The sequence below is a fragment of the Felis catus genome, chromosome B4 (assembly GCF_018350175.1).
Source record: "Felis catus isolate Fca126 chromosome B4, F.catus_Fca126_mat1.0, whole genome shotgun sequence".
NCBI classification, from domain to species: Eukaryota; Metazoa; Chordata; class Mammalia; order Carnivora; family Felidae; genus Felis; species Felis catus.
The window spans coordinates 14,594,265-15,105,650 of record NC_058374.1 but is presented as its reverse complement, the minus strand read 5'-3'; the positions used below and the strand labels follow the sequence as shown (position 1 = coordinate 15,105,650).

The following is a 511,386-nucleotide window of genomic DNA, read 5'->3' as shown; positions in this document are numbered from 1 at the left end:
AGCCTAAAAGCAAGTGTTACCAAATGCTACAGTATCAGGATCACAATATGTTGTTCACTAAGAAAAAATATAATTAAACTTGAAATTAATAACAAATAGATTAAGAAATACTTGAAGATTTAAAATTTACTTAGAAATAATAAATTGAGGGGCGCCTGGGTGGCGCAGTCGGTTAAGCGTCCGACTTCAGCCAGGTCACGATCTCGCGGTCAGTGAGTTCGAGCCCCGCGTCGGTCTCTGGGCTGATGGCTCAGAGCCTGGAGCCTGTTTCCGATTCTGTGTCTCCCTCTCTCTCTGCCCCTCGCCCGTTCATGCTCTGTCTCTCTCTGTCCGAAAAATAAATAAACTTTGAAAAAAAAAATTAAAAAAAAAAGAAATAATAAATTGAGGGAGAGAAATGAGAATGTTAACATATTTGAATTGAATGATGATTACGAAAATACCAAATATCAAAGCTTGTTTAATTCTTGGGAATTTTGTAGTACTATATACTGTATTAGAATGCATCAGATAGATTAAAAATAATGAAACTAACCATGTAACTCAAAAAAATTAGAGGGGCACCTGGGTGGCTCAGTCAGTTAAGAGTCTGACTTTGACTCATGTCATGATCTCACAGTTCGTGGGTTCGAGCCCTGCATCAGGCTCTGTGCTGAAAGCTCAGAGCCTGGAGCCTGCTTCAGACTCTGTCTCCTTCTCTCTCTGCCCCTCCCCCACTCCTCTCTCTCTCTCTCTCTCTCTCTCTCTCTCTCTAAAAAATAAATAAAACATTTAAAAAGTTTAAAATAGAAAAAAAAAGAACAAAAAATAAACAGAAGATAATCATTTTGCAAGTCCTAATGAAGTAATTGATTCAGGCAAAGATTTTTAGTGGATGCCAAACCATTAGGTAAAAAGTTGACAGAAAATGGAATTGATACAGAGCAAAAGTCGAGCCCACAGTTTCCTTGCTGGTGACACCTTCCACCATTAGTCAATGTTAGCAAAATTCAAAATTAGACAGCCTTTTGATGTGATGTAATATGCAGCACATAGTATTATTCTTAAAATATACTTGCAAAAAAGCATCTTGCTATCTAAATAACATATTCAGATTAAATCAAATAAAATCTTTACACCAAAACTTCCAAGTAATAGGCAATACCAAAACCTACAGTGACACCAAATACCAAATGCCAAAACTATAAGTCAAACAATCCCTGAAGGAAACATGACATACATTTTAAAAATCAAATGTTCTAAAGGAAAATTGATCCATTCTCTTCAAAAAGCTAGTGTCATGAAGAAGAAAAGAGGGGAATGTTCTATATTAAATTCTCCTTTAGAGAAATACCTTATATTACCACTGATTGAATCATGGTCTGAAGAATCTAGGTTTCAAAGGCATTGTATGAACTACTGGAGACGTATGGATAACATTAAATAATATTAAATTGTTTTATGGAATTATTAATTATGTTAGGTGTGATAATACTGTCGTGTTTATGTAGAAAAGTATCTTCATTTTAGAGATGCATACTGAAATAATTAGGAGTATATTGTTATGATATCTTTAATTTTTACTCAAAATGTACCAAAACAGATGAAACCAGTGATTTAATTGTTAAATCTAGGAGATAGGTGCTTATAATTCCTTCTTTTTGTGTGCGTTTGAAATTTTTTGTCATAACAGATTTCAAAAATAAAAACCAAAGAAAACAGAAGCAGCCTCAGGGATCTGCTTTTCTTTGCTAATGTGAACCAGACCTCCATTCTTCTAGGTCCCAGCCTCACCTAAAGCTGCCTCCCAATGTTGCACAATGTGTGGCACCACAAGATTTAGGGGCAGAGGTCATTCATCCTTCAGCAAGCATGACATCCTGCTGAACAGAAGCCCCACGAGTGATCACGACACTAATTCAATCTGATCATACACCTCTTCCTGCTCTGGTTTTATAATCAGCATTTCAATATGAACTTTGAGTCAAGCAAATTTGGACAGCTCCTACTTGAGACAACCAAGAAAGATGGGGAGACATTCTGAGATTAAAAGCAGATGGAACCAATTTTCCTATCCAGTTTTACCATTGCTGACTTGGTTTAAAACCTGCAGAACATTTCTTTTCTGGCTGTCTCATTCTATCCAGTTTATGAGCTTTACCCAACAGAAATTGCCATTCTTCTTCCAGAATAGAGAAAAAGAATTAGATTATTATGTTGGTAAAAATTAAGCAGCTCAATTTCATATTCATTTATTTGGCCTCAGTCTATCCAAAAGATATTCAGGAAATGCTGTGAGGGACTCATAGGCAGGTGAGACTTAGATAGAAGTGTGACTGTAGGAGAGAAAGGTCTTGAGTATTAAAGGCAAACCTTGCTACAGAAATCCAGAAAAAAATGGCTATCTATAGAGTGAAACATGGGACAGGCTATGAATAACAACAGCTTTGTTTCTATCTTATTCACCCTCTGATTTCTTTTTTGTGCCTTGCTGACTATGACCTCCTTTACTATGTTGAATAAAAGTGATGACAGAAGGCATCTTTTTCTTGTTGCCAATCTAAAAGGGAAGCTTTTCTAGTTTCTCCACTAAGTAAGATGTTGCCAAAGGCTTTATTATATTTGGTTCCTATAATGGGTGCTATCAGTTTCAACCAAGATTCTTTTCATGGAGCCAGTCAATACAACCATCCTCTCACTATTGGAAATTACAGACAGTTAAAGTTTGCAGCTGCCTTTTTCCACAAAGAATTATCCTTGATCAAATTGGAGCCACTGGGGCAACCAGTGTCTACTAACTGACGTCAGATTACAAAGACTGGCCACTTTGTAAGTATCATTGAGACATTGGAGAAACATAATGACAGGCTCATACTTATTAATTGGCAGTCTAAGATAAAGTATGAGACTCAAAATCCTCCTTGGCAGCATTAAAAATAGTTTTGGGAGTAAGAGAGTAAATAAACCTAAAGGCCAAATATAAAATTTATTTGTGAAAGTATCAGAAATTCAGAGGAGGCCAAATTCTCCTTGCCTAGGTTGGGGATCTCATAATAAAGTGGGATCCCAAGACTTGGAATGGGGATATCCAGCCTCACATCCTCCCTATACACGCCTATTCACAGACAGCTTGGATATCTTCCCATTATGGCAATTGGCTTCCCACAAAGTGGAAGAACGAAGAGATCATGCAAAAACTGTAATACCTTTCATGACCTAGTTTTGGAAAATAGATACCATCACTTCCACAATACTGTGTGGGTCACACAGTTCAGTTCCATTTAGTGTGGGAGGAAACTATTTAAGGGTATGAATATCAAGAGTCATGAATCATGGTTGCCATAATGTAGGCCGAGTCCCACAGACTACCTTTTGGCTTTAATAATTCAAGTCTCTCCCACACATGAATTCTTATAAAGTCTCATACCCTTGCAGCATCAGCTTGAATCCTATGGGTCTCATTAGGTAAAGTATGTATGAGCTTCCTTGAATGTAATTTAGAAAGACTGGTGAACTAAGAGACAGTTTATCTGGCCTGACACCCATCAGAATTGTGGGGCAGGGATAGGATAACCAGAGTAGACTCTTCCATCAGAAACTGGTAAAGGAGGTCCACAGGAGTTGTGGGTCCATAGCATTTCTAAAATCTAGAATGACACGTCAGACACATGTTGATATTTCCTCAATTAGGATTTAAGTCTTGGGAAAGACTCATTGTAGTTCTGAATCTGTTCTCTGACCTTTTGGTTCTACCCTTCCTTGACCATAAAAGATATCTCATGTTTGCAACCCCAGCTGGGTTGTGTTCTCAGCCTTCTTCCTATATAAATTTGAGGAGTCAAAGATCAATTCTTATTTTTTATTGTCTCCTTTCCTTTTAGTTCAAGTTGGCACTGTTTCCATAAGTATATTATCTCTTAAATTAGAAGTTAGTGTTTTGTGGGGTTTTTTTTAGTTTTTTACTTAAATTCCAGTTAGCTAACACACAGTGTAGTGTTAGTTTCAGACGTACACTACAGTCATTCAACACTTCCATACCAGAGATGAGTCCCCAACTATATGGTCAATTAATTCTCAACAAAGCAGGAATGAATATCTGATGGGAAAAAGTCTCTTCAATAAATGGAGTCAGAAAACCTGGGTAGCAACATGCAAAAGAATGAAACTAAACCCCTTCTTTACACCCCACGCAAAAACTCTTCTGCTGTGGTTGGCTCACGTTGCCCCTGGTTTTCTGGATCCAGCGTGTGAAAGGCCTCAGTTCTGTTGACTCTGATTTCTTCAGGCTGAACAGTATTGGGATGGGGCTGTGGGGGGTGGGGTGGGGTGGGGGAGGGAAGTCAGGTGAATAAAAGAACAGACATATCTGGTCAGCAGGGCATAGGTACAATGGCATCATCCATCCTAGCTCTGTGACTGGGAGTCAGTTTGCCCCCCACTGCCTCTCAAATTTCTCTACAATAAAAGAATGTGCATGAAGTACTCAGCACAATGCCTGGCATGTCCTAAGTGCTAAGTTAAACTGGGGCGATCTCAGTATCAATGTCCCAACTGAAGTTCTCCTTCCATGGTGGACTGCTGTTGTTTATGCATTTCCAGAGCACATTCTCCTTTAAGCTGACATTAATGCATACATTTTCCTTTGGAGATAGAGTCTCCTCCGTGGTGTGCTGGTAAATATTTGACATCCTGGTCTCTAGGAATAAAAGATCCTAATTTGTAGCACTGGCAATTTCCATCCTGCGAATATCCCTGCTATGGTAGATTTCAAGCTACCAGCATCAGACAGTGCAGAAATTGGAAGTTGTGGAAACACCGGCTCTGGGGAGCTGCGCCATGCATTCTCCAGGACCCTACTGGGGCTTCTTCCCATTGGTGCCACACTGACCCTGGTCCTGACTGGTGGTGTAGGTCCCACTTTCACACTGGCTCACCCATATGGCCCAGAACTGGGTGCTGACTATTGAGAAGAAACCTTAGATCCACATGGATCTCTCTGTAGGGCTACTTGGGTATCCTCATAACACAGCAGGTAACATCCCCTAAGAAAGCAAGGAAGAACTTCCATGACCTTGCCTTGGAAAGATTTCTCTCCTCAATGTGATGGAAGTACAGAAATGCAGGAATAGCAGGGGGGAGAGAATCACTGGGGACAGTCTTGGAATCTGGCTACTACACATGACGTCATGTTAATTGGACCTGATAACTAAGAAATGGCAAGTATAGTTGACCCTTGAACAACACAGGGTTTCAGAGGTGCCGACCTCTCATACAGTTGAAAATTTTCATATAACTTTCAACTCTTCAAAACCCCAACCACTAAGAGCCTACTGTGGGCTGGAAGACTTGCCAATAATATAAGCAGTCAATTACCACATGTTTTGTATGTTCTATGTATTATATACTATATTCTTATGATAAAGCCAGCTAGAGAAAAGAAAACGTTATTAAGAAAACCATAATGGAAAATGTACAGTACTGTAGTATATCTTAAAAATCCACGTATTTAAGTAGACCTGTGTGGTTCAAACCTATGTTGTTCAAGAGCCAACTGTACTCTAGATGCCTGGTAAGACACGTGCTCCAGAGGGTAAGAGAGAAACGCTACAAAGATTCAGGGGCCCAGCAAATCAGTGATACATTTCTGGGTTCAGTGTTTTGAGCATTTCTGGACTTGCCTCCAAAATAAAAGGCAAGTTATGTACCTTGTACCTCTAACCACTAAGAAAGAAGAGCAATGCTTAGTAGCCTTCTTTATGCTTCAGAGGCGGTACATTCCACCCTTGAGCACAATATTCTGTCTCGCTTATCACGTGCCGCATGAATTCTTGAGTGGGGCCAAATGCAAAAAGATACCTGACTGCAAGGTCAGGCTGCAATGAAAGCAACTCTTTCCCTTCCTCTATACAATCCTACAGACCTGGGGGCTCCCAAGATACCCTTTGGAGAGAAAGAAGCTGGACAAACCCCTAACAATCCCCGATAAGAAAGTTGCAGCACAGAACAAAGGCTATTTCCTCATTTGTCCTCAATCTCAGTGTGCTCCCTGCGGTCTTGCCAACTTCCTGGTTAACTCTCAGTTTGTCTTTGTGGTTGATATTTCCTCTGCCTGAAATATTTTTGCATTGTATATATTGGCTCACTCTTTCATTTCTCTGCTTACAGGCCACTTTATCATGAGTTAGGGAAGGACTATATAAAACTGCAACCCCTACTCTTCACCCAGCCCTCTATCTCCCTTCTCTGCTTTATTTTCTCGGGAGGATTTAATGTATCGTCCTATATACTTCCCTTATCTGGCTTTTTTTGTATGTGATCCACATTAGAATGTAAATTTGATGAGGGTAAGAATATTTGTCAATTTTTTAACTGCTGGATCCCCAATATATAGAGAAAAGAGCCGGTATAGTAGACAGTAAATAAATACTTATTAGACGGATAAATGGTAGACCCCCCCAGTTTTAGTGAACATCTAACGAACAACTTCATTTTAATGCTCGAGAGACACCAAGCATTATCTGTCATTCACTACGATAGGCAGGAGACTACCTCCATCCGAAGATATTCATGTCTTAATCCCTGGAACTTGTGCAGATTACATGGAAATGGGGAATTAGGTTGCGGATGAAATTGAAGTTGCTAAGTAACTGACCTTAAACTAAGGAAATCGTTCCAGAGCAGCCGAGTGGGCTCAGTAATAATCACAAGAGTCCTTAAAACTGGAAGAGGGACAAGAGGAGGAGCTTAGAGTGGTGTGATGTTAGAAGAACTCAACTAGCTTTTGCTGGCTTGAAAGATAGAAGAAGGGGGTAACAAGCCATGGAATGTAGGCAGCTTCTAGAACCTGGAAGAGGCAAGGAAAGGAACTCTTCCCAAAGCCTACAGAAAGAACAGCCCTGCTAACGCCTTGGCTTTATCCTGGTGAGACTCTTGTTAGACTTAGGATCTTCAGAAGTAAGATGACACATTTGTGTTGTTTAAGCCAGTAAATTCTCTGGTAACTTGTTATGATTGCAGTGGAAAACTAATACACTTTCTTCCTCTTCTCTTTTGATCTGCTTATTCTCTTACACTCTATTACCAAAAACACAGTTTAATACAGTGGTCATAGCTTCCTTTCAGGAGCTGAGTCAGCATCCTCAACTCCAGTTTCTATACAGCGGCTTCGGGAAACGTCAGCATTCAGAAGACAAACTCTTCCTTCTTTATTCCTGTTTCCATATCTGGAAACAAGCACACCTGTAGGTCTGACCCCCCTTTGTGTTTCTGTTCTGTTTCTGATCCCAACAGCGATGCTAATCTTGTATTTAAGCATAGTTAAGTTTCATTACATTTTGAATGTCACCTACCTTCCTTAGTAAATCGCCAAGTTTCATCCATTCTATTCTAAAACGGCCATGGGATTTACTGCTCAGTGAAATTGCCAATGGCACCATTCCACTTTATGCCCTAAGCATCTCATCATGGATTATTGCAGTAACTTCCTAACTGGTTCAGCCATTTCTCATTTGTAATCATTGTCCTCACTGCATACTGCCAGTTATAATCATAAGACATAAAGATGATGTTAGCACCACACTGTTGAAAAATCTTAACTAGCTCTTGTTATATTTAAAGTTCATAGCATTGAGGACTGAGTAGTATTAAGGCCACAGATCTAGAATCAAATCACCTGTGCTCTGAAATGAGTTTGTGCACAGGTTCTGGGTCAGAAAAATCTGGGTGTCCATGCTAGTTTTTCCATTCACTGCATGATTCAGGGCAAGATTTTTATCCTCCTAAGAGATCATAGTTCTTATTCCAGAGTTGTGAGGGTTCTGTACTGTAACACATGTAAATTGCTTAGTATAGGGACTGCCATAAAATGTGATCAATAAATATTAGCTGCTTAACTATGTAAGACAGTATGTTAAGATTCTGGCCCTTTACATTAGTCTCCTCAGGCTGCCATAACAAAATTCCAGAGATTGGCTGACTTAAATAACAGAAACTAATTTTCTCGCAATTTTTGGAGGCTGCAAGTACAAAGATCAAAGTTCCATCAGGGTTGGTTAATGGTGACACCTCTCTTTCTGGCTTACAGACAGCCACTTTCTTACTGTGTCATCACATAGCCTCTTGCCGGATGCATGTGGGATCTCTGGCGACTTTCTGCTTTTATTAGGACACCAGTTCCATTGGGTTAGGGCCCCATCTTTATGACCTCATTTACCTTAATTATGTCTCCAACATATGGATTTGAAGGGGACGCAATTCAGTCTATGGCACCCTCCTTTATCTGACATTCCTGACTCATCTCTCTCTAGGGATACAAATGCCAGGCTCCTGCCATAATAGCATTTCATGCCAAAAAGGCACATCCTCCCTTTTTTCTCTGGTCAAAATTATACCCAGTTCAAATGCGTAACTCATCTTCCATGTTTGCTCCTATGGTCTTTTGGTCAAACCATTAACATAGCTAACATAAGAATGGTATTTTTCAATTACATATTTCTTTCACATACAATGTTTTCTGTTAAATCGCATAATCATTGTATGATGTAATTATTATTAATGACCTTCTTTTATGAATGTGGCAACTTAGCCTCAAGGACGTTGTTTATTCATCCTATAAAATTGAGAACATTAAAAAATGTGCTTGTTTGTAGAGGATGGTACTCTTCATTGACCATGAACCTTTGAAAGAGGAGCTGATTTTATGGAAAAAGATGTTTTATTTGACACACAGTGAGTTTGAGGTGTCTATGACACATCCAAGTGTGCAAATATTATGCACTCATTTAACATAGCCAGTCTTGGACTGATATATATTTTGGAATTTGATCTTCTCATTTCATAATGTTAGCACAAGTAAGTGGTAAGGGACAAATAACCTCTTTTATTCTATGTGTTAGTGGAGAATAATGCTAAGTCATTTGTTTATTCTATATACATGCTCAACATTCTTTTTCTTCTCACTTTTTCCATATATTTTAATTTCTAAGCAGTGTTTTTTCTTAAATCATAGAAGGGGACAGGATCTGAAATAAATGGCATCCTAAGAGATGATCTAAAGTTAGTCCTTTTAATTTATTGATGAAGAAGCACAGTATAGTTTAAATGATTCATCCAAGGCCATAGTTAGTAGTCACATAAGTAACATTCATATTTCCTTTTTTAAAGTTTGTACCTCTTAATCATATTCATAATCATAACATTCATATTTTCTCATTCCAATCAGAAGCCCATTCTATTATACCAGTGATTCTCAACCTAAACTATGTGAGAAGATCAGTGAATAAAGTCATTCAAATGTCTTTTAGCCCTGAATACAATCCTTTCTCTTGAAGAGTTGCGGTGAACAACTGTTTTATTTTTCTATTTTTCATTTATTAATGTTTATTTATTTAATTATTTTGAGAGGAGGAGAATCCAGATGGAGAGAGGGAGATAAAGTATCCCAGGCAGGTTCCATCATGTCAGCACAGAGCCCCATGCGGGACTGGAACTCAGGAACCATGAGACCATGACCTGAGCCGAAATCAAGAGTCGGATATTTAACTAACCGAGCCACTCAAGCACCCCATAACTGTCTAACTTTCCTTAACCCAGATTTTAATCACAGAATCCCCTTTCCACCATGCATTAATGCCAGTAGAAAGTGCTTTGGGAACTGATGCAGTATCCCATACTTGGGAATGACAATGGTGGACTTAAATGCTTGGTAGGAAAATTATCCTGCCGAGATGAGGTCAGGCTAAAGGAAAGGAAAGAATTTCATTTGTTTGATAGATTTATGCTGTTATTGGAAGACATAGGGCCCATAAATAAAATAGCTTTCTTAGTGAATAAGTATGGGATTCTTTGAGCAACTCGCCTGGAATGTATTAACCACATTATAGTGTAGGTTTTTTCAACGGTATGATTTCTCTTAGATAACCAGAATGCAAATACACTAAATGATGACTAAGAGGGATTCCAGTTGGAGAAATATTCTTTCCGTGGTGATCGCTAGGAACAAGGTAACGAAGTCATTGTGCTTCGTTTGACAGGGAAATTTGGGGAAAGACAGGAAACTGAGCCCAGAGTTAGGGGTTTGATAGAGTAATTCTGCTGCTGTGAACTAGTAAAGACTGCTAAAGGGAATTAATCATGATGGAAATCTCAGCCTAGTTTTATGGCTGTGCCCTGACTTGAATTTGAACGAAAGAGAAATATTACTAATAAAATTTACATACGAGCAGAATGTTTCTGATTTTTCAGGACTTTCTTTTAGGACTAAAGATCATTCATGCAACCTGTGTACATCTTAACGACACACATCACTTTCACCAAAACCATAGACGGTCCTAAGAAAAAATATGTGTGAAAATATGGAGCAATATAAATACTTCAAAGTAACTGTACATAATTTTCAAGTTATTCTAATAAGAGAAACTCATTATTATCCTGTGCCAGCTATAAATGCAACAAACTTGACTGCTTCCAAAATGTATTATGTTTATGTATAATTACTGAATAAGAAAATTTGAAACGAATATTAATTTGCATTTCTACTGCAGTTTAAGTAAGTTCACATTTTAGATGTTATAACTAATGAATTAAGCAACATAAATAATTTAACATCAAATATTCCTTGTTAAAAAGATGTCCTGCTAATTTAAAATTTTTAAACGCTGCAAATGAATATAACCTAAAAGTGGAAAGGACATATCAATGTGCTGAAGATTTTGTCAGCTCGTCATAGCTGTAAACTTAGAAAAATCACAGATCAAGAAATATTCTGTTTTTAAAATTATGTTTTGAAAGTATAGCCTTTACCCTATATGTATAGAGAGTTAATCAAATGTATAACTACTATCTGTATATTAATGGAAAGAAAACAATTGTGGCCAACACCTCTGAACTTAGAGGTCTGCCACTTACACACTCTATGAACATAGACCCTTCTATGTCTTTCAGGAAGTGAAATAATCCTGTAAATTGTAACCCACCAAGCAAATAATAGATGTTTAACTGGACTTAATACTTCTCCTGATCCCTAATGTGCTAAAAGATAACGAATTGTTAAATTCCAGTAAAGGCAAATATCATTCCTTCAACGAATACTTACTGATATCCAGCAATGTTCAATGCTCCATACTAGGTGCTATGAGTAAGACAAGTCCTTGACTTCCATAAACTTATATCCCAGGACAGTAATCGTTTTTTTTTTAAATTTTTAAAATATTTATTTATGTTTGACAGAGAGACAGAGTGTGGGCAGGGGAGGGGCAGAGAGAGAGGGAGACACAGAAACTGAAGGAGGCTGGAGGCTCTGAGCGGTCAGCACAGAGCCCCACGTGGGGCTCTAACCCATGAAACTGGGAGATCATGACCTGAGCCGAAGTCAGAGGCTTAACCAACTGAGCTACCCAGGTGCCCCTCAGAAGAGTAATTCTTTGCAAATACAAGGATGACAGTAACTGTCATGAGCAAGTTACACATGAGTTACCATGAAATTGCAGAAGCTAAAATTTGTACTTCAGATTTTAATGACTGGAGTCAGCTTTATTACAAAATGGCATTCGTACTGTGTCTTGAAGAATGAGTGAGATTTGGTTTGCAAAAATAGGGTAAAGAGAGTTCCAAAGGGAATACAAATTAGGAGGGTTATAGATATGGCTCAGGCACTACAGCAAAGATTGTTGCAGTTCGGAATAAAGGATAAATTAGCAACGCCCTCTTATTTGCAACCTGCAGGGAACCCATCAGATTGGGCCTTTTGTTTTAAATTCAAAGTTTGGTCAACATGTTCTCTCCTTTTTAGGCGTCCTAAATACAAGTTTTTACACAAACCAAATTCAACTGCATGTTTGTCAACGATTAGACCTGGACTTCAGTTCAGGTGTTGTCCACTCACCGAACACTCTCAAAAAACGAGATGAGAATGCTCTACTGTTTACAAACAGGCTGCTTTGAATCTGCTTCCCAATAAATAGCTTTCTAAGTCTGCGTTACACCCAGTAGAGGCATTTCTAACGCACATTACACACCACACCCTTCGCTTATGCATTTAATAGGTGGTTGGACTTTATAGGATTTATCGAGGCACACAGGCCGACAGCCTTCAAATTAGTGGTGGCTCTCTGTGAAGTCACAGATGTTTCCTCACGGAGACTCAACCATCGTCTTAGAGTTGTAGCTCTGTGTAACTCATATTACATATTTTAGGGGCTAGTCTACGTTCCAGGCCCTAAGGCGTGGGCCGCAGGGCCTGCGGTGCGCCGAGGGAGGAGGGGTTCCTGGATGGTGAAAACAGGCCAACGCCCAGGGAACGCGGCGTCCCCGCCAGTACAAAAGTTACCACCCCACCTAAAGCGGGGGGCGAAGCTCAGGAAAACCGGCGGCCACCAGAGCGTGCCTAAGCGCTTCCTACCCCCCCACTTCCGCTTCCGGGGAGGCGACTCCCGGGTCCACCGGGAGGGGGCGGGGGCGGTAGCGAAAGGGAAGCCGGAAGTGGCCCGGCACTTCCGGCACGGGAAACTCCTTGCTGCCGCTCCGGCTGGCTTGACAGGCGCGGTCTCGGCTAGTAGCTCTCTCTCCTTTCGCCTTCCGCCCTCCGCCCGTCCACCCTCCCAGCTCTTTTGCCGCTGCCGTCCCACAACTCCTGTCCCTGAAGGCGCCCCTTCCCCATGTTCCGGGGCGGGAGTCCTGAAAGCGAAGACCCGCTCGCCGGTACCCCATCATGTCCGAACTGACTAAAGAGCTGATGGAGCTGGTGTGGGGCACCAAGAGCAGCCCCGGTCTCTCTGACACCATCTTCTGCCGCTGGACACAAGGTACCCTGACGGGGCTCTGACTTCCAGCCGCTTCCTTTGCCCTGCGAGAGTCTAGCTGCGACGCCGCCGGCGCCACAGCCCCCCTGGCTTGCCCTGCACTCTGTCCCGATTCCCGTGCTCAGCTCGGACACTGGACTTTCTAGAAACGCCCTGCCTGTCTCGGGGTGGGGGGAGGGGGGAGTGGTTGAGTAGGAGAATGGTTGCAGCTGTCCCCTAAGGACCCGAAGCGCCTCTGCCACTCCCTGGGCTGCCCTCCGGCAGAATGAGAGAAGGATGGTGGTTGGGCTGCAGTGTGTGACACTGAGGGTGTGCCCCGTGCCCCGGTGTCAGTTTCGCAGCCAGTGTTGCGGCTTCCCGAATCCCTACCCACCGTCCAGGCTTCGTGTTATTGGCGTGTGGTTTAATTTTGGCCAGAGGGGAGTCCACAGGAAAGTCAAAGTGGCCAATTCCAGAAGGCAGCTTTGTTGTTTGTGTTTTAACCGTGTGGTCGGACGTAGTCCTCGGCGTAAAAATACCAGTGTTGCTTGCTGTCAGGTGCTCTTTTGACCCAAAGTATCCCCAGTTTTGAGGTGGTTTAGTTATCTGTTACAGTTCAAAGGAATGTGGATCACAGCACTTCCCGTGCTGGTCTAATTATCCAGACAGGATTTTGAGTTATGTAAGAAGTTTTATTATTACGAACCCTAAGGAAATAAAAATGACCATTTATTGTATTCCTCCGCCGTGCCAGGCTCTGCGTTTGGCACTTTGTACCAGTAATTACCTGTAATTCTTAAGTTTTAATGATCAAACACAACTTTGCACATTACTTAAGGTGACTTAAGAAAGACTGAAGTGAGGTTACAAGCATAGTCTTTGGAGTCAGGATTCGTGGTGTAAGTATGTAAAACATAGGCCAGTAAATGGTAGCTCTTCATTTCTGTTGTTAAATCATTTATTTACAGAATCCGTGTTCTCAAAGGATTTGGGGGAATTTTAGCATAGTAAATCTAAGTTCCTAGTCGTAGTGTGTATTTTGTAAGAAAAATTCAGAGTTGAAGGAAATCGCTTCCTCTCTCTTAGATACGCCTCTTTTAAGAGCTGGTAAAATTAGAATCGTAATGTATTACAGGTTATTACAGGTTATTACAGGTTATTTAGTCCATCACTCTTATTTTGCAGATGAGGAAAATGAGTCATGAAGCTAAATGACCAGGCCAGAGTCACACAAATGGATAGAAAGGGAGTGAATTACAAGTCTCCCGATTCCTCACACAGATTTGTTTTCACTGATAAGTTTTCAAACCTTAACATGGAATTGCTTTTGTACTTTTTACACATTTGATTACGTCACTGGAGTAGCATTTTCTGAAATCTTGGACACCTGCATTTGCAGATTTTAAAGCTTGCTTTCTACGTTGACTTCGTTTTATCCTAATAGCGAACAGCCGTGAAGTCTACAAGGCTGTGAAGCATTAAGAAAACTTTTACTTCCCGTGTAGTCAACATTAATTAAGCATGTACAACGTAGAATAAGATCGTGTCCGGCCTTGTTTATATTAATACTGTGATGAAGTTTCAAGGAGGATTGAAAGGCACTTCTACTGGTTAAGAGAGGGCTTTGGAACAGGTGTAGTTTGGTTCCAGGTTAAAGTTATTTCACTTCCTCAGGCCTCAGTCTCCTTCTCTGTAAAATGCAGATAATAGTAGTGTCAACCTTACAGGGTTGTTGTGAGGATTAAAGGCATATAAATACATTGAGGCACTTAGCACAATATCTGACATAGAGTGAACGCTCACACAATGGAAGTCCGTTAACACTTGATTTAAAAATTGTTTCATTGTAGGCTAAGCCAAAGATCACTCTCTGGCCGTGAGCTGACAGTTACAAGAAATTATTGTTTATTTGATGAATAATCATGTTGTTTTTACTCTTCTTTCTTTTTTATTGAAGGATAGTTGATACATGATAACCACTATTTTTTTATTTTTTCAACGTTTATTTATTTTTGGGACAGAGAGAGACAGAGCATGAACGGGGGAGGGGCAGAGAGAGAGGGAGACACAGAATCGGAAACAGGCTCCAGGCTCCGAGCCATCAGCCCAGAGCCTGACGCGGGGCTCGAACTCACGGACCGCGAGATCGTGACCTGGTTGAAGTCAGACACTTAACCGACTGCGCCACTCAGGCGCCCCAGATAACCACTATTTAAACTATAACTTTATAATGATACGAGAACGCTCGGCCACCTCGTAGTCCTGTAGGAGAATCATTCAGTCAATACCGTTTACATTTTTTTTTCTTTTTAGTGTTTATATCGTGGGTAGATAATTCTTCATGGTCTTACACTGATCAAGATTTTCAGGCAGCCAAATATGTATTTGTAAGTTACCACTTCTGAATCAGAGGGTGGTTGTTAATGGTTTTGCTTTGTTAGCTGTTACATTCATTTATTCGTTTGGAGGCAGAAGTCATTGCTGAAGATCGCTTTGGCGGTCATTTGGGATTTGAGCATAGGCACAGGACGCGGCTCTGCTGCACTTGCCTTACAGCATTTGTAATGTGACACCAACTTTGGCTCTAGTTCACAGTCTGTCACTGTGTTTTGACAACTGGAATCGTAACGAGGTTTTTGGAAGCACGTTAAAAGGGTGAGATGTTTAGGGTAAATATTTGTAAAATTATGTTTAGGGATATTCCATTTATGAGACCATATCGATTGGTCACATTAAACGTTTTTGATGGGTTTAAAACAAGCTGCAGGGGTTGGTGCAGCCCAGAGTTGCTTTTTTTCTCTTCATTGATCTGCCAGTTACAGACTGTACATGACAGCAGTGAGCCACAGAAGTGGCACATGGTTGTTGTTTTATTTCACTTGGCAGTTTTAGATAATTCTCTTCTGCAATTCCTTTTTCTTAAAAAAAAAAAAAAGAGGGTTTTGTGGGGGGTTTTTTGCCAGTTTTTCTTTCAGAGACGTACTTTTAAGGTTTGCAATTATTTTCTAACTAGGAAATTGAGTCTCTCCTGCCGCCTTCCTTCCTGCTCTCTTGCCTGTGATAGTTTTTTAAGAAAAGTGTGTATTTTCTACCTCTTATTCAAAAGCACTGTCTGTCCTCCTTGCCTTCTTCCCGAAACACACTGCAACAGTGTTCCAGGCAGCAGTGTTGCAGGTTAGACTTGGTGGGATGGGAAGGACGGCAGATAATGCGCATAGCATAAATTGAGCATAAGTGATAGTTAGAAGGTAAAGAACTAGGGATTGTGCAGTGCGGTAGTGTGGCTAGGCCTCATTTTAAGATGAGATTTGAGCAAACCTTGAAGCAACTGAGTGAACTGTGCAGTTATATGAAGAAAGGGTGTTCCAGGCAGGGAGGATAGCCACTATAAAAGACTTTAATGCAGAATATTCCTTGCTTTTTTGTTCAAGGAACAGGAAGGAGACTAGTTCGGCTAGAGAAGGCATGAGGGAAGGGGAGAGTAATAAACGATGATGTAAGACCTCATTTTCATCCAGTGGCCTAGAAAGCCTTAGAGGCCATGGTCAGAACTTTGATGTTTCTTCTGAATGAAATGAAAGGCCATTGAGAGGTTCAGAGCAGAGAGAGACGACATGACAAGTTTTTAAAGGACTGATCTAACTGCTGTGTTTGAGGGTAGACTGTAGTGGCTTGAGTGAGACAGCAAGATGAAATGATAGACAAAGGCAGTAATGCAGCGGGGAGGAAGTGGTGACTTGGACCAATGACAGTAGCACTGGAGATGAATGGCAGGTGGTCGCAGTGACCAGCTCCCAGCAGAACCAAAGTCATTTAGTCATTAGACTTATTGGGAATATTTGTGGGTTTTTTTTGTTTTTCAGTATTGATTGTCTAGTTCAGTGTTTGGCAAACTTTTTTTCTGTAGAAGAGTCACTGGCATTTATTATTTCTGTCTTAAAACTCCTCTCTGCCATTGCAGCAACAGCAGCCCTAGATAATACAGGTGTGGCTGTGTTCCAAAACTGCATTTACAGAAACGGGTCAACCCCTGATCTAGATTATAAACTCTGAGAAACCATTTTTTCTTTTTTTCCCCCCCTTTCCTCTAAGCTTTATTTTATTATTTCATCTATAAGATTAGCCAGAAAGGGAGAAACACAATTGCTGTTTATACCACTGCCTTGTTTTGGGGGTGAGGTGGGGAATGGAGCTGTGGTTGGTTCAAATCAGAGTTTGGACTTTGGGTATAGGACAATTTTTGTTATGTAATATGAAGAAAAAATAAAACTTAAATAACTCAGGAAAAGTTATGTATTAGGAAAAGTGAGGGATCGTTTTATTTTAAAGTATTTAAGTATAAAGTATTTAAGTATTTATTTGAAGTACTTAAGTATAAAATGTATTTACAAGTTAATACGTTTGTTATAATGTGATTTAACATTTTACCAAAATAACAAAATGATATGCCAGTATTATTAATTTTTCTTCTAAAGTAAGAATAATACTGTGAGATCGTATCATTTCAGAGGTTTTTGTTGGTGGAAGCCTTTTATTTCTCTCAAGAATAGATACTCCTTTCTCCAACCTACCTGAATCATGTCATCTACAATCCATTTCTTTCAAATTTAAAATTTGTGAACTTATATGAAAAAGTTAATTTCTTGGTACTTTGAATACATGTTTTTCAGTTTAAAGTATCTGTCATAATATCTTAAATTGTATTATACTTTACAGTTTTTGGAAGTCTTATTTAATCCTTGCAACAACCCTGAGAGAGAGCAAAGGATAATTGTAGTTTCCTGATTTTCATAGATGAGGAAAGTAAGGCCCAGTTCAGTTTTGGCTCAACCATTATCATCGAGTTTGTAATGACAAACCAAGTTTTTTCCCTCCAGGCTTTTGTTTACATGGGGATCCAGAATTATGGGGACAGAAGTTGTAAAACTGGTTTAAATAATGTATATATGCATAGTAAGTCACATGAAAGTGAAAGGTTAGAAAATTGCAAAGAAGTTCATGGCTCAGGTTTAAATTAGAAGCTATAAAACAGATTTCATGTCTGTAATACTGTGGAATGTGATACAAAATTATATATTTAGGATCAGATGCTTTAGATGGCTAATTCTGGATCTAATCAGGAAAAACAACCATTTTGTGAAAAGTTAATTCCTTTTAAAAGTAGGAAGTAATTTAAATATGAGAATACAAAAGAGAGAACTCTATATCCTAAAAAATTTGAATTCAAGCACAACCTTATTATGAAAGGAGAAGCCTATTTAGCATAGTCCTGTTTTAGAATAGAATACTTAATTTACTTTTAGTTGACTGTATTTCCTTTTGTGCACTAATGGCCTTTGTTCATTATCTGTTAACACAGTCAAACGCATATACTGTAATTAAACAGAATTTGGTGGGCAGTAGGTCTGCCAAGAATTCTCTCCATGGGGTCTCTTTATATCTAACATACCAAACAACTCACTGTAACGCATTTCAGCTATAAGCCCCACCCATAGATCTTGACAACTGCATTACATTCGTAGTAATTTTAAGGAAGGTAAGAATTCAGTACTGATTCATGTTTATTACGTACCCTGAAAGTTTGACAGAGCCTGGTTTCACCTTTGCCCTTAGGCCCAAGGCCAGGGTCCCTTCCCCTATTTCCATCCAGTAGGAGCAGAGCTGGGCTGAGTGGGGGCCTCTTGGCTTCAGCTCTTGTTCCTGGGTTGACCTCAGATGTAGTTGTCTTGACGTGATAACCAGCACCCTTAGGTCTCATTGTCCTTACTGAATTTGTCCTGTGCATCGCACCTGTTTCTCCCCTCCATTTAGCCTGTCATCTGTTCTGTTTTTCCCAGGCTGCTGTGTACTGATGGAGAAAATTGTTGTCACCATCAATACAAATGCAGCGATCAAACATTAGCTGAGCCCTCAGTATTTCTCTTAGTTCTTTATCCTGTCAGCTTTTGTTATGTCTGTCAGAATTAACCTGCTTCTCAATTCTCTCCGATTCCCCTCATTCTTATTCAGTAATTGTGAATAATTAAACTTAAAATTTTAAGTTTTAATAATTTAATTTTTAGTAATTAAAAATCACTCTTATTCTCCCTCTTTGCCTGAACAGTTAATTTAGAAGCCTGCCAAGATTCACTTCTTCTCATAGGCCAGCGACTCTCAAGTTTTTGTTTTTTGTTTTTTTAACTCAGGGCCCCATTATAATCTTAAAAGTTATTAAGATTTCAATATGAAAAATAAAATTAATGAGACCTGAGGCATCGTTTTACATTTCTGTAAGTATCTTGAATGTCTGGCTCATTAGAAGACTGCTGGCTCCTTGCATTTGCTTCTCTGTTCAGTCTTTTACAGGGTGTTAGGATGTTGTTAGGAAGTGTATGCAGAAACCCAGCCTCACAAAGACTGCGACTGGTAAGGTAGGAGTTACAGTGGCCTTTCAGACAATTAAGGATATTTTTCTTTAGTACTACACCCAAACTTGGCAAGTGGTAGTTTCTTACAGGTTATTAGTGATCTGGAATCAGAAGCCACATCAATGAATTTTTTGTACTCTCTTAAATTGAAATCCATTGGTTTGCCTTGTACTTTGAATGGATCTTTACCCATGCATTCATTTCTAACAGCATGCATCCATCATCTGGAAGTTACTGGTCCACTGGTTTATACAGAGATGTTAACACATTTCATTATACAATATCAGAAGTCATATTTATTACTATGACCTCTGATCTCATTAGAAAAACCTCTAAGAATTGAGATGCTGTCAAGTTCACAGTGGTGCATGCAGGTTTTCCAAAAATTTTAGTTATTGCTTGAAAGCCTGAAAACTTACCACTGGCAAAAATACAGTCTGTTATTTTCCTTGAAGTATTAGGCTTCCTTCATTCACTTCTGAGAAAGGTCTGCCACATACCCAGGTCTGAATAATCATAGTTTGTCGATAGCTCTTCAAAATAAAAACAGTGCTCTACAAAAAAAGCAGTTCCAGCTTGCAATTCAGAAAATTACACAAGTGCTTTTTCTTGAGACAACGGTCATTATCAAGGTATGTAGCAGAGGTGCTTTAGTTTCCATTTTGTCATGCAGAATATTTTTTAAAAGGACATTTTATTCAAGGTCAAGATTTAATAAAATTAGCATCAGTAAGGGCATTCTTTAAGTTAAATTGGCTTTTTCTGTGTCAAAGAGGGTGGTTTTGTTTACTAGGATGACTGCTAGCACAGCTTAACCACACTGCCTTCATGTGTGCTGAGGCACCAGCGGTAAAACCCACCATTACTTCTGTACCATCACTGTGAATGTCAACACAGCATAAAGGGCAAATGATGTCTTAGTACCACTATGAGAATTATTTTAACCTCTTCTAGATCCCCTGAAAGGGTCTCAGTTTTCCAAAGTTCTGTAGACCACACTTTGAGGACCTCTCTGTATCCAGTCTCGCCACCCCCACACCATAGCTCTTTGAGGACTTGGTGTCTTTAAACTTCCTCTTTCCCATATAATCGCCCCTTTCCTGTTTTTAAACTCCTGTCCTTCAGCCTATATAAATAATAATAAATAATGATTCTTTATCCAGCTGCCCTTCAAGATATCATCCTTTTTCCTTTTCACTTGTTTAACAAATAGTTTGTATTTACTCTTTCTCCTTGTATTCTGAATCATACCTCAACCCTTTAAAATTTGGTTACTCTCTCCAGTGCTCTAGATTTCTTTTGTATTCCCAGTGATGTGGTTAATCCATTGTTTGAATGTTATGTGTTTTCTCAGCAGCATTTGTAATAAGTAACTACTCTTTGCTTCCTGGAGGACTTCAATGTGTTTTTCTCTTACCTTTCTAATCTTTTTGTCCATCTTCGCTGACTCAGCCTCTGCTTATTTTTTAATGTTCCCAGCTCCATTGTCTTTGTTTACACGTTCTCATTTACTATGACTGCCGTGTTGAAGATAATTCAAATTGCTGTCTTTAATCCTAACCCCTGCCCTGAGCTCCAAACCCATATTTCCCCCTCTTCTAAATAATGCCAAATGGTTATCTCAAAACCGAACTTGGAATACCTAGAAGCAAATTCCCCCATTTTCTTTCCTTGCAACAGTTCAAAAAGCATTTATGGAACATTAACTATACAACATACTAGGAAAACAGTGGGCAACAGAACACGCAAGACACGTGTAAGGCCAATAATAAACAAGTAAACAATATCGTAATCACAGATTATGAAAAGTACTGGTTGTTCTGGAGGATGGTAGGAGAGACCTACCGTCTTAGATATTTAGACACACCTACTTAGATAGGTGTATCAGGGAGTATCTCTGAGGAGTCGACACCAACATGAGTCCTTAAGAAGGAGAAGGATTCAGCTTTGTGAAGAGAGAAGGGGACATGCATGTAGTAGAAACAGCAAACACTAGGTCTCAAGTCAAGATGTTGCCATGTTGTAAGATCACTGTGGATGATAAAAATGAGAGTGAACTGAGGGAAGGTGGGTTTAATAGAACATGGTGTCTTATAAGGCCAGGAAAAGGAGTTTGAATTTCATTCTAATTGCCCCTGAAATGTACTGAAGCAGGCTGGGACAAAATCTGATTTCCAAATCTAAAATATTCCTGTGGCAAGTCTGTGGTGAACAAATAAAGATGGAGGCAGGACAGGTGGGGAGGAGTGGAGACATCTAGTTGGAAACTCTTAACAGTCCTCGAGGTGAGAGACAATCATGGCTTGATCTGGTCTACCGAGATGGGATAGAAATGGACAGATAGAAGTCATGTTTTGGGGCCTTGAAACAAGAGAATCTTGCCATCAAGTGGCAGAGAAAGGGTTAGCAAATGTTTCCAGTGTAGGGAACAGTATGTTCAAAGGGTAAGAAACCGGAGAGAATAGGGATATTTGAGGACCTGGAAGAAGCTCAGCCTGCCTGAAATCTGAGAGGAAGAGTGGCAAAGGATGAGAGAGGAGATTCAGGTGGAAAGCAGATCAGACAGGACCATGGTAAGGAAATGAGATTCTGTTTATGTCTGGAGTTCTAATCTGGGCTCTAATTGAAAATTCCCTGAATACTACCAGTAATGGAAATCTTGGGAGTAGATGAATTACCCAAGGAGGATGTCTAGAATGAAAAAAATAGAGCTCCTAACGCCAAGACATGAGGAACATTACCATTTAAGAGGAACTGACCAAGGAGACTGAGAAGAAACAAAAAAGGAAAATTGAAACAAAATTGGACCAGTAAAGCTAAGGGGCAAAGCTTTTTCAGAAGTTGTTGGTGAGCATTTCAGATGATTCTCTCGGGAGTAAATAAGAAGAGACTTGAGGAACAGCCTGTACCGGTCATTGATGAACTTGGTGAGAATGAATTTGGTGCAGTCATAGGTTGAAAACCAAATTTGTGTGGGTTGAATAAATTGTGAGGTAAAGAGAGTGAGATAGTGCACATAGACAACTGGGTGGGCTTGGAGAGAGTGGTGATTGGAGTTTTTGGTGGATTTTTTTACTGGTCCAATGCATATTTTAAATTTGGACTTTTTAAAAACTTTTTTTAACGTTTATTTACTTTTGAGAGACAGAGACTGAGCATGAGTGGGGGACGGGCAGAGAGATTGGGACACAGAATCCAAAGCAGGCTTCAGCCTTTGAGCTGTCAGCACAGAGCCCGATATGGGGCTCAGACTCATAAACTGTAAGATCATGACCTGAGCCAGGGTCAGATGCTTAACCAACTGAGCCACCCAGGTGCCCTAAGACTTCACTTTTTTAGAGCAGTGTTACAGCAAAATGGGGAAGCTACAGAGATTTCTCATATACCTTCTGCTCCCACAACATGCATAGCCTCCCTATTATCATTACCCCCAACCACAGTAGAATATTTGTTCTAGTTGACAAACCTACACTGACATATCATTGTCATCCATGGTCCATAGTTTACAGATCACTCTTGATGTTGTACATTCTTTGGGTTTGGACAAACATATAATGACTTTTATCCATTATTATGGTTTCATAGTGTTTTCAGTGCCCTAAATTATAAAATACAACAAATACTTTGTTGTCTGGATGTATCACAGTTCATTTAGCCACCCATTCACTTACTGAAGGACAGCTTGGTTGCTTCCATTAGCAGTTACGAATAAAGGAACCGTTAACATCTGTGTGCCAGTTTTTGTGTCGCTAGAAGTTTTCAACTCGAGTAAATAAGGAGCTTTTGGTGGACTCTTAAGGAGGATTTTTTTGTTTTTAAATATGTGAGATCCAGATTTAAGTACTGTTTGAAAGAGAGGGATTGAAAGGTTCGAAGAGAGGAGGTGGATGGAATGGGATCCTCGACAGTATTTCTAATCTCACTTGCTATCACCTCATGTCTCAAGCTAGAAACTTCAGCATCTGTTCTAATGTCTTTGTCACACTTGCACATACACATCAAATCTTAACTTTTACCTTGGAAATACTGTTTAGATATAGTTCCTCCTGTCCATACTAATGTCAGTTTTATTAGGTCAACACCATCTCTGTATGGCTGTTGAAACAGTCTTATCCCCATTCTGTTCTTTTTAAAAAGAAACAGAAATCCAGTATGATCATTATTTAATCAGTACTTGTCATGGTCTGGCCCTTCCCAGTATTAACCTCTTGTCAGATTTCTCTCCTCCCATTTACCATCTCCCATACTACCTTTAAGCTACACTAAATTTCCCCCTGACCCATAAACTTGCCCTGCTCTTATCAAACCTTTGTCCTTTAATAAAGGTGTTTTCTTTACCTCGGAGTCATTCTCCACCCTTGTGTCTTGCAAATTCCTATTCAAAATCAGCTTCAAAGTCACCTGTTATAACTTGACTCAGGCATGTAAATCATTCCTCTCTATATCCACAATGCTATCTTCATACTTCTGTTGTAACATTCACTTATTCTTTATTATTTATTTGCTCCTATGTCCATATTCACCTGTACTGTAGGCTCCTCCAGACCGGGGACTTTGTCATTCATGCATACATCCTAGATGCTTGGTATAGTATCTTAACGTTCATCAAATGTTTGTTGGATGAATGACTGAACTACAGGTGAAACCTTACACGTTCTTAGCATGTTGGAATTGGAAACAATCATTTTATTTATTATTATTTTTTTTAACGTTTATTCATTTTTGAGACCAAGAGAGACAGAGCATGAATGGGGGAGGGGCAGAGAGAGAGGGAGACACAGAATCGGAAGCAGGCTCCAGGCTCTGAGCCATCAGCCCAGAGCCTGACGCGGGGCTCGAACTCACGGACTGCGAGATCGTGACCCGACTGAAGTCGGATGCCCAACCGACTGCGCCACCCAGGCGCCCCGGAAACAATCATTATAAAGATAAGTACACAGAGACCTACAGAGGCAAAATGATTTCCTGAAGGTGATACAAATACAATCCTCCATACTTCTGGCCCTGTGCTCTCTGTAATGAACTTGTACTAGTTGTTCCCAGTCAGTCTTGGTTGGATAGCACTGATATTGAGATAGACCTAGTGTGGACACATACACTGTCTATGATGCCATTTAATTTTTAGCTTATAGAATGTGATTCAAAGATTGGAATGAAAGAGATTGTGTACAGAAAGGTCCTAAAAATTGTTTGAATTCAGTAGATAGTGTATCTAGTCTTTCTTCAAGTAAATGACTTAATTTAGTGGTCTTTTACTGAGGTCCACACTTTATTCCTTTATTCTACTGAGAGGGCTCCCTGGGGCAAAATGTGTGTGTGCGTGTGTGTGGCACAGGGGTGGGAACATAGGCTCTGTATCTTTTTTCAAAGGATTCCTTGATACCCCAAAAAGTTAAGAACCACTGTGCCTAACTTGGAGATATTTTGCTTTTGTAATAAGTGGTCTTTCTCAAAGCAAAGTACATTAAAAATTCTTTGGGCTGCTGTTTGAATTACATTTTTAATCTTTGCTACTTGCTTTCATTTTTAGGGTTTGTGTTTAGTGAATCAGAGGGATCTGCATTAGAACAGTTTGAAGGTGGCCCCTGTGCTGTTATTGCACCTGTTCAGGTAACATAGACTACTTTACCGACTCCTTAGAGGGACATGTTCAAACGTTTCATACTTAATTTTTTGTTTTCTAATATCTGTGTCACGAGACATGATCAGTTATCTCTTAACTTTTTATTCTTGTGCTATGAATATCCAGAATAAAAATGAGTTCAGAACATCAGCAGGTTATGCAGCAATAGCCTTTTGACAATCTTACATCAAAAAAACCAGAATAGGTGTTCCCTGACCTTCAGAAAATTAGGAATTAATGATAATGACATCTTTCTAATACAATGATCCTGTTGAGTAATAGCATTTTATACTAGGGATAGCTACATCATAGCAATATATTATTTTCATTTGTTCTTTCTGTAGAAGTGATTTTCCTAAAAAGTTGACAACGAGTGAATATTTTTATGCTCTAAAACTGTATACATTTTAAAAATAAGTTGTCTTTACAATTTTAGGCTATGGCTTCAGCTTTTAAAATAAAATTAGTAATAACAGACTTCAAACAGAATTTCCAAAATTAAAAAAAAAAGTTTTTCTTTGCACAAGGTAGTGTTAATCTGAATATATGTATACGATTTTGAATCTTGATATGTTCTATTGTTTGAATTTCAAGGGCCAGTTTGCTACAATCATTACATTTTTAAAACCACTAATTGAATTTTTGGTTTACTATAATACTTACAATGTCTGACCAGCAGTGTAACTTCACAACTGTTATAAAAGAAACTGGAGTTTATTCTGTTTTTTAATCAGCACATTTTGAAAGTACATATTTAATGTGATATTTTTTCATTGGACATAAGGAACACATTCCTGAACTGTTAGCTGTGAAGTAAACTGGTCTCTCAAGCCTTATACTTCATATTATTAAATTAAAAATTTATTTCTCTGAAGGAGGAAAAAAATCCTTTCATGACTGATTCCAAATTATACCCTTTATAAGTCATTATTTTATTTCTTTAAGGGCTAAAATTGATTTTGTTTGCATTAGTAAAATTATTTAAAAATTAAGAAAAATTTGAATGTTTGAACATTGTCTGGGAGTTACTGAATATAAAGAATAAAATTTAACTGTGAATTAGTATTGGAGTTATCATGCCGTTATGCTGGGGACAGATTTTGGTTGCTAGCAAAATCTTACCATCTGGATTTGAAGATTGCTTGTCTGTATTTAAATTAGATTATTAACCCAGGGCCTCCTGGGCCATATTAGCACCCAGGGTTTTTACTAAAAGTCTACGAATGTAGTTAACTGTAAGGTGTACCACAGGAGTTTCCTGTTTTATAAAATTCAGTATATTTCCATAATGATAGCTGTTTCTGCAAGGGATAATTGTAGTGTTCAAAACCCTCCTGTATCTTTGAGGTCATAATTTAGTTTCACAGTCACATAAATCTTGTCAATCATGAAGAATTTTGGGTTTTTAAAATACTTTTAGTGTAAAAGTCGAAACTAAACCATTTAGCCTAATGAAGGGAAATGAGCAAGTCTAGATAGTAAAACTTCTTCAAACTATAAAAATTAGAACATGGTCCTGTTGCCAGAATAGGCTTATTGTGGAACCAGATGGCTGATACAGGAGTAGACCATGTTATAGATAGCAGTTTACCAAGAATTTATCACATACCGTGATAAAGAAGGAACTACAAATCACTGGTAGAATAAAATGAAATTTAGTAAATGTCACTGATAAGACTGGTTGCCAGTTTGAGGGGGAAAATGAAGTTAGATCATCTGATACCATATACTAAATATGTTCTTGACATAATACTGAACCACAGAAAAACTAATGTATTGCCAACACCAAGAGAAAGATGGAAAAGATTTGGACCAAAAAAAGATTTGCAACGAATATTAGCAATAAGTGGATATTGTCTTTCTTCTACAAAGAATGTGTACAAATCAGTTAGAAAACCACTCAGGCTCCAGTGGTGAAATAATGTGTGTGCAGGCATAACAGGTAGACTGATGATGGATAACCAAAGAATCAGGACGTTCAGCCTCACTAGGAATCCAAAAAAATACAAAGAAAACTACAACTAGATTCTATTGCTGACTCTTCCTAATTTTTAAATATAAAATAATTACCAGGGCCTAGAAGGGTAGGATGGTGCTGGCACACTCATATTGCTGTGTGGTACATTTGCACTTTGATTCAGGGAGGGAAATTTACATTAGAACCAGAAGTATAAGAATGCATATTTTTTGATGAAATCATTGCACTTCTGTGCATCTTTCTTAAAGAAATAATCCTTAATATGGAAAAGATTGTATTCAATAAGAAGTTTTTATATTTACAGTAGTAAACAATTATAAGACTAGTGTACAATAATGTTTAAACATGAAGTAATGTTTGAGTAAATTTCGACAGCTCGATAGATATGTAGTGATTAAGAATTATAGTTAGGAATCCTGTTGGAAAACAGAAAAATGGGAGATATCACATACCCATTATGCTTCTCACTTGTAATAAAAATTAAGACAGTTATGAAAGAAAGACTGGAAGGAAGTATATCAAAATACTGACAGTGATCACATCAGTGGTAAAACAGTGGGTATCCCACCTCACTTTTCCCAACTTTTGTAATGTAGTTATAGTCCTCCATTTTATGGTTGTTGCCGTTTTGGGAAAAAGTCAGAAACACTTGATTGTAGTAGTTTTAGATTTTACTTCTTTAAGATACTGCAGAATATTACTTCATTTTTTGTTAAAATACTTTCAAATGATCGCTTATTAGGTGCCAGGTACTGTGCTAAGTGTATTACATAGATTATTCTATATAATCCTCACTGCAGCCTTTTAAAGTTTATGCTATTATTATTTTTAGTAAAGTAGTGGAACCAGGATTCAGACCCAGATGTGTCTGACTAAAAGCAGTCCTCTTACCAATACACTACCACTTTCAAACAGTAAGTGAGAAGCGTCCAAGTAACCTTTTTCTTGGATCTGCCCCCTGGAGATTCACATCCAATAGGTGGAGACTAAGGGTCTTCATTTTAAGTAAACAGGTCAGGTGACTGGGATGGAAATGGTCCTTGAACTACACTTTGAGAAGGAAACACTACACTGATCTTCTTTCTATCAAGTCATCAGTGTAACAGAGTCAGCTCACTTAAGAAAAGGTCAGAGATCAATTTGTTTTTTTTCTTTTGAATCTTAAAGCTTTTTGAGTTAAACCAGGAAGTTAGGAACTCCTTAAAATGATGAGTCTTGTAGTGATATTCTCATATCACAAATCAGAACTAATAGAGCAGAACCAGTTTTGTGTTGTGACATCTTTCCCCCCAAGGTGTCTGAGAGAAATGTAGACTTGTTCCTGTTTCTGGGGTCTTTACTTTGTGAATGAGCAGTAAGTTTCTTTAATTTTCCAGTTATGTGTCTGTTATTTTGAGTCCGTTGTTCTATTTGCCGGAAAGTACATATTATGAAAGAAGAATTGTAGGGATCTAGAATCAAGTTTATAGTGGTATATTCTGAATAGTATGCTCAATTACTGTTGAATGTGAAGGGAAACTATCTGAAAATTTTATAACACTGTTCAGTAGACCATAAAGGAGATATACATTAGGTTTTTTTTCCCATTAAAAAAAAAGAATAAGGCTTGTTTATAATGGATTCTAATAATTATTGCTTTAATTGTATAAAGGCCTTTCTTTTGAAGAAGCTCCTGTTTTCTTCTGAGAAGTCTTCTTGGAGGGATTGCCCAGGTATGATAGTGGCTTTCTATAAACTTTTCCATCACCTTCTAATTTAGAGATGATCTATGCAGCTTCCATTGGCAGTACTTGAACTGAAACCATTTATCTTAAAAAAACTATAAATGGAGTATTTTTTTCCTGAGTTTTATTTTTTCAGTGTTTCAGAAAATTTCATGAACAGTGACCTCAAATTTTAATGTGTATATTCCCAAATTTGGGTTACCTGAGAGGCATAAGACAGGATAATAGACCTAAGGGAAAATAAACCCTTGGCCTCTCGCTAAAAAGTGGTGCCTTTCTCTCAACTGTTAAATGATAGCACCCTGTAAGGGATAGTCATTTGTGTTTGTTTTATCTCACTTAGCTCTGAGGAGGAACTCAGTTATCTTTGCATTCCCGCAGCTTTTAGTATAGTGCCTCACACAATGCAGATACTGCAAAGAACCGAATTAAATCGCAGATGAAGCTGTCATAGCTTCTGCAGTATGATTAGGTCAGAGAGCTGTATGGTGCTAGCTGATAATAATAAAACGTTTGCATTCTGCTTGACGGTTTACCGTCTTCCCTTTAATATGTGAACACTCTTATGTGAACCTTACAGTAACTTCTGAAGAATGTAGGATATTTTATATAATCCTAGTTTTGTGTATAAGGGCAGAACAGTTTCATTCCAAACTATACCCATAGAATCTACTGAATTTAAAAGTTAAAGTGCCCCCCATGTATTTTTTTTTTTATTATTTACTAGCTGAAATGCAAAATAAATTGTAGAGAAGAAACCAAGAGATACTATTTAATATTAACATCACTGCTTTACTGGTAAAATTTGAAGTATTTCTTGTACAGAAATATATGCACATTGATAAAATATATAGCATTGTCATAAACGTAAAGATGGTGGTGGTTAGAAAGTGAATGACATAGTTCCTCCTTTAAAGAACTACTAGTCTATTAGAAATAGAAATCTTCCCATAGTATAAAATTTTGCATAGCTCGTATACCCATCTCCCCCTGCTGTTCCTGAAAGTTTCAGAAACAGCACTACTTTTGGGGAGTGATACTGCTTGAAAAGAGGAGGTGGCTAAGGTTCCGGAAGAAATTGAACATTTGTGCTCCTGTCTATAAAAGTCTAATGCTCCAATCACTGCAATACGGCATCGGGAGCCTCTATGTTATACAACATGACCATGATGGCGTCTGCTAATGTAATGAATTTGGTATTGTGTGTGCCGATGGTGTGTTATCTCCTAAGCCTTACCCCTGTGGGACAAGGAGATCAAAGACATTAGACTCATTCAGAAATGAGGAAAAAACTAGAAGTTTCAGCAGGCCCTCACATTGTGCCTGGTTCTGCAGTAGAGGGACCCTCACGGCTTCACTGCTCCCTTCACAGCCCAAGGAAGGGGAGCGATCAGTATCGGGTTAGTGCAGGGAACTTCTCTCTCCTAAGGTTTAGTTCTTTCTTTTTCAGGATTCTTTTTCTAATTAATGGCAATATTTAATAGTAATGACACTTTAGCCCTCAAGCACATTGTTGTTCCAAAATGTAAGACTATTTTTGCTGGGGGAGGAATCCTCCATCCACTTAAAATGGTTGTTTTTCGTTATTAAATTAAAACATTCTTACTGTTGTTACCCATGACAGGATTTTTTTTTCTTCTATTCAAAGAAAACCATCATAACTGGTACTTTGGTTATTTTTAGAGGAAGAGCGGAAGGAACTCCTTTGTCATACCTTATGTGATATTTTAGAAAGTGCCTGTTGTGACAACTCTGGAGCATTCTGCCTGGTTTCCTGGTTAAGAGGAAAGACAACTGAGGAGCAGACTGCGGGCATTTCTGGGAGTCCTGCAGAATCTAGTTGCCAAGTGGAGCATTCTGGTAAGATCTATTTTTTACTTCCCGAAGGAGTTTCTTGTACCTTTGTTTTAGTAAAATTGTTGAAGTTTTTGAAGGAAAAAAAAAAGGTGTAAAATCTCCTAACACATCTCGTTTTTAGTCCCTGCTTAATTCAGGAGCCTTAGTATTTTTCATTTCCCTTTCAGTTCTTTGAGCTACCAGAGGGCAATGGGGCCTGTTTCCCTTGTTGTCACTTTTGGAGAAAAGAAAGGAAATGCATCTCTTAAACTTTTTAAGAACGTTTTAGTTAATGTCTGCTTGATGAAATTTTGAGCTTTAGAACTGTCATTTAGAAAATTTAAGGAACATAATCCTACATACTTTAGTTTTAGATGCCTTAGCATTGTGGGGTTTTTTTTGGTAATGGAAAAAAAGGGGTTTTAGGGACATCAGAAAATTTCTTAAATACCTTTAGTTGTTTCTTAGAGCAAAGGTGGGGACATTGTTCTTTGTCACATATTGTTTCTTTTCCTCCTGAACTTTTTGGATATTACTCGATATAGTCTATACACATTATTTTATGGTAGTTTTAAGTAAGGGTTTTAATTATTCCTTAAGTTTTTCATTATTGAAGATTTCTCTTTAAATAATAGCTATTCTTATTCATAAAAATATGTACCCTGTGGATTTTAGCCTTTGAAAATTCTTATTTAATTGACCTTAAAACTGCCAGAACGAACTAGTAAAGTGGAAACGTCTGATAGTACTGAAGCTAAATAAAGAATTGCTTTTCTGTTTTTCTTTTCAGGAATTCTCTTGCTAGTATGTGACTTTTGATAATTGGTAGCTCCACGTGTTTATATTGAATAAGTGACTTTTTCTTCCTATGATGCATTCCAATAACTATCATCTCTGCAGAAACTGTTTTTAAAGAAATTATAAACGTGATTTATAGAGAGTAAATTTTGATTACTTGTGATGTACATCTTCATTTCCATGTAGGATGATCCCTCAGGGACTATTGTCTCCATGGGCTGAAATGACTCTGATGTGTCAGCATCTTCTGTCTCCTACTTTTGCAGTTACAGTTGCAAATTCTAACAGTAGGACATTTGCCAGGAACAGTTTTTAAAAATTTGAACCGTTGAATGACTTTTCCTGTTCAGTTCTTTCAAACTTAGCCTTTCAAAAAGAATTCAAGATACTTTTTGAATTGATGATGACCGTAGAAGAAAACAAGTAGAAAATGTTCACAAGGACGGTAGTAAAAAAAATCTTAAGATTGGTTTTAAGATATTTTCCAGGCTTTACTGGGTTGCATGGAAGCATGTTTAATAGTTGCATTTAGGACATTAAAATTTTGACAGAGGAATAGTTGAACTAATTAAAAGTTGTTTTAGAGAATATCTGCTTAAAGCCAATCTGTATATTAATATGCAAGAAAACAGCTAAGGTCTTTTCTTGTAACGTTTCTCGTTAGTATTTTAGGGGTATGCGATGTGCTTTCTATGGGATATACTGTACATTTCTGTAGTTACAGGTTAAATTGCTCTAGGTTAAATAGCCTCATAACGTATTAACTTTGGTACTTCAGTAACTAATTTAGGTGGGCATATTAGATTTAATTCCTCTTCAAAAAACATATTTTAGTAGTTTTCCAATTTCCCTTGCTTCATTTTAAGAGTGGACATGAAATAAAACCTTGTGTTAAATCTGTTTTTAGTACTGTAAAAATATGACAAGTTTTTTTAACTGAAAATTTGAGAATTTGCCATAGATGTTGACAAATGCAAAAAAACTTAAAGTTTATATTTCATATAACAATCTGTTTTACCTGTTCTTTCCTTTATTCCCAGCTATGTTCTTTTTCTTGTGTTGTATATTTTTCCACCATCCTGCCTGCTAAGCTTTTTATTTTGCTTGCCTCTTTTCTCTAAATTACTATCTTTATGTCTACTTTCATAGTGTATATCCAGTAAAATTATTTAAGTGATCAAGCACTGCAGAACAGTTAGTACAATTTGGAAAAGATTAGGCCGAATTTTTGTTGTATCCTGAGATTTTACATGTGAACTGTTTTCCCTCTTGTCAATATTACATTCTGCACAAACATTAATTTCATTGGCTTGTGTGGTGTGTGTAGTTTTGGCTTTTGGTAACGCACACTTGTTTGCAGTAGTGAATGCTCAGGTTCAATTTCAGTTTGTTTCCCCCACAAATCAAAAAAAATCACTGAAATTAACTTATTTGGACTTGTGAAGATTTTTAAAAACTGTTGGAAACATTTGAAAATTAAAATGATTTTGAAAGGCTGGCCTCATGAGACATTTTAAATTATAAATCAAAAATCCTAATTTTGAACTCCTAATAAATCCATTTCTCTCATTCTCTAGTAAGAATATTTAAAAGTACTAATATTTGCTGTATAAAATTTTTGTGAAATTGTGCATTGTGATAGAGTAGGTGTTTTGATTCATGTAATGAAATTTTCAGAGAGTATCTTTGTAGAGGGAGCCAAGACTGGCTTGATTCAGATCTCAGCTCTGTTGTTAGTTACATTTTGCTCCAGGGAGGCTCCTTCTTTGTGCCTCAGTTCCTTTTCTGTGAAATGGGGATAACAGGGTTGTTAGAGGATTCAATGACGTAACACCCGTAGCGCTTTTGGAGAGGGGCCTGACACTTAAAGTGCTGCAGAGACATTACCTTGGATTTAAATGCTGTCTTTTATTTACTTTGGTTTTTTTTTTTAATTTATAATTGTGCTGTGTTAATAATAATCATAATCTAAATAAGTTACTGAAAACTTCTCAACAGTTGTACAAGTAAACGAGGAAACAAACTTAAAGTTGTCTTTGAACCTGTGTAGTTTCAAAGTGCTATGCCTTTTTATAACATTTGTTTAACAATTAAACATTTAACCTAAAGATCTTATATTATGAAGGAGGAAGATTAGCTCTTTTTCTTGGATCTATGAATTGAATATTTAAAAGTGCAGGACACATTCCAGTGATGTGTGAAGCACTCTGTCAGTAATTTTTCATATATTATAAACTATCCTAGTGTAACTGAATCGAAAGTAAAGGTTTATTATTTAATCCCCCTTCCACATCCTCAGTATCATATCCATTTTAGTTAGAATCATGGTAACTAAGAAGTTGAAATATAAATTTGTGTTACAGTAAAGTTGAAAATAAACTGAGAATTTTAAGGGAGTAAGGAAACAGGGAAAATTTTGATTGCTTGAAAGTATTTACAGCCTGCTGTGTGTATCTTGTGTCATTTATTTGCCATGTGGAGTGCTGAAAAGTGTCTTTTATGTATAGCTGCCTTGGCTGTCGAAGAGCTTGGCTTTGAGCGATTTCATGCATTAATTCAGTAAGTAACATTGGAACATTTAAAATACTTACCTTGTGGACACATTGCCATTTTAAGTCTGTTCATACCATGGAAAGGTACTTAGATTTGTATACTTGAGGATTCGTTTGTTACCAGTGTTTTTGAAATAATAAGTTATAAAAGTTTACTTAAATTACTCTGATTCCTAAATTAGCTAACTACCAAAATATACCTTTTCGTAATGTGAAAATCTTCTCCATCGTTAGAATGAAAAAAAAAAAAATCATTGTAGTTTAATGTTTCTCTGACCTGAATGAATGCAAAGATTTCTAATAGGATAAATATTTGAATTATTATTTCTTATTTGCCAGATTCCTTCTAGGATTTTTGTTAAAAGTGCTCGTATTTTCATTAGAGCATTAAATGTGTTAATGTGAAAGGTAAGGATGGCCGCATTGGTAGAATTACTCATGGCATTTGCAATATGACATTAATTTCTCTTAAAAGAGGCCACAAATGTTCACCTTATCTTTGGTATTGAGATATTTATTAAATCATCTTCAGCCTTTACAGAGTCAAGTTTTCTTTTTTCTTGAACGCCTTTTAGAGAGGGCCACTCCATTCTTTAAATATGTATAATTATTGTGGAATTTATTGATGCCAGATAGGTCACCCAGGTGATGAAGCGTTTCCTTGCCACATAGGCATTCTTTTTAATGGTATATATTTAGGGACGTTTGTCAGCAATAGCTTTTGCTTTTATGGCTAAATACGTATTTGAAAATTTGAGGCACTTACAGAAATCTCATTTGTATGTTCACAGTTTAATGTATAAGGCGATTTAAAATTTTTCCCGTTTGTGAATGTCCTCATTCTCATCATAGTACTAATACTTAATTCTTTTTTCCCCCCAGAAAAAGATCATTCAGAAGTTTACCTGAATTAAAGGATGCTGTCCTGGACCAGTATTCAATGTGGGGAAACAAATTTGGAGTATTGCTTTTTTTGTATTCTGTGTTACTGACAAAGGTTTGTTTAAGAAGTTACCTCTTCTGGCTTTTATTAGTTTGAGTTTAGGACTGTTTCTCCTGCTGTGATGAGTAATTTTACTCTTGATACTGTTTGTAAATCAATACTTTTTCTAAATCTGAGTAAAAATCTCTTATGCTACTAATTATCAAGTTCTCTGTCTTCACCACTCAGTACCTACGCACTTTGATACTTATTTTTACCCCTGATCTTCTTTGGTACAGGGGTAATCAATAATTTTCTAATTATGAAATGGACTCAGTTCTGAATTTTGTTTTCTTTCATCCTAGTATCTGGCATTTGACCCCTTCCTGCCTTCTAGAAGCTCTTTCTGACCCTTAGTCCCTCTCCTAACTTACAGATAAATCACGGTGCTAGTTCTCTTTTTGTACTATTTCATGAGGCCTCCCCCCCTTTTTTTTTGATAGCCTCATTTTCTTCTTTACCTGTTATCTCCTGCTCTTTTCTCTCCCCCTCTACATTTTTATATTCTAAAAATTTTCGGTCCTTGTCAGTAGACATCCTTTTTCTTTTATGGGCATTTTATTTTCTCAACTTACTTTATGTGGTTAATTCCAGTGTATATACATCCTATCCTGACTTTTTTCCCCAAGTGCCAATCTCCTGTCTCCAGCAGCACGTTAGTTGAGTATCCTGCTAGATTTACTATGTCTGATTGCAGATTTCTTTCATTGGACAGATGTTTATTGGGCATTGACTCTATGCTAGGGACTGGAATTATAATAAGAGACACATTTTTTTTAATAGTTCCTCTTCAGTACTGTAAAAATAAATTGACACTTTTAATAATTCCATTATGGCCGTGGTTTTTGGTGTTTATTTGTTACATGTACAAGGCACGGGGGGAAAATAGAAATGTCTCAGAAAATGTCTGAGTTTGGGGGTTCTGTTTCGGTAAATTCAAGGACAGATTTTATATGGTAGGGACCATGTGGTGGTTATAGGTTCTTGATGGATAAGGAAAAGTTTTCTAGATGGAAAAGCTGTGGGAAGATCTTCTAAGCCATGGAAACAGCAAGTAAAGGCATATGGGTTCGGGGTATGACACCCAGAGAACTTTAAGGAGTTCAGCGTAGCTTGCAGCATACTATACACCAGAAAGGCAACTGTGGATGATGAGACGGCGCATCTATATAAAAAAAGCTCAGAATGTGAAGGCCCTTGTATGTTCCGTGCAAAAAATAATTGTGATTTCATCTGGCCAAAATTAGAACAAAAATTTTGAATACAGGAGTAACAAGATCTTTTTGTTGATAAGATTCCTTAACTGGAGCTAAGAGTTGTGTGGAGAGAGTCTGTATATGGCGTAGAAGACTGGAGTCAGGAAGGTGAGAAAAGTGGGCACTGAATAGCCGAACGTAAGCTAGAGCAGTGACTGTGGAAATGGAAAAGACAAGGAGCATGTTGAGAAGCATGGTCTAAATTTGGAAGTTTAAAGACATCTTAGGAGCATGTTTAAGAGAAAGAACCAAAAGTATCTCGTAGTTGGTGAGATGTGCCGAGTGGCCGTGAGGGTGGCACCTAAGATGCCTGGGCTCGTAGGAGTTGAGCTTTGACTGTTCATTATTTCCCCGGTGTCTTATACTCAAAACTTTTGATACCTCCTCCGTCTCTTGCCCTCTACAGCCAATAATCCATCATGTCTAATTGTCCTTCTTTGTGCTGGTCTTCGAAATGATGTCCCCTCCCTCACCAGTGATGATGTCACTTGTTCATAGTACTCATTTTGGCTTTATCATGGGCTGCTGCGTGTTGTTTAAAAGGAAGCAAGTGTAAGACCTCATACTTGTTTGTATTCTCCTACAATATTTAGGCCGTCATTCAGTATTCGGATCGTTGATGAATTTCTTTAATCCTTAGAAATAGCCTGTAATTTGATAGAACCAGTGGTTAGAGTCAGGTGAGTAGCACAATGAAGGGCAGTTTATCTTGGCCTTTTCCAAGTTGATGAGGTTAAAATGCCCAGGTCTTGGACTTATCCAGACCTTTGACGATCTGGATGCCCTTGTGAGGAATCAAAAAATATCAGAAAATTGGTTTTTAAGAAAATAAGAAAATTCCTGCCCTCCTAGTTTTACATTGTATTTTGTCAGTACATTTAAATTACTGATGTTTGTGAGAATGCAAAATCAGAATTCTATTTTCTTTTATGCCAGTTACACCTTTTGTATATTTAAATTTCCTATGTTTTTTAAATGGCCCAAGCAAACACATCAGATGCCTTAGAGGGTGTATTATTTAGCCTGGAATTAAGTGAATATTGACTTTTGGATTAAATAATTTTCTCCTCCTTCCTCCTGAAACTTAAACATTATCTCTCATCATGCTGACATGAGATCTGTTACCCATGAGTCCGTCAGCACTCTTGATATACAGCCCATGAAAGAAAAGATATTCTTGGAGGAGCTACTTCTTACCATTAGCATCTCAAATATCCCCCCCCCCACATCAAATCTGAGTAACTTTGGGGGAGAAAAGTTACTTAAATAATTGTGCTTTATTCTTTTATAGTAAAAAAATGATCAGTTTTTAAATTACCGTAATATTCAATTTTAGTTTTTAAAATAAGCCAATGAATTTCTTGATTCCTTTAGGGCATTGAAAACATAAAAAATGAAATTGAAGATTCAAATGAACCTTTGATAGATCCTGTATATGGACATGGCAGGTAATTAACTAAAATCTGTTATCTCCCTACCTACACGGACTTAGGTTTTTAGGAACTTGACTTTAAGATAAAACGCTCCTGAGTCAGATAATTTTGTCTGTCAGTGTTGACAGCATAAAATATAGAAACTTGAGCAACCTTGTACTTTACGCATTGTTTGCTTTATATATGAAATGTTATTTTCCACTTCAGGTTTATGTATGCATTGCATCTATTATGGCAAAAATTTTCTTTTAAGATGACAACAGGGGTGTTTTAACAAATTCTGCTGTATGTTTCACTTATGAAATTTTTTAATGGATGAAATTTACTTAGAAATAAGTATATCCTTAACTATTTGTAAATGCTTTCCTGTTTGGGGGAAATATTTTCTCCTTATTTTTCTCTGAAACATCCTCCCCCAACACACACCCGAGTTCTTAATATTTCTACTAAAATCAATGAAACAATGATAGTTAACCCACTGTATTACATAAGTCTTTCTCTTTAGATCTTTGCCTCAGAGGTTAAAATTAAATCAGCCATCAAACAAAAAATAATAATTATGTTTATATTTATAGAGTATTATAAATATCAAGCAAATTATTAGTCTCATCTTTTTTTGTCCACTAAAAGGTGACGTGTTGGATAAAGTTAAGTGTAGTTGAATGTATAGCGCAATAGATACCCATGTGGTGATACACGTAGTGATACATTTAGCAAAGCTGTTGTTCAGTTGAGTGTATAAAATAAAAATGTAAGGTTTTCTCTAACTTTGTTTCTTAACCGACATAATGTAATGTAAGTAGTCATTACTTTATGCCTTACCATAGGGATCATTTGATTTGAAAACTAGTTTATTCATATTTTAATTACTTTTAAATTTTTATTAATAGCCAAAGTTTAATTAACCTCCTACTGACTGGACATGCTGTTTCTAATGTATGGGATGGTGATAGAGAATGCTCAGGAATGAGTAAGTATATTTTTTGCTGTGTTGATCTCTTTTATGACTGCTGTTTCACTAGAGTACAGTTGATTGTTATTCATGTATTTAATGGCTCTGCATTACTTAGAGGTAAGATAAGTGCTTTATATATAAGAATCCTTACCTGTTTTCAAGGCACTATCACTTAAAGAGTATGGAGTTTGGAGACAGACACACCTGGATTCAAATTCCAAGTGTAAGACTTCAGTCAAATTACTTCTCAAGCCTTTAAGTTTTTTCTAGTATAAAATTGAGATTGTAAGACTCACTTCATTAGAAAAGTAATAAATCTCTTATTATCTATAAATCTGATACATATTTATCCAGTGGTATCTATAAGCCTCAGACACTATTGGATTTTCGTAAAATTGAGGAGAATTACAAGTATTGCAATTTTGTGAGGGTAATGGTTTTTCCTGTATTTCATGTAATGTCCATAATTTCCTTTAAAATGCTGGGTAGATGTAATGTTACCTGAGAATTTTAAACCACCGCCCCATCCACCACACCTCCATTTCTGGTCTCACTTTTTCCTCTGCTGTAGCTTTATATGCTCCCAGGGACGTTTAAGTGAAGCCACATTATTGTCCAGTGCATCCAGTTAAGAGCTGATAAATAATTCTGAGTAAAATTCCTTTCAGCTGATTACTGAGTCATTCTAAATTCAGTTATTTCCTTATTCAACTTATATTAACTGCTATGTACCTCTTTTTGGAGTATGTAGCATAGGACAGGAAGCTTCTGTAGTTTCTATACTTTACAGGGAATTTTATTTCTTTCTTCTATCATGGATCGAACTGTCACCAAATGATAGAAGCAAATATTATGATTGAGAAAAAATTTCTTTCTTTTTTCTATAATGAGATGAAACTGTCACCAAATGACAGAAGCAAATATTTTGCTTTTTACTCCCATTTAAATGAACGAACCTTGTTCTTAAATTTGAATTTTTCTTAAGTTTTAGAAATAGGGTATAGTTATTTAACAGAAACACGAAAGGATACAATATTAACATGGGCAATGTTAGTAAAGATTATAGAATTTCAAGTTTAAAAGCACATTTGTGCAATCCATCCCTTCGTTTTACCATTTAAGGAATATGAGAACCACCTTCCCTCCATACATTGTATAAAATATTGCAAAATTAGGATGCCTTGATGGCCCAGCTGTTACACATATGATTTCGGCTCAGGTCATGATCTCAGTTTGTGAGTTCAAGCCCCACATTGGGTGAGGATGAACCCCGCATCGGTTGAGCCTGAGCCCTTTTTGGGTAAAACACAAACCCCGAGTGAGTCCCATCTCTCTCTCTCTCTGTCTCTCTCTCTCTGTCCCTCTTCCTGCCCCTCACTCACTTGCCCCCTCTCTCTTAAAAAAAAAAAAATATTGCGAAATTATTCATTTAATATTTAGTTAGAATGAGAACCTAGTCTTGCTGATTTCTGGTGAAGGACAAAAAATTTATGAACGAACAAACTGCACGGGTTACCTTGCTCTGTTGTTTGTAAGTGAGCCTGTCCTGTTCTTGAACCTGCCCTTATGATTCAACACTGAAGGCATTTAATCCTGCCAGTTAAAAGTATGTCATTCTTTCTTGAGTAATATGCATTCACCCACATGACTTCTCCACACCTCTCTTTTTCCCTTCCCCCTGCGGTTTCTGGGGCCTGAAGTATCTTCCATCATCTCAGATGATCAGAGAAGGAAGGTTCCTGCTCCCCTTTGGTTGAGGGGTCTCTGCCTCGCAGCCCCTGTCCTCGGTGCCCCTACTGGGCTGGGGCGCATAACTCTGTCACCTGGACTTGGGTGTGTTCCTCTGGCTCTTGATACTGGTTATCTTGGTCCTCCTCTCTCCTTCTGCAAATTCTCCTGCGCCCCTCCTACTCCCAGAGCCAGACTTTGCTTTCTGTCTCCCTAGGCCTTTCCTCACCTACCCTCCCATAGGCTTTTTTTCTTGCCGTAAATTCATTACTTTCTTTATAGAATATTAGGCACTTACACAACTTTTGGTTCTTGATGTGTACAAATTCATTGTTTTCTGTTTCTTGAAATAGTAGTTTCCCAAACTATTGTTTTGCTCTGAATTTTTTTCAGTATAGTTTAAGTATCAAAACTAAGCAATGACTTTGAAGTAATTATCTTGGAAAGGAAAATAGGTCATATTTTTTTCATTTTCCCTTAATTGTTAGCAGTACTGACTTGATCTGTTTTCAGTGACCAAACTTAAAAATCTATACATTATTCAGCATTTATTGGATGTTTTTCTGATGTGACAACCTGCAAGAAAGTTGCAATATAGGTAATATATGAAGAAAAATTGTAAGTTACTAGTTTTAAATTCCTTAGGCAAGCTACTTTACTTCCAGCTTCTGTTTCTTTGGTTATAAAATATGGAGGTTTAATGCCCTCCTCAAAGAGATGTTGTGACAATTAAGATCAGATTTCTAAAATGCCTTAACTGGCCCACGAGGAGAACTCAGCCTTCCCTCAAAAGCACACACACCTAGTTTGGGGAAACAAGAACGTGCATGTGAATGACTATAATGCAGTGTGAAATGAAGCATGTTGAAAGAAACTGTGGCACAGCTTCAGAGGAGGGAGAGAACTTTTCCTACCATGTTTACGTTCCTACCATGTTAAACAGGGAGACTTTAAGTAGGAGGTAACATTTTCATGGTGGCAGCTGGAATGAGTGAGAGGGCATTTTGAGGAAAATAGCAGGTTGTGTTTGGGGCCTGGGAGGCAGACAACACTGAGGAGACCCCGGGTTCTTAATCCTGACTACACATTACCACTTGAGGAACTTAAAAATAAGTCAGTGCCCAGGCCCCCGCCAAGAGTAAATAAATAAATTAGAGATTCTTCATGGTAGAGATGGGACATGGTACTTTTAAAATTACCCCAGAATCATTCTGATGTGCAGCCACATTTGAGGACCACTGGAGGAGAGCACGGCACCTGTGAGAGAGACCAGTATGAGGAATGATGGTAAACGTGGGGCTGAAGAAGACCTCAGGGTTCTTGATACTAAGAAGTTGACATTTTAGTTGGCAAGCGTTAGGAAAAGAGTCATTGAAGGCATTTGGAAGGAAGAAAAAAAGAGCAACTAGTATTTGTGTGCTTTGTGCTAAGCAGTACGTTTTAGATATGTGTTTTCTTAACTTTGATGGAAAGATACAAAAATTGAACCTTAGATAATTTCGTAATTTGCCCGATGTCAAACAGCAGAGGCATCAAGTGCTTCTGACCACATCCACAGCCTGTGCTCATTCCACCATATCACCTTCTGCTGTAACCCTGCGCCTCCGTGACAGAGACTATAGGAACGTAGAACCCACAGCATCCAACTGATTAGATGTGCGAGGGTAATGTACAAAGGACCGGTAGGTTTTCAAATAAAGCTTCTTGAAGAAATGAACACATGAAGCAACATCATGGCCAATTGACTTGAAAGTCAGTTGGTGTATTTTGGTGTCAGAAAAAAATCTCTGGCCTCAGGTATTTGGCTTTCTTTGAAGAGCAGGTATAGCTATCGATAATTAAATGCTTATTAAGCAGCAGTGGGGAACGTTTATTTAACCGTGCTTAGTACTTAATGACTTCATTCTTATAAGTGTTCTATGACGATCATAGAGTACAGGAAACTATGGCATAGAGTGGTTAAGAATCTTGCTTCGTTTCACACTAGCAGAGCTGAGATTTGAATGATAGTAGTCTGATTCCATGTAACCAGCATACATAATCATTATGATAAACCACCTCTTAAACTACATTTAACAGAATCTTCAGTGCGATAATAAGTATATAAGATGATGTGGTAGGAGTTCATCTTGTTACATTCATACCCTGAGAGGTAATTATTTGCCTTATTTATTGAAAGAAACAGATTTTGAGAATTTAATCCAAAGATTTTCTTTTTTTAATAAATGTTTTTAACATTTATTTATTTTGTTTTGACAGAGACAGAACGTGAGTGGGGGAAGGGCAGGGAGAGAGAGAGAGGGAGACACAGAATCTGAAGCAGGCTCCACACTCTGAGCTGTCAGCACAGATCCCAATGTGAGAACCATGAGATCATGACCTGAGCCCAAGTCGGACGCTTAAATGACTGAGCCACCCTGGTGCCCTTAATCCAAAGATTCTTGTCCGTGATACAGAGTTAGTGAATGAGCCACATGCTATATTTCTCATTCAAGGAGAATGAGGACTAAGACCAGGCTATGAATTGAGCAATTAGCTAGGTCTTTGCTTTTAAAAGAGCAATTGAGGGGGTCCCTGGGTGGCTCAGTCTTAACTGCGTATGCCTTCGTCTCAGGTCACGATCTCATGGTTTGTAGATTTGAGCCCCGCATCGGGCGCTTTGCTGCCAGTGCAGAGCCTGCTTCGGATCCTCTGTCCCCTTCTCTCTCTGCCCCTCCCCCTCTCATTCTCTCTCTGTCTCTCGCTCTCAAAAAATAAGTAAACATTGAAAAAAATGGATGATGGGAGAAATTTTTAAGTGTGGAGTCAGCAGTAAAGAGTAGGGATGAGTTTACGTAGAGGGATTTAGAGTGGGTCCAACCAGTAAAGCTGATAGGCTTTTTTCCCCGCAGTAATCATCAATCCAGCAGTTGATGAGAAAATGAGTATTCTGTATTATCCAGGAAAGGCCAAGAAGGCTCACTGAAAGATAAATAGGGCAGTTTTTTTGCCTTTATTTATTGAGGATATCAATGCTTGATCTGTCCTATATTATGTAACATATAATAAACATTTTTGCCAGTTTGTCTTTTGCTTTAGTTTATGGTGAACATGTATATTGTTGTCATTTGTGGCTGTTACAAAGAAATACTGCAGTGAACAGTTTTGTATATAAATCTTTCTGTACAATCCTATTCCTATAGGATTTCTAAAAGTAGAATGTGTGCTAAAAATTTAGGCATCTTGATTTTTGTTAGCAATAGCTTTATCAAGATAGAATTCACATACCTGTGGTACTATTTCTTTTTTAATGTTTATTTATTTTGAAAGAGCATGCATGAGCGTGAGCAGGGGAGGGGCAGAGAGAGATTGAGAATTCCAAGCAGGCTCCTCTCTGTCTGCAGAGCCCAATGCAGGGCTCCATCTCAGGAACCAAGAGATCATGACTTGAGCCAAAATCAAGCGTTCGATGCTTAACCAACTGAGCCATCCAGGCGCCCCATGTGATACTGTTTGTCCAGTTCCATGGTTTTTAATATGTTCTTAGAGTTATTCAGCCATCACCACATCAATTTTAGAACATTTTTATCAGCCCAGAAAGAACCCTTTTATCTTTTGCAGTCAGTTCCCATAATCCCTTCGCCACTCAGCTCCAGGCCTCCTTTAATTTATTTTCTGTCCACAAATTTGCTGAAACTGGGGATTTCTTATAAATAGAATAACCTATAGGGGCTCCTGGGTGGCTCATTCTGTTAAATGTCCGACTTCGGCTCAGGTCATGATCTCGCAGTTCATGAGTTCGAGCCCCACATCGACCTCTGTGCTGACAGCTTGGAGCCTGGAGTCTGCTTTGGATTCCGTGTCTGCCTCTCTCTCGGCCCCTACCTCTCTCATGCTCTGTCTCTCTTTCAAAAAATAAATAAACATTTAAAAAATTAAAAATAGAATCCTACAGTATCTGATCATCTGTAACTGGCTTCTTTCACTTGGCATGTTTTCAAGTTTCATCCATGTTTTAGCCATATACCAGCTATTGGTGGTGAATAATATTTTTTATTGGTGAATTTTTTTTGTGTGTGGTGAATAATATTTTTTTTTTTTGGTGAATAATATTCCATCGTGTGGATAGGCCATATTTTATGTATTCATTTATCGATTGATGGACACCCAGCTTGTTTCCACTTGGCTGTCCTGAATAATGTGGTTAGGAGCATTTATGTACAAGTTTTTGTGTGGCTATACGTTTTTCTTTTTTCTTTGTTATATACCTAGGGTTAAAATCCTAGGTGATATGATAACTCATATACTTAATCTTAGAAGAACACCTGTTAAACTGATAGATAATGCCAAGTTACCTTGTACAGTCTGCTTTACTAACTGCTAATGTGTCCACTTTGCTTCTAATATTGTAGGGGAGTTCCTGTTTTTCTGCATCCTGGCCACCTCTCAGAACCATCCATCTTTAATATTATGTCATCTTACTGATAGTTGATAGCCTCTTTTAATTCACATTTGTCTCATTCCTCCTGAGCCTGTGCTTTATTGTCTTTTTGTGTGTTTGTTAGCTTTTAGTATTTCCTCTTCTGGGAATTGCCTCTTTCTAGCTTTTGGAATTTTGTGGGGAAGGACTTATTTTCTTTTATTCACAATTTCTAGGAGCTCTATAAATTCTTTGTGTGTTAAAAATGTGTTGTAAATATTTTCTCTCAGCCTTTTCTGTCTTTTAATTTTGTTAGTGGTATCTTTTATCATACCCAAGGTTTTCATTCTTAGGAAGATAAATCATTTCATCTTTTCTGTTACGGCTTTTGTTTTGTTTTTTAATTTTTTTCTTGAATCAGTTTTGTATTTCTCCCATCCCAAGATTAAACTAATATTCCCTAGTATTTTCTTCAACTGCTTTTGTAGGCTTTTTTTTTTTTTAATAATGTTTAGCTCTTTTGACTATTTGGATTATTTATTTATGAGTGGTGTGAGAGAGGGATCTGTTTTCTTTTTCCCAAAGAATTGCTTAGTGTGCTTGCTAACTTGTCATTTCTCCACAGATGTGAAATACCCACTTGATCAAAGAACAGATTTTTCCATGCGTATGAGACTTTTTTCTTACTCCTCTATTCCAGTAATCAGTTTGTGAGTTCTCTTGCCAAAACTACATTATTGCGTAGTTTTATAATGTTTTTGACATTTGTCAGCAAATGTTTCCTGCTGTTAAACTTTTTCAAAATGATTATAGCCATTTTTATATTATCCAGTCCAACTGAACTTTTTTTCAGCTTTGTAAGTTTCAGTTTTTAAGAAATTTGTTAGAATTCGATTCAGGTTATATTAAATTTGTAGATTATTTTGAAGAAGTGACATCTTTACGATAGTAATCTTCCCATTTAGATTGTTATTTTTGTATCTTTAAATGACAGTGTATATTGTTGATCACAGTTCCCAAATCCAAGTACTTTATTCTACCTCATCCATTAAAACTATCTTTTGCTTCTGCAATAGAACACAGTAGAGCTAGTCACCTAATATCACTTTTGCCCACCCCCTTAGTCCTTCCCAGTGGCTGGTGTAGCATTTTACAAGCTAAATCAGATCATGATAGTTTCTCACAACCACTCAGTGACCAGCTTGCCCGTGCACTTAAACTCCTTAATGAAGGCTCTCAAATCCTTTTGTGGTCTGGCCCTTCTTTACCTGCCACCTTTCTTTAGCTTGCACTACTGCTTGTATTTTGAGCCGAGCTTCTCTCTGACTTGGTTTGCCTGTATATCAGTTTTCTGGTGGTCTCTTTTCTGTCTTAAAGGCCTTCTGCTGTATTTGTGTACTGTTATTGAATGTATTGTACATTTATTATGTTCATTTGATAATTATTTTAATGTTTTCTTCATTTTATGGAATTGAGGTGGAGTCAGCTCTTATAAGTCAGAAACACAGAGCTTACTTGCTTGTTTTTTTTTTTTAATAGAAATCAATATCCCAGTCTATCCAGGCTATAATTAAATAGTTCACTGAAAGTTGATGAACTCATGATACATAATCACTAAGAGAACCTGAAGATGAAGATCATTTTGAAATTTTAGTATTTTTTAAGTAATAAGAATTGTAATTAAGTGGCTAGGTGATATACACATTTGAAGTGTTTGGTTTATCAGAATTTGTGTAAGAAAAGAGCACAAGTGCTTATTTTCTCTAAATTTTTTTACTTGTAAAAATACATGTAATTAGTTGGAGCTAAGTTGCCAGGTAAAATACAGGACTCCCAGTTAAACTGGAATTTCAGACAAAGAGTAAACCGTTTTTAGTGTAAGTATGTGACATTCAATATTTGGAATACAGTTTTACCAAAGAAATTGGTTTTTTTTATATGAAATTTAAATTTTAACTGAGCATCTTGTTTCTTGTTTTTTTGGGTTTTTTGGTTTTTTGGGGTGTTTTTGCTAAATTTGGCAACCCTAGCTACGTGTGAACCTTGTAGCAACCTGACTTCTTAGGAATAAAACAAACAGTAACTGGGTTTGAAAAGCTCTTCACTTTCAAAAATAGATTTCACAAAGTTCATAGCTCAAATTGTGTATATGTGTGCAATTTATGTCTCAGTAGATAGCCAAGTCTTTCTCAGTATTTTATCACCTTTTAGTTTAGCTGTTCTAACATCCTTGGAAATAAATCATTTTTAATTTTTCTCACTGCAAACTTTTTTCTTAAGCGCTCTGCATAACTTGATCCAAGCTTATTTTTCAACTGTCATGAACCTGTGCTTGAACAAAATTATGCTACTTGTTTTTTATTTCTCTGTTCATACTATGCCTTTTGCCAAAGACTTATGTCCCTTCCACATGTGCCTGTCTAGTCCTTCACTGCCTACCTCGAGTGCTGTTGTCCCTCCAGGGGGAGCTTCCTGAGTCTCACAGTCCAGAGTGATCTGTCCTGACCTCTGAGCATTTGGTTTTCATGGCACTCAACGCATTCTACTCTGTCACCTACTGTTTTGAGGGAGGGGGAGAGGATTTTTTTTAATTGTAGTAAGAACATTCAGCATGAGATCTACCTTCATAATGAATTTTTAACTTAAGATACCATTTTAACTGTAAGTGTGAAGTTGCACAGCAGATATCTAGAACCTTCTCATCTTACAGGGCTGCAACTTTATCTGGTGGGTAGCAACTCCCCATTCCCTCCTCCTCCCAGCTCCTAGCAACGGTCATTCCACCCTGCCTCTATGAATCTGATGATTTTATTTTTTTATTTTTAATTTTTTTTCAATATATGAAGTTTATTGTCAAATTGGTCTCCATACAACACCCAGTGCTCATCCCAAAAGGTGCCCTCCTCAATACCTATCACCCACCCTCCCCTCCCTCCCACCTCGCATCAACCCTCAGTTTGTTCTCAGTTTTTAAGAGTCTCTTATGCTTGAATCTGATGATTTTAGATAGCCATCTAAGTGGAATCATGCAGCATTTCTCCTTCTGTGACTTGTGTATTTCACCGAGTATAGTGTCCTCAAGGGTCGTTCCTGTTGCCACATATGATAGGATTTCCTTCTTTTTTAAGCCTGAGTCATACTCCATTCCATGTATGTACCACAGTATGTTGCTCCATTCATGAGTTGCTGGACTTTGAAGTTGTTTGAACATGTTGGTTGTTGTGAATAGTGCTGCAGTGAGTGAGGGAGCACAGATATCTCTTTGAGATTTTCGAAAGATTATCTTAAAAGATTTTCATTTCTTTTGGATTGAACACCCAGAAGTAGAATTGCTCTATCACATGGTAGTTGTACTTTTAATTTTTTGAGGAACCTCCACACTCTTTTCTGTAGCTGCTATACCATTTTACATTGCCACCAGAAGTGTACAAGGGTTCCAATTTCTGTATATCCTCACCAACAGCTTTTGATTTGCTTGTTTTTGATAATGGCCATGCTGACAGGTGTGAGGTGGTAACTCTTTGTAGTTTTGATTTGCATCTCTCTGATGATTAGTGATGTTGAGCATCTTTTCATGTTGGCCATTTTTATGTATTCTTTGGAGAAATGTCTATTCATGTTCTCTGCCCAATTTTTAATTGGGTGATTTGGATTTTTCCAACTGAGTTGTAGGAGTTCCCTATATATTTTGGTTATTAATCCCTTACCTTTACATGGTTTACAAAGAAGGTCTTGTCTTCATCTCTGTATTCCTGCTGGTAGCTTTGTATTCCTGCACTATGCAGCATTGTTCCTTTTCACTACTTGGCACTCAGGGTATGTTTCTTAAACAAGTGCAGTGCAGTCATCTGGTTTCCAAGTCAGCATCAAATTTAAAAGGCCCAAACAGGACTTTTGTAGATGGGCTGATGGTGGTGAGAAGTGACACTTGAAGTGGAAGAGAAAAGGGTAGAATGGCAAACCAAGGAATATAAAACTGTGTGTGTGTGTGTGTGTGTGTGTGTGTGTGTGTGTGTGTGTGTGTGTGTATGTGTATGGTCTCACTGACTAAAGCAGATGGGGTTGATAAGGACTCTGATCATGATTAATCTGAAATACGAAGCTAAGAAAACAAAGTTAGAAAATTCTCAAATATAATGACACAATTATTAGGATTTTCTGCAAATGTAAATTGACTTCTTTGAGACTTACTGAGACAAGTCTTATGTAAGTAAATTCTATAAGTTGTAATATGTGAGGTGAGTATATCCTCACTATATTTACAACTTTGTACACTAATAAATATTCTTAAGGATGCACATTAGCTACTACAGATAAAAAATTTAAATATTTAGTCTAAGAAAATAGGAGTAGTTTTTAAATATTATCATCCAAACTGCATGCCTAAACATGTGATTACTGACCTAATCTAAATAATTCATTCCCCAACAATTACGAACAGCTGGTTCGCCATAGCTAGTAGCATTAAGTTACAAATATATTCTTTGAGACATTTGTTTAAAATTACAAGGAAATCGATGATGCAATATCTAATCATAACACTAGGTGGTGATATCTGATTTTTAGAAATTAAAGTGTGAAAATGTTTCTCAACATACATATTCTTCTTTGAACTTGAAAATAAATCTAAGAAGGAAGAGGAAGGGAAAATTTGTAAGACTGTAGAGTACCATTTCTGCTTATTTGGGTCACTCACCCCCACTCCCTTTTTTTCCTTTGAATGCTATAACTCAGTGATTCAGGTGTTTTTTTTGTTTTCATGCTCTTTATACTTTTAAAAATGATTGAAGATCCCAAAGAGCTTTTTCTTGTATCGGTTATAACCAAATAATGATCAATATTTTTCTTAGAAATTAAGACTTAGAAATTTAAAAGATGTATTAATTCATTTTAAAATGACAATAATACATCCTTTACTTCTCAATATAAATGTTTTCCAAAATAAGAAGAAAATCAGTAAGAAGAGTGACATTGTTTTAAAGTTTGCAAGTTCCTTCAATGTTGAGGTTATTAGTAGGCATTCTCATCTGTTTATAGATCTAGTCTGTTGAGATATGACATGTCATTTGGCCTCTGGAAAACTTCACTTTATACTCATGAAAGTTTAAGAGCAAAAAAAAAAAACAAAAACAAAAACAGGCAATTAATGTCCTTTTATGAAAATCATGTAGTCTCTAAAGGGTCTTGTGGATCCCTAGGAATCATAAATGACAATTTGGGAACTATTGCTATACCCTCCTGGTACCTGTAAGAAACTAGTGAAAAATATAATTATATGTATATTCTCTTAATTTTGAATTTTCAAATCCAAAAGTTTCAACAACCGGTTCTTGGCTTACACTGTCTGAATCTTGTACTTAAGGATACATGGTATGACTAAGAATTGATATTATTGCATTAATTAATAAGAAAAACACTATATCTTAACAGAAAAGTGGATAAAACATGACCAGATGGTGAAAAGGAAGCAAAGCTATATGTGTGTGTGTGTGTGTGTGTGTGTGTGTGTGTGTGTGTGTGTGTGTGTGTGTAGTATTTACAGTGGACATGTGTGTGTAGTATTTACAGTGGACATAATTTTGAACCAGAAAAAATGCTTTGTAGAAACGTTTATGGATCCAAATACTATTATAGTTCCACTTAATATACCTTAACTGAAAGCTATAGTCTGTAAAAGATAAGATCATCACCACAGTTACATCTTTGTTGTGAAATAATCACTTGTCTTCATTTTCTGAGCTTTGTCAGTTCTTTCTTAACCACATCCATGACATCACCTCTCATCTCTATGCTGATGATGCCCAAAGCTCTGTATCCTCCCCTGACCCCTCTTCCTTGTGTTCCTGAGCCTTAGTTGTGTATCCATCTGTAGCTAGAAGTCCTGAGGTTTCCTCCCTTCCAGCTTGTCTAAAACCAAACTCATGTTCTCTCTTGATACCACTTTCAGAACCTGCTTTTTCTTAACTCTATCAGTTAGTCACCATTTGTCAGGTTCCCCAGGCTAGAAACCTTGAAGGAAGGTTTGGCATATTCTTCACCCCTTAAATACTTTGATTTTCTTTATTGTTGATAATTCTTTCTTGTTTCCTCTGCCTTGAATTTTCTTCGTATCATCTTCTTGGCCTGGAAAAAATTGCTACATATGCTTTGAGGTTCAACTCACATGTTGTCAGTTCTGTACACCTTCCGTAATACAATAAACAGATGTTCTTTTATCACTTTTAAGATGCATTGTGTATGTGTGTGTGTAAACAGTGAAGACACAAGTTTTTTCTTCTATCTCTCTTGATAAATTTAGCCTTTGTAAGGCAGATAACTTGTTCTATTTGTCTTTATTTCTGGAGTCTTAAGCACACTGTGTTTATTTATAGGAGTCAGGAATGGAATCAAATTTCCATGTTTTAAGTATTCTACAAGTAGGTTCACTGATAATGATAAATTTTATGGATTAAGATTAGCATATTCATTTGTTTTTCTAAGTCAAAACAATGGATATTATTGAGTATCTCTTTTTTCTTTTTGTCCGTAACTCCTTGGTTTTCAGAGAGAAAAATGTCCTCATTTTAAACATTAACATTGAAAATAAAGTTCATAAAGACATTTAATGTACATCTGAAGTATCACATCACCCACACAAACATGATCTAATGGCATTTGATAATAATTAGTAATACGATGATTTGATGGAACTCTTAACAGTAAATACATGCTAGGTTTTAAAGTATAGTTTGGGGAATAAAAGTTTTGATGTAAAATATGTATATAGGGTACATCTATATTTACATATAGGTACTTTTCAGATTTATATATGCTAATGCAGTGCTAACTTCTTTTTTGTAGAACTTCTTGGTATACATGAACAAGCAGCAGTAGGATTCTTAACATTAATGGAAGCTTTAAGATACTGTAAGGTAAGTTGATTTTGAAGGTGTTTTCAATGCTTTTTATTCACATGTCCAATGTGTGGATGGTATTTTCTCCTAGATGACATTTAACTTGCTAGTACATACTCTCCACTTCTTTCCTGATCTCCTTTCCTAAACTGACAGGCGTATGAAGGATAGAGTTAAGCTGGCTGATGATGCCGAGTTTCCTGTTTTCAAGGACAGAGGGCGGAACCCAGTAAAAAAAAAAAAAACAATTTATAAAAATCAATCTATTATTGCGTATACATTTATTTTTTGGTAAACCAAGGGAAAAGGATGTATTGTTGCTTCCTCATAATGGTACGCTTTGCTGAAACAACTGGCAATACTTACGAGGCAAAGAAAAAGAATTTGCTAGATGCCTGAAGTTTTCAGTTTTGTCTATTCCATCTGAAAAATGATTTCACACTTAAAAACAAAATTCCAGGCATTTCATAGCATTAAATTCTTTAGCACATGGGCTAAGGTTAGGAACTGCCATGAACTTCTCATTTATTGATAAATATTTCATGGCTTTTCTGCATACTCTAAAATAACTATTGGATGTTCTGAAATAACTATTGGATAGTTTTAAATGGGGTTCAAATCATTAATGATTTGCACTTAATGAGGTGTCCTGATTTTGGAAAGGGAGAAGTGGATCTCATTTTCTTTTCCATTTTAGAATTGTGGTTCCATAGCAGTAGCTCTGGTGATAGTGATTTAGGAAAATGACGGTGTCTTGCCCTCTTGCCTTCTTACTTTCTTTTAAGCAGAAGTGTTCCTCTTTCGTGACAACACTTGGAAAGGAGTGGTATGGTATGATAATGAATTAGGTTCCATCCTGCCGGGATCTCTTAGTAGACATCATATTGTTACACAGTAGCAGCCATTTTATTATTTTTGGTGACTTTAACTTACAAGCTAAAGCTATTCTGAAGTAGCCTGGCAACCAGAGCATCAAGCTGCATCTTGTTCTCCCAGCAAGCACACACAAACATTTCATAGATCCTAAAAAGTGTGTGTGTGCTGGCAAGTGTGCACATGGGTACACACACAAAAATGGTAACTGTATGGAGGTGATGAATATGTTAATTAGCTTGATGGTGGTGATCTTTTCACAGCGTATGCATATATAAAATATCAAGTTGCACACTTTTAATGTGTACCATTTTCACACGTCAAAGACACTTCAGTAAAGCCTTTTTTTTTTTTAAAGCATGTGTGTGGGTTTTGTAGGAGGATAGGGTGTGGAGATGATATACTGTGAAATTGTCACCGTGTGGCCTGTAACGCCCTGATCCAGATCCCGTCTGTCCCCGTGGAGGCGTACTGCCCTCTCCACGCCCTGAATCAGATCCTGTCTGGCCCTCTGGAGGCGCACTGCCCTCTCTGTTGCTGTGCACTCGTCCTCCTGGTTTCCTGCCAGTTTCTGAACACGCCCAAGCCCTTTCCTGCCTAATTGGACTTCGTGCTTGCCATCATTTCTGCCAGGAGTTCTCCAGATCTTGAGTGGATGGCTCCCTGTCCCCTGCAGGTCCTACTTAAAATGGTGCCTCCAAGACCCTTTCTTCGGCCATTGCCTCAGTGACCCTTTTTCATAATAGCATAGGAATAATCTCTCTATAATGTTCTTGTCTGTTCACTTACTTATTTTTTTGATCTTGAATTTGCTTTTCTCTGTTCATCACCAGTGGACTATAGACCCTTTGAAGCCAGTGATGTTGTATTTCTGGGTACATACTTGGTGGTCAGTAAACACTTGTTGAATGAGTGAATTACCAATTTCAGAATTGTAAGCTTTTCTAAATCATGCTTTTTGCTTTTCTTTAGCTGTCAGGAAGAGCAGGTAGAGCAATGCCTATTTTCCTCCTATGATCTTAGTGGAAAACCAGTAATGGCTATGTGTTCTCCTAATGCATATTGCTCTAGTGTTCTAGCAGTAACTTTTTTTGTTTGTTTTCAAGAGAGAGCAAGAGGTAGGGGAAAATGGCACGCGAGCCCGGTGGGGGTAGAGAGAGAGGGAGAGAATGAATCTTAAGCAGACTCCGTGCTCAGTTCAGAGCCCAACATGGGGCTCAGTCCCACAACCCCGAGATCGTGATCTGAGCTAAAATCAAGAGTCAGACACCTAACCATATGAGCCGACCAGGCACCCCTAAAGATTATTATAATGGCAGGACACAACACAATGGTACTCAGATAGATGAAAGGCAGAACTCTCTGTTACTTACACCTCCAAACAAGAGAGGGCTCCCAGACGGCGCCACAGACGGGATGACACCTGGGGACAGGGCAACAGCAAGGTGCTACTACAGAGGGCAGCCTGTGTATGGGCGTTGGGATGGAGTTGGCTAGGTTTCATAGGCTCCCTAGGGGTTGGATAGTTTCAGTCAGCTCTGAGGCTGAGGGCTGTCTCTGCTTGTCTGACAGCTGGCTCCAGGGCACTTAGGGTCGTACGTAGTGGCCTGGAGTGTGGGAGACCTGTAAGGGAAGTGGTCAGGATGGTGTGACAAAGTTTTTTGAAGAACTAAATTACACTGTGGTGTACATAACTGTAAATGGCCTTCTGAAAACCTGTATACGTTTACTTTTTACCAAACATTTAGAGAAATGGCATTAAGGAAATCATTGTGTTTGTATTAGTTTTGTGCATCTGAACATTTCCCTGTGCTTTGCCATCATAGCAAATTGCTCTTTAGAAATTAACATTTTCATGTCATTTTGATCATATGTGTTCATTAACACAGATGAAACCGTGTCGGTACATATGCACACAGTGCAGAGGGTGACTCTGCTTTGGTCTGTGCCCCCCCCCCCTTTTTTTAAATAGATAAACTCAAATACCATAAAACTCAACATTTTAAAGCGTGCAGTTCAGAAGGTCGTGCACCCGTCACCATTTACTGAATTTCAGAATGTTTCTCTTCTTCTGACAAGATCTTCTAACCCCGCTAGCGGTTGCTTCCCCAGTCCTCCCCAGCCCCCGGCAGCTATATTTCTCTGTGGTTTTGCCTGTTCTGGACATTTCATCTCAGTGGAATCCTACAATAGGTGGCCTTTAGTGTCTGGCTTCTTTGACTTGGCACAACGTTTTCAGTGTTGATTCTTGTTTTACCTACTAGCACTTTGTTCCTTTTTATGACCAAATATTCTGTTGTATTTATATATCTATTGTGTTTATCTGTTCATCAGCTGGTGGGCGTTTGGGTTGTTCCTGCTTTTGTGCTACTATGAATAACTCTGCTAAGAACATTCCGTATAAGTTTTTTGTGAACGTGTTTTTTTCTCTCTTGGATGTGTACCCAGGAATGAAATTGCTTGTCGTACAGTAATTATATGCTTGTTGAGGAACTGTCAGACTCTTTTTCCAAAGTGGCTGCACTATTTATGCACTCTTTACTTATTTATATTATTATGAAACACTTAATGAGTTCATTTGTTTACCTTTTGATTCTACTGTATATAATCCTCACTTTTTTACTTCTACCTTATTTAAATACACACACACACACATACTCAGTTTCTAAAATAGAAATTAAATAATGTCTATCCTTTTCACCCCAAGAGGTAGCGTGATGTAAGGGAAAGCTACCATATTAGGAGTCAGAAATCCTGAGTTTTAATTCCAGCTCTGTTAACTGTTTGAATTCAGACGAGGCACGGATCCTGGATACTTCCTGTTTCCTGATGTAAAATTGAAGGACTTGCACTGAGCACCTCTAAAATCCCGTCTGCTCTGAACCTGTGATTAGAGCTTCTCCTTTGTCTTTGTCCTTTGCCCTTATTCTCTTTTACCCCCAAATCATCACCCTTCCTGCTCTCCTGGTTCACCATTGCCATCAGCACATCCAGCCCACCCTGCCCATCATAGCACAGACATACCGGTGTTTCTGTCCGTGAATACAAAAGAGTCCCTCTCCCCTACTTCCCCATGATGAACATAAATGCCAAAGGACCGTAGTGGTGGTTGAAAGCAGGGCACCCTGTTGACTGATGAGGGAAGAATTGCCCTGACTGCTGCAAGTAGCTGCTCGGAATGTCCCCCATTCCGGGGAGTCTGTGTGAGGAAAGAAAATTCAGCAAATTTGAATGGTAAGGTTGTTTTTAAGTTGTAGTCTCTGTCCTCATAGGGGTATAGAATTGATCGACGTGAACATGATGCGATTTCCCAAGTCTGTTTTTTGTTGAATTTTAAACTTTCTCCATCACCCACAGAAATGATACTCTCAAATTTCAGATACTATGGTTTTTATAGATTAAATATATAACCTAGAAGGTAGGCTATAACTTTTTGTACATCTTAAGGAGACTTCATATTTTAAAACTTTGAACTTCCAACCATGAAGAGTGACAGGGTTCTTTCATATTCTTAAATATTTTGGAGTATATATTTTGCTTTAGAGGGATTATTCTATTGCCCTACGTTCTTTGAAGACAAGATGTTCTTAAGGTTTTTCCCCTTTATTTATTCATAAATATATTTGTTAATTTACAGTTGTTCCCCTGATAAAGTAATTATCAAGTTTATAGTTGTAGGGTTTGACAATCAAGCTGATATTCTTAAAGTGGTCATTCTGTCTAGCAACTTTAGTAAAACCTGAGAATGATTCTTAGTGCTAAACTATTTTTTCTTTTAACCTGTATTAAAAGTGTATTATTGTTATCCTGATGGTAAAGATGCAGTATAAACTTAGCCCTGACAGTATTTATAACATTGATTTTTTTACACTCAGCATTTGACCTTTATGGGTAAGGCATTCTGGCACAGCACATTTTTCCATTTGCTTCAAATATTCATAGGCAAATATTCAACAGGCACTGTCAGATTTTCATTTGTTTGTTTATTTTGCTACATTTGTTCTAGGTTGGTTCTTACTTGAAATCTCCAAAATTCCCTATTTGGATTGTTGGCAGTGAAACTCACCTCACCGTATTTTTTGCCAAGGTATGCTTATAGCAGGATTTTTTTTTTTTTTTAAGTATGACATCAGGCAAACAAGTAATATAAGTCCATATTTAGTTTGGATCTTTGTGCAAACTTCAGTGTATTCCCACTAACGGGGATTATTCCAAAATCTAAAAAAATGATACTGAAGAAAATATGGTTACACTGCTCTAGTTTTGCAATTATTTCAGTAAAATCTGTCATGATTTAATTATAATTTCTTTACCTTTTGTGACTTGAGAGCTTTGGCTTTTGATATTTTCCAGAAATCACTCTGTTATGGTGAAAATAACTGAATTTAAAAGTTTTAGGTTGCTCTTTTGTAAAGAGGATAAGAATCTAATTTACGTAATATAAAATAATTTTAGTTACAACATCTAGGAAAACATTATTAAATACATGAATAGTTCAGGGGTATAGAAATTCTCTTTTAAGATGTAATATTTCCTATAATTTTAATGTATACGGGGTTACAATATTGAAATAGATTAAATGGATTTGAATATGTTTATTTTAAAATTCTTAAACCTGTTTCTAAATCTCAGCCTTTAACTATAGTATTTCTATGTCCACAGTGGAGTGGTTAAGAGCTTTGGAGTCAGACAGACTTCATTTGAATCCCAGCCTTGCCACTTCTGAACGTCATTCAGCCTCTTTTTCCCATGTCTTTAAAATAGTGATTTCTGATAATACCTAACTCTTAGAATTGTCATCAGGCTTAAATATAAGATATTTAGCAGCACCTAGAGCAAGTTATGTGCCCAGGAAATATTGGCGGTTGCCATCATCACTGCCATTTTCATTATTCTGTATTCCTTAAACATGGGGGTGCCTAGATGCAGTTGCTGATGTTGGAAAGGGAGAAAATATATAATTGTGTATTTTGAGGTTTCTTATTTCTAGTGGACTTTCCTGATTACCCCCATATACTTTTTTAGGTTGTACTTGTTAGCGTAATTTTATTTGTGTCTGAAAGAAGACGAATTGTATAAATTGTACCAAAAACTTAGTTTTGTGGATTCTATTTCCTCATTTATTACTGTATTACTTTTTTTTTAAAGTTTTTTTATGTTTATTTACTTTTGAGAGAGAGAGCACAAACAAGGCGGGGAGGGGTAGTGCAGAGAGAGAGGGAGACACAGAATCCAAAGCAGACTCCAGGCTCTGAGTTATCAGCACAGAGCCCTGTGCGGGGCTTGAACTCATGAACTGCAAGATCGTGACTTGAGCCGAAGTTGGACGCTCAACCAACTGAGCTGCCCAGGCACCCCTTATTACAGTATTACTTTTAATGTGCTGCCAAAATCTAGATAATGGATTTAGAGCAAGATCCATACTTAACTTTTCTTAAACAGAAAAAGCTATGAAATACAACTAAAAGTACAGGCTTTTATAGAACTACAGTACTAAAAGTACTGACAGGTTACATTGAGTCTGAGAGCTTTTTCTGTTTATTTCCCTCCTAAAGTAGAGAAGAAGTTACAAGCACAGTGTAAATGACAGAAACTGAACAACTTTTAATTCCAGAGGGAGGATTTCACCATTTGACTAATTTTTGTGTAAAGTGTTCTGAATTTCCAGAATAGAAAATCAGTTCCAATTTACTTGCAAAAATGTATTTTCAAGCCAATTATTATTTTTATCTCCAGCTCTGTTTTTTAGCATAGGAAAAGTAATAAATCCTATGAAACAGTAAAAGTTTCAGATATAAAAGATAATGAGATGAAAATATTTTAAATCTTAAATTTTATGTTTGATATTCAAGAAGTGATTTTTGTTGTCAACAGAAGAGATTTTACAGGAGGTAAAATAGAAGGAATAATGTCAACCGAGCTACATAAATATGCAGGCATTTTGTATTTAAGCATCTAAATGTTAGGTCTGTTGAGAAGAGTCCTGAAAGTGAGTGGTACCTACATTTCTATGAAACATACACTTCTTACCCATCTGCTTGGTATTTTCTATTATCCCATAGCGTTTGGTCCATTGTGCAATTGCTCGTATCAGGCAGTGCACAGTTCTTGCTTCCCAAGCCTGTTTCTGTGTCTTCCGTGGTCAGCAGTGAGCCCTTGTGGGCAGGGGCTTTCTCAGTCATCTTACTCGTAGGCCTCAGCCACGTGCCACAAAATGTCGAGTTAGAGACTTGAGGATAGAGAGAAACAGAAAGCCCTGCCACATCAGTTGTAGGCCTGGCAAAACAAGCTCCGTGTACACCTCCTGAGTCAGACAAGGTGTTTGAATCTGTCTTCATTTATTTGCATCCCCGGAAGCTACTCATAATCCTGATAGGAGAATGCACACCTGCATGAAGTGATTGGAGAGAATTTTATAGTAAGATTTTAGGTTCTTCAGTTATAATAGGTCTTAAAAATCACCTATATCAAGCACCTCACTTCTCCTTTAGAAGTCTTGAATTTTATACTAATTCTTTTGATACCTACCTTTGTATCTTTGGATCTGATATATAGTCTGGCACATGGTGCAGGGGATTCATTAGTTCAGTGAATAAAGCCTTTGCATGAATTTTCCACACTTGTTCCAGTGATATTTATATCTTCTAAAAATACTTTTTCATGACTCATTCTGAAGCTTCTTAAAAGTATGGGTAATTCCTTTTCACTGTGTTTAAGAAAAAATTTTTTTAACATTTATTCATTTCTGAGAGAAAGCGCAAACAGGGGAAGAGCAGAGAGAGGGAGATACAGAATAAAAGCAGGCTCCAGGCTCTGAGCTGTCAGTACAGAGCCTGACCTGGGGCTCAAACCCACGGAACCAGGAGATTATGGCCTAAGCCAGAAGTGGGACGCCTAACCGACTGAGCCACCCAGGCGCCCCTACTTTTCAGTGTATTTTAAAACAAGTGAACTTAGGTTCCTTGAACATGTTTTTTTTTTAAAAAGAGTTGCAAGTAAAGAATTTTTCCCTTTGAAATAAAAGCTGGAAGATTACAGAAGTAGGAAATGAAGCCACTAATACTTGATTACACTTATTAGGTCCAGTTTAAAAACATTCTTTAGGGCGCCTGGGTGGCTCAGTTGGTTAAGCAGCGACTTCAGCTCAGGTCATGATCTCACGGTTCATGGGTTCAAGCCCCACTGACAGCTGTCAGGCTCAGAGCCTGGCGCCTGCTTCGGATTCCATGTCTCCCTCTCTCTCTGCCCCTCCCGCTCTCGTGGTCTGTTTCTGTCTCCCAAAAATAAACGTTACAAAAAATTTAAAAAATAAAATAAATTTTTAAATACAGTAATATTTATATAGAGATAAATATTTCTATATAGTATTTGCCATATAGAAAATATGGTAAATTCTGTTTTTTATAAGATCTATGATTTGACCATTCTTTCTTAGATATTTCTATATTTGAACAGGTAATTTTGGCTTTGTTTTTGTTACTCAAAAAGTAATTTAGGGTTTGTTACTTATTTTTGAGTTTGGGTTTGTTTGGGGGGGGGGGGTCATTCACTTTATGTTCTATGGCCTATAACAGCAGCTTAATGTAAATGTTGGTGTCTTTTTCTGTAAAACTCATAGGATTGTATGGATGTGTATTTCACATGCTGGCTTCTTTGTGCTGATTATGATTAAGTAAAAAAGTGTGTTTTAAGGTCACAATCTTCAAAGTAATCTGTAGTTTAGCATTTGAAAATGCCTTTGAAAAGCAGTATAATTCTTGAGGTGACACACCAGAGGTAGTAAGAGTTGCAGCAGTCATCATTCGTGTGTGTACTCATTGGTCAGATATTTACTGGGCATATAGTGTGTGCCCAGCATCGCACCAGGTGCTGCAAACAGTGGTGAGCAAAAATAGATGTGCTCCTGTTCTTCCAGAGGTGTACATTCTAATGGGGGGGGGGGGCGGGCATTAATCAAAGAATCACAATAGAATTATAACAGTTACAACTATGATGAGGGCTGACAAAGCACAGGTATTTAAACTGTAAGAATTTATCTTAGTATTGGAAATCAGGAACGTTTCCTTGAAGAACTGATGTGTGTCTCAGATGAGCACTCTGAGGCCTTAGTAAGATTAGACTATGGGAAGAGGAGAAAAGAGCTTTCCCTGGACAGGACATAGTCGGAGTACAAGACTATGGTGGGAACCAACTGAAGAAGAAGAGCGGGAGCACGGAGAATTTGAGGGGCAAGGGCTAGGATGAGGCTGCAAAAGCAGGTCTTTGACTTAGGAAGACCGTTCAAAGAGTAATGACAACCACTAGACTTGTTAAAAGTAGGTGGTGGGAATAGTTGTGGGGGGGGCGGGGTAGGAAGGAAAGAAACAGGATTAAATTTGCATCTTGGAAAGATGACGGTGGCTAATTGTGGAAAAGAGACATAACCTAGGGAGTGGGTAGGGAGGACGTCTGTGGTATTTCCAGTAAGCAGGGAATGTGGTTTGGCCAGGGTCATGACGGTAGACATGGATGGAGGTGCATAAATTTGAGAGAGCCATTCCTGAGTTAAACTGACAGGCTTGGTGGCAGATTGGATTGGATAGACGAAGGGTGGAGAAAGCTAATGAGATGAGTGTTCTTAGTGATTAATCTTAGAGCCTCAGAAAGAGCCCAGCAGCTTTGCATTGTTGAATGCGCCCACTCGTGGTTAAAGCAATTTATTTTTTGTTGGGCCAGTTGACCCAGTCAAGAGGAAAGACGGATCCTGCAGTTTGCGGTATCTCAGTGAGACGGCCCGGCCAGATAACCCCACAGTGAGGTTTACAAGTCCTGCCCACATGGACAGTGCTTGAAATGCTTACATGGAAAACAGAAATCAGAGCAATAGGGAGAAAGGAACTCAAGATAAATTAAAGAAGAAGAAGAAAAAAAAAGAATGGAGTTGGTGTAGGACAGTGTAGGGATCAAAAAAAAAATTTCAAAAAACCAAAAACTGTCAAAGAAGTTACTATATCCATGAAACTCTGGAGGCTGTGAGAAAAGAATATTTGAAGGACTAATAAGGAACTGAAAGACAAATTGGAGAAATCTCTCTCCTAGATCGTTGGCAGTAGCTTCCTAACTGATGACTCTGTTGTTGCCCTTCGAGGAGCTGTAGGATCTTCTCAGTTCAGCAACTAAAATGACCCTGTTAAAATGTAAGTTACTTCATGTTACGCTTGTGCTCAAAACCCTATATAGGCTCCCCGTGCTCAGCGTAAAGGCCACAGTCCTTAGAATAACTTAGCGGCCCCACCTCACCTCAGCTGATTCCCTGTTGCCCCTCTAATCGCATTTCCTACTGCTCCCCTCCTGTCGTGCTTGGCCTCCTCACCGAGCTTTGCTCTGGCTCTGAAATGCAGCGAGCCCTTTGCACTTGCTGTTGCCTTCGCCTCAGCTGCCTGTGTGAAGGATTCTCTTCTTCCTCCAGGTCGGTATTCACATGTCGTCTCCTTAGGAAGGCCTGCCCTGGCTCTCTGCCCCTTGCTCTTCCCCCCTTTTCCTTGACATTCTCTCTCTCACACCTAGATATAGATCCACTTTAATTGAGGTGAAATTCATACAACATAATTAACCCTTCTCACGTGAACAATTTAGTGGCTTTCAGTACGTTCAGAGCGTTGTACAACCACTGCCTATAACTAGGTCCAAAACATTTCCATTGCTCCAAGATAAAATGGCATAACCATTAAGCATGGACTCCCATTCGTTCTCTCCAGAGCCCCAGGAGCCACCCATTTGCTTTCAGTCGCTGAGAATTTACCTATACGGGATATTTCGTGTGGATGGAATCATACATGTGGCCTTCTGTTGGGGATCCTCCCACTGAGTGTAATGTTTTTGAGGTGCAACCTCCTTGTAGCCTGTATCCTCATTGCTTCCATCCCGTGGCTAAATGACACTCTGTTCTCTGCAGACAACAGACTTTGACTCTGGTGGATGATGCTGCAGTGAAGGTTCCTCTACAGGAACTTGTTTGAATCCCTGTTTTCAGTTCTGTTTGGTAAATACCTAGAACCGGAATGACTGGATCATATTGTAATTCTCTGGTTAGCATTTTGGGAAACTGCCTGTTTCCACAGCAGCTACGCCATTTTGCATCCCAGCCAGCAGCGTACGAGGTTCCAAGTTCTTGTACATCTTTGCCAACACATGTTATTTTCCTCTTTATTATTATTATAACCGTCCTAGTGAGTGTCGAGTAGTCATTGTGACTTTGATTTGCATTTCCCTAATTAGTGACTAATAATGTTGATCTTTTTTTAAATAGACTTTTTGGCCTTTTGTATCTATTCTTTGGAGAAATGTCTGTTCAAGTCCTTTGCCTGTTTTTGAATTGGGTTGTTGGTCTTTTCATTGAATTGCAAGAGTTCTTAATATATTCTGGTTTTAGGCACATACTATATATTTTACTTGTTTGTTTTATATATTATCTATCTTTCTCACTAGTAAGCTCTCTGAAGGCAGGAATTTTGTCTGTTTTATCATCCTGCTGTTTTCCAGTGCCTAGAACAGGGCCAGACACAGTGTTGGTGCTCAGTAAACTTTTGTTGAACAAATGATTGCATGCAGAAAACACTGAAGATCTGTCTCACCAAAAATTGTGATACAGCTGTGTTGGGATTTGAACACGGAGGGAGATGGGGACGTAGGAATGCTAAGTTGTCTTTGATCATAAGAATTCAACATATCCGTAAGCTTGTAAATCAAGAAATAACGGTTAGTGTATGCATTAACTATATGGAAACTAAAACAGAAGAACTTGCTTCTGTTCTCCTAGCTGATCAACTTAAATACACACACCTACGCAGATTCTTTCTCCAGATTAGTGAATAAAAACAGCTTTGATGAGTATTTATAAATAAGCATCGTCACATATCCTCTATCATATTTTTTTTTTAATTTTTTTTTTCAACGTTTATTTATTTTTGGGACAGAGAGAGACAGAGCATGAACGGGGGAGGGGCAGAGAGAGAGGGAGACACAGAATCGGAAACAGGCTCCAGGCTCTGAGCCATCAGCCCAGAGCCTGACACGGGGCTCGAACTCACAGACCGCGAGATCGTGACCTGGCTGAAGTCGGACGCTTAACCGACTGCGCCACCCAGGCGTCCCTATCCTCTATCATATTTAAAATTTATGTTCATAGTTTGAGGATGAGTAAGAAAATTGTTCCTGTTCAGTGAGATAACTTCTTAACTGTTTTGGTTTTTCCTTTTGAGATGAATAGCTTACTTTTAGGACTCTTACATATATTAATTTAATTTATTTTCAAAGAGGTGTACAATTTGTCATTATAAATTTGAGTGCCAAACTATTTACTTAATAAAGTTATCCCTTCATATTGGAGATGTCCAGTGGCCCAGAATTTAACTTTTTTTTAATTTTATTGGAGCCCTTTTCCTGACCCATGGAGAGATTCATTCAACACATTTTGTGGGATTGGAAGAGATTTTTCACAATTCAATTTTATTTAAAAATCAATGGTAAAAATAAATTTAATAATTGACTTTTATGAGCAGGTTGTTAAAACTTCAGATTGATTATAGCTATCTTTTTAATATCATTTAAGTTTTTAAATTTATCTCCCACATTTTATAAGTCATCGTACTCTTCCATCTGACATAGAAAAAGTGACCTTTCTTATCTATGTCTGTGAAACAACAAAAATGATATTGTATTATTTGATGTATCTTAGAGAATGTGGTTGCAAAACATACATGGAAGCAATCCTGTGTAAGTGGGAGTTTTATACTAAGAGGGAAGAGCACATAGCCTGACTGCAGGGATCTTACAGGAACCTAGTCATCAAGCGGCAGGAGTCCCACAGAACCCTGGGAAAACAGGATGTGGGTGAGCTAACTGCAGTAGGTAAAGGGACTTCTTCAAAGAAGGAAACTTAATTTCCGTTAAGTAGGGTGGAGAATTCTCCAAACAAGTCATCTGAGCCATAACAGAATAAAATTTTCTGTACATTGTGAGGAAGCAGGCCTTGTAGGTATGGATAATATGTTAAATATCATCATACCAGTGTACTTTTTTTTTTTTTTTTAATTCTAGTGCCATGGTACTTTTGATAAGCTTAAAACTTGCAAACTTACTGAACAGGTAAAAGAAAAGACTTTGCACATGCTTCAAGAATTTAGAACCTGTATTTAATTTTTTTAAAAAAGAGCTCTTATTATTAAAACAAGGCTATGTAACATTTGTTTCATAATATGTTAAATCGTCTTTTAGGAGTCCATTCTTTTCATTCTGAAACATATAATTTAAATGCCCAAATACTACCTGACACAGTCAGTATTTGAGCATTTCTCCTCCCATCTTTTCCTTCTCTCCAACCATCATTTTTCCCTTTGATTCTTTTTTTTTATATTTTGGCTTTAAGATTAAATTTTTGGGATCATTTTCATAACTTCCTCTTGAATTGCAATTATGAAGTTAGTTTTCAAAGCAAATTTGAAAGCAAGGGTTTTACATTTGAAAATACGATACTTTTAATTTTATTAAAATTGTGTATAAAATAGTAGACAAAATAAGTTTGTCTCTTTTGTTTTTATTGTGCATTTCAACCTCGGTGTGGGATGGTAGCTGCTGGTTCAATATAAAAATAGCTGGAACCTACCTGTAACATCTAGTTTCATCTTTGGAAGATCAGTGACTAATTTCCTTGGTAATCCATTTCATACTTTCTTTTGAAGTTGGAGAGATGAGTTTTACATCCCTTTCTGTCCTCTTTTGTGGTTAGAAAAAGGTCTCTTTGTATGTGCAGAGTATCACCTTTGACCTTTCCTGTGATAAAGCAGTTTTCCTTTTAGTAAGAACACATGAAAACACATCACTGTTTCAGCTCAGAATATATAAAGAAACTGAATTTAATGCGAAGGAGAAACAAAACATGTAACTGTTCCTCCATGAGCTGACTGCTCTTACCTGTAGTATCTGTTACTGGGAGACTGTTTAGAATTCTTTTTATAGAGTTAGCTCCTTTTGTGTGTTTGTTCTTTGGTGTAACATTAGGACAACTACTACAGTTGAGTGTTAGATTTCTTGTTTTAGGTATTTAAAAATTGGACAGCTCTACTTCACCAATAATACATTTCTCTACATGTAATAAACATAATTTTAAGGGAAAATAGTAAAACAACGCTTTATAGACTTTGCTGTAGAGAAATTCACCTCTGTGTATCTTTCATTGTTGAGTCAAAGTCCTGGAACTTGGAATGCAGTTAATTCACAGTTGGGCATTCTGTAACACATAAAATGTTATAGTTGGGGTTTTGTTATATATATTAAAGCAGTTTCTCCATCCCATCCATGTATCCGTTTTTGTTTTTTTGGGTTTTTTTTTTTTGCTTTTTAAGATTTTTAAGTAATCTCCACCCAATGTGGGACTGAAACTCAAAAAAAAAAAACAAAACAAAAAACAAAAACCAGAGATCAAGTCACATGCCAGCGAGGCACCCCACCCTATCCATTTATCTTAAGTAACTTTGTGAATTTGTGCTTAGGTTTCAATGCCCTGCCTTCTCTACTGCAGAAAGAAAATGGATTTAAGACCTACTTATTTTTATAGTTAAGGTCATAACTTGTCATGTGACTTTTAACAACTATCTTCAAACATAAGAATAGCATCTGTTATTTCAACAACTTGGAAAGTTTGGGTAGAAGTCTACATGAATTAACAATTTTTAGTTATGTGAATTATTGAAAAACTATGCATCTTTAACCACAAACTGTTTCCTGGCTGCTTAACAAACACGCTTTGGAGCTAGCCCTCATCAGCTAATCTGTAGGGTTATGCCATCGATTGTGCCATCATGATAAAGCTTCTGTTTTGTACCTGACTTTTTTCAGAACTCTTTGAAAATGCATCATAAATATTTTTACCTCCTAAAAGTGACAATTAAATTGCTCTTATGTTCTTTTTCCTACTACTCTGAATGCCCTTATGCAGCTGTTCCTGTGTCTGGTTTTTATAATTTTTAGGAATTTCCTTTTTATCTCAGTCATGTCAACTTGCTGACTGAAAGCAGTCCCTCTTTCCCTTTCAATTAGTTTCTAATAATTTTTTTATTGCAGTGGAACCCAAATAGTTGTCCAAATAAGATAAAGTATCATTGATAGAAAGGCCTAAAGGAGTTTGGTCATCAGTTAAGTCTATGTTTTGTTTTGTTTTTTTAATTTTTTTTAATGTTTATTTTTGAGAGAGAGAGAGACAGAGCGCGAGCAGCAGGGGACAGGGGGATAGAGAGAGAGGGAGACACAGAATCCAAAGCAGGTTCCAGGCTCCAGGCTCCAAGCTGTCAGCACAGAGCCCGATGCAGGGCTCACACTCACGAACCGGGAGATCATGACCTGAGCCGAAGTCAGACACTCAACCAACTGAGCCACCCATGCGCCCCAAAGTCTATGGGTTTTAATTAGAATCAGCATTGCTACACCTCTAGGTGTTTATTTATAATTGATGAAAATAATTATAATAAATAGACTTGATAGAATGGAGCAAAAGGTCTTATATCATGTATTTATGTATGATGGTGTTAACAAGTTTATGATTTTGTTTATGTTTTATTTATGTTACCCTCTGCCTAGAATGTGATTAAAATCCTGCTCATTATTCATGGTCCAGGCTTGAAATCTTCAGTGTTGGGATTCCTGTTTCTCTTTCTCCCTTGTTGCTCCTGTAATTTCTTCCAGCTTTCTACCTTCTTGTGATCACTGATACTACCTGAGATTTATCTGTTTTCCCACAGGACCCAATATAGCTACATTACCTATATTGCACTAAGTACTGTTGAAATGCAAAGATTAATAAAGAACGCATTGTAGTAGTTTTCTCTTTACATTTACTGAGCATTGCCTGTGCCAGGTATTACGCTAACCGTCTTACATGCATTCGTGTAATCCTCAGTTCACCCCTATGAGGTAAGTACCATTTTTCGTCAACATTTTATAGTCTGGGGCCAGTGAAAAATAACAACTCCAAAGTTAAATGCTAGTGAGCACCAAAGCCAGTATTCAAACTCAAATCTTCTGACTCCTTAGCTTTTAACGACTTCTGTCCCTTAGGTGCACAAAAAGCAAATAATTATACAAGAGTGGAATAGAGACTGGAAGAGGGGAGAGGTACAGAGGATATGATACATGAATTAAAGGACATAAGTTTTTGACTTAATATGAAATGAGGGCTATGTTCTAGGTTTGGAGAAAAGATTAAGCAGAAACACAAGAGATGAGGGAGGTGACGACAGTCCATGCTATTTTGGGGAATAGTAATGGGTTCAGGATGGCCGAACCAGACTAGTTGCGCTGGAAGATTAAGAAGGAAGTAAAGGCTGGGATCAGATACAGGACCGGCTGGAATAATCATTTATTTCCACACCATCTTTGGTATACTATGTTTGCATGCTTATCTTGATATGAAAGGCTTAACCTGAATACCCAAGGCATGAATGTAAGGCATGTTCATGGAAGTAGAACAACTTTCATAATGAAGATTAAGAATGTTTCTCTAAAGTTGTGATAAAACTGAAGAATATTAGAACTTTGAGTACTGTGACCCCTTTATACAGTTCATATTATCAAAATTGTTAGTGGGTAGACACGAAGGGAAAGACGAGAGGAAAGGGTAGCCACCTATGAATAGGAAAAGCAAATACACGTGGGGCACGAGCAAAGTGAAACCCTGGGCGGAATATTAGGTTTTAATTCCTCATGCCAGCTCCCTGAAGCAAAGACCCTGCAATTTAAGTGATTTATTCAGTATTCGAGAAGGAGTGCAGTCTACCCCAGGTAGGAGGGATGTCTGCCACTGGAATTGTTCAGATTTGCCTGCATGTGTTGGTGATAAAAAGCATTACGACGGCGTCCGTTTTGTTACATTTAAATCCTCTCCAGACCGTGCACCCTGTATTTGCATATACTGGGTACACCACTCCCACCATACCCCTTCTCCCCAAACACACACAAAAGCTAATTTCTTTCTTACTTTTACATGTTGGCTGCAGGTGCGTTCCATGTGCCTTCTTCATTCTAAGATCTGGACTGAAGGAGCAGCCCATAGGATTGTGCACTTCTCTTGGCAGAGGGAGAACAGAGAGACACTTGGCAAAAACGCAGGTGGCGCTTAAAGCTTCTTCTGGGAGCTAGCGTGATGTCACTTCTGCTTTCATTTCTCTGGCCAAACCTGATGTCCGTGAGGGTAGGAAGTAGACCCCTACCAGAGAGGTACTTTGTGTCCTCTAGCCACAGGCAGTGATAAATAATCCTCTTACAAGGCCCGGAGGGGCAAGAGTGTGAGAACAACCCCTTCTACCACCATAAATCAGTTACTCTTGTGTCCAGGTGACTTAACAGTTTAAATTGATTCAATTGATATAGAGTCTTTACTTAGAAATCAGGAGGAACTTTTTAACAACGTATTTGATTTTTATCCAGCTGATCAGTGAATATTAACTTCAACCATTTAAATAAGTTAGGGAGTCAGTTTTCTTGAATTATGGAGGTATCATGTGCCTAGAGAGTAATGGCTTATGTTAGCTGTTTTCTTAATGAAAATCAGTAATTAAAAGGCTAACAAGCTCTTCTCTGCGCAGTTCTTCACATAAGCAACAGAACATTGAACATGATTCTGGTTGCATAGAGTAGATGCCTTAGGTCTTAGAGGTGAATTATCTGGCAGAAACCAATTGAGAAAGGCTGGAAGGATTTTTAAGATGAGTTGTATAGTTACAATGAAAGGGAGAAAAAGAAGCCCCTTGACTAGTGTTAATAATAGTAACGACGATGATCATACGTATTGGAGACTTCCTCCTACTGCCTTATTTCAACTTGCACATTTAAAGTTAGTTTGGTTGTTTTTTGGAGAAGGAGCCTTGAAGTGTTTTTCTTATGTTTCCTTCCCTGACTTCGCTGCCAGTGCAGCACACATCAGTGCTGCACAGCCGTGGGCTGCTGTGGAGATAGCCAAGGGCTTTTGCACATTTGGGGGGAAATAACGGAAGAGTAAAGAAAAAAGACCACTGTCCTAGCTACTTTCAGCTGACGTGGCATTACCTGAATTGTTTCTAACATTGGCACTGAAAACTGTTACATATTGAATAGCATTTGGTAATTGATTTAAAATGTTTCATAGTAACCCCCAAAATATTTTCAGAAGTATAATGAGTTTGAGTGCATATGAAACATAAAGTGATTTTAAAGCAAACATTACTTACAGTTTAAAGGTATGTTCTATACCAGTTAACTTTTTTTCTTTTGAAGGGATCTTCATAGCACTATAAAATGTTGTCTGGGAGCTAAATTGTACTTTATATGTGTGATCGTTCCTGAAGTTAGGTAAAACTCTCAGAAGTTCTTTGATTACTTAGGACAAGAGATTGCTCTTGATAATGATGAAAGCCATAATGAATAAACTTTAAAGACCTTTTCAGTAATGAGCTACTTACACCTAGCCAATGAACTGAACATAGGCCTGCCTTATATTTCACTGGCTGTTTAGAAGGATAGCTAATGTTACATTTTAAAAGGTTTATGGTGAACACCAAATAATTATAGTAACAGTGTAGGCAGAACTACGTGAAAAGAGATATTTGTTTCATGACTATAGGATATTAGATAGTCCCTTAACAGCTTGCCTTTTTCCCCCTTCTCTTCAATAGCACTTTGCCAATTAAGGCAAGTTGGTTGAGGACAGATCATTTTAAAAGCTATATTGTGTAGCAATCCCAGTTGCCCAGTAAATTGGCTACATAGAAATTATTCTAAAATTCCTCTGCTCTGATAAAAGCATCCAATTATATATGACCAATATGGAGAACTACTTTTAGAGTAAAAATAATTTTGATGGTAAATCAGAGTTTAAATAACTAAAACAATATTTAAATATTTGACTGTTAGGTTTTCTATCTTTTCCCAATGAGGGGCACCTAAAAGAGTTTCAGATGCAGTACAACTCGGTATTTTGTCCTACTTAATGCATTTAGGGGCGAAGGAAAAAATGTCTACAGGTATACTTGCTGATTTGGATAACTTGGAATTACATCATTGGAATCTATTTATAACTCATTGGTTTTCTGGCGGGGGGGGTGTATATTTGAATTTTGTTTTGCAGTGTAATTTTCTTAAGACAGTTTTAATACTGTTCACCAAAATAAGCATATAGTAGCACATTTTTCTCCCTCCCACTAGGTGGTCACCTTAAATGTACAGACTGCCTCTTTCTTTACCATTTAACAGGCTGGACAGTGTTCAGAACATTATGGAGGTGTGGATAGTTATATGCAAAGAATATACTAAATATGTAATCTAAAAGCTATTGCTATATTAAGTCTTGGAAATGGAAACCTGAAGGGTAATGTTCTCTTATTATTCCTCATACTTAGACACAGTTATTTATTACATCGGAGTTCCATTTTACTTCATCCTTTATGTTCAGTGAGAAAAACACATCCGTTGTATCTCTCGCTAAAATATTTTGCCTTAAGATGGTAAAGGAGTCTTCCTCAGTTGAATAGAATTCTTCATTTGCCAAACTTGCTATGCAAATATGAAATACATTTGACATTAATGTATTACCAAATTTACGACCTGGATCATTCTGTTACAGATGTTTAAACTAGAACCTTGTTCAGATGTATTTAAGTTAAAGAAATTGGTTAAAATTAGTGTTGGAATTTGTCATTTTAAACCAAATTAGAAAGTTAAAGAGAGTTCAGCATGAAACACTTGAATGGGAATAGGTGGTTTTGTAACTTTTCCAGATTTCATCTATAAACATTTAAACATGCTGTAAATTTAAGCACGTGTTAACTAAGAGATGGCTTTCTATAATAATCTAAAAATCATTGTAAATACTCAAAATAAGCAAGCCAGTAATCAGTTTAGAAGACCATACTGGCTTTGATTTGTGGATGAAAACATTTGGAATGTTTTCATTAGAATTCACTTTTTTTTGCTTTGGCCTTTGTTTTCTTTTCCTTTTTCTCTTCTCCCTTTGGCATAAACACATCTTAAAATGAGTGGTATGATTACGAACAATTGATTTCTAAGGAGTTTAGCAAATTAGCTATTAGTGTATCACTATGAGTGTATCACAGCCCGTGCCACTGGGCCATGTTTTGGGAGGAGAAAAAGAATTTGTGTTTAGGTGGTTGACACATCGGCTGTTTGCTCATATACAGGGTTTTGAGCTACTTGGTTCAACTTAGAAACTGCAAACAGTGAACAGTCTAAATTCCTTTTTTGCCATCCTCTCCTGTGACATGTTTGAAGTAACCGCCTGTCATCCGTTCCAGTGCCTCATCTCGTAGGCTCTGCAACCCTGTCTCGTCCAGTGCCCGCGTCCGGCTTCCACTGGCCTGTTCGCAGCACTAAGTGTTCCATGTGTGCTAAGCATTGTGGGAACACCATGTGCTCTACCTGGATACGTAACCATCACCTCCTAACTCCTGATGTTCATTCTTCCACCACAGCTGACTTCCCTTGCTGACTACTGCTCTTCTCACAGTTCTAGTCCCCCAGCCATGGCTCTTAATTCCTCCCAGCAAGGGTTCTCTACCCTCTTTTCTCTTTCAGATGAAAGCCAGAATTATCTTCTTTATGAAACCCATTAAGGTGCTAAGACTTCTTTATACCCCCAGATGTGTTGGAAAGAAGGCGTATTTAATAAGCGTCAGTGCATTTGAGGAAATAATAAATCATGGGTTAGCAAACTGGCCCACAGGGCAAATCAAGCCATGAGCTATTTTTGTAAAATATTTACTGGAACATATCCATGCTCATTTGTTTATGTATTAACTGTGCTGTCTTGCTGCTGAGATCACATGGCCTGCAAGACCTGGAATATGTACTCTCTGGCCCATTAGAGAAAAAGTATACCACCAGCCCCTGTTCTAAGTGAACATTTGTTAAACCAGAGGACGCTGGGAGTTGTGCCCAAGCTTCAGATGATCTTCTGTATCAGGCCAGCATATATATAGCCTATTCAAACAAGAATAATACGTTTTCTGAAGCCTACGTGGTTTGTATGTTCATAACCAAAGGCAAGAGATAAGGCAGCACGCTTTTCATTAAGCCTGTTTTAAATCTTTTTGACATTAGCATAGTATATTTTTCATTTGTAGCGCTTGGAACTTAGAGATAAGGTATCAGGTGGTTCGCTTCTAATTCTTTTATGCTTCTGCATTTTCTGATATCTTGAATGCAGAGGATTGGATGTAAACTTTTGTCTGTGGCTGAAACCAGAATCTTCCTTGTTAGTGTAACTAAACAGTAGTAATTTCCCAAAACTTCACTTATTAAGAGTATTAAAATAATGCTTCAGATGTATTCTCTGCCACCTCTTCTCTAAAAAGTTTACGTATTGACCAAGAAAAAGAGTATTTCCTTTCACTCTGTTTAGATCATACTTATATTTAGAAAATCCAAAGTCCTGTTTTAACCCTCGTTTTAAGTTTTTCCTCATCACTTACTAGTAACAAAGGTTGAAATGCAGCAGATGGTTAAGAGAAACTTAAGGACTGTATCCTCATCTTGGGCCCATACAAGTTTATGTTTGGATAAAATCTCATCTGGAGCTGTACTTTCTCCTTAGCCAGAATTTCAGTAAAGAATCCCCGGATTCCAGCAGCCGTTCCAAAGGGAAGAATTGAAAAAGAAAAGAAGGGTTAGAAATAGTTAAGCATGGCACAAAAAGAGACACTCAGATTAATGGAACAGAATAGAGAACCCAGAAGTGGACCCACAAACATGTGGCCAGCTAATCTTTGACAAAGCAGGAAAGAATATCCAATGGAATAAAGACAGTCTCTTCAGCAAGTGGTGCTGGGAAAACTGGACGGTGACATGCAGAAGAATGAACGTGGACCACTGTCTTACACCATACACAAAAATAATCTCGAAATGGATAAAAGACCTCAATGTAAGACAGGAAACTATCAAAATCCTCCAGGAGAAAGCAAGCAAAAACCTCTCTGATCTCGGCCGCAGCAACTTCTTACTCAGCACGTCTCCAGAGGCAAGGGAAACAAAAGCAAAAATGAACTAATGGGACCTCGTCAAAATAAAAAGCTTCTGCACAGCAAAGGAAACAGCAAAATTAAAAGGCATCCGACAGAATGGGAGAAGATATTTGCAGATGACATATCAGATAAAGGGTTAGTATCCAAATCTATAAAGAACTTCTCAAACTCAACACCCAGAAAACAAATAATCCAGTGAAAAAATGGGCAAAAGACATGAATAGACATTTCTCCAAAGAAGACATCCAGATGGTTAACAGACACTTGAAAAAATGCTCCACATCACTCATCATCCAGGAAATACAAATCAAAACCACAATGAGATACCACCTCACACCTGTCAGAATGGCTAACATTAACAACTCAGGCAACAACAGATGTTGGTGAGAATGCAGAGAGAGAGATCTCTTTTGCATTGTTGGTGGGAATTCAAGCTGGTGCAGCCACTCTGGAAAACAGTATGGAGGTTCCTCAAAAAATTAAAAATAGAACTACGCTATGACCCAGCAATTACACTATTAGGTATTTATCCAAGGGATACAGGGATGCTGTTTTGAAGGGACACATGCACCCCAATGTTTATAGCAGTACTATCAACAATAGCCAAAGTATGGAAAAAACCCAAATGTCCATCAATGGATGAATGGATAAAGAAGATGTGGTATATATATACAATGGAGTATTAATCCAAAAGAATGAAATCTTGCCATTTGCAACTGTGTGGGTGGAACTGGAGGGTATTATGCTAAGCAAAATTAGAGAGAGACAAATATCATGACTTCACTCATATGAGGACTTTAAGACAGAACAGATGAACACAAGGGAAGGGAAGCAAAAATAAAAACGGGGGGACAAAACCTAAGAGACTCTTAAATACGGAGAACAAATAGGGTTACTGGAGGGATTGTGGGAGGGGGGATGGGCTAAGTGGGTAAGGGGCATTAAGGAATCTTAATCCCTGAAATCATTGTTGCACTATATGCTAAAAAATGTGGATGTAAATTAAGGAAACTAAAGCTTACAGTGAAATACATGCAGCGACTTTTACACTTATGGTTTGGATGTGATAAAAGCAGCTAGGGAATAATAATAATAGCCCCAGTGTTAGTAATTGCTCCCTAAATCTGAGAGCTGACACTGGGATCCTAGCTTCAGTACAAAGTTAATTATAGTTCTAAGGCTTTACCGGTGATACATTATAAAAAGGAAAGCGTTTTTAAGAAATAATGTTCTGAATAGGCTAAATAAACATAACACAAGAGTCTGTCAGTATCAACCAGAATTACAAGTGCATTCTTCCTCTGACCCAGCAATCCTACTCCGTGCTGTCTCCTACAGATAAAACTGCACATGTGTGAAATTACATGTGCTGCTTTGTTTGGTGGAGCACTGTTTCTCATAGTGAAAGATTAGATGCTATCCAAGCATCCAGCAATGAAGGACTGGATCATGAAATCAGAAAGGATTGAAAGTTAGGCCAGATGAAAACATGCGACTTGACATGCAGATCATCTGCAAAGTAGTATTGAAACTGCAGGCAAAGGGCTAGTAAGTGGGAAAGAACAAATTTGACTGTGTTATAAAATAGCATTTTTTTTTTACTTTAATACCTGAAAAATGTGTCATTGTTTTAATTCCTATTCCCATTTGACTTATGTTCCCATATAAACTGAGGCACCTTGTCTCATAAGAACTACTCTAATTGATTCTTACACTTTGTTCCTTCATCTTTGGGGTGAAGCGGCAGGGGTGGGGAGTGATTAGGACAAAAGATAATTAGTACATTTCCTACAAAAATGTGTTTACAAAGAGGAACAGCATTTCAAATTGTATATCCCATAACTTCTTAAAGAGGATCCAAGAAGGTAAATTGAGGTAGTTAGAAACTTGTTCCCTGAGGAGGTTTGGGTCAGTGAACACAATTATAGACAGAGGCTCAGACCAACACTATGAATAGAGGACAACTGGGGCCCAGATTCTACATTTCTGTCAGTCAAATAGAATTTTCTAACAGTTTATATGGAGTAAAGTTTTGTGAAGAGTCCAAGATAACACTCAATTTTGTGGTTATTTTTGATAAATTGTAATATGGCTTACTATGTAAAGAAATTAGATATGATAGAGAATTCGTTTTATGGGAAAAAGAAATCTGCCTTCTAGATGTTTCCTTTGAGTTAAGAAAAATTAAAATCCTGGACATGCAAAACTTGATTGTTGATCTGTGGCCAGGTATTGATGTAAAATGCTTACTAAACTAATAAATTTCAAATGCATTTCTATGTAATTGTTTGCTATCATAGATCTTGATTTAATTTTTAAATATTTGAAAAGTAGAGTATATTTTAAGTTCTGTTTATTTTTATTTGAACAATGATGTATAGATCATTGCTTTTTGCAGATTCTATTTTATAGTAATGACTCATCTCTGTAATACTAAACTTTTCAAGAGCTTTTATATAAAGCTTCAGTGTCACAATCACAACAATTCCCTTTGGCTGAAGTACTTGTCCTGTTTTTCAAATTTCAAATGTACAGTGAAGGCCCAGAGAGTTTGTGACTTACCTAGTCACACACATCTGATAGAAATATAACTCCAAGTCTTCTGACTCCCGATGTCCTGTGTCCTCACCCTAGCCTTGTATTTGTCCTGTTTATTTTTAAGGTCATGATATTATTGTAGCTGGTTGATAACGTGCTTTCTGTCTTTTCAGGACATGGCTTTAGTTGCTCCTGAGGCACCTTCAGAACAAGCCAGGAGAGTTTTTCAAACCTATGATCCAGAAGGTAAAAGATTTTATTATTTTATTAACACTGACTCTGTGTTTTATTTCTTTACATATTTGAAATATATTAATACCTGAGTTGTATCCAAAAGTGTTTTTAGATTGTTGAAGGAAATGTAGATTGCATTTCTTGAAAATTTTAAAGGGGAAGTGTCAAAGTGGGAACAAATAAGGATACTTAAGTGATTGTCAAATCCTCACATAGCATAATAGAAGGTTTGCAGGTTTCTTGGGGGTAACAAAGTTATGGTTACTTGAATCTTGACCTCTGTCGGTGTTAAACGGGAAAATACCACCTTCTGAACAAGGTTTTTGAAAAGGTATTCCTTTATTATTCAAACTAATATTAAGTAAGTCTTCCAGAGTGTTATTTAAAAATTGAAATAAAATTGACAAATAATATTCTGTAAATTTAAGGTATACCAAGTGTTGCTTTTATCATTTATATATTACAAAATGATTACTACAGTAGCATTAACTGACACCTCTGTCATGTCACATAGTTATAATTTTTCTTTGGTGAGAACAATTAAGATCTAGTCTTGTAGCATAGTATAGAATTTTGTACTATAATCACTATGCTGTGCATTAGCTCTCCTGAACTCATTTATCTACTAGTTGCAAGTAACGTCTTAAACATCTCCCCAATTAATCTACCCTGCCCAGCCCCTGTAACCACCATTCTACTGTTTCGCAAATCGATCTTTGTGCAGCATTTGTCTTTTATCTGTCTCGTTTACTTCACTTAGTATAATGCTGTCAAGGTCCACCCATATTACTGTAGAAGGTAGGATTTCCTACTTGTCATGGCTAATCAATATTCCATTGTTTATGCATATATAAACCACATCTTCTTTATCCATCTATGGACACTTAGGTTGTTTCCATATCTTGACTATTGTGAATGCTGCTGCAGTGACTTGGGTTGTGCAGATATCTCCTCAAATTACTGATTTTGCTGCCTTCAGAGAATACCTACCAGTAGGATTGCTGGATCATATGGTAGTTCTGTTTTTAATTTTTTGAGGAACTCCATACTATTTTTTAATGGGTTACTGTTTTATATTTTCACCAACAGTGTATAGAGGTGCTGTTCTCTCCACATACTCACCAACATTTATCTCATCTCTTTGATAAAAGCCATCTTAACAAGTGTGAGATGATACCTCATTGTAGTTTTGAATTTCACTGTCCTTATGGTTAGTAATATTGAACATCTTTTCATATGCCTGTTGTCTGTTTGTATGTTGTCTTTAGAACAATGTCTATTCGGACCCATGGCCCATTTTTAGTTGGGTTATTTTCTTTTTTGCTATTAAATTCCTTGAATTCTTAATGTTGTGGGTATTAGCCCCTTATCGGCTAGATGGTTTGCAAAGATCTTCTCCTGTTCTATAGGTTGCCTTTTCAATTTATTGCCTTTGCTCTGCAGAGGCTTTTTAATTTAATATAGCCCCACTTGTTTTAGTTTTTATTGCTTGTGTTTTGGTGTCTTACCCAAGAAATCAGTGGCAAGACCAGTGATGAGGATCTTTTTTCCTTTGTTTTCTTATAGGAGTTTTACAGTTTCAGATCTTACATTTAAGTCTCTGATCCATTTCAAGTTAATTTTGTGTGGTGTAAGGGATCTGGTTTCATTTCATATCCATTTCATGTGGCTATCCAGTTTTTCCAAAACCATCTATTGAAGAGACTATCCTTTCTTCACTGTATGTTTCTGGCACCCTTGTGAAAAATTAGTCAACCATATATACATGGGTTCACATCTGGGCTCTCCATTCTGTTAAACTGGTCTATGTGCCTGTTTTTATGCCAGAGCCATACTCCTTTGATTATTGTAGCTGTGTAATGCAGGTTGAAATCGAGTGGCATGATGCCTCCAGCTTTATTTCTCTTTCCCAGGATTGCTTTGGCTACGTGGGGTCTTCTGTGGTTCCAAAATAATTTTTCCGTCTGTGAAAAATTCCATTGGAATGTTGATAAGGATTGCATGAAGCCTATAGATTGCTTTGGATACTATGGACATTTTCACGATACTCTGCCAATCCAAGTATATGGGGTATCTTTCCATTTGTTAGTCTTCAGTCTCTCATCAGCGTCTCAGTTTTTGGTGTATAAATCTTACATCTCTGTGGTTAAACTTATTTCTAAGTATTTCATTGTTTTCATTGCTGTTGTAAGTGGGATTGCTTTCTTAATTTTTCAGATAGTCCATTGATGTATAAAAATGCAACTGATGTTAGTATGTTGATTTTGTATCCTGCAAATTTACTGAAATAATTGATTAGTTCTAGCAGTGGTTTAGTGGAGTTTTTAGGGTTTTATATTTATGTTAATATCATATATATAAATATGATAACGTCATCTGTCATTCCCACCAACAGTGCATAAATGTTCCCTTTTCTCTACATCCTTGCCAACACTTGTTATTTCTTGTCTTTTTGGTAATAGCCATTCAAAAAGTGTGAAGTGATATCTCATGGTAGTTTTGATTTGCATTTCCCTGATGACTAGTGGTACCTTTCATGTACCTGTTGGCCATCTTTATATCCACTTTAGAGAAATGTCTATCCAGATCCTCTACCCATATTTTAAAAATACTGTGTGGGTTTTTTGCTGTTGAGTTGTATGAGTTCTTTATGTATTTTGGATAATAACCCCTTATCAGATACATCATTTGCAAATATTTTCTCCTATTTGGTAGGTTGACTTTTCATTTCATTGATTATTTCATTCACTGTGTAGCTTTTTAGTTTTATGTACATTTGATTTTGTTGCCTTTCCTTTGGGGTTAAATTCAAAAAGTCATAGCCAAGACGTGTCTTGAAGCTTACCACTTAGAAAACATAAAACTTTTATTAGAAAACCAGATATTATATTCTAGTATTGAATGGGTTAAATTTTTATGTATGGTATAAGATAGTGGTCCAGTTCTGTTCTTTTGCATGTAGCTTTCCACATTTCCCAATACCATTCATAGAAGAGGCTATCCTTTCCTCCTTGTATGTCTTGATTCCTTTGTTATTAATTGACCGTTTATAGTTTCAGGTCTCTGTTCCATTGAATTATGTGTCTTTTTTTATGCCAGTATCATACTGTTTTGATTACTATAACTTTGTAATGTACTTTACAGTCAGGAAGTGTGATGTGTCCAGCTTTCTTCTTTCTCAAGATTTCTTTGAGTATTTGGGATCTTTGTGTTTCCGCAGAAATTTTAGAATTGTTGATTCTAGTTCTGTGTACTCTGCCATTGGTATTTTGATAGGGATTGCATTGAATCTGTAGATAGCTTTGGGTAGTGTAGACATTTTAACAATATTAATTCTTCCAGTCCATAAACACAGAATAGCCTTCTTTTTATTTGTGTTTTCAGTTTCATTAATGTGTTCCAGTTTTCAGTTACAGCTCTTTCACCTCCTTATTAAATTTATTCCTATTTTATTCTTTTTACATAATAGTACATGGAATTATTTTCTTAATTTCTCTTTCTGATAGTTCATTATAAGTGTACAGACATACAACAGGTTTTTATATTCTGCAACCTCACTGAATTTGTTTAACCACTTTTTTAGTGGAGTGTTTAGGGGTTTTTTTGTGGGGTTTTTTTTTAACATATACTGTCATGTCCTCTGTAGACAGTGACAGGTTTAGCTCATCCTTCCCAGTTTGGATGCCCTTTTTTTCTCTTGCCTAATTGCTTGGCTAGGACTTCTCATACTGTGTTGAATGAAAGTGGCAAGGGTAGATATCCTTGTCTTGTCTGATCTTAAAGGAAAAGGTTTCAGCTTTTCACTATTAAGTGTGATAATAGCTGTGGGCTAGTCAAACATGGCCTTTATTATGTTGAGGTAGTTCCTTTTATATCCACTATGTGGAGAGTTTTAATCATGAATGGATGTTCATTTTTGTCAGAGGCTTTTTTGGCGTCTCTTGAGATGATCATATGATTTTTTTATCTTTCATTCTGTTAATATGGTATGTCATATTGGTTGCTTCGTGTATTTTAAATTATCCTTTCATCCTTGGAAAAAAACCCACTTGATGGTTGTATGTGGTACCTTTTATGTATTGTTTAATATTTGCTAATATTTTGTTGAAGATTTTTGCATCTGTGTTAATCAGGGATATTGGCCTGCAATTTTCCTTTCTTGTGCCATTTTTGTCTAGTTTGGATATCAGGATAATCCTGGCTTCATGAAAGGAGTTAGGGAGTATTCCTGCCTCTTCTGCTTCTGGAAGAGTTTGAGAAGAATTGGTATGTATTCTTTCAACATATTTAGAATTCACCAGTGAAGCTGTCGGGTCCTGGACTTGTGTCTTTTGACCGGATTTTTGATTACTGATTCAATCTCTTTACTCACCGTTGATCTGTTGTATGTTTGTAGCAATTTATCCATTTTTTCTTGTCCAATTGTCCAGTTGTCCAGTTATTTAGTATATAAATGTTAATAGTAGTCTCCTCTGATCATTTGTATTTCTATGATCGTGGTATCTGATGTCACATCCTCTATTCTGATTTTATTCGAGTCTTTTTTTTTCCTTGATGTGTCTTATTAAAGGTTTCTCAATTCTCTTTTCAAAAAATCAGCTCTTAGTTTCATTCACCTTTTCTGTTTCATTTCTATTTCATTTATTTCCACTCTGATCCTTGTTCTTTTTTCCCTTCCATTAATTTGGGGCTTCATTTATTTTTTTCTTTCTAGTTCCTTGAGGTGTTGGACATAAACAATTCTCTATTACACTTTCAATAGAGGATTTTGAATTTCACTGTATATTCACATTTACCAATGAATTTTATACTTATTTATGTCCTCATGTTACTAATTCAGCATCCTTTCATTTCAGCTTGAAAAAAAACAGTGTTTCTTATAGGGCAGGCTCATGGTGATAAATTCCTCAGCTTTTGTTTGGGAATATGTTTATCTCTGTCTCCTTTGTGAATGACAGTTTTGCTGGGTAAAGTATTCTTTAACAATTTTTTCTTTTGAGCACTTTGAATGTAGCATCCCAAACTCTCTTGACCTGTAAGGTTTCTGCTGAGAAACCTGCTGATAGGCTTGAGATTCCATTGTGTGAGAGGAGTCTTTTTTTTTTTTTTTTCCTGTTGCTGCTTTCAAAATTCTCTGTCTTTGAATTTAGTGAGTTTGATTACAATAATATGTCTTAGTGAAGATGTCTTTGGATCTTAGACCTTCATGTTACCTGAATGGCTATCTCTTTCTCCAGAATTGGGAAGTTTTCATTTCTTTCCCCCTCTCTTCCCTCTGGAACTTCCGTAATGCATATATTGATTTTCTTGTTGATGCCCAACAGTGTAATGCATTTAGGATTTCTCAGTCTTTTTCATTCTAATTTCTTCATTTTCCTTTGACCTGATAATATCCAGAGACCTATCCATCTTTCTTCTGCCTGATTGAGCCTGTTCAAGCTACTTGTTGCTTTTTTCATTGCATTTCTTATATCCTTAAGCTCCAAAATTTCATTTCTTTGATTATACTTCTTTGTTGAACTTCTTTTTGTTCTCATGTTGTTTTCCTAAATTCATTGAGTTTTCTGAATTCTCTTGAATTCTTTTTCAGGTAACTTGCAGATACTCATTTCTATGGGGTCAGTTACTGGAAAATTACACTGTTTTGGTGGTTTTATCTTTTCTTGCTTCTTCATGTTTCTGATGGCTTTGCATTTATGTCTGTGCACTTGAAGTTGTAAGTCACCTTTTCCCACCTTTTTGGACTGGCTTCATTGGTGGAAGACTTTAACCTGGAGGTGGCTGCTATGGCACCCCCTAGGTGGGATACAGCATCGTGGATTTTTGAGACCGCACAGTGGTACAGACTGTGTACATCTTCATTGGCTGAGTTTGACATTGACCATAGCGTGGGGATCTTCTGTGGCTAAGACTGCACGGTTTCCTACAGGTAGCAGTGGCTGGTAGTGCTGTTGTGGTCCTCAGAGGCGAAGGCTGTGGCTGCTGGAATATTTCTGTTCTTCCCTTTTGCCTGTGGGAGGAAGTTCTTGCTGAGGGTATTCTATGCTCTTTGTCTTGCCTGCTGGCCCTCAGAGCATTATTAACATCAGGGTCCAAGGATCAGGCACGTGTAGAACTATCACAGTGCCTAGATCCTGGGCCACAGAGGCACTTGTATCTGTGGTACTGGTGTCTGGGGTCCATGTGTGTGCAGATATCCCACAGAACTGGGCTTTAGGGGCTCACTCAGGTGACTAGGTAGTGTTGGGTCACACAATAGTGGCACAGGCCCTGTGATGACACGATGCAGTAGTAGCATAGCCTGCATAGAGTCAGCCTAAGTCCCAACTTGGGCTCCAGGAAGCAGTCACAGGTCAGCAGCACAATGTCAGTGGTGGTCTGTTGAAGCTGCATGTCAGGTCCTGGGGAACTGGGCTCAGAGCAATGGCAGCACAGCCCTGGAAGTGATGTTCAAAGCTGTGATCCAGGACATGGGGTATGGCTCAGGGCACTAGTACCCCTTGCCAGCAATGATGTGTCCATTGGCACCCTGGTAGTGGTGGGATAAAGCCGCAATCTGGGGGGGTGGGGTGGTGGGCAGAGGTGGGACACAGACCTGTGGCACCTCTGATCTCACATATGGTGAAGTGCTCTATTGCCCCCCCCCCCCCCGAGGGAGTGAGACAGTGGTGCTGAAGGGCTCACTGCAGCAGCAGCTCCAGCCTCTGGAAGTAGATGCAAAGTGAGGGGGGGTGTGGGTAGCTCCTTCAACTGGAATCAACGTTGCTGAAGGCGGGCGAAGCGAAGGCTGCAGATGTCACCATGGTGAGGCGTGCTGGGGTTCTCTTCTTTTCCTTTATGCCATGTAGTGAACTTCCTCAGAGGGGATCCTCCCTGGTGGCACTCTGATCTTGACTAGGAGACGAATGACCCAGGGAATATGTTTGCTGTACTTCTGGATGCGGCCATCCTCCGTTATTCTGAACCCCACAGGGTTGTTGCTGCTGCTGCTTCTCTGTACTCTAGAGCTTTGCCTGAGGTGTTTTCTTAAGTTTATGGTTACCTACTTACTGCTTTTGTTGTTTTTTGTGGGGAGTGGAAGGAGATATGCCTCGGGGCCTCCTCGCACACCATCTTGCTGACATCACTCCACTCCATATAATTGATTGTGCTGGGAAAAGATGCAGAAGGATAAGACAAATTATTCTTTTTTTTTTTTTTTTAATTTTTTTTTTTCAACGTTTATTTATTTATTTTTGGGACAGAGAGAGACAGAGCATGAACAGGGGAGGGGCAGAGAGAGAGGGAGACACAGAATCGGAAACAGGCTCCAGGCTCTGAGCCATCAGCCCAGAGCCTGATGCGGGGCTCGAACTCACGGACCGCGAGATCGTGACCTGGCTGAAGTCGGACGCTTAACTGACTGCGCCACCCAGGCGCCCCAAGACAAATTATTCTTATGAGTCTGAGTCTAACATTTCTAGCAAAGAAAGTTTTAAAAGTTCACATATATATCACTAGAGCATCCACTGTATCACTATAGGTGGGTTAATTTGATCAATTTTGCATTTGTATATAACTAAAACCAAGTCATACCTGAAATGCCATTGTAAATTACGATACAGGAAAATCTACATTGTGGAATCAATAAGTCCTTTTGAACTCCTGAATGGATTCATGTTTTTTTTCTAGCTTTAGGCTAGTTGCTTTTGGGTCTGATGAGTCTTTTTTCCTATCCATCAAATGAAAATAACCACATCTATTTTTTAGAATCATCATGAAGATTAAATGAGTAATGTTGTGGAAAGAACCTTGTCCAGTACTTAACACACAGTATCCACTTTATAAATGTGAGATTGTTTCTCTCTATACATCGAATGGTGCTTGTAGTAGTGACTTGACTCTGATTTAGCTTCTTCCACTCTGCCTTTTTTCTAACTTAAGAAACATGCTAGTTTATTTTCTCTTGGACTTAATAATCATCACTTTTCAAAAACATATCATTCTAAATCTTCAGATGAAAAGTACAACCTACTGACCTGTATATTTACCCACCACTGGATGAAATAAGCTTTACTTGGCTCAGTTTAATGAATAATCTCAAATTCAGAAATGAAAATAAACACCAATAGGTGTGCTCAGACCCAAAAATGAATCAGGTATCAGACCTATATAAAGTGTTACATATGGTCTTTAAAGCAAGTTCATAGTTTCGTGGGTTTTTTTATCCCTTTTGTGGGGGAAGTGTTTGGATATGTGCACTGTATTCAGGTTCATGTTTTATACAAGTTTTAAAAATAACAAAACTTTAAAAAGTAGATGTTTTGGAGGTAAATTGATGTGACCAAAGATATGGGATAAAAGAAAAATCTCGGAGTACCTCGAGGTATCAGAAAATGACTTTCTCTCTCAGTTGCTTGCACAGGGAACAAGATCTGCACACCAGGGTGCCCACAGGATTTGCTGCTCAGCCATAACATTAGGGCACTTGCAATCCACATAGGGGTCACCCCAGGAACTCCTGGTTCTCCTGAACAGGAGGGCACTACACCACAGGACCACTCCTTTCAAGACCTGGAATTTTAAGTGACCTACCAACTACACAGAAACAGAGACTCAGACAAAATGAGGAGACAGCGGACTGCGTTGCAAATGAAAGAACAGACAAAACTACAGAAAAAGAGCTAAACAAAATGGAGGTAAGCAATCTACCTGATAAAGAGTTCAAAGTAATGGTCATAAAGATACTAACAGGACTTTAGAGAAGAGTGGATGAAATCCATGAGAACTTCCTCAAAGAGGAAGTAAATATTTAAAGGAGTAAATATTTAGTGCTTCTAGAATGTATTTGAACTTAAACAATCATCAACTTAATATAGACTGCCACACACATAGGATGTTGTATATGAACCCTCTGATAACCCAAAGATACCCAAAGGGAAAGCAGTTCAAACATAACACTAAAGAGAACCATCAGACCACCAGAAAAGAAAGGAACAGAAAACTACAGGAACAACCAAAGAACAATTAACAAAATGGCAACATACCTATAAAAATTACATTAACATAAATGGACTAAATGCTCCAACCAAAAGCTATAGGGTGACTGAATGGATAAAGGACAATATGCATTTATATGCTGCCTACAAGAAACTCCTTCAGAAAACACATACAGACTGAAAGTGAAGAATTGGAAAAGTATTTCATACAAATGAAGTTAAAAAAAAACAAACTAGGTACCAATACTTACAGCAGACAAAATAGACTTTAAAACAAAGGCCATAACAAGACAAAGGACATTACATAATGATAAAGCGATCGATCCATCCAAGAAGACATGGGATTTGTAAATATCTGTGCACCCAATATAACAAAACCTAATTATATAAAGCAAATATTAACAGACATCAAGGGCAAAATTGACAATATAATAATAATAGGAGGAGACTTTAATACCCCACTTACATCAGTGGCTAGATCATACACACAGAAAATCAAGGAAATAGTGACATTGAATAACATGTCCAACCAGGTGGACTTAACAGATATTTGTAGAACACTCTACCCCAAAACAGCAGAACACACATCCTTTTCAAGTGCACATGGAACATTCTCCAAGATAGATCATATGATAGGCCACAGAACAAGTCTCAATAAATTTAAGAACACTGAAGTCGAATGAACCATCATTTCCTACTACAGCAAGTAATTAGAAATCAGTTACAAGAAAAAAACAAATAGGAGAAACCCAAACACCTAGAGGCTAAAATGAAATCCAAGAGGAAATCAAGAAATACTTGTCGACAAACGAAAACACAATGGTCCACAATCTTTGGAATGAAGGAAAAGCAATTCTAAGAAGGAAGTATATCTCAGTACAGGCCTACTTGAAGAAACAAGAAATATCTTGAATAAATAATCTAAACTTATACCTAAAGGAACTAAAAAAGAGGAATAAATTAAGGCTTAAGTTAGTAGAAGGACGGATATTATGAAGATCAGAGCAGAAATAAATGGAACAGAGAACAAACAACAGTGGAACAGATCAATGAAAGCAAGACTGAGTTGTTGGAAAAGATAAAACTCATAAACCTTTACTGAAGCTAATAAAGAGAAAGGGCCCAAGCAAAACCAGAAATGAGAAGTTATGAGAACACAGAAATACAAATAATTACAAGTGATTATTATTTAAAAATTGGCAAATTAACCTAGAAGAAACAAATTCCTAAAAATGTACAACCTTCTTCTGAGAACGGTCCCATTACTATAAACAACACTTGGAACAAGGGGCGCCTGCCAGGGTGGGTCAGTTGGTTGAGTGTCTGACTCTTGATTTCAGCTCAGGTCATGATCCTAGGGTTGTGGGGTTCGGCCCCGTGTCAGGCTCCACAGCCTGCTTGGGATTTTCTCTCTCCCTCTGTCCCTCCCCCACTTGCACACACTTTCTCCCTCTCTCAAAAAATAAAAATAAATTTAAAAAAAATTTTTTTAAAAAAACGAACTTGTGAGAAGCATAAATGCAGGACAGTGGCTTCGCTGGTGAATTCTACCAAACATTTAAAGAAGACTTAATACTTACCATTCTCATACTTTTCCAAAATGAAAAAGAGGAAGGAATGCTTTTAAATTAATTTATGGGACTAGTATTACTCTGATACTAAACAACTAAAAAAAAAATAAAAACGAGAATTTAAGATGCAAAAATCCTCAACAAAATATTAGCAACCAAATTGAAAAATACATTAAAAGGATCATTTACCACAATCAAGTGGGATTTGTTGCAAGCACGGTTTAATACACACAACAGAATACATGATTGTCTCAATAGATGGCAGAAAAAGCATTTGGCAAAATTCGACATCCATTCATGATAAAATTCTCAACAAAGTGGATATAGAAGGAACATACCTTGACATAATAAAGGCCATATGTGACAGACCCAATGCTGACCTACTCAGTGGTGAGAAGCTGAAAGGTTTTCCCTAGGATCAGGAACAAGACAAGGATGCCCACTCTCGCCACTTTTATTCAACATAGTACTGGAAGTCACAGTTGCAGCAGTTGGACAAGAAAAAGATAACAGGCATCCAAATTAGTAGAGAAGAAGTATAACATTCACTGTTTTCAGATGACATACTACTTTATGGAGAAAATCATGACGACTCCACCAAAAAACTAAATCTAATTAATAAATTCAGGAAAGTTACAGTATATGAAATCAATACACAGAAATCTGTTGTGTCTCTATACACTAATAATGAAATCACAAGAAGGAAAGGGAACCAGCCCATTTACAAGTACGTCAAATAGAATAACATACCTCGATATAGTTTTAACCAAGGAGACGAAAGACCTGTACTCTGAAAACTGCAAGACACTGATGAAAGAAATTGAAGACAACACAAACAAATGGAAAGATGTACCATGCTCTTTGATTGGAAGAATACTGTTAAAATTGTTCGTATTACCAAAGTGATCTACAGATTCACTGAAATTCCCATCAAAATACCAACAGTGGCTTTGACAGAACTTGAACAGAAATCCTAAAATGGGTGTGGAACCCCAAAAGGCCCCAAATAGCCAATGCAAGCTTGAAAATGATGAACAGAGTTGGAGGTATCACAATTCCAGGTCTCAAGATGTACTACAAAGCCATGATGATCACAACGATTATGGTATGGCACACAGATCAATATAACAGGACAGAGAGCCCAGAAATAAACCCATGGTATATGGTCATTTGATCTATGACAGAAGAGGCAAGAATATACAAGGAAAAGACAGTCTCTCCAATAAATGGTGCTAGAAAAACTGGACCACTTTCTTACACCCTACACAAAAACAAACTCAAAATAGATTAAAGGCTTAATGTCAGACCTGAAACTATAAACTCCTAAAAAAAATTTTTTTAATTAGAAATTTTTAAAAAAACACACATAGGCAGTAATTTGGAGATCAACCTCAGCAATATTTTTTCTGGATTTGTCTCCTCAAGGGAAACAAATTAAAATCTGTTGGGACTACCATCAAACTAGAAAATTTTTACACAGCAAAGGAAACCAACAAAACAAAGAGGCAAGCACCAAATGAGAGAAGATATTTGCAAGTCATATATCTAGTAAGGGGTTATTATCTAAAATATTAAAAGAACTCCTACAACTCAACACCCCCCCCCCCAAAAAAATCCCAATTTTAAAATGAGCAGAACACCTCTATACACATCTTCCCAAAGAAGACCTATAGGGGGCCAACAGACAACATGAAAATATGCTCAATGTCACATTAGTTGAAATGTATATGTGGTAAATGCAAATCAAAATCATGATAAGATATCCCCTCTAGTATCAAAAACACAAGAAAAAAGCGTTGGCAAGGATGTGGAGAAAAATGGAAAAAAAGGAATCCTCGTACACTGTTGGTGGCGCATATAGGCTTATACAGGCTGGCACATCGTGGACAACAGTAGTGAGTTTCCTCAAAATATTAAAAATACAAGTACCACACGATCCAGTAATTCCATTCCTGGATATTTACCAGAAGATAAGGAAAACATTGATTTGGAAAGATATATGCCCCCGTATGTTTACTGCAGCATTATTTATAGTAGCCAAGATATGGAGACAACCTAAGTGTCTATAGAAGAACAGATAAAAATGTGGTATATACACATAGGAATATCAGCCGTAAAAAAGAATGAAATCTTGTCATTAACAACATGGATGGACCTACAGGGCATAAGGCTAAGGGAAATAAGCCAGAGAGAGAAAAACACCATATGATTTTACTTATGTGTAGAATCTAAAAAACAAATGAACAAGCCAACAATATAACAATGATGACAAAGACAAGAGAAACAGACTCAGGGGGAACAAATTGATGGTTGCCAAAGAAGAGGAAGTTGGGGGGATGGGAAGAGGGTCATGAGGTAGTAACTTCAGTTCTAAAATTTAAGCCACAGGGAATTCAGTACAGCACAGGGAATTCAGTCAGTAAATATTGTAATACACTTCTCATGGTAAACATTTTGTATCCTATAGAATTATTGAATCACTGTTTAATGCCTGAAACTAATTTGATAGTATAAATCAACTACAATTAAAAATTAAAAGTAAAATGTCTTTCTAAACTGCTAAAGACACTTCTGTTGGTATCAGACAGCCTGGATTCAAATCCTACCTCTGTTACTCAGCTGTGTGATTTTGGGAAAGTTCCTAACCTCAGTTTTCTCCTCCCTAAAATGGACTTATATCTAGTTTACATGGTTATTCAGTTACTCTGTAAATTGACCATGTTGTTTAAAAAAAAAAAAAAAAGTGGCATAGAGCTTATTCGGTTTCCTTCAAAGCACTGAATTCTACATAAATGGTATTTGAAATGACAGACACAAGTTTGTGCATTACACACCATGGGATTTGTTTTATTTTCTCTTACTCTCTTTCTTTTCCCTTGTATAATTTTTTTTTACATTTTATTTTTTTGAGTGAGTGAGAAAGAGTACGAGTGGGGGAAGCACAGAGAGAGAGGGAGACACAGAATCTGAAGCAGGCTCCAGGCTCTGAGCTGTCAGCACAGAGCCCAATGTGGGGCTCAAACTCAAATGATGAGATCATGACCTGAACCAAAGTCGAATGCTTCACCGACTGAGCCACCCAGGCGCTCCTCCCTGGTATAATTATATTTCAGGAGGCAACCTTGTTTGGGCCAAGGCTCTGTTTTTTGATATAAAAAGAGCCCTTTAAATGCTATTTTTTTAAGTTGATGAGATATATTGACTGCCATCTTTTGTCTGATTTTAGTGTGCTGCATTTGTGTAACCTTTGAGAATAATTTTACTTGGAGATTGTTTACTATTCATCAGTCCTTAGACATTCTCCAGAAATTGCCTTTTGTTCAGTCTTCTCTATTCCTCTGAAATGATACCATTTTCTTCTCTGTTCCTTTGTTGCTTCCCCTTTTCCCCCTTTTGTCACTGCAACGCTTTACCTTGTGGTTGCACAGTTATCACTCTGTTTTAGGTGCCCAGCCATAGTTTTTCCATTTCCCACCACCATGTTTGTTTTGTAGCTTTTCTATCATTTGTAATAAAAGTGGTTCTGCAGGAGAAGCCGTAAAGTAATCCCTTCTTTCTGAACTTAATATGTTTACAAAGCATTTCTGGTTGAACCAAGGTGCCTGGATGGAGTACTTTGTTGAAACATGAAGTTAGGACTAGGTTGAATAATTAAATGTAACAAATGTTCTTGAGCGCAAGTTGTGTCAAGCACTGTGCCAGCTCTGGGGTTAGGGAATCGCTGCAGTGCAGGAGCTCCTATCTATCAGGGAGCCAGATGAACAAACCAGTAGTAACACTAAAGTGAAGAGGCCAAGGAACACTGAAACAGGAAAATGTCGTAACTTAGCCTAATGACAAAAGTACTTTTTTCTATGTGTTATATTAAATTGCAGCTATGTGTTAGTAAATTTTTTTTTTAATTTATGCTCAAGTTCGTTAGCCTACAGTATAGTCTTGGCTTCATTAGTAGAATCCAGTGATTCATCTCTTACGTATAACACCCAGTGCTCATCCCAACAAGTTCCCTCCTTATTGTCCGTGGCACATTTAGCCCATCCCTCACCCAACACCCTCCAGCAACCCTGTTTGTTCTCTGTATTTAAGCGTCTCTTATGGTTTGCCTCCCTCTCTGTTTTTATCTTATTTTTCTTACCCTTCGCCTATTTCATCTGTTGAGTTTCTCAAATTCCACATATGAGTGAAGTCATAAGATGTCTTTCTCTAATTTCACTTAGCATAATACCCTCCGGTTCCATCCATGTTGTTGCAAGATTTCACTGTTTTTATCACCGAGTAATACTCCATTGTATATATATACCACATCTTCTTTATCCATTCATCCATCGATGGACATTTGGGCTCTTTCCTTACTCTGGCTATTGTTGATAGTGCTGCTATAAACATTGGGGTGCATGTGCCCCTTTAATCAGCACTCCTGTAACCTTTGGATAAATTCCTAGTAGTGCAATCGCTGGGTCATAGGGTAATTCTGTTTTTAATTTTTTTGAGGAACCTCCATACTGTTTTCCAGAGTGGCTGCACCAGCTTGCATTCCCACCAACAGTGCAAAAGAGATCCCCTTTCTCCACATCCTCGCCAGCATCTGTTGTTTCCTGATTTGTTAACTTTAACTGTTCTAACCAATGTGAGGTGGTATCTCAATGTGCTTTTGATTTGTATTTCCCTGATGATGAGCGACGTTGAGCATCTTTTCGTGTGTCTGCCATCTGCATGTCTTTTTTGGAAAAGTGTCTCTGCATGTTTTCTGCCCATTTCTTCACTGGATCATTTGTTTCTTGGGTGTCAAGTTTGGTAAGTTCTTTACAGATTTTGGATACTAACCCTTTATCCAGTATGTCATTTGCATACATCTTTTCCCATTCTGTCTTGCTTTTTAGTTTTGTTGATTGCTTCCTTTGCTATACAGAAGCTTTTTATCTTGATGAGGTCCCTATAGTTCATTTTTGCTTTTGTTTCCCTTGCCTCTGGAGACATGTCAAGTAAGAAGTTGCTGCAGTCAAGGTCCAAAAGGTTACCTGTTTTCTCCTGTAGGATTTTGATGGTTTCCTGTCTCACATTTAGGTCTTTATCCATTTTGAGTTTATTTTTGTGTATGTGTAAGAAAGAGGTCCAGGTTCATTCTTCTGCATGTGGCTGTCCAGTTCTCCCAGAACCATTTGCTTAAAAAGATGGTCTTTTTTTCCCTTGGATACTCTTTCCTGCTTTGTTGAAGATTAGTTGGCCATATGTTTGTGGGTCCATTTCTGGGTTCTCTCTTCTATTCCATTGGTCTGTGTGTCTGTTGTTGTGCCAATACCATACTGTCTTGATGATTACAGCTATGTAACACAGGCTGAAGTATGAGATTGTGTTGCCTCCAGCTTTGGTTTTCTTTTTCAACATTACTTTGGCTATTGGGGATCTTTTGTGGTTCCATACAAATGTTAGGATTATTTGTTATAGCTCTGTGAAGAATGCTGGTGCTATTTTGATTGGGATTGCATTGAATGTATAGATTGCTTTGGATAGTATTGACATTTTAACAATATGTGTTCTTCCTATCCATGAGCATGGAATGTTTTTCCATGTCTTTGTGTCTTCTTCCATTTATTTCATAAGCCTTGTATAGTTTTCAGTGTACAAATATTTTACCTCTTTGGTTAGGTAAAAGGTATTTTATGGTTTTTGATGCAATTGTAAATGGGATCAACTCCCTGACACCTCTTTCTGTTGTTTCATTATTGTTGTACAGAAATGCGACCGATTTCTGTACGTTGATTTTATATCCTGCGACTTTGCTGAATTCCTGTATCAGCTCTAGGAGTTTTTTGGTGGAGTCTTTTCGGGTTTTCTACATAGAGTATCATGTCATCTGCAAAGAGCGAAAGTTTGACTTCTTTGTCGATTTGGATGCCTTTTATTTCATTTTGTTGTCTGATTGCTGAGGCTAGGATTTCCAACACTATTAAACAGTGGTAAGAGTGGACATCCCTGTCATGTTCCTGATCCCGGGGAAAGCTTTCAGTTTTTCCCCATGGAGGATGATATTAGCTGTGGACCTTCCATATGTGGCTTTTATGATGTTAAGGTATGTTCCTTCTATCCTGACTTTGAGAATTTTTATTAAGAAAGATGCTGTAGGGGCGCCTGGGTGGCTCAGTTGGTTGAGCGTCCGACTTCGGCTCAGGTCATGATCTCACAGTCTGTGATTTTGAGCCCCGCATCGGGCTCTGTGCTGATGGCTCAGAGCTGGAGCCTGCTTCAGATTCTGTGTCTCCCTCTCTCTCTGCCCCTTCCCTGCTCATGCTCTGTCTCTGTCTCAAAAATAAATAAAAAACGTGAAGAAAAAAAAAAGAAGGATGCTGTATTTTGTCAGGTGCTTTTTCTGCATCTATTAACAGGATCACATGGTTCTTCTCCTTTCTTCTATTGTGACATATCACATTGATTGATTTGCAAATATTGAACCAGCTCTGCAGCCCAGAAATGAATCCCTCTTAATTTATGGTGAATAATTCTTTTAATATACTGTTGAATTTGATTTTCTAGTATCTTGTTGAGAATTTTTGCATCCCTGTTCATCAGGGATATTGGCCTGTAATATCTGTAGTTTGGGATATTAGTTTGGGGTCTTTAGTTTGGGAATCAAGGTAATGCTGCCTTCATAGAATGAGTCTGGGAGCTTTTCCCTTTTTGCAACAGTTTGAGAAGAATAGGTATTAACTCTGCTTCCAGTACAATTCCCCTGGGAAGCCATCTGGCGCAGGACTCTTACTCATTGGGAGATTTTTGATCACCGATTTGATTTCTTGGCTTGTCGTGAGTCTGGTAAAATTTTCTATTTCGTCCCATTTGAGTTTGATAGTATGTGAGTGTCTAGGAATTTGTCCATTTCTTCCAGATTATCCACTTTGTTGGCATATAATTTTTCATAGTATTCTTTAATAATTGTATTTTTGTGGTGTTGGTTGTGATCTCTTTCATTTGTGATTTTATCTATTTGGGTTCTCTTTTTCTTCTTGAGAAGTCTGGCTAGAGGGTTTTATCAATTTTGTTTACTCTTTTAAAAATAACAGCTTTTAGGTTCATTAATCTGTTCTACTGGTTCTTTTGGGTTCTGTATGGTTTATTTCAACTCTAATCTTTATTATTTCTCTTCTTCTGCTGGCTTTGGTCTTTCTTTGCTACTGCCTTTCTAGCTCCTTTAGGTGTAAAGTTAGGTTGTGTATTGGGGACCTTTGTTGCTTCTTGAGATAGGTGTGAATTGCAATGTATTTTCCTCTTAGAACTGCCTTTGCTGCATACCAAAGGGTTTAGACTGTCAAAATGTTTTCGTCTTCATTTGCCTCTATATATTTTTTTAATTTCTTCTTTAATTTCCTGGTTGACCCGTTCATTCTTTATTAGAATGTTCTTTTTTTTTTAAGTTTTTATTTATTTATCCTCAGAGAGACAGAGACAGCATGAGCAGGGGAGGGGCAGAGAGAGAGAGAGAGAGAATCCTAAGCAGGCTTCATGCTTCCAGCACAGAGCCCAATATGGGGCTTGAACTCATGAACCATGAGATCATGACATGAGCCAAAATCAAGAGTTGGACGTTTAATCAGCTGAGCCACCCAGATGCCCCTAGTAGGATGTTCTTTAACCTCCATGCATTTGAGGGCTTTCCACATTTTTTGTAGTTGATTTCAAGTTTCATAGTGTTGTGACCTGAAAATAGGCATGGTATAATAATCTCAGTCTTTTCATTCTTTTTGAGGGATGTTTTGTGATCCAGCATGTCATCTATTTTGGAGAATGTTCCATGTGCACTCGAGAGGAATGTATTCTGCTTTTGGATGAAAAGTTCTGAATATATCTGTTAAGTCCATCTGGTCCAATGGTCATTCAGTGCTGTTGTTTCCTTATTGATTTTCTGCCTAGATGATTGTTGTAAGTGGAGTATTAAAGTCCCCTATAATTATGGTATTATTATCTGTACATTTGTTTACATTTGTAATTAATTGATTTATATATTGGGTACTTTCACGTTTACAATTGTTAGCTCTTCTTGATGGATAGACCCTTTAATTATGATATAATGTTTCATCTCTTGTTACATTATAGTCTTTGTTTGAAAATCTAGTTTGTCTGATATAAGTATGGCTACTCTGGCTTTCTTTTGCCATCCATTAGCATGATAGATGGTTCTCCATCCCCTCACTTTCAATCTGCAGGTGTCCTCAGGTCTAAAATGAGGCTCTTGTAGGCGGAATATAGATGGATCTTTTGTTTTGTTTTTTTTTTAATCCAGTCTGATACCCTATGTCTTCTGACACTGTTTCAGTGGACAGGACTGGTACTAACCTTATGAATCTACACTAGTAGGTTAAGGCCCATTGGTCCCTATCTGCTTTCAGAATTCTCTTTTCATCTTTGTATTTTGCCAGTTTCTCTATGTCATGGTGTTGACCTGTTTTTGTTGATTTTGAAGAGAGTTCTGTGTGACTCTTGGATGCCTGTTCCCTTCCTCAGATCGGGGAAGTTCTCAGCTATAATATGTTCAAATAAACCTTCTGCCCCTTTCTCTTGCTCTTCTTCTTCTGGAACTCCTATGATATGGATATTATTTTGTTTCCTGGAATCACTTAGCTCTCTAATTTCCTTTCCCTCAATTCCCTCTTTTTTTCAGCTTCATCCTTTTCCATAATTTTATTTCACCTATTCTCTCCTCTGCTTCTTCCATCCTTGCTGTCAATATGGCTAGTTTATTTTGCATCTAATTTATAGATAGCATTTCTTAATCATAACTAGTTATGTCTTTGATCTCTGCAGCAATAGATTGCCTGCTGTCTTCTGTGTTTTTTTCCCAACCCCAGCTGATAGCCTTAAGACTGCTATTCTCAATTCTTGTTCAGATATATTGTTTATATCTGTTTTGAGCAATTCTCTGGCTATCATTTCTTCCCGGATTTTCTTTTAATGAGAATTCTTCCATTTTGGGATTTGGGCCAGTTTTTTGTCTTTTACATGTTTTAAAAGCTTGTTATGTGTCCTGCACCTGTGAGTACTACTATATTAAAAAGGGGCAATACATTGTCCAGGGCCTGGCTTTTCAGGAAGTGTTTTTCAAGTGTGTTGCACGTATTCTGTTGTATTTTGGCTGCTCTATCACACTGCTCAGTCCTCTGCAACGCTGTCCCTTGCTTATAGTGGTGGAGTGCTTGGACCTTCTGCCAGGTGTGCTTTGATTTGTTCGTTGAAGTAACCCTGGAAAAAAGGAAAGGGAGGGGGAGCCTGATCCCAAACAAAGAGAAAAATGAAAGTGGGGGGAAAAAAGACCAAGCTGAGAGGCTAAAAAAAAAAAAAAAACAACAAAAGTGCCTGGCTTAATCCATAGAGAGTGAAAAGAAAATAAAGGAGATATATAAAAGGTGTAAAAAGAATAGAGTGAAAATGCCTGATTAAACAAACATAAATATAAAACAAAAATAATAATAGTTGTCTGTTGGTGCCAGGGATCAGTGGCTGTGCTGGTTTGGAGGAGAGGCCGTCTGGTTTCTGTCAGTGTCAGTAGATAAGCAGTTACCAGGCACGGCGGGGCAGGATTTGGTGTAAGCGGGTCCTGCTACCACTAGGGGCCGCTGTCCTTTCTGGCCTATTCCCTGAAGCCCCACCGTGTTGGTGATGGGGAGAAAAATTGGTCTCCCACCGCAGTCTCCCTTCCCCGGACCAAGTGTGTCAAACCACACTGTAGTGGCGGCCCTCGCAGAGCGGGCACTCAGCCTGTCCTGCTCCACTGTCTCCCCAGCCTCCTAGGCCTCAGCCAGGATACAAAACCTGATGTCTGAAAGGATCCCGCACCCCTGGTTCCAGGTAGCACCACTCCGCCCTGCTGATGAAAGGCCTTTGGCTGGCGCCTGCAGGGTCTTTTGCCCTTAGAGAGGCAATAAACCCTCCTCCCACATTCCTGGAGGAAGGAGACTATTCTTTCCCGTGTGCCCCTGAGATCCCTACCGCACCCTCCCCCCCCCCCCCCCCCCCGGCTGGCTCCCCTCCCCACAGGCATGCACACGGGGGCAGCTCTTGTCTGGAGAAAGCCACCCACTTTTGAAACCTCCATTCTTCAGCTCCTAAGTCTGTTTGCAAAATAGAAACTGTCACTCTCCATATTTCTTGTTCCCCAGTCTGTGGTCCGGAGAGGTTTTCCTCTTGTACTAACTCAATACCGCAGTTTCACAATCTTTCCCTTTTGTGTCTCCACAGAAGGGGTTCCCTCCTCTCCATACCTACATCCTTTTATCTCCCCCAGTTCACATGCAGGCACCTCCTCCTGCCAAGCTGTCTCCCTCCCATTGTCGAGTTCCTTCTGCCACTCCACAGATTGATGTCCTGAATGTGCCAAGTGATCTGACCTCATCCCCCCACTTCTCCACCTTCTTAACTCCTCCCCTTACATTTTTAATAAGATTAGGTAAAGTATAATACAACACAACATTTAGTAAAAATAATTATTTGACTAAATAAATGGCGTTAAACATCTTTAAATCTCAGTTTTATTTTCTATTCCCAAGAAACTTGACTCTCTTACGCCTACAGTGGTTTGAATATGTACGGTCCTAAGGGCCGTCGTGTTCTGCCCAACCCTAACCCCCATCTCCTCACAAGCAATCTCCTGTCTTCTCTGTTAATTCCTGATACTTGCTTTCCATCTGCAGCATCAGATGGGCAAGTCTGTTGTCTTTTAGAACAGAAACCATGATTGGTGCAAATGTTTTTTAGCTTAGGAAATTACTCACTGAACTGTCGTTCTTCTGCATCACTGATTTTTTACATTGAGTTATTCCTCCGCTCAGCCTTTAGGAACTTGATGCTTTTTACAAGCTTTTGATAAAAATAATTTATTTTTTATTGACTTATTGATTTACTAGATAGATAGCATGAGTGAGGCAGAGAAAGAATTCCAAGCAGGCTCCGGGCGGTTAGTGCAGAGCCCTACATGGGACTTGAACTCACGAACTGTGAGATCATGCCCTGAGCTGAGATCAAGAGTCTGACGCTTAACAGACAGAACCACCCAGGCACCCCCCCCCCAAATTCTAATTTTTAAACACACAGCTTTTCCCCCTTCAAGTCCTTTCAAACACAGTTTAATCATATTCAAATATTTACATGGTAACTGCTTAGGATCACAACTGGTACACTCTCTTGTGTTCTCCCACCTCCTGGTCCCCCTTCTTCTGAGCTTTAAAACCAATGGAAGTCCATTTTATGTTTATCTGCTTAATTTAGCGATGCAGTCAAGCTCTAGGGTGTTTCTTAGGTTTGTTCAGTCAGCAAATGGTACTCACATTCCCTCTGCTGTCTTGAGATCTTATCAGTCTCTATTTCCATATTCTTCAAGGAATTCGTTGCCTAAATACTAGATGATTTAAGTTTCATTTGCTTTCAGACTTAAGAATTTCTTAAAGAATTTGTCTGATTTTTGATTTGATATGATTAAAGAATAAAGTAACATCAAAATTAAGGTTTCAAAAAGGTAAGCAATTTCCAAATCGCCTCTTCTCATCCTGAGTATAGTAAAAGTCTTTGAAAATTACATTACCATCTAGCTTTAAAGCACTGTATGTACCAAATGTAGAATACTGGCTTGCTGGTGACTGTTATTCTCCAGAATGTCTGTGTTTAAGATACTCGTAGGTATCTTAAAAATATGTTGGAATGTTTATGCTTGAGGTTAATCACAGTTGAGCCAAAAAGGTTGTTTGTTTTCCTGGTTGTTCTTTGCATAGATCATACAGTCAGTTAGCCAAGGTTCTAGTTATGGCAAGAAGAGAGAAAACTGCCCACCATTCAGTGCTCATGGAGAACACTGTAATACAGAGGGTTTCTCTCAAGTGGATAGACATGATAGCTGGAAAACAGGGAAACCGATACAGAGAAACGTTCCTGTCAGCGAGTGGCCAGAGAAAGCCTATTTTACATTTCGAGTGCTGGTTTTAGCTCTGACTTAGCTAAGCAGATTGCTTTTCAAACTCATCAGTGTTAGGCTTACAGAGCTCAAGTCCTTTCACAAGTACCTTGAAACGAGTTTACTCTGTATACCTCAAATTATTGATAACTTGACAATTTGGAATTAAACCTTCACTTTTTAAAACTGTACTTTTTAAATTATCCTAAATGATTCTTTGCCTTGAGTCCAGGCCAGTTTTGCTTCAAATGGGTAAGCATCTACTTGAGAGGTTTAAGACTTTAAAGTCTTCATTTCCTTTCTGATAGAGACAGAGTATATGCCACATCGTGAAAGAACAGCTACATTTTATTCTGTAGAATTACGGAAGCATGGCTTTTGTACATCTTGTTCTCCATGAAAAGACTTTGTTTTTAACTTATCTAATTCCTGAAAAGGATATTGTGTTGGAAGTTGATTTAAAGCTGAAACAGTCTTCAAGAATGAGTAAATGGGTAGAGAAACTCAGGCACTGCACATTTAAGGCAATGAACTTGCTTGTTAAAACTGTGATTTCAAATTGACCTACACGCTTTCTTTGTGTGTCATGTTCCATTGCCTCATCTGAATTTGGGCCATTTCCCAATGCTGTTTCCTCAACAAGCCCAAGAAAAGGAATATTTTCCACAAACGAGTCTTCATCAACCATTTGATTCTATTCTGAATTTCAACTTTTGAATTTTTCCCATTAAATCTATGGCTTTTATTTAAATCAAGTCTGTTACAGGGATAGCTCTCGGTCTTATATTGTCAAATACCTAAATAACAGCTCATAATTAACATTCTTTCAAAAAGCTAAATGACGTTATAATTAAAGGAATTTGTTGGTAAAGACTGATTTTCATTGGATTTCTTAAAGGGAATATAAAAGTTCACATTGTTTTATTCAAAGACATACCTAATTATTAAATAATTACCGTAACTTTAAATAGAGAAAGAAACTTCTTTTCATTGAAATTTGTAAGCCTGTTTAAGAAGTCATTTGGCTTTAAAGTCTCCTTGGAATTCTCAGGTAGAAGGCATGTGGAATTTTTTTTATTAGAAGCTCACCTTAAAATGAATCTTTGCCTCTGTGCCCAAGAAAACTAAAAGAAGAGAATGTCTGGTAACAATAGCCACAATTGCCTCTTACATGGTTTTTCTCATAGCAGGTCTTGGCAAAACTCTTATTCCAAAATGTTTTTGCTAATTTTTTCCCCAGATAATGGATTCATACCTGAATCACTTCTAGAAGATGTGATGAAAGCTTTGGACCTCGTTTCAGATCCTGAATAGTAAGCTAAATAGGAAGTGTTATTTAAGTGACTCAGACTCTATTGCTTTTAAAACATTAGAAGTTGAAGTAGGTAAACTAGTCCAATAAATGGTATAATCCTAATTACTGTGTGTGTGCTAAACTGATTTCCAAGTGGAGACCATCTTGTTTATATCACTGTAATTTGCAAAAGAAAACTGAATTCAGGCAATTTTGGTTACTGACAATTCTTAGGGAAAGGAGGGAAAAAGTTTTGTGGTGTTTTTTTTTCCCGTATTCTTACATAGGTGGCTGTATATCATCTACCTGTTTTTCATCAGAATACATAACATACCTTGAATTGTGAAGTTAGTACACTTGAGTTAGATTGTTTTTCTAGAAGTAGCTGACAGATTGGACTGAGTTCTTCATTCTGTATATGGGTCCAGTCACATTTATAACATGTGATGGCCTATAAACTAACAGGACCCTATTAAGGATTAATGAATTAAACATATTAAATATGACCTTGCCTATTTGTTTCATGTCCTAACCTGCTGCCCTTACTCAGACATTCAAATGTCTTACCCTTTGCATAGTATATATAATAAGGTATAATTAACCTGGCATTTATAACTTGGGAGAGAAGGTGGAAAATGAAGATTTTCTAAAAAGACCATTTTCACTTTTAAAACTTTGCCTTCTTTCTGGTTACATATAACACCTTTCACCAGCCTTGGCTACACCTGCATGTTAAGGGCCAAGCAAAGCAGCCTTCAATCCAGGCTGCTCCTGGAACAATATGGTCCTTGCCCCTGTTCTAGGTCACTGCACTTGAGCTCTTTGAGAATTATCCTACCTCTTTACCCTTCAGCTTACATTGACTAAGAATTTCAAGGTTCCCTCTCATTTGGTTCTTAACGGTAAGATTTTTAGAGATGTTTCTGATTATCTGATGTAGCACTGCCTTTCGATGTTGTTCTTTTTTCTCTTTGAGCTTAAAATAAACATTTTTTAAGGTTAAGTGCAGACATACCTATGAAGCAAAGAGAATTTGCCTTTGGGAGGTTATAAGCCTGAGTTTATAAGCCGAGGTTTTTAAATTACTTTACCTAATAAGGAACAATATTCCAAAGTCATCATCGTAATTTAAATTCTAAATAGTAACAGATCACTCTGGTTTAAAAATAACCAAGTTTTGGCAAATTAGATGTCATTCCTGTGTATTTGTCATTAAGGGTCTAAAAAGAACAGTTCTTATGATTTTTGGCAGTCAGATGTGTTACAGTGCTAGTAATTTAATCATGAAAGAAGAAAAGTGAGCTTTTTTTCCTTTGGTATCCACTGTTTTCCTTTTTTTTTCTTCTTCTTCTTCCTATAGTATAAATCTCATGAAGAATAAATTAGATCCAGAAGGATTAGGAATCATATTATTGGGTCCATTCCTCCAAGAATTTTTTCCTGATCAGGTAACATGGTTGAAGAAATTCACTTACGGTTTTGTTCCATTGGGATGAGCGTTTTTTGATTGTCTGTTTCAGTACAGTAATGCAACACTTGCGGGGTGGGGGTAGTGGGAAAATGTACGCACATCAGTGTATACATACCATGATACTGTTCTTCTAGAGGAAGCATAACATTCAGAAGTATGTGGAGTAAAAAGACAAAGATGCTCTTTATCCACTTGCACCCCTATTTTCCTTCTCTCAGGTCACTGTTGTTCATAGATGGTCTGCATCGTTTCAGAATTTTTAAATACGTTTAAATAAAGATAAAGAGGTTCATATGTAGTGGAAACTGCTGAGGTCCAGGAGAATTTTAGTTGAGTGAAAGAAGAACCTTTGAGTGGAGCCGTTTCCTGTTGGGACACGTGTTCCGTCCGCATCGTTGACAAAGCCAGTTGTACAGCCTCTGCCTGTGTTTTCTTCATGCTTCCTATCCCAGTGAAGGATTTTACTGCTAAACCAAATACTTGAGTCAGGTGTATGGGGATCATTTCATCAGATACCAGCCTGGCTTAAGTTAAAGATTATTGTTTCAATAGAAGTGCCAGTTTCTCTTTCACCTGTCTTACAAAGGAGACATACTGTCAAGAAGCAAAATTAGAACAAAATAATGGAGGGAAAATGTCAAGATAGAATTGTTAATTTGATATTTCAGGTTTAAATTATCTTTAACAGAGTAGACGATATTACTGACATTCACCCTCGGTAATTAAAAAAGAAAAAGGAACCCACATTTTCTAAATCTGGATCGCTTACCATGAGTAAAGAAAGTGGGGTGAATTTCAAAAAGTAACTTTATCACAAGATCTCTATTAGACTTCTCAAAATTTGGGTAAATGCTTCATGAAAAAAAATTTTTCTTTTTCCGGACATGACTAGAATGTCCACTGGGTTGTGATGGCCAATCTGTTCCCACTCCCAACTACCAGCATTTTCTGAAAGTTCTTTTCTGGAACCTAATACTGTGTTTTAGACAGCTTAATAAATGTTCAGTAAGTTATAGCACTTTATAGCATTAAATTAAAAATTGCACTAAATTTAGGGCAGGATTTTGAAAAGTGCTGGCGAAATGTAAATGAAGGGGGATAGTTACCATGTCTTTTGGAAATATACATCTTAGATGTAATTAATTACATGATAGGACTTACAAGTATTCTAAGAACTCATTAGTTCAAGAACATTTTTTAATTGTAGTATTCCTTGAGCTAATTAAAGATAAATTTAGTCCCCTTGTCTTTCAAAATGTAATCTTCCAGAGCTTGTCAGAAATGCAGATTCTTGGGTTCATCCCCAGCCCTAGGGAATCAGAAGCCCTCCAGAGGATTCTAATGGTGCCATTGTTTGAGACCTGCTGCTTCAGAGGAAGACTTGTCACATCCCCACCTAGTCACATTCATTTATACTGCTTTGTACCCAACACATCAATATGGTAACACTCAGTAAAGTTGTAAAACTGAGCTCAGAAGGACAGCCAGGAAAACATTTCTCCAACTTCTGTAATCTCTACAAATGCTTAAAGTAGGCAGTAGGGAAGAGCCTTTCTTCGCCTCAAGGAGAGGCAGATTGGAGGAGTGGGCGGGTGGAATACAGGTAAGCATTTCAAGGCAATTTGTTAATAATAATAGCAGAAGCAGCTACCATTTTTTGAGCTCACAACTGTGCATGAGGTACTGTCTTATAAATTAGGTGCTATTTTCACCCATTTGGGCCATGAAGAAGTTGAGGATTAGAGAATTTCAGAAAAATGCTTGAGGTCATACAGTTAGACCGTGGCTGATTGAGGAGTCCAGAGTAGGTACTTTGCCACCATGTCACCCTACCTTCTGCTGGTATTTCAGTATTTTCTCCCAATTGTTAGGTGGAACTAAAGAATATAGATTGTGTAGCCAGGACAGTGAAATACTTTCTAAGTTAAAGTACATTAAGTCTGAAAAATAAGCAGCCAAATTATCTAAGTAACTAATTATATTGACTGATGTAAACAATCAAGAAAATGATCAAGTTATTTTTCTATTTCTTGTAAAGCATTTTGAGTGGGATAGAATTTTTGGTAGAAAACTTAGATTTATTAGACCTTGAAAAATGAGAAGAAAGGAGTTTTTAAAAAATGAATGTGCAAAGAGCTGAGCGCACCAGGTCTTTTCATGGGAAATGACTAATATGTCTGTCCTAACAGAGAATTCAGAAAAGTGAATAGCCGGAGATTCAGCTGAAAAGATAGACTAGGTCCTGTATTTTAGGATGCTTCATTGCAAAGCACAGCCTGAATTGACTGAAGTCAGGGGAAAGGTCAGAGCTGCGGGGAGTAGCTTAGACAAACTCAAGAACTGAAGCAGCGAGCCTCCAGGAAGGCAGTCGGGCCCTCTCCCATCCTTGCCAGCATTCCTAGCATCTCTCTTCTCTATATTCCAAAACGAACAAATTCTAAGGCAGACTGCAGGACCAGCTTCTGTCCCATGTGCATCCTTGTATCCAATACGGCAAGGAAAACAAAGCCACAAGCCCTGTGGGAAATCACTGGAGCCAGGTGCGCTTGGTGGGGCCAGGCCACTGATGGCCTCGAATGCCCCAGTTCAGAGAATTGAACTTGATCTTTAGCTGAGAACCCAGTATAAGGCAGCTGAGCTAACATCATCAGATATTCCTGAAAGTTTAGTATAATAGCAAGTTATAGGATTTCCTTTCTTTATTGGATGCTGTTATAGGCTCTGAATGCTATAGTTTTGCTTTTCATTTCCCACAAGGCTCTTTTCGCTATTTAAAAATTGACAGTATTTAGATGAAGTGGGTGGTGTGGAAACCCCTAATTTGATATTGTGAGCCAAATGAGAAGTACTGATGTCTAGCTGTTGATTGCAGGTTGACAAAAAGTGACGTTACTGTTCTTAGGTAGTTATTGAGAGGAACAAATTATTTACAACCAGAAAAAAAAAAAAGGCAGAGATAATATTTTACGAAACATATGGGTGTTTTGGAGTCTTATCCTTGAAGAAAATATATACTAATGCATGGCACACAGTTAAAAATATAAACTAGTATAGAAGAGCTTATAATAAAAATACTTTCCCACTTTGCAACCTCTTCCCCAGAGGCAACTAGTTCAGCTCTTAGGTTTTCTGGTAGATGACGTCTAGTAAGTTTCTTGCTTTATCAAACAATTCGCCAAAGAGTAGGGATTTAAGCAACTTGTGTTTTCGTTTCACTGCTAACTAGAAATTGCCGAATATCAAAGTATAATTTAAAGTTTTAATAGTCTTTTATTTATAATAGGGTTCCAGTGGTCCAGAGTCGTTTACTGTCTATCACTACAATGGATTGAAGCAGTCAAATTATAATGAAAAGGTATGATAATTCACATAGTAATTTGTCTTCACCTGAGTTGGTAAATATATCAGGATATGTTAGTCATCGAGATCCTCATTGGAGTTTTGGAACAATAGTTTCACTGTGACAAAACAGCTAACTTGATCTGCATATGTTTTATTGCTCTCTGCTGTAGAGATATTACCAAACCAAGTTTCACCCAATGATAGTTACTGATCTGTTTAAATTAAGAAAGGGGTAATGGTAAGATTTTTGATTGAGGAAAATATTCTTAAGTATTTAATAACATCATAGCTACCATTTATTGAGCATTTACCTGGAATTCTATTAAATACTTTGTTTTATCTGAAGTGTCCCACCCTCCCTGTGGAGTATTGTTTGTGTATCCATCCCCATGTTACAGAGGAGGAAGCCCAGAGAGGTAAGCAGATTGTCAAGGTCAAGCAGCCAGGAAATGGCAGAGCTAGGATTGCACTTGAGGTAGTCTACCCTGGAGCCTGCATTTATACGTGCTCCACTTTGCTGCTTTCCTTTGTAAATCATTGACAACTGCACACAGGTGATTCACTTCCACATGTACTCTGGTTCTACCTGGTTTAAGTCAAAAGTTTGGGTAATTAGCTTTGTTTACACATAAAATATACAGGGAATATTTGCATTTATTCAATTAGCTACTATTAGAAGGAATAAGGCCTAACATACCTTTTTAATTTGAAATACCCATGCTGGTTTCATAAGTAAATTGAGGATGGCTATACACAATCGTAGTGTACGTCAAATCTAAAACTGAGACTGAAAGTTACTTTTTCATAACGAAATATGAGTGCAAAGATTTTTTTCACAAGATAAATTAGAACAGAGCATCCAAGTTTTTTTTTTTTTTGCTATAGATGTTGATGAGTGCTTCCTCTAGATTTTGAAGTTTTACATAACCTTGTAATAGGAGGTATTGTATGGTCATTAATTAGTTATTTGCCTATACAGTCCCTGCAAGGTAAGTCAAGTATTATTCATATTTTACAGATGAGGCATCAATGACAGGGAAATTAAGTGACTCACCAAGTCATTGGCAGAGCAGGGATTGGAACTGAGTTCCTGATTCCCAATAATGTCCTTGGTCTACTCGGCCATGCTACCTGTATATAGTAAGTTCTCAAATCATGCTCATGACAAGCATCTCACTAACACAAAGATCCGAAATCAAGTATTAATGAATGGGACAACAGGATGTAAGTACTAGAAAGCAAAGCATGTATGTTGTTAAGTTGTATACATATGTGAAACAGAAATACGATGAGCAGTACTACTTCCCACAGGGTAGGGTCCTACCAAAAATATCTGAGGCAATAAACAAACATTAGAATGCTGGCACTGTAGGAGGGAGTATGATCCAGCCACCACAGGCTGGCTGAGGCCACAGAGGTAGGTCCTAGTACTTTGCCCAAGAAGGTCTGCTCCAATGCCAGAAGCAAGTGAAGTTCCTTATGAAAAATAGGTCCTATTTTATCCGATAATTATAGTAAAACTACAATTCACACTTTTCAAGTTTCTTTCATCAAAAGTAGAAATAGATTAACCAAAATAAAGATGCAAATGTGTTTTTACAGAAACTTGTTTCTTTGGGCTCCTTAGTCCAGCAGCTTACAGCTTTTACATTGGACGAACATAATTACAATCATGTGTATCCAACACTGAATATATAAAAATACTTATACGTACTTTGGAAGAAGGCGGTCTGTATCTGTTCCTTTTATAATTTGAGTTTCTCTTCACGAAATGAAATTGACTAACTCATTTAATGTACACGGTGAGCCCATTTAATGAGTTCGGGTATTAGTATATTATTTCATAGAGAGTTCTAAAAGTTCATTGTAAATTAAAGTTTCTTCCAGTAGCCAACTGCCCATGTATATTTTATATGATCATTACCACTGTATATAAAATACCTGGTTAGTTTTATCTGTCAAGCATTTTCTACTAAGCAAATTGCATTGACACACATTCAAGTTGCCTCCAGTTCTGGAAACCTAACACTTTTAAATTCAGAATATATACCTTTGTTTCTGTTACAGTGCCTTCGTTATATAAATAAACATTTCTTCCAAGTGGTGTATGTTAATTAAAGGATGATTATCGTAAACAACCTGCATGTGCTTCAGGATTCACATAGACTTTTTGTTTCCTTGAAATCATGAGCTAAAAATCAACTGATAAGCTCTCAGTTACAATGCCTATCACCCTCGTTTCCAAATATATTTTCCCATTAGTCAGCAGGCATTCTTGCTCATAATTTCTATCAAAGTCAAATTCAAGTTCCAGATGAAACAATATGCAATACCTTGTTTGTCAGCATATCCCTCATAAGAATTTGCTAAGAATAGTGATTGACCTTTGTGGCTTGATTTTGTTCAACAGGTCATGTATGTTGAAGGGACTGCAGTGGTTATGGGTTTTGAAGATCCCATGCTACAGACAGATGACACTCCTATTAAACGCTGTCTCCAAACCAAATGGCCATACATTGAGTTACTGTGGACCACAGATCGCTCTCCTTCACTGAACTAACTTGCCTACGGATGTAGAAGAAAGTTCGTAATAGCAGATGTTGAAAGAGGGATGCAGGACAGGCGGTTGGCTACATTAAGCTATACACTGGTATCATCAACTGTAAATAACAATTAAAAACACATTTTCAGTGTTTAAGATAGTTTAAATTATTTGTTTTAAAGCTTTATGTTAAAGGTTACCCTATTTTAACTCTTTATGTGAAATTTACTAGCAAAATTAAGCTTTAATCAAAGTTCATCACTTTTACAGTCGGATAATTGGTCATTTATCAAATTAAAAACATCCTAATACTATATAGTATTTGTATATTGAGCAGAGTTACTCTTTATAAACTTCTACTTTGGGTTTTTATTTCATTCAGACACAGTTTATTATTTCAGTGATCCTGGCTTGCACTCTTTCAGCCTCCACATGGAAAGGCAGAAGAGTTCAATCTTATTTCTTTTCTAAAATCTGGTTTCCATTAGAAATACTGATAAATAACAAATTATCAACCTGGATTCTTTGCCAATTGGCTTAGCTCTGGCATGTTTATAAAAGTTTATAAAAAGTAGAAACTGTAAGGAAACATTACCATTTATTCACTGATATATAGAGAACATATTTCAAAAAAATGATAGGTAAGAGAATCTGTTTGATAGTCTTAACACTGTTAACTGTATTGCCAAATACACTTTTCCAAATTTGTCCCAGCAGCCTGTAAGCCAGCTTTCTTGTATATTTATGTGATAAATGCATGAGAACATCTGTTATTACATTAGTATATTGCATTATTTATTATCCTGGTGGATGGTCTAAATAAACACTTTTTTTAACTGTAGCTTTGCATTTCTTACATTAGCTACTCAGAAGAAACTAATACTTCACAGTGTTTCTGCCCAGCAGAAAGTTCTTGAGCTTTCTATGATGTACTCAACAACAAAGGCCTTGAAAAGTGAGACCTAACCATATGCTGACCTAAGAGCTCTGTAACTTAGCCAGCCCGGAGTGCTAGAACCTGAGTAGACAAAGCTTCAGAAGACCTATCCTGTCTAGAGAAATTTACTTCAGGTTTCTTGCCTAGCAATTTGAAATGTGAATAGCCAGAAATTGTTTCTTTCCTTCACTTGGGAAGTATTTGTCAAGAGAACTAAATTTTATCTTCACTGTGTAGCTGAAGGTGTATTTCCTCTGTGAATTTACTTGGGGGTTTATTTAATTGTCATAGATGTTAACTATTCTAATATAAGTAGACTTTAGCATAAGAAAAAAGTGGCACACGATTTTATGTATGACTTTTGGTGATATTATGTTCAGGACTGTGATTCTAGCTACTAAAATTACAGCTGTACAATGTCTTTTTGGCTGTTGTTAATCTTGGCTACTTCCAAATGTATATAAAACAAACTCGGGTCCTAAATTCCATAGGATTATGAAAAAGCACAGATTTTCTCAGAAACATTGAGCCTCCAAAATAGCGTATACTTTTTACTATTGCTACCTAACCAACCATCCCCAAACTTCATGTCATTAAACAATCATTTTACAAATTCTGGGTCTGAACAGTTTAAACAGAGCACAGAGGAGAGAGCTTGTCTCCTTCTCAATCTACAGGTGCAGCTGGGAGACTGGAAGGGTCTTTCCTCACATGACTGGAAAAAAAAACTGGATCCGTTTTCTTTATACATGCCTGTGGGATGCTTACCAAGATAGACTATATGCTGACCATAAAGCAGTCAAGAAAAATCTCTAAAACTTTAGAAATTAAGCAGTACACTTCTGAATAACCCAAGGGTCAAACTTATAGATGTAACTAAAGCAATGCTTGGACATGAACAGCTTTAAATACATTAGAAAAGGAGAACGCTTGGAAATTGGAAAGGGAAACTTTCATCTCAAACCCAAAGTACACCAAAGAAAGTAAACAAGATTTTTTGAAAAGGGTATTCGCATGCAAAAGAAAGAATTTGTACTCCTACCTCACACTGTGTGCAAAAAATAAAATCATAAGTCTAATTGTAAAGCTAAAAACTATAAAATTCCCATAAGGAACAGGAATAAGTCTTGGTGACCTTGAACTCAAAGCAATGGTTTCTTAAAATACCAAATAAAAAACAGGTATTTTTAAATGGGCGAATGATTTGAAGAGACGTATCTCCAAAGATGATACACAGATGCCCATACAGCCATACTGTAAACACATTAAAAGATTCTCAACGTAATTAGTCATAAGGAAAATCAAAACCACAAATTACCATTTCACACGCAGTAGAATATGTAAAATCAAAGAGATAATAAAAAGTCTTGCAAAGATGTAGAGAAAGTGGGTCCCTTGTGGGTGGGGATATGAATGATGAAATCACTTTAAAAAAATCCAAGTTGTACAGTTTCTCAAAAAGCTAAATACAGAGTTAGCATATGATTCGGCAATTCAATCCTAGCTACATATATTTACACAAAAACTTTTACGTAGGTATTCATAGTGATGTTATTCATACTAGCCAAAATTGGCAACAGCCTAAATGTCCTTCAAATAATGGAAGGATAAATAAATGTATTATGTACATACAATTAAGTATTATTTGACAATACAAAAGAATTACTGACACATGCTACAACATAGATGAACCTTGAAAATATTAAAATAAGTTAAAGAAGACTGTCACAAATGACCACATATATGATTCCATTTATGTGAAATGTCCAGAATGGGCAAGCCATGGAGAGAGCAAGGGGATTACCAGTCACCAGCGGTTGAGGATAAATGGAGTAGGGAAACAGTTGGAGAAAAACTGCTAATGGAGTTTCTTTTGGGGATGATAAGTGGGATAGATAGTGGTAAGGTTATGTAATTGTGAATATACTAAAAAATACTGAACTGTGATAAAGACGAAAGGAGAAAATTGAAATAGCACATCTAGAACAAGAAAAAAACAAATCTAGACGTTGGCTCACTAACAAAAACTGATAAAATTGTAAACCTAGCAAGACTGATGAAGAAAAAATGAAAAATAAATTAAGATTAGAATGAAAAAGCAAACATAACTATAAATTCTCTAGGTGGTAAACTGAAGGGTATTATGAAGCACCTTACACCAATAATTTCAAAAATTTAGATGAAATGGGCTAATTTGAAAAAGCAGAACTGACATGAGAAGAAAACTTCACATCCATGAAAGGAGTTTAATCAGTATGTTAAAGCTGTCTCTCAAAGCAAACTATTGGCCTAGAGGACTTCACTAGCAATGCTTCCAAACATTGAGAAAAGGAACAATACAGATTGTAGACAAGTACTCCTGGGCAATAGACAAAAGAGTAACTATTGGTTTTATGAAGCCAAAATGACCCTGGGAGGACCCCAGAACCTGAAAAAGACATCACAAGAAAGACTACAACCAAATATTTTCCATGATCATGGACACAAAAGTCCTATACAAATATGAAACCCAGGAGTAAATTCACAAGTGTATGTGTATACGTGCTTATATGCAATACATAGTATTGCAGAAGTATTAAGTTCACTTCAGATTTTAAAAAATCAGTATTTTTTCTAATGTTAACAGACACAAAAGAGAAACCCATATGATTATCTCAAAAGAGAAAAAGCATTTGATACAAAAAACTATTCGTGATTTTAAAATAATCTCAGGAGAGGGAAGATGGCAAAGGACAAGGCCTGAGCTCACCACTTCCCACTGACACAGTGAAGAAACGACTACATGTATTGCAACACACTGCAAATGACCTGAAGACGGGCAGAACAGATCTTCCACAACTAAAGTCATCAAGAGAAAGCCGTGTGGAAAAGAAAATGAAGAGCAGAGACATGGTAAGGAACCAAACCATCAGGGTGGCTACCCACCACTGGAGAGATACCATAAGCATGACGAAACAAGGGGGTCAAGCTCCACACTGGGAATCCTCATCCCTGGAGACCTGCACCACAAAGATTAGCCCCTATAATGTCTGACTTTGAAAATCAGCAGGGCTTAGCTCCAAGAGAGCTAGAGGGCAATAGGAACCCAATTCTCTAAAGAGCCAGCATGCTGTGTAACACCACAAGACCCAATGCAAGCAAAGTTTGAAAGCTGCCTAGGTTATAAGTAAAGGAGATTTACTGACTAGTTTTAGGATGTATGCTATAGGGGCAAGTATTTGCAGGAGCTTTCTCCAGGAACAGCAGTGCTGGCACATGCCATTTTCTGGGCCCCCCTTCGGCCTAGGTAGCCAGATGCCTGTGAGGCCACTTCTGACACTTCCCATCTACCTTACTAGCACAGCTTGCCCCACCACAACATTCCCCTGTGGACCAGCCCCATGCAACCCACCTGCCTGCCCCTGCAAGCCCTTTTGAAATCACCTTCTGCGTTGGGGACGGGACTGAGCTAACCCCAAAATCACTGCACCTGCTGTACCTGCAACCAGGCCCTCAGCAAGATGCACTGTAGGTAAATTCTGCCTAGCAGAATTTCACCCACAGCAGCTGTAGCAGAGCTTCTCAACCAGCCATGCAGGGGACAAACACTACCTACCAATGAGTGCATAGCACTCATGGCTCAGTCACAACAGAGGGGCCCACACAGCCCACAGGAGACCCCTGGGAGTGCCTGGTTTTGGTGACCAGGGAGGATTGCACTATAGGGAACCAGAGGATACCTTCTCCATAAGAACAATACTTTGAAGATGAAAAGACATAGCCGACCTACCTAATAAATGCAAACCAACAGAGTCAGACAAAATGAGGAAACAGAGGCCTATCTCCCAAATGAAACAACAAGATAAAACGATAGAGAAAGAACTAAACAAAATGGAGATCAACAATCTACCTGATGAAGAGTTCAAAGTAATGGTCATAAAGATTACTCACTGGACTTGAGAGAACAGTACCTAAACTCAGAACTTCAACCAAGAGATAAAAAAATACAAAAGAACCAATCAGAACTGAAGAATACAGAAGCTGAAATGGAAAATACACTAGAGGTAATCAACAGATTAGAGGATGCAGAAGAATGGGTCAGCTAGCTGAAAGACACTAATGGAAAGCAATCATGAAGTTCAATAGTTAAAAGCACCTAAATAAAATAATAAAGATAGGTTAAGGGACCTCTGGGACAACATCAAGCATTGCAACATTTTATTATAGAGATCCCAGAAAAGGAGAGAGACAAAGGGGCAGAAAACTTATTTGAAGAAATAGTAGCTAAAAACTTCTACAATTTGGAGAAACAGACAAGATCCAGTACACACAGAGATCCCCAAATAAGATAAACCCAATTATTATGTGTCCTCACCAAGACACATAATAATCAAAATGGCAAAAATTAAAGATAGACAAATCTTTAAAGCAACAAAAGGAACATATAAAGGAAATCCCACAGGGCTATCAGTTAATCTATCAGCAGAAACTTTTCAGGCCAGAATGGAGTGGCAGGATCTATTCAAAATGTTGGGGGTAAAAAACATAAAATCATAAAACATAAAAGGGACTCCTTTTTTTTTTAGTTTATTTATTTATTTTGAGAGAGAGAAAGAGCACATGAGCAAGTGGGGAAGGGACAGAGAGAGAGGGAGAGAGAGAGAATCCCAAGTAGGCTCCACACTGTCAGCACAGAACTCAACGTGAGGCTTGATCTCACAACTATGAGATCATGACCTGAGCCAAAATAGTCAGACACTTAACCAAATGAGTTACCCAGGTGCCCCAAAGGGACTTCTTTAAGTAGAAAAAGAACAGGCTGTAACTGGAAGAAAATTATAAAGGGAAAAAATTTCACTGGTAAAAGCAAAGACACAGGAAAAGTAGTAGATCAGCTACTTATAAAGCTAACATAAAGGTTTAAACACCAGAGTATTATATACAAAAAGATGTGAAATGTGACATTATACACATAAAACACAGAGGTGGGAAAACAGTGCTTTCAGAATGGGTTCAAACTTAAGCAACCATCAACTTAATACAGACTACTGTGTACATAAGACGCTACATATGAATCTCATGGCAACTACAAACCAAAAACTTATAATCCATATAGAAAAAAATGAAGAGAAAGCAATCCAAACTAACACGAGAGAAAGTCATCAAATAACAATGGAAGACAGCTACAGAAGAAGAGAGGAACAGAGAAGAACTACAAAAACAACCAGAAAGCAATAAACATAAAATGGCAATAAGTACATACCTATCAATAATTACTTTAAAATGAACTAAATGCTCCCATCAAAAGACATAGGATGACTGAGTGGGTCAAAGAACAAAGACCCATCTATATGCTGCCTCCAGTAGACTCAGTTCAGACCTAAAGACACATACAGACTGAAAGTGAAGGTATGGAAAAAAATATTGCATACAAATGAAGAGTGGGGGCGGGGGGGGAACAACCTGGGTAGCAATACTTACACCAGACAAAATAGACTTTAAAACAAAAAGTGTAACAAGATTTTTAAAAATGCAGTGCATAATGATAAAAGGATTAATCCAACAATAGGACATAACAATTGTGAATATCTATGCATCCAACATAGGAGCACCTAATTATATAAAGCAAATATTAACAGACATAAAGGGGAAAATTGACATTAATACAATAATAGTAAGGAACTTTAATATCTCACATCAATGGATAGGTCATCCACACTGAAAGTAAGGAACCAGTAGTTTTGAATGATAAATTAGGTCAGACGGACTTAACAGATATATACAGAACATTCTATCCAAAACAGCAGAAAAATATTCTTTTTTTTTTTTTTTTTTCAGTTTTATTTAAGACATTGCATTTTCCACTTAACAATACAGTGCTTATAAAGTGCAATAGAAAAATATTCTTTTTAAGAGCACATGGAACATTCTCCAGGAAAGATCACACATTATGCCACAAACATGTCTCAACGAATTTAATAAGACTGAAACTATATCAAGCATCTTTTCTAACCACAATGGTATGAAACTAGAAATCAATTTCAAGAACTAAAACAAATGCAAACAAATGGAGGCTAAACAATATGCTACTAAATAACCAACAGTTCAAATAAGAAATCAAAGAAAAAATCAAAAAATATCTAGAGAGAAATTAAAATGTAAACACTACAGGTCAAAATGTTTGGTATGCAGCAAAAGCAGTTCTAAGAGAGAAGTATATACCAATACAGGACTGTGTCTAAAGGAAACAAAAATCTCAAAAAAAGCAAGTCTAAAAAAAAACCAGTTTAGTCTTATACTGAAAGGAACTAGAAAAAGAATGAAAGAATAAATCCCTAAATTAGGAGAAGGAAGGAAATAATAAAGATCAGAGCAGAAATAGAAACTAAAAAAATAATAGAAAATATCAATGAAACTATGATCAGATTCTTAGAAAAGACAAAAAAAGTCATAAACCTTTAATCATACTACTCAAGATAAATAGAGAAATCAAATAAAATCAGAAGTAAAAGAAAAGTTACAACTGACATGAAAAAATACAAAATATTATAAGACTATTATGAAAAATTACCCTCCAACAAATTGGACAACCTAGGAGAAGTGGAAAAATTCCTACAAATGTACAAACTTCCAAGACTGAATCAAGAAAAAACAGAAAATCAAAATAGACTACTAGCAACGAAGTTAAATCAGAAAGAAAGGAAAGGAGAAAGGAAAGGAAAGAAAGAAGGGAGGGAGGGAGGGAGGGAGGGAGGGAGAAAGAAAGAAAAAGAGAGAGAGAGAGAGAGAAAGAAAGAAAGAAAAAGAAAGAAAAGGAAAAAAAAGAAAAGGAAAAAGAAAAAGGAAAAGAAAAGGAAGGAAGGAAGGAAGGAAGGAAGGAAGGAAGGAAGGAAGGAAGAAAGAAGAAGGAAGGAAGGAAGGAAGGAAGGAAGGAAGGAAGGAAGGAAGGAAGGAAGAGAAATTTCCCCGCAATCAAAGTGCAGGACCAGATGACTTCACTGGTGAGTTCTACCATACATTTACAGAAGATTTAATACCTGTGCTTCTCAAACTATTCCAAAAAGAGTTAATTCCTGTGCTTCTCAAAACTATTCCAAAAAAAATGCCAGAGTAAGAAATGCTTCCAATCAATCTGTGAAGCCAGCATTATCCTGATACCAAAACCAGACAAAGACATTACAAAAGAAGAAAATTACAGACCAATATTCCTGATGAACATGGATGCAAAAGTCCTCAGCAAAATATTGCAAATCAAATTCAAAAATACATTAAAAGGATCATTCATCACAACCAAATGAAATTGATTCCAGTGATTCAGTATTTGCAAATTAAACAAGATAAGTCATGTTGAGAAAATGAAGGATAAAAATCATAGGATCATCTCAATAGATGCAGAAAAAGCTTTTGACAAATTTCAACATCTATTCATTATAGAAATTTTCAGCAAAGTAGGCACAGGAGAAACATACCCCAATATAATAAAGGCCATATATGACAGGCCCATAGCTTATGTTATACTCAATGGTGAAAAGCTAAATGCTTTTCCTCTAAGATTAGCCGCAAGACAAGGATGTCCACTCTCTCCACTTTTATTCAACATAGTACTGGAAGTTCTAGCCACAACAATCAGACAAGAAAAAGAAACAAAAGGCATCCAAACTGGCAGGGAAGAAGTAAAACTCACTATTTGCAGATGACATGATACTTTAAGTAGAAAACCCTAAAGACTCTACCAAAAACTATTAGAACTGATAAAAAGAAAATCACAGCCCCAAAATGGTATGATTTAGATTAAGACCCAAGTCAATAAACTGGAGCTTAATGCCTAATCTAACTGCAGTTTTTACCCCCTCCAGAAACGTTCTCTTAACTAGTAAGTGAGGACTTTTCTGATCATTATCAATGTGTTGATAGGTCACATGGGCCCTCTCCATCCCCAAAGGAAGATGAAATGGTATGCATAGTAAGATCTCCTGACTTACCCCATAAGGGAAGTTGATCTTGCCTGAAACAATCCTTCCTTTTATTTTACTAATAACTTTCTTGGCTCACCCTCCTTCCTATAAAAACCTTCCAATTTATACAACTCCTCAGTCCCCCTCTGTGTACTAGATGGGATGCTGCCTGATTCATAAGTCATTTAATAAAGACAATTAGATCTTTAAAATTTACTTGGTTGAATTTTTGTTCTTTAACAGATTTGGTGGCAGCAACGGGATCTGAAGTGAACTCCAGCAGCATTCAGGGACTACAAGAAACACAGACATGATACCTGAGAAGCTTTTCAGTTCACTTTCTTGCCATTTTTGAGGGCTGTGGGAAAGCGCCTCTCAATTGCAAGCTCCAGTCACTTTTGCATTTTGACCTCCCAAAGGAGTTGGATTTCCTTTACAGGACAGGTCAGCTTGAGAGGGCAGATGGTAATGCCTGGAGCCCACATGAACTGGCAGTTTTGCACAGAGCCCAACTGAACCATCAGAAGGGTCTGCTAGAGCTAAGCCTCTAGCCTTTCGGACCACATTCCCCAGGTGGAAAACCTCAGTAAGTTTCGATGGGAACTGGTGGGTACACAAAGGGCCTTGTGTCCTGGACACAGTAGTATCTCTCAATTACTTTTGACACATTAAGGTACCCACATTCATTTGCCTTGTTTCATGTAGATAAAAGCTATGGCTAACAGGGATCTTGGAGACCAAAAAGCTGCAAAAATTGGTGGGCACAGGTCAAATACCTAAAGGACAGGAGGAGGGTGCTCACGACCTCAAGAAGACCCCCATAATGGAAAAATTTGGCAACAGCATGAGTTAGATTGACACTCTGTCTCCCACCAACTTCAAGAAACTTCTGTGTAATGAAGTACACTGTAAATCATGCACAGTCTCCACCCCTAAGGCACATCCCTTCTTCTAGGTATTAGTTTGGTTCTGAGAAACTCAAAGTCTTAGTTAATGGGATCCTTAAATTCTCAAGAGTCAAAAGCACTGCTTTCCAGTACACCTAAGAACTTCAGTCCCGGAAATTGCAGATACCTAGCAAAAATGGCAGTATCTTACTACGCTTATTTCATGTCCTGAGGAGCTTGGCTTGGTGACCATCAGGACGGGGGCCCAAAATTAGGCCAGACAGAAATGTGGGTTAACTCCATTTGAAGCTAGGGTCCTACCAAACTGCAGCTAGCCCTCAGGGGAATTACAACCTAGAAATACAATGGCCATTATGAGAATCGTTCTAATTAGGTAATATCACTTAAGAAGTGCACTTGAAAACAAGGGTTCCCTAGTGGAATGGGATACCTATTCAATTGGCATGCAGAAGCCTCCTGAAGGTTTCAAATTTCCCAAGTAGTTTCACTGAAATTCATTCCAAAAAAGCTGATGAAAAAGAGTTGAAAAGATACCTACACCAAAGGACTACAAGACTGATGTAACTCCTACTGTTTCCCTCTGTCATTTAGTTGAGTACTCATCCTAGTAATCCTCTGTCTGAATGGCCTTACCCCTCTGAAGAGACTAGTAAACAGTTACTTTTTAAAAATAAATTTACAAAATAATCAAATGGGAAAAAAATAAAAAAATAATAAAAAATAAAAATGAATAAAAATTAAAAAAAATTTACCCAAGGCTATAGGTGATCCTGTATCTTTCAGGTATCTTTTACTCCTTAGTCAAAGGCTAAAGCTAAAAGCCACAGTTAAAGTATTTTTTAAACACAGGGAGAATCCTTAAGAGTTTTTGTAAATAGGTGACCTGCTAAGCCCAACAAAGGGGGGTGGGGAATAAAATTTCACATCGTCTCTTCCTTTCCAAATCCAGACCTATTGGTTATTGATCCTTTCTCCCTGCCAAAAATCTATTGCCTTCTTGCTTGTCTTGTTTTACATCCTAAGAACATGGCTTGGCTTTCTGCCTGCCTGATACATGAAGGTTGTTGGCTCATTCACCATCATCAAGTGGGATTTATTCCCAAGATCCAAGTGTAGTTCAGTATTTGCAAATCAATCAATGTGATATATCACATCAATAAGAGAAAGGACAAAAAACACACGATTATTTCAATAGATGCAGAAAAAGCATTTGACCCAAAGTGCAACATTCATTCATGATAAAAGCCCTCAAAAAAAGGAGATTTAGAGGAATCATACCTCAACATTAAAAAGGCCATATAGGGGCGCCTGGGTGGCTCAGTCAGTTGAGTACCGGCTTCAGCTCAGGTTACAATCTCACGGTCCGTGAGTTCGAGCCCCACGTCAGGCTCTGTGCTGACATCTCACAGCCTGGAGCCTGTTTCGGATTCTGTGTCTCCCTCTCTCTCTGACCCTCCCCTGTTCAAGCTCTGTCTCTCTCTGTCTCAAAAATAAATAAATGTTAAAAAAAAATTTAAAAAGGCCATATATACAAAGAACTCATAGTAAACATCATACTCAATGAGGAAAAACTGAGAGCTTTCCCCCTAAGTTCAAGAAAAAGACAAGGATGTCCACTCTCAGCACTTTTATTCAACATAGTACTGAAAGTCCTAGGCACAGCAATTAGACAGTAAAAAGAAATAAAAGGCATCCAAATTGGTAAGGAAGAAGTAAAATTTTCACTATTCGCAGATGACATCATACTAAATAGAAAATCCTAAAGATGCCATGAAAAAACTACTAGACTGATAAATTCCCGTACAGGTGCAGGACATAAAATCAGTGTACAGAAACCTGTTGTATTTCTATACACTAATAATGAAGCTGCAGAAAGAGAAATTAGTTAATCCCATTTGCGACTGCACCAAAAGTAGTAAGATATCTAGGAATAAACCTAGTAGCCAAAGAGTTGAAAGACCTGTGCCCTGGTAACTATAAAGCATTGATGAAAGAATGTGACGATGACACAAAGAAATGGAGAGACATGCTCATGGAGTGGCAGACAAATACTGTTAAAATGTCTATGCTACCCAAAGCAATATACATATTTAATGCAATCCCTATCAAAACACCAACAGCACTTTTCACAGAACTAGAACAAAAAAATCCTAAAATTTTTATGGAACCACAAAAGATCCCAAATAGCCAAAGCAATTTTGGAAAAGCAAAGCTGGAGGCATCATAATTCCAGACTTCCAAGTTATATTACAAAGCTGTAGTGACTAAAACATTATGGTACTGGCACAAAAATAGACACATAAATCAACAGGACAGAACAGAAGATGCAGAAATAAACCCACAATTATATGGACAATTAACCTTTGATAAAGAAGGAAAGAACATCCAATGGGAAACAGCACAGTCACTTCAACAAATGATGTTGGGAAAACTGGTCAGCTACATGCAAATGAAGGAAATTGGACCACTTTCTTTCACCATACACAAAAACAAATTCAACATGGATTAAAGACCTACATGTGAGACCTGAATCCATAAAATTTCTAGAGGAGAGAACAGGGAATAACTTTTCTGACATCAGACATGGCAACAGTTTCCTAGACCTTTGTCCTGAGTCAAAGAAATAAAAACAAAAATAAACTAATGAGATTACATCAAAATAAAAAGCTTCTGCACAGCAAAGGAAATAATCAATAAAACTAAATTGCAAAAAGCAATCTAGTGAATGGGGAAACATATTTGCAAATAACATTTATGATGTAGGATTAGTATCCAAAATATACAGAGAACTTATACAACCCAATACCCAAAACACAAATAATCCAATTTAAAATGGGCAGAAGACCCGAACAGACATTTCTCAAAATAAAGACATCTAGATGGCCAATAGACACATGAAAAGATGCTCATAATCACTCATAATCAGGGAAATGCAAATCAAAATTACAATGAGATACCACCTCACAGCTGTCAAATGGCTAAAATCAAAAACACAAAAAACAAGTGGTGGTGACTATAAAGGACACTATTGGTGGTAAAGCAAATTGGTGCAGTCACCAGTGGAAAACAGTATGGAGGTTCCTTAAAAGTTAAAAATAGGACTACCCTTTGATCCAGTAACCATACTACTGGGTATTTACCCCCAAAATACAGAAACACTAATTCAAAGGGATACGTGCACCTCTAAGTTTATTGCAGTATTATTTACAATAGCCAAATTATGAAAGCAGCCCATGTGTCCATTGATAGATGAATGGATAAAGAAAATGTGGCATATATATGCAATGGAGTATTATTCAACCATAAAAGAATAAAACCTTGCCATTTGCAACAACATGGATGGAACAAGAGAGTATAATGGTTAGCAAACTATGTCAGAGACAGAAATACATATGATCTCACTCATATGTGGAATTTAAGAAACAAAACAAATGAGCAAAGGAAAAAAAAGAGAGAGACAACAAGAAAAAGACTCATAATTATACAGAAAACAACTGATGGTTACCAGAGTAGAGGTGGGGGAGGGGAATTGAGGGAAACTGGGGATGGGGTTTAAGGAGCTCATTTGTTGTGATGAGTACTGGGTGATGTATAGACTTGTTGAATCGCTTTATTGTACACCTGGAACTACATAACACTATGTCAACTATACTGAAATTAAAAAAAAATGAAGTTTCAAAAGATTATAAAAATGAAGCAGCCTACTAAAAGGAAATTATTTGCAAATGATACATCCAATAAGGGGCTAATAGCCAAAATACATAAATACAACCCAACACCAAAAACCATAAATAATCTGATTTAGAAATGAACAAATGATCTCAAGAGACATTTTTCCAAAGAAGACGTACAGATGGCCAATACACACATGAAAAACTGCCCAACATCACCAATTAGGGAAATGCAAATCAAAACCACAATGAGATATCACCGCCCACCAGTCAGGAGAGTATCAAAATGCCAAGAAATAACAAGTGTTGACAACACTTGTTGTTGTGCACTCTAGTGCACTGTTAGTGGAAATGTAAATTGGTGCAGCTGCTGTGGAAAACAGCATGGAGCTTCCTCAAAAAGACTAAACACACAAGTACCATATGATCCAGTTACTCTACTTCTGGGTATTGACCCCAAAACATGGAAAACATTGACTTGGAAAGATATATGCACCCCTATGTTTATTACAACATTATTTACAATAGCCAACATACGGAAGCAACCTAAGAGTCCATCAGTAGAAGAATGGATAAAGAAGGTGTAGTATACACACATGCAATGTGATATTACTCGGTCATGAAAAAGAGTAAACTCTTGCCATTTATGACAACATGGACGGACATAGAGTATACTATGCTAATTGAAGGAAGTCAGACGGAGAAAGACAAATACCATGTGATTCACTTATATATGAAATCTAAAAAAAACAGACAAAAGAACAAAAATATAAATGGACTAATAAATATAAAGAACTGATAGTTGCCAGAGTGGAGAAGAGTAGGGAGGTAAGTGAAATAGGTAAAGGGGATTAAAAGGTACAAAATTCTAGTTATAAATAATTCACAGGGATGAAAAGTACAGCAAAGGGAATACAGTCAATAACATTGTAATAATTTTGTTAGGTGACGAATGGTAGCTATACTTATCATGGTGTAGTTACTTTCATAATGTGTGTAACTGTTACTTTCATAAAGTATGTAATTGTTGAATCACTATGTTGTACACCTGAAACTAATGTATGTCAACTACAATTAAAAGTTAAAATTAAATTAATAAAAACTAAAAATCTCAGTCAACTTAGAAATGAACTTTTAAATATGATAAGGGATGTTTACAAAAGACATTCTTAGTGGTGAAATGTTAACCACTTTCTCCACCAAATTTAGGAGAATCACTACTTTCCATTATGTGTCTTCTGTATAGCATTGCCCTGTCTAGGTCCTAGCCAGGACAGTAAGACAACAAAAAGAAATAACATGTACGACCATTGGAAAGTATTATGATTAATAATACACAAAAGAATCTATGCAAACATTTAGAATTCATAAGTTAATTCAGCCACTTGCTGAGTTTAAAGTCAATATACAAAAACAATTATATTTTTATAGACATGATTCGGCAATTGGAAAATATCATTATCCTTTCCAGTGACATTAAAAGACATCAAATATCTAGGAAGAAATCCAAAGAACAACATGAAAGTCTCTACACTGAAAACTGGGAAGCACTAAGAGACAAAGGCATAAATAAATACAGGAATATATCATAATCATAGATTTGTATACATAATATTGTTAAGAGTTGATTCCTCTAAAACTGAGATTTAAGTTCAATGAAATCATAAGTGTAAAATATCATATTAATAGAATGAAAGAAAAACTCAAATGATTATCCAATAGACACAGAAAAATCATTGAACAAAATTCAATATCCATTCACAATGAAAACTCTTGACAAATGAAATAAAGAAGGGACAGAACTCAACACAATAAAGACCTTTATGACAAACTCACCTCATGCCTGTTAGAATGAATAGCAGTAAATGTCAAGATATAAATACTGATGATGATATAGAGAAAAAAAGAACAATTCCGCACTGTTCGTGGGATTGTCAATTGGTGCAGCCACTATGGGAGAATATGGAGAGTTCTCAAGAAATTAAAAACAGGTCTACCATATGACCCAGCAACTCCACTTTCGGGAATATATCTGAAGGAAATGTAAATACTATGTCAAAAACATACATGTACCCTCACATTAACAGCAGTTTGATTCACAATAACCAAGATACAGAAGCAACCTAAGGATCCATCAATGGATGAATGGATAAAGAAAAGTGGCATATATACATTGGAATATTATTCAGCCATAAAAATAAGGATGTCCTGCCATTTGCAACAACATGGATGGACCTTGACGACACTATGCTAAGTGAAATGTCAGACATGGGGCACCTGGGTAGTCAGTTGGTTAAGCGTCCAACTCTTGATTTTGGCTTAGGTCTAACTGGTCATGGGTTCAAGCTCCACATTGGACTCTGCACTGACAGAGCGGAGCCTGCTTGGGATTCTATCTCTCACCTCTCTCTCTGCCCCTCCCCCCACTTGTGTGTGCTCTCTCTCAAAATGAATTAATTTTTTTAAATGTCAGAGAAATATAAATACTATATAATCTCATTCATATGTGGACTCTCAAACACATACACACACCCACACACTCATAGAAAAAGTGATCAGATCTGTGGTTACCAGAGTTGGGGGGGGGGCGGGTAGAATTGGAGGAAAGTGGTCAAAGGTATAAACTTCCACGTATAAGTATGGAAGATGTAATGGACATCATAATGACTCTAGCTAACACTACTGATGGTATATGTCAGTATATGTGAAAACTTAACTGAGAATTCTCTTTACAACAGGAAAAAAAAGGTTTTTTTTTCTTTTTGTATATTTATATGAGACGGATGTCAACTAAACTCATTGTGTTAATTGTGTTATTCACTTAAAAATATATGTAAGTCAAGTCATTATTCTGTACAACTGAACTTCTACAGTACAGTATGTCAGTAATAGCCCAATAAAACTGGGGGAGTGGGGAATAAGCAAAACTGATCTATGATGACAGAAATCAGAAGAGTGGTTACTTTTTCAGTTGGCATTGACAAGGAAAGGCAATGAGGGAAACTATCAGGGTACAGAAGTAGTCTATCTTTATGTGGGCAAAGATTATCGGTGTATATTCATGTGCATAAGACCACAGCACTCCATGTTGAAGGTTGGGGTACTTTTCTGTACGGAAGTTATACCTCATCTAAAACTAAAAATGAAAATATGGCTGGTAAAAATCTTATGACCTTGAATAGGGAAAGGTGACATATATTAGACACGTTAAGACAGGGCAGGTGCAGTTGACTTTGAGTTTTTCCATTATGACTTCATGATCGACAGTAAATTCTCCTGTTAGTGGGTCCCTGCTCCTACCACTTTTGCTTTCTAGTGTACCTATTTACAGCTTCACAGTTGCTTGTCAATTTTTGTTCTTCGAACACGTATTTTCTTTATGTATTATTTCCTTCAGTAGATCTTTACTGAGCAATTACTATGTACCAGGCACTTCCTTAAGTACCTGGCATACCTCAGTAAATAAAAATTCCTGTCATTGAAGCTCTTATTTTCTATCAGGGAGACAACTAACAACATACATAGTCAATTATACGGACTGTTATGTGATGAATTGATGGGAAAAAAATTGACCAGGATGAAGTAGATTGGATGTGGGAGTGTAAGGGATGGGATGTAGTACAAAGAGAATTAAACATCGAGGAGGTGGACTCATGTATACCACTCCAGTCATAAAATGCTCCAAGACTCACTAATTCAGTATTTCAACAGTGTCACCAAGGAGTCAAGTTCTTCTAGACTTCTCTGTCTCCTAATACCTGCTTTGCACTCAGGTTGGCAATCATCACAGTTGCCAGTTGTCTGCCATAGCTCCAAGCCACATGTCCAGTTGTGGCAACTTCCATCAAAGAAAGACAAAGAGTTGGGGTGCCTGGGGGGCTCAGTCGGTTAAGCGTCCAGTTCGGCTCAGGTTATGATCTCACAGTTTGTGGGTTCGAGCCCCACATTGGGCTCTGTGCTGACAGCTCAGAGCCCAGAGCCTGCTTCAGATTCTGTGCCTCCCTCTCTCTCTCTGCCCCTCCCCCACTCATGCTGTCTCTATTAGAAATAAAGAAACATTTAAAAAATTAAAAAAAAGAGAGGAGAGAGAATCTTTCTCCTCCTAGGAAAGGGAAGGCTTTCCTAGAAACCTCCCAGTTGATTTCCTTTTATGTTTCATTGGCCAGAACTGGGCAATATGCTCAAACCTAAATCAATCACACAAGGAGAATTGAGACCTGTCAAAAGTCTAGACTAATCAGGATTTACACTAAACTGTCACTTAGGTCATCAATTCTGAGGAATGGGCACCTGAAGCAAATAGAATTCGGTTAGCAAAGAAGAAACAGGGAATTGGGATGGAGAATGGAATTGAAGTAAGCAATCTATATAGTGATACCCTCTGCTAGATTCCCTAAGTAAAATGTGTTCTCCTGCTTGGAGACTGATACTTGAGATACTCTCAGAAATATAATGTTCATCAGGTTATGTTGATGGCTTTAAAAATACACATGAATACTTACTGGGTACAGAGTTTCTGTTTAGAGTGACGCAAACTTTTGGAAATAGTGGTACTGATTGCACAGCATCGTTAAAGTAATTAATGCCACTAAACTGTACACTTAAAATTGATTGAAATACCTAATTTTATGTTATGTATACATTTTGTCACAAGAAAGAATTCACATGCAAATTTAGCCTAGCTTTCAGGGCTGAAATGTGGCTAGTGGGAATCAACACATTAAATTGTATCCTTACACAATAATTGACAACACTTTTTGATAAGAGAAATGTGAAAGGACTAAAACATAAATATGTGGAGAGAGCATAATCAGGAGAAACAGGAAAACACACACACAAATAGCAAAAAAAGAAAAAGAAAAGAAGGTGATTAAGGGAGTTCAGTTCTAGATGGTGACCCAGGAGACTCCTTCACTCACCCCCTCCTAAGGACACACATCATGTACCACTACATATAGAAATCCGGAAACTAGCTGAGTAACTCCAACCCTTCAAGTGAACAACACCGCTGAAAAAAACAATGAAACAAGTAGGAGATGAGACACAGTCTTGCCATAAGCCCCAACCCCAGTAGAGCAACATGCAATCAACTGGGAATTCACAACTCCTAACTTCAACTGAGGACTGAAGAGACCGAACCCCATCTGGTACCCCAGCTTTCAAGACTTCCATCTGAGAGATGGGCTCCCAAAACATCTAGCTTTGTAGATTAATAGGGCTTTGGTTCATGAGACCCATAAGGCTATAATGAATTAAGAGACAGTTTTCAAAGGGCTCACAAAATCAGAATCACAAAAATGGCAATAATAAGTCTATACCTATCAATAATTACTTAAATGTAAATGAAATTAACAATCTAATCAAGAGACAGAGTGGCTGAATGGATTAAAACAAAGCAAAGCCCAACTATATGCTGTCTACAAGAGACTCATCTCAGCTTTGAGGACACACACAGATTGACGGGGAAAGAATGGAAAGAGATATTCCATGCAAATGAAATCAAAATAAAGAGATATTATACATTTATCAGACACAATAGACTTTCAGTCAAAGACTATAATAAGAGACATAAAAAGGTCAATATATAAAAAGAGGGGTAATCCAACAAGAGGATATAACATTTATAAATATGTATGCACCAACATATGAGGAGAACCTAAATATATTAAGAAAAAATACTAACAAATATGAAATGGGAAATGTACAGCAACACAGTAATAGTAGGAACTTCAGTACTCTATCTTCAACAGTGGATAGATTACCTAGATAAAAATCAATAAGAAAACATTGGACTGAATCTACATGTTAGACCAGATGGACTTACACAACATTTCCAGAACATTCCACCCCAAAGCAACAGAATGCACATTCCTCCGAAACACAATGGAACATAGTCCAGCATAGATCATGTGTTAGATCACAAAACAAGTGTTAATAAATTTATGAGGATTAAAATCATATAGGGGCACCTGGGTGGCTCAGCTGGTTAAGTGTCCAACTTTGGCTCAGATCATGATCTCGCGGTTCATAGGTTCAAGTCCCCCATCAGGCTCCATGCTGACAGCTCAGAGCCTGAAGCCTGCTTCCGATTCTATGTTTCCCTCTCTCTCTGCCCCTCCCCCACTCATACTGTCTCTCTCTCTCTCTCTCTCAAAAATAAAACATTAGAAAACATTTTTCACATAAAAAAAATAAAACCCTGTAAAGCATCTTTTCTGACCACAATGGCATGAAACTAGAAAGCAATTACAAGGAGAAAATTGGAAAATTTAAGAAATACATGGAGATTAAACAACATGCTACTGAACAGGCCAAAGAAGAAATCAAAGGAGAATTCAGAAAATATCTGCAGACAAATGAAAATGGAAATACAACATTCAAAAACTTATGGGATGAGGGAATTTTATACCAATCAACACTTAACATTAAGAAACAAGAACAGTCTCAACTAAACGACCTAACTTTATACCTCAAGAAAGTGAAAAAAGAAGAACTAAGCCCAAATTTAGAAAAAGGAAGAAAAGAACAAAGGTCAGGTGGGAAGTAAATGAAATAGACACAAACAGAAAACAGAAAAGATTGGTGAAACTAACAGCTGAGTTTTTTAAAATATTTTTTAAGTGACAATTAGACTCACCAAGACAAAAAGAGAGAGAACTCATGAAATCAGAAATGAACATGAAGAAGTTACAGTGGATGCCACAGAAATATAAAGGATCACAAGAGATTATTGTGAACAATTATGTCAAAACACCTATAAGAAATGGGTAAATTCCTGGAGACACACAACCTATCAAAATTGAATCATGAATAAAAAATATATTCAGATTAACTACTGTAAGGAGATTGAACTGGTAACTAGAAACCTCCCAACAAAGAAAAGTCCAGGACCAGATGGCTTCACTGGTGAATTTGGCCACATGTTTAAAAAAGTAACACCAATCCATCCCATACTGTTCCAAAATCAGAAAAGGCAGACAACCTTGCAAACTCATTTTACAAGACCAGTATTACTTTGATACCAAAGCCAGATAAGGACACTCAAAAAAAAAAAAAAAAAAAAAAAGCAAACTATAGACCAAAATCCCAGATGAACAAAGAGGCAAAAATGCTCAACACAATGTTAGCAAACCAAAGTCAAGAATTTACTGTAAGGATCACATACCATGACCATGTGGGATTTATCCCTAGGATGCAAGAATGATTCATCAAATACAAATCAATAAATGTGATACACTATATTAATAGAATGAAAGAAAAAATTAATATTAAATTATCCATGATACCCAAAGCACTATATGGATTCAATACAATACTTATCAGAATTCTAATGACATTTCTCACAGAAATAGTGCAAACAATCTCAAAATGTGTAATGAACCACAAAAGACCCCAAAAAGCCAAAGAAATCATGAGAAATCAGAAAAAAAAAGACAGAGGCATCACATTTCCTGATTTCAAACTAGTATCAAGGGAGTGTGGTTCTGGAATGAAAATAGACACAAAGACCAATGGAACAGAATAGAGACAGAAACCCCCACCTATATAATCAACTAATATTTGATAAGGGACATCTGGAAGGGAAAAGATAGTCTTTTCAACAAATGATCATGGGAAAATTGGATAAATACATGCAGAAAAATTAAATCGGACCGCTGTATTACTCCACCAACAAAAATTAACTCAAAATTGATTAAAGACTTAACATTCCAAAATCATGAAACTCCTATAAGAAAACATAGGGAAGAAGTTCCTTGACATTGGTCTTAGTAATGATTTTTTTGGATACTTCTCCAAAAGCACAAACAAAAAATAAAATCTACATATGGGACTCTATTAAACTTAAAACCTCCTCATTGCAAGAGGAACCATCATCATATGAAAAGACAACGTACAGAATGGGAGAGAATATTGGCAAGCCCAACAGATAATGATTGAATATCCAAAATTTACTTTAAAAGAAAACCTCCTACATGTCAATAAAAAACCCAAACAATTGGATTTAAAAATGGGCACAGAAACTGAATAGACATTTTTCCAAAGAAGACATCCAAATGGTCAACAGGTCCATGAAAAGGTACTCAACATCAGTAATCATTAGTGAAATGCAAGTTAAAACCACAGTATCACCTCACACCTATATGAATGGTTATCATCCAGACAATGAGGGATAATAAAATTGGCAAAGATGTGCAGAAGAGGGAATCCTTGTGCACTGGTGGTGGGATTGTGTCCCAATTCAGCCACTATGGAGAACAGTACGGAGGTTCCTCAAAACCTTAAAAACAGAAATGCCAGAAATCCTACTTCAGGGTGCATCTCCAAAGGAAATGAAAACATGTTATCGAAGAGATGTGTGTACCCCCATGTTCACTGTAGCATTATTCACAACAGCCAAGATATGTAAACAACCTAAAAGTCCATGATTGGATGAATGGATAAAGATGTGGTATACATTTACAATGGAATACTATTCATCCAGGAGAAAAAGGAAAACCTTGCCATTTGTGACAACATGGATGGACCTAGAGGGTATTATGCTGAGTGAAATAAGTCAGACACAAAGGTTGTATTATCTCACTTATATGTGCATCAAAAAGAAATGAACTCATAGACTCGGAGAACATACTGGTGGTTGCCAGAGGCAGGGATGGGGGTGGGGTGAGAGGTGCTTGAAGTGGATGAAGATGGTCAAAAGGTACAAACTCCTAGTTACAAGATAATTAAGTCCTGGGGATCTAATGTTCAGCATGGTGAATATAACCAAAAATACTGTACTATATATTTGAATGTTGCCAAGAAGGTAGATCTTCAACGTTCTCATCATAAGAATAAAACTCTGTAACTATGTTCGGTGATGGATGCTCCAGCAAACTTACCATGATAATCACTTTGCAATACAGTATACATATATCAAATCATTAAATTTTACGGCTTGGACTAATACAATGTTATAGATCAACTCTATCTCAAATGAAAAAGGATGTTAGTGATAGGGACGTATAATACTCATAGACAAACTAAACAAAAGAGACAGGTAAAGGCTAAGGAAACCAACATATTCCTCTTCTCTCAAAATCAACCACTGGGGCACCTGGGTGGCTCAGTCAGTTGAGCGTCCGACTTCGGCTCAGGTCATGATCTCATAGCCCGTGAGTTCGAGCCCCGCGTCGGGCTCTGTGCTGACAGCTCGGAGCCTGGAGCCTGCTTCGGATTCTGTGTCTCCCTCTCTCTCTGCCCCTAACCCACTCGCATTCTGTCTCTGTCTCCCTCAAAAATAAACAAACATTAAAAAACTTTTTTTTTTAAATCAAACACTAATTGCTAAATAAGTAACACGAGATACCATTGATATTTTAGGCTCATCCCAGTCCATTCCAGGAAGATAGACAATAGAGCAGAAAGAACACTGGACTTGAGATCGTAAAATCTAGCTGCTAGACCAGGCAGCGTGCTGGCTACTTAACGGTTGAATTCTAATTCCTCTGCTGTAAAATGGGAATAATTATGCCCGCCTCACACATTTGTTACCAAAGTTAAAGGAATTAAGCTGTGATTGTTCTTCACTCTAATTTACACTCAATAGTAGCCAGTTGAAAACATCTTCTCTTGTTTTATTCCTTAGCATAAAGATTCTTGGTAACCATCAGAAAAAAGAGGCCAACTAGAGAAAAAAGCCACACTGTGGGTCAAGTTCAGCATTAGCTCCTACAGTGTGTCAAGTATGACCTTCTCAAAGTCTTTCAGTTATAATTACAGATACCACTGTTGTGGTGTCCCTGCATCAGCCACTGGACTTGTCCTAAGACTTTTCAACAACACTAGGATAGGCGTTTTCCCATCTTAAAGCGTACTACCTAAAGTTAAGACATGAAGTTACTGCCCATAATCACATGATCAGAACATAGCAAGGTTCAGACGCTAGGCTGGTCTTGTCTCTCCCTCGTACCCTTCCCCTGAATGCCAGTAAGCCATGGTGGCCCTAAGTCCAGAGAACAGCCAATGTCACCCATGCTTTCAAAGACAGGACGACTTTGCACAGCTCAGTACAATGAGATACAAAAAAGCCTGGTCTCATCTCTGAATACTTGCCCCTAGAGTGGATTTGGGCAACCGAAATACTTCTATACATATATCGTATGTAAAATGAGGTTGAAAAGGATCTTCATCTCATTCACGAGAACTTGGTGAATACTACACTGCACATACTAAATAAGATATCAAAGATATCTTCACATACTAGATGATCAATGGGTGTTTTTTTTCTTTTCTGCTCACCTCTTCCTCATGAAGAAGATGGAATGTGAAAATCTCAGAATTGCCAGAGAGACCTGGGAAACACTTTGTACTGCACACCAAATTTACACCAGTCCCGAATCTGTAAAAGTGACTAATTGGAGAAAAAAAAATGCATCCCATGATTAACTGGCATATAAACACAGTATGTATCCTATCAGCGTATGTAATTTCAAACAAGTTTCTAAGCATGAAAAGAAATGTTTGGCTAGGAAAGTATTTTGAGTAGAAGACTCACAGTACAAGTATTTTTTTCACCAAGCTCCAAATCAGAATTAATGCTAAACATCTCTACTGAAGAACACTAACTCATTCTATCAACACAGTGGTTATATTATGCAATAATATTTTCCTCCCTGTCAATGCACTTCTTTTCGTGTTCGCACTAACTGGTGTTCCATATTAAACCAAGTGACTAATGCCAAACAAATATTCTGAGCGAGAAAGCAATTGCGAGCAATTGCTAGCTGTCTTGCAGAATTAAATTAAAACATTTTGTCACATAAACGCACATATGATTATGTAAAAATTTAATAGGAGAAATATGCCATGTCAAAATCACACTGCCCCAGAAAAACAAACAAACAAACAAAACATGGTGAGTTTTTTTCATGTGCCAAATTTCCTATGAGGGCACACTTCTCATCTCCTCATTTTTATAATTTCAAGGAGGTTGGTACCACTTTTGCCCATGTGGCAGAGCCCCAGAATCCTAACTGAAATACACAATCTTGCCAGCTGTTGAAGCCAGAGGTTAAACTAGTGGACGTTTCTGAGGTCGGAGAGGACCCCTGGCACAGGTCCTACCACTCAGTAGCTCTGCATCCTTGAATAAGTTGCTTTGTTTCTTTTCTTGCTTTCCTTACCTGGGAAATGGGTTGTCATGGGAATTCTAAATATTTGGCATGAATTTTCTGGCTCAAGGCAAAGTCTCAGTAAGTGGTGGGTATTGTAATCTTTACTACTGATGTTGAGGTTATTCATTTGCCCACTAATGATTCTGTACCCTGACCAACCAAAAATACTCTTTTTCTAACAACGATGGTGCACACATCTGCTGGGACTAGACAGGAAAACTAGAACTACGTTTAAAATATTCAAGGTCCAAAACAATCCAACTTCTTGTGGGACAGGGTCACAGTTGTCATACATTCCCCAATGTGGGTCTGTGACCTCACTTACAACGTTAATAATCACCACAATAAGTTTCGGGCTTCTAAGAGGTAGCAACCAAATCTCACTTACATCTGTAGTTCTAATAACACCTTAATGAACAAACTCAACCGTGGTGTGTTAAATCCTTATTCAATACAATCCCCATGTGTAATCCATTCTAATAATCACCCACCCACTTGAGTAAGGGAAATCTCATGAGCCGAGTTTTCACCCCAAGGTGAAATCCAAGATGAATTCTTTTCCAACAGCAGGCAGGAAGGCTCTCCAGAAAGACAGACAGAAGGTAACCTGGTAGAGTTCATGTTACACCCGTACTACACAGGTGAGAAAGCAAAAACTCAGAGACTGAGGCCCAAGCTCACCGAGCAGGGGCTCAAATGCAAGTCTCTTACTATCAGGACCTACCTGTCCCCAGGCCAGAGGCACAGCGAGACTGACAAGCAGGGAGTCTGGTCTCCAGGGGCAGGAAGCCAAGCCAATGAGCACCCTTCCTTCTGTAATAAATTCTCTGCCATCTTGACCCCAAAGAGTCTGATACTGGTTTTCCCATGTCAGCAGTGCTGCACGGCTTCACTGGCCACTCTCCCACCACCAACCTCCTTCCTTTGTGCGAGAAAGCGAGAGAAAGGGGAGGAGCAGAGAGGGTCTCTGGGGCGGTCATCCTTGCGGGAGTTCAATATTCAGAGGGCATTGCCCCCTCAGATCAGGTTTGGGAGTGGGTAGGGAGGCTCCCCTCCCTGAAACCAAATGAAAGGCATCAGGAGAAACATGTTTTGTAACAGGGGGTGAAAGACCTCCTCCGACAGCGGTCCCGGGGGCGGGTTCATAAGCTGTTCTGAACAGGAGGGAAGGGAAGCTGCGACCCGACACTGGAACCACTTTGATTCCTACTGATTCGGGGCACTAGGGGGAGAAGTTGGGCTGGAATTATTTCCAGGTGGCCTCGCGGGGACGGCAGCCCAGGGAGCAGAGCATCTCACACATCAGAGAACTGCGGAAGGGGGCCCCTCAGCGCGCTGTCAACAGCTCATCCGTGCCCCCCCCCCCGCCTTGAGACAACACCACTGGGCACCCCTGAGTGGGAGGATCGATGGCAGGTTAGGGCTACCCAGGAAAGGAGTAGCGTCAGCCAAGAGGGGGCTGCAGGACCTTCGGGTTCCGTCCCTTCCCCCCTCTTCCCTGCTTGCCCGGCACATTGGAGGATCACCCCCAGCACCCCCTTCACCCCTCGTCCAAGTAGTCAGAGTCCCAGTAAGGGTGGGGAATGGAGGGAGGGGAGACTGACACTGAGTTTGAAATTCAAGCTTTAGACTAGATTCATTTTAAGTGAGCTGCAAGTTAAAGACTCTTAAAATTATTCTTAATCTCCACCACCACCACCCCCCCCACCACACACACAATCAAACCAACAAAGGAGCCTGTCAGTTTTACCTTCAAAATATGTCCATAATCCAACTACTTCTCACCACCACACCGTTTTCATTCTGGGTGCAAGCCAGCATGCTCTGTTGCTGGATTATTCCAAAAAGCCTCCCTCCCCACTTATATCCCAGCTCCCAGTCTTGCCCCACGACATCTTATTTTTAACACAGCAGGCAGAACAATCCTATTAAAATGCAATTCAGATCATGTCAGTTTCCTGTTCACAACCCTCCAAGGGTCGCCTTTCTTCTTCAGAATCAAAGCTTAAGTCCTTACACCGGCTAATACTGCCAGATATGACCCGTACCCATAACCCCCCATTTCCTCTTTGATCTTACTCCTATGACCACCCTACAGAGACCCTCAGATGTTCCCACCACAACTGGCCTCTTCGCTGTTTTCAAACTACCATGCACATTCCTGCCTCAGGACCTTTGCACTTGCTTTCCCTTTTCTTGAAATTCTCTTTACCCATATATCCCAAGCCTCACAGAAACAGCAGCCAGCCTGTGAAGGCCATATAATGTAAATGTCATCATTGTTTTTAAACGTTGTTACCGCCACATAACTAACTCTAAGGCCAACTGCTACACTTATCTATATTTCCCCAACAGAATGTAGGCTCAATGAGAACAAGGATGTTTGCTTGTTTTGTTCACGACCGTATCACCAGGGTTTAACACATAGTGGGAAATCAGTAAGCATTTGCAGAATTAATTACTCTAGCGAAGAATTTGTTGAAGGATGGGAAAGGAACATTTGGCAAACTATGGTTTAAGCCAGTGATTCGGGGTGTGGCAGGGTTGGGGGGAGTTAAAACCTTTTGACATTTGGGGTGCCTGGGTGGCTCAGTCAGTTAAGCGACCGACTCCTGATTTCAGCTCAGGTCACGATCTCGCAATTCGTGAGTTCGAGCCCCATGCCAGGCTCTGAGCCTGTTTGGGATTCTCTCTCTCTCTCCCTCTCTCTCTGCTCCCTCCCCGATCGCTTGCTCGCTCCCGCACCCTCTGTCTCTCTCTCAAGATAAATCAACTTAAAAAAAAAAAAACTTTTGAGATTTATACTACACAGAATTGTTATCACACATCATAAACCAGTGATCTTTGTGCTTGGTGCATAGCAAATGCTGCATAAAGGCTGTATTATGCTTATTATTATTTGTATGTCAAGGACATGCAATTGAAATTAGGGTAGAAAGGCCAAAGGTGTTTCAAGAAAGGAAAACTATGTCTCAGGACGGGGACCCTAGGATGGGGGGAAATTCCCAATGGCCTTGCTTGTGTGGCTGAGCTGCTGTAGGCTGGCCACCCAGCAGGTCTCCACTCACGTTTCATTAGCTGCTGTTGCAACAGCCAAGGTTAGACACACGGCCAAGTGCAGAGATGGTGAGCAAGGGGACTACATCAGGACGTGAGTGTCGGGGATGTGGGCCATTGGGAGCAGCCAAAGGAACAGCTTCTCACAACCATCTCAGGGAGTGTCTGGACCAAATACAGACTGAACATCCAGCCTTGCAAACTGATCACTTAAGCCAGGTGTGAACTCCTGTCAGATCACTTCACCCAAGCCAACGTCACAAGAGCTTGATTTATAAATGACAATGTCAATTCCCTAATTTTTCTTGGGAAATCTACCTGCACTGAAACTCAGTACCATTCAGGTACAGCCAACAGGTCCTTGTGAGAGATATGAATGGGAGACCAAATTTCTGATCCCTTGGGGAGCAAGCAACCAGTAAAAAAATAAAAAATAAAAAATAAATAAAAATTCTGCCTTGCCAAAAGGACATTATAGCAAGCTAATAACACCTACGGCTATCATTCTCCAAGCCAAAGAATATTTTCATCTTAATCACTGGAACTGGTCAATTAGAGTCAAAGCAATGAGTCCCATGGACAATGCTAGACAGAGAAACCAGATTTCACTCTTTAAAAATTTCTACTTTAGGGGCGCCTGGGTGGCTCAGTCGGTCAAGTGTCTGACTTCGGCTCAGGTCATGATCTCCCCGTTCATGGGTTCGAGCCCCGCATTGGGCTCTGTGCTGACAGCTCGGAGCCTGGAACCTGCTTCGGATTCTGGGTCTCCCTCTCTCTCTGCCCCTCCCCTGCTCACGCTCTGTCTCTGTCTCAAAAATAAATAAACATTTAAAAAAATTAAAAAATTAAAAAATTTCTACTTTAAAGACTTAATAATATTGGCTTGTGCGATTATTAGTTCAGAATTAAAAACCACCAGATTACCAAGGACACATCTACTAGTTTAAATTTAAATGGGTAGTTTCTGGATACAATTCAAGGATACCAGTTTCAACAGCAAAATACATACGTAAGATCTCCCGGTTGATCAGTGACTCTAATAGCTAATCACATACGCTTCTTTATGCTTCTACTTACCAACAACTGTACAGAGTGATATTTTTGTACTTGCCTCCGACTCCTAAAAGGAATGTACCCTATTTGGGCATAACATTTGAAATCAAATTTTTAGAAACATGTCTGGCCTCACTCTCCAGAATGTTGGGAAAATATAGAAAGACCAAAGGTGGAAAAACAGATCGATGATATGGGCCATGACTAGGGAAGGGAAGGAGGAATCTGAAAAAAAAAAAAAAAATCACAGGAAAGAAAGATTGACAGGAATTGCTTTGAGGGTTGTATGGAACACGGGGAACAAATAAAAAGGAAGCAATGGGGAAGACTCCAAAATTTTCACGTAGAGGATGGGGAAAATGCAGAAGGAAAAAAATCACTTGGAATCAGATGGAAAAAAATTGGATGAGGAGTTACTGGAGGGAAGTGGTGGGTTTCAAATATATCTGTTCAGCAGATATGTTTTGATCTCCCACAGTGTGCCAGAGGCTGGTCTAAGCTCCAGCCCCAGTGGGGGTTAAGACAAGAATGCTGTCTTCGGGGAGCTTACACTCTGCTGCAGAGAGGCAGACTGCAGACACGTAGGCACAAAAGATAATTACCCATAGTAATTTATAAATGTCATATAGGAAATGAAACTAGGAAATGCGGTAGAGTGTGGATGGGATGGATGGGTGGTAACCCCATCACCTTGGAAGATCAGGGAAACCTGAGAGCTGGATGACAAGGATGAGCTAGTGAAGGAAGCATTTGGGAAGGCATTCTAGGCAGAGGGAACAGCAAGTCCAAAGGCCCTGTGGTGGGAACTAGCTTTGCATGTTGGAACGTTGGCACTGAGAGGGATAAGGGTAGGGGATCAGTTTAGGGAAGGTGGGCAGAGGGGAGATAACACAGAGTTTCGGGTCACGGTGAAAAGTTGGAACTTCACTCTGACAGCGATGGGGTACTGGAAAACGTGAGGCAAGGACGTGACAGGATTCAATTTAAAAGATCACTCATTCATAGGGTGCCCGGCTGGCTCAGTTGGTTGAGTGGCTCACTCTTGGTTTTGGCTCAGGTCACGATCGCAGGGTCGTGGAATCAAGCCCTGCCTTGGGCTCTGTGCTGATGGTGTGGAGTCTGCTTAGGATTCTCTCTCTTTCTCCCTCTGCCCCTCTCCCCTGTTCACACTCTACAAATAATAATAATAATAATAATAATAATAATAATAATAATAATAATAACAACAACAACAACAACAACAACAGACACATAGATAAAATAAAAAAGACCATTCATTCTGTTGTCAAATCAACATGTTGTACACCTTAAACTGATACAATATGTCAGTTACATCTGGAGAAAGCTGGGGAAAATAGGTCACTCTGGCTGCTCTATGGGGATGTATCATAAAGGAGCAACAGTGAGGGTGAGGGACCAGGTGGGGAGCTACCACAGGACTCTGGGTAGCTCCTCATCTGGATTAGGGTGCAAGTAGCCGAGATGAGGACTGTCCTATCAGTGGATACACTCTGATGGGGGAAGACTCATGGATGCATTTAAGGGGGGATGTGAGGAAAAGAGATGAACACACAAGACTATCACTCGCACACCCCAGAGACATACAACGTCAGAGACCCCGAGAGGGACATAGAGAGAGAGACACACGTGAGGGGGATATTCTCTAGGTACCTAGAAACACAGAGCTAGAATTTAGGTGAGAAGTTAGGCTAGAATTTAGGGTTGCAGGTGCAAATTTGAGACTTAGTAGCCTCAGTATGACGGCTGAAATGTTAATGCACTCTGACAGACTATGCAGACAGTGGGGACAGCAAGTCATGGCAAAGGGAATGATCTGATTTAGAAACTCACATAGAAAAAAAAAAAGAGAGGGAGGGAGGCAAACCACAAGAGACTCTTAAAAACTGAGAATAAACTGAGGGTTGATGGGGGGTGGGAGGGAGGGGAAAGGGGGGTGATGGGCATGAGCACTGGGTGTTGTATGGAAACCAATTTGACGATAAATTTCATATAAAAAAAAAGAAACTAACAGAGTCCCAGGGCCATTCACAGACACCAACGGCCACAAAGAGAGCCAAGTCTATGGAAGCTATGACCGGTAGGCTCTGGGTCTCAGATGATTTTGGCCACTAGCAACGCCCGATGCAGAGCCTTGTTTCTTGGTTCATCTGATCTGAGACCCAAGCAGCTGTTTCTAAAATCTGAGAGGAAGTCCAAAAGGCCTCAGTGATCCAGGAGGATCGGGTCTTTGGGAAAGGCCGGTTTATGTTTCAGAAACAGACTTTTGGCAACTGTTGACAAACGAAACAGAGCAACAATGAGATCCTGCTGAACACCTACTAGAATGGGCAAAAGCCAACCCACGGACAACACCAAACGCTGGCGGGGATGTGGAACATCACAAACTCACCCACTGTGAGCAAGAACACAAAATGGTACAGTCACCTTGGAAGACAGTTTGGCCGGTGTCTTACACAACTAAACAACATCTCACTATGTGATCTAGGAATCACACTTTTTGGTATTTGCCCAAAAAAGTCAAAAAGCTGTGTCTACCCCAAAACCTGCACAGGGATGTTTATAGCAGCTTTATTCATAATTGCCAAAACTTGGGAGGAACCCACATAACCTCTAGTAGGTGAATGAATAAATTTATTGTGGGACATCCAGACTATAGAGTATTTTTTAATATGAAATTTATTGTCAAATTGGTTTCCATACAACACCCAGTGCTCATCCTGACAGGTGCCCTCCTCGATGCCCATCACCCACCTTCCCCTCTTCCCCACCCTCCATCAGCCCTCAGTTTGTTCACAGTATCCAAGAGTCTCTTATGGTTTGCCTCCCTCCCTGTAACGTTTTTTTCCTTCCCCTCCCCGATGGTCTTCTGTTAAGTTTCTCAAGATCCACATATGAATGAAAACATATAATATCTGTCTTTCTCTGCCTGACTTATTTCACTTAGCATAATACCCTCCAGTTCCATCCACGTTGCTACAAAAGGCCATATTTCATTCTTTCTCATTGCCAAGTAGTACTCCAGTGTATATATAAACCACAACTTCTTTATCCATTTATCAACTGATGGACAATTAGGTTCTTTCCAGAATTTGGCTATTGTTGAAAGTGCTGCTATAACCATTGGGGTACAAGTGCTCCTATGCATCAGCACTCCTGTATCCCTTGGGGAAATTCCTAGCAGTGCTATTGCTGGGTCGTAGGGTAACAGACCATAGAATATTCTAATAGCCCAAAAAAGGGAGTGAATTATCAAGCCATGAAAAGACATGGAGGAAATGTAAATGCCTGTTGCTCAGTGCAAGAAGCCAATCTGAAAAACGTACCTAGTTTGGGATTCCAACTATGGGACATTTTGGAAAAGGCAAAACTGGAAACAATAAAAAGATCAATGGTTGCCAGGCGTTCACAGGCAGGGAACAATAGGCAGAACACAGAGGATTTTCAGGGCAGTGAAACTATTCTGCAGGATATTGCAATGGTGGATACATTTGTCAAGACCCACAGAATATACAACACCAAGAGTGAACCCCTAACGGAAACTATGGACTTCGGGTGATTCTGATGTGTCAGTGTAAGTTCATCAATCCTAACAAATGTCCCACTCTGGGGGTGGGGGGGGCATGTTGATAGTGGGGGACACAGCGCATGATGGGGAGCAGAGGGCACATGGGAAATCTCTGTGCTTTCTGCTGAATTATTCTGTTAACCTAAAACTGCTCTTTCAGTTTTTTAATTAAAAAGAAAAAAAAATGGAATCAGTAGAGTGGTGCGGCCCAAAGTAAAAGAAACCCAGAGACGTAGCTAGAGCCATCAGTAAGATAAGCATGGTTGCTGTTTGTTACCTAAACTCCCTTCTTCCAGCTGTTCAGCCCAACACCCTTCCCACTGTCTTCATTCCTCTCCTCCAGTTCATGAGCAAACACTGTTGACTGTGCCTTAAAAATATATCCAGAAGGTAATCGCTTCTTTGTATCTCCATGACCTTCCTCCTAGATTACTGCAAAAGCCTCCAAATGGGACCTCTGCACCCCCTACCTTGACTCATCAGGATCTATTTTCTTTAACGTTTATTTTATTTTTGGGACAGAGAGAGACAGAGCATGAACGGGGGAGGGGCAGAGAGAGGGAGACATAGAATCGGAAACAGACTCCAGGGTCTGAGCCATCAGGCCAGAGCCCGACGCGGGGCTCGAACTCACGGACCGCGAGATCGTGACCTGGCTGAAGTCGGATGCTTAACCGACTGCGCCACCCAGGCGCCCCAGGATCTATTTTCTTTAAAAAAAAAAAATTATTTTGAGACAGGCAGGGGGAGACAGAGAGAGACTCCCAAGCAGGTTCTGCACTCTCAGCACGGAGCCCGACATGGGGCTCGATCTCACCATCATGAGATCATAACCTAAGATCAAGGGTTGGACACTCAACCAACAGAGCCACCCAGGCGCTCCTAGGATCTATTTTCAATACAGGAGCCGAGGGATCCTGTTAAGGTCAGAGCCAACAGTCATGCCTCCACTCAAAATCCCCCAAAGACTTCCCATCCCACTCACATGGAAACCAACACCCTTCCACGGCCTGGAAGTCCCCTACGCTGCACAGCCCCTCATCCCCTCCTGTCAGTCCCAGAGGGACTGTCAGTCCCTGTCAGGGCCTCTCCTCCCAAACTCCATCCACACTGCTTCCCTGTGCTCCAGATCCACTGGGCATGGCCTGCGGGCCTCCCACTCTCTCTCCTGGGAACGCTCTTCCCGAAGATACCCACACGGCTCACTCTCTCAATTCCTCCAAATCTTCACACGCTATCTTATCCATGAGGCCCTCCTATCCGGCTCTAAATCAATTATCGACACCCCCCTACCAACTGCTGACCAGGCGTTTGCTATCTCCCTTCCCTCATGTTCCTTTTCTCCACACCACTTTTTACCATTTGGTATGCGAGGTCTTTCCTGGTTTTATGATTTTTATGGTCTGTCTTTCCTTTCTAAAAAGTAAGCCTTGTGACTTGAAGGACCTTCTACCTACTTTTGTTCTTTGCGTCCACCTCGTGTCCGGCACACCTCGGGCACTTGAGAAACATTTGCTAAGTGAATTGATAAATGACATCACAGAAGAAATTCCCAACTTTTAAAAAGGGCATGTGACAAAGATATTGCCAAGTCGGAGGCTGACGTGTCTCTGTGTGGGTCCATTTGGGCTGCCATAACTAAGTACCAGAGTTGAGCGGCTTATAAACAATGAGAATTTATTTGTCACGGTTGTGGAGGCCGGCAAACCCAAGATCAAGGTGTTAGCAGACTCAGTGTCGGTAAGAGTTCGATTCCTGGCTCACAGACAGCCTTCGTTCTGCTGTGTCCTCACCTGGTGGAAAGGGCAGGGCAGTTCTGTGGGGTCTCTTTGATGAGGGCGCTCATCCCACTCATGAGGGCTCTGCCCTCAAGACGGAAACACCTTCCAAAGGCCCCACTTCCCAATATCATTTCCTTGGAGAGTTGGATTCAACATATAAATTTCAGAGGGATAGAAACATTCAGTCTGGGGCGTTCTCGTAGCAGAGTTTTGCCATACAATCTGAGAACCAATGGTGTATTGCAGATTTCTACTGATTATGGAAGATCTGCCCTTTTGATTATTCTGCACTAACGGACCAACCTGATAACATGTCTTATATCTTTGGCTTACATTTGACTTTGAAAGCTCGTTTGCTCACTGCAATCTTTATGAACTAAATTAAGTTCTTAGGATGCATGGAGTGGATTACAAACCCCAAGAAAGCCTGAATTTAGAAGGTCTTTGTCTGGCAGTTGGCTATTTTTGAGGCATTTGCTTGAACACTGTAACAGTGTAACTAAAGGGGCGGGGGGGGGGGGGGGGGGGGGGGGGGAATGGTGTACATTCTCAAGGACTAGACCACAGAACAATTGTCCTGTTGATTAAAACCTGATAAGCCTGTCCAACTATGTTTATCATTTGTTTACGGACAAAGCAAATTGCAAACAGGCCAAGCATGTTTTTGTTGACAAATGAATTTGTGGCCACTAAAAAATTATAGCAAAAGGAGGAGTAACTTGTCTTTTTTCTCAGTGCTTTAAACTATACGTAACGAGCCAACTGATAAAACCAGCTTGAGGTATTTAACAGCATCACTAACCGAGGAAAAACATTTATCATTACAGTTAAGTAGTGTCCCTGATATTTCCTTTTTTATCTTTACTGTTAATATCATAGTTAAAGACAAAAAAGAAAACGTGAATGACTCCACTGAGCCACTTGAAAATGGGACCAAAATTCAACATTTTGTGAGACCCTTACAATTACAGCTGTTTCTTTCCCACAGTTTTCTTGTTGCTGTTCTGTCCTTTCCATCCCTTCAAACTTCCTTATTTAACCAGGAAAGACATGGAACTTAATTAGAAAGAGTGAAGTATGGGGCATCTGGGTGGCTCAGTGGGTTAAGAGTCTGACTCTTGATCTCAGGTCTTTTTTTTTTTTTTTTTTAATGTTTATTTATTTTTTAGAGACAGAGCATGAGCAGGGGAGGGGCAGAGAGAGAGAGACAGAGAATCCAAAACAGGCTCCAGGCTCTGAGCTGTCAGCACAGAGCCCAATGCAGGGCTCAAACCCACAAACTGTGAGATCATGACCTGAGCCCAAGTCGGATGCTCAGCTGCCTGAGGCACCCAGGTGCCCCTCAGCTCAGGTCTTTTTTTTTTTTTTTTTTTTAATTTTTTTTTTCAACGTTTTTTATTTATTTTTGGGACAGAGAGAGACAGAGCATGAACGGGGGAGGGGCAGAGAGAGAGGGAGACACAGAATCGGAAACAGGCTCCAGGCTCCGAGCCATCAGCCCAGAGCCTGACGCGGAGCTCGAACTCACGGACCGCGAGATCGTGACCTGGCCGATGTCGGACGCTCAACCGACTGCGCCACCCAGGTGCCCCAGGTCTTGATATCAGTGTTGTGAGTTCAAGCCCTGTGTTGGGCTCTCTGCTGGGCATGAAGACTGCTTACAGAAGGAGGGGGGCTGGGGAAGAGGAGGAGAGAAGGAAGAAGAAACAGAAGAAAGAAGAGGGAACTCTCTCAGCGTGCTCATTGTGAGAGAACACCAGGAGATCAGACGGTGCTGTGCAGCAATAAAACAGACATGAGACTGAAAGTTGTCTGTTCCTTCTTTTAAGAACTTTGCAAGGTTAAACCCCATTGGGGGTCTCCGCAGTCTGTCTCTATGGGAACTTTAAAACATCAACACATGTCTTGAAATACACATTGTTCCTCCTACTGAACCCAACAAACCACAGTTGCGTTGGAAACATTCTTTCATGGCTCACTTGTTATCTATTGATCCATATTTACTCTCATATTTCCTACATTAGGGATGGGATCAATTTACACTTCTGCCCAGCTGTCCTCATAATAGAAACATGATAATGAGGGGCACCTGGGTGGCTCCATTGGTTAAGCATCCGACTCTTGATTTCAGCTCAGGTCATGATTTCACCATTCGGGAGATTGAGCCCCATGTCGGGCTCCCCACTGAGCATGGAGTCTGCTTGAGATTCTCCCTCCCTCCCTCCCTCCCTCCCTCCCTCCCTCCCTCTCTCTCTCTCTCTCTCTCTCTCTCTCTCTCCCCACCTTGCCCCTCTCACTCTCACTCTCTCCCTCAAAATGAATATATAAACATCAAAAAAAAACCCAACTATGATAATTAACAGTGTGATACAGGCCCAGCAGCAGAGAGATGAACGTAGTCAAACAGAGCTTGCAGAAATGAGTTCATGAGGGCACAAACACGCATACGTATGTGTGTGGTGAAGATGCGGTGTTTCAGACATGGGAGAAGGGTGGATGATTTATGTGTCAACATGTATCCACGTGAGGGGGAAAAAAAGTAGTTGTGTTCCTACCTCACACCTAGTAATGAAATATATTCAAATGCACGTGACAGGAGAGTCCTAGTAAGGGATCCAGTTCAAGATGGAGAGACAGGAGCCTTCTCCTTCCATGAACACAACCTATCTGCCATGATATGAATCAACTCTCTCTCAAGGAAATCCAGAAACCAGCTGAGTAACTCCTACCCCTTGGTACAGTAACATGCAATTGGGAAGGAACTCACAAATCCCAGCTTCTCTCTTAGGAGTGAAAGGTTGGACCGAACAACTAGTGCCCCAATTTTTAAGACTTCCACCAGAGAGAAGGGCCCCCAAAACACCCGACTCTGAGAGCCAGTGGTGCTTGGGTCCACAAGACCCACGAGGCTATATATAGCCAATGAGCAGGATCACAAGGAGTCACTGTGGCTGTCCTCCCAGGGCATAGGTGGCTCAGCACAGAGGCAGTAGACTGAAATGCCTATCTCCCAGTCTTGCCACGAAAGAGGCCTACCTGCTCCTCTTAAAAGCTTCATCCTGAGGTTCAGACTTCTAAATTAATACAAAGCTAGGCATTGACTGCAAACTTCTGCAGAGACTGGGGAGGTCAGTGGACACCATCTTTGGGCCCTTGATGGCAATCTTCTCCAGAAATGGAGAGGTCGGTGGACACCATCTGTGGGCCCTGCTTCAGCCAGTTTTAGCAGCTGCCACCCACAGGGCATAGCACTTGATTCCAAAGGACTGTAACAAACAAAAAAACTGGCTATCCCCCCACCCCAGCGCTCAACGCAGAGGGGGCAGACAGAAACACCTACCTCCCAGTCCTTCCCTGAAAGAGCTCTACTTGTGAACTTTGAAAGTTGCTGCCTATTGCTATCTGTTCCCCTCTTAGAACTGCTTTTGTTGTGTCCCAGAGATTGGGGACCACTGTGTTTTCATTTTCATCTGTCTCCGTGTGTTTGGTTTTTTATGTCTTCTTTGATTGCTTTGTTACCCATTGGCTGTTCAGCACCATGCTGTGGAGACGCCACATGTTCGTATTTTTTCCAGTTTTTCCTTGTGATCTACTCCTAGTTTCATACCTTTGTGGTCAGAAAAGATGCATGGCATGATTTCCATCAATAGACAAATGGATAAGGAAGATGTGCGTATGTACGCGCACAATGGAATATGACGCAGCCATAAGAAAGGATGAGATTGTGCCATTTGTGACAACGTGGATGGACCCGGAGGATATTATGCTAAGTGAAATAAGACTGAGAAAGACAAGTCCCCGTGATTCCACTCCTATGTGTAATCTAAAAAAACAAATGAATAAACAAAAAGCTGAATCACACCTCTGAATACAGAAGACAAATTGACAGTCTCTGGAAGGGAAGACGTGTGGTGGGATGGGTGAAATGAGTGAGGAGAAGTGGGAAATACAGGCTTCCAGTTATGGAATGGACAGTTCATGGGAATAAAAGGCACAGCATAGAAAGTATAGTCAAGGATATTGTAACAGTGCGACACAGTGACAGACGGTATCTACACTTGTGAGCATAGCACAACGTGTAAACTTGTCAAATCACTATGTTGTACACCTAAAACTAATGTAACATTGTGTGTCAACTATACATGAATTAAAAAAAAAACAACTTTTTTAAAGGAAATGCCGCCTACAGCCCAGCTTCTCATCAGCTTGCATCTAGGTGTTCAGACCCTTCCCTTTTGGACGCTAAAAGTCTTGTTACACCCTCAACTACTGGGAGCCACTAAGAACAAAGGCAACTTGGACAATCACAATGTTCAGAGGAAAACCCAAGAGCTAGGGAGCTAGGGAGCTAGGGAGCTAGGGAGCTAGGGAGCTAGGGAGCTAGGGAGCTAGGGCAGGGCTGCATGGTAAGGTTCATCTCCTACAGGAGAACACTCTCTCAAGGCTGGGGGGTAGGAGAACACTCTCTCAAGGTTGGGGGTGGTGACCATTTTATCTAACACACAGAAACCACAATGAGAGTCAAGGAAAAATAAAGAAACAGAGGAGTATGTTGCAAACAAAAGAAAAAGATAAAACTCAAGAAACAGACCTTAATGAAATGGAGATAGGTGACTTGCCTGAGAAAGAGTTCAAAATAATGGTCATAAAGATTCTCAGTAACCTTGGGAGAATAATGCATGAATAAATAGGGTGAGAATGTCCACAAAGAGATATAAGCAAGTACCAAACAAAATAGCTGAACTGAAAACTCAACAAATGGGGTTCACCAGCAGAATAGATGAAATGGAACAAAGGGATCTTTTAATTCATACATGGGGCAATGGAATTCACCCAGTGGAAGAGCTAAAAGAAAAAAGAATGAAAAAGATGTAGACTAAGGGACTCACAGAACAACATCAAGCAGACCAGTGTTTGCATTATAGGAGTCACAGAATAAGAAGAGGCAAAATGCTGAAAACATCCTTAACCAGGGGAAAGAAACATACATCCATAACCAAGAAGCCTGAGTGTCCCAGTTAAGATGAATACAGAGAGACACATGTAATGAACTTGCAGAAATTAAAGACAAGGAGAGAATCTTTAAGGTAGTAAGACAAAACAACTTGCTACATCTAAGGGAACCCCCATAAGCTGAAGGGTGTAGCACAATTTAAAGTGCTGAAAGAAAAAAATTCCAACCAAGAATACTCTACCAAGAAAAGATGTCCTTCATGATTTAAGGAAAGATAAGGTTTTTCAGACAAATGCAACAAGTTAATCACCACTAGGCTGGCCTTACAAGAGAGGGTAAAGGGACTTCTTCAAGTGGAAACAAAAGGATGTTAATTAGTAACAAGAAAACCCATGAAAGTATAAATCACATTGGTAAAGGTCAATATAAATTTGGAATACTCTAACGTCATCTTGGTGGGTAATTAGCATATCAACCTGGCATGAAGGTTAAAAAATAAAACTATTACCTACATCCTTTGCAACAGGGCACACAACATAAAGTGATTTATAATTTATACTGTGACGTCAAAACATATAACATGGAGGAGGGCAAAAATGTAAAGCCTCAATGTGCATTCTAAATTAAGGTGTTATCAGCTTAAAATAAGATGTTTTATAGAAGCTTCATGGTAATCGCCAAGCAAAAACCTGTAACAGATACACAAAAGGTAAAGAGAAAGGAATCTAAGCATACCACTACAGAAAAGTCATCCAGTACCAAAGGAAGAGAGCAAGAGAAGGAGGAACAGACGAATTGTACAACAGCCAGAAAATAACTACAAAATAGTAACAGTAGCTATACTTCCACCAGATAAAATAGACTTTCAAAGACTAACCAGAGACAAACAGGGTCATTATATAATGATAAAGGGGTCAATCCAACGAGGATTAACATCCAATGAGGATATAACATTTGTAAATATTTATATTATATATATTATATATATGCATATAATTGTATATATACATATGTCATATGTAATTATATATTTAGATATGTATTTTGGTATATAATTATATACATTTTTATTTACACTGTATTTGCATATTTATATATTATACACTTGTATTTGTAAATATTTATTCATGCAACATAGGAGCACCTAAATATGTAAGGCAGATATAACAAACCTGAAAAGAAAATTAGGCAGTAATACAGTAATAGTTGTGGACTTCAATACCTTACTTTCAACAATCATCAAGATGGAAAATCAATAAGGAAACACTGGACTGAATCCACACATTAGACCAGACGGACATATACATTTCCAGAACATTTCATCCAAAAGCAACAAAATGCACATTCTTCTCAAGCACAATGGGAAATAATGCAACATAGGTCATGCGTTAGGCCACAAAACAAGTCTTAATACATTTAGGAAGACTGAAATCCTATCAAGTATCTTTTCTGACCACAATGGTATGAAACTAGAAATCAAATATAAGAAGAAAATACTAGAAAACTAACAAATGTGTGGAGGTTATATAACACGCTTCTGAACGACCAATGGGTCCAAAAAGAAATCAGAAGAGAAATGTTAAAATATGTACAGACAGGTGCACCTGGGCAGCTCAGTTAAGTTCCCAACTTGTGATTTTGGGTCAGGTCACATCTCACAGTTGTGGGATTGAGCCCCACATTTGGCTCTGCCCTATGTGTGGACTCTGCTTGGGATCTTCTCTCTCTCCCTGTCCCTCTGCCCCTCCACATCTCATGTGCGCTCACTCTCAAAAAAAAAAAAACTATCTACAAATTAAAGTGGAAATACAACATACCAATGCTTATGGGATACAACAAAAGCAGTTCTCAAAGGGAAGCTGACTGCAGTAAGTGTCTATGTTAAGAAACAAAAAAGATCTCAAAGAAACAACTGAACTATACACCTCAAGAAACTAGAAAAAGAAGAGCAAACTAAACCTCACAGTTAGGTGATATGAAGGGAAACAATAAAGATCAGAGCAGAAGTAAAAGAAATAGAGACTAAAAAATACAAAAGAAAAGCTGAACCTAAGAGTTGTTTCTTTTGAAAAGGTAAAATTAACAAGCCTTTAGTTAGAGTCATCAAGGTAGAAAAAGAAAACAGGGTTCAAAATCAGAAACCCAAGAGATTATAGGTAAAACCACATAAATACAAAAGATCATAAGAGACTACTATGAACAATTATGCCAACAAATTAGACAATCTAGAAGAAATGGAAAAATGTATAGAAACGTAGAAACTTCTTATAAAATCTGAACACACTGATTACTACTACTGAGATGGAATCAGTAAACAAAAATCTCCTAACGAACAAAAATTTAAGACCATATGGCTTCACTGGTGAATTCTATCAAACATTTAAAGAATACCAATGCTTCTCAAACTCTTCCACAAAATAGAAGAGGAGAGAATATTTCCAAAGTCATTTTACAAGACCAGTATTATTCTGACATCAAAACCAGACAAGGACACTGTAAGAAAAGAAAATTACAGGCCAATGTCCCTGATGAATATGGATGCAAAAACTTCAACAAATGTTCAAGTGGGATTTATCCCTGGAATTCAAGGATGGTTCAACATCTGCAGATCAGTGTGATACACCCTTCTAACAACACAAAGGATAAAAATTAGATGACTGTCTCAGTAGATGCAGAAAAAAGCATTTAACAACCTCAGTGTCCATTCATGATAAAAACTCTGTGGGTGTACAGAGAACATTCCTCAACATGAAAAAAAGAAAAAAGCCATACGTGACAAGCCGACAGCCAACATTCTACTCGATGAAAACCTGAAAGGGTTTCCTCAGAGATCAGGAATAAGACCAGGACGTCTACTCTCACCACTCTTATTCAACAGAACACTGTGACTCCTAGGCAGAGCAACTAGGCAAGAAAAATAAATAAAGGATACTCATATCAGAAAGGGAGAAATAACACCATCTCAAGTTGCGGATGATAGGATATTATCTTTAAAAAAAACCCAAAAAACAAAAAAAGCCTGTTAGAACCGGTAAGTGAATTCAGCAAATTTTGCAGGTTACAAAATCAACTTAAAAAAATCTGTTGGGCTTCATATACTAATAATGATTCATCAGAAAGAGAAATTTTTAAAAATTCCATTTACAGTTGCATCAGAAAGATTAAAATATCTAGGAAAAAAATACAACCAAGGAGGTAATGATCTGTCCACTGAAAATGTAAGACATTGATAAAAGAAGACACAAATAAATGCTCACAGATTGAAAGAATAAGTATTGCCCAAAGCAACCAACAGATTCAATGCATATCAAAATTCCAAAGGTATTTTTCACAGAAATAGAACAAACTTAAAATTCACATGCAACTACAAAAGACTCTGAAAAGCCAAAGTGGTCTTGGCTAAGAAGAACAAAGCAGGAGACATCACACTTTCTGATTTTAAACTATCCTACAAAGCTATTATCATCAAACATATCATATTGGCATAAAAATAGATACATAGATCAGAACAGAGAGCCCAGAAATAAATCATATATGTATGGTCAATTTATGACAAAGGAGCCAAAAACAGTGAGGGGGGAAAAGTTAGTTTCTTTACTAAATAGTGATGGTAAGACTGGACAGTCACATGCATAAGAATGAAACTGGACCTCCATTTTACATCATACACAACAATCAACCCCAAATGGATTAGACTTGGACGTAAGACCTGAAATCATAAAACTCCTAGAAGGAAACATAAGGAATAAGCTTATTGACATTGGTCTTAGCAATGATTTTTTTTAATTTCACACCAAAAGCAAAGGCAATAATAAATACAAAAATAAACAAGTGGGACTACATCAAACCATAAACCTTCTGTATAGCAAAAGAAATCAACAAATGAAAAGCCAACCAACTGAATGGGATAAAATATTTGCAAATCATGTAACTAAGGGATTAATATCCAAACATATATAAAGGTTTCATACACTTTAATAGTCAAAAGAAACAACAATTTGATTAAACTATGGGCAGAAGATCTGAAGAGACATTTTTCCAAAGAAGACGCACAGATGGCCAACAGGTAAATGAAATGTGCTCAACATCGTTAACCCGGGAAATGCAAATAAAAGCACAATGAGATATTACCTCACACCTGTTAGAAGGGCCATTATCAAAAAGACAATAACAAGTGTGGTGGGCGTGAGGAGGAAAGTGAACCCACATGCATTACTGGTGACGATGTAAATTGGGGCTGTCACTATGCAAAAAGAGTATGGAGGTTGCTCAAAACGTGAAAAATAGAACAATTTTTCTATTGTTAGATAGATAATTGTTAGGACAATTATCTAACAATTCCACTACTGGTTGTTCACCTGAAGGAAATTAAATCACGACCTCAAAAAGGTATCTATGCCTCCAGGTTCACTGCAGCATTATTTGCAATAGCCAAGATATGGAAACAACGTAAGTGTCCATCAACCAATGAATGGATAATGTGGTTTATATACACCATAGAATATTATTCAGCTATAAAAAAAGAATGAAATCATGCCATTTGTGACAACATGGATCAGACCCTGAGAGCGCTATGCTAAATGAATTGTGTCAGACAGAGAAAAAAAAATACTGTATTATCTCACTCCTATGTGGAGTCTTAAAATAAAAACAAATTGAACTCACAGAACAGATTGAGTTTGTCAGAGGCAGGGGTTGGGGGGGGGCATAATTTGTGAAAGAGGTCAAAAGGCACAAACTTCCAGTTTTAAGATAATTAAGTCCTGGAGATGTTATGTACAGCATAGTGACCACAATTAACAATACTATAATGGATATTTGAAAGTTCCTAAGAAAGTAGATCTTAAAAGTGCTCGCCACAAGAAAAAAATTGTAACCATTGATATGTCGGATGTTAACTAACCTTATAACCATTTTGCAATATATACATATATCACATCATGCTGTTCACCCAGAAATAATACATTATAGATCAACTATACTTCGATAAAACTGGAGAAAATTCTAAATACAACCAGTAAATATTCTAAGTGACTTTATATGGGCTTAGGATAGAAAAAGACTTTCTAAGCATGACATAAAGAGGGAAAATGATAGCACGGACACATAAAATTGTATAATTTGTCTATAGAAAGCCAGAAGTAAAATTAGAACAGGAATGACAAGCTAGAAAAAAGTACACAGGTGGCTGACCAAGAGTTGACATTACTATACCTCATCCCAAAGGGAAAACGCCTTTAGGATGGAACAGGACACTCATATATGACCCGCTCTCCTAGTTTCAGTTTCTCTCTTGAAAATTAACGATAATGATAACACATGTAAAGAACTTAGTGTTGACTTTGCATTCACAGTTTCTAATAAAAGCGGTGTTATTTATTACTGCGTATGTGTGCGTGTGCACGGAGGCACCTGCACAGACCAACTCTACCAGTTTGCCCAGGATTGATCCGTGGTAAAACTGAAAGCCCAATATCCCAGGAAACTCTTCAGTTGGCAAATTGGGATGACTGGTCACCTGACTTCACACATACATACAAACATAGCAAAAGACCTGAGAGAATGTGCACCAAGGTTTTAACAGGGCTTAACTCTGGGAAGGAATTAAGATTAAATTAAGTAAGATTCCTTTTATTTTATGTTATGCTTAGTTGTGTATTCTAATTTTTCCTATAAACGTGGGTGTATAATAAAAAAAATTATAATTTTTTCATTGAATTTAGACCCCAGAAGTTTTTAAAAATTTTTTTTTAATGTTTATTTTTTGAGAGAGAGAGTATGAGCAGGGGAGGGGCAGAGAGAGAGAGAGGGGGTCATAGAATCCGAAACAGGCTCCAGGCTCTGAGCTGTCAGCACAGAGCCTGATGCGGGACTTGAACCCACGAACTGTGAGATCATGACCCGAGCCAAAGTGGGACACTAAACCGAGCCACCCAGGCGCCCCACCCTAGAACTCTTAATAACGGTGGAATGATTTCCAGAATATAGATTGAGTCAGATATGAATACTTCTTGCAATGGGAGAAAAATATTTTGGCCCTGAGACATGATGTGTATCAATTTGCTGGTACTAAAGCAATGTTCCCTGTGCCTGGTTTCTGCCCTTTAATGTCTTGACAATTAGTGTGGGAAACACAATAAAAGTGGTTTAATAAAAGGCAAGGTATGCAGTTAAATTAGCGCACAATGTTTTTAGTGCTGTCAGTGAAAACTGAAGAAGCTCCATGGTTCTGTTGCATTTAACACATTGGCCTTTGTGATGTCATCATTTCAATGACTGGGATTTAAATGCTGAAATTTCATCCATTGGTTGCTAGGATTATGTCATTATATAATGAACTTGATGGCACAATGATAGACTTTGTGATCTATACTTGAGGGGTTTTATTTGTATTTAATTTCCTTAAAAATTTGAAACGTTCCTAACTTAGATACATGCTTTGAAGTGTCCTTCTTTAGGGGAGAGGGGCAAAGGAGGAGGGCAGACGTGGGTCCCAGAACCTTGATGAGAAAAAGAAAAGATACTTTCATTATTCTTTTAGTACGCACGGAGCTGTAAATTCACAGAAGACAGATGTGGCAGGGAAGGACCACCGGGTGGCCGCCTCTTCCTGTGACCAGGAAAAGTTTAGCAATCCACACAAAGGTTCATCAGTACCAGTGGGATCGTCTCGCATTTCCTTATTTAGTGCCAGCAAGCTGTTAATGGCTTGACTAAAGTCTTTCCAGTTATTGTATTTCTGAATACTTCCACATGAGATTTAGAATGCCTGAGTTGTTAAGAGAAAAAAAATTTGGAACACTGGAAGCCCACAAGACAGCCTCTGATTCCCTAGCTCTACTTCTTAGAGCTAAATTCAAAACACAGACACACACACACACACAGACACACACACACACACACACACAGCTCTTGGCCAGGACCTCATGAAAACAGAGATGTAACCCCATAACTCGGCCCTATTCAGAAACCCAGGCTATCTGATGGAAACGGCTCACCTATATTCCCAGAGCCCCCTTAGCCATCATTCCAGATGCCTTCAAAACCCTGTCTTCTGAATCCAGCCTGATTCTCAGCCCTATACACTTACGGCCTCAGTCCCCTCTACAGAGAGCTGTCTGCACCTATCACGGTTGGCCTTAACTACAGACCCTCAATCAAGTATCTGGGATTGCATTACTGCTCTATACATTCCTCCCTGGCTTTGCCCAAGACAAAGGGTCTCTTTGCAGCAATTGCAACTAATCAAAAACAAATTGAGCTTTGGGCTTTACTGCTCTCGGAAACAAAACAAAACCAAGAGCCAAACCACACCAGAAAATCCTCCTATAGCACCTCAGCAGTGTTCTAGGGACCTTAGGGTTTTCCCTGGGTAGTGCCACCCCTCGCTTCTGGTGGGAAAGAGAGCAGGTAGGAGGTGGCATCTAAGTGACTCATCCCACTAAAACTCAAGGGGGCAGTTGCTTTTAATAAAAGCTATTGCAACCACTTTCTTTGGCTTAGGGGGCATTCCCAGACCCTTTGCCCACCCCCTGGTGGCAACTACCTCAACTACCCCAACTACCTCTTTGACCCAGACACTTCCCAGGGGCTGATGTTAATGTCACCGGATGCCCAGAACATCTTCTAACACACATTTGGAGATCCAAGGTGGAAAAGGGAATCTTGAGTTTTGGTGATCAAGATGAACATGAGTAGAATGTACGGGGCAGGAAGACCTTGAAGATAGCTTCTCGTTACCTTGGAGATTCAGAAGTCGGGGTCTTCCAGCAGCTGGTGCGGGCAGAATGTACATTGTGTTTGGAGGTAAGCCCAGACTCACAAATCTCCCCGACTCCCTCCCCCAGGGGCCCAGCATTAGCTATGGAACTCCTTATATGTGTATAGGGATAGCTTCCTTAATACCGACCAGCTGTTAGGTTAACAGTGGTGCCAGGGATGGCAGGGGACCAGCAGGAATGGAACAATGATTGATACAAAAGGGAGTGTTCTGGCTAGTGAGCTATGGTGAGTCATTACAACTGAATTCTGTTAGGAATATGTAGCGCATGTGTCTTTTAGTAAGGGGCTCTACTCTGGAGTTAATATTAGAGTATCAATTGATAGAATCCACATGGCTGATCATCTGTATACAGTGGACAGATGGAACCAGACTTGGAAGGTCTAGAACAGTCAGCTGTTCGGTCCGACAACAGAATCACCTAGAATATTATGACTATAGATCAATGGGCCTCCTCCTCTGCCTACTGAATCATAATATTCAGAGGTGGAACTTTAGCACAAAGCTTGAAAACAATACTTTTTGAAACCTCACAAGAGGCACAGCCAAGGTGGTGAACTACTGTTCAAGATCAATGCTCTCCAAAAGTGGGAGATAAAATGGGGACTAAGTTCTGGTATTACGTGGCCAGACTGTAGAAGTATTATGTGGCCAGATAATCTAGGACATATGGGACCAGGTAACCTATGGAGCGGTTATATGCTTAGCTAATCTGTGAACGTGTTTGAAGTTAGAAATCGATCATTTTCAAAGGTTTTAAGATAGATACTCAACCATATAACCTTGTTCTGGTCAGCTTAGTCCAGCCAGATAGAAAACACTTATTCCTAAGCAGTTCACTTAGGAAGTTAAATAAAGTTGAATCAATAGGATTGGAGTCACTGTTTTTCTTTTTTTAATGTTTATTCATTTTTTGAGAGACACAGAGAGACAGAGCATGAGCGGGGAAGGGGCAGAGAGAGAGGGAGACACAGAATCTGAAACACGAACTGCGAGATCCTGACCCGAGCCAAAGTCGGACGCCCAACCGACTGAGCCACCCAGGCGCCCCTAGAGTCACTGTTTTTCTGACCACACTTGAGTAAACAGACCAATGGTTTGTAAACACTCGCTATCAGAACATGAGCAACCAGTGGCAACAAGGCTCTGTTCTGATAGTAATGACAAGGGAAGGACAGTGGAATGGTGGGCACTCTAAGAAAGCTGAGTCCTTGGAAAAAAAATGTGACCACTACAGGTAACATGTCAATGAACAGAGTCAACTTTTTCTGGATGGTTTCCACAGAGAAAGCAAGGAAAAAGATGGTATCTGAGTGAAATCAATCCAGGGTATAAGATTATGAACATCAGCTCTTTTGCCAGCCACATACATCCCTATCCATGAACACGGGAGCTTGGGTAGACGAACAGACTATCTAGTCTACATTACCACCACTTCCTTCTTTGAGTACAATGTCCAATAATTAGGTCACATTTCATTTTAAAGTTCCTGGTATTAAGTGCTCAGTTTGATCGAGAGGAGAATGGGTTCTGACGGTCCAAATTCTTCTGAATAAATCAGTGAGTCAATCAATGGATATGTCCAGTAGTTGGCAACATAGTGTAATGTCATGGCAGACTTAAGGCCACTAAAAGTCTTGTTGGATAACATTTAAGTATCTTTTTTTCAAGTTTATTTGAGAGAGAGAGAGAGAACACACATGTGCAGGGTGCGGGCCGAGAGAATCCCAAGCAGGCTCCGCACTGCCTGCACAGAGCCCGATGCAGGGCTCGAACTCGTGAACCATGAGATCATGACCAGATGATCTCATCCAAAAACACCCTCACAGACACGCTGAGAAGCCTTGACCAAATACATGAGCATACAGCCTAGATGAGTTGCCACGTAAAATTAACCACCACAGTGCCAAGTGGGCACCCTAATGAACTTAGAAGGCCACAGATCCTCAAGTGTCAGATATAGGGGTGTTCTTCTTCCCCCCAGGTTGTAGATGGGTGGCTGAATGAAGCAGGCATCGATGGGCCCCAAACCAAAAAACACACCAACCTAACCAGGATGGTATTCATTCCCTCTGGAAATCACAGTGTGGGGAATAATGAGAAAACCTGATGGTGCTAGTTGAAGAAAGTCCTTGTTTCCAGCGCATGTTAGCATAGGGTCCCGAATGAGAATAGAGGGATGCACGTCATGTTCTCAATGCATTAAAGCAAGGTGTAGGCAGTGTTAGGACGAAGGAGGAGGGGAATCTCACACGGTTAAACCTCCTTCTGCTGGATTATTTGCCCTTAAAGGCTTTGAAGGCTGTATCCCAGGCTTTGGCTTACCATTTGTTTTCCCAAAAATCAAACTAAAATACCTCTGGAAAAACTCTTACTCCTATTATGGATCACGTCCACCTTTATGAGTTTCACAGGAGCACACACAATTGGCAGACCGTCTATCTCATACAAGAACTTGGCAAAACAACACTATTGTGACTCCATTCAGAGTCGTTAAGGTTACCACGGTCTCTCTACTGAAAAGTGATCCACGCAGAGCCAGTAAAATCAACCACGGTAGCAGAGAAGCCACTGTTACTACCACTGAGTGAGCTACGGTCAGGGGCCTTGTCACACACTGGGGGCTTTGAAGTTAAGGAGTTCCAAGTTTGGCTCTTCCAAGCAAACCAAACCGGCTAGGGATAGCACCCATAGGACTTAAAGGAAACTAGAGCAGGCCTAAGAGAAATGAAGCAGGGGACAACGTAATGGATCCTCATCTGCACCCCCTCCAATAGATCACAAACTCCTAAACGTGGGGGCTTTGTCTTGTTCTCAGCCAAATGCCTGGAATCTGGCACGTAACAACCTGTGCTCGGCGAACACGTTAACTGGCTGAGCGATGGACTGATTAAAGTCCAAAGCAGTTTTCCTCAAAGTATGACACATCATCATAGTGGTCAAGAAAGAATGGGACTGGTTTTTTTTTTTTTTTTATTGGAAAACTGGAATGTTCTCAAAGTAATTAATTTTGAAAGGAACATATGCATAAAACGGCCACCATCTTGGCATGTCTGCTTGTCTCTCTGTCAAGTGCGACTGGACTGGCATGTTTGCTTAGCGCCCAGACAATGCTGGGGGACATATCTGATAGGTAAATATGGCAGGCTAGGTGGCCCCCAACTTATTCATTCCAACAGCCCTTTCTCTTCCTAGCAAAGGACAGAAGCTCCTGGAACATCTTAACCAGGTTGCTCAATCTGCCTGGATGTTAACTTCTCGAGGGCAGAGACCATGTATCTCATCCCCAGCACATAGCATATTGCCTGACATCCACGGGAATGTGCTCAGGCGATAGTTATCCGATGCTTATGTTCTTGGTTCTTTCCTGCCAAGCGAGGAGATTGGAGCATAGTGGAATTTCAGGAAGCCCGTGATAACAGAAAGCTGGTGAAGCGAGCAAAGATCATTACAGTGGAAGACCAGAAAGAATTAAGAGTAGCAGAGGACATTGGCAGAGACATTAACACTTGAAGAGAGTAACTAGACTATTGAATAGCTGGGGGTAATCAGAAAACAAAAGGGAAGAAAGAGAGACTACCCGTGAGTAGTTATTCTGCCCAAGTATAAAATGTACTATTATGATCTACATAAAAAGATGGAGAGCAAGAGACTGGATCTTTAGAGAATTTCAAAGAACATGGAAGGTAGAGGTGCCAATCCTGAAGAGCTTACACAGTATATTTTTTCATTAATAACAACCTGGACCAAGTGTCATAATAAGAAATATTAATTTCATCATCTGGGATTATCATTAGCTTGGGTAACTTACATGCATACTTCCCTTCAATAATGCCTAAAATATAAATATTATAATATTCTGTGTTATGTATAAATGTTATATATTTACAACATTTCTCTTTTGTAAACTGCTAAGATATACATAAAACCCCCACAAGTATATTGAAGTTTCTTGGCATCTGCAAACAAGAATTATCATTTTAAAAAAAGGAATTTAGTCCTTGCAAATGACTAAGTCTCAAGGTCACCATTTTGAACGCTGCTGAAAAATCTCCAGTTCCTCTCCAAACTTACAACTCTGAGCAGACCAAAAGGTGTATGTAACTTATTTTATTTTACTGAAGAAGGGTTTTTGTTCACAGTGACTAAATATATAGAAATGTACTTAGGTTTTTCATAGAAAAGTTAATGTGTACTTCCTAAAATTGAAATTAAAATTCACAAATAATACATAAAATTCTAACTCTGCTCACATTTCAAAGAGAAATTGAATTTTGTTTGCCTTGAAAAGGCAAATAAGATGATGACAAGGCCTTTGTTACAGTGAAGTTCGTGTCAGGTTAATATTTGACATCTATTCGATTTTGACTTCTCTTTAGGTGCTGAAAATTCTAATATACAGAACTTAGAGGTGTTCGGCAAAATCAGAAAAGACTAGGCTTGTGTCCAGATTCACTGAAACCTCCCAGTTCTTTGAATTGAATTATGCCCTATCATTTCCTATGTCTATGAAATGACCTTAGGCAAAATTTATATCCTGATATCCTCAAAGAATTTTTTTAAGTGTATTTATTTATCTGACAGAGAAAGAGACAGGATGAGTGGGGGAGGGGTAGAGAGAGGGAGAAAGAGAGAATCCCAAGCGAGCTCCAAGCTGCCCACGCAGAGCCTGACGCAGGTCTCAAACCCAGGAAACTGAGATCATGACCTGAGCCCAAACCAAGAACCAGATGCTTAACCGACTGAGCCACCCAGGTGCCCCGAAGATAAGAATTTTTAAAAAGGAGAGGAGCCACGGGGCACCTGGGTGGCTCAGTTGGTTGAGCACACAACTCCTGATGTTGGCTCAGGTCATGAACTCATCGTTCGTGAGATCGAGCCCTGAGTCGAGCTCCATACTGACAGTGTGGAGCCTGTTTGGGATTCTTTTTCTTTCTTTCTTTCTTTCTTTCTTTCTTTCTTTCTTTCTTTCTTTCTTTCTTTCTTTCTTCCTTCCTTTCTTTCTTTCCTTCTTCTTTCTTTTCTTTCTTCCTTCCTTCCTTCTTTCTCTTTCGTTCTTTCTTTCTCTCTTTCTTTCTTCCTTCCTTCCTTTTTCTTTCTTCCTTCCTTCCTTTCTTTTTCTTTTTCTTTCTTTCTTCCTTCCTTTTTTTCTTTCTTTCTTTTTCTATCTTTCTTTCCTCTCTCTTTTCTTTCCTTTCTCTCTCTTTCTTTCTTTCTCTCTCTCTGTCCCTCCCCTGCTTGTGCTCTCTCTCAAAAATAAACTTTTTTTTTTTTTAAAGGAGAGGAGTCATAAGCAGAGACCTTTGGACTTGCCTATTCCTACCCATCAAGGACTTTCTCCACACTACTCTGCTATGTCCCTATGGAATAGCCAAGAAGGACCTCAGTCCCACTGCATCCAGGGAGAGGGACAGCAACCTAGTGTGGTCTGAAGCATTTCACCCCAGAAGCACCATTAACATCATGGTTGTGTTTTGTGGCATACTGTTCCATTACAAGGCCATTGTGAACAAACTAGGTGGGCTGGTTTTTTGACAATCACATTCGTTCCCATCAAAAACTATGTTCCAAGTTCCATCCAACTCAAAAAAACTGGCTTTGAGGGCACAGTCTGTCCAGAGCCTAGGCACTGCTTGTATGTCAAGTTATACTTGCACTAGACATGAATTTCACCCTCATTAGTTTTAATAGAACAGGGCAGAGATTCAGATATATTTTCTTCCTATGGGAATAAATATATGATTTATGCCCATCTATGTCCCACTTGTCAGAGACAGTGGTTAATATTTTTTAAAAAATGGAAGGTAAAATCTTCTAACCACTTCTGTTTTTACCACTGGAGCCAGACCTCTATTTTCTTAATATTTTGTTCTAAGAGGAGAGCGGAAGGCTGCCGTTTTCACTATTATTCCACAGGCATCTTGGGCCAACAAAGCTAATAGGGAAACTGAAAACTACGCGGTTATTTCCTAACGGAGAGCTCAATTCTCTCCAGTCTGTGTCTTCCCTATTTGGTAAGAGTCTGTGCTACATCTCAGCTGATTGCTGATTAGCTTTGGTCTTGAATCCTCAGAGGGTGATAGCTGCATGGAACATGAAATTGGACATGGAGGGAACGTCCTTGGATGTGTGCTCACCCTTAGATAGAATGCAATTTCCGGTACATTTTCAAGTCCTAATCACATCACTATTACCTTCACTCGTAGCTACTGGTTACTGAGAATGAAGCTGGGCTTTTGCATTTACCGGGTAGGAGGTGATTAACTGAAGGCATACAGACTCATGTCTTGCCTCTCACATTATTATAATCTAGTGGTGTCTCGTGGTCCCACCGAAAGGACAAACTTTCATCACAGCAAGCTCTCTGTGTTTGTGGTGGCAGGCCTCCAAAAGAGTGTTGTTTGGCAAAAACAGGAGTGTTTTTAGCAACAAAATCCAACACAACTGTAGGCTACAATCTGAAACCAGCATACTGTGGGCCAATTAACTAAGCATCTGTTACATCTGACCCCAAACTCTTACCCCACAGTCTTATCTTCACGTGTGAAACCGAGCAATCCCTGGGCTAGGTGGAGTTTATCTTTTTTTTTTTTTTTTTTTCACCTAAGTCAGAGATTCAAGTTTGTCTGCAAATGTTCTCTGAATTTTCAAAGCTTTCTAGATCAGTTAAGTGGCGGGGCGGGGGGGGGGGGGGGGGGGTCTCCTAGTTTCTAGCGAAATTTGTTTTGAAAAACCTCCGTGTTGAGAATTTATACACCTAATATAAAAATTATTTTGTATCGGATGGCACGCGTTCCGATGAAACTAAAAGAAACTCCAGCTCAAAGTGACTTAAACAATAAAGAGTATTTACGACTCACATCACGGAAAAGCTGAGGAACCAGGCAGATGTAAGGCGCGGCTCGGCCAGAACTCTGGCTCCATTTACCTCTGCTTCTCTTGGTGCCTCCTCCCATGACGCCTCCTCCATGACGCCGGCCAGCAGCAATCAGGGCAGGTGCGTGCTTCCTCCTTCCTAATCCGGAGGAAAAGACTCGCGATTGGTTGCCACCTGAGCACTAACCTCACCCCTACCAATCATGTGGCCAGAAAGATGTTACAGGCTATCTGGCTAGCGCCAATCAGAGCCTATCCTGACGTCCATCCCACCTGAAATGCCTGAATGTTCTGTAAGGCGGGGGAGAGGGCCAGAAGGTAGAGGGGGTGCGAAGTCCCCCATGGAAATGGGAAAGACAAGGGATGGATGCCGTGCCACATAAGCAACTATTGAATGCCAACTGCATCATTTTCCTTAGAAGAGAACTGCTTTTTCTTTTCAGAATTATAATAGACATTACAGATACATACATAGTCTAAGGAGCATGTACTTTTTTAGATTACAGAAAGAACCAGGACAGTATTTACCTACCCCCAAAGAACAATTTTTACCAATGTTTATAACGGTTAGGGAGCCAAGCGTTGTGGAAACTGAGCCCTTGGGTTTAAATTGCGTCCCCATCAGCTGCATGACGTTGGGTAAGTCAGTCAGCATCTGTGTGTCAGTAAACGAGGATAACAAGAGCGGCCACATCATCAGGACTAAGTGGGATCACACAGGCAAATAACGCTTGTAGCAGTAATAAGTGCTTCGTGGTTGTCGCCCACCCGTTAGACAGCAGCTTCTGTCTGGGCAGGGACCCCCCCTGCCTTATCTCCTGCTGTAATCTCAGCGGCCAGTGTAGCCGCGTGTTGATAGACATTTTGGGGTAGAAGGAGGTAATCCCTCTCCTCTGTCTCTCTCCAAACGTAAAGAAGAGGAAAGGGTTAAGAGAATGAGGAGCCGGTACAGCTGGAGCAAGTTTTTGGTTGAAAGCCAGCACTAAACTCCAGGAGGAATGGGGTTTGGAGTCGTAGATTTGCTGTGAGTGCTATTGGAACAGCGCAGCTGACGGCGTCTGGAAGGGAAGAGGTCGAAGTGTTTGTTGAATCCCACGGCATGGGCTTCTTCCTTTTTTGTTTTTTTCCTTTGGAGCCCGAGAAGCCAAGGATGAAGTGGGCTCATCTGGTTCAGTAACATAATCTTAAAATGAAAAATCTGGGAGTCTCTCTGTGGGAAAAGGGAGAACAAGAGGATTCAAAGGAAAAAAAAGACAATAGAGGATTTAATCCAAAACATCTCAAAGCAAATATTGTTTTCAGGAGTTTTCAGAGATTGCCTACAAAGGGAGAAAGAAACTGATGACTAAGGGAGAGAAGGACGAAGCTGTGGAGACCTCAACTACAGGGACGGCACAGGCATCTTTTAAGTATACCTGCAGGAGTGCCTGGGGGGCTCAGTCCCTTAAGCAACGGACTCTCTGATCTCCGCTCAGGCCATGATCTGTCGGTTCTGAGTTCGAGCCCCGCCTCGGGCTCTGAACCTGCTTGGGATTGTGTCTTTGCCTTTCCCCTGCTCGTGCACTCTCTCAATCTCTTGATAAGAAACAAACTTGAAAAAAGAAAAAAGCAAAAGGTATACCTGCGGGGATTCCTCATTCATACACATAAACCTGCTTCATTTTGAGCCCTCCCCCCGCCCCCAACCTTCCTTACCTCCTGGGCTTCTGCCAAGACGTGGCATAATATGAACTGCGAACATGGGTGCATGAGAAGAAACTAAACTCTCCTCCCAAGATAAAGCAAAAAAAAATCCACTTTGCGGGCGGAGGGGGTGCCTAGGTGGCCCAGTCGGGTGGTCTCTCTCTCTCTCCAAAATTAAATGAGTAAAACACATTTTTAAAAAATTCACTTGGGAATATTCAGAGACACAACGTAAGATAGAAGCGATAGGGAAGATATAAAAAAATACGTAATTTTGCATGTTTGTTTTAAATAGACTTATAAATTTAGGATAGTTTTCGATTTACAGAAAATTCGCCAAACAAAATAGTACAGAGAGTCTCTGTAGAATACTCTGTGCCCAGTGTCCCCCATTGGTAAGAGCTTACATTAGGTACCGTCCATTTGTCAGACTTACCAAACAAATTGATACGTTACTAACCGAATCGCGTACCTTATTCCGATGGCTTTCATTTTTACCCAGTCCTTTCTCTGTTCCAGGCCACCCAGGGTACCACATCACACTCGGTTGTCATGTCTGAGGCTCCTCTAAGGGGTGACCTTTTTTAGGCTGCTTCTTTTAGCTGACCTTGACACTTTGGAGGAATACTGGCCAGATATTTTGTAGAGTGTCCCTCAATTTGGGTTTGTCTGATGGTTTTCTCTTGATTACACTAATCCCAGTGGAATTATAGTTTTGGGGAAGAAGACCGCAGAGGTATCTATGGTCATGAAATGACTCATCACATCATGTCAAAGGTACATTATCAACATGAATTTCCACTGATGATGTCAATCTTCTGACCATTTACCTCCTTTCCATACTGGGTAGAAGGTCACTGCATACAGTCCACACCTTAAGTGGAGAGGAAGTTATGCTTCACCTTCTTAAGGGGACAGTGTCTACATATATATATTTTTTATTTTTAATTCTTCCATATGGGAATTTGTCTCTTCTCCCCACTTCTTTACTTATTCAATCATTTATTTATATCACTGTGGACTTGTAGGAGTCTGCTGGGGCTGCCATTACAAAATACCACAGACTGGATGACTTAAAAAGAAATTTATTTTCTTACAGTTTTGGAGGCAGGAAGTCTAAGATCAAGGGAACGGTAGGGCTGGTTTCTGATGAGACCTCTCTTCTTGGTTTGCAGATGGCCATCTTTCACTGTATCTTTACTTTCCTCTGTGCACATGCAGAGAGAGAGAAAGAGAGCGAGGGAGAGAGATTGAGATCTGGTGTCTCTTCCTCTTCTTATTGGGTTAAAGTCCTATGGAGTTAAAGTCCCGCCCATATAAGCCATAATTTACCATCTTAGAGGCCCTATTTCCAAATATGTACCCCCTGGGGGACAGGGCTTCAACATATGAATTTGGTGGGGTTTGGGGGAGGGCACAATTCAGTCCATAACAGGGATTATGATTATTTCTTTTGTACTTTGGGTTGTAATCCAGCACTATATTATTTATTTCGTAGTCCAAGTGGCCTTTGGGAGCTCTTTAAGTTGACTCTCGTGTCCCCTTGACACGCCCCCATCTGTTTGTTGAATCCTCCCTTATTTTCTACACTACAAGACGTTCCAGTTTGATCTTACATATTGCCTCCCCCAGCCCTAGAACAGCCACTTCTCCAAGGGGCCCTGACTCCTTTTATTGGAGAATGATGTCAGACACACAGGCCGGTCCCTGGGTCTGCTCGTGGCTACTAGGTGTTGTCTCGAGGCCCACACAGTGATAGCACTTGTTTGAACGTCCCTTATGTTGATTTTTCAAGGAATCTGATGATAGTTTCCTACCCCACATCTAGAAAATAGAAATGAAGTAGTAGAAAAAACTAAGTTACTGAGAATCAGAGAGACATTCTGTGATTTATCTTCAAGTTTTACCACTTTGCAGACATGTGACCTCCTGCAAGTTACTTAAGCCCATATTCCTCATTTTTAAAATGGAATATTTAAAAATATGTTAAAGAGATTATATATATATATATATATATATATATATACACATATATATATATATAGAGAGAGAGAGAGAGAAAGGGAGAGAGAAAGGGAGATAGAGACAGAGAGACAGAGAGAGAGACAAAGAGAGACAGACAGAGAGACTACATACACACACACACACACACACACACACACACATACACACACACGGTAAAGCGAAGCATCAAATATATATATACACACACACGGTAAAGCGAAGCATCAAGTTCATGACCAATAAATATTAGTAACCCCTTAGGATGCAAGTCACCTAATATTTCTGCAATTTGGACCTTTGAGCAAGAGATAAATGCTTTGGTAAATATTCTTCTCCACTGGCAAAATCTAATGCAAGAATCAGTTGACTGATTTATCAAGATTCTCTCCTGTATTTCAAAACAACTATTGGCCAACTCTATATGTGTGTATAAATATTGTCTCAAATTCAAAATATCTGAAGCTAAATCATTTTCCCTAAACTAAGTCCCACATTAGAATTTTACATTTCTAAAAGGAGCCACATAATTCACCCAAATTATCTAGACTCAGACTCTGGTAATGCCAGAGTAGATATTTCAACTAACCCTCCTGCTAAGAATAATTTTAAAAACTTGACAAAGTATTTTTTTCCCTTGGTCTTAAAGACATTGGAGCATTTATAAGTCACTAAGGAATTGTCGAGCCAATGTCCAGAAGAGTTGGTAGCCAATATCGACAGCCATGTTTCCCCAAAAGAATCTTCTATTTTTCCTTTTTTAAGACGGTTTTATTTGTTTTTCAAGGGGAGAGAGAGACAGAGCATGAGTGGGGGAGGAACGGAGAGAGAGGGAGACACAGAATCTGAAGCAGGATCTGGGCTCTGAGCTGTCAGCACAGAGCCCAATGCGGGGCTTGAACCCACGAACTGTGAGATCGTGACCTGAACCGAAGTCGGACGCTTAACTGACTGAGCCACCCAGGTGCCCCAAATCTTCTATTTTTCTAAAGGACTATACTATGAGAAGGTCAAACATACCGTAATTGGCGTCTCAAAACGAGACAAGAGTGGGGGCACCTGGGTGGCTCAGTCAATTGAGCTCCTGACTGCAGCTCAGGTCATGATCTCATGGTTTGTGAGTTCAAGCCCTGCATCAGGCTCTGTGCTGTCAGCACAGAACCCAACTTGGATCCTCCGTTCCCCTCTCTCCCTGCTCCCCCCCACCTACCCTCCCTCTCTCCAAAACTAAAATAAAAATATTTTTTGAAAAAAGGAGGTAAGAGTGGAAAAGAAACAACACTTGAAAACATAATAGCCAAGAGGTTTTTTTTAAGACATTAAACCAGAGATTCAAAGTTAAAACTCAAAAGTATAGAAGCATAAATTTTTAAAAATCACAACTACACACATCACACTAAAAACAGAACTTTTGACTAGCAACAGCCATTGCCTTGTACCACCTTACTTCTTTTGTATTTTTTTAATATAATTTTTTAATGTTTATTTATTTTTGAGAGAGACAGAGACAGGGCATGAGTGGGGGAGGGGCAGAGAGAGAGGGAGACACAGAATGCGAAGCAGGCTCCAGGCTCTGAGCTGTCAGCACAGAGCCTGACGCGGGGCTCGAACTCACAAACCGTGAGATCATGACCTGAGCCAAAATCAAGAGTCAGACGCTGAACGGACTGAGCCAGCCAGGTGCCCCTGTACCACCTTAATTCTAATTTTTATTTTTTCACATGTAGACTAATTATGTACCAACTATCCTCTGTTTTTCCCTCCTTTACATAACTTTTAAATTAATATGCCTAAAACATCATTTGTTACCCAAAAACACCTCAAGATTTTTTTGATAACCTCTCTCCAAACTGCTTTTGCCCAAAGGAGTATTAATTAAGAAAGCTCAACCACGACAGAAGGGCACAGTGCTTAAGCGTATGATCATCTCCAGGGGTGCCTGGGTGGCTCAGTCAGTTGAGCCTCCGACTTTGACTCAGGTCATGATCTCATAGTTGACGAGTTTGAGCCCCATGCCGGGCTCTGTTCTGACAGCTCGGAACCTGGAGCCTGCTTCGGATTCTGTGTCTCCCTCTCTCTCGGCCCCTGCCCTGCCCCTGCCCTGCTCCTGCTCTGTCTCTCTCTGTCTCAAAAATAAATAAACATTAAAAAAAAAAAAAGTATGATCATCTCCAGGTTAGGGTCCAGCCCACAGTGAGTGCCTGAGTACTCCTTGGTGAAGGGTAGGCACATGTGGATAATTGAGAGGAAATGATGTCATTCTATAATGACATCATTTCTTTTTTTTTTCTTTTTTTAATTGCTTATTTGTTTTTTTAATTTTCTTTTTTTAATTGCTTTTCTTTTTTTAATTGCTTATTTGTTTATTTTTGAGAGAGAGGGAGAGAGAGAGAGAATCCCAAGCAGGTTCTGTGTTGTCAGCACAGAGCCTGACGTGGGGCTCAATCTCACGAACCCGTGAGATCGTGACCTGAGCCAAAATCGAGAGTCGGATGCTTCACCAGCTGAGTCACTCAGGGACCCCTTATTTCTTTTCATATGGGCTCTCCTATAGGTTTATACATTTCGACTCTTTGAATCCCCATAAATCTTTGTGATATACTGTTAGAATCTTCATTTAGCAGTTGGGGAAACTGAGGCATAGAAGTGATAAGTAACTTGCCCAAAGTCTTGCAGGTAAGTGGCAAATTTAGGCTCTGGACCCAGATATCTGGCTCTGGAATTCATGCTCTTCACGCCTATGTTATGCACGGCCTCAACACGTATGAACTGGTTTTCAAAGAGAATCATACCATGACTGAGCTCACGGCAGAAATTTAGGGTTCAAGACAGAAATGTTCACTGTGTTTAGGGTTAATCTGTCACCTTGCAAGAGTGAGATGAAATGTGTGAGATCACACAGGGACTAAGGGCTGGACACCAATCCCAACATTATTATTAAAAGAATCACAATTTAGAACACATCTCTTTCTGGGACTACCGTTATTTCCCTGATTTTGTATGATAATAAGCAGTGACAAAAGTTTTTCAAGGATTTTACAGGAAGTTACTCTACGACCTACCTCGAACAAGTCCTCCTTGCAAAGCAGCTGAAAACTGGGCTAAGCGTAATCCATTTGGTTTACTTTTCTTCTCCCAGTAACGCTATTTGGCATCTTTCTTTTCCCTTTATGAGGGTATTTGAGCTTTCATCTGCTGGTTTTAATTTAACTTGTCATATTTCTATTTTTTTGTGCATGTGCCCAGAGGCCTTTGGGAAAAGGACATATTTTTTAATAATTCAAAACAATAAAAACCAGAAAGGTCAACTTAAGTCAATTAGTCACGTTTTAAGCAATCTAAGTAGAAGACAAGAAATTCACTTCCAACCTTCAAGTTGTTCTCTTGAAGGCTGCTAACACTGGAAATAGGCAAGGGCATTCCTGAACAGAGGGAATTGAAATGATCAAGGCCATGGGCATGGGTAACTCACTGTTGTGGTAAGGAGGAGGCTTTTATGTAATGCACAGATGACAAAATACACTGGAATTCTAGGAGCGCTGAATGCCCTAACTTGATTCTGTGTACGCCAGTGAATTCTACTAAAACTGACCTTTTCTTTTTTTCAAGCTTCTTTATTTTGAGAGAGAGGGAGAGAGAACCGGGGAGGGGCAGAGGGAGAGGGAGGCACAGAATCCGAAACAGGCTCCAGGCTCCGAGCTGTCAGCACAGAGCCCGACACGGGGCTCGAACCCACAAACTGCGAGATCATGACCTGAGCGGAAGTCGGACGCTTAACCCGACTGAGCCACCCAGATGCCCTGACCGTATATATTTCTTCAAGTCGTGGCCTGAAGAGTCCGTTTCATTCTCTGGCTTGTCACATGGCTGTATTCTTTGAGGAAAAATATCTCATAAGAGCTTAACCACCTTATATTTTAGAATATAAAATATTCACCCCCATTATCCTCTAAGCACACCTTCTTAGTTTTGCTCCTGACAGTTATCAGTTTAAAAATCCATTAATTATATTGTTACCAGGTTGCTACCTTGTCTGCCACCTACCTCATCACTAGATCACAGGCTCCATGAAGGGAGAAACTCTATCTCAGCTCACGACTCTATCTCCAGCACTGACACAGCACCAGAGACATAGCCCCAGCTCATACTTGGTGAACGGTTAACCTTCCTTCCATCCTTATCTGTCTTCTTTTTTTCTTTCTTACCTAATGATTTGCAAAGCTGTAATAAGTGGGGGGGGGGGGGGGAAGATGGTGATGACTGTAGGAGAGATCAACCCAGTTTGGGGAAACACTTTAATGAAAAAAAAGTCATCTAAATGGTTGTGAGATGAAACCACTTTTCCTTAGAAAATTCCATAGGATCCCAGACACTAGAGGGCAGTCCTAGGCACCCTTGTGGTGTCTTCCAAAGGGAATACACACAGCAATCTAGCCTGGGGTTTACAATACACTCATACTAATAAACCAGATGCCCCAGCATTCCTCTCCCCCTGGAACTGGAGGACTTCCTCCATGGCTTCCCACCGACTTTAGGAGAGCGTCGATGCCTCCCCTGAGTCCTTTAGCCTTCCCCAAAGGCTATATGAAGGAGGTGTCTGGCTGTTTTGGGCCATAGCTGCTGTCTCTGGCCCACATCATCGCTCCTTTGTCTTATCCTGGGTCCACGAGAAAGCCTCTGCCTTCAAGTCCTGGTGCAATGACCTACATGTTTGTGTCCTCCCCCCCCCCCCCAAATTCATATGGTGCTAGCTCCCAGTGTGATGGTGTTAGGAGGTTACCTTTGGGAGGTAATTGGGCCGTGAGGGTGGGGGCCTCATGAGGAGGATCCAAGTCCTCCAGAAGGAACCCCAGGGACCTCCCTCACCCACGTTTGGCCATGTGGCCATGACAGAAAACAAGAAAAAGGCCGTCCACGACCTGCTAAAGGGCTCTCACCAGAACCCAGCCATGCTGGCAAACCAATTTTGGACTTTCAGCCTCCAGAACTGTGAGAAATAAATTTCTGTTTGTGATAAGCCACCCAGTCTGCGGTATTTTGTTTTGGTAGCCCAAAGGGACGAAGTCATCGGGCATGTGCACAGGTGGGGAAATTGCCTCGTTCCCTATTTTAAGTGACCCACTTTCCCCAAGACTAGCGGGGTACGTGCCCTGAACCATGTTACGGTGTTAACCTTATTGAAATTTAATAATAATCACAAGCCCCCTGGATATATCCCGACAGCCTTACTTGGCACTGGGGACGTGGGTGGCAAACATAAGCTCTGGGAGAACTGGATTCCCAGTTGCCATACTCCAAGTTTACAGCTAAGATGTGAAGTTCCCCCCAGAAGTTTGCTTTAGTCACTGCGGCCAGTAGTAACCTAAAAGGCCCACCTCACCAACCCATCAGACAAGCGTAGGTTGGATTCAGGAGCCAAGGGTGTCCCTGGGGCTTTGCCTCTTAGGAAGATTTCTTTAGGCCCAAACGTCAAGGATCTGAACGAGCACTATTTTCCTTAGTTACCTTTAGAGGAAGACGCGTTTTATTTATTTTTATTTTTGTTTAAAGCAGAGCCGTATTTAAAAAGGCTCATTCTAAAAAGAGATCAAGTCAGAGTCTGTTTTTGACTAGTGGGAATTTTCCTTCAGCTAAACTATTGGCTGTGCTTGAAAATATGCCAACACGGGGACCATGTCTGCAGCGCTTTGAACTTAAAAGCTGCTAGTAAAGTGGTGAAGGGAGATCACAAAAGAGAGCTGCCAACAAAATTACCAAAAAGATAATTACTGTAGGGAGAGTCGCCCTCCAGGTACCGGAACAGAAAAGTTTCAGACATAAGCTTATGTTAGCAGAGACACGACGGATTTCAAAGTTTGCCCTCAGTAAGTTTAACTGACCAGTTTCTAGTAACAGTTGTTTCTAATAATGCAGAAAAACTGAGCATCGTGGAGCAAATGAAAAACCCAAGACCGGGGTGCCTGGGTGGCTCAGTCGGTTAAGCAACCGACTTTGGCTCAGGTCATGATCTCACAGTTTATGAGTTCCAGCCCCACGTCGGGCTCTGTGCTGACAGCTCAGAGCCTGGAGCCTGCTTCTGATTCTGTGTCTCCCTCTCTCCGCCCCTCCCCTGCTTGCTCTCTCTCTCTCCCTCTCTTCCCTCTCAAAACTAATAAACATTAAAAAAAATTAAAAAACAACAACAACAAGAACAAAAAACCCAAGATCACCTCCATTACCCAAAATACAAGATGAGATTGAAAAACTACCATTCGTTTTGGGTGCATTCATTTTTAAGGCTGATGGAAACTTCAAGAGCACACTGTTGTTAACGTCGCTTTATTTTGTAAATGGTTTAATTAACATATTGAAATATGGTTGTATGAATGAAATAGTCCTGTGGGGACTCTCCTACCCCCTGATTTGAAGGCAGGATGCAACTGATCCTTTAAAGAAACAGATTTAAACATGGTAGGAATAACGCTTGGTTATTAAGTTACAAACGTATTTGGTCTTCTGTTAAAAAGTATGTATGCACTAATGGTCAAATGTTTTGGCATCTCTATTTTTAAGTACTCAGTGCATGGCTACAACCCAGAGATCATTTTTTTCCTGTGGTGCTTTTTCCTTATTTATTTTTGGAGAGTTGGGGCCAAATCCTTTCCATCTTTGACCTTTGGGTTCTTTTCTTTTTCAGGAAAACAACAATGTATACCTTTCCCAGGATTAAACATACACACGTACTCACATGCCTGATAAACAGTTCCCAGACTTGCTCCTCTGACAAATAAATCACTGCTGGTAGATCTTTAAAACGTCAAACTTCTCATTCAGCCTGAGACCTGTCACTGTTCATGTGTTTCTTAGACAGCACCCCAGGCCTTACTGATTGGCATGGTTCCACGTGTCAGAGTCGTGAAATGTACAAGACACCTACGCAGACTTACCCTCTCCCTGTGATTGTTACAGGGTTTTGTTTGTTTTGTTTGTGTTTTGGCTTTTTTCTCCCCCTGTCTTCTTGGGGGATTTACTTCTCTCCCAGGCTTCTGGCCTCAAAGGGAGGTCACGGGGCTTCCAGTCTTTGGACACCGGGGTGCCACCAAACCTTGTTCCAGGACCTCCTGGAGAAGTATTCATCTGCTTTATGCCACCTCTCCACCACTACTCACAGGCAGGCCCAAAAGGTTAGCCCAGAAGAGCTTACTAAATCTAGAAAGGTGACTCCTCATTATTATCCTAACTTAAAAAAAAAAAAAAATTCTTATAGACCTAATAATAGCATGGGGAACTGGTTTTGATATCTGACCTTGCTCTGTAAATATGTATATTGTTGCAATTCCCCAAACCTTAATGGGCAAATATGTATATTGCTCTGTAAATATGTATATTGCTCTGTAAATATGTATATTGTTGCAATTCCCCAAACCTCTCTATAGAGTGCAAACTGACTCTATTAAAAATGTAGGCATGTTGTGTAAGTTAAGAACAAGTGTGAATTAGAAAAGAGGAACAGTACATATACCCAATTGTATGGCAATGAGTAGAATTTTCCTTCCCTACCTACTCTATCTTGAATAAAAAGATAAAGAATACACTGGAAATACTGCAAAGCAAGGGGATACCTTGGTGATAGGCTGCCATATAGAAATCAAAGCATTTTATAATATATAGCTACTTCTGTCCACGAAGTCAGTATGGGGGCCAAGAGCTCGTCTGATATAACATTAGTTCTTTCTACCAATTTAGGTATTGTTGTCCTACCAAAGACTTGCCTACAATATGAGGAATTTCCAAATTTCATCATGTCAGTGTCAGCAAATAAGGAGTTGAGGTTATTACGCCCTAGTCTCAGTGTTAGCCACAGCTCTGAATGTGCCCCTGCGTATGTTGCATATGAATTACTCATTGAGATTTACTAGAGGGAACATCACTTTTATTAACATTGTAACCTGACCTGAGTTGCAGACTCCGTGTCCAACACAAAAGGACTCTTGGCCCGAGAAAAACGTTGTCTACCATTTACTCTTAAGTCCTTGTCTGGGAAAGGACCATCCAGTTAGGAAATTATCCAGATGTGATGATATTGCCAGGTAATCGGATAGCCTATTAATTTTTACTATTGTTACAGGGATAAGACAAGAAGGATAATGACATAAAAATCAAATCAGTCCACCAAGTGAGGTCTGATGCGACAGAAATGAGAGAGTCCAGCTTTCCAGTGGGCTCAGAGTCTTTCTGTGGATAGCCTCCCAGACCTGCACTGCCAGACTGACTACTGCCTGGGATGTACGCTTCCAGAGCCTCTGGGGGCTCCCACGCCTGTAACTCAGATTCAACAAAGGCAGCCTCTGACTCACCACGTGACCCCCATCCTCTCCCTGCCCATTGCTACAGTTTGTAGTCTTCTCTTCTAAGTGGACACTTTCGGACTCACCTTCCACTCTCCTTCACTTTCATTCTGCCATTAACCTCTGACCTTTTCCCTTCTCATTAGCATGGTGGCCTTCCTTCCCTTCTTTCTTTAATCAGGTCCAGGGCCTCGTCTTCTGTTAACATCTGGGCAAGAGCTTCTTGGCTTTCCTTGCCTCCTAACAACGGCCACGCCCCTCCGCCCCCCCCCCCCCCCGTCCCGCCCCCTCCCCCACACCTCCCCGCCAGGAAATGTTTTGAATCCCTGTGGATATGTCATGCCTCTGCTCTAGAACTGGCTCTCTTAGGCTCAGTAAATGTTCTTGTTTCTAAGGTCCTCTGTCTCCGGAGATCCATCCTTATTTCCTGACACTCCCCAATCCTCTCTTTTATTCTATCCCTTACACGACAGTTTCCTCCCAGCCTGGTGTTGCTAACACTTTTCCTCAAGGTCTCAGCCCACGCTGCCTAAATCCGAGCCTCCTATTCCAATTGCAGCCCAAGTCTACATCTGCCACCAAATCACCTTCAAATTCTTTGGAAACTGCTCACCTCTCCTTGCTGTCTAGCCCCAGCCCCACCCAGGTTAACGCTTACTCGTTCTGTTGGCGCATTAGCCCTGCTTCCCCATAAGAGCCTGTGGTGTGGGTCTATACCACGTTTCTCTCTTCTCCCTCTTCACCTACGCATTCTTCATTCCCTCCCCCAGACCGAGGGCACAGAAAGAGATCAATAATGTCCCTGCTTTGGAACTGAAGTTTGAATTCCTGCAGTTTCCAGTCTATTACCTTTTATCCTCCTCCACCCCAGGGTATATTTTAAATTCGAACATTTCTGACTTTGTTACTCTTGATCACAATTACACCGGGTCACCGAAGATTTAGCACCAAGTCATTTACACGCCCTAAGACCTAAATAAAGCCTCGAGGTTTTGTTTTCTAGCTAACCTCTGCAGGCGGGTGGGGGGTGGGGGGATAGGGTGGAGGTGGAGGAGAGTATTGCTGGATTTAAACGCTCAGCCACAGATGAACACGCATGGACCCTGAGGGGTCATCAGGCTGCAGAGGTGGTGCAGAGACTCGCCTGGCTTTATCTCGCTGCCGGGGGGGGGGGGGGGGGGGGCGGGGGGAGGCTTTCACATTATTCCATTTGGGAGAAGCTGGAGCATACTCTCGTCCTATCCGCGTGTGGTTGGCTGGGGGGGGGGGGGGGCGCGAAGCTTCCAAAAGCAATGGCCCGAATTGGTATGTGCGAGATTCAGGGCTTCCTTGAGATGCGACTGCGGGGGGACAGCCGGGCGGCCGAAGCAGGCGCCTGGCGCCGGCCTCCAGCAGGGGCGCGGGCGGCCCGGAGTCACCCGCTCCGGCCCCCGCAGCCCGCGGAGCCGCCGCTAGGAGGCGCCGCGAGCGCGCCGGGCCCCCCGCCCGCTGCCAGAGGAGGGCTGGCATCCCCTGTCGGCCAGCCCCCGAGCCGGCCGGGGAGCAGGCGGGGAGCAGACCGCAGAGGACGCGCGGCGGAGCGCCCGGGGCTGTCACCGCGGACGCGCCGCGCGCACCGACCCGGGACGCGAGCATCGGGGGAGCGCCGCCCGCCGCCGCTCGCCAAGGAGCCGCGCCGGCTTCCTGGGCTCCCGCTCCCCGGGTGAGCATCCGCCGGGGCGGAGGGCGATGTCTGCCCGGGCCCGCCGCGGTCCCCGGGACGGCCGGGCGCAGTGGCTCGCGCCCCTCTGGTGCCTCTCGGCCGCGCTGGGCGTGCTGCGGACCCCCGCCTCGCAGGCGTTCAACTTGGACGTGGACAAGCTCACCGTGTACAGCGGCCCCGAGGGCAGCTACTTCGGCTACGCGGTGGACTTCCACATACCTGCCGCTCGCACGTAAGTCGCCCCGCGCGGGGAGTTTTGCGCAAAGGGGGCGAGCCCGGCCACAGGTTGGGTCCCTGCCCCTCTGCCCCGGGGGACCCGCGCCTGTGCCCGCAGCCCGATGGAGGGAGGTTCCTGAGATTCCGTCCCGCTGCGCACTTGGGGTCCCCTCGGGCTCCCTGCCACTTGTCCCCCCCCCCCCACTTCCATGCTAGATGTGCCTTGTGAACTTTGAATTAATGATGTGCCACTTTAAATTAATGATGTGCCACTTGTGTAGAACACGCAAGTCCGGGGCGGGGGAGAGGGGGGTGGCTCCCAGGACTCGAGCAAAGACCCGAGCCTCGTACAAAGGGGAAAATGGGACCGAACAGATCCAAGTCTGTTTATGCGTAGCCTGTAACAATTAAGCGTCTGGGCGCAAGTGCGGTCTGCTGCAAGCGGCTGGGCTCTGCCCTTTGCTATTTTTTCCCCTTCTCTCATCTCACTGCATACACAGCTCCACCTAGAGAAGAATTGGGACTATTTGCACCCTCTTCAAAACCAGGTTTCCGGCGCCCGTAGGTTTCCAACGGGAAATCAAGTTTGACAGTCGGTCTCCATCAGAGATACGTTTCTACCCCCGATTCCCCGCCCCCGCCCCTAGTCTCGGCGAGCACGCGGCTACGGAGACTGCATCAGACGCGCACGCTCTCATGATTCCCAAGGAGTGATTTTCTCCAACCCTTTCGCAGAGCGAGTGTCTTGGTGGGGGCGCCCAAAGCCAACACCAGCCAGCCAGACATCGTGGAAGGGGGAGCGGTCTATTACTGTCCCTGGCCCGCCGAGGGGTCTGCACAGTGCAAGCAGATCCCGTTTGACAACACCAGTAAGTGATCTTTGTCCTTCTCAACGTGGGTCCTCGGTTCAAAGAACCAGAGCCATCGTGGAGTTAACTCCCCCACTTTGTTTCTCCTCGTGCGGCCCGTCTGATGAGTTTGTGTTGTGGGCTGTCCAGGTCCCTCCACTCGAGCCTGAGTGAAGGGGAGGAAAATGAACGGTGAACCCCTGACAGGGAACCTTGGTATTTTGACCTTGAGTATTTGGATATGTCCTAGTAACTTCTGTTTCCTTACTGCCCCAAGATGAGCAGTTTCAGGGTGAGCGGATGCTTTGAAGACATACAAGCGTTCCACCCTAATCTTGATTATGGAGAGAATTTGGTTGCTTCCCAAGGACAGATCTGGGAAAAGACAGATCCTTAGCGTTTCCAGTGCCCAGACTCCGGAGGCAAGACTCAGCTGCTATAGTCCCAGACATCGCTCCATGTTGCTGTTTAATTCTTTACAGAAAGAAAGAATTTTCTTTCAAAATATTGGACATTGGATGCAAACTAGTACAGGCAGAGTGTGGATGGATTACATTCATTTCCAAAATCCCTAGACAGATGTTTCTTATTTAATTAAAGGGCAAATACATTTTAAACAATTCAGGCTGGTTCTGTTTCCTCTGGTGTTTTCTCTTTGGGTCCTGAGAAAATAATTTAAACGTAATGCTTTCAAAAGCATTAACACTGGATGTTTTCATTTGTACCTCTAAAACTCTGTGAGTTCAAAAGGTATACATTATCACAAACCAAATATCTCTTTTCAGAAAAATGTGGACTCAAATAATGTTCTTGGATGATCAACCACTTAAAATACCTTTTGCTATAAAATACCACACAACTATTTTATGACCTCATTTTTCGTTATTGGTACATTAGAGTGCATTTAGGGTGTATGTAGAAAATTCATCTTCACAGCATTTAATGAAATTGGATGGGTGGTATTTACCTGTTTTTAACCGATTTGCATTTTTTTAAAAGAGAAAATAATTTCAGTTCTTTCAATATGGAAATCATTTCAAAGAAAAAATTGTATGCAAGGCTTACCTTGAATTATGACCAAATAAGGAAAATATTTTATAAAAGCATTTTCAAATTATGTCTTTCATATGTATCTATATATAGTCGCAATAGCTCAGTTACCATAACTCAGTTATTTCATCCCAATTTTTACAAGCTTTAACTTTTAAGTTTATTAGAAATTAGAAAAATTAAGCCACTTGATGTTAATTTGTAATTATAAAACAATTAGTTGTTTGATTGGGATTTTAGATGCTTCTGATTACTGACCTCCAGCTTGAGAATAAATTTCCTCATTCAGAAGAATTAAGCATCAAATTAATGGCATTTTTAATAATCCATATCAAAATCAAAATCAATTGTATTTTTCAAAGTCTTTAAAACTTAAGCCTTGATAAATAAAGACATAAAGCATTCGTATTATTTGGATTTAAGTTAAGGGAAATAAATATTTATACTTTAAGATATGTTAATGCCTTTTTACCGAGAAGCAATCTATAGTCATGGACATGAATTTTGTAACCTTCTAGAACATTCCCATAGCATACCAAATCAGGATCTGGTTAGTATATTTTTCCTTTGATAAAAGAAGAACCGATGTCTGCCCGGATAAGTCACATCTGAATACCTTTCTAAGTGCTAATCCCAGTAGATGTCATGGTTCAATAGATGAAAACCAGAGAATACAGACATCAGTATGAATTTTTAAAAACTGAACACTCCCAGCCCAAAATTTCCAGTGTTGAATTACAATAGGTAGATTTTCCAAAAGTTCCCCCTCAAGCAACTGCTTGGAGATTTGAATTCACTTTCCCATAAAGAACTAATGCTGAAAGACTGTGCTTTGGTTTCCAGAATAGCCCACAGGAATGCACTTAACCCTTATTGGAGCCGAATTGTGTTTGCAATGAAACAGTAGGGGACAAACTAGTACAATTTTAGCAATTAAGTAAATAGAAAAATGGTAAGGATGCCGAGCAAAGATCAGTGTTACTTGGAGAAAGAGCCAGGGGTGAATGGCATCTTCTGTGCAAGTTCTGAGGAAGTCTTCTGGATATCTCAAAGGGCTTTAGAGATTACTGCTTGTGGTTCTCCGCTATGTCGTAGTTTACTTCTAAATGAATGGAGGTTTCTTAGGGTGTTGTTTTTTGACAGATAGATGTCCTTATCCTACAATTATACTCAGCAACCATAACCGCAATGATTTGAGGACTCATAAAAGGAGTAAGATAAGGGGTAAAAAGCAAGGAGGGAGGTAGACGTTTCTGAAATCATTGAGCAAAAAGTGAAGAACAGAAACAGCTTAGGCAACCACACGTTTGTGAGAAATGAATGGTCTGTGATGGAATGAACAAAGCAGTGATCTGTGAAAGCTTGGGCGAGTCGCCCTGAGAGTAAAGAAAGTTCCCCGTGTTAGCCATCAGGGGGTACTGTGGGCCCAGGAACCTTGGTTGCTGTTGGGAATGGCCTGGGAACGGTGGGGCAAAAGGAATCTGGGAACCCCAGCCCTGCTTGACCTTGGCTACTGAGTGGGTGCTAGCCAGCACAGGACACCTCATTTCTACCGGTTTCTCATCCAGGTGCCCCAGACGACGGAAGTGCCAGTGGCTGCCATTTGCCGGAAAGCAGGGAAAGAGAGGAGGGGCGCCGGGCGTCAGTGTAGCGATTTCCAGTTCAAGCCTCTGTTCTTTGTGCAGAGTGTGATGTTGGAAGCAAGGATGAAAGGCAGAAACAAAGGGGTTGCTGACTCGGGCGTCTGGCCGTCCGTGTTCCCACATGCTTTACATGTTTTGATCACCTACTGTATACCACTTATTTCTAATCCATAACATGCGTTTTATGAATAAGGAAATTGACATCAAACGTGTTAAAAAAAGATACACACAAGGCCACACCGTGGTAAACGGTCGGTGCACGGTTGGAAAAGAGGTCTGCCTGCTATAGAGCCTGCCTCTTCACCCTGCCTTCCTTCCAGGAAAGGGAGAAGCCTGGTCCCGATAGGGTGCAAATTCAGGGTCCAATCCTGTGGAGCTGAGACATGGCTTGCCCCGTTCCATTCCCTCGTCCCCGCAGTCACCTACACAAATTGCGATTAAAATGATCTTCTAGAGAGGATCTGGAAGGGAAAAGCGGTTTGGGTCGGGGGTTGCGGAAAGCGGAGGTCAGAGGAGTCTTTGTCTCCACGGGAATGATGGGTCGTACATGCCCCTGGTTTCCCAGAGCTCCCCACAGTGGGCTGTGTCGCCTCACTGTCCCCAGTCACCTGCCTCCTGTCTTACTCTCTGCCCATTGACGGCAATGTAGTTTTCCCAACAGAGGTAGAACATTCCTCTGCTTGACCTAGGAGTGGCTCTGAGTGCTGAAGCTGCCGTTCACGGACTAGTGTGATGTCTCAGGCAGAAATACAGAATATATTGCAAATATTCCTCTGAAAAGGTAGTCCTGACTCCCCCTGTGTGTTAGCTCTGGGTCTGCTTTTACTATTACATCTGAATTCAAGGTGTTCTAAGTGAATTTGACCTTTTAATGACATTGCTTCAACGTGTCCAGGCCCCTGGGGTGTCTACAATTTCGTGTTCACAGTGGTAACCAACTAAACTCGGCTTAGTCGTTGAAGGAGACTGGCCTATAATTCAGTCCCTGGATCTGGTTGTGATCTTGAACTTCAGTTTATGTAAGGTCAACTGCCTTTTTTCTTTTTTCAACTTCCATTTAGTTCATGTTATTATTTTTTTTTCATTAAATAATCGTTTATTTTATTTTTACCTCATCATATAAAGACTGGATATTACCATATCTTATTGGATTTTAAAAATTCCTCCTCACCATAAATTCAAAAACAGGAAGCCAGGAATAGCCTCACACTTCAAATGCATGAATACTATTAAAATCTGTGGTCCTTTCAAGTACGGAGAAAGGAAACCTTAGGGAAGCATATGGCAGTGGGGGAGGGGCAAAGTGCAAAGAGTAGATAATTTTCCTGCTCTGTATAAAATCAAGGAGCTGCAGAAAAGCACTTCTCTCATCTCCCTTCTGTCTTTCCCTCTTACTTCACTGGAATAAAATTCCCCCATCACCAAATTGATCTCTTTCACTTCTGCCTCAGAAACTCCCTAACCTGTGCCCCATACCTCAAACAATTTAAAACATCGCATCTGCCAGATTCGTGTTTCGTCCTTTCTAAATCGACTCCCAGGTTCGTTAGTTCTCTTTCCGGCAGTTTCTAAGCCCATGTGTGCGGTAAATAAAGCTGCTACGTTTCAGCCTTCCTGCCCCCAAAAGGGGGGAAGAGTGGCATAGAGTCAGTGGAGCCTCATCTTTGGAATGATGGGCAAATTGCAACAATAGTAGCACAGGCACGGTATGCAAATATCTAATTAAATACACAAGTGAGACATTTTGACCAGAAAGATAATGGCATGAGCTAATTACCCATCAGAGTCATCGTATCGCTAAGAATAACGGGGAGGCAATGCAGCTGGGAACCACTGGCAATTAGGGACCCACCGAGAGAAGGAACAGGAAGAGGTGGGGGGTGCCACTGAGACTCGGAACCCTCTGAGAAAAAGTACCAGAATTTGCCTGGCCTTTATCTAGTATCTTTGTGTTTAAACAACAACAACAAAACAAAACCTTGAAATGGAAGACGGTTTGGTTAGGATTATCTCAAAGCTCTGAAATGGTACGACTTTTCGTGGGAGTTGTGTTTTAGCTTGGGGACCGGAAGGAAGCCTTTGTGTTGGGGGTCTGTTTTATTTTGTGTTAAGTGAGCCCGCAATAAGAAGGCAGCTTCAAGCATCTGGCGCTGTGACTGGTACAGGGGTTGCTTTTTGATAATATTGGGTGTGCCCTCTCTCATGGGAGGGGTTGGGAAACATATTGGTCGCATAAGTCTTGCTTTTCCCAGCTCCCTCAGAAAGAAATCAGGTTTTGTTCAGGAACAAAGAGAAGAAAAACGGAGGTCGGAGCTATCAAGTAAATGACAGAGGAAATAACACCAATGTGACAGAACTCACGGGCGGCAGAAATCTGGGCTTTAGGAAGTTCAACTGCAAGTGGAAAAGGGGAGGAGGCAGCCTCAACGTGACCTCCATTGAGAATTAATCATGCCATAATTAGTATAAGTTTTGCTAACCAGAAACATACATGTACATATACATGCAGTGTGGATCCCACGGAATCATTGAGGGTGGTTTTGGTGGATGGTTTACTCATTCTGGGAGCAGCTCGTGATGGCTACCATGCCTGACACACGGCCCTTGACAGATGCAACCACCTTCCCTAAGCTTGTCCCAATTGGCTCAGACTCTCAGACGACAGAACACGCCCGAGTCCTGATACGAGAAGGCAGGAGGCCGTGGTCCCTACAGCACATAGCAACCGAGGAAGCAATTAGAAAAAGGAAGTCCTTGAAACTCCAACTAGAAATGGGAAACAGATCTGCTCCACGGCTAGTTGAGTCGTATGAACATTAGGCGCCTGTTGTTGCCTGATCTGCAAAATTCTTTTCAAGAAGCTAGAAGTCTGCGTGATGGAACAGGCTTCCAGGCTTTTGGCAGGAATAGCCTGTGTAGCAGCTGCAGCGTTCTGGGAGAAAGGTAGGAAATTGTCTTAAAATTATTCTGAAAGCAGACAAAAGCGCCTGGACCCTTAAGGTGACTGGTTGAGATGTGCGCCTTCAGACTTTAGCTGTTGTGTATAGAGAGCCTGGTAGCTATGCAAGGGCGAATAAAGAGCGTCGCCGATATTCCAAGAAAAGCTCAGATCAGATGTGCCCTGACTGACGCCAATAGGGATTACACAAATAAGGGATACACAAATGGGGATCTTCGAGGAAGATAGATAGGAGACTTAGCATTGATCCCACTAAAAGCACTCACTTAGAAAATAATATTTAATTTTCAAAATTCGGTTTAAGTATATCCTTAGCAAAAACACATTGAAGGCATCAAGCAAGGTGCACCTATATAATGAAATCCAAAAATAGATTAAACATAATTTGAATTCTGTTATGGGTAGTTAAGGTACGTAAGAAAATCCCAATTCACCAATAGGTGATTTACACTAGAAATATTCTACCTAATACACTGGTGTTATTTTGTTGGACGTGAGCCAGGCACTTCCCACACCAGTTTGGAAGAAACAGAGCTGAATCTCAGTTCTGCAGAGTCCAGTTGCTGAACCGTTGGTATTTAGTATATGGCCCCAAAGGTCTGCCAAATTTTCTAGACCCATAAACATTGGTAAAAGTGATCATCTCGCCTTTTAATTGTTTTCCGTAGAAACAAGGCATAGATTACAAAACAAGTCTTTGTAAAAATGCCAGGCATTGGGGTTGGAAAGGAGGTGTTGACTCCCCAGAGGCGCAGAACAAGCGAGTTTGGTGGGTAGGGGGGTCGACGCACGGTGGAACTTTCTATGCCTTGATTGTGGCAGTGGGTACGTGGCTAATGTGTTTTTGTCAAAACCCAGAGAATGATCCATTACCAAGAGTGGATCTGACTGTTTGGAAACGAAAAAGAAAATCTTTATGGAGAATGCCAGAGAGTTGTATATTCGATGTGGAGATGCAGTTTGGTTTTGTGACCATTGCTATGAGCATGTGGTCTTTAAGTTCCTGGACCGTTGGAACTAATAACTGGCAGTGTAAGGACACACATTATCGTTGAAGAGCTTAGGCCACTGCCTCCAAATAAGGGGGGACCATTGGTCCGATCATCGTGTAGGACCTTCTTTAGTATTCTTTAAGTAAAGGATTATATATTCAGGGGCACTTGGGTGGCTCAGTCAGTTAAACATGTATGTGACGCTGGCTCAGGTCATGATCTCACGGTTTGTGGGTTCGAGCGCCACGTTGGGCTCTGTGCTGACAGCTCGGAGCCTGGAGCCTGCTGTGTCCCCCTCTCTCTCTCTCTCCCCCTGCCCAGCTTGTGCTCTCTCTCTGTCTCTAAAAAATAAATAAACGTTAAAAGCAATTTAAAGGATTACATGTTCGGAGTATGTTTGGTAAGAGCACTGTCAATGAAAACATGCTGAGTAAGAAGAAATCTTTGCAATGAAGCATCATACTTGTGTAATTTTCTTATCCTTACTGAAAGTCAGGCATGGGAACCCTCACTGGTTTCATTAGGCTAAGGAGACCCCACCTCAAACAATTCCTGTAGTTTTCACAGTCAGCGTTAAGTACCCTGCCGGGCATATACATATTAGTTCAGTTTTATTCTTTACCTTAGATATCTGACATAAGGACGCAGATTTGTGTATGATATTGCAGAAGCCTCTGTATCCGTCTGCCCTGGTTTCCAGGATGTGTGGAGACTGGAAAGGCACACACCATTGCTACAGGAATAGGTTTATGCCGGAACCTCGCATAGCCCACCTTCATGCAGAGCACTGGCCCCAGGTGTAGCCGGGTGAACCCGCTCCCACTGGTCAGGTTATGGCTCCATTCACAATACAGCACAGCACAGGGTGTCTCTCAAACGTGTGTTACATACACACCCATGTCCCTACTCACCCTGGACCCACACCCTGGTGTCCCTGACCATCCAGAGCACCTTCTCTCCCTGTAATGACTTTCTGGTACTTTTGGCTTCTCCCTTCCTCCCTTCCTATTCCCAGTGGGAAATAGACTTTAGACGTTAATTGCGAAGTTGCTGCCAATTGTTTTTTAGGAGAACGGAGGTATAAACACTAAAATATAATGTCTTCAAACATCCTCGATCTGGGTGGTCAAGTAAATTGTGGCATAATCGTACAATTAAGGATTATAATCATAAAACATGAAGCCTACCGAGAATCGGTATTAATATGGAAAAATGGTTTTGTTTTGATGTCAGGTGAAAAGCATAAAATTCAAAATTGTATCTAGACATGTTGAAGAGAAGAAAAATGGATATACGTTGAGAGGTTGTCCTAGGAAAGTGGGATTAAAACCAAAGTTTTTTCTTCCTTTGTAATTTTTTTAAGTTTATTTATTTTGAGAGAGAGGGAGAACACGAGGAGGGGAGGGAGGGAGAGAAAGAGAGAATCCCAAGCAGGCTCCATACTCTTAGCACAGAGCCCAACACAGGGCTCCATCTCACGAACCATAAGATCATGACCTGCACTGAAATCAAGAGCCGGATGCTTAACCAACTGAGCCACCCAGGTGCCCCTTTTTTCCTTCTTCTTCTTTTTTTAATGCATTTTTACCTCATTTTCAAAACTATGAACAGGTATTTATTTATGATCAGGAAAACTAGTAAAATTAAGCACGCAAAAATTTCTAAGTGAAATTGTTGAGTTCACTGAAGTATTTTGAAGATTGAGTGTAGATAGTAGAGTAGATTAAAAATGTACTATTTCTATCGGTGTTTACATTTAAAAAAATTTTTTTAACTTTTTTTTATTTTTGAGACAGAAAGAGACAGACCATGAACGGGGGAGGGTCAGAGAGAGAGAGAGAGACACAGAATCCGAAGCAGGCTCCAGGCTCTGAGCCGTCAGCACAGAGCCTGATGAGGGACTCGAGCTCACGAACCATGAGATCACGACCTGAGCTGGACACCCAACTGACAGAGCCACCCAGGCGCCCCTATGGGTGTTTCCATTTACAAATACTGAAGACTAAGGATGTGTTCAGTAACCCTTATATGTGTAAAAATAAGAAGATGGAGTTGTATCGCCTGTTTTCATTTTCAAGTTGTCCCTGAATCATCAGGATCGTGGACTTGATGGTCTGACACATAGAAGGGGCCGCACCCTTCTATGGTGGGTGCACCATTGTACAGAACCTACCAATTCAAATGCTAATTTCATGTGGAAACACCCTCACAGACATATCCAGAAATAATGTTTAGTCAAATATCTGGACACCCCCTGAGCTGGGCAAGTTGACACGTAAAATCGAAGCCTCTGTGAGACTGTCAGTGCACGTTCTCCTAGGAATGGCACCGAGAATTCATGAACTAAGGAAACCCACGGGATTCATAGGTAAAACATTTATTGGTTGGTCACTATTGATCTTCACGTGTCTTAGGCCGAAGCATACCCAGGAATTACTGTAGTAACAAATGACTCCCAAATCTCTGGCTTCAGACAACCCAGGTGCATCACTTGCTCCCACTGTGTGTTTATTTCTTAAAGTTGATTTATTTATTTTGAGAGAGACAGAGACAACATGAGTAGGGGAGGGGCAGAGAGAAAGGGGGAGAGAGAATCCCAAGCAGGTTCCGCACCGGAAACGCACAGCCGGCTGCGGGACTCAAACTCAGGAAACTGTGAAGTCGTGACCTGAGCCGAAACCAAGAGCGGGACGCTTAAGAGACTGAGCCACCCAGGCGCCCTTGTATGTTTAATGTAAGGTGGTAAGGAGGTTCTTACGAAGGATGCAGGCTAATGGAGGTTCCTCATTGATGAGCGCTTTCAAGATCACTCCAGCTACAAAGGCAGGTAGAGCGTTGCACACTGTTTGTTAAAGCTTCTGCCCGGAATGGACATTCAGCACTTCTCCTCACATTTGGTAGGCCAAAGCATGCTCCGGAGGTTGGCCATGCCAACTTACTTCACACTTTTTTTTTTTATCCGCACCTAACAAAATTATATCTACAACCTGTAGAAGAATACCAGGTAGGATAGGAAATGTAGTAAAAGAGGTTGGCTTTGAAAACTGTGATTAAAACTGATTTTTCTTCTATCCCTAATGGACATATTTTGTAGGACAGATTTTTGGGGGGGGACTGAAATGGCATAGCTCTTCGGGGCTGCAGTCCCAACCCTCACACTTCCGGTAGAGAGCACATAAATGGCAAGGAAATGAAGGTGTTTCTGTCAGCAGGGATTTGAGTGAAACTTTCTGCCAAAAATCAGTCCTGAACCTGGTCTGCCTGGACTCCATTCTCTACCACAAATGTTGTCTGGGAAGACCGAATGCCCTTCATCCTTTCAGTCAGCCTTCTTGGGATACGTGCCGTAAAATCAATGTCTTTTCCCCCCTCAAGGCACATTTCTGTTCACTTTTTAATATCAATTTATTTTTGAGAGAGAGAGAGCACGCGAGAGCGTACCTGCATCCAAGTGGGCGAGGGGCAGGGAGAGAGAGGGAGACACGGAATCTGAAGCAGGCACCAGGCTCTGAGCTGATCAGCTCAGAGCCTGACCTGGGGCTTGAACTCTCCAGCTGTGAGATCGTGACCTGAGCTGAAGTTGGATGCTTAACCAAGTGAGCCACCCAGGTGCCCTGTGGTTCATTTTAACCCACCTTTACTTCTAAAAATATTATCTTAAGACAACAGTGGAAGCGAAAGTGAAGCTTCATGTTAGCAGGCAATAAAATCAAATTTCAGTGACTAGAACAGGGTTAGTAGTTTTCCGTAAGCAGACACCAGTCTAAAGAGTCGAAGTGTGGCCATGAAGAGAGCCCAAGGCCTTCCTTACTCTTGTGGGGTTTATGGTGCACAGCCAGTGACAGAAAAAGAAAGGTAAGGCCAAGGTGACAGAGAGCGGTGTGTCCCCACCCGCGTATCTATTTTTGATTGGGTGGGTATTAGTTTCCTGGTGCCGCTGTAACAAATTACCATACACTTGGTGGCTTCAAACAACACAAACTGATTATCTTATGGTTTTGGAGGCCAAAGTGGAAACTAGATCCCACTGGGCTCAAATCAACGCGCTGGCAGGGCTGTGATCCTGCAGGACGGTATGCGGGCAGAACCTATTTCCGGTTTCCAGAGACTGCCCACGTTCCTTGGTTCAGAGCCCTCGTCAGTTTTCAAAACCAGCAATGTCAGGCTGAATCATTGTGCTTTCAAGTCTCTGGTCCTCCTTTCCTGCTTCCCTCTTCCACTCTCAAGTACCCTTTATATGACATCGGTCTGGATAATCCAGGAGAATCTCTCTATCTCAAATTCAGCTCCCTAGCAACCTTAATTCCACCTGCAGCCTTAATTCCCTTTGAAAGGCAACCTAAAATATTCACAGGTTTGGGGGCAGGGGGGGAAGGTTTAAGGTAGAGACATTTTGGGCGTCTATTATTTTGCTTACCACAGGTGGTTAGACTTTTATTGAGGAGGTGGAATATCAGAACAAGGACCTAAAGTAATTAAGTGAGGGAGGGAACCAAATATGGAGGGTCGGGTGGTGTTCCAGCCTACAGTAAAGTCATTGCTGAAGTCTGGAGATGAGAGTATCCTTGGGAGGTAGATAAAGGGCACTGAGCTGGACCCAAGTCAGGGGAAAGAGTGACAGAAAATGAAGCCAGAGAGCCCAGTAGAGGAAAGATTACATAATAACTGAAAGGCCAGGGTCAAGGCTTTGGATTTTATTCAAGGAGTGATGGGCAGCCCCTGGTGGTTCTGAGTAGACAAGTAAGATAATTTGAATTATGTTTCCCCAAGGATCAGGTTAACAGACAGTAGGCAAGCAAGAACGGAAGGAGACTGGGGTTTGGTGACAGCAGCTGGGGTTGAAAAATGGTTGGGTCTGGGATTCATTTGAAAGTGCAGGCGGTAGAATTTCATTACGGATCGGAAGCAAGGTGTGGAAGAAAGAGAGAATTTTGACCCGAGTCATAGGGGAACAGGACAGAGACAGGGAACAGTGGGGGAAGGAGCAAGTCTTGGGGAAAAATAATCAGGAGTCGAATCCAGACAGGTGACATGTGAGCTGCTTGTTGGACATCCGGGTGAGGTCACGTGGGAGGGCAAATGAAGAAAGCTGGAGCTCGAGCACAAGGCTTGGAGACTGAGATTGGGAAGCCACGAGTGTGTGGACGGTATTAGGACCGTGCCTTGGGGCGTGAGTGTGGCCGGAGAAGCGGGAAGCAAAGTACAACCAAGAGAGAAGGGAAGGGAACAGAAAGGGGGAGATCAAGGTTGAGACTGAGTCGTGGGGCACCTTGACATTTGGAGAAATATTGGAGGGATTGACAAGGAGAGCCACGGAGGCAGAAGAAGTCATGAAGCCAGTGAAGCAAGTCCTGTGAGGTGGAGTAAAGGGAGAATGGGAAGTTATTGCTGTGGAACAAAAGGGGTTGCCGTGGAGGTGGGGAGAGATAAGAGGAGAGGACCCACCCGGACAGCAGGGGCCCGGGACCTTCACTATAAACGGGCTCAGGGAAATGGAGTTGTTGAGAAGATACTAGTGCGTGTTTGCAGTCTAATAGGAATCATCCTGTTGAGAGAGGGAAGCAGCAGCGACTGAAAGTCGCTGGAAGGGGACCTGTAGGAACAAAATCCGGAAAGGATGTAAAGGGGTGGGTGGGGACCCTTAGACGGAGGGGACAGGGGCAGCTCTTCCTCGGGGACAGGACAGCAGCACAACAAGGGCACCACTGAGAGGAGCTTGGTGGGTCTGGAGACAGGATGAAGACAATGACCTTTTCTCACGTCTTGCGTTTTCTCCGTGAACCGGGAAGCAAGGTTATGGGCTGATGAGAAGGGAGCAGGAGCAGGTTAGCAGAAGGAGGAAGGGTGAAGAGTAGTCCCGGGGCAGAATGACTCGAGCAGTGAAGTCACAGGATTGAATCGCAGGCAGTGCGCCGGGACCGTGCAGATTTATAAATCTGAATTTACTGGTGGCAGGAATAGAATAAATTTTTTTTTTTTTTTTTTTTTTTTTTTTTTTTGCCTCTGCTCACCTTATGTTATGGTTCTACTCTTCTGGGATAGGATTTAAGATCTCCCAGGGAACAAGTCCATCCCGAGTGTTAATCTCCCGTGAGAATACACTGCAGACACGGAAGGTTTGAGTTCTTTCTGAAATGCCTATTTTAGGTAACATTAGGAACGGTGATTTTTTTTTTTTTTTCTTTTTTTAACCAGAGAGTGAACCATTTTGTTAGATGAACGGTTGGGATCCTTTTTACTACATCTTCTGGCCACAAAGACGAGATCCCAAGGAAAAGGGAAGCATATGACAGGAGTTAGCATAAATACATTTTCAAACGCTATTGGGAGGCCAGTTTATGCAGTCTTCATCCTGAAACCCAATCATATCCTGCATTTAAAAGCATTGCTTTGAGGTCATATTGAAGAGATTTATGTCATTTAATCTGCTTCCTGAGATTCCCATGCTGAGAGGTTTTCATTACTTCTTGAAGCAAATAAATTGTTGGGCGCTAAACAGAAGCATGCTGTGTTCCTGCCAATCCGAAGGTGACATATAAGCCATATTGAGACTTGTCAGCTCCCCAGCTGTTTCTTGGCCAAGACATTTGAGACCAGGGAATTATTCCGAGTGTGAGAAAATCTAGAGCCGAGAGAAAGCCTCAGGCATTCAAGGAGCTCAAAGAAAATCACTGTGGTTTGGAATGAAGGGATGACTCTGGAAGGTAAGGGTGGCATGAGATCTCTGGCTTCAGGATAGAGAATGAATTTAAAAGTGTCAAGCCTTGGGATGCCCAGGTGGCTCAGTCAGTTAAGCGTCTGACATCGGCTCAGGTCACGATCTCACCATTTGTGGGTTCGAGCGAGCCCCGCGTCGGGCTCTGTGCTGACAGCTCAGAGCCTGGAGCCTGCTTCGGATTCTGTGTCTCCCTCTTTCCCTGCCCCTCCCCCACTCACACTCTGTCTCTCTCTCAAAAATGAATAAACATAAAGGAAAAAAATCATAAGACTGGCAAGCCTGGAGGAAGAGAAACCAGTAGGAAGCTGTTGCAGAAACGGAGCCAAAAGAAAGGGCGGTCACAATTAGGGAAGTAGCAAGAGGGATAGAAAGAAATGGGTGGACTTGAGAGAGGGCTTCGGAAGGAAGAGTGGACAGGAACTGACTAGCGAGTGGAATTTGGGAGGATTGCTGATTGCCAAGGATGCACTCCAAGCTCCTGGCTTGGTTCATGGGGCTACCATTTTATTAGGTATAAATGGCGAACAAGACAGACGTAGTCTCTGACCTTGAGATATTCAAGTCCAGTGGGTGAGAGCTTCAACGCCTGGCAGCAGTAGTCTATGGTCATGTGACGTGACAGCAAAAAGTAAAGGCTTTAAGTGTGCAGAAGAAGGGCTTCTTTCCCTGCCCGGAGGGGGATTTGTGTGTATCAGGAGAGGGCATCATTAACGGCCAGAGCTGAAGACAGATGTGTGTGTGTGTGTGTGTGCATGGGTGGGTGTGCCTGTGTGACCTGTGTGTCCCAGGGGGCCGGCGAGCTTCGAGAGAAGACTCTTCCAGCTGGGGCACACCAGTGGAGTGTGTGGGAGCAGATGAGGTCAGAGGTGATGCCTCTCTACAATTGCTCTGTCCATCCCTGCCTTTCAGACTTTCATTTCCTACCAGGGAAGTTTTCTTTTCTCTCATTTTTAATCTGGTCTACCAGATTAAAGAGATGGCCTACCATGTCCCTTTGGAGAGATGTTCCCCTAGCTGCATCATGAATTAGCAGAATATCCCTCCCAAAATCACTTGCACCGTACCACCATATGTATTTCCAGAACAAACCTTACATGTGACCTGGGTTAACTTGCATACAAAAAGCATTTCAAACGATATTATATGATGTAGAAAACTCATTCCGATTATTACGAAACAAAAGTCTAAAGAACGCTGGCTAGGCACTATTGGCTGTGAAAAACATGAACTTGGAAATGCGACCTTTATTCTTGGCAAGACAATATAGATGTGGAAATAATTGTAGCAGAAGATGTATATTCCCATCTAGATCAGGAAAACTCTATAATATGTATGAAACAAAGCATTTAAATAGTGATATGAAAAAAATAATTTAAAATAAAACTTCCATGGGGCGGCTGGGCAGCTCAGTCGTTCAAGCGTCTGATTTCTGCTCAGGTCATGATCTCATGGTTTGTGGGTTCGAGCCCCATGCCAGGCTCTGTGCTGACAGCTCAGAGCCTGGAGCCTGCTTCGGATTCTGTGTCTCCCTCTCTCTCTGCCCCTCCCCTGCTTGTGCTCTCTTTTTCTCTGTGTCTCTGTCTCTGTCTCTCTCGCTCTCTCAAAAATAAACATTAAAAATATTTTTAAAATAAAACTCTCATGATTGCCAGTAAAGAAATGGCTTAAACTAGAGGAATGAGCCAGAAGCCTCTTAAATTCTAAAAGGTTGGAGGGGTTTACCAAACTTAACAGCTACTATGTCCAAGGGGTAAGATTCCAGTGACCTTCCTCTAAGTACCTTATGTAATTGTTTTTTTTTTTTTTTTTTACTAACTTTGAAGCCCCTTATGTAATTCTTTATACAAGTTTTGTTACTTTATATTGTTTGACTTTTTAAGAACAAAAATCTGAAAAAATTTCAATTTGAGAAGAAAGTTTTTGAAGCTGCATTTTTTTTTTATGACAGATACATTTGACTTAATAGTTTGGTTTATATCATTTCACTATTTATTATTTATTTATTTATTTTAGTTTCATTTTTTATTTTGTTTTTATTTTTTAATATGAAATTTATTGTCAAATTGGTTTCCATACAACACCCAGTGCTCATCCCAACAGGTGCCCTCCTCCATGCCCATCACCCCCTTTCCCCTCGCTCCCACCCCCCATCAACCCTCAGTTTATTCTCAGTTTTTAAGACTCTCTTATGGTTTGGCTCCCTCCCTCTCTAACTTCTCTTTTTTCCTTCCCCTCCCCCATGGTCTTCTGTTAAGTTTCTCAGGATCCACATAAGAGCATCATTTCACTATTTAGACGTAATGCATGGGGTCTATTTGTATTGACTTCATTATTTTATTTATTTGTTTTTACCTATTTATATTTGATAAATTTTACATGATAAAATTCATAAACTTAAAACATGTTATTTTATGGATTTATATATTGTAATATGGTTGCTACTGAAGCATATATATCTCATTACATCATTATAGACAAGTAATATTAATCATATTCATTCCACCATGCACTAGCTCTCTGTGGCCTGTTTACTACTCAGTACAAGTGTGTGCTGTTAAACACCATCATTCTTTTCCTCTGTCCCCCTGTCACCTGGTAACCACCACTTTACTCTCGGTAAAGCAGGTTTTTAAGGAAGTGATTTCGATTAGTTGGCAAACAAGGAAGAACACGATTTTGCAAGAGAAACATCATGTATGAAGTCTAGGAGTGAGACTCGACAGGGAGCAGAGAGGACGTTACCTGGATGGAAGGAAATGCCATACCTGGAGATCAGGTGTGGTTCCAGAACTATGCTGTGGAGGGCAGGGCATTTAGATTCGATCTACTCGATAAAGACAGGAAAACTGTTCAGCGCATGTCTGTGTGCATAGACACCTATTTGAATATTGTATACATATATGGTATACGTCTATAAATAAATGTATAGAATATTCATTTAATCAGGATAATGCATTTCTGTCTGTCAGAGGATGAATGGAGAAAGATGTGGTATATATACGCATTGAAATATTATTCAACCATTAAAAAGGGGAAAGCCTTGCCATTTGTGTCAACGTGGCTAGAACTGGAGGGCGTTATGCCAGGTGAATGAAGACACAGAAAGACGAATGCTGTATAATCTCACTTCCACGTGAACTCTAAAAGAAAACAAGATTAGAAAAAGAGAGCAGGTTCGTGGTTACCAGGGGTGGGGGAAATTGGACGAAGGTCGTCAGAAGGTACAAACTTCTAGTCGTAAGATAAACAAGGCCTGGGAATGGAATGTTCTAAGTGATGACTAAACTGTATAGCTGTTTAGCTATAACTGTATAGCTGTTATACTAAACTGTATAGCTAAACTCTATAGCTGCTGTATAGCATATATGAAAGGTGTTAAGAGAGTAGATCCTAAGACTTCTCACCATCAGGGGAAAAAAATTTTTTTTTTCTTTTTTGTATCTGTGTAGGAGATGGTGGATGTTTCCTAAATGTGTTATTGTAATCATTTCACAATGTATGTAGATCAAATCATGAGGCTGTACACCTTAAACTTCTCCAGTGCTGCATGGCAATTCTATCTCAATAAAACTGGGTGGAAAAAAGAATGACACATTTCTTGAACATTACATGGAAAAATGAATGTGGTATTTCCTCAAACACTTAAAAAAACCACAATAAAATGAGCAAGAGTATGAAAGCTACAGAGGTGTTCTTTAATGGTTTAAAAAAAAAAACACATGCTTAAAAACACGTCTATTTGTTTTTTTGTGGCGGCAGGGGGTGGGGGGAGCAGAGAGAGTTGTCAGCCCAGAGCCCGACGCGGGGCTCAAATTTTCAAACCGTGAGATCGTGACCTGAGCCAGAGAGACACCTAACTGACTGAGCCACCCAGGCACCCCTTTAATGTTTTCTTTAATAGTGGTTTTAGGGTATCGGGAATCATACATTGGGAAGTTTACTTTTCCGGGACATAAAAATCAACCCAGGTTTTTTTCTTGGATTTATTTCTTTTCGACAAGGAGTGCTCCTGCCACAGCTATATTATTTTGAATCCTACAAAGGAGTAGTCCCTGTTCTCAGATACGTAGTTTCAATTTGAAGGAAACTGTTAGAGCACACGCTGATTATGGGAAAGATTACAGACAAACGTTTAAAGATTTCTTTTTCCCTCTTCCTGATTAGAAATGTCTGGACAGCTCCTGCAACAGCTTTAAGAAAATCCCTAAGGCTGTGCACTCCAAGTGGTGACTGAAGGCATAAGGAAGCTTACTGTCTTCCAGCACGAGGTCGAGGACTTATCTATAAATAGTTTTCAAAAATCCCCTCATCTACCAGAATGTTCCGCGGCACCTCTGTCGGTTTCAGCTCCTGTCTCCCCCTGGGTGATCTATCTTCACTTTTTATAATTCCTCCCATTTGACTAAGCTAAAAGATTAGAAAAACCTGCTTGGAGCCCACATGTGCACCATATTCTACACTCTCTCACTCCTGCTCTGAAATGAATACTCCCGTGAAAATGGAACCAAAAGCTAGGAGGCTTGCCACCCACTGGGATTTGTACCCAGATTGCCCAGAGACTGAAGCTACTGATTGACGAAAGTCGGCTTCAAAGCCCAGAAATGGAAGACAGGCCAAATCAACTTGATTACTACCACTCATCTAAGTGTTCCAGGTTGGCCTACAAATCTGGTTTTTGGTGGTTTTTTTTTTTTTTTTTTTTTTAATGTTTATTCATTTTTTGAGAGAGATGGGGTGGGGCAGAGAGAGAAGGAGACACAGAATCTGATGCAGGCTCCGGGCTGCAGCACAGAGCTGTCAGCACAGAGCCTGAGACGGACCTGGAACCCATGAGCTGTGAGATCATGACCTGAGCCAAAGTCAGACACTTAACCGACTGATCCACCCAGGCTTTATGTTTCTTGTTTCTGTTTTTTTTCCAGATCACATTTTATCTTATTTTTTAAAGATTTTATTTTTCAAAGTAATCTCTACACCCAACATGGGACTCGAACTCACAACCCCAAGAGCAAGAGTTGCATTGCTCTACCCACTGAGCCAACCAGGGGCACCACCCAGATCATATTTTATGCTATCTGAAGAGAAACCAGAGTATTACCCAGATCATATTTTAAATGAAAGGGAGATCATAGTAAATATGTTAGACAGACTTCTGAACGAATACATTGGGGCTTTGGTCATTCATTCAGCAAACGCTCATGCAGGGAATACTGTGTGTCAGGCACTGTCCTAAAAGTGGGCAATACAGACTTGAAGCAGAGGACGTTCTACGCATGGGATTTACATATATTCTGAAGGAGACAGGAAGCATGCCAACCAACAAATCAGATCATCTCAGATCGTGCTCAGCCCTGTGGAAAACTGTGGCAGTGAGAACAGTAAACGCAATGAAGACACAGCAAAAGCTGAGCATGTTCAAGGGACAGAAAGTCGATGTGTCTGCGACTCATGGAGCCTGGGCAGTTGGAGGACCTGGGAGAGGATGGGAACCTGGGAAAGGAGGATGCTGGAAAGGCAGGCAGGGGCCAGATCATGTCAGGAGTTCAGCACCTCAATATGGAATTACAACTCTCCAAGAAAAAAGATGGATTGTTCTATAGCTGGTGTGGTGACGACTGGCCTTACTGAAAATAAATAAGAGGGGTGGTGCCTGGGTGGCTGTGTTGGTTAAGGGTCCAACAACCGCTCAGGTCATGATCCCGTGGTCCGTGGGTTTGAGCCCCGCACTGGGCTCTGTGCTAACAGCTCAGAACCTGGAGCCTGTTTTGGATTCTATGTCTCTCTCCCTCTGTCCCTCCTCTGCTCACACTGTCTCACTCTCAAAATAAATAAATAAACGTTGCAAAAAAAAATAAATAATACTTTGCCATGTCATATTAAAAAAACAAATTCCAGACGGACAACAGCCCCATAAGCACAGTTAAAAGACTAGTAAAAATTGGGAGAAGATATTTGCAACATATACGTAAGCAGAAGAATCAATCCTCAGAATACATGTCAACTTCTTACAAATCAATAAAATAAATCAGACAAGAAAGTGAACAAAGGATGTGAACTGGAAAGTCACAGAGGTAAAAAGTATGGGGGCCATAAATAGAAAAAGATGATCAACTTGCTAATGATCAGGGAAACGCCAGTGAAAACAGAATTGGCAAAAACTTTAAAATCCTACAATGACAGGAGCTGATGGCCCTACTCCTGTGTGCCGCTGCTGTGTTTGTGGGTTGTAGCTACTCTGGGAAAGCTGGTAAAGAAGATGTGGTGACTCTCTATGACCCAGCAATGTCATCTCTAGGCTGGTGCCGGAAAGGTACTCTTCCATGATCTCGTGGTTCATGGGATCAAGCTTGGGATTCTCTCTGTCCCTCTTTCTGCCCCTTCTCTGCTCTCTCTCATAAAATAAAATAAATAAAATAAAATAAAATAAAATAAATATAAAAACAATAAAAATAGAACAGAATAGAATAGAATAAAATAAAATAAAATAAAATAAAATAAAATACATAAAATAAAAAATAAAAATAAAATAGGCACCTGGGTGGCTCAGTCGGTTAAGCGTCCACCTTCAGCTTAGGTCATGATCTCGTGGTCTGTGAGTCGGAGCCCCGTGTCAGGCTGGAGCCTGCTTCGGATTCTGTGTCTCCCCCTCTGTCTGCCCCTCCCATGCTTATGCTCTCTCTTTCTCTGTCAATAATAAATAAACCTTAAAAAGTAAAATAAAATTAAGTTAATAAAATTAAAAACCTAACCTAAACTAAAAAAATAGAGCTGGGTATGGAGCGGGATACAATACCAAGCAAGAATTTAAAAGAATGAGCTAAATGTATCTGCCTACCTAGCTATCTACTAACCTACTACCTATTTTCTTGCTATCTACCCACGGATCATGCAGCCAGCACAGAACCATTTTTTTTCCAGTTAAAAGGAACACACAAACTACTCAATAACAAGCTGTTGTCAGACTACAAGTAAATCTGGCCCGTTATCTGTTTTTGTGTGGCCAGTAAGTAAGCTAAGAGAAGCTTTTACATTTTGTAGTGGTTTGGGAAGATCTTGTGAAAGAGTAACATTTAATGACACATGAAAGGTCTGTACCTTTCCAAATTTCTGTGTCTGCCCATCAAGTTTAATGGGGACATAGCCAAGCCCATTCTTTTATACACTGTCTATGGTTGTTGCTGCTACAGGGGCAGAGAGAGTGAAAAACCTGAAGTATTTTATTTTATCACCTTTAAGAAAAACAAATTGCAGACCGCTGTCCTATAGGATTCATGGGCATTCTTTTTTAAACGGCCAGGAGTACACACATCAATTTCATGATGGTGGACGCCTCTGGAGAAGAAAAAGAGGGCAATGGAACTAGGGATAGATGTGAAAGAATACTGTAATGTTTGTAAATGTGGAAGAGCCGAGTCGTCAATTCTGCCTGGTGGGAATGGAAGTGTTTGATATATTAAGTCCTTGTACCTTTCTTTGTCTACTTTCTTAAGGCCTTGGGAGAGCTCACAAAAAAATGTATATATATTTTGTAGACATTATTCTGTATCAGTGCATACAAATCCATCACATATACTTTAACAGTTGGGTAGTGGTCTGTTTTATAGAGGACAGAAATTTCAGTTTGAATCCCTTGTGTATAAATATTTAAGTTCCAGTTTTCTATCACAACCAGGATGGCAACTATCTTCACTTTTGCATCTTGAAGCATCTATGTAATTATTCCCTTCGAACCAAATGCTGGAAGTTGAATTCTTTGGTTAAAAAAATGTGTATTTAAGGGGCGCCTGGGTGGCTCAGTCGGTTGAGCGTCCGACTTCGGCTCAGGTCATGATCTCACAGCTCGTGAGTTCGAGCCCCGCGTCGGGCTGTGTGCTGGCAGCTCAGAGCCTGGAGCCTGCTTCGGATTCTGTGTCTCCCTCTGTCTCTGCCCCTGACCCACTCGCATTCTGTCTCTGTCTCTCTCAAAAAATAAACATGAAAAAAAAGGTTTTTTTTTTAAAATGTACATTTTTTTTTAAATTTTTTTTTTTCAACATTTATTTATTTTTGGGACAGAGAGAGACAGAGCATGAACGGGGGAGGGGCAGAGAGAGAGGGAGACACAGAATCGGGAACAGGCTCCAGGCTCTGAGCCATCAGCCCAGAGCCTGACACGGGGCTCGAACTCACGGACCGCGAGATCGTGACCTGGCTGAAGTCGGTCACTTAACCGACTGCGCCACCCAGGCGCCCCTAAAATGTACATTTAAAACCTTGGTAGGTGTTGCCAAATGGCCCTTCCAAAATGCTGTGTCGAGTTATTGTCTTGCAAACAGAGTGAATATTAATATTTTTTGCCCAACTGGTAGGTGACAAGTGTTAAGCCATTATTGTTTTAATTTGCGGCTCAGGGGGCGCCTGGGTGGCGCAGTCGGTTAAGCGTCCGACTTCAGCCAGGTCATGATCTCGCGGTCCTTGAGTTCGAGCCCCGCGTCGGGCTCTGGGCTGATGGCTCGGAGCTTGGAGCCTGTTTCCGATTCTGTGTCTCCCTCTCTCTCTGCCCCTCGCCCGTTCATGCTCTGTCTCTCTCTGTACCAAAAATAAAATAAAACGTTAATTTGTGGCTCAGGGCCTCTCTAGGAATTTACAGGCTTTTTACTTTCTTCTTTATTCTGTAATGCCCATTCAAGCCCTTAGAGCTTTTTCCTGTAGAATGTTAATCTTTTATGTTATTGATTTGGGAGCTTTTTACAAGTTGCATCTACTGACCTTTTCTTTGAAAAAACTTTCACCTCGATTTTCATTTATTTACTAATTTTAATAGTCTTTTTAAAAATGTTTACCTTTGAGAGAGAGAGAGAGAAAAAAAGTGTGAGCAGGGGAGGGGTAGAGGTGGGGGGAGACACAGAATCCAAAACAGGCTACAGACTCTGAGCTGTCGGCACAGAGCCCGACTCGGGGCTCGAACTCACAAACCGCAAGATCATGACCTGAGGTGAACTTGGACGCTTCACTGACTGAGCCACCCAGGCGCCCCATTACTCTTTTACTGCTTAGAAAGACTTAAATCACATGCATTCACTATGAATTTTTTTCCCTAGCTTTTGACTTTGTTTTCTCCATAGTTTGTGATATGCCAAGGAGAGAATTGCTTCTTAGGTGACTCTCAGTCTCCACCATCTCCCATGATCACAGGCCCTTCCAAGAGTTCTCTGGGGTTGACAGTGCATGTAGGGTAACCAGTGCCTTTCTTCTGCTATAGATCTACGTGTCTCTATCCTGTTTACCCCTTGTCATCAGTGTATCAGCGGGAGTTTGGTCAGAAAAACAAAAACCACTTTGAGTAGTACAGCTGGGAAGGGATCGCATACAGAGATGAAGGGTCTCGCCTGGCCCCTGGAAACACTGGGGGTGTGGGGAGGTCAGGAAGGTCACTGCCTGCAGATGAAGCAATATGGAAGTTCAGGACTTGATCTCCGCTGACTGATGCACCAAGAGGGGATTATTATCAAGGGATACTTTACAGAGCTGCGGGAAGAACATCACAGCTGTCACAGCTGGTGCCCACGTGTGTGCCTGCACCTGCCACCAGAAAGTAATGGCTTCTCCATCTTCTCTTTCCTGAGTCTCTCATTCCACAAGGGTCCTACTCATAAGAGTTCTAGAAAATGTATGTTCCAGGCTTTCAGCCCTTTGCCCTACAGAGGAGGGCTCAGCGGGGCTGAAATCATGCTGAGTATTTACAGTTATTACCTGGAGGGTGTTTTCAGTAAAGATCAGATTGAATCAAATCGAAAACATTGTCCATGCATGGGAGATTTCTTGAGCACCAGTGGGCAAGAGATAACACAGTGCCTTGTGTTGGGGTATTTGGCATGAAAGACTCTTGTTCAGAAAAGGAGGGTGAGAAATTGACTTTCATAGTCCATCTGAATAGATTTTATTCGTTTGAAATTTTATGACATTCTGACACGAGATTTAAAGTCAGACAACTTGTAGAAATAGTGTAGCAGAAGTTTGAAAAGGTGATTTGCCCTCCTCACAGATCAAGGAGTGGCTGATCCGTCTAGACTAAAGCTTATCTCAGTAAATAGACCCAGGACAGTGGAATTCTCTGTTGTAATCCTTGGGTATGGAATCCTTGGGATTGGGTATGGAATTAGTGGAATTAGTGAAGCCAATTCATTTGTATTCTTGGTCCAGAAGAAATTTGTTGCTGGCCAATAACCCACAGTTGACAGTTTTAATCTAGTTATTACACAGTTCAACCTCTGAACAGCAGAAAGGACGTCTGAGGAGTCACAAAGGTAAAGTCACATCATTTTCTCTAGCAGAACGAGGCCCATTTAGAACTGGCTTCTCTCTTTCCCCAGGATCCATTTCCTTCCTCCCGGCAGGCTGTTTTTCTTAAGTTCTTTTGGGATCTCCTTTAAAGACTTTTGAAATGTTTGAGGTGCTGGTCTTTTCATGGCTTTTTAGCAGTTTGGACATTCCAAAGCCACTGTGTAGCCTTTTCTCTCTGTAATGAATCAGAGCCACATGGACAGTCTTGAGAGGTGTCACTCATTTCGCTGCTGAGTACCAAAAATCACTAATAATAACATCGTACGTGTGTGTCAGCAAGGTCCTTTCCAGTTCTTGGACTTGGGTTGAGTTTCCAGGTTTCAAATTAAGAGATATTTGCAAAGGGTTTGGATTTTCAGTTAGATGGCTACATGATTTCTGAGCGTACAGCTTCTCAGCTTATAAAGAAGGCACTTTCGAGTTTGTGTAGCTCACGTCATCTTTATGACTTTGATCACCTGTGAGAGAGGAAAGGGAGAAGGTATTCTCAGCCTCATTTTCTAGAAGAAACCCAAACTCCAAAGACTGAGTGAATTGCCCCCATCACCCAGTTCATGGTGATAAGATTCATTGTCTCTGAGGTCTATAATCTTCCACAGTGCCTAGATGTAAATATAAATGTTTATTTTTTCAAGTTTATGCTGTAATCTGTAAAATGCTCTGTTTATTGCCAGTTGTATGCATTTTGGGTAAGGATTTAGAGAACCTTTTTTAATTTTTTTAAAATTTTTTTAAAAATGTTTATTTATTTTTGAGAGAGAGAGGCAGAACATGAGCAGGGGAAGGGCAGAGAGAGGGAGACACAGAACAAGAAGCAGGCTCCAGGCTCTGAGCTGTAAGCACAGAACCCGACGCGGGGCTCGAACTCACGGACCGCGAGATCATGACCTGAGATGAAGCCGGACGCTCAACCGACTGAGCCACCCAGGCGCCCCTAGAACCTCTTTTTTTAAAAACAAACAAAACAAAACTCAGAAACAACAAAAGCATAAGATTTTTAAGAAGGAAATTCATGATTTTCAACTAACATGTAAAAGTCAATTTTAGGTTAAGATTGACTATATATAATTTTTAAAAGTCTGTAATCATATGGAAACTCAACTTCATGTTAATTACGTGTGTATTTTGGCCTCACTTAAGAGGCGTTAAAAGTTCGTTTTGTAATGCCTTTATTATAGAGTCAATGAAGAAAAATGAAACGCATACCAAAGGAAACACATATAAATAAGATTCCCTGGTGCAAATGTCTTTTGAAACCCATTAGCTATTACCCATGAAGCTCCAGTGACAACCATGTGGTTAGAGCCACGTGGGAAATACGCTGAGTGGGAATCAAGAGTGAAAAGAAAGATATCTGCTTTTTATTAAAACCCGAAGAGTGTTATAATTGGGTTGAGTTTCTACCCAGATGGCCCCCCTTCTTATGACATCTGCAAAGTGTGTCTAAAACTACGTTGAGGTGTTATTTTCTGCGGCTGCGTGGACACATGTTAGCTTCGTCAAAAACCAAGACCTTGGAGTCCTTCACAATCTTTCTTGCTAACTCTTGCCAACTCAAGGGAGGAGCTAACTCATGTGCTTCTCCCCTCAGGGAGATTCCTATGGGTTTCCCTACTGGGAAAGATTTGAAATTCCTTGAGGCAGTTGTAAGTATCTGGTCTTCGATCTTTTGCAAATCAATGACAGTTGCATAGATTTGAGGCTATTAGAGTTCATGTCAACTTGACAATACAGTTATCTCTGAAAATATTAAGTGGTAACAATAAAAAATGCTTCCTGTAAGTGAAGTTGTGAAATGTCATGTTCAAATGCGCATTTTCATTTGGTATTTTCCTAAATGAAAAGGCTTGGTGAGAACTCCCCACCCCGTGTCTGAACATTGTTTGTTTTTTTTTTCAAAGAGTTTTAACGGATGTGTTCATTGTTACATATTATATTTGGCTGCCACGGTTTACGGGTTCTTAACAGTTCCATGTCCTCCTTGTCAGACAACAGAAAGATCAGAGTTAATGGAACCAAGGAACCTATAGAATTTAAATCGAATCAGTGGTTTGGGGCAACAGTGAAAGCTCACCGAGGCGAAGTTGTGGTAAGTATGAGTCGTGGCAATGCTGTGCAATATTATGTTCTCAGTTTTTCAAAACTGCTTTCATGTAAGGACTTCTATTGAGAGGGAGAGAGAGAGAGTGTGCACGCAGGGTGGGGGGAGGGGCAGAGAGAGGGAGCCGGAAGCAGGGCTTGATCCCACCAGTGCCCCAGGACATGTCAGATTTTTAAAGACAAACTTACCAGCATTCTAAAACAATAAATTTAGTAGCCCTTAAAATGAAAGAATTTATTCTAGTGTTTAAAGTTATAGGAGATAAAGCTTGTTTTCCATATCAGTTAGAGATTTTTAAATATCGCAACACTTGGACGCATGAGTGGCTGTCGGTTAAACATCTGACTTCAGCTCAGGTCGTGATCTCACCGTTCGTGAGTTCGAGCCCCACGTCAGGCTCCTCGGTGACAGTGCAGACGCTGCTTGATATTCCCTCTCTCTGCCCCTCCACCCCCAAATAAATAAACTTTAAATATTTTAAAATATATAACTGCTAATTACATTGTTCTCTGAGTACATTAATAATTTTTTAAAGTAAAAAAACCCCTCACTTTCAAGTAGATATCGTTCAGCTTTAAAGCGCTATGGCTTCATGATTCTCTTATTTCAATCATCTACGTGTCTAAGCTATTGAGAAATAAGTGACTATATTAAGCTGATCTGGAAATTTTTTTCTTGGGGGAATTTTTTAAACCATTGGATTTAATTTCCTTACAACAATAAAGCAATAACTTTGGCTTTTAGGATTTGTTTAAAGCTTCTTGAATTATGTTTTAATAAGAATAAGTATTTAAAGGAAATACCTTGCTTTATTTGGTCTGTGGTTAACCCCCCCATGGAGATTTTGACATAAGCAGGTAATCTATAAGATACAGACAGCCCTCTCCAGTTGCAAATCCAGAATTTACAGGATGGTCTCTATAGAACTATACTTGCATTAATATGGTTTTCATATTCCACAGTTGGTAAAAACTTTTTTAGCCTTTAGTGGCATATGACATGTGAATTGCTTTGGAAAGCTAATTCTATCTAATGACTATGTGGGATTAAAAAAAATCTTCTGGGTACTGTATTGATATTTTTAAGTCTTGAAAACTTATCTGTAACACATTATGCATCTCTGAAAATCGTATGCCATGTTCATAATAAAAATAGTTAATTTGGGGGCATGTTTCCATTTTCAAAATTATGTAAAAGGAAATCTGATAATATTAAATATATTTCAAGTTAATTTTTTCCTTTGAGCACTGAAATTTAGGGTAAAGAATTAAATTCTGCCCTATGTGATAATTATTAGGACTTCAAAATGCTGAAGTATCTTTTTGACTATCCAGATGTCATGTGTGTATGTATTAAGTTTGGGTCAAAGTCCAAATTCATCTTATCAGTGTATTTCACATCAGTGTGAAACTGAGCAGATATAAATAGGATAACTTTCTAGGCAAGAACTGGGAAGAATTTTCTTGGCATCTAAGTGTGGGGGTGGGGAGAGGGGTGAGATCCGGCAGGTGAGGCTGGTTTTCAGAATACCTCATTGCATAGGTGAGTGCCCACACTGCCCACACTCCTGCCTTTCACCGTTGGAACCTTACATTAAACATATTAGCACATAGTTTGTTAGTTTATTAAGAGGTCCCTAAGATGAAAGAATGTGGATGATATCGATGGTTTTTAGGTTATCAGCCAAGACCTCACAATACCAAAAAAGTCAAGTTGTGGAAACACTCTTCTTACTTGAAAATGGAAATAAAATATTTTCACTAAAAGTAGTTGCACATTGGGCAGATTACCAAGGACACATTTGGAATCATGAAAGGACTTTATTTTTTTTCAATGTCTATTCTTTTTTTTTTTTTTTTTTTGAGAGAGAGAGAGACAGAGACAGATCGTGAGCAGGGAAGGGGCAGAGAGAGAGGGAGACAGAATCTGAAGCAGGCTCCAGGCTCTGCACTGACAGCACAGAGCCTGATGCAGGGCTCAAACCCACAAAGAGATCATGACCTGGGCCGAAGTCAGATGCTCAACTGACTGAGCCACCCAGGCACCCCATGAAAGGACTTCAAAATCAGTGTCTGCCTTCATATTCCTGGCATTTTTAAATTTTAAGAGTGATATCATCAAAATCAGAGGTAGGCCAGTGATTCCATATTCCAGGCATCTGTAATTCTGTGTCCTTTGAAATGAGTGCTTGAATAATCAGGTAAAACACACTTAGGGCGGATTCATGCTAGCAAACGAGTCAAAAAGATGCCTATAATTTTCTACACATTTATTTTATTGCCTCTCTCATTTGTAACAAAATTAATGTTGCTTAATTTACTTAAAGAGGACTTCATATATTCTCTTTTGTATTTGATATCCTTCCAAATATCATGCTTTTGTTAAGAATCCAAGCTTCTGAAGAAGCAACCAGAGTATTTCATGCAAGAATCATATTTCCTTTCTGTTGCTTAAATTAATTTTTGTTTTGTCATGAATAAAAACCATGAGCTAAAAAATAAAGTCAGGAACACTGCGATAAGGGAGTAGCATGTCCAAATGAAAGTCATTGTTTAAAAAGTCATAAGATATGCCATCAGCGATAAGCCAGGGAAATCCATAAAACAGAGGTTTACAAACTTGTCTGCATCTTTGAATTCGAAAATAATTTCTTAAAGCAACAAGCAGACCAAAAAAGGAGCTCTCAGTTTAACACATCACACTGATTTACTGACTGAAATGATCGTTTGAGTCTAAGTAGGTCCAACTGTTTTAAAAAAGACAAGAAGATGTGAGTTCTTTGCTGTTAGGAAATAATTACTTTTGCCAGGTTACACATATTTAACTTTAAGTCCTGTGGGGGGAGAGCTCATTCCTTTCTATATGTTTAATTTATTCTGATGCTATTGTGGATTAATGTTGGGGGAAAAAGAACGGTTTTGGAAGTTTCATTAACTCTGCCTACTGAGGTACTTACCAGCATGCTGGAGGCCACTTAAATCGCCACTAATTTAACATAGTTTGTGATGAAGGTAGACACATTAGTCAACAGGTTCAATCATATCATAGCATGAGGAACCGATGCCAGGAAAATATGTTTTGTCTTCGATGCATCACAGGCCTGCGCTCCCTTATACCACTGGAGAACTCTTAAACCAACACCGGAGAAGGACCCGGTCGGCACCTGCTACGTAGCAATTCAGAATTTCAGCGCGTATGCGGAGTATTCGCCTTGTCGGAACAGTAAGTGACTTTATTCTTTGAAAGGGCACTTTAGCTCCAGAGCCCTTCTATGGTAGGCAGGGCAGGCAAGATCAGAACCTCACTGACAAGGAAAAAGAGATGGGGTGAAGATTATGGGCGGCCTTTCAGGACGTCTTGCTGCGACACGAGGGCCAAGACCCAGAATTCTGTGGGTCCTTTTCCGTGTTGTAGACATTTCTTTAGTAGAATTGATTGGTTCCTTAGTTGAGGCCTTAAACTCTCAGCGGCTGTTCAGAATTCACACCGCAATCTAAAGAACGAGGACCACCCACTTGACTCGTTCACGGCAGGAGTGGTGTTTGCGAGTGTGCTTGGAACTGGGGACCCTCTCACATCAGCTTTCTGTCCAGCCTGTGTTCCTGCCGCCTGTTGCTCTCTTTGGCAGCTGTGTGCTCGGGTTATCTGCATGGTGGGCTTTTTTCCCTTCAATGTTTAATCCCTATTTTTCAAAAGGGCTCTGCACGCTTAGAGTATAAGTCTTATCTGGCCGTTCTCGGGATCTTCCAGCAAAGCATCTTTGAAAGCAAGCCTGGCGAGTTCCAACTTTGGGACACTGCTGTTTTAATCACTTCTTGCTGGAACACCATGGATTTGGGACAGCGGTTCTGACTGCTTGGATCTACTCAGTCCTTTTGTGAACTCTTCCAGTTTTCCGTGTGTCGTTGGAGATCAGTGGGATTTGTCAGGGAGCAACCACAGGATTTTCATCCTTATTCCCGATAGTTCGCAAAATCACAATGAGGAGAGAAAGGTCATTAGAAGGAACATTCTAGCAACTGATTTCGGGAAATTGATTTTTCAAAAACCCAATCCCAAATTAGATTTCCAAAACCACAAGTAATATTTCCCCATTTTGCATGAATATTTTTTATAAATTTTTTTTAACATTTATTCATTTTTGAGAGACAGAGAGCATTGAGCAGGGGATGGGAAGAGAGAGAGGGAGACACAGAATCCGAAGCAGGCTCCAAGCTCTGAGCTGTCAGCACAGAGCCCGACACGAGGCTCGAACTCGTGAACAGCAAGATTATGACTTGAGCCGAAGTCGGACGCTCAACCGACTGAGCCACCCAGGTGCCCCCTGCATGAATATTTTTTAAATCCAAGATTAATTTAGGCAAGATAATAAGCAAATATCAGAAATAAAACAACGCAGATAAAGAATGGATCAGTGATATTAGAGGGTTAATAAAGACGCCACCGAGATTTCATCTAAATAACAAAGTGGAACAGCTAACTCAGATGGGGGTAGGATTTTGGCAAGGGGAAGATGATGGCTTCTGTTTTAAAATATTGACATAAATTACCCACTTCCTCACATTACGACAAGTGTCAGTCGAATGAATAATCTGTGAAGTTAAGATTTTATTTTAAAGGCTTGAAAACAAAGGTTCCTTGTTGATAATGAGACTCGATTATGTATCCATTCAACACACTAAGTAAGCACTACTTATCCTGTGCTTAGGGAATAAAGCACAGAACAAGAGTAAATAAAACACAGTCTTTAAGAAACTTACATTCTAAGTAGGGGAGACAGACAACAAACATGTAGGTGTTCAGATCCAGCAATTCCACATCTGGGTGTAGGTCCAGAGGAAGTGAAACCAATATCTCAAAAAGATATCTGCACCCCCACGTTCATAGCAACATTATGCACTTTAGGCAAGACATGGAAACAACCGTAGCATCCACTGATGGGTGAATGAATAAAGAAGATGTTGTGTGTGTGTACAATGGAATGTTATTCAGCCATAAAAAGAAGGAAATCCTGCCATTTTCAACCACGTGGATGGACCTTGAGAGCGTTATGCTAAGTGAAATAAGCCGGACGGAGAAAGACAAATACCAAAGAAGAACGCCACTTACACGCAGAACCTAATGAAAAATAAAACAAAAAACAAAAACTCCAAACTCAGGGATACGGAAAAAAGATCAGTGGTTGTCAGAGGCGCAGGGTGAGGAGATGAGTGAAGTTGGTGAAGAGGGTCAAAGGCGCAAATTCCCATTTACAAGACAAATAAGTCCAGGAGAAGTAATGTCCAGCAAGGTGACTATGGTTAACAATACTGTATTGTGAGGGTGCCTGGGTGGCTCAGTTTGTTGAGTTTCTGACTCTTGATTTTGGCTCAGATCCTGATCTCATGCTTCGTGGGATCGAGCCCCGCGTTGGGCTCTGTGCTGAGCTTGAAGCCTGCTTGGGATTCTCTCCCTCACCCTCTGCCCCTCTCCCCCACTCACACACTGTCTCTCTAAAATAAAGCAAAACAAACAAAAAAAACCCCACAATACCATATTGTGTATTTTTCATTTGAGAGACACAGAGAGCACACGTGGGGAAGGGGCAGAGAGAGAGAAGGAGAGAGAGAATCTAAGCAGGCTCCACGGTGTCAGCACAGAGCCTGACATGGGGCTTGATCTCAGGAAGTGTGAGATCGTGACCTGAGCGAAAATCAAGAGTCGGACGTTTAGCCAACTGACCCACTCAGGCACCTGCTGTGTTGTATATTTGAAAGTTACTAAGAGAGTAGATCTTAAAAGCTTATCACAAGAAAAGAAACTATAATTGTATGTAGTGCTGGGTCTGGCTGTTAACTAGATTTACTGTAGTGATCATTTTGTAGTATATACATGTATCAAATCATTCTGTTATATTCCTTGGACTAGTAACAACATGTTCTATGCCAATTATATATCAACAAAAAGAAAACTTCTAAAAAAGAATATATTCATAACACAAAGGCAGATAGCGAAAAGTGCAACAATGAAAAACATAACAATGCGAAGAGTAGGGAGTGGGGAGAAGAGCTTTGGGAAAGGACCATGGGAAGGGCTCTCTTAGCAAATGGCTATTGGAGCGGGGCAGGGGGACTGTCCCACGCACGGGCAACAGCCCAGAGAGGCATATTTGGAGTCGTGTTCCGCTCAGGGTGTTGTGTTTCTTGGTTCCATGAGAGGCCATTACTATTACGCGAAAGATAGAAGTCAGGTAGAGGGATAAAGAAAATCCCAACTTAAATCAGAAAACTAATGGACGGCTGAGATTTGACAGAGAATGTGTTTCATCAATCCTGTTCATATCCTACTTCTCCCGATGTGCTAAAGATGCTTCCCCATCTCCGTAAGCTATGAGAGCTGAAACGATGAGTTCATCCTTCACAGTCCTCTTGCCTAGGTGATCTGCCGTACTCTTCCAGCGAATGTGGAGGGTGATCGTTTATAAGACCCGTCACTGCCTTTTGTTCTGCCTTTTAGACTGAGTGCCTCTGTAACGAGAGAACTCAGGTTCAAATACAGTACGTGGCACCGAACCATGAGTCTGAACCTTCATCTGAAAATAACAATCGTGGTCGGCTTGTGTCTTGAGTGACCCGGGCACGTTATGATGCCAAGTGACTCACTCTTTATTTTCCTAAATAAACGAATAGCTTGACACAGGTAAAAATGGAGTCGAACTGCAGAATTGCTAAGTCAATTCCCAAGAATCCTTTTCCACTCTGGTTCACATCAATAGTTCTCACTTTCCTCGCGGCCGCTCTCTTACTACAAAACTTTTTCCTCCAGAAATTCACCCAAGGAGCTGACTTCCTGTCTTTCCCCCAGGAGTTTACAGTTCATTAACACAAAGCCAGCTTGTTCATGAGCATATGGTCAGTATCCCAGAACAGGAACATCAGCAATATTATTTTCAAAAGAGAATTTAAGGAGCCTTCTCCTGCTCATTCCGTACCACAAACATACCCCACTGATACGCTGAACGATACGGGAACTAATCTGTTCATTCATATTCATGACATGCCTCCTCCTCTTATTATCATTCATAATTCAGGTGGGGATGATTTACACACCGCCTTCCCTTCTACTTTGAAAACCAACAAATAGTAGTGGATGATCAGCATGATTCCCTGGATCCTGGGACATAATTGTAAAGTTTATAAATGCTCTGAAATTCCAGGAAGATAGATTCCTTCAGCTCTCATCAACTATAACCCTAAGAGAAAAAAAGCTACCTCACATTCGGTTACAATCACTGCTTCAAATAAACATTTGAAGTTGGTTGTTTTCTCAGTGAGTTTCATGAAAAGTATTAGTATTTTCTTTTAATTTTTTGTTTCCTGTTTTGGAGCAAAATAATTTCAAAGGATGGTCATATTTCTTCTTTGAATAATTTACAATATTAAAAATGAAAAGAAAGACTTGATTTAAAAAGGATTTCTAAAGAGGTTTGTACATTAGAAAAATACGTTTCTTAAATATACTCGAGATTGCAGATATAGGCTTACATAATCATATATCAGGTATTCGTATATATCTCTCTGGATGCATGTAAGTATTTACACACATGAACTTCCAGAAAACTGGTAACCAGACATTTGAGGTTATACAGATGAACCTTTAGGAAACTTTATAGCATTCAGAACTGCAAACCACAAAACATAGTTTAAAATAAGGAGTAAATTTTATAAAAATACAGTGTAAGATGTTGTGCACTTAATTGCAGGGCCTGGGTGGCTCGGTCAGTTAAGCGACCGACTTCGGCTCAGGTCATGATCTCACAGTTTGTGAATTCAAGCCCCACCCCACCTCGGGCTCTGTAGCCTGGAGCCTGCTTCGGATTCTGGGTCTGCCTCTCTCTGTGCCCTAACCTACTTGCACTCTGTCTCTCTCTCTCTCTCAAAAATAATAAACATTAAAAAAATTGTTTTTAAAAATTGCAGAGAGTAAACCTCATGTTAAATGTTTTTACCACAAACAAACAAATAGAGGGACACAAGAAATTTTTTGTAGGTGGTAGAAATTCTTATTACTTTGATTTTGGTGATGGTTTTGTGGGTGTATGCATATGTCCACACTCATGAAAATGTATCCATTAAGATGTACAGCTTTTTGTATATTAAGTATATCCCAATAAAGCTGAAAAAAAAACTAAGCTTAAAAAAATACACGAGACATTAATGGACATTTCAATTAAAAAGAGGTATTGCCATTAAAAAATACAGTGTATGTGAAAAAAAATACAGTGTATGTGATAGAACAGTGTATTAAAATATAGAGGGAGCATCTAGAGAAGAATGGATGATGACAATGCTAAAATTAGTTAAGTACTAATCAAAGGAAAGCAAAAAACAAAAGACATTCCAGTCAGTTAAGCGTCTGCCTGCGGCTCAGGTCATGATCTCACGGTTTGTGAGTTCCAGCCCCGCGTCCGGCTCTATGCTGACAGCTTGGAGCCTGGAGTCTGCTTTGGGTTCTGTGTCTCCCTCTCTCTCCGCCCCTACCCTGCTCGCACTCTGTCTGTCTCTCTCTCTCTCAAAAATAAATAAATGTTAAAAAAAAAAAAAAAGAAATGCAATTTGCAAAGGTACCTAACTCATAACAGAATAATTTAAAATTACTTTCCTCGAATGAAGGCGTGTAAGTCTTTGTACTATTATTTTTTTTGCCTTTTGTAAGTTCAAAATTATTTTCAAATGAAAAGTTAAAATTATTTTCAAATGCAAAGTTAAAAAAATAAAATAAAATAAAATAAAGTCAAAATTGAAAAGTCAAAATTATTTTCAAATGAAAAGTTAAAAAAATAAAATAAAATAAAATAACTTTCCTCTTGGAGATCATTAAAATTGGAATCCTTGTGGGTGCCCTCAGCAGAAAGCCTCCGCCCAGGTGACCATGTTGACCCCTCTCTTTCTCAAGGCATTTCTTTAGGAATGACCTATGTGGCTTCATGCAGAACACACAGGCAACTCAGAATCCCGTTACTGCCACTTGCAGAACTCAGAACATAGGTGAGAGGAGAGTTTACTTCTTTAGACAAACACGACTTGTAAAACCCAATGTAGTAACTCCAAGGGATGTTATTCCTAGTGGTCTTACTACAAAATCATGATGATATTTGGGACAAAAAAATAAATTATGTTTCATAAATTATGAACATATATTTCATAAATTGTTCATGATGAATTTAAAAGTAAATATAAAGTGGGGCACCTGGGTGGCTCAGTTGGTTAAGCCTCTGACTTCGGCTCAGGTCATGATCTCGCAGTTCGTGGGTTTGAATCCCTTATCAGGCTCTATGCTGACAGCTCAGAGCCTGGAGCCTGCTTTGCATTCTGTGTCTCCCTCTCCTTCTGCCCCTCCCTCGCTCATGCTCTCCCTCTCTGCCCCTCCTTGCTCATGCTCTCTCTCTCAAAAAATAAACATTAAAATTTTTTGTGATGTTAAAAAAGTAAATATAAAGCACATATTGATCATTAAAATTAAAAAAAATTTAATGTTTATTTATTTTTGAAGGAGAGAGAGAGACAGAACATGAGGGGGGGCGGGGGGTGGCCAGAGAGAGAGGGAGACACAGAATCAAGCAGGCTCCAGGCTCTGAGCTGTCAGCAAAGATCCCGATGCAGGGCTCAAACTCACAAACTGCAAGATCATGACCTGAGTCAAAGCTGGAAGCGTAATCGACTGAGCCACCCAGGCACCCTGATCATTTTAAGTTGGGAAATCAATAGGGAAAACAACAAAATATCCTAGTTGTTATTAAAATATATATTGGGAATGATGATGTGATAACATTTCTATATTTTGGTCACTCTAGGTAATGCTGATCCCGAAGGCCAGGGTTACTGCCAAGCAGGATTTAGTCTGGATTTTTACAAGGTGAATTAGTTTGGGCTTGTAGCTTCTAGTATTATCTGTTTGATTTTTTCTTTTTTCTTTTTGTTTACTCTCTGCCTCTGGCTCTCATCCCCACCCCCAATAACTACCACCAACAAAAGAACCTTTAGGTATGTATCCAGCCTGTTTTGACAACTTCCTTAAATGTTTTTGCTCCTTCTTTATTTTCATTAAAGCAATCATGCAGATGACAAACTTATTAAAATAGCACAGAAATACATATGATGAAAAACAACAGTCTTTCTCCCCACCTCAGTGATAATCCTTTACATGGAAAATCTGAACAACTCAGTGAGAGAAATGTGTTTCTAAAAAAAAAAAAAAAAAAAAAAGATAGAAAAAAATTGCTTTATCTCTTAGCTGTAATTGACTGATTAGATTTAACACGAGTATTAAAATTCACAACATCCTTTCACAAAGTTACAGAGATGATAAGGGACCAAGATTTTGTGGGTTTGAAAACAGTGTAGAAAAAAATTCATCAGCATACAAATTTTGCTCTTTCGTGGCCTTTTTTTTTGTTGTTGTTATTATTGCCTTTTTTTTTTTTTTTTCCCCACTGAAAGTTGGAAGGAGGATGGAAGGAGGTGGTAAGGAGAAGGGAAAATTTATATTTGCTAGTCTGGGGTGTTTGCTCTCTCTTCTGAGAGGGGGAAGGGGGTGGTTGCAGATGTATGGAAAAAATAGGCATTACTGTGGCCTTGAGATAAATAGAAACCATATTTTCTTTTGTTGCCAAAGCTCACAAGACCATGTCTGCTAAATTACACAGCATTAAACATGTACGTTATTTTGCTTACCTGAATCAGTGCCAAAAATCTGAATTTCTGTATCCTCAAGGGACAGAATTCAACTTAGCTAATTGAGGCAAACGAAAATTATTTAATATGCTAACACACTAAATAGTGGAAAGCAAAAAAAAAAAAGGCAAATAAAATGAACTGCATGACCCAGATTACAAGGGCCTCATTTAAAAATTGCTTTTCTACGTGTAACAAATTGTTAGCGATGCTTGTTACCAATGATTTGTCACCTTGAAAAAGAAAAAAAAATATCTGTTTTTCTTTTCCAATTGTTGCTGTTTCTGTTTTGTAGAATGGAGACCTCATAGTGGGAGGACCCGGGAGTTTTTATTGGCAAGGTACGTTCTGTGAGCAGAGAAGAAATGCCTATTTGTGGTTACTAACGAGGAGGGGAAACACCGTTAACACCAAATGTTGACCCTTTGTTACATGAATTGTAGGTCCAGATTCAGAGTTTCTCCAAGGAATAAGGCATCATTTCCAACTGTATATGAATGCTATTTTTAAACACTGTTGCAGCTTAATTCATTTGTTCACCAAGCACTTATGGAGGCTGTGTGAGACTTTGTGCTAGATGCTGGGGATACAGAGATGAGTAGACTAGACGCTGTTCCCACCCTCACAAGGTTAACACCTGGGGGGAGATGTAGACATTAATCCAATATTCACACAAATACCTGATACACTCCACACGTGATGCTCGCTGTGAAGGAAAGGTACGTCGTGATGGGGCCATGAGAGTATAGGAGTCTTCTCCAGGGGTGGCTGCGTGCACGTGTTTTGTCCTCTGAACAACCTGTGCTGTGCTTAGGGAACCCTGGACCAGGTGTAGGACAGCATCTGCCCAGAGGGGATGATGCCCTCTAATTCTTATAAAGGTGCTGCGCAGGCCAAAAGCTGCCCAAAGGTCACTAACTTGGAAACAAGCACCCCTGAACTGAGATCTGAACTTTGCTAGGAGGTAACTAGCAAAGAGAGAAGGGGCTCTATGGAAAGGTTTTGTGGCCTGAATTGAGCAGTCAGGCGAGATGGAGGGAAGCCGGGGTGAACAAGGGGAAATCCTTGGTGGATTGCAGGAGTGTAAATAGATGGCCTTAGCTATAGTAAGTATTCGTTTCTTGTCTCGAGAATCATGGGAAACCAGTGGAGGGTTTTTTGCATGGGATGCTATGATCAGATCTGTGTTTTGAAAAGCTCACTCTGGTTGCCGTATGGAAGATGAATTGGAGGTTGGCCAAAGTGAGGTGTGAGCAAACCACAAGTTTTTAAGGTAAACTAGCTCTACGGTTCAGATGAAGACGTTTGCTTCTTAGAGTGGGAACAGTGCAGAATGGAAAGGAGGAGAAATTTGAGAGATGCTTTGGAGGAAAACAGACAGCTTAGTTGTTATGTGTGGGTGAGGAAGGGAGGAGGCCCAGCATACATTTCTGACTTGTGACTGCATGGTTATAGGTGGGTCCCACTGTCTGAGATGGGGAACCCTGGAAGAGAACAGGTGGGAGTGGGTCGGAGAGGGAAGATCGTGAATTTGCTTTTGGTTATGTTGAATGTGAACATGTTTGAGATATCCAGGGTTTTTCATGTCTGCATATATGGGCTTTCGCTCAGAGAAGATATCTAGGCTAACGTACAGACTTCCTTCACTTGCATATTGGTGACAGTTAAAGCCGTGGATGTGGATGGGATGCCTACATAGAGATGACAGAGAATATTCCCTGAATTTTGGCTGTGAAGTTTAGGATAAAGATAGAGTAGACGATGAGAGAGATGAAGAGTGGAGTGAAGTTTTTCTTTTAAACTGGAAGACACCTGATCATATTAATAAGCCAATGGAAGAATACAATTATTGAGAGTCTGGGAAAGATGGGAGAGTAGGACCCTAAGGTCACCTTGTCCCAAGGATACAACTAGATAACATTCACATCAGTGTAAATAACCCAGAAAACAACCCCAAATCTGGCAGAACAAACTCCACGACTAAATGTAGAGAAGCGGCCACATTGAAAAGGGTAGGAAGGGCGGAGATGTGGTAGGGAGCTAACCAGACCCACGGGGCTGTCCTTGGGAGGGAGGGACACTGCACACACAGAGACGGGAGAGAAACAGACTATCATGTCAGGGATCCCGCAGGGGGAAGATGAGTCCCCATTATGTTTGGTTTTGAAAACCAGAGGGGCTGCCTTTTACAAGTTCTTATAACTAGTGAGACTTAAAAACTGGAACTTTACAAATCAGCAGGCTCAGCTCTGAGAGAGCCAAAAGGGCTTGAGGAAACGGAGTCCCTGCCCCTAAAGAGACAGTACAATAAACAGCCCCGTGGAGATACAGCATAGAAGCAGCATCTTGAAAAATACCTGAAGGGAGAGTTGTTTACTAAACTCAGAGTGTGTGCTGAAGGAGCAGAGACCACTGGGGGACTTGTCCAGAAACCAAAGAGCTGGCAGGCACCATTTCCTCCCCTGACCCCCAGTGTAAACATGGCCGTCTGCAGGAACCAGCATGGCCGTGCCACCGCTCACTACCTAACTTGCTAATACCGCTACCACCCTATGCACTTCAGCAGATCTGTCCCCTCCAGCCAGACCTACCTCAGTCCCAGTTGCTGCAGGTCCCCTCCCACAAAGGACCAGCAAAGCACTTGCTAACACCTTGCCTCCTGCCCCCTCCATTTTGAGGATCCGCCCCTTTCTCACCCTTGGCCAGAGGACATCCGGAGTGGTGCCACAAGCCTGGCAGTGTGCAAGCAGCCCTAATGGGCCAGCACTACTCCAAAGTGACTCCTGGCCTGGGGAGAGGGAAAGAGAACCACACACACCAGTCAGACGGTGGCCCCAGACAGCTGGTCTGACAGAAGGACCTGCCCACCAAAGAAAGCTTTCAGAAAACAATATAGAGAAAGTACTGTTCAGTTCAGTGATAGTAAATCTCTTGCAAATGCCTCGTCTGACTCAACTCAAGCCCAAGGCAGCATCAGACTGGCCCACTAACAGCACAGGGACCAAACACGGCCCACAACAGGCAAAGAGAGCCCCTGCAGAAGACTGGACTGAAGGAAAAAGTGGCTCAGCTACAGCAGCAGGGCACATGCAACACACATAGGAGACAACTCTGAAGTACCAGGTTCTTGTGAACAGGGGACACTACACTGTGGGGCACTACGTGACCTCTCCTTCATAAGGCCACTACTTTCAAGAACAAGAGATGTGGTTGACTTTCCTAACACACAGAAACAGACACAGAGAGTTAGACAAAATGAGGAGACAGAGAATATGTCCCAAATGAAATAACAGGACAAAAATCACTGCAAGACACCTAAGCAAACAGAGATAAGTAATATGCCCAACAGAGAATTTAAAGAAAGAATCATAAAGATACTCACGGACTTCAGAAAAAAGTGGAGGATATCAATGATCCTTATCAAAGAGATATGAAACACAAAATAGAACCAATCCGAGATGTCCTTAATAAATGAAATTTAAAATACATGAGATGAAATAAATAGTAGACTAGAGGAAGCCCTGGAGAACAGAGTTATGGAAAGCCATCAAGCTGAACATGTGAGGGAAAAAAGTAATGCAAAATCAAAGGGCATAGGGAATTCAGTAATACCATCAAGCATAATGACATTTGCATCATAGGGATCCCAGAAAGAGAAGAGAGAGAAAAGGGGGCAGAACATTTATTTGAAGAAATAAGAGCTGAAAACTTCCCAAATCTGGGGGAAGAAAACAGAAATCCAGATCCAGGAGGTACAGAGAGTCCCCAACAGAATCAATCCAAGAATGTCCACATCAAGACAAATAGCAATTAAAATGGCAAAAAGTAGTTATAAAGAGAGAATTTTAAAAGCACCAAAAGAGGGGCGCCTGGGTGGCGCAGTCGGTTAAGCGTCCGACTTCAGCCAGGTCACGATCTCGCGGTCCGGGAGTTCGAGCCCCACATCGGGCTCAGGGCTGATGGCTCAGAGCCTGGAGCCTGTTTCCGATTCTGTGTCTCCCTCTCTCTCTGCCCCTCCCCCGTTCATGCTCTGTCTCTCTCTGTCCCAAAAATAAATAAACGTTGAAAAAAAAAATTTTTTTAAATAAAATAAAATAAAAGCACCAAAAGAAAAGAAAACGGTTACATACAAGGGAAACCCCATAAAGCCATCCACTGACTTTTTAGCAGAAACTTCGTAGTCCAGAAGGGAGTGGCATGATATATTCAAAGTGCTGAAAGAGAAAAATCTTCAGCCAAGAATACTCTATTCAGCAAGCCTTTCATTCAGAATAGAGGAAGAGAAAAGAATTTCCCAGACAAACAAAAGTTAATAGAATTCATGACCTCTAAACCAGCCCTACAAGAAATGTTAAAGAGTAGAAAGGAACAACCTTAAGTAGGAGTAAGAAAAGTAGGAAGCAAAAAGCAGTAAAATTAAGTATATCTATAAAAATCAGTCAAGGGATTCACAAAATAAAAAGACGGAAAGTATGACAGCATATATATCTAAAGCTTGGGAGGGAAAAGAGTTAAGAATGAGTTCAAACTTACAGATATCAACTTAATATAGACAGCTTCATGTATAAGAGGTTACAGATAAACCTAATGATAGCCACAAATCAAAAACTAGTAATAGAGATACAAAAAATAAAGAGAAATGAAATCCAAGTATATCACTAAAGAAAGCTGTCAAACCATGAGCGAACAGAGCAGGAGTAGAAAGGAACAGAGAAGAACTATAAAAACAACCATAAAACAAATATGAGATGGCAGTAGTATAAATCTATCAATCATCATTTTGAATATAAATGGACTAAATGCTCCAATCAGAAGATGTAGGGTGGCAGAATGGATAAAAAGCAAGATTCATCTAGATGCTTCCCACAAGAGACTCATTTCAGACCTAAAGACACATGCAGATTGAAAGTGAAGGGATGGAAAAGAATTTATCATACAAATGGATGTGAAAAGAAAGCCAGGATAACAATACTTATAACAGACAAAATAAAAGTTTAAAACAAAGAGAGTAACACAAGACAAAGGAGGACACTATATAATCATAAAGGGAACAATCCCACAAGAAGATGTAACAATTGTAAATATTTATGCATCCAACATAGAAGCACCCAAATACATGAAGCAGCTAATAACAAACATAAAGGAAGTAATTGATAGTAGTACAATAATAGTAGGAGACTTGAACATGCCACTTTGGACAGATCATCCAAACAGAAAATGAACAAAGAAATAGTGGCTTTGAATGATATATTTAGAACAGATAGATTCAAAACATTCCATCCTACAAGAGCATAATACATATTCTTTTCAAGTGTTCATGGAACGTTCTCCAGAATAGATCAATATTAGGCCACAAAACAAGTCTCAACAAATCAAAATGATCAAAGTCATAGCATGCATCTTTTCTGACCATAGTGCTATCAAACTAGAAATCAACAACAAGAAAAAATCTTGTGAAAGAGCTCAAATACATGGAGGTTAAATACCATGCTACTACACAATGAATGGAGCGGCTCAAGCAAGAAATCAAAGAGGAAATAAAAAAAATACATGAAGAAAAATGAAAATGAAAACCATGGTCCAAAATCTTTGGGATGCATCAATAGCTCTTCTAAGAATTATCTACCTCAAGAAGCAAGAAAAAAAATCTCAAATAAACAACCTAACTTTGTATCCTTTTAAAGGAGCCAGGAAAAGAACAACAAACAAAACCAACAACCAATAAAATGAAGGAAATAATAACAATCAGAGCAGAAATAAATGAAAGAGAAACTAAAAAAACAAACAATAGAACATATCAATGAAACTAGGAGCTGGTTCTTTGAAAAGATCAACAAAATTGATAAACCTTTAGCCAGACTCCTCAAAAAAAAAAAAAAAAGAATAAAATAGAGGACTCAAATAAACAAAATCAGAAATGAAGGTAGAGAAATAAACTGAACAACCTAGAAGAAATGGATGAATTCATAGAAACGAATAACCTACCAAAGTGAATCAGGAAGAAATGGAAAATTTGAACAGACTGATAACCAGAAACAAAATTGAATCTGTAATAAAAAAAACCTCCCAACAAACAAAAGTCCAGAACCAGATGGCTTCACAGATGAATTCTAACAAATATTTAAAGAACAGTGAATACATAGTCTCAAACTATTCCACAAAATAGAAGAGGAAGGAAAGCTTCCAAATTCATTCTGTGAGGACAACAATACCCTGAAACCAAAAGCAGATAAAGACACTACAACAAAATGAGAAAACAGGCCAATATCTCTGAAGAACATAGATGAAAAAGTCCTCAATAAAAATATTAACAAACTAGATCCAACAATACATTTAAAAAATTATTCACCACAATCAAGCGAGATTATTCCCAGTATGCAAGGGTGATTTAGTATTCACAAATCAATCAACATGATACATCACATCAATAAGAGAAAGGATAAAAACCATATGATAATTTCAATAGATGCAAAAAAAGCATTTGATAAGGTACAATGTCTATTCATGTGAAAACCCTATACCAAGTAGTTTTAGAGAGACTATACCTCACCATAATAAAGGCCACACATGAAAAATCCACAGGTAACATCATACTCAATGGTGAAAAACTGAATTTTTCCCCTAAGCTCAGGAACAAGACAAGGATGGCCACTCTCACCACTTTTATTCAACATAGTGCTGGAAATCCTAGCTGCAGCAATCAGACAAGAAAAAGAAATAAAACCATCCAAATTGGTAAGAAAGAAGTAAAAACGGTCATTCCTTGCAGATGACAAGATACTATATATAGAGAATCCTAAAGACTCCACCAAAACACTACTAGAACTGATAAGTGAATTCAGTAAGGTTGCAGGATACAAAATCAATTTACAGAAATTCACTGCATTTCTACACAATAATAATGAGGCAGCAGAAAGAGAAATTAAGAAAACAATCCCATTTACAATTGCACCAGAAATAGTAAAATAACAAGGAATAAACTTAACCAAGGAGATGAAAGGCCTGTTCTCTGAACACTGTAAAACACTGATGAAATAAATTGAAGACAACACAAACAAATGGAAAGATGTTCCATGCTCATGGACTGAAAGAACAAATATTGTTAAAATGCCCATATTACCCAAAGCAATGTAAAGATTTAATTCAATCTCTATCAAAATACCAACAGCATTTTTTTTTTCACAGAACTAGAACAAACAATTCTAAAATTGGTATGGAACCACAAAAGACCCTGATTAGCCAAAGCAATCTTGAAAAAGCAAAACAAAATCGGAGGTATCACAATTCCAGATTTCAAGTTATACCACAAATCTGCAGTACTCAAAACAGTATGGTACTGGCACAAAAATAGACATATAGATCAATAGAACAGAATAGAGAGCCCAGAAATAAACCCATGATTATATGGACAGTTAATCTTTGACAAAGGAGGGAGGAATATCCAAAAGGGAAAAGACAGTTTCTTCAACAAATGGTGCTGAGAAAGCTGGACAGGTTACATGAATGAATGAATGCTGGAAAAATGAATGCATTTTTCTTCACGTATTTTTTAGTTCCTCCAGAATGAAGCTGGACATTATCTTACACCATACACAAAAATAACCTCAAAATGGATCCAGGACCTAAATGTGAGACCGGAAGCCATAAAAATCCTAGAAGAGGAGCACTGACATCATTTCTCTGACATCAGCCATATCAGCATTTTTCTAGATATGTTTCCTAGGCAAGGGAAATAAAAACAAAAATAAACTATTGGGACTACATCAAAATAAAAGGCTTCTGCACAGCAAAAGAAACAATCAACAAAACTAAAAGACAACATACTGAATGGGAGAAGATATTTGCAAGTTATATGTGTAATAAAGTGTTAGTATCCAAAATGTATATATAAACTTCTACAACTCAATACCAAAAAACAAATAATCTAATTAAAAATGGGCAAAAGACCTGAATAGACATTTCTCCAAAGAAGACATCCAGATAGCCAACAGACACATGAAAAGGTGCTCAGTGTCACTCATCATCAGGGAAATGCAAATTAAACCACAATAAAATATCACCTCACACCTGTCAAAATAGCTAAAATCAGAAACACAAGAACCAACAAGTGTTGATCCTCAATCCTTTCTTTGGAGAAAAAGGAACCTTCGTGCCCTGTTGATGGGAATGCAAACTGGTGTAGCCACTGTGGAGGCTTCCTCTAAAAATTAAAAATAGAATTACCCTAATGATCCCATAATTTCACTACTGGATATTTACCAAAGAATACAAAAACACTAATCAAAAAGATGTATGCACCCCTGTGTTTATTACAGCGTTATTTACAAGAGCTGAATTCTGTAAGCAGCCCAGCTGTGTAACAATAGATGAAGGGACAAAGAAGTGGTATATACACAACGAACTATTACTCACCCATAAAAAAGAATGAAATCTTGTCATTTACAACTACATGGATAGATCTGTAGGGTATAATCATATTTCACTTAGGCTAAGCGAAATAAGTCAGAGAAAGACAAATGCCATATGATGACAATCATATATGGAATTTAAGAAACAAAACAAGTGAACAAGTTAAAAAAAAGACAAACTAAAACACAGACTCTTAACTATAGAGAGCAAACTGATGGTTACCAGTTGGGAGGGGGGAGGGGGAATGGGTGAAATAGGCGAAGGGGACTAAGAGTACACTTACTTTGACAAGTACTGTGCAATGTATAGAATTGTAGAATCACTGTATCATATACCTGAAACTATATGACACTATATGTTAACTACACTGTAGTGAAAATAAAAAAATACAATAATATAAAACTACAGACACTTTTTAAAAAGCCAAGAAGAGATCCAGGATATGGGTTTGTGATAAAATGGTATGTAAAATTACTGTTAAGCTTAATTCATACATGTACAACTATGAATATCAAATAATTAACATTTCAGTCTTAAAAATTATTTTGCAGATTGAAAAACAATATAATTTATGGAGTAGGTGGTTATGAAATAAAAAGTATGTGTTTAAAAGATATGCTTCTAATTCACTCAGAGAATTCTTTTCTTTCCTTAAGTTAAAAAAAATATATATCTGGGGCGCCTGGGTGGCGCAGTCGGTTAAGCGTCCGACTTCAGCCAGGTCACGATCTCGCAGTCCAGGAGTTCGAGCCCCACGTCAGGCTCTGGGCTGATGGCTCAGAGCCTGGAGCCTGTTTCCGATTCTGTGTCTCCCTCTCTCTCTGCCCCTTCCCCGTTCATGCTCTGTCTCTCTCTGTCCCAAAAATAAATAAACGTTGAAAAAAAAAAAGAAAAAAAAAAAAAGAAAAAAAATTTGATACAGATGATTTGATGAAAAGTAGCCATACCAAGGAGATATAGAAGCATTATCTGTAATAGGTAATGTAAAAATCTTTTTAGGCTTAAGGTTATAATGTTTTTAGAAGCAACTAAAGGAAAAAAGCAAAGGCAGTGTGTATGGAGGAGGAGGAAAGGGGGGATTTAGCCTTAACCCAAAGAAAATTGGCAAATTCTGCAGACATTGTTCAGAAGTACGTGTGTGAATATCGTTGTCTTAATATCAGAACAGTCATTTCAGGCAGAGTCATTGGGAAATATTTATGGCCAGATTTGATAGTTTTATTCCTTTTGGACTTCAAACAGAAAGACTATGAATTATCAGTGAAGTCCCAAAGAATCATTTGGCTTTAAAATTACTATTAAATGTAAGTTTCTTGAAAGCATATCTCCAGTTTTCTCCCCAAAAGAATGAGATCACACTTTTCCCTTAGATATCCATCATAAATATGAGAATGCATGGAAATTGTGGAAAATGGCTGGCTATCTTTTGGATATTTGACCACCCCAAATACAATCATATTTCAAGACTTTTAATAGTGACTTTATTTGGGAGATATTAGCCAAAGTTCTTACCCTATCATTGTTGCCAGCCTTGGATTCCTTTTTTTTTTTTTTTTTTGCTAAAATTCTGGATCTCGCAGGACCTCACTGCCTCCTGTTGTCATAATTTTATGCTCTCTGTATACATTTTACCATAAAAAAATGGCTCAAAAATTATGTAATTCCTTCCTTTTTTTTTTTTTACATTTTATTTATTTTGAGAGAGAGAGAGAGAGAGACAGAGCACAAGTGGAGGAGAGGCAGAGAGAGAGGGAGGCACAGAATCTGAAGCAGGCTCCAGGCTCTGAGTTGTCAGCACAGAGCCCGATGTGGGGCTCAGACTCACAAACCGTGAGATCATGACCTGAGCTGAAGTTGGACGCATAACCAACCGAGCCACCCAGGCACCCCTTTCCTTCCTTTAACATAAGTGATAGATTTCATAGTCTATTTATTAAGTATCTAGATTTAATCTGTATTTTGTGAGACTACAAAAAGTCTTAATAGAATGCCAAAGGAGAGCTTGTTTGTAATGCCAGATACTGTAATAGCAAAACCACATGGCCTTAGAGAATGCATTTGTGCTCTTTGCGCCTCAGTTTCCCCACCCATATGAGGTTATATTTGGCTAGATGATCTCCAAGTCAGATGGTGTTTCTTCTATCTGCAATGTTCCAGATTAAAATTTTAATCCATAAGTTTTGCCTACAGGTATCTTTACTCAGATTTTTATCATTTGGAGGTAGAGGGAGTATGTATTGTGAAGGCAGCAGGAAGACAGATAACATTATGTAGTGATCTTTGGTTCTTCTGTCAGAATGGAAGGCTCTACCCAGCCATAACCAACTTTACCTGCAGTTCTAGTAGCAGGTGGGAAAATTCATCTTCAAAAACGCAAGCAATTCCATTATTGTTTTCAAGGGAGTATGTGTTTTTCAGGTGTTCTGTGTTTGCTCAGAGAGGGCCTGCCTCTTGCATTCATTCAGCTAATGCATCCATTTGTTTGGACACAGGTCAGGTGATCACTGCCAGTATTGCAGATATCATTGCGAATTACTCGTTCAAGGATATCCTAAGGAAATTGGCTCGAGAGAAACAGACAGACGTGGCTCCAGCTTCCTATGATGACAGTTACCTTGGTGAGATTCATTATTTAGCACATTTGTTGTTTCTCAAAAGGCAAACTTATTAAATGTAGGTGCAAATTTTATTCCTCACTATCCGCTGTTCTTTGGCAGCTTGTGCAAATTTTCTTTTCTTACTAGCTGAGAATGGACTTTCCTTTAATTCAGCCATGGCATATAAGTCTTCTCTTTTGGTTCAGCCTGTTTTATAGGCTCTGTAACAGACTCTCGCTTCAAATTCAGCAACCATTTTTTATTTTAAAAATTTCAATAAATTACTCTAGAAGGATATGACTTTCACACGATAAAACATTGGCCTCAGCCCCAAAGTCAGTTTCTTATTTAATGGGGGGAATTTCGATGGTTACTTTCTATGTTTTGATTTAGGCTGTAGTGTCCAGTTATGCAATCAAACACTAACTGTAAAAGTGTCTTGCACATAAAATATTTTGCCAGTTGTAGAGACTATGAATTAGTGGGGCTGCCCAGTGCGATAGGGGCAACATGTTGGCCGTCCTTTCCAGCTTTTAGAGCAACAACAAAAGACCTTCCAGTTGCTTGAATGTTGTCAAAACGTATTATGCGGAAACCATACGATGTCAATGTGCTGCAGTTGTTTCCCACCTTTAGTATCCTATAGGCATTTTGATTGCTTGATAAATGAAGCAAAATGCAGTTATGTTTTTCACCTCACCTCACTTTAGAGCTAAGTGACATTTGTGGAAAACCATCATTAAAGAAATTAGGAAATATACCTTCTTGGCGATCAGAAATAGCAAATGTTGAGCACAAAGGATACTTTCCGAGTATCATGTCTGATCCTGATGAATCAGCGACCTTCAGGTACAATGGCCACCATTTACTCTTTAAGGGGGATGATGAAGTATTCCTCACAATCTGATTGTGTTGCCATGTTCAGAAGAAGCGGATCGATTATGCTTCCAGGATTTAGTACGGAAGCGTTCGTTTCACTGTTTTTTCCCATTACAGAACCCTAAACTTTTATGTGACAATGTTTGTTGAAATTTCTGACCAAAGCAGTACTATGGCAGTTCTTTCATTTTTCTAGATAAAGCTCATTTGTAAAGCCTTCAAACATGTGACTAGTTTTCCTTTTCTTTAACCCAGGATATTCAGTTGCTGCTGGGGAATTCACTGGAGACTCTGAGCAAGGTGAGAGACATTATTGGATGTAAGTCATGTATAAAGCACGGGGAAAAGTAAAAGGACCTAAAAAGCCCTGTTATAAATGTGATTTTCTTTGCTACACAAATGTATAATAATGGAATCCCAGAATGTGTATGATAACATTATGTAGAAAAACAAACCAAATACACTTCAGCACAGCATTTTAAGTCTTAAATAACTTCATCATACTGAATGTCAATCGTTATAAAATCGAGTTAAGCAATAAAAAACAAGTCCAATAATCCCATATTATGCATGAGAAAAATACAGGTGATTAAATGGCCCACAGAGGGGCGCCTGGGTGGTTCGGTCAGTTAAGTGTCCAACTCTTTGATTTTGGTTCAGGTCATGATCTCGCAGTTTGTGAGTCTGAGCCCCACATTGGGCTCTGGGCTGACAGTGGGGAGTCTGCTTGGTATTGTCTCCCTCTCTCTCTGCCCCTCCCCCATTTGCTCTCTATAGCTCTCTCAAAATAAATTAAAAAAAAATAAACTTAAAAAAATGGCCTACACAAAAGCCATGCTATTAGTGACAGATCACATTTGAAAAGTCAAGATCCCCCATCTTTAATTTCTGGACATTCACATTGGACGTGTCCCTACTAAACTCCCTCCCGGGCTCCAACCCAACACCTCTACATTATTTCCTTTTCCCCTTTGGACATGCTCAAGCTCAAAATAACAGAATGAATTAACTCCTGTTCTCATATATGCCCCTCACCTCTGTCCTCTATACCTTATAATGGCTGCCATCTCTGGTTTCCGTCCCCTGAATCTGTAGCTACTCTAATTTCGACAGGTCAAATGCTACTTTTTTTTTTTTAGTACAATTTCAAACGTCATCTCCTTCTTTCACTTCCTTCTGTAAACTCCTGTATGATCTCATTTTTCTCCCTCCTAAGGAATTTGCCATTCATTCATTCTTCCAGTTTTTCTTGAGCACCTGCTATGTGCCAGGCTATGTGTTAAATGTTGAACACACAGAGGCGAACAGATGGTCCTCAATCTCAGAGTTTATAGTCCCAGTGGGGCTGACAGGCATTAAACGGTGAGCACAAAATACCTGATAAACAATTGTAGTAAGTGGGAGGATAAAGTTCTAAACATAAAACTAATCTAAGCCCCATGACCTCATCACCTCCCAGGGGCCCTGTCTCCTAAGACTATCACATCAAGGGTTAGGTTTCAACATACAAATTTTGAGGGTACACAAACATTCAGTCCCTGGCAATACCTATCATATACAAGACTGGTAATATTTATTGAATGAATGAATCATCAATCAATCAGTATTTCCATCTTGTTTCATATGAACCTTAACTGCTTTTCACTAGTGTGTTTTAATGAATTCACAAAGAATTAAGAGTAAATGAAATGTGGGCCATCCCTGGAAATCATCAGAGCTTATTGTATTGTATTGTGTTGTAGAGAGAGAACAAGCAGGGAAGAAGGGCAGAGGGAGAGAGAGAGAGAGAGAGAGAGAGAGAGAGAGAGAGAGAGAGAATCCTAAGCAGGCTCCAAGCTCAGCATGGAGCCCGATGTAGGGCTTGATCCCATGATCCTGGGATCTTGATCTGAGCTGAAATCAAGAGTCAGACGCTCAACCAACTGAGCCACCCAGGCGCTCCAGAGCTCTTTTAACTGTTTCATCTCAAAAAGATTTACAAAGCAGAAATTCACAGAGAATAAAACATTCTTTATGCAGTGAGGTAGGGATTGAACACAGAGGTTTTGTGGTTTTTTTTCTTTAAAAGAATATTTTTCTTTTAAATACAAGATAGTTCTTTTTTTTTTTTAATTTTTTTAAACCTTTATTCAGTTTTGAGAGACAGAGCACAAGTGGAGGAGGGGCGGAGAGAGAGGGAGACATAGGATCCGAAGGAGGCTCCAGGCTCTGAGCTGTCAGTACAGAGCCCGACATGGCGTTCAAACTCATGAGCCATGAGATCATGACCTGAGCCAAAGTTGGGTGCTGAACCAATTGAGTCACCCAGGCACCCCTAAATACAAGCTAATTCTTAAAGGCTCTCTCTTTCCACACATTTTTTTCTTCAAGATTTTAAAAGACAATCTGTTGTGGTAGTTAAAAGCATAGACTTTGGAGCTAGACCACTTGGGTTTCAACCCTGACTTTGCCATCTACCAGGTCTGTGACCTAGTTACCTAACATCTCAGTGCCTCCATTTCTTTATTTCTAAAGGAGAGATAGTGGTGATGGTAATGATGATGATGTTGGTGATGATGATGATGGTAATAATGCTGAGGAGGAGGATGATGGTGTTGATGATGGTAACAATGAAGATGATAGTATCATCTATATCATAGGATTCTTAGGATTAAGTGAGCTAATCCTACATTCATAAAACAGTATAATACTGATACATAACAAATACTATTTAAATATTAGCTATAATGAGAAAGAATTCTTGGGTTAGAGTCCATCAGAGATAAAATTAAATTCCTAGTACCTTAGAAAAGTCAAATCTTCTAATCACTCAGTGATTTAGCAAAGGAAATTGTAAAATATGCCAAATGATTTTAAACATGGCATTAAACTCCTGTTGGAAAGTTCCCCAGGAGAAAATTCAGTCCTGACCCAAGGAAATTATTAGGGGTGCATGACAGCACATCACAGGGAAGCATGGTAGGAAATCATAGTGGTTTTCCATTAGATCAGAGAAATATCTAGAAGACGGATCCAAGTTTTAAATGATATGTAAAGTAAAGGCACTATCAGGGAGTGATCCATTCGTCAGAATGGATCCATTCATCAGACCATACCAAGTCCAAGACTGCCCATGTTCACTACTTACTTAAGCAGACTGGAAAGAGTTGAAGTTCTTTGAAACCTAGTGAGTGACCTGATGTACTGTAGATTAGAAGCCCTTAACGTGGGATCCTTGTATTCCGGGTGGTACAGGGATGGATGGACTTCACAGGGTTTGAACCCCTAGAAATTATATGCAAGGTGTTTTATACATATGAATTTTTCCAATGAGAAGATCCATAACTTTCATCTATTTCCCAAGTGCGTTCATGACTCAAAAAAGGTTAAGATCTTTGGTTCTTGTTGTAGAGTCCAGCGTGGTGAGCTAAAACCAAAAAAGTGATATGGCCCTAACCAATCCTAGGAAAGTCATTTGGTGTGGTAGAAAAAACGTTGACGTGGCTCTCAGTTCTTGAGTCTTACTGCTCACCAACTATGTACAGTGACCGAACCTTTCTAAACCTTATTTTCTCCACACGTCCATAGGGGTATGAATGCCTACTTTTTAGAGGTTAAATTATGGAAATATTATAAAGCTTGTGGCACATGGTCTTTGTGGGTGGAAAACATTCGCTAAACACTAGCTTCCTTTTTGCTTCTTGCTGGCGGGGTTGATGCCCAGGTCATGTATTTCAAGGCCAGGGATATTAAGAGATCTCTGAAGGTTTTCCTATGAGTTATTGAAATGGATCTGAGAAAAGTCACTTATTTTCTCTCCCAACTGAATTTTTGTAGTTGAGTGATAGTTCTAACTTGTCTTAAAACTCCAAACCATTCTATTTATGTATGTATGTATGTATGTATGTATGTATGTATGTATTTTTAGCGTTTACTTATTATTGAGAGGCAGAGAGAAAGAGAGAGAGCATGAGCAGGGGAGGGACAGAGAGAGAGGGAGACAGAATCTGAAGCAGGCTCCAGGCTCTGAGCTGTCAGCACAGAGCCTGATACAGCGCTTGAACTCACAACCCGTGAGATCATGACCTGAGCCGAAGTCGGGCGCTTAACCAACCAAGCCACCCAGACGCCCCCAATGTGACCTTTAATAACTTCTAAGTGCTGTGACTACGTGGGGTGACAGACTTCAACGTTACTGAGTGTGATGGTTGATTTCTTTTAAATGAAATTCTGAAGGTTTGCGGAAGGCTTAGTAGTGGCCGTCATGCATCTCAAACGGGATAGTCCCTTCAGACTCCTCTGGTTGACAGGCCTGATCCTGGAATCAGTCAACTCCATTATATTTGATGGTGGTTTGTTGTTAGATGCCAATTTAATTCACGCCAAATAAATATTGTTGAAAACTGAGCAGCGTGCGACCGGTTCTGATAGCTTTTCTGGAAATCTGTCCAGATAGCTTAGTTATTCTGAACCCAGTTTTATTCTTCAAGGACATGCTTCACCTTCCCTCCCATTGCTATGGTTGAGCAGTCCATGCCCCTGGGTAAAGTTAACCTCTCCACTTTGCACCACACCCCATTGCCTCTCGTGACTCAGAGAAGGGACTCCAACCATTCCCACATCATGATTTTCTTTGGATCATTCCCACCACTGTACAAACATACTTCTCTGACCTTAAGAAGTAAATTTGTTACTCCACTCCCTCCTCCAGCAAGCACCTATTGACTCTGCTTCAAAAGAGCTGTCACTCTTCTCTGCTGTATCTCTGTCCGCTGTATCTACTGCCTTCTCGTCTTCAACTCACCACTCAGCTGAAATGGCTCCTGTCAAGCAAACCAGTGGCCTCTATGTACCTCCTCTTCCTTGATTATCATGAGCATTGAAAGAATTCATTATTCCCTCCTCATTTCTTCCCTTGGCTTCCCAGACACTTGTAGCTCCCTCTTCCCTCTCCCTCCCCCCTTCCCTCTCTGTTGTTGATTCCCCTTTAATTTCTCTCATATCATTGAGGTGTCCCAGGGTTAAACACTTGGATTCTTTCTTTCCTCTTTGAGTTCTTGGTAACCTCGTCCAGTCTCATTGTTTTTCCAGCTTCTACTGAGTTCCAGGTTCCAGGTATTTCTCCAGATGACGCTGAATTCCAGGTTCAGGGATATGTGTTCTAATATCTGGAACCTCAATTCAGTACTCAACATCTCTGTTTGAGTAGCTCTCTCAAACTTAATGTGCTCATATGAGCGCACTTCTGACCTTCTCCCCAGAACACAGTCCACCATCCTCTCAGTTGCTTGAGCCACATACCTTGGAAGTCAGCCTTGTACTGTGCTCTTTCTCTCACACCCCATCCATACCCAATTTATGAGTAGACCTGCTAACGAAACTCTCAAAATAGGACCAGAATCGGACCATTTCTCACCTCCGGCACAGCTTGTACTCAGATTCAAGTCCCCCAACTTTATTGCAGTAGCCTCCTACCTGGTCTCTCTCTCTCTCTCTCCCCCCTTGCCCTCCTGTAGTCTGCTCTAAATTCAGCAACCAAAGTGGTCCTTTAGACACAGAAGTCAGATCACGTAACTGCTTTGATGTAGTGATTTTTCAACTCCTTCAGTCTGAAATCCAAGACTTTACAATGACCTAAAAGTCTCCATTCATAAGATTTTGACCTCATTTCCTACCCCTTTCCTCCTCACTCCCTCCCCTCCAGCCACCCTGGTCTCTTTACTATTCTTTGAATACTCCAGACACACTTCTACCTCAGGACGTTTGCAGTTGCCATACCTTCTGACTAGAACATACTTTTCCAATACCTCCATAGTATTTACATCTCCACTTTCTTCAGTTTGGGCTCCAGTGTCTTTTTCTTGCCAAGTCCTCTCCTGCCAGTTGTGCCCTAATAAGGCCTAAGTCCTTTCTCATCCCACCTCCATTTCCCCCTGTACCATTCTACTGTTCGGTTTTTCTCCACTCACCATACTCACCCCCTTCAAATATGCCATTTCATCAACTCTGATTTTTAAATGGACTGTCTCTTCCAACCAGAGCATGAGCTCCGTGAGAGCAGGGCATTTTTGTCCAATGTGCTCACTATTTTTTACTCCAGTTGCCTATAAATGTTTGTTGACTGAATGGGTGGATTGACGGCGGAAAAGTCCAACATCTACCCCCAAACGAACCTTCTTTGATTGTTCACGCTAACAGCATGAGCACCCAACTCTGCCAGAGCATAGCACATCCGATGTAGTTGAGGCCAGAACTCGCGCCAGACCTTCCACGGCAGGTGAGGGGAAGGGGAATTTAAATAGAAGGGGATTCTCTTCCAGGCCCTTCCTATTTAAATTAAACTAAAAATTTAAATTAACCCCAATGAATCAAAGGATAGTTTAGATTTGTAGAAACAAGAGCTGAAAGATCTTTGATAACCAGCCAGTCCCAACTCCCACACTATTGCAGGTGACCGGAAAAAGTGGGGATGAATGATTCATCCCAGGTATATGGCAGACCCAAGAATAGAACCACTGTCTTCTGAATCTAGAGACGGATCACTGTGCCCTGAATTATATGGACTTTTTTCCCCACAGTTGCCTCTTCTGTTTGTGTTACCGACGCTTCCTTTCTGGGGGACCCTAAGCTGCCAGGTCACCCGCTAATTCTGCTGCCAACAAACACTTGCAAGGGGGCCAGACTTGTATCATTTATGATGGCTTTTCTTTAGGTAACCGAACTTGTTTTGCCCTGTGAGGGTGACAGAAGCTGTACTTTTCACACTAGTACAAAAGATGTCACCACGGTGAAAGCCGGAGAAATCGGACTCAAAGGTTTAACTTACGAATCACATGCAGAGCTGAGAAGTCAGGCTTCTGCTACGCAGGCAGAAACACATTGGAGCCCGGTGGTGAAGGCCAGGAAATCTCACAGGATGACTTCTGTTCTGTTTTCCGTGGTCTGTAGCAGAAGCAAAATGCAAACCCGTGACCTCACACTTCTAGCTCCTCAAGTGATCGTTACTCACGTAAAAAGCACTCTCTTTAACTCATTTGTTGGGTGGCTTAAAAATATATGTAATTCCCCTTCTAAATGAATATTTTTATCCCCAGAGCTGGTTGCCGGAGTTCCAAGAGGAGCACAGAATTTTGGATATGTGAGTACCAAGAATGCATCGTACAATATTTTCTTCTACATGCAAAGAAATGTTCCCTTTTATTCGACTTTTTTTATGTTTATTTACTTTTGAGACAGAGACAGACAGACAGAGCATGAGCAGAGGAAGGTAGAGAGAGAGAGAGGGAGACACAGAATCCGAAGCAGGCTCCAGGCTCCGAGCTATCAGCACAGAGCCTGATGCGGGCTCGAACTCACGAGCTGTGAGATCATGACCTGAGCTGAAGTCGGACACCCAACCGACTGAGCCACCCAGGCGCCCCACTTCCATTCAACTTTTAAGTGGCTTACCATGTCTTTTAATCGTGAGCCCCTACAGATCCATGCTTGCTTGCTTGCTTGCAAGCAAAACAAGTGAGGTTAGATTTTTTTTTCCTGATCTATGTACAGGATGTACTACATAGTTTGTGGGACCCAGTGCAAAATGATAATGCAGGGCCCTTTGTTCAAATTATTAAGAATTTCAGGAGAGCACCAGCTGGGCATTAAACCAAGGGTGGGGCCCATTGGAACATGGGGACCGGAGCACAGGTCCCCACCCACGAAGCCAGCATGATCCTTGTGCGTAATCTAGGACAAACTGCAGAAGACACTGTCGCTGACAGGCTGAGCATTTTCATACGGCTCCTACGACAGAAATAAGAAAATCGATCGCTATTGCACTAGTGTGTTAGTTTCCCAAGACTGACACAACAAAAGACCACAAACTGGGTGGCTTGCAACAACACGGATTTATTTTCTCACAGGTCAAGAGACCAGAGTCTGGAATCAAAGCGTCAGGCAGGGTCACGCTTCCTGCATCTAGCAGCTCTTTCTTACCTATTCTGGCTTGAGGTGGCCACTACCTGGTTTTGGTGTATGTCAGCACGATTTCAATCTCCGCCCCTGGCCTCGTACGGCCATCCTCCAGCCATGTCTGTGTGTCCTCCCCTTTTCTCAAGAGGCCATCAGTCACTGCACATAGGGCCCACCCGAAATCTGGGATGACTTCATCTCAATTTCCTGAACCTGTTTCACCTACAAAGACCCTATTTCCAAATAAGGTCACCTTATGAAACTCTGGGTGTTGTGAATTTTGGAGGGACACTATTCAAACCCATTAGAGCTAGTTACCACAAAAGTAGGAAAAGAAAATCAAGACACCTTGGGACCAGAAAAGGTTATATTTTAAATAATGTTTATTATTTTAAAACTCTAGTAAATGTAATATCTGAAGAGAATTAAAAGTAATATTTTTGCTATCTGGGTAGCATTTTTAATTTTAACCTTTTTTTTTTTTTTTGCAAAGAGCCATAATCATCAATTTTTCATAACATAAACACAGAAGTGAATTTGGATAAAAATCATAATTAGGTGAATTAACTGGCCAGCAGGTTAATTGCTGTGAGCATTCAGTTGAATTCAATATCTGTTTTCCCTTTTCAGATTAGTAAGCATGCATTTTATCTGAGAATGTCAGAGACTTAACCATAAATAAAAGTTCAGTTGGATTTTTTAAAGCTCATTCTTATGGGATTGCATTTTTGTCTTACATAGCATTAACTGTTTACCACTCTTCCCCCAAATTTAAAACTGATTTAAGTTGTAATTTAAAATGTGGGTTTTTTTTCTCCAATTCTGTCCAATGATATAACCTATCTCATTTCTATGATTTCAGGTTTCAATCATTAACTCTACAGATATGACTTTTATTCAGAATTTCACTGGTGAACAGGTGAAGACCTTTTAATATCAAATAATGTCACTCGGTACTCATAGTAAATTGCAATGTTCATACCATTTATTCATTCATAAAAGAAATGTTTACTGAGCACCTACTATGTGCTAGGAACTGTTGCGGGCCCTGGGAATATAACCATGCCTCTGACAGACAGGATCCCAGCTCTCCTGTTGTAATGTCGCTAACTGCTAGGATCTGAGAGCAATCCTGTTATGTTCTGGTCCTGTATGGAGCGTGCTTGGTGGTGAGTTCCAGGTATATGCCTTCCCTCTGAGAAGATAAAGGTTTCTCCTAGGTCTCACTGTATCAGTCGGAATCAATGGGCTTGTACTCTGTGTCTCTTCCTCACTGTGACTGGAGCCTTCCACCCAAAGCAACATTACGTGGGGGTTCACAAGCTACCTGGTTCTGGTCCCTTCCTTCCAGGGGCCAGATGTCACTCCTCACCCACTGTTACTGGCCGAGGTCTTATTAAGAAAAGCTTAATTGCCTGTCATTCTCTGAGGTCATACTTCATTCACCACCCTGAGTTTTCCTGGGTACTGTGATCTGTGGAAATTTGGCACATTTCTTTAAACAACGAATGTGATATGGTTTAGGGAGCCATCATGAGTTGAATCAGTTTCTCTGGGCAACCCATAACCAGAAACCCACACTGCTGAATTTCTAGGAAGCCTCACATTAGAGTCTGGCCAAGTTACATCTTGGCCTCCTGGATCATGGTTGAAGATCCTTAGATGCTCCCCTCTTAGCTAGAGATACAGATTTGCAGTAATGTCATTGTCAAGCAATTTTGATTGATAAGAGTTTTTTAATGAGCATGGCACATTTTTTGTATTCTCCCCCCAAACTGGGGCTTTAGTCTATCCATTACTCCGCAGTTTTCAACAAAGTGTTTGGCAATGTCTCTCATGCACTGTTCTGGTAAATATGGAGATGGAAGGCTGGGACAATAGTGAACCTGGATGAACTTACAACTTTTTAACTATTCTCAAGTGATGATATTTAATGGTTTATTGAAAATGTGGCAAGACTTCTCTTTTGCCCAGCTCTGTTTCACATTTTTATCATTAGAAGGTCTTTAAATATTATTAAATTTGGCCTGTCTATAACTTTGTGCCCTCCATACCATCTAGCTGTTCAGTCTTGAACTTCAGAATTCAGTGCGCGAGGGATGAAATTCCTCTGAGCGAAGGCCACACAGTGCCACACTAGGAGTAAGAATTTCACTGTAGATGGTTGGAATAGAGAAGGGAGGTGGGAGAACTGAGTTACTGCACAGTTATCTCGTGCATTTGTTCCCTCTGCCAAGAGCCTTTTGCACCTGGCACCTGTATCTTAGTCTATGGAATACTATTATAAAAATGCCACAGATTGGGGGGCTAAAAAACCCAAATGTTTACGTCTCACAGTTCTGGAAGACTGGGAAGCCTGGGATCAAGGGGTAGGCAGATTCAGTATCTGGTGAGAGCTGGCTTCCTGATTCATACACATGGCCATAGTCGTATGTCCTCAGATGGTGTAAGGAGGGCTTCAGAGCTCTCTGGGGTCTCTTTTATAAGGGCACTAACCCCGTCATGAGGGCCCCACCCTCATAATCTCATCACTTCTCAAAGGCCTCACCTCCTAATACCATCATATTGGGGGTTAGGGTCAATATTTGATTTGGAGGGCGAAGGGAGAGACACAAGCATTCAGTCTCTAGCAACCATGTATGTTTGGAGGGGAGAAAAGAGGTAGGAGACGTTAACTATTGAGTGACTCTTGTTAACCCATGTATTCAGTCCCTCTGCAAAGAGTATCTGGCACCTACTCTGAGCTGGACCATGGACAGAAGAGTGAACAACACAGACCAAAGTCTGCCCTCTGTGGAGCACCCTTTCTCGTGGAATGTAGACTAATTAAATTAGTAGATTATGCGAGACTAAGTCAGCTAAAGCACTTGATGCCGAAATATGGAAGCAAAAAAAAATCCTGACAAGCTCAGACGATGGGCCAAATCTGAAAAGACAGTAAATGTTGAAAACATAGCTTGAAAAACAACATCTTAAGAGCTAAAATGTGGAGAGATTGTGGCACACTACTTATACGCAGAAGAGACTTAGAAACCTTAGTGGACAATAAACTCAATGTGAATTGATACTGAGACATGATTTCCCTTGAAATTAAAGCCACTTTTATATTTCAATGATTTAACCCAAAGCAAAGAGTGTAAATCCTACTTAAGGCTTCTCCTGGCTGTGCGTTCATGGGGTATCATCTGTTCTTTGGTATCACATGTGGTAACTCTGAGAAAGAAGCTGGTGCACCAGCTGCAGATATCTCCATATGAAATTTCATATGGAAGTGGAATTAAACTTATTCTGTGAGGTTCAAGATTGCAGAAGTAGATAGGAGTAAGGACTAGAAGTCACAGAGCGGCCAGTTTTGCAAAGAAAATTCTAATAATTGTGTCCACAGATTGAGTGAGTGGATTGTTGAACATCTGCAGAGGATGTCCAAGCAGATGTCAGAGGTACTGAGAGGGAAATTATGCGTTGGATCAGACTAAATGACTTTAAGACTCTGTCCATGGCCAGGACTCTATGAATGCACTGCAAAAGTCTGCCGCAATGAGATTCATCCTTCAGGGAAAATTGAGAGAGGACTATAAAAATTATTTTTGAACATAAACTATCTTCTGCTTTCCCTTCACAGATGGCATCTTATTTTGGATATACAGTCACAGTGTCAGATGTTAACAATGATGGGTAAGTTTATAAGAACTTCCTCACTCACCATATGTTATATTCATCCACAGAGATGTTGTATTTTTTTTTTTCCTTCGTGAAGTAGATCCTTCCATACTTCCTCAACAGAACAGAGACTCTCTTGTGTTAGTTGTTTTTTGGTTCAGGAGAAGAGGACATAACCCTCCTATTTTATGTCTTTCTGGAGACTTTCAACGTCTATTTTCTTTTTTTTTTTTTTTTTCCCAACATCTATTTTCTGAAAGGACTATTTTACTTAGCTTTATCTTTAATGTAATAAATTGAACAGTCTTTGGCCATTCAAAATCCAAAGCCATCGAAGCATTTGCTCATCTGTCTGTCGTTACCCCTTAGCATGTGATACATTCATAAAACATGTGCACATAAATAAACATTTTTTTCTCCTGACATTGCTTTAACCAACAGACTAGTAACACCCATGGAAAAGATGAAATAATATTAGTTTTTCAGATGATAGCAGTAAATCATGCTTGAGTTTGGACCAAACACCGTAACAAATTACGGTTGTGTTTAAGTCATTACTTCGAAAATAAACTATTATTAAACATCTCTTTGGTTCACTAAAACCACCTACTCGATAGATAAAACAAATGATTAAATAAGAAAGCCAATACGTTGAGATAGAATGATTATCCATCCAATAAATATCGTTGGAACACCTACTGTGTGCCAGGCATTATTCTCGGTGCCCAGAATATAGTGGCAAATGAGGCAAGATAGATCTCTGCTCTCAGAGAGCTCACATTTTTATAGAAATCAAGTACCTGCAGAAGTCTGACTACATCCCAGGGTCTGGATTAAGCAAGCATTTTAGATAACATCTTTGAAAGACATTAGCTATGACCTTCGTGTAGACAGAAACGTACTTTATATATTATGTGGTGTCATATGAATGGAGATACATTTAGTCACTTTTGTACCTTTTGGAAAATATCTTTTTTCTTCCATTCAACATATATTTCTTGAGCATCTAGCATCTAGCACACTAGCACTGTTCGAGGCACTGGGATATGGCAGAGAACAAAATAGAACCCCCCCCCCATTAGGGCTATACTAGACATGGGGAAGTGGAAATTCCAGACAAAAAACAAATGAGTCAAATAAAATGCATTGAGATGATGATGAGCACTAGATAGGAAGAAAAAACCAAAAACCAGAAGCACTGTTCAATGCTAAAAAGAAATGATCTGTCAAACATGAAAAGACAGGGAGGAATCTTAAAGGCATATCCCTGAGTGAAAGAAACTGACCTGAAAGGCTACATAACTGTATCTCTCCAATTAGATGACATCCTGGCAAAGGCAAAACTATGGAGACAGGGAAAAGATCAGTGGTTGCCAGCGGTCAGTGGGGAGAAGAGGGGTGATCAAAGGCCAGAGACGAGAGGATTTTTAGGGCAGTGAGACAACTCTGTAAGACACTACAGTGTGGGATCCAGGTCATTACACATTTGTCCAAATCCACAGAATGTTCAGGGCACTTGGGTGGCTCAGTTGGTTAAACGTCCAGCTTGGGCTCAGGTCAGGATCTCAATGCTCGTGAGTTTGAGCCCCACGTCAGGCTCTGTGCTGAGAGCTCAGAGCCTGGAACCTGCTTTGGATTCTGTCTCTCCCTCTCTTTGTCTGCCCCTCCCCCACTTGCCTCTCTCTCTCTCTCTCTCTCTCTCTCTCTCTCAAAAATAAACATTAAAAAGTTTAAAAATCCACAGAATGTTCAGTCCAAGAGTGAGGCCAGTAAACGATAGGGTCTGGGTGATGATGATGGGTCCCTTAGGTTCATGGACAATAACACACACACCACACGAGTAGGGGACACTGATGGGGGGAAGGCTGTGCGTATGGCAACAGGAATGTACAGGAACTCTCTGTATTTTCTGCTTCAGTTTGCTCTGAACTGAAAACTTCTCTAAAAGACAGTCTATTAGGGGAGGTAGGGAATATTGGGAAGGTGGTGATATCAAATGGGGTAGATAGGGAAGACCGTGGTGTTAAGGTTGAGGAAAGTTGAGGAAAGATCTGCAGGAGCTGGGGTCAAGGGGAAAGAGTGCTCAGGTTCCTGGAGGTGGGGGCTGCTAGAAGCCAAGGAACATGAAAGAGGCTTGGAGAGGTGATGAGGGCACAGGATCAGAAAACTGTGTGAGCCACTGCATCTATAAACTGCCTTACCCAGTGCCTCGCAGACTGTGCTATGGACAGGATGAGTCTGTTTCCAAGAAGGACACATCTCGCGAGCCACTGGGGGATTCTAAGCAAGGGAATGGCCTCTGACTTTGGTTTCATCAGACACGCTCTGTCTGGTGGGTCTCGGCAGCCGTGAGGCCTTCTGGGGGTCCACTGTCCTAAGCCAGGTGGGCCAGGACAGTGCCTTGGGCCAGAGCAATAGTTGTGGCAGGAAGTAAAAGGGTTGCACTCTGGATGTATTCTGAAAGTATATTTGAATGCCAATCTTACTTTACCCATCAGCCGAGCTGTGAAGAGAAAATAACGATCAGGACCGCATTCATAATTTCCAACCTCAATGGACTGGACTTATCAGAGTGATTTAGGGGGGGGAAAAAAAAGGAGAGGTGGGACTGAAAAAGAACGTGAGTCCACGACACGGTGTGATGTCCCAAATAAGGAAGCCCACGCTTGAGTCAAAACAAAACAAAACAAAATCCCACGGCGGTCATTGGGATACGCGCAGACACGTTTCTTTCAACAGATGGTAACACACAAGGGCTTTTCCGGCCCGGGAGCCACGGGGTGTTTTATGGGGCCCCAAGTAACTCCGTGTGTGCCCTTCCTTTACTTCACCCTGCCCTGAACCCTTTCGGCTCTCCCTCGGGTCAACACTGTGCCCTGCAGGATACTGCCTCCTTCCTGGAAACACGTTTCGTTCCAGTCCATAGCAAAGCTCTGTGACAACACTTAGAGTCCTTTTTTCTTTCTTTCTTTTTTTTTGGCCATGTTAATAAAAAAACCGAGAATACTTGTGAGGAAAGGACCTTTTTGGTCCCCTGCTGATCAAATTTAACATGGTAGTTACAAACACAGGAATATTCCAGGGATAATTTGTGATTTCTCGATGTTCTTAAAAATTACTATGCACATTATTTCTTTTCTTATTAGGCAGTATAGTCTTAAGTCTTTAGACTGCATCGAAAAAGTGAGTCCATTATCTTAATATTGCTGTTCTTTTTTAAAAATTTTATTTATTTATTTATTTATTTATTTATTTATTTATTTATTGAGAGAGAGAGAGAGAGAGAGAGAGAGAAAGCACACACACAGCCAGGGAAGGGTAGAGAAGGGAGGGAGAGAGAGAATCACAAGCAGCCTCCGCACTATCAATGCAGAGCCCGATGTGGGACTCAATCCCACTAAACGTGAGATCGTGACCTGCACCGAAATTAGGAGTCAGATGCTCAACTGACTGAGCCACTCAGGTGCCCCAACATTGCCGTTCTTTTTAAAAAAAAGTTTTTTTTAGTGTTTATTTATTTTTGAGAGAGAGACTCAAGCCGGGAGAGGAAGAGAGGCAGACAGAATCTGAAGCAGGATCCAGGCTCCAAGCTGTCAGCACAGACCACGACATGGGGCTCGAACCCACGAACTGCGACATCATGACCCGAGCTGAAGTCAGACAGTTAACCAACTGAGCCACCCAGGCGCCCCAACCGATGTTGCCATTCTTAAAAATAAAGTGCCCACAGATTCTCAGTCTGGATGTCATGTGCCATTCTTGGTTACTGTAATGCTATGTAAATTCAAGGCCCTATTATAAATGAGTAAGCTATAGATGCCACTGAGAATCTTTCACCCCAATAAAAGACAGACAATTCACATGAAGTCTGAAATTACAATAACAAAACTACAATTTGCCATCACCTTTGTAGCACCTGTGTTTCTGGAAAAAATCACTTGATACTGTTGACTTTCAAATAGACATCTTATGTGTCTAGCTTTATACTTGATCTGAAGATAGGGGCCTGAAAACCACTACTAAATGGCAACAGCAGCGTCCTCACTGGGTGGGTATTTGTCCCCAGGGAAGGCACAAAACAACCCATCAGGGCAGAGACATAAACTGCTGTCCCTCAGAAATCTTAGCAGAACCAGAAAAGAAAGGCAGTAAATCATGCATGTGTCAGTGACTTTTTTTAAGCTCCATGTGATGGCTCCATGTCAAGAGACATGTGGCCCGATTTTGAGAAAGCATGCTTTTGTCGTTCTGACTTCTGACAGTATTTCTAGCAGAGATCAGAAGGCTGCATGGGATTTACAGGAAACCCGAATCCCTATCTCAAATAAAGTTTTCCTGGATACGATATATTTGGTGCCCCCAGTTTCTTAGCCATTTCAAATGCAAAAATGTCTATTATCCACTGAAACTATTGAAAAACCCGATATTGCTATAAGCAATAAAATTTTATCATGCATGATTGGCAGACAATGTTTTTTCCCTTCTCAAAGTGTCTTCCTGTGTAATATATGTCTAATAACATAGGACAACCCAAACTACAGTCCAGTGAAGCTATCTAAAATTCACACATGATGGGGCGCCTGGGTGGCTCAGTCGGTTAAGCGTCCGACTTCAGCTTGGGTCACGATCTCGCGGTCTGTGAGTTCGAGCCCCACATCGGGCTCTGGGCTGATGGCTCAGAGCCTGGAGCCTGTTTCCGATTCTGTGTCTCCCTCTCTCTCTGCCCCTCCCCCATTCATGCTCTGTCTCTCTCTGTCTCAAAAATAAATAAAGGTTAAAAAAAATTTTTTTTAAATTCACACATGAAGGGAGGGTGTCTGGGTGGCTCGGTCAGTTAAGTGTCTGACTTTGGCTCAAGTCATGATCTCATGGTTCGTGAGTTCGAACCCCACTGTCAGGCTCTGTGTTGACAGCTCAGAGCCTGGAGCCTGCTTCAGATTCTGTGTCTCCCTCTCTCTCTCAGTTCCTCTGTCTCTCTCTCTCTCTGTCTCTCTCTCTCTCTCAAAAATAAGTAAACATTAAAAAAAAATTTAAAGCTTGGAAATTAGCATATTTGTCCTTGAAACACTCTATAACCATTTTTATTTTTATTTTTTAAAATAAAAATTGTATGTTTCAGGTATACGGCATGATGTTTAAGGTATACATAGGCACAGTGAAATAATCACTGTGATCAAGCTAATTAAGACATCCATCTATAGGCTCCATCTATATTCACCCAACTGTGCAATCCATCCATTACAAAGTTACTTCTGTGTGTGTGTGTGTGTGTGTGTGTGCGCGCGCGTGTGTGCGCCCACGCGTGGTGATAACACCAGAGATCCACTCTCTTAGCAAACTCCTAGTAACAGTGTTATTAACTGTACTCACCATGCTATACGCTAGATCTCTAGCATACATCCTACATGACTGCAACTTTGTATCCTTTGACCAACATCTCCCTTTGCCTCCATCCCCGCCTCTGGTAACCACTGGTCTACTTTCTGCTTCCATGAATTTGACTCTTTCAGATTATACGTATAGACACACATATATAGATCTATTTAACTATCTCTATATACATATATATGTGAAAACATATAGATGCACTCTCTGCACATATATTGATCCAGATTTACATATATGTATAGAATACATATAGATTCCAGTAACCTTAAATAAGCGTTGTGGTCGAAGAGTAACATACATATGTGTTTAAATGTTTTACCCTATTTTTTGTAAGAATCTACATTCCTGTTTATTAAGTGTACATTTTATTAATTTCCATTATTTTTATAAGGTCTTACTTCCACTTTATAAAAGTATAAAATCCTAATTTCAAAGTTATTTTCCCCTATGAACCTTAAGATTGCCTTTAGTGATTCTAAAAACAACTGATTCACGAGAAAAAATTCAGTTATAGTTTTTTATGGCATGGCATATAAGAAAATTCAGTCCGTATGGTTATATTAAAATGGCCATACTAGTCTGCTGCATTTTACTGAGTCATTAGTAATGATTCATAAATAATTTTACAGTCTATAAGTGTGTGTGTATATATATATATATATTGAAATTCACAAAACTCTTTCTAGCTTACCCAGCATTTATCAGTCGGTGATTAAGGAATTATCAGTGAGCATCAATCACCCATCAATCACCCATCAAAGTTCAATACTAAAACTGAGATGCAATTCCCATTTTTTACCCAAATTTCTAGTTTCCCAGAAGATTTTTTTTTTTTTTAAGGCCTGCCTCTTTTAAACCTTGGATCTGAGTAGATGTTATGCAGTGACTCAGAATAGGATATTAAGAAGATCACTTGTCTAGTTGAGTGTTCATGGTTCAGAAGTTAGGACTCCCCATGTTCTGTGATATTAAACCAGACTTTCCCTTCTCAGGCCAAGAGATAATTAAGTACTATTGTATATCAGACTCCCTCGTGAACATTCTCTGACAGGATATATCATCTTCTGTATCCACCATGCAACAAATGCAAGGTCCCTCCAAAACTCGATAGCAGGGGTAAAAAAAGACAGTGTCATTAAGTAATGATGGCCAAATTAGTAATTTGGTGGAAATCTTCCCCATTGTTTTTTCTTTTTAATTAAAAAAAAAATCTCCAGGTATTGTGAGGGCACTCCAAAAGTTTAGACCAAACAGTGGTGTGCATGCTGGTTGGTAGTTGATATTATCAAGCCTGTGACTGTTTTGAAAATATAAACAAGCTGGTGAAATTAACTTTAGTTTAGTTATCTTAAGATAGCCAGAGCTATAAACTCTGCCAATGTAAACTGTTAGGAATTTCTGGACAAACTTAACAAAGGGAGACAGAATATTTCATCTTGAGCCTAAGCAAGCAAATTCGTTTTTTTTCTTAGGGCTTTTGAAACTTACAATATTTAAACTATTTCAGAAACTTACAGAATTACAATTTAATCAATTGGGTTGTGTTTTCATCTCTGTGGGGCCTAAAGGAGTTCAATTTAAAGAGGTTTTAGCAGTTCGTTAACTTGAGAACATCTTAGAGAAAATGTATTTGAAAGGAATCAGCTTTGGGTAACTATGTTTTTGCCGTAGATTTAGTCCAAGTATGTTCTGTCACATGGGTTTTATCATTATGATTGAAATAAGTAGAAAATCTGGAAAACTAAAGCAGAAAGAAGAAAATTGAAATTGATTTCTGTAATGTAAATGATAAGCAATGTTAGTTTTTGCCCACCATAAAACAATTCAGTTGATATCAGCTCTAGAATAGTGCCGGCTAATCTGCATTCTGCTAAACGACCACATTCAAAACATTAATCCTGGTAATTAATGTGCAATATCTACTATTGGGAAAAAAGAAACATAAAAAAGTTCATATATTAAATCAACACAACACCATCTGACTCTGAAAACTTGAATCTAGATAGACTCTTTGTATTGAATATTCTCATTCGTGGGTCCTCTCTCTGTCTCTCTCTCTGTCTCTCTCTCCTTCTCTCCCTCTCTCTCTCTCTATGTATTTTTGCTTTGCTTTTCAGGAAAATAGTTATAGTGTCTCTGTCCCAAACAACATGTGAAGGATGAGAAATTGAGCCTTGCATTGTATTATATTATCAGAGCGGATTTAAACATAAAGAGACACAAATAAAACCTGTGTATGCTACCCAGAGATTTGAAAGAAAATTGTGCTGAAACATTAGACATTTCGGATAAAATAAAATTTAGTGTATATATCCTTTTATAAAGCGCCTTTACATAATAATTTAGGTCTCATACAAACCACCAACATGACCCAAACAGAAAGAGTGGATTTTAGTGAAAACTTCATCATTGATATTATTTCCTCATCATTAATTGTTTTAAGATAAAAAAAATACAGTCTGGGTGATATATATATATCATATATATACGATATATATCTCTATCTCTATAGCTTAGATATATATACGTGTATATATACGTGTATATGTATATATATGTGTACATGTATATGTATGTATATAGATCTCTAAGAGAATATATATATCTTAGAATGGCACCCAGCCTATTACATAACTATGTATTAGAAGGTCACTGAAAAATATCTTTACTAATAGATATTTTAAAACTTTAAACTTGAATTGGGGGGCATTTTCAAAACCAGGATTTGACAAAAACCAATTGTGAAATAGTCTAATAGCACACATAGCTTACTGCGATGGTTTTTTTCAGGGTTTTTTTGCCTTACGGTCCATAATAAGAAATACATTTGACATGGCAGCCCAGCACACTACACAACTGAAACAAAAATTACATGGAACAATATTTATTCTCATGTGTAATGTGTTCACTCTATTTGCTGTTGTTTTCTGTTTTGTTTTTAAAAATTGATTTTGCAGTCCACTAATGTGTTGCCACCCAAGCTTTAAAAACGCCAGCCTGGGGCGCCTGGGTGGCGCAGTCGGTTAAGCGTCCGACTTCAGCCAGGTCACGATCTCGCGGTCCGTGAGTTCGAGCCCCGCGTCAGGCTCTGGGCTGATGGCTCAGAGCCTGGAGCCTGTTTCCGATTCTGTGTCTCCCTCTCTCTCTGCCCCTCGCCCATTCATGCTCTGTCTCTCTCTGTCCCAAAAATAAATAAAAAACATTGAAAAAAAATTAAAAAAAAAAATAAAAACGCCAGCCTAAACGGTAATATATATTGTGGCTCTTAAGCAGTATTGCTGTAATAAAATAATACACTAAGTGCAAAGTATTTTATAAAGCACATTGTACCAATTAAATCCAACACAGTTATTGTCTTTCAACCTTATGAGAAACACAATTATAAATGAAAAACAAATGTCTTTCTCTGTTTTTATGGCATTTAGAACATTTTAGAAGACTTACACTTAACTATCTAGGGAATATATTTCTAACAAAATAAATCAAGGTTGTCATAATACTTCCAAGAATCCAAAGGTCCCATGGGTGTGCTAGTCTGTCGCAATGATGCGGTGAATAATTTCCCATTTCTAGAACTTGTGTCGGCAGGGAGAAAGGCACTGCACCAACCGTGCCAGTCCTGCATCACGTTGGCACCCTTGGGGACCAATTTTATGGCTTGTTCCTTCTTTACAGAATGAGAAAATGGCCCCCACTCCATCTCTACAGTAGAGACCAGTGACTTCAGACGTTTTTGAACCACAAGGCAGCAACACAATTAGGTGTTTAGCGAATGGCCCTGCCTACTGGCAATAATGATAACAGAAAGAGAAGCAACCACAGACCTGCGGGGGAAGATCAAGGCAATAACCCCAATCCCTGCTCTCCTCTGGTCTTGGAGCACAGCAGGATGGCAAGCAATGGGAATTGTTTTTTTTAAATCAATGTGCTTGTCCTATTTTTAAGAAGATGTTTTGGGGCACCTGCGTGGCTTAGTCGGTTAAGCATCTGACTTCAACTCAGGTCATGACCTCATGGTTCATGGGTTTGAGCCCCGTGTTGGGTTCTGTGCTGACAGCTCAGAGCCTGGAGCCCGCTTCGGATTCTGTGTCTCCCCTCTCTTTGCCCCTCCCCCACGTATGCTCTATCTCTCAAAAATAAATAAAAACCAGTTAAAAAAAATTTTTTTTTAACGTTTTGCCTAAGTATAGTAATCCAACTTAGGTTTTGGAACGTGAGACCCAAATGAGAGCCATTCCTATTTACCCATCCCCCTACTCACCTCCAGAAGGGCACTTGTGATGAGCACAAGGTGATGTGCATACAGAATGTTCAGTCACTATGTTGTACACCTGAAACTAATATAACAATGTATGTTAACTCTACTGGAATTAAAATACATTTTTTAAAAAACAAAAGAAAAAATAATAGCCATTCCTCAGGTCTATCTATAACCGTCCTCGCCCCCATCCACCCCCCCACCCCCACCCCTTCCTTCTTATAAGTCGGCCAAGTAACATTCAAGGTGTTTCTTGCTTTTCCCTGCGATAGGTCTCCTGCTTGGGAGACAAGTAAGAGCCTATTCTTGAAGTAGCAGGGAGCCCCAGACTATCCCAGAGTTACATTTCACCTTGTTTCTGGCTCCTACAAGGTAGGAGAGGGAGAGGGGGGATGCGTTGTGCTTTTTTACCAAGAGCTCTTTCTGTTTACATTGCTATAATGTAAAAATATTGTGTATTCCCTCAACACCTAACCCAGTGCCTTCACGATACCTATCATTTATTGAACTACTATAGTATGACCTGTCTATATACGTGTGTGCGCACATTTGGAAGGAGACGTACAGAGAGAGACAGAGACAGAGACCGAGGGAGATCTTCAGTGATGTATCCAATGATGTAGCCTATTTCTACATTCACATTTTTGAGGAAATGTAACTTGTTCAATACGGCACAGCTTGTTACTAAAAGAGCCGGCTTTTAAATCTAGATCAGGAGAACGTTAAAACTCATGCTTTTCCCATATTATCTGATTCAACTTACTTTTTCAATTTTTTTTTTTGGTAGGTCTTATTATTTTTAGAGCAGTTTGGGTTTATGGAAAAATTGAGTAGGAATTAAAGAGAGTTCACATGTATTCTCTCTCCTCTCCACCCTCAGTTTCCACTGTTATTACCCTCTTGCATTGGTGTGGTACATTTGTTACAATATTGTTACATTATTAACTGAAGTGCACGGTTTACATTAGGGTTCACTCTTTTGGTTCTATGTTCTGTGAATTTTGCCGAATGCATAATGTCACGTATCCACCTACAGTATCGTACAAAATACTTTCACTGCCCTAAAAACACCCCGTGCTCTATCTAGTCCTTCCTCTCCCTCCCCTCACTCCTGCCAGCTGCTACTCGTTTTTACTGCCTCTATAGTTTTGTCTTTTCCAGAATGTTATACACATGGAATCATACAGTATGAAGGCTTTTGAGACTAGCTTCCTTCACTTAGCAAAATGCATTTAAAGTTCCTCCCTGTCATTTTGTGGCTTAATAGTTCATTTCTTTTTATTGATGAGTAATATTCTGCTATATGATGTGCCACAGGTTATTGGTGCAACCAAGGATATCTTGGTTGCTTCCAATTTTTGGCAATTACAAGTTTTTTTTTTTTTTCTGGACCTAAGTTTTTTCAATTCACGTGCGTGACCACCTAGGAGTGTGATTATTGTATCATACGGTAAACCTGTGCTTTGTTTTGTATGAAAGTGCCGTACCGCCTTCCAAAGCGGCTGTCCCATTTTTCGTCCTCACGGGCAATGAGTGAGAGTTCCTGTTGCTCCGCACTCTTTTCCAGCATTTGGTGCTGTCAGTATTTTGGATGTTAGTCATTCTAATAGATTCGTAGCAGTATCTCATTTTTGTTTTTATTTCCAATTCTCTAATGATATTTGACATTGGGAATCTTTTTATGTGCTCTTTGCCATCTGTAAATCTTCTTTGATGATGTGTCTGTTCAAATCTTTTGCCCCATTTTTAATTGCGTTGTTTTCTTATTGCTCTATTATATGTCATAAACATATAATATTGGTTATATATAACAATGATAACAGGGGCGCCTGGGTGGCGTAGTCGGTTAAGCGTCCGACTTCAGCCAGGTCACGATCTCGCGGTCCGTGAGTTCGAGCCCCGCGTCGGGCTCTGGGCTGATGGCTCAGAGCCTGGAGCCTGTTTCCGATTCTGTGTCTCCCTCTCTCTCTGCCCCTCGCCCGTTCATGCTCTGTCTCTCTCTGTCCCAAAAATAAATAAAACGTTGAAAAAAAATTTAAAAAAACAATGATAACATATGTTATGTAATCTATTGTATTCCCATACATATAATATTGGTTATATACAACAATAATATATGCTATGTAGTATATAATGGTATCATACTGTATATGTTATTGTTATTATTACTGTGATTTCATATTAAGTTTTAAGAATTCTTTGTATATTTTACTTTCCCAATTAAAATTTTAGCACCCCTCTAGCACGGAGCCCACCTGGATCGCTCTCTGTACCCTGACTCCACTCAGAGACACTGCTTTGGGCTCAGAGTACTGTCACCTGGAAAGCCTGCCTCTAGAGCCACCTGTCAGAATCCCACTCAGGTCTAAGGCCGTCTCCCCCATGAGCATTGCTTAACTCTCTCAAAGTACCAGCCCTCTCTCCTACCCAGGATCTCTAGGATTTAGTTTGGATTACTTGTGTGCTTTTTTTCCACCCTGCCTTGTCTGTAGTTAAATGAGTGGCAATTTGGTTTCACTTGTAAGTTAATTAGGACCGGGGTTGACCTAATTGTCGCTATATTCCTTGAGTCACTTATCCCAATGTCTTAAATACAGTTGTTACACAGAATGTCTCTTGAACCTGGGTACTAGTTGACCACCGCAGGAAAGGCAAGAAGTTGGAGAAAGAGGCGGTCAGGGTGAAGTTGCAATGTCTTACAGATGCCTCCTATCTTAAAGGAGGATTTCTTTTTGGTTTTCAGTAACTGATCACCCTCATTCCTGCCTTTGAGATGAATGGTGATATTTTTAATTTAGTTGGCAAGTTTCTGCATGCTGCCTAATCTATGTCAGCATAAAAACCAAAGGCAGATTTTTCTTTGGATTATTGCCCCTCCCAAGATTGGGGCATCTTCAGAGGTCATTAGTATAGATCACATTTTGAATTTTGGTTGACGTGACTTTTCCTAAGATTTCTAAAATAAAATAATGTATGCACGTGTTCTTAAAAACTGAAATAGTTTAGGTAGCTCTGTTGTACTCTTCTTCATGCCCATTGGCTCTGTGAAGGGAACACTTTTAACCACTTTTGTATTTTGTTCTCTTGGGAGGCTATATCTTTATCTCTAGATAATGCGCATAGGTATTTGTTTCTTGAATTTTTTTCAACCTTAAAAATTATCTATTAATTTCCTGCTAGTGTATCTCCATTTACAAAGAATAACTATCAAGTCCTATTTGGGATGAAAATTTGTTTTCTATCTTTTTAGGTAGTACTATAACCCTCTCTGGTCTCTGCTTTATTTATTTTTGAGACAGAGAGAGACAGAGCATGAACGGGGGAGGGTCAGAGAGAGGGAGACACAGAATCTGAAACAGGCTCCAGGCTCTGAGCTGTCAGCACAGAGCCTGATATGGGGCTCGAACTCATGAACCGTGAGATCATGACCTGAGCTGAAGTCGAATGCTTAACCAAGCCACCCAGGCGTCCCCCCGCCTTTTTTTTTTTAATTTTTTAATGTTTATTTATTTTTGAGATACAGATAAAGACAGAGCATGAGTGGAAGAGGGGCACAGAGTGAGGGAAACACAAAATCCAAAGCAGGCTCCAGGCTCTGAGCTGTCAGCACAGAGCCCGACGCGGGGCTCAAACTCACGGACCACGAGATCATGACCTGAGCAGAAGTCGGATGCTTAACCGACTGAGCCACCCAGGCACCCCTCTGTTTTATTTAAGTGGAAGTAACAAGAGGAAAGAAGAAGGCAGCATTTATGTTAAACCTTATTACTGCAAGAAAACTTCATAATTTATGTGAATCATTCTGTTGTTGTAGACAAACACTAATCCACTTTGAGAGAAACCCTTTTTAAGTCCTTTTGATGTTTTGCTTGTCTAGCTACATTTTCTGGAAATGCACTGAAAATCTTTTTTTTTTTTTAATTTTTTTTTCAACTTTTATTTATTTTTGGGACAGAGAGAGAGAGAGAGAGAGAGAGCATGAACGGGGGAGGGGCAGAGAGAGAGGGAGACACAGAATCGGAAGCAGGCTCCAGGCTCTGAGCCATCAGCCCAGAGCCTGACGCGGGGCTCGAACTCACAGACCGCGAGATCGTGACCTGACTGAAGTCGGATGCTTAACCGACTGCGCCACCCAGGCGCCCCTGAAAATCTTTTGAAAAGGGTGAAGTATCTGGTTTTCTTAAAGTGGTCATTTGTAACAGTCTAAAAGCTCAGTGTAACAAGTCTTCTTTTCCTATAACATTCTATCCCATAGACATAACAAAGCAATGAAAGAAACACGGTGATTGTAAAATGTACCTGGGGAAAGGAAAAATACCAATGGAAATGTACTAAGCTAGTTGGTTAAAAATGTATCCACTGGCGGGGGTGGGGGGGGGTGGGGGGGGCAGCACCTGGGTGGCTCAGTCAGTTGGGAGACCTCCTGACTTCAGCTCAGGTCATGATCTCATGGACTGCGGGTTCAAGCCCTGCATCGGGCTCTGTGCTGACAGCTCAGAGCCTGGAGCCCGCTTTGGATTCTGTGTCTCCCTCTCTGTCTTCTCCTCCCCCCACTCCACCCCATGTTCTATCAAAAATAAACATTAAAAAAATATGTCCCCCTGGAATCTCACGTCTGTTGGTGCTCTGACCTCTCTCTTTGTTCCCTGCAGAATGGATGATGTATTGATTGGGGCCCCTCTCTTCATGGAACGTGAATTTGAGACCAGCCCTAGGGAAGTAGGGCAAGTTTATCTGTATTTGCAAGTGAGTGCTCTTGTCTTCAGAGACCCACAGATCCTCGCGGGCACCGAGGTTTTCGGGAGATTTGGTAGTGCTGTGGCACACTTAGGAGACCTGAACCAAGATGGATACAATGGTAATTTTTACCCATACGTGGAATTGTTTATGTGTTGTAATTCATGTTACTGTTACATGAAGGAAACAATGACGTCTTAAAAGTATTTACAGCAGTGTAAATACAGGGTACAGTTCTTATTATTGATTTTTAAAATTTTTAAATATTTATTTTTGAGAGAGAGACAGAGCATGAGCGGGCAAGGGGGAGAGAGAGGGGGAGACACAGAATCTGAAGCAGGCTCCAGGCTCCGAGCTATCAGCACAGAGCCTGACGCAGGTCTCGAGCCCATAAACCGTGAGATCATGACGTGAGCCAAAGTCAGCCGCTTAACAGACTGAGCCACTCATTGCCCCTATTATTGATTTTTTATGAACTATTAAAGAAATCTCAAGACAATTTAAGGTTGTCATAGATCAGCTCTAAATAAAGGCAGCTGTTATTTTTTAAATTAATATTTGGAGTTAATGACTCAAAGAAAACCAAAGAATCTTCCGTATGTACAGTCAAGACAAAGAAATGCATGCTGATATATGAACAAGAATGATGCCTTGTGATTAACCCATTTGAGTTACATATAGGCTTTGCTGAATTTTAATTGGTCGGTAAATTTCAGCTTAAAGCAACTTCAGTGTTTGCAGTAGTGTTAAATTCTTGGTTTAGGATTATGATTCTTTAAAGTAGGAATTTATGAATCCCTTGCAAGTACCCTTTCCTCAGGAAGACATGCAAGCTCACACAAAGCTTGCTCGAATTTGCTCGAACAAAATAGCCTAGGGAGTGTTTGCATCAGAGCAGTATTTGTTAGTACCTTTGCCAAGGGGTATTGTAAGGTTAAGTTTTCTTTCATACATCCCAGAACTGTATGGTTAGTAATTTTTAAAGTGCCATAAAACAAAAATGCATATTACAAGTTCATGTTTCCAGGAAAATAATAAAAAGAGAGACAAGTTTATCTTTAACTGATGAGCTGCTTTCAAAACCTGCCCTATTCCTGGGCACCATGCAAAATATATTTATTTTGCTACATTATCTGTTGAGTCATCCTTATCACCATATTTTCCTCTAGGTATCTTTTTTTTTTTTCTCAAACCCTTCATGATATTTTTAAAAGGTAGGAGAAGCATTTTTAATGGCAGAAAGCGTGTTCTGCCTCTGATGTCACTGATGTATAAACTGGGTAAAATAGGGGCACCTGGGTGGCTTGGTCGGTTAAGTGACTGACTCTGCACAGGTCATGATCTCACGGTTCGTGAGTTCGAGCCCCGTCTTGGGCTCTGTGGCAACAGCAAGACTTGGGATTCTCTCTCTCCCTCTCTCTGCTCCTTCCCAGCTCATGCTGTGTGTGTGTGTGTGTGTGTGTGTGTGTGTGTGTGTGTGTGTGTGTCTCAAAATAAACTTTTTTTAAGTGGGCAAAATAATGCCAGACTGGGATGAAACATGGGACCGATGTGGACGGACCTAGAGGAAGTGAAAGAAGGGTCCCTTTGCACCTGCCACGTGATGCAATCTTCATTTTCCACAACAATCTGAGATTTGGGATAGTTTATTCTTACCTGTTAAGTGAAGCTGGAATGATAATCCTTGTTATGTAGTCAAAATCCATTCATGATTTACTTAGTCTTGTCAAACTTAGGAGCAAAGAGAAATAAATGACAAAATGGGGATACATAATTGTCACCTGCTGTGGCAAGCTATTATGTTATTGTGTTATTGGTGCTCTTTTTTTATGTAAAACTAAATATACGAGTGTTTTATGTTTTTTAAATTTATGTATTTATTTTGTGAGAAAGAGAGAGAGAATCCCAAGCAGGCTCCCGCTGTCAGCACAAAGCCTGAGGCGGGGCTCAATCCCATGAACCATGAGATCGTGACCTGAGCAGAAATCAAGAGTTGGACGCTTAACCGACTGAGCCACCCAGGTGCCCCTTGTGTGTATTGTTTAGAACAATTCTGATGGACACAATGTGTGGAAGTTAACTTTCATTCAGTGCCATATTTAAGTGGGAGTCGAGTGGTAGGGTCCTTTCCGGGTTTCTCTGTATCCTCTACTGTAAAATGGGTCCTGCCTACCTCATTGGTTGATGTAATCATTACATTAGATAATCTCTGTGAAAGAGATTGTTTTTTTTTCCTTTTAACAAGAAACTCGTAAGTACCCTGCAAAGGTGTCTCGCCTGTTCTACTCAGCCTAGTGATGGGACCCAGCCCTCCCTGTGGCTTGTTGCTAAGTTCCCATGTAGATCATCCTCTGCCTTGCTCCTCCAATGGGCCAAGTGCTTTCCAACCTTGGACCTTTGCACACCAGTTCTTTCTGCCTGGAGCGCTCTCCCCTCCGATTTCACATGGTTGGTTTCATCTTGTCCTTAGATTTCCATTTCAGCGTGAGCCTTAATGACACCTTGCCTGATCCCCTAATCTAAAAATAATAACCTGACTGGGCGCCTGGACGGCTCAGTTGGTTAAGCAACCTACTCTTGATTTCAGCTCAGGCCATGATCTCACAGTTTGTGAGATCAAGCCCTGCGTTGGGCTCTGAGCGGACAGCATGGAGTCTGCTTGGGATTCTCTCTCTCCCTCTTTCTCTCCCCCTCTCACGCTCCCTCGTGCTCTCTCTCTCTCTCAAAATAAATATTTTTAAAAAGATATGTAAAAATAACAACCATTCTCCATCACATTAATATTTTTGGTTCTTCTGCATAGAGTTTGTCACTTTCCATATTTCCTTGATCGCTTCTTTATTCAAATCGTCCACTACCTGCACTAGAATATGAATGTTCGGAAAGCAGCATCTGATTTGCTATCACAACTGCTGCGTCCAACACATAGCAGTCGCTCGATAAATATTTGCAGGATGGATAAAAGGCAAACAAATAACTTATGGTTGCTGCAGTATTATGAAATTTTCATGGAAAGCTTAATAAACCCTTGGATTTTACGATACGGCTCTTCGATTGCACTTCATTCTACGTCTCAAACATTCTTCCTGACTTAAAAAATATGCTTATGTGTGTCCGTTTGTAGACATTGCCATCGGGGCACCCTTTGCAGGCAAGGACCAAAGAGGCAAAGTGCTCATTTACAACGGGAACAAGGATGGCTTACACACCAAGGCGTCCCAGATTCTGCAAGGATTGTGGGCCTCCCAGACCATCCCTTCTGGATTCGGCTTTACTCTCAGAGGAGATTCGGACATAGACAAGAATGATTACCCAGGTAAGGGTTTCTTTCTTTTCCCATGAGAGCCCACTTCCCAGAAGGAAGCCCGTTCTCGGGACAGCGCATCGTGTGAAAGTGGTTCCCCTCCTGAAGGGGAAGGCCAAGCTTACCCACAGATGGCTCCGGGCTTTTGTCCATGATTCCCAAGTGACAAAACAGGGAAGGCAGACAAAACAAACACTCCCCTTCCCGCCAAGAAACCATGTGAGAAAGGCAAGGTGGCTTTTGAAAACCCGCACTGGACGCAAAACTTGTCAACTTTGTGACAAAAGTTTTTGTTTGAAACCCCTCGGTAAGCTGTTGTCCATTGATGAAGACTTGCCTCAGGGCCAGCTAGAGCAATTTATTTTAACCCTGTGATTCCCTTTTGAGCTCATGGTTCCTGTTAATTAACTCATGAGCCTCAACATTTCTGTCATCAAGCCCATGCTTTTGGAGTGTAAGTATTTTCTAGCCGTCCTTTGGGGTTTTTCAAAATAGATTGCGAATTTCAAAGTGAAGCAAAAGGAACTTGTTGATAAGAAAGATGGTAAACTGTTCTTGGTGACTTCACTCCGACTGAGGGCTCGTGGAAATTATACCGCCCAGCGAGATAATTCACGGTTTGTGCGTGCCGGAGGAAGGCACAGTTTGTCTTAAAGGATTGTTTTGGGAATCCCAGGGTTTTTAGCAGAGAGTATTAGACTTCTTGGTTTTATGATGCAGTTTTCACTTTTATGTTAGTTATTTTAAAATGGTTTCAACAAATACTTAGAAATTACTACTAGTTAACCAACAGCTTCAACTATTTATTAAAACCTGTCTCATTCCACCATGTTCACGCTAATTGGGTGCTTTCCATATGTTGAGGGTTTTTTTTTTTTTTTTTCTGGTTTGGGGCAACATTCCAATACACTGACTGCCTAAACATACATAACTAATTCCATCCTTCCGTTTTCTCTTCCCCTCTGGCATCAGGCAAAAAGGATACTGTATCATCTTCTCATAAATTTGCCAGAAATCTTTCCTGGCACCACCAAAGACGTTCTAATGGGCTCAAAGCAGATTTAGTTTTATATCGTATACGAATACATCCTACCTCAGCAATTTCAAGAGCGTCTAGTTAAGTTTATTTTCTTAGGTTATACTATACTAGTCTAATCAATGAGGTTAGTGGGGTTTTTTGGGGGGGGAGGAGGGTGTCATTCATAATCCATTCTATTTTAAATAATCCAAAAATTAGTCCCTTATGTGATTTCTTCCCAAAATATGTCAGGATGATTCATGAAATTCAACTCATAGGCTGTAATCTTAGATGAAGAGTTATTTTTGGAAAGCTGTTGCTATTCATTATGCTTGTCATATATTTACCTCAGTACCAGGGAACTTGACAGACAGGTGGCTGTACCTTCCGCCAGGTAAAGGAAAGAAGGGATGTATTGCGCGCCTAGGAAGTTCATCAACTTTCTTTCAAGTCTCCTAAATAAAAGCCAGGAAGGAGAGGATCATGAGACAATTTTTATCTCCAGGAATATTTCTTCTGGGGGTGGGTGGAGGGTTGAGGGAGCGGGGAAAGAGGAGGCAGACAGGGAAGAGAGAAGCTAAAGTAGGTAGATGTTGGCAACTAGTCACCTCTTAATTATGTCTTCTTTTATCCCTTCTTAACAATCGGAAAAAGGTCATTTGAAGCCATTCGTTAACCGTACCTACTGAGGCTGATTCAATTAATACTAATTAATGAGGTTAATGCAGTCTGTGTATCTGTCTGTAAAGTAAATGTCCTTCACTAAGGCAGGACCATTCGTGCCACTCATTGGATTCTTATCCCTTGAGATCATCTCGAGGCGTTCGGTGTGTGACTGTACATCTTCTTAGTAGACTTGGGTTCTGGTCCCAGTTCTGCCTCTCGAATGGAAATGTGGATATCTTGTGATTTTATGATCCTAGAACATTTTCCTTGATCCCCATCTCTTTACAAAAGAATGACATTCAAAGAATCTTCCTTAGAGTGACGCCAAGTCCCCAGAGATCTGTGCAGAGGCAAAACCCTAATGGGGGGGTTAACTACATTCTCTTCCCCACTACGATGGATTTGAAATCCGCAGGCATAATTCAGGAATCAGTTGAGCAGATGTTTATTTAGATTCAAGACTTTCTCCTTTCCTGTCTCTGAGGCCACTCTTTCAAGGAAGGGAGTGGCAAAGGGCGTGCCTGTTGTCCAGGGACTAGGAAAGGGACATCCGGCCCAAATGCATCATCTGTTTTTACTAGCTTCTGCCTGAAGGATAATTCAGTCTCTCCTGGCCTTTCACGCAGTGCTCAAGTTTCTGTGGTTAATCCCATGGCCTCTGTAGTGGCCACTGCTCGAAAGTTCCATGGGTCATGAGTCCTCATTCTATTCTGGCCTCTCCTGGTCTGTTCTTAGCATGTGCTTCCATGCTATGGTTAGGACACAGACATTTACAGGTTAGGTTTTCAGGTTTCTGAGATTGTTTATCCCCCTGGATTATTCCTTTAGCCATTGCTAAATTATCACCAAGACACCTTATTACTCCAGCCTAATGGAGTTTCAATCTTCTTAGGTTTTCCCTGGGAAATAGCAGTGTTCCCCCACCCTGAGGCTATTGGGTGGCATGCGTTCCAAATCCTATAGCTCATTTTATAAACTGTATGTCCTGGTCCCCCATGGTCTATCTTGCGATTTTTTCCAAACCAGTTCTACCTGGAACTTACAAAGAAGTATAGTTTTCTTTCTCTTTGGGGTCCTGCTCTCCCAAATCAAAATTAATCTTCTTTCAGATTATGGTGCCTTCCAGGAGTCTCAAAATCCATTTAACAAGTTGACTTTCTTCTAAGATATATCTGGTGGTCTTCAATAAGCAGTGATTCTCAATCTTAGCCGCACATCAGAATCACTTGGGGGAACTTTATTTTTTTTTAATGTTTTTATTTATTTTTGAGACACAGAGAGACAGAACATGAGCAGGGAAACGGCAGAGAGAGAGGGAGACACAGAATCCGAAGCAGGCTCCACGCTCTGAGCTGTCAGCACAGAGCCCGACGCAGGGCTCGAACTCACAGACCGCGAGATCATGACCTGAGCCGAAGTCGGACGCTTAACTGACTGAGCCACCCAGGCGCCCCATCACTTGGGGGAACTTTAAAAACTCTGTCTGCTCAGGTCACTCTCCAAGCCTAGAGTCAAACTCTCCAAAGTCAGAACCTCTGGGAGGGGGTAGAGCTCAGACCAGAGTAACATGGGTAAGTCACTTGGGTGATTCCCATGTTCAACCCACCTGAGAACTAATGACATAGAACAAAGTTCCCCCTTTAATGAGTATCGAATCAACGGGCATCTTGTTAGAATACAGATTCTGATTCAGGTCAAAGAAGTGGGAAAGACTCCTCCTTTCTACCGGCTTCCCAAGTTATATCACTGCCTCACGGCTTCATACTACATCCTGAGTAGCAAGCTATTTTGACCTACGGAGTCTGAGATGAGGTTCTTACCCAGGACCTTACTGTGAGAAACAATGCTCTCAAGGCTTTGTGCTCAGTTCCCATGCCTACGGTAGTTGGATATGCAGTGTTCTCTTTTGGCAAGGACCCGTTCACTAAACTCTGCCATTCCATTTATTCTTTTCAAGTTGCCAAACTAACCCGAGGGTCTTTTCTCCAGGTCGCCTCTGTGTGGTTACGGCCATTGGGATGCATGGCCCTGATACATGCTCTGGCCTCATCTGGAAAAACTAAGGAAGGTCCATTGAAAATACTCAGTTTTTTGTTGTTGTTGTTTTTTGGGTTTTTTTGCATGCACTGCTCTGCATCTCCTGGGAGTTATCTGTGCATTTAAAATGATGCCTCATTGGCTTCCATTTAAAATATAGGATCCATTTGTTAGGGATTGGCCCACCTTAACCTGGCTTAAGCCGTAGAGGGAGCCATTTATATTAAAGCTATAGGAATATCTCAAGGAAACCTAAAGACAGCAACTCTCCTAGGCCTCTGGATGGGACTGACTGAGATCCTGGATGGCCAAGACTTCCTTTATGCCTCTCTCTTACTCTTGCCTCTGCTTTTCTTTGCACATCTGCTTCTCTCTCTTCCCCTCTCTCTCTCATTCCCCTTCTCTCCCTCTCCCTGTCTGGACCACAGTTCTCTGAGCACATAGTGAAGTGTCATCTCCAGGCTTTGCATGTTGCAATTTTACTCACTCAAAGAGACTGCCTACAATTCATCTCAGTCCCACATTGTAAGGAAGGGCATCGTATAGACTCCACGGCAAAGGGTGACATCTTCCAAAGAAAGCCAGGCGTTGACTTGTGGACGGGGCAAGTATGCCAGGGAATACACGCCTTGATGCCCCTGTGAAACAAAACAAAACAAAATGGCCCTAGGAAATACGAAGGGAAGAAGATAGTTGAAAACAAAAATCTTTCGTTATAAAAATTAAGTAATAAAAGTGGTTGTTGATTGCTCATCGCTCTTTGTACGTTTGTTCCTTTTGTTTCAAGGTCCAGAAGAAAAATACGTAAAGAAATTCCTTCATTCAGTCAAAACATATGTATTAGTGTTTGCTATGTATTAGACATCGTGCTGGGGGGACAGTGGCAAGGCGTCCACTGTCACTACCTTCCCAGAGCTGACATTCTAGGTGAGAAAGACAGTTAAATAATTACAAAAAAGTGTGAGCATCGAAACACTGAAGGCTTTAAACGTTAAACCGGTTTTGGAACACAATAACATCTGAAAAAATTCAAGCATGGCTGTTGAACATTATGCTTATGAATTTTAAGTCTATTATGATAAAAGTATTGTTGGCCTTTGGAACTTCTGTAATGATTTGGTCTTCATTAAATGAATCAGCTGAGGAAGAACTATGAGCTCTGCGGTTCCTCAGATGGGCACCTCCACTCCCCCTGACAAACTTCCAGGAGCCAGGCTAACTCCATGATCAGGGCTACAAATTATGTCCAGGTTGTGTCCAGCCAAGGGCAGGTGAGGGCAGATTCATATATCAGGGAGTTCCCTCCCTGCAGGATGGGGCAGGGCCACCTTTTTAAATGCACACACAGGCATGGTGGGATCTCAGTCGCCCTCCATTCTAAATAGATCAGAAACAAAAATCCCAAAACTCTTCCCTCTTTCTACTTGGTCACCTGCAGAGTTCGGGTAAAGACAAGTCCCCAAGCAAACAGTAGATTTGACATTCTGCATTGAAATCAGTCAAACCCATAGGAGTTCCTGTTAAATGGAACACACTTGAAAACCTGGGCTTACCCAAACTGATGGCTTCTGAAGGGGTAATTTATCCCATTCCTTAGGTGAACGCTTTTTACCTCATTTTAGGCACCAAGTGTTAGCAGCCGTGTCTGCGAGCAGAGCCGTGTTGGCTTCCCCTCGTCTTCACTGCCTGCCATCTACCCACTTCCAGGCACACTGCTATGAAACCTACCTGTGATAATGGCAGGCACACATGTTGCCCGTTCCTTAGATAGCGTGCTCTCTCTCTCTAAAGATAGATACGCTTTACATGTTTGTGATACAAGCCAGCTGCCTTTTGCAGGAAGAAAGAGTAAGGTTGATGGTGATGTTTGATGTGCGTTTCTTTGCGAATTACAGCTGTTTCACCTTCCGGACTGACGAAAACTCAGGTCACATAGGACCCGAAATAATCAAAAGCACAGACGTGCAAAAGGTGGCTTGATTTACTACTATGCCATCCACTGCATAGCAGAGAAATACAGTTCATATCCTCTGGAATATTATTTTTGAATATTTCTTATGCACACACGTACATACACTCACACTTATATGTGCATATGTGTATATATGCATGCGTATTTTGTGTGTGTGTGTGTGTATGTGTACCCCAAGAGAGTTTATAGGGTAAGGTTAGATGATACTCCATATTTTTCTTTTTGGGAAACATCAAACCCGTATAAAAATAACCTATTAAAGTTAGCAACGTGTCTGGGAACAGGAGAAGGGAAATCAGACTGGCCAGGTTAAGATTCCCATCCATCATTGATGGGCTGTGTGGCAATGAACAAATTACGTGAGTTCTCTGAGTTTCTATTTCCTTATCTGAAATTACAAGGCTAATAATATTTCCTTCACTTGGTTGTGTGTGTTTGCACTTTTTTTTTTTAAATTTTTTTTTTCAACGTTTATTTATTTTTGGGACAGAGAGAGACAGAGCATGAACAGGGGAGGGGCAGAGAGAGAGGGAGACACAGAATCGGAAACAGGCTCCAGGCTCTGAGCCATCAGCCCAGAGCCTGACGCGGGGCTCGAACTCACAGACCGCGAGATCGTGACCTGGCTGAAGTCGGACGCTTAACCAACTGCGCCACCCAGGCGCCCCTTGTTTGCACTTTCTAAGTCTGGAAAAGGTGTTGTGAAATGGCTTAGAACAAAAAAGGAAATCCATCTGATTGACATGAATACAAACAAAGCTAATTTACTTCACAGACATATTGGGCCACATAAAATGCTAAAAAGCTGCATTCTAGGATTCTGGAGATGGGCGAAATGGGTTTCAAACTTGACCCCACTGTTTCCTAGCTGTATAAAAGCATAAGACAATTTCCTAACCTCTCTGAACTTCGATTTTCTTCTCTGTGAAATTGGATATAATAAGTTGGTTTAAAGATAAAATGGCATTATGTATATAATGTGAAATGAGATGATGTGTTTAAGTTAAAATGAGATTAAATAGAACATAGTTTAATAAATGGCAGCTCTCCAATCAAATTTTCTTTCTTTCTTTTTTTTTCTTTTTTTTAGAGAGAGAGAGAGAATGAGCAGAGGGGGCAGAGAGAGAGAGAGAGAGAGAGAGAGAGAGAGAGAGAATCTTAACAGGTTCCATGCCCAGTGTGGAGCCTAATGTGGGGTCGATCTCACAATCCTGGGATCATGACCTGAGCCAAAATCAAGAGTCGGTCGCTTAATCTCTGCTTTGTTCTTTTTTTCTCTCTTTGTTCAGGGTCTCACTGATGTCCTCCACTCTTTTTTTTTTTAATGTTTATTTATTTTGAGAGAGAAAGAGATTGTGAGAGAAAGTAGAGGAGGGGCAGAGAGAGAGAGAGAGGAGAGAGAGAGAGAGAGAGAGAATCCCAAGCAGGCTCCTTAGGGTCAGCACAGAGCCCACCCCTGGGCTCTGTCCCACACACCATGAGATCATGACCTGAGCTGAAACCAGGGGTCAGACACTTAACTGATTGGTTGCCCCCCAATTAAGTTTTGAAACAAGACTATATTTTGGAGGCATTATTTTCTTATGCACACTATTGCTATTATTTTCTTTTGCTTATTTAATTCCCATAGTCCCCATATATTTTCTTCCCCCACCCAGACAAATAGGAATATGAAAGGAGGAACACTGACATTGAGACTCTGTTGGGTTGGCAATCTCTTGTAAAAGTCCTGTTGCTAGGCCCTCACTAGAATCTTCTGCTAATGTCATGAGGTTACTGCCCTGCTATGGTGTAGCCCCACCACTCACCCCATCCTACCTCCCACCCCTACATGGAAGGTGGTGCACAGGGGACTTCTCCCATTTCTCACTACTGTGATTTATTGGATGCCAAGAATGGAAAATGTTCTTCCTTCTTAACCTCTTAACCCGTTAAAGGCATGTAATTTCATATAAATTGGGCCTGAACTAGGTGACGACAATGGAAACTGAAAGGAAGGAATTAAAGAAATCATGTAAATGAAAAATACTCAAGGCTTGATAATGACTGGCCGTGATAGAAGGTAGAGGAGGTGGGGTTAGTAAGGAAGAGATGTTAAAGATGATTCTGGAATTTTTATCCAGTGTACCCAAGAAAAGAATGGCATAATGGACAGACATGGGGAGATTTAGTTACAGAAATAAAGCGATTCTGCTATAGAAATAGTATTTGGAATAATTTTCTTAATATCTAGATTAACCAGTATTTTTTTAGGTTTCTTACAGTAAATAGTATCATCAGTACACATATATAAATAGGAGTCATTAGTATATTGATTCCTGGCACCAAAATTCTTTTTCCTGTTCCAAATATGGATGTATTCAGGTTTCTGTTCTGGTGCTGATTAGAAAATGAGGGTTGGGCAGAGGAGTATCTTGTATACATTAATTGAGTGAAAACATTTCAGAGAAGAAACAGCTGTGATAGTCAGAAATCCCTAAAATTCAATGATCTAGCCTAATCCTGTTAAACATGATTGTATAACAAGACCATCTGCTAAATGCATAGCCCAGACTTTGGAGAGCGGAGGAGGGGAAGTACAGATTCTGTTGAGGTGCAGAAATCTTACAGGGGAAAACATGGGCTGAATGCCAAGACTATCATTGTCTTGTTCCAGCCCATAATGCATGATGATTATACCATGAAGCCATCTCAGACAATTATACCAAATGGGAAAAAAAAATGACCCATTATTTGTTTTAATGAGTGCTGTGTGCATGAGTGTGTGCAAGCAAACAACCAAGCAAAAGAGAACCTACACATAAGAAATAAGAGGGTGGTTTTTAACCAAAGGGAATAATGCATAGTCATACCTTGAACTTGAAATTGATTTGAAGTTTAGTTGAAGTAAGTTCAAATCTATAGTCAAAGTTTATTTCTACTTCTCAAACCCCACTATTCAGGTTTTCCTGAAAAGGAAAACATTATGTTCCTTACTGAGCAAGATTTTCATAATTTCAGTATAAATACATTGTAAATTAGAATATTAACATTTCTTATAAAAAAATCTTATGAGTTAGATTAAATGGAATTAATTAAGTCAACCGACAGAGTTCCTGGGCTTGAATTCAGGTCCAAAGTGGAAGTAAAAGTGAATGGAGAGATAAAACATTTGAGTTCCAGAACCAGTTCTCCCAAGATAATGTTATTTTAGTAACTCAGCTTCTCTGGGCCTGACTTTCCTCCCCTGAACGTGATATGGATGAATAGAAAGCTTCTCCAAGCTTTCTGATTCTATAATCAGATTTTATAATCCAAGATCTAGACTTACTGCCTTCCAGATACAGACACTACAAAAAAAAGAGAGAGAGAGAGAAAGCGAGAACTGTAGGCCAATATCTCTGATGAACATAGATGCAAAACTCCTCAACAACTGAACCCAACAATACATTTAAAAAATCATACACCAAAATCAAGTGGGATTTATTTATGCAAGGGTGGTTCAATAATCCCAAATCAATCAAAGCGATACATCACATCAATAAGAAAAGGGATAAAAACCACGTGATCATTCCAATAAATGCAGAAAAAGTACATTTGATGAAGTACAACATCAATTCATGAAGAAAACCCCAAACCAAGTAATTTTAGACAGAACATACCTCATTATAATAAAGACTGTATGTGGAAAACCTGCAGCTAACATCATACTCAATGGTGAAAAACAGCTTTCCCCCTAAGCTCAGGAATAAGACAAGGACGGCCAATCTCAGCCCTTTTATTCAACATAGTACTGGAAATCCTAGCCACAGAAATCAGACAAGAAAAAGAAATAAAAGGCATCCAAATTGGTAAGAGAGAAGTGAAACTGTTACTATTTGCAGATGACCTGAAATTATATATAGAAAACCCTAAAGACTCCACCAAAAAACTACTAGAACTGATGAATGAATTCAGTAGTGTCTCAGGATACAAAATCAATGTGCAGAAACATGTTCATTTCTAAATGCTAATAATGAGGCAGCAGAAGGAGAAATTAAGAAAAATTATTTTTACAATTGCACAAATAATAAAATATCTAGGAATAAAGTTGACCAAGGAGGTGAACCGAGGAGGTGAAAGGCCTGTACTCTGAAAACTAAAACATTGATGAAAGAAATTGAAGACAATACAAACAAATGCTTTTTCTGCATCTATTGAGAGAATCATATGGTTTTTAGCCTTTCTTTTATTAATGTGGCACATCACATTGACTGATCTGCAAAGATTAAACCAGTCCCACAGCCTGGGTATAAACCCCACTTGATCATGGTGAATAATTCTTCCAATGTACTGTTGAATTCAATTTGTTAGTGTCTTGTTGAGTATTTTTTCATCTAGTTTCATCAGGGATATCGGCCTGTAATTCTTTACAGTGAGGTCTTTGGTTTTGGAATCAAGGTAATGCTGACTTCATAGAATCAGTTTTGAAGCTTGCCTTCTGTTCCTGTTTTTTGGAACAGTTTGAGAATAGGTATTAACTCTCCTTTAAATGTCTGGTAGAATTGCCCTGGGAAGCCATCTGGCCCAGAACTCTTGTTTGTTGGGAGATTTTTCATTACTGATTCAGTTTCTTTGCTGGTTATGGGTCTATTCAAATTTTCTATTTCTTCCTATTTCAGTTTTGGTAGTTTGTATATTTCTAGGAATTTGTCCATTTCTTCCAGGTTGCCCAATTTGTTGGAATATAATTTTTTCATAGTATTCTCTTATAATTGTTTGTATTTCTGTGGTGTTGGTTGTGATCTCTCCTCTTTCATTCATGATTTTATCTATTTGGGTCCTTTCCCATTCTTTTTGATAAGTCTGGTTAAGGGTTTATCAATTTTGTTAATTTTTTTCAAAGAATTAGCTCTTAGTTTCATTAATCTGTTCTACTGTGTTTTGTCTGTTTTTTGTATATTGTTTATTTCTGCTCTTATCTTTCCTATTTCCCTTATTCTGTTGGCTTTAAGCTTTATTTGCTGTTCCTTTTATAGTTCCTATAGGTGTAAGGTTAGATTGTGTATTTGGTACCTTTCTTGCTTCTTGAGATAGGCCTGAATTGCAATATACTTTCCTCTTAGGACTGCCTTTGTTGCATCCCAAAGGGTTTGGACTGTCATGTTTTCATTTTCATTGGCTTCCATGTATTTTTTTTAATTTCTTCATTCATTTCCTGTTTAACCCATTCATTCTTTTGTAGGATGCTCTTTAACCTCCATGTATTTGAGGGCTTTCCAAATTTTTTCTTGTGGTTGATTTTGAGTTTCATAGAGTTGTGATCTGAAAATATGCATAGTATGATCTTGATCTTTCTGTACCGGTTCAGGGCTGATTTGTGACAAAGTATGTGGTCTATACTGGAGAATGTTCCATGTGCACTTGAGAAGAATATATATTCTGCTGTTTTAGGGTGAAGATTCTGAATATATCTGTTAAGTCCATCCAGTCCAATGTGTCATTCAAAGCCATTGTTTCCATATTGATTCTCTGCTTAGACAATTTGTCCATTGCTGTCAGTAGGGTATTAAAGTCCCCTGTTATTATTACATTATTACCAATGAGTGTCTTCATATTTGTAATTGATTTATATATTTGGGTGTTTCAGGTTGGGGGCATAAATATTTACACTTGTTAGATATTCTTGATGGGTAGAACCAAAGGTGTAATCATCAAGACAGCATGGTACTAGCACAAAAACAGACACATAAATCAATGGGACAGAATAGAGAACCCGGAAATGGACCACAAATGTATGGCCAACTAATATTCAACAAAGCAGAAAAGAATATCCAATGGAAAAAAACAATCTCTTCAGCAAATGGTGCTGGGAAAACTGGAAAACAACATGCATCAAGATGAAACTGGACTACTTTCTTACACCATACACAAGAATAAATTCAAAATGGATGAAAGACCTAAATGTAAGACAGGAAACCATCAAAATCCTAGAGGAGAAAATAGGCAGCAACCTCTTTGACCTTGGTTGCAGCAACTTTGTACTAGACATGTGTCTGGAAGCAAGGGAAACAAAAGCAAAAATGAACTATTGGGACTTCATCGAGATAGAAAGTTTCTGCACAGCAAAGGAAACAATCAACAAAACTAAAAGTCAACTGACGGAATGGGAGAAAGTATTTGCAAATGACGTATCAGATAAAGGGTTAGTGTCCAAAATCTATAAAGAACTTACCAAACTCAACACCCAAAAAACAATCCAGTAAAGAAATGGGCAGAAGACATGAATAGACACTTTTCCAAAAAAGACATCCAATCATCACTCATTACCAGGGAAATACAAATCAAAACCACACTGAGATACCACCTCACACCTGTCAGAATGGCTATAATTAACAACTGAGGAAACAAAAGATGTTGGCAAGAATGTGGAGAAAGGGAAACACTTTTGCACTGTTGGTGGGAATGCAAACTGGTGTAGCCACTCTGGAAAACAGTATGGAGGTTCCTCAAAAAATTAAAAATGGAATTACTCTATCACCCAGCAATTGTACTACTAGGTATTTATCCAAAGGATACAAAAAGGCTGATTCAAAGGGGCACATGCACCCCAATGTTTATAGCAGCACTATCAACAACACCCAAAAGATGGAAAGAGCCCAAACGTCCATCAACTGATGAATGGATAAAGAAGATATGGTGTATATATACAATGGAATATTACTCAGTGATCAAAAAGAATGAATTCTTGACATTTGCAACAACACGGATGTAACCAGAATGTATTATGCTAAGTGCATTGTATTAGAGAAAGACAAATACATGATTTCACGCATATGTGGAATTTAAGAAATAAAACAGATGGACATAGAGGAAGGGAAGGAAAAATAAAATAAGATAAAAACAGAGAGGGAGACAAAACATAAGAGACTTTTAACAAACTGAAGGTTGCTGGAGGGGTGTTGAGTGGGGGGATGGGCTAAATGGGTGATGGGCATTAAGGAGGTCACTTGTTTTGGTGAGCACTGGTGTTACATGTAAGTGATGAACCACTAAATTCTACTCCTGAAACCAATACTGCATATGTTAACTAACTTAAATTTAAATTAAGAAATAATAATAATAATTTAAAAAAAAAAAAAGAAAAAGAAATTGAAGACAACACAAATAAATGTAAAGATATTCCATGCTCATGGTTTGGGAAAACAAATATTGTTGAAATGTCCATACTACCCAAAGCAATCTGGAGATTTGATGCAATCCCTATCAAAGTACCAACAGCATTTTTCACAGAACTAAAACAAATAATCTTAAAATTTGTGTGGAACCACAAAAGACCCCAAATAGTGAAAACAATCTTGGAAAAGAAGAACAAGACAGGAAGTGTCACAATCCCAGATATCAAGTTATACAAAGCTGTAGCAATCAAAACAGTATGGGACTGGCACAAAAATAGACACAAAGATCAATGGAACAGAGTAGAGAGCCCAGAAATAAACCTGTTATTTATATGGTCAGTTAATCTTCAACAAAGGAGGCAAGAATATCCAAAGGGGAAAAGACAGTCTCTTCAACAAATGGTGTTGAGAAAACTGGACAGCTACATGCAAAAGAATGAAATTGGATGACTTTCCTACACCATACACAAAAATAAACTTAAAAGAGATTTAAGGACCACGGGTGCGTGGGTGGCTCAGTCAGTGAAGCGTCTGACTCGATCTTGGCTCAGGTCATGATCTCATGGTTTGTGAATTCGAGCCCTGAGTCAGGCTTTATGCTGGCAGTGCAGAGCCTGCTTGGTATTCTGTCTCTCCCTCTCTCGGACCCCCTCAAATGAATAAATAAACTTAAAAACAACTTCACAAAAGGGATTAAGGACCTAAATGTGAGAACTCAAGCCACAAAAATCCTAGGAGAGCACAGGCAGTCATTTCTCTGACATTGGTCATAGCAACATTTTTCTAGATATGTCTCCCAAGGCAAGAGAAACAAAAGCAAAAGCACACTATTGGGACTACATCAAAAGAAAAGTTTTCTGCACAGCAAAGGAAACAATCAACAAAACTAAGAGACAACATACTGAATGGGAGAAGATATTTGCAAATGATATATCCAATAAAGGGCTAGTGTCTAAATACATATAAAGAACTATACACAACTCAACATCCAAAAAACACAAATAATCCAATTAAAAATGGGCAGAAGACATGAACAAAGATCTCTCCAAAGAAGACATAGATATGGGCAACAGACACATGACAATATGCTCAGCATCACTGATCATCAGGGAAATGCAAATCAAAACCATAATAAGATATTAACTCACACCAATCAGAATGGCTAAAATCAAAACACAAGAAACAACAAGTGTGGGTGGGGATGTGGAGAAAGAGGAATCCTCATGCATTATTAGTGGGAATGCAAACTGGTACAGCCACTGTGGAGGTTTCCTCTATAGATTAAAAATGGAATTACCGTATGATCCCATAATTTCACTGCTGTTACCCAGATAATATAAAAACACTAATTCAAAAAAGATAAATGCACCCTTATATTTCTGCAGCATTAATAGCTAAATTGTAGAAGCAGCCCAGTGTCCATCGATAGATGAATGGATAAAGAAGTGGATAAAGAAAGAATATTACTCACCCATAAAAAAGAATGAAATCTTGTCATTTGCAACAACATGGTTGGATCTAGCGAGTATAATGCTAAGTGAAATAAGTCAGAGAAAGACAAATACCGTGAAATCATACGTGGAATTTAAGAAACAAAACAACATAGGGCGCCTGGGTGGCGCAGTTGGTTGGGCGTCCGACTTCAGCCAGGTCACGATCTCGCAGTCTGTGAGTTCGAGCCCCGCGTCGGGCTCTGGGCTGACGGCTCAGAGCCTGGAGCCTGTTTCCGATTCTGTGTCTTCCTCTCTCTCTGCCCCTCCCCCGTTCATGCTCTGTCTCTCTCTGTCCCAAAAATAAATAAACGTTGAAAAAAAAAAAAAAAAGAAACAAAACAACCAAGCAAAAAGAAAAAGAGATGGACCAAAAAAAAAAAAAAAGAGTCTTAACTATAGAGAACAAACTGATGGTTACCAGACAAGAGGTGGGGGGGGGGGGCGATTGAAATATGTGAAGAGGCTTAAGGGTACACTCATCCATGATGAGCACTGAGTAATGTATAGATAATGTATATTGTACACCTGAAACTAATGTGACATTGTGTGTTAAATATACTGGAATTAAAATAAAAAATAGTTTTTTTAAGAAAAACGATGTTTCATCTACCCATTTAATTTTTTTAAATCTGTATGATTTCATGGATGTTTATTTTGGGGCTATAAACTATTACTACATTTGTTTATATTTGTTGCCTATTGTGTTAGATATTTGGCCATTGGGAATGCTTTCCAGTTCATTCCTGTATTCATTTTATTTTTTTAATTTTCATTTATTTTTGAGAGAGAGAGAGACAGAGGGCAAGCGGGGGAGGGGCACAGAGAGAGGGAGACACAGAAACTGAAGCAGGCTCCAGGCTCTGAGCTGTCAGCACAGAGCCTGACATGGGGCTTGAACCCACGAACTGTGAGATCATGACCTGAACCGAAGTGCAGCGCTTAACTGAATAGCCGCCCAGGTGCCCCAAATCATGTGTTCTTTTAATATTTCCCATCCTCTTATGAGCATTTCCTCACTGTATAACATCACCGTATGCTCCGAGCTCATCTTGTATTTGCGGTGCTTCAGCCCTGGAATCAACCTTTCTTCAAAAACCCACAGTTTCTTTATTGAAGAACAATCTTTAGAAATCAAGATCTGGACACTAGGTTTTGTCATGGTAACGAGCATGTCAAGACTTGTAATGCATGGAATTCTGTAGATTGCCATGTTGTCATATATTATAGCTCCATTGCAAACCATCAATATTGCTTGAAATCAACAAATCATGTTTTCATGATTCAACCTATGCTTTGTAAGTCAACGTTTTTCATTTTAGTTGCCAACAACAGGTATTTGGGCAACATTAATATTATTCGGCTAATGATGAGAACAGCCACCATTTTTCTTCATTTTTAAGGATAAAGGTATTATAATATTTACTAGTTATATGATATTCAAGAAATTGTGCTTTTGAAATACAATTCATTAATTTATTCAACAAATACTTATTAAGTGCCATTCGTGTGCCTGGCACTCTTCTAGGTTTTGAGGATATAGCAGTGAATTAAACAATGACCCTGTCCTCATGGGCCAGAGTTCAAATTCTAGCTGTTACCATGGCTGACTGTGTAAGTATGACAAGTTACTTTAAAGGGATGTTGTGAAAGTTAAGCTAGATACGTATGTATAATATGTATAAAGCGGTTGACACTGTGAACAAAACCTAGTAGGAATTGCTAAATATTAGTTATAAGTGACCTATTGATACTATTTTGACTTAATCCAAGCCTTTAAGAAACAATCCAATCTTGGAGATAAAGCATCCAACAATTAACTATAGTACAAACGGCATATGAGAAGAGTTTTAAGAGGTAAAAAAAAAATTAATATTGAATGAGTTAAAAATAGAAGCTTCTTGTAGCTAAGTAAAGTGTTCAAAGTAAGCTTCCTGGGGGAAGTAATGGTTAAGCAAGGTCTTAAGATATAGGTATGATTTTAAGTGGTTATAAGGAGACAGCTTTCCAAAAGAGGAACACGGCCTGAGGAAGGCTCAGAGGTAAGAAAAGGTGATTTTGGAAGTGATTTGGTTCAAACTCATGGGAGCATAAATGGAGGGATGAAAGGTAGATTTGGGGCAGGTAATGAAGGGCCTTGAATAGCATAAATAATTGGTACTTTATTAGGAAAATAATGGGGAAAAGAGATTGTATTTTATATTTCAAAATGACACTTCAAATACTTCAGTCTTCAGCAATGATCGGAATGAGCAGTAATGAAAAAGAAACTTAGGGCAAAAGCCATGAAAATATCTCAGGTAAAGCCGTGCACTGAACCAGGAGAGTCCAGCACTAATACCACTGCAGCCTGGAGATGTGTTGGGGTCAACAGGCTCAGGGTCACCGTCAAACTTTTGCATTCCCACAAGCAGTGAGTGAGAACTCCTATATTTTCACACCCTCACCAGTGATCTGGATTTGGGTCTTCCTAATAGCTGTGTAGTGATATCTTGTTGCTTTAATTTGCATTTCCCTGGTAACTTATAAGGTGGAGCATGTTTTCATAGGCTCACTGTTACCTGAGGTGTCTGTGAAGGACTTCGGCCCATTTTTATTGGGGTCATTGTCTTACTCTTAAGTCTTAAGAGTTCTTTGTGTATTTTGGATAGCATCCTTTATCAGATGTATCTTTTACAAATATTTTCTCCAGTTGGTGGCTTATCTTCTCATTGTCTTGACGTTGTTTTTCACAGAGCAGAAGTTTTTAATTTTAATGAATTGTATCTTATCCATTCTTCCTTTCATGGATCGTGTCTTTGGTATCGTATCTAAAAAGTCATCACCATACCCGAGGCCATCCATAGGGTTTCTTCTATGTTATCTTATACAAGTTTTACAGTTCTGTGTTTTACATGTATGTCAGTTTTCTGTTCTGAGTTCATTTTTGTTCAGAGTATCAGGTCTGTATCTAGTTTTGTTTTGTTTTGTTTTGTTTTGTTTTTGCATGTGGATGTTTAGTTTTTCCAGCACCATCTGTTGAAGAGACTGTCTTTGCTCCATTGTATTTTCTTTGCACCTAGGTCAAAGATCCGTTGACCACATTTATGTGGATGTATTTCTGGGTTCTCGGTTCTGTTCCATTGATTTGTTTATTCTTTCACCAATACCATACTGTCTTGATTACACTAGCTTTATAGTAAGTCTTCAAGTAAGGTAGTGTCAGTTCTCCAACTTTGCTCTCCTTCCATATTATATTGGCTATTTTGCATCTTTTGCCTCCCTGTATGCACTTTAGTTTGTTGGGAGCCACAAAATAACTTGCTAAGATCTGGATTGGGATTGCACTGAATCTATAGAGCAGTAACATCTTAACAATACTGTAAAACCTTAGATTGTGAGTGATTTGTTGTGCGAGTGTTCTGCAAGATGAGCAAACATTCCTAATAAATTTTAATTGATAAACGAGCGATGTCTTGTAATACGAGTAGTACATGACACTGAATGTCACATGATCATAACTGAGCCAATGGTCCTTGAAATTCGCTTTGATATTTGAGTGCTTTGGATTATGAGCATGTTCCCGAGCAAATTATGCTCACAAAGCAAGGTTTTACCGTATTGAGTTTTCCTATCCATGAGCATGGGATATTGCTCCATTTATTTAGTTCTTTGATGTCTTTAATCAGAGTTACTTAGTTCTCCTCATACAGATCTGTACATATTTTGTTAGATTTGTTCCTAAGTATTTCACTGGGGGGCGGGGGGGGGGGGGATGGTAATGTAAATGGTCTTGTGTTTTTAATTTCAAATTTTACTTATTCATATGTAACTGGTATATAGGAAAATGATTGACTTATGTATATTTGCCTTATATCCTGCAACCTTGCTATAATCACTTATTAGTTTCAGGAGTTTATTTGCTGATTCTTCTGGATTTTGTACTTAGATGATCATGCCATCTGTGAACAAAGATAGTGTTATTCTTCTTTTCCCAATCTATATACCTTTTATTTCCTTGTCCTGTCTCATCGCATTAGCTAGGCCTTCTGTTGTGATCTTGAAAAGCAGTGGTGAGAGGGGATATCTTGTCTTATTTCTGATCTTAATGGGAAAACTTCACGTTTCTTACCACAAAGTATAATGTTGGTTGTTCAGTTTTTGTAGAAATTCTTCATAAAGTTGAGGAAGTTCTGTATTCCTAGTTTAGTGAGAGTTTGGGTCTTGAATAACTGTAGGATATTGTCAAATTATTTTTCTGCATCTACTGGTATGATCATGTGATTTTTTTCTTCTTTAGCTTTTAGATGTGATGGATTACATTAATTGATTTTCAAATGTTGAACTAACCTTGCTTACCTAAATCACCTTTGGTTGTGGTGTATAGTTCTTTGTATACATTCTTGGATTCAATTTGTAAATATTTAGAAGACTTTTGTATCTATGCTTATGAGAGGTACTGGCCTGTAGTTTTCTTTCTTTGTATTGCCTTTGTCTGTTTTTTTTTTTAATTTTTTAATGTTTATTTATTTTTGAGACAGAGAAAGACAGAGCATGAACGAGGGAGGGTCAGAGAGAGAGGGAGACACAGAATCCTAAGCAGGCTCCAGTCTCTGAGCTGTCAGCACAGAGCCCGACATGGGGCTCGAACTCATGGACTGTGAGATCATGACCCAAGCTGAAGTCGGCCGCCTAACCGACTGAGCCACCCAGGTGCCCCGCCTTTGTCTGGTTTTGATATTAGGGTAATGCTGGCCTAGTAGAATGAGTTAGGACATATTCCCTCCACATGCATCTTCTGGAAAAGAATGTAGATAATTTTATAATTTCTTGCTTAAATCTTTGGTAGAATTCACAGATGAACTCATATTAATTGTTAGTTCAGTTTATTTAATTGATACAGACCTATTCCAATGCTCTCTTTCTTCTTGTGTTAGTTTTGGCATATTGTTTCTTTCAAGAAATTGTTCCACTTCACCTACCATTATCAAATAGGTGTTGAATACTTTAACTATAATAGTGGATTAATCTATTTCTCCTTTAATTTCTATTAGTTTTTGCCTCATGTATTTTGACACTGTGTTGTTAGGCACATACATGTTAAAGATCATTATATCCTCTTGAAGAATTGACTCCCTTATCATTATGTAATGCCTCTCTTTATTTCTGATAACTTTCCTTACTCTGCAGCTTGCTCTGTCTGAAATTAATATAGCTACCCCTGCTTTCCTTTGATTAATGTTACCATGGATATATTTCTCCATCCATTTACTTTTATTCTATATGCATCTTTATATTTAAAATGTGTGTCTTATAGACAACATATAGTTGGGTCTTATTTTTATTTTATTTTATTTTTTTTTAAATTTTTTTTTTTACGTTTATTTATTTTTGAGACAGAGAGAGACAGAGCATGAAAGGGGGAGGAGCAGAGAGAGAGGGAGACACAGAACCGGAAGCAGGCTCCCGGCTCCAAGCCGTCAGCCCAGAGCCGGACGCGGGGCCCAAACCCACGGACCGCGAGATCGTGACCTGAGCTGAAGTCGGACGCTCAACCGACTGAGCCACCCAGGCGCCCCGTTTGGGTCTTATTTTTAAATCCACTATGACAGTCTCTATATTTCAATTGGTATATTAGACCATTGAAGTTTGAAGTGATTATTAATATAATTAGATTAAGTTCTACTGTGTTCGTTCCTACTTTCCATCGTTGCCCTTATTCTTTATTCTTATTTTTGTCTTTCACTCTTTTTATGCCTTTTGTGATTTTAATTGAGCATTTTATGATTCCATTTTTTTTCTTCTTACTAAGGATATATACTTCCTTTTGACTTTTAAGTGGTTGCCCCAGAGTTTGCAGTATACTTTTACAACTAATCCAAATGCACTTTCAGATAACACTGTAGCACTTTACAGGTAGTATAGGTACTTTATAGTAACAAAATAATCCTAATTCTTCCTTCCCATTCCTTGTATCATGGCTGCCATATATTTATATGGCATACACGCATAACGTGTAAATAAAATGTATATACGTGCTAAGTTATATATATGCACACACACACACACACACACACACAGTCAAATGCAGTGTTGCTATTATCATTTTGCTATTACATGTTAGACCCATTTAGGATAATGAAAGTAAGAGTTTTGATTTTCCTTTCACTTATTCCTTCTCCAGCTCTTCATTTCTTTATGTGGATCCAAGTTTCTGACTTATATCATTTCCTTCTTTCTAAAGAACTTCTTTTTAGTATTTATTGAAGACAGGATTATTATCAATAAATTCCCTCAATTCCTGTTGCCCTGAGAAGGACTTTTTTTTCTCCTTCACTTTTGAACTGAATTTTGAGGGATACTTTTGCAGGGTAAAGAATTCTAGGTTGGTGGGGGGGTTTTCTCTTAAGATTTCAAGTATTTCACTTCATTCTCTTCTGGTTTGCATGGTTTCTGGAGAAAAGTTGGATGCAATGCTATCTTTGCTCCTCTATAAGTAAGGTATTTCCCCCTCTGGCTTCTTTCAGAATTTTTTTTTTTATTTTCTTATTTTTATTTATTTTTGTTGTTGTTATTTTCTGTAGTTTGAAAGTGATATGCACAGGTGACCTATTTTGCCATTTATCCTTCTCAGTGTTCTCTGAGCTTCCTGGAACTTTGATTTCAAGAAAATTTTCATCATTATCATTTGAACGTTCCTTTTATTCCTTTTCTTTCTTCTCTTTCTGGAATTTCCATGATGCATCTGTTACACCTTTTATAGTTGTCTCACAGTCCTTGGATATTCTGTTCTGTTCTTTTCCACTCTTTTTTCTTTGCTTTTCAGTCTGAGAACCCTCTAGCTCAGATATCTCCCCTGCTGTGTACAGGTTACTAATAAGTCCATCAGAGATATTCTTCATTTCTGTTACAGTGTTACCGATCTCTGTCATTTCGTTTTGGGTTCTTAGAGTTTCCATCCTTCAGCTTGCCTTGAGCAGCTGTTCTGTATGCTGTCTGTTTCATCCATCAGAGCCCTTAGCATATTAAACCTAGTTATTTTAAATTCCAAGTCTAATCATTCCAACATCCCTGCCATATCTGAATCTGGTTCTAAGGCTTGCTCTTTCTGTCTCCTCGCTGTATTTTTTGCCTTTTAGCTGTGTCTTGTAACATTTTGATTACTGGGCATGATATGCTGAATAAAAGGAACTGCTATAAACAGGCCTTAGCAACGAGATGGTAGGTGTTGGGGGAGGGGAAGTGTTTTATAATCTCGTGATTAGGTCTCAGTCTTTTAGTGAGCCTCTGGACCATGAACTTTATACATGCTTCTTAGCCCCCCCGCCTTTATGTTGAGCAGAATGTCAAGAGTGGGTTGGAGTTAGTATTTCTCTTCCCCCAGCTCAGGCTCTGATAATACCCCAGCAGGTTCGGCTCTGGTTTAGTTTTTCCTGAGGGCAGACCTTGCTAAGAATGAAGCATATATCTGGGTGCTTGGGTGGCTCAGTCATGATCCAACTTAGGCTCTGGTCATGATGTCCTGGTTCATGAGTTCGAACCCCGTGTCGGGCTCTGTGCTGACAGCTCAGAGCCAGGAGCCTGCTTTGGATTCTGTGTCTCCCTCTCTCTCTGCCCCTCCCTGCTCATGTTCTCTCTCTCTCTCTCTCTCTCTCAAAAACAAATAAACATTAAAATTTTTTTAAAGAATGGAGCATGTATCTCCCCTCCCCCTGCCAGAGCGTAAAGGGATTTTTCCTCTAATATTTATTGTGAGAACCTGGTAGAGACGCAGGAGATAAAACTCACTAAGGTGTACCTCCCCCCACCCCCCAGTGACTGGGTCCCCCCCCCTCCCAGAGTTTTTAGTCTTCCGAGTCCTCCACGCTGGGCCTCCAGCAATTCATCAGCTGCTGGTCAGGTTTCTGCATCCCGGCCCTGGCTCCCAAGGCAGCTGCTGTTCCAGTAGGCGGTTCGCTGTATCCGCCTGTCAGTTTCTCCACTTCTGCACAGCTCTTTGCCCTGTGACGTCACTTCTCTTGTGGATACCAGAAGAGCTGTTGGTTTTTCCAATTTGTTCAGATTTTTTTTTAATTTTTTTTAATGTGTATTTATTTTTGAGAGACAGAGCGTGAGCCGGGGAGGGGCAGAGAGAGGGGGAGACACAGAATCCAAAGCAGGCTCCAGGCTCCGAGCTGTCAGCACAGAGCCTGACGCGGGGCTTGAACTCAGAACCGTGAAATCATGACCTGGGCTGAAGTCCGACGCCTAACCGACCGAGCCACCCAGGCGCCCCCAGTTTATTCAGCTTTTGACTTGTTGTTAGGATGGAGTAGTGACTTCCAAGCTTCATCTGTGCCTTACCAGAAAGGGGAGAAGCTGGCTTCTTTATGAAACCCAGGGCAACAGTAAATATGACAGGATATCATTTATACTTGATCTTACTTGTAGAGATATAGCTCATAAAAACTTGATGCCTTGCCACGGTTCCTGTAATGGGCGGGGGGAGGGGGGACAGGATGTGGAGGAGCAGGAGGAAGCTCTCCCAGACTTAGAACCTCTGCATTATTTCTGACCTCCCACTGCATGTTCTTTCTGCAAGTCATTTTTGATTTATTAATATGTGATTTAAAAGCCATATTTCAGAGTCATTCACTTGAAGCATCCCTTCTGTCTTTATGCACCCTGGACATTTTCCCGGGAGTTCACTTCCCACTTATGAACTCGGTTCAAAAGTCACTTCCTTAAGAAGTCTTCCCTGACTGTTGACTTTCTCTAAGAACACTTACCTCCGAATGGAAGTACACATGTGTGAGATTATTTGATAAATATCTATTTCACCCACTACACTGGACCCTGTATTAGGTGAGGGCGAGCACTGGTTTGGATTTGCTCACTGTGGAGTCTCTTGTGCCCAAGGCAGTGGCTGACACGAAAAGGCACCTAGTAAATATGTGTTCAATGAATGAATGAGTGAATCACTCACTCAATCAATCAATCAGTTTTCTCATAGCCACACACCTTGGCACACACACTATTGCCCTAACCATTACCTTCCAGCTCCACTTAGATCCAGTAAACGATTTTATTCCTGTGCGGAAGGAGAAGGGAAATGTACACAGAGATGATGAGCCCCTTTAAAATAAACCTTGGCATCCTCTCCTGGGATCACGGCAAGCCTGATTCAAGTGGTGCCCTCATTCTTGACAAGCAGAACCCTTGACCCTAGTTCTGTATTTGCTGGACATTTGACCACCACTTGCTGTTCAAACTGCTAAGCCAGGAGAACCAGTAGCCAGCATGATAGAAACCTCAGCAAACTGGAGTCAGGGTCATTATCACCTCTGTAGCCTGGGACATACCACCTACACGTCTCCTAACCTTGACTTCTCCGCCCCTCAAGACTGTCGTGAAGACAGTTTGCAAACTGTGAAGGCCTCTACGTAGTCGATTGTTGTTAGTTCTTAACACACTCACCAAACAGAGGTGGGAGGGACGGGGATCTAGCTCTAAGGCAGAGATCCAGGAAGGCTCTTTGAGCCAGACCTACGCCTTTGCCTTAAGGTGATGACTTAGGTAACTTATGCCTAAAGCCTCCTAACAAGAAAGGGATGAGAAATTTTCAAAATAACTAACACGAGCAAAATCCTTCTCAGTACCTTCACTTTGCCAACATTGCTCATGGCTCATGTGATGCTCCTCTTTCTGTGTGGCCATCATTTTATATTTCCTTACTGACATTTTCCCATGGTGACATTACTAATAGCTGGTTTCCTAAAAACTATCAATGCTGACGGAAATTCACGAGAGCATGAAGGTACAACAGAAAGCTCAGGGTCTGGCCAGCCCTCAAGCTAAATGGTGAAGTAGGTGAAGCTCACTGGGGGGATGTTCAGCCCCTCTCATCCCCCTCTTCCTTTTCTTTCTGCCCCCAATCACTCCTCCACACCAGCTACAGAAACATACACTCTTTCCTTTCCTCAAATGTGTGGTGGGGAAGGAGCTAACACTCTCATTCTTATCAGGATATAAGTGACCTGGGAAGTGGGTCACACCCAGGAACTCTGACTTAGAGGGCACTGGCCTGCCTTTTTAACAAGTCCCCTCAGAGAGATGGCTGACAGACTACAGGTGCCTCACGGGCAAGCAATGTGTCTTCTTGCCCTCTGCTGAATCTTTGGTAGCGAGGACAGGACTGGGCTCATGGCAGGTGTTCAATAGCAAGTCTGAATGAGGGAGCCACTGCATAAATGTTTTCTTCTTCCCCTCCTACTTCTCTTGCAACTCTATAAATGTGTATCTTAGTGTATCAGTTTGCTATGGCGGCCATTACAATGTACTACCCGCTAGGGGACTCAAACTCAATTTATTTCCTCCCGGTTCTGGAGACTACAAGTCCAAGATCAAGGTGTAGGTAGGGTTCATTTCTTCTGAGGCCTCTCTCCATGGCTTTTAGATGGCCATCTTCTCTCTGTGTCCTCACATGGTCTGCCCTCTCGTTGTGCCTGTGCCCAAATTTTCTTATAGGACCCCAGACAGATTAGAATAGGGCCCACCCTCGTGACCTCATATCAATTTAATTACTTCTTTAAAGACCCAAAACAGGGGCGCCTGGGTGGCACAGTCGGTTAAGCGTCCGACTTCAGCCAGGTCACGATCTCGCGGTCCGTGGGTTCGAGCCCCGCGTCGGGCTCTGGGCTGATGGCTCAGAGCCTGGAGCCTGTTTCCGATTCTGTGTCTCCCTCTCTCTCTGCCCCTCCCCCGTTCATGCTCTGTCTCTCTCTGTCCCAAAAAAAAAAAAAAAAAGTTGAAAAAAAATAAATAAATAAAGACCCAAAAAAAGTCACACTCTGAGGTACTGGGGGTTAGGACTACAACATGTAAACTCTAACAATTAGCGAACTTATAAAGCCTCACAAGGTTTGGAACCTAGACTTTTATCTATCAGGCTGCATGTGGGGCAAGTGCCTTGTGAGATACCACGCTCTTCTGGAGACTGTGAAATCACTCCCAATAGGCAGCCACTTGTAAATGGGACTGGTCCTAAAGAAACAGACTTTTCTCCAAGACTTTGAGCAACTGACTGGACGGCACACATATTGTTAACGTGGCCACACCAGGGATAAAGTGACAGAATGAAACAAGTAAAACATCAAGCTACAGCGGAGGGAAAAAGGTGATCCTTGCCGCCCCAAGAAGCCAGTAATGTTTGGAAAACTGTTTTCATAAGACAGACTCATCATTTGATATTTCACTCTTATTTTTTCTGTGGGACTCTTTTTTGAAAAAAGGAAAATAAACTCTCCGTAAATTAGAATGTTGCAACCTAATACTGCATTCCAGCTCATAAATGTTTTTGTCCAGAGTTCATTTGGAAGCATTTCAGACAGATTGTTAGGATTATTACTTTCTGGGATAAAACCAAGCAATTTTTTTTTCAGGCATTTCTTCCTCAACTCATAACCTCCTCTCTCAGTAATATTTTGCATGTTGCAATAAAAAAGCAAGGAAGAGAGGCAGCCTCTGTCTATTTTTAGATTAACACGTTTGCCAAACTCGAGGAGACTTATCTTAATGCCTGCTTCCCGCAGACATGAGCTGTTTCTCTAGTGCTAAACGCTGAAGCCAATTTCATAACCTATTTACAAGTCAACATTGCCATATTTACTCGCCACCTTTGACCCCGTCATTTTATACATCATCTGTAATCCCACTGTTTCTCTGAATGGCGTCCTTGTAGGAAAATGAGGAGAGCCTGGGCGGGGCCGGGTATACAACTCTATTGGACAACCTCCATTCGTCTTGGGGACACTTGCACGCTGTGGGGAGGGCTTAGCAGAGATGGAGCCTGGACAGTGAGGAGAAGGGCCTGGAGGGGATGTCGGGAGCTGTGAGCATCACTTAATGCTACGACAGCAGCCAGAAGTCTTTGAACGAAGAGCTCAGGCAGCTGAGTGACGGAGGTAAGCAAGTCGCAGGCCTGAGTCTGGGTAAGTCAGGAAGAAAGGCAGAAACTGGCCGTCCCAGAGTGAGGGCAAGGGGAGATAGAAACTCTGTAGAAGCAAGGCTGAGTGACAGGCAAGGGAGAGGCCTGGACAGTAAAACAGAGCACGGGAGGCACAGTCATGGGACCCCAACCAACTCCACAGAGCTCGTGGCTTTCTCGAACCACGAGAACGTTGAAGATTTTGCCAGACACCCATCAGAGAACAGTGACTTGCCCAGAGCCATTAGGAAACCAGTGGCAAGATGAACTGGAGTCTAGAATTCCCAATTTTTTACCTTCTGCTCAGTGATTTTCCACTTGAATTAAAACACTGCTTTATAAGAGAGATTCAAGGATGTGAGAGAGATTCAACAAGACAATTTACAAATCAAAATCAAAATCCTGTATACGCATGTTTAGAGTGATCTTCCCCACACGGGAAACAACTCAAGTGTCCCCTAGACGGGGATGGCCAAACTCTGGGCCACCCACACAGTGGAATACTGCTCAGCAACAAAAAGGAATGGACTCATGACACAGCATGGTGGGTGACTCTCGTAGGCACCAAGCTGAGTCAAAGAAGCCACACCCAGAAGGCTACACACTGTACATTTCTCTGACATTCTGGAAAACAGATTAGTGGATGCTGGGGCTGCAGGTGGGGTGGGTGTGATGACAGGCAGCATGGGCGACATTGTAGGATAATGGAACGGTTCTATGCCTTGATTATGGTGGTGGTTGTATGGCTGGATGCATTTATCAAAGCTCTTGGAACACGATTGCTTAGAAAGGAGGCAATTTAGGAAAAATATACCTTAACTTGAAAAAAAATTAAAGAGAGAAAAAATGGCCTGTAGATGTGCTGCTGGGACGCAATATGGTAGAATGGGAAATGGATCAGCTCTGCAGCCAGACTGCCTGCATTTAAAACTTGACCTTGTCACGTACTGTATTCAGCTTCTCTGTATCTCATTTTCCTCATTTCGAAATGGCAATAATTAAAGGATGCATCTCTTGGAGTTATTGCAGCAAAGGAATTTGTATCTTTAAAGTGTTTATAGGGACACCTGAATGCTCAGTCAGTTAAGCACCCGACCTCGGCTCAGGTCATGATTTTGCGGTTCATGTGTTCAAGCCCCACATCGGGCTGTGTGCTGACAGCTCAGAGCCTGAAGCCTCCTTCGGATTCTGTGTCTCCCTCTCTCTCTCTGCCCCTCCCCTGCTCACAGTCTGTCTCTCTCTCTCTCTCTCTCAGAAATGAACATTAAAAATTTTTTTTAAATAATAAATAGTTTATAAAGTTAGCATATGTCTGACACATCTCTGCACAATTGTCCAATATATCCTCAGGATGTATATATATATATATATATATATATTCCTGGAAGTGCAAATGCTGGGTCAAAAGTTTGCATTGTCACAGCCCTCTGCAAACTACCTCCCAAGAAAATCGTGCCCGTTTACCCTCCCTCCCACAGACAGCATGACTTCAGTCCTTTGCTCTCCACCCATCACTGCCTGCTACTAACCTTTCATATCTTCCAATCAAAAGGTCAGAGTGATACCTCATTGTCCCTTTCCTTTGGATGCCTTTGCTGACGAATGAGGCTGAACATCTTTTTATAGATTTGTTGGTTATAGCTGTTTATCTTTATGTACATTGCCTCTTTACGGTCTTTTTACTAGAATATTTATAGCTTTATTATTAATTTCTATGGGTGTAGTATGAATTGGGGTTAATAATAACTGCTATGTATTTTTCACTCCATGCCATTCTTGTAAGCATTGAAAAATACTCACATTTGATCAAGCATATACATTGTAAACATCTTCTCCTGTTTCTTTTGACCCTGCTTCGATTTTTTTTGCGAAAGAATTTACACTTTCAAATTCCTTTGTGATTCCCACATTGTTTTGGTCACGTTTGAGGAAGCCTTCTCTCTTGAGTAATTGTAATCTTTTTATACAACTATTGGTTGTATGTTCCCATATTTCTCAAATGTCTGCAAGTTATCATTTTTTAAGTTTATTCATTTTGGGGGGCGGGGACGAGAGACAAAGAGTAGGGGAGGGGCAGAGAGAGGGAGAGAGAGAATCCCAAGCAGGCTCTGCACTGTGGGCACAGAGCTGGACGCGGGCTTGAACCCACAAAGTGTGAGATCATGACCTGAGCTGATACCAAGAGTCCGACACTTAACTGACTGAGCCACCCAGGCTCCCCCCCCCTCCTTTTTTTTTTCATTTTTTTTTAAGTTTATTTATTTATTTTGAGACAGATGGAGAGAAAGTTCGTTTGGAAGCTCTTTATGGCAATTCTCATTGTGCAGAATTATTCTAAAATAGTAAATGCTTCTTAATTCCAAAACATGAAAAGAGTGGTCTGATGGCATTTTTGTAAGCATTGGTACATTCTTCAACAAGATGAGTGCGGGAAGGAAAAGTGAGAAGGTGGCTGGTAAGAGGCTCACATCTTGTGAAATGGCGGCACTTGGATGGCCAAGAGGACTTCTAAAGGATGCTGGGTGATCCTTTAACACAGCAGGGTCACTCCTCTCCCTGCTGTCTGCCCTCCCACCGACTCCCCTCTGTTCCCCCTAGGAAGTTTCCACTCCCTTCTGCCCACCTACATCCATACTCAAAACCAAGCTGATGTTTTCACGTAGAACATCTTCCACCTCTAAAATTTCCTTCCAAGTACCACTTTAGAAGTTTGGCTCTTTTCTTCTTCCTCATTTAATAATCATAATTGCGGAGAAATAAAATACAAACCGGAGGTGTAATACATCTCCTACAACCTCACATTTTTAGGGTTATTTTTTCTTGCCAACTGATCCTGCATTCATGCTAATGTCCCCCTTCTTGTATCCTTAAAAGTACTCAGCTGTTTCATCAAAAGCCAAAAGGAAAATAAACTATGCTTCTCAGGCAATGTGAGGTGATAACAAAGGACTCCAGCATTTTGGGAACAGTTTTGGATTAAGGGGAAAGAACCAATTTTAGTTGCCAGCTGTTTCTTCAAGAAAAAAAAAATGGCTGTGTCTCTATATAAAGAAAGGCAAAATTTTTGTTTTCAGAATCTGCCTCTAAGAAGTTTCTAGAAGAAAGGAGAATATCCATCAAATAATAGTATAAGACCTGTTATCTCAAAGGAAGTTATGAATCCAAGTGTCAGTACTCAAATTACTTTTTCTTCCAATTATCCTTTAAATTCCTAAGCATGATGGGATTACACAAGGTTAAAATTATGTGTTCACATATATATGCATATATGTGCATATATATATGCATATATATATATATATAATATACACCCACATGTATATCTGTATGGACATATATGTATGTATATACATACATATGTGTGTACATATATACACAAACATCAATATATATATGTATATATAAGGATAATATGGGCATGTGTGAGTGTGTGTGTGTGTATATACATATACACATATGTGGAAACTGCATAGTACTTTTTAAAACAAATCCCATATTTTGAAAAGACAAATTGGTTAGGAAAAAAATTGGAAGATCAGTTCTTCCCCCTACAGAGATCCCAGAATTTTAAGGTCCGGAGCCTAAATGTTTCCAGCCTTTTCCAGCAGGCACAATACCAAGATGGTGTCTCCAAAGGCAAACATACTTTCCTGGTAGATAACTGCTTTCTTGGTCTCTGAATAACTGTGGCCACATCCTCCTGAAGAAAATTGTGGCCTATTTTGCCAATTACTTTATTTTTCCAGAGTAGTAAAATTCCCACCCTGAGGCACAGGAATGAATCAAAGTTCCTAAAGGAAAAGGCCTCTTGTTCATTACTGTCAGGACGGTGTTTCTCACCTTCTTGTCTACAACGATGATCTAGTCATGATGCAGCTTCTGTACTGCTTTCTGGAATTTTCTAGAATCTGGCTGGGGCTTCTGTGTGTGTGTGCGTGCGCGTGCATGCGCACCTATACAAAACTCTAGCAGAACTTAACCATTGTTTTCCATTAGCTAGCTAGTCTGATGCACTTCTTCATCTCTCTTATCTTTAGTATATTATCTCATTATTACTTATTCCCCTAGTTCAAGCATTTATAAAGCCTCCATTCCAAATCTGGCCCTGTACCTGGTGCTGTGCATCCCAACATTATTTCTATCTTCATTTATTTCAACCTGTACCATCCCATGAAGTACTTGTCATGTGCAAGCCTGAAGAAAGATTCTTGCCTTGGAAGAGCTTCTAGTCTTATTTTCTTTGCCATTTCTGGACAGTCCGTTCTTAAAACCCATCTTTTATAAAACGTCTAATCTTGGCATATTAATATTCAACCTTATTTGGAGCCAAAAACAAAGCACACAATTCCTCTTGAGTCATTTTTCATAGAATTCTCATCTGGTGTCATTTCAACAAATAGGGATCACCCTGAGGACCGTGTGGCCCACACTTGTCTGAATACTGGAGTCTGTATTTTCAAATCAGTAACTCTTTTTCCTCTGACATAGCAGAAGTGCACGGATATGCTAGAAAAGAAGAAGGGAACAGAAAAAAATATATGTGAAAATACTTGAAAAAGTTGAAAATCTGATAAAATTTTTAAAATTGGTAGACTCAAACTTTGGTTTCTGGCTTTCAAAGACTTGGATCCTTGGAAAAGGCTATTTTATTCCATGAGCCACAGTTGTCAAATGGTCTTTTTTCCTTTAAAAATTTTTTTTCTAATGTCTATTTATTTTTGAGAGAGCGAGGGAGGAGCAGAGAGAGGGGGACACCGAATCTGAAGCAGGCTCCAGGCTCCGAGCTGTCAGCACAGAGCCCGACGCGGGGCTCGAACTCATGGACCGCAAGATCATGACCTGAGCCGAAGTCGGACACCTACCCGACTGAGCCACCCAGGCGCCCCCAAATTGTCTTTTTTCTTTTAATCTGTGTCTTTTAATCTCACAAATACAGAATCCTTTAAAACGACCTTCATTTCACCTTTCTGAACATTAGCATGCACACTTTTTTAGATGCGGAGCTTTTGGAGTCTCGAGCCTATTATCTGAATCAGATTCTGTGGCTATAAAACACGAGGCATTTTGACTGTGGTTTTAACCTTAAAGATGTCGGAGTCCATTTCTTTCTTTTTTTTTTTTTTTGAAAAACCAACATTTTTCACAAGAATTATTGTTGTCTTAGGTTGGGTTCTTCCAGCACTGACCTTAAGACAAGGATTGGAAAGCAAGCAGTTTATGTGAGAAGTGGTACAAGAAACGTTGCTAAGGCAGGAGGGAAGAGGGCCGTGGGAAGGGAGAACACCATAAAGATGCTTATGAAGCAGGTTGATTCAGTGGACAGTGGGAGCTGGGGACATGTGGGAGACGGGGCAGAAGATGCCTCAGAGTTATCCCACTGGAGGGGTGAGGAAGTGGGCGTCCCCAGTTATCATCGGCATCCATCCATCATTAGCTGAGGGCTCAGGCCAGGGCACTTCCGTCTTCCAAGGGGAATCATCCCTGTTCACAGCCCCATGTTGCTCCTACATCCAGGAAAGGTGAGTGTCCACAAATCATTTTCCTGCAAAGTCCGTTAAACCCATTTAATTCTATGATCGGTTTTCCATATGGACCAGCCAGATACGTTCCCCTCCTTTTGTGTGTGTGTGTGTGTGTGTGTGTGTGTGTGTGTGTGTGTGTTTTCATTTCTGTTCTGCTAGGATTAACCACTTATGGTCTCAACTATTGCAAGTTTCCTTCTGTGGCCATTATTTCTACCAGGTCCAGTTTGCTCACATCTGCGTCTAAATTTTGCTCCACAGATTCAGCCACTGTCATTTTTATTTTTGTTTGGTTGCCATCTACCAAGGATAACCATGATACATTACACTTAGAAGCATAGACTGCTTTACCTGTGTATTAGCCGATCACTGGGATCAGTGTGAACATTACCCCTCAGACCACCTAAGCTTGTTCTATTACTCAGCACGGCGGTAGACCAGCCCCAGTGAATTCATAGTTTCACCTTTTTTAAAAAATTTTTTTTAACGTTTATTTATTTTTGAGACAGAGAGAGACAGAGCATGAACAGGGGAGGGTCAGAGAGAGAGGGAAACACAGAACCGGAAGCAGGCTCCAGGCTCTGAGCCATCAGCCCAGAGCCCGACGCAGGGCTCGAACTCCCGAACCGCGAGATCATGACCTGAGCCGAAGTCAGACGCTCGACCGACTGAGCCACCCAGGCGCCCCCATAGTTTCACCTTCTTAAGCCTCAATGTACTCACCTGCAAAACTGTGCTGATAATTATAGAGACTTCCTAACTTGTCGCAAGGAATCATTAAGGTCAACCCTTCAGAAGAATTCCTGGCCTAGAGGAAGTGTTCAGCACGTGCTATTTATTATTACCAACGTTATTGTCATTTAAGATCGTGATAAGGACACATCGGTTACTTCACAAACTACTAATCGCTTTGCCAAGAGGATACTCACCATCCACTCTATTCCTAAAGAGCGAATGGTTGTGTCAACCTGACAGTCAACATGTATCGCTTCATGGGTTATAGTACCTGCCTCACAGGTGCTGGAAGGAATGGGAAAACAATGTGTGTCACAAGCCTGGTACAAACAGGCACTAAGCACCAGTTTTTTCCCCTTTTGCTTTCCTTCACACGTAGGTCTTAAGTCCAGAGGATGGGAGAAAGGGTGTTATGATGGATTTCTAAAGCACTTCGAGAAAGTTGGCCTTCCTAAGTCCAGAAGGGTACTGGTCTGTGTGTCCTCCTGGGTTACAGTGATGTTCCAGCATCCTTTCCAGAAAGTCTTCAGGACGGTGCAGTTTGCCGCTCTCATTTGATGAGCTTCACTCTCTACCATCAGCATTTTGGGGTGCTAAATATGCTCTTTATGGTTATGACCTGAGATTGTTTCTTTAAAGTGTGTGCATGTGTTTTGAGTTTTTGTCTTTTTTTAGATTTGATTGTAGGTGCCTTCGGAACAGGAAAAGTAGCTGTTTACAGGTACGTGCTTTGCAGTATGCAAGTGTTCTTTCCATTGTTTCTTTTTGCCTTAGAGAGTACATCCCAACTATTTATTTTGGAGAACATGTAGATGCTCTTTTTAAAGTTTGGAGGAATTTTTGCTCTCAATTGCTTTCCTTCATCTGTCTTTTTTTGTTTGTTTATTTTTGAGAGAAAGAGAGAGACAGAGAGCGTGGGAGGAGCAGAGAGAAGGAGATACAGAATCTGAAGCAGGTTCCAGGCTCTGAACTGTCAGCACAGAGCCCGACGCGGGGCTCAAACTCACGAAACCTGAAATCATGACCTGAGCCCAAGTCGGATGCTCAACTGACTGAGCTACCGGGCGCCCCTCATCTCTCTTTTTATTCTCATACCTTATGACCAGACTTCCAGCCCGTACTCACATAATGTTAAATTAAGATATGAATCTTAGGAGAACTTCTAAAACAATACGCTATGTTTGAATTTTTCTCTTTGCTTTGAAAACGCATTGAAAGGTGCTTATAGAGGAGGGCTACCCGTGAGGAAAGATTACTATTTACCTGCCTCCCAGGCTGACGCCTGGCCGCCAGGCTTCTCCCTCCCTCCCTGTCTTTCCTCATAGGTATTTGCCCCAGTGGTTGTCTAACTCCGGGCATGTCTTACTCGGTCTTACTATCTTGCTTTTTCAAGGCCTGGAGCTAACACAATATTAAAAACAAAATTATGTAACAAAGTAGAGGTAAGGAGTGTAGGGTAAACTCCCGGTGGGGCCCATTGTGATAATCATGAACACACACTGTCCCAAGGCACGGCCCTCCCTCCTGTCAAAGGAAAACTTACCCAGCGCGACATCATTTCTTGTTGTCATCTGGGGACTTAGCTCTTAGCTCCCGAATCTCGGAGCCCAGGTTCAAAACTTGCCCTGTCCCCTCCCCTAATGAGTTACTTGCGTCTCTGGTTAGCCTCACCTGGGTGGGTGGAACTCCATTTGCTCTACATTCCTCCCTCTCCTCAAATTTGGCCGAGCATTAGAACCACCTGGAGAGTTTGTTTAACATTCCCGTGACTGGCCCTGACCCCCTGAGGAGTTGATGCACTTCATCTGTGGTGGGGCCTGGACATATTACCTGTTTGGAAACTCCTGGAATGCTTATATTGTGCAGTCAGGATCGACAGCCACTGCTCTGCGTGAAGTCCAGAATGATCTTGTCAACCCACCCTTATGAGTTTAGCTAAATCTGCAAAGCTTGCATAGAACATTATCAATCAAAATAAAACACCATCAGCCCGTAAGATGAGAGAATTTGCAAAACTCAAGTACTTACAGGCACGAGTGAATGCAGAATGACGCATTTGCTCCGATAGGAATAGAGCAGATTCCAGAGAGGCAGTGCATGGCGATAGCACCAAATACCCTGAGCCCCCTCCATAAACAAAGCGAGTCTGTGAACACAGTTTTGCTTGATGGGGCCCATAGCATCCTTCATTTGGAGTCATGAGCGACGACATGTGTTTTAAGGTAATTAGTTAAGTCTGGAGCCCACCTGTTCATGCAGTGAGGCAAATTCTTGGCCTGAAGGCTGGGAACGTTGGCAGTGGTCCCTAGAAGTGCAGCGTTGCTCATGTGGCTCATGGAAACCTCTTGTTTTCTCTCTGCAGAGCAAGGCCAGTCGTGACTGTGGATGCCCAGCTTTTGCTGCACCCGATGATTATCAATCTGGAAAATAAAACATGCCAGATTCCGGAGTCTGTGTCACCTGTGGCCTGGTGAGTTAGTCCGCCGCTTCTCAAACTCCGCTGTGGATTCAAATCACCCGGGCATCTCGGGAAATGCAACTCCTGGGGTGCGGCCTGAGACTTTGCATTTCTGAAAAGCTCCAGTCAGATGTTGATGCCGTGGGTCTGCGCACCCAAACTGAGTGGCAAAGAGTTAGTCTTTCTGAATGGACGAAGAAAATGTGATGTGTATACATACATACACATTCCTACTGTATACACATATGTGATATATTGCTACATGTACAAAATTGCAATATATTACAATATACATATATATATATATATATACAATAGAATATTACACAACTGTAAAAAAGGATTAGATCTTGCCATTGGAGACGATATGAATGGGCCTAGAGGGTAATTAAGTCAGGCTGAGAAAGACAAATAGCACATGATTCCACTCGTAAATGGAACCTTTACAAGAAATGAACAAGGAAACAAAAAGCAGAATCAGAACTATAAATCCAGAGAACGACCCGACGGTCGCCAGAGGGGAAGGGGGTGGGGGTGCTGGACAAAAGGGGTGAGAGGGAGATGGCAATACAAGCCCCCGGTTACGGAACGAGTAAGTCACAGGAATGCAAGCATAGCATAAGGAACGCAGTCAACGATATTGACCGTGAGAGCCGTGTAATGGGACACATGGTAGCTCTACCCTGGTGAGCGTAACGTATCAACTTGTCAAATCGCGAAATCCTGTACCTGAAACTAATGTAACATTGTGTGGCAGTGATGCTCAAGAAATGTTTTTTTAAGATAACGATATTCAGAGAGATTGGAGATGTAAGTAAGTATGATGAGGAGAATGGTGGCAATATTTCTCAGCATGGGAGAAGAAAGGTACAAACACAGAAAGGAGGGAATTTAGAATATTTCCTGTGGTGCTAAGCTGGACTGGGAGGCCTGAATGCGAACTCGTGTTTTTCGACATATAGGGATAGAAATAAATACAGATAGAGAAAAAAAGAGAAGGATCTATGACATAATGCTGATCTTTTGTTGTTAACCTATCACCTGAAGGCTACTTCCCCAGCCTACAAGCTCCAGGTGAAAGGAGAAACGTAAAAACATTTGGGAAAATTCCCAGTGTAACAAATCTTGGTGATCTCTTTTGGGTTCTTTGCGTGCTGAAATAAATATTAACCGCACTGCAAATAGGAGAAAATACCTTGACTCTCACATTTGTGTATGCTTATGGAGACCCCTTTCCAGACATATATGTCTCTCTCTTTTAGTCAGGCTTTAGTGAAACTACTCAGTTTCCTGGGCTGAAAACACATGTCAGTTTCGTGATTTAGCACGCGCAATTTGACAGGAGGTAAACATTATAAAAATAGTGATTTTCCTGCTCTAAACTCTGTGGTTGTGGCTGTGATCGCATTATCAGGAATAGCAGTAAAATTACGGTTCCTCTGGTGGGCCATAGGAGAACACAACTTACGTGGCTTCTGGAAGTGTTCCTTCTCAATCTTGCCGGGCATCTGAAGGAAGTACAAATGGAATTCAGTTGTAACACGGCTTGGGAACATGTCACTTTGTTTCTCAGTATGTAGGTCCTCAAGGGTCAGAGGTCTGTCTTCATTGGGTAATGCCAACAGGGCATAGCCTCTGAAAAATCAACAAATACTTGGGAGTGTTTGAGATTTGCCCTCATTTTCCAGAAGGTGTGGTCGAACTCAGACAGTATGTTCAGTTCCTGAGAATCGTTAGAGGCACAACAAACCAGTGTTGACTCAGAGAACTTCTTTCCAGCCAGTTTCAGCATGTTGTTGATGGCCTTTTGACAGGAGTTCATACCAGAGTCAAAGCCATCGTGGGTGGAGGGTGGGGAGTGAGGGGGACCCTGAACAAGTCTTTGAAGAATGTCCTTTGCTGGGCAAAGGACTCTGCGAGGCATGCCCTCTCCTTTGCCAGTTTTTGGACAGAGCGGGGAAGTGCCCTGAGCACATTTTCAAAGGGTTTAAAACCATAAAATATTATAATGAAAACCTGATCTGAGAAAATATGTGAAAGAGTCAGCATCTATCCTTACCCTGGCGTGATTAACTGAAATGTTCTGTGGGAGCTACTTGGGCAAGAGTGTTAAGTCTTCAGTTCCCCAAAGAGTCTGGTGTTCCCCTGTTCATGGCTGAATGGACCCTAGGCTGGATTCTTTGAAGTGTCTGCGTGTGGCACACTTTGATATAAAGTGTTGTTTTGAACTACATCATTTTTTTTAAAGGATTTTTAGGTGTTTTGTTTTGTTTTGTTTTTAAATAAGAGACGTGTGGGTGGCTCAGTCAGTCCAACTCTTGGTTTCCTGGCTCAGGTCATGATCTCAGCGTTTGTAGGTTCAAGCCCCTGCATCAGGTTCCACGTGGTGCCTGCTTGGGATTCTTTCTTTTCCCCTCTTCCTTTACCCTGTTCATGCTGGCGTGTGCCCTCTCTCTCTCTCTCTCTCTCTCTCAAAATCAAGAAATAAACTTAAAAATAAATAAACAAATAAATAAATAAAATATAACTATTTTTAACAGAGATAGGGTCTGTTTGGTTTTATGGAAAGGGTATTACTTTAATATATTTATTATACATTATACGTATATACTTATATATATTTATTTATTATGTAAAAGAACATATTTCTTTTCATGAGCCATTTTCCTTATTGCACTACCTCATATTAAGGTAAAATGCAATTTGTTATGTGGGAAAATGCATAGTATATGTCTTTATAATTATTTATTTCATCCTATTGCATGCATTCTCTGCAAAACATTTCATTTTCACATGCAAAAATTTGGAATTAATGGTGCCTCAGAGTACTAGAAGATGCAAGTTAACAGCTGGCTCAGTCTAGAATGTGTTTCTCTGACACTTTGTAAGTTTATTTTAGGAATTTCGGTCAGTATTTCCAAAATAATTGACAGGCATTTGTTGATGTGCTTTCTTGTAGTTTTGTCTGTATGTGATCGAACTTTGTATTCTACATCTGAAAACTATTTGAGTGAACCCGGACTGGGAAATAGTTCTTCATGTCTGCCAATGTAAATTTCTTTGTCTTTCAAACAGCTGTGTCCTTTTATAAACGATCTGCTACTGGTATTTCTAAATTAGAAAAAAAATGGCACAACAAATATTAATAGTGTTACTAATCAATTAGAAAAATAAAAAGCATTTAGTAAGATATTTCATTTGATAAATGTAAAAGATCATACCTATCCACTTTTCAAATCTGAGAAAACCTTTTCCAGTATGCCTACCTTTATGCAAAGTCTGATATTTGCTGTCACTGAAATCGAATTAAATTGCATAGGCTGAAAACTGAACTGCTTTGTACTTTTAAATCCTGTTTCACATCCGCCTCATTCTTTTTCCATCAAGCATGGCTACGCTCACCATTATACCACAGCATCATTATTCCAACTGTACATCGGGTTGGGGCTGGTGTCAGAGGATTTATAACGCATTGTCCTGCTTTCTGATATATTAGAAGCACTACAGACGTCAGTTTCCTTTAGAACTTATGTGATGAGGGATCTGGGTTGATTTGTTGTCTTTGCTCCAATCAGACCTATTCAGACTAATGTACCATATTGAATGTGACCATAAATTCAAGTTTGCAGTTTTAACTCTAATTGATTATAGGTCACAGCTTTCCCTGAAAATGCAAGAGTACTTTATAATTAGGTGTAGACCGTGAGTGGACCAAATGTTTTGGCAGATAAAACACATAGCGAATATATGTGTATGTTTACGTACAATATATAGTTTGCTAAATTCAGAGTGAATGCTTCAACAAAAACACTAATTCGAAATGATATATGGATTTCTATGTTTATTGCAGCACTATTTACAATAGCCAAGCTACCCAAGTGTCCATAGATGAATGGATAAGGAAGATGGCGTATAGATACACGGTGGAAATTACTCAGCCCTAAAAGAATGAGATTCTGCCATTTGCAACAACATGGATGGACCTAGAGTGAAATAAGTCAGACAGAGAAACACAAATAACATATGATTCAGTCATACGGGGAACCTAAAAAACAAAGCAAATGCATAAACAAACAAACAAAAAAACCCAGAAACAGATTCATACAGAGGACAAACAAGTGGTCGGCAGAGAGGAGGGAGGGATGGAGAGATAGGCAAAATAGATGAAGAGGAAGAGGAAGAGGTACAGACTTCTAGTTAACAAAATAAGTAAGTCACAGCGATGAAAAGGACAGCAGAGGGAACAGAGTCAATCATTTTGTTGTAAGTTTGGTGGCAGATGGTGACTACACTTATCACAGTGACCACTGAGTAATGTATAGAGCTGTTGAATCACTGGGTCGTTCACCTGAAACAAATAGAACACTGTATGTGATATTACTATATTACTGTATTACTGAAATATTACTATATTTCAGTAATAAAAATTTTCTAAATGTTTTATTTATCATAACTGGATGACATTTTCTGACACCTGATAAAACTAGGTCTTTTTAAAATTTTTTAAAGTAAGCTCCACACCCAGTGTGGGGCTTGAACTCAGGACCTGAGATCAAGCGTCTCATGCTCTAGGGACTAAGCCAGCCGGGTGCCCGATAATAAAAATTTTCTTTAAAAGAATGAATATTTTTGTCCACTACTATAAAATTTTGAGGTTTTCCTTTTAGATCAGAACCAGGGGGCTTGGAACGTTTTGATTTGGTAACTCTTTTCTGTGAAAGACGTCTACAAATTAGCACATTTAGGTTGAGGTGCTACTAACAATAACTCGATCAGTTGTAGCAGTTATTTTAAACCTGTATAAAGATAGTTACAGGGGCGCCTGGGTGGCTCAGTCGGTTGAGCGTCCGACTTTGGCTCAGGTCATGATCTCACAGTCCGTGAGTTCGAGCCCAGCATCGGGCTCTGGGCTGATGGCTCAGAGCCTGGAGCCTGTTTCCGATTCTGTGTCTCCCTCTCTCTCTGCCCCTCCCCCGTTCATGCTCTGTCTCTCTCTCTCAAAAATGAATAAAACGTTAAAAAAATTAAAAAAAAATAAAGTTACAGTCATCCAGTTAATGATTTGAAGGTAACAGAAAGGGGGAGTTAAGAATAACACTGACAGGTAACTGATACAATTCATAACTCAGCTGCTAACATCATTTGTCGATCAAATACCTCCTCGCAAAGAGACAATCATGTTCACATGCATAGTTTCATTTATTACTTTTTCAAAAACTCCATTGCTTTTGAAATCTTCATGTCAAACAAAATCCTATCTATGAAATTACTTTAACGTAGCTAAGTTGACAGTCTCATTATAAATAGGAATTTATCTTGTAAAAGTTAATGAACTTTGTCTATGATTTTAACACACAGCCAAGTACTTCCCAAAAAAAAAGTTGGACACAGAAAATATTTCAGTTTTGAAAGCCATACCTGCTGCAGAATTTAAAGATATGGTTAACTACTCATCTTTCTTAAATAATTCTAATTAAAGTCGAAGTGGGCTGGAATTTGTGATTTCTCTGGGGAAGGGGTACAAACACTTGTAATAGCAGAGACATCTCAGGAAACTATTGGCTTAATGGCATGTGGCAAATTATTTACCCTGAAGGGAGACATTGACTGAGGTCACGGTAGATAGATGAGTCCCAGATGTGACACATTTTCATTATATTTGACACAGGAAGCTGACACACAATTAAAGTATGATTGGGGATTATTTACAGCTTTTGGATGCTGTAGAAATATTCAAATTATACTACAGTATTTTATTAATGAAAACATCAAGAGTGTCCTTAAATCATTGTTAAGTAGTCTCTTCTATTTTTACTTTCTTAGAAATGTGAAAAAGCCCCATTCTGAATGCTGGCTGTTAGGGCTTACCATTGTTCAGGAGGGACGTGAGCACATTGTGCAAAGCCAGGCAGAGACAACTGGCCATTTCTCATTCCCTCTTTGGCCACAGAACAGGTCCGAGTGCCGGTCATCCTACAAACCATGGCAGACATCTCTTTGGATTTTAGGTCAATTTCCCAGCAAAACTATAAGGTGTTTCTTACGCACATCTACCCTCTTTTTATAGTCTCTCTACACCATATCATTGTGCCTACCCAGCTTGAGACAGCCACGCTCAGCTCCTTATGTTCCTTCTCTCTCCCTGCCCTCTTGGAATGTCTCTGCCTCAAATTATACCCACACCCAGCAAGTTACCACCAGGTCCCCATCTCCTCCTAAGCTGGGTGGGGATGCGGGTTAATCATCCCATAGGGCTCCGTGCCTCTTAGGATTAACATGACTTTCAAAGCCCTGTTCCCCACAGATCAACCCAACCAGCCTCCCCTCCTCTAGCTTCTGGCCTTGCTCGAATGCACCAACCATACTGAATTTCCTCACGTTCCTCAAATGGAGTCATGTTCTTGCTTATCTCCAGGCTCTATGACTGGCTGTTCCCCAGCTGCATTGCCTAATTCTTCCCTCCCTGGCACATGGACGATATTCATTTGTATTTGTTGAATCAAAGCAGCCAGTAATTAACTAATCCAATGATTAAATCAGTTAGCTGCTAGTAATGCTTTAAAGTATTACCTTCCTATGTATTAATGTTAGTTGTCTTAATTGTATTATGGTCAACTGGTGAGATATATATATATATGTGTGTGTGTGTGTGTATATATATATGTATGTATGTATATATGTATATGTATGCATATATATGTATGTATATATGTGTATATGTATGTATGTATTTTTTTACAAATATATGTATATTTAGTTGTGTGTGTGTATACTGAGAAGTATAAAGGAAAAATGATGTATTCATTTGACCTGGGGTGAGGTGAAGTAAGATGTCTATTTCAGATTCAAAATGTTATTAACCAATACATTGTTGACTATTTTTTTCCGTAGCTTTTCTTTAAAAGTATGTGCTTCAGTAGCGGGCCAGAGCATTTCAAATACAATAGGTGAGCATGTTTTCATTTTTACACTCCTATGCTACACTGAGAAAAGTTAACAATAAATGTTCCTCTGCAGACCCTATAAAACTTTCAATGAGCCCGTTTCTAATATTAAGATTTCTACTGTATATATGGAAACCTCTCTGTAAATATTCCTTGAATAATTGGTGTTAATATTATCTATAAAAACAGATATCATCATGGGGGAGGGGGAAGTGACTGTGTCAAACCATTACAAAACAAGTTTCATAGCTTGGGGAGTATTTTATAAAACTTTTGCAGCTCGTGTATTTGTTTTTGATCCCAACTATGAAAACAATGTTTTCTGAATAAGCAAGTGGAAATAGAAATTCATTCGAGCACTGCATTCACTGAATACTTTGCCTTTCCTGATTATATTTGCTCTATTTCTGTCCCTTAGGCCTGACCGCCGAGGTATACTTGGATACTCTGAAACAAAAAGGAGCCGTCAAACGCACGCTTTTCCTTGACAACAATCAGTCACATTTCATTTTCCCTCTCACCATCAAGCGGCAGAAATCCCTCCAATGCCAGGACTTTGTCGTTTACCTCCGAGTGAGTGTTCCAGAATCACCCTTCTGGCCTCCTAACGTTCAGACTCCAATTCCAACCTTTTTTCTCTACCGGACCATCCTTCGGGTCCACAGAGATCCACATCTAGTTTCATTTTATAGGAGGAAACTTTCTTCTGAGGGCCACACGCTCCATTTTTGAGCTTTTCTTCAGCTGACCGAACAGCATGTGGCTATTAATTCCCAAAGCTTCTTTCTGTCCTGCACACTAGCCTGATGATAGTACTCGCTCAGGTGGTTTTTATATCTCACTGCCTCCCTCCCAAAAAACCATAAACATTGAACGCAATTTATTTGAATTTTTCTCCTGCGTGAGGGTGCTTGGCCAGATGTTATCGATGTGCATTTCAGAGCCAAGTTGGGAAAACGTTCAGGAATTCAGTGCCTTTACTGAAAGTAATTTATAATTCTGTTTTTAAAGAAATGTATATTTACAGTAACTCCAAGACCTACCGTGGAATAAAAGAGCCGAAATATATATAACACTATTATCCCAGCTTTTTTACCAGTCGTGGGGTTATCCTCTTTCTTATTTTGTCTCCGCCCTTCGGGCCTTTGGGGGTACGACCCTCTCCCCCTGGAGGGCTTCTGTTTGTTTTTTCTGAGGGTGCTGAAGGTGTTTTGCAGTTCATGCAAGCTGAAAGAGATAATAAGAGAGGAAAAGAATAAGAGAGGAAAAGAATCAAAATGTTTTCTTCTCCTGAGCCCAAGAGGACTCCTAAATGCGGCCAACCTCATGAAAATAAAAATTCACGAAACTTTCCATGACATTTATTGCGTATATGAGTATGTTTTTTTCCTTTGCAATTTAACCAATTTGTGTGAGTCACTGAGATCTGCAGAACCTGAAAACTGCCTCCAGAAGCATCTATTTCAACAAAGCCACAACTCTAAACGGTTTCGTTCCCGAGCGTGTGTTAATTAATCCTATATACCACCTCAGTCAGCGTGTACCTAAGCCCGCTGCCGTGATAATTACCTCCTCGTTCACGTCCACTGACTGAGGTCACCTGTTGCCTGCTTCTCGCAGACTGACATCATGTAGCTATTTCACAGAGCCTTCCTTGCGTTTGTGATTATTTTCCCTAGGATGAAACCGAATTCCGAGATAAATTATCTCCAATCAACATTAGTTTGAATTACAGTTTGGATGAATCCACCTTTAAAGAAGGCCTGGATGTGAAACCAATATTGAATTACTACAAGGAAAACACTGTCACCGAGCAGGTAGGTCCCCGACGGTCTTTGATGGTTGATTCTCGGTCAGGCCCTGGGCAGCGCTCCTGTGACCTTAACACCAAATCCAGCCTCTTTTGTTTTCGTTTCTGCACACAAACTTGTAACGTTTGGGAGATTTTCCTAACGTGTTTCCTGAAACGCTGCATCACTGTGTTTTCGGAAGCCCTTCCCCTTGTGCAACCAAGACTTAATTTGTTCAAAATGTGGCTGTAATGGAATCAATACAGCCTCTGATCCTCAAAGTGCTGCCCGAGTACCTTCTTTATGGACATTTCCGAATGAATGGGGATCAGGCTATTATGTAAACGAAGTTATACCGGAAGATCACTGCCTTGCTTCGGGTTTTTAGCTGGGCAGAATTCACGCAGAGAGAAACGAAAGCCTTGGTTTAATTTGTGGAATCGTTCGTAGTTGTCAAGAAAAAAGGATGTGATTCAGGTTTTCCGAGATTATTCCTGATGCCTGTTTGCACAACACAGGCTCACATCCTGGTGGACTGTGGAGAAGACAACATGTGCATTCCTGACCTGAAGCTGTCAGCTAGACCGTAAGTTTAAATAAATAAACTTGTGCGTTTTATCTAATGGAATACAGGTGTTTATTTAAAGCTTCTCTGGAGAAAGTATACACTTCCAACGACTACAAAAAAAAAAAAAAAAAAATACCCTGTGTGAAATTCTTGAGCTTGGCAACACTTCGGGTCAGCCTGTGGTTTGGGTCAGTCCTTTGTCACCGGTGTGAAATGAACACACCCTAAGATTTCGCTTGGGCTGTTTTCATCTTTCAGCAAAAGCGGGAAAAAAAATGTTTTTGTTCAAAGTAAACTCATCTGGGGGGTGATTCAAGTTGTACGTACTTGCCTGAGTCCTGCGTGCAAGCGACTCAGGCTGGTTCTGTTTCCGCCTTAGCCGGAACCAGCTTGTGCGGGGCTCAAAAGCATCCTTAAAGTTGCCAAACCGTAATCGCTTTTAATTTGCTGAAACAACTATTTTAATGGCACTCTGGGGAGTCAGGCAGAAGGTGTCCCCAAGTCAAATTAAGAATCAAAAGTCTTTCCGGTTGCCTGTAATGGAGAGTCGCCAGTCTGGCACTGGTAACTACACTGCATCTTGTGAGGGCAAGAAACAAGAGTCAGATGTACAACATCCTACGTCGGGCAAAGCAGATTCAGGCTTCTCGTCCCCAACACACACTCACCCAAGGCCCATCTCGCCGCCAGTGTTGGGAATCCGCTTGGCAGTCTTTTTAGGGGATGTTCTTCCCAAACTTCACGATTGAGCCAGTGTCCGAAACAACAGCTGTGACTGATTAAGGGTTAAAAGTGGCAAAATCGGCTCAGTTTGAGGTTTGGAGAGAAGGAAAATTCCTCAGAATACCTCAGAATCCTCCACCGGCTGAGATTTGACTGTATCTGCCTCTTTCCTTCCCTCTTAGGGTTCTCTTGGCATCCACACCTCCCCCTGTCCGTTTCTAAAACGTCTCTGCCTTTTCACCCACTGCTCATCGTCTTGCTGTCGGGTGTGTTGAGTGATACGCCAGGGCTGCCTTATTCTGCCTTGGGAACCAATCATCCGATTTCCTGGATTTCTTTCTGGCAGGTTAAGTATGTCAGTAGCCTGAAATTGACCACAGTGGGAGGATTTATGCCACTGGAATCCGCAAATGCTACACATTGGTCCTCTTTTTTTTTTGGTAATGTTCAGCGTTACCAGCACACCACTGGATGTCCTCCTGCTCTGCCCATACAGATGTGGTTCTCTTACTTCTTCTCACCACCCCCTCATGATGATCCATCCATCTTCTTGTCCAAGTCTCACATTTCCCCATCTTCCTTCTTTCCTTCCAAGTCCTTAGATAAAATATCTGTGAATCCAGAGAAGTATGGTAACTAATATTCCTTTTAAACTACGTTTTTAGAGATAAGTATCAGGTCATCATTGGAGATGAAAATCATCTTATGCTCGTAATCAATGCAAGAAATGAAGGAGAAGGTGCCTACGAAGCTGAACTCTTCGTGATGATACCAGAAGAGGCAGATTATGTTGGGATTGAACGCAGCAACAAGGTAATGCCTTGCCCAGTATTTGAAGTCGGAAAGAACTCAGGTATATATTTGAAGTCAAGGCGACATTAAGTAGAACCATCTTAGCTGAGACTTTCTTCCCAAATGAAGGAGAACAAAATGGCACCCGGCTTTGCTAATCATAACAGCAGTGAGCCAGGAAGGGGAGGTGGTCTTAAGCAATATTAATATCTTTCTTGGCCATAGTGCAAAGATCAGTTGGCCAAAGATGGAGAGCTGAAGCAAGGAAGAGAATACAGCTGGCTGAGAGAAGAATCTCACCAATGCGATCTATCAGCTAGACTCCCCTGTTAACTCCCACCCTCGCTGGCTGTTTTCAGGCCTTTGTTTTTAGTTCCCTCGTTTCAAGCAGGTCCCGGGAGCTCTGGTTTTCATTATTGCTTATAGAGGAAGGTCTGACCAATCCCAGCTGAGCACTGATAACAGCAGAGACAGGCACTGGAAAGGAAACACATTCATTTTTCTTTCTTCGTGGCCCACCTTTTGGGGACCAGGGCCGAGAAAAGCCAGGTCTTTGTCATTATTTGCTGGTCGGACAATGCCACCATTTATTAAACTGACAGTGCTTTTTACGATCTTTCCTCTCCTTTATCAGAACATGAATCTTCCCACTCAGGGTATCCTCAGGCTCTGCTGTGTTTTTAATCACTTGGTCTAAAAACACATTAAAAATACATTGCAGGACAGTGGGGAGAGTCCCTCATTTTCAGAAATGTACAGACTCACAATCAAGGACAGAGACCCACTTTAACATTCCCTCATGGCCACCTCTGTGCTTCACATAGAACGAGGCATGAAGGGAACTCCTTTGAGACATGCCGATGGATTTGTTCATTGAACTACTATTTGTTAAATGTCTTTTAATTTCCAAATACCACATACTTTGAGGCGTATGAACATTCTAATGACTATTTTTTTTTAATTTTAAGTTTATTTATTTATTTTGAGGGTGTGGGGGAGAGACAGCAAATGGGGGAGGGGCAGAGAGCAAGACAGAGAGAATCCCAAACAGGCTCAGCGCGGTCAGCATAGAGCCCAACATGGGGCTCAAACTCATGAACCACAAGATCATGACCTGAGCTGAAATCAAAAGTCAGTTGCATACCCAACTAAGCCACCTAGGTGCCCCATAAAGACTAAATAATTTAATGAAAAACAATTTCTCTCAAGAGATGTTAGCAGGGGTACCTGGCTAGCTCAATCAGAAGAGCATGTGACTCTTGATCTCAGGGTCATGAGTTTGAGCCCCATGTTGGGTGTAGAGATTACTTTAAAAAAATTTTTTTAATGTTTTTTATTTATTCTTAAGAGACAGAGCATGAGCGGGTGAGGGGCAGAGCAAGAGAGGGACACAGAATCCGAAGCAGGCTCCAGGCTCTGAGCTGTCAGCACAGAGCCCCACGAGGGGCTCAAACCCACAAGCTGTTGAGATCATGACCTGAGCCGGAGTCGGACGCCCAACCAACTGAGCCACCCAGGCACCCCTAGAAATTATTAAAAAAAAAAAAAAGTAGACAATAACTTAAAAAAAATTAATGTCAGCAAACTGTTGCAATGTTGATACTTCATAGGCATTTATAGATGCAGAGATTATTAAATTCTCTACTCACCCCTCTAGGCTTGCAGTTTCTGTGTTGGTTAAATTATCTTCTTAGTGAAAAATAGATAAATAAATCCAGGTGAGTGATCATCACATATCTTTGACAGTCATAGAATCATTACGAGTTTCTGTTGGACAAATTTATGGAAAAATATCACCTGTACACACTTACACGCAAATACTATGTAAACAAAGAAATGAGGCTCGAGTATGTTATTTTTAAAACTGTTCCGTGGCTTCACTCATGTTTTCATTTCAGTTCCTTCGTGTCATTCCACCCCCGACTTCGTTAAACAAAGCGTCTTTTCTAAAATGTTCTTTTAGCAAAACATCCAGTTTACCGTGGACTTGGTTGCATGGAAAATACGGGAGAACGCTTATCGTTTCCATCTCTGGCTGTAAACATTACAACGGACATCGTCCACAGTCTCAAATAAGCCCCTTAACTTTTTTTCTTCCATCAGCTTCCCTTGGGCAGAGACTTAGCTCAGTCTTTGAATCTCGCATGACTGAAGCCACATTCTAATTTGTTCTTTCTCTCTAAGCAGTTTGAGGTTTGCATACCTTTGTTTTTGAACTCAGCTCAAGGGTTTTTTTTAGACAATCTTCTCTCAGGGGAAAACGTATTAGGATTATCTGATTGTAAGTTTTGTTATTCTTTTGTTGAACACATTCATCATTTCAAAAATATAAATGCTGACCATCTCCTTCTCTGGAAACCTTCACCGAGCCAGACTTCATACTTCCCTTTGCTGACTTTTTCTAAAACGTTCTAGGAATAAGGGCTTGTGTGCTTTATGTGATGATTATGATTAGCATTATTATTATGGCAAAAATATATGTAATATATTTTAGCATTTTAACCATTTCTAAGTGTGTCATTCAATGGGATTAAGTGCATTCACATGATTGCGCAACCTTTAGGTAAAACCATCCAGCAAAGAACTTTTTCATCTTCCCAGATGGAAACCCTGTACTCACTCAACGCTAACACCTGTTCCCCCAGCCCCTGGTAACCACAGGTCGGCTTTCTGTCTCTGTGCATTTGGTATCCAGGGGACCTCACGGACCACCTCCCCTGCCTCCTGGCCACCTCACATCCAGCGTGTCCAGAACTAGGTTTGTCAACCTCCCAGACTCACGCTTCTCCCGCCTCCATGGCCTGGGTCAGAGAAAGGCACCAGGAGCCACCTCGTTTCTCCAGCCCACCTCTGTCCCCAGTTCATCTCTTCTCTCCACCTAACTGCTCCTGACACCGCCTTCATCAGAGCTGGCCTGATCTTCTGCCGAGGTCACAAATGTCTCCTAACTAATCTCCCCATCTCCCTGCCTCCCCTCCCCTCTCTGCAAGGGGTCATCCTCTCCCTAAAATGTAAATCTGACCACAGCACCCTCTTGCTGCAACCCCTCATTAAGTCCCCATTGCTTTGAGGATAAAGCCCAAAGCCCCTCAGTAACTACCGAGGCCCTTACTTCTGTCACCCCTGTTCACCTCTTTAGCCTCTCGGCCCTGGGCTTGGATCCTTTCCCTTCCCCCGCACCCTACATGCCAGCAGGGCGGAATTTCTTTCCAGTTCCTGGAGTACACGTGTGCTCTGTTGCCACAAGAGTTTGTGGCTGCTGCTCATTCTCTCGGACGCACCAACTCCACTCCCTCCTCCCCTTTATCCCGCTCACTTCTTTCTCTTTATCCTTCAAGTCTCAGCTCGGTCATGATTGAGGCTGCAAACGTGTATTGAAGAATCGAGATGGGCTGGGCACTGCTCTGAGATCTTATATGGGTTTAATTTACTTAATCTTCGTAGCGGACTTGTAGCAAAACAGCAAGGCTATCGGTATCCCCCACTTACAGAGGAGGAGAGATTTACTAACATGCCTAACACAGCTGTTGCCTAGCATACACTTCACTGGTGGGTCCAACCCCGTGTTCTTAACCACCGGTCTGCACTGCCCCCCAGCAGCCTGATGTCACCTCCTTCAATCTGCTACTTACATCTAAGTGCATAACCTTCTCTATCACTATGAATCTCTCCTATCGTAAAACTGAAACTGCACTGATTATGTTTCCATTGCTTTTCACAATGCTTGTGATTACTTATTACGGTTGTTACAGTAATTGGAAATGCGGTGAGGACGAGGAGTTTTTATCAGTTCCTGGTAAATAGCAGGTACACAGTACATGTTTTTAGTGAATGAATAATATGTTAAGAGCTATAAATGGATTACAGCAAGAGTGTCCCTGGAACAGCTAAGGAAACTAATCTAGAAATATCTAGAAAAACAATCATTGTTCCTCTCACTCAGAGAAAGGAAGTAAAGGTTAAAAAAAGAAAAAGGGTGGGAGGGACTGGGGAAAGAAAAGATCTTTGATTGATGTGAAAAAGCTATTTCTAGAAAGCTGGGAAAAATGTACATATAACTTTTAACCTTTAGATAAGATAAAAATATTTACTATAGAAACTAACTTTGAATTATATATTCAAAGGGCTCGTGGACATTTTAAAAAACATTTTTGCTGGGTTCTTTTTTTCTGTTTTCAGGATTGACTTAATAATTTGAACACAAACATCTCTGTACAATTAGGGTTAGTTATAGATCCTTAAGAATTTCAAGGGGCACCTGGGTGGCTTGGTCGGTTAAGCATCCGACTTCGGCTCAGGTCATGATCTCATGGTCCGTGAGTTCGAGCCCTGCGTCAGGCTCTGTGCTGACAGCTCAGAGGCTGGAGCCTGTTTCAGATTCTGTGTCTCCCTCTCTCTCTGCTCCTCCCTTATTCATGCTCTATCTCTCTCTGTCTCAAAAATAAATAAACGTTAAAAAAAAAAAGTTAAAAAAAAGAATTTAAATACATGCTAATGCTATCTTTCAGAGGAGAGAGCATTACCAGCTTTTTGAAAATATGTTTCTTAGCTGCCTAGATACTAATGTGTCATGCACGTTATTTAGAGAGAGCATATATTAAGGTGCCTCCAGATATCAGTCAGTTGCTCCTTTCTGATCATTCTGAACAGACTTTTCAGTGGGTGTTCCTACCTGGTTGACTGCAGGAGGGAGGGTGTGTGTGTGTGTGTGTGTGTGTGTGTGATTTTTAATTTATTTTTGAGAGAGAGTGTGAGCAGGGGACAGAAAGAGAGGGAGACACAGAATCCGTAGCAGGCTCCAGGCTCTGAGCTGTCAGCACAGAGCCGGACGTGGGGCTCCAACTCATAGACTGCAAGATCATGACCTGAGCTTGAAGTCAGACGCTTAACTAACTGAGCCCCCCAGGCGCCCCCAGGAGGGAGGATTTTATAGTTAGTTGTGTTTCCATTCATTTCAGCCCCATCTTAGCAAAGCGTGTGATCCGCTTCTGTAGTCTTCTGACACCATTTACTACTCTGTGCCCAACACGGCTCCAGGCACTGGGAATAAAAGAGATACAAAAACCCCTGTCCCCCTGAGGTTAATTTTCTCGAAGCAAAATTAACAAAATTTTTCACCTTGATGTCTGGTTGTTTGTCTAGCTTCTCATTGTTTTGGTGTTGGATCTTGGTTTTTCTCAATGAAGTGGGAAGAATGGGATAGAGGGTGATTTCTGAAACTTTTACATGAGAATTCACATTACTTCCTTAAATGAAATTTCGGTAGAGCTGACAGATGGACAGACGGTCCTCATACTCAGAACGCTCTTCCTTCCACGGACCTCTCCTGGGGCAGAAATTCCCAAAAGGTTGCTCCTTGTGAAGGTCCTCCTGTTGTCAGCTTATCTCTGGGTGTGAGGATGACGGGTCATGTTAGTGGCACTTCGTAAGTTAGAGGGAAATAAGGGGTGAACGTTTGTAGCTATCACCGGAGGTGGAGCAGGACCACAGGGACATCAGGTTTTGAAAAATGGAAAGGGACTAAGGGTGGACAGCAAGGTGCGGATTTCGAGGCAGCTGGGAGTAGCATCAAGACACGAGAGAGACCTGACTCAGAGGGAAGAAGTTCAAAGACAAAGCTCCCTCACTTCTCCCTTTCGTTTGCTGTAACCTTGAGAACTTGTCCCGCACAGAGTTCTAAACGCCTCTTCAAACTTGAGTTTTTATACTTTCTGATGAGAACAGGCTATAAGGGGAAGAAGGGAGACGGGAAGCACTGGGGAAACACGAAAGCGTTCTCTTCCCGTCTTGAGTATTTAGAGGAACGAACAAAGATCGTTGTGTCACCTCAAAATGAGGACCATGGTGTGTAGGAATCTGTGTTCAGAGCAGTTCTCTTGCACATGCTCACCGAGGCATACGATACCCTCTGCTAATAGCCGCCATTTCATCTTGGCAAGAATAAATTTGTTCCCTGGTGGTTACTCATCTGTGATCCTCCTGGCCCAAATTTAACATTAGCAATAGTGCAAATAATTTCTAAAACGTTCCTTGTTGCACGTGGTAAGCATTTTGCCCCTCCGTGAAACACATCGCGCTTACCGCTCCAACCTCCTTCTAAAATTAAACTCTGATCTTTTTGTCTCCCAAGCATCTCTTCGGAGTTAATGGTCACCCGTGAACTCCTGGGCACGGTGGCCCACACAGGTGTTTGAAATCAAGGGAAGCTTGCCGCCCACACCGCGTTGCCTTTGTGACCGGATGTAACTTATTTGCCACCCCACCCCCCACCCCGAGCTCCATGCTGGTGTTCTTTCCCACTGCAGGGGCTACGTCCACTGAGCTGTGAGTACAAGATGGAAAATACAAGCCGGATGGTGGTGTGTGACCTTGGCAACCCTATGGTGGCTGGAACAAATGTAAGAGAAACCCAGAAGCCCTTCCTAAGTTCTAATTGCATTTTAAAGACAGCTCGTGGAAAGCGCCCCCATTGGCACTCAGCTGTTTAGCACCTGGTAACGAAAACAGATTAGGCAGGAAACGACCAGGGTGGTGGGGGGTGGCATTATATCCTATACAGGGTGGGAACCCTGAGGTTAAACACACGTAAAGATGGATACTTTTATATGCTTTCTCTTTTGATTTTACTCTTAACATGTCTTTTAGATGGTACACATCTATGAAGACTTTTTTTTTTTTCTTTTTTACTACAGATCTTTTCTTGGGATATTTGTTTCTTTGAGTCTCACGGCAGTTCAGTTGTTTCTCGGTATTCCGTAAATGACTTAAGAAATAACATAAGTAAAGATTTTAGCAAAGGTGATTAAACTTGGATTTTTGACATACGTCCCGTATGGGTTATCATTCACAGGATTTTCATATTAAAAATGTTACCATGATCTAGGTTTTGAGTCAGCTTTGCCAGGTCTATATTTTCCATGCATTTGAACTTGAGAATAATACCGAAATGTGTTTGTAGCAAGAAAAAGAGAGAGTTAATAATGATCTGTAATGTGAATTTGGAAGAATAAAGACACGTTTTTGTTCTTCTTTCCTTGTTGCCAGATTTAGGAACTTCTCATTCGGGTTTTCTTGTGGACAATAAGTTAATTTTATGCAATTGCCATTTAAGTACACATAGTAACTTGTTGTAATTAATATCCCAGTGGACATACTTATTATGAAGTCATAAATCAGAAAAAAATTCTGAAATCTGAAAATACTGAATATTTAAATGTTTCATAAACTAAACATATGTATTCCTCTGTTTTAAATTAGATATTTATGATTATCAATGAAGTGGCCTATTTGAAAAAAATTTCATAAAAATTCATAATTGCATAGGTTTGTATTAGAATAGCTTCCCAAAGTATATTCCAAAGAGTGTTGATCCCTTGAGATAAGGCTTAAAAGGGAGTTCTGTGGTCACTGCTGGGTATCATATTCTCCTCTGGAACATTTAGGTGCACATTCGCATTTTAAAGGTGCTGAGAAGTCCTGCAGTAAATCTTTTAGCCCAAGATCTCTCACATTTATTTGAGCATTTGAAAGTATCAAGTAATTCCTATTCCCAATTTTTACTTTAGGGTATTCTGCTACAATATTTTTGCTTTTTTACACTCTAAAATTAAATAATATTTTTGCTTTTTTACACACTTTTTACGCTCTATAAAGTGTGCCAAGCTATAGTCTGGTAAATTCACTTGTTAGGCCAAAAGAAGTAACTATTTAAATGAAAGATAAAATTTTATAACAGTTTTTTATTAGCTAACATGTAGTGATTGCTCTCTGTGTTATAAATGCATCACTAAGTACTTTTTTTATGTTATCTCGTTAAATTTTCACAACCAACAATCCCATTAGTTGACTATTTCTCCTATGTTATAGATGAGGAGATTGAGACTGAGAGATATCAAATAAATTTCCCCAAATCACACAGATAATGAACGACGAAACCAAGATTCGAACCAGGACCTCACACAAGGTCCATGTTCTGTCTGGTCTGCAAAATTGGGAAAAGTATTTGGATAAAAACTAATGAATAACAGACAAGATGAGACTTTTAAACGAAGCCATGAAAGACAGAATGGGATTTCTCAGCTGAGAAATTGGGACATTTTCCATTAGAATCCTTTTGCCCAGAAACTAATAAATCCTTTTGCTGGTTATCAAGAAAAATCCAATCACCTAAGTTGGCATGAAGAAGAGGTCTACCTAACACTAAAGAGGAACAGATTGACATGGGAACCGTGGCATTTGCATAAAATTTTATAAAAATGACCAGGCACTCATTCCTTTTTCAGTATTACAAGTGTTCAATCTCAACCAGAGATCATCCAAGATCATTAATAACAAATAATAATCTTGGAGCAAAACTGGCCACTGGTGTCATTCAAAGTGGAGGGTAAAAATGCAGTGTGGTCTTGACCATGGATGTGTTTATGTGAAATGATGTCTGCCCCTTTTACCAGCAAATAATTTTTGGAAGTCAAGGAGGTAAATTGTTTGTATTCATTTATCTGTGAGGTCTCTAGTGGAAGAAACCTAATAGCTTTCTTATCTCACCCTTTAATGCCCTTAAACACATCAAATTTTATTGCATTCTGTTTTCTTTTAAAACACTTTGATTTATTTACTTCTTCATTTTGTACTTAAAAAAAAATACTCTCAGTGGATCGTAGTAAAATTCCAAATATAAAAGCAGCCCTAAATATTAAAAAGCATCATAAATCACCAGAAACATTTAGTTAAGTCCCACCCAATATTTAAAAAAAAAAAAAGTTTTCGAGTGACATTTTATTTTAATTTAACAAAACATTCAAGGTAGTATTCAGAAGTATTACTCCTGATTTGTAAGTAGTAATGTCATTTTCATATAATAGCTATAGTCCTATAAAATAGGTGCCAATAGGATTTATAAAAACTTGGAAAATCTCTCAAGCAGGAAGACGAGTAAGTGGTGGTTCAGCAAAGTTCCTTTAGAATCAACGCCCAGATATTTGGTGTTTGGTTCTAGCTGAGAACACATGTGTCTCTTACAATATGAAATTGTCATATCTTTATTGTATCTTTGTCCCAGGCTGAATTGTTCTGTAATGAGGACTGACATTAGCCAGGCTTCATCCCAATAGAGTAAGATCCCCACCACTGGAACTGTTGTAGTGCATCCCTTCTGTATACCTGGTACCAAGCTAGAGTCTGACAATATCAAGATGAAAATATACAATGCTCATTCAATAAGAAACTCAACATTAACACTATCGGAGGTTGCAAAGAAGGAGGTGGGGGAATAAAGAGAAAATTTCTGCCTGACCGGGCCTGTGGGATTGGATAGTATGTTGCAGGAGGATCTCTCATCCTGAGCTTTGAAGCATGAGTAGAACGTCTTCAAGTAGAAGAAAGCAGAAAAGTTTTAAGGTTTTCAAAGAAGGGGGGAGTGTATGTGCAAAGTCCCAGGGGTCTGACCAAAAATTGCACATTTGATATCATAAAAGAATTCATCATGGCTGGGGCATAAGGATGCATAGGCTTAATGGATACACATGGGTTTAAATCCCAGCTTTGCTGCTCATCGGTTGTGATACCTTGGACGAGTCACATTGAAATGGGAGAATCACCACATTTAGGAAAGTTTGGAGCAGTGCACTGACATGATATATATAAAGCCACTGGGGCAGTGCCTGGCTTATAACGCATTCAGTAAGGGCTAGGGAAATGATGACGATTTATGATTAGAATGATGATTTATTATTAGTTCATATTACTACTGGTTCATATTAACACGAGTTTTTAATCAATGATCTGAGTCTCGGGGTGTAGTGGCCTTGAGTGCAGGTTCCAGAGTCAGCTTGCAAGAATTTCAATTCCAACTCTACAGCTCATTTGCTGTGCACCTGGAGGAAGGCACTTGATCTCCCTAATCCTCAGATTACTGCTCAGAGTGTAAGATGTCAACAGAGTACCCACCTCATGGGGTGGTTGTCATGATTATGTGAGACGAGGCATGTAAGGCTTTAGCACAGTACATAGGAGAGTAAGTGATAGAATTATTGGCTCTTATTTTTACTTCCTTATTGATATTATCATTGGACTAATTTTCCCCAAAGTTTTAAAAACCTGTCCTCAGATTAAAAAAATAAGAGCAGGTTTAAAACTTTGGGAAATCAAGAAAGGTAGAAAAACAATCCCTATGCTCATAACCTTAATATTATTACCATAGCATAGTATTCTGGTATATATTTTTTTTACAATACACCCTCACTCCTGTACAGTCATTTTTCCACCAACAAACTTTTAAAACAATACCTGAAACACACTGCATGTACAACTTTGTAACCTTTGTCTTTATCTGTCATCGTTCCATTAGAAGCATTTTCCACGTATGTGCGTAGGCGTCCCACCGAATGACCCAATTCGCAGTTTCAATGACGCCGTAAATGTGCATCAAACACAAGCATTACAGTTTTCCAAATCAATTGCCTCTTGTATATTTAGGTTGTTTTTAATTTAGCACATGGGAAGGTGGCAGGAGAAGAATTCGTACAGGACTAAATGAAGAAAATGAACCACAATGTAGAGGGACTTGAATGTCTGGCCTCTGCAGTCTTAGTTCCGTGACTTCCTCTAGGCAACCCCCGGGGTGGAAGCAGGGAAAAGGGCAGCAATATGAGATAGGGATTTGCAGGGATGATTTTTATTTGTTTATTTTTTTGAGAGAGAGAGGGCACAAGTGAGCGAGGGGCAGAGAGAGAATCCCACCAGGGGCAGAGAGAGAGAGAGAGAAGTGCAGGGATGATTTAAAAAGATTTTTATGCTGTGTATATGGTCCCTCCCTGTAATAACCTTAGTGTCTTGTGATTTTTTTCTTTTAGTACTCTCTGGGCCTCCGATTTGCAGTTCCACGTCTTGAGAAAACAAACATGAGCATTAACTTCGATCTCCAAATCAGAAGGTTAGATCTTTAAATGCCTAAAATCATGGTCAGCATCCACTATTAGAGAGATCCATAGTGAGATGAATGGCCACGAATCAAACTCCTTAACCTGAAATTAGAACCCAGACTTCTCACAGATTATTTTTTGTGTCTGTTTTTTTCAGTGTTGTAAGTTTTTGTTTGTTTTCGGTTTTTGTTTGTTTGCTTTTGAAAAGAGATCCATTCTGTAAGCCAAGTTATTTTAGTAAAATTTTGTCCTCGGTACCCTCGCACCCTGGTTTACCTCCATTTTTCCTGATTCTGATTTACATCCTTTCTCCCGCCCTCACCAACACCCCAACAGTATCTCTGCCAGGCTCTGAGCTGGGGGTCATTAAATCCCTGAGAATAAAATCTCTGCAAGAAAGCATAGATTATGTGTTTGCAAACTTGAAATCTAACTTGTCAGGAATGAATGGGTCTCTGATGGTTTCACTGTGAGCCCCATGGCAGGAAGCAGGTGAGATTCAGAGGACAGAGCCTTTTCTGGTAACTGTAAGACAAAGCATATAGGTAGCTGCCCCTTTTTTCTAAGACTGACACTTTTCAGAGACTCAAGTGTGACTTATCTTTTCACTATCTATTCTGTTTGTTCCTTCATGGCCAAAAACAATATTTAATGAGTGGAAAGACTTGGAGGTAGCAGTGCGCATAAAAGCCCAAGTGTGGACTTAAACCCATTAGCCAGTGATGGGATAAATGTAATGACTCCAGACCACTATTAAAAGGAAAGTGAATGGAATACAATATATCACAGTCTTCTTCATGAAACGATCCAATTAGAGAAATGTAAATGTGCACAGTAAGACACCCTGTGAAATACAATAATTTTCTGTGGTCTGCGATTTTAAAAGTTTGAACAACATTAAAAAAAAAAAAAGTTTAAACAGCATTGATGTCGACAGCACATACTCAGCTGGGTGAACCCTTGTTCTATAACACAACTCTGAAGTCAGTATCTACAATTTGGTCCTTAAATACTAGTGTGCAATATGGATAAATCTCTACACTTATCTTCTATCCTGTAAGAAGTGATTAGAGAGCGATGATTTTGTGCAATGGATTACTTTTTAATAGCTACTTGGATTAAAGGTTTCTATTTTTTTTTTTAATATATAAATTTGGGGCACCTGGGTGGCTCAGTCGGTTCAGCGTCCGACTTTGGCTTAGGTCATGGTCTCATCGTTTGTGGGTTCCAACCCCATGTTGGGCTTAGAGCCTGGAGCCTGTTTTGGATTCTGTGTCCCCCTCTCTCTCTCTGCCCCATCCCCGCTCATGCTTTGTCTCTCAAAAATAAATAAAACGTTAAAAAAAATTAAAAATAGTAATAAAATAAAATATATAAACATAGCAGATTTTTAAAATCTGCAACCTGCGGGACGCCTGGGTGGCTCAGTCGGTTAAGTGTCCAACTTCGGCTCAGGTCATGATCTCATGGTTAGTGAGTTGGAGCCCCGTGTCGGGCTCTGTGCTAACAGCATAGAACCTGGAGCCTGCTTCAGATTCTGTGTCTCCCTCTCTCTCTGCCCCTTGCCTGCTCACGATCTGTCTGTCTCTGTCTCTCAAAAATAAATAAACATTAAAAAAAAAAAATCTGCAACCTGTATCACAAACCACATCCCCTAAATTTTGTGATAGATTTCTAAGAAGGAAGGTTTTTCTCACCTACCTTATGTCCTTTTCTGACCTTAATTAAGTCTTTTTAAAAATTTAACTTAATATTTTCTGCTGATTCTTAAGAGATTTAAAATTTTTTTACCCATATTAGTGATGAGACGCTGACACAATGATTTCTGTAATACCATTTTACCAAAAGCGTATTAAATCACTTCTTTATGTCTACATAAATGTATATTTTTCCAAAAGGTTTAGGTAGTCCTAAATATTTTGATTTGGGGAATCTTTTGCTTATATTTTTAACTTTTTCAGAAAAAAAAAGTAAAGGCACCCTATACTGAGAACCATCACTCCAGACAGCAGCCTAAAGTTTCTATTTCTTACCATCACTGTCTGTGATGTCAGTCCCACAAATGGTATGAAGATACATCCTCACAAAATAGAAATCATTTATTTAGAAATAAAATCTGTTACAAAGATGCAAAGCAAATTCCTTGACACATCCTTCTTACTTTTGATTGCAGCTACAGATAACAGAATAAGTGAAACTAGTAGTTCACTCTGGGGACAAAGGACAACAACTGATGTTCCAAATGCCTTCCCCAGACCCATCCTGGAGATCATCCTCCAACCAGTGAATTTAGCAACAAAGTGCTAAATTTGATGGAAGATAGAAACGGTCACACTTCTAACATCTCGCTTCATCTAAAAGAGTGGACCATGATGATATTCCATCCTTACGTGCTATAGAAACTCATGACTATTTTAACATTATTCTGAAAAAAACATAAAAATGTGGAAATGAAGGAAGAACCAGAGAGGCTACAGGAACATACATAAAGCATCAAATTCCAAAAACAGACATTTCCAAGATAAAAATGTTTGAGAATACTTAACACTCAAATAGTGAAGTATTCACGAGTGAGCATTTATCTGCATGCCTCGTTGGCAGACTCCAAAGGCATAAATAAATATTTATGGATGGTGTGCGTTCAATTTAAATGCGTTAAAACCAAAAGTAAATTAAACCAAATATTCTGAAGTCTAAGTTCTTAAGCTTTTGACCATATTGATCGCCATTACCCACTTTTAATGCCCCTTTCCACAAACAGAACCCAAAGAGAAACGGGCTTTATGTATTAATCAACTTAAAATAGTTCAGGTTACCAAATGTTTTCATTAAATGGTCTCTTCATGCCGCAGCTCTATGTGACATGTAAACATTCTCCTCCCTGTGTAGAGCGGGTCTCAGATAGCAGTTCCCACATACAAACAGGTCTTTGTGATATCAGTGAAACTGCTTCCTCAGCAGCGGTGAAATGAACATCGTATTGTATTTGCTAACATTCCAAAGACCACAGAAAGTACAGAGGGAATGTTAGAAAAGAGGGAACAGTAAAGAAAACGAAAATAGCATCAGAGTGATAAATGAAAAACGTGTTTATCCTTGGTGCATGACATGGGGCGTAGTTGTGGAGAGGAAATCCATCATTCCCATGCAGAATTAGCACCGACAGTATAAATAGCTCAGCATCCCGGACGGTGATGGATTGCTTGTTTGAATGTAGCAGTGGTGTTAGTGAAGGAGGTTTCCTTCCAGGAAAACAGGTCAAGGAAGCATCTAAGTTGTATATCAAGCCTGGTGCCTTTCTTACCAGGAGATTTTGTTGACACCACTGGCTGATGGCAGTACCTAGTGTCGTGACAAGGCTGTGTGACAGAAGATGATTTTGATTAGCCAACCAGGTTTCGTCTCCACGTCTGCCATTGCTATCATTACATAGTAAAATAGCCTCCGTAAGCTTCATGTTAGACTCCTGTCCAAAGATGATTTCAGGGCTTGACATCTGCTGGCTTTTTTTGTGAGTAAAGACAAGTGTGTTATTTAAACCACGTGGAAACAAAACACAATGAAGTTACAGGATCGCTTAAATGAAACGACTTTCTTTTCATCATTTTTACATTCACTGCTGCAAAGCAGTGTGAACTAGAAAATAGAACCAAGTCTGGGTAACGTGTGCAACAATGAGACCTAGATTTCCAAACTGAAGAGTTTCCCATAATGCATTCAGAGCCATGCAATGTACAACAAGTAGACTTAATGACTTCTTGCTGGTAATTAAGAATTCTGCCTTAAAAAAAAAAAAAACCCCAAAACCTTTTTAGTTAACTGATTTTCCCCAGATGTGATAATAATAAAGTGGCCTGGAAACTGGGGTTCAAACTTTGGTGAACAAGTCCCCCTAGGCTCATCACTAGCTTAGTAGTGATGCCCTATTGCAGGAAATGAGCCTGACATTGGCCTGTTTATATCTTTTATGTGTGTTTGTGGTTTAAGTGGCCTTATCAGTATATACAATCAGACAAGACTTTTCAAAAGCATTGTGGGGATGATTCTGTCTCCTCCTCCTCCTTTGAAAGCTGACTTTTACATCTCCTTTCCAGCTCCCACATTTGGGAAGCTTCAAAAGCTAGTCAGAACATACCCCATTACCACTCCTGCAGTGTTAAAGCATTATCCATTGAATCTGTGTGAAAGTCGATGATGAAAAGCGGACGCTTTCTCTTCTTAATGAGACCTGGATATAAACATGACCTGTCAGTGGTGGTGTGGCCACATCTGTTTGCTGAAAGCTGCATAATCTTGGGGATATGAGGGTGACTTCAGTGAAAGCACAAGAGGGTAATAAAGGCAAATGACATCTGCATTCAAAGCTCAGCTACTGGTCAAGCCTCTCATGAGACCGTGTTTCATTTTCTTTACTGCCCGCTTAACACGGGCATCTTTTTTTAATTTTTAAAATATTTTTATTATTTATTTTGGAGAGAGAGAGAGACAGAATGCGAATGGGGAAGGAGCAGAGACAGAAGGAGACACAGAATCTGAAGCAGGCTCCAGGCTCTGAGCTGTCAGCACAGGGCCTGACGCGGGGCTCGAACTTGAGAACTGCGAGATCATGACCTGAGCCGGGGGCGTAACCAACTGAGCCACCCAGGTGCCCCAACACATGTATTTTTCAAAAGCTAAATTTCATACGTGATTATATTTGCTTGAGAGAAAAAAAAAAAAAGAGCAGACTTAAAAATAATTTTGCCACTGTTCTAAGAAACGTCATTAAACATTCACCTTCTATCTTGAGATTCTTGATGCCCTGGAAAGCATCGATGGCCTCTCCTAATTGCGTCAGTATGAGCTGCCAGACTTCCTGGGGTCTTGCTTCTTCCTGCCATCGTCATTGGCTATGCTTCCAATTCAGTCCCTGCCCCCCACCCTAGTCAGCCAGTGAGCATGCAGTGAATGTGCACTTATTTTAATATTACTTCAGAAATAAACCATAAGGAAGATAAATTTGCTGCCAAAACAATGTATGGTATGATGCATTCCAGAGCCAAATGCAAATGCTTTTTCCATTATGTGCTGCTCTTGGATTATTCTTGCCAGTTCTCTTCTTTATTAGCATGGAGAATCAGGAGTTCACTGTGCCGTCCTTTCCCATTTGATGGGCAATAAACATGATGCACAGAGAAGTTAAGGAATGTGTCCAAGGCAGAAGGTGGAAAATGAATTCAGCTCACTGCCTTTTTGGTTTAGCCATTGAAACAAAAAAGCATTAGCTTTCCTAGATGTCTGTTGTGTTTTCAGATAAGATGCCGCCTCATGGAAAGTTACATTATTTTTACCGATAGGAAATCTTAGCATTTCCACTTTCAGATGGTTGTGATTTCGTAGAATGGATACGCCATTGTTTTCTGAATGACTGTATTAGTAATGTTTGTTATTCTTTTTATATATGGAATGTTTTTTATGATCATATGTTGTAACATGGCTGAGAAAATATATTGAAATCATATTGTCGCTGTGTTTTAGTTCCAACAAGGACAACCCAGACAGCAATTTTGTGAGCCTGCAAATCAACATCACTGCTGTAGCTCAAGTAGAAATAAGAGGGTAAGTAATAATCAAGATATTGTAGTAGTTATACTATAATAATGGCTTCCTGTATGTGAGAGTTATGAAAAACACTAGGAAAAACTATATGGAATTTTCCTAATGCATTAGCAATCACAATTCACTCTGGTTATAAATTTCATGCTTTTCTACCCTTCATTACCTTTGCATTAAAAACTGAGTAAACCTTGTATGGTAATTGACTCGAAGGATATCAAAACAAGAGATCACTTTACTCCCCAAACTGACAGTTCAGTCATCAGACTATAAAAACTCGTGGTAAGACACCAGATAAAATAGACAGACAGGTGATACCCTGAGAGTCTCACTTCTCCAAAAATTATTCTGGAAATAAAATGAAAACCTAGCCTCACCATACCACATCTTGAGTTTAACAAATGGCCAGCTCGTAGATGTGAGGGTTGATGGGATCTCCGTCTTATATCTTTTTCCTTTTGTCCTATTCCTTGAAAAATGTACCAATAAGCAATCAGTTGAGAGATGAGAGGTAAGTGGTCAAGTAAAAGGCTTAGAAGAACTACTATCTTGGGAAATCCATGCCTAGGGGATGAAAAGACATTAGAAATGGAGGGCATAGAGTTCTTATCTTAGACAAATGTGGACCTCATTGATTTCATTGTAATTCTTATTCCTTCAGGACAATCTAGGACTTGGTATTCTGGGCCCAACTGTCTTTGGGGCTCCAGCAATCCCAGTTCCCTTATCCTTTTCATAGTCCTGAGTGGTTCCCACTTCTCCATGTTGGCAGCTAGGGCCACTGCATTCAGAGCCCTTGTCTCCAGGTACTGCAGCCTCTGGCTGCCCTCTGTGAGGGTGGGGGAGGTGGGGAGGTGGAGCCCTGCCTGTCCTCCTGGGACCAGTGAGGTGCCACTTAGTGGATTAGAAAAGAATAATACCTAACATGGATTGATCCTTCCATGTGCTACCCCAACCCATTGGCACCTCTTAATGTGGACCAGTATCCTTGCTGTACAGGTGAGGGAATTTTGGGGTTGAAGGCTACCCAACTAGGAAGTGGGGAGGTACCATGGAAGTACAGGCAGCCTGCCTCCAGGTGCATATTTATAAATGATCATGCCGTGCAGCCTGTGAGAGAGTTCTTTGAACCTTAGCTACGCAAAATCTTGTTTGTTTATGCTTCTGTGATTTTTTTCATTCAAATGAGTGTTTTTGACATTCACCCACTCTAGGGAAGGTGCCTATAGTTCATTCATTTTAATTGCAGTAGGTTTTAACATTGTAAAGCAACACGATACTTGCTCATCCATTCCACTCTTGATGAACACTGGGGCTTTTCTTTTTCCTTTGTTACAGACTTTCTTGTGCATACCTCATGGTACACATGTGGAAGAAGGTGGGAAGGGTACCTGCTTAGAGGTAGAATTTCAGGATCAGACAATGTACACTAACTTTACTAAATAGTACCAAACTTGGGGCACCTGGGTGGCTCAGTCGGTCGAGCGTCCAACTTCAGCTCAGGTCATGATCTCGCGGTCTGTGAGTTCGAGCCCCGCGTCGGGCTCTGTGCTGACAGCTCAGAGCCTGGAGCCTGCTTCGGATTCTGTGTCTCCCTCTCTCTCTGCCCCTCCCCCCCCCCCCCATGATCTGTCTCTCTCTCTGTCAAAAATAAACATTTAAAAAAAATTTTTAAAATAGTACCAAACTTTTTCAAAATAATTATACCAAGTTATCATTCAAAGAACTCTCCACTTTGTTAACTAAACTCACAGAATGGTGGAGTTTTTCATTTTGATGGATAAGAAATACTATCTAACTGAAGGTTCAATTTGCTGTTCCCCGATTCCTAAATGAGACCAAGTAGCTTTTTCATGCATTTGCTGACTCCATTCTTCCCAAATTGGGTAATTTCTGTTCATTTTTAAAGACACATTTCTACTTAGAGACTTTTTTTCATATTCATAGGAACTCTTTTCTATTTTTTTTAATTTTTATTTTTAATATTCATTTATTTTTGAGAGACAGAGATCGTGAGCGGTGGAGCTGCAGAGAGCGAGGAGGGGAGCAGACCCGAAGCGGGCTCTGTGCCGACGGGCTCCAAGCCCGAAGCAGGCTCTGAGCTGATGCAGGGCTCAGACTTACAAGCTGTGATATTACGACCTGACCTGAAATCAGATGCTTAACCAACTGAGCCACCAGGCGCCCCTCTTTCCTATTCTAGAGTTGAGACGCTAATCCTTTATCAGCTACGGAGGTTGCAAATATCTTTTCAGTTTATGGGGTTCATCTTCTTTTAAGTCAGGTTTATTGAGGTACAAATTATATAAAGTAAAACTCACCCTTCTTTTTTAGATGTTCAGTTTGAAGCGTTAAGATACCACAAGGACGTTCAATGTAAAACAGTTCTGTCACCCCACATAGCTTCTCATGCACCTTTGTAGTTGACCCAGCCCTCACTCCCAGGCTCTGGAAACCTTGATCTATCTTCTGTCACTGTCTTTCCAGAAAAATAATATAAATCTACTCCTACAGAATGTAGCCTTTTGAATCTGGCTTCTTTCACTTAGCATAATGCATTTGAAAAAAACACCCATGTTCGTACATCTATCAGTGGTCTGTTTCTTTTTATTGCTGAGAAGTATTCCACTATACAGAAGTCCCGTGAAATGTTCATCCATCCACAGGTTGGTGAACATTTGGGTTGTTTCCAAGTTTGGGGCTATAAATAATAAGCCTGCTAGAGGCATTCACATACAGGTCTTTGTTGGGGTATTTGTTTTCACAAATGGAGTGGAGTTGTATGGCAAAGGTATGGTTAACTTTACAGGAAACTGCCAACCTGTGTTTCAAAGTGGCTGTGCCATTTTCATTTGACGTTCCCCGCCCCCCCCCGCCCCCCCCCCCCCCCCCCGGCAGATGGGAGTTCCAGCTGTGCCGTGGGCTTGTAGGCATGTGCTTGAGGTTTGGTGTTTTTTTTGTTCATTTTTATCCATTGTAATAAGTATGTGAGAAGAATCTCATGGAGTTTTAATTAGCATTTTCTAATGACTGGTGATATTGAGCATCTGTTCACAACTTATTTGCCATTAGGATTCTCTTTGAAGTGCCTTTTACAATTCTGCCCGGGGTGCCTGGGTGATTCAGTCAGTTGAGCATCTGGCTCTTGATTTTGGCTCAGGTCATGATCTCACAGGCTCTCTGGCAACATGGAGCCTGCTTGGGATTCTCTCTCTCTCTCCCCCGCTCTCTGTCCCTTCCCCCAGTCACGTTCTCTCTCTCTCAAAATAAGTATAAATTTATAAATAAATAAACATTAAGAAAACCAACCTTATAATTTAAAAAATAATAATTTTTAAAAATAAATAAAATTTTGCCCATTTATTATTGTCTATCTTATTATCAAGCTGTAAAAGTTCCTTATATATTCTGGATGCAAAATCATCTAACAGATATGTGTCCTGCAAATATTTTCTTACTGAAATATTTCTTTCAGTTTGTGGTTTGGCTTAGTTATTTTCTTAACAGTGATGTTCAAAAAGCAAAAATTTTTAGTTGTATGAAATTCGACTTTAAATATTTTATAGTTTGCCCTCTTTTTGTCCTTTGTAAAAAAAAAATCTTTGCTTTCTGCAGAGTCGCAGGATTTTCTATTGTTTTCTTCTGCAAGTTTTGCAATTTTACATTTTGGTCTATGATTAAATTATTTTTTAATCTGATCTGAGGTAAGGTCCAAGGCTCACTTTGGTATAAGAATATCTAGTTGTTGCTATGCTATTGGTTGTCAGACCATCCTTCCCCCATTGAATTGCTTGACACCTTTGTCTATCTGTGAAACTGTTTCCAGACCTCCCATTCTGTTCCATTGATCTACATGTATAATAAGTCTTGAAATGCAAGCAATGTATCCTGAGATCTTGTAAAGTCACTTACAAATTCTAGTAGCTTTATTGTTTGTTGATTTCCTAGAATTTTCTATAACATTCCTATGTCATCTGTGAATACAAAGTTTTATTTTTTATCCTGACTAATCTCATCTGTATGTGCAAAAGTTTAGCCAACTCCAAAGTTCAAGGGAATAGTACCCACAAGAGATTACCCTTACTTCTTTTAAAAAAATTTTTTTAATGTTTATTTTTGAGAGAGAGAGAGAGAGAGAGAGAGAGAGACTAAGCGCAAGTGGGGGAGGGGCAGAGAGGGAGACACAGAATCTGAAGTAGGCTCCAGGCTCTGAGCTGTCGGCACAGAGCCCGACGCAGGGCTCGAACCCACGAGCTGTGAGATCACGACCTGAGCCGAAGTCGGCGCTCAACCGACTGAGCCACACAGGTGCCCCAAGAGATTACCCTTACGTCTGACACCAATTGCAGATTTGAGTGGTTCCCCAAACCCCCCTCAGGTTTGATAATCCACATAGAAGAACTCACAGAACTCACTGAAACCTATTATACTCATGGGCTCAGTTCATTACGGGGAAAAGATAAAAATTAAAATTAGCCAAGGGAAGACGTGTATAAGTTGGAGCCTGGGGACAGTACCACCAGACACAAGGCTTCTGTTGTTATCTTCCATGGAGTCAGCACATGTTAATTTCCTCATATGGGTATATAACAGTATATATGGAGTATCCCCAACCCAGGATCCAACTGTGATCCCCAATCACAGTTTTTATTGCCTACGTAGGCATGACCGATTCATTGACCACTTAATTGATCTCAGTCTCCAGGTTGTCTGATAGGATGTGATCAAGCTCCCACCCTGAATCATACTGTTGGTCTTTCTGATGTGGGCAACTCTCACTCTAAATCATAGTTAGAATATCCATTGGGACCCAAGACCCCCAAGAAAACAAAGATACTTCTTCCTCTCAGGCATAAAATTTCTAGAGCTTAGATTTTACCTCTCAGAAGCTGAGGCCAAAGGCCAGACCAGTTTGGGGGAAAGGTTAAGTTGTTTACTACGTAGTTATGCCTTTTCTTTCTTTTTCTTCTCATACTGCACAGTCTAGGAGTATCAGGGCAGGATCAAATAGACATGGTGCAAAAAGACATCTCTGCCTTGTTTTTAGATCCTACCTTGATCTTAAGGGGAAACATTCGGTTTGTCTTTCAAGGAGGTTGTCTGTTTCAGCTAAGGTGTTACATGCATGGCTCATGATAATCTCTCATTTGCCCTTTAATGTATGTAGGACCTCATCATTCCCCATATTGGCAATTTGTATCTTTTACTCCCCCACTTCCCCCCCCCCCCATCACTCTAACGAGAGTTTAAAGACCTTTCCAAAGAGCCAGATTTTTGGTTTCATTTTGGTTTCATATTTTTTCTTTCTTTTTTTTTTTTTACCCTCTCTTTTAATTTGTTTGTTTGTCTGTTTTCTATTCCATTGGCCCTTGCTTTTGTTATTATTATTTCCTTCCTTCTGCTCACTTTGGGTTCGATTTTCTCTTTTTTTCTGGTTCCTCTATGTAGAAATTAAATCATTGACTGGAGACCTCTCTTCTTTTCTTACATAAGCATTTAGTGCTGTAAATTTTCCTCTAAATTTTCCTCTAAGAATTGCTGAAGCACATACCAAAATGTGAATATGTTGGGTTTTCAATCACAGCGTTTGTAATTTCCTTTGTGATTTCTTCCTCAATTCATGAGTTGACTCACAGGAAGTGAGTTTGATTTATAGATAATTGGAGCTAATCCAGATGTTTCATTTTTGTGCATTTTTTATTTAACTCCTCTGTCTGAGAAAAACACTAAAGAAAGTCAGAGAAGAAATAAGCATTTTTGTACTATCTTATTTTGACATATTTTTAACATTTATACCTTAGAATACATGAAATGTTGTCTACTTCATTAAGCTTAGTTTTTCTTTGTTTTGCTAACCAAAAATAAATTGAAACTTTTTAAATTCCAAAACAAATTTTAAATTGGGATCTATTTTTATTCCATAAGACATAACTCAGTCCAAGGCGGCACAGTGTGTAAAATAACTGATTTATTCTTATATATCCAATTTGTAAGACAAATATTTACAAGTGCATTTCTGCCATCATTTATGATGACACCAATGTTTCTAAGTTTAAAAAGAAGGACATTTTCTATTCATTTTACCAATGTTCAAAGCAGGTCATTAAAATTGGATTTCTCATCTGGGTGCAGGTTTTTTAATCGCTAGATAAATGTCCAGCATTTGACCACAGTTTATTCTCTAACATTTTGTTAAAGTTCTTTTTAACCATTTTGCAAAATAAAACTCTTTATTCCAAATACTCAGCAAAAATATTAGTTCCAATGTTTAATTCTTCAAGGAACCAACAGCTGCTGTGTTGAAAATCTTCCACACTCAGTCTCCAGAAAAATCTTTTTTTTTTTTTGCCAGTTGGTTTATTCCAATATATTTTATCATCCACTATCTCTAGCAGTTCTTATTTCATTTTTATAATTTTAAAAATAAACTCAAATGGATCGATTTCTTTTAATGGGGAAAAATACTGAGAACTGTTCTAGTGATTTTATTTATTTTTTTATAATTTGTTTTAATGTTTATTTTTGAGAGAGAGAGAGAGACAGAGCATGAGCAGGGGAGGAGCAGAGAGAGAGGGAGACACAGAATCCCAAACAGGCTCCAGTCTCTGAGCTGTCAGCACAGAGACTGACGCAGGGCTCGAACCCACAAACCGTGAGATCATGACCTGAGCCGAAGCCAGACTCTCAACCAACTGAGCCACCCAGGCGCCCCATGTTCTACTGATTTTAAAGCCAGATGGTGTCAACACTGTCTTTCAGCAGATTTACATGTCATTTGTTGGGACAAATGATTAATTTAGCTTTGAAGTCTGTAAGAAGTAAATCTGGCCACAAGAGGCAGCACCACATGTACTGAGCTCACAACGAGTAATAAAATCATGCCCTTTGTAATATAATCAGGATTGAGTGGGTTTGATTAAGGGACACTGCCATCATGAACAACCATGGTCAGTATGGACACTGGCCATCGCGGTCAGAGCCACTGTTGCTCCACACAATAAACAGTAGTCTGCTATTTGGGACTATAGTGTTTGAAAATAGGATTACGAAAATAGGGTCCCTACCATACTACCGCAGAATCAGATTTGAACATCCAATAGCATACAGACTTTAACTTACCAAAAACCTAATTCCTTGCTTCCCTAATCCCTTCCTAATGTCTAGTATTACCATTGGTGCCCCACTCTTCATATTACTGGTGCATCTCCATGGAACAATGGTCTGTCCTCCATCTTAGAATGTGAGCACTATTCAGTAAGGGCTGTTTGGGCTGTTTATCCTAGGCTAATAGTGGATTACACTCTTTCTTCCTTCTTAAAAAAAAATAATAATTTTGGAAACCAGGGATAACCTTTCACTTATTTATTTGGAATCTTTAGAGAGTCATTGTTTTTGCCCCGGCTTCCCCAGATTTGAAAAAGTCTTAGGGGCACCTGGGTGGCTCAGTCAGTTGAGTGTCTGACTTCAGCTCAGCTCATGATATAATGGCTCGTAGGTTCAAGCCCCACATCGGGCTCTGTGCTGACTGCTCAGAGCGTGGAGCCTGCTTTGGATTCCGTGTGTCTGTCTGTCTCTGCCCCTTCCCTGCTCATGCTCTGTCTTTGCTTTGTCTCTCTCTGTCTCTCAAAAATAAACATTAAAAAAAAATTTTTTTAAAGAAAAGAAAAAGTCTTAGAGGGTAGATAACTGAATTTTGTGAGCCGTACCTTTTGAATGATTCTGCCATGCCCTATAATAGACTATTTGTTTCCTTACAGATTTCTATTTGATTTTGTTACAGAACAGAAATGGGGCAGGAAGTTTAAGTTGTCCTTGCTAAAATCACTGCTGCTTAGTGGCCCCTGTTGGTGCATTAACACAGTTGACCTCTTAACAACACAAGAGTTAGAAGCACCAACCTCCTGCACATGTAACTTTTGATTCCCCCAAAACTGAACTACTGTTGACAGTAAGCCTTACCGATAACTTAAGCAGTTGATTAACACATATTTTGTATATGCGTTATATACTGTATGTTAATAATAAAGTAGACTAGAGGGAAAAAAAGTCACCAAGAAAGTCATAAGGAAGAGAAAAAAAAAACATTTACAGTACTGTATCTTATATATGGAAAAAATCTGCATATAAATGGACCCTCACAGTCCAAATCTGTGTTTTTCAAGGGTCAACCATATATTGGAAGTAAAACGGATAGTACTGAGTAAACCTGAGCTCTGGTCTTCACCTGCAACTAACCTCTACTTTTCTGAACACCAGTTTTCTTTTCATGTATAAAATGAGGGGTTTTGAACACATCGCCTCCATAGCACCTGTCAAGTTCTAAGTATTTATGATTCTGTGATACTGGAGCATTTATGACCAGTCTTACAGGATTGATGACCATAAGAACACACTTTTTCAGAAAAAAAATTTCATACTTGTTCTATACGTGTCCTATACTTGTTCTCTATGCCAAAAACAAAAACAAAACAAAACAAACAGAAGTTTTCCCTAGAGCCTCACGATGGATGTGGAGCATGGAGTCAGCTCTCTGTGGCCTTTGCTAAGAGCAAAGAAAAGTTTTGGGTGGTTAGGTTGTGAAAACTCCATGGGAAAGCAAGCCCAAACTCTCTGGGCTTCACTCAAATGAAAGTAACCTTCTGTGTTCTGTACTCTTCTCCTCGCCAAGTTCCCAGAGTTTGGTCTGAACATGGATTAATCAAATTAAGTCAGAAGGGGGAGTATTACATACCAACAAAGCAATACAAGGGTAGGCAACATTGAGGTACCAGCCCCGCAAGGCTGTGCCCTGCACTTTTTGTTGAACAGTTGCCATTAAGGATGAAAGCAAAGCGTTTTATAATTTAGTAGAATTTCTGTGGGTTGTCAGTTGAAAAAATATACTTACTTCTTCCACTCACCCCCAGAAGACAGTACAGCCAAATTAACTTTGACCAAGAGCATTTGAGTTGTTTTCCAATCATTTGTGGTATACAACCCGAAAAGTTTATCATAATTTTCCAGATGAGGAAATAAGGACACACAGAAAATTAAGTTACTTGCCCTTGGGTCAGTATTTAGCCCAGTAAATTTTGCTTTCTGCTTTAGAAAGAAATTACTCAGAGGGGAAAATAAAGATAGCTGTTTGAAGTTGCTAGAGGCTGTGTTAAGTACTAATGCCTTTGATTGCCAAAAGAGGGATTTTCTGTTCGAGTTGCTTTTAACTAAAGGTCTAGGAATTCTTTTAAACATACTTTACCTAAAAATTGCTAAAAAAAAAAAAAAAAAAAAAAAAAGAAAATTGTTCTTTTGGGAATTCACCTTTTTAAGCTTATATAAAAATAACAATTTGGTTTGTAACCAGCTTTTACTGTAGAATAATGCCAGGTACTATACTGTATTCACCCAGTGCTCTCTTTCTAAGTGTAAATGGCAGGCAAGAAATATCCATGTATCAAGTTAATATCCTACTTACATGATTAAATCATGTGATTCTCTGTCTCTTACCCTTAACTTATCTAGAAGACAATTCTAGAACTCCATCAGGCTTTATTTTGGCTCTGGGCCTAGCCTTGGGGAAAGCCCAAGAAATCTCAGAAGGAGGAGTACACAAGTGGCTGCTTTTCTCCTCTGAAGTATTTAATTAAAAACTACATTTCTTCACAAGTCATTATTTAACACACCACACGGTATTCTAGATTTTTATCCGCACAAAAAAAGTCCAAGTTCTTGGTATGGCTTGAAGCAGGGATTTATATCCTGTACACACACACACACACACACACACACACACACACACACTCATACACTTGCACAGGACCTATAGGTAGCTCTATACATTTATATGTGTATATGTTTAATTATCCATCTCAACTCAGGAATGCTCTCCACTCTGCCCCCTAGTGCCCAAGAGATGAGATACTATAAAATGGTCCATCTCTGAGCTAGAGACTAGGAATTAAGAGCCTTCGGAAGATGTTTTAGATCCTTTACTGTTCCTTTAGCTGTTTTGCTAGACATCACTTTCCATACTTTTTTCCTTATAGACAAATAAGTCTACAGTTCAAATAGTCTATAAGTCTATATAGACTATAAGTCTATAGTTCAATAGTTCAAATAAATTGAGGGCCACTTTGTCCAGTTGCTGTTCGTATACCGTCCACTAGTGAAGCCTTCTTCACCTGTGTCATCAGCAGCAATTAACAAAACGCTCCATGTTTCAGAGTGTCGCACCCTCCGCAGATCGTTCTGCCCGTTCCTAACTGGGAACCAGAAGAGGAGCTCCACAAAGAGGAGGGAGTTGGACCAGTGGTGGAACATATTTATGAGGTAGCTTTCGTCTATCTTAAAGCTGTGTTGGGAGTGTTCTCTTACACTCTTTACCAATAAACTCTTAGTAACATTTTGAAAGACACCGATCCAAGATCTGAGCTTTATACGCTGCTATCATATTGGAGCGGGGGACTGTATGAGTCGCTTGCTTTTTAGTGGTAAGAGCCGTTATGTAGTGAGACTATTTTATCTTGTTACTGTTCTCTTTTTATTATAGATTTTTTTTAATGTTTTTATTTTTGAGAGAGAGAGAGAGAGAGAGAGAGAGAGAGAGAATGAGCAGGGGAGGGCACAGAAAAAGGGAGACACAATCTGAGGTAGACTCCAGGCGCTGAGCCTGATGTGGGGCTTGAACCCAAGCACCACCAGATCATGACCTGAGCCAAAGCCAGATGCTTAACCGACAGAGCCACCCAGGCGCCCCTACTGTTCTCTTTTAAATGTTCCTTAATTCCTCTTCTTTTAACGTTTGGACAGCCTAAGCATCAAAATGATTAGCTTCCTAAACTGTATTTTGCCTCTTCCTACATTTTCAAATGTAGAAACATTTAAAACCTACCCACCTCTTAAACTGAAAGTCACCAACCAGAAGGTACCAGACAGAGAAAATTTTATGGATTATTCACTATTATACAAAAAAAAGAAAAAAAAATATATGTATATATACACACACATATATACACACACATATATACATACATGTATATATATATTAAAACCCATATATATAACTTATAACCATATATATATATATATATATATATATATATATAAAACTTATTCTGAGATTTGAAGTTGTCCTCAATTAGAAAAATATTTTCCAGAAGGAAACCAGCAGCTCATGAAAAAGCCCTAATGATCTTTTTCTACTTCAAGTGTTAAATTGTGAATAGGGAGTAACTTTGTTGACACATCATCTGAAACATATAAATTTCTTAGGGGAGTCTGGGTGGCTCAGTCAGTTAAGCGACCTGACTTCAGCTCAGGTCATGATCTTTCAGTCTGTGAGTTCGAGCCCCGCGTCGGGCTCTGTGCTGACAGCTCAGAGCCTGGAGCCTGCTTCGGATTCTGTGTCTCCCTCTCTCTCTGCCCCTTGCCTGCTCACGATCTGTCTGTCTCTGCCTCTCAAAAATAAATCAACATTACAAAAATTACTGAAACATTTAAATTTCTTAGAGTTAGAAATTAATATGTAGTAAAGGGCTAGTTCAGTAGTTGTTCTTTTTTTTTTTTTTAATAAAATAAATACCATTAGTGGAGAGTAGTTATTCCTGTTCATTGTCAAAGGATCAGGAATAGAATTTTGGTAAAAATGATGCTCCAAGCCGTTTTCTGTTTGAGGTCCCTTTTTATTTAATGCTGTCTGTTTCCTGTATAACTCATTCCACTGACCTAATAATCCTGACTGTGACTTTCATCTCAAGCTACGAGGGACATGAATAGCATTCTCTAAGGTTAGCAATGAAGCCATTTCAAAACTGATGAGCTGTTTACATATGTGGGAAAGAAGCATCAACTCCTGCACAGCGTCAACACGAAAACCTCTGTCATCTGCCCAACCTGAGGTTCAGAATCAGCCCTGTCCAAAGCCGGATCAAAGCTTTGCCCTAAACTCTCTTGATAGCAAAAGGATAACATAGTCCCCAAGGCCACTCGGATTAAGAATCTCGCTGGAAAAGAAAAAAAAAAAAATTGTCAAATAATTGATTAAACTTGTGTGCACCAGTCTCTGCTTAAGAAGGGTGAAACTTTAAAGTCTGCCACCATATTCAAGCTCAGTGATTCTCAGGGAAGCCCTGCTTCTAATCTTAGAAGAAACGGATCATAAGATTTTAGGGTAATAATCCATGGTGACAAAGCAATCGTCACATGTTTCTTCCATGCTATTCTCATGTCTCAAAATATACTGTTATCAGTGGATGTCATGTTGCTCTGATAATGTGAACTAAGTGAGCCGCCTAATAAGCAAAAACAATTATAAATTGTTTCATTGGTCAGTATAATGATCAGAACTGTGAAAAAAAAAAGGGGGCAAAAGTTTCCTGCTAACTTTGAAGTGAATTTTCAAAACCACAAGAAATTTAAATACAGTTAGTGAACTTCTCAAGCTGTTTTTTGTGTTCTGTGAGTATAGGATTCATGTGTTTAAAATGCTCATCTCTTTATGAGATGTGGCCTTTCTTTGAGATTCACTGATTAAAACAGAAGAAGCCCAGCTTTGAAATGCACACTTGCAGTGAACTGTGGTGAGGCTGGACGGTCTTCAGCATTTGATGGATAACCATTTTTCCAGAGGGTGAAAGACAGTGCACCACAGATGGTTACAATTGACAAGTCGGTAGTCAGGAAAACGGCAGATTTCAATGTAAAGAAAGAGTAACTAGGTTTTGAAAGCGCATAATTAAAATTGCATTTCTAGCACTGTGATTAAGTTAATATAAATTTAAGGTAAACATCATCATCGGACCTGGTCTTTGCATGGTCTTTGCTAAGGAAATTTGCCCTTAGAGCTTCATAAAATGGAAGATTCTTGTCTGAGCACCAGCACCTGTTTTCGGAGCATCTCTGGCTGATAAAGATTCTCTTTTCGTGTAGCCACTATCGTAGCCCAGATGCATTAAAGCCCAAAATACGTGCTTCTTTAGACTGGGCATGAAGTATGTGGAGTTTGGTTTCATCTTTCTGTTTTGTGCTGTACCATCATTTGATGTGTTCCTTGTTTGTAGCTGCACAATATTGGACCGAGTACCATCAGTGACACTCTCCTGGAGGTGGGCTGGCCATTCTCTGCCCGGGATGAATTTCTCCTCTACATTTTTCATATTCAAACTCTCGGACCTCTGCAGTGTCAAACAAATCCTGACATCAACCCACTAGATATAAAGGTAGGAGCCTGGTCCAACTAAGCTGTTCTGCTTGTTTATTAGGGTAAGGAAAAAAAAAATTAAAACTGTAGCTTTTATTTTTTAAGGCAAAATAATTGCAAGAGTAAGTTCTTTCAGTGATAATCTGTCCAGCCTTGTCTTTTCGTTTTAGGGCTAAAATGCCAGACCTAACTTAAACTGTCACTCCTAGAAAACTTCCATTTCTCTTGGTTCTGTTGCTCATGGTGACCTGTCATTTATTTAGTCTATTTGAACGTGTACCTTTTGCATATGGTTTGACTTGCAGCACAACCAAACCAAAATCATAAGTAGACATGTCGTGTTTTGGAGAATTCGTACCAAATGCTATTTTTGGAGTCCTTTTGGTACATTGCCAAAAGATATAAGGATCTTTGCCAACATGGGCTTCTCCAGATGTTGCCAATAGCAAGTAGTAAAATGCGATAATTTGCCAAAGGCCATCTCAGTGCCCTGAGAACCCCCAGACTGGAAATTTCTGGACCCCATTCTTCAGTGCAGCTTATAGAGAAGCCTAGAGCAGTGTTTTTCCAATTCTTAAGCATAGCCAATCACCTGGAGGTCTGTTTAGAGGCAGGGCCTGAGGGGGGCCTGAAACTCTGCCCCCCTGCAACCCCCACCTGACATCCATGCTGGGAGCTCAAATGTCCAAGGAGCTCATCTCATTCAGATTAAGATCCAAATCTGGCTTTAAGTTTCTTCTGGGAAGAAAAGAACATAATTAGCATCAACGCTGGAGAATATCACATTTGAATGGAGGGGGAAAAAAACATTTGTAACCCGATGTTATCCTCAAAAGAGAACTTCGTGTTAAGAATGAACATTGTCTAGTAGCTCAGGGAGACAGTGTCTCTGTTAGAAATGGTGCTTCATGAAATACTAACTCAACGATTTGGAACGCGGGTCTGCCTCTCCTCGAACAGGTGGCGCTGAGACGTGGCCAGTTATGAAAGGCTTTCTTCTTCAACCCAACGTGCCTTCTATTCCAAGAGAGGAAGAGTAAAAGGGGTTCAGTATTAAAGGATTTATAGGGCAAAAAGTCTCCTTCTTCAAGGGGAAATAATAAATAAGGCCACTTGTATTCCACAAAATTATTTAAAATACTGCCTCCCTGAATTTTTTTTTCCATTTCCTCTCTCTTGGCTCTTCATTGAGATGATTTTAATGTCTTCAAGGACAGTGGCTTACTATAAAGTAACATCTTCAAATGTTAATAATGTGTAACATCTAAGCAATTAAAGCTTTCACATTTCATGTGCTGTAGTTACTGGGTTCTCTACTTCAGTCTTGGATTCCTGGAGCACGTGATCATGGGGAAGGTTTCTAAACTCCCGAGTGTAATGTTTGGTTTATATATGACACTATTTATATATGTTTGTATATTTTATGTAACCTGTGTGATATGACCCATGTTGGTTATGAATTCTTTTTTCTTGAGATTTAACAATTATTCGCAGTGACTGGAACAATACCAATAGATAGTTTGCCTTCAGTGTTGACAGATTCGTGCACCTGCATTCCCTGCCACACAGATTTTCTTTAAAGTATAGCCTTTGATTAAAACTTTAAGGCTAGGGGGTGCCTGCGTGGCTCAGTCAGTTAAGTGTCTGACTCTTGATGTTGGCTCAGGTCATGATGTCATGCTTCGTGAGATCGAGCCCCGATTGGGGCTCGGGATCTTGGGGTTCTCTCTCTCTCTCCATCTCTCTCTCTGCTCCTTGCCCACTCAAGCATGCTCTCTCTCTCTCAAAATAAATAAATAAACATCTTTTAAAAACCTAAGACTAGTAATTTTTTAAATGCAACTTAATTATGCTTTTATAAAACTCTCAATTTGTGGAAACTGAATATAAGAAGATTTGATTACAGGGTGAAGGAATAGCTCCCCAAAATAACAAATGATAACAATTCATGAATTCTTGAAATTCAGAATAATGAAAAACTTGAAGTGTTTTTAATTTCAGTTACTTCAAGTACCTTTACTTATATGTAGCATGTATAACGCGGACAGTCTAAAAGGGATTTTATCAGTGAATAGATTTTAAAAATTAATTATCAGGAAATTTTATATCAGCAGCTATCAAAAACTGAGAGTACCTGAAAGTTATTTTCTGCTTAAGATATTAAATAATTTCTTGGTGAAGTTGCTATAAACTTACTTGGCAATTTATTTCTTCCTAGATAATACAGAGCTAAACATTCTTTTCTCTGTCTTAAATATGAACTGAAATTAGTAAAGAACAAATTATTTATTAGATCTAGAATAGGTGTGGGAAACTTTAACTTAGGTATCAATTTCAGATCCTTACATCAAAGTTAATTGCTATATTTTTAATATAGATATTTAAAAATAAATATACTTTTTTAAACTTAGTTCTTTAGGAAGCAGAGAAAGAGTGGGTGTAGCAAAAGGAACAGGCAGTCAAAATACATTCATCTAGGCAAAAATTAAATCCTAGTAATCAATAATCAATCTCATTTGCCCACCAAGGTAAAATTCCTTATGATTCGGTTCTATAATTTCTTTTTTTTTAAGTTTATTTATTTTGAGAGAGAGAGAGAGAGAGAGAGAGAGAGCGAGCTTGAGCAGGGGAAGGGCAAAGACAGAGGGAGAGAGAGAATGCCAGGCAGGCTCCATGCTCAGTGCTGTGCCCAACTTGGGGCTCAATCTCAGGAACCGTGAGATCATGGCCTGAGCTAAAATCAAGAATAGGATGCTTGGGGCACCTGGGTAGCTCAGTCGGTTGAGCATCCGACTTTGGCTCAGATCATGATCTCACGGCTCGAGAGTTCGAGCCCCGCATGGGGCTCTGGGCTGACAGCTCAGAGCCTGGAGCCTGCTTCGGATTCTGTGTCTCCCTCCCTCTGCCCCTCCCCCACTCATGTTCTCTCTCAAAAATAAACAAACATTAAAAAAAAAAAGAAGACTAGGATGCTTAACTGACTGAGCCACCCAGGTGCTCCTACAATGTCTTTATAAATAGAGCAATAATTAGTGAGTGCCTCCTAAAACATCTGCATCTACGAGCAGTTCATTTTCTCTAAGTTCTTCCTGAGGATACTGCAGTCCCCACTGGATAAGCCACCACAATATCCCAGGCCAGCCACGGGTCTGTCAGAGGGAAAGCTCCCACAGCAACTTTCTCAAGTATCCTCTGGACGGTTTTCAAGTTCCCCACCATGTTTGCCTCTCCAACCATTCAACTGATTTCCCCGCAGCAAAATCCCTTTCTCTCGGGGTCACAAACGCCTTTTTGTCCACTTCCCCCTTCTGTAGATATTCTCATTTTTCCAACTTAACTACTGAAAGTAGCTCCCTTCTTCATTGCCTCTTTGCAGCTCCCACAAATGTCTCAGGAAATGTGCTGATAATAAAGAAGCTGTCCAGATTTCCTTAGAAGCATTTTCTAGGCCATCCGCTCCAAGTACCTACCACCACCAACTCTAAAACCTTTGCAATTCCCCAGATATCCCCTGCAGACGCTCTACAACATTTCAAAATAATTTCTCCTTTCTGCCTAATTAAATCTTATAGCATTTAATATAACTAATGTATTTAACACAATATGGCTTCTTTCTGCTTTTTTTTTAAAAAAATTACTCCTATAGCAACCTCCTGGCTTTTTTATTGAAAATACATAGTTTTACTCATCAAAGCCATATTGTAGATAAAGTAAGGGTTTTTTTGTGGGCTGGCCTGAAAACTGAACCACCATTTAAAAGATTGCTTCTAAAGAGAAATGCATTCGGAGTGCCAAACACCTAGTCTAAAATCATCTGAAATATAACCCATCTGTAAATTGAACATGCATTCCAAATGTGAGTCTCCTCACATAAACCTCAAAGTCTGATAAGGTCTGAACAGAATTCAGTCTTCCAAACAGTGACCGGTACAGTTTCATTATCCCACCAAGTGGCCCAAATGTCCCCAAAGTTTGAAGAGCAGTCTGCCTTTGAAAGTCACCACCATGATCATGGGAGACAAGGGGCAGAAGTTCTCACCCGCACTCACTGCCCAAATACAGAGCATCAGTGACTAAATTTGGGGGGTGTGGGGTGCAGGCAAGGACACACTCAAATGCCTCTAGAAGTTTATGAGTTGTTTTTTAAATACTTGCCTCATATCAGGCTTTGTGGGGATTCGCTTAGCCTGCTTTGTTGATGCTGTTCAAACACCCAAGTGTGAAGGTAAATGGGAGCGTATGCAGGTGATGGGGTTCAGGAAAAGTGAGTGAGCCATACAACCCAGCACAGGGGGACCAGAGGGTGGGGCAGCACCTGGGGTACATTCACTCCTGTTTTCACTTCTGCCACCCAGTGAAATGGTTGCTGTGTTTTGTTTTCTGTTCTTCCCATGATGGTTTCACTTCATCAAGTTCATCTCTCTGTCTTCTAAGAGCTTAGGGGCGTAAGAAGATGGCCATGAAGGTTCTGCCTCCAGGCTTCAGAGACAGGATTTTTTTTTTAATTTTGTTTTAATGTTTATTTATTTATTTTTGAGAGAGAGAGCACGAGCAGAGGAGGAGCAGAGAGAGAGGGAGACAGAATCCGAAACAGGCTCCAGGCTCCAAGCAGTCAGCACAGAGCCCGATGCGGGGCTCAAGCTCATGGACCGTGAGATCATGACCCGAGCTGAAGTCGGACGCTTAACCGACTGAGCCACCCAGGCGCCCCCAGAGACAGGATTTTAACGCAGCAATCTCTTCACGTTGTACCATCTAAAACATTATGAAACATTCAACTGTCTGCAGCATTCCCAACCAATCCATTACATCTAATTCATTCCAGATCCTTCTTGAAATAAATTTTTACAGTTGGATACAGCATTTCTCAGCCATTCTAAAGGCAGTCAAAGAATGATTTCAAACTATCCGTTATCTTATTTTGGTGAACTTTATCCTGGGGTTTGGGGAGTCCTCCAGACAAGCTATGATCTCTCGATAAGATGTAGCTGAAAAAGCAAACGTTATTTAGGAACCAAAGTTGCATAAAGAGTAAAGGATGTTTTTTGAAGTTGGCAAGATTTCGTCACCAACAGCCAAGTATGAGAACTGGACAAAAGGGCTGTGCAATGTCAGACTGTAGCCCGGGGAGGCGGGGGACAAGCGAGGTGCCGGAATTCAACCTGCACGGAGATCAGGGCACCACGTTCTGGGCCCCAGCGCAAGAAAGAAGCCAGAGGCACAAACGATGGGACAGAGGCTGGGCTAGGGTGACAGCAACAAGAGAGAAAGCCACTGTTGCCCAAAGAACAGACCTTGGAGCCTGGAAGGCAGAAGGTCTGGAACCAGATCATTCTCACAGGAAGCCCGAATTACAACCAGATAGTACAAACGTGGACACAGAAACACAGAGGCCGTTTGCCAAGGATTAGAGCTCTACAACTAGTTGTTCGTTTTTCTATTTCTTTTTTTTTTTTTAACCGGTGAGCACACAGACTGTGGCTTGGCTTGGCAAATTTGCAGTTGTGTCTTACATTTAAGAGAATTTTTTCCTTCGTTACTGCCTCCATTTACTTACTGCTTCTTATTAATTCAGAATGCAGGAACACTGGTTACAGCTCCCAACCCACTTGTGTTCTCTCCTCTGTCTCTCATGTTCCCCTTGATAGAATTATTTCATTCACTTTTTAAAATTTTTTTAATGTTTTTTTTTTTTGAGAGAGAGATTGAGTAGGGCAGGGGCAGAGGAGAAAGGGAGACAGAGGGTCAGAAGTGGGCTCTGAGCTGTCAGCACAGAGCCCGATGTGAGGTTCAAACTCACAAATATGAGATCACGACCTGAGCCAAAGTCGGACACTTAACCAACTGAGCCACCCAGGTGCCCCACCTTTTATTTTTAACAGTGCCTATAGGTCCGATTTTCAGCCACCAAAGGGAATACACTCTCCAGGGTCAATTTCTCTTTGCCTTATCTTCTCTCTCTCTTTTTCAAATGCTTACTTACTTTTGAGAGAGCACAAGTGGGGGAGGGACAGAGAGAGAGGGACAGAGGATCCAAAACGGGCTCTGCACTAACAGGCTGACAGCAGTGAGCCTGACGCGGGGCTGGAACTCAGGAACGGCAAGATCAAGACGTGAGCCGAGGTCAGATGCTCAACCGACCAAGCCACCCAGGTGCCCCTGCCTTATCTTCTCTTTAAGATGGTCTTCAGGTCCTCCTGTAAATTTTAAAATGCAAAAACATGTCCCACAACTAAGAAAAGCTTCAAAATCGCCAATGGAGTGAATGGATTCTTTTAGTCATTCTTCGCATGAACTTTTCAGGATGTTTTAAAAAAAAAGTGGATTTTTTTTTTCCTCTCCTGACAAATCCTTAACATTTATGTCTTAAGGAAAATTACATGGTAGACTGACCTCCATGGTCTGTCCCTACTTCGATTTAATTGTAGACGAAGAGTTATATGAAACAAAGTCCACCATCTTTTGTGAACTAGGACTACCTGAGGTGCAAAGACAAATCACAAACAAGAAGACGAGGGCACGCGTTGTGTTTGTTTGGGTTCAAAGAGCCCTTAATCTTATCTCACCCAACTGTGTTCTTCAAAAGCTGCATTTCCAGCTGCCTTGCGCAATCCAGCCATCCAGTATCCCTTTAATTCATAAATTTAAACGTAGCCCAGAGTGAAGAGCTTGGTGAAGAGTCATGAAAATAGAAAACTCCTGTTGGAGTCAAAATCTGAGTAGCAGCTGGGGGCAAAGAACCGTATTTACTAACAATCGTTTCCTTATTACAGAAAGGAGCAATTTTCACATTTGTTCTGAAGAAGATACTTGAGTGTTTGCCACCAGCTGCTCGGAGCACTTAGCAAATTGTATTCTGCACCGAATGTCTGCCTAACAGGGGTGCTAAGAGGGCCTCACCGCTAAGGATTTCAGATTTCAAGGAAACACATGACCTGTGGCTTCACAATCGATTGTGAAACAGGGTCCAAAAGTTCATCTAGAAAATAGGCTGTACCTGTTGTTTACATTTCTTGGATAACTTCTCCCTTGTTTTTTTTGGTTTTGGTTCGTTTTGTGTTTTGGGTTTTTGTTTTGTATCTTGAAACAATTTCTGGAATGCCACTTCAGAACACTGGTTTGGAAGTCACTGGAAGACATTCTCAGTGTGGTGTTTAGGAGGGACATTCCTCTATCTGTAAAACAATATCGCTAAGAGAATGAAGCATGTTTTACCAGCCCCTGCTGTGGGTCTCGTTCATTCTCTGGCTCAGAGTAAGTCCTGTGTTTTGCTGAGAGACCACTCCTAAGTATTTGTAAGTGATGACGCACCAGGGGCCACCACAAACGTGTTATTTATCTGTGCACAAGCTGCATCTGATGCAACCACACAGGAAGCTGAAGAGTTTTCTTCTCTATGGGCTATTATTTTACTGCTGCTGCGACCGCTACAGGAATAATACACAACGCAATATTAATTGTAGTCACTATGCTCTACATTCCACCCCTAGGACTTGTTTATTTTATAACTGCGAGTTTGTACTTTTTGACCACTTTCACCCATATCACCCCCCTCCCCAGTCCCCCAACTGTGCAATCACCAACCTGTTCTCTGTATCTATGAGTTAGAGGTTTAGTTTGGGTTTGGGGGGATTTGGGGTGGTCTTTTTTTTTTTTTTTTTTAGATTCCACATGATATTTATCTTTCTTTGTCTTAGTTCACTTAACATAATGCCCGTGAGGTCATCCATGTTTTCGCAAATGGCAGGATTTTCTTCTTTTTTTTAATGTTTGCATAATATTTGTGTGTGTGTGTGTGTGTGTGTGTGTACCCCACATCTTTATTCATTCATCTGCCAATGGACACTTAGGTTGCTTCCTATCTTGGCTACTATAAGTAGTGCTTCAGTGACCATGGAGGTGCATAGATCTTTTCAAGCTCGTGTTTTCCCTTTCTTCGGATGAATACCCAGAGGGGAACTGCTAGATGATGTGTCCATAATTTCTTATGTGACAAACTTAATGACTCCTTTTAGTCCTAATTCTTTACTTGGCTGCAGGATTGGACATCCTCAGTCACTCTTTATTTTTGCAGCTTCCTTTTCCTTGGGCTTCCCTAGATCCATACTTTCTTGGATTGTCTCTTACATCCAATTTCCCCCATCTTACTTTTCCTCCCTGGATCTTCTTCCTCTCCCTGTTTCCTGATATTTCCTTCGATGTTATATGTAACCCTATCCTTATTATTTTACATCTTCTCATTGGGCAACTCATCAGCAACTATACAGCTTGATGGGTACTGATGGGGGAGTGGAGCCATCATGTGGGATATCAAACAGGGGCTCAGGAATCAGCCTGGTGCACATCAGGAGTGGACGGAGGTTCTGTGCAACTTGTGCAAAGCAGGACGTGAAGGGCTCTTGGTTAAGAAATGAGGCTGGAGAAGTAGGCTATGCACGGCATACTAAGGAGTCTGGACTCTACCTGTTTATCCACTAGATTTTTCTAGGTTCTTACGACACACTGAGCACTCTCATTTCATCTTTTGTGGTGCATCCTACATCTGCAATAGAAGAATATCTTTTTTCATCCCATAGAAATAAGCATACTATTATTTTTCCTGGGACTAGAAAGGAAAACATGTGTTTGGGGAACCTAGGGAGACAGAAAATTAAGGTTCTATATTCAGTTGGTTTAAAATGAAGAGTTTTAATAGGATATTGTGTGAGATTTATTGGAACTTTAAAAATATTTATTCAGCTATCAGATGTACCCAACCAGCATGGAGCCTCAGATAAAAATCATAAGTTCTAGAACACTCACAAAACAAACTCAGGGCTAAAAACAAGCTCCCTCACAGCACAGTGTTCATGTGGCATGCTTTGGAAAAGTCGTTTTTATTAGAACACGATTCACTCCTGAGGGAGAATGTTTTACAACTGTAGGAGTATGGGGCTCAGACATGCCAAAGTTGGGTCCCTGACCGCATCACACTGTTTCCCTATGGCCATCGCCTCACTTTCCTGCCACCTCAGGATCCGTCTCACCACACAGAAGGTTCCTGAGTTTCACCAGTCCCAATATACAATGAGAGTAAAGTAACAAGTAAATGACTCCTACTTGAAAAGTCACTCCCTAATGGGGAAATCACTTCTGCTAAAATCGGAACCTTACGAGATAAATTTTCCAGGAATGCATTCCCCATCCTTCAGGAGTTCCTATCGTTGGAGAATGGGAAGCCTTGGTCCTTGTCTGCACAGTTCATTTTGCTGTTGAACACGCTGCTGGTAAATCAGGACAGGTCTGACTTCTCATGTGACTCATGGCCAGTTGAGGGGGAAAAATGCCTCAAGTTCAAGGCTGATGGAAAGGAGGCAAGCATTTATGAGACTGACATGCCATCTCTTGCTTTCTCTTTGCAGCCCGCCACCCCCCCAGAGGACACCCCCGAGCTGAGCGCCTTTCTACGGAACTCGACCATCCCTCATCTTGTCAGGAAGAGAGACGTGCGTGTGCCAGAGCCCCATAGACAGAGCCCCGCAAAAATCCTCGTGAGTTGTCTCAGTGCACGCACGTGGGAGAGGAAAGGGTGGATAGGACAGAACTCCCAAACACAGATGGTTTTAACTTCAACTATAGTTTCTCCTTGTCAGTCAGTGCTCAGGTAGGCCCACCATGTCTTGGCCCTACACGAAGTGAGCCATGAAAGCGGCGTTTCCATGGGGACAAAGGAGTATTTGCATTATAGTGTTTTCACTCTTCTCCACCTGCCATGCAGACCATGTTAGAGAACTAATGATGAGAACGTAAACCATGGCGGGGAATGCATTTGCAGAACACAAAGCTCTCTCTGTGAGCCTGTCCCCAGACACTGAGTACAAGGGTGCGAAAGAAGCTGTGGGCAGCGGGTCCTGGGAGGTCAGACGTGCCCCTACATCTCACGCTCCTCTGCTCGTCCAGAAGAGATGAGAAGGGGGCCTTCTGATTTCCTGGGCCAAAATCCTACAGAGTCTTAGCACTGGGGGATGCCAGAGATCCGTCCTGAGCTTAGTCAGCCCTCTGCAAAACTGAAAGAGTGCTCAAGAGTCAGTAGTTTCTGTTCGGTTCTCTCACTCCTTCCAAGGTCAATGTTAATACCACCAAACTCTACACTTAAAAGAGGCTAAAATGTGGGACACCTGGGTGGCTCAGTCAGTTCAGCGTCTGACTCTTGATTTGGGCTCAGGTCATGATCTCGCAGTTTTAAGTTCGAGCCCTGTGTCAGGCTCTGTGCTGACAGCACGGAGCCTACTTGGGGTTCTCTCTCTCCCCTCTCTCTTTGCCCCTCCCCTGCCCTTATGCTGTCTCTCTCTCTCTCTCTCTCACTCTCTTTCTCTCTCAAAATAAATAAAAACATTTTTTAAAAAGGCTAAAAAATGTTTTAATGTTTGTCTTGAACATGTTCTAACATTCATAAAAAGTTTCAAATGCAGAGGTGGACAGAAAAATACAACAAGCAAGTCTGACTTATTCAGTTAAACTGAAATCAAGGGAAGAATGTTTATTATAATAGAAGTACCTGAAGTAACCTGGCCAAAAGTCATTGGCAGATTTTTTTTCAAGTCTTCAAAATTTTTAAGTCATATATATATATATATACACACACACACACACACACACACACACACACACACACACACACATACACAGTGTGTGTGTGTGTGTATACATATATATTTTTTTTTTTTTTTGAGCAACAGAGAGAGAAAACACAAGTGGGGGAGGTGCAGGGAGAGAAGGGAACAGAGGATCCGAAGGGTGCTCCCCTCTGACAGGCTGACAGCAGAGAGCCCGACGTGGGGCTCAAACTCAGGAACCACAAGGTCATGACCTGGGCTGAGGTCAGACGCTCAACCGACTGAGCCACCCAGGTGCCCCCGAGTCCCTATAAATTTTTATGGCATGGTCATGTTTTTCAAAACCCGAGAGTAGGGAAATTGATACGCTCTTCAGCTTAGGATAAAATAATACAATTTTGCATATTATTATTTTAGGGAATCTTCCAGGAGGGACAAAAGAACAGAAAACAATGATTTAAGTCCTGGGGATGTGACATACAGAATGGTGGCTACAGCTAATAATATTGCATTGCATACTGGACACTTGCTAAGAGAGGAGATCTTACAAGTTATCATTAAAAAAACTGTAACTATCTGTGAGGATGGATATTAACTAGACTTATTGTGGCAATCATTTCACAATATATACAAATACCAAATCATTTTGTTGTACGCCTGAAACTAATACGTTATGTGTATTATGCCTCAATAAAATTAATTATACCTCAATAAAAAATTTTATAATTTAATATTTAAAAAAGAAAAACAACGATTGGCATCTACAGAGTTCTAATTTGCAGTACCAATGCGAACGCCCTCTGGAGAACCAGTGCCCAGACCTATATGGGAACCAACAATTTAGAAAAATCAACTTCCATTATAGTGTATGTCTCATGAGTTCACAGAGGCAGTAGGGATCAGTAACTAAAATTCTCTTGAAAATTATATGCACTTCTGTTGTAGGGTTAGGTTTTCTCCCCCCCCCCCCCCCCGTTCTTTCTCATTAAGGATTTTTAAGGCAAGATGATTTTTAATTTCTGAATATCATAGAAACTTATTACTTGCAGATGACAGCAAGGCAGTTTTTGATTTCCATGTCTGACCTTATGAACTCATGCTTTATTCTCTTTCTCTCTTATTGGTTTGAAAATTGCAAATCCTCTGCCTCCCCATGTCCTCAAGTCAAAACAGTCCTGGATAGAAAGTGATTATACAAAGTTTATTCTAAAATCAAAAGTTAAATAAGACCTCCTATGGTTTTTGTTTAGTTAAAAACAACTTACTGAATCCCATTTCTGATTAGGAATTTGAAAGTGCAAAATGCCAACATCCTGTGTTGGGATCATAATTTCCACTTTGCATAGGAAAAATCTGTATCCGTTAGCACTGAAATATAATTTCTCCTCCGCCTAAGAATGTCCTTGCCTTTCTCATCCTGGGCCCCTGCTGCTCTTGTAGTAACCACCCCATCTCCTCATCTCCAGGCTTTCTTCTTGTCCTTTCCCTACTCAGCTTACAGAAACCTTATCTTTCAAACCTTCTTCTGCATAGGACACTATTAACCGCTTCCTGCAACAGTTGCATCCCTTGGCCTCCCCCAAAAACCTTCTCCCCTGGTTCTCTTCTAGCCTGTTGGCCTGCGTCGTCTTAGAATTGTTCTTGGGCTTCCTATCTGCCCCTGTACCTCTTCATTCCATCCTTGGGCCCCACCCCTCCCCCACCAACTTCACTCTTTAAGAGAAATGTTTTGCAAGATCATAACTCCAGCCATACCCACGTGCTTCCTGCCATCTTAGCCATCCCTGCTGCACTCTGGACCCGAGGGGAGCAGCGTATATGTTCATCTGGATGTCTAATAGCCACGCCAGTCCCAACATGTCCAAAACCCTGTCTCCATGATCCCCAGAATGTGCTTCTCTAGAATTCCCAATCTCAGTAATGCCGGTGCCCATCCACTCAGTTCCCCAAGCCAAAAGGGCTCCCCCCCAATCCTCCCTCTTCTTCATCAAGATCTCCAATTTGTCACCAACTATCCCGTTCTGCTTCCTGAGCTGCCCTTAACTTTGTCTTCCTCTCTCCATCCCCATAGCGTTGGTTCAGAGCCTCCTTGCCTCCCACTTGGACTCTTGCAACAAGCCCTTATCACCCTCCTTGCTTCCTGCTCTCCTCCCGCCATTCTTGCCTCACGTACCACCTGCCCCTAAAACACACACCCAATCATAACTCTTGCTTAAATGGGATCTTCTGAATACAATTCCTTGGCTCAAATAGGAAAATTCTTTACCACCTAGACTTTCTCTCATTCCTATCTCATTTCCACCTGTCCACCCTGCCCCAAATACCCTTCTCTCCTCTTTTCTGAATGCGCACTGGTCTTGTCCTCATCTGCCTAGCTCACTCTTTCTCACCCTTCAAGGTTCATTCTGAGCACCACCGTCTCCAGAATCCTCCAACAGAGCTAGCTCACCAGGATCAACAGCTCCAGGGATTTATAAGAATCACCTCCTTCCCACTCCCCTCCTCTGCCTCCAGAGGGTGGGATTGGAGATACACAGCTTGTCAGTAATGGGGTGCAGGTAAACATGCAGGTCCTCACAGGTGACAGGGACTGCAGGGACTGCAGGACTCCTGCTCCTGCTGGAGGCACAAAACCCCAAACACCTCAGCACCCAGCCCAAGCAGAACAAAAATCCCAGCCACCTCAATTTGGAAATAGCATGTAGAAATGTGGCCTTCCCAGAATTTACCAGATACACATTACTGACTGCTCTGCTTTTAGAGAATTCTGAGATTCTTGAAAAAGATTTTCATGGCAACATGTGCCTCTGTGGCTTATCCATTACTTAAAGTGAAATGCCTCCGTTAAATCCTGCACAAAATGTCCAATAAACTGATGTTTATTGAGCATCTATAGGCCAGTGCCCAGTGCCTGAGACATGAGAAATAAATAGAGTATAGCCTATGCATTAAATTAAAATCAGCGAGGGAGTACAATTCAAGAAGTATCATCCTACACATGGGTACACAGAAAATGGAGGGGAGTTGTCCATTTATTTCCATACTGGATCCAATCAGAAAATATGATTTGACAGGTAGAATGTCATCAGTTTAATGAATACTTCCCAGAAAGATGCATCTCATATAGGAAAGGTTACCCATTATAAATTGGCAAACCTAGGAACTAGTTTAAAAACAGCTTAATGGATGGAATCTGCAAGATTCTGCTTTATAAGCAGGAAGTAATTTAGGGAGAAGAATGTTATAGAGATATGCTTGTCCATGCGTTGCTAACACTGGGTCTTTGAGATAATCTAGACACAGGGAGCTTTGTCTGAAGCCATTTCAGGGCTTGCTCAGTTTAGGGTCAGGTGTTGTAAATGTCTATAAGAAATGTCTTCCCAAGTTCTGAGAAAATGAAACAAAACAGTCCAATCACTGCTGCAGGAAGACTGTTTTAAGTTCTTAGGGGGGGAAAAAAAGCTTAAATTTGATTACCAGTAAAATTGATGCATCATTACTACCAAGCTGTTTCACTGTAGTTGTTTGTTATTTAAATGAATAATTTATGGATTAGGCAGTGACTTCTGAGAAAATGCAATGTAGAGAAACTGACTTCAATGCTGATTTTCTACCACAATTTAAAGACATCGCTGTTGTGTTTTTTGCAGAATTGTACAAATATTGAGTGCTTACAAATCTCCTGCGTGGTGGGGCGACTAGAAGGAGGAGAAAGCGCCGTCCTAAAAGTCAGATCACGGTTATGGGCCAAGACCTTCCTCCAGGTAACAACACTGACTCATGTGCACACACCCTGCAGGGAACCTCTTCTCAAAAGCTCAGCAGGAAGCTCTTCTAGAAAGGATTTTTAAATGTTGTCATTTTAAAATTTAAAACAGATTGACTTTTTTTCATTTGAAAATTTTGATTTAATTTTTAACTTAAAATTTTTATGAATATTTTTAAGGGTTTCAATTTTAAAACATTTTTAAGAGAAGTGTCTATGAAGTTGAGCCGGTATCAGCCGGTCGTCTTTCCCATCAGCTGAAGACATTATTTTTTCCAGCTTTATTGAGATATTGTTGACATACAATGAATGTAAATTTCAGGTGTACAAGGTGATGATTTGATACACGTATACATTTTGGAATGACTACGACACTGAAGTTAGTTAATACCTCCAACCCCTCACGTAATTACCTTGGCATGTTTGTGGAGGGCAGGTGGTTAACTTTTAAGATCTACTCTCTTAACAGCTCTCAAGAACACAAGACCGTATTGTTAATTATACATCAGATCCTCAGAACTTATTCATCTTATAGCTGGTAGTTTGTACCGTTTGACCAACTTGTCCCCAATTACCCCACCCAGCCCCTGGCGACCACCAATCTGATCTACTCTGAGTTCTGCTTTTTTAGGTTTCACATGGAAGTGATTTCACACAGTATTTGCCTTTCTTTGTCTACCTTATTTCACTTAGCATAATGTCCTCCAAGTCCAGCCACACTGTCACAAAAGACAGGACTTCCTTTTTATGGCTCAGTAATATTCCTTCACCAGCTTTGAGGTGAAGACCATTTAAATACCCTGTGTCCCTAAGACCTTTAGACAGTAACTTAGATTCAAATAAATCCTTTAGCTCACCTCTTTATACCCAGTGCCCAGCACACAGTTCTTCAGTAAATATTAGCCAGTGGGATGATGGTGAGTGTAAGAGCACAGTGCAAGCCACAGGCCCAGGAGGGTCAAAATAGAACCCAATTAAGAAGGGAGAAGGCAGATTGCCCTAGAAAGTTGCAGTTGTTTAGTGTTCCTACAGTCTGGGTTCCAGCCAGGATCCATCTCAGTGAAGAGACACGTATGTGTGATTCATAGATTCTTCTTCGCCACTTCGGCCTCTCTGTACTGTGGCATCCCACACTGCTGCAGATAATTCTGCTGGTTGTGTGCATTGTCAAGGTTTTAAATCTCTTTTATACTAAGCAGATTAATTTCTCCGTTTGGAAAGAGCTGTTTATTTAAATGAGACTACTTTGTTTTTGACCTTGTTGTTTGGAAGGGATTTAGAAAGGGGGAAATGAGCTAAAATAAAAACCCCACCAAGTCTATACGTTCTTGCTCATATTTTAACTACTAAAAAATTCATTTGGTTCATTGTGCATAGAAAATCAAATGGTAGAATCCTGTTGAGTGTAGCTATTAAAATATAGAATTTCATACCTTGGGATTTTCACGTTTTCTGTGATTGAAAATACCTCCATAGTCTCATAAATCTTATTTAATTTAAATAAAAGGAAGATAAATAGAAAGTTAAAGGTATTTTTTAAAAGGTCGTGAAGTTTTTGTTTTTTAACTTAAGGCACGATTTCTTTTTTTTTTTTTTAATGTTTATTTATTTTTGAGAGAGAGAGACAGACCACTGGTTGGGGAGGGATAGAGAGAGAGGGAGACAGAATCCGAAGCAGGCTCCAGGCTCTGAGCTGTCAGCACAGAGCCCGACACAGGGCTCGAACTCCCAAACGGTGAGATCATGACCTGAGCCGAAGTTGGACGCTCAACCGACTGAGCCACCCGGGCGCCCCCCTAAGGCAGGATTTCTTAATCTCAGCATTAATATCTTGGATAATTCATTGTTGTGGGGGGCCCTGGCCTGTGCATTATAGGATGCTTAGAAGCATCCCTGGCCCCTGCCCACTAGATGCCAATAGCAACTCACACCCCAGTTGTGACCACCAACAATGTCTCCAGACATTGCCAATAGCCCCTGGGGGCAAAATCACCCCAGTTTTGAATGCCTAAACCAAGGAGAAGTGCAGTACCCAATTCATTTGATTTTTTTTAAGCTAAACCATTATTTATCCATTCACTTAACAAATATCATGGAGTACCAACTATGCACCAGGCACTGCTTTCTAGTAGCAAGTATTTTCCATCAATTTGCTCATGGTCCCTGTACTTTGGGGCTGTTACTTCTGATCTCAGCATTGAGGAGTTGAGAGGAGGAGTCTTGCTGAATTCCCAAGCCCATGCACTCTCAATTATGACCATCCATCCCTTCTATTACTTTGGGTATCATCACATCCTACTGAAGTAAGGGAGAATAACTTCGGTGGAGCAGGACTAAAATCATTACAACACCACAGTCAAGGGAAACATGATTGTTTTCGATGTCATGTGTCAGTTCTGTGATGTTAATCTATTCCAGCAGGAGGACTTCAGAGGGAAAGTTGCATCTTGGGGCTGGGCTCCCAGGTAGGTCAGTAGGTTAAGTGTCCAACTTGGGCTCAGGTCACAATCTCACAGTTCATGGGTTTGAGCCCCGCATCAGGCTCTGTGCTGACAGCTCAGAACCTGGAACCTGCTTAGGATTCTGTGTCTCCCTCTCTCTCTCTGACCCTCCCCTGCTCACACACACATACACACACACTCTCTCTCTCTTTCAAAAATAAACATTAAAAAAAAAAAAAAAAGAAAATTCCATCTTCATTTTCCTGTTAAGGATGACCCAGTAAGTCTGGAAGAAGTCAATACCAACTGAGGAAGTTTGCCAACTATAAATATTTAGCACAAGCAAAGTCAAACCAGAACAATCTGCAGGGACGTTCTAAAGTCCTATCGGAACAAAGTAGCACTTTGATACCAGATACCAGAGAGAGTGGCCCAAGTCACCAGCATTTACCCTCAGCCATAGCCCAAATTTCGGTACCCACCCCCCCACCTCCCCCAGTTTCTGCTTATTCCTGTCTTGGAATGTGACTGCCAAAGAGGAGTGTTTTATTGCAATCTCTCTCTCCCTCCCTCCCTCCCTTCCTCCCTCCCTCCCCACCCTCCCAAAGAATATACTATATACTGGAGGTCATGCAATCCAGAAGGAGGTAAACATTTTCTGCCTTCCTAATCCAAACTAGAAAGTTTACAATTCTTGCATGACATGATTTGCTGCATTGTGTTTGCTTCTGTCCACTTGGTGAACGTGCAAACTGGTCAGAAAAAGATTTTATTTAGGTTAATCCTAAATGACACCCTGTCCTGTGACTGTGGCTTAAAACAATCCTTCACAGTGTAAGATTTTACCAGTAAAATCTTTGTCGTCTCACAAGGCTTTGTTTCTGGTAAACGTTGAGAACTTACACATGGGCTGTGTGGTCAAAAACAATTCTTGAGAAGGAATTAAGCAGTGGGAAGGTGGGAAGGAAAGAACTCATGATGTTACTAGCCACACTCTGTATTTAACCAGTTCAAAAGCCTCACTCTCCATTTGTTACCAACTAGAGGACTTTTATTAGTACCAAGACCATAAGCAAATCATTGTGCACAAGTGAATAACAGAGGCAGCTAGTGAGCTGAAAACCAGGGTATAAATGACGCAGCCATAACAGGAATTGGGCATTTTCTGAGGATTAACTGCTAGCTGGGGCAGGTTGAAGGTCTGAGATATTGTCGAGGGATATTAACTCCAGCTGCTTTTTCAATCCTATTGCAGGTACTTGAATAGATTGCTATATGGAAGAAGAGCTTTTTTGTTTTGTTTTGTTTTTTGAGAGCGATAGCAGGGGAGAGGGGGAAGGAGAGGCAGGGGGAAAAGAGAGAGAGAGAGAGAGAGAGAGAGAGAGAGAGAGAGAGAGAGATTGTGCAGAGCCCAATGTGGGGCTCCATCCCATGACTGTGAGATAGTGACCTGAGCCGAAATCAAGAGTCAGACGCTTAAGCAAGAGCCACCCAGATGCCCCATGATTTATTTTAATAATAAGAATAATGGGGGCGCCTGGGTGGCTCAGTTGGTTGAGCCACCGACTTCGGCTCAGGTCATGATCTCACCGTTTGGGAGCTCGAGCCCCGTGTCAGGCTCTGTGCTGACAGCTGAGAGCCTGGAGCCTGCTTCTGATTCTGTGCCTCCTCCCTCTCTCGCTGCCCATACCGCACTCGTGCTCTCTGTCTCAGAAATAAATAAACATTAAAAAAAATTTTAATAACAAGAATAATGTAGTTATGTAAAGACCATGGCTGAAAGCATTCACCTTTAAACATGGAATGAATCTGCTCCCAACTATTGTTCATGAATTAAATACTTAACCTGCACCATGCCTTTGACCTGCATCCACAAGAGGAGCGAATCTTTGGTGTGCCTAGCTGATCGTAGCCTAAGAGCTGACATTTCTCATTCCTTAGTGCTCCAGAGCATCTTAGAAAAATGGGCAAAAATACATTTTCCTACTGAAAAGAGTGGCAGAAACCTTGTTTTGGAGAATAAAGAGTAGATCAGGGGTGCCTGGGTGGCTCAGTCAGTTGAGCGTCCAACTCTTGATTTCAGCTCAGGGCATGATCCCAGAGTTGTGGAATCCAGCCCCACACTGGGCTCCACGCTGAGTGTGGAGCCTGCTTAAGGTTCTCTCTCTGTCTCTCCCTGTGCCCCTCTTCCCTGCTCACAATCTCTCTCACAAAAAGAAAGATAAAAAATTAAAAAATCACCAAGTGCACACAAAATTTTATTAGCCAGGTTTTCCACATTAAAAAAAATGTTTTTAACTTTTATTTATTTTTTTTTTATTTTATTTTTTTTAATTTTTTTTTTTCAACGTTTATTCATTTTTGGGACAGAGAGACAGAGCATGAACGGGGGAGGGGCAGAGAGAGAGGGAGACACAGAATCGGAAACAGGCTCCAGGCTCCGAGCCATCAGCCCAGAGCCTGACGCGGGGCTCGAACTCATGGACCACGAGATCGTGACCTGGCTGAAGTCGGACATTTAACTGACTGCGCCACCCAAGCGCCCCAACTTTTATTTATTTTTAAGACAGACAGAGACAGAGCACAAGCAGGGGAGGGACAGAGAGAGAGGGAGTCACAGAATCTGAAGAAGCCTCCAGGCTCTGAACTGTCAGCACAGAGCAGGAAGCAGGGTTCAAACTCACAGGCTGTGAAATCATGATCTGAGCCGAAGTCAAACACTCAACCAACTGAGCCACCCAGGTGCCCCAAGGTTTTCCACGTTTTAAAAGACACTTCTCACATAAACAAACAAAAAATCCAGCTTTTGGGTAAAATGGAAAAGCCAGAAGACAGGAGCCACCAAAAAAAGAATTTTTTACAAATGAATAAAGTTACTTATCCTGGAATGTTAGGGTAGAAACAAAGAAAAAGTCAAAGATAGAGTGACTTCAAGTATTTAAAAGTTTTTCATGGTCTAGCCTATGCTTATCATCTAGAGGAAATGGGGTTTATTGAAGGGAGGGAAAAAATTCAGCCACGGGGGGGGAAAAAAAAGAACTTTGTAAAAAAAAAAATGTAAACAAAATTATTACAATCCAACCTGATGAACTGGCCGCAAGCAACCCAACATTGGATTATAGGTGGGGAAGTGCTCGTGAATGTTTAATAAACTGCTCTGGGGGAGTGGGAGAAAAGCTCCAATATGTAGCATTTGCTGATTCCCATGGTGTAAATATCCCCACCATGGCCGATTTCAAGCTGCCAACACAATGTCACCAAATACGGAATTGGGAGGTGAGGCTCCTGTACACCATCACGTAGTATTTCCACTCCCAGGTACAATAGACCTAAATAATATCCAGAGCACAAATACCAGTAAAATATAATAAAATAATTAAGAAATAGTGAGCTTTGAGTGTGTATTACCTTTTTAAAAATCGAATTTTCTGAAGGTTATGTATATTTAAACTTTAATAATGGTTCTGTTTAACGACTGATACTCAAAACTGCTGAAATTTTAACACTCTGCTCTCAAGAGCCTTGTGAGCCAATTACAGCCCAAGACTGGATAGCTGTAATCACTGTCTCAAGTTAAATGGAGGAGAACCACAGAGGCTTACATTCTCAAAACGGCTCTCCTTGACTTGCTCTTAAATATTTTCCTTTGGCTTTAATCAACAGGTTAATGTGAGAACCAATTAAACAAACAGACAAAAACTTATGCTGAAAAGTTTTCTCAAAAACACTATGGCTCTAAGTCTGTGGTTCTTAACCAAAGGGATTTTGCTTCCCAGGGACATTGGCAATAATTACAGATATTTTTGGTTATCACACCTGGGGTTGAGGTGCTACTGGCATCTAGCGGGTAAAGACCACAGCTGCTGCTATACATCCTGCAGTGTTCAGGACAGTCCCGCGTTCAACCCAAATCCTAACAGTATGGAGACTGAGAGAGCCTTCCGGGTCTTCTGATAAGATGAAATGTGATAAATTCCTTTATAATTTAGTACCAGTCTCTCTCCTAAAACGGTTCCCTCTATCATATAATAAGAGTTTTGTAACTCACTATACCTGCCTTTTGTTCTTCACTTGCAGCAACCGTAGTAATCCTCGTGCTGACTCCTTTTAGGGACTCTGATGTTCTGCTTTTATTCTAACATCATTGTACCAAATCTTTTGTTAATAAGACAAATTCTTTTCAGAACTAAGAAGAGGATGGATTGTTGGGGGGACGGTTAGATGGACAGTTGCATGGATATCTACAAAGATATTGGGATGGATGGATGGATGGATGGATGGATCATTGGATGGGGAAAAATTTATTTCAAGAGAGAAAAATAAGAAAGAAAGAAGGTGGAATTTTGCTTTGGAAATGGGAGACACTGAAAACAGTTGGCTGCCACTGTAACTTCTAAAAGATTTACATGGAATATATTTAAATATATATTTTTAATTTCAGAGAAAAAATGATCCCTATTCTCTTGCATCCCTGGTGTCCTTCAAAGTTAAGAAGATGCCTTATCAAGATCAGCCAGCAAAACTCCCAGAGGGGAGCATAGGAGTAAGTATCTGAAAAATATAGACGCACAATAATTTCACTGAACTAATCATTTTTTAAATCACTATTCAACTTGTGCTACATTTAAGTGCTTATTACATTAACTTGAGAAACTTGAGAGTGCAGGACTAATACCACTTTTCTTTAAGTTTATTTGTTTATTTTGAGAGAGAGAGAGAAAGCAGGGGAGGGGCAGAGAGAGAGGGAGACGGAATCTCAAGCATGCTCAACGCTTCAGGGAAGAGCCTGAGGCGGGGCTTGAACTTCACGAACCATGAGCTCATGACCTGAGCCGAGATCAAGAGTTGGATCCTTTATCACCTAAGCCACCCAGGTGCCCCAGACTAATATCACTTTTTAATCAAGCCATTTTGTTTGAAAGGAGTCCAGATAGCAATGATCATTATAATGAAATTGCCCCAATTGTTTAATTCTGTTTATTTATTTACTTATTTTCTGATTGTTTAACTTTAAGGACAGCATGGTGAGTGAGGTGGGGAGGAAGGAGTCTCTTCCTTAGGGACAGCTGGATGACCTTAGACAGTCATCTTTCCTTTCTAGGCAAAGAACTATAATTTTCACCTGAAAAGAAAAGTACACTATGAGCTTCATTTGAATGAAATGTTATTTTCAAATTGAGGCTATTAAACATTACTGACACCCAACTCAGACCTGCTGAGTTAGAATCTTCATTTTCTCAAAATCATCAGGGCATCGTGTACCCAGAACAATTTGAGAAGCACTGTTGTGGATGGTATATAAGTTGATACTATCATAATGTGTCTTATCAGCCTAGCTCTTAAATGTAATTACAAAATTTAATCTTTCTATAGCCTGATCTACTTTTAGTCATTTAAACTAGATGAATCCATTGATTAGTGATTTGCAACTCTTGAGTATGCAAAGAAGCATCACTCATATGACTTTAAAGATAAAAACATGCTAAGACCTCACCCCAAACATCAGGATTCAGTAGGTCTGGCACTGTGCTTTAAAAGCGCCTGGGTGGCTCAGACAGTTAAGCATCCAACTTGTAATTTCAGCTCAGGTCTTAATCTCGCAGTTGGTAAGACTGAGCCCCACGGTGGGCTCTGTGTTGATGGTGTAGAGCCTGCTGGGATTCTCTCTCTCTCTCTCTCTCTCTGCCCCTGCCCTGTGCTCACTCTTTCTCTCAAAAAAAAAAAAAAAAAAACAAAACAAAAAACCCCCAAAACATTGAAAGCACTGAGAATCTCTAGCATCTAGTCTGGCAGCACGGAGCAAGACCCACATTTCCAATGTGTTTCAAAACACATTCTCCGGGGGGCACCTGGGTGGCTCAGTCGGTTAAGCGTCCAACTTCGGCTCAGGTCATGATCTCACGGTCCGTGAGTTCGAGCCCCGTGTCGGGCTGTGTGCTGACAGCTCAGAGCCTGGAGCCTGTTTCAGATTCTGTGTCTCCCTCTCTCTGCCCCTCCCCTGCTCATGCTCTGTCTCTCCCTGTCTCAAAAATAAATAAAATGTTTTAAAAAAAAAATTGAAAAACAGTTTAAAAAAAAAACACATTCTCCGGGCTTCATCCTGGCTCCGCCCACTCTAATTAAGAAACTTTCAGGAAATCACTCTGCTTCGTTGGGGCTGTTAACCATATTCACCTGAAAGCATTGTCGAGAAGGTTAATAAAGTGATATCTGAGGAGCCCAAGCATTACACCTAGAACAAGGTATTCAAGTCAGTAATAGCAACCCTCCCAAAATGCCTTACCCTCTCCCTCTAGGTTGAGGAAGCCCAAACTGGAAATGTCAAAGTATTTGAGTAAACTTTGGTGGCATTTGAAAGTAAGCACTGCCACATCTTTCTTTATGTGGCTCATCTCTCTTTCCTTAGCAAGATGTCTACCATAGTTTGGATTTATGTTCAACCTAGAAGACAGAGGCTTTGGGTTTTTAATATAGGATGTTCTTCCGAAGAGGTTCAAAGGCTTGTTGCTCTAAGGGAGATAAATCTGGGTCCCTTTGTTTTCTCCGAGCATGTGTTTCATAAAAGAAACATATGTTACAGTCAGTCCCATCAACAGTATTGTGTCTTTCTGCACTGGCCACAGGTGACAGCCTGCTGTTCTCAACCCATCTCAAAAGATCCACAAAATCATCAGATACATGTGCTTCCCCCATCCCCACCACTCCTGTCATTGCATTTTTCAAAAGCCTTGTTATCTGGGGTGAATGATTTACCACATCATGGATATGAAGGTTATTGGGAAAACATTTCGGAATGAAGGTTCTCTGAGGTCTCGCAGATCTGCCCCACCCCACGCTCAAGGGAAATGATTTTCCTGTGGCTTGCTTTGAGAGGACTGGGCTTTGGGCTGGCTGATGTTTTCTTCTAGCAAGTTCTTCTCAAAGGTCCTTCTTATATGGAAAAGAAAGCAGCAGAAGAGAATTGCTTTAAGGCGCTAAATCAGTTGGAATGGGTAGTTGGGAATCATAATTATGAACCCCAGTCCCTACTCTGCCATTGGGTAAACCTTCTTGGATACTTTTTTTGTGACGAGACTAGAGACTGGTGGCTTGTTTTCCTAGGCCCTTGTGCGGGTTGATTGGTTTGTTTGTACTTCCTTGGCAACAAGGTCATGATTCAGCCATTTTTTCGAGCCCGGTGTGAGCTTCTTTGAAGAAGAGAGCAGTCCCCATTTGCTACCTGCAGGATGTCTGTTTGTGACAAATGAACTCATGAAGCATGACTCTTGCCGTGTTCAGAGGTGAGGGAAAGGTTGCAGGAGGCAAGGAATAGACTGAACACGGAGTCATTACAGTGCAGCAGAGAAAAAAACAGGATTCAGTTATTTGAACACTTTGCTTAATAATCATCTTTGGCATTTGTATGTGGTGCCACTAAAGCCAAATTCTATAATTTACATCCAGAAAGGGAATATTATTGTCTAGTAACTCCAACTGTAGTTATTAGAAACTAGTTAATGAAAATCTTTCCTTAAACCTCATACAGGGGTGCCTGGGTGGCTCAGGTTTGAGTTCAAGCCCCGCATCGGCCTCTGTGCTGACAGCTTAGAGCCTGGAGCTTGCTTTGGATTCTTTGTCTCCCTCTCGCCCTCTCCCCCGTCCATGCTCTGTCTCTCTCTCTCTCAAAAATAGACATTAAAAAATATTTTTAAAGAAAAAACCTCATACAGAAACTGTAAATCCATTTCATTGCTAGCACAGCTTTAGAACCTTAAAATAGAGTTATTATATTCAACAATTATTTGTGGAGTTCAAACTGCTTATCTCATAGGGGCCATTGAAATGTTAAAATGTGTGTTCAGCTGGTCCACTTTATGTTATTAATTCTAAATGGCACCGTAGGTAGGGTATCTTGGTACATTTAAACCATTCTTGCGACCCCTATGAAGTACGTTTACACAAGATTTTGTGAGACATAAATACAGATGTCAACATTAATTACAGTTGCAAATACAAGGGAGCTTTTTCCTTCTACCTTGGTATTTTGTCAAATATACAAAAACATATCATAAACGTCAATGATAAAATGTAGGCATATTAAAAAGTTATATATGGTCCTTCAACCGTAATAAAGAACAACGAGATTTATGACATGATGAAGGTAAGATTAAATGTTCCCTACTTAGCATCACTTTAAGAAAGTTTAAATTCCATTTATAATTTATGGATCTCACTTCCTAAGATTGTAGATAATTATAGTAAGTGAATTGTTAAAATTTTATACTATTTTTTTTAAATTTTTTTTTTCAACGTTTATTTATTTTTGGGACAGAGAGAGACAGAGCATGAACGGGGGAGGGGCAGAGAGAGAGGGAGACACAGAATCGGAAACAGGCTCCAGGCTCCAAGCCATCAGCCCAGAGCCTGATGCGGGGCTCGAACTCACGGACCGCGAGATTGTGACCTGGTTGAAGTCGGACACTTAACCGACTGCGCCACTCAGGCGCCCCTATACTATTTCTTTAAATAGCTACAGGTTCTTGATAAAGATGAATTGAAACAGTTTGTTGATTGGTTGGCACACACTTAAGTTTTTCACCCTAAATTTTAAGTACTTCAGTTAGTCAACATTACCCTTCTTTCTTTTATTTTTTAATGTCTTTTTTTAATTGATATTTGAGAGAGAGAGAGAGAGACAGAGCATGAGTGGGGGAGGGGCAGAGAGATGGAGAATCTGAAATAGGCTCCAGGCTCCAAGCTGTCAGCACAGATCCCTACACAGGGCTCAAACCCACGAGCAGTGAGATCATGACCTGAGCCAAAGTCAGACGCTTAACCGCTTACCCGACTGAGCCACCCAGGTGCCCCTACCCTTCTTTCTGAAAGCAGCTGAAATATATAATCACTTGCAGTTTTAAAGGAAACCTTTAGTCCTCAATACACCCTTTCTGCCATCGGACCACCTTCTAGATGAATGATTCTTACAAGGAGGGGCTTAGGTAATCAGGCAAATCACACCTTTGTGTGAGACTATACAGAATGTTCTAGAGCTGTGTAGTCCAGTATGGTAGCCATCAGCCACAGGTGGATAGTGAGTCCCTGAGATGTAGCCACTGTGACTGAAGAAGTAAACTAGAAGTTTAACTTCATCTTAACTCATTTAAATGTAAACCTGAAAACTGTAGCAGTCTAAGATTTTTTGTCCATTAAATGCAGCTATATTTTTTTGGTGAGACTACATTTTGCTTTTACCACTGAAAATCTGGTTTGTTGTTATATGCTGCAAATATCAAATACACACTGGATTTTGGAGACTTTGTTAAAAAAAAAAAAAAGAAGAATTTAAAATGTCTTGTGGAGGGGCGCCTGGGTGGCTCAGTCAGTTAAGCATCTGACTTGAGCTGAGGTCATGATCTCACGGTTTGTGGGTTCGAGCCCCACGTCAAGCTCTGTGCTGACAGCTCAGAGCCAGGAGCCTGCTTCACATTCTGTGTCTCCCTCTCTCTTTGCTTGGGCTCTGTCTCTCAAAAATGAATAACATTAAAAAAAATAAAAAAAATAAATAAAATGTCTTGTGCATATTTTTATATCAACTACATGTTGACATAATAGTTTGGATATTTAGGGTTAAATAAATTATTAAGATTAATGTCTCATCTTTCTTTTTCCTCTTTCAAAAAATTCCTAAGTTACACATGTGGCTTGCATTATATTTCTGTTGGACAGCACTGATCTATTGCAGGGTTATACAAGGTTCCAGTTTGGAGCTGGTGATAATAGCTACAGAGCTCCAGAGAACATTGGGGTGTTAAATAAGTCTTATTTGAAATGAGTGAAAATTACAGTAAATTAGTGTTTAGTCATGACAAACTCTGACAATTAAGACCTATTTTTCTTACTATTTATTTTCCAATGGATAATGTAAGCTTCTTGTGGGCTTATCAAAATGAGCTGCAAGATGAACATAAACAATGAGTAACAAAGCTTCAGTATTTTCCAACATTTTATTTTGTGCCAAGCTTTCCCAAACCATTCTGAAATTTCCATAGCACTGATACAGATTTAAATAAGCTTTGGTCATATAAAAGTAGTCAATTAAGTCTTTCCCTAGTAAGTTTGCCTTTGCAGTTCAAGTTTCTAATTTATACAAAGCATTGAGTTTCACGAAAGGCTGGGCTTTACCTATTTCCACCCACGGATGAAATGCCCCCATTGCCATTTATAGACATGAATATGTCACATGACTCCCTGATCAATGTGTTTTCAGAAAGACTTCTCTTTCCAAGACATGTGTGACTCTTCCAATGACGTGTTACACTTGACTCTTCATCCACCTCTTTCCAGCAACAACCGATGAGCTCTCCTGCCCTGGAAATCTGGAGAAATGCTCTGGGGCAGTGTTGTTGATTTTCCATGTTTCCACTGGCCTTGGTGTAGTGACTTCTTGACTAGGCAGTGAAAAGCCTAGATAAGTTTAGGAAAACACCAGGGGCCAAGGAAGGTCTTTGCAGCTGCTCCCATTTTAGATTGAGAAGATTGGGCAGCCTCAGTGCCACATGGATGTCCTAAAGGCAGCTGGCAAGCAAAGCAGAATGCAGGCACAGGAGGAAAGTTTTTGAGTTTGTGTTCTTTTAGAACTCTTTGTCCTTTCCTCCTGGTTAATTACATATGATGATTTACAGGAAATGTACATGACATGTGTAATCTTAACGTTTAAAATACCTAGAGAAGGGGAATGGAGTGGTATTATTTTTTTAAATTTTTTTTAACGTTTATTTATTTTTGAGACAGAGAGAGACAGAGCATGAACGGGGGAGGGTCAGAGAGACAGGGAGACACAGAATCTGAAACAGGCTCCAGGCTCTGAGCTGTCAGCACAGAGCCCGACGCGGGGCTCAAACTCACGGACCGTGAGATCATGACCTGAGCCGAAGTCAGACGCTTAACCAACTGGGCCACCCAGGCGCCCCATGGAGTAGTATTTTTTAAGTGAGCATAATGTTACTGGGAGAAGACTGATGAGAGTTTGAGTGATGAGAATTTCAGAATTTTGGAACTGAAAAGGACAGTAGCAATCATCTGGTCTCAGACATTTTTAAGACACTACTGTCAGCATCTTTGGAAGTGAATGCAAACAAAAAGCCAATAGATTTTGTAATTGTACCTATATGCTGTTCTCTGCTTCAAGAGTCTCTAATAAGCATATCCTGTTCAATTTAATATTTTATTCATATTTTTCCATCATTGCTGCAAAAAAAGTCTTCATATGTAGCATTATTCTTTGTAAGTGACCTCCCTACCTGTTTCTACAGAATGAGTTTATTTTTTTTAATTTTTTTTTGATGTTTATTTATTTTTGGCAGAGAGAGAGACACAGAGCATGAGCAGGGAGTGGCAGAGAGAGAGAGGGAAACACAGAATCCAAAGTAGGCTCCAGGCTCTGACATGTCAGCACAGAGCCCGATTCGGGGCTTGAACTCACAGACCGCGAGATCATGACCTGAGCTGAAGTCAGAAGCTCAACTGACTGAGCCATCCAGGTGCCCCAAGAATGAGAAGTTTTTAAAATAATAACATCAAAGCCTACAGTAGCCAAGAAACCCAGCAAAGTTGTTAGCAGCTCTTCTCCCAATCCATTGCTTTTTATTAAACTAACAATATGAACAGAATAGTCTATGGACTTTCTTTCAACCCTTTTAGCTGTATTACTGTAAAGTACCTACTAGTAAATTTTGGCAATCTCTAACACATGCACCAAATATAGCCTGAAACTATGTTGTTTCCTCAGTGAAATTAGAGCTCGGGGGGAAGAAACATTTATAAGAAACCCCAGAATTGGCCGTGGCTCCAGATTTTCTCTTTCCTGGGCCACCCTAACTGGCCAGTGAATACATACATGATCAATACCATCCCTGGTAGTTTCAAAATTCTGAAATTCTCGTTACAAAAACTGTTTGAGTCTGCTTCCAGTAATGTTATTTCATTTTGAAAGATCACCTCATGTCCTTCCTCCAAACACTTTAAGAGGAGGATTGAGCACTGACTTCATAGGTATTAGATGTAATTTACTAAGGGAAAAGAATATAAAGGGAAGTGATTCAGAAGTCATCAGTCCCTATCTTGCTCATGTAGCCATATACATGCAAAGGATTGTTTTAGAGTAAGTCACTTAGGCTGCAGAATCCAGGTGGCATTGTGACTGCTTTCAGTCCTTCAGTGCATCATTTCTTCACGTGCCGTGTGTCCTGTCCTTAGACTGCAACAAGCAGGGCGAGGGTAATCCCATCATGGTCATGGAATTGTTGCACTTCCTGCTGATGTGCTGGATGAAATAGGGACTGTGCTGGCAGTGGGCATTAACGGGCGAAGGAGGAAGGTATAAATGGTGAGGAGGTTATGGCCAGCCTTTTCCTCACTGAGAGCAGGGAGCAAGTCCCTGGCACTAGTGAGCATGTGGAATGACTAGCAGTCTCACTACTGTTGATGCCTTTGTTTGGTCTGGATATCAATGATACTTGGGACCGGAGAATTGAGAGAATTAAGTCATCAGTATGTCCGCTGCATAGGGGAAATGGACCAAGATGAAGGAGCAGTGAAAAGCCTAATAAGCTGAGAAAACCAGAGGCAGGATGCTCCAATCTAGTTAAGAAGGCAGAGGAAAGAGGTGATCATGGTCAGGGCCCAATACTTGGGTACAGGCTATGAAAACACCCATACATTTCCAGCCAAGACACATTCTAGAGCCACCAACCTTTGCTATGAATCCATCATCTCTTGACTGGTGGGTTAGAGAATTGTGACCTAGAGGTCCCAAACATGTATCAGAACTGGACCCACGATCCTTCCAACCAACACAGTTAAAACGAGGAGCACTCTGCCTGGTTTAACTGAGACAGTACTTACTTCTCTCTAAAACCAGATAGACCTGCCTGGATGAATAACATTTCAGATCCAAGAACATTTTCATTTCTATTTTCTTTGGCAGAGGTGTTAGCAGCGTGACTGGGTCTCTTGGTTTTGTCTGGGGGTCTACAGCTTCTTTGCCGTCGGGGTCTCCAAAGACACATTTCCCCAGCACACGGGCAATAGGGGAGCTGCTTCTGCTCATGGGGGAGGGGAGGGGTGGTTCATGGACACTGAGCATGCAGTCCTGCTGAGAAGGTCTCCTTTTCCTCCAAATTCCCTTGCAACAGTGGGGAATGAAATGAGTTCTAATAGCAACCGAAAACTGGATCTAGGATTGAAGGCAACCCCAATGCATCCAGACAATTAGCATTCACTTTGCTTACTTCCATAAACTCCAAGATGGCTAGTGAGGCTGTGGGCCATCATAAACACAGAAGCTAGAGATAAAGAGGTGGTGGCATTAATTAGTTGTGTGACTCACTTAGCTCCTCTGGGACTCAATCTTCTCATCAATAAAATGGCGGGGGGGGGGGGTAGTGGTGGTTATATTAGGTGATTTCTAATCTTTTTGCACATTCAACAGTCCAGTGGATCCAATTCAACTCACTTCTCAGTGAGGTTAGCCCAGTTCTGTAGAGAAATGTGTGTGGACAGACTTGGCCTTTCATAGGGTCAATGGCAGTCATTACTGCCACAAAAGGTCCAGCCCAATTTGAGGTCATTCCTTTTCACCTTGTTGGTTCTCAGTCTTGATCCACTTCAATTCCATTCCAGGGTTTCTGGGCTGTTCTAAACCAAACACCCACCAAGTGTCTGTAATTAGATCTTCCATTCAACCTAGGAGACCACAGAATGTGCTGTTTTTTAAGAGTTTATGTTTGAGTTCTGTAGACATTCAGATCTCCCCTAGGATGATTTCAACTATTATATGGATCTTTTCAGAACTACTCCCAGTATTGTATGGTAATTACTACTTTATTTCACCCAACAGTTTTCAAATTTGAGGTCATTTGCTTTATTTTCCATTTCAGATTAAGACATCAGTTATCTGGGCAACCCCAAATGTTTCCTTCTCAATCCCATTATGGGTAATAATACTAGCAATACTTCTTGGATTATTGGTTCTGGCCATCTTAACCTTAGCTTTATGGAAGGTAAGTTTATTTATTTTGTTTTTCTTTTTGAGTAGAGAGGCCACTGAGGGGATTTACAAGGATACACCTAGTGATTTGAAAAGACAATGCCAGAGGCACGATTTGGGGATTTTTAACAGACATAAAGGGAAAATTGTGTCTTGTTTGTCTTGGCAAACTTACTATGCCTGTGTAGCTGACATTTAAGAAGACCAAGAGTGTTTAATGCTGCTTTTATCTGGAGATTTCTTGTAAATAAATACAGAGAAAGTTAGACTTTCTTAGCTAAGACCTGTGATCTTCTTTCCAATATACTTGTGGTGAAAATGTTACTGTGAAGCCTTCTTTTTCTTGTTTAATTAATCAAGATCTCAAGCTTTTTGTTGACATGGTCCCATCAGCAATTGTTTGAGATGTTTCTTTTTAAGCACCACAAATGCAATTAATGTAGTAGTTAACTGATACTTGGACTCTTGGGCCAAATAGATCATGCATGTTATATGCTTGGAATTTTTTTTTTTTTTTTTTGATCTTGCCAATAAGTCCATCTCCATTAGGAAGGCTTAATGAATTCTTTCATGTGTTTCTGGCCTGAAAACCAACACGACTGCCAAGTTTCACAGACCTTTCCATTCCAAAAAAGAAACAGTGGCACAATTACATGACTGTAAGAGTAATTAATCTAGTCACATCTTAGTTAACCACTGTTGTTGGGGTTCCCCAAAATCATAGTGTATTTTTATTTTAAAACAATATGTGGCATGCTCAAAAAATGGAGAAAACCTTGCCATGTGAGTTAAATAACGGCTTTCCTGATCATTATCAATTGTTTGGTGCCATCCTGAGCCTACACGGTCTACTGAATTTTTTACCTTTTGAAATAGACCTTTGTGTTATTCTGTTATTTATACCATTTTTGTTTCTATAAATGACAGTGTGGCAATTGACAGAATATGGTCCTAGTCTTGCAGAAAAAAAAAAAAAGACAACTCAATAGTTATCAACAAAACCCAATGCATTTGGCTTCTGGTGTAAGAAGCAATAAATAAGAATTGAGGTCAAGATTTCTAGGGAAAGTTAGATTCTCCTAGACCAAATACTAATTTGAAATTCAGGAGGATTAAGATTCTAGAATCACTTCTTCCCCAAGTTGTTGGTTGATCTTTAGAAAGTTGCTTAGATGTTCTGGGATTTAAAAGAATGACCTTTCTAGACAAAGAATGACAATCTACTTTTCCTGTATATGCTCTGTGTTCCACAAGTACAGAGGGATACGCAAGTTTCTCCTCTCTTTTTCCTAAATTCCACCCTGAGATAGCCTATGACACACTTCAGGAGAGAGTCCCCCTTCCCTGGCCAGCAGCACTTAGGACTTCTGCTGGCTCCAAAAAACATGCAGAAAAGCAGAGAGGAAATCTTTGGGCCTTGTTGCTATAATCTCAGGAAAAATATACGAGGTCCCTAAGTGGATTATATAACACAGGGAAATTCTCCCACTAGCACGAACACTCTGCCTTATGCAATAAATTCGTCACCGCAGGTAAAGGATCCTCGGCTTTCCCCTCCGAGTTCAGAGAATTGGCCAGATAATATCCACAGAGCTTCAGTTTCTTATAGAAAATACAATAAAGTGAAAATTCTTAGAACGAGGAGTTTCACCCATTCCCAGAACACCTTGATTGTATAGCCCGTTTCTCTTTTTCACAGTGCGGATTCTTTGACAGAGCAAGACCACCCCAGGATGACATGAATGACAGGGAACAACTCACAGATGAGAAAACCATTGATACATGAAAAGCAAAAGCAAAGTTCAAGACACTCGAACACTGGTCCTGTTCAAAGCAAAGAAGGAACATAAAGGTTAAACAAAGGTTTCCCTGTACCCGCCAGCGACCTAGGAAATGGAAGGGCCCCAGAAAGATCACCTCATCTGTGCTGCACTTTGGAGAAGATGCCACGGAGCCCAGAGACCCTTCTGGGAGAGGTAACGTCCTCAACACTGTGGAAACCATTAGCCATCACGGAAGACATCTTTTGCTTTAGTCATTCTGCCTTTGGCAGACACTCTGAAATGGGCATGGGAACTCAAGTTGCTTTCCAGGTAAATCCAACTCAAGTCGCAGAGACGAACTATCGGAATTACGGTCAACTTCAGAAGGTGAACTAGGACCGAACCTTCCAACACTACTGTATCCAGCGGAATATTTGACACCTCCCTATGGAAAAGAAGCATTTCTAATGAAGTTATGGCTCAGGGAGACAAGCATATGTTGTTGGTACTGTGAAAGTACTTTTGAAACGACAAAGATAATCTTGTAACTGAGGATAACAATTTATTTATTTATTTTCCATGTCTCTGGGCAGATATCCTGGTCATCTAGAAGATTTGGACATTAAGATTTGGTTAGCTGGTTCTCGAAATCACTCACTAAATTTCCTTCTAAGGTAACCATCTGGTGCAGATAAATTCACAGAACATCTTTAGACAGCGCTAAGAAAAAGCAGACAGTTTCACTTAATACTTAGCTGCCTGCCACCTGAAATCACTTGGATTCACACTTACCGAGGACTCACATCTGCTTGATTTAGCTTGGCAAAAAGTTGTATTTATATTTCCTTTCATACAAAAAAAAAAAAAAAATGCTTTCTATTGACTTAATTAGCAATACACAGATTTCAAGGTCCTCTCACACCTGTGTGGTGTTTAAAAGTAAGGGTAAAATTTCTGAGTCCATTGATACAAAAACAGTTTTACAATATGGGTGAACATTATTTTTAATATCTATAAGGAACAACAGCAATACTTAGCTTGGGATTAAATAACCTATTTCTCTACTATTCCTCAAATCTATATACACAGAGAAGACACATCAAGCATACATGGGAAAGAAATACAAAGTTATGCAGATGTGAGATGAACCCAGAAAAGGGATTCCTAAGAATTTTATTTAGAATTTCCTATTCTAACCTTACTACTCATTTTTACCGCTAATCTTTATAATACTCAACTTCGGAAAATAACCTTTATTTAAGCTATTCTCCCATCACCTAAAATTTAACCACCACAGAAAGTTGATGTTTAAAACTCTTGTAAATAATCCATAGTCGGGTGTAATGTCATCGTTTCTGAAGTAAACTTGACCAGCCAAAGTTATATAATCTGCACAGTTTTGTAGCCTTTTTATGATCATGAAAAATTACCATGAAGAAATGCTGAACAAATTTTATATTTATGTGCAATATTTTATAGACCTACGTATCTAAAGCATGTATGTTTACACTGGCATTAGTTATTTTTTTAATTAATATCCTATTACATATAATCGAGCAAGTGGACCAAAATCCTTAGGTTTACAAAGCAGTTGGAAAAGTTGTATTCCCAGCGTCAGCAATCACACTTTATTTGAAAGATGAGCCAAACTCACAGACACTAAATTTTCTGTTGTGCCTTAGCCTGGAGGCCAGCCATTTGGCTACAGTTGCAGATCTTCCTTGGAAACCAAATGCAAGGCTCATGGAAGGAGACTCTGACGCAGTTCGTATTTTTCCCAGTTGTGAATTAAATCCTGTCACGGTAGCAGTTTCAAGTCTGTAAGGACAGAAGTCTGGCTCCCAGGGCATATGGCCGACTGTGGGTGAGAACCGCAGGTGCCTCAGAGAGTTTGAGGGTCCCACACCAGCCTCTGCAGGTCTTCTGTGTTAGTCCTCCAGGTAGAACTGGTTTGGCAAGGAGGTGGCTGTCTATATGTGATTGGAGGAGTGCCAAACAGGTTTCTCCGCCCCCACATAACACCCTAACTCTTGTCATCATGCCTGACTTTGGGCCAACAGAGGTTAGCTCCTAAGGATTTGGGGTTCTAGAAGGACCCTGAGAAAACCCACCCATTGCCTTTTAAGTTAACATTCGTGAAGAAACTCAGAACCCCTAGGGCTACATAAATGTAGGACCCCATGAGCTGGTTCACACAGACACCCGGAGGAAAGGACAGATGCCAGGAACAAGACTAGGACCCGGAACGGAGCGAGATCTGAGGTTTCCTCACAGTCTCAGCCAAGAGTGGTCCTCTCTGCAGAGACAGACATTTGACAGAGGACCATCACACACACACAGTGGCCCCCTCTGCCACCTCAGATGTGGAAGCAAATGGAGGAAAGGGGGCACCTGAGGTCAGGTGAACCCACCGGTCATCAGTTCCCGAGCAGCACCGCCGCTTAAGGAACACTCTGTCGATGCACTGAGAGTATCTGCTTCTCGCCATAACACTGCCGATCACTTTCATAATTCATGTTGTACCATGCTTCTGTTAGAGTCTATGTATATCTTAGATATTCCTTTTGAAATTCTTACAGCTGGCTTAGAAGACGTGGAAAAAAGGGGCAAATCAAGTTTTATACACTTGGAGATTTTTATACAGTAAATAAACATGGACTAGTCACCACTGAAACCCCCACTTTTTCAACTCCTTTTTTTTCTTCTTTTATTTAAATACATGTGTAGATATCTGTGAAGATTTTCACATGCCTATTAACCTTGTCACTAATAAAATGAAAAATTAAAGACACGATGACATACTTGTGGTCTGTTTTGCACACAACGTACAGCTTTCCCACAATAGCACAGATCAAACGTTTCTGTCTTTATGCCTTGATTTTTCATTATTATAAAGACATTTAATGTTGGAAGAAATCTGGAAGAGTGAGAATACAACATTTCTTTGGGATGATGAGAATGTTCTAAACTTAGATTGTGGTGATGTTTGCATAACTCCATGAATACACCAAAAAATACTGAATTGTACACTTTAAATGGGTAAGTTTTATAATATGTGAATTAAATCCCAATAAAGGTATTTAAAAAACATTTTTAAGTTACTTCTAATAACTCTACCCTTATACAACTGATTACTTTTCTCTACATTGCCTTTCAAATTTTGTCCATATAAAAATCTTAGCACCTTTTTTAAGTTTATTTATTTATTTTTGAGAGGGAGAGAAAGTGCACACAAGCTGGGGAGGGGCAGAGAGAGATGGAGAAGGAGAATCCCGAGCAGCTCCAGACTATCAGCATGGAGCCCAATGTGGGGCTTGAACTCGTGAACCGTGAGATCATGACCTGAACCAAAATCACGAGGCAGACACTTAGCCGACTGAGCCACACAGGCTCCCCCAAATCTTAGCTCCTTTATGAAGCTCTCTTCTGTGTCTTCAGCCAAGCTGTGTCTCCAGCTGCCTAATGGCATTTTACGAATCACTACCCTTTTCCTTTTGTTTGCATGACTATCTTCCAACTGCACTGACCCTTAATGAGAGCAGGAAACATAATCTTTTCACCTTTGTGTCTCCAGGACCTAGGACCAACCTCTGCTATATAGTCAGTGCTCACAAACATTTCTAGAATAAATAAATAAATACACCTATGCGTATAATAATAATCACAGGGAACATGTACTTTTGTAATCTACTTCCATTACAAAGTCCCAGGGTGCACACATTATTCATAGTGTTCATACAATGTTATTTTAATAGTTACCCCAAGTTCTTTTCAATTAGTAGGCCATCTTTTGTTTAAACATCCCTCCTGTCATCAGAAATAGTTCTTCACAGATTCATTTATTAAGAATAACATTAAATTGAGGGGCACCTGGGTGGCTCAGTCGGTTAAGCATCCAACTTCAGATCAGGTCATGATCTCACAGTTTGTGGGTTCGAACCCCACGTCGGGCTCTGTACTGACAGCTCGGAGCCTGGAGCCTATTTTGGATTCTGTGTCTCCCTCTCTCTGCCCCTCCCCTGCTCATGCTCTGTCTCTCCCTCTCTCTCAAAAATAAATAAACATAAAAAAAGTTTAAAAAATAAAAATAAATAAATAAACATTAAAAAATTTTAAGAATACCATTAAGAATAATTTTAAGAATAATTTTAATAATTAACTTTAATAATTTTAAGAATAATAAGAATAATTTTAAGAATAACTTTCATCCATGAGGCTTCTCTTGGTTACTTCAATGAATGAACTTCATATGTCTTTACTTGGTCAAAGTATAGAAGCTTTTTTGTGGTTCTTGAGGAGATTGCTTCTTAAGAGCACTAGATCAATTTGCATTAACCTAAATATACTGTTTCCTTCATAATTCTGTCAGTATTCTAAAATATTTTGGTAATTGTTTCCAAGAAATACTTTAATTGTATTTCACTAGAATTCAGTTATTTGATCTACACATTTAATTTTGAGTTCTAATATTTATCAACCATTCAATATAGACCAATGTGCTGGCCATACCCTGTAAGACATTTAAAGACCTGCCATTTGTCTGGCCAGTATCCATGAATCCCAACAAGAAGAACCCCACATTCCCATGCCTTCCTTATAGCCTAAAGCAAGCTATCAGATGAATCTCTCACATCATATTATATATCACTCACACTTCAAAGCCTACATATATATATATATATATATATATATGTGTGTGTATATATATATATATATATATATATATATATATATATATATATATATAAAGGCTTATGGTGGTTTTCAAGGATGCCTGTGTATCCCAGATGAAAAAAATGCAAAACCAAATCTGAGATTTGGTAATATCGGAGCTGACCATCAAAGCACCATCCCAGTACCAACTTGCCTGAGTGGGGCAAGACTTCCCGTGACACACACAGAAGGGTCTATTCTAGGCCAACCGCACTGGTTAAAGCCTAAACATGTTCATAGTAAGGGAAAAAACCATCTTCCCATGTCTTTTACAGAAGTAAAAGGCTTTGTACTTGGATGTGTGCAGTAAGAACTCGCTCTTCTCAACAAATTCTGTTGATATCTTTGTCCCTTCCAGCCATTTTATATGTAGACACTTAAATGCATCAATACCTTCTCTTAAGTTTATTTATTTATTTTGAGAGAGAAAGAGTGAACAGGGGAGAGGCAGAGAGACAGAGAAAGAGAATCCCAAGTAGGCTCTGCACCTTGGTGCAGAGCCTGATGTGGGGCTCGAATTCACAAACCAGGAGATCATGACCTGAGCAGAAATCAAGAGTCAGATGCTTACCCAACTGAGCCACCAGGAACCCCTGCATCAGTATTTTCTAATCCGAACGTAAAGTTCTGTGACAAAGTGAAATTCCCTTCCAAGTTGCACACTTGCTCTGTGAAGTTTGCGCAGATCCTTACAGGTTATGCCTATAGAACACAGCACCCTGGCACCCCCAAGGAGATCAAAAATGTGAAAACCTAGGGGCGCGTGGGTGGCTGAGTGGGTTAAGCGTCCGACTTCAGCCTAGGTCATGATCTCGCTGTTCTGAGTCTGAGCCCCACATCAGGCTCTGTGCTGATAGCTCAAAGCCCAGAGCCTGCTTCAGATTGTGTCTTTCTCTCTCTCTCTCTCTCTCTCTCTCTCTCTCTCTCTCTCTCTCTCTCCGTCCCTCCCCCATTCGTGCTCTGTCTCTGTCTCTCAAAAATTAATAAACATTAAAAAAAAATTTTAAAAACGTGAAAACCTTTGCTTGATATCCATGAATGCTAAGATGCTACCTCCCTAGGGTGTGATGTTCTTCTCCCCAAATGTAGCAGATTTTCTCCTTCAGAACTCTGATGAGATTAAAAGGTTGATTTCTTTAGCATGAAAAGTTTAAAGCATTGCAACTTTAGACTCAGTTGGGAGCTGAGCAAAACCATAACCCCCCAGTGCTGCTGAAGTCAATGGCACGTTCAGAATGGCCAGCACACACATAAAGCACAACTCCGCTTGCCATGTTAAACTCTCCCCGACCCCACCCCCAAAATGCCATCTGCCTGACACACTGCCTTTTGGGATTGTTCATGAGCAAGTTCTCTGTTATTTATGATTGTTAGCCAAAACCCATATGGAAATGTAGCTTGATACGAGCGCCTCTTGACAATAAAAAGTCTTGAATTTAACTTCTTTCAGCACCATGATAGGACGCAGTGTGAATGTTCTTAGTATCTGTCTGCTGTTGCATATCTTGATTGGGCACTGTGTTGTAGAAAGAACCAAGTTATCAGCAAACTGCCCTGCTATCCAACCTGTCTTTGGATGATCTTTTAAGCAGTAACAGGGGGCCCCCCTGGTTTAAAAATTTCAGATTTAACTTTCATTCACTTAATTGATTGTAGGGTCAGAGCATATGCAAGCATTTTTATTTTTCTGAGAATGTTTAATTTTTTAAAAACTCCCTATTTCTTTTCTGTGTTAGCTTCCTGAAAGGGCTGCCATAACAAAGTACCACAAACTGGGTGGCTTAAAACAGCAGGAAGTTATTGTCACATATTTTTTGAAGCCAGAAATCTGAAATGAAGGTGTTTAGGGTCCATCCCAATGACCTCATTTTAGAGACCCTATCTCCAAATCCAGGCATATTCTGAGATATGGGCGGGGGGGGGGGGGGGGCTTCAACACGATGTTTTGGGAAAACACAATTCAAGTCATAATACCCTCTTGCAAAAATACCAAGACAGATAGATGACAAGGTGATAAAGCACATATGAATTAATGATAAGCTGACGAGTTTAAAGAGGGTATCTTTGTATCTGTCTTTTGATTTCTACTCACACAGGTAATATACTAGTGTTGCCAAGTACCTAATAGATGCATAAATATTCGTTGCCCCTCCCCCCTGCCACCTACTGCTTCACACACATATTAGAAGATTAAGATGGTTGCATTTGTCATATGATTGACTCTTCTGCTCAGCAGTTTTCTGCTGCCACCCCCGACTTTCTCATTCCCCACTTTCCTTCTCTTTAGGAAAAAAACCATCTTATTCTCAAGACTCAATGGATAGATGTGAGCTTTGTGATACGAGAGACTAGATTCCCTCCTGGTTAGAAACCAACGGTGCTGGTACTGTGTAAGGGAATCCCAAGAAAAGCTTCTATTTGGGGACGTAGGGCTTGAACCCTAGCCCCACTGGTCAACACAGTTCTTAAACGTGCAATAACCACAGCTGAGAGAAACAGCTACCGTGATGGACGGCTGAAAACAGACAAGAGACAAGAAAACAAAGCAAAGATAACCAGCATTCACTGGGCACGTGTTGTGTGTGGCAGGGGAGTTTACCCAAAAAGAAAAAGAGAAAGAAAGAAGATGAGGCCCTTGGTGCCTAACAACAGACATAAGTCTGGTCTCACCGTTTGCCCAACAGGTCAGAGTCAGAGCCCACTGAGCGGCCCTGTCTTTGGCTTCTGCTGCACCTGTCTGCTCTTCCCACCACTTTCTTCCAGATCCTCAACAGAAGTCTCCATCAGTGTACACGTGGGGTGGGCGGGGTGGCTCCCGCTCCAGGGGGAGGGCCCTGCACACTTCCCTTTGGCCACTGGCCTCTTACCCCACACTCAGCCTCAGGCTTCTGTGCAAGCCGGCAAGCTCCAGGCATCAGCTGCCCTGGTGGGATATCATTGCTGAGAAAAGCTGCAAAGATAGGACAAGCCTCAAGCACACAATGTGAAGAGGATGGCTAATATAGAGAAAAGAACATCTAGGGGATATTATCTGACAGGAAATCCCTGAAGGACTATAGAAGGAGTAGGAGGCAGAAGTAGGAAGGAGTTGGGATGGAATAGTAAAGGTAATAACAGCAACAAAATGGAAATTCATTAAGCTTGCACTCTGGGTCAAGCCCTCTGCAAGTGCCTCCTGTGCATTTTTCATCCCAGCCACCATAGGAGGCAGATACTAGGATTATCCCTGTTTTCCAGAAGACTGAGGTCTAGAAAGAGTAAATAGCTTGATGGTCTACAACATAGCTAGTGGAAGAACTGAGATTCAAATCTGGGTCTGCCTACCTCCAGAGGCCAAGACCAAAAAAAAGAGCACCTACTATATTCTATGTGGAGACTAGAGAAGGAACCATTTAAGGGGCGCCTGGGTGGCTCAGGTGGTTAAGTATCCAACTCTAGGTTTTGGCTCAGGTCACAATCTCAAGGTTCATGAGTTTGAGCCCCACATTGCGCTCCATGCTGAAGTGTGGGGCCTGCTTGGTATTCTCTCTCTCTCTCTCTCTCTCTCTCTCTCTCTCTGTCCCTCCCAATCTCTCTCTAAGTAAATAAACAAAGGAGACAGAATCACTTAAGAAAATGGAGTTAAATGGTTTTTCATGACCTCGATGATCTCTTTTAAATTCTCCCAGAACTTATTTTAAATTCTCAATTTTAGTTTAATTTTAAATTCTCCCTCAATTTATTATTACTAAAAATAACAACAGCTTCTCAGTATGAAAGCACAGAGCTGGGTCCTTCAAGTTACAGAGTCTGGATTAGAACAAGAGAATTCCTGTCCTCTCTTACTTTCCAAACTCTCTTTAGATTCATGCATATGGTGATATATTCTCAACACCTGTGAACACCTTACAAGTTAGGTATACATTACTTTATTTGAAGAATATATGGATGGAGAAACTCATTCTTTAGGTCATTCATGAAGACTGACACTGACTCCCAAAGCCACAGGGATATCAGAGTTGGAAAATGGTGTACTTTAAATAGTTTTCCTCATACTAAAAAGCTACTGGTTAGAAGCCCTAAAGCTGGAATAAACTTAGTGTGTCAGATCAAAATATCTAGACTTTTCCAGTTTCATTTTGGCAAACTGTGATCTCATATAATGTCCTGCCAAGGCCTAAAACAATTGCTGTCTAGTGACCTAGTTATTTAGAGGACTAATCTGATGTTTTGTTCCTATCTTTTGGAAACCAGAGGTAATAAAGGATTAACCCCCGACAAATAGAATTCCAGTTTAATCCTACACCTAGGAGGTCTGCTAACTGCATCAGCATCGATGTCCGTTCATATGTAATTCAGGATCTGTGATGCTGAAATATTAAACTTTATTTTTAAATCAAGATGCTATGTGTACACTTAGAAGAATGAATCTCTCCTAACTCGCTCTCCTGTTGGACAGACAGTGAGAAAGACCATGGGTCAAGGAAAAGTAATGATGTGTGGCTTTGCCTGATGCCTCATGGGGCAGGCATTTCATTTGGCATTTCATTTGGGCTGGGTAGGAAGACAGGGAAATACAAAAGACATTGTACTTTCTCTTGAGGGGTTTGGACCACACTGTGTTCAAGAACTAGTTTTTATCCATAGGTGTGGAAGGGATGTAAATGAGATGTGTGTGTTGGCGGGGGGGGAGGGAGAGAGAGGGAGAATATGTGTGTAAAGAGAATGTGCAATGCACACTGGTGGGAAAACCTTGAAGGGAGCTTCACTGGAAAAGCAGACTGTACTGTAAAGCCTCCAAGGAAAGAAAGGAAGCTGGTGGCTTAGGAGGACATTGGGCTTACCTCATCCTGCTGATCGCTTAGACTCCACCCACATCTGCCTAAATAACCCAGAAAACCGCTGGAAGACTAGCTGAATAGACTCTCCAGAGCCAAGCGTAGACAAGAGGCCCACAGAAGAGGGTAGGAAGGGCAGAGAAGCAGTGCACGCTACACGGACCGGTGGGAGGGAGCCGGGGTGGTGGAGGGGCAGCCCGCCCGGCAAGGCAGAGCCCCCAAGCCTGGCTTGCAAAAGCGGAGGGGCCAGATGGAGTGTGTTAAGTCCAGCGGGACTTAACATCCAGAATGTTATAAGTCAACAGCTCTGCTCGGAAAGCGGGAGGGCGAGAGGCCACTGGGAGGGAGAGGTGTTGAGCCCCGGAAGACAGAGTTCAGCTCGGCGGGGAACAAATGCACTGGCCAGCGCCACTGCCCTCTCCCACCTCCCAGCCAAAATTCCAAAGGGAACCAGTTCACGGCACCAAACTTGCTTGCACTGTGCAAACGCCCAACGTTGTACTTCTGTGGATCCATCCTTCCGATGGGCCTGCCTCCCTCCTGGTGCTGCAGGGCCTCTGCCGCAGGGGACCACCGACACCAAAGCTGGCTAAGCTTGCCCCTCCCGCCCCTTTGCACCTTGTGGATCCACCCCATCTGATACGCCCTTGGCCAGATCCCATTAAAGCAGCTCCACATGCCTGGCAGTGTGCAAGCAGCCCAGACAGGGGCCACACCACTCCACAGTGAGTCCTGCCTCTAGGAGAGGGGAAGATAAGGTACACACCAGTCTGACTGTGGCCCCAGTGGTGGCCTGAGAGCAGACATTGGGTCTGACTGCGACCCGCCCATCTACCGCAGGGACTACCCAAAATGACGAAACAGAAGAATTCTCCTCAAAAGCAACTCCAGGAAGTAGCGACAGCTAACGAACTGATCAAAACCGATTTAAGCAAAATAATGGAACAAGAATTTAGAATAATAGTCATAAAATTACTCGCTGGGCTTGAAAAAAGCATAGAGGACAGCAGAGAATCTACTGCTACAGAGATCAAGGGACTAAAAAATAGTCATGAGGAACTAAAAAATGCTATAAATGAAGTGCAAAATAAAATGGAGGCTGCTTCAGCCTCTCACAGACCGAAGGGGCAGAGGGGAGAATAGGTGAATTAGAAGATAAAATTATGGAAAAAGAGGAAGCTGAGAAAAAGGAAGATAAAAAAATCCAGGATCAGGAGGGGGATAATTAGAGAACTAAGTGATTCAATCAAACAGAACAATATCCATATCACCGGAATTCCAAAAGAAGAGAGAGAAAGGGGCTGAAGGTGTACTTGAACAAATCATAGCTGAGAACTTCCCTGATCTGGTGAAGGAAACAGGGATTGCAATCCAAGAGGCACAGAGAACTCCCTTCAGACATAACTTGAATCAATCTTCTGCATGACATATCATAGTGAAACTGGCAAAATATAAGGATAAAGAGAGAATTCTAAAAGCAGCTAGGAATAAACAGGCCCTAACTTCCAAAGGTAGACACATAAGGGTAGTAGCAGACCTATCTACTGAAACTTGGCAGGCCAGAAAGGAATGGCAGAAAATCTTCAATGTGATCAACAGAAAAAATATGCAGCCAAGAATCCTTTATCCAGCAAGCCTGTCATTCAGAATAGAAGGAGATAAAGGTCTTCCCAAACAGACAAAAACTGAAGGAATTCATCACCACTAAATCAGCGCTACAAGAGATCCTAAGGGGGACTCTGTGAGTGAAATGTTGCAAGGACCACAAAGTACCAGAGATATCACTACAAGCATGAAACCTACAGACATCACAATGACTCTAAACACATATCTTTCAATAATAACACTGAATGTAAATGGACTAAATGTTCCAATCAAAAGACACAGGGTATCAGAATGGATAAAAAAACAAGACCCATCTATTTGCTGTCTACAAGAGATGCATTTTAGACCTGAGGACACCTTCAGATTGGAAGTGAGGGGATGGAGAACTATCTATCATGCTACTGGAAGTCAAAATAAAGCTGGAGTAACCATACTTATATCAGACAAACTAGACTTTAAATTAAAGGCTGTAACAAGAGACGAAGAAGGGCATAATATAATAATTACAGGGTCTACCCATAAGGAAGAGCTAACAATTATAAATGTCTATGCACCGAATACGGGAGCCCCCAAATATATAAACAATTAATCACAAACATAAGCAACCTTATTGATAAAAATGTGGTCATTGCAGGGGACTTTAATATCCCACTTACAACAATGGATAGATCATGTAGACACAGGATCAATAAAGAAACAAGGGCCCTGAATGATACATTGGATCAGATGGACTTGACAGATATATTTAGAACTCTGCATCCCAAAGCAACAGAATCTACTTTCTTCTCAAGTGCACATGGAACATTCTCCAAGATAGATCACATACTGGGTCACACAACAGCCCTTCATAAGTATAAAAGAATTGAGATCATACCAGGCACACTTTCAAACCACAATGCTATGACACTTGAAATGAACCACAGGAAAAAGCCTGGAAAACCTCCAAAAGCATGGAGGTTAAAGAACACCCTACTAAAGAATGAATGGGTCAACCAGGCAATTAGGGAAGAGATTAAGAAATATATGGAAATGAAAATGAAAATACAACAATCCAAATGCTTTGGGATGCAGCGAAGGCAGTCCTGAGATGAAAGTACATTCCAATCCAGGCCTATCTCAAGAAACAAGAAACATCCCAAATACAAAATCTAACAGCACACCTAAAGGAAATAGAAGAAGAACAGCAAAGACACCCAAAACCCAGCAGAAGAAGAGAAAAAATAAAGATCAGAGCAGAAATAAACAATATAGAGTCCCCCCCAAAAAAACAGTAGAACAGATCAATGAAACAAAGAGTTGCTTTTTTGAAAAAATTAACAAAATCAAGAAACCTCTGGCCAAGTTTCTCAAAAAGAAAAGAGAGAGGACCCAAATAGATAAAATCATGAATGAAAATGGAGTTATTATAACCAATCCCTCAGAAACACAAGCAATTATCAGGGAATACTATGAAAAATTATATGCCAACAAACTGGACACCCTGGAAGAAACGGACAAATTACTAAGCACCCACACACTTCCAAAACTCAAACAGGAAGAAATAGAAAATTTGAACAGGCCCATAACCAGCAAAGAAATTGAATCAGTTATCAAAAATCTCCCAAGAAATAAGAGTCCAGGACCAGATGGCTTCCCTGGGGAATTCTACCAGAGGTTTAAAGCAGATATAATACCTATCCTTCTCAAGCTGTTCCAAAACATAGAAAGGGAAGGAAAACTTCCAAACTCGTTCTATGAAGCCAGCATTACTTTGATTCCCAAACCAGACAGAGACCCAGCAAAAAAAGAGAACTACAGGCCAATATCCCTGATGAATATGGAAGCAAAGATTCTCAACAAGATATGAGCAAATTGAATTCAAAAGCATATAAAAAGAATTATTCACCATGCTCAAGTGGGATTCATTCGTGGGCTGCAGGGCTGGTTCAATATTCGCAAATCAATCAATGTGATACATCACATTAATAAAAGAAAAGATAAGAACCATATGATCCTGTCAATTGATGCAGAAAAAGCATTTGACAAAATTCAGCATTCTTTCATAATAAAAACCCTCGAGAAAGTTGGGATAGAAGGAACATGCTTAAACATCATAAAAGCCATTTATGAAAAGCCCACAGCTAATATCATCCTCAATGGGAAAAAACTGAGAGCTTTCCCCCTGAGATCAGGAACACGACAGGGATGTCCTCTCTCACCACTGTTAACATAGCGTTGGGAGTTCTAGCATCAGCAATCAGGTAACAAAAGGAAATCAAAGACATCCCAATTGGCAAAGATGAAGTCAAGCTTTCACTTTTTGCAGATGATATGATATTATACATGGAAAACCCAAAAGACTCCACCAAAAGTCTGCTAGAACTGATACATGAATTCAGCAAAGTTGCAGGATACAAAATTAATGTACAGAAATCAGTTGCATTCTTATAGACTAATAATGAGGCAACAGAAAGACAAATAAAGAAACTGATCCCATTCACAATGGCACCAAGAATCATAAAATACCTATGAATAAACCTAACCAAAGATATAAAAGATCTGTATGCTGAAAACTATAGAAAGCTTATGAAGAAAATTGAAGACGATACAAAGAAATGGAAAAACATTCCATGCTCATAGACTGGAAGAATAAATATTGTTAAAATGTCAATACTACCCAAGGCAATCTACACACTCAATGCAATCCCAATCAAAATTGCACCAGCATTTTTCTCGAAGCTAGAACAAGCATTCCTAAACTCTGTATGGAAACACAAAAGACCCCGAATAGCCAAAGTAAAATTGAAGAAGACGACCAGAGCGGGAGGCATCACAATCCCAGACTTTAGCCTCTACCACAAAGCTGTAATCATCAAGACAGCATGGCATTGGCACAAAAACAGACACATAGACCAATGGAATAGAACAGAGACTCCAGAATTGGACCCACAAAAGTATGGCCAACTAATCTTTGACAAAGCAGGAAAGAATAGCCAATGGAAAAAAGACAGTCTCTTTAACAAATGGTGCTGGGAGAACTGGACAGCAACATGCAGAAGAATGAAACTAGACCACTTTCCTACACCATTCACAAAAATAAACTCAAAATGGATAAAGGACCTGAATGTGAGACAGGAAACCATCAAAACCCTAGAGGAAAAAGCAGGAGAAAACCTCTCTGATCTCAGCCACAGCAATTTCTTACTGGACACATCTCCAAAGGCAAGGGAATTAAAAGCAAAATGAACTATTGGGACCTCATGAAGATAAAAAGCTTCTGCACCACAAAGGAAACAACAAAACTAAAAGGCAACCAACAGAATGGGAAAAGATATTTGCAAATGACATATCGGACAAAGGGCTAGTATCCAAAATCTATAAAGAACTCACCAAACTCCACACCCGACAAACAAATAATCCAGTGAACAAATGGGCAGAAGACATGAATAGACACTTCTCTAAAGAGGACATCCAGATGGCCAACAGGCACATGAAAAGATGCTCAACGTCGCTCCTCATCAGGGAAATACAAATCAAAACCACACTCACATACCACCTCACGCCAGTCAGAGTGGCTAAAATGAACAGATCAGGAGACTCTAGATGCTGGCAAGGATGTGGAGAAACAGGAATCCTCTTGCACTGTTGGTGGGAATGCAAACTGGTGCAGCCGCTCTGGAAAACAGTGTGGAGGTTCCTCAAAAAATTAAAAATAGATCTACCATATGACCCAGGAATAGCACTGCTAGGAATTTACCTAAGGGATACAGGAGTGCTGATGCATAGGAGCACTTGTACCCCAATGTTGATAGCAGCACTTTCAACAATAGCCAAATTATGGAAAGAGCCTAAATGTCCATCAACTGATGAATGGATAAAGAAGTTGTGGTTTATATATACAATGGAATACTACTTGGCAATGAGAAAGAATGAAATATGGCCTTTTGTAGCAATGTGGATGGAATTGGAGAGTGTTATGCTAAGTGAAATAAGTCATATGGAGAAAGACAGATACCATGTCTTCACTCTTATGTGGATCCTGAGAAACTTAACAGAAGACCATGGGGGAGGGGAAGGGGATAAAAAGCTAGAGAGGGAGGGAGGCAAACCATAAGAGACTCTTAAAAACTGAGAATACACTGAGGGTTGATGGGGGATGGGAGGGAGGGGAAAGTGGGTGATGGGCATTGAGGAGGGCACCTGTTGGGATGAGCACTGGGTGTTGTATGGAAACCAATTTGACAATAAATTTCATGTTTAAAAAAAGAATTTCAGAAAGAAAAAAATAAAAATAAAGCCTCCTAAGGAACATTCCACTAGCCTCAATGCTCAGACATGCAGAAGCACCATGCTGCGGACAGGGATGGGCACCATGTGGTGGTCTGGTGAGTGAGAAGTGGCCTTTCCTTCAGGGCAGACTGAGATCTGCAGCATGGAGATTAGAAAAGGGAAGCTTGGTAGAATGAGCAAACTGAGGACGGGAGTAAGGAAGGAAATACTCCATGGGTGCTCTTCCGGAGGATAATGGGAAAGTCTTTCCCGCCTACACAGCAGTGCCTTTCAGGGATTTCATTTCAGTGGAATTCGATCCGCACTTCAACAGCAGACTGCAGGAATGGCCTGGATTCTTCACTCTTCCCCGTGTCTATGCCCTCTGCCATGTTGGCTTTGTTGTTCCCCCATCAAAAGGCCCCCCATCCTTCTCTACCATGAGTCTGAGTTCGGCCACGTGACATGCTTTGGCCAGTGGGATGTTAGCAGATGGGAAGCTTGCAGAGGCATGAAAAGATGCTTGCATAATAAAGCTTGCTGTCAATTAATTCTGCCATCACCAGAAGGACATGCCAGGGGCAAGCTCTTTGCACCAGGAGGAAGGTGAGAGACACATGGAACAGAACCACCCCCAGCCAAGCCCAGTGTAGATCACCTGACCCCTGCCAACCAGAGAAATAACATACCTAATAATATAAGCGGTTTGTCTGAGAGAAAGACAAGCTTGCAGAAGCCCTCATGCAGAGGCCAGTCTTCACCACCACGCTGTGCGGTTCCTGTGAAGGATAAAGGTGCTAGGCAAATAAAGGGAGGTATGACACGCCCTGGAATCTTCCTCCACTCTAGCTTGTGTGAGGCGAGGGCGTCCCATTGAGGCGCCCATGTCCAGGAGTTCCCAGCAGTAAGCAGGGCCAATGGTGGCCTGGGAGCGGGGAGGGTCTTCCTCTTCAACCTCCGTTCCACCACCCAGTCCCCTGCCCGGTCACACGACAGATCTTGAGATAGGATAATTCTCCCCAACTAGAGGAGGGTTCCCATGCCGAAAAGGGAGAAATCACTCTTGGGCTACATGTCATGATTTAAGTATAATGATGTATTACACATGTGAAAATATATTCATATTATATGTATGTGTATATGTATATATATGTGCATGGAAATTTTTGAAAATGTGTATGGGCAAGTGTAACAGGTATATATGGATGGAACTATAACAGGGTAAACAGTATGTTAGCAACTCTTCAATTCTTTGAAGTGCTGTCATCTTCAGACTTCATTATAGTCTGCTTTTACAATGATAGTATTACTATAAAGCTGAAACTTCTCATGAACTATTAAAAATTCCTGCTTTGAACTTCAGACCTTCCTCCAGTCAAGTAAACACATATACCTGTAAGTTACATAGCACAAGCAGACATATTGCATTCTGCATGTTATTTTTACCTGTACAAGCTAAGAACATGTCAATTGATTAAAATAATATTCTCTTGATCACACACAGATACGCTATTAGATGCCTCACTGTAAGCTTAGAATATGGGCATCCAGCTTTTTGGATGGTGTGCACAAATAGCTTTCCATATAAAATTAGGTCCGTTTTGTGCTTGGTAATTTGTAAGCCCTAAGTTCTAAGAAGAAAAGTCTAATTCAGCATCTTCATCAGTGGTGGCCGCCGTACCTGTCTGGAGTCATGCCCTGGACACTGCCCGTCACAGTCTTGTTCCCTTACCATACTCCAAGCCCCGACACTCAGCAAGGCATTGAGTACCAGAGAAAGGACCTCTTCGTGTCCTCCCTTATTCTGTATTTAACCAGACCCTGAGTCTTTTGTGCCATCGTGGCTCCCTCTCCTTCCTCATACCCAATGAGTCATGTCCCACCAAGGCTTCTTTCCTTTTTTTTTCTTAATGTTTATTTTTGAGAGACACAGAGACAGAATGTGAGTGGGGGAAGGGCAGAGAGAGAGAGGGAAACACAGAACCCGAAGCAGACTCTAGGCTCTGAGCTGTCAGCACACAGCCCGACGTGGGGCTCTAACTCAGGAACTGTGAGATCATGACCTGAGCTAAAGTCGGATGCTTAACTGACTGAGCCACCCAGGCTCAGTCTGAGGCACCCCAAGACTTCTGTGTCTTGAAGTCATCCTGCTATCACCACCTTCACAGTCAGAGAAGATGGCAGAGTAGAAAGATCTTGAGCTCACCTCATCCCACGGACACAACATAACAACTGTATTCATATAACTAACTCTGAAAACAACCTGAAGACTATTAATACCACCAGAATAAGCCATTATATAGAGTATTGCTCTAGCTGCTTAACCAAGGTCTCTCTTTCTCTCTCTTCCACACACACACACACACACACACACACACACACACACACACACACCTCTTCATCCTTAATACTATTGTCTGTGAAAGAGTCATTACTGGTAAATTGTCCCTTTCAATCTAGAACCAAGATTTTCCTTGGATATAAGCTACCATATTTTTTTAATCTAGTCCTTTCGACCCCACTCTAAGTATCCTTTTTCCTTTTTCCCTCATGATACCATCACCCTTATATGTATATCCAAGGGGCAGGAGAAAAAACACACTCCACCAAGTATTTATCACTGAAGTTGCAATTTCGCGTCTCCTGCTTTTGAGTTCACATGAGCCAAAAAAAAAAACAAACAAAAAAACCTCACTGAGTTGTGTTTTGCTCAAGACAAAAATTATGAGGAGGGAGAAGGAGTGAAGGGTTACATCTGGAGAGAGTTAAGTTCTGTGGCTGGAAGAGCAGCTGGGACGATGTAATGCGGCAGCTTCCTCCCGCAGCCATGATGCTTTAGCTTGAAAATGCGTGGGTTGTTGAGTGGTATGGGTTTTATTTGGAAAGAAGGAATAGAGTGTGCTTTCAGAGAGGAAATTTAACAGTTTATTCATGTTCTTCAACCACTTTTTGCCCTAAATTTATTGACCAGGAAGACACTGTTAACAAAAATTGGGAGGTCTTGAGGAAACTCTAAATCTCCCACAACTGTTAATTCTTGGGCACGATTAGAGCTTTTGACGAGATTTTGTGGAGTGCCTTTTTTAAATGTTCAAAAACATAACGTCTTTTTTTTGGTCCCTCTTTGATGCTTGTACTGCTCTTGCTTTACTTACTTCAGCACTAAGCAGCCTGATAATTCAAGCCAGGCATGGAGGGATGGCGACCAATGGCCTTGAGGGCTGTTTGCAATGGTGTTCCTCAAATATCCCGGCCTTTGTTGGAATCACCTGAGAACCTATCATCCCTTCTCTTCCTCTCTTATCTGTCTACCTGCACTGTTTGATTAATGATCAAGAGTAATTCGGCCACATAAAATCGCTATGAAATGGAAAAGTTTCCACCTGAGCATAAAACAATGTTTTATCTACGCTAACACATGACCTACTATGCAAATTGCTGGCCCAATTTCCTTAGGGGAAAAAGTTTGCCAAAATATTCTAACCTCCTTCAGATTTAATGGAGAGACATGCTTAGAAACACTCTTTTATCTACAAATACTTTAGGTTTCAAGAGATGGTTCTCAAGTGGATTTGTTAATAAGTTCGAAGGTGGCAATTCCTGGGGTGTCTCCTCCAAAGCAGAGAGTGGATCTAGGAGTCTTGAAAGAGGGGCATGAACTTCTCCCACTTACTGAGAAATTCTCTCTCAGGAAGAATCTCGCATTCCATGACTTTCCTTCACAGCATTTCTCTCAGAGAAAGGTCAGTGCAGGCTGACCTCTTCATCTCTCCCCTGCCCCTAGGATCACCTGGTCCCAGGCGCTCTCTGTGAGGCCAAAGCCAAAGGTTGTGCCCTGTTCATCTCTAGTTCTCAGCCATTTGTGCTCAGCTGACCAACCCACCATTTTGCAACCAGTCTCTTCTCCTGGATTTTGAATCACTGCACACACCTATCTGCCTTCTCACTGACCACTCCTCCTTTGTCTTTTTTGAGTTTCTCCAAGTCATTTGTCCTTCTCCATTCATCGCTCAACTTCTAAATCTTGGAGTTTTGTAGCGCTCCATTTTGACATACTTACACCCTCTCTAGATGACCTCCAACAGTCCATGGATTTAGATGCCATCTCTATGAAAAGGACACCGTGGCTTTAGCCTCAGGTATGCCATCCAGGCTCACCCACCATCCAACTCCTATTCAACTTGTCTGCTTGGACATATAAAGGGAATCTCAAATTTAATATATTCAAAGTCTACTATGATATTACCTTGTTTGTTTTATGTTTATTCCTTTTTGTCTGTCTCCTGTCACCCACTTAAATAGCAAGGACCAGGTCTATTGTTTCCACTACCATATCCCCACACATAGATCAAAGTTTAGCACATGCTAAGGGTTCAACAAATATTTAACTGAATGAAAAAATCTTTTTGAGAAAAAAAGAGTAGCTTCAAAAGGACAAACATTATTCCACTTACATGAGGTATCTAGAATAGTCAAATTCATACAGACACAAAGTAGAATAGTGGTGGCCAGGGGCTGTATGGGTTGGGGAAATGGGGAGTTAGTGTTTAACAGGTGCAGAGTTTCAGTTGGATATGAAAATTTTCTGGAGATGAATGGTGGTAATTGCTGCCCAACAATGTGAATGCACTGAACTGAACACTTACAAATGGTTAAAATGGTAAGTAATACATTACACAGATCGTATCTCAATAAAGAAAAAGAAACAGCTCCATCAATATTGAAAATCAGCTGAGGGAAATAAATCACTGAGGATATCCACAAATGTCACAGGAAAACTCTTTAATGCCTAAAATGCTCATACTTTTGGCCACCTACTTACCCAAACAGGACTTGATCCATGGACACACCCATGGCTTGTCCCAAAACTTTCTGCAGGACTTCCACCATGTTTACTCTTTAAGTTCAACACACTGCCAGCTTTCTCTTAGGAAATGTTAGGTTAATAACCATCTATTTTACTGCTGAGTCCTACAGCCAGCACTCGCCATGTTTTCCTTTTTTTTAATGAATTTATTTATTTATTTATTTATTTATTTGAGAGTGAGTGTGAGCAGGGGAGAGGGGTAGGGAGTGGGGGGAGAGAGAGGAGGGTCGGGGAGAGAATCTTAAGCAGGCTCCACGCTCAGTGTTGGGTTCGATCCCTCAACCCTAGGATCACGCCCTGAGCCAAAATCAAGAGTTGGTCCCTCAACTGACTAAGCCACCCAGGCACCCCACCAAGCTTTCCATTTTGTCAATCAAAGTTTAGCACAACTGGGGTGCCTGGATGGCTCAGTCAGTTAAGTGTCCGACTTCGGCTCAGGTCATGATCTCGCGGTTTGTGAGTTCGAGCCCCGCGTCGGGCTCTGTGCTGACAGCTCAGAGCCTGGAGCCTGCTTCGGATTCTGTGTCTCCTTCTCTCTCTGCCCCTCCAATGCTCACCCTCTGTCTCTCTCAGTCTCTCAAAAATAAATAAACATTAAAAAAATTTTTTTAAATACTTTAAAAAAAAAGTTTAGCACAACTTTCCTTTTCTTGCTACTTTTGAAGATTACATGGGCATGCACTTTTCACATATTATAAGATTTTCTTTCTCTTTCAGAATCATACCTACCCCCAAAGAATTCATCCATGATGTGTGTCTAACTTCTGTCCTTTTCTGACAGAAGTTGTGTTTTGTCACATTTTCCTGTGTTGTGTTTTCTCTAATACCCTCCCATCATAACTGTGGCCCTTCCTCGCCAGTGTTCTCAACAGTGTCACAGCTTTTGCACTTATTGGCCGTGTCAAGGTTAATAATGTCCCAAAACACATGATGATGAAACACAGCATAGAGAACACAACTAGACTAATGATCAAAATGAGGCCCGTGCCATCTGCTGACGCAGGGGAGGAATCGGTGTATTCTAGAAGGACAAACTTGTGGCCTGGGAGCCACAACGCAGCCTGGGGACATGACTTTTATCGTTTGTTTGGATTTATTTGGCCCATAAAGTACTTTTTTAAAAAATCTGTTTCCTATATGTAAAGCTCTGGAGCTGCCCAGATAAATATCCAGATTTATGACCTTGTTTGAAAAATTAGAAGATCAACAATTGGGTCTCCATTCTGCAGCAGGAAGCAGCTGGCCCTTAGCAACAGGGCCTTTCTGACCAACATGAGCTCTCTTGTTAACCACAGTCCCCACCCAGCCCACTGGCCCATGGCATCCATGACCCACCTGGTCCCAACAAGCACTTGAATTAGAAGTCCCCCCACCCCGCCGTGTGAACGGAAGGAAGCCTCAATCCAGGATGAAGCCTCCTAAGCAAGGCCTCCACACAGAGAAAATTTTGTGCTTTGATGTGGAATAACCCAGTGACAAATATGCCTCAACTAATAAAACCGCCAATGTGTATAAAATCAAGTTGGTGAGTTTTTAAGAAATAAATTAAATATGGATAAGCCACAAGAAAACCAAACAAATTTTTTTAGTGAGGTCAAATCATTAAAAAAAATTTACTGTGCTTTAAAAAACAACCTCCTGGTAATATTTAAACTCCTAATAGCTGATGTTTTCAAATGAGGAAGAGAAGAATTTCATAATGCTAAGAAATATAATGTAGAGCACACAAAGACAGAAGTGACATCTGCTACCTCAAAATGCCACCATAGGGTACTGTCTTCCTGATCGAATCCTGACACTAACAGTCAGACAGATTCAAAGTGACCGCATGTCTATTAGGAGCTATAAGCGGTGGTGCTGGGAATGGGCTTGCTTTCCCACAGATCTTCTTAAAGATGAAAAAGTGACTGGTTGTGCATAGACTGGTTGTGCATAGACACAGACTCTACGATGAAAATAGGTGGAAGGAGTTTATTGGCTCATGTCACAGAGAAATTCAAGGGCTCTGAGCTCCTCACGTTGCCTTTAGTTTGGGGCTCTCTATGGTAGTAAGACGGCTCCCCACATCTCCAGGGTTTAGGCCCATAAGCCTCTCTTCCAAAGGTCCCAGAAAAAGGCGTTTACTCTTAATTCACTCGGGTATAGCCACCTCTTAAGGAATAACTATGGCCAGGCAAACGCAATGTTCCAGGTGGCCAGGTCTGAAATCACACACTCACCTCTGATACAAAGGAGGAAAACTTCTGCAGGTCAGAAGTCTGAAGTGAGCCTCACGGGGCTGACGTCAGTGTTAGGAGGATGATGTTCCCTCGGGAAACTCCGCAGGAGAATCTGTTCCCTTGCCTTTTCCAGCTTCCAGAGAACGCTGGTCTTCCTTGGCTTGCGGCCCCTTCCTTCATCTTCAAAGCCAACAGCCCAGCATCTGCCAGTCTCTCTCTTTGATTCTGACCTCTGTGTCCACCTCTCTGGTCACTTGAAAGGACTCTTGTGACAACACTGGTCCCAACAGATAATCCAGAATAATCTTACTTCAAGATTATTGCACCTGATCTGCATCCTTACTTTCCCCTTGACATGAAACATGGCATATTCTTAGGTTCCATGGATTCAAACATGGGTGTACTTGGGGTGGGGTGGGGTGGGGGCTATTAATTAACTACCACAAAGTCCAAACAGAATCATCTTCTGTAATCTCAAAGTGCTCTAACTCTACACTGTCTGCTCAGGATTTCTTTATTCTTCACTCCTCTTCTGCTAAGTCCTTGCTTGTGAATTCATTCCCTTCTTCATTTACTAGATAACCAGGGAGGCCATTAGACCGAGGTGGCTCTAATGCTGTGGTGGCCAATAGAAGCACACCAAAATGTAAGCATGTAAATGATTCAAGTCTACAGAATTCAAATCTGAGAACAACCAGTGACAAACAGATAACTAAGAATTCAGCTATAGGGGCACCTGGGTGGCTCGGTCAGTTAAACATCTGACTCTTCATTTCACCTCAGGTCACCATCTCATGGTTCGTGGGATGAACCCCATACCCAGCTCTGTGCTGACAGCGTGAAGCCTGCTTGGGATTCTCTCCTTCTTTCTCTGTCCCTCCCCTGCTCGCTCGCTCTCTCTCTCTCTCTCAAAATAAGTAACCATAAAAAAAAAAAAAAAAAAGAATTAAGCTATAGCCAACCAAGTAATTTCCTTTCTTTATATGTAAGTCTTCCCTGGCTCCTGTCAGCCAAGTACTCCTAAACACTTCTGGTTTACCACTACCCAATTAGAATCAATTTTTGCTCGAATAAACTCTTAGAATTTTTAATACACCTTGGTTGGTTTATCTTCTAGCACTACCACAGGCAAAACACTGCACATGCATGGAATATACAACAGTAAAAAAAAATGTTCCCTTCCCCGATGACATTCACAGTCTCGTGGATGAACAAACCATAAATAACCTGACCAATAAGCAGTATTTAAATACCTATTTATTATCAATCTATTTCTTTTTTTTTAAAACGTTTATTTTTGAGACAGAGAGAGACAGAGCATGAATGGGGGAGGGTCAGAAAGAGAGGAAGACACAGAATCTGAAGCAGGCTCCAGGCTCTGAGCTGTCAGCACAGAGCCCCACGCGGGGCTCAAACTCACAGACCGCGAGATCATGACGTGAGCCGAAGTCGGACGCTTAACCGACTGAGCCACCCAGGCGCCCCGTATTATCAACCTATTTCTATGGAGGCTTTAGTTTTTTCCAAACTGGTATGAAAATAATGGCGGTCTTCAAGATTGTCCTGCTCTCTGTTTTTTCTAACTGGAATCTGTGTCCACATTCCCCTTGGTGGTCATCAGGACACGGAAGATAGGATGTGGCCTTGGCTGAAACTCAGTGGACAGGAAGTGGTACTTCCTGCCTAGAGTCTCAGTCGAGACAGATGCCCCTGGCGCAGAAACAGGGTGGCCTTGACTCTCTGCATAGCATCTTTTTTTTTTTTTTTTAATTTTTTTTTCAACGTTTTTATTTATTTTTGGGACAGAGAGAGACAGAGCATGAACGGGGGAGGGGCAGAGAGAGAGGGAGACACAGAATCGGAAACAGGCTCCAGGCTCCAAGCCATCAGCCCAGAGCCTGACGCGGGGCTCGAACTCACGGACCGCGAGATCGTGACCTGGCTGAAGTCGGACGCTTAACCGACTGCGCCACCCAGGCGCCCCTCTCTGCATAGCATCTTTACCTGACAATACCTCCGGACTCGTGCTCCCCACACCTGCCTGAGTGGCAGCTCAAGGGTATTTACGTTTTTATCACTTCACATCAGACATCACGTTGGTTATATTAAGTAGTAAAGGCAAAATGACTCAGGACAAGTTGGGAGAAAGGGGGCAGTTCCCATGGGTCAAAAGAAAGAGAGACAAGGAGACAATCACAGTTACATAGGATGGCTTCCCACTCTTTAAATATTATCTGCCTATCACTAACATTCCATCACATGGGAGCTTTAAGCTTTTAATTCAATCTTCCTGCTGTTTCATCTTGATCAAGTCTAGGCCATAGTGTTCTTGTCTATAGGAAGTGGGTAAAAATGTGGCAATCCTTCACGCAGCTGCAATGAGGTTATTTTTAAAGGAGTTTTAAGGCCTGGGGCAAGTCTTAGTACACAGGTCAAAGGGTTTTGTATACAATCACTAAAAATTCTTTCAATGCTTCTGTAGCTCAACCCGCATTTTAGCCTGTTATCACACCAGAATCGTAGGTCCCTTGAAAACATGACCTTGAAACAATCCTTTTAATTATGTGTTGACAGCAACACTCTCTACTCCCTCCTTTTCCAGTTCACTTTCCTCCCCCAACAGAAATGACACAAATACTCACCCTGGAAGATCGCTTTGGGCTACAACACATGACCACGAACCTTAAATCTCAACTGAGCTCCCCGTGTTGCTGAAACAAGTACTTAGCTTGTGCCCCCAGTGAGCAACATAATATGAGTGGTCATCAACTGTAACTTTGTTCGCTGTATTTCCTTGGAAGCCGCAGTCTGGGGGCCAGATTGCTAACAAGCCATCCCACGTGTCAGCCTTGGCTGTCTTCCTCTTGTCTAAAACTCTGCCATGTCATATTTTGATTCATTTCCTTTCCACTGCTATTTTTTTTAATTTTTTTAATGTTTATTTATTTTTGAGAGAGAGAGAGACAGAGTACGAGCAGGGGAGGGGCAAAGAGAGAGCAAGACACAGGATCCAAAACAGGCTCCAGGCTCTGAGCTGTCAGCACAGAGCCCGATGCGGGGCTCGAACCCACAAACTGTGAGACCATAACCTAAGCCGAAGTCGGACGCTTAACTGACTGAGCCACTCAGGTGCCCCATCATTCTTTTTAATACTACCTGAAATAGACACTGCATTTACATCCAGAATGTAAGAAGGAATCCCTAAACCAGTATGAAAAAAAATAAAGAATCCAACAGAAAAAAATGGGCCGAGGCTCTCAAAAGGCAATGGACATAAGAGAAAATTAAAATGATCAGTAAGCATACAAAATGTAAATGGTAATAAAGGAAATCCAACCTTTAAAAAAATGAGAGGTCATTTTTTTCACCCAGGAGATTTGCAAACGTTAAAAGATTATATCGTGTATTGTCACGGAGACAGTTATTCTCATAAGCTGGGTTAGAATTTGTAAAACTTTTGTGGCAGTATGCAATAAAACATTAAATACCCATCACCTGACGACTCAGCAATGCCCATCGCTGAATACCTACTCTAGTAGACTCTGGAGTAGAGAAGGTAGGCATGTGCATACCATGACATCACTATTCTATTGGCAGTAGTAAAATTTGGAGAAGTACCTAAATGTCGATTCACATTGCTAGTTGTTTTTTTTTTTAATTTTTTTTATGTTTATTTATTTTTGAGAAAGAGAGTGCGAGTGGGGGAGGGACAGAGAGAGAGGGAGACACAGAATCCGAAGCAGGCTCCGGGCTCTGAGCTGTCAGCACAGAGCCTGACGCGGGGCCCAAACTCACAAACCACGAGATCATGACCTGAGCCAAAGTCGGACGCTTAACCCACTGAGCCACCCAGGCACCCCTCACCCTGCTAGTTTTACAAAATGGTGGTAGTGTCTATGAATCACTACCCAAGAGGTCAGAAGCAGGAGAGGCGGTCCAGCATGGTGGTGAAACTCGTGGTCTCAAGTCAGCCCTTCGGGTCTCCGGATCCGGCTGCACCACTTATCACTGTGTGAACAGAAAGCCCTGACCCTCTCTGTGCCCCAAGGGTTTTATCTCAAAGTGAGGCTTGCAACAGCACCTATTGCGTTGTGAGCATTAAGTCAGGCATTACTTGTAAAGGTCTTAGAACAGCATCTGACACAGGCAAAGTGCTCAATAACTGTTAGCTGTTGTCATAAGGAACACGGAAAGATCTCCTAGACACGTGGTTTAAAAAAAAAGTACAGTCGCACGCACTCATGCACCACACAAGATGATTGCAATTATATATGTATAAATAACACATACATAAATAAAATATGCGTACATAGAGACGAACATAACAATCACTTAAATGTGATTTTTATAATTGTCTTTCATTCTTTTTGGAAGGATAAATGCTCTACCCTTTTAAGGAGACTTTTAAAAAATTAATTATTTTTGAAGTTTACATAGAAAACAGCCTGGAAGAAAAGACCTCTGAATGTTCACACTGATTGCTTTTGGATGAAGACATGATGAATTCATTTTGCTCTCTTGGTCTCTTCCAAATTTCCTTTGGGCTTATGTATTACCTTAATTCCAACATTTAAACAACTACGGTTTTAAATAAACACATTGCTAACATATATTAATAGAAATGATGGATGCTTGAGAATAAAGACCTTTTCTTAGCACTGATGGTTTTCGTGCAGCAAGATGAACTTAAGGTTCCTTCTCTTCCTTTTTTTTTTCCAAAAAACGCAGGAGGGTCTGAAAACGAGTAGCAGAAATGACTCCTGGCAAAGAGGTCATGTGAAAAAAGATGAAAGGATGTGGAATGGTCTGATTTGGAAGGAAAAAGGACCCAAATTCACAGCTTCTCTTGAGTTCAGCCTCCAGACACATGTTCTGTTTGTTTGAGTGAGGTGAGCAGGGAATGGGGCAGAGGGAGGGAGGGAGGGAAGGAGAGAGAGAGAGAAAGAGAGAGAGAGAGAGAGAGAGAGAGAGAGAGAGAGAATCTCAAATAGGCTCCATGCTGTCAGCACAGAGCCAAATGTGGGGCTCGATCCCATGACCCTGGGATCATGACCTGAGCTGAAATCGAGAGTCGGACGCTCAACCGCCAGAGCCACCCAGGCGCCCCGCCATGCATGTTTCGTGTGACCACATCAGTTAACACAGTCGTGAATACGGAAGCCTTGACGTGACATGCATGCTCCATTTGCTCAGGGTCCCCTTGTTTCTAATTGTCTTAAACCCTTTTGCAGCTTGTCTTCATGATACACGCCTGGTTCCTAAAAGCACGTGAGCATGCAGTGCCCAAGGAGATCCTCAGTACATAGCTGCGAGGAGACTGAGAGCACCTCAAGAGATTGCGACGAAACACGAAGAAACAGTATACAGTTTTCAGTGAAAGAGAGCTTTCACAGACCCATTTCGAACACACTTTAATGGTAGTATATTTAACTGTGTGTCTCAGATGATTCTGTATAAACTTTCATCGAGATCAGGTGTTAATACACCAGTGAGTATTACCTTAATTCCAACATTTATGTCCCGTTAATAGAGCAGTTCTCTGACTTAGGCACGCAAACGCATCCCCTGTAGTATTTGTCCAAAACACAGATTTCTGAAGCCATCCCACCCCACTCCACCACTGAGATGCAGATTCATTAGGTGCTACTAAGTCAAGGAAGCTTTAGATCTCATTTCAAGGAACAATATTGAGACAGATACCTTTAGAGATGCCTGTGCAGCCTGCACCACCAGGTGGGCCCGCTCACGGCTCATCGTTGGGGTGCAGAGGCCCTGCTCTGGCTGAGGCAGACTGGCCAGGGGAAGACATCTGGGCCAAGCTGGGCCTGTTGGATTCTCTATCCTGACCACTTGAACTTGGAATTCAGCGAGGCTAATCATCTCTACTAGTTATGAAACTGGAAGGATGCGGGACATGTCAAGTTAAGGGTAGCTGTCTTCTGCCTCGTGTATGAAAAGCAAAGAAAATTAATCGTGTAAGCAAAGGAAGCAACAGTGCTGAGAAAAACAGAGCTGAAAGACTATGCAGTCCTATATTAAGGTACAGTAAGTGCTATAACAAACATCCCCAAGTCCCAGTGTCTTAACCTAATAACATTTCATTTCTCACTCATGTGACAGTCCACCAGGGCACCTTATGGTCGGTACCAGTGCATCTGTCTTGTGGCTCTGCCCTCCCCAAGGTCCCTGCAGGCTTCCATTCAGCCAGTGGATGGGATGAGCATGTAGGAAGTTTTTATGGGCCCTGCCTGGGACCAGCACATCTACTCTTTTGGCCGGAAGTCAGTATGTGGTCTTGCTCAATGACAAGGGATGAATGGAAATGTGGTTCAGGCACATTTGGTGAACATAAGCTCGAAAGACAGAAAAGTTAAAGGAACAGTTGTGGAACTATTATCAAGAAACAAATAGGGGCGCCTGGGTGGCTCAGTCGGTTAAGTGTCTGACTCTTACCTTAGCTCAGGTCATGATCTCAACAGTTTGTGGGTTTGAGCTCCGCACTGGGCTCTGTGCTGACAGCATGAGGCCTGCTTGGGATTCTCTCTCTCCCTCTCTCTGCCCCTCCCCCACTCTCTCAAAATAAATAAACATTTTTTTTAATGAACAAGAAACAGAAAATAAGTAATGACAAAGATACAGAGAAATTGGAACCTTTGTGCACTGTTGCTGGGAATGTAAAATGGTACAGCCACTGTGGAAAAGAGTATGGAGGTTCCTTGAAAAGTAAACACAGAGTTCCCTATGATCTGGGATTTCATGTACCCAGAGGAATTGAAAACAGGAATCAAGAACAGGTACTTACACACCCCTGTTCACAGCAGCATTATTCACAACAGAAACAATCTAAATGGCATTAACAGATGAATGGATAAACAAAATACGGTTTTTACAACTCCAGCATTGCCCATTTCCTCCCCTGCAGCCCCTCCCCCACGGTACCCAGCTTTCTCCCCATACCGGGCTACTTCTCAGGCTTCCATGACTTTGCAATGCTATTCCCCCTGCCCGGAGTATCTTTCTCATCCCCTCCTTCACTTGGCCGCCTTCCACTTCTGTAGAGTCGGGCCTACATTGCCCACCACTTCTTGAAAGCCTTTTGTGACCTCCCCCATCCCCATCCCTAATCTGGGTTAGTTGCCCCTCTGATGTTTCCTCCCAGCCTCACAGATGGTCACTGTTGGTTCATTTCTCCACCCACCCAGCTGCCAGCTCTTAGGTCAGGGACTCTGCCTTTGCCTCTGGGCCACCAGGGCCCATCTCTGTGTCTGGCATGTGTAGACACTTGACAAATGTCTGTGGTCACCATGAAGGGGTACTCATTAGTTCCAGGGAAACGTTATAAAGACAAGCTGCCAACAAAACAAAACAAAACAAAACAAACACCGGACATACACTGATGTGCTCATTACATATTCAATCGAATCCTGATTTGGGAAGATTGGTTTTTTTGGACTGCTCACCATCAAGCAAGGTATCATCATAAGCTAGGGGAGCCAAACTGGAAGTAGCACATTTCCCATCCCCGAGGTGGTCCCTGAACCGACTGCATTCAGGAATGCAGACACCGAAAATCATAAAACACAACTGGAAGCTAATGAAACGCTCATTTTCCCTCGTCCTGGCCATGAATTCTACACAGGAGTCATTCCGTTTACATCTCTAGAAAAGAAAATCTGGGTTTCATTTTGTAAACTCAGAGCAGAAATAAGGTGCCTGAAGACATCTCAACACTCCAGCAGCGTTTTAGAGCATTCCACATATTGCACGGATGACACAGCCACTCAGAAATGTGTCATTTTCTAACAAAGGAGAAACCACGCTCTGTCCATAATCTGACAAGTCACTTCTGAAAGCTGAGTGCAGGTCTGATTGGCTCCAAAGTCCCATAAGAACATATTCATGCAATTTCTATTTAAAGGTTGAATCTAATCACTACAAAAACACACAAGAACAAAAGATTGCTCCATCCCTCAGGGATAGCCTACTTCAAGGAAAACCACTGGTCTCCAGGAAAGTGCAGACCACAGAGGCTTCACCCCAGTCTTGCTTTGGGGGAATGTGACCTATGTTACCATGTCCTTTCCTCGCATCAAGGTTCCCCAGCCGGGCTTCTCCTCAGGTTTAATCCAAACCTTGCTTGCTGCCTTTCCTGATCCGTTTATGGCACTTGGTATTTTGTGGGACTGGCTTGAGTTAAGAGGGCTAGACAGCTTCAGTGGCTAGGAGCATGAACATATGAACGAAGGCATGGCAAATTTAAGAGCTCTCCCTTCAAGAAAGGATAGGCAAGGGGGCCGTGTAAGGTACAAGGGTAAAATCTGTCTCCTCTTGGCCCTAAAACTAATGAAAAGAATTTCATGGTATGAATAAACAACATCCCATTCCTTCTGTTAATGAGCAGTTCACACAGTATTCTTGTCCCCAGTGTTCATGTTTGCAATCCTTTATTTCTCATGTGCCTATTTTAAGAGTAATAGATGAGCTAAGTAACCCAATTTTAGGAATGTGGAAATCTGTCTCTTGTGGGGGTCACATTGGTAAGGAGTACATATTATTTATAATCTTTATTTTTGAGAGAGAGAGGGACGGAGTACGAGAGGGGGAGGAACAGAAAGAGGGGGAGACACAGAATCCGAAGCAGGCTCCAGGCTCTGAGCTGTCAACACAGAGCCCGACGCGGGGCTCGAACTCACGAACCGCGAAATCATGACCTGAGCCCAAGTCGGACACTTAACTGAGTCCCCCAGGCACCCCAACATTGGTAAGGAGTATAAATGACAATGGCAGCAGAGTTCAAAATCGTGTCATGTCATGCCCCCCCTCACCACTATCCTTGCTTGCCCTCCACTGTCACCAATCTCCAGAAGACATACCTAATTTCTAGAACCTCCTACTATTACAGAAACAGTCCACAGTGCCCAGACACTCCTGGAGGCCTGAGCCAGCATGGAGACCCAGAGGCTCTGCAAGTACCCTCAAATCTAAGACCGCCCCCCAATCTTGAGGATTTCTAAAAAAAAGCATACCTATCCAAGGTACTCGGATCTGCTTGCATGGCCAGCATCCCAAGCATCTCCCGGGACTGCAGGGAGTTATGGTTCCTTTCCTCCTCCCAGGGTCACAAGGTCAGAGCCACAGGCAAATTTCTGAAAATAAGACTGTTGAGGGCTGGTTTGCCCATATCAAAACACACTATTGTGCCACATTAACTAAAAATAGTACAGGACTCACACAGGAAGGACAGATCAACGGAAAAGAATGAAGAGTCCAGAAACTAGATGCGAACACACATACATGCTCACAAATTTATTATATGATACAAATATTTCAAATTGGTAATTCACAGGGAAAAGACTATTACCGAATACTGCTGAAATAATGGACAACCAGTTTGGGGGGGAAATGAAAATCGATCCTTATCTTCCATATCCAAATAAATTCTGAATAAAGTTCAAATGTTAAAAAAAAAATCCCATAAAATTAAGTATGGGAAACGATGGATACATTTTAAACTTCCCTATGGTTAAAAAAAAAAAAGTCATACAACACATGTTTACAGGTAAATAACAAGTTAGGAGAAATATTTGCAATGCATCTTTTTAAAGGTGAATATTGAAAAGCATCTTACAAATCGGCAAGGGAAAGAGGGATTCTCCATAAAAGAATGGGCAAAAAAGAGGCAATTCACAAAGGTAGAAATACAGATACCATGAAATACTGGGAGAGATCAAAGAAAGTCCCATTAAACAACAATGATGTATCATATTTGACCTATCAGATTGGCAAACAGTGAAAAGAGTGATCCTACCCAGGGTTGGCTAGGCAATAGCCAAGGGAAATAAGGTTCTTTTATCCACTGTTTGTGGGAGTGGAAATTGATATCCTTTCGAGAACATGGTCTGGCACTGGGTATCTAACTTCAAAACACGCGTATCATTTGACCGGCAATTCCCCTTCTGGGAATCTGTCCTGGAGAAACAGCCAGGTAGGGGAAGAGGACAGCACACACACTGTGAGGTCTCTACTGGGGGGATGGGAATGCAGCAAAGGGACGCACAGCAAGCCCCCAGGGACTAGGGAGGGCAGAGGAAAGGAAATTCAGCAGATTTCCTAGAGGAGGGCGTGCTGGAGGTGAGTCTAAGAAGACAGGAGGAGAGGGCATCCAAGGGGATGGGAGAACAGAGGTGAGAGAGAGAGCACCATGCAACTGGGGACACCTGCAGGGCCTTGGAGCTGGGGGCAGGAAAAGAGAAGAATCAGTTAACAAGGACACCAATGAGGGCTACTCATGACGCCCACTTTATGGATGAGAAAACTGAGGTTTGGTTACACAGCTCAGGTTAACAGTGCTGCTCACCTGACTTGTAATGACAGAGAAGGAATTTGAGCTGAGGTTCGTCTGACTGTGGAGCCCAGGCAGTGGTGGGGGATTTGGGCTGTCCCCCCGATGGCCGCAGGCCACCGTGGAAGGTGTGTGGAAGGGGTGGATTCGCCTTCCCCAAGCTGTCTCTGGTGGTAGTGTGGAGAGCGGATCGGAGGCCTCCCTGGAGGAAAGAGGGCAACCAGGTAGGCATCGGCGGCAATAAAAGGAAAGGAAAAGAAAGACAAAGTCAGCACAAAGTGGTGGGAGATTTGAGAGCGAAAACCCACAGGGCCTGGGGACCTGATGAGTGAAAGGGGTAGGAGGCAGAGGAGTCCAGACTGACTCCCACCGCCTACCTGACATTCCAGGATGAGGGAGCGCTAATATACAAACGACTGCTCTTGCTTCTTGTACACGCTTATGTCCACATCTTTGCACTCATGCATCCCCCCGCCCCCCCCCCCCCACGAAATATCATGCCCAATTGCCTTCAAGGTGAAATCCCACCCTTCAGAGCCTGCCTCCAATGCTACCTCCTCTCTCAGGAAGTCACAGAAAACTCTCCCTCCACTCCTCTTAGATAGAGTGTGAGTCTTGGGCATTTTGTGGCTATCTCCTGTTGGCCTTTATCTGCACGATGGTTAATCAGTTGTGCAGATACCTTGTTTTCTTCTCTTGTCGGTCTCCTGATGGCAAGAGCCACATGGCCCCATCATACCCCTTTCCCCACATTTCGCAGTACGAAGCAGAGGCTCTTGTGCATGGTAGACACTTAAATAGTTGAAATAAAGAAAACAAATAGCTCTCCCCCTCTTTCCTCTCTTAGATTTTGCCTTCTCAGCTCTCACCAAAGAAATTGCTTAAATGTTTCTTGCTCCAGAAACCAAAAGAGTTGGAAGGAAGTCTTGGAATGCCTGCAGGAGATTTTCTTAATCCTTAACTGGCTGATAACACCACAGGAAACTAGCTCAAAGAAAACAGTGATGAAACAGTTAGGTCCTATTACCACTTCCCTGCTATACTGAACAAGACATTTTGAGAGTAATTTCCAGTGGAATGTCTTCCAAATGTATATAAATAGTCACGGTCAGCCTGGTGAAAGTGTGTGTTTCCAAGATGAACAGATAAATAAAGGAAGATAAAAGAGGTCAAGTGGACAAGACGGATTGCATAGGACATTTATAGATGAAGTTTGTGCATTTTGCTGCAAAGCAAGTGCATAAGAGCTCAGATACTCTATGGGTCTGCCTCATTTTAGAGAGCACAGTGCAAAACTTTAATCTCAAAAACAAGGATAAATACATAAATAAGGGGAAGACTGTTTACAGAACCAAATTTTCCAAACTCTACAGTAGACCAGGCATAAACAGATATTCATGTAAGAAATCAGGCTGATTCTTGGTAAAAAAACGAGTCAACTCAAAACCCTCCACCATGTTATGCTTTGGCAACTGTAGTGACACAGGGGGTCCCTCCTGGAGTTGTCTTTCCTTTCAACCACTCCATACACCAAACCAAAATGTCCCAAAGTGTGTTGCCTGGAACACTAACCCCAGAAAATTTTCCATCAAGCGGGTTCCATGGTCAAGGACAAAGGAAATGTTTAATGTCACAACATCTCTTGGAGAATCACCGTGAATCTAGGCATCATGGGGGCTTTGAAACGTCTTTTACAAATAAACTTTCACTCTTCTTAACCATTTATTTCCTAAGTTATTTGGTCATGGAACCTTCTAAGAGAAGCAGAAGTAAGACAATAGCACTAGGCTGAAATAGTGTTCTCCAAAACCCAATCGGGAACCTCAAGACATTACCATGTCTGGTTTTCCTTCCTTCTTCTGAACCTCACCTCTTCCCTTCAAAAATCAATGGCCATATTGATGCCCAGACAGGTGACTCGAAAGCATGAAGAGACCATTTATTTCACTTGAAGTTGCTAATGGATAATGACTTTTTTATTACCTCTCCCTGGGAGCATTTACATTTTTACAGAGGCCTTCTGAAATGTAATGGCTAAATTCAAGCAATAATGCAAGTGCCAAGAATCTCATGCCTCTCTGTGACATCAGGAAAGTCACCTCTTCCTTCCATTCACAGGACCCCCACCAGGAAAAAGAAGGGAATTTCCTCTCTCCCTCTCCCTGCCACCAAAGCAACTGCAGCAATGCGTGCTAACATTCACCCCCATCTTCACCAGACTCCCTCCTTGTCATGCTTTAGGGATCAAACTAAGTATTCTTCCTCCCTGACCCCTGGACTAGAATAATAAACGGGGCTATCCACTTTCGTAAAACCCAGGACATCCCCCTCTCCTGCCCCCATAGCATCTATCACTCTGTATGCCACTTCTCTGTCTCAACCACCAGCTCTCTCCATCTCATCTTCTTCTGTATGCCCACAGCCTGGTCCAGGATAGGGCACATCATAGGAAATTATAACCTAGCGAAGAGAGAAATGTGTTTGTTGGTTGGGTAGCTGGTTTTTAATCCCATGGGACTGACAATCCCATTTCCAAGAAGAAATTTAAAAGAAGACAAATATATGAAAATGACTACATAGGTAAGAGTCCAACGATCCCATTTAGCCATACATACTATTTGAGCATTGTCATACAAGGCATTATAGAAGAAACGACATGAAAATAAAAGATTTAGAAGATCCAATTCCTGCCTTCAAGAAACTTGCAACATGGCTGATGAAGGAGAGACATTCTAAGAACTAAGACAGTCCTGAACACCTTCTCCATCTGCTAGTAAGAACACAAACAGGGTGCCTGGGTGGCTCAGTTGATTGAGCGTCCAACTCCTGATTTCTGCTCAGGTCATGATCTCATGCTCTGTGGGATCAAGCCCCGTGTTGGGCTCTGCACTGACAGCGCAGAACCTGCTTGGGATTCTCTCTCTCCCTCTTTCTGCTCCTCCCCCACTCACACATGCTTGCTCTCTTACTCTCTCTCTCAAAATAAATAAACTTAAAAAAAATAAAGAATACAAACATTTATTAGATTGAAAATTCCACCCTGGCTCCAAGTGCCAACAGCTTAAAATAGGGTGGCTTCTGGGTGCAAGGAGGGTTGCCCACAGGATACCTCAAAGACTTTGTGTGTGTCTGCTCCTCAGTACTGTGTAGGCAGTAGCACGGCAGACAAAAATGCAAGGCACCAGGCTTACAGGGGGCTGAGGAAGTCGGGGTGGGGCCGGGCAGCTTTGCTGGTGTGTGTGATAGCAGCCGAATGGGGAACATCTGTGTCTTGTCAGAGTTTCCTAGAGATCGTCTCTAACTGCAGGGTGAGCAAATTAAGATTGATAAATTGTAGGGTTCCTTCTGGCTTTAAAGATCCCAGATGCTCTGCTAAATTAATGGATGCTCTATCTCCACTCAATCTGACACCAAAACAGAACTTTGAAAACATACCAGACCCCCACTCCCCCAAACGACTGAGCACACCCAGAGCCCTGCTGCTTCTTTCAGCTTGGATTCCAGGACGGGGACCCATATATTTAGTTAGCAACTGTGTGTGTGTGTGTGTGTGTGTGTGTGTGTGTGTGCGCGCGCATGTCTGTGTACATATGCACACACGTGCATTTTCAGACTTGAACTTACCTTCACCATAGACCATGTGTACACAGTTTTGACCAACAAGTGTGCATCTTCTAACATGAATTGCTCAGCTAAGCTCTTGAAACACCAAACTGTCCATTACAGAATAATTCCAAGGAAGATGAGATCATTTGTGTCATTTGGAAACTATTGTCTTACTCAAACATAACATGTTGCTAATCATAACACCTAAGATTGTTCTGTTCTTTTTCTCCATGGCTGAGTTCTGAGTTCGCTAGCCCAGTCCTCCACACAGCCAACAGCATGTTTTATTTATATCAGTAGAAAATGATCACATGTAGCTTGAGGAAAAGTATTTGAGGCACTTAGCTAAAGCTATTCCATTTCTGTGAGATTCTAGAGATCAGATACAAGTGGAGAATGGCCTTTTGGTGACCACCCAAGTAAGCATGTAACCCCAAATGAAGGAGCCTAACAATGGTACTTCCTTTAGAAAGGAACTGACTAGAAGGAAATATCCCTCACAAAGGAAAAGCATCCTAGGAAGATACCAAAGCCAAAAACAGAAGAAAAGTCCTACAAATTCAGACCACTGGCTCATCTACTTCCACATTCTCTTGCCAATTAGGGCATTAAAGGGAATTAAACAGAATTCATCCTCTATGATATCATCCACAGAAGTTTAAAATGTCCCTAAACATCCCTAGATTCCCTGTCAAGTGTTGGTAAGAATAACAAAAAAATGATCTGGCGTGGGGCACCTGGGTGGCTCAGTCGGTTAAGCGGTTAAGCAGTTAAGCGTCTGACTTTGACTCAGGTCATGATCTCACAGTTTGTGGGTTCAAGCCCCGCACCGGGCTCTGTGTGGACAGCTCAGAGCCTGGAGCCTGCTTCGGATTCTGTGTCTCCCTCTCTCTCTGCCCCTCCCCCACTTGCAATCTGTCTCTCTATCAAAAATGAATAAACATTAAAGAAAGTGATCTGGGGTGCTCAAGCTCTTGTTAGCAAAGCATGCCTAGACATGGGCTCCACGTCAAAGCCCTCCGGTGTAGGGACCACATTGGCTTTCTCAGCTTCTTGTTACGTGGTTTTCAAAGTTCTCCCATTTCCAGAGCCCAGTGATCATATCAGCAAGCCAGCCTCACTTACGCACTCATTCATCCATATTCAGCAAGTACTTATGGAGCATTTACTATTCCACGTGCTGGGATACACTGATGAATAATAAAACTGTGGCCCTCAGACTCTGGTGCTGGAACCAGGAGCATCAACATCAGCTGGAAACTTATTAGAAATGCAAATTCTGTCTACGGCCATACAACCGTGAAAGCTCCCGATCTCCTCTGATCTCGGAAGCTAAGCAGGGTCGGGCCTGATTAGTACTTGGATGGGAGAAATGCAAATTCTTTTTTTTTTTTTTTAATTTTTTCTAATGTTTGTATTTATTTTTGAGACAGAGCGAGACAGAGCATTGAGTGGGGGAGGGGCAGAGAGAGAAGGACACACAGAATCTGAAGCAGGCTCCACGCTCTGAGCTGTCAGCACAGGGCCCGATTCGGGGCTTGAACTCACAAACTGTGAGATCATGACCTGAGCCGAAGTCAGATGCTCATCCGACTGAGCCACCCAGGCGCCCCAGAAATACAAATTCTTGAGGCGCCTGGGTGGCTCAATCAGTTGAGCATCTGACTCTTGTGTTCTGCTCAGGTCACAATCTCATGGTTTGTGAGATCGAGCCCTACGTCGGGCCGTGTGCTAAGAGCGCGGAGCCTGTTTGGGATTCCATCTCTTCCTCCCTCTCTGCCCCTCCCCCACTCACGCGCAAGCACACACACTCTTTTGAAAATAAATAAGTAAACATTTAAAAAAGAAAAAAGAAAAAAAGAAATGCACATTCTTGGGCTCCACCTCAGACCTACTGAACCACAAACTCTGGGCAGGGAAAGGAGGAAGGCTAGCAATCTGATTTTTTAGCAAACCTCCCAGGAGATGCTGAGGCATATTGAAGTTGGGATACTCTGCGGGGGCAGACAAAGACCTTCCTCTCACAGAGCACACCCCCTCCTGCAGAAGATGGGCAGTAAATAAATAGCAAACGTGTGAAATAATGTGAAGCAACCATTTTCATTTTTAACTGCTTGTGTTTTTTTTTTTTTAAGTAAATCAAGGAAACCGGGAGAGAGTAATGGGGTGCTGCTATTCAGATAGGAGGGTCAGGGCAGGAAAGCCTCCCTTCTGAGCAGAGGGAGCAGGACACACTCACAGCCAGCTCAGTGTCATAGCTGCGTTCTGTCTCCCTCCAGAGCTTCCAGTATGTATCAGACCACACCGGAGAGAAGCTTGTCTTATCAGCCATTCCAGAATGCCTCTGGGAATCTGAATTCTGAGCAAAACTAAAAACCTAGTACCTGCTCCAAACCTCCAACTAAGTTTCGAAGTCAGAAGAAATCAAAATAGCCAAGAGCCTCAATGATTTCACTTACCATTTGGAAGAGACACAAGAGAGACCTTCCTGACAGCAAAGATTATGGAAATATAGAATAGGCTGCCAAAGAAGACACAGGGAGGCTTTCTTGAAGGAAAGATTATTCCCCAGCACGTATGGTTCATGTGCAATCCTGGAGGGAAACAAGCCCAAAACAGATGACCCTTTGGGGGTCACATGTATTCCCAAGATCATAAACATCTGCTTTATTGCTTTTTCCAATGCTTTTAATAAAAATCCTCAAACATATGGAAGAACAGAGGGATGATCACACACAGACCCACCACCTAGAATCTATAACGTTAAATTTTGGCCATATTTGTTTTATCTAGGTAGATGGATAGATAATAATTAGATATTGCAAATCATCAGAAAATAAATAATGTCATGTCACTTTACCCTTAAATATATAATCATACAGCTCCTAAAAATCTATTTTTTCCCACAGAATCACAGTGTTATTATCACTCCTAACAAAATTATTAATAATTTTCTGATATCTAATAATTTCTAGTCCATATTCAAGTTTCAAAGGTTTCCTTTAGTTATTTTTTTAGGTGATAATTGTAACACCCTTGTCTTGGCTGGGTAGAGATTTATGTTCCATCTGGTTCTAAATTCAGACATAGATGCAGGCAATGAAATTATACCAAAATCTAAGATGATGATGATCACAAATCCAATGGCTATAATAAGCTATTTGTGGACAAATGTTAGAAAAGAAGTAGGGACCCCAAAATAAGAGATTGAGCCTGCTATCAATTAAATGTGTCTCCCCAAAACTCTTATGTTGAAATCCTCACCCACCGTGTGATGGCACAAGGGAGCAAAACCTTGGGAAATAATTAGATCATGAAGGTGGAGCCCTCGTCATATGTACCTCTATAAGGAGAAAAATGAGAGAGGTTGCTTCCTCTTTCTCTCTCTCTCTCTCCATCGTGTGAGGATACAGCAAGAAATCAGCAGACTATAAACCAGGAAGTGGGCCTTGGACAGACAGACACCAGATCTACCAGCACCTTCACCTTGGATCCCCAGCCTCCAAAGCCGTGAGAAATAAAAGTGTGCTGTTTAAGCCACCCATTCTGTGGTAATTTCTTATAGGAGCCCAAACTGACAAAGACAAAAGCCTGAGTACATTCATTCATTTATTCAGCAAATAGGCTGCTCGTCAGACATGCAGAGATCTATCCCTGTATTCTGGGGGTCCGCTCAGCCAATAGAAGACAAGTCAGAAGTGAGGAGAAATGGCCACCATGGGATGGGAATCCTTTCATTGGCTCAGGACCTATGTATCACCTACATCTTTCATCTTACTGGCAGTCCTGAAGAATTCTTCTTTTTACTTATAAAATGGGATTTTAAATTTGCAGTGGACTCACTCATCATTTAGAGGGTGCTGTGTCTCAGGGAGATAACCTGGACTTCTGGGATCAGAGTCCCAAGCAGATGGATGGATGCTGGATGACCCTAGTCAGTGGGCCAGTAAGAAAAGACGCTGGGTGACCACTCAAGATCATCTTGGATGGAGACATAAATAGAAGAGCCAGGGGAATGCCAGGTCAAGGGGTGTCTGTGCCATGGTGAACGAATCTTTGGCTAGCATTCGATTTGTTGAGGGGGCGCGAGGGGTAGGGGTGGAAGGAGGGACATCTCTCCTGCATTCCGTTTTTATAGGGTTTGTTTACAAACTGGCAAAATGCAAGGCAGAAGGCTTGACTCTCAGTGACAAGAGTAATCTGTAATACCATAATCATTAAACAGAATGCTAGGAAATTAAGAGAATATGAGGTCTGTTGATTCAAAAACCTTTATGGAACATCTATTAGAGGAACCAGACAATTTAAGAGACTCAGACAATCAGATGCCAGTGCTGCCCTTCAGAAGGTTATAGAGCATTAGTAAGGAAAGTATCCGTGACTTTCTGAGGACACAAAGCTATTGTGGAGGCACACTTATGTGTAAAGCATAGGCTTCTTTCTTTACCACCCAAGGCTGCCTCCACTAGCCCATACTGGCCTTGATGAGATTTAATATTACAGGAGTCCTTTGTTAGCATCATTACATGTAAGTTTCAGGAGGGCAGAAACTTCCATTTGTTCCCTATTATATCCCCCCTACAGTGCTGAACACACGCGCTGTGTATGGCACATAATCGGTGCACGGTGTATTTTTTAACTAAATGAGCATGCGCACCTGAGGTCATGCAGTGCCTTACAACATCCCCTCCCATTTTGTACTAAACACTTTTAGTATTTCATTTGCTTTACCGCCCACACTTCACGAACCCAAAGAGGTAACGAGGGTAATGATGATGATTTCAACAGCTCAGGATATTTTGCTTTCCTCAGATCTGATCTTACTTTTCAGAAGCGCTTTATTCTAATTTTAGTCTTCAGTAATGAAAACTACTACTCCAGTAGGAGCTATTTCATCCTACTCTTTGGGGAGAAAAATCAACACTATTGCAACACTGATGCAAGTTATTGGCATAACTTTGACACGAATCCATTGATCCTCTTCCCGTCTTATGAAAGCAAGAAGAACGACATCATAGCCTCTTGACTTAACAAGAAACCGAAGCTCTGTCTAGCTAACTTAGGTTGTTCATGAATCACTTGGACAGTAGCCTAATTGGCAGTGACCGTAAAGCAGTGCTCTCGACAGCAAATACATTTTGGAGACAATTTCCATGGCTGCCGAGAGCCTTTGGCAACTCCTCTAACTGTCAACAGAAAGTAGGCTTAATTTTTAACTCCGATTGAATTTCTCAACACTGAATGGCTTTTCGGTCTTCTCTCAGTTAGAAACTTGCCAGTCGTTTGAGATAAATAGTAATTATCAAGACTTTGGGATTCTTCACAGTCTGTGAGGTAATTCTTCTAAGTTTGATAACCATGCAGACGGCTGCCATTAACATTCTTAGCGCTTCACAGCAATTGGAGGCATCCTCCAAACCTCACCATTTGCTTTCTTAACTCTGCTTGCAATTATCCGAACACTCGATGAAGAGCTTATGGCATCTTTCTGTGGAGGTGGGCCGTCTACTAACAATGGCCAAAATCTTCCACCGGGTGTTTCTCAGGCTCAGTTAGAAACTCCAGCTGACCTTCTGCTCCTCACTAGGCAGCAGTAGAGCTGCCTCCCACGGTGCCATTTTATTAACTCGCTCCAGGAAACAACGTGGTGACAGGTAGACATTGTTCTCTGGTGTCTGCCGATCAGCCTCAGTGTGAAGGGAATGATCCCTCGGACAGACTAGAGAGAACAGAATACAAGGAAGGTCTGACAATGCATGGTCTTATCTGATTTCGTTTTTCAGAGAAGGAGGCAGTGGATAAAGTAGAGTATCACTTCACCTCAACTCGTCAGAATCACGCTAAGTACGCACCACGCTCGCTTCAAAATCGCGACAACACAGAGAAGATTTAACAAGGCCCCGCGCAAAGCGACATGCAAATTCCTGAAGCACACGTTTGAATGGGATGCTGTGTGAATTTTATCTCAACAAAGATATATGTAAACAAACAATAAGAAAGTTCCTCCTTGACACTGGAAAATCAGCTAGGAATTATACACATTAGGGGGTCCTACGGCGATACATCTTAGGAAGCACCACCCATCGAGTGGTCGGTGAATGCAGCCAAGGGCAACCTTCACTCTCCCTAGCTACTGTCCCAGAATAGAAAACAAGGAAAAGAAAAAAGCCCCCAAAGTCAGCAGGACGGGAGAAAGGGAATTGTTTCAGAAAGGAAACCTCTCAGAAAATAATTTAATAATGGTAAACAGAAGAAAAATTCAAAAAACCTCCCAGGATGCAGAGAAAAGTTGAAAAGAAGGACAGGGAGACAAAAGACACAGCAGTGTTTTTACCTAAGGATTACAGTAGTTTCTGAGAAAGAAACCAGAATATTGGAGATAGAAGCAATGACTTAAACAAATGTCCCTGAGCTAAGACAAGGAATCAAGTGTGTAGATCAAAAGAAACATCCAAACCAAGTCAGTTAATACAAATTCACAATTAGATATCCTTCTGGAAAAAAAAAAAAGGCGGAGTATAAGAATGCCTCAGTCAATGTGTTGACTGAGGAACAAGAGGAACAATAACTTCTGTAAGTAGGTTAACCGTGCATCTGTGGAGACAGTACAGGAGAACCTCACAGAGCTCAACTGATGGCAGGATAGCTGGGCTTCCTGGAAAAAATAACTATTATCAGGAGTTTTTCCCTCTACCCCCACCCACCACAACTCAACTTCACGACTGCTTCATCTATCCACATTTCTTTATGAACTGACTTCCCTGCTTATTTGCTTATGCAGGCCTCATAACGCCTGCTTCCAAATGAAACATCAGCACTTGAGTCTGCATGACCTTCGAGCTTAAATTCCTATAGGTGAAAAACTCAGTCTCAGGGTGCCTGGGTGGCTCAGTCGGTTAAGGATCTGACTCTTGGTTTTGGCTCAGGTCATGATCGATCTCATAGTTTGTGGGTGTGAGCCCCGCGTCAGGGTCCGTGCTGCCAGTGCAGAGTCTGCTTGGGATTCTCTCTCCCTCCCTCTCTCTCTGCCCCTCCCCTGCTCATGCTCTCTCTCTCTCTCTCTCTCTCTCTCTCTCTCTCTCTCTCTCAAAAGAAATAAACTTTAAAAATTAAAAACAAAAAACAAAAAACAAAACCCAGTCCTGCTCCCCACTGACAAGTTTCTGGATAAGATGATTGATGGTCCAGCTCTGGAGAGCTGTCCACCCATGGCCCAATTAGCTTTAGCCAAAAAGGCAGGGTCAAACTTCGATTAGAGCTGCCCCATCTGGGCTAAGGATGGAGCGAGTTCGCTAGGAAGGGGTTATGGAATTGGAGGAAATTATTGAAACGTCCAGCCCAGTGGATTAAGAAAAAATTCTACAAGCACCGGGCAGGAAAGACACGTATTGACTCTGGAATAAAAACTAGTGTGGTCTTCAATGGCTCTGCAACATTAGCTCCCAGAAGACAAAGAAGCACAGTCCACCAGGCTCTGAGTGGAGGAAAGGCTGTGACCCGAGAAGCGTGTATTCAACCGATACAAACATACTCTTTGCAACTGAAAGATGTCCTCAGACCTGCATGAGACTTTATTTAAAATGCCATCCACACGGGGCACCTGGGTGGCGCAGTCGGTTAAGCGTCCGACTTCAGCCAGGTCACGATCTCGCGGTCCGTGAGTTCGAGCCCCGCGTCAGGCTCTGGGCTGATGGCTCAGAGCCTGGAGCCTGTTTCCGATTCTGTGTCTCCCTCTCTCTCTGCCCCTCCCCCGTTCATGCTCTGTCTCTCTCTGTCCCAAAAATAAATAAACGTTGAAAAATAAATAAATAAAAATAAAAATAAAATGCCATCCACAAGACACAGTCCAGCTAACCAAACAGAGAGGCAGGCACTACCAACATCGTGCCACGTGGAAATCTTGAATGGAGCCAAAGAAGAGCACAGCCATGAGAGCTCTGCCAGTGGGGACGGATGTGCTTCGTGCTGGATGATCAGCAAGACCGACACCCGCCTCACCACAGCCATGCCGGCCGCTTTGCTCCAGCTACTGTGCTTTTGTGGCAGAGGCCAAGGGCAGCCAAGCCCTCCCAACTCCAAGGTGGGAGTGGATGGAAGAGGACTGTTTATGCTGTCAGCGGAATCTGGCCAACACGTCAGACTCCTACGCACGTGAAAGGAAGTGGATTGGGGCCCTGAGTTGGATTAAACTGTACTTTCTGCTATTACCTGTACTGGGAGCTTGGAACCCAACTCTGAGATTGAGGCATACTACTTTATACACAAAACTAGAAACAAATGCTCCCTGGTTACAGAAGAGATTAATCACAATTACTAGTTACGAGTATTTAAAAAAAAATTTTTTTTTTTACGTTTATTTTTGAGACAGAGAGAGACAGAGCATGAACGGGGGAGGGGCAGAGAGAGAGGGAGACACAGAACCAGAAGTAGGCTCCAGGCTCTGAGCCATCAGCCCAGAGCCCGACGCGGGGCTCGAACTCACGGACCGCGAGATCGTGACCTGAGCTGAAGTCGGACGCTCAACCGACTGAGCCACCCAGGCGCCCCTAGTTACAAGTATTTTAAGTCATAGACTGAATACTCAGTGTTTCACTGTAAGATTTCTGTGTACTTATGGTAACAGTCCATATCCAGTGAACTGATAATGAGCACATCAAGTGGAGATATGTGTTGCCAAAGCTACTTTGTCACTGTCATTTACAAGGAAAGGAAGTGTCTGGGTTTGCTACATGAACAAGATATGTCATTTTGGTAAAATTCTGGTTAATAACAGATTAATAAATTAGTAATAAGGGGCACCTGGGTGGCTCAATCAGTTGAGCCTCCTGCTTCGGTTCAGGTCATGATCTTGAAGTTTGTGAGTTCGAGCCCCACGTGGGACTCGCTGCTGTCAGCACAGAGCCTGCTTCAGATCTTCTGTCCCCCTCTCTTTTGCCCCTCCCCACTTGTTCCCTTTTTCTCTCTTTCAAATTTATTTTTTTTTAATTTTTTTTAACGTTTTATTTATTTTTGAGACAGAGAGAGACAGAGCATGAACAGGGGAGGGGCAGAGAGAGGGGGAGACACAGAACGGAAGCAGGCTCCAGGCTCTGAGCCATCAGCCCAGAGCCCGACGCAGGGCTCGAACTCACGGACCGCGAGATCGTGACCTGAGCTGAAGTGGGATACTCAACCGACTGAGCCACCCAGGCGCCCCTCTCTCTCTTAGATTTAATAAGGACAAACATTTTAAAAAATAAAATGACAAATTAGTAATAAAGAAAACATTAACAAATGAAAGCCTGAAACAATAATGGCGACTTTATTTAGTACTCAACTGTATACAAGATGAGCGTGAAATACCTTCCTTGCGTTACATCCTTGTGATCTTTACATAAGCCAACTGAGATATGTTATTACTCCCACTTCATAGATCATTAAATAGTAGCTCACAGAGATTAACGAACTTATCTGCAGTTGTGTGACCAGAACCAAGCTGAGGGCTACACTCAAATCTGCACGATTCCAAAGCCTATGCTGTCAATCACAGCTAGTTTACCCTCTTCCGAAAAGATTAAGAATTTGGGAGTTTGGTTGCACATGTTATGACTTATATTACTCCTTCTTGTTATTTCTCTTTTCCCCCCCAATTTTTTACAACATGTATAATTATCATCAAAAATATAAACTTTCTTTTTTAAGGATTGTGACCTAGCCCACAACTTAGATTGGCTGTATCATTGGCTCAGTAGAAAGAGCACTAGATTCAGGAGACCCAAATGTTCTAAGGGGGAAAATCAGCTCCATCACCCCTGGCTGTCTGATAATGAAGGCACAAGCCCCACATGCCCAAGTCTCTTCATGTGCAAAATGAGAGGGTTAGAACAATGATTTCCAGCGTCCCCTCCAATTCCATGGAGGACTGTACTGCCATTATGAATGCTGCATTGGGTAACCAGCGGCCATGAGTATTTGCCATGCAAACTTCCCACTACAGGAAGTGTAATTGACCAAGAGGTCAAGCCACATGCTCCAAAATCCACCATTACCTTTGCATCAAGGTCACACTTCCCACAAGCTGCTCCCAGCCCATGGCTGAGCACAACAGGGCACCCCTGGGAGACACAGGGCACCTCTCAGACACAAAACCTGGATTTGGTTCAAGGGCTCCCCAGCGGCCTTGCTGAATCTTCCTTGAACCCCGCGGCAATCCTGGATGCTTCCACCCAACCCCCTTCCCTCTCTCCTTCACTCAGGGTCAGACCCGTGTCGTAGTCTCGTGGCTCTCCTTCCCTTCCTGGGTCTCCCTGCGTGTCTTCTCACACAGGCGTCTCCCCTACAGAAACCTTTGTATATTAATCTCATCTTGGCACCTGCTTCTCAGAGGACCCAGGCTAACCCGGCATATTGGCAGATCCACAAACCACACCGGTGGTAAGAAAGACGGACCAGAAGGCTGCCCAGACAACACGGCTCCTAGAAGACTACATCCCTGGTTGGTACTGTCTGTCCTGTTGTTGTCGTTTTCTTCCTTTTTAAAATAAATGTCGATTACGGTCTAAAAAGAATAGTATTCTATTGCTTGTAGACCAAACAAAACAAAACTTTGTTCAATAAGTCTTTCCTGGCTTGATTTTAAATTTGCTCATTTCTTCCTCCCTATCAGCCATATGTATCTCTTCAGCAACTTCTGACTCTCTACTTCAGATCAGATAATAAAGTCCATCCTTCATTTCTGTCATCTACAACATTACAGAAATCTTCCTCTGAGATTTAAAGTATAATTAATCATTTCCGTCCCAGGGTGACCCCCTTCAGATGGCTAAGGGACCCTTTCTTGCTAAAGTTCTCTATTCCTAATACAGCAGCTTCCACCTTTCATGGTTGTTTGTCGGTCTTTGTCCACCTTAGTGACTCCTTTGAAAATGTCAGTAATTCAGCACTCCCTGACTGTGAGGTCCACTTCTTCCAGGTTGAGGGTAGTGAAATCCAAAGGTCTTCCTGCTGGGCTGTTTAGAATCTCATTTGCAAGCTAAATGAGGCAGCCTCCCAATTTTAAATTCAGAATTCCAAATCAACATTTCATAAAAGACACTTATGCTTTTGCTTTGGGTAATTAGGAGGACAAATAAGCCACTCGCCAGGGAAGTAGAGTCCTTTCTTTGATGAGTCATCAGGGGACTCCATGGGAGACATTTCCTCCTCTGGGTGAAGGGCAGTGGGGCCTGGGGAGGGTCACCACCTAGGATGCAGCCAGTGCCCTCTTCTGTCCCCCAGCAATGGCTTCTGTGCCTGTGGGCCTTGCACAGCGAGTGTTTCATCTTCTTGGTGACATAAGATTTGGCTCAGATTCACGGATTCTTGTGGCAGCTGTTGTGCCTGTGCCAAAACCCTCCCAGAGTGATGCTCAAAGAGATTAGGGTGGAGAAAGCCCCCTCCCTGCGCACAGAGGAGATGACGCATTGTGATGAAAAGTGCTCTGATCTTAACCCTTTCTCTCCCTCAGCCAAGATTACAACACTGTCTCCAAACTCGCTCTACACCAGAAATCCTCAGGACGCAGCAGATGAGATGGACTAGAGACCTGGTCGACACAGGACGGCACTGCCAAGATTCCCAGCGGAGACCTGGTCCAGCCTTGCAGATGTGGGAGTGGGTGTCATCCCACCCAGGAAACCATCTGACTCCTGGGTGCCAGGGCAGTGAATCAGCATCCCTTGTTTGACAAAAATGACTAAACGGAAGGCTTTACTCAGTGAACAAATAACCAGACTTTTCTTCTACCTCTTGTTCCTGTTTCTATTTTACTGTCCTCAGGGAATGTAGAAAAAGCAAACATTATCTATAGCGATTTCCTCTTCTTAGAGACCACATGCATGAGGCTTTCTGTCCCCAAAGAATTGGTAACCTTTCTCTAATACCCTTTCTTAAGTTATTTATTGTGACATTTCCAAAACAAACAACTAGACAACTGAAACACAGTCTTGGACAAAGAGGCTTAGGGACACATTATTGGTTTTAGGCAGCAGGCAGGACTCCTGCCTGGGGAACAGAGGACCCCATCGCTTCAGCCTGTTGAACTCTGTTGGGTTTCTCCAGTCACCCGTGAGTGCTTCAACAATACACGCTACTCCCCCTCTCCTCCCTGCTAAGGGGAGAGCACTTTGCAACAGACAAACTCCAATTTCTGTACGTAAATCTCTTGCTAATACCCACATTCCTCATACACCACCTAGACAAGATTTGGGATTTTCTTAGTGCACTTAGGCTGAAACTGTAAGACTTGTTGTTAATCAAGTTTAATCCCAGGTTACAAATAGCCTCCCTAAGAAATAAAGAATCCTATCCCCATCTGTATGGGTGCAATTCTCTTCCTTCCAAAAGTATTCTTTCTATATCTAAACGTGATGGCAAATTTCCTAAAATGGAAGAAATGAAGTGGTGGGTGTCAGGGGGAAGGGACATCCTAGTGGCAGTAGCTAAAAGCATAACAAAACAGACCAAGGCTTTTGGATCTATGAAAATGTCATGAATTTAGCAAAAGAATGAGAAAGAAGACACTCTTAACCACGTTTGGAGATTTGAGATTCATTCTCTATTATGGATGATCCCTCCAAAAGAATACTCTTTAAATACATTTACCTCGCTTGTGTAGAACTCCACAGAACACTTCAAAAATAATTTGAAGCCTTACAGCTGAACTACAAGTCATCCCCATCACTGAGAATCTAAATTCTTTAACCAGGGATACACAGTGATGCCGGATGGTCCAGGGGGATACGTTAGTGTGAAGCTACTGCGTCAATAGCTCAATTGCTTTTTAAAAATCTTAACTGAAGGTAATTGCAAAGTGAGTAAGAAAACGCATCCCGCAATTTTCTTAAGAAATTGGGTTGGTGACACATTAACAGTAAACTCATTTGAGGATGGTGTTACAGCTGAGCACGGGCATTTTGGTTAATGACTTGAAAGTTGACAAGTGGCTGTCTCAGTTGGTAGAGGATGCAACTCTGGTTCTCTGGGTCATGAATTCGAGCCCCACATTGGGTGTACAGATTACTTTAAAAAAAAAAAAAGAGTGAAAAAAAATAAAGAGGATTTGAAGGAAACCCCAGAGAGAAGCAAAATGGAATTAGAGGTGTAAGTTTTAACCCAGGAAAAAGTCGACTTCCAGCAGAAAATTACCCAAAATGCAGACTTCTAGAAGTATGAGTGGGGCTGGAACAGAGTGAAGAAACCAGAGAAGGGTGTGGGGAACACGTGCCTGAATTCACAGTGTGTAATAGAGAAACCAAAGACCTGCACTCTGTGGGGACTAATGATACTGCTCTTCCTAAGAAAAGACGATGTCCTACTCCCTACAAATTGGTTAATTGTCATCTCCAGTTCTGTAAAGCCGAATAACCAAATTCCAATGACCTGAGGGAAATAGTAGTTTAAGCTGTATTTAGTACAACAGGAATTGGGACCAAGGCTCTCACTTGCTTTAGGGATGGTAATGCCTATAATACCACAATACTGTTGGTACAGTTTTGAGTTCACAGTGTTAGTACATCTACACGGTTACTTGAGTCCCTGCGTAGTGACCATGACCTAAGAAAAATATTTAAAAACTTGGTGTGTGCATGTTCTGTCTGAAATGGCAGTGGGGGAAAGGGGGTGGGAACGGCACTGTAAGTCAGGAGGAAATGCTGGCATATGAGAGAAGGCAGGAGTTAAGAGGAGGGGGACATTTCACTGACATTTAGAGGGAACAGAAGAACCGTGCTCCCAAGAATGACTGCGTTATGAGAAAAGATTTCCAGCTGAAGAGCTTAAACCACTTTATCCTGTCCCTTCAGTGCCAAAACAGACAGCCCCCCCAAAGATGCTAGGAATATCCTACGCAACTGTGAAGGTAGGAACCAGAGCTACCTTCACAGGACTGACTCGGTTCTTCTTCAGCGCTGGAAAATGCAGAACTGGGCAAGCTAACAGTGTTTATTGAGAATTGTGATGGACTTAGGACTGTTGGGGATACTTTAAACACATTGAAGAAGTATGTAACAGAATTATCATTAAAACCATTTTTTTCTAATTTGAAAAACCATGATTTGAAAACAATTGGTGGGTAATAGAAGTCAGTCCAAAATTATATTGAGTTATCGGGTTAGTCATGAAGCCCAAGAGAAATTCATAGGAGTGAGAGTCAGAGCATCCATGGAGGCTTCCCAGAAAATATGGTTCTGAAGGCTAAGTCAGATGTGAACAGGCAGCAAAGCAGAAAAAGAACATTCTATAAAATAAGGTAAAATAAAATAAGATGAAATGAAATGAAATGAAGTGAAGTGAAATGAAAGAAAAGAAAAGAAAAGAAAAGAAAAGAAAAGAAAAGAAAAGAAAAGAAATGACAAGACAGCAAACACAGCTTGAGGAGGCAGCAAGGACATGGGTCCCATCTGCTCCAAGGAGCTGTGATGAGAAACTCTGCTTGACACATTCTCGGAGGGCGAGTGTGGGGTCAGATGAGGAAGAGTGTCAGAGAAAGGCAGGGTGTGCGCGCTCACTCCATAGTAAGAAAAAAAGGAGCCACTTTGTTTCCAAGCAGGGCTGGCTAATAAGACTCATGCTGAAACCCAAGCATTTGTAATAAGTAAAAAGTGGTGGTTATAGCAACAGAGACAGGGGAAGAGAAGAGAAGCATCCCCAACAAAAGATGTGAGAGGCATTTCAAAGGCACAGTCCTGAGGACTTGGTGGCTAACCTCCTGACTCAGACCTCTCAGGGGGCAGCCCCAGACTGGCTGCCACCAGGAGGCACTATCTGAGCAGCACACCATGTGTGACTCATTCCCCCCCAAATTCCTCCCCTCCTTGCTGGGAGTGGGTATAGAGAAGAATCTGTACTCTGTTGACTCAAAGGCAGCATCTGAATATTGGGAATGAAGACCACAGTATGTGTTGCAAAGAAGAAAACATATTGAGAAGAAGATGGAATGTGAGGCAATGTAGCTGTTAGGTGAGCCACAAGCCCCCGAATGTCCCCGTCAGCAACACTACTAGACCCTAACGAGAAAGCAGTGAGACAAATGGGTGATCAAAAAATACAAAAACACTAATTCAAGGGGACACATGCACCCCAATGTTTATAGCAGCACTATCAACAATAGCCAAACTATGGAAGCGTCCCAAGTGTCCACCAACTGATGAATGGATGAAGAAGATATGTGTGTGTGTGTGTGTGTGTGTGTGTGTGTGTGTGTGTGTGTGTGTATACACACACACACAATGGAATATTAGCCATAAAAAGAATGAAATCTTGCCACTGGCTATGATATGGATGGAGTTAGACAGTACGATGCTAAGTGAAATCAGTCAGAGAAAGACAAATACCATATGATTTCACTCACATGTGGAATTTAAGAAACAAAACAAATGAACAAAGGAAAAAGGAGAGAGATAAACCAAGAAATAGACTCTTAACTACAGAGAACAAACCGATGGTGACCAGAGGGGAGGAGGGTGGGGGGATGGGGAAATAGGTGATGGGGATTAAGGAGGGCGCTTGTCATGATGAGCCGGGTGTTGTGTGGAAGTGTTGAATCACTATATTGTACACCTGAAACTAAAATACACGGTATATTAACTACACTGGAATTACAATTCAAACTTCATTTAAAGAAAGAAAAAAAAAAAGACAAATGGGTGATACGGTCCCTTCCTCAAGGAAAAAAAATACCACACATGGAGGACGGATGGCTCATACCATGCTGTTCCTACCTTTCCCCGTTCCAGCCCCAGCACCCAAATTCACCGGAGCCTCAGGCCCTGGGATTTACAGTGGCAGCCCCCTCAACAGTCTGTCTATCCCACTCCCGAGCCTTTCCATATGGGAGCACCTTCGTGAGGTCTAACTTTTTATCTCCTGCTTCAGCCCCACTCACTTATTCGGGGCCAAGATGGAGTAGCTTAATGCTCTATCTCCTCTGCTGTAACCGATTCCTGCAAGGCAAGAGGCAAGGCTGGCTAGGACATCTCACTGATTTTAAGATTACCCATTGTCTCTGCTTCATGGCTTCCTGATTGTCTGTTCCAGAACATTAAGCAGAAGGTCATAAATGTTATTTTAACTGCAGTCAGATGGCTAATAGAGACAGCGAAGAAGCAATTATTGGAAGGCAAAGGCAGCGCAGATTCCCCCTAACTCTCAGTCCCTGCTCAAGGTTAGACAGGTTTGGCAATGACTCTGAGGTCTCTTGGGGTATAATTCTTCACTGAATCAGAGTTCACTAGACTGCTCTGAACATACTTCCCTATGCTCATTTTTATTACTTATTTTAATAGTCAATTGTGTCAGTAAAATCTCATCTAAAATGAATAGACTAAACATATAACAATTTGTTAGGGCAAACCAAATGAAACAAAAACAATATAAATGACACTGATGTAGGAAATAGTAGAGAAATAATCTTTGCAAATTTGTACTTAAGAGAGATTTTGCAGTAAAATGTCAGTGCAAGCATCATTCAATTATCCCTGTAAACTGTTGTTTTCAAGTAATATCCGCGGACATTTTAACCTAAGGCTGCCTCACCTCACTAGATATTCTGTCTGGGGGTCTCTTTCCCTCATGCTCAGTTGCTATGTGTTTAAAGATAACACAGGGGCGCCTGGGTGGCGCAGTCGGTTAAGCGTCCGACTTCAGCCAGGTCACGATCTCGCGGTCCGTGAGTTTGAGCCCCGCGTCAGGCTCTGGGCTGATGGCTCAGAGCTTGGAGCCTGTTTCCGATTCTGTGTCTCCCTCTCTCTCTGCCCCTCCCGGTTCATGCTCTGTCTCTCTTTGTCCCAAAAATAAATAAACGTTGAAAAAAAAAAATAAAATAAAATGAAGATAACACAATTACCAGACTGAACTAAACAAACATAATCATGAAGACCAATGTTGAAAAGCAATTTTACAGTGGATTGTTTGCTCCTTGCTAAACTTCTCTGCTCTTTCTGCCTAGAATGTCCTTCCCCTTACCCCCCACCAAGTCCTATAAACCCCTGCTTATCTTCCAGAAATCACATCAGGCTTGACTTCCTTGGAAATACTTTTCTTGCTTCCAGTCAACTCTCCTTGCACCAAAAAGAATACATAGGGCCTCCCTCCTGTGATTCATCAGAGAACTTTCTGTTCACTCGAACGACAGCACTTGGTCCTGGGTCTTTCCCGCTCTGCCCTTGTCTCCCTCATTCAGAAAATAGATAAGGTCCTACTTTCTGCAAGGAACTTGCATCTAAATGCTCTACCTCTTAAACGTGCCCTTTTAACTTCTCTTTCGTCTCTTTGATTGTTCTAATAACCATTCTATTAGTGTCTTACATCATGGTATCTGTCTTTACAGCAAACCTCCATTACAACACAGACTGGTGAATGTGGATTCGTTTATATGCCAGAACTTGGGAATGAAGAAGGGCAAGAAGAGGTCGAAGGAAAAGGGCAATCAGCTCAGAGATAGTTCCCTACCATTTCAGCAACAAATGTTATACCTAAAAATGCTCAAATGGATCAATGATCTCCTGCCTCTTATCTCCAATCATTAGTGCCGTGTAAGTTCTCTGTCCCTTGGTGCAGCTGCTATTGTTTGAGAAAAAGCCTCCCATTATTTGTAAAGACATCTGTGATCCCCCTGAAAGAGCTTCCATTTTAAGATGAAACATGAAGCAAACATTTTAGAGCAAGAAAAAGAGAAACGAGTTTCAGGCAGGCAGAGAGAAGAGACATATATGTAGAGGACAAAGTTAAACTTCCTTGGCAACTCATCCATTCAATAAATGCTTGCTGAGATGTCTATGCGCTGGGAATCATTCTGCGTGCTGGAGGTAAAACAGTAAACATGACAAAATCCCTGCCTTTATGAAACTTGAGGGAAAAGACCATTTTGAAACCATTAATAACATGATGTTGATGATTTCTATAAAGGAAATAAAGCACTATGAAGAGAAAGAGTCTGAACAGAGCGGGGAAAGCTATCTTGGACAAGATGGTGAAGGAGTCTTTTCTGAAAAGGTGACATTTGAGCAGAGATCTGAAGAATGAGAAGGTGAAGGAAACAGTCGAGTAAGATGCGGGTAAAAACCATTCCCAGAATAATAAAATGTGAAGGCTATGCAGGAGAAACACACTTAGTGTGTTCAACAAGGAACAAGAAGGCCAGAGCAGTGTGAACAAAGGGAAGAGCGATACCACAGAGGCACTTCTGACTTCGAGTACGACAGAGTGAGCAAGCCCACAAATCCTGGCCCAAAAAGCAACTATTAGAATGGATAAAACTGTCAAAAACAACTAATTCAAGCATTCTGAAATATAACTAATGGCATACAACAAATTGAGAAGCATTTATTTGTGAAAATTATTAAATGTTGGAGAAGAACAGTGGAGTCCTCAGCTGAGGCTGCTCCCATCTCCCCTCACTCCCCACCCCCCCAAACTCTACAGGTGCAAGCAGGGCGGGATAGGCCATGGAGACCGGCGGCTTTGCTGTTGCCTTCAAAAAGGGCTTTCCTGACCTGAAACATTGCCAGGTAAAGTGGTCATCTCAGGGGTAAGTGAAAAGAAGAGCCAGCCACTTGAGTAGATGGAGGTTGATGTCCTGCTTGGGAAAAGCAACAGATTGGCACACTAGCTGGAAATTTAAGAGGGAGTTCTAAAAGGAGACAAAGCTCCAGAGGGCTTGGTAAATTTGTCATATATCCTAGGTTGACTAGAGACTGGTTTCATGTACGGCAGAGACCAAAGCAATCCCAAGCCACACATATATTCCTGGCCAACCGATCCTGTGCACAAGCACACAGGAGACCTAAAGAGCTTAAAGGATGGGGTGGCAAGAAGCCCAGGCAGACATGAACGTGGCCTGAATTTTGAATCTGCTCCTCATTCCCCACATCAGTATAGAGTGAAAGCCTCACAGGCTTGAAGTGTTGGAGCATAGCAATGACATGTCTTTAGCTGAACAATAAGCTATGCAAACACAAGAAGAACTGCTCAGAAATCAGACTTAGAAATAAATCAAGAAAAAAAATAGTGTCTGCACATTGCAAGAGAGACAAAATTCATAGATTCAGTCAGGGAAAGTCACTAAAGAAAAAATAAAAATGATCCTCAGAAGGAAGAAAAAGTCAGAATCCTAGCTGCTACAATAAAGTATTCAACAAAAAAATATGATACATACAAAGAAACAAGAAAGCCTGACCCATACTCAGTCAAAAGAAACTGTCTTGGAATGCTCCTCGATATTATATTTAGCAGGGAAATAGTTCAAATGAGTTGTTATAAATATGTTCAAAGAACTAAAGAAAGTAATGTTTAAAGAATTAAGGAAAAATAGGACAATGACTCAGTGCACTGGCAATCTCAATAAAGATACAGAAATTCTAAGAATCAAATGGAAATTGCGAACGTGAAAAAGCAGAATTACTGAAATGAAAAAAAAATCACTAAAGGGTCTCGGCAGTACATTTTGGATGGCAGAAAACATCAATGAACAACTTACAAATTGAGTGACAGAAGTTATCTCATCAGGAGGGCAGACAGAAAAAAGAGTGAAGAAACATACACAGAGGCCCAGACACTTGTGGAACATCCAGTGTATCAGCACACATGTAATGGGAGTTGCAGAAGGAGAAAAGAGAAAGAAAGGTACAGAGAGAGGAAAAAAAAAATATATATATATATATATTTATTTATATATATTTATATATTTATATTTGAAGAAAAATATATATATTAATATATATACATATATATATTTGAAGAAAAAATGGCTGAAAACTTCACAAATGTGAAGAAAAACATTACAGATCCAAGAAGCTCAAAAAATCCAAGTAGTCTAAGCACAAAGAGATCCACCCCTACACCTTTCATAATCAAATTGTTCCAAGATAGGGGCCCATGGGTGGCTCAGTCAGTTAAGCATCTGATTCTTGGTTTCAGCTCAGGTCATGATCTCATGGTTCATGAGTTCGAACCCTGCATGCGGAGCCTGCTTGGGATTGTCTCTCTCCCTCTCTATCTGCCCCTCCCTTGTTCGCTTGCTCTCTCTTTCTCAAAATAAATAAATAAACCTAAAAAAAAATGTTTTAAGTGTTCAAAGACCAAAAAAGAGAGCAAGGGAAAAACAACTTATATACAGGGAAACAATAGCTATGAATGGCTGATTTTTCAATATACATATATATAGAGAATAACAAGAGACTTCTGGATCCAGGTAAAGGCCTTTTATTTACAGAGCAGCTTACATCGATTTCCCAATTCCCCATAGGACAATGCAATGAACACCAGATATTACCTGCACTTGCAATAAGATTTCTACCGCAGGACAGGAATCCCCCAAACTATGAAACTCAGAGCAAACCGTGCCACACCTGCACCTTTGAGAAAGAGAGAGAGGGAGGGAGGGAGAAAAGGAGAAAGGGAGAACGCCTCTACTTCGGAATACAAACAAATCTCTGAGGGGATAAGAAGTTTATATTACCCTTTGGAATATAAACAATAATTGTCCCCAGGGGAGATGTTTCCAAGTCTTTCTGGAGGCTTCGACCTTGAACTTCCAAAGTTTGTTGCCATCAATTATCTGTTAAATTCCAGTGTTACTTATTCAGAAAGCATCAACCATGCAGAAACATGAAATATCCATGAAGCACTGTCTTTTGATAGCCAGAAAACAATGAAATATACCTAACTGTTGAAATAAAAGAACTGTCAACCAAAAATTCTGAATCTAGCAAATCTTCTTTTCAAAAATAGAGGTGAACCAAGAAACTCTCAGATGAACAAAAGACTGAGAGAATTTGTTGTTAGCAGTTATGCCTTGCAAGAAATATTAAAGGAAATACTTCAGGCAAAAAAAAAAAAAGGCACCAGATGATAAGCTGAATCCACAAGAAGAAATGAAGTATGCTGCAAAGAATGATACATGAGTAACTCTAAGACTCTGTACTGGAGATCAAAGATGGAGGCAGAGCAGGAGGACCCTAGACTCATCTCGTCCCATGAACACAACTAGATAAGTATCAAATCATCCTAAATACCCCAGAAATTGCCCTGAAGACTGACAGAACAAACTCCACAACTAACAGGAGAGGAGAGGCCACATCAAAGAAGGTAGGAAGTGCAGAGACATGGTTTAAGGGAGAAAAGGATGGCAGGTACTGCAGAGAGGAGGGATCTGTGGTCACAGAAAAGGGGGAAAGAGAGAGAGGAGAGCACCCAGGGGAATGCACAAGGAGAACATTTCCCCATAACCACGGGCTTGAAAAATGAGAGGGGCTGGATTTCATGAGTTCTTGCAACCAGGGCTTAAAGGCTGGAGTTTTAGAGGTCAGTGGGCTTGGCTGGGATTGAGCCTGGAGGGCACTACTGTGCTCCTACAGAAAAGGCAGGCAGACAACCCAGGAGCAGACAGCATGCAAGTAGTGATCTGAAGAATGTCTGGGGCACACAGTGGGGAGATTTACCAATCCCCTCTGAGAGCATCCTAGGGAGGCAATGTTCACAGAGATGCCTCTCTGAAAACAGGGGAGCTGGCTGGCGACATTTTCTTCCCCAACCCCTCAGCATGAACACAGAGCCACCTCGGGAAGCACTGCAGCGCTGACGCTGGCTAACTAACTTGTTTACACCAAGCCCCACACCCCTGCACTCTGACAGGACTGCCCTTCTCAGTCAAGCTTGCCTCAGTCCCAATGTGGTGAGCCCCTTCCCCCAGAAGACCAGTGCAGGCCCCTGCCCACACCACGTTTTCAAAACCCGAAGTTTAAAGTCAGCAGGCTTGCCTGGGATAGAGTCAGGAGGGCACTGCACTACTCCTGGACAGAAGGTAGGCAAACACAACCCAGGGCAGACAGCATGAAAACAGTGATCTGAAAAACACCTGGGGCACATAGGGGTTGATTATTTGCTATTCTAGGAATGCTTCCCTGAGGCTGCCTCAGAGGCAGCCTTCCTCTCTGGAAACAAAGGAGCTGGCTGGCACCATTTCCCTCTCCTGCCCATCGGCATAAACACAGAGCCACCTAAGGGAAGCAGCACAGCTCCAATACTGACTGCCTAACTTGCTTAAACCAAGCCCCGCCCCTCCCCCTGCACTCTGGCAGGGCTGCCCTGTAGTCAAGCACGTATCAGTCCAAGGTGGTGGGCTCCTCCCCCAGAAGACCAGCACAAACCCCTGTCCACACAACGTCTGACCACAGAATTCTACAGGGCCTCAGTTCTGGTGGAGTTGATTTCAGGTCTTATTTCACAAGCAGACCAGAGCACACCTAGTTGAAACTCACCACATGCAGGCCAGGAACCAAATACTGCCCACAGCAGGTGAGAAGAGCCTCTGCAGATGACTGGGGGCAAGGATAGAGCAGCCAAAATATAACAGCAGAGAGCACACAGCACATACTAGAGACACTCTCTGAAGCACCAGCCCCGGGAACTACATGACCTCTTCTTACATAAGGCCATTGCTTTCAGGAGCAAGAGACATCACTGCCTTTTCTAACACAGACAAGAAGGAAGAGATTCAGACAAAATGCCAAGATGGAGGAATTTATCCCAAATAAAAGAACAAGTTAAGGCCACAGCCAGAGATCTAAGTGAAATAGATATTAGTAACATGCCTGAGAGAGAATTAAAGCAACAATCCAAAGAATATTTACTGGGCTTGAGAAAACAAGAGAAGACATCAGTGAGACCCTTACTACAGAGATGAAAGAGTTAAAAAAGAATCAATCAGAAATGAAGAATGCAATAAGCAAGATTGGAAACAGGCTTGATGCAATGAACAGCAGGCTGGAAGAAGCAGAGGGATGAATTAGTGACCTAGAAGACAAAATAATGGAGAATAATGAAGCTCAACAAAAGGGAGAAAGAAGAATTATGCAACACAGGAATAAACTTAGGGAACTCAGTGACTCCATCAAATATAATAACATCTATATCATGAGAGTCCTGAAAGAAGAAGAGACAGAAAACGGGGCAGAAAATTTATTTCAAGAAATAATAGCAGAAAACTTCCCTAATCTGGGGAAGGAAATAGACATCCAGATCCAGGAGGCACAGAGAACTCCCATCAAAATCAACAAAAGCAGTCCAACACCAAGTCATATTGTTATTAAATTTGCAAAATAGAATGACAAAGGAAAAATCTTAAAAGTAGCAAGACAAAAGGAGTCCTTAACTTACAGGGAAAAACCAACAGAGCTAGCTGGAAATTTCTCAACAGAAACTTCACAACCCAGATGGGAGTGGCATGATATATTCAAAGTTCTGAGCAGTAAAAATCTGCAGCCAAGTATACTCTATCCAGCATGCTATCATTCAGAATAGAAGAGATAAAGTGTTTCCCAGATAAACAAAAACTAAAGGAGTTCATGACCACTAAACCAGCCCTGCAGATTTTTAATTCCTAATTCAACATTTGTTCTTCTTAATGGTCTAGGAAGATTTCCTATTTCTTGGATTAAGGATTCAATTGTGGTAACTTGTGCATGGTTAGGCATTATCTGGATTTTTTAAATACGGTTACCTAATTTGTTAGTATGTAATTGTCCAAAGCAACCTGTTATCACAGTATGTATTTCAGTGGTTATCTATTGCATTGTTTTCTCTTCCATTTCTCATTTTGGTTTTTGAGTCTTCTCTCATTTTTCTTAGTTAATGTAGTTTAAGTTTTGCCAGTTTTGTTTCCTTTTTTTAAAAAAAAACTGGTCATTACTTTCAATGTTATGTTTATTGTTTATTCTGGTCTCCATCTTATTTATTTCTGATTTTTCTTTGTTATTTCCTTCCTCTACTAAATTTCAGCTCAGTTTCTTCTTTTCTAGTTCCCTGTGGTATAATGTTAAGTTGTTTACTTGAACTTTTTTTCTTAACACAAGCATTTATAACATAAATTTCACTCTAACATCTGCTTTTGCTGCATCCTGTATGTTTCAGAATATTGTGTTTTCAGGGGCGCCTGGGTGGCTCAGTCAGTTAAGCATCCGACTTCGGCTCAGGTCATGATCTCACAGTTCGTGAGTTCGAGCCCCGCGTCGGGCTCTGTGCTGACAGCTCAGAGCCTGGAGCCTGTTTCAGATTCTGTGTCTCCCTCTCTCTCTACCCACCCCCCCCCCCCCTCCTGCTCATGCTCTGTCTCTCTCTGTCTCAAAAACAAATAAACATGAAAAAAAAAAAGAATATTGTGTTTTCTTTTTCTTTTGAGACATTTTGAGTCACGATTTGATTTCTTATTTGGTCCACTGCTTGTGCAGTAGTGTGTTAATATTTACATATTAAATTTTTAATATTTACATATTAAATGTTTAATATTTACATTGTAGATTTTTCAATTTGTTTTATTGTTGATCTTTAGTTTTGTACCACTGTGGTTGGAAAACACATTTGGTATGATTTCAGTATTCTCCAAGTGGTAATATTTGTTATGGCTCTTTTTATGTGATTTAACTGGGGGATTCTTCTGTGTATTTGAGGAAATGTGTATTCTTTTCCTTGGATGGAATATTTTATGTATATCTTTTAGAACCATGTATTCTGAAGTATGCTCCAAGTAAAAAAAAATGTTCTTGTTGAAAAAGATAACAACTTTAACTGAGGGTACTCATTTAAAATAAAGTGTATCAGAGGTGGGGGGATGGACTGGGGGATAGGCAAAATAGATGAAAGGGATTAGGAATACACTTATCATGATGAGCACAGAGTGATGCTATATAGAATTGTAGGGTTTTTGGTTTTTTGTTTTTAATTTTATTTGAGGGAAAGAGCAAATGGGGGATAGGGGCAGAGACACAGAGAGAGAGAGAGATTGAGAGAGAGAGAGAGAGAGAGAGAGAGAGAGAGAGAGAGAGAGAGAGAAAGGATCCTAACCAGGCTACATACTCAGTGTAGAGCCTGACATGGGCTGGATCCCTAAACCCTAGGAACATGACCACAGCCAAAATCAAGAGTCAGATGTTCAACCGGTGAGCCACCCAGACACTCCTAGAATTGTTGAATCACTATATTGTATGTCTGAAACTAATATAACACTGTATGTTAACAATACTTGAACTAAAATTTTAAATGATATATATGGTTCTTCATTACATCTATTAACTCCTTTTAAAGGCATAAGACTATATAAACAAATAATTATGACACTCTGTTGTACTTACAACAAAAATATAAATGAATATAGACGATAATAGTGGCACAAAAGAGGAAGGGATAAAATTGTATTGAAATAACATTTCTAAATGTTACTGGAATTAAGTATTATTCTGAAATAAACTGTGATATTGCAGATTCATATTATAATCTCAGGGGCAACCACTAAGAAAATAACTAAAAACTGTATGTTAAAAAAAATCAATAAATGATTTGAAATAATATGCTAAAAATACTTACATAAAAAATTAAAGGAAAAAGTAGAACAAAAAATATGATACACAGAGAAAAGAAAAACATCAAAATGGCATTCAGAAATCCACTCATATCAATAATTATATTAAATGTAAATGGACAAGGTGCTTCATTCAAAAAGCAGAGATTGACAAGCTGGGTAAAAGAGCAAGACTGAACTATGTGCTGTCTGCGGGAGACACACTTATGTTCACTGACATAAAGACATTCACATAAAAGGATAGAAAAAAAAGATATACCATGCAAAAAAGGGAACATAAGAGAAATGGATGGCTATATCAATAACAGACAAAATATTAATAGACAAAGGAGTTTCATGGATAATAAAAGGGTCAATTCATCAGGAAGATATAATAATTATTGATGTTTATGTACCTAACAATAGTGCACTCATTCTCATTTAGTTCAGATAAATGAACCAGAAGACCAGAGAATGAAAAATACCAAGTTTTCCAATCTCTGGACACACACATATAGTAAAAACTAAAGAGTCACATAGATGAGTCCCAAACAGAAGGCTATAAGAATAAATGGCTTATTCTGATTTCCAGGTTCAGGGGTTTCTAAGTCATGAACTTAGAGTAAACAAGAAAACAATAACTGCTAATCATGTGGCAACCAGGGTGGTGATATTCAAATTTTTATTTACATTTTAAGAGCATTTTTTTTCCTGTAAGCATTTTATGTTTGTTTGTCCTAAAGAAACCATCATCATCAAAAATCTGGGGGTCTGTCTGTAGTTACCAGTTGCATGTTTGAGTAATACGTGCGTGCCTGTTGGTTGTGTGGATGTATATAACTATTGATGGAATCCATAAAGCTGGGGAAACAGAACAGTGGCAGCTAATGACAGATGCTGACTTTATATTCCTGTACTGGCAGGCAGGAAGTCTCGATATTTCTACGTGTATATGAGTCTCCTGCTTGTTTTAAATACGTTCATCTAATTCTAAGTGATGCATGATACCAAGCATGACCGGGAATGGAAATATTTCTTTGTGGAATTTTTAAAAACTTAATTGCTGCAAGGAAAAGACCTTTAAAAATACACAGAATGTTTCCAAACATAGAAGAGATTCCCGTAACTAAGACCATTCCCAAAATGGAATAGTATTAATGTTGGCCTATTTGCCCCACTCCTATTAGTCATGACGAAACACCCCCACAGGGACAGAAATCAGAGGGAATGTAAGAAAAGGGTGCAGAAAACAGAACCTATAAAGCAGCGAGTGGAACCACAGAAGTATTTTTCGTGTCTTCGCTTGTGAGAGGAAAGAGCTATCTATTCCAAATGCTTCTTCAGGGGACAGGAAAACAGAGAGGAGAACACCGACCTAGTGACCTCCACGAATTGCTGGCTGTAGCTCAGCCTCCCAGCCTCGTCTACAGGAAGCCAGTCATCCAGACTCCAAACTTCCAGTCCTAATCAGAAGGGGTGATGGGGCAGGCCTCGAGTGAGAAAGTCATGAGAATACTATTAGCCACATTCAAAGTTCAGGGGAACTGTTTCCTCCTGGAGCATTCTGAGAGCAGCCGGCAGAAGCTCTGAGGCCAAGAGGCCAGGGCTGCTGCTTCAAGGATCAGGAGGCAGAGAATGTAGCTCTTCTCCCAGGGGAGCTTGATGACAGTGGGTGGTCAGCTTTGGCTCTGAGTCTTAGCTTAACAGGAAATCCTTTCTTCTGGGTCACTGAGTCACTGTGTCTTCACATCACTAGGCAGACAGGAACCTTACACAGTCTCTTCAGCCCTCAGGTAAGACCACCTTGACCAGTCTATGTTAGCTGACCATGATAGCCTCCATGAACTGTGCTATATCGCCCCCTGCTGACCAGCCTGGTGCCACACCCAGGAAAATGCCTTTGACACAGATAAGCTATCCTGGCTTAGTATAATGAGATGTCAAGTCACTGTCACTAGGACAAGTGTTTCATTAGGTTTTTCCTGTGGTTGAGGCTATTTTGCCCTTATCCACTGGCACTCTCTTTTAATACCCATGGTGACCTGCCCATGAGAACCTACCTGGATTATGTGGCTCAAGCTATTTTTGGGAACCGACAGCATATCTCATCCAACTGTGGCTTTAGCTGCAGCAACAATCACAGACAGAGATTAACAAAACCTTAAAGGACATTGAATACCAACATGTATCCAGTACTCAAGTCCCCTCTACACCTTCCCTGGCAAGGATCCATTCAACTTGCATTCAAATATCTCCAAGGTTACAGTCTTTTTCCTCTTGAGCCTGTTACTTCTGCTTAAAGAGCCTTAATATTAAGCTGAAACTGATTTCCCAATGACTTCCACTCAACATTAAGTTCTGCAGTGAAGAAAACATTTCTTTTTTAAATTTTTTTTTTCAACGTTTATTTTTTATTTTTGGGACAGAGAAAGACAGAGCATGAACGGGGGAGGGCCAGAGAGAGAGGGAGACACAGAATCGGAAACAGGCTCCAGGCTCTGAGCCATCAGCCCAGAGCCTGACGCGGGGCTCGAGCTCACGGACCGCGAGATCGTGACCTGGCTGAAGTCGGACACTTAACCGACTGCGCCACCCAGGCGCCCCATGAAGAAAACATTTCTAATTAGGGTTGTATTTCACCACGTTCCTCCATTTCATCCACATGAATATAATGAATAATCTTGTCAAATATTTTGTTAAAATACAAAACACTGGGTGTGCCTGGGTGGCTCAGTCAGTTAAATGTCTCACTCTTGATTTCAGCTCAGGTCTTGATCTCACGGTTCCTGAGTTCAAGCCCCGCATCAGGCTGTGCACTGGAAGTGTGGAATTTGCTTGGGATTCTCTCTCTCCCTCTCTCTGCCCCTCTCCAGCTTGTGCTCCCTCCCTCTCAAAATAAATAAACAAACCGGAAAAAAAAATCTAGAACACTGTGTCATTCCCTGAACTAGAAGCCCAACAACCCTACCATTGAAAGACGTTAGTTCAATGAACTTTTTGGATTTCGTAATATGATTGCATTGTTCTTATGGAACACTGTTGAGCACCGCTTCTTTGAGAACTCACAACTCATCTTTTTGAACAATCCACTCTAAAATCTTACCCAGATTTGACATAAAGCTCAGTGGCTGTCATCTCAGGACTTTTTAGAATTATGAATCATTCCTAATGCATACTTCAATGTCATCATTCTATTGAGAAGCCACACATTTCCACCATCAGAGTCATTTCTTTGGCGTAATTTGCTGTAAGTTATCTGGAAAGCAATCTGGAAATACACAGCAAAAGTCTGTTGCAAACTATCCTTGTTCTCAAGTCAGGACACAAAGACATTCACTTGAGTCTACCTTTTTAGGGCTCCAGCTTGTCCCAAGGGAGACTTTTGGCCTCTGAAGTGATGTTTATGATTGCATTCTTCTTGAAAGAGAAAATTGAAAACAACCTAAATGTTTGCGTGTATGATTAAATAAGGAAATACTGTCAATCACTTAAAAAGATGGTTTTATTTTTTCTTTTAATATGAAATTTACTGTCAAATTGGTTTCCATACAACATTGGTTTCCCAGTGCTCATCCCAACAGATGCCCTCCTCAGTGCCCATCACCCACCCTCCCCTCCCTCACATCCCCCATCAACCCTCCGTTTATTCTCAGTTTTTAAGAGTCTCTTATGGTTTGCCTCCCTCCCTCTCTAACTTTTTTTTTCCTTCCCCTCCCCCATGGTCTTCTGTTAAGTTTCTCAGGACCCACGTAAGAGTGAAAACATATGGTATCTGTCATTCTCTGCATGACTTATTTCACTTAGCATAACACTTTCCAGTTCCATCCACATTGCTACAAAAGGCCATATTTCATTCTTTCTCGTTGCCAAGTAGTATTCCATTGTATATATAAACCACAACTTCTTTATCCATTCATCAGTTGATGGACATTTAGGCTCTTTCCATAATTTGGCTATTGTTGAAAGTGCTGCTATCAACATTGGGGTACAAGTGCTCCTATGCATCAGCACTCCTGTATCCCTTGGGTAAATTCCTAGCAGGGCTATTCCTGGGTCATAGGGTAGATCTATTTTTAATTTTTTGAGGAACCTCCACACTTTTCCAGAGCGGCTGCACCAGTTTGCATTCCCACCAACAGTACAAGAGGGTTCCCGTTTCTCCACATCCTCTCCAGCATCTATAGTCTCCCGATTTGTTCATTTTGGCCACTCTGACTGGCGTGAGGTGGTATCTGAGTGTGGTTTTGATTTGTATTTCCCTGATGAGGAGCGACATTGAGCATCTTTTCATGTGCCGGTTGGCCATCTGGATGTGTTCTTTAGAGAAGTGTCTATTCATGTCTTCTGCCCATTTGTTCACTGGATTATTTGTTTTTCGGGTGTGGAGTTTGATGAGCTCTTTATAGATTTTGGATACTAGTCCTTTGTCCGATATGTCATTTGCAAATATCTTTTCCCATTCCGTCGGTTGCCTTTTAGTTTTGTTGATTGCTTCCTTTGCGGTGCAGAAGCTTTTTATCTTCATGAGGTCCCAATAGTTCATTTTTGCTTTTAACTCCTTTGCCTTTGGAGATGTATCAAGTAAGAAATTGCTGCAGCTGAGGCCACAGAGGTTTTTTCCTGCTTGCTCCTCTAGGGTTTTGATGGTTTCCTGTCTCACATTCAGGTCCTTCTTCCATTTTGAGTTTATTTTTGTGAATGGTGTAAGAAAGTGGTCTAGTTCATCCTTCTGCATGTGGCTGCCCAGTTCTCCCAGCACCATTTGTTAAAGAGACTATCTTTTTTCATTTGGCTAATCTTTCCTGCTTTGTCAAAGATCAGCTGGCAAAAAGACGGTTTTAAAAATAATTTTTGACAGCACAATCCAAACTGTATAAACTTCAAATAGTAAATAACCATAATCCTGTTTAAAAAGAAACAATAATTACGTGCAAAAAAATATATTGCTGGATAATAGAATAACTATTTCTACTTTCATTACATTTTTCAATATTTTAGACTTTTAAAATATTTTTAATATCAGACTTTTTATCTTTCTAAGTCATTCCTTAAGGGTACAGTGTTTTAGGATTGTATATAATCATACAACATACATACAACTGTGTCAAAGGGACTGGAGTCCAACAGTACTTCTTGTTAAAAAACATATGAAAGAGCTAAAATTTGCAAGTATTTGCTTCTGTGAAGTCATTTGGAGAGGAATAAAAACAGAGGAAGAGGCACAGGACCACTGTTTTGTTACAAGCCTTTTAACACTATTCTAGCTTTCAAACTATGCATATGTTACATCTATTAACAATAAACTGAATTCTAAGTTAAAATTATTTTTTAAATTAAACAACATACTCTGTGGAAATCATTTTTAAAAAGTCATGAAAGAAAGGAAGAAAAGCTCTCCAAGGTTACTGGCATTTTCAAAAAGTATCAAAAGAGAAAGGGAGAATTTGCATTTAAAGAATAGCCTTCTGTTGGGCATTCTACCAGAATCTTCCTAGCATGGAAACAGAGGGCCCCTCAAAGACCTCACATGTAGGTCCTCTCAGAGGAAGGTGAAAATAAGTACACAAAATCAAGTGCAAGTTAGCATATGATACCATCACAAATGACATATTTGTAAACAATGTTATAAGGCTCAAAATAAAAGGAAAGGGGATTTTGGAAGGAGTCAGAAACTGCTCTGGGGGGAATCTCATCGGAAGTTGAAAGATACCTACGACTTCAGCAGGAAAAGAAGTGGGAGAGAGGACGACCCCCACAGTCTGAAGCAGAACATAAGCAAAAGCTGGAGACAAGGATGGATGGAGCCGACAGGAAATGACCTTGGCCGTTGGGGTGGGAGGACTGGGATCCCAGAGAGTCAGACTAACAAGGGACACCCACGCTGGGTCCATAAACCCGGGGGACAGTCAATGTTTTTGAGCCAGAGAGTGGTACGTGTGCTTTAGAAAGATGAGTCTGGCTAATTCTACAAAGAAAATGAAGAGCAAACATCAGAGACTAAGTAAAAAGGACAGAGCAAGACATAGAAAATGCCTGAACTGTAGACAGGCAGTGTCTTGGCTCCTCAATGGCAGGAGTATTCAAGTACATGCAAACAGGTTTCAAAACTGCCCCGATTTCTTTCTGTCTAGTTTCTCTAAAAAACTGAAAAATATTTTAAAAAGTAGAAATACTTATTCTCTCATCCAGGAATATTTTTTGCATATAATAATGGTTTCTTTTTAAACAAAATTATGATTCTATACAATTTGATTCTCTGCCCATTTCCTCCTCTCTTCCCTTTCTGCAGGGCCAAGGATTCCTCTAACTTCCCTAGAGCAAATGAGCCATTCAGTCATTCTGTGCACATTCCATCTGAGGTGCCAAATACGAGACTTGGGCCTTCCCTCACAGAGCGCTCCTGGAATCTTTGTAGACAGGTCTTCCCTCAACCAGGAGGCAGCTGGGATGGCAGCATTTCGACCAGGCCATTGTATGCAACCTTCAGACATCAATTCATTATTTCATAGACCTAATTTTGAATAATACATTTTTCACAATTGAAACAATGCCCTATGACTCCAGTGAGTGTCTCTCTTAAAAAATTCAGGTTTAAAGGTTATGTTAAGTAGCATTTAGGGAAAAATATCATAAAATCACAGGAAAGGCACTGGATCTCCATATAACTATTGTTTGATTAAGGAAATTACATAAAACACAGAATTACGTAAACTTCCTTAACTTAAATATAAATTGAGTGGCCTCATAAGACTCCAGACATAATCTATCATCTGATCTCCCATGACTCAGTTGATGTTAGGATCCCTCACAAAATTAAGGAATGTTAAATGCTAAGACAGAAAGTGACATAAAAAGATACGTGCTAAGAAATCATCAAGAAAATTATTCCTAGCTAAATAAATATAGGGAATGTTTTCCCTCCTGAGGTCAGTCACAAACTTTATGATGCAATCTACCATGAGTAAAAAGTAGCTCGGGGCGCCTGGGTGGCTCAGTCAGTTGAGCGTCTGACTCTTGATTTCGGCTCAGGTCATGATCTCACAGTTTGTGAGTTTGAGCCCCATGTCAGGCTCTGTGCTGACAGCATGGGTCCTGCTTGGGATTCTCTCCCTCCATCTCTCTCTCTCTCACTGTCCCTCGGCTTGCTTTCTCTCTCTCTTCCAATCTCAAAATAAATAAACATTAAAAAAAAAAAAAAGTAGCTCAGGAAAGATTCACGGCAAATCTCAAAATGTCTTTCCAGCCCTAACAGTAGGCGGTTTTCCAGTAACTGGATGCTGAGCCCGGGATTATAACCCCAAGATATTCAGTTGGTATGAAGCACCAACTGAGTCCCTGTTAAATGGAACTCTTCTCTTCCACTCTACATGTTTCCATATGGAGAGAGACTCCCATCAGAGAGACACTGCTGGTCTCGTGCCTCATCCTTTTTCAGTCTTCTTTGCAGGAAAGGGTGCATCCTTATGTGTGACAGACATTGGCCCCCATTTCCTAACTGAGGGGAGTTCATCTACTATAAGACTATAAGCAGAGGATTCCCTCTCTTTTTTTTCTTCACTCACTTCCCTGGTTGCAGTACCTGAACAGTGAATTTGGAAGCGGGATCTAAGCACCCCACCCCAACACCTTCATGTCCTGTCTAGAGACTTATGTTCTGATCTGCTTTCCAATAAAGGGAAACGGTCTACCCTGTGTGAGAGGTCTCGTTGTGGAGCTGTAAAAAAGCACACCTCATTCCAGGTGAAGCCTTAGTGATGCCATCTGACTACAGGCCCAGGCCACCTTCTCCCAACAACAAAGGGAGAATTATTTTATATACACCTCCCTGACTACTGGGTCTATCCAATTGCTTCTAAAATCAGGGAAGAGAGAAGTACTAATTCTTGACTCCCTAAAGTCTCAATACACAGATAGTAGAAACATTAATTGTACAAACATTAATTGACAGCTGTTGAGAAGGAAAGCAGCTCTTACAGAGACAGGGCCCTAAAAGTCTTCATAGTAAAAGCTCACCATGGGTACCTTTGTGTGTTTGAAGAGCCAATTTAGATCAACAACTCATTGGCCATCGATTGCATGCAGCATCCTGAGTGCAAAAAAGAGCTGTGTGCAGTGAAGAAGGGAGGTTTATACAGAGAGAAGAAGTCCATAATCTATTGGGAAGACAGAGACATACACAAATAACTTGGATACAAGGCCAACTGATAAAAGACATAATAGATGTAGTAAACATTATGGGCAAAACGCTGTCAGATTTTCAATAAATGGCTCTAGGACAGTTGAATACCCACATGCAAAAGGATGAAGTAGGACTCCCATGTCACATCAAACACAAAAATTAACTCAAAATGAATCAAAGATGTAAAACCCAAAGAGAAAAACAGATGTAAATCTTTCTGACCATGGATAAGGCAACCACTTCCTTCTTTATTGTGGTAAAATAGACACAGCATAAAATTTATCATTTTAACTATATGAAGGGGTACAATTCAGTGGCATTTAGTACATTCATAATGTTATGCAACACTATCTAGTTCTGCAACATTTGCCATCTGGCAATGGCTTCTTTTTTTTTTTTTAATTATTTTTTTAACATTTATTTATTTTGGAGACAGAGAAAGACAGAGCATGAACAGGGGAGGGTCAGAGAGAGGGAGACACAGAATCTGAAACAGGCTCCAGGCTCTGAGCTGTCAGCACAGAGCCCGACGCGGGGCTCGAACTCACAGACTGTGAGATCATGACCTGAGCCGAAGTCCGACGCTCAGCCGACCAAGCCACCCAGGCGCCCCAGGCAATGGCTTCTTAAATATAACACCAAACATACAAGCAACCAAAGAAAACAGTAGATAAACTGGACTTTATCAAAATTTTAAGCCTTTTTTGCCTCAAAGGACACTATTAAGAGAGTGAAAAGACAGCCCACAGAATGTAATAAAATATTTGCAAATCACGTGTCTGATAAGGGCGTAAAATTTATAATATGTAAAGAATGATTAAAACTTAGTAATAAAAGGGGCGCCTGGGTGGCTCAGTCGGTTGAGCGTCCAACGTCAGCTCAGGTCACGATCTCATGGCTCGTGGGTCCGAGCCCTACATCAGGCTCTGTGCTGACAGCTCAGAGCCTGGGGCCTGTCTCAGATTCTGTGTCTCCCTCTCTCCCTGCCCCTCCCCCACTCACGCTCTCTCTCGGTCTCAAAAATAAATAAACATTAAAAATAATTTTTTTAATAAAAAAAAACTTAGTAATAAAAAAGATAACACAAATTTTTCAATGAGCAAAGGACTTAAACATTTTTTCAAAGAATATAGACAAATAGCCAAGGAGCACATGGAAAGATACTTAACATCATCAAGGAAATGCAAATCAAAACCACAAGGAGATACGACTTTACAACCACTGGGATAGCTACACACAAAAGACAGACAGTAACAAGTGTTGACAAGGATGTGGAGAAGTTGAACCCTCAGACATTGCTGGAGGGGATGTGAAATGGTACAGCCATAATGGAAACAGCTGGGCAGTTCTTCAAACAGTTAAACACAGAGTTACCATACAACCCAGTAATTCTACTCCTAAGAATACACCAAGAGAATTGGAAACGTATGTCTACACACAAACTTATACACGAATGTTTACCCTAGCATTATTTATAACAGCCAAAAAGTGGAAACAATCCAAATATCCATCAACTGATGAATGGATAAACAAAATGTAATACATCCATATAATGAAATATTATTCAGCCATAACAGAGATGAAATACTGATTTCGGCTACCATATGGATTAATCTTAAAAACAGAACACTAAATGAAATACGCCAGACACAAACACCTCATTTTTTTTTTCACGTATATGAAGTATCCAGAAGAGACAAATCGGTAGAGACAGAAAGCAAAGTTGTGGCTGCAAGGGAATAGAGGAGGCTGAGCTGGGGAATGACTGCTGACAGTAATAGGGTCCCTTTCGGGTGATGGTGAAAATGCTTTAAAGGGACAGAGTGATGAGGAGTGCAAAAACTGAATTGTGCACTTTTAATGAATTAATTTTTCTTAATGCTGTGAGGGAACAAAAGGAAAGAGAAACAAGGTGGAGTAAAATACAGTGCCTACAGGCCAGAAACAAACAAACAAAAACCCATAAATTAAGGCCAAACACATTACAGTGATTATATTAAGATTCGTCACTAATAACACTCTCCATCTTTGGAACTTTATTCTACTATCAGCTGGTTTTCTTCTCAAAGGATCCTTTGCAAATGAGTTAGTCTTTCTGGCCCATACGTCAATATACCCCAATCTACTCTATGACCAACTACCATCTATCTAGGCAACTGAAAAACATATATTCTCACAAATATAATTAACAGAATATAAACTGTAAATTACACAGTAGAAGTCTAATTTGCTCACAACATAGTATGTATGTTCTCATGGCCACTTTAACCCTATCACACTTGAGATAAAAATTTATACCCCAGAATTGTATAGCTTTACGCTTTATAGTGTGCCTTTACACCCATCCGCTTGTGAGCTTTTGCCTTGATTCTGTGAGGCGGCAAGGCTGGAATCAATATTCCCATTTGACAGAGAAAACTCAGTCTTAGCAAAATTAAAGTGTGATGTCAAATGACACACGGCTAAATGGCAGAGCCATGACTGTAAGTCAAGTCTTCTAACTCCTAGGCTGGTGCTTCTGGCAGGGCTCCCACCTCCAGCTAGATCACATTTCCCGGGATGAGCGACCTCCGTGACCCGTGTGGTCTGGTCGCTCCCAGACTGGCTGGCCAACAAAGCAGGCTTGCCTGGACTCACAGGGCACACGCTGACCACACCACAGATGACAGAATTACTGCTTCAGTCTGTCTGAGATCAAATTCCCTTACAACACCCCATGGACCGTACAACCTAGAGTCAAAAGGCCTTGGCGTGGTCCGGCCAGAGGAAGAGAACTCAGCTGCTTCTGACACAGGGAAATTGGGAAAGTGCACTCTGGGCATCCCTGTTTTGTAACTACAAAAATGCCACGACAATAAAACATCTTCAAAAAAATGGGCAAAAGGGGCGCCTGGGTGGCTCAGTCGGTTAAGCATCCGACTTCAGCTCAGGTCATGATCTCGAAGTTCCTGAGTTTGAGCCCCGCATCCAGTTCTCTGCTGTCAGAGCAGAGCCTGCTTTGGATCCTCTGTCTCCCTCACTCTCAGCCCCACCCCCACTTGCTCTCTCTCGCTCTCTCTAAAATAAATAAATATTGGGGCATCTGGGTAGCTCAGTCTGTTAAACGTCCAACTTCAGCTCAGGTCATGATCTCACTGTTGGTGAGTTCAAGCCCCACATCCAGCTCTGTGCTGACAGCTCAGAGCCTGGAGTCTGCTTCGAATTCTGCGTCTCCTTCTCTCTCTGCCCCACCTCTGCCTTCACTGTCTTTCTCTGTCTCTCAAAAGTGAATAAACGTTAAAAAAAATGTTTTAAATAAATAAATAAACATTTTAAAAAATGGAAAAAAAAAGAAAGAAAAGAAAACAATTATATAAACACAGTGACAACGCAATGGGAGAAAGTGTGAAAAATTCAACTGCTTTACTTCATGCAATTATTCAGATGAATTCCACAAATATCTTGAAATTTCTGGAAAGTTTCTTTCTAATCTTCAAATCTGCATGCTAAAGTGAATTTTTCTTTTTCATTCAGATACTTTAACTTCATGTAAAATAAACCCACATAAAAAGGCAATTTCCTCAAAGAAAATTCCAGAAGATGTATGTATAATGAAAAATGTTTACTGTATAGAACAGCTTGCTCAAATGCTTCGTTTTCTGCTCTCTTTTTAGAGGAAAGGAGACACAGATGATTTCTGCCAGCTGGGGGACACTCTAGAGAGGTGACAGTTCTGATAACAGATACAGCCACTAAATATTCCACTGCATTTAAACAGACTAAGCCCAGAACTAGACAGCATGTTATTCATAGGAGTGGAAGAAAGTGCGTAATGAAAGAGCTTTTGAAACACTTACTAGATTTACTAGAGATCACTAAGGATGGGACAACAGTTTATATAAGCCTCCTGATTCTCAAAGGGTCAAGAAACAGGAAACCGAAGATTAGTAAAGGAGTAGAGGTGGTAGAAGAAATGTTGACACGTATGTGCGAATGCCTGATGGGAAAACACAGTTCAACTTCAAATAATGTGGAATAAAGTGGAGGAAATGAATGCTGAGCAACCTACTCAAATATTACAACCTACTCAAATTCTACCGTAGGACTTCAGACAACAGATCACTCCCAAAAGGTTGCTTGAAAATTAAATAAAAATCTAAAAGCACTACAAGGTTATGGAAACAATATGACAAACAGTTACATATAAAGCAGAGCCTAAGTTCTGTAATGATATATGTATAAATAAAAAGACTGAAGGGAGTATACCAAAATTTTGTAGTGCTTATCTCTGGAAGTGGGGATTGCTGGTGGTATTTATTTTTTTTTCAGTTATTTTCAGAATTTTTTGAATGCCCTTCATAGGTACATGCTATTATAATAAATGTGTACAATTAATACTCTAGAAAGCAAATAGCATTGTGGGCTTTTGCTGTTTAATTGAACCCCACCGTCAACATATTTTTAAAGGTAATAATCGTTTTGTGTGGAACATTACAAACTCTAGTGCTTGTGTGCAGTGAGTTTAGACTGTGGCTTCATATCCTGATACTTTTACTTAAAACAGAGAGATTGTCTACAAGTGAAAATGCAGTGAGTGCAGTTTGCAATACTTCTTCTTTATAGTTACCAAGGATTAAGGAAGAGGGACACCTAAATGTTTCACCCAAATGTTATTCATTTTATCAAACTAAACATCAGATGTAAGATACACTTATAGAGGTATATTTCTGTATGTTATTCAAATTAAAATGCAATGTTAGGATGATTTCAGCAACAGGGAATATTTAAAACTCACAAAATGACATAATTCCGTCAATAATCCTCCTGAACTCTTGAATTAATTTTACTTACAGGAATCATTCACTTTCTAATTAAAGGATCCCTTCAATTCCAACTCAAAGCAACTTACTCTGTGTTCAGTGACTTGTATCTTCTTTGTTTAAGACAGAGAACCACACGGAAAACTTCACTTAGCTGTATTTGCAATGTCAGCCTGTCCGCACACAGCAAAAGATCACCCAACCAAATTTGATCAGGAAGGGAACAACATATATTTTCAAAGATTTTTGAAAGGTCTCTGCATTTAAAACTTGTTTAATGTTTATTTATTTTTGAGAGACAGAGCACAAGTGGGGGAGGTGCACAGAGAGAGAGAGAGAGGGAGACACAGAATCTGAAACAGGGTCTAGGCTCCAAGCTGTCAGCACAGAGCTCAATGCAGGGCTCCAACTCGGGAACGGAGATAACATAACCAAGGCCGAAGTCGGACGCTCAACCGACTGAGCCACCCAGGCTCCCCAAAATGTCTCTACCTTTGAAATCAGAGGTGAGTGATGGGATGCAGAAAGCCTTCCCAACACTTTCCTGTGTTCACAAGTATTTTCCAAATAAAGACATCCTGAACTAGAATCACGTATTTGTAGCTTGATTGCTATCACAGAGAGAACAAACCAACAGACCTAACCTGGTCTAAAAGCAAAGGGTCCACCCATCTGTGTCCCCCAGAGAGAGAGTCCCGTTCACTAATGAACAGATGGCTCACTGAAGGCCAGGAGCAGGGCCCCTTGGTGCACCTGCAGATGACTTCAGTTCTACCTCATGAGCAGCAGGTTACAGGGCTACCCTTCGCTCCAGGAGATGGCCACGGAGGTTTTTCTGCTGTTTATATAAGGTTATACTCCCAAAACAAGACATGAGGCAGCTGTTTGGGAGAAAGCCTTGTCTGAAGAGCATCACTGATGCACAGTGTTGGTATTGGCATTGCAAAGAATAAAACACGAACCCAGTGCAGTTATCATAACAAGCAGAGAATCAGGGACTGGAAACCACGCCAACGAGAAAGGCCAATCCTTTGATTTCTGTCCACCCTTCCCCTAGCTGTCTCAAAAATCTCATAAAAGTAACTCATCCTGGGTTGTGCATCCTTCCCGATAGTGTTTCTGGTCCCTGTGAAAAATGACACTTGGGGATTTTCAAATTTTTCAGGAGTGTCTTTTTTTTCCTCACATTTTCCAGATTTTGGCTCCAATGGCATACCTGCTCATGTCTGAATGTTCTCCCTGTCCCTTCTGATTCCTCTAAGATAAATACGACTTGTCCTAAATCTGTCCTTCTCCTTCCTTCCAGGATATGGCTGGCTGCCATAAAGTCAAGGGTTGAGATCAAAGGGAGGTTGCTCCTACGCAAGAGAAAAAACACAGACTGGTCAGCTAGCTGTACTCTCTCCTGATCTACCAAACCATGTGATTCAGAAGAAGGGGGCAGTGAGGATTTAGGGATGTCTCCCACCTCTTCACGGTCTGAGTAAATGAGTCTGGCCACCAACAGAGGGAAGGAAGCTATTTTCTATTGAGATTTATGATCAGAGTCTAGCACGGCCTGCTGGAAAATTACTAAATCGGTGGGTGTGACTCTCCCCCTCAGAGAGATTTATTTCCTTTTTATAAAGAAACAAACAAAATTCAGAAATTCAATCACACAGGATCCCCTCGTTATACCTCTGTAGCAAAACAAGAAACAAGGAAGCCACTCCAAAACAGCCTTTCCCAAAGCCACGGAGATTCCCAATCCCATGGTTACACTACTAGAAAAATTTTTCTTATTTGTAGGAGTTCCACTTTCTGTAAAAGGACCTTACCCAGAGATCTCTTCTAGATCACATGCGCCTTAATTTTAGGAGCTGGGAGACCATGTCCGTTAGAGGCATCGTGGCAAGAGAATAGTTCTCCCTGCCTATGTCTAAGGCAAAGCATTTATTTCCCCCTGGCCTTCTTCAGTTTGAGAATCTTGAAGGAGGGAAAGAGAGAATAAGGGAGGGAAGAAGGGAAAGAGAAATACTGGAGACGAATCAATACCAAAAAAAACTGAACAAAGATGATCCGTGCCTACTCAAAACTGACCCACATTTAGGAAGCCATGACACATGCCCTCTGCAGAGAGTTGTTGTTAAAACCAAGTACACATTTGAGGGCATGAAATAAAAGCAACACGTGCTTCCAGCTCAATTTGGAAGAGCACCTTCTCCGAACCATCTTCCTGTCTCTTACTGACTTACTTTGGTCAATTGTCAAGTGTGTTCCCAAAGAAATGTCATTGGGAAATAAAAGTATTAGCCCTCATTGGAAAATAAGTGATTGCTTCCATAGGTATTTTGTGTCAGCTAAATAATAACATCTTGGTCTTTTCTTTAATTAACAGCTGCAGTACTCAGCATATCGGGGATATTTGGTAATGCTGCTGTTGCTGTCACACATATGTGAAAAGATAGCTTATTCTCAGCTAAGTATCTCAGGCTGTTCCTATGCTGAACAAACATACACAGTTGGAATTGGATATATAGCTTTACACTAATAGACGAGATAAACAATGGCGACACTGATCCCTATATTCTTTTGATCTTGAAAATCTCATATTTACTTCCAATTAGAGCTAAGTACATTACCCTGTTCCATCATGAGCTAGTAGCCTTTCCTGTTTGCATAGGAATGGCCTTTGTCCAGAATATACGCTTATTCTACAGAGTCAAAATTTTTATTTTCAGACAAGGTTCTTCTCAGAACCTTAATCTCAGAATCTAGGCCAGTCTTTGTGTATATAGGGACCTAATAAATGTTTCATAACTGACTGGTAGCCCTTAGGACCTAATAGTTAGACAACAGTCAAAAACAGGTGTTACATTTTTTGTCCTTTTTTTTTATTTATTTTTGGGACAGAGAGAGACAGAGCATGAACGGGGGAGGGGCAGAGAGAGAGGGAGACACAGCATCGGAAACAGGCTCCAGGCTCCGAGCCATCAGCCCAGAGCCTGACGCGGGGCTCGAACTCACGGACCGTGAGATCGTGACCTGGCTGAAGTCGGACGCTTAACCGACTGCGCCACCCAGGCGCCCCTTTTTGTCCTTTTTTTTAAAAATTTACTTTCAGTAAAAAAAAAAAGTTTTAATTAAAAATGATCTGTTAACTGAAAACATGTTTGTAAACAGCTACCATTTCATTCATCATAAAACGTGGGGAAAAACAATTATGAAGTTAAAAATTTTTCAAAGACTTTATGATGAATTTATTTCACGAACAGGAATGTTTCTCCTTATAGTGTCACTGCCGCACTAGGCTTATTTCATGTTTTTGAAAATTTTATTTTGTTGTGGGAAAAGACACATAACATAAAATTCACTATTTATCCATTTTAAGTGTACAATTCAGTGACATTTGGTACATTCGGTGTTCGGCAACCATCACCACTATCTAGTTCCAGAATAGTTTCACTACCTCAAAAAGAAAGCCCGTTCCCATTACTCACCCCCCGTTCCCCCTCATCCCTCAGACCCTGGCAAACACTAATCTGCTTTCTGTCTCTGTGGACTTGCTTACTCTGGACATTTCATGTAAACGGAATCAAACCCTACACGGCCTTTTGCGTCTGGCATAAGAGCACAGTGTGCACTTTTCAGTCCTGACAGTCGACATCATTTCTGCCTTCACACTGAAATTCTAGACTTGATTTCCTCTCTGAATTAGAGTCTTGCCCCCGATTCCTGAGTATTTGATCCAGAACTTAAAAAAATTTTTGACAGGTTTCCAACTCACACCAGAGCCAGGAATGATTTTGCTCAAGGTTTCAGAGCATAGGTCTTCAGGCTTCCATCAACACTATTACACGTACATCTGTGCGGAGATCTGTTAAAATGCTTTTCGGTCGCAAGTGGCAGAGAACCCAACTATTGGTGCATTGAACAAGAAGGGGTTTCTTATCCCATATAACAAAACAATCCATGGGCAAGGTGGTTTCAGGACAGCTCAGCACGGCGGTGCAGGAGTTTCTTTTAACTTTCTGCTCTGCTCTGCCATCCTCAGCTTGTTGGGGCCTTCAACTCACCCTTCTCCCCCCACCAATGATGCCCCGATGGCTTCAGCAGCTTCCACCTTTTTACAGAGCTTGTCCAGAAGCAGAAAAGGTCAGTTATTCTTCTTATCAATTTTTATTGGAAGAACTTTCTCAAAATCGTCCCAGCAGATTCCCTCTCATGACTCATTGACCAGTTATGTCACAAGACCATACCCATTCCAGGGGTGGGCAAGAGCAGTGGATGTGCCTTGTCAACATTCACTCCTGGGACAGGGGAGGACCCGTGAAGCACATCGTCACCAAATACCTCAACATAATGGGGTTCAGTTAATGAGGGAGGCCAAGGAAATGATAAACAGAGAGGCTACCTACATCTACTACTTTGGCATTTGTGTTAGTTTTAAATCAATTACTTTTCCAGTCAAATAATCTAAATGGTTCCCTGAGGTTGTGCAGTCTATGACATCAGATCTGAGTAACTTGGTTGACCAGGTGTTCATTAAAAGGAGTTGTTAGGAATGAACTCTCAAAATTCACATTTTACTTAGCCTGATAGCTGGTTAACAGAAAATAATATACATTTTGCTATATCGACTTGGCAGAAACAAGATCAGAATTGCCAAACTACAGCACTATGTGGTGGAAAAGACAATATTTTGAAAAGTTTCCTTTCCATAACACTGTTGTACTGTCATGATCCCTGGATTATTTACTCACCGTTCAGAGGTTACTCTGACAGATTGCATTCAACTGATCAGCAAATGGATCAATACTTTTCATTACCCAATTCACAACTTTTGTCGGGAACTAGAGCAAACCCACCAGTTGCTGTCATGTAGATAGAGCCCTAATTGAACCAATAAATCTAGAGGCCCATCAGTTATAGTGACGGCTAAGAAGGAGAAGAAGCATAGATCACTCACAATTCAAAGGGAAAAACAAAGTACGACCCAGAATGGGAGTTGTCCTCTTCCTCCTCATCCTGTGGGGAGAGGAAAGCCTCAGGAAATTTGAGGAACTCTTTAGCCAAGAGAATAATGAGGCATAAATCCTGCCCATAGATAGTGAGAAGCCTGGCTCAGGAAGTAACGCCATTAACCAAAGGATACTCCAGTGCCGGGGACAGTGATTAATGACCCAAACTTGACACGGTTATGTGACTTGGAAAGGGTCTCCACTCTTGGGGAGAGTGATTTGCAGAAAATGGAAACAATTTTGGTGGCCATTGTCACTGCCTCGCCAGTTTCCTTTGTGCAGCAGCTAGCTCAGGGAGAAAAGAGAGAGCTGTTCGTAACCTTTCCTCTCTGGACTTGAGAATGAGCTCTTATCTATGCAGTGGGCTACACTGGCTTCCCTCTAAAACTGGAGGATGGGTTGTTAAGGTTACAATTTATGGCGTGCTTATCAACATACTTCAGCCTGCAGATGGCTCCAGACAGAGAACGTCACTCTTATCGGAGACCATTCTCTTCGGCTGTCATTTGTTGGTCTTGGATGTTAACGTGGGCAGAGCACCGTAGTCACCCACGTGGAATGAGGGTCACAAAAATCCTGCAGACTGCCTTTTGGAGGCTGAGCTTCTGTCACCTCTTCAGAAGTCTGTCACGTCTCTTTATCACTAAGTTTTACATCGCACATATTTCCCAGAACGCAGGAGAATTAAACAGGAAGACCAGGAACTCTTTAGGACTCACAGAGCCTTCAATGAGGAATGTGGGAGTTTTCTTTCTCTTCAGTCTAAAATAGAGAGGTACCGAAAGGGCAGGAATCCACTGGTTATTCACCAACCACTTAGGGCACAGGGAGGTAAATCATTTGGTTGCTGGAAGCAGAAGCCAGAGGGGAGGCTGTCAATCGCTCCAGTGACACCGTCAATGGACCCTTGTTTTTGCATTTTTGTGACTTCTTAAAAATAAGCATCCCAGAGGCCCACTGTGTCGCAATGAGTTCTTTAAAGCGGGTATCAGAAAACTACAATCATTCCAGCGTTGCTGTCCTACTTAAAACATTTTTGGAGCTGGGGGCCCTCAGAGCCACCTGCTCGTAAGAAAATGAGGCTCAGGGGCACCTGGGTGGCTCAGTCGGTTGAACGTCTGACTTCGGCTCGGGTCATGATCTCACAGTCCGTGAGTTCGAGCCCCACATCGGGCTTTGTGCTGACAGCTCAGAGCCTGGAGTCTGCTTTGCATTCTGTGTCTCCCTCTCTCTCTGTGCCTCCCCTGCTCATGCTCTGTCTCTCTCTGTCTCAAAAATAAGCAAAAACATTTAAAAAAAAAAAAAAAAGAAAATGAGGCTCGTTACTTTACACCTGTATTTCATTTCAGGACAAAGAATTCTTCATCGTATACACTCACTCCAGTTACCAGTTGTTTCTGAGGAACACTGTCCCACTAGTGGAACCTGTGACAGGCCAGTATTTGACCCATGAAGAACAGTCAGTCAGCACGGTTGTTGAGTGCTGTTTTTAAATGAGTTCTAAAGGTGTTCTCAACAACAGGAGCACAGGAATGGTTTAAAAAGAAGCCGGCCCGGGGCGCCTGGGTGGCTCAGTCGGTTAAGCGTCCGACTTCAGCTCAGGTCATGATCTCATGGTCTGTGAGTTCGAGCCCCGCATTGGGCTCTGTGCTGACAGCTCAGAGCCTGGAGCCTGTTTCGGATTCTGTGTCTCCCTCTCTCTCTGACCCTCCCCCATTCATGCTCTGTCTCTCTCTGTCTCAAAAATAAAAATAAATGTTAAAAAAAAAAAAGTTTAAAAAAAAAAAAAGAAGCCGGCCCAAACTGCGGTCACCTGTGCTAAGCTCCATGGCAGCAAACCGAGACTTAACACATAACCTAACTGCAGCTTCAGCTTCTCCCAGAAGTGGAAGTTTAAACCAATCGGTCCGGGGCGCCTGGGCGGCTCAGTTGGTTGAGGGTCTGACTTCAGCTCAGGTCATGATCTCACGGTTCGTGGGTTCCAGCCCCCCGGGTCAGGCTCTGTGCTGACAGCTCCGAGCCGGGAGCCTGCTTCGGATTCTGTGTCTCCCTCTCTCTCCGCCCCTCCCCTGTTTGCACTCCGTCTCTCAAAAATAAATAAACGTTAAAAAATATTTTTTAAAAAATATATTTAAACCAATCAGTCTGGAATTTTCTGATCAATACTATAGTGAGGTGGTCTGAATGACAGACCCCAGCCCTTTACCCAAAGGAAGGTGACTGCCTGAAATAATCCCTTTTTTGTTTGTTATGACTTCCTTGTCCCTGCTCCCTTCTGCTTATAAAAGCCTTCTATTTTGTACAGCATCTGGTAGCTCCTTTCTACTTGCTAGATGAGAAGCTGTCCTGTTCATGAATCTCCGAATAATGCCAATTAGATCTTCAAATTTATTCAGCTGAATTTTGTTTTTTAAAAGGTCAAAGACACAGTTTTTAAATATATTTGTTTAAAAAGTATTAATACATTGTTATATTATGACATCAGGCCATATTTTTTTTTTAATTTTTTTTTTCAATGTTTATTTATTTTTGGGACAGAGAGAGACAGAGCATGAATGGGGGAGGGGCAGAGAGAGAGGGAGACACAGAATCGGAAACAGGCTCCAGGCTCTGAGCCATCAGCCCAGAGCCTGACGCGGGGCTCGAACTCACGGACCGCGAGATCATGACCTGGTTGAAGTCGGACGCTTAACCGACTGCGCCACCCAGGCGCCCCATGACATCAGGCCATATTAAGAGGCTAATTGCTATTAGAATCACTATATCATATACCTGAAACTAATATAACACTGTATATTAAACTTCACAAATATGTATCTATTTCTCACTGCTACCAATTGTCCCCATTCCCCCCCCCCGCCCTCCCCCCCCACCCGCATCAGAAACAAACCAAAGGAGAAGTATATTGAAAATACTGGTGAAATTGTTGTACTGTTGGAAGTTTTCCCAGCTTCTCGCTTATAAATGTCTTTACATTAACAAGAAACTTGTAAGTGCCAGGTACAAATCATGTAACAACAGCTGAACCAGAGAAAGAAGCTATTAGAAAAACCACGAAAAGCCCGCTGGTTTTAAGCATGCAGTGTGGTTGGGTTAAGCATTTGGAGTCTAGAAGTCAGACTAGGATTCAGTCCTGACACTGCCACAACTAGATGTGTACTTGGCCAAGTCACTAAGCCCTTCTAAGAGTTAATTTCCTCACCTACAAAATGGAGACAAAAGCGAGTGGTTCCACCTACCTTGTGTTGAGACGACTCGACACCTTAACGCACGTAAAACCCCTGCATCACCCTGGGCACGTGAATTCTCAAGACATCTTAGCTATTTTTCTACTGGTCCAAAAAAAGCTGAAATTCTGAATGGAACACACTTCTGGTAGAGGACTATTTTCCTTACTTACCTATACTATGGTAAACTGAGCTATAAAATCAAAATTTGAGAAACCTGGAAAGAGATTTTTGCATCTTGCTTAAGACTCAACCTACGTTCCCCACCCCCCCCCCCGCCTTGAAATTCTCTTTAGACCAAAGAAAGTAGTGGCCAGCACAAAACAACACCTCCTTTGCCTGCAATGCACCATTTGCTGTGCCCACTCAAGCCAAGAGTCAGTCTAGTTTACAAGGACTTGTCAAAACCTGAAGATGAGTCCACAGGGGCACCTAATTCATCAGAGAGGAAGAGAAATATCACTTACTACTGGTGACTGGCTGCCTAGATCCTACAGATATCAATGGACACTGAAAAAATATGACACTAAAATCTATTTGTGTAGAAATAACCATGGGAAAATGCATGGAATATGTGTTGTAAAAGAAAAGCAAGAGAGGATACATCTCAAAACCGAATAACTCCGGCATGCATCCGTTCTGAACCCAAGACATAAATATTTGGGTTGGGATGCAGGTTTGACTGCTGTAACAAAGAAATCCAAAACAAATATGGCTTTAAAAGCTAGTAGGTTATTTCTCTCTCACATAGTCAGGCAAGGCAGTCCAGGCCGGGATGGAGGCCACGCAATCATCAAGGGTCTGAGTCATTGTTTCTTGTGCTCTGAATCCTCCAAATGGTTTGCATCTCATGGTTCAAGTTGTTTGCTCTATCATGTCTGCACTTTAGCTTATAGAGAAAAGGGCAAGAGAACATCATGCCCTTCCGTTTAAGGGAAAACCCAAGAGGTATAAAGAGGGGAATGGCACACCTCACTTCCATTAGTAAACCACCAGCCTGTACTGTTACACGGCCACATCTAGCTATAGTATAAGGTCTTGAGCCGAGGCAGTAATTCATCAGTATGAAAGATGAGGAAAATCAGTATTAGGACATAACTAGTAGTCTCTGGCACCGTGGGGTGCATTTATTTAGTTGAGGTGTGTTAGCACCTTTTTTTTAAGAGAGAGAGAGACAGAGCTCGAGACAGGGTGGGGGGGGGGGTAGAGGAAGAAGGAGACAGAGAGAGAGAGAGAGAATCTTTTTTTTTTAATATTTGTTTTTTGAGAGAGAAAGAGAGAGAGAGAGGCAGAGAGAGATGGAGACACAGAATCCGAAGCAGGCATCAGGCTTCAAGCTGTCAGCACAAGAGCCCAACACAGGGTTTCAACTCACAAACTGTGAGATCATGATTTGAGCTGAAGTTGGACACTTAACCAACTGAGCCATCCAGGTGGCCTGAGAGAGGCGGACGGGGGGGAGGAAGAGAATCTTAAGCAGATCCCTGCTCAGCTTGGAGCCCAACTCAAGGCTCGATCCCCCGACCTGGGGAATCATAACCTGAGCCAGAATCAAGAGTGGGACTCAGCCACCCAGGCACCCTGGAAATTAATTCTTTAATGATACCATGAGTCACTGGTTCAAATGCTGCTACAACATGTGAAGTCCTATATAGAAAAGTCCCAGAATTCATTGCTTCTGTGCATTCCATCGTTTACCAAGCAGATATTGAACCGGAAGTCATCTTATTCCAGGATAGTCTGATTGCTGCGCATCTAGGTTGCCTCCGCACTTTCAATGCTCTCTCTGCAAACGCTTTAACTGGAGCTTAATTTTCTCTGTCTTTTAGGCATCAAGTGTCTCCAGGGGCTATCACAGGAAAGTCAGCTCTGGCGAGGACAGCCCTCTGAGGTCCATCTGCAGTTTTCAGAGCAATCACTGGATCCTCAATAAAGACTTGAATCACTGAGTCATCCAAACATACAAACCCTTCAGCCTTTAAAATCAATATTGAAGAGGCACCTGGGTGGCTCAGTCGATTAAGTGTCTGACTTCAGTTCCGGTCATGATCTCATGGTCACATGTTCGAGCCCCACGTCAGACTCTGTGCTGACAGTTCAGATCCTGGAGCCTGCTTCAGATTCTGTGTCTCTCCCTCTCTCTGCCCCTCCCCCACTCACACTCTGTCTCTATGATAAATAAAATATTAAAAATGTTTTAAAAAATCAATATCAAAATTAAATCAATTTAAGTAATAGGAACAGAATGCTATACCAAACCCACATGGAATTTAGCACTTCTTCCAAAAATATATACACTCCTGGTTTGATTTTTTTGTTTAAACTCCTTTATTTTTTAAAACTTTGACACCAGTACCCCCGAACACTGCTGAAACCAGGGGGAAGGCTGGCGAAGCCCTCATGTGAGGCCTGCCCTCCTTTTCACTCTTCTCAACGTACCACCTTTCAGCCTATGCCTTGCCCTGGTTTCTACTGAATTTACTGCCCTGTGCACAGCTCACCTCGAGAGTCTGGGAAATGTCGCTCCTGAATTTGGAAAGGAGGGAGAGTTGTTTCTGAGAGCTGAGTGCGGAGGCCGTTGCTACTCTGGCATCTGCGAGTGACCCTGAATTTGCTGTCCGTACGTACAGCAGGTTTTGAAAGGTGTTGAGTTGGGGCTCCATGCAGCCACATGGAGCTGAAGTGGGCAAGAAGCTAAGGCGCTGCTCTCTTCCTCCTAGGGGGAAGAAGGCTGACGTAGTTTTAGTAATTTTCCTCTCTGCCAATCTCTTTTCAAAAAAGGATTCCAGGGGTGCCTGGGTGGCTCAGTCGGTTGAGTGTCCACCTTCGGCTCAGGTCATGATCTCACGGTTCGGGAGTTCAAGCCCTCCGTCGGGCTCTATGCCGACCACTCAGAGCCTGGAGCCTGGTTTGGATTCTGTTTCCCTCTTTCCCTGCCCCTCCCTCTCTCCCCCCCCCTAAAATAAACATTAAAAACAATTTTTTTTTAAGGATTCAAATCTAGGGGTGCCTGGGTGGCTCAGTTGGTTGAGTGTCTGACTTTACCCCAGGTCATTATCTCACAGTTCGTGGGTTCAAGCCCCACGTCCAGCTTTGTGTTGAGAGTGTGGAGCCTGCTTCTGATTCTGTGTCTCCTTCTCTCTCTGCCCCTCCCCCTGTTCACGCACTCCTGCACTTGCTCTCTCTCTCTCTCTCTCAAAACTAAACAAACATTTAAAAACATTTTTTTAAAAAGGATTCAAATCTGAACAGCAGAGATAAGAGATTAATGGCTTTGTAAGGGAGTATTTGGGGAGAGATTTGACAGAAGGTAGAGTCTTGAGGGGGTGTGACCTAATATACAAGAATGATTGCCTTCTCTAAAAGTTATTTAGATAAGGCTGATTTCAAATACAGAAACACGTTTCCAAGGGAGGACTGACCCCAAGGTGACCTCCCTTTTTCACACCTTGCGTCTACACTTTGATCACCCAGGGAAATCCAGATCTCCCAGAGGCTTCAGTGGAGGACTCCTTGCACTCATATCGAAAAGATTACAGCAGGGGCGATAACAGCATACCCTAGTGTGCTGCAGAGCTAGAAACGGCGAGAAGGGTGGCCCTAGCTCCGATGCTCACACTCAAGTGGGGTACAGGAAAACACATAAAATGCTCTCTAAAATCCAATTTATAGCGCATGCTATCCGACTACACAGTCCACAAAGGGAGGTGGGAGATCTGAGAATACTTTTTTCACTCTTTCCCACAAGCTTCCCCTCTCCCCACGTTTCACTGGTGGGCGCAGTAAAAGGTCCTCTCGCACCTGCTGGAGTACCGATCCTGTGGGCAGCTCCTCTAAGCTATTGGGGTTTTTTAGCATTTATTTATGTATTTTGAGAGAGAGCGTGCGCGCACAAGTGTGAGCTGGGGAGGAGCAGAGAGAGAGAGAGAGAGAGAGGGAGAACCCCAAGCAGGTTCCATGCTGCCAGCACAGAGCCCGGTACGGGGCTCGATCTCATAAACCGTGAGATCATGACCTGAGCCAGAATCAAGAGTTGGACGTTGAACGGACTGAGCCCCCCCCGCCCCCCCGCCTCTGTGCTGCTGTTACTGCTGTTACTTGTACTGCCTGAATGACCACCGACTATGGTCTTTGTCATTTACTCTTACATTCTGCTCCAGTCATGGTCGTAGGCACTGCACTGACATTACCTCTTTAAATCCTCACAAATCCCTGTAAGTAGGTTCTGTTATTACTCCTATCAGTCACGTGACGACAGTGATGCCGGAGGAGGAGGACTGAACAACTTGCACCAGGTCATGCAGCTGAAAAGGGTCATGCAGAGCTGGGAGGTGACAAATCGGCGGGCGTCTCGAGACAGCCTATAGGCAAGAAGCCGGTGAGGCTCGGACTCAGCAGATCAGATGAGTGGGATTGTTCTGTCATGATGAACTTGAAAGACAGCCCATTCCCCTTGCTTAAAACTCCTCCTTGTCACCTATTATGCCCCAATGACAGTGACCTCTCATCTCATTGACAAAGGCCTGCGTGATTGGACCCCTGTGCCCTCCCCCCCGCCCCACCCCAGGCAGACCTCCGAACACTCCCTGCCATGTCCTGGTGCTCTAGTTACGTTTGGGCCAATCTGCCAGAAGTCTACTTGCTGGAGGCACTGGCTGGACTGCTGGTTTTGTATGTGATGTGCAGCCCTTCCATCAGACAGACTGTGAACTCCCAGAAAGCAGAGAACAAGCCCTGGGGAAGGAAACTCATGAGTTACTACTCTGATCGCAGCAGAGGGGACATGGGGATAACGGGCATGCAATGACATACTCCGAGTAATTGACTCCGTCAGGGATGGAGGAAGTGGCAGTTGCTAAGGCAGCACGTAAGAGAGCCCCTCACGCAGACCTGGAAGACCCGGGAGGGCCTCCCAGAACCAGGAATGAATGAAGAGAGCCTTCTCGAGTGCATCACCTGAGGTCAGGTGAAGGACAGGAGGGGCCAGGGGCAGGGGGCAATGCTCTGGCTAAAACATATGCAATATGGAGGTCAGACAGAGCTTGGCTGGCTGCAAAAAGTGAAAGAATCTCTATGAGGCTGGAATTACCAGGGGAGGCCTGTGGAGTATGGACAGGTGAGGGCAGAAAGGTAAGTAGGGGAAGCACATGAACGCCCTCAAATCAGAGTCTGTACTCTATCCAGTCAGCAATGGGCCACTGGATATTAAGTATTAAATATTACTATTTAGATATTAAGTATTAAAATGTCTTAAGCAGAAGAGTGACATGACCAAATGGGCATTTTTGAACAATCGCCGGGTTCTTTATTTCTTCTGCACCCAAGCTACTGAAAAGAGTTTTCTGCATACGGAATTGATGACACAGGTGCTTCAGGTACTGAGATTTCCCAAGGAAGATTAAATTTGTTAACTTTTTCCCTCACCTCTGGGTAGAAAGTTGCATCCATCCCTACGGGAGAAATCCCCTCCTGGAGCCAGGAAAGGCGCCATATTGTCTGTGACGCAAAAACAATCAGCTCTTTTGTGTTCAGGTTCAGTAAGGAAGGTTGCAAGGGTGAACTAGGCTCTGAGGGCACTGGCTTCAACAGGGTGGAATAATGACCTTATTGTAGGTGGTCCCTAATCAACCTTTTGAGTAAGCGTGCGAGAAAATGGAGGGTCCCTGAGGAGGGAGATAGGTATACGACAGCCAACACTCCCATGGAACTTATTACATGCCAGGCACTGTCCTAAGGACTCTGCATGTATATGACCTCAGCTAATCCTAACAACAGCCCTGTGACAGAGGGACCCTATTAACCCCATTCTCTAGATGAAGAAACTAATGCACAGAGAGGTTGAATAACTTCCCTGGTCACCCAGCTGATGAGCAGCAGTGCTGGGAGTCAAGGCTACACTTCCAGAGCCAACTAACTGTGCCTCTTCTACCCACAGTCCATGGGAACTGGAGGCATTGCTTTCCCTTCGCCCCGTCTCGGACCCAGCCTTCCTGGCCAAGCCATAGCTCTCCCATGCATCGTCCACCGCCAATGTGTCTGAAGTAGAGAATCTCTAATTTCTGGTGTCTCTGTGATTCCATAAATGGGGCTGTGGTCCCAGCCCCAGGGATATCCAGCATCCTGAGCTGGAGGAAAGGAAAATCGCTCCCCAGTTTTACGATAAATTACTCATCTGAATTGTTCACCCCTCATTCTAGGTTTTCTGTTCAAGTATCACTTCCTCCTAGAAGCCTTTCCTGGCTGCTTGTCTAAAATACACACATAATGGGGCACCTGGGTGGCTCAATCTGACTCTTGATTTGGGCTCAGGTCATGATCTCAAGGTCATGAGATCAAGCCCCATGGTGGGCTTCCGAGCTGAGTGTGGAGCCTGCTTGGGATTCTCTGTCTGTCTGTCTGTCTGTCTGTCTCTTTCTCTCTCTCTGCCCCTCCTCCACTTGTGCACGTGCTCTCTCTCTCTCTCCCAAAAAAAATAAATTCTATTTAACACACACACACACACACACACACACACACACACACACACACTCTTACTCTTTATTACCCGGCTCTGCTTTATTTCACAGCACCTATTGCTAGCTGAATGTATTTGTTTAATTGGTTACTTGTTTAATCTACATAATTTGTAGGTTATATATAAATAATATATATTTATACATATGTATAAATACATATATACATAAATAACATATTTATCTACATAAACTATTATGTTATATAAAAAATCACATGTGTATACATAAATTTTTTAACATTTATTTATTTTTTTGAGAGATAGAGAAACAGAGCATGAGCAGGGGAGGGACAGAAAGAGAGAGACACAGAATTGGAAGCAGGCTCCAGGCTCTGAGCTGTCAGCACAGAGCCCGATGCAGGGCTCGAACCCACGAACCGTGAAATCATGACCTGAGATGAAGTCAGACGCTTAACCGGCTGAGCCACCCAGGCGCCCTAACATATGTGTATATATAAATGTAAATTCCATAATAGCATTTACATGATCTATTTATTTGCTTCATTGGTTACTTGGTTATTGTCATTCTCTCTTACTAGAATATTACATATATATATAAAACATATAAAATTTGTAGATTATGCATAACATAGAACACATATTTACACATATGCATAAATACATACATAAATGACATGTGCGTATCTATATAAATTATTATGTTATATAAATAATAACATGCGTGCAAACATAAATGTAAATTCCATGATGGCGGAGACCTGGTCTTTCACTACTATAGTCCTAGCTCCCAGAACACTGTCTGGCAACAAAAGGGGGCCACTCAAAACATGTTTTTAAGTACTGAAGTAAATGAAAGGCAAGTAAAATTAATATTGACCAGCTTTGCAGCCTCACCTCACCATGGAGCCCCTTTCACCTCACCCCTTCTCACCTCTTTTTCCTTTATTTCCACATCTATAAGCTCTACTGTGGAAAAAAGAAAAAACACAAGTTTGGGGGGGTTCTGTTTTGTTTTTTGTTTTTTTACTTCCTCCTATGTAATGTTCCTCCTCACCCTGCATCTCTATGAGTCTGTGCTGGTTTCCCAGGGCGCACTTCTTCCTGTGTCAGGGGAGGACAGCGTGTCTACTTTGGCAGCACTGGCCCTGTGATACCCTGCATATCTCGGTGGAACCGACGCCCGACACTTGGCAGACTTCCCTCCCTCACAGAAGTGAGCTCTGTGATTCCCACTCCATGATGTGAGGCAATGAACTCTGTCATTTGGAATTCTGTCCAGCTCATTGTTGGGAGTTTGTCTAACACTGAGTCAAGAGATTTGGGGAGGACACAAATAAATGAGTGCAAACCCCAAGGGAAAACAATTCTTCAGCTATCTGTGAAAACAAACCTCAGTGGGATCTGGCCTCAATGGGCTCCAGGTCCTGTGGTGAACAGAAGACAACTTCCCTGGGCAGGAAGGGGTCTCCTGCTTCACCCTGCCACCCACCTCAACTCCCACTCTGTCCACTGTCTTCTCAATTCCTTTAGCCCAAGCAGAATGGCAGGAGACAAAACAGGGCCAGAAAGGTTGATCAGCTGGACTTCGTCCATAAAAGGAATTCTAGTGCAAAGTTCTAAAGGGAGGGAGGTATGTTTTTCAAATTATCATTGTTTTTCTCATTCTGGACTCTCCTACAACAAATTTTGCTCACTCAAAATGGAAAAACAAGAGGGAGTTATCTTCATGTAAATATTGGAACAAAAGAATAGAATCCCAGTGGAAGAATCCAACTTAAAGGTATTTCTTCAAGAATATTCGACAGGTTGGAAATGCAAGCTGGTGCAGCCAGTCTGGAAAACAGTGTGGAGGTTCCTCAAAAAATTAAAAATAGAACTACCCTACGACCCAGCAATTGCACTACTAGGCATTTATCCAAGGGATACAGGTGTGCTGTTTCGAAGGGATGCATGCTCCCCCATGTTTATAACAGCACAATCAACAATAGCCAAAGTATGGAAAGAGCCCAAATGTCCATCGATGGATGAATGGATAAAGAAGATGTGGTATATATATACAATGGAGTATTACTCGGCAATCAAAAAGAATGAAATCTTGCCATTTGCAACTACGTGGGTGGAACTGGAGGGTATTATGCTAAGTGAAATTAGAGAAATACAAATATCATATGACTTCACTCATATGAGGACTTTAAGAGACAAAACAGATGAACACAAGGGAAGGGAAATAAAAATAATATAAAAACAGGGACGGGGACAAAACAGAAGACACTCATAAATATGGAGAACAAACTAAGGGTTACAGGAGGGGTTGTGGGAGGGGGGATGGGATAAATGGGTAAGGGGCACTAAGAAATCTCCTCCTGAAATCATTGTTGCACTATATGCTAACTAATTTGGATGTGAATTTTAAAAAATAAAAAATAAAATTAAAAATATATATATACAGGAAAAATGAAAGTATTAAAAAAAGAAAAAGATAAAAGTTATGAAAAAATCATATTTGAAACAATAGCCAGTATTCAAATATTATCAACCTTACCAGTAATTAAAGAAAAAACAAAGCATTATGATGCAATATTCAAGAAATTCTATTAGTAAAATTTTTTAAAAAATGAAAATACCTACATCAATAATAATGTATTAAATAATTCTTTCTGTGTAATATTGTTACAAATGTAAATTGGTATGCAAATTCTAGAACAACATATGTTTATATGTTATCTTATTACATCTTTTAACAAAGAATTAAACATTTGCATTTTGGACAAAATTCAAAAAAAAAAAAAAAAAGATTCAACAGATGGGGCACCTGGGTGGCTCAGTAGGTTAAGGGTCTGACTTCTGCTCAGGTCATAATCTCACGGTTCGTGGGTTTGAGCCCCTCGTCAGGCTCTGTGCTGATAGCTCAGAGCCTGGAGCCTGCTTTGGATTCTGTGTTTCCCTCACTCTCTGCTCCCCAGCCCACCCCCCACCCCCGTTCACTCACTCTCTCTCTCTCTCTCTGTCTCTCTCAAAAATAAGCATTAAAAAAAAAAGAATATTCAACATGTGAGCATTCAGAAATCATAGTAAATATTCAGTACCAAATCGGAATCTGAAATATTCAGTACCACATCTCTAACATATGCTTTTACCAGGTTGATCTGAATCATGACACATTTTATGTAAATACAGTGTTAATTAAGATAAAGCTTTATTTCTGTCTCGAACGTTTTAGGCCAGAATTAACCAAATTATTTTCTCTGAGCATCACTTCAGATTCTTATTGCATACTTCAGGAAAATATTTTATTCTATCACTGATATGTCAAAAAATGTTCTGAAGTCATTAAAGACATTTGGGTATGTTGCCTCACAATTTTTCTTCATTCACAAAACTCTTTTTTTCCCCATAATAAACTTTTGTCACCAACAACATCTACTGAGTACCTCTCTGTGCAGAGCAGCCTGCTAAACGCTATCATCTCAGATGACAACTGTTTAGGCCAATGTACCATGAAGCCTCTAGTTGCCAAGTAAGTCCCCTTATGCATTGGGTTCTCTTGGTTTGTGTCTCAGAATGCTTTATTTTGATTTATTTTACATCACATCCCTTTGAAACACTGGATTTTCCCCAAAGCTTCAACATGTCTCTGGATTGGAACCCTTTCTCCATTTCCGAAGCTTTTCTAAATAACACAAGAGGGACCATATTAAGAAATACTGAAATTGTCAACGCCCTTTCAAAACATGTATCTTCCAAGTGGGGTGAATATCAAGCAATCACACTCATTCAAATCCAAAATACATGAATATAAAAAATGAAAGTTCCCTCATATTACATCTCTGAAATGTCAACATTTCATGAAAATATTTGTGTCTAGGGACCTTGTACAACTGGGACTTATTTAGATACAGCAATAACTTTCCCCTTTTCTTCTAAACTCATAGCAGCCTACACCTCGCTTCCATGTCTAGACACAACAGAATCATCATGTTGTCCAATCTTAGATTCGTTTCCCCCTGAAATCATTTGCCAGCGAGAGGTGAAAAGGAGTAGGTTGCAAACTCAGACAAGCCATTCTGACAGTTTCCATCTATCTCTCATTTTGCAACTAACTGGTGCAAATATCGGACGTCTGATTCACCTCCCGCACTCATTTCTGGCACACGTCCTACACCAGCTGCTCAGTGCCGCTTTTGGCGAGAGTGCTGATGGGCTCTGTATCCCCAGGGATGAGAAGGCTACAGAGACACACGAATGACCGCTTAACCACGTTTTAGATATGACCTCTTTAAAACTCTGATCAGTAAAGTTTTTAAGGCGATGGTGATTGTAGACCAATTCTTTTAGAAATGTAATCATTTTGACTTTCAGGGGAAGGGGGTATTTTAAATGAGGAAAAAGAAAAACTAAGGAAGCTAAAATAGACAAGAGAAGAGATTGGTGCTTGGTGCGCATGAAGTAAGTTTTTTTAATCCTTCTGTGCTATTTGAGTTTCTTCTTATCACGTGGGTGTGTTTCCAGGTGAAAAAGAATGAGAACGTTTTCCGTCCAAAATGTATCTTAATTATTGTGTTCACGGGTTAGCAAAACAGAGCCCATGTCAAAAATGGTCCACGAGAGGATGCTATAAGTGGAACAAAGGCCAGCATGGCCTAGGTTGTGAGGTTTAATTATGACACTGGAAACCCCCCCTTGTGACACCTTGTTCATACCCACCTGTCCTCCCAGGCATCTCACCTCCCCAAACTCCTTCATCTCCAACCCAGATCTCCTTCTTGTTCTCAGCTGTCAACTAATCCCTACGAAGGTGTTCAATTTTTAAAACGTGTAATTTCAAGCAACAGTTCATTCCAGAGGGGTGCCTCAGTTGAGGCAGCAAATCAGGCCACTCCTCGGCCTCATGATGTGTGAATCAGAGGCAAGGCCAAGAGAGCCGGTGACCACATGTGTGTGTATCAAAACAGAATAAGGATGACAGATGGGGCTCCTCAACTATGAGCTGTTATTCATTTAACCAGCCGACAATATGCTATGCATCAGGCTAGGAGTCAAGGCTACAGAAAAAAAAATATTTTTTGAGGCAACGTCCCACCCTAGAGAAGTTCATATGCTCGTGTGGAAGGTAGGCACATCAATAAATCATTGCTGTTCCATGTGATAAATGGCTAAAATAGAGGGATACAAAATGCCACAGAATCCCTGCAGAGACTATGTCCTTGAGGGATTTTAAACGGAAGAGCTATGTAGTTATAAATACCTGTCTGGCAGGATCATGGAAGACCAGAAACCAGGAGACCAGAGGGAATGACCTGACACAGTCACACCACAGCAGACAGTGGGAACAGGCAGCAAGAGGCCAGTCCTCCAACGGAGTTACCTCAATAACTTATCAGATAATGTCCATCCTGTATGGAGAAAAAGAGAGTGATTGTCACCCTCTGGTGGCCAACCCTCAAAATGGAAGAATTCATACTGGACTGTGTGTGTCAGTTTGTTGTTAACTATTCTAAATGATGATTCTGCTTAAGGTACTATTAATGTTCACGTGTGTAATTGAAAAAGCATGAAAAAAATGTTATTTTAATGCAGCCTTACATCTGAAGTCTGTGTTCTGATCCGTGGCCATAAAAACACTATAGCATTCATTTAGAACAACCATCATCTAGTTGTGACAAGCTGCTTTATCTGCTGTCCTTTTCATAGTTAACAAGTTATCAGAATATATTGAAAAGGGTTTCAATGGGGCACGTGGGTGGCTCAGTTGGTTAAAGCGACCAACTTCAGCCAGGACGTGATCTCGCGGTTCATGAGCTCGAGGCTTGCGTGGGGCTCTGTGCTGGTGGCTCAGAGCCTGGAGCCTGAGCCTGCTTTGGACTCTGTGTCTCCCTCTCTGACCCTCCCCCACTCACACTCCACCTTCCTTTCTCTCTCTCTCTCTCTCTCTCAAAAACAAATAAATGTTAAAAAAAAAAGGGGGGGGGGCCTCAATCAGGATTTCTTGGCTCTGCCTCTAATGAGGTACGGGATATTAAACCAGTTATCCCCTTACACCCTGGTTTTCCCAACGAGGAAATGATTCTAGGGCCCCCCTGAGCTCTAACTTGTCAAGTGTCAGCTTGCACATCCAACTTGTCTTTCTTCTCCTTCACCTGATGGAAATGGGCCCATTCAGTAAATGTGCCCTTTATCTCCTGATTTCTCCACATCTATCAGTTGTGTGTAATACAGATTGCCTACCTGCTAGTGAGCCCGCTGTGTTCAAATATGGTTCATATCTACTATCTGTGAAACCCTTCAACAGCTTAGCAATTATGGCTTTACAAAGTCCATCATTTAGTCATAAAAAGGTTAATCATCTCCATCGCGCAAAATATTCTTTGTGTGACCACACATACTCTTACCGGTTTCAAAGTAAAAAAATTTATCTTAATCAATCAACCATCTAATAATTTACTGATCAATATTCAAATTTTGTTTTTAAAGAATATGTCACTCAAAAAAAAGATATTCACTCAACTGAATTTAAACAAGAACAATAAAGATAATCAAAATTATTATTTTTTTAAAGACTAAAGCAAACAATGCCTCAAATAATTCTCCCCAGACCTTAAAGTTGTATTTACACATAGGAAAACTTGCCATCACGGGGTAAAAGGCAAAAAGGTTGCTGGGACTAACACGCACCGGCCCTGCTCAACCACACCTGGCTTTATGAAGGGCATCTGTGCTACACGTGAGTTTTCACCGCCCCAACACTAACCCAAGGCTGACAAACAGAATAGAGAGCTTTTGCTATTCTATTTATGTTTGCAGTGATCATTTGAAATCCCTTAGATACTTAGACTAAGCATAAAAATGCCAGATTCCCCTCAAGGTTTATGACTTCGTATCCGATTAAACCCCAAGCCTCCTCTTTTCTCTTTTTTGTTTCATTCAGGTTCTCAGGTTCAGTCCCTCCATCCAGAATTTAAAGGGAAAGGAAGATAGGTCAGAAATTAAATTTCAATCCTCTTTTTTTTTTTACGTAACACATTGTTCACCAAGACCGTGCATTTTATTTATTTTTTTTAATGTTTATTTATTTTTGAGAGAGAGACAGAGACAGAGTGTGAGTGGTGGAGGGGAAGAGAGAGACGGAGAGAGAGGGATACAAAGAATCTGAAGCAGGCTCCAGGCTCTGAGCCATCAGCGCAGAGCCCAATGCCAGGAACTGTGAGATCATGACCTGAGCCGAAGTCAGCTGCTTAACCGACTGAGCCATCCAGGCGGCCCAAGACTGTGAATTTTAAAGACCAAGGGTGGTATGAAAAAATGTCATATCATTTACTTTGTTCTGTGTGCTTCCAGGCTACTTATTTTGCCTGCTCCCGATTCAGCCAACTAGCCTAGAAATATGTAAAAATATCTAGTTTACTTTTTAGTAATTAAAAAGAACAAGAAAGAAGACTTTTTAAGTTTTCTGAACTCCAATCCTGCAGGTACTGGCTGGATAAAAACTAAAAGTAGTTTACCAATTAGAAAAGGAGCAGGGACCTCCAGGATCCAAAGTACATGGAAAGTTGTTTGGGGCTTAGAAGTTACTGTTTTGATGCACTGAATATTTCAGGTGAATGACTCCCCTCCAAGACTGTCATCGAATTTACCTAAAGGGAGAGGTGAAAAATCACGTAAACTAAGCCCGAACACTGCTGCCTCTCATCACGTGAACTATGACCCTGAGCCATGCGGGGCAGCTCGATTCCTTGAATAGAAAGAGATCTCCAAAGGATGTATGGGAGCACTTTGCAACTTATGGTCCAAAACATTCTAACAAAACCCTGAGCATGATGTGACATCGGTTTTCAGAAAATATGGAGACGAAGGAGCAAGTAAAGCCAGGTGGGACACAATCAGCAAAATCCAGACTACGGGAAACTCTCTAGCATGAGCAATCCAGGTTTTTAAGAAAAAAATATCAAAAGGAGAAATAAAGGCATGGAGGAAAGAATTCATAGGTTAAAAGACATTTGGGGGCACCTGGGTGGCTCAGTCAGTTAAGAGTCCGACTTTGGCTCAGGTCATGATCTCTCGTGAGTCTGAGCCCCACGTCAGGCTCTGTGCTCACATCGAAGCCTGGAACTTGCTTTGGATTCTGTGTCTTCCTCTCTCTCTCTGCCCCTCCCCCGCTTGTGCCCTGTCTCTGTCTCTCTCTAAAAAAATAAACATTAAAAACAATTAAAAAAAAAAAGACATTTGTAAGACATTATCAACAATCACACTTTATGCCTCTTATTTTGGATCTCGAGTCAAACGGTGACAATCCAATCGTGAAAACTTGAACCCTGACGGGTTATTGATGTGCTTAAGGAATGGCTGTTAATTTTTTTTTTTTAATTTTTTTTTCAATGTTTTTATTTATTTTTGGGACAGAGAGAGACAGAGCATGAATGGGGGAGGGGCAGAGAGAGAGGGAGACACAGAATCGGAAACAGGCTCCAGGCTCCGAGCCATCAGCCCAGAGCCTGACGCGGGGCTCGAACTCACGGACCGCGAGATCGTGACCCGGCTGAAGTCAGACGCTTAACTGACTGCGCCACCCAGGCGCCCCGTTAATTTTTTTTTAAGTGTGATCATGGTATCAATGCTATGCTCGAGTCCTTGTGTTTTACAGTAATATCCTGGAATGATAAAGATTTGCTTCCAATAATCGGGGAGGAGGGTGTGGGGGGATGAGGCTACAGAATTCAAGAAAAACCATGACTTAGTAATTGTTGAAATTGAATGACAGGAACTTGAAAGTCCATTATTCTGTGTAGATTTTTGAAATTTTCCATAAGAAAAAGGAAAAAGAAGAAAAAGAAAACCAACAATGAGTTTGACAGTATTGGGGAGGATGAAAAGCAGCTGCTGTTCCCAAACACAGGAATGAGAACTGTTGCCATGACCTTGCAGAGCTATTTGGCATTCTGAAGTAAAGTGCTGTGTGTACCTCTATGACCTACCATCTCACTCCTAGGTATTTAGAAAACGAACTCAGGCTGAATTGCCCTCTAAGTGGCTTTTTAACCCCTCATCCATTGCTTTCTAATATTTTTAAATCATGGACTCCTATCTGAAATCACACAGGGGCACCTGAGTGCCTCAGTTGGTAAAGCATTTGACTCTTTATTTCATCCCAGGTCATGATCTCACAGTTCATGAAATCAAGCCCCGTGTCAGGCTCTGCGGTGGCAGCGTGGAACCTCTTAGGTTTCTCTCTCTCCCTCTCTCTGCCCCTCCCCTACTCTCTCTCTGTCAAAATAAATAAATTTTTAAAAAATCACACAAACTAGGGGCACCTGGGTGGCTCAGTCAGTTGAGCGTAGGACTTCAGCTCAGGTCATGATCTCATGGTCTGTGGGTTCGAGTCCCACATGGGGCTCTGTGCTGAAAGCTCAGAGCCTGGAGCCTGCTTCAGATTCTGTGTCTCCCTCCCTCTCTGCCCCTCCTCCACTCATGTTTTGTCTTTCTCCCCGTCAAAAATAAATAAACATTAAAAAAAATTTTTTTTTAAATCACACAAACTACATTGGATGAGGGGATGTAAAGTTCAACTGGCTGCAGTATCTATAGGTATATGTCTTGTTGTTGTTATGACATAGTTAAGGTACGTAAAACATACAGGTTTAAAGGACTATCTCACACATAAACAAGAATGTGTGCTGTCTGTAATACTGGAAAAAGGAAGCAACATGAATATGCATCAATAGATAAATGGTTTAAACAAAGTGTGGCGAATTCACTCCACGTGCAAATGTAAAAATGAATAAACTACATATGAACCTCGATAGTTTTCCAAAACATAATGTTGAATGGAAAAAAAAAGCAAGTTGCAAGCAGACAAAGTCAGCATGATAGATGACAAATACACGAATGGAAAAAGCGAACTCTAAATACGAGGGAGCAGGGCCGTCAATGCAACTGGGAATAATACAGAGCGTGCGAGCATACTCGTGACATTCCGGTTCTTAAGCTGAGTGTAGGTTCATGTATGTTTGTTATATTCTTATCTATCCTATTTTGCATCCCTGAAATATTTAATGAAGAATACATTGAACAAGATGACGCCTATTAGCCAGCTCCAGTGACAGGCCTGGGGCGACAGGAAAGGGGCAGCAGCCAGCCGGTCACACATTCTTAACTCATTACAGAGAGTTCATCTTATTTCTTACAGTGTTGGGGACTTTTTAAAAATCGAAAAGCAGTTTTCTGCAAGTAAAAATCTAATTTGCAGAGTAACATGATTTTCAGGACTCTGTTGTTCTAGGTGTGCAAAGAATAGTAAAGGCTTTGTCTGTGTTCATCCATCCATCTGCATTATAAGACCTGGAGAGAAAAACCCCAGCAGACTACCTTGAGAATCTCAGATGAAGGGCATTAAAGACAAATGCCCAACGAATGGATGTTTTTACAATTTACTCACAATTTACCTTACTTACTCAAAGCACAGAATTTTAAAAGGTTTGAAAAAATGAGACTTTAAATCTTAGTTGGTACCTATCTAGAACTCGCTGAACAGGTCAGGGTTCTGTTCAAACCTGTTCTATGCGTATTACAAATTTCTGATTAGTGTCCCAGAAAGCAACAATTCTGAAATCCGACCAAAAACACAGTATCGCAGCGCCATCTACTGAACCCTAGAGAATTTCACACAAAAACTTGGGAAATGTCCTAAGAAAACGTGGGCTTTTAAACCAAACATGAAATATAAGTGCAAAGCCTCAGGACTTTTTTTAAAGTTTTTATTTATTTTGAGAGAGAGAAAGAGAGAGCAGGGGAGGGCCAGAGAGAGAGGGAGAGAGAAAAATCCCAAGCAGGTTCCACATTGTCAGCACAGAGCCCAACCGCAGGGCTCAAACTCACAGACCGTGAGATCATGACCCGATCCGAAACCAGGAATCCCATGCTTAACCGACTGAGCCACACAGGCCCCCGCCTCAGAAGAACTTTTTAAATCAACGTATTTATTTAACTCCTTAACACTGATTTCAGTATTAAAGTACATGTAACATAGCACTGCTGTGCAGGCTGCATTTCAAAACATGAGGTTTCGTTTTATTTTACACACCACTACTCAACTACACTATTACTCATGAAAGGACAGCCTTAAAATACCCTTTACTTCAGAACTGTGTGCTATAGAGTGGGATTTGGGGTGTCAGGCGGGGGGGGGGGTGCTGGAAAAGTCTCAGGGACCCACCTTGTCGAAGGGGAAGAGCCCTGGCTTGCAGGGCTGGCCCGTCTCCGTGGCTCAGGTAGCCACCGCCCATATGAGCACGGCACTGCCCAGCGTGTTGCTCGATGGTTCTGGAAGCTGCTGCGGGAGCTCAGGCTCCAGCACACCACTCCGTCCGAGACAGATAGGGATTCTGAGGCCCCTGCCTAGAAAAGCATATGTTGGGGTACAGTTGCCCCAGGCCCTAATCTTATAACTTCGGCCCGCTTCAAAATGAAAGCGCTTCAATATCAGCCCAGGCATAGTCCCCTTGCCTGAGACATTTCTTTCGCAGAGCATTTCTTTTTAATTTTTAGGAACCTGCAGGGCACCTCGGCCCCCTCTCATCCCAACCACAACCACCCATCTCTCTAACCTAGCTCGCAGGGGCTGCACGCAGAGACTCCACGAGCTGGAGGCAAGCGCCGGGTGTACCTTACAACCAGTTTGCTCCCGCAAAGAACAGACTAGACCAGTAAGCACCGCCCCCCCCTTCAGACCCCGTCCCTGATCTGCCACTGACTTTTCCCTCCATTGTAACGCGAGGACTCACGCCTACGGGTGGAGAGCTACCGAGCGAGGCGAACGTGGGACACAGGAAGCAGTGTGTTCTGTCCACTGCGCCTGAGCACCCTCGGCCTTTCCCCGCCCCTACGTGCCTGACGTCACGGCGCTCCCACCTCTGCGCCTTAAAACCCTTTCCCGCGCGTTGTTGGGAAGCAGCCCGGTGACCCTCTCGCTGGGGCCGTCTCCCTCCTGCCTGGGGGCGAGCTGACCATAAACGCCATCCGCACCACCCTCAGCCTCATGTCTGTTTCTACCCATATTGTCAAGAATCTCGAGGTCGGTTTCGGTCCTGATCGTGCCGGAGTGGGTCCCCAAAGCCCAAGTCACGTCACCTCTCTAAACAGTAAATCCTCCACCTCTGAAAAGGATGGCGAGTCCTCATGAGGACTTTTCTGGCTTGAAGGCGAGAATTCTACGAAAGGAACACTTGTGCTCAGTATGTGAAGCCTGGGGGAGCAGCGGCAGCACGTGGCGAAGCTGTCCCGGAAGAAGTCGCGGCACTTGCCCCACAGCTCCGCCTTGTCTCTGCGCAGGACAGGAACAGAGTGGGCTGCTGGTGTTGTTCCTAGCAAGTGGGAGGGAAAGAGTCCTGGCCCCAGTTGGGAAAGGGAATAGGACTCATATGGGGAGGCAAGTTTAAGTTGTCCCTTGGAAGACTGTCCTGATCTTTTTATTTATTGAGCTAATCAATAGGGACATCAAAATGCCAATAGCACAAGCCCCAGCTCTCAAAGGACTGAGGTGGATGGTGGCCTGACCTGAATCTCCAATAGCAGAATCAGAAAAGGACCTGCGCGGAGAAGGGAAACCACAGCTCAGAGAACTGTGTTCACCCTCAGCGTCATGGCTGGTGCCGCATAACAGTCTTGAGTAGGAGGAAGAGTCTACAAGAAAGCCTGGACCTCAGGGTTCTCGAACCATCCAATGGCAGCTGTCAATAGTGGGTCTTAAAGACTTAAAAAAGACTGCTCGGAAATGTGGTGATCCTACTGTGTGCAGCCATTGGTGAGACCATAATTTACTTAGCCATTCAGTTTTTGATTATTTGGTTGTTTCCAGTTTGGGGTCGTTACAAATAATCTTCTATGAACATCCTTGCGTATGTCTTATGTTGCTCGTATGTACACACTTTGCCTGGGCCTATGCCTAGGAGTAGAATTTCTGGGTCACAGATAGAAGGACCACATATTTTGGTCATCCAAACTGGGACACTTTTGAAAGGACAGGTGATATTTAAAATAATTAAAATTTACTTCTTAGTCATCAAATTGGCTTAATAAATGGGTAGACCTATAAAGATTTTGATTCAAAACTGATTTTCAAAACAACCCCCCCTCCAAAATATTAAAGTAAGTATAACTAGGCACATTAAAATTCTAAAAAAAAAAAAAAACGGCGGGGGGGGCGGTTCCTGGGTGGCTTAGCAGGTTAAGCATCCAAGTCATGATTTTGGCTCAGTTCACGATCTCGCAGTTGGTGGGATCGAGCCCCATGTTGGGCTCCGTGCTGACAGCACAGAGCCTGCTTGGAATTCTCTCTGTCTCTGTCTCTGTCTCTGTCTCTCTCTCTCTGCATCTCCCCCAGTCGTGCGCTCTGTCGCACTCTCTCAAAATAAATTAAAAAACTTAAAAAAATTCTTTAAAATGTTCATATTGATAATCTGCATATGTATTTTTAAATAGAATAACTATGCTTGACACATACTCACATATATGAATTGGTCTTAGCCACATCTAGTATTTTTTTTTTTGAAGAACGTTTATTTTTTTAATTTTTTGTCTACACCCAACGTGGGGCTCAAACTTACAGCCCTGAGATCAAGAGTCACATGCTCTTCCAATTGAGCCAGCCAGACACCCCAGAACATGTATTTTAATATGGTCTTAATACATTTTGTAAAACTGCTTGCAAAATGTCTTCAAAGTTGCATTTAATGTTAAAATAACTAAGAAGAGTGAGACCGTCAACAGACTCTTCTCCACAGAATGTACTCGTGATGCAAATGATCTCTCTGAACCTTCTGAAGTACCTTGTAAGATCAGAGCAAAGTCTGCTAAATGAATGATAATCTCAAATCTAGTTTTTGTCATATTGAACTGTGTAAATATTTATGCCCAATATTTCCCACAGATGCTGTCTTTTTGTCTTTGTTCAGAATCATCTTCTTCAGCAAATATTTTTATAAGCAAAACTTATAAAGTAAGTTGTCTAAAACACTTTCAAGCATTTTGCCACATATATTTGCAGCAAAACTATAGGCCTTCTCAATTCCATTCATTTCTGGTTAGAATGTAAATACATCTAATTAAAAGAACACTATCAAACATGGCAACATGTTTCAAAGTAAAAGTTTAAAATTAAATCTCGTACAATATTTGAGTTCTTATCATTTAATTTGTTCAACAGTCCCCCATCCCCAGTTGCTTTCATAGGGTTATCTTTCAGTACCTTACTGATCACAAGCTTGGTGTTCAATAATTCAAATTGGTGAAAGTTTGAAAAGCTGCATTTTTTGTGCCCAATTTTTTAACATTTTGATTAAGATTTTCAATAGATTCTGGAAAAATTCGACCAAAATATAGAGGATTATTTTCCAATACCATTGCAGGGCATTAGGCATATTAACAAAATAATATTTAAATGCTTAAGTACTTCTAAAACCTGATTATTAATGGATAGCAAATAAAAAACATATATGTAGGGATGCCTGGGTGGCTCAGTCGGTTGAGCGTCTGACTCTTGTTTTTGGCTCAGGTCATGATCTCACGTGAGATCAAGCCCCACGTGGGGCTCCACACTGAACATAGAGCCTGCTTGGGATTCTCTCTCTCTCCCTCTCTCTCTGCTCCTCTCCCCCACTCATGCTTTCTCTCTCTCTCTCAAAAAAAAAAAAATACATATACACACGTATATATAATTTAGACAAGAATAACTTCTACTTCGGTTGGTAAAATAGCACATTTTTTATTGTGGCAAAATACACATAAAATGAAATTTACTATTTTAACTAAAGTTCAATGGCATTAAGTACTTCCATAATGTTGTGCAAACATCACCACTATTTTCAGAACTTTTTCATCATCTCAAACAGAAATTCTGTACCCATTAAACAATAACTTCTCTCCCCACTGTGCCTGGTAACCACCATTCTCCTTTCTGTCTGCGTAACTTTGCCTACTAGCGATACCTCATATAAATGGACTCATGCAAAATTTGCTCTTTTGTGCTTGCTTTACTTATTTAATGGTAAACTAATGTTTTCAGAGTTTATCCGTGTTGTAGCATGTATCAGAACTTCACTCAAAAACATTTTAAGGCTGAGTAATACTCCATTAGATTTATAGATAGATCTATAGAGAGTGAGATACCGATAGCTACAGATAAAGAGATTTCACACTTTGTTCATCCATTCATCCACTGATGAACATTTGGGTTGTTTCCGCCATTTGACTATTATGAGTACTGCTGCTGTGAACAAGTGTACAAGTATCCTGAGTCTTTCTTTTCAGTTCTTTTGGGTATATACCTAGGAGTGAAACTGTTGGATCATATGGTAATTCTGTACTTAATTCTTTGAGGAACTACCTATGGTTTTCCACAGGGACTGTGCCATTTTACACTGTACAAGGACTCCAATTTCTCCATGTCCTGGCCAAAACTTATTATTTTCTTCTTCTTCTTCTTCTCTGCCTCCTCCCCCTCTTCCTCCTCCTCCTCCTCCTCTGCCCCTCCTCCGGTAATAGCCGTCCTAGTGGATTTGAAGTGGATCTCATTGTGGTTTTGATTTGCATTTTTCTTATGACCAGTAGTGTTGAGTATCTTGTTATATTCTTATTGGCCATTTATTTATATACCTTCTTTGGAGAACTATCTCTGTAAGTCCCTTTTTACCCATTTCTGAATTGGGTTATTTGTTTCTCTGTTTGTTACATTTAAGAGTTCTTTATATATTCCAGATATTAATCTCTTATCAGGTATATGATTAGCAAATGTTTTCTTCCATTCTATGGGTTGTTTTCATTCTTTTGATTGTGTCTTTTGATGCACGAAAGAGTAGCACATTTTTTGACATACCAGCAAATTGTGTGTGTACCACAATCAATCCTAACTACATTTCTCCTCTCCAGGTTTCTTTTTTAATGTTTATTTATTTTGAGGAAGAGAGAGATGGGGGGGGGGGAACAGAGGGAGAGAGAAGAGAGAGGGAATCCCAAGCAGGCTCCATGCTGTCAGCACAGAGCCTGTCACAGGACTTGATCTCACAACCTGAGCCAAAATCAAGAGTAGGGTGCTTAATTGCCTGAGCCACTGAGGCGCCTCACCTCCACAGGTTTCTTAATTTTAAAAGAATATTGTTCTTACTTCAATGTAATACTCTACCAAAGTTTGTGTTTGTATCATAGCCATAAAAATATTATCTTAGGGGCGTCTGGGTGGCTCAGTCAGTTAAACATCCAGCTTCAGCTCAGGTCATGATCTCACGGTTCATGGGTTTGAGCCCCATGTCAGGCTCCATGCTGACAGCTCAGAGCTTAGAGTCTGCTTCGGATTGTGTGTGTGTGTGTGTGTGTGTGTGTGTGTGTGTGTGTGTGTCTGCCCCTCCCCTGCTCACAGTGTCTCCCTCTCAATCAAAAATAAACATTAAAAAAAATTTTAATAAAATAAAAAATATTATCTTTAGTGTTGAATGTTGTTGTTTGTTTGTTTTTTATTTTAGAGAGAGAGTGCATGCACGTGAGCAGGGGCCGGGCAAAGGGAGGGGAGAGAAAGAGGGAGAGAGTCCTAAGCAGACCCCATGTTCTAAGCAGGCCCATGTTCAGCACGGAGTCAGACACAGGGCTCAATCCCGTGTCCCTAGGATCATGACCTGAGAGAAATCAAGAGTCCTGTGCTCAACCAACTGAACTACCAGGCGCCCCTAGTGTCAAATGTTTTAAATGGATCTATAGTAGCGTTCACCATCATATCATACATCTTCCCTTTGACAGGATGAATTTTAAAAGCTTTACTTTCACTCCATGGATTACAGGTAAAAATTCAACCATTATTAAAGTGATTTTCTATTTGAGGCATCAGTGACACTGCCATAAAAACCATAATAATTTGGCTGTTTGAAAAGTTCTTGTTCTGCTAATGGAGTGAACACACTGACAACTATCATTTCATTTTTTGTGTTTGCACAAGAAAATTTGAAATTTAAAATGAGCAAAATTAATTTGCACTGGTCATTTGATCTTAATTAAAAGGCATGCTTCATGGAGTGATATGTAAGTCTATCTTTTGTGGTCGCTTACACCCTTCCTAAAGTTGCTATTACCTTAATGTATTTGTGGATGTTTCTTCATTTGTGTCTTCTGGTTTTCAGGTGGTTAGTGGTAACACTTTGCTCCGTGATGAATAATAGTTAATGCCAAGAAGTATTTTGTAAAAATAATATATGTAGGGGCGCCTGGCTGGCCCAGTTGGTTAAGTGCCCAACTGTTGATCTCAGCTCAGGGCTTGATCTCAGTGTTGAGAGTTCAAGCCCCATGTTGGAATCCATGCTGGACGTGGAACCTACTTAAAAAATAAATAAATAACATAAAATAATAAACAATAATAAAAATAATACATTTGTCATCAGCTTCCTTAAGAAAATCAAGCAGTACTTAATTTTTCTATTATATAAGTACGTCCACTCATTTGAGCTCATTACGTCCAAGAGAATTTATTGTGAAATAAAAAAAAATTGCCAAATAATGACATAAATAAATGAACTATTGTAGATTTACACCGTGTAATACATAACAAAACTGTCTTAGTAAGAGCATTTGGACTAATCTCAGTCCACTCTTTATCAGGACAGCTCGGCTTTGTTTTCTGCACATATTTCAAATACATCTAACCCTGTAATTCTTCAACTTTACCGTTAACCACACCAGCCGGCCGTTTACTGGCTTTGTGCTTCATGCAGGCCCCACAGAGTGGCCGAGGCAAAATTAGTTGGTATTGCACCAAATGGCCAGCAGGGGCAGCAGTGTCAGGAACTTAATTTCACCACAGTTCCACATCTGGATAGCTATCTGGATGGCTGTCCATAGACTTTTGTGTTCCTGAATATTTATTTTTAAATTTTTTTTAACGTTTACTTATTTTTGAGACAGAGAGAGACAGAGCATGAACGGGGGAGGGTCAGAGAGAGAGGGAGACACAGAATCTGAAACAGGCTCCAGGCTCTGAGCTGTCAGCACAGAGCCCAACGCGGGGCTCGAACTCACAGATCGTAAGATCATGACCTGAGCCGAAGTCGGAAGCTCAACCGACTGAGCCATCCAGACACCCCTGAGTATTTATTTTTAAATCAGTGAACACTCTGCATGCTCTCCATCATAAGGAAATGTTAGATAGGTGGCATCAGGAGATCATTGGGGAAAATAACGTGCATTATCTCTGGTTGCCTTTAAGATGTAACAGTATGTTACAATATGAACTCACTCTATTTACTGCATATATGTCCCACACTACTGGACACACCCCTGAAAAATGCTGGATGAATAAAGAAGACGTCCACAAAATGTTTCCTGCCTTATTTTAGTGTAACTGTTAGTGACAAATTTTTGTTTAAAAGTGAAAACGTTTAAGACAAATGCTAAACTAAAAGCATTCTGAGAAAATATGCATAAGCCAAAACTGTTCAGAAAGAGTCAGAACATGGTCACCTAGTCATAGAGAATGACCATGTTCTATTTTATAAGATACCAGCAATTTCCCAAAGGGATTATTGGAATTTACATCCCTACCAACCGCATACGAAAGATGAGAGATGTAATTATCCACTTCCCCACCAACATTTCAGACCATTTGTCTTTTAAATTTTGACCATTCTGGTATATATACAGTGGAGCTACATTTGGGTTTACTTTTATTTTACCTGGTTGATAATGAGATGGAACACATGTTTATTGACTATTTGAACATACTTTTTTTTTTTGAGGTGCCTGCTCAAGCCCATTTGTCTTTTGGGTTCTGTGTGTGTGTGTGTGTGTGTTCATTTTTCATATTGATTTGTAGTAGTTCTTAATATATTTGATAAGCCACTAATTAGTTACATGTGTTGCCAACATCTGTGCTACTCTTAAATTGCCTTTTTGGCCTCCAAATGGTTTCTTTTGGCAGATCTAAGTTCTTAATTTTAATATAGTCCAATTTCCTATTTAAGTAATCTTTCTTTATTTTGAAGGTCATGAAGATATTATACTGTTATTGTCTTAAAGTTTTTTTGTTCACCTGTCGTATTTAGGTATATAATCCTACTGCAATTGATTTTGGGTTATAGTAAGAAATAGGGATAATGCTTTATTTTTTTCCATACTGATACCTACGTGATAGAGTATCATTTTTACAAAAAAAAAGTCCTTTGCCTACTGAGTTTCAGTGGGAGATACTGTTGTAAATCAGATGACTATATGTTGAGGTCTGTTTCTGGACTCTATTCTGCCCTAATCTGCTGGACTTTTCCAATGCCAATAGGGCCTCCTGTCTCAGTACTGTAACCTGGTAATAGTTCCATTTCTGATGGTATGAGTTTTCGTGTAGGTACTTCATTTTATTTATTTATTTTTTTTTACGTAGGCTCCATACTCAGTGTGGAGCTCAACATGGGGATTGAACTCACGACCCTGAGATCAAGACCTGAGCTGAAATCAAGAGTCGGGTGCTTAACCAACGGAGCCACCCAGGGGCCTCTACAGGTACTTCTTTTTAAAGACTGGCTTGGTGATTCTAGGTTCTTCACGTTTCCATATAAATGTTAAAATTAGCTTGTTCGTTTTCTCCCAAACCAAACAAACTCTGCTCAGATTTTGATTGGGTTGCAGTGCATCCATCAATGGATCAATTTGGGATGAACTGACAACAATATTGAATGTTCAAACCAGGAACGTGGCATATTCCTGTGTTTATTTAGGTCCTCTTTAATTTCCCTCAACAATACTTTGTAGTTTTTAGTGCAGACATCTTCAACATCTTTTTCAATTATTCCTATATATTTTACAGTCTTTGTGCTATTATAGATTCTGTTTTTTAATTTCATTTTCTAATTGTTAATTGCTAGCATATAAAAATGCAATTGATGTTTATATTTTGAATTTGTATCCAACAACCTTGTTAAAGTCACATAAGACCAATGTTTTGTTTATAGTTTTAGATTTTTTAATGTACATTATTACATAATATGTGAATAATAGCAATTTACTTCTTACTTTATAATCTTTATACCTGTATTCCTTCATTATACTTTATATACACCTTGTTATGTTGACCATGACTTCCAGTACAATGTCACATACGAATGGTGTTAGTGGGTAGGTCACCACAGGAGAAAGGCACTCAGTATTTCACTGTGAAGTACAAGGTTAACCTGTAGGGTTTGGTAGATAGATACCTTTTACCAGATTAAGAAAGTCTCTTTCTACTCTTATTTTACTGAGAGTTTTTAAATCATAAATGGTATTAAATGCTTTTTTTGTACATATTAAGATAATCATGTAGTTTTTCTATTTAATTCTGTTATTTTGGTGAATTACACACTTTGATTTTTTTTAATTTTCTGCTAATTTTGTATCCAGGAATAAATCTCACTTTGTCAGGATTTATTATTCTTCTTTATATAATTGGATTCTATTGAGATTTTTTGCTTCTATGTTCATGAAGGGAATTAGCATGTAATTGTCTTCTAATAGCCTTGTCATATTTTGTATCAAAGTTGTACTAGCCTCATAAAAAAGGCAAAAATCATTCCCTCTTTTTCTATTCTCCAGTAGAGTTTGTGTAACATTGGCATTATCTCTTCTTTGAATGTTGAGAATAAGTCACTAGTAAAACCATATGGCTTGGATTTTTCTTCGTTGGGAGGTTTTAAATGATAGATTCCAACTACTTAACATACATAATACTATTGAGTTTTTCTATTGCTTATACTACCACTTTAGGTAAGCAGTGTTTTTTTTTTTTTTTAAGTTGTCTTATTTTACTTGTTGAAATGTATAAATTGTATAAAGTTGTTCGTAATGTTCTCTTAGCATCTTTTTATTATTGATAAGATGCATAGTCATGTTCTCTTTTTATATCTGATATTGATTGTGCCTTATCCTTCTGTCTCTCCCATTTTGATTTTTCTTGATCTGTCTTGCCACAGATTAATACATTTTATTAGTCTTTTTTTTTTAGTTAAGGTCTGCTGGTAATTTTCTAAGAAAGTTTCTTTTTTCATAACAATTTGAGTAGGATATTTTTACTGAAGGTGGTGTTCTGGGTTTCCAGTTATTTTCTTTCATCACTAAGATGTCATTCCATTGAATTACAGCTTCATTGTTTCTGCTTTGAGGTCAGCTGTCACTCTATTGCTTGTTTGAGGGCATTATGTTTTATCCTCCAGCTGTGTTTTCGAATTTCCCTTTGGCTTTATTTCTTCAGCAGTTTACTATGCTGTGCCTACATGTGGTTTCCTTTATATTTACCCTGACTGGGAATCATAATGCCTCTTGAGCCTGATGTCTTTTTTCAATAGAAACATAGAAATTTGTTTTGCTTTCTTTTAAATAATTCTGGCTTTAAGGGTGATAATTAATTGAACATTTTTCCATCTGTAAGTTTATGAAAAAATCCAGAATGTACACAGTAATTAGAGACATAGAGATTAAAATATTAACTTTATCCCTAGTAAATCTGCCATTGAAGAAAAAGAACTAATCTCAGATTACAAGCAGATTTCTAATATTCCTCCTGAAGTCTAGATTTCAGGGCAACTTTCCCAAGGGAGACTTCATTTGGAGACAAGGCCCCTTCCCTCTGAATTACTGCCCACCACTTACAGGAACATAATAGTGAGGGAAGAGGGATCCTTAAACTAGAAGGGAAGTCTTGTGTACTTACCCCATGGAAAACTGAGCTGGAAACTAATTAACTCTCTCTGGGAAAATAAGCTAAAATTTCTCTTTCCAGTCTCATCAGTTAGCTAAGTCACGTACCCCTTAGGTGAAGGGGCAGGTACTAGTTCCATATTTTCACTCCTAAGGGATCAAGTTTAAACTCCCCCCATTCCATGGTAACAAACAGCCTGAGATAAACATTTTCCTTAAAGTAAATGATATGACACTAAGGGTTGGTTTTTTTTTTTCTTACTTCTTTTCTTTTTTTTTTTTTTTTTTTTTTGGTCTGGTTCCCAATCCAAAAGTTTAGTGAATTTTTTAGTGTATGCCTTTGATTTTCTGGAAATTCCTAGAGACCTGATTCAAAATCCTTCAGCCTGTGAAACACTCAAATGTAGTATAAATATTTTCAAGTTTCAATTAAAAAAAAACTCATGGTTGGGGAGATAGCAGAAAGTGACAGACTATGCGAGTTGAGTCAGAAAAAGGTATCATGGAAAGTCAGAATGAGCTGCATTGTGAAGAATAAAATAAACATTCAAACCCCCAGTGGTGGAAACAGTGGGGTAACAAGGTGAATTTGGGCAATTCATATTTTTTATATTGCTTTATACTTACTATCAGTACAGTGAGAATAGATTAAATAGTCTCTAAGATTTCTAGCTCTAACAGTCCATGTTCCTGAATTGATTAATAGATCATAGTACACCCTAGATTTCTATGAACTACATACTCCTTCCATGGGTGATGTTATGGGCTGAATTATATTTCCCCAAAATTGATATGTTGAAAGCCCTAACTACCAGTAACTCTGAATGTGACTGTATTTGAATATGGGGCATTAAAAGAGGTACTTAAATTAAAATTAATAGGCTGTTAGGATGGCCCCTAATCTAATCTGATTGGTGTCTTCATAAGAATAGGAGATTAAAATTTATAGCAAGACACCAGGAACATGTGCAGCATGAGGGTGGCCATTTGCAAAGCAAAAAGGGAATCCAACTGTACTATTACCGTGATCTCAGATTTCTAGCCTCTAGAACGGTGAGAAAATTAATTTCTTTTGTCTAAACCACCCAGTCTGTAATGTTTTGTTGTGGCAGCCTGACCAGACTGACTCAGAGGAGGACCCTTACTAAAACTTCATTAGGGGCGCCTGGGTGGCTCAGTCAGTTAAGTGTCCAACTTCGGCTCCGGTGGTGATCTCACAGTTCATGAGTTCGAACCCCGTGTCAGACTCAGAGCCTGGAACCTGCTTCAGATTCTGTGTCTCCCTCTCTCTGCCTCTCTCTCTCTCTCTCTCTCAAAAATAAATAAATATTTTTTTAAAAACTTTATTACACCAGACCACCTCGATACCAGTCTTAGTAGGATAACACAGTGAAAAGGAACATATCCAACTCCAGAAAACTTAGGAAAGTAAGATAAGTCTTTCCTGAATGACTCATAAGGAGACAGCAGAAGAGGATTACATTGTACAACACACACAAAAACTTTCTTAAAATTTCTATTAATTCATTTCTCTTCCTGAAGTCCCACATCTTGTGCTTACATCTCTTCTTTCTCTCCCTGTCTCAAAAAAAAAAAAATCTTCTAAGATTAAAAAAAATTTTTTTTAAGTTTATTTAAGCAATTTCTACACCCAACGTGGGACTTGAACTCACAGCCCCAAGATCAAGGGCCCCATGTTCCACCAACTGAGCCAGCCAAGCACCCCTTCTTCTAAGATATTTTACCCTCCCTGAAACTCTATGCGTTTTCTTATGTATCTAAATTTAAACTTGTGTAGACTTCTTCCAATCCTCTACACCTGTCCTTCCATGAGCATAATAAAAGCCCATTAGTGAATGCTAGCAATCCTTAAATATTTTCTCCTTAAACACCAGGAAAGGATGGAGAATTTCTAGCAGGTAGAAATTAGTATCTTTAACGTCTCTTTCACTATTTATAAAAAAAACAAACCACACTGGAGTTTATGTTAATGTAATGATTTTTGCAAAGCCCCTACGATGGGGGCTGGTTGCCAGGGGAACCAACCATGAATACAGGTTTGGAATTTCTCAGTCCCACCCTCTGATTTCCAGGCGGGCAGAGGGGCTGGAGGTTGATTCAATCACCAGCAGCCAATGATTTAATCAGCCATGCCTGTGTAACGCAGCCTCCGTAAAAACCCCAAAAGAGGTGTCTGGAGAGCCTCCAGCTTGGTGAACCCTTAGAGATTCCAGAAGAGTGGCACACCTGGAGAGGGCATGGAAGTTCTGCACCCCTTCCCACACACTTCGTCCTATGCACCTCTTCTACTTGGCTGTTCCTGAGTTCTATCCTTTTATAAACCAGTGATCTAGGTAGTAAAATGTTTCTCTGAAATCTGTGAGCCACTCTAGCAAATGAATCGCACCCAAGGAGGGCGTCATTGGGATTTGCAATCTATAGCGGATGGTCAGAAGCACAGGTGACACCCTGGACTTGTGACCGGTGTCTGAAGGGGGCGGAGGGGGCAGTCTTGTGGGATGGAGCCATTAACCCACGGGATCTGACGCTATCTCCAGGTAGACAGTATCGTAATTCAGTTGAATTGCAGGACATCCAGTTGGTGTCTGAGAACTGTTTGGTGGTTGTGGAGGGGAGAAACCCCTACATCAGAATTGGGTACAGAATTTCCTTCACGTACCATTTAGGAAAATTCAATATTGTTTAGAAAGTGAAAATTTCAGGGCACCTGGGTGGCTCAGTTGGTTGAGCATCTGATTTCAGCCCAGTTCATAACCTGATGGTTCGTGAGTTTGAGCCCCACATCGGGCTCACTGCTGTCAGCACAGAGCCCGCTGGATCCTCTGTCCACCTCTCTCTCAACCCCTCCCCCACTCACGCTCTGTCTCTCAAAGATAAATAAAACATTAAAAAAAGAAAAAAGAAGGGAAAATTTCAATAAGCAAGGTTTCGGGGATGGCAGCATAAACTGCCAAAACAACCATCTTGTGTTTTTTTGTTTTGTGTTTCCTAATTTGCTTTCTTTTGTTCACAAATTACCAGTTTCGTGAGTAAATCAAAATAGGTTATTTTGACTGTATGTAGACAGAACTTAATGTAAATATTGAATCATCCAACAAAACTAAGGCAATGCTACATTTTGTAGTTAAATTATTCAATGAAAAAACTTGAATAAGTTATTGTTTTAAGAGACAAATCCATGCTTTAATGTAGGAAATAACAGGAAATTCCCTGAAATAAAAACAGTGTTTTGAGGAGTATACTGAACTCCCATGAGTCAATGGAAACATTTAATGTTTTATGGGTTTGCAAAGATGGAAGTCTACAATTCTGTGGCAGGCCCAGTAATCTTTCGTAACACATCAATGCCAGAGAGGGGGATCAGCATTTAGTTCCCTTCCAACTGGAATAAGAAATTATTCTAATATTAACAAGTAATTTTGCTTGAATGGATTCTCCAAAGGAAATAAAGATGGTTTACATAAGGAAAGCCATCAAAACAAAAGCATCCACTCAAGAGAAATCAGCAAGAATTTCTGAGCAGCTACCGAAACTCTGAGCCAATTCCAGCAGGAAGTGTTAACAGTACTTTCTACTTCAGGAAAATACATCTTCTCTCAGTGATTGTTCATCAAGACACGAAGCCAGCAACTGTTCAATATTCTGTTTTAGAGAGGATAGCACAAGGGAATTTCCACTTACAAACCTAGACAAGAGACCGATAATCACTAGCCCTGGCAGTTCAATTAAATGTGTTAAACCATCCCAGGAATAATTTGGGGGATAATAGAAAAAGGAAGTTTATGCACCTGGAAAAGACTAAGTAAAACCTGGAGAGTTAAACGATCCTGTGTGTGCCATCCTAAATTCCTTAAATTTTGTTTGCTTAAGAACCCTGTCAGTTAACAATGGGGCAGGGATCTGAGTGGGTATCCAGGGAAATCTGAATCCACGTTGCCAGCCTGGCAGACTCATTGAGGACCAGGACCTTGTCTTATTCATCCCCAAGGACTCACAGTACTAGGCCTTCAAGATGTATTTCAATTAAAGTATATTAAACCGGGACGCCTGGTGGCTCAGTCCCTTGAGCTTCCAACTCTTGATTTAGACTCAGGTCATGATGCCAGTGTCGTGATGTCCAGCCCCGCATCAGGCTTCACACTGAGTTTGAAGCCTGCTTAAGATTCTCTCTCTCTCGGGGTGCCTGGGTGGCTCAGTCGGTTAAGCGTCCTACTTCGACTCAGGTCATGATCTCACAGTTCGTGGGTTCGAGCCCCGCGTCAGGCTCTGTGCTGACAGCTCAGAGCCTGGAGCCTGCTTCAGATTCTGTGTCTCCTCCTCTCTCTGCCCCTCCCATGTTCATGCTCTGTCTCTCTCTGTCTCTCAATAATAAATAAATGTTAAAAAAAATTTTTTTAATAAATAATAAAAAATAAAGATTCTCTCTCTCACCCTCTGCCCCTCTCCCCTGCTTGTGTTCTCTCTCTCTCTCTCTCTCTCTCTCTCTCTCTCTCAGATTAAATAAATAAAATAAAATACATTAAACCAAATGGTTACTTATCAAAGTTAAGATATTATTTAGAAAAGGACAGAAATTAATAATGACAATTTTCCTATAGTTTTTATTTGACCAAATGGAGAACCTTCTTTGGCATATCCCTTTATTCCTTCTCTCTGCTTGACACCAAGCACCTTAAGGAAAAGGAAGCTGTCTTATCTGTGTTCTTACTGTTAGTCTAGCATAGTAAGAGTCCAATGACTACTTTTATTTTATATTATTTTTTTAATTCTTTATTTATTTTTGAGAGACAAGAGTGTGAGCAGGGGAGCAGCACAGAGAGAGGGAGATACAGAATCCAAAGCAGGCTCCAGGCTCTGAGCTGTCAGCATAGAGCCCTATGCGGGGCTCCTACTCAAGAACTGTGAGATCATGACCTAAGATGAAATCGGACGCTCAACCAACTGAGCCCCCCAGGTACCACAGATGACTACTTTTAAAATGAATGAACGAATAAATGAATGATTCTTTAAATTCTATCTCGTTAGACAGACTTCAAGCTGTATTACAAAGCTGTAATCATCAAGACAGTATGGTACTGGCATAAAAAGAGACATTCAGAGCAATGGGACAAAATAGAGAACCCAGAAGTGGACCCACAAACGTATGGCCAAGTAAGCTTTGACAAAGTAGGAAAGAATATCCAATGAAATAAAGACAGTCTCTTCAGCAAGTGGTGCTGCGAAAACTGGACCACTTTCTTACACCATACACAAAAATAAACTCAAAATGGATGAAAGACCTCAATGTAAGACAGGAAGCCATCAAATTCCTCAAGGGGAAAGCAGACAAAAACCTCTTTGATCTTGGCCACAGCAATTTCTTACTCAACACATCTCGGGAGGCAAGGGAAACAAAAGCAAAAATGAGCTATGGGGACCTCATCAAAATAAAAAGCTTATGCACAGCAAAGGAAACAATCAGCAAAACTAAAAGGCAATGGACGAAATGGGAGAAGATATTTGCAAATGACATATCAGATAAAGGGTTAGTATCCAAAATGTATAAAGAACTTACCAAACTCAACACCCAAAAAACAAGTAAACCAGTGAAGAAATGGGCAAAAGACATGCATAGACACTTCTCCAAAGATAACATCCAGATGGCCAACCGACATATAAAAAAATGCTCCATGTCACTCATCATCAGGGAAATACAAATCAAAACCACAGTGAGATATCACCTCACACCTGTCAGAATGGCTAACATTAACAACCCAGGCAATAACAGATGTTGGAGAGGATGTAGAGAAAGAGGATCTTTCTGGTGCAACCACTCTGGAAAACAGTATGGAGGTTCCTCAAAAAATTAAAAATAGAACTACCCTACAACCCAGCAATTGCACTACTAGGTATGTATCCAAGGGATACAAGGATGCTGTTTCGAAGGGGCACATGCACCCCAATGTTTATAGCAGCACTATCAACAATAGCAAAAGTATGGAAAGAGCCCAAATGTCCATCGATAGATGAGTGGATAAAGAAGATGTGGTATTTATATATATATATATATATACAATGGAGTATTACTTGGCAATCAAAAAGAATGAAATCTTGCCATTTGCAACTATGTGGATGGAACTAGAGGGTATTATGCTAAGCGAAATTAGTGAGAGAAAGACACAAATCATATGACTTCACTTATATGAGGACTTTGAGACACAGAATAGATGAACACAAGAGAAGGGAAGCAAAAATAATATAAAAACAGGGAGGGGGAAAAACATAAGAGACTCCTAAATATGGAGAACAAACAGAGGGATACTGGAGGGGTTGTAAAAACCCTGTATAACCCTGTTATAAAAACAGGGAGGGGGCTTGGGGTAAATGGGTAAGGGACATTAAGGAATCTACTCCTGAAATCATTGTTGCACTGTATGCTAACTAACTTGGATGTAAATTTTTTTAATTAAATAAAAATTTTTTAAAAATCTATCTTATTAGAAGTTACAATTCTGTACTCCTAAAAAAAATCTGGTTAAAGAAATTGTGCCAGAGGAACACTGAAAAATACAACCCAACACAGGATGGGATAACAATAAATATACAAAATAAAGTAAGCATACATATCTTATCTCCATCCAGGACAACTTTAAAATCTAAAACAGATATTCTGGGATCAACAAAATTGCAAAGGACCAACATAATATCAATAGTCAACAAAGTATGTGCATCAACATAGGGTCCGAACTCCATCCATTGTAGTCTTAGGAGAAGGCATAAATCTGTTCAGAAAAAGCTGTTTAAATTCTCAGTGCAAAGCAAGTGTCAAGATAAGCAATAATAAAAGGGACTTCTAATCAAAGTGGTGATAATAGCCACCACCCTACCCTCAGTACCTCTCATTTTCACCATTGACTCCTAAATTTCCATCAACTTGGGAAAGATAATAATAAATCCTCTGTAAAAGTTATTAGCAATTTGGCAACCAGTCTGAATCCTCCCAGTACCCTAAGAGGGTGATATCATTAATTCAGCTTTACAGATGAGCACATTGACGTTCAGGAATTAAGTAACTTGAACCCAGGTCTGTCTGACTCCAAAGCCTATGCTCTTTTTTTTTTTTTAACTGAGATATAATTACATATAACATTGTGTGAGTTTAAGGTGTAGAGTCTGTTCATTTATTCATATGTATATATTGCAGTATGATTACCACTGTAGTGTTTGCTAACACCTCTATCACAGGCACATAATTACCATCTATTTTTGTAGTGGGAACATTAAGTTCCAGTCTCCTAGCAACTTTGAAGTTTATGATACAGTACTATTGACTATAATCACTATGCTGTGCATTAGTTCTCCGGGACTTAGTAGCTACTGGTTGCAAGTAAGTACCCTCAACAACGTGTCCCCAATTCCTCCACTCCCAAACTCCTGGGACTCTGTAGATTGGTACCATTCTATTCTGTTTTTGAGTTCAGCTTTTTAAATATTCCTCATATAAGTGATAGCATACACTATTTGTCTTTTTCTGTCTGACTTATTTCATTTAGTATTATGCCTCCAAGATCTATCTATGTTGTTGAAAATGGCAGTCTCCTTCTTTCTCATGGCTGAGTAATATGCCAATATATATGCGTATATATCACATTTTTTTATCCACTCATCCTTTGGCAGACTTTTAGGTTGTTTTTGGATCTTGCCTATTATGAGTAATACTTCAACGAACAGGGTATAGATATCTCTTTGATACTCTGTTTTCCTTTGGATACATACTGAGAAGTGGGATTGCTGGATCAGATGGTAGTTGTATTTTTAGTTTTTTAAGAAACCTCTGTACTGTTTTCCATAGTTAAAGCCCATGGTCTTAATCACCATCCTAAATTGCCCTGTAGCCTAGGTTGCTTGTTGACATGCCAAGCTCAGTGTGGTTAATCTTACAAAAAATAATAGTGCCCTAAGAGACAAGAGATTGATCTGTCTTCTGATACTGAATTCTTGCTTGTCTTTGCCTCGTTACTAAAGCTAAAGAAAGAGGATACTGACAATTACCCTTCATCAAAATGTTATGCACTAAAAATTAAATAATATAGGGGGCACCTGGGTGACTCGGTCAGTTAAGGGTCCAACTTCAGCTCAGGTTAGGTAGGATCTCATGGTTTGTGAGTTCAAGCCCCATGTTGGGCTCTGTGCTGACAGCTCAGAGCCTGGAGCCTGCTTCAGATTCTGTGTCTCCCTTTCTCTCTGCCCTTCCCCTGCTTGCTCTCTCTCTCTCTTTCAAAAAAAAAAAAAAGAATTTATGTAATTTTTTCTTCCTGATTTTTATGGATACTGACTTATCACCATAGTACAGGCAACCTGGGAGTCAGGAGTATAAACCATGACCCCAAATTTTAAAAATCTTTTATTCTAGCTAAGGAGGACAGAGAGGCAGGACCTCATTTAATAATGGCTAAGCAATTCAATATAGCCTGCAAATACTGTGTTCTTTTGCTGGAAAGTAGGGTCCATGAAGTCTTGCTTGCTGTGTATCCCCAGCATCTAGAATGGAGCAAGGCATGTAATCAAGCTCTGTAAATATCTGTTAAATGAATAATAATGGATTAGTCTATTCAGACTTGAGTTAATGCACTTTGGGGACAAAAATGCTATTAACATTTATTTTTAGAATCTTAAAAAGGGCATTGCCCTGTACTTGGCCATTTTTGATCCAACTGCCCTCCTTGGGTATTTCCTCACTTCCTAGGTTAGCATGTTAGAAAATCCATGGTGCCTATAGTCATGCAACCATCAGGATTTTAAAAAGAATATATCCAAGGAGGAGAACTTCAGCTTCTGCAAATACGGTGTGGACAAGATAGCCTAAAGCCTTCACGCTAAATATAGGTCAAATATGTAAGAATCACTCTTTTACATGCATAACTGAACTTAAAAGATAGTGAGGTAAATTCTAAGACCAAGAACAAAGCAGAAACACAAGTCTATTTAGGGTAAGTGGACACTGAAGCCATCTGTCACAGTAGAGCACCTACTGATAACAAGTGAGTCAGAGCACAGCAGACGAGTAACAAGTTAGGAGCTCAGGCAGGGCAGGAAGTCAGAGCACAACCTCCCCTGTCTCTGTTCAAAGATTATGCAGTGTCGTAGCCTCAGAGAAAGCATCAGTGAGAAAAGGCATTGTCCTGGCTGGGGCAATAGAGAGGAAACATGACCGAGTATAAGGAGGGAGGTGGCTCTCCCGACCATTGTGTCCACGGGAAGCCCTGCACAAAGGTCTGGAACATAAATTCACTCTACTTGCAGTCTGGGAAACCACAAGCCAGGAATTTCCTTCTTAAAAGGCACCAGCAGAAGCAAGTGTAATTCCTCTCTGGGGAGCTGGATCTTCAACCCATTCTGACACCCAAGAGGTCACAATCTGAGATTTTATTTTAAAAGCAGTTTAACCCGCTCGAATAGATTATGTCTTCCAATATGGCCTGAACCATGGCTGACCACCCTAGACGTCCTAGAAAAACATAGAAGCAACTGAACCCCAAGCTGGAATAGATTTCTTATTTCCATGATTTCTAGGAATTTTGCATGTAAGTTGCTGTCTCCTGAGGGCTCCGTGATTCTCTTATATCTAACACGCAGATCCATTTACAATCAGCATTGTAAAAATCAAGTTATGTCATTAATACGTCTTTTGTTTTTAAATGCGTACCCCTCTGAAAGAGAGATTGATTAACCTCTACTAAAGAGAAGGGAGCCAAGGAAAACAGGGAGCATGCCTTTTTCCTATTTCCTTTCTGTTTTTCCTGGATATCTGGATTGGGAGAGAAATTGTAGTTTTCGCTACATGGTTATGATTTTGTCATGTTATGCTAGTGAGTTTTTATTTTTTATTTTTCCCTTTCACTCCTAAGGAGTAGATGCATCCTCCATACAGTATTATAAGCAGATCAAGGGTAGTGATTCGGGATTCAGTAGAACCTGTTTTTCCAAAGGCCCTGTCAGGCAAGCCTGTGAGAGGCTCTGGGGTCCCATGAGAGTCGGTGGCAATGATAAGCTCAGATACACCCTTGTGGATGCTGGGGGTGGGGAGAAGGGCGTTAAATCAGTAAAGTGCAACGAAAGAGCAGGAAGGACCTAGTCCAGTGGCCTGTTCCATGAACACATTACAAGTGGGGGTCCCAAAGCTCCAGGGTTTGATGAAATTTACATGAACTGTAGAACAAAAGGCAGAATTTCAAATACAAAATTTTAGATATTTAGCCAATAAACATTCCTGTGTATCACAGGATTTTTTTTAAAGCAGCATCTTAGGGTTTTGTCTGGCTACCAAAGAGATTCATGCTTACTGTAGAACATTTGGAAAATTCAGAGAAAATATGAAGGAAAATGTTTATGGCCTAAGGTACACAGACTGGGTTCCTGATATAGATGCTCATCATTGGTCTAGCACAGCCTGCTTATATTTATTATTTTTAATAATGTAGTAATATATGTATATGTGTGTTATACATTACATATATATATACATATACATATACATATACATATACATACACACATTGTGATGATTAATTTTATGTGTCAATTTGTCTGGGACACAGAGTGCCCAGATACTTGGTCAGACGTTATTCTGGGGTGTTTCTATGAGAGTGTTTTTGGGTGAAATTAATATTTACAGTGGTGGAGTTAAAGTAAAGCAGATTGCCCTCCCTTATGTGGGTGGGCCATATCCAATCACCTGAGAGTCTGAAAAGAACAAAAAGCCTGACCTTCCCTCTAGCAAGAGGGAATTCTCCAGCAGACTGCCTTTAGCCTCAAACTGAAACAAGTACAAGGTAGAGAGGAGCAGAGAGAGAGGGAGAGGGAGAGAGAGAGAGAGAGAGAGAGAGAGAGAGAGAGAGAGAGAGAGAATCCCAAGCAGGCTCCACACTTCAGTGCAGAGCCCAATGTAGGGTTCAAGCTCACAAACTGTAAGATCATGACCTCAGCTGAGATCGAGAGTTGCACACTTAACTGACTGAGCCATGCAGGTGCCCCCACGTGATCTTATTTTTATATTTCCTTTTATTCTTTTCTGAGTATTTTTGCAGAGTTGAAATGTGCAGGACTTGGTGCTGGTAAGGGCATAGGAACCAGTTCTGTCTGGAATTTTAGCCACATAGAAGTAATATTTATATAATAAAACTTAAGCTTTTTAAAATGATTTCAGAGTGCTGTGTCTGAGGAAAACCCATTTCCTTCAGCCTATCACCCTTACCCTCCCCAAATTATAAAAATTCACCTATTTTTCCCCTAGTGTTTCTCTGGTTTATTTTTTATTTAGCCTCCCCTATTTCCTATAAGACAATGAGAACTTCAGAAAATCAACTCCATGGTGTACAGTGTTCAGTAACAGTTAATTTTTCAGCCCAGTCGGGAAGTAAATTCTTTAGGTGAGCATATATTACACAAAACTGAAAGTCATTTCTATTTTTCAAATAGTTTTCCTAGAAAACTTCTTAAAACATCATATGGTCCCTTAATAAACAGAAACACTTTAAATAAATTAGCCTTTCTTGGTCCTAAGGATCATCACTATATGTGCATTATACACACACACACACACACACACACACACACGTAATGTACATACATATAAATAAACATATAGATAGGTGGTTTTACTATGCTGAAAGAGGGGTTCATATAGAAAGCTTGGAGACAGTGGAAGTCACCTCCAGCCAGAGTCCAGACTGCTGCTGCTAGTTAGTAGGAGGTTTTTACTGATTTTGCTTTTCCTTTACTTCTCTTTCTCCCACTATCCCATCAACTTCAAACACCGCCCTCCCCCCCCCAATTGTTAGCAGGTCTCCTTCACGTTCCTTCAGCATGGATGGATTCTCTCTGGAAGTGAACATTCCCAGGGCGCTCTGTGTGCAAAATCTATCACTTTGTTTCTTACAAATGAGTTTTTAATTTCTTTATAACAGGGGAATGTGCACACTTTCAGACAGCTGTTTCCTCCAACCTTTTCAAAGACCCCTAGGCTTAGCCTTCGGGGTTGCGGACAATTGGGTGTTAGTGGTGGGGTGAAGTGAGATAGTACCCTACGTAATGGTGAAGAGACGTGCTGTTTTATCTATGTTTGGACCATTTGCACTTAGCACAACGGTTGGCACATAGTAAAACTTCAATAAATGTTGAATGAATGAGTGAATAAAATTGTATGCCACAGGAGAAATCATTTTCTTCCTTTTCCAAAATCCCTGCTGGTCCATAAAATAGGCAGTTCTTCGAAGCTCCCACCCTACCTCAACTTTCCAGGGAAGCGGAGAAAAAGTTGCCTCTTGCTGTTCACTCTGGCTGGCTCTTCACTATGGCTGGTGAGGCAGTGGAAGGCTGAGGTCTTGTTCCACATTCTGTCCAAGACCAGTGAACTCTGTGAAAGGGGACACTCAGGAAAGGCACATACATCTCTTTAGCTTCTTCATGGGTAGCTTCCTCTGCAAGCTGCATTTACCTGCCTATTGGTCCTGCCTCGTCCAGTCAAAATGCACCGTTGCTTGTACCCACCCCTGTGGGAAGCCTGCATCATCCCACCCTCTTCCCAGGATCCCATGAGTTTAGGGAAGGAACAGCAGAAAGCCCACGTGGCCAGGGGTCCAAGCACAGCAATAAAGCTCATGCATTGATCCCCACCCACCCTTCTCATGTGTATATTCTTAATTTCAGAGCCCAGAGGAGTGACATCATTAACTGGGTTCTTCAACCCTACTCACAGAAATAGCTAGCAACTGCAAATGGCAGAGAGCATCTGAACGGAATGTGAACAGAATGTTTGTACCATGAATGGAGGAAGAGGCAGAGCATGAGGGAGGAGAGCAGTGAGTTAGTCCCTCAGGAAGACTGTCTTCGGACGAATTCTTGTGGCTTTCCCAGGCTGGGCCAAAAGAAACTGCTTCGTGATAATTCAGTCCCTTCCCCCCATCTTCCCTCGCTTTTTTCCTCCTCCCCCAGATGCACAGAGAATTTCTCAAAGTTCTGCTTGTGATCATTTCTCCCTGGGAGATGTGGAAAGGAGAACAATGTCAGTTTTTAGAATGTGTTTATATATTACAAGTTAAGAAATGAAATTCAACCCAACTTTTCTGGTCATTGCTGACGTGCTGCAAAGGTGTTTTAGTTCTCAAAATCATTATATTTTATCTCCTAATCAAGATAAAGCAGTTTTTATGTTTATTGTTATCAATATTATGATTAAAGGAAGACGATAAACAAGAAGGCAAAAGTTTAAATATGACTGGGGTGCCTGGGTGGCTCAGTTGGTTGAGTGTCTGACTTTGGCTTAGGTCATGATCTCACAGTTTGTAAGTTTGAGCACCGCATCGGGCTCTGTGCTGACAGCTTGGAGCCTGGAACCCACTTTGAGTTCTGTGTCTTCTCTCTCTGCCCCTCCCTTGTTCATGCTCTGTCTCTGTCTCTCTCTCTCTCTCAAAAATAAAGAAACTTAAAAAAAATTAAGTATGACTTTGTTTCTAATATTGGAGACAAACTGGTGGCAAGCAGGCCTCTAATTCTGATATCATGGGTGACATACTCAGAGCTTGAGACTGGTCACAGGCTTGGACCACAGTGGAAGACACACACCAGACTCTGGGTCTTGGTTTTCCATTGCAGACCAAGCATGGAGCAGGCCATCATGGCTGAAACTTAACTGATCTTACTCTGATCTTGCTGCTCTAATCATCGTTTTCACCTGGCTCCTGATGGCTGCATGTGTCCACCTGGCCTCTCTAACGTCAGCCTCTCATCATCCTCATCGTGTCAGAGAGCTCAGTCCTCTAGGAGCATCTTCTCCCTTTGGCCTGTGCCTAAAGAAGATGGCCAACCACTGAGCGTCGCAGAGATGCTGGGGCTGCTCCTTTCCACTTTGTTGAATGGGATGCCCTTCAGAATCTCCTGTACAACTGGTTTCTCTGGTGGAGTTTCCATGGAGACCAGAATAGGGAGGAGTGGGTCACTTCTCCAAAATCAGAGCATTCAGAGAAAGATGAGAATTCAACATTTGCAGGAGCATCAACACAGACGTTCCCATTCTATATGTCAGGGTCCTGTCCCATTCTTCCGCCGGGTGACACAGCAATGATTCCACTAAAGTAGAAGTTGAGACTGCCACCAGGTGACTTTGGGTTCCTTATGCCTCTGAATCAACAGGTGAAGAAGTGGGTTATTGTCCAGCTGAGGTGATTGATCCTGATTCCCAAGGGGAACTGAGTTGCTCCTATGCAATGGAGATAAGGAAGAGTGTGTCTAGAAAGAGGAGGTCCCTTAAGGTGTCTCTTAGTACCACCATGTTGAGTGATAAAAGCCAGTTGAAAATTACTACAGTATGGGGTTCCTGGGTGGCTCAGTCAGTTGAGTGTCCAACTCTTGGTTTCAGCTCAGGTCATAATCTCCTGGTTCGTGAGTTCGAGCTGCGTGGTGGGCTCTATGCTGTCAACGAAGAGCCTGCTTGGGATCCTCTCTCTCTCCCTCTCTCTTTGCCCTTCCCCCACTCTCAAAATAAATAAACTTAAAAAAAAAGAAAATTACAACAGTATTTGTCTATATCTGACTTTTATGTGGAAAAAAAGTAAAAACATAAAGATGTGAGCTAAGGTGGTAATCATATTGCAGTATTACAAGTGTTTTCAGTCAACGTGTTGTGCACCTTAAAACTTATACAATGTTACATGTCAATTATATCTTAATAAAGCTGGGGGAAAGAAGTATAATGATAATGAAAAAAGAAAAAGAAAGGTACAGAAGGAGGGGAAGACGGCAGAGTAGGAGGACCCTAAGCTCACTTCCTTCCACAGGATGACACTCGCATCAGTGCAAATAACCCAGAAAACAACCCAATGACTGGCAGAATGAACTCCACAACCAAAGTAGAGAAGAGGCCACATTGAAGAAGATAAGAAAAGCAGAGACACCATTTGAAACCTAAACAGACCGTGGTGGTCTGCGGACCAGAGAGAGCCAGGAGCCTGGAGAAGGGCGAGAGACAGATGATTGCACCAGGGCCCCCGCATGGGGAAGACAAAACCCCATAACATTTGGCTTTGCAAGCAAAAGAGGCTGAATTTCGTGAGTTCTTACTACCAGTGGAAAATATGGCCTGGAATCTAGATTTCAGGGGGCTCTGCTCCAGGAGAGGGCATCAGGATGCTGAGTTGTCACCCTTAAAGACGCCTAACAGCCTCAGCAGATACAGCATGGAATCAGCAGTTTGGAGAATGCCTGGGACACATAGGAGGGGGAGAGTGATTTGCTCATCATGGAACATGTCCCAGAGAGATAGGGATCTCAGAGACACCCCTCCAAGAACAAAGGAGTGGTGGGTGTCATTTTTCTCCCCCTACCAGGAACACACGACCACCTGTGGGAAGCAGCACAGCTTAGCTTGCTTGCACCAAGCCCCACTTTCCTGGCATTTGGGGGGATCTGCCCTCCCAGTCCTGCTTGCCTTAGTCCCAGCACTGTGGGGCCCCTTCTCAAGAAGATCAGCCCAAACGTTGCCAGCACGACATTTTCCTACTTGTGCCTTTTTCAGGCCCTCCATCCTAGTGGCTAGGGCAGTGGGTGGGCACTATAGAAGGCTGAGGTGCACCTTTAAAAAGTGCACACCCTGCCCCACACACATTGCAGATCCACTTAGGCTGGCTCAATCCTGGCAGCAGTGGCTCCAGGTCTCATTTAGCAAGCAGACCAGCATGTATCTCGTTAAAAGGCACCCCACGCCCACCAAGGACCAAACATGGCCCAAAACAGACAGAAAGCCACTGTAGACAACTAGACTGAAGGGGAGACCAGCAAGAGCACAACAGGACACACACAACACACACACGAGTCACTCCCTGAAGCACCAGGTCCTGGAGAACAGAGGACACTGCACTACAGGACATTTCAGGACCTTTTTTTTTTTTGTTTTTAAGTAGGCTTCATGCCCAGCATGGAGCTTAATGCAGGGCTTGAACTCGTGACCCAGAGATCAAGACCTGAGCTGAAATCAAGAGTTTAACTGATGCTTAACTGACTGAACCACCCAGATGCCCCTCAGGACCTCATCATAAAGCTATTACCTTCAAAAGCAGGAGACATAGCTGACTTCCTTAACACAACAGAAACAGACTCAGAGAGTTAGACAAAATGAGGAGGAAGAGAAATCTGTCCCAAATGAAACAACAGGACCAAACTACAGCAAGAGACCTAAGTGAAACATATAAGAAATATGCCTGAGAGAGAATTTAAAGATCATAAAGATACCCACTGGACTTGAGCAAAGAATGGAGGACATCAGTGAGACCCTTAACAAACAGATAAAAAAAGAACCAAGCAGAGATGAAGAACACAATAAATAAAGTTAAAAGTACACTTGATGGTGGTTCAGTTAGTTAAGCCAATGACTCTTGATTTTGGCTGAGGTCTTGATCTCATTGTTCTTGGGATCAAGCCCCAAGTTGAGCTGTCCCTCTCTTTCTCCCTCTCTTTCTGCCCCACCCTGCTTGCACATGCCCTCTCTCTCTCTCTCTCTCTCTCAAAATAAACATTTTTTAAAAAATACACTTGGTGGGTACCTGGATGGCTCAATCAGTTAAGCATCCAACATCAGCTCAGGTCATGATCTCACAATTTGTGAGTTTGAGCCCAGCATCGGGCTCTGTGCCAACAGCTCGAAAACTGGAGACTTCTTTGGATTCTGTGTCTCCCTGTCTCTCTGCCCCTTCACTACACACACTCTGTGTCTCTGTCTCTCAAAAATAAACATTTAAAAAAATAAAAACAAAAAAAATACACTTGGTGGAAAAATAACAAGGTAGATGAAACAGAAGAATGAATTAATAACCTGTAATACAGAGTAATGGAAAGTAACCAAACTGAGCAAATGAAAGGAAAAAAATTACGCAAATTGAGTCTTAGGGAACTCAGTGACTCCATCAAGTGTGATAACACTTGCATCACAAGAATCCCAGAAGAGAGAGAAAAGGGGGATAAAATTAATTTGAAGAAATAATAGCTAAAAATTTACCTAATCTAGAGAAGGATACATATCCAGAAACGGAAGGCACAGAGATTTCCCCCCCCAAAAAAAATCAACCAAAGGAGGTCCACACCAAGACATGTAGTAATTAAAATGGTAAAAAAAAAAAAGTGATAAAGAAAAACTTTATTTTTTTTAATTAAGTAGGCTCAACACCCAATGTGGGGCTTGAACTCACAACCCCAAGATCAAGAGTCACATGCTCCACCAAATGAGCCAGCCAGTCACCCTTACATCAATGGACAGATCATCCAAACAGAAAACCAACAAGGAAACAGTGACTTTAAATGACACACTGGACCAGATGGATTTAAAGGATATATTACAAACATGCCATCCTAAAACAGCAGAATACACATTCTTTTCAAGTGTACATGGAACGTTCTCTAGAAGAGATGACATACTGGCTACAATTCAAGTCTTAAATTCAAAAAGATCAAAATCATAGCGTGCATGTTTTCTGACCATAAAGCTGTAAAACTAGAAAGAAACCGCAAGAAAAATCTGGAAAGAGCACAAATACAGGATAGTTAAATAACATGCTGCTAAAGAATGAGTGGGTCAACTGAGAAATCAAAGAAGAAATTTAAAATTACATGGAAACAAATGAAAATGAAAGCACAATGGTCCAAAATCTTTGGGATGCAGCAAAAGCAGTTCTAAGAGGGAAGTTTATAGCAATATAAGACTATCTCAAGAAGCAAGAAAAACCTGACACCTAAAGGAGCTAGAAGAAGAACAACAAACAAAACCAAAAACTAGCAGAAGAAAGGAAATGATAAAAATTAGAGCAGAAATAAATTATTATAGAAACTAAAAAAACAAAACAACAACAACAATAGAAGAGATGGATGAAATCAGGAGCTGGTTCTTTTAAAAATTTAACAAATTTGATAAACCTCTAGCCAGATTCATGAAGAAAATAAGAGAAAGGACTCAAATAAATGAGAGAGGAGAAATAACAACCAACACCACAGAAATGCAAACAGTTATAAAAGAATATTATGAAAAATTATAAGCCAAGTTCAACAACCTAGAAGAAATGGATAAACTCCTAGAAACATATAAATTACCAAAACTAAAGCAGGAAGCAATAGAAAATTTGAACAGACTAATAACCAGCAAAGAAATTGAATCTGTAATTAAAAAAAAAAAAAAAAAACTGTCAACAAACAGAAGTCCAGGACCAGATGGCTTCACAGGCAAATTCTTCCAAACATTTAAAGGAGAGTTAGTTAATACCTATTCTTCTCAAACCATTGCAAAAAATAGAAGAGGATGGAAACCTTCCAAATCCATCCTATGAGACCAGCATTATCCTGATACCAAAACCAGATAAAGATAGTACAAAAAAAGGAGAACTACAAGTTAGTATCTCTCATGAGCATAGATGCCAAAATCCTCAACAAAATACTAGTAAACTGAATCCAACAATACATTAGAAAAAATCATTTACCACAAACAAGTGGGATTTATTCCTGGGATTAAAGGGTGGTTCAATATTCACGAATCAATCAATGTGATACATCACATCAAAAAGAGAAAGAAAAACCATATGATTTCCATAGAGGCAGAAAAAGCATTTGACAAAATACAACATCCATTTATGATAAAAAAAAAAAAAACCCTCGGGGCGCCTGGGTGGCGCAGTCGGTTAAGCGTCCGACTTCAGCCAGGTCACGATCTCGCGGTCCGTGAGTTCGAGCCCCATGTCGGGCTCTGGGCTGATGGCTCAGAGCCTGGAGCCTGTTTCCGATTCTGTGTTTCCCTCTCTCTCTGCCCCTCCCCCGTTCATGGTCTGTCTCTCTCTGTCCCAAAAATAAATAAACGTTGAAAAAAAAATTAAAAAAAAAAAAAAAACCCTCAACGAAGTAGGTTTACAGGAAACATACCTTAATTAATAAAGGCCATATATGAAAGAAAAAAAAAAACACAGCTAACATCATCCTAAGTGGAGAATTCTGAGAGCTTTTTCCCTAAGGTCAGGAACAAGACGTGATGTCTACTCTACCACCTTTACTCAGCATAGTACTAGAAGTCCTAGTCATAGCAATCAGACAACAAAAAGAAATAAAAGGCATCCAAACAATAAAGGAAGAAGTCAAACGTCCACTATTTTCACATAACATGATAATCTATATAGAAAACTCTAAAGACTCCACCAAAGAACTACCAGAACTGAGAAATGAGTTCAGTAAGGTTGCAAGATACAAAATCAACATACAGGTATCTGTTGTATTTCTGCACACTAATAATGAAGCAGCAGAAAGAGAAATTAAGATAACAATCCCACTTACAACTGTGCCAAAAGTAATAAAGTACCTAGAAATATACTTAAAGAGGTGAAATATCTATACTCTGAAAACTATAAAATACTGATAAAAGAAATTGAAGATGACGTGAAGAAATGGGAAGACATTCCATGCTCGTGGATTGGAAGAACAAATATTGTTAAAATGTCCCTAGTACGTAAAGCAACCTACAAATTTAATGCAATTCCTATCAAAATACCAACAGCATTTTTCACAGAACTGAACCAAACAATGCTAAAATTTGTATGGAACCACAAAAGACCCCATATAGCCAAAGAAATCTTGGGAAAGAAAAACAAAACTGGAGGTATAGCAATTCCAGATTTTAAGTTATTACAAAGTTTTTGTAATCAAAACAGTGTGGGACTGGCACAAAAACAGACACATAGATCAATGGAACAGAATAGAGAGCCCAGAAATAAACCCATGATTATATGATTAAATAATCTGTGACAAAGGAGGCAAAAACATGCAAAAAGTCTTTTCAACAAATGGTGCTGGGAAAACTAGACAGCTACATGCCAAAACTGGACCCCTTTCTTACACCACACACATAAAAAATTCAAAATGGATTAAAGATCTAAATGTGAGACCTGAAACCATAAAAATTCTAGAAGAGAGCACAAGTAGTAATTTCTGTGACATTGGCCATAGCAACATTTTTCTAGATATGTCTCTTAAGGCAAAGGAAATAAAAGCAAAAATAATCTATTGGGAGTACATAAAATAAAACCTTCTGCATAGAAAAGGAAACAATCAACAAAACTAAAGGACAACCTACTAAATGAGAGAAGATATTTGCAAATGACATATTCAATAAAGCGTATGTAGGGAACGGATAAAACTTAACACCCAAAAACCAAATAATCCAATTAAAAAATAGGCAGAAGACAAGAACAGACCTTTTTCCAAAGAAGACGTCCAGTGGCCAAGATAAACATGAAAAATGCTGAACATCACTCATCATCAGGGAAATGCAAATCAAAACAAATTATCACCTCCCACCTGTCAGAATGGCTAACATCAACAACACAAGAAACAACAGGTGTTGGCAAGGATGTGGAGAAAAAGGAACCCTTGTGCACTGTTGGTGGGAATGCAAATTGAATGCAAATTGGTACAGCCTCTGTTGGAAACAGTATGGGGTTTCCTCAAAAAGGTAAAAATGAAACTACCCTACTATCCAGTAATTGCACTACTAATACAAAAACATTAATTCGAAGGGATACATGCACCCCTATGTTTAGAGCAGCGTTATTTGCAATAGCCAAATCATGGGAGCAGTCCAAGTGTCTATCAATAGGTGAATGGATAAAGGAGATGTGATGTATATACAATGAAATATTATTCAGCCATAAAAAGAATGAAATCTTCCATTTGCAACAGCATGAATGGAATTAGGGAGTATAATGCTAAGCAAAATAAGTCAGAGAAAGAAAATACCATATGATTTCACTCACATGTGGAATTTAAGAAGCAAAACAAATGAGCAAAGTAAGAAAAAAGAGAAAGAGAGAAACCAAGAAACAGACCCTTAACTATTAAGAACAAACTGATGGTTACCAGAGGGGATATGAGTGGGTGAAATGGGGGATGGGGATTAAGGAGGGCACTTATCACCATGTCATCAACCAGTGGATGCCGTATGGAAGTGTTGAACCACTCTATTACGCACCTGAAACTAATATAACACTATGTTAACTGTACTGGAATTAAAAATGAAAACTTAGTTAAAAAAATACATGTAAAACACTCCAATTTTTTAAAAATTATAAATAGAAGTGCCATACAATCCAGTAATTCCACTTCTGAGTACTTACATGAAGAAAATGGAAATGCTAATTCAGAAAGATATGCACCCTTATGATTACTGCAGCATTACTTACAATAACCAAGATATGGAAGCAACCAAACTGTCTATCAATAGATGAATGGATAAAGAAGATGTGGTTTTATATATACATATATACATACACAGACATACATGTATGGTACACACACACACATTGAAATATTGCTCAGCCATAAAAAAAAAAAAAAACAGGGAAGGACCTAGAGAGTATTACGCTAAGGGAAGTAAGTCAGAGAGAGGCCAATAACATATGGTTCCACCTACATGTGGAATCTGAAAAACATAACAAATGAACAAACAACAAGAGAGAAACACATAAATATAGGGAACAAACTGCTGTTTGCCTAAGGGGAAGGGACAGAGGGATGGGCAAAATGGGTGAAGTGGATTAAAAGGTATAAACTTGCAGCTATAAAATAGGTCACGGGGATGAAAATTACAGTATAGACAGTGTAATCAGTAATGTTGTAATATGATTACCATGGTGAGGATTTAATAATGTGTATAATTATAAGGACTCCTGGGTGGCTGTGTCGGTTAGGCATCGGACTTCGGTCAGGTAGTGATTTCGAGATTCGTGGGTTTGAGCCCCGCATCAGGCTCCGTGCTGACAACTCAAGAGTCTAGAGCCTGCTTCAGATGCTGTGTCTCCCTCTCCCTCTGCCCCTTCTCCGCTCACCCTCTGTTTCTCTCTCTATGAATAAACATTTAAAAATTTTAAAACTTAATGCGTGTAATTGTTGAATCACTCTGTTACATGTCCGAAACTAATTTAATGTTATGTCAACTACACTTCAATTTAAAATTTTAAAAAATTGTTTTTAAATGCAAAAGAAAAAATTACAGCAACCCAATTTGGGGAGGACTGCTAATGGTCCAGAGCTTTAGGAGTGAACGTCAGGTCACCCCACCAGACCGTGACCGGCTAAGGTGCTTGCTGACGGTCAACAAAATATGGAACGGACAGTAGAAGAAGGGAGTTAGAAATACCAGCTGTGATCACATGACCAGTCATAGAAACGATGCCGGTCATTGTTGAATGTCTTCCTTATTTTGATACGCGTGTGTTTGTGTATGTATTACCAAATATTTTTCTTTCTTCTTCTCTTTTCCCTTTATCAGCTAACATAAGATACAATAATAATAGTTAACTTTATATACCACAGTATTTAAGTTAGAGAGGATCAAAGCAGAGGAGGAAACATGTGTGACCCTGTTGTTGTCTTTATTTGGAGATTAAGGAGATGTGCACGAATGCCAGGTTGACAAAGGACAGACTGTAAGGGTCAATTTTGTGTGTTGGCTTGACTAGGCTACCATCCCAGTTATTTGAACATTAATCTAGATATTTCTGTGAAGGTATTTTGTGGATGTAATTAAAGTCCATGATGAGTGACTTTAAGGAAGGAGGATTAGGCTTGATCATTTAGATGTGTCTGATTGGCTCAGCTGAAAAGTGCTAAGAACAGAGTTGAGGCTTCTCTGAGGAAGAACAAAGTCTGCCCAGGGATAGAGGTTCAGGTCTTGCTGAGAGTTCCAGCCTGCTCTTCCTGCCGGCCTGCCCTGTGGATTTCAGATCTCCCTGGAAAGCAGACTCCAGTGGAGATAAGAATGCAAAGGGGCGCCTGGGTGGCTCCGTCGGTTAAGCCTCTGACTCTTGATTTTGGTTCAGGTCAGGATCTCACGGTCCTGGGACAGAGCCCCACAAGGAGCCCCTCCCCGGGCACGAAGGGCAGAACCTCGTTGAGATTCTCTCCCTCTCTCTCCCTCTCTGCCCTTCCCTACTCAAGCTCATGTGCGCTCTCTCTATCTCTCTCTCTCTCTCAAAAAACAAAAACAAAAAAACAGGACTGCAGAAATTGTGAGGGGTGCTGATGGACATAACGCCTGTTAAGAAGGACAAGGAGCAACAGTGAGTGGAACGCGTGAGTCCACCAGGCCGGGCAGTAGGGCTCCACCTCTCCGCAAAGTCGGTCAGTGAAGAGAGTGTGGACAGTAGGAGAGGATAGTAGTAGTAGGTGCTGGCTGGTGAGTGTTTGCGAAACATTAAAACAAATCATGCAAAAGGAAGAAGTGCCATAGAAGAGTTAGGTAAGTTTAGGATGATGCAGCAAGTTTCCGCACACTGACTCCTGTTCTCCTTTAGAGCATAATTTTCAACAGGAATGGGATTGGTTCTTGAGCATCAGAAAACCTTATTCCTTTTATGCATAAGGCAGATGCATGTAAAGTACGCGAACACATACATGATGTATCGTGGCATTAAAATTTCACGTGGTATTGGGTTTCAGGGGTGATGAGGAAAAAAGTGTCTGAAAAGGCTCTTTAGGGAGCGGTAATGCAAAAAGGGTGGAGAAACACTGCGTTAGCAGGACTTCTTAAATACTGCCCTTGTGTGTGGGTTTTTTAAAAATCATGGAAATAGCATTGTTGCATTTCCCTACTACAAGAATAATACATTCCCGCTGTAAAAATGAACATAAAAAAAGATGAAAGCTTGCTACACATCCTACCACCCGGAAATAACTACTATTGCACGTTTAGGGCTGCGTGTGGGTGGACGTGTGCACGTGTGGACAGGCACACACACTTCTTTCCTATAGATATTTTTACTTCTACTAAGATGAAATTGCACAATACGTACTATTTTGTGCATGTTTTTTCCTCATAATATTGCAGTTGGCTTTCTATGCGGCAAAGATAAATGGAGAGCATAATTTTTTTTATTTTTTATTTTTTCTAATGTTTGTTATTTATTCTTGAGAGAGTTAGAGAGACAGAGCATGAGCGGGGGAGGGGCAGAGAGAGAGGGAAACAGAATACGAAGCAGGCTCTGGGCTCCGAGCCGTCAGCACAGAGCCTGGACACTAAACATTGCTGTGCTGAACATCCTGGACTTGTTTTATTATGGTTTGAAGATCAATTCCTGAGAGAGGAATAGTCTATACACTTTCTCTGAAGCAATGAGATATGTTGCCAAGCTTTATGTTCACATCAATAAGTACATTTCCACCATCATACTGATGCCTTCATAGTATTCCATTGCATAGGAATATCTTCATTTTTTAAATCAATACGATATTTAAGAGACAGGCGGTTTCTTCGCGATGCTGTAAAAACATCCTGGACTTGCCTAATTATTTTCGCAGGCAGAATCCCTGAGAGGAATTATTGGACCAAGAGTAAACAATTAAAAAAAAACCACACACACAACTTTTTTAATGTCTTTGAAATGCTGTTCCAATTTTATCGTCCCTTTGAAGGCAATTAACCAGTTGTGAATCACAGCATTTCTGGCCTCAGAGCCTGTGACTGCAGGTCTCACAGGATCACCTTCTGGATGTACCTGAAGGACCCCACATCCTTCGTGTACTGCTTTCCTGAAGATCATAAGGAAAGGCACAGATTTCTTCCCCTGTCAGTGCCTGAGGTCCTTCCCTACAGTTTAGAAGAGCTTGTCTCTAAAAAGCAGCTTTTGAAAGACAAAGTATGGGGAAATTTTCACACGGGCTTCCTGGTCTGCTGTTAACTTTGGTTTATTTTGTTTTCGTTTTTAGCTTTGGACCTGCCAGGATGACACTCTTGCATTATACGTTTCCTATTGACACAGGATTTGGGAAATTATTTCTGGCCGCCGTCCTTAATCCTGCGCCCAGAGTACTCACTTGCTTATTTCTGCTTCTGTTTAACAGTGAAGTCATCAGGGGCAGGATACCTAATAAATGAGCCTCCAGAGTCTTTATAAAATCATAGCGGTCTTCCCGTTATCCAGAAAGGCATGGAAAACTGTGGCTAGTCACCTGTTTCTATTGTGGAAACTAATGCTAGGTTGTTTGTTTTTTAGCTAGATTTTTTTTTTTTTTTTTGTAGATTTCTAAACCTCCTTTCCCTCTATTTCCTGCTTCTCACGCAGAGCTAACCTGAGGCTGTGAGCCCTGGACCAGAGGTAGGAGTGGGTGGTCTTGGTATAGAGGATCTGTCACAGAAGCTATATTGGAGGAATCACGTGGGGGAGGAAAACAACCCAGTACTCAGAAACATCTCTGCTTTTCCGAGTCACCAGCCTAAAGTCGTCTCTCATCTTCTCGAAATCTCTTTTTTTTTAAAGCCCGATGCAGGGCTCCATCACACGAATGTGAAATCATGACGTGAGCTGAAATAAAAAATAGGACACTTAACTGACTGAGCCACCTAGGCGCCCCTCAGGTATTCATTCTCTTTTTTTATTATTATTTAAATTGAAATTCATTGGGGCGCCTGGGTGGTGCAGTCGGTTAAGCGTCCGACTTCAGCCAGGTCACGATCTCGCAGTCCGGGAGTTTGAGCCCCGCGTCGGGCTCTGGGCTGATGGCTCAGAGCCTGGAGCCTGTTTCCGATTCTGTGTCTCCCTCTCTCTCTGCCCCTCCCCCGTTCATGGTCTGTCTCTCTCTGTCCCAAAAATAAATAAACGTTGAAAAAAAAAATTAAAAAAAAAAAAAAGAAAAGAAAAGAAATTCATTAACATACAGCGTAGCCAAATTTTGGAAAGAGCCCAAATGTCCAACAACTGATGAAAGGATAAAGAGTGGTACCTATATACTGTGGAACACTACTCAGCAATGAAAAAGAATGAAATCTTGCCATTTGCAACAACACGGATGGCATTAGAGGGTATTATGCTAAGTGAAATAAGTAAGTCAGAGAAAGATAGCTATCATAGGATTTCACTCGTATGTGGGATTTGAGGAACACAACAGATGAACATAGGGGAAGGGAAGGAAAAAGATTAAAACAGGGAGGCAAACCATAAGAGATTCTTAGATACGGATATTCTTAGTCGGAATCAGACATGGTGGTCTCCCTGTGATGGTCAGTCACCCACAGACAGAAGGTGCTGATTTACTTAGTTCTAGAGTTTTCTGGGTGTCTTCTTCAGGGGACTGGTGTTTCTAATCCTCAGTGGCCCGAGTTTAGAGTCATCTAAATGAGCACCTGAATCCACTCTAAAAGTCACAGGCTCCATGGAAGTCAAAGGAAATTCGAAACATTGAGGAGTTTCCTGTCAATAATGGCGTGTGTTTAGAGCGTTCGGGTTGCAAAGTGCTTTGTTTTCATACAATCACACATCAGCATTCAACAATCCTGTTAAGTAGTTATTAGCATCCCATTTTTCAGAAATGAGAAAATGGAGTCTGAAAGAGGAAGTAACTTGGCAAAAGTCATGCAAAAGTCATGTAAAAGTCATGCAATCTCTGTCTCCAGTTCTCCCAAGAAGGGAGAAATTCTTGCAGTTGTAGAAAATCCTAACTGTTGTGATTACTTTTTTGGAAAATAATTCCCAATGTGCTAACTGGTTGAGCTTTGGTTACTATTTTGATTTGGTTAGGGGAGGTTTAATTTTTTTTTTAATGTTTATTTATTTTCGAGAGACAGAGACAGAGCATGAGTGGGGGAGGAACGGAGAGAGGGGGAGACACAGAATCCAAAACAGGCTCCAGTTTCTGAGCTGTCAGCACAGAGCCTGACAGGGGGCTCGAACCCACAAACCATGAGATCATGACCTGAGCCAAAGTCAGATGCTTAACCGACTGAGCCACCCGGGTGTCCTGGTTCGGGGAAGTGTAAACTTACATTTCTTGTCTCGATTTTATTTACTTGATTATTTGAATTACTGCAATCTTGAAAACGTGCCTAAACATTCTCCTTCCTACATTGTTTTCATTATGTTAACATAACTCAGTGTGTATCGTCTTTATTCCTGTGCCTAAATTTAGCTCCTTGTTATCCAGCCATAGAAAACTGGATGTTCTTTTTTCCTCTTAAATGGTCCCAGTTCCTATAGATTCTCTCCAGCTGACCTGCATCTTTCTGCATCTCTGGCACAGCAATAAAAAAAAAAAATGTATCATGGATTAAAGTGTATGAAATGAAATTAAAATCTCATTCTGTCCTTTTTTCCTCTGCAGGTTTTCCTCCAGCCCCTTTCTCTTTATAATTGCCCCCCCCCCACACACACACACCCCTTCAGCTTGCAGGACCTCAGCACAAAAGGTTACTTTAGAGACGACAAAATTGTAGGAAAAATTTTGTTTTTGGCCCTCATCCTGAACTTAATCCTACTTTTAACATTGACCAATGGAGCATGAGGAGTTTCTCTAGGGTTGACTCGTCCTAAGCTGGACCCTGGAGTGTGTTGTGGGGCTCTGTCTGCAACAGAAACTCAGCCACGAGGACTCCCTTGTCTTTCCCAGGGACAGATGGTGCGCTCAGTGGGGGAGGAACCGAGCAGATGTGAGCAGCTATCTTCAGGTTGTGGGGGAGAGGCCCAGGCCTGTGCTCCAGGAAAGCAGAAAACCATCCATTTTCAAATCTCAGCCTCCTCGCATGGAGTATCGAGCCACATTTCAAACACTCTGTGATGCGTGGAGTTCTAGAGAGCCGTGGCAAGGGCGGTTCCCTCCTTCATGCTTGTCCCATCCATCATTAACTTTGGGAGAGTCTCTATTGGGGAGAAGGACCTTGGGTCTTTGTAAAATCATGCAGAAACCCTCCACTTCATACCAAGTTTTTTTTAAGGTACTTAAAAGTAGTGTTGGGGTGCCTGGGTGGCTCAGTCTTTTGTGTCCGACTTTGGATCAGGTCATGATCTCACAGTTCTTGAGTTCAAGCCCCATATCAGGCTCTGTGCTGACAGCTCAGCTTCGGATGCTGTCTCCCTCTCTCTACCCCTCCCCCGCTTGCGCTCGCGCTCTCTCTCTCTCTCTCTCTCAAAAATAAATAAACATTTTAAAAAAATTAAAAAGTACTGTTAAAGTCTTTGGAGTGGCATCCATTTTCTTTTTGGTTTCTTAATGAGTTATCTTCAATTCCCATTCAGGAGGAGGAAGACCTTTCTTCCTAGTTCTCCCTCCACCTTCTTCTCTCCCTCTGCTCAGCCCTTACTCCCTCCTCATAACCTCCTTCTCCACTTTTTTTTGGTCTTCAAAGCTTTCTGGCATGTATTGTCACCAAAAAGTGTTTTGGTGCCCCTACCTACAAATCCCAGCTAACCATAAACTTCACCAATGTACGTGATCAACTCTGTGCATAACTGATGAGCAGTTTCGAATCCCCTGCCCCTCCCCCCATGCATGGGCTGGAGCCCCACCGGGGATTACATTCGTGACTTTACTTTTCTCCGATGCCAAACACGCAGTCCTCGCTATGAGTCTCCCATTTTTCTCATGTTCCTGATTAGCTCTTCCTTCCCCTGCAATAGAAGCTTTGGAGGCAGGAAAAACAGCAGCTTCCTGTTCCGCCTGAACTGTTTATTACATTTAATTAACTCCTCTATGGTGATTTCTGTTTTTATTGGCCAGGAGACCATTCATATTTGAAAACTTTGTTTTTGACAATGGCTGAACTCTATTTACCAAATAAGATCTGGCTCTCGTGACTCACTCACAAAAAAAGACTACTACTACCTTTCAGTTAGCCAGAAGGCACTCACGGGTGTGGTGTGGTGGATTATGAATACTTGGGCGTGAAAGACATTTCAGTTCCCCCTATGGAAGTGAAAAGACAGATCTGTCACTGTCCGTGTCTGTGATGCATATGCAGAGCAAATGATAGCAGGCAGGTTAAGTTTCAAAACAGTAAGAATTTAGGATCTAGGGGCGCCCAGGTGGCTCAGCCGGTTAAGCGTCCGACTTCGACTCAGGTCATGATCTCACGGTTCATGGGTTCGAGCCCCTCATCGGGCTCTGTGCTGACAGCTCAGAGCCTGGAGCCTGCTTCTGATTCTGTGTCTCCCTGTCTCTCTGTCCTTCCCCTGCTCACGCTGTCTCTCTCTGTCTCTCAAAAGTAAATAAATGTAAAAAAAATTTTTTTTCTAATTTTTTTTTTAAGAATTTAGGATCTAATAATGCATGAAGGACTATCGTGCTTTTGGGGACCGTCTTTGCTTGGTATGAAGTAAGATTGAAGGAAGTGATTGGCCGGCATGTCCAGAGTTTCTGGTCTCGCTGCTTTATGTCTCCCCTATGTTTATCCACCTAGGAAATACCCCCAAAGTATCTTCCTGAAAGAATCTAGTCTTCCAGGAAGTTTTTCTCCACTGTGAAAACAGCCACAGTCAGTGGGCGTTGGGAGGTTAGGTAAATGCCACTTTATCCTGCAGGCAGCATTTGGAACCAGCAAACTGTGGGCACCCGCTATCTCTGATCTCCATCTGCATCGGCCAAATTCTTTTGATTATAAGTACAGAAAGCCCAATTCAAGATGGCTAAAGGAAAAAGAAAAGTTTATTCACTTAACAAATGAAGGTCCCAGGGAGGCTAGCTTCACATCCTGGCTGGATTCAGGAGTGCATCTCGCTGTCTCCATGTCTTAGTTTTCTGCTTTGCTGTTTTGGATCCATTCTTGGGTCCTTACCTCATGGTGGCAAGATGGCTGCCAGAGGTTGCTTGCTTTTATCCCTTCTGCTCATTAATTCCAGTTGGAAAAGCCCACCTCTCTCTCTCTCTCTCTCTCTCTCTCTCTCCCTCTCTCGAGTTTCAAATATTTTAAAAATTCTGGAATTGGGTCTTAGATGACGGGGTCACGCTCCCAGCTCTGAAGTGTGGCTGGCAAGGGAAGCTTCCATGCTGACTGGCCAGGCCTGGATCCCATGCCCACCCTTGAGGCCAGCCCTGACTCACCTGGACTGAAAGGAGAGGAAGGGCGGGTCCTTTAGGAAAGTGTTGGCTCCATCCGTTACCAAGTGAAGGGAGACCAGATGCCTCACACAGACAAAACCGTGAACATGCGCTATGCCCAAGTCACATGTGCAGCCGCCTCTGTGAGACAGAAGTCGAATAGTTGGCTCCACCACATGCAGCTGTGTTCTAGAACTTCTGAGACAGATTTGAAGTTCAACTCACCCAGTTAAGGTATCTCCCACCCACTCCGCTGGGTGGGCACACCCAGGTTTTCGTTTGTAACTCATACATAACTTCTCACCTGCCGGTATTATTTCTGGTCCTTGTGCACCCAAATCCGGCATTCTCCTGACAACTTATATCTCTGCTGAGTGGCTTCAGTCAAAAACCTGTTTAACCCTTCGTGGGTCCAGGATCACCACCTCTCCCAGGCTTTCAGATCTTTTGAAGGCTTTTAAAAAGCTGGACTGTCATTTTATGTGGTGTGTTGGTGTGAGTGTTTGGGGACAAAAATTGATAGAAATGACTTTGAAGTTCCCAGTTGGATACACTGTAGGCATCACATTCAAGATTCTGTCAGCTCTGAGTACTTGCCTGGACTTCATCTAGTTTCCAGGACACTGAGAAAATGCAACAAATGCTCTGTTCTCTCCCTTGGATCCTAGTGTTAATTTGCAAAACACATTGTGCAATGATATTTATAAAAGAACCAGTTCCAGATTATGTTCCACGCTTTGTGGCCTTGTTAAGAAGGAGCTAATCATCATATTTTGACAACTTAGTTATTTTTAAAACTGTGAACTGGTACGTAACTTAACATTAAAGACTCCAGATTGTGGGGCGGGTGTCTGTCTCCGTCCTGACTTTCTCGGCAGGTGTTCAGCCCCTTGCTACTGTCCCTTATCCTTACCTGGGACTCTCCCGATATAAGACAGGCCAGGGACTTCCGATTTCCACCTTCCTCAAGGAGACCTTGGTCTCGGTGGACGAGGCCTCAGCTCCCTTTGTTCCTGGCATCCATGAGTCTTACAGCGTCCTCAGGCCAGCAGAAGGGGTTGCAACCAAGATGCTGGGGCACCTGCGTGACTGTCATGGGAGGCACAGCAGTTAAAACTGTCTCCATTTCATCTGAAGAGTCAGAGCCCGTAGCAGCCGAGAGAGACCCAACAGCACCTCACAGGGTGGGTGTGAGGGGAAGCCAGCCAGCTCTGGCCAAGAACCTTGTAATCTTCAGAATCAGCCTGCTTCTGCGGCGGAGTAAAGGCCACCACACGTCCAGACAGCTGCTAATGCGAGCCAGGCTCTGTCTCTGTCCCATATTTCCTTGGATCCACAGCCTAGGAGAGGTGGAGCTATTTTCACCCCCATTTTACAGACAAGCAAACTAAGGCAAGGAATGACGAGCTCACTCACCAAGGGCCACGCAGCTGGGGGTCCAAGCCCCATGAGCCTGGAGTCAGCGCTCAGACACTTCCCCACTATACTATCTGCAGGCGCTTGCAGAGGCTTTTTTTTTTTTAATATGAAATTCATTGTCAAATTGGTTTCCATATAACACCCAGTGCTCATCCCAACAGGTGCCCTCCTCATTGCCCATCACTCCCTTTCCCCTCCCTCCCACCCCCCCATTAACCTTCAGTTTCTTCTCAGTTTTTAAGAGTCTCTCATGGTTTGCCTCCCTCCCTCTCTAACTTTTTTTCCCCTTCCCCTCCCCCATGGTCTTCTGTTAAGTTTCTCAGGATCCACATAAGAGTGAAAATATATGGTATCTGTCTTTCTCTGTATGACTTATTTCACTTAGCATAACACTCTCCAGTTCCATCCACGTGGCTATGAAAGGCCAGATTTCATTATTTCTCATTGCCAAATAGTATTCCATTGTATATATAAACCACAACTTCTTTATCCATTCATCAGCTGATGGACATTTAGGCTCTTTCCACAATTTGGACTTGTAGAGGTGTTATTATGCAGGGGAAGATACCAAAGTGCTCCCCGACAGGGCTTGCGGCCGATGAAGCAAATGTTTAGTGAGGCATGGATTTCAGAGCCATCGAAGGGAAAGACTCTAGGTTGTGGTTTTATTTTTCTCTCTGTTTGATGCTTTTGTAAGCTTGGGAATCTTTCTGCTACTGTTGGATGCTTTCCCCCCGGGGTTCCCAGGAGTCAAATGTCAGTGTGTCCAGAGTGAGGGTCTGGGCCTCTTCTGTGTGACTTGTTCCCCATCCCTTCCTGCTTTCAAAGACTCCTGCCTCCTGATTAAATCTCTCTAGGCTCCCGCTTTCCATCATCCCTTGCCAGGATGCACCATTCTTCTCAGGGGAATACACCCAGGGTCACTACTCATAGATCTGCTAACACCCTCACCCCAGGTAAGGGCAGATTTGGGGGAGGAGGGGCTGAGCAGATGGAGGGGGTGGGGGACAATGCCTAAGTCTTGCAAGGCGATGACTCAAGAAATATACATTTGAAAAGAAAATACTTTTATTTAGACAAAAATGTCACTGTTGTATAACACCTTTCTTTAGAAGTAGGTGAAAGAATAATTTTTGAATCATATGTGCACCCAAATCTAGTATTCCACGTAACAACTTACATCCTCTGAATTATTTCCCCTCAATCGAATCTATGTACACCTTCCAGTAGGTGGGTCAATGGCATTGTTGAAAGTCAACAGCAAGGCAATGTTGGGATCTTGAGGGAGCCAGTAAGATGTCGACAAGGAGGTTCCTTCAAAGAACTGGTACCTTGGGAAGAAAAGATGTTGCTGTGGAAAATATATCACAGATTTTGAGGTGTTCTGTTTTGAGTCTAAGTGACTGAGGATGCCCTCTTTTGAGGAGGAGATTCTGGAGAATTATTGCACGCATAAAACTTTATCCTAAATGCTGGTGTCACAACTCAAGAATAACGTACTCTCAGAGGTCAAAAGTTTCCACAAATATTCCCAGAAAGCCCTGCCAGATGGTACAGTTTTGGCTGTTGTAGACAGACTGCGTGCATTTTGGGCAACGCAGACCCAGCTCGCTTTATTATACATGCTGTAACTTGTATGTATAAGGCCGTTGTTTCCCACATCTGGTAACATGTAATTACAATAACTCCACAAAGTAGCTAATGATTGGAGTGAAACTTACTTGCCAGAGAGCACTCAAGAGGTGTGAACAGGATGGGCAAATGTCCCGCAACAGGAAGGCTCAAGTTCAGCTTAGGGTCTGAGCTATGAAGTGGGATCTCTAAAGAATAGTCATGAGAGGGACGTTCAGGAAAGTGAGAGGGGGTAAGACTGGAGAGGGCCTTGAGTTGCCTTCTTAAACTTTTGGCTCATGGCAAAGATTCAACAAATACTTGCTAATTCATTAATCAATCCAATGAATCTACTTTGTGCCAAACATTTTTCCTAGCTGCCGGGAATATGGCAGGAAGCTAGATAATAGCCCTGTTCTCATGGAGCTTATATTTTAGTAAGAGGACGGTAACAGTCAGATAGCTGAATAACTACATTAATATAAAGATCACGTTAAAAAAAAGGGGAGGGGCGCCTGGGTGGCTCAGTCGGTTGAGCATCCGACTTCGGCTTAGGTCATGATCTCACAGCTCATGAGTTCAAGCCCCGCATCAGGCTCTGTGCTGACAGCTCAGAGCCTGGAGCCTGCTTCGGATTCTGTGTCTCCCTCTCTCTCTGCCCCTAACCCACTCGTATTCTGTCTCTGTCTCTCTCAAAAATAAATAAACATTAAAAAAAATCATGTTAAATAGTGATAGGCATTAGGTAAAATGGTAGGCAATAACTTGAGAGAAGAGGGATACTTTGGATAATGTGGTCAGACGGCTCTTCGAGGAGGTAACATGACCAAGCTGGTGCTCTGAAGGAACATCAAACATAGAATTTTTTCTACACATAAGAGTCCACTGGGTGCCACTCGTCCTCTGTGAGGTTCTGTCCAATCAAACCCTCAATGCTAGGACTGGAGGCAACTTCCCTTGGACCTTCCTCACCCCTGCAAAGATAGCCAGTCTTACCCAGCCTAGCCCCTCATCCTGCTATAAATTTCTACTCTTATTTGTAAAACAGAGATTTCTTTTTCTACACTTGAGCCCTTACTAATGGAGCCTCTAACCTATGTTCAGAAAAAACAAAAGGAGAATGGTTATGAAAATTTTAAATTTATTTCTTATTTCCAAATCAGTAGAAGACCCATAGTTCCCAAGCATATTAGTGTTCTCCAAGAAATAGAACCAACAGGGTAAGCGTGGATATAGAGAGATTTCTTATGAGGGACTGGCTCACACGGTTATGGATGGGAAGTTTCCATGATCTGCCGTCTACGAGCTGATTACCCAGGAAAGCTGGTGAGGCCCAAACCTAAAGGCCCAGGAATTGGGAGCACTGATGTCTGAGGTCAGAAGAAGATGGATGTTCCAGCTCAGAGAGAGCAAATTCACCCTTCCTCTACTATTTTGTTCTATTCCAGTCATCAGAGGATCTGGTGATGCCTGCCCACATTGGGAAAGGTCATCTGCTTTATTCCGTTCACCAGTTCAATGGTGCTAATCTCTTAGGAGACGCCTTCACAGACACACCCACAGATGTTTCTCAGTGTTCCCTGAAAAGGAACTAGATGGAGAAGGACCTCCAAACCCTGAAGGAGCCACAGGACCAAAGAAAAAGGCCAAAAAGTCCAGCTTAACAAGAAATGGCTTATCAGGGGGACTTACAGACAAGCGTGTCTCTGGCAGCTACAAGTGAGTAGATCTTGGCAACACCACCTGCCTGGTAAGATCTGCTTTCATAGCCCTAAAGGCCGGGGGGCCTCCTGGGAAACCGCCTAAGAGAATTTTTCGGAACAGACATGTCTTGGGGCGCCTGGGTGGCTCAGTCAGTTGAGCATCTGGCTCCTGATCTCAGCTCAGGTCACGATCTTGCGGTTCATGGGATCAAGCCCCGCATCAGGCTCCGTGCTGAGCCTGGAGCCTACTGGAGATTCTCTCTCTTTCTCCCTCTGCCCTCTGCTCGTGCTCTCTCTCTCTCTAAAATGAAAAACAAAAAAAAAAATTTTTTTTTAAAGAATAGGTATGTCTCATTGTCGTATCTCCAGGGCAAAGCAAGGACATCACTGTGTGCTCAAACAAAATTGAGAATTGTGGCTCAAGAAAGTTTCGGGTCACAGGACGGTCCTCATGGCAGATTTGTCCCAGATGGCATCAGTCTAGCTCCTACTATCTGCGCATCCCTCAGCCCAGTCAAGCTGACATGGAAAATTAATCATCACGCGGAGAACTACATCTGCCTGCGTTGAGAACTTCTCTCTGTCCACTCCTTTACTCTTGGAAATAAATATTCCTGTAGCAAAAGCCTCTGAATATTCCTTCCAACAGCCGAGACCTATTGATATGACCTGGACTCCTTTTATCACAATGGGGCATGCAAAGTGGAACAGTGCTACAGGGGCTCTGGAATGAACACTCCCAGGGATTCGCTCGCGTAGGCTAACGTACTTTTGCAAACTTCTCACCAGACGTGCACTCACTGGATTAGTCCTTTAATAAGATACCTCTGCTGGCTGAGAGCCTGGCTGAGAGGAAGGAGATTGTAAGGGGAAAGAAAGAAGGAGATTGTAAGATTGAAAGAAAAATCTTGTTGGAAAGTCACATGGATTAATATATGGGTGCTAAGCCCCCCAAAAAGGGCAAAGTAGGGGGCACCTGGGTGGCTCAGTCAGTTAAGCATCCAACTGTGGCTCAGCTCATGACTTCAAGTTTCCTGAGTTCAAGCTTCTCACTGAAAGTGCAGAGCCTTCTTGGGATTCTCTCTCTCTCCCTCCCTCTCTCTGCTCCTCCCTCACTGGAGCTCCCCCTCTCTACCCCCCCCCCCCCACTCAAAATAATAAACTTAACAAAAAAGAACTAGATTTTTGGGGCACCTGAGTGGCTCAGTCAGTTAAGCGTCTGCCAGACTCGGTTTTGGTTCACATCATGATCTCACAGTTTGTGGGTTTGAGCCCCCCCCAATCGGGCTCTGTGCTGATGTTTTGGAGCCTGCTTAGGATTCTCTGTCTCCCCCTCTCTCTCTCTGCCCCTTCCCTGTTTGCACACTCTCTCGATCTCAAAATAAACAAATAAAGAAATAAAATTAAATAAATAGATAGATAGATAGATAGATAGATAGATAGATAGATAAATAAATAAATAAATAAATAAATAAATAAATAAATAAATAAATAAATAAGAGGGCGAAGTAGGAGTGCTGGGGTTAAGTGGAACCTATCAATTCCTTCTCAGTAACTTTTTCGCCTTTTTCTTTTTCAAATGAATGGCCAACGGGCTCTGAAAAAAATGCCAAGCGCGTGCAGCTTCCACCAATGGCTACATTGTATCCAACTTTAATACAAGCATCAGCAAACAGAAGTAGGAATGTCCATGGCACCCTTCCTGGTCTGCACACACCGCATGATCAGCGTGTGGTTCGTATGCGGCTTCTTCCTCCGGGCGGATGTATGGGGCCCAGGGGAGAAAGAGAAGGTAGGGTGAAGCAAACTCAGACAATTCAAATTCCACCGCATGGGCACCAACATCAGGAAAAATTTCAATAGAACAAATCATCCTGGGCTGAGAAACCTTGACACAGAGCCTCTGAAATCAAGGTCTCTGGAAAATTCAGACAGGAAAAGTTCTGTACATAGCATCACTGCTTTTGGCAGGGGACTGGAAAATTGAAATCAAATGCCGCAGTCAGGCAACTTCGAAGCAATTTCAAATAAGTACAGTCGTAATTCATCTTCAGTCAAACAATGTGCGATTTTAATAAGAGCAACAGGAAAAGTTCTGGAAGGAAAGAGCACTTCTAATTTCCATTGTCCTATAAACACTCCCTCTCAAGCAGTGATTTCCCCCCCACAGTTATGAAATGGGAATCTGATTATTGGAAAATGAGAAAAGGTGAACCATATTCTTCTATTCCAGTAGAGAAGAAGCATGATTATTTAACTCTTACATAATTCTGGGCAGAGGCTATGTAAGCATGCTTATTTAGGTGACTTAGCAGAATTTGTGCTTCTTAGCCTCCTACCCCAGTAACCGAAAACATCCACCTAATAGGGGAATGTTCTGGGGGGCCCAGGTCTCTTCTTGGGTTTGAGACAGGCTTGCAGGGTGCACCGTGCAAAAATATTTGACTTCTTTGTGTTTCACAAAATGGATCGGGGGTGGTATTTCTAAAACTATTTATGCAAGCCTCAGCATTGCTATAAAGGTACATAAACTTCCTCTAAAGTGCTATGTCATCCACAGAAATTTTGTTACACAATAATAACAACCATTATACCCGGGCATCTACAGTGGTGAACGTGACCCAAATTTGATTTGACTAACCATTTAGTGTTCACTAAGACTTCTCCCACTCTTAAAGTTCAACTCTATACTAGGATCACCAGTGTTTTAAGGGAACAATAAAGCTTAAAAATTAAATGGTACAGAACAGGTTTTTTTTTTAACTTTTTATTTGGGGATAATTATAACTCACAAGAAAATATAAAAATACTACAGAGAGGTCCAGTTACAACCTGCACCCAACTCCCCCCAGCAACCCTATTGTAACATGTAACTAAAGTACATTACCCAACCAGGAGACTGACAGTGGCATTATATTATTCACTGGGTGTTATTAACCAGGTGCAGAAATAACTGGGATTAGACTAGGTTTTTGGGGCTAGGTTTTGGACACAGCAAGAGAAGAGGCAACTTGAATCGTTTGCATGAAACTTACTCTTGGAGGTAACGTTCTTATAGGGAATTTGAGTTTGCTGTCATTTAGAGCTGGATACTTTGGGCAAATTACTTGTCACTGAGTTTCAGTTTGTTCATCTATAATTTGGGTCCTAATGCTATCCAAGTAAGTTGTTACGAGTGAGAGTGGGATATATTAGGAACCCCCCAAAATAATAGCTTCCTTTATTCTTTCATGAGACTTCAGCTTCCGAGAATTTTTTTGGAGTCCCAGGTGGTCTATCAACCTGGTTAATGTGCTTTGTTTCTTTCTTTTTTGCTCAGGCTGGTCCTGTCTCTTAGAGCCAACATCCCCAACATCCCTGACCAAGGTATATCCTTAGGATATTTGAACTGGGAAGTTTCAACTCTAAGATGGGGCTTACTGCTTAGAAGCAGCCCCCTACCCAAGAAAGCGACTTACAAACTTCAAGACTGCCATGCTTCATGAAGCCATCCTCCATCCAGCCACCTAGCTAGTCTGGACCCTGTGCTCCCGTAGGCTGGTGACTAAGCTGGAATCGAGGGCTGAGCTGAACTGTCATTGCATTCGCTTCTCTCCTCTGGCTCTGAGGGTTAGGACCCTGGAACAACCCTAAGGCTTTGACGCTGGAAGTCAGAAGGCGGAGGGATCAGGCAGTCCTTAATTGTAGGTTTTCCTTCTGCCTCCCTGACTACCTGCCACCCTGTGCAGGTGCACAATTTGCACTAATTGTAGCATTGGTCCTGAGGGTGACAATAAAACCCATATGGGCTCCTCCACCTCCTGATTTTTATTGTGTCTCACAGTGATTTGCCTATCATAAGCCAACTGGGCAAATGCCATCCTTCATTCTCTTTTTGGTACACTGCCTGCCATGCTTTAATGCCCAATTAATAAAATCACAGAAATAACCCTCCTCTGGCCTGGTGTTCTGGAGGCAGCACTGGGCAGACAGTGAGACTGCTGTGGATTTCCTTAGAGCCTGGGTGCCACACAGAGGTCCCAGGGTCACTGTGGTGCTGGTTGGGAGATGGGGCAGTCAGGGGGCACATGTGGGGTGTGTGGAGGAAGGCATATAGACGGAAGAAGGGAAATTGGGGTGGGGGTGGAGGGGTGTGACTAGGATTAAAGGAAGCCTGAGGATTTTGTGAAGAGCTTTTAGCCTTCGGGCCAGACTATTTTTCGGGCCAGACTCTCAGCCTTAGCTCTGCCACTGACCAGCTGTGCACTTTGGACAAATTCCTTAACCCTCCTTAGCCTCCATTTTCTCATCTGTAAATGGGGAT

At 40.7% G+C, this 511,386-nt stretch overlaps 2 protein-coding genes and 3 long non-coding RNA genes across 14 annotated transcripts; 2 read left to right on the top strand and 3 right to left on the bottom strand.

The window, feature by feature from the left end:
• The first annotated feature begins 12,438 nt into the window (after nucleotides 1-12,438).
• MINDY3 (MINDY lysine 48 deubiquitinase 3) lies at nucleotides 12,439-107,976 on the top strand. Of its 7 annotated transcripts, XR_006600318.1 has the most exons (16): nucleotides 12,441-12,779; nucleotides 24,693-24,772; nucleotides 28,415-28,475; nucleotides 30,171-30,347; nucleotides 33,629-33,680; nucleotides 34,556-34,670; nucleotides 37,286-37,359; nucleotides 38,235-38,314; nucleotides 51,267-51,337; nucleotides 56,199-56,279; nucleotides 75,945-76,017; nucleotides 99,727-99,799; nucleotides 101,141-101,228; nucleotides 104,535-104,606; nucleotides 105,612-105,733; nucleotides 107,004-107,055. XR_006600318.1 is itself a non-coding variant. In XM_003988125.6 (15 exons), the coding sequence occupies exons 1-15, from the start codon at nucleotides 12,686-12,688 to the stop codon at nucleotides 107,151-107,153; spliced, it is 1,341 nt and encodes a 446-aa protein (XP_003988174.1). In that variant the 5' UTR covers nucleotides 12,443-12,685; the 3' UTR covers nucleotides 107,154-107,976. The 7 variants fall into 7 exon arrangements, 4 of the variants coding, with proteins under 4 accessions (XP_003988174.1, XP_011281919.1, XP_019689545.1 ...); XR_006600319.1 differs by lacking the exons at nucleotides 105,612-105,733; nucleotides 107,004-107,055 and adding an exon at nucleotides 84,523-84,683 and having other exon boundaries at nucleotides 12,439-12,779; nucleotides 104,535-104,567; XM_003988125.6 differs by lacking the exon at nucleotides 105,612-105,733 and having other exon boundaries at nucleotides 12,443-12,779; nucleotides 107,004-107,976.
• Nucleotides 57,715-65,629, bottom strand: LOC109501337. 2 transcript variants are annotated; one of them, XR_006600322.1, is made up of 4 exons: nucleotides 65,144-65,629; nucleotides 64,836-65,002; nucleotides 58,721-58,898; nucleotides 57,715-58,580 (listed from the first exon to the last, which is right to left on the bottom strand). It is a non-coding gene; the product is annotated as an uncharacterized LOC109501337 (long non-coding RNA). The 2 variants fall into 2 exon arrangements; XR_006600321.1 differs by having other exon boundaries at nucleotides 64,836-65,627.
• A 66,294-nt stretch (nucleotides 107,977-174,270) lies between the features above and the next one.
• Nucleotides 174,271-364,132, top strand: ITGA8 (integrin subunit alpha 8). Of its 2 annotated transcripts, XM_011283614.4 has the most exons (30): nucleotides 174,335-174,770; nucleotides 175,490-175,623; nucleotides 201,276-201,376; nucleotides 204,487-204,610; nucleotides 211,221-211,282; nucleotides 212,396-212,441; nucleotides 223,002-223,127; nucleotides 224,241-224,285; nucleotides 231,059-231,102; nucleotides 232,780-232,836; nucleotides 235,540-235,592; nucleotides 249,876-250,081; nucleotides 253,085-253,276; nucleotides 286,460-286,505; nucleotides 288,147-288,254; nucleotides 295,134-295,189; nucleotides 295,605-295,759; nucleotides 296,866-297,003; nucleotides 297,495-297,562; nucleotides 298,933-299,080; nucleotides 305,365-305,457; nucleotides 309,910-309,989; nucleotides 315,496-315,576; nucleotides 325,776-325,881; nucleotides 328,611-328,769; nucleotides 338,152-338,280; nucleotides 342,996-343,109; nucleotides 349,994-350,095; nucleotides 359,469-359,591; nucleotides 361,278-364,132. In XM_011283614.4, the coding sequence occupies exons 1-30, from the start codon at nucleotides 174,565-174,567 to the stop codon at nucleotides 361,362-361,364; spliced, it is 3,189 nt and encodes a 1,062-aa protein (XP_011281916.1). In that variant the 5' UTR covers nucleotides 174,335-174,564; the 3' UTR covers nucleotides 361,365-364,132. The 2 variants fall into 2 exon arrangements, with proteins under 2 accessions (XP_044916877.1, XP_011281916.1); XM_045060942.1 differs by lacking the exons at nucleotides 338,152-338,280; nucleotides 342,996-343,109; nucleotides 349,994-350,095; nucleotides 359,469-359,591; nucleotides 361,278-364,132 and adding an exon at nucleotides 329,711-329,865 and having other exon boundaries at nucleotides 174,271-174,770.
• LOC123386449 lies at nucleotides 245,095-257,624 on the bottom strand. Its single transcript, XR_006600317.1, has 3 exons — nucleotides 257,473-257,624; nucleotides 254,630-254,737; nucleotides 245,095-245,302 (listed from the first exon to the last, which is right to left on the bottom strand). It is a non-coding gene; the product is annotated as an uncharacterized LOC123386449 (long non-coding RNA).
• LOC123386448 lies at nucleotides 290,684-462,652 on the bottom strand. Of its 2 annotated transcripts, none has more exons than XR_006600315.1 (6): nucleotides 462,561-462,652; nucleotides 461,993-462,174; nucleotides 456,032-456,179; nucleotides 300,709-300,826; nucleotides 294,111-296,413; nucleotides 290,684-292,590 (listed from the first exon to the last, which is right to left on the bottom strand). It is a non-coding gene; the product is annotated as an uncharacterized LOC123386448 (long non-coding RNA). The 2 variants fall into 2 exon arrangements; XR_006600316.1 differs by lacking the exon at nucleotides 462,561-462,652 and having other exon boundaries at nucleotides 294,111-294,215; nucleotides 296,283-296,413; nucleotides 461,993-462,477.
• Nucleotides 462,653-511,386: the final 48,734 nt, after the last annotated feature.

What these genes read in the sequence shown, in the direction of transcription:
- MINDY3 (XM_003988125.6), top strand. Translation starts at nt 12,686, where the DNA reads ATGTCCGAACTGACTAAAGAGCTGATGGAGCTGGTGTGGGGCACCAAG. An exon ending in TTGCCAAGTGGAGCATTCTG is followed by an intron (nt 30,348 to 33,628) that starts GTAAGATCTATT and finishes TTTTATGTATAG; the next exon opens with CTGCCTTGGCTGTCGAAGAG. An exon ending in CCTGTATATGGACATGGCAG is followed by an intron (nt 37,360 to 38,234) that starts GTAATTAACTAA and finishes TTTTATTAATAG; the next exon opens with CCAAAGTTTAATTAACCTCC.
- ITGA8 (XM_011283614.4), top strand. Translation starts at nt 174,565, where the DNA reads ATGTCTGCCCGGGCCCGCCGCGGTCCCCGGGACGGCCGGGCGCAGTGG. An exon ending in GTATTCGCCTTGTCGGAACA is followed by an intron (nt 204,611 to 211,220) that starts GTAAGTGACTTT and finishes TGGTCACTCTAG; the next exon opens with GTAATGCTGATCCCGAAGGC. An exon ending in TCAACCCACTAGATATAAAG is followed by an intron (nt 328,770 to 338,151) that starts GTAGGAGCCTGG and finishes TTCTCTTTGCAG; the next exon opens with CCCGCCACCCCCCCAGAGGA.